Source organism: Macaca thibetana, chromosome 1 (genome assembly GCF_024542745.1).
Source record: "Macaca thibetana thibetana isolate TM-01 chromosome 1, ASM2454274v1, whole genome shotgun sequence".
NCBI lineage: Eukaryota > Metazoa > Chordata > Mammalia > Primates > Cercopithecidae > Macaca > Macaca thibetana.
The window spans coordinates 159,058,043-159,610,821 of NC_065578.1; the positions used below are offsets into that span (position 1 = coordinate 159,058,043).

Below are 552,779 nucleotides of genomic sequence, written 5' to 3' on the forward strand. Positions count from 1 at the left end.
GAGGGAGCTGTTTGCCCCTTCAGCCATGTGGAGGACACAGATGGTGCCAGCTAGGAAGACTGGGCCCTCCTAAGACCCTGAATCTGCCAGCATCTTGATCTCAGACTTTCTGGCTTCTAGAATTTTGAACAATACCTTTCTGTTGTTTATAAATTACCTAGTCTAAGGTGTTTTGTTAACAGCCTAAATGGATTAAGATATTCACTTTTGAAGCAAGAGAGTAACCAAGTACAGAAAACCCATTTCCAAGAGTAGGGTGTTCTAGTAACCAGTGTTGACCAGCTATCCCAGGCTTCCCTCTTTGGAAAAGGCAGAAGACGGTGAGATGTACAAAGCTCCAAAATCCTGCTGAAGAACTATCAGGTTTCTATCCTAGGGGATTTAGAAAACACCTTCAATCTCACAAGGTGTTGCTCCCAGGAGCAGAAGTTTCTTGGCATGAGCAGCCAAGCACATCAGGCCTGGCCTCGCAGGTAGGCCTCTTCATTAGCCGTAGGAGAACAGACCTCCAGAACATTTCTTGCTCTCAGCAAACCTAACATCATAAGAGAAAATGGGTTAGGGACTCTGGAGACCTGTCCTTCTAGGGCTCAGCCTCACTGCCCTGTGGGTCCAAGTGAAATAAAAAATATTACTCAGAAACTAAAATCAAGGGGGAAAAAAAGTCAGTTGTGTCGGAGGCCCCAAATCAGGCAAGAAAGAGGTCAAAGATCCTGCTTTCTGCCCTCACCTCTCTGCCCAAAGGGATCCTCCCAGGGACTTCTTACAGGGTTGCTGTTATGGGCTGAATTCTGTCCTCCTCTACTCCTCAAATTCACGTGTTCTAACTCCCAGCACCTTAGAATGTGATCGTATTTGGAGACAGGGTCTTTACAGAGGTAATTAAATTAAAATCGGATCATGAGAGTGGGTCCAAATCCAATGTGACTGGTGTCCTTATAAGATGGTATTTGGATGCAGAGACATACAAAGAGATGCTGATGCGAAGAGTCACAGACAGAAGACAGTCATGTACAAGCTAAGCAGAGAGGCCTGGAACAGGTATTTCCCCCAGAAAGAACCAACCTGCTTACACCTTGACCATGGATTTCTACTCTCTAGAATGTGAGAAAATAAATTTCTGTTGTTTAAGCCACCCTGTCTATAACAGTTTGTTAGGGGAACCCTAGCAAATTAATATATAGAGACTTAAATGCTGGGAGGTCTGCATAGCCTTAGGTTGCCTGGACTCAAAGAATGCATCTGAATGAGGGATATGTTTGTACTTATATTGCAGCATTATTTTAACTCGAAGCAAAATTGATCTATTACTCCCTTCCCTCATAGCTCAGTCTTTTAAATTTCTTATTTCTTTTGGTATTGGTTGAATACATTTTATTGTTTTAATCCCTTTAGTCTTTTTATTTTTCTGGTTTTAATGATTTTACTTATCTCAGTCATTTTTAATCTCTGTTTTGTCTTTCTTCTAGCTATTTTATACTATTTTCTTTGATCTCATCTTATCTTCTAGATTTATTGTTATTGTATTATCTTTTTATTCCGCATCTTTTATTTCTAACCTTTGCCTTGTCATGTCTTTGTTCTATATTTTAATGTCTTTTTAGCTTATTTGGTTTATTTTTAGTTCATATTATCACTTTATTGCCTGCCGCCCTCTTTTTTTTTAACTGTTTTTACCATCTTTTTTATTTCTTCTTAGTTTACTTTATCTTTTTATTGACTGTTGTATTAGCTTCCATTTTTTACTGTTTTCAATTCTCTCTGCTTATTAAATGCAGAGGCTGGAAACACAGCCCTCAGGGGAGAGCTTTGAGGCTAACCCAGGCCCCAAGTGGAGGAGGAGGCTGGATGCCCTCTCTGCCTTCTGGAGTGGGCCCTCCCAACCACCCCTTCTGGACGCTCCATTTGCACCAAAGCTGGCCCCTCCTGTCTATAAGGATTAATCTGTGTAATATAAGAGATCTTGGGAAAAAACTCCATCAGGAAGATACGTATTGTGAAAACCCATCTGAACTGCTGGAACAGCCTGGCTTTCTCACATCATATGCCATTGAATTGCTCTGTGTGCATCTGAAATGTACCATCACTGGACATTAGACCAAACCTACAAAAAGAGCATATTACTTGTCAGGGTGGGTGTGGTAGGTAGGAAATTTCACTTTGGGAAGAGCTCTCAACATACCTCTTTAGGTTTAATTTTACCAACAACAATAACAGGAACACAGTGGAAGGCCTGGTACGGTGGCTCACACCTGTAATCCCAGCACTTTGGGAGGCTGAGGAGGGTGGATCATAACATCAAGAGATCAAGACCATCCTGGCCAACATGGTGAAACCCCGTCTCTACTGAAAATACAAAAATTAGCCTGGCGTGGTTGTGCTGTAGTCCCAGCTACTGGGGAGACTGAGGCAGGAGAATCACTTGAGCCCAGGAGGCGGAGGTTGCAGTGAGCCAAGATTGTGCCACTGCTTTCTAGCCTGGAGACAGAGTGAGAGTCCATCTCAAAAAACAACAACAAAAAAAAAACAAAACTAAAACAAACAAACAGAATACAGTGGACTGTGGACTGGATCCTAGCAGCACAAGTTTTTGGGAGGAAGCGCAGTGAAGTATTTTCTGGAATTCTTCTTACATCTAGCTGCCTCTCATTTATTCATTCACCTGATAAATATGTGTTGGAACCCTCCTATATGCCAAAGCTCTGCTAGGCAAGGAAGACAAAGTACTGACCAAAAAGAGTGAAGCTCCTTGCTATAATATAAGTCTAATAAAAGGATGTTTATCTATTACCAATCTTATTTGCCTTCCTTTAGGCAAGATTACAGGAGGTTCTTATGTCATAGATTGGTAATTGTCCCCAGGTATCTGTTTTTTCCTTCTAGAATAATTTAAGTCTTAGCTAAGAAAATAATGATAAGTTAAAAGGTTGCATATAGCCGGGTGCGGTGGCTCACGCCTATAATCCCAGCACTTTGGGAGGCCAAGGCAGGTGGATCACCAAAGTTGGGAGTTCGAGACCAGTCTGACCAACATGGAGAAACCCTGTCTCTACTAAAAACACAAAATTAGCCAGGTGTGGTGGCGCATGCCTGTAATCCCAGCTACTTGGGAGGCCGAGGCAGGAGAACCGCCTGAACCCGGAAGGTGAAGGTTGTGGTGAGCCAAGATATCCTAGCCTCCCTTGCAGCTAAGTACGGCCATGTCTCTAGGTTCTGCCCTATAGGAACGTAAGCAAAGGGCTACTTGCTTCCTGGTTTGGCCCTATAGGACCTAAACAGAGGGATGCATACTTCCTGGTTCTACTCTATAGGACCTGAGCATAGGGATATATGCAACTTCCTGGTTATGGCCGTTAAAGGAAAGGGTATATTCTGCCCATTCTCTCTTTCTCCCTTCTGCTGGCTGGAATGCAGGCATGGTGGCTGGAGCTATAGCTGGTATCCTAAGCCAAGAACTGAGAAAAGGGCGTTGAAAATGGGTGAGGGCCAGGCACAGTGGCTCATGTCTGTAATCCCAGTAGTCTGGGAGGCTGAGAAGGGTGGATCACTTGAGGTCAGGAGTTCAAAACTAGCCTGGCCAACATGTCAAAATCCTGTCACTACTAAAAATACAAAAATTAACTGGGTGTGATGGCATGCACCTGTAGTCCCAGCTACTCAGGAGGCTGAGGCAAAAGAAATGCATGAATCTGGGAGGTGGAGATTGCAGTGAACTGAGATCGATGCCACTGCACCACTCCAGCTTGGGCGACAGAGCGAGACTCTGTCTCAAAAAGAAAAAAAAAAAAAAAGAAAAAAGAAAAGAAAAGAAAATGGGTGAGGAATCTGGGTTCCTGATACCATGGAGCCTCCATAAAGCCCTGTAGTGCTTATTTTTGGACAATTACCTGAGAGACAAATAAACGGCTATCTTGTGTAATCCACTGTGACATTGGCCTTTGTTACTGCACCTGAATCAGTTCTCTTTGACATGTAGTTCTCCCTGAAAAAATCTTCTTTTATTTTGAGAGCCAAGGAGTACATGGCAATCCTTAAATCATATCCTTCTAGAAAATAATTAGATATATCCCTGCTGGGTATGTAGGGCTCTGTAGGTAAGAGCCCTTCCTTGTCACCAGGGTGCATGATGGTGGGTGATCTTCCACACTTCATAGCTCGGCCTCTGAGTCTGCACAAGCCTGCTGATTGTGTTCTGTTCTCTTCAGTCTCAGAAAAATTAGCAGGGTTCTTAGCACCTGTCCAACTTTTTTTTTGTTTTTGTTTTTTTTGTTTTTTGAGACAGCCTCACGCTGTTGCCCAGGCTGGAGTGCAGTGGCACGATCTTGGCTCACTGCAACCTTCGCCTCCCAGATTCAAGCGATTTTCCTGCCTCAGCCTTTCAAGTAGCTGGGATTACAGACGTGTACCACCATGCCTAGCTAATTTTTGTATTTTTAGTAGAGATGGGGTTTCACCCTCTTGGCCAGGCTGGTCTCGAACTCCTGTTCTTAAGTGATCCACCTGCCTTGACCCCCCAAAGTGTTGGGATTACAGGTATAAGTCACTTGGCCTACAGGTTCCCACTTTAAATATATTTTTCATGACAGACTAGCTATGCAAGCTGAAGAATCTATTCTGTTAAAAGCAAACTTTCATCAATGAAATCTATACCAATAGCCATATGACCCCTGCACCCCCAATCAACAACATGATTCCTTTCCAAATCTTCAATAATTGGCTTAGAACTCCAAGTTAGCCCTTAAAATGTTTACTTCCACACTACCCAGTTACATTTTCAGGGATTTCTTCAGCTGTTGAAGGTAACTCCCAGAGCCCTGCCCCTCTGCAGACAGAGGTTGTCTGCAGATTCCTCCACCACAGAATACTCTGTTGAACCTAACACTGTGAATTTGGCCTTGCTCTTTTACTCAATAAGATGACAATAGCTCCTCATCCCCCACTCACCTCTGTCTTATTCATGGCTACATCCCAGTCTCTAGAATAAGCAATGTAAGAGTCATACTCCTGCATAATTCCAAACTGTCAAAGGATACATCCTTCCAGAAGATTTTTTTTTTTTTTTTTTTGAGACAGAGTCTTGACCTGTTGCCCAAGCTAAAGTGCAATGGCATGATCTGGGCTCACTGCAACCTCCATCTCCCAGGTTCAAGTGATTCTCCTGCCTCAGCCTCCTGAGTAGCTGGGACTACAGGCACGTGCCACCATGCCTGGCTTATTTTTGTATCTTAATAGAGACGGGGTTTCACCATGTTGGCCAGGCTGGTCTCAAACTCTTGACCTTGTGATCCGCCTGCCTTGGCCTCCAAAGTGCTGGGATTACAGGCGTGAGCCACCTCGGCCGGCCGGCAATTTTTTGAAGTTGCCTTCTAATATCTAAGATATTTCTCCCAGCAAGGGACTGGATTGGGTTCTCAATAAAAACTCCCATTACTTTTTTTTGCTTGTTTGTTTTCTTTTCTTTTTTTAACTGCATATGTGTAGGTCTAACCATTATTTTTTATTTTAGTATATAATAGTACAATATCTTTAAAGGGGACAAGATTCTAGAAAATAATTTCATTTCTAAGAATTAGGACTTTTTCCTTACAGTTCTGTGTAGAAAATGAGGCAAAGATGGATTGACCATTTTAATCTCAATGCCACTAAACTTCCAGATTTTTTTTTCCAACTGATTCTTGTTTATTATTGTAACTTAAAATAAGAGAATCGAGGCATGCTGCTAACTTCAGATATTATCCAGTGATTTTTTAAAAATTTTTCTGCCTATAAAAGTTAACTCTTTTTTTTTTTTAAATATACTTTAAGTTCTAGGGTACATGTGCACATCGTGCAGGTTTGTTACATAAGTACACTTGTGCCATGTTGGTGTGCTGCACCCATCAACTCGTCAGCACCCATCAACTCGTCATTTACATCAGGTATAACTCCCAATGCCATCCCTCTCCTCACCCGCCTCCCCATAATAGGTCCTGGTGTGTGATGTTCCCCTTCCCCAGTCCAAGTGATCTCATTGTTCAATTCCCACCTATAAGTGATAACATGCGGTGTTTGGTTTTCTGTTCTTGTGATAGTTTGCTGAGAATGATGGTTTCCAGCTGCATCCATATCCCTACAAAGGACACAAACTCATCCTTTTTTATGGCTGCATAGTATTCCATGGTGTATATGTGCCACATTTTCTTAATCCAGTCTGTCAACTTCCAGATTCTTAAAATTGTAGTCAGCCCATAAAGATATCTGTGGTACTAAATCTCCAGGATGGTCCCCAGTGATCCCCCTCTTGGTGTTCATGTCCTTACTCTTGAGTAATCCCTTTCCATTTCCATTGAGTGTGGGCTGGACTTTGTGACTCACTTCTTTTTTTTTTTTTTTTTTTTTTTTGAGATGGAGTCTTGCTTTGTTGCCCAGGCTAGAGTGTAATGGCACGATCTCGGCTCACTGCAACCTCCGCCTCCCGGGTTCAAGCAGTTCTCCTGCCTCAGCCTCCTGATTAGCTGGGATTACAGGTGCCCGCCACCACAGCCGTCTAATTTTTGTATTTTTAGTAGAGACGGGGTTTCACTTTGTTGGTCAGGCTGGTCTCAAACTCCTGATCTCAAGTGATCCACTCTCCTCGGCCTCCCAAAGGAGGCTGGGATTACAGGAGTGAGCCACTGTGCCCAGCTATGACTCACTTCTAATGAATAGAATAAGGCAGAAGTTACAATGTGGGATGAACCAGGTCATAAAATGCAAAGTGGCATTTCAATCATTTGCTGTGGGGTAAGCTGCCCACCATATCAAGCAGCTCTGTAGAAAGACCCACATGGCAAGGAACTGAGGCCTCCCGCCCACAGCCAGGTGAGTGAGCTTGGAATAAGATCCTCTAGGCCCAGACAAGTCTTCAGAGACTGCAACCCCAGCCAATAGTTTCATGAAAAACCTCATGAGAGACCCTGAACCAGAATCACTCAGCTAAGCCACTCCCAAATTCCTGACCCACAGAAACTGTGTAAGATGAAAAATATTTATGAAGTCACTAAGTTTTGGGGTAACTTGTTATGCAGCAATAGATAAGGAGAGAATAGAAAAGGATGTCAATATCGCTAAGCTAACTCTATAGCTTCTTTTTTGTTTATTTGTTTGTTTGAGATGGAGTCTTGCTCTGTCACCCAGGCTGGAGTGCAGTGGTGCGATCTAGGCTCCCTGCAACCTCTGCCTCCGGGTTCAAGTGATTCTCCTGCCTCCGCCTCCCCAAGTAGCTGGGACTACAGGTGCACACTACCACGCCCAGCTAATCTTTGTGTTTCTGGTGGAGACAGGGTTTCGCCATGTTGGCCGGGCTGGTCTTGAACTCCTGACCTCAGGTGATCCGCCCACCTCAGCCTCCCAAAATGCTGGGATTACAAGCGTGAGCCACCTCTCCTGGCCGATAACTCTACAGCTTCTAAATATATTTACTGTCTACGGATGAGATCAGCCACTTGCAAAATAGAAAATCAATAAATGGGAATCTGAGAGAATATTTATTCTCTGGAAAGCATGATTGAATCATCTGCATAATCTGTGTTTTCCCAATCCTCATAGACACTGAATTAGCTAATTGATTAATTGGTGGCTGCTTGAGACTTGCATTGCTTTCCATTGGCCTTATTTAGACAAATTTTTAGTAGATTCACAAAGCTCTTTCTGGAGTGAAAAAGTTATTTGCCTGGTGGACCTATTTTAAATGTCTTCTTTAAAGTCTTCCCTGAGCATCCCCTGCCCCCATCCTCATCTTCACATCATCCATCAGAGTTTGAATCACTTTCTCAGTGCTTTCATGGCACTCTGAGACTACCTTTGCTATGGCACTTGTCACTGCATTGACTGAGAACTTGCTACTTCCCTCATTAGGTTGGAAGATTTTTGAAAGCAAAGGCTGCAATTTATTCATCTTTGGTCTTAGAACAGCCACTGGTCCGTAGTATAAGCTCAACAAATATATCTAACATGAATGAATAAGAACATATTAATGAAGAAAGGAATGAATACATGAATAAATGAATTGATCATAGATGAAAGCTAAGTGGCCAGAGGAAAACCACTTCCGCCTCTGAATTTCTGTTCACCTATGAAATGAAAGGGGTGGACAAGATTGTGTCTAAGATCCCTTTTAACTCAAACCTTCTGTGATTTATGATTGGAGATGGGAATAGAAGCCTATGCCCTTCTATGGCCTTCAAAAAGCAATACTAGGAATAAAATAATAAAGATAAGAGTGGAAATCAGTGAAATAATAAACAGACCAACAATAAAGAAAAACAATGAAAGCAAAGGCTGTTTCCCTGAGAAGATCAATAAAATTGATAAACCTCTAGCTAGATTGATCAACAACAAAAGAGGAAAGACAAAAATACCAATATCAGGAATGAAGGGTTGGGAACATATCACTTCAGATCCTACAGACATAAAAAGGATTAAAAGGATTAAAAAGGAGTATTATTAACAACTTTATAGAATAAATTTGGCAACTTAGATAAAATGGACAAATTACTTGAAACACATACATTACCAGAACTGGCCCAAGAAGAAATAGAAAATCTGAATAGCCTTCTATATATTAAAGACTTGAAGCAGTAATTTTTAAAAACTGACAAAATTCTATCAAACACTTAAAGGTGAAATAATCCTAATCATACATCAATTATTTCAGAAAACAGAGAAAGAAGGAACATTTCCCAATTCATATTTACGAGTCCAGTATTACCCTGATACCACAACCGAAGATATTATAAGGAGGCTGGGTATGGTGGCTCACTCCTATAATTCCAGTGCTTTGGGAGGCCTAGGTGGGCAGATCACATGAGATCAGGAGTTCGAGACCAGCCTGGCCAACATGTAGAAATCCTGTCTCCACTAAAAAACACAAAAATTAGCCAGGTGTGCTTTGGGAGGCCGAGGCGGGCAGATCACCTGAGGTCGGGAGTTCAAGACCAACCTGACCAACATGGAGAAACCCCACCTCTACGAAAACTACAGCTACTCAGAAGGCTGAGGCAGGAGAATCACTTGAACCCAGGAGGTGGAGGTTGCAGTGGGCAGAGATCGCACCATTGCACTCCAGCCTGGGCGATAGAGAGAGACTCTGTCTCAAAAAAAAAAAGAAAAGATAGTTTTGGCCGAAAGGGGTGGCCCATACCCATAATCCCAGCAATTTAGGAGGCCCAGGTGGAAGGATTGCTTGAGTCCAGGCATTTGAGACCAGCCTGGGCAACATAGTGAAACCCCATTTCTATTTAAGAAAAAAGCTTTTTTTAAAGTTAAATTAAAAGAAAAAGACATTTCTTCCTTTATTAGCTGTATGCCCCACATTTCTATATTACCCCACTTGGTCTTGATGTATTATTTGTTTGTGTATCGTGCGGTTCTATTTGCAGAAATTTTGTTAAAGCTTTTATGCTGACATTCATGAGGAGCGTTAGTCCACAGTTTTCTTTCCTTCTAATTTTTTTTTTTTTTTTTTTTTGAGACGGAGACTTGTTCTGTTGCCCAGGCTGGAGTGTAGTGGTGCAATCTCAGCTCACTGCAACTGCTGCCTCCCAGGTTCAAGCAATTCTCCTGTCTCAGCCTCCCAAGTAGCTAGGATCACAGGCATACATCACCACACCTGGCTAATTTTTTTTTTTTTTTTTTTCAGACAGAGTTTTGCTCTTGTTGTCCAGGCTGGAGTGCAATGGCACAATCTCAGCTCACTGCAACCTCCTCCCGGGTTCAAGTGATTCTTCTGCCACAGCCTTCTGAGTAGCTGGGATTACAGGCATGTGCCACCATGCCCAGCTAATTTTTGTATCTTTGGTAGAGATGGGTTTCACCATATTGGCCAGGCTGGTCTGGAACTCCTGACCTCAGGTGATCCACCTGCCTCAGCTTCCCAAAGTGTTGGGATTACAGGTGTGAGCCACCACACCAAGCCCAATGTGGCTTCTTTTATTTTTATTTATTTTTTTTTGAGACGGAGTCTTGCTCTGTAGCCCGGGCTGGAGTGCAGTGGCCAGATCTCAGCTCACTGCAAGCTCCGCCTCCCGGGTTTACGCCATTCTCCTGCCTCAGCCTCCGGAGTAGCTGGGACTACAGGCGCCCGCCACCTCGCCCGGCTAGTTTTTTGTATTTTTAGTAGAGACGGGGTTTCACGGTGTTAGCCAGGATGGTCTCGATCTCCTGACCTCATGATCCGCCCGTCTCGGCCTCCCAAAGTGCTGGGATTACAGGCTTGAGCCACCGCGCCGGCCCCAATGTGGCTTCTTTATAATGTTGATGAGGAAAATAAATCAGTTCCAGATAGAAGCCATTGTCTGCGTGGAGATTGCACATTCTCTGCATGTTTTCATGAGTTTTTCCAGGTACTCCGGTTTCCTCCCACATTCCAAAGATGTGCACAATGAGGTTAATTAGTGTGTCTAAATGACCCCAGTCTGTGTGAGTGTAGGGGTGTGTGTGAGTGAACCCTGTGATGGAATGGCAACCTGTCCATGGCTGATTCCCACCTGATGCTCTGAGCTGCTGCGACAGGGTCCAGCTGCCTGCAGCCCTGAACTGGAATAAGCAGGTTGGAAAATGAATGAATGAATATAAATTATTGTAAAATAAAAATTCATCCAGTCTATGACAATTATAAACATGCATGACAATAAATGATGCAGTTCTAAAGCACACAGTAAGCCTGAAATATTTGTTATTGTTTTTTTTGTGGTTTTTTTTTTTTTTTTTTTTTTTTGAGATGGAGTCTCATTCTGTCACCCAGGCTGGAGAGAAATGGCGTGGTCTCGGTTCACTGCTATCTCTGCTTCTCAGGTTCAAGTGATTCTCCCACCTCAGCCTCCCAAGTAGGTGGGACTACAGGCACATGCCACCACACCTGGCTAATTTTTGTATTTTTAGTAGAGACAGTGTTTCACTATGTCTGCCAGGCTGGTCTCAAACTCCTGACCTTATGATCCATCCACCTTGGCCTCCCAAAGTGCTGGGATTACAGGCGTGAGCCACCGCACCCGGCCTTATTTGTTTTTTAACGGTGTGGTAGTTGGAGATGCTCCCTAGAATTTTTGCTTTTCACTTATTCCTTGATTTAACCCACTACCGCTATAGCTGCCATCACTCACTGATTCACCAAATATTGGGTAAATAATTATCTTACTTGTTTTTATTGACCTTTCTTTTATATTTTTAAAATTTTTTACAAGATAACATCTAATTTTTAAATGTCTTACTATTTTTTATTCTTACAAACATCATCATTATTATTATTTTGAGACCGAGTCTCACTCTGTCACCCATGCTGGAGTGCAGTGGCAGAATCTTAGCTCACTGAAACCTCCACCTGCCAGGTTCACGCAATTCTCCTGCCTCAGCTACCCGAGTAGCTGGGATTACAAGTGTGCACCACTGTGCCTGGCTGATTTTGTATTTTTGGCAGAGATGGGGTTTCACCATGTTGGCGAGGCTGGTTTCAAACTCCTGACCTCAAGTGATCTGCCTGCCTCAGCCTCCCAAAGTGCTGGGATTACAGGTGTGAGCCACTGCTCCCAGCCCTACAAGCATTATTATTATTATTATTATTAGAGACAGGGTCTCACTCTGTCACCCAGGCTGGAGTGCAGTGCAATGGTGTGATCATAACTCACTGCAGCCTCGAACTCTTGGCCTCAAGCCATCCTGCTGTCTCAGCTTCCTGAATAGCTAGAACTACAGGTGCGCATTACCATATCCAGCCAATTTTTAATTTTTTTTTTGTAGAGGTGAGTTCTTCCTCAGGCTGGTTTTGAACTTCTGGCCTCAAGTGATCTCCTTGGCCTCCCAAAGTGCTGGGTTACAGGCAAGAGCTACTAACTACTCCTGGCCCTAATCTTTTTTAAATATTTGTATAACTCACATTTATTTCAATATTTAATATTAGAAGTGTTGGTCAGGTGCAGTAGCTCACACAGAAACACCCTCACAGACACACCCAAACATGCTTTATCAGGTTTCTAGGTACCCTTAATCTTGTCAAGTTGACACCTAAAATAACCCATCAAATAGGAAGACTCAATATTGTTCAAATGTTAATCCTCCTAAAACTGATCTATAGATTCAATGCAATCCCAATAGTAATTACCCAGTAATTTCTGCAGAAATTGACAAGCTAATTCTAAAATTTATGTGGAAACTCAAAGGGCCTAGGATATGCAAAGCCATCTTGACAAAGAAGAGCAAAGCAGGATTCATATCACCTGACTTCAAGACCTACTGTACAGCTACAGTAATCAAGTCAAGTATGGTATTGGCATAAGGGTGGACACACAGATCAATAAAGCAGAACAGAGTCCAGAAATAGATCCACACATGTTATGTCAATTGATTTTTTACAAATGTGCCAGAGTAGTTTAAAGAGGAAAGGATATCTTTTCAACAAATGATACTAGAACAACTATATAGTCTTATGGAAAAAAAATATACCTTGACTCCTACCTCGTAATACACACAAAAATAAACTAGAAAAGGATCACAGAACTAAAAATAAAAGCTAAAATGATAACATTCTAAAAGAAAACATAAAAAAATTTTTTCTGACTTTGGGGTAGGCGGTGGTTTCTTAGGACACCACAAGCATTCACTATAGAAGAAATAATAAGCCTGACTCTGTTGAAATTTGAATCTTCTGCTCTTCACATTTTTAGAAAATGAAAAGAGGCCAGGCATGGGAGCACGCATCTGTAGTCCTAGCTACTAGGGAGGTTGAGGTGGGAGGATTGCTTGAGCCCAGGGGTTGGAGGCTGCCATGAGCTATGATTATTCCACTGCACTCCAGCCTGGGGGACAGACTGAGACTCTGCCTCTAAAAAAAAGAAAACAAACAAACAAAAAAAAACAGGGAAGTCAGGCTAGGTGCAGAGGCTCATGCCTGTAATCCCAGCACTTTGAGAGGTGGAAGCAGGTGGATTACCTGTGGTCAGGAGTTCAAGAACAGCCTGGCCAACATGGTGAAACCCCGTCTCTACTAAAAATACCAAAATTAGCCAGGTGTGGTAGCACATGTCTGTAATCCCAGCTACTTGGGAGGCTGAGGCAGGAGAATCGCCTGAACCCGGGAGGCAGAGGTGGCAATGAGTCGAGATAGCGCCATTGCACTCCAGCCTGGGTAACAGAGCGAGATTCTGTCTCAAAAAAACACAAAAAACAAAAACAAAAAAACAGGGAAGTCACAGGTCACAGCCTGGGAGAAATATTTACAATGTGGATGTCAGACAAAGAATTCGTATCCAGAATATATAAAGAACACTTATAATTCAATGAAAAGAAGACAAATAATCCAATTGTTTTGTTTTGTTTTATTGAGACAGAATCTCACTCTGTCACCCAGGCTGGAATGCAGTGGCATGATCTCAGCTCATTGCAACCATTGTTTTTGTTTTTGTTTTTTGAGACAGAGTCTCGCTCTGTCACCTAGGCTGGAGTGCAGTGGCGCAATCTCAGCTCACTGCGACTTCTGCCTCCGGGGTTCAAGCAATTCTCCTTGCCTCAGCCTCTTGAGTATCTGGGATTACAGGAGCCTGTCACCACACCCGGCTGATTTCTGTATTTTTTAGTAGAGACAGGGTTTTGCCATGTTGGCCAGTCTGGTCTTGAACTTGTGACCTCAGGTGATCCGCTCACCTTGGCCACTCAAAGTGCTGGGATTACAAGCGTGAGCCACTGTGCCCAGCCACATCCACAAAGACTTGTACACAAATGTTGAAGGAAGCTTTCTTCATCACAGCCCCAAACTGAAAACAATCAAAACGTCCACCGACAGGTGAATGAATAAACAAACTGTGGTATAGCTACGCAATGGAATCTACTTGATGATAAAAAGAAACAAACTACTGATACATGCAACAACTGAGGAAAGCCACACACAAAAGAGCCCATATTCTATGCATTCATTTACATGAAAATCTCAAATTTGCAAAACTATTCAATAGTGACAGAAACCAGATCAGTGGTTGCCTGTGGCCAGTAGCTATGGAGAGACTGGCTGCAATGATGCAGGAGGGAACTTTTACATAAATGTTTTATATCTAGATTGTGTGTTGTTTACATGGGTTTATATACATATTTGTAAAAACTCATTGAACTGTATACTTGAATCTGGTATATTTCGGCCAGGCATGGTGGCTTATGTCTGTAATCCCAGTGCTTTGGGAGGCCAAGGAGGGAGGATTGCTTGAGGCCAGGAGTTCAAGACTAACCTGGGCAATATAGCGAGACCCCTTCACACACACACACACACACACACACACACACACACAAAAGAAAATTAGCTGGGTATGGTGGCATATACCTGTAGTCCTAAGTACTCAGGAGGCTGAGGCAGGAGGATGGCTTGAGGCAAGGAAGTGAGGCTGCAGTGAGCTATAGTCATACCACTGCACTCCAGCCTCGCTGACAGAGTGAGATGCTATCTCCAATGAAATAAAATAAAAATGATGCATTTTTATTTCCTATTTTATTTTATATTTAACTCAATAAAGTTAATCTAAAAAGAAAGGCAGTGCTGCTTTTTCCTACACTGAGGGTTTGTAGTTTGAGGCTGTTTTTTGTGTCTCATCCTTTTATCCCTTCAGCATATTTCTTTTATTTTATTATTTTTATTTTTATTTTTATTTTGAGAATGAATCTCACTCTGCCTCCCAGGCTGGATTGTAGTGGCGAGATCTTGGCTCACTACAACCTCTGCCTTTAGGGTTCAAGTGATTCTCCTGCCTCAGCCTACCCAAGTAGCTGGAATTACAGGTGTCTGCCCCCAGACCTCGCTAATTTTAGTATTTTTAGTAGAGATGGGGTTTCGCCATGTTGGCCAGGCTGCTCTCGAATCCCTGACCTCGGGTGATCCACTCACCTCGGCCTCCCAAACTGTTGGGATTATAGGCATGAGCCACTGTGCCTGGCCTTTCCACATATTTCTAACATCTTTTACTCCACAGCCATCTCATAGCAGGGGCTCCTTCCTCTGTGAAAGATCTCTTTTCCAGGATGTCCTCCCCAGTTCCCACGTCCTCAACCAGGACCTTTCTCCGTCAGCCTCCACAATCCAGAGCTCCTGTATCCCCTCCCAGCAAGCTCTATGGATAAGCTGTCTGCGCTTCCCTGGGTGAGGGCTCAGGGCCAAAGCTGAGCAGACTTAGCAAATTGTGTTTAGCTGATGTAGAATTGGCCCTCAACTAAATACATCATCAGCCTCACCAGCTCTTGCTGGGTCTTGGCAAGAGCGAGAGACTACACACAGAGTCTCTGGCACCCTTGCCTTCCTACCTTAACACTTCTCATCTTGTAGAGCACCAGGGCCAGCTTTTCCCTGGCCTGTGCATGAGGTTCCACAAATCTGGCCTAGGCCTCTTGGTCTCTACCCTACCCTGAATTCCGTCCCCTTTTCAGATCCTAGCTCGCTCTGACACAAGTTCTCTCCCTCCCCTAAGACATCATTCCATCTAAGGAATTCCAAGTAGAGACTTTGAAAACAGAGAAATCCAGGGTGGTGGCGATTCTGGTATAGGCCTCCTGATAACCCACTTTGAGGGGGGACCCAGCTGAATGCCTATTATAATTCCTTGAGAAAGAAAACCTGGGCTGCCAGAATTTCTCCCCCACCAAGTGGGGTACTCTTTACGAGGCTCGGTGAGCTCATTGCTCACATTACTGATAGGCTTACCCTTGCTGCTACTCAGTCCCTCCCTGGGGATAAAATGCATGAATACTTTGGGGCCTAGGGAGCAATCCTAGCCAAATAGAGAGAAAGGGTGCCAGGAAAGCCAGGGAGCTTGGTTAGGACCTCAGGTCCGCATTTGTTTCTAGAGTCTTCTTTGCATCCCTGTTCCAGGGAAAGACTGAGGCATGGAATTCAGATGCACAGCAAAGGCCACAGGACTCCTGGCCAGGGACTGTGGGGATCTGGACAGTAGCATCCTTAGGGGAGCTATAGCTCTTTGCCCTGGCTTCTTGACCTCCTGCTTTTGGAAGGCAAAGAGGATGCAACTACCCTGGTCATGGGAATGGCTGGACCCCTCTGACTTGGAGACAATGGCTGGGCCAGAGCACGTGGGCGAGCCTAGGAGGCTGGCTCGGGTCTGCGGCTTCCTGGGAGGAAGTGAGGCATTGTTTCTTGAGCTGTGCGGGCCTGCTGGAACTCCAGCACAATACAGGGAGCGGTGGGTGCCAGGTCTAGCCCACCGACAATCGGGAACTTGTTTATTGCTTTAATGACCCCATGTTGGATCCACCTGGAAATAGACCTGCTAATGAGCAGAGACAGAGCTGGCACAGCCCCAAGGGAAGCCTGTCGGGCCAGCTACCCTGGAGGCGCTATGGGTGTGTGGTCTGAGACTAGGAGAGCTGGGAAGTGGAGACCTGGGTTCTGTCTGGGAAAACCACAGGGAGATCTCATGCTTCTCCACTGCTATCCACCTCTTGTTGTGGGTTACAAGAAGGTGAAGTGCGGGAAGGGGTGTGGAGCTGAGAATTCAAGGCATAGTCCATCTGCCCATTCCAGCCTTTGCTCCCAACTGCTGGTGGCCTTGGACAAGCTGTCTACACTTCCTGGGCCTTATGTCCTCATCTTTCAGGAAGGGATACCAACATCATTCCTGCTGTCTCCCCACTTCCCCAGGGTGTTGGAAGGATAAGGTAAGATCAGACACAGTAACTGCTTTGAACTCCTTGGAAGAAAAAAACCCTTTTAGACATCAAGGCTTTACACTGTTTGCTTCTTTCCCCTGTGGCTGGAGCCTGGGAGCTTGGAGAGGGATGGAGTGTCTGGGACTTGGTTTTCCTAGACTGTTGATCAGACACCTGCCAGGGACTGAGACGAAATTAAAACTTCCCCTGCATCAAGAACATCTGAGAGCCAAGAGCGGGCACTTGGGAGGGGGCAATAATGTGTTGGAGCCAGCCCATGACAGCTCACAGGAGCTCAGGAATGTTAAATCCACTGGTAGCTTGCAATTGGCTATTGTAGGAGTTTTTATTTCATAGATATCAGCAAACTCTACAAATCAAGGCTTGCTTTCTTTATTTGCTTCCTTCCTTCCTCCCTTCCTTCGTTCCTTCCTTCCTTTCTCCTTCCTTCCTTCCTTCTTCCTTCTTTCCTTTCTGCTTCCTTTCTTCTTCCTTTGTTCCTTTCTCCTTCCTTCCTTCCTTCCTTCCTTCCTTCCTTCCTTCCTTCCTTCCTTCCTTCCTTCCTTCCTTCCTTCCTTCCTTCTCTCTCTCTCTCTCTCTCTCTTTCTTTCTCTCTCTCTCTCTCTTTCTCTTTCTTTTTCTTGAGAACTGGGACAGGATGTGTAAAAGACTGTGGCCCCACACTCCCTACCTAGGTCTCACCAAGCAGTCCCAACCAGGTGTGGCTTATTTGCCCTTTGAACACAGACCCCAGGAGATTGGAGGCCTCAGCAGTTGAGAAAATGGCCTCACTCCATGCAATAGTGGGACAGGAGTGGCCGTGAGATAGACGGAGGGTGCTGGAATCCAGTCCTAGGAAGAATTGGTCTCTGCTGCACCATACTGAGTTCTGAAGGTCAGAAAGCCAAACCGAAGCTCCAGCCAGGTGCTGAGTGTTTCTTTGCCCTGGTTCAAACACAGCAGTGAGTGGAGGGTCTGGGGTTGGAAGATGAAGGGAATGGGGTGAGACCACGAGGTAAACATATCAGGCATCTATGAGGACACTCTCATAGGAGCAGAACTCAGACATCCTAGGAAGTATTTAAGGAACTGCTTGCTTGCTTGTGTTTTGGGGGTTTGTTTTTAATCCAGGAAGTTTCTTTACAGGCTGAAAAGAGGTGGCCATCATCGATTCTGCTGAAGGCCTCTGGCATGGCAGGCCAGGGAGTGGGGGTGGGGGGCTGACATTGTGAGGCAGAAGGAGGAAGCTGCCAGTGACCTGGGATAGGTCAAGGCGACAGCTCTGGGCCCAGAAGCCAGGATACCCGGGTTCTAGTTCTGGCTGTGCCAGGCGATACAGGGCAAATCGCTCCCTCTCTCGCATCTCATCTGTACTCTGCAATCATCCATAGGTGATCTCTAGGGGCCCTGGCAGCTTTGATGTTCTCTGACAGTTTATCTTTACTGCTCTTTGGTTTCTCTCATCAATGCCCCTACACCTATGGTGTGGCACATAAGGGCTTGAGGTCTTGTTATTGACTGAAAGTTTGTGTCTCCACCCCCTAAATTCATGTGTTGAAACTTCGATCCCCAGTGTGATGGTATTAGGAGATGGGGCCTTTGGGAGGTGATTAGGTTTAGATGAGGTCATGAGGGAGAGCCTCTAGGATTGGATTAGTGTTCTTATAAGAAGAGCCAGAGGCTGAGCACAGTGGCTCACACCTGTAATCTCAGCACTTTGGGAAACCGAGGTGGGTGGATCACCTGAGGTCCGGAGTTTGAGACCAGTCTGGCCAACAGGGTGAAACCCCGTCTCTACAAAAGTATAAAAATTAGCTGGGGTTGATGGCAGGTGCTTCTAATCCTAGCCACTCAGGAGGCTGAGGCAGAAGAATCACTTGAACCTGGGAGGTGGAGGTTGTAGTGAGCTGGGATTGTGCCACTGCACTCCAGCCTGGGTGAGAGAGTGAGACTCTGTCTCAAAAAAAAAAAAGAAAGAAAGAAAGAAAGAAAGAAAGAAAGAAAGAAAGAAAGAAAGAAAGAAAGAAAGAAAGAAAAAGAAAGAAAGAAAGAAAGAAAGAAAGAAAGAAAGAAAGAAAGAAAGAGCCAGAGACCAGAGCCCTTTCTCCCTCTCTCCTTCATGATGTGAGGATGCAGCAAGGAGGCACAGCTTCTATCTGCAAGCCAGGAAGTAGGCCCTCACCAGAAACCAAATCTGCTCCCATCTTGAACTTCCCAACCTCCAGAGCTGCGAGGAATAAATGTCTGCTGTTTAAGCCACCTAGTCTATGGTATTATTTTTGACAGGTGTGCTTCCCTGTTACTAGGAGATTTCTACATGCGGCATAGCCCGTCTTTCACAGTTAAAGGCATTTGCTCTGGAACTCAGGCAGTCCTGGTCTCAAATCTTGACCCTTGCCTCTTGCTAGCTGTGTAACCTAAGGTAATATGGTTTGGCTGTGTCCCCACCCAAATCTCAAATTGTAGTTCCCATAATTCCCACGTGTCATGGGAGGGACCCAATGGGAGGTAATTGAATCATGGGGATGGCTTTTTTCTGTGCTGTTCTCATGATAGTGAATAAATCTCTCACAAGATCTGATGGTTTTCTAAAGGGGAGTTCCCCTGCACATGCTCTCTCTTGCCTGCCACCCTGTAAGATGTGACTTTCTCCTCTTTCACCTTCCACCATGATTGTGAAGCTTCCCAGCCATGTGGAACTGTGAGTCCATTAAACTTTTTTTTTTTTTTTTTAATACATTACCCAGTCTCAGGTATTAGCAGCATGAGAATAGACTAATACGTAGGGAATATTCACTTCTCTGCTCCTCCTGCCTCACCTGAAAAATAAGAGTGTTTGCAGTGCCCACTACCCAGGGTTCCTGGAGGACCAAGTAAGATAATTGGTGTAAATCCTTGGCACAGATTTGGGACACAGCAGGTGTGCAGCCACGTTGGCTGTGGTTATTCCATCATTCTGAGGATGCCACCGCTCTGCTTTCTAGAGGAAGGTGTTGTGGCAGTCCCAGGAAGGACCTGCTGCCTAAGAGGGGTGGGGGACCTGGAATCCCCTCACCAGGGGAGGCTGTGTGTCTCCAGGCAGTCCTACCAGGGGATTTCAACCCAGCAAGTGAAAGTCACAACCCCCCAGAGGAGCCCCATTTTGTCACAGTGAAACTGCACAACTGATCTGAAGGGGAGAGTCAGGGAACTCAGGTTCTGACTCGGACTTGGCAAGTCCCTTAGCTGTGCTCGTTCTTACTTCTCTTGTTTATGAAGTCGGGCTCATCTCTGCCCTGCCTCATAGCCCAGGACAAATGAGGTCATGCTGACAAGCAAAATGAAATCAGTAAAAATCTTTTAAAGGACTCTACAAAAATAAAACGAATTATTATCACAAATCATAATAGAATTAATCTACATGGCCCAGAGCAGCCCTTTGAGATTTATTTGTGGGTAGTAGAACTTCTCTTTCCTTTTCTTTTCCAGGGAGGTTTTTTCCAGCAGGCCCCTCTGCACCTTGGGGACAGAGTGGAGCTGAATGTCCCATGTAACTCACAGTCCTGTCTTCCACCCTCCCACTCATCCCTCCACTGGGAAATCTCAATGTATTTTTAGGGAACCTCATTGCTCCCGCCCCTGTTTCCTTTCCAGGGTATGCCTGGGAAAGTTCTTAGGAACTCATGAACGGAGTCTGCTGTAAGGACGCTCTCTTTGGCCTGGGCTTTGGTCCCGGCCCACTTCCCCAGGAGGGCTGAGATGCCCCGTAGCAGTGAAGAGGAGAGTGAGAAAAATCCATGTGACGTGTCAGGGAGGGGCAGCTGCCAGAGGCCCCTAAGGAGGGAGAATGAGTAAACAGCCCAGCCACCGTCCCCAGTCCCCCTGTTCCACTTGGGTGCAGGCAGTTCAGCTTCAGAAAGCTGGGGGTGGGGCAGGCGGGTGACACATGCTCCTCTGGGAGTGGGATAAATAATCTTCAGCTGCAACAATAAAGATCAATTATGACCTAATCGCTCAGCCCGATTCCAAAAGCCCAAGGGGTGGACCTCGCCCTTCCTCTCCCTCCAGGTTTAATTATCTGAAGAGTCTTGGACTTTTATTTCTTGTTTTTTGTTTGTTTGCTTGTTTGTTTGCACCTGGTTGATGTGTAAGTCTTAGATTTTGGGAGACCCAAAAGAGAAAGAAGATCTGTAAATAATTAAGCCAGGGGATGGCCTTCAGCACAGGAGTGTGTGTGGGCATGGGGTGGGGGTAGAGGATGTGGCAGGTTCCCCCTTGGTGCATCTGTGTGGGTTGGGTATGGGGTGAGGGCAGAGAACCAGAGCAGAGGAGAGAAGGCAGCTGAAACAGACAAGTGCTTCAGGGACAGGAATAAAATGTAGTGAGACCCGAGAGACCTTATTCCCTGACCAGTAAGGCAAGGAACATGGGGATCTCTTGTACCCAGAATTCTCCACAGTGCTCATGGCACATTTATTACAGGTGTTGTATTTTTAAATATTTATTTATTTATTATTTATTATTTTTGGGATGGAGTCTCGCTTTGTTGCCCAGGCTGGAGTGCCATGATCTCGGCTCACTGCAACCTCCACCTCCCAGGTTCAAGCGATTCCTCTACCTCAGACTCCAGAGTAGCTGGGACTACAGGTGAGTGCCACCACGCCTGGCTAATTTTTGTATTTTTAGTAGAGATGGGGTTTCACCATATTGGCCAGGCTGGTCTCGAACTCGTGATCTTGTGAGCCACTGGCCTTGGCCTGCCAAAGTGCTGGGATTACAGCCACCACATCTGCCCTAAATATTTATTTATAAATATGTAATAGAAATATAAATATTTAATATTTATAATGTTCCAAATATTACAGGTGGTGGCAATATCCTTGAAGAGACTAAAAGAACTCAGAGCAGCACTGAACAAGCCAGCAGAGCTGTCACACTCACCCCTACAGTCTCCACAGACAAAGTCCATGAAAGCATTGGCCATTGGCTTTCTTTTTTTTTTTTTTTTTTTTTTTTTTTGAGACGGAGTCTCGCTTTGTCGCCCAGGCTGGAGTGCAGTGGCCGGATCTCAGCTCACTGCAAGCTCCGCCTCCCGGGTTTACGCCATTCTCCTGCCTCAGCCTCCCGAGTAGCTGGGACTACAGGCGCCCACCACCTCACCCGGCTAGTTTTTTGTATTTTTAGTAGAGACGGGGTTTCACCATATTAGCCAGGATGGTCTCGATCTCCTGACCTCGTGATCCGCCCGTCTCGGCCTCCCAAAGTGCTGGGATTACAGGCTTGAGCCACCGCGCCCGGCCTGGCCATTGGCTTTCACTGGCGTGGATGTGTCACCAGTGGGGTAGAGTTGTTCCTGTCTCTGACACTATTAGTTCATTCTCACACTGCTATTAAAACAAACAAACAAACAAAAAACTTAAGACTGGGTGATTTATGAAGAAGAGAGGTTTAATTGGCTCATGATTCTGCAGGCTATACAGGAAGCATCACGGCTTCTGCTTCTGGGGAGGCCTCAGAGGCTTCCAATCATGGCGGAAGCCCAAGTGGGCACAAGGAGCTCCACGTGGCCGCAGCAGGAGGAAGAGAGACAGCAGGTAGGTGCCACACACTTTCAAACAACCAGATCTCAAGAGAACTTACTATGGTGATGACAGTACCAGGGGATGGTGTTAAACCATGAGAAACCACTCCCATGACCCAATCGCCACCCACCAGGCCCCACCTCCAGCACTGGGGATTACATTTCAATGAGATTTGAGCAGGGACACACATCCAGATCATATCAGACACCATCCTTGGCCAAGTTCGGCCTGTTCAACAATGCCTCTTGCCTCTACCCAATAGCAAGTGGTGCCCACTGTGTGTCATCTCACACAACTTGCCCATGTCCACCTTCTGGACAAAAGAAATCGCTGAAATATATGTGTATCCACAGCAGTGACAAAGATCAATTTGACACAATGATCGAAATCTGTAAAGGATTCATGCATGGCACACAGGTTAAAAACTCCTGCTCAGTTTGACTGGGCCCACTGGTTTTCCTTAAAGGAGTTTCGTGGTCGCAATTCATTTGTCTGGGATGTCTTCCCTGGTCTTTGTCTTCAGATAGAGGTAGCTAGAAAGTCCCTAATGGGATTTCCACATCTCCTCCACCACTTTTGCCTCTACATTCCTAAGCAACCGCTTTAGAATCATGGCCTGTTACAGCCTGAAAGAATAGTAGAGGTGATAGAATCCATTTCACAGATGAGGAAACTGAGGCATGGGGCAGGGAAGTGGCCTTCTGTCTTCTAGTTCAGTGCTCTTTTCTTACCCAAAACTGGCTCTCCTGACTCCCATTTGCTTTCTTTCTTTCTTCTTTTCTTTTTTCTTTTTTGAGATGGTGTTTCACTCTTGTTGCCCAGGCTGGCGTGCAATGGTGCAATCTCAGCTCACTGCAACCTCTGTCTCCCGGGTTGAAGAGATTCTCCTGCCTCAGCCTTCCAAGTAGCTGGAATTACAGGCGTCCACCACCATGCCCAGCTAATTGTTTTTATTTTTAGTAGAAATGGAGTTTCACCATGTTGGCCAAGCTGGTCTCGAACTCCTGACCTCAGGTGATCCACCAGCCTCAGCCTCCCAAAGTGCTGGAACTACAGGCATGAGCCACTGTGCCCAGCCCATTTGCTTTCTAAATTATTTTCCCCCATTGGTTTTTGCTAGTTAGGTATATCTTTATTAGTGATAGTTTTACATTTTCTCCCATATCACATGGGTTTTTAAGACAATGATGGAGGCTCACCCTGGATTAAACTGTATCCCCAGGCAGCCCACAGGGAAGACAGAACACAGGTTGCCTGTGAGCCTGAGGCCCATCCCCCACCCTAGCGTTGAGGCTGCACTATGTTTTAAAATTACCTGAGTATATTTATATATTAGTGTTCTTTTCTATTTTAAAAATGCTTTCCCATTGTGCTTGGCTCACTGGGGCAGTGCTGTTCTCCTGGTTGCGCCGATAGGCTTTTCAATCAAAAACAAGAAGAAAAAAAAAACAAAAAACCCACATTTCTATTTCTTTATATATCTCTGCTTTTTCTGGAAAATAAATATTTGTTGAATTGAATTGGGAAAATTTTTGAGAAAAATGTTTTTGTACCTTGTGTGTTCTGCTGTTATTGTTGTTAAATAAGTGCTTTCAGTGACAGGCCTTTCGTTCTGGAAAGGGGGTTTTTGTGTTTGGGAGGGGAGATATTCTCCATCCAGGGGGCTATGTTAGGCGTTTTGGAGTGGGAGTCACTGCCTGCAAGCCAGCGATGGCCACTGCCTTCTCATCTTTCTCTCTTCTCTCTTTCTTCTCTCCCACCAGGTTTCTGCTCCAAATTCACACACTCCCTCCTATCACCAAAGCCACCTGCCACCGCTGGCCTCCTGCATGCTGTGGGAGGAGAGCAGGGCAGACAACATTGCCTCCCCTGACTCCAGTGGCGCGGGTTTGTGAGTCCATGGGGCGCAGATGTCCAGGGAACCATCTGACGCAGCGTGAGGGCAAGGTGATGCAGTGGCATCTCCCCTTGAGATGAGAGAAAGCTGTTCTGGGCTTCCAGTGATTGGCAGCTGAGGTCATTCCTTTGCCCACACCCCCACCCCAAGGCTGCTCCAGTGCCCCAAGTTCACCTCAAGGATCACTGCATAGCAGAAGTGAGTTTTACTTAGGTTGAGACACTCACATATAGGGAATGCAGAATAAATCCCATCCCTTCCTCAGCCAGCAGGGGCAAGGCCCCGAGAAGGAAGACATCGCGTGGGGACAGACCAACCTCAGGGGCCTCTCACAGGGCCCTCCCCATCATCACTCACCTCTCTATTCAGCAAACACTCAATGAGACAACCGTGGACCCTAGGGATGCAACGGTGAAGGAGACGCAGCCCTTTAACACCTGGCAGGGCAGAGACACTTCAACAGCCATTGCCAGCCCCAGTGAACAGTGTGATGGTAGGGAAACCCAGCATGCGACGCCCGCACTCAGGAGGGACAGCTGACAGGTGGCTGACCTTTTTTTCTTTCTTTCTTTTCTTTCTTTCTTTCTTTTTTTTTTTTAGACGGAGTCTTGCTCGGTCACCTCTGTCACCCAGGCTGGAGTACAAGGGCACGATCTCAGCTCACTGCAATCTCTGCCTCCCAGATTCAAGCGATTCTCCTGCCTCAACCTCCCGAGTAGCTGGGATTACAGGCATGCATCACCACGCCTGGCTAATTTCTGTACTTTTAGTAGAGATGGGGTTTCACCGTGTTGGTCAGGCTGGTCTCAAGCTCCTGACCTCGTGATCCGCTGGCCTCGGCCTTCCAAAGTGCTGGGATTACAGGCATGAGCCACCATGCCCGGCCAGCTGACCTTTCTTTTTTTTTTTTTTTTTTTTTTTTTTTTTTTTTTTTTTTTTTTTGAGACGGAGTCTCGCTCTGTCGCCCAGGCTGGAGTGCAGTGGCCAGATCTCAGCTCACTGCAAGCTCCGACTCCCGGGTTCAGGCCATTCTCCTCCCTCAGCCTCCCGAGTAGCTGGGACCACAGGCGCCCGCCACCACGCCCGGCTAATATTTTGTATTTTTTTAGTAGAGACGGGGTTTCACCGTGTTAGCCAGGATGGTCTTGATCTCCTGACCTCGTGATCCGCCCATCTCAGCCTCCCGAAGTGCTGGGATTACAGGCTTGAGCCACCGCGCCCGGCCAGCTGACCTTTCTTAAAAGATGTGTAGGTCTTGTTGGGTGCAGTGGCTCACACCTGTAATCCCAACAGTTTTTGGTAGGCTGAGGTGGGCAGATCGCTTGAGCCCAGGAGTTTGAGACCAGCCTTGGCAACATGATGAAACCCTGTACCTACAAAAAATACAAAAATTAGCCAGGCATGGTGGTGCAAACATGTGGTCCCAGCTACTAGGGAGGCTGATGTGGGAGGATTGCTTGAGACTGGCAGGTCAAGGCTGTAGTGAACTGTGGTCGTACCACTGCACTCCAGCCTGGGCAACAGAGCAAGACCCTGTCTCCAAAAAAAAAAAAAAAAGATATGTAGGTCTCAATCATCTCAACAACTGAAGAAGAGAAGCAGAAAAGGCATTCTAGGAGAAGGAACAATGTGTGAGACAGAATGACCGAAAAGCAACTTCAAGCTTCAAGTCCTGCAGAGTATGACAGGAAGCATGGGTGGCTGGGAAGCAAAGGCAGAAAATGAGAGCCACTGGGCTCATCTATTTATGCCAAGCACTGCTCTGTGTGCTGAGGGCACCATGCTGAGCAAGAGGTGCTCCCTGCTCTCATAGAGCCTCCGTTCCAGTGGGGAAGACGGTAAAAACCAACCTAACAGAGTCATAAATGCCGTGCAGAAGATGACTGCGGAGGTGGGGGCACGGCAGCTGGAAGAATCTTTCTTTCTTTCTTTCTTTTTTGAGATGGAGTCTCACTCTGTCACCTAGGCTGGAGTGCAGTGGCATGATCTCAGATCACTGCAAGCTCTGCCTCCCGGATTCACGCCATTCTCCTGCCTCAGCCTCCTGCTCAGTCCCTGTAGCTGGGACTACAGGCACCTGCCACCACACCCAGCTAATTTTTTGCATTTTTTAGTAGAGATGGGGTTTTACTGTGTTAGTCAGGATTGTCTCGATCTCCTGACCATGTGATTCACCCTCCTAGACCTACCAAAATGCTGGCATTATAGGCGTGAGCCACCGCGCCCAGCCTGCAGCTGGAAGAATCTTTCTAGGGAGAGTTGAGTGATAAGAAAGAGTCGGCCATGTGAAAATCGGGCATCCCAGGCGGAGGACACAGCTATCAAAAAGGTGCCAAGTGACACAGATGTTTAAGAATTTTTTTTTTTAAATGGAGACCGAGTCTCACTCTGTCACCCAGGCTTGAGTACAGTGGTGCTATCTCAGCTTACTGCAACCTCCACCTCCTGGGTTCAAGCAATTCTCCTGCCTCAGCCTCCCGAGTAGCTGGAATTACAGGTGCACACCATCATGCAGCTAATTTTTGTATTTTTAGTAGAGACGGGGTTTCACCATGCTGGCCAGGCTGGTCTTGAACACTTGACCTCAAGTGATCCACCTACCTCGGCCTCCCAAAGTGCTGGGATTACAGGTGTAAGCCACCATGCCTGTCCTGTTTAAGGACATTTTTATAGGGGAACTGCTTTAAAAGACCACCCCTCTGCCAAACTCCCACCTCTCTAGTCCCTTGAAAGAGTTACTGCTGCGTAACAAATTACCCCAAAACTTAGTAACATATGCATGGTGGCAACATAGTGAGACCCTATCTCAACTAAAAGTGCAAAAATTAGCTGGGCATGGTGGCGCACACCTGTAGTCCTAGTTACTCAGGATGTTGAGGCACAAGAATCGCTTGAACCTGGAAGGTTGAGGTTGTGGTGAGCTGAGATTGTGCCACTGCACTGCAGCCTGGGCGACAAAGCGAGACCCTGTCTCAAAAAAAAAGAAAGAGAAAGAGAGAGAGAAGAAAGAAAGAAAGAAAGAAAGAAAGAAAGAAAGAAAGAAAGAAAGAAAGAAAGAAAAGAAAGAAAGAAAGAAAGAAAGAAAGAAAGAAAGAAAGAGAGAGGGAAGGAGGGAGGGAGGGAGGGAGGGAGGGAGAGAGAGAGAGAGAAAGGAAGGAAAGAAGGAAGGAAACAAAAAAGGAAAAGGGCATTGCAGATGTGACTAAATTAATAAATCTTGCATTAGCAGGTGTGTGCAATGTCATTACAAGACTTTTTTTTTTTTTTTAGACAGAGGCTGGCTCTGTCACCCAGGCCAGAGTGCAGTGGCGCAATCTCAGCTCACTGCAACCTCCACCTCTCAGGTTCAAGCAATTCTCCTGCCTCAGCCTCCCAAGTAGCTGGGATTACAGGTGCCTGCCACCACACCCAGCTAATTTTTGTATTTTTAGTAGAAACGGGGTTTTGCTGTTTTGGTCAGGCTGGTTTTGAGCTCCTGACCTGAGGTGATCCACCTGCCTGAGCCTCCCAAAGTGCCGGGATTGCAGACGTGAGCCACTGTGCCCGGCCCAGCTTCTTGTGGAAGGCTAAGAGCATCAGAGAAAGAGATGTGTTGATGGGTGCAGAGGCTGGAGTGATGCGATTGCTGTCTTTGCAGATGGAAGGAGGCCACCAGCCAAGAAATGCTGGCAGTGCTGGAAGCTGGAAAGGCAAGGAAATGGATTTTCCCCTGGAGCCTCCAGGGGAATAATAGCACAGCCTCTACGTTGATTTTCACCCAGTCAGACACATTTTAGATTTCTGACCTACAGAATTGTAAGATAAATCTATGATCTTATAAATCACTAGGTTTGCGGTAATTTGTTAGAGCAGCAACAGGAAATTATTATGAGGATATTGGTGCCATTAAGGTATGCAGGGGAAGAAGCAGATTTGGGGACAGAAAACACTTATGTTTTAGACATGATAAGTTTATGGAGCCCAGGTGCAGTTGTGCAATAGCTGAGTATCCGAGGCTGGAACTCAGGAGGAAAGTCTGGCTGGCGGAGGATACTCAGGGACTATCAGGGTTTTAGCAGAAATGGAAACCATAAAAATGAATGAAGGATGAGACTGAGCAGAGATGGAGGATGGCAGAGGAGCCCTTGAAGGAGAGAGAGAACAATTATCCCAGATTAACTACTTCATCTCCTAACAAAGGCAGTAAAGTGATAGCATAGTGAAGACTTTAGTTTCATTCTGCTGATTCTCTGGGGCCTGTTTTTTATTTTCTAGGCTGCCTGGATCCCCAGAGTTTGTCTGGGAAGCCTCTTGAGATGGGATTATGTGCTCCTAGGATCCCAGGAGGAGGAATGGGGCAACAACAGACACACCTATGCCTCTGCAGCAGCCGAACCGTCGTCCTGGGAGTGAGCCCCAGTGTGGCTCAAGGCACATGTGCCTCCAGAGCACAGTCTGGGATGCTCAGGGGACAGAGAGGCAGAGGGACTATCAGGGTGAAGCTGTCTTTTTCACTTCTTTGGCGCTCAGCCCAGGGCCTGGATTTATCCGGCACAAAATGAACAATGCAGGGCCCTTCATCTGGGGAAAGGTTAACAGGGGCGCCCAAGCAGAGCTAGGAGGTCCAGGTCCTCCAGTGGCAGGAGGGAGGGAGCTCCTTTCCCGTTACTTTCTTTCCTAGATAGAGGATCTTGGTGACTCATCTCCCAGTTCAACTGTAAAGGCTAAGGGGCTCCTTGAAGTTTCCTTCCCTATGAAAATGTCCATAGCAAGTTTGTCACGTAGGAATGTTGTTCAATGATGGGAAGCAGAAAAGCCAACGAGTAGGAGATGAAATCAGTTGAGGTTTTTTTTGTTTTTTTTTTTTAATAGCAAGAAGTCTGGATATTGTCAGTAGCCGGCATTGGTTTAGGACACAATAATATTGGGAATGATGTCCTGTATTTTTCTTGGCCTTTTTCTCAGAGTCACAATGTGGATGCCATGGCTCAAGGTATCACACCCCTATTCAAGGCAGGATATAGGAGGAAGGGATGGTGCCAGATACATCTGTGCCGTTTATTAAAAAGCAAGCTTCTCCAAAACCCAAGCAGGTTTCTGCCTATTTCTCACTGCCAGGACACTGTCAAATGTTCCCTACAACCACAGAAAATGAAAAAAGAAGATATTCATTTCTCCAGCCTCTGGAGTAGAGACTGGTAAGGGAAAGGAGGATCAGAATGGGTGTGGGGTAAGCCAGTCTATAGTTAGATAAATGCTTGTTGACCCAAATTGCTTCCCCTTGAAAGAGACAGGTTATGCCATGTGAAGGCATCCGGGGTATAAAGGATCTCTCACCCATGTCAGAGGACCACTCACCCACCACACCCGGGCAGCCCCTGATAATCTATCCAGGCACCTGCTGCCATGGACTATGGCCCACTAACATCTCTCTCTCTCTCTCTCTCTTTCTCTTTCTCTCTGGGAGGTTTGTCTCACAGAGAGCCACATCACTGAGGAAGCAGAAGGAAAAGAGAAAGTCTGTCTTAACTTCCAAGTAATAAAATTCAGGGCTGTTTTCTGTGGCCAAAGTGAACTGTTCAATTAACTCAGAGAGGAAACGTCATATCAGTTATGTGGGATAGTGACTAGCTCTCATCTTTCGACCAGCTGTCTGGACTTGAAGAGCCAGCTGGCACCCAGGTCCCGGGTATGTGGGGGCCTCCTTCCAGCCAGCTTTCCTCCTCTCCCTCTCCCCTCATTTCTGCTGCTTCTTCCACCTGGTTCCACCTGATCTCCACATCTGTTTACCCTTAGCTTGGGCTGCCTCCCATCCGTCCTCTCTCACCTGCAGATGGAGTATCTCTGAAGCTGACTGTGCATCCGACACCTCCCTCCCTCCCTGCCCCTCCTTAGACTCTCTACCCCGTGGCAGTGGGCTGGCAGGAAGACCCACCTTCCTAACCACAGGCCCCTGCCGGGCACACATACAGTACTGGGATTCCCTGGAGCAATGCGTTGCTGTTAGAGTTGGTGGGAGGGTCAGGATCCGGGAGAAATCCTGAGGGACTTGCAGGCATGACTCACACTTGGAGTTTGGTGGGTATCTGCCCACATGAACATGAAGACAGGCACCTGCCCACTGTCAAGCATGCCTGGGGTCTCCTGCCTGAGTGGGCAGGTTTGTGCTTCTGCAAGACTGCAGGGAGCTCATTGGCATGTCCTTCATAGGGGCAGCAGCCTGCCTATGGGGGTTCCACAGCAGGAGTCCATAGCAGGAGCCTCGCCTAGCAAGGATGTTGCATCTCCTGGTGATTAACAGACAAGAGTCATTCCCATTGACCCTGAATCCCAATAGCCCAGGAATGGGGTGGGGTGCTAAACAAGGGTAGGCAGATACAGGAACAATTTCCGAAAATCTAGGTTAGCCCCGCTGCTGTGTTGGTGAAGGCTGGAGAGGGTGCAGGCAAAGGGAAAAGGGACCCTTTCCTAAACTCTTGGTAGAAATATAAATTGCGGCTTAGGCATTTTTGAAGGACAATTTGGCCTTACCTATCAATTTTTATTTTTATTTTTTTTTTGAGAAAAGATCTCACCCTGTGGTCCAGGCCAGAGTGCAATTGCGCCGTAGCGCAATCATGACTCACTGCAACCTCCACCTCCTGGGCTCAAGTGATCTTCCCACCTCAGACTCCCAAGTAGCTGGGACTACAGGTGCACATCGCCATGCCTGGCTAACTTCTTGTATTTTTGTGTGTGTGTGTGTAAAGACAGGGTCTCACCATGTTGCCCAGGCTGGTGTTGAACTCCTGAGCTCAAGCAATCCACCTGCCTCAGCCTCCCAAAGTGCTGAGATTACAGGTGTGAGCTACCGTGCCCAGCCACCTATCAAATTTTATTTTATTTTTTGAGTCGGTGTCTCACTCTGTTGCCCAGGCTGGAGTGCAGTGGTGTGATCTCGGCTTACTACAACCTCCACCTCCCAGGTTCAAGTGATTCTCCTGCTTCAGCCTCCCAAGTAGCTGGGACTACAGGCATGCAACATCACGCTTGGCTAATTTTTGTATTTTTAGTAGAGATGGGGTTTCACCATGTTGGTGAAGCTGGTCTCAAACTCCTGACCTCACGTGATCCACCTGCCTCAGCCTCCCAAAGTGCTGGGATTATAGACATGAAGCACTGTGCCCGGCCACCTATCAAATTTTAAATGGGCAAGTGTATATCTAGGCTGCAGATTTAGTTTCACACATGTATTATCTTAGCAAGGTTTCTTCCAAGGATTTTAACTTTCTAATTATAAAAATAGTAAAAGGGTGGCCAGGCGCAGTGGCTCACACCTGTATTCCCAGCACTTTGGGAGGCCGAGGCCAGTGGATCACGAGGTCAGGAGATCGAGACCATCCTGGCTAATACGGTGAAACTCCGTCTTTACTAAAAATACAAAAAAATTAGCCGGGCGTGACGCCGTGCGCCTGTAGTCCCAGTTGCTGGGGAGACTGAGGCAGGAGAATGGCATGAACCTGGGAGGTGGAGCTTGCAGTGAGCCGAGATTGCGCCACTGTACTCCAGCCTGGATGACAGATCAGGACTCCGTCTCAAAAAAAAAAAAAAAAAAAAAGGAGGGGGTTACCAACACTTTCCTGTACTTCAAATGTGTGTAGGTAAATATATTATCATCACCCTGGGGACAACTCTGGCCTCGGGGCTCCTGAATTCCACTGGTAGAGGTTTTTATGAGTCAGCAGGGTCAATGGGGACATGAGGTGCCTGGTAAGGGAATTTGGGGGCCATCAGAGAAGGCAGAGCATCCGGCTTTATTTGCTTGGGGGCAAGGTCTGCCTCATGGCTCTCCCCAGAGGCCTAGACTCTCAGCATCCAGTTTATTAAGGTGAAAAAATAGAAAACAGGAAGAGAAAAAATAATATAGCAGACAATAAAAGAGACATAGTAAATTAAAAGAAATAAAAAAGATTATTAAAACGATATAAAAGACAGTATGCAACTAAATGATTAAATGAACTAAAAATAGCCCCCGACTCAGCCTGAGGCTCTCCAAGGCTGGTCAACTCTGGAGGTTGGCCAGGCACAACCACAGGTTCCCCCCAATCCCGCAGTCTGCACTGCAGCCACCGGGAGGAGGACCGCGAAGGCAGGGTTCGCCTAAGTGAGCGAAGTCCTAAGTGAGGACACCGGCTGCTCCTTTGCTCCTCATGGCCGAGCTGGAATCTGGTGGGACTGTTCAGACAATCTGAGTGAAGACCTGGGCCCCTCAGAGGGGCTTTGGAATCTGGAGATGTGTGTGTTCCTGCAATGACCAGGTGCGCTGGCTCTGAGTCCCCTGCAGCCCCGTTCCCAGTCTGCTGCCTTGCCTCTCAGGCCTGCCTTCTCCCTTCAGAGAGAGAGTGATCTTCAGGCTTTCTTATGGGGGACCTTCTGAGCCCCGAGGCACTCTCAGGCCACTTCTGCCTGGTCTCACATCCTTCTAAGGATCTGCCCACAGGTAGGGTGATTGTCAGATGTGTGTTCCCTACAGAACAAAAGCACAGAGCAGGGCTTGCCTTAGCTCTGAGCAGAGGGTTTAACCAGCCTCTCTCCTCACAGCAATATATTTCCCAAGGTCAGGGTTCTTCAACCTGGCATAGCCTCATGAGGAGACTTCAGTATGCCCCTGGGTGTGTCTAAGGTCCTCTGAATCTGGCTTTAAAGGGCACCTCTGGCCAGGTGCAGTGGCTCACGCCTATAATCCCAGCACTTTGGGGGGCTGAGGTGGGTGGATCACCTGAGGTCGGGAGTTCAAGGCCAGCCTGATCAACATGGAGAAACCTTGTCTCTACTAAAAACACAAAAATTAGCTGGGTGTGGTGGTGCATGCCTGTAGTCCCAGCTACTCGGGAGGCTGAGGCAGGAGAACCCCTTGAACCCGGGAGGCAGAGGTTGCAGTGAGCCGAGATCACGCCATCCCACTCCAGCCTGGACAAGAGCGAAACTGTGTCTCTAAATAAATAAATAAATAAAGTAAAGGACACTTCTGCCAAGCTGGGAAGAATATTATGCCTTGCTATCCTGTTGGCAGCTTCCTCTCTGTGCCCCATCTAGCAATGGCTAGAACAGGACCAGATCCTCGCTCCTGGCTCTGTGATTTACAGGCACAACGTCTCCTACAGCCCTATGGAGAAGAAGCTCCTATCACCAGGGGAAAGATTAAGTGGTACATGTTGTTGCATCCTCACCCTAGAACACTCCTGAGCACTTAAGAGGCTGACGTGGGCCTCTTAAGGCCCACCCATATGTGGGCCAGGAAAGGCTATCTATGCCGGATTATTGGGGCCCAGGGCCTGGTCTTCCAGAACAAAGAAATATTTGGCCAGAATTAAATCCCCACCACTTGTAACAGCTTCCTGCTTGAGACCAAGGCTTCAAAAGTCCCAGGAGCAATGATTGGTCAAGGCTTGAGATTAAATGTTGAGGGCTCCCCACCACACAGAAATCTCCCTAGGGAAGGAAACATTCCCAAGTACAGAGCAATCTGGCTCCCAGGGAGGGCAGGGGACAAATTACCACTGTCTGCTCCTCCAAACCCCAGGAGTCTTTTGCCAGTCACAAAAAACAGCACAATAACAATAAAAGCGAGAAGATAAGATGAGATGAAAGAATGTAATATAAAATCATAAAGAACAAAATAGAGATAAGGAATGATCAAGATAAGTAAAACAGAACTAGAGGACTCAAAGATGAAAAGGAGAAAAGAGATAAATAAGCTTTTAAAATTATTCAAAAAATATAATCAACAATTTATGAGCTTAGAAGCTGAGGTTATAAAAACAAAGGTTTACAATGTTCAAATGGCCCCAGGCAGTGGAACCTGAGCAGCAGCCTGCAGGAGTCTTCCTTGTCTCCCACACAAAGGCAGAGTCTAAAACCCCCTTTAACCAAGTCCAGATCCCTTCTAGGCTACATCTCACTGCTTAAACACCTTGGGGCCTCTATTTCTGACTTCTGATTTTTGCTGATGTCCCTGAGGTAGTATTCAATTCATCTTCTGCCTGTGTTTCCCAAAGCAAATGTTATTGGGAACTAGTAAAATATAGGTCCACAATTCCTGACTCTCAATTCAGAAATCCAAAAAGCCATGAAAACCAAAACTCTGTCATCTCTTATTTGATGGCACAACTCGATCTAGCCTGAACTTATTTGAGAGCAAAACCTGACCTGAACTGAGATGAAGCCATTTATAGGGTGAATCTTCATTCATTTCCTTGCAGAAACATGAATGTGCTTGATTTGAGGGAACTGCCACAGAGCTTGCTCTGGGAATGTGCTTCTTACCTTACTAAAATTCTGAAACACATCTGGCGCTAAGGTTTCAGGTAAGAGATTGTGGGCCTGAGTTAAAATCCTCCACCAGATAGAAGAATAGGAAAATACACAGTAGCATATTCACACAATGGAATACTATACAGCAATGACAATGACTTAGGTACACTACACTCTATATAATGTTCAGAAAATAAACCAAACACAAAAATCACACATGTTGGAAAGCTCAAGACCACCTCGTTTTTGTTCATTTCTTAAATTCCACTGCTATAAAGTTCAAAAACAAGAAACCTAATCAGGTAGGATTTCTTTCATTTAATCTTTCAGTAAATATAGGCCAGTACCCCGATTACCTCTTCCCACCAGAGCCTAAGCCGACCCCTTTGGAGAATGTACTGCTAAGCCCCACACTGACAGCCCTGTCGCCAATGCAGGGCCAGTTTGTTCCCTCTCCATCTTCCTCCCTCTGCCTTTGTCTCCAGCTCCTCTTTGTTTTGCCCCGGTGGAGTGGCTCACGGGATGGTGGCAATCTTGTCTTTTCATGCTTTTGTCCCCACTCCATCCGGGGTCCCTGTCCACCCTCTTCCCTGGCCATTCATATAGGCGTTTTATCTTTCTTCATTCCCTCTCCTCCTTGGCTGATGGGCTGCCCGATCCCCACGCGGCCCAGTCTCTTCCTGTCCTTATGTCTCTACCGTCTGATGCTTGGGATCTGCTGGTTTTAGGCTTTTGTTTGGGCCGCAGGGCGTTCTCTCTGCCTCTGCCTCTCACTCCCACCGCCCTCCCTTCCTTCCCCCTCATCTCGATGTCCTTTGTGGGACGTTCACTTTTATCTCCCTTTGATTTGCTCTCTCCTCTTTGTAGAGGGAGAATGAAAGGCTCAGCTAATTGTAGCAGTAGGGCAGTGACGCCTGGCTCCCCTTCCCAGCACCTTCCCCACCAGGGCTGAGCAGAAAGGGAAATGAGGGCAATTCAGAATCCCACCGCCCTAAGCCTGCTCCAGATCTCTCTCCCCGTGGGCTTTTCTCCTCCAGTTTTCGCAAGGGGAGATTAGATAGTACTGGAGCCCCTCAACCCCACCTCCACTCAGTCTCCCTGGACGCACCCCTTGCTCACTTTTGTATTCACTGTGCCCTGGTGTGTGCCAGGCAGCATGCAAGGTGCTGGGTGCAGAGTGGCCAACCAGATGGATGTGCAGTCTCTGACTTCATGTCCTAACATGAAGCAGGTTGGTGCTATGATAGCAGAATTATAATGTTGTCTTCAACAGAGGGACTGAACTCAGAATGGGGCCAGGGACCAGCTCCCTGAGGAAATGATGTCTAAGTTGAGAACTGAAGGGGACTTAGAGGAGTCTGGACAGAGAGGAGGAAAATGTGTCCTAAACAGAGCATCCAGTTTAACAGGAGAGAGCATGACATAAAATTCCTTATGATCAGAACATGAACTGGTGGGAGCTGGGTGATGGGGTCTTGTAAGGAGCTTGCAATTTATCCTAAGGATGCAGGAAGTCATTGAAGTGTTTTCAGTGGGGATGGGACAGATCATATTTGTGTTTGGGGTGATGTGGGGAATAGGCTGAGGGGGAGCAAGATTGGAGGGAGAATTAGGACATGTAGTGCTTTCCTGTGGTTGCTGTAACAAATGACCACAGATTGAATGGTTACGAATCACATAAATGTATTACAAATCACACAGGTCTGGAGGTCAGAAGTCCAAAGTCAGGCTCACTGGGATAAAGTTAAGGTGTTGGCAGGGCTGATTCCTTCTAGAAGTTCAAGTGGAAAATCCATGTCCATGTCTTTTCCAGCTTCCAGGGGCCATCTGCATTCCTGGGGTCATGGCCCCTTCCCCTTCCTCCATCTTCAAAGGGCATGACTACAACTTCTGCTTTTGTGTCCATGTATCTTCTCCATGTCTGACCCTCCAGTCTCTCTCTCTCTCTCTCTCTTTTTTTTTTTTTTTTTTTTAGACAAAATTTTGCTCTTGTTGCCCAGGCTGGAGTGCAATGGCACAATCTTGGGTTCAAGCGATTCTCCTGCCTCAGCCTCCTGAGTAGCCGGGATTACAGGCACCTGCCACCATGCCTGGCTAATTTTTGTATTTTTAGTAGCGATGGGGGTTTCACCATGTTGGCCAGGCTGGTCTCAAACTCCTGACCTTCAGGTGATCCACCCACCTCGGCCTCCCAAAGTGCTGGGATTACAGGTGTGAACCACTGCACCCAGCCCAACCTCTCTTTTATAAGGACCTTTGTGATTACATCGGGCCCCTCTGGATAATGCAGGATAACCTCCCTATCTCAAGATCCTTAATTTAGTCACATCTGCAAAGTCCCTTTTCTCATGCAAGGCAAAATATTCATAGGTTCTGGGGATTAGGATGTGGACATCTTTGCCAGGCCATTGTTCTGCCCACTGCAGGGGACTGTCATGGTATTTGAGACAGGAAATAGTGATTGGTAGCGGTACAGATGGAATCAAGGGCATAGATTTGAGATAACTTTAGAAATTAGACTAATTGGTGACTGATTAGATGTGGGACGTTGGGGAGAGAGATGAGGAGAGATCATGTCTGATTTTCTGACTCCCGCACTTGACAGGATGGGATATGGTTTGTAAGACAGAGAACACAGGAGAAAAAGGAGGTGTCGAGAGTGACTACAGGAGGAGATGAGTCTGACCTGCCTCTGAGACAGCCAAGATGAGATGCCCAGAGGGCAGGTGGAGGTGCATCTGGAGTCCAGGAGAAGAAGGGTCTGGGGAGGGTGATATGGTTTAGAATCAGTAAACCATGGCCAGGGGGCTGGCAGCCTGTTTTGCAAGTAAAGCATTATTGAAACACAGTCAAGCCCATTCATTCTGTTTTATTTATTTATTTATTTATTTATTTAAGCGATAGGGTCTTGCTCTATCACTTAGGGTGGAGTGCAGTGTTGTGATCATGGCTCACTGTAACCTTGAACTCTTGGGCTCAAAAGATTCTCCTGCCTCAACCTTCCAAGTAGCTAGGACTGCAGATGTACACCACCACACGCGGTTAATTTTTTATTTTCAGTTTTTGTAGAGATGGGGTCTCCCCATGTTGTCCAGGCTGGTCCTCAACTCCTAACCTCAAGTAATCCTCCCACCTCAGCCTCCCAAAGTGCTGGGGTTATATTCATGAGCTACTGTGCCCAGCTCCATTTCTGTATTCTTTATGGCTGCTTTCATAATACAGCAGCAGAGCTGAGTATTTGCAACAGAGACCGTATGGCTCACAAAGCCATGTGGCCCTTTCGGAAAAAGTCTGCCAACTCCTGGGTTAGACAGTCATCAGCCCAAAGATGGTACAGAGGAGTGGGGTATTTACATGTCCCACCTACACTCGAGGGGAAGGGATTATTCAGGGTTTGTACACCAGGGAATGGGAATCTTAACCTTAGGGGAACTTCTGGCCAGCAGGTGTCCTATATCAATCAGGTTAAAATTTTTTTTTTTTTTTTTTTTTGGACTAGGAAGATCACGTGTCCATTAAAGGAAGCCAGCACCATAAAACAGAGGGGAAATGCTTCTGGCCCCCTTAGCTTAAGCTGTGGGTCATCTGCATAGCACAACCGCACATTAGAACTGTGCTTAAAGCCAGGCGCGGTGGCTCACGCCTGTAATCCCAGCTCTCAGGGAGGCAGAGGCGGGAGGATAGCTTGAGCCCAGGAGTTCGAGACCTGCCTGGGTAATACAGCGAGACCCCGTTCTCCACAAAAAGAAAAAAAAAAAAAAAGACCAGAAAAAAAAAAAAAAAAAGAAGAACTGTGCTTAAGCCTCCCATTTAATAAATCAAGAGAAAACAAGTTCTTTTTTTAAAGCATTTATTTATTTATTTATTTATTTATTGTTATTTTTTTGGATGGAGTCTCGCTCAGCTGTCCAAGCTGGAGTATACTAGCTCAATCTTGGCTCACTGCAACCACTGTCTCCTGGGTTCAAGTGATTCTCCGTCTCAGCCTCCCGAGTAGCTGGGATTACAGGCACCTGCCATCATGCCTGGCTAATTTTTGTATTTTAGTAGAGATGGGGTTTCACCATGTTGGCCAGGCTGGTCTTGAACTCCTGACCTTAGGTGATCTGCCTGCCTCGGCCTCCCAAAGTGCTAGGATTACAGGAGTGAGCCACCGCGCCTGGCCAAAAAAGCATTTAATAAAGAAAAAATATTAAATTAATGGAAAATCAAAACTGTAATAAAAGACAAGATAAAAAGAGGGCAACAGCGGCTCACGCCTGTCATCACAGCATTTTGGGAGGCTGAGAAAGAGGATGACTTGAGGACAGGAATTCAAGACCAGCCTGGACGACATAGTGAGACTTCATCTTTACCAAAAATTTAAAAATGAGCTGGGTGTGGTGATTTGTGCCTGTAGTCCCAGCTGCTTGAGAGGCTGAGGTAGGAAGATCACTTGAGCCCAGGAGTTTGAGGCTACCGTAAGTCATGATTTTGCCACTGCACTCCAGCCTGACTGACACAGTGAGACTCTGTCTCAAAAAACAAAGCAAAACAAAACAAAAAAACAAAGGAAAAAAAAGAAAGCAGCAACTATAAAGTTTAAAGTGATAAGAAGAAACAATAAATATGATTGAGGGCCGAACATGGTGGCTCAAGCCTGTAATGCCAGCACTTTCAGAGGCTGTGGAGGGCAGATCACATGAGGTCAGGAGTTCGAGACCAGCCTGGCCAACATGGTGAAACCCCGTCTCTACTAAAATGCAAAATTAGCTGGGTGTGATGGTGTGCGCCTGTAATCCCAGCTACTCGGGAGGCTGAGGCAAGAGAATGACTCAAGCCCGGGAGGTGGAGCTTGCAGTGAGCCAAGATCGCGCCACCGCACTCCAGCCTGGGTGACAGAGTGAGACTCCATCTCAAAAGAAAAAAAAAAAGAAAAAAAAATATATATCTATATGATTGAGGACAAAAAGGTTAAGTGAAATAAAATAAAGAGGTATAAAATAGGAAGAAAAGACAAAGCATGCTAAGAACAATTAAACTGCCAAATCAGTACAAGTTAAAAGACATGAATGATTAAAGGACCAAAGAACTTTCAAAAGCTAAAATAAAACGTAAAAAACTAAGAAGTAAAGAACTGTAGTAAATGTTTTTAAATCTGGAGCAAGAACAAATTGAAAAGCTTACCAATGTCATGCTAAATCAGCCAGTTATTCAAACGGAAGCAACTATAAAATCCAGCACACCTGCGTGAGTATCTTTCTCAACCAGTGTTCCCCATCTGAACCACAGAATACAGAATATTATTTGGGTGACTGTGTTCTCAATTCCCCCAAGGTACATAACCAGTTCCATTTAAATGCAAAGAAGAGAAGTTAATCTATTGCACACAGTGCCTTGGATGCTGAGAGCATTAGGGCTTCCTTCTCACCAAACTGGCTGATACATGTCAAAAAGTGTGCAACTAAGAAAGGGTCTATTTGGCATTGAGTTCTGGGATGCCTTTGAGAGACAAGTTTTGGACAAGATGTGGAAACCGAAGTACGATTCCTGGGACATTCTCCCCCTTCAAGAGCTGCTCAATCAAGTGATGACTGACTAAAGCACAAGTCACTTTGGATCATTTACTGGAAATAATACAGCTATCAACAGATGTCTTGATTTCACCCAGAAGAATTCAGAGAGGTAGCAGAGAACGCTGTTATTTGATTTTACTCCCTATAAACCCGCTGGCTAAAGGCACAGGAAGGACTTGTAAGTCAGTGCCTTTAAAAACAAAACAAAACGAAAAAAAATAGGCCGGGTGCGGTGGCTCATGCCTGTAATCCCAGCACTTTGGGAGGCCGAGGCGGGCGGATCATGAGGTCAAGAGATCAAGACCATTCTGGCTAACACGGTGAAACCCTGTCTCTACTAAAAATTATGAAAAAATTAGCAGGGCGTGGTGGCAGGCACCTGTAGTCCCAGCTACTTAGGAGGCTGAGGCAGGAGAATCACTTGAACCTGGGAGGCAGAGCTTGCAGCGAGCTGAGATTGCGCCACTGCACTCCAGCCTGGGCGACAGAGCGAAACTCCATCTAAAAAATAAAAATAAATAAATAAATAAATAAAGCTCTTCCAAATTCACACTGCAATGAGCCAAAGCTATCTTGTGAGTGAGGACTGATTGATTGCAGTCTCCAGACGCTCCTTTTTTTTCTTCCCCTCCAGCATTATGTAAGTGAAAAAGCAAATGATTGCTAGTTTCACATAATTGTACTCATCCCAGCCAAGGGACTCCTATAAAAACTGAGTTAAACTTCCTCAACTCTGGAATAATACAACAGGACTCAGTACCCACCAGAAAGTCACTGTGTTAAAAAAAAAATCAAGCTAAATTCTGCATGGATATGGTTGATCACTCTTCCCTTGAAAAACTACCTACTCCCTTATTGTATTCATTATCTATTGCTGTGTAACCAATTACTCCAAAACTTTAGTGGCTTAAAACAACAAAGAGTTGGCCGGGCAAGGTGGCTCATGCCTGTAATCCTAGCACTTTGGGAGGCTGAGGCAGGTGGATCACCTGAGGCCAGGAGTTCAAGACCAGCCTGACCAACAAGGTGAAACCTCATCTCCACTAAAAATACAAAAATTAGCTGGACGTGGTGGCAGGCACCTGTAGTCCCAGTTACTCAGAAGGCTGAGACAGGAGAATTGCTTGAACCCGGGAGGCAGAGGTTGCAGTGAGCTGAGATTGTGCCACTGCACTCCAGCCTAGATGATCGAGCAAGACTCCATCTCAAAAAAACCACCACCACCAACAACAAAGAGTTATTATCTCACAGTTTCTGTGGGTCAGGAATTTCAGAACAACTTAGCAGGGTGATTCTGGTTCAAAGTCTGTCATGTAGTTACAGTCACTTGAAGGCTTGACTGGGGCTGGGGTCCTACCAACTTGGCTCATTCACATGGCTTTTGGCTGGAGGCCTCAGTTCCTCATCATGTGAATGTCTCCAAAGGCTATTTGTGCCATGACACTGCAGTAACTTCCCCCAGCAAGAAGGAGGCAGGATTTGCAGTGCTTTTAATGACCTAGTCTCCAAATTTATACATTGTCACTTCCACTTTATACTTTTTTTTTTTTTTTTTGAGATGGAGTCTTGCTCTGTGGCCCAGACTGGAGTGCAGTGGCTCGATGTTGGCTCACTGCAACCTCTGCCTCACAGGTTCAAGCAATGCTCATGCCTCAGCCTCTCAAGCAGCTGGAATTACAGGCATATGCCACCACACCCACTAACTTTTGTATTTTTGGTAGAGACGAGGTTTCACCATGTTGCCCAGGTTGGTCTCGACTCCTGGCCTCAAGTGATCTGCCCGCCTCAGCCTCCCAAAGTGCTGGGATTATAGGCGTGAGCCACCGCCCTCAGCCCACTTTATTCTGTTCATTACAAGGGAGTCACTAAGTCTAGCCCACACTTAAGAGGAAGAGATTTAGATACTACCTTTTAAAGGGAGGGATATCAAATAATTTGTGCACATATTTTAAAACTCCCATGCCTGTCTTCTGCAGCAAGACAGCTCCCCTGGTTGTCTTCCTATGTTTCTGGCTACTCCTTCTCAGGGTCCATCAGTGGTTCCTTGTATTCTTTCTGCCTCCTGAATGTTGGTTTTCTGGGACTTCTCCTGTTCTCACCCCATATGTTTGCTCTGGGCTCCCATCTACTCCTGTGTACCATCTTTGGGCTGATGATTCTCATGCTTACGTTATGCTACTTGACAAAGGTGAAAGGATTCTGCAGATGTATTGAAGGTCCCAAATCAGTTGACTTTGAGCTAATCAAAAAGGAGATTATCCTGGATGGACCTGACCTAAGTAGATGAGTCCTTAAAAGAGACAAGGCCTGTATTAGTCCATTTTGCTTTCTTATAAAGGTATTCCTGAGACTGTGTAATTTATAAAGAAAAGAGGTTTATCTCACTCACAGTTCTGCAGGCTGTACAAGAATGGCACCAGCAAATGCTAAACTTCTGGTGAGGCGTCAGGAAGCTTTTACTCATGATAGAAGTCACAGGGGGAGCAGGCTTGTCACAGGGTAAGAGAGGGAGCAAGAGAGAGATGCAGAAGATTGAAGACACTTTTCTTTTCTTTTCTTTTCTTTTTGAGACAGGGTCTTGCTCTGTCCACCAGGCTGGAATGTGGTGGCAGAATCACAGCTCACTGCAACCTCCTGGGCTCAAGCAACCCTTCTGGGCTCAAGTGATTCTCCCAACCTCAGTCTCCTAAGTAGGCAGGACTATAGACTTGTGACCCTATGTCTTACTAATTTTTTGAATTTTTAGTAGAGACGAGATTTCACTATGTTTCCCAGGCTGGTCTCGAACTCCTGAGTTCAAGCAATCCTCCCACCTTGGCCTCCCAAAGTGTTGGAATTACAGACATGAGTCACTGTGCTGGGCCCCCAGACTCTTTTTAACTAGATCTTGTGTGAACACATTACCACGGGGCAAGGTGGATGGGGAAGGGATAACCAATACATTCATAAGGGATCTGCTCCTACGACCCAAACCCCTCCCACCAGGCCCCGCCTCCAACACTGGGGATCATATTTCAGCATGAGATTTGGAGAGGACACACAGTCAAACCCTATCAGGGCCCATCTTTTTTTTTTTTTGGGATGGAGTTTCTCTCTTGTTGCCCAGGCTGGAGTGCAATGGCACGATCTCAGCTCACCGCAACCTCTGCCTCCGGGGTTCAAGCGATTCTCCTGCCTCAGCCTACTGAACAGCTGAGATTACAGGCATGTGCCACCATGCCCAGCTAATTTTGTAGTTTTAGTAGAGACGGGGTTTCTCCATGTTGGTCAGGCTGGTCTTGAACTCCCAACCTCAGGTGATCCGCCCACCTCAGCCTCCCCAAGTGCTGCAATTACAGGTGTGAGCCACCGCGCCCGGCCTTTTTGTGTTTTTTTTTTTTTTTTGAGACGGAGTCTCACTCTGTTGCCCAGGCTGGAGTATAGTGGTGCTATCTTGGATCACTGCAAGCTCTGCCTCTTGGGTTCATGCCATTCTCCTGCCTCAGCCTCCTCAGCAGCTGGAACTACAGGCGCACGCCGACACATCAGGCTAATTTTTGTATTTTTAGTAGAGATAGGGTTTCACCGTGTTAGCCAGGATGGTCTCCATCTCCTGACCTTGTGATCTGCCCGCCTTGGCCTCCTAAAGTGCTGGGATTACAGGCGTGAGCCACCGCGCCCGGCCTAGGGCCCATCTTAAAGTCAGAGATTTGAAGAGAAAGAGACTCTGAAATGAAAGAGATTCTGCTGCTGGCCTTGAAGAAGTAGGTTACTATGTTCAAAGGGCCGTTGGAGAGGGCTGCGTGGCAAAGACCAGAGAATAACTTCTAGTTGTTTTTTTTTTTTTTTTTGAGGCAGAGTTTTGGTCTTGTTGCCCAGGCTGGAGTACAATGGCGTCATCTCAGCTCACCACAACCTCTGCCTCCTGGGTTCAAGCAATTCTCCTGCCTCAGCCTCCCGAGTAGCTGGGATTACAGGTGTGCGCCACCATGTCTGGCTAATTTTTTGTATTTTTAGTAGATACGGGGTTTCTCCATGTTGGTCAGGCTGGTCTCAAACTCCTGACCTCAGGTGATCCGCCCACCTCGGCCTCCCAAAGTGCTGGGATTAAAGGCTTGAACCACCATGCCTGGCCAACTTCTAGTTGTTGAAAGCAGTTCCCAGCTAACAGCTAGCAAGGAAATGGGAACCTCAGTTATGCAACTGCAAGAAAAGAAACTCTCCCAACAACCTGAGGGAGCTTGGAAATAAACCTTTCCATAGCTAAGCCTCCAGACGAAGACAAACCCAGCTGCCACCCTGATTTCAGACTGGTGGGACCATGAGCTGGGGACCCAGCTAAAACTCTGGGACCCAGACTCCTGACTCACAGAAACTGTGAGAGCATAAATCTTTATTGTTTAAAGGCACTAAACTTGTGGTATTTTATTAAACAGCAATTAAAAACTAATATATCACATAATATCTCACTAATAACCTTGTTGAACTGCTGAAATAGAAGTGATTCTTTCTCTCATTCTGTTGAATTTCTCTCTGAGGAGATACAGCCTATAATCTCCATTCACTAAACCCACTGGACATTGGCAAACCCTTATTCACATCACCTTGTATCAGGAAGGGGAGCTAGGTAAGAAGTTCTCTTTGGGGAAGGATTGTCAACAGAAAAATGGCTAAAGTTAACAAATATACAAAAACATGTCTTGAGTTCTTCCAATGAGACTCCTTGTAAGGAAGGAAGGTTGAAGAACCAAAACTTGGTGTCACGATTACTTTTTCCCAAAATGGACAAAACAGTGTTACCTGTCCCATGTGACTGTTGGGGCTTAGAAACCGAGATTCCAAAATATGACCTTTTGACATGCTGAACTGTATTAGTCCCTTCTCATGCTGCTAATAAAGACATACCTGAGACTGGGTAATTTATAAAGGAAAGAGGTTTAATTGACTCACAGTTCTGCAGAGCTGGGGAGGCCTCAGGAAACTCACGATCATGGTGGAAGGGGAAGCAAACACAAGTTCTTCTTCACTTGGCAGCAGCAAGGAGAAGCGCAGAGCAAAGGAGGGGGAAAGCCCCTTATAAAACCATCAGATCTCGTAAGAGCTCACTCACTATCACGAGAACAGCATGGAGGTAACTGCCTCCATGATTCAATTACCTCCCACCAGTTCTTCTCATAACACATGGAGATTACGGGAACTACAATTCAAGAGGAGATTTGGGTGGGGGCAGAGCCAAATCATATCATGAATGAAGAAGAAACCTCAAGGTCTCTCTGACCTCCCCCTCACTGACTCTCCCAAATCCAGGATGAAGTTGTTCTCTGATGTTCCTTTATCTGCCCAAAATCCAGACCCGCAAAGCAGAACAATTGTTTTTTCTTCCCCTCCCTGTAGGACTAAGACAAGTTAATCTCTGTTCTGGCGTCCATCCATTCTCCCTAGTAATCCTTTATTGCCCCTCAGCAGAATTCCTCTTCTCTCCCTCCCATAGTCTGTTTTGCCAGGATGATATATAAACTTCCAAACTCCACTGGGAGGTGAGCAATAACCCTGTGGTTCTCCCCCACATACATATTAATGATACATTTGTATGCCTTTTCTCCAATTCATCTGCCTTTTCTAAGTTGATTTTTCAGCGCAACTTCAAAGGGCAAAGGGGAAGTGTCCCGTGGCCCCTACATGATCTTTTAAGGAAGTGACTTGAACCCTCCCCACATTGAGAGGTGAGCCTCTTCCCTTGAAACCGGGTAGACTTGTGACAGAAGTAACGTGATGTGACTTCCAAGGAGATAGGTTGCTGGCAGTGTGGAAAAAATAAGCTGTTTTGCCCTAGGTCTCATACTACAATCAACCAGAAAACTGACCAAATGTGTGTGGGTTTTACCCCACACACCAAGAAGCAAGCAACCAGTTCTGCAACACACACACCAGCTGGGTGTCCTCTAAGTCTACCTGGAGATGTTGTCAGATCCCACAGTTTGAGGGGTCAGTGCTAGAAGACTGCACCCGACTTCAGACGCCAATCACAAGTTCCAGGTGTGTTTTACCTGTGCTTCTGACTGATCAGCTGTAAACTGGGGTTTCCATGACCCCTTCCTTGGGTTTGATTAATTTGCTAGAGCAGCTCATAGAACTTGGGGAAATGCTTACCTTTTCTTTTCTTTTCTTTCTTTTTTTTTTTTTTTTGAGACAGAGTTTCACTCTCTCCGCCAGCCTGGAGTGCAGTGGCATGATCTCGGCTCACTGCAACCTCTGCCTCTCAGGTTCAAGCGATTCTCATGCCTCAGTCTCCCAAGCATCTGGGATTACAGGCACCCACCACCACACCGGGCTAATTTTTGTATTTTTAGTAGAGACGGGGTTTTGCCATGTTGACCAGACTAGTCTTGAACTCCTGACCTCAGGTGATCCACTCGCCTCGGCCTCCCAAAGTGCTAGGATTACAGGCATGAGATACCGAGCCTGGCCACGCTTACCATTTTATTATAAAAGATATCGTAAATGAGAAAAGAAAAAATAGCTCAAAGCAGTCTGAGTTATGGTTAAGGATGCAAAATTTATCAAGCCCAGAGACATATGAGAGTGGGACTTCAATTGTGCTACTCCCCCCACCCATGTCAAGGGAGAATTGTTTAAAGGTATTTTTTGTTCCCATTATCTTCACGGATACTGAATTTGTGATACAAAGATCAATGGATAGCCAATTAATAGCTTATGTTATTTTAATGTAAATTCTTAGTAAACAACTTAGAAAAATCCAGTATATATTCAGGGCAAACTGAATCCATTTTCCCAGGTTGCAGCCCTCAAAGTTGGCCCAAATAAACTCTCTGCTTATATTAATTTTATCTCTTTTTTTCTTTAAAAAATTTTAAATTTTTTTTTAAATTTATTTTTATTTTGTAGAGATGGGGTCTCATTATGTTGTCCACGCTGGTCTCATATTCCTGGCCTCAAGCGATTCTCCTGCCTCACCCGCTCAAAGTGCTGGGATTACAGGCGTGAGCCACTGCATCTGACCAGTTTTTTCTTTAGGTCAACACAGGTGCCTGCCACCATGCCTGGCTAATTTTTGTATTTTTAGTAGAGATGGGGTTTCACCATGTTGGCCAGGCTGGTCTTGAACTCCTGACCTCAAGTGATCCACCTGCCTCGGGCTCCCAAATTGCTGGGATTATAGGCATGAGTCACTGCGTGCAGCGATGGCTTGACTCTTTTTTTTTTTTTTTGAGACAGAGTTTCTCTCTTGTTGCCCAGGCTGGAGTGCAATGGCATGATCTCAGCTCACCACAACCTCTGCCTCCCGGGTTCAAGCAATTCTCCTGCCTCAGCTTCCTGAGTAGCTGGAATTACAGGCACCCGCCACCACGCCCGGCTAATTTTGTATTTTTAGTAGAGACAAGGTTTCACCATGTTGGCCAGGCTAGTCTCAAACGCCCGACCTCAGGTGATCTGCCTGCCTCAGCCTCCCAAAGTGTTGGGATTACAAGCCTGAGCCACTGCACCAGGCCTATGGCTTGACTCTTGAGTGGCCTCCCTTCTACTCCTACCTACTCGAGACTTGACCCCCATCACCCTCCTGAGCAGGCTTATGAAATATCCTCTTAGTGTGTACGTTGCCTCAGTGTACACACCTTCCTTTGTCTTGAGAGCCCAGAGAGTTTGACTAAAGGTGGGATAATCTTCAATGACTCTTCTGGTACTGAGTCACCGGTGCTTTTTCAGGGCTAACTGATAGACAAGAAGACCACAAGTACAATTACACTAGAGACTGGAGACAAAGAGGTATGAAACGTGACCCATGATTTCAAGGAACTTACAAGCTGTTTACTGTTTAAAATTTGTAAAAGTCCAACACTGATGAATTCTCTGTCCAGAGAACTTCAATAACTCCATGTTGGCTATAGGTAGAATGAATGATCATTTCGTTTATTATCCAAATCAAAACGTTTTGATAGTGAAAAGAGACTCTAAAATTGCTGTAAACCAGACCCAGTGACCCATGCCTGTAATCCCAACACTTTGGGAGGCTGAGGCGGGAGAATTGCTTGAGGCTAGGAGTTTGAAACCAGCCTGAGCAACATAGCAAGATCCTACAAAAATTTTAAAAATTAGCTGGGCATGGTGGCACATGTCTGCAGTCCTAGCTACTCAGGAGGTTGAGGCAAGAGGATCACTTGAGGCCAGGAGTTTGAGATTGTAGTGAGCTGTGATCTAGCCACTGCACTCCAGCCTGCACAACAGAGTAAGACTCTAGCTCTAAAATAATTACAATAATAAAATTACCTCGGGAAAACAGACATAGACTACTATGCCTATCCTGGGCAAACCAGTACAATGGTCCTCGTAGCCATAGGAACATATATAAGAAGAGCCCTAACACCTTTTTTATTTATTTAATTTATTTATTTAATTAATTTACTAATTTATTTATTTTTTAGACAGAGTTTTGCTCTTGTTGCCAAAGCTGGAGTACAATGATGCAATCTTGGCTCACTGCAACCTCTGCTTCCCAGGTTCAAGCGATTCTCCTGCCTCAGACTCCCGAGTAGCTGGGATTACAGGCGCATGCCACCACACCTGGCTAATTTTTTGTATTTTTAGTAGAAACGGGGTTTCACCATGTTAGCCAGGCTGGTCTCAAACTCCTGACCTCAGGTGATTTGCCTGCCTCAGCCTCCCAAAGTGCTGGGATTGCAGGTGTGAGCCACTGCGCCCGAGTGCAGTGGTATGATCAGAGCTCACTGCAGTCTCAACTTCCTGGGCTCAGGTGGTCCTCTTATTTCAGCCTTCCAAGTAGCTGGGACTACAGGTGTGTGCCACCACACCTGGCTAATTTTTTGTATTTGTAGTAGAGACAGGGTCTTGCTGTGTTGCCCAAGCTGATCTTGAACTCCTGGGCTCAAGTGATCCTCCTGCCTCAGCCTCCCAAAGTGCTAGGATTACAGGCGTGAGCTACTGTTCATGGCTCCTAACACTTCTTATTCATTATTAAACTCACTAGGCCAAACCACAACTTTTTTGCATCCAACTCTCCTACTACTTTGCAGCTACCAGCATGCAGCTGAACATGACCGGGAAATACACAGCCATGCTGACTGGTCTGCTTTAAATTCATAACCATTTATCTCATGTGAACCCTTAAAGCTGCATAGCTATCATGCCACATTTGCCTGATTCATTCATTCTCCCACACTCCTGGACAGCGCTTTCACATCTCCTCCTCTCTCCCCGAAACTGCAACACCTGCCTCACTCTCACTCTGAGTTGAAGACCTTACCACTTCCACCCAGCTGGCTGCTCCTGCGCTCTGCCTGCTCTCCTGCTATTGTCTGTGCTCCCTCACAGGAGCCCTCACTCCATGGTGTCCTAGACCCTGTCTCCTCCAACCCACTCAAACCCATTTTGTCCCAGCAATTCTTTCCTCTGTGTCACGCTTCATTAGTTTTTCCCTCTCATCATTTCCTCAGCACAAACGTGTGTTATTCTATCTCATCTCCCATCTTTAAAAATCCCTCTCTTGGCTCTGTTTTCCCTTCAGTTATCACCCAGTTGTCTTCCTCCTTTCGCACAAAATTATTTAAAGGAATATTCAGTCTCCAATTTCTCACCTTCCATTCTATCTTCAACCCACTCCGGTGAAGTTTTTGCTTCTACCATTCCATCAGAACTGCTTGGGTCATGGTAGCTAAAGAACTCCACATCCTGCCTCCAGTGGGCATTTCTCATCCTCTCAGCAGCATTTCACATAGGTGATCTCCTGAAAACACGTTTTCACTTGACTTAGAAAACACCATCCTCACCTGGTTTGACTCCTACCTCTCGGGCCACACCCTTTCTTCCTTTTTTTTCCTTTCCTTCCCTTCCCTTTTCTTTCTTTCTTTCTTTTTCTTTCTTTCTTTCTTTCTTTCTTCCTTTCTTTCCTTTCCTTCCCTTCCCTTCCCTTTTCTTTCTTTCTTTCTTTTTCTTTCTTTCTTTCTCTCTCTTTCTTTTTCTTTCTCTTTCCTTCTTTCTTTCTTTTTCTTTCTTTTTCCTTCTTTCTGTTTCTTTCTTCTTTCTTTCCTTCCTTCTCCTTCCTTCCTTCCTTCCTCCCTCCCTCTCTCCCTCCCTCCTTTCCTTCCTTCCTTCCTTCCTTCCTTTCTTTTCTTGCTTCTTCCCTCCCTCCCCTCTTTCTTTCTTTTTTTGTTGGAGTGTCTCAGGCCTTAGTCCTGACATCTCACCTCCTTTTTTAATCTGCACTTATTTCTTAGGTGATTTTATCCAGTCTGCAAGTTTTAATACCACTTGTATCTGATGGTTCCCAAATTTGTGTCTCTAACCTGAACTTCTTTCCAGAACTCCAGCCTTGATTGTTGACTCAACATTTCTATTTGGATATCTAATAGGCATTTCACACTTAACATATTCAAAGTTGAGCACCTGCTATTTACCCTAACACTGTTCTGTCTTCATTCTTAGCAAACGTGGATGATGGCAGCTACATTCTTCCAGTTACATGGACAAAAAACCTCGCTGTTATCTTCAACTCCTCTTTCTCTTACACGCTACATTCCACCCATCAGAAAATTCTCTGTTCTAGCTTCAAAAGGTTTCTGGAATTGGGCCACTTCTTTTTACTTTTTATTTTATGTTTGAGACAGGGTCTGTCACCCAGGCTGGGATACAGTGGTGTGATCTCCACTCACTGCACCCTCGACCTCCCAGGCTCAAGTGATCAGCCCATCTCAGCCTCCCAAACGGCTGGGACTACAGGTGCCTGCCACCACGCCCAGCTAATTTTTGTATTTTTTGTAGACACAGGGTTTCACCATGTTGCCCAGGCTGGGAGACTACTTCCTACCACCATCATCTCTTACCTCCTAATTTGTCTTCCTGCTTCTGCACTTACTTCCCTTTGATCTATCCTCAACACAGTAACTAGATGCATTCTGTCAAATCCTAATTCAGATCATGTCACTTCTCTGCTCATAACTCGTCTTTCTGAAATACGTAAAGATGAAAGCATCCCCCTCCTCATCACCTCTTTGGCATCGTGTCTTCCTTTCCCTCCTGCTCCCTCCGCCTCAGCCACATTGTCGCCGGCTTCCCCTGCCTCAGCCACATTGTCGCCGGCCATCCTTCAAATACACCAGGCATATATGTTTGCTCATGATGTTTCATCTGCATAGAATGATCTTTCCCCAGATATCCTCATGGCTAGCTCCCTCACATCTCTCCAGGGTGAATCCAAAGGTCATTTTCTGAAGCCGGCCTTCCTTGGTGACTGTGGTAGTCAGCCTCCAAAATGGCTCCCAGCAATCCCCATCTCCAGACACCTGTACTTGTTTGTGGTCATGCTGTCCTCTCTCACATTGTACCAGGGCTGGTTTGTGTGACCAATGGAATATGGCAGAAGTGCTATTAGGCTATGTATTGGTCTGTTCTTGAATTGCAGTAAAGAAATACCTGGCCAGGCGCGACGACTCATGCCTATAATTCCAGCGCTTTGGGAGGCTGAGGCAGGCGGATCACTTGAGGTCGGGAGTTCGAGACCAGCCTGGCCAACATGATGAAACCCTGTCTCTACTAAAAATACAAAAATTAGCCAAGCATGGTGGCTCATGCCTGCAGTCCCAGCTACTCGGGAGGCTGAGGCAGGAGAATTGCTTGAACCTGGGAGATGGAGGTTGCAGTGAGCCAAGACAGCACCACTATACTCTAGCCTGGGTGACAGAATGAGACTCTCTCTCAAAAAAATTAAATTAAAAATTTAAATTTAAAAAAAGCAATACCTGAGGCTGGGTAATTTATAAAGAAGATTAATTGGCTCATGGATCTGCAGTCTGTACAGGAAGCGTAATGGCTTTCTGCTACTGGGGAGGCCTCAGGAAACTTAAATCACGGCCAAAGGCAAAGGGGGAGTGAGCACTTCCCGTGACCGGAGCAGGAACAAGAGAGCAAGGGAGGAGGCGCTACACATTTTTAAATGACCAGAACTCATGAGAACTCACTCACTACCACAGGGACAGTACCAGTGGGGATGGTGCTAAGCCATTCATGATAAATCCACCCCATGGTCCAATCACCTCCCTCCAGGCCCCGCCTCCAACATTGGGGATTACATTTCAATATGAGATTTGGGCAGAGACACACATCCAAACTATATCAAGATACCACTGATACTAGGTTATAAAAAATTGCAGGGCCTGGTGTGGTGGCTTATTCCTATAATCCCAACACTGGGAGGTCAAAGCAGGTGGATTGCTCGGAGTTTGAAACCAGCCTGGGCAACACGGCAAAACCTTGTCTCTACAAAAGTAAAACAGAAAAAAGAAAAAAAATTTTTTTTTTTAAGACTGCAGCTTCCATCTTGGGCAGGTCACCTCTCCCTTCAGAAGCCTTCTTTCTGGGGAAGACAAGCTGCCATATCATGGGCAGTCCTCTGGTGGGGCAGGGAACTGAAGCCTCTTGCCAACAGCCATGCGAGTAAGCATGGAAGTTCCCAGCCAATACCTTGACTACACTCTCACGAAGGATCCCGAGCCAGAGCCACTCCAGGTAAGCCACTCCTGTCTTCTTAATCCTCAGACACTATATGAGGCCGGGCGTGGTGTCTCACGCCTGTAATCCCAGCACTTTGGGATGCTGAAGTGGGTGGATCACTTGAGGTCAGGAGTTCGAGACCAACCTGGGCAATACGGTGAAACCCTGTCTCTACTAAAAATACAAAACAGCTGGGCATGGTGGCGCACACCTGTTTAGTCCCAGCTACTCGGAAGACTGAGGCATAAGAATCGCTTGAACCTGGGAGGTGGAGGCTGCCGTGAGCCAAGATCACACCACTGTACTCTAGCCACTCCAGCCTGAGCGACAGAGCAACACCCTGTCTCAAAAAAAAAAAAAAAAAACTATAAAAGAGAATAAATGCTTATTGTTCTCAGTTGTTAAGTTTTGGGATAATTTGTTATGTAGCACTAACTAATACAGATATCATAGCCAAACCCATCCTCTGACATGTCATATCAACTCTTCTGCTTTATGTTTTTCTTCTTGGCATTGATTACTACCTAACACACTATATAGTTTATTTATGTATTTGTTTATTTATCTTGAGAAGGAGTCTCACTCTTGTCGCCCAGGCTGGAGAGCAGTGGCGATCTCAGCTCACTGCAACCTCTGCCTCCTGGGTTCAAGCGATTCTCCCGCCTCAGCCTCCTGAGTAGCTCGGATTACAGGTGCACATCACCACGCCCGGCTAATTTTTGTATTTTTAGTAGAGACAGGATTTCACCATGTTGGCCAGGCTGGTCGCAAACTCCTGACCTCCTTGGCCTACCAAAGTGTTGGGATTACAGGCGTGAGCCACCAGCCCAGCCTGTTTTATTTATTTATCTTGTTTTTGTTTATCTCCCCAACTAGGATGTAAATTCCTGGAGGGCAGGAATTTGTGTCTGTTTTCTTTGTTGTTGTTTTTATGTTTTGTTTTGTTTTTTGAGATGGAGTCTCGCTCTGTTGCCAGGCTGCAGTGCAGTGGCGTGGTCTCAGCTCACTGCAACCTCTGCCTCCTGGGTTCAAGTGATTCTCCTGTCTCAACCTCCCAAGTAGCTGGGACTACAGGCGTGCGCCACCACGCCCAGCTAATTTTTGTATTTTTAGTAGAGACGGGGTTTCACCATGTTGGCCAGGATGGTCTCAATCTCTTGACCTTGTGATCACCCGCCTTGGCCTCCCAAAGTGCTAGGATTACAGGTGTGAGCCACTGCGCCCAGCCTTGTGTCTGTTTTTTTCACTGCCATATGTCCGTCACTCAGAACAGAGTCTAGCATATAGGAGGCACTCAACAAATATTGGTCAAATGAATACATAATATGAATACATAAATTAATGAATGAATCTGATCTCAGCCTTCTGTCTGAAAATTCTTCTATACAAATCAGCTATCCTAATCATTTACTCACAGTTCTCCAAGATTTTTATTCCATAATCCCTGCAGTCAGTTTAGCTATAGCACAACATCTATGCTCCTAAAATCACCCTGTTATGCAAAAACCATGCCAAAAAAATCTATACGGCTGGCTGGCTGTAGCGGCTCATGCTTGTAATCCCAACATTGTGGGAGGCCGAGGTGGGTGGACCACCTGAGGTCAGGAGTTGGAGACCAGCCTGGCCAACATGGTGAAACCGCATCTCTACTAAAAACACAAAAATTAGCTGGGGGTGGTGGCATGCACCTGTTATCCCAGCTACTCGGGAGGCTGAGGCAGGAGAATTGCTTGAACTCTGGAGGTGGAGGTTGCAGTGAGCCAAGATTGCGTCACTGCACTCCAGCCTGGCAACAGAGCGAGACTTCATCTCAAAAAAACAAAACAAAACAAACAAAAAAGAATTATAGGGCTAATGGGAAAAATAGTTAGAGATTACAACATTCAGAAGTTTTGTCAATGTAACAACAAAAAAGATAGGAATCTAATAAAATTGTAGCACAGTTCACACATTAAATGGTTAAGAAATAGATACATGCTACAATAAATATGGCACAGTATCCTGAAACGGACATTAATTTTGTATATGGAGTTGGTTGTTGAAAGGGGTGCAGTTTATGAGTTCCTATGAAGTGGTGGAAAGAGGGTTTCTAACACACCCTGTAAACTCGGTTAGGTGGTAGAAATTTGAGAGGTGTCCTTGTGTACATTTTGTGTACTTCTGCCCTGTTTGGTTCAGCTGAGTAGAGTTTTCTCCATTCACCTGGTGTTTCTCAAGGAAAAATCATGCACAAGCAAATGCAAAATCTGTATTGCACTCAGATTGCTCCCCAATACATGAATCGGGTTGAAACAAATTCATGTTTTCAAAACCAAGACTTAGAGCATAACTGACTGTCTTTGTTTATACTCTTTTCCAGGGCTATAATAGTCTTCTTTATCCTTCTTGCCTGGCCAATTCCACCTGTACTTCAAGACCCCTTTTCCATTGTCTCCTTTATTGCCTACGTAGACTTTATCGTCTCTGAACATTCATATGCTTCCTTCTCACTTAAAAAAATAGATTTTATTTTTTTAGAGCAGTTTTAGATTCACAGCAAAACTGAGCAGAAGGTATAGAGAGTTCCCAGAAGACCCCTGCCTCCACACATCACAGCCTCCCCCATTATTAGCATCCTACACCAGAATGGTACATTTGCTACAATTGTGAGCCTGTATCAACACATTATTATCACCCGAAGACTGTAGTTAGCATTAGAGTTCACTCTTGGAATTGTAGATTCTATGGGTTTGGACAAACGTATAGTTACATGTATCCACCATTACGGTATCATGCAGAATTGTTTCACCACCTCAAAGATCCTCTGTGTTCTGCCTATTCATCCCTCTTCATAGTTTTGCCTTTTCCAGAATGTCATATTGTTGGAACCATAGAGTATGTAGTCTTTTATGATTGGCTTTTTTTTAAACTTAGTAATTGCATTCAACTTTCCTTCATTTTTTTAAATTTAGTAATATGCATTTAAGTTTTCCTTTTCATGGCTTGATAGTTCATATCCTTTTAGTGCTAAATAATATTCCATTGTTTGAATGTACCACAGTTTATTGAACCATTCACCTACCGAAGGAGATCTTGGTTGCATTCAAGTTTTGGCAATTATGAAAAAAACTGCTATAAATATCCATGTGCAGGTTTTTGTATGGTCATCGATTTTCAACTCCTTTGAATTAATACAAAGGAGTGCAGTTTCTGGATCATTTGGGAAGAGTGTGCTTAGTTTTGTAAGAAATCGCCAAACTGTCTTCCAAAGGGGCTATACAATTTCGCATTCTCGCCAGCAATGAATGAGAGTTCCAATTGCTCCACATCCTCATCAGCATTTGGTGATGTAAACATTCTGGATTTTGACCATTCTAATAGGTATGTAGTGGAATTCTCACTTCTATTTTATTGCCATCTTGAGTTAGTAAGTTGACATCACATAATATTAGTTCACATTACACCTATGTCTGTCTCTCCAACTAGCTCTAAACTCCTTGAGAACAGGAGTGGCCTCCAATTATTGTATCCTTTGCTCATCTTCCAGTCCTCATCTTAGGACTGTGTCTTGCATACAATGGCTGTTTAAAATTATTTTTTAACTTGGTTTTGTTCCTGAGGCAGGACTAGACAAGGCCTCTTTCATCACATAGCTCAATGCCTAATGAAAGCAGCAGGATCACTTATGGAGAAAATTCAGACCAGGAATGGGTACAGGAAACAAAAACCTGAGAGTAAAGATAAATATGGCAAAGATAAAAGTAAGCAATGAGTCCCAAGAATAGGGCAGTGTTCAATGATCATGTCTTGGCCAGTTTAATCAGGGAATTAATCCTAGAATGCCTGAGTTTTAAACAGAATTTTAAAGAAAAGGACAGTTTTGACTCAAAATTTAAAATTTCTTACCTAGAAGAAGAATAGCCCTTGGTATTGAACACCTAGTCCACCATCATACCCTAAATTAGTATCTCCTAAGAGTGAAGGTAGGCTACCATTACATTTCTCCCGCGAAGGTAGCAGGCAGAGCCACTACGTAGGCAATGAGTCATCTAGACAGTACAGTCTGGAACTGGTGGAAGGGAGTGGGGATGACTTTTGTGCCTCACTGATGGGGCATCAATTTGAGAAGCAGAAATGAACCGGGCCCCATCACTGCTCATTCCAGGTGCATCATTCAGATGTCAGTCTCTGTGAACCCCCTGCACACCAGCTGGAAATGAACCTTTACAGGGGAGGCTGACAACACACCTGATTCCAGCTGTGCGTTGGGTGAGGGGAGGATATGTGGTCAGGGAGTGGGGTATTAGTCTTTTTTTACACTGCTGCAGAGAAGTGCCTGCAAGTGGGTAATTCATAAAGAAAAGAGATTAAATCGACTCACGGTTCTGCAGACTGTACAGGAAGCATGGCAGCATCTTCTTCTAGGGAGGCCTCAGGGAGCTTTTATTCATGGCAGAAGGCAAGGCTGCAGCAGGCATCTTCACATGGCTGGAAGCAGGCTCCTTCACAGGAGGAAGAGCGAGACATCCAGGTCTCATGAGAACTCTGTCACAAGAACAGGACCAAAAAGGGAGGGTGCTAAACCATTTAGGAAGGATCCACCCCCATGATCCAATCACTTCCCACCAGGCCCCACCGGATTACAATTGATCATGAGATTTGGGTGGGGACACAGATTCAAAGCATATCAAAAGGGAAGGAGGGTGCAACGAAGCTAGAACTAGCTCTAGAGGTCTAATTAGAGTCTATGGCAAAACAAAAACATACTGTGTTATTAATTCTAAAATCAGAGCTCAAGCTTATGGTTACTTTACATGTGCTTTGCACATTCACCCGCACAAACTGAAATCCCGTCTCTGCCTTCCACAACTCAAAAGGCTTTTTCTTTCCTGGTCACCCACTCCTCATCTCCTACCAAGGTCTAAATATTTGTGTTCCCTCAAACTTCATTACTTTTTTTTTTCTTTTTTTAGAGATGGGGTCTTTTTATGTTGCCCAGGCTGGAGTGCAGTGGCCATTCACAGGCAGGATCATTGTGCACTGTAGCCTCAAACAATCCTCCCACCTCAGCCTCTCGAGTGGCTAGGATTATAGGTGTGTTCCACTGTGTACCCGGCCACTGTTGAAATCTTAGCCCCCAAGTTTATCCTATTAGGAGGTGGGGTCTTTGGGAGGTGATTAGGTCATGAAGGTGGAGCCCTCATGAATGGAATTAGTGCCTTTATAAAAGAAGCCTCAGAAAGGTCTGTCACCCCACTCTGCTATGTGAGGTTGTAGCAAAAAGACAGTTGTCTATGAACCAGGAAGCGGTGGCTCACCAGACACTGAATCTGCCAGAAACTTGATCTTGGACTTCCCAGCCTTCAGAATTGTGAGAAATAAATTTTTGTTGTTTATAAGCCACCTAGTCCATAATATTTTGGTATAGCAGCCAGAATGGACTAAGCCTTAATGAGACCAGAGGCCTTGGGATTTCCCTCACATTCTCTGAGTAAACACCCCCCTCCCCATCCTAGACCATCTTTGCAGTAATTTAATTTCCCCTGTGTTAAACTTCCACAGGAACTCTGAGCCATTGTGTGGCACTGGCTGCCTGGATTTCACATTATTTTTCTTTCTTTCTTTTTTTTTGATACAGAGTTTTGTTCTTGTTGCCAAGGCTGAAGTGCAGTGGTGCAATCTCGGCTTACTGCAACCTCCACCTCCAGGGTTCAAGCGATTCTCCTGCCTCAGCCTCCCAAGTAGCTGGGATTACAGGCGTGTGCCACCATGCCCAGCTAATTTTGTATTTTTTGTAAAGATGAGGTTTCTCCATGTTGGTCAGACTAGTCTGGAACTCTCGACCTCAGGTGATCCGCCCGCGTCAGCCCCCCAAAGTGCTGGGATTACAGGCGTGAACCACCGCGACTGGCCCACAGGATTGTTTTCACTCTGGAAGATGGTGTGCTCCTCTGTGCCCACACCCTGCATGCATCAGCCAATGGACCTTCCCATGCATCAGAGGCAGCTGGTCTGGAATGCTCAGTCCGTCGGAAAACACACACGAACATGCTGAAGGGGCGATAGAGCACACAAAGCTTTTGTTATCTCAGGCCTGTCCAACGGCTGTCTTATGTGAATGAGGAGAGCTAAGAGCACAGTTGCTGCTGTCACTGCTGCTGATTACTGAATTTTTTTTAAGCCTCTATCCTTGTCCTCTGTTGTTCAGAATGAATTATAAATATGCACAATGGTGGTTTAATCCAAACCTTAATATCCTTTTCCTTCTCTGCCCTCCCTTGATGTGGGGAGTAGGGATGGGAGGAGTCAGGAAGAAACTTCTGAAAAGCTGATTTTCCAGTTTGACTAGAAAATAGATTACCAGCCCCAACCACTCTCCTCTCCTCCCAAAACATGACTGTCCATAGATCAGAAATTACCACTGCTATTTATTTAATTGGAGGGAATTGACTGGTTTGATAGAAAAAGACAGTCAAATAAACACTCTGCAATGGTTCATGAATCTGTTTAGATTGGTTGAGTATATAGTAGTCATGATTATCTTTACAGGCCCTGATACAATTTAACACATTAGGATTAAAACAACCATGTGAATAATGCTTGTTATAAGTAAGCACCAATAGAGGTGTTTTGTTTTTTGCTAATCTATGGGAGAAAAAAAATTTAATTTCTAATTGTAAAAATTTGATTCTATTCATTAGTAAGTTCCTGCCCCCCACCTCTGCAAGTGGGGAAAATACCACCATTATCGGAACAATAGCACCAAAACCTAAGAAAAGAGTTTTGAATTGGGATAATCGTGATGGTCTTGGGTACCTATCCCTACCTGGGAATTGTTTTGAGTGTGGGGCACACAGCAGCTCCACATGGCTCACTCCACTGTTGTCTTGGTTTGCGCCAAGGACATCAAAGGAAAAGAGGAAATGCTACCACCTCTACTTTGGAATAATGAGATTCTGTGTGTACTCTAGTGTGAGGCCCTTCAGAGCCCTCAGTCCACCCTGTGCTAGCCTGCTTCAGGCCTAGTAGCTTCTCCTTCTTTCCATCATTATGGAGTATATCAGTCTGCTAGGGCTGCCATAACAAAATACCACAGACTGGGTGGCTTCATCAACAGATGTTTAATTGCTTGAAGTTCTAGAGGCTGGGAGTCCCAGACCAAGGTCTTGCAGGATCAGTTTCTGGCGAGGGCTCTCTTTCAGGCTTATAGATGGCCACCTTCTCACTATGTCCTCACACGGCAGGGAGAGAAAGAGTAAGCTCTCTGGTGCCTCTTCTTACAAGGATCCTAATCCTATCAGGGCTCCACCCTTATGACCTCATTTAATCTTGATTATTTCCTTACTCCAAATGCAGTCACACTGAAGGTTAGGATTCCAACATTTGCAATTCAGTCTATAGCATTCTGCCCTGACTCCCACAAAAAATTCATGTTCTTATTGCATGCAGAATATATTTATTCCACCCCACCAGCCTCAAAAAATCTTTAAAAAAATTTTTAAACTTATTTTTAAATTGTATTATATTTACATCTTCTTGGACACCAATTTTTAATTTGTATTAAAACAATTTTTTTTTGGCTGGGCACGGTGGCTCACACCTGCAATCCCAGCGCTTTGGGAGGCCAAGACAGGCAGATCACAAGGTCAAGAGATCGAGACCATCTGGCCAACATGGTAAAACCCTGTCTCTACTAAAAATACAAAAATGAGCTTGGTGTGGTGGTGCGTGCCTGTAGTCCCAGCTACTGGGGAGGCTGAGGCAGGAGAATCATTTGAACCTGGGAGGCAGAGATTGCAGTGAGCCGAGATAGTGCCATTGCACTACAGCCTGGCAACTGAGCAAGATTCCATCTCAAAAAACAAAAACAAACAAAAAAGCAACAACAAAAATATTTTTGAGATGAACTCTCACCCTCTCACCCAGGTTGGAGTGCAGTGGTGAGATCTCAGCTCACTGCAACCTTCGCCTCCTGGGTTCAAGTGATTCTCGTGTCTCAGCCTCCTAAGTAGCTGGCTTTTGTATTTTTAGTAGGGAGAGTGTTTCACCATGTTGGCCAGGCTGGTCTCAAACTCCTGACCTCAAGTGATCCACCTGCCTTGGCCTCCCAAAGTGTTGGGATTAAAGGTGTGAGCCACTGCACCTGGCTTGTCTACCAATTAAAATTTTTTTGTTTTTAATTATTATATTTACATCTTCTTTTTTAAACTTTTATTATATTTACAGCTTGTTCCCTAAACTCAACACATTCCAGCATCAATTCTAAAGCTCATAGTCTCATCTAAATATCATCTAAATCAGATATGGGTGAGACTTGCAGTACATTCACCCTTAGGCAAAATTCCTCTCCAGCTGTGAACCTGTGAAACCAGACAAGTTACGTACTTCCAGATACAATGGTGAACAGCCATAGGATAGACATTCCCATTCCAAAAGAGAGAAATTGGAAGGAAGAAAGAGATGATGATCCCAAGCAAGTCCAAAATCTAGCAAGGGAAATTCTATTCAATTTTAAGCCTCAAGCATAATACTCTTTGGCTCAATACTCCACCTTTTAGGCCCACTGGGGAGTCTGTCCCATATTTAGGACCTACTGGGGAAGCAGTCTCGCCTCCACAGCTCTGCCCCCACAGGGATTTATACCCTCAGGGCTCCACAGTGTAGCCCCACCCACAAGGCTTCAGTCAGAGGCTGTCTGGCCACTTGAAACTGAGGCAATCACCCCACCCTTTGAAACCAAGGAGACAGCCCTGATGGTATCTGAATCACCTTTGAGGTCATTCTTCACTTTTACTTGCAGAATAAGGATTTAAGAAGTTCAATAGCCTTCTTTCATTTCATCTTGTTTTCTCTTTCCACTTTATTTAGTTCAAACTGACAGTGTCTTTGCTGGTATAATCCCATCTCTATTCCTGGCTTTTGCTAAGATGGTTAATGAAGTTTATGAGTCTTAGTCATGACCTCTTTATCAAATAGTTTTAGTTTTAGTTCTTTTTTCAGAATAAGTTTTTTCTTTTTTCTTTCTTTCTTTTTTTTCCAATATGGATAGACTTTCCCAAATCCCCTATTTCTGGTTCCTTTATGCTTAACAATTCCTTCTTGAACTAATTTCTCTCCTTTCCTATTTTGCTGTAAGCAGTCAGGAGGAACAAAGTTGCTCCTTCAGCACTCTGCTTAGAAATCTCCTCAGCTAAATATCCAGTTATATTGCTCACAAGTTCTGCTTTCCACAAAACACTCTTTAACCAAGTTATTCACCACTTTATTTATTTATTTATTTATTTATTTATTTATTTATTTATTTATTTTTGAGACAGAGTCTTGCTCTGTCACTCATGCTGGAGTGCAGTGGTATCATCTTGGCTCATTGCAACCTCTGCCTTCTGGGTTCAAGCAATTCTCATGCCTCAGCCTCCCAAGTAGCTGGGACTACAGGCATGTGGTACCACACTCCACTAATTTTTGTATTTTTAGTAGAGATGGATGAGGTTTCACCATATTGGCCAGTTTGGTCTTGAAATCCTGGTCTCAAGTGATCTGCCCGCCTCAGCCTCACAAAGTGCTGGGATTACAGGAGTGAGCCACCATGCCCTGTCTTCACCATTTTGTAACAGGTTTCCTTTCCTCCAGTTTCCAATAACATGATCCTCATGTCTGTCTGACATTTCACCAGAATTACCCTTAATATCCATGTTTCTTGCATGTACCTCAAAAATCTTGCAGCCTCTACCCATTATCCGGTTCCAAAGCCACTTCTACATGTTTAGATATTTGTTACAGCACCACCTCATGTCTCACTACCAAAAAAAATGTATTAGCCAGAGTTCCCCAGGGAAGCAGTACAAACAGCATGTGTGTGTGTGTGTGTGTGTGTGTGTGTGTGTGTGTGTGATATGAGAGAGAAAGACAGCAAGAAAGAGGTATTAGGGTAATTGGTTCATGTGATTATCGAGGCTAAGAAGTTGCAAGATCTGCAGTCAGCAATCTAGAGACCCAAGAGAGCAATGGTGTAGTTCTAGTCCAAGTCTGAAGTTCTGAGAACCAGACAGCAAGTGGTATAAATTCAAGTCCAAAAGCCACCAAGATTGAGACCCACAAAGAGCCAATGTTTCCATTAAAGTCCAAAGGCAGAAGACCAATATCCTAGCTCAAGGAGTAAGACAGATAAAATTCCCTTTTACTGAGCATTTTTGTTCTATTCAGGCTTTTGACTGATTGAATAAGGCCCACCCATATTAGGGAACAAAATCTGCTTCACTCAGTCTTCTGATTCATATGTTTATCTCATCCAGGAATGCTTCCACAGGCATGCCTGGAATAATGTTTGACCAAATGTCTGGGCACCTCATGTCCCAGTCAAGTTGACACATAACATGAACTACCATAGGAATCATTCAAGAGAGGTAATAATAGATTATTTAGACCTTTCCCCCAACAGGCTTTTATTGAGTATATACTAAGTGCAAAGTCCCAGTCCTAAGGCTGTTTCATGCAAATTTAATTCTGTTCCATCGGATTTTATTCCAACCATGGAACTGACTATTACTACAGATAGTAAGTTCATGTCCACCGAGGTCTTTCTGTAGTCGCCAACTGGACAGCCTAGTCTAGCTCATGGTTTCTAAGATTCTAGGTGATGGATGGTGATAATGTTATAAAACAGGTGGTAGTTTGGGGAAGGCAGGGAGGGAGAAGCTGTACTAGACCAGTTGTGTGTGTCTTCAGGAACATATGGATTACCTTGGGAGCTTGTTAAAATGCAGATGCTGATTCAGGAAGTCTGAGATTCTGCATTTCTATCAAGTTCTCAGGTGATGCTGATGCTGCTGGGCCAGAGACAACATTTTGAGTAGTAAGGTATTAGATGAGCTTTAAGGTCCCTTCTGATTCTCTAAATTCAGTCCAATTCAGCAAGTGTTCATTAAGAACTCACTGTGTACCATGATGCCATGAAGTAGCCAATAGAGGTATGAAAGTGTTTTCTGCCTTCAAAAAGCAAACTTATATTTAGAAAGCTGGACAAATATCCAGCCTGGCCAACATGGTGAAACCCTGTCTCTACTAAAAATACAAAAATTAGCTGGGCATAGTGGTGGGTGCCTGTAATCCCAGCTACTCGGGAGGCTGAGGTGGGAGAATAACTTGAACCTGGGAGGCAGAGGTTGCAGCAAGTTGAGATCATGCCATTGCACTCCAGCCTAGGAAGCAAGAACAAGACTCCATCTCAAAAAAAAAAAAACAAAAAAAAAACAAAAAAAAAACAAAAAAAAAAAACTGGACAAATAGCCACAAGTCCCACAGATTATACAGTGACTCAACCTTCTGGGTTAACCTGAGTGTCTAGACTCAGGACAGCATTGTGCTTGAATTTTTTTTTTTTTTTTTTTTTGAGATAGAGTTTCACTCTGTCACCAGGCGGGAGTACAGTGGTGTGATCTTGGCTCACTGTAACTTCTGCCTCCCAGGTTAAAGTGATTCTCCTTCCTCAGCCTCCTGAGTAGCTGGTTCTACAAGTATGCGCCACCACGCCAGCCAATTTTTGTATTTTTATTTATTTATTTATTATTTATTTTTATTTTTATTTTTTTTGAGACGGAATCTGGCTCTGTCACCCAGGCTGGAGTGCAATGGCATGATCTCAGCTCACTGCAACTTCTGCCTCCCAGGTTCAAGCGATTCTCCTGCCTCAGCTTCCCCAGTAGCTGGAACTACAGGTGCATGCTGCCACGCCCAGCTAATTTTTGTATTTTTAGTAGAGGAGGGGTTTCATCATGTTGGCCAGAATGGTTTCAATCTCTTGACCTCATGATCTAGCCGCCTCAGCCTCCCAAAGTGCTGGGATTACAGGTGTGAGCCACCATGCCTGGCCTAATTTTTGTATTTTTAGTAGAGATGAGGTTTCACCATGTTGGCCAGGACGGTATTGATCTCTTGACCTCGTGATCTGCCTCCCTCAGCCTCCCAAAGTGCTGGGATACAGGCGTGAGCCACAGCACCTGGCAGAAATTTTTATACAAAAGCCTTCCTAAGAAATTTGGTCTCCTTTTTGTTTTTAGGAAGTCAGAGAACTGAAATTTAGTGGTTTAGCCACCTAGAAAAGTAACCTGAATAGAATAGTAACACAGAGAAGAAGATCAGCTAGATGGAAAACTGTAAGGTTCTATCTAAGCCCACAGGGGCAGCCATAGTGGGCTAAGACACTGACAAAACACCAGCCGTATGCACAAGGGGGCCCTGGGAAAGGACACCTCTGACTCAATGTTCTAGGGTCAGAGTTCCTCTAGGGAGGAACACAGGGGAGATACTTGGTGGGGAATAGCCAGCACGGTGGATGAAGGTCATGGACACCCCTGTGGGAGCAGCCATCAGGCCTAAGGAAGGGCCAGTGCATACCAGTCTTTTCCCAAGCTAGGACTAGTTTCCCTGATCTCTTAGGTTCATCTGGCAGTGGCGGAGGTGGGGAGGGAAGTTGGGAGCTAGTCAACGGGCTGGTAAAACTACAAACAAGAATGGGAGAAAGCAGTGGCTATGGGGTTAGAGTGGGGAACACTAGTGGGCACAAAGGAGGAAGGGGTGGAATGACAGGGTGGACCCCTTATGGCCTTGGCTATTAGGTATGTGAAAAGCCAGCAACAGCCAAAACCCTTGCTAAGCAGGGCTTTTTATAGTCACTCACTCAGGCTGCTCTTGTGATTTGGGGCAAGGGCAGGATCCACTGCCCTGATGACCCTCCTCACACACTCCAGTTCTGAGCCCCATTTGCCAAGCCCTAATCTCCATTCCACTAGCTTCCCTCCATGGAGACCCTGATAAGATTGAGGGCAATTGGAAGCCCAGATACAGACCCTCCCCACTTGGTCTCTTCCCAACATACACACACACACACACTCACACACGCACACACACACACACACACACACACACACACACGCACACACACCCCTAACCAGGCCAGAGACTTGAGCTCAGACTGCCTGGAGCTGGTGGGGGTTGGAAAAAGGGGAGGGGGGAGGGAAGGAAGAGAAGAATCAAACAGAAACCTTCTCATCTTTCTATCAGCAGCCATGCAAGGAATATTGTTCAGCATGGCACAAAAGCGGCACTGAAAATAGCTGCACCCAGAGCGGGGCTGCCAACCACTGCCTGAGATAACGTCTACTTGGAGACACTGGTGTCTTTGTGGGGCTGTCAGTGTCCCTATTGTTCCCGAGCCTATTGCCTGGGGAATATTGTTCCCAGCTTTTGTCTCCCCCGGCTCACTTTTGTTTGCCTTTACTTACCATTTCATTCCCACTCCCTTTGTGCTTTCCCATTCCCTCCTTTGTCTCTCCCTCTCTAAGCCTGCCTGTGGCTGTGGATTGGTGCCCAGGGAGACAATAGGCCCTACCCCCTCCCAACCTACAGCCCCACCCTGAACCACACACACCCCATAGTTCCATCCTGCTTCTCCTTCTCCCAAGTGGCACCCAAGATGTCCCAAAGGCAAGAGAGCCTTGAGGGAGGGTGGGCTTCAAGCAACCCATTCCCCTCCTTGTGACAAGGCAGAAAGGCCATTGGAATATTTGGTTCCCAGAGGAGGTCTGAAATGTCTGATGTGGGTCCCTGCCTCTTTCTGGATCTCTCTCTCTCTCTCTTTTTTTTTTTTTTTTTTTTTAACAAATTAGGTTTTGGGTCCAGTCAAAGGAATAAGGACAAGCTCATGCTCCACATCCCCCAAACCCTCTTTCAAGTGCCCAGCATGCACTTCTCTGACCAGGGCACTCCGTTTTCTTCCCCCTCCCTGTCAGCCTCAAGGATCAAAGCGACCTCTGTTTATTTGCACATTCAAATCCAGACTGCCTCCAGTAACTCGACCCAGTCAGGCGCCAGGATGGTGCAAGAAAAGCCCCGCCTGCACCCTCCCCATCCAGCAGCCCTTTTGGCTGAACTGGGTAGAAAGGGGGCAGGAGTCTCCTAGGGTCAGAGTAGGGAGTGGAAGAGGAGTGGGCAGTGAGGAAAATTAGACTGCCAGTCCCTTCAGAATGGCCTCTGGGTCCTCTCACCTCAGTGACAGGGGGAAACTGAGGCATCAAAAGAGATTTAGAGGCTGGCACAGTGGCTTATGCCTGTCATCCCAGCACTTTGGGAGGCCAAGACAGGCAGATCACTTGAGGTCAGGAGTTCGAGAACAGCCTGGCCAACATGATGAATCCCCATCTCTACTAAAAATACAAAAATCAGCCCAGCATGGTGGTGGGTGCCTGTAATCCCAGCTACTTAGGTGGCTGCGGCGGGAGAATGGCTTGAACCCGGGAGATGGAGGTTGCAGCAGTGAGCCAAGATGGCGCCACTGTACTCCAGCCTGGGTGACAGAACAAGACTATGTCTCAGAAAAAAAAAAAAAAGAGAGAGATAGAGAGAGAGAGAGAGAGAAATTTAGAAAACGCCGCAATCAAACCCGGAGCTTGCTTGCCAACCTAGAGCATAGGCAGGTGTCCAATCCCAGTCCTGCAGAGAGATTCTTCTCAGTTCTAGCCAGGAGAAGAAAGGCACCAGGTAGTGCTTAAGGTGCTGGGTTGACTTGTAGAAAATGCTTTTTCTTCTGCCTCCCCTATCTTCCTGCCTCACTACAGATGGGAACAGCGACTGGAGAGTGGAGGAAGCTTTTACTTTGGTGGGAGGCAGGCTGGGAGCAGGGATGTAATCTGAAGCCAGAAAGGAGGCTCTACTCTCCCATTGTTCTAATTCCAAGGACAATGGGAATATTCTCCAGAGAGTCATTCTTTGAAAAGCTGGAAATTGGGCAGGGGATTTCCAGAAAGTTTGAATGGAAGCCAGGCTTGGCTGTGAGGAGACCAGAGGAGGAGGAAGGGAAAGAGGAAGGGAAGGAGGCCGTCTCTGGGTTCAGAGAAAAGTACTACTGGGCTCTGAGGACAAATCTGCCCTCCTGATTTCATGGCTATCAATCCCAGGCTGCCCATTTTTTGTTCTGATTCTTGCTCCACCCATCTCCTCTATCTCCCTTCTCTAGCCAAGATCAGTTTAGATTCTTAATACTCTTCAAGTAGAAGGAGCAGCAAAAAACTTTGTCCCTGCCTTGGAGGCAAGAATTTAGTCTGATCCACCTTTGCAACTCCAGCCCATAGTGCAGAGCCCAGAGCATATGCAGAGCTTGGTAAATGAGCAAATAATGGATTCATGAAGACATTGTGGACTCTTGATCTTAGAGAGTCACTTTGACTATCCCGGAACTTCCTGTAGGGTAGGTATGGAACTGAAGGTTTCAGGTGAGAAAAATCTAAAGGTGAAGGATAAGATTCTGGGATAGATCAGGCAAGTAGTGTGGAACGTGGGGTGCAATTAACAGACAGCAATGACACAGCAATGTAGGACAGTATTTGGCCTCTAGAACAAAATCCCCTGCCTCAATCCTCTGTACTCTTTCCACTCACTCTACATAGTCTGAGCTGTCTTTCAAAGATACAGAGGTGATCACTTTTTGGCTCTGTGTAAAACCATTGGCGGCTTCCCTCTGCCTTCCCTCTGCCTTCAGTTACTTGTGAAACACTAAAATGGAACTCTTCAAGGACAGGGCAATCTTGATTGTTCCTGTATTCACCACAGGTAACTGGTGCCTGGCCAGCGCTACAGGCACCCAGTAAATGTGGAACTGAACTAACTGACAAGTGTGTGGGTCAATGTTGCCAGTTCTACAGTGTTTCCTGGATGGCATTTCAAGTTAGCTACATTCAATGATTTTGATGGTGAGTGTTTTATCCATTCTACAGTTATTGATTTTATCTTTGAAAACAGCCAAGGGCCATGAAAATAAAAACATTCACATTTATTTTTAAAATTGGTACAGCACTTGGGAGGCGAAAGGTGGGAGGATCACTTGAGGCCAGAAGTTCAAGACCAGCCAGGACAACATAGCAAGACCTTACCTCTACAAAAAACTTAAAACTTAGCCAGTCATGGTAGCATGCACCTGCAATCCCAGCTACACAGGAAGCTGAGGTGGAAGGACTGCTTGAGCCCAGGAGTTCCAAGTTGCAGTGAACCATGATCATGCCACTGCACTCCAGCCTGGGGAACAGAATAAGACTCCAACTTAAAAAAAAAAAAAAAAAAAAATTGAGTCATATCTCATCTAACTAGAATATGGCTGAGAACAAGGATGTAAGTTAATGTAGGCTGCAGACTGATCAAAAGCAATGGCATAAAGAAATATATTCCATTTATGTGAGATAACAAAGTATCTCCCTTGCAGCTAGAGATGGCCAAAGAAATATATGTGGAAGAGGTGGAGCATCTGGAAGCTTTAAAAGGAGCTAACTCTGGTGGTCGTTATATCTTTTCACCCTTTTCACTTTCCTCTTTGTCCTAAGAGAATCACTGCTTGAGCCTCGGAGTTTGAGTCCAGCCTGGGCAACATAGCAAGACCCCATCTCTTAAAAAATAAAAAGAACTGGTAGGGGTGGCTCATGCCTGTAATCTCAGCACTTTGGGAGGCCGAGGTGGGTGGATCATGAGGTCAGGAGTTCGAGACCAGCCTGACCAACGTGGTGAAGCCCTGTCTCTACTAAAAATATAAAAATTAGTCAGGCGTGGTGGTGCGCACCTGTAATCCCAGCTACTCAGGAGGCTGAGGCAGAAGAATTGCTTGAATCTGGGAGGCAGAGGTTGCAGTGAGCCGAGATTGTACCACTGCACTCCAGCCTGGGTGACAGAGCGATACTTCGTCTCAAAAAAATAAAAATAAAAATAAATAAATAAATAAATAAATAGAACCTGGTCATGGTCGCTGGATCTCCAGCAGCCATCTTGTGACCACAAAGGGTCACTGAGTTTGAAACTTTTGTGTTAAGGAAGGCCAAACAGAAAAACAGAAAGTGCTTGAGCCCAGATGACTGAGGAGCCCACAATACAAGCTTCAAATTGTGTACCTCTGAAGTTTTTTATACAGGGCGAAAAAAGCTTTTATTACATTAAGTCCTTTAATTCAGGCCTTTATTATTAGAAGTCAGGTACAATGCCTCACTAATAAAGTACATGAGTTCTATCAATAAAGAAATACATTTCTATATCATTTCTTTGTTTGCTGAACTAATAGGAAAAAGAAAAGGAATCATAAGAGATATTCCATTGTTTGCTAGAGCGCATGAGTAATCCTGTGGGTTTTGAAAGTGAAGTCACAAGCTGAGTTTGGAGGCAGGAGCTAGAGACATAGAGACAGTACATTTGTTCTGTGCAGTAAAGCAGGAGGAATCATTCTGAGGTGACTGGGGAGCAGTGTAGAGCCCAAGCAACAGGCAAAAGATTGCTATAGACGTGTATATGGACACTGGAATCAAGTGGCAGCTTACAGCCAGAAAGAAGAGAAGAAGGGGAAAAACTCTAAAAGAAGACACAAGTGGCCAGGCGTGGTGGCTCACGCCTGTAATACCAGCAATTTGGGAGGCCGAGGCAGGTGGGATGCTTTAGGTCAGGAGTTCGAGACCAGCCTGGCCAACATGGCAAAACCCCATCTCTACATCTCTACTAAAAATACAAAAATTACCCAGGCCCCGTGGTGGGTGCCTGTTATCCCAGCTACTCGGGAGGCTGAGGCAGGAGAATCACTTGAACCCAGGAGGAGGTTGCAGTGAGCCAAGATCGCACCACTGTACTCCAGCCTGGGCAATAGAGCAAGACTCTGTTTAAAAAAAGAAGAAGACACAAGAACTAAAAAAACACAATGTTTTTTTAAAAATCCATCAGGCCGGGCGCGGTGGCTCAAGCCTGTAATCCCAGCACTTTGGGAGGCTGAGACAGGCGGATCACGAGGTCAGGAGATCGAGACCATCCTGGCTAACACGGTGAAACCCCGTCTCTACTAAAAAATACAAAAAACTAGCCGGGCGAGGTGGCGGGCGCCTGTAGTCCCAGCTACTCGGGAGGCTGAGGCAGGAGAATGGCGTGAACCCAGGAAGCGGAGCTTGCAGTGAGCTGAGATTTGGCCACTGCACTCCAGCCTGGGCGACAGAGCGAGACTCCGTCTCAAAAAAAATAAAAAAATAAAAAAAAGTCTATCAATGTTAATGACACTTAAATACAAATAGGTGTATAAACTTCATCAGGGCCTGAAGGCATGAGGTTTTTGCAACACTACACAAAAGTGGATGATTCAAAATAATGAGTATATGCCATCAAAGCAAGTCTGCTCCATTTAGTCATGCGGAAACCAAGTTCTGGGTCAAGACAGCAGGTGCAGCAAAGTTGAAACCTCCTCCTTCTCCAAACACATAAAACGAGAGAGGGAATAGGTTTAAAAACTCATAGCCACACTTGAAAACAAGAAAAGGAAATCTTAAAAGCTACTAAAGAGGGAAGACAGATTATTTACCAAGAAATAAGAATCAGATTGGGCTGGGTGAGGTGGCTCAGGCCTGTAATCCCAGCACTTTGAGAGGCTGAGGAGGGAGGATGACTTGAGCCCAGGAGTTCTGGGCAACATGGCGAGATCCTGTCTCTCCAAAAAAAAAAATTTTTTTTTTTTGAGATGGAGTGTCATTCTTGTTGCCCAGGCTGGAGTGCAATGGCTCAATCTCAGCCCACTGCAACCTCCGCCTACTAGGTTCAAGCAATTTTCCTGCCTCAGCCTCCCAAGTAGCTGGGATTACAGGCGTCCACCATCATGCCCGGCTAATTTTTGTATTGTTAGTGGAGACGGGGTTTCATCATGTTGGCTAGGCTAGTCTTGAAGTCCTGACCTCAGGTGATCCACCCGCCTCAGCCTCCCAAAGTGATGGGATTACAGCGCCTGGCTTACAGAAAATTTAAAAATTGGCCAGGTGTGGTGGTGTATGCCTGTAGTCCCAGGCTGAGGTGGGAGGATCACTTGAACCCAGGAGATCGAGACTTGCAGTGACCTGTGACTGTGCCATTGCACTCCAGCCTGGGCGACAGAGTGAGACCCTGTCTCAAAAAAAATAAAATAAAATAAAATAAATCAGATTGATTCCAGACTTTCTCATATGTAAGCAGATGCCAAAAGGCAATGGAATAAAATCCTGAAAATGCTGAAATAAAATAATGTTAAATGTAAAATTCTATGCCCAGTAAGATACACGAACTCTGAAATTTTACTAATCACAGACTCTCACTGAAAGAACTGCTTGAACAAAAAGAAAAGTGAATTCTGAAGGAGAAAATGTAGGAATCAAAATGCAACACATACACATCTGTAATTTTTTTTTAGAGACAGAGCCTTGCTCTTCTCACCCAGGCTGGAGTGCTGTGGTGCAATTATATCTCACTGCAGCCTCAAATTCTTAGATCCTCCCACCTCAGTCTCCCAAGTAACTGGGATTACAGGCATCCATCACCACACTTGGCTAATTATTTTATTTTTTGTAGAGACAGGGTCTTACTATGTTGCCTAGGCTGGTCTTGAACTCCTAGACAGAAGTGATCCTCCTGCCTCAGCCTCTCAAAGTGCTGTGATTACAAGCGTGAGCCACCACATCCGGCCACATCTTTAATTTTAAAAACCAAATACACGGGTAGGTGGTGTCACAGTAACAAACAGCCTCCACACACCCCAAGGGCTTACATGCATACAGATGTGTTTACTGCTCTGGTCAACCCAGCTGCAGATGGCCAGGGTTCTGCTCGACGTGTCTTCTTTATTCTGGGATTTAAGTGGAAGCAAACGCTTCTAGGACAAAGATGCTGTTTTCACAGCAGAGGGAAATGAAAAGTGGCAGAACCAAAGCATCAGCTAGGAAGTAGCACAGAGCCAGTCGCCCACAAAACTAAGTCAGATGGCCACACCTGCCATAAATGGGATGTGTCCTGCAAGTCACGTGGCAATGAGAAGGGTGCATAAGATCCTCTCAGGAAAGGGCATAAATAATTTGAAAATAGTAATACAACAGGAAAAAAGACTGGGACATTGTGACTGCTAACAGCTGTTTATTCTCGAGTGGAAAAATACAGGTAATTATGTTTTGTATTTTCAAAGTTCTCAAAACAAAAAAGACACAGGAGAAAATTTAGATCCACTAGAACACAATTTTATCCTGCTTTTTAAAGTTTAATCTTAACCTTGTGAGCATTTGCTCATATCATTAATAGTGTTTTCCATTTTTTGTTATATGAGGCAGAGATCTAATATGGTTTAGAAAGACCAAAATGGATGAGATAATACAGCTTTGGGGCTTAACAGGATAAAATTATGCACATTTACGAGGAATTTGGATATCTGATATTTTATTGTATGTGATTATGACTCTGAGTGCCATATAACTTTAAATAATTAAATAGAAAACTTCATTTTTAAAAATGAAAAGGTACCAACTAATATTGAGCACATAAAAATAATGGACAGTGAGAGAATCGTGAAGAAATGGTGCTTACCAATAACTCAGGTATTTTTAGTTGTCAGAAAAAAATTGTGAAAGGCTGTGAAATGGATCAAAGAATTACTAAATATCTTCAGTGAAAACCATGCTTTATGTAGAGCTCACCCTTCTAGGTTACCTGATTCTATGGGACTTGCACCTTTCATTGTCTCTAAGCTATTTTACAACACTAGAAGTTGTAAACAACTGATAGCAATGCAAATAATTCTGCTTTATACACATGAAAATGAATCTTGTCTAGTGGAAGGGCAATTGATTCTTCTTTCTTCCTATCCCCACAAAAAGCCAGTTTTGCATCTATTTATAAATTCATTTTTTGCCCTATTTATATGTGTGACCTTTGAATTCTCTTTAGAACTGGTTGAAACATCTTACTGATGCCTTCATTAATGAGTTAAATAAAATCTTTGATATGCGTTCACTTTATATTTGAGTTGTGGTTTTATATATAGAGAGAGACTATATATATTGATTACCCTTTAATACTGAATATTCTAGGAAACTTCATTTGAACACTTATTAGGAGTCAGCCTTTGAAGCTGTTTTTGCAAATATATAAAACAATTTTTGAAGTATTAACCATTGCCTTTCCCTTACGACTTTTTCCTTGACTTACACCCCATTTGACCCAAGGTTATTCCATCAGATTCTCTCTCTTAGTAATGTGTCTTAGTGAGTGTGGGTTGCTGTAACAAAATACCATAGACTCGATGGCTTAAACAAAAATGTATTTCTTACAGTTCTGGAGGCTGGAAGTCCACTCTCAGGGTGCCAGCCAGCTTGGCTCCTGGAGAAGCCACTCTGCCTGGCTTGCAAGATGGTTGCTTTCTTGCCATGGCCTTTCCCTGGTGGAGAGAAAGCTAGCTCTCTGGTCTCTTCTTATAAGGGCACTAATGCCATCATGTAGGCCCCACTCTCGTGACCTCATCTAACCCTAGTTATCTCCCAAATGCTCTGTCTCCAAATACCATCACCTTGGGGTTAAGGCTTCGACGTATGAGTTTTGGGGTGACACAATTCAGCCCATGGCATAATATAAATTCAAAGACAACTGTGAATTCTGAGACTGGGGGTGAGGTGATACCTTATTGGCAATGGTGGGGTCATCTTGCAGGGGGTAGTGGCTAGAAATGCAAAAGAGGAGGTGGAGGCAGGCACGCTGAGAGGGCACCTGCAGCTCAGTGCAGACCACTGCCTCCTGCTTCCTGACTTTCTGGGTACCTTTCTATTTCTGAAAATCATCCAGAATTTTTCCAGCAAATTTTCTTTCTTTAAAAATTCTAAATTTTTTTCTCTAAATTTCCTTTTTTGTATGAGCTGATTTCTGTTATCTGCAATCAGAACAAGTTTAACCAAAACAAAGTGGCATCAAGAAGTAAGCCATAAAACCATTACCCTGGTGAAATCCAAGTCTCCATCTCTACCTCCTGGATCTTTGTGGCTGGAGAAAAACACTCAGCCTCACTGCCTTGTTTTCCCTTTAAATTCATGCATCTCAATCTCAGTGAGTTTTCCTGCTGCCCAGCAATCATCCCTTACTTCCCTGGTGTATTTACTCTCCCACCCCACTCTCCTATTTCACACCCTGTCCTCTCTCCTCAAACCTCCAATACCTCCTCCCACGTCCTCACCCTGGGCAGGAAACCTTCCTTGCTCCTTCACTAAGAAAATGGAAACCATCAGAAGAGAACTTCTAGAGATTATCACCACTTCTACCCACATGGCTTCTGGAACGCAGTGGTGTCTCGGTTTTCTTTCTACTTCACAGGTTCCTCCTCAATCTCCTTTGCTAGCTTATCTTCTCCTAAACCTCTCAATCTAAGCTGTCCAACAAGTTAGCCACTGGCCTCACATCGCTATAGAGCATTAGATATGTGGTTAGCCAGAATTGAGATTGCTGTAAAGTGTTCCGGACACATAAGATTGCAAAGACTTGGCCGGGCGAGGTGGCTCACATCTGTAATCCCAACACTTTGGGAGGCTAAGGCGGGCGGATCACGAGGTCAAGAGATCGAGACCATGCTGGCTAACACGGTGAAACCCATCTCTACTAAAAATACAAAAAATTAGCCGGGTGTGGTGGCAGATGCCTGTAGTCCCAGCTACTTGGGAAGCTGAGGCAGGAGAATGGTGTGAACCTGGGAGGCGGAGCTTGCAGTGAGCCAAGATTACGCCACTGTACTCCAGCCTGGGAGACAGAGCCAGACTCCGTCTCAAGAAAAAAAAAAAATGATTGCAAAGACTTACTAGGAGTAAAAGGGATGTAAAATATTTCATTGTGAATTTTTATGTTGCTTACATGATTAAATGGTAAAACTTTGGATATCTTGGGTTAAATAAAATATAGTTTAAAATTAATTGTGCCTGTTTCTTTTTTCCTTTTTTTTTTTTTTTTTTTTGAGACGGAGTCTCGCTCTGTCACCCAGGCTGGAGTGCAGTGGCCGGATCTCAGCTCACTGCAAGCTCCGCCTCCCAGGTTCACGCCATTCTCCTGCCTCAGCCTCCCGAGTAGCTGGGACTACAGGTGCCTGCCACCTTGCCCGGCTAAGTTTTTGTATTTTTAGTAGAGACGGGGTTTCACTGTGTTAGCCAGGATGGTCTCGATCTCCTGACCTCGTGATCCGCCCGTCTCGGCCTCCCAAAGTGCTGGGATTACAGGCTTGAGCCACCGCGCCCGGCCTTTTTTCCTTATTTTTAAATTTTATATTATTTATCTATTTTTTTGAGACATAGCCTCACACCCAGGCTGTAGTACATTGGTGTGATCATGGCTCACTACAGCCCCCAGCTCCTGGGCTCATGTGATCCTTCTGTCTTAGCCTCCCAGTTAGCTGGGACTACAGGTGCATGACCATCATGCCCAACTAATTTTCCTTTTCCTTTACGGCTTCCTGGCCAGGTGTGGTGGCTCATCCTGTAATCCCAGTACTTCGGGAGGTGGAGGCAGGAGGTTGACTTAAGCCTAGGAGTTCAATACTAGCCTGGGTAACATGGCAAAACCCCATCTCAAAATAAAATACGAAAATTGGCCAGGCGTGGTGGCATGTTTTTGTGGTCCCAGCTACTGGGGAGGCTGAGGTGGGGGGACTGCTTGAGCCCAAGAAGTTGAGGCTGCAGTTAGCTGTGATCATGCCCCTACACTCTGGCATGAGTGACAGAGCAAGACTCTGTCTCAAAAAATAAACAAACCAAAAGTGCAGCTAGTGGAAAATTTTAAATCAATATGGCTCACATTATGTGTTTATTCTTCAGTATTGTTCTAAAAGTTGCAATACCCCAGGGCTCAATCTTTGACCCTCTGTTCTTTCTCTACTGTTATTCTCTTATCCAATTTTATGGCTTTAAATACTTAATATATGCCAAGAATTCCCAAATCTAAATTTCTAGCCCAGACCTCTCCTCTGAGCTCCTGACTTGTCTATCCAACTGCCTGCTCAACTTCTCCATAGGAAATACACACCCCAAGCTGGTGCTTCCCTAAGCCTTCCCCGTCTCAGTTCATGGCAACTCTACCCTTCTTATTGCTCAAGAGAGAACCTTGAAGTCAGCTTCGACTCCTTTCCTTCTCTCAAACACCATACCCATTTCTTCCTGTGGGTTTCTCTTCAGAGTATATCTGAAATCTAACCAATTTTCATTATTTTCCCTGCTGCCACCATCATTTCTTGCCTGCATTGCTGGAATAGTAACAGGTCTTCTAGCTTCTACCCTTGCACCTCCATAGTCTGTTCTCAACACAGCTGCCTGAGTGATCCTTTGAAAACAGAGTGGCTCCTGTCACTCCTCTGTTCAAAATCCAGCCACAACTCCCCCTGTCTCTGAGAGTAAAAACCCAAGTCCTACAGTGGCTACAAGGCCCTACATGGTTCAACCCCCATCAATTCTCTGGCCTTGTCTTACAGTGGCTACAAGGCCCTACACAGTTCAACCTCCATCAATTCTCTGGCCTTGTCTCCTGCCATTCTCATTCACCCAGTCCAGCCACACTGCTGTTTCTTAAAGTACCAGGCATGCTCCCGCCTTGAGGCCTCAGTATTAGTTGCTCTCTCTGCCTGGGATGCTCTGCTCTTAAATGTTCAGTTCTGATTCTCTTACTTCCTTCAAGTCTTTGTTCAAATGTCACAATCTAAACTGGGCTCCTCTGTTTAAAATTGCTACCTCCCACAGATCTTTTTACCCCCATTTACTTTTTCTTTTGTCCAAAGAACTTACTTATCACCCCTCAACATCCTGTACAATTTACTTAGTTATTATGTTTGTTGTTATCCCACCCACCTACCCCATACCCCTAGCATGGAAGGTCCTCTTGGGCAAGGAATTTGTGTCTCTTGCCTCCTGGTGCATTTCAAGTGCTCACAACTGTGTCTGGCATGTAAGAGGCACTCAGTACTGCTATTGTTTGAATGCCCCCTCCAAAACTCATGTTGAAATTTAATTGCCATCGTGATGATATTAAGAAGTGGGATTGTTAAGAGACAATTAGGCCATGAGGGCTCTGCCCTCATGAATGGATTAATGCTGTTATCTCCAGAGTGGGTTCCTGATAAAAAGTGAGTTGGGGCCTGTCTGCTCTAGCTGGCTCATATCTACTCTCTTGCCCTTCTGCCTTCCGCCATGGGATGGATGCAGCAAGAAGGTCCCGGCCAGATGCGGGCCCCTCCACCTTGGACTTCCCAGCCTCCAGAACTACAAGAAATTAATCTCTGTTCTTTATAAATTACCCAGTCTATGGTATTCCATTATAGCAACAGAAAACAAATCTGTTGAGTGAGATTTAGGCTAATCGGAACAGTTCAATGATTTTGACAAGGGACAATAAGGCAAATTCCAGTTCAAATGTGCAAAGCTGGAAGCAGGGAAAAAAAACTGAACTACAAACTAGATTCTGAAATCCAGATGAATCAATCAACAACTTGCAAGGCCCAAATACAGTTAACCAAGTGCTCTAATTTGCTCCATTTTTGTGTAAAAATGGTTGATACACTTCACTGGAAAAATGTGGAATCCTAAAACATTTATTGGGAACATGGAGAAGACACTAACAATTGTGGAAACCCTGGTCTTGGACCCTCTGAAACAGCCTCTTGTCATGCACCCTTTTGCTGAAAGAGGGCTCTAATTCCAAGGCTAAGACTGGAATGCAGTTTGGGGGCAGGGGCAACATTCCTGGAAAGATTAAAGAAGATAGGTTGCTTGCAACTCCCTTGATACCCTTTTGTTCTGGGTCTGTGCCTGAAGGCTAAGGCCATTAAGCAGAAAACAACTGGCGTTGCTAAGAAATGGAAGACACACAGTCCTTGCCCAGGCCTGGCTTTTCACCTCAGTAGGGTTGGAAATACACATGGTAAGATCCAGCAATGTTGCTGATATTCTTTCACCCATAAACAAACATTTCTTTTTTCTTTTTTCTTTATTTATTTTTTTTGAGATGGAGTCTCACTCTGTTGCCCAGGCTGGAGTGCAGTGGAGCAATCTTGGCTCACTGCAACCTCCACCTCCCAGGTTTAAGTGATTCTTCTGCCTCAGCCTCCCGAGTAGCTGGGACTACAGGCACGTGCCACCACATCGGGCTAATTTTTGTGTTTTTAGTAGAGATAGGGTTCACCGTATTGGCCAGGCTGGTCTTGAACTCCTGACCTTGTGATCTGCCCACCTCAGCCTCCCAAAGTGCTGGGATTACAGGCATAAGCCACTGTGCCTGGCAACAAACATTTCTTGAGTTTCTATTATGGCCAGACACATTCTTGGCCTTGATGAAACAGTGATGAGAATTTTTAATATAAGGTCCCTGGTTTCATGGAGCTTATGTCCCAGTTGGGAAGACAGAAAATAATCAAGTAAAAAGGGATTTAGGTAGTTTCAGATGATGGCACTTGGTAGACACTAAGAAGAAAATTAAAAACGGGAATATGATGTGGGAGAAACTAGTTTAGATAGGGTGGTCAGGGAAGGTCTCTGAGGTCTATTAGATACAAAAAGCCAAACTAACGATTTTCTTGCTCTCACACTCAAAGCAGCTCAGAACACTTAACTTGTGATCACCAAATCATGTTGGCATTTCTCCCTACCAATTCTCCAGAGTACAGTAACTGCATATCCTATAATTCAATTCAATTCTGACACTAGATACCTGGACACAGCATCAGATCCCACAGGGTGAGGGCTCAGTCCCCCAAGATGGCCCCACTTCAGGTACCAATTGCAAGTCCCAGGTTATGACCTGTGATTCTGACCTATCAGCTATAAATCCAGGTTCCCACAATCCCCCTCCTCGGGTTTGATAATTTGCTGGGACAGCCCATAGAATCCAGGGAAACACTTACTTATGTTTACTGGTTTATTGCAAAGCCTATTTATTATAAGGGGTAGAGATGAAAAGCCAGATGCAGAAGTGCATAGGGAAACGTGGGGGAAGAGGTACCTCCATGTGTTCAGCAACTTGAAAGGTCATCAGATCTTGTTAAGGAGTTTTTATAGAGCTTAACTTCCAGCTTTCAGCCCCCTTTCCTGGAGGCTGGCGGATGGGCTGAAAGTTCCAACCCTCTAATTCTCTAATCACTGGGTCTTTTTGGTGACTGGCCACATCCTGGGCTATCTAGGGGCTTCATCCCAAATCACTCATTAGCATGAACCCAGGTGTGATCAAAGGGGGCTCATTATGAATAACAAAGGCACCTCTATCACTCAGGATATTCTAAGGGTTTTAGGAGCCCTGTGACAGGAACTGGGATATGTCATATCATACCACAGAGGGTAATATTTCCTCTAAGACCAGATGATGAAAAGGATCCAGCCATGCAAAGAACATTCAGGTAGAGAGAAGAACAAGCACCGAGGCTCTGGGCTGGGGAGGATGTTCATGGAGCACCAAGGAAATATGTGTGGCTCTAGAGAAGTGAGTGAGAAGAGAAGGGACAGAAGATGAAGCTGGAGAAGTCACGTGGGGTTAGACTATGCAGTGGGACACTGACAGTTACAAAGTGAGTATCATATTCTGACTTTAATTTTATAAATATTGCTCTAAACTGTAGGGATGGTTAAAAAGCTAAATCAATACACCAGGTGAAAAGACTTATGGCTTGGACAAGGAGGGTGGTGTTTGTGATGGAAATAAAAAGACATGGATGAATTCAGAGATACTAGATATTTTACAGTATGAAAAACCGGATGCACCAGACAATTAACCATAGTAATTTGTATTCAACAGTGAAAACAAAGGGGTGACGTAAGGGATCAGAATATGCCACCTCATGATATGCCACTTTGGCATAAGGATTATTTTGAGCTGAAAGCAATTGAGAAACAGCAGACACTGAAAAAAATTCTCTGCCATCCCCCTCATTTGCCTGAAAGTCTGACATGAATTTTCATTTGTAGGGATGTCGCTCTCTCCCACACCAGCAACAGAAGGACAACTATGAAACTCTTAATTACCAGAGACAACTCGAGACCTTAACAGCCCAGAAATGGCACAGAGAGGAATCTACATAGAAACCTTATAAAATAGCCCTTATCATCCATTAGTTTCTTTCACATATCTACCTTGACACAGTTTACCATCCCTAAAAGGCCTAAATTGCTTTTCCTTTTCTTTTTCTTTTTGTTTTTTTTTTTTTTTTGAGACGGAGTCTCACTCTGACGCCCAGGCTGGAGTGCAATGGTGTGACCTTGGCTCACTGCAAACTCCACCTCCCAGGTTCAAATGATTTTCCTGCCTCAGTCTCCCAAGTAACTGGGATTACAGCACCCACCACCACACCCAGATAATTTTTGTATTTTTAGTAGAGATGGAGTTTCACCATGTTGGCCAGGCTGGTCTCGAACTCTGCCCTCCTCGGCCTCCCAAAGTACTGGGATTACAGGTGTAAGCCACCATGCCCGGCCCCTTTCCTTTTTTTTATTTGAAATAAGACCTCACTCTGTTGCCTAGGCTGGAGTGCAGTGGCACAATCAAGGCTCACTGCAGCCTCAACCTCCTGGGTTCAAGTGATCCTGAGTAGCTAGGATCACAGGCATGCACCACTATGCTTGTCTAACTTTTTTATTTTGTAGAGACAGGGTTTCCCTATGTTGTCCAGGCTGATCTCAAACTCCTAGGCTCAAGTGATTCTCTTGCCCTGACCTCCCAGAGTGCTGGAATTGTTGGTATGAGCCACCACACTCAGCCCTAAATTGCTTTTCCTTTATCTTGTCACTTCTCTACAAATTTATTGTTCTTTGCTAACATGCTATATAAGCCCCAAGTTCTAAACATCCCTTTGAGTTACTCATCACTGAGTTCTTCTTGCATGTATCCATGTTGCTTTTGTTAATCAGCTCTGTTTGTTTTTCTCGTGTTTATCTGTCTTACCTCAGTTTAATTTCTGGCGCCCCAGCTGCAGAACCTAGAAGGGTAGACAAAAAGGTTTTTTCCTCCCCTACCGTGGATAATTGTGCACTATCTGTCACACAACAGCATTTATATACTCTCAAAGTGATAGAAATGAACATGCTCATTAAAAAAACCCTAAAGATACAGTCTCTCTGTTGCATATAAAAATAAGAAGCACGTAACTTAAAATTATGCTTAGTAATCAGTGTTTCTTGGAAATGGTCTAGATACCTAATTAATATCCATTAATTGTTGCAATTTAGAATCACTCTAAAATTTTAAGTTACCAAAGATCTTGGAAACTACAAGCTAATTATTGTCGAAATAAAGCTTATTGGAATGATTTTTCCATTTGGTTAAACATAAATTTATATGTTTTATAATCTTAAACATTACGTAGAACTAATGCTAACTTATTCAATCAGTAGATCTGTAGGAGTTAAAGGGCATACCTAAGTAGAATAAAAATGTACACTTATACTTAATGTCTGTAATTCAAAGAAAATATAACCAAAAGTATTAAGCTAGTTTTGCTTGTTAGAGATTTACCTAAATTATATTAACTCGAGTTCTTAAAATGTTTCTGAGTTAGTTTCTATAATAATACTTCTTTTTTCACATTAAAAATATTAGAAGGCCGGGTGCAGTGGCTTATGCCTGTAATTCCAGAACTTTTGGAGGCTAAGGCAGGCAGGTCACTTAAGCCCAGGAGTTTAAGACAAGCCTGGGCAACATGGAGAAACCCCATCACTACAAAAAATATAAAAATTAGCCAGTTGTGATGACATTTGCCTATAGGTAGTCCCAGCTATTTGTGAGGCTGAAGCAAGAGGATCACTTGAGCCCAGGAGGTCTAAGCTGCAGTGAGTCATGATAGTGCCACTGCACTCCAGCCTAGGTGACAGGGTGAGACCCTGTGTCAGAAAAAAAAAAAAAAAAAAAAGAGGTTAAATTTCATTAATTTCTGGGAATTTTAGGAATATTTCACTTATATAAGTGTTTATTTATCTCTAAGTCAATCAAAATATAATTATTCTAAGAGGCTTTGTAATCTAAATTATTAATACCATCTGGAGGTAGGATAATACTACACATTCACACAACGAGCGTAAAGACTTTCGTGAGTTATGGACACATGAACACACAGACAGACTGAGAAAGAACTCTTAGGGCTCCAGTTCTAAAATTTCAACTATGGGTCAAGCATAACCATAAGGTGGGTCACACAGTTAGAGTTAGCACAGCCAGGATTCCAGCCCTGGTACTCTAGCTCCACATGGACTAAGTGATTGAGTTAACCACTTGCAGTAGCCCTACTTTATGGCCAAGTGCGGTGGCTCACACCTGTAATCCCAGCACTTTGGGAGGCCAAGATAGGTGGATCACCTGAGGTCGGGAGTTCAAGACCAGCCTGACCAACATGGAGAAACCCTGTGTCTACTAAAAATACAAAAATTAGCCAGGCATGATGGTGGGCACCTGTAATCCCAGCTACTCAGGAGTCTGAGGCAGGAGAATCGCTTGAACCTGGGAGGCGGAGGTTGCAGTGAGCCGAGATTGCACCACTGTACTCCAGCCTGGGCGATAGACTGAGACTCCATCTCAAAAAAAAAAAAAAAAAAAAAAAAAAAAAAAAAAAAAAGCCCTACTTTACAAAAATGGGGAAAATCAGTGTAGTTAAAATAAAGATTTCCTCTTAGAAAGGGGGAATAAAGGAAACTTCCAGTACAGCTCCAACATTTTGATAGCAAATGAGGTACCCAGGTCCTGCTGGGCAGGAACAGATACTGAGGTAAAAATACAACACCTACATGGCCAGGAGTGGTGGCTCACACCTGTAATCCCTGCACTTTGGGAGGCTAAAGCAGGTGAATCACTGGAGGTCAGGAATTCAAGACCAGCCTGGCCAACATGGTGAAACCTCATCTCTACTAAAAATACAAAAATTAGTTGGGTGTGGCGGCGGGCGCCTATAATTCCAGCTACTTGGGAGGCTGAGTCATGAGAATCGCTTGAATCCAGAAGGTGGGGGTTGCAGTGGGCCGAGATCGTGCCGTTGCACTCCAGCCTGGGCGACAGAGCAAGACTCCGTCTCAAAAAAAAAAGTCAAATTTGTAAACATAGAAAGAATAAAGTCATCCTAATTTCAGAGATCACTTAGCTACCACTTTCCAGGAGCTCTCTAGTCTTGATAAGGGCAAAGATATCACAGCTGTCTTATTGAATTTTTTCTGGGTGGTCCTAAACCAAGGTGGCAGGTTTAGTTTAAAAATAGGAGATACTATGTCCCCTTCTCTAAATTACAAGACCTTTCAGAATACTGTGATATTTTGACTTAGAAAAAATATATAAATAAACTTTTTAGATTAGGCAACTGGAAATATCTAGAACAAGGACACCTCTATGTCTAGTCTAGACAAAGACACCTGTTCATAGTATAAGGAAAAGGAACACTGAAAGAACAGTTGCTCTACCTTAGCTCAAAAGATAGGATCTGAAAAGACAAAGAACAAAGTTTGGTTGCCAAATGACAGCTCTGCAGGAGTAGCTGCTCTGGTCTGTCCACAACTGCCCTTAACACAAAAGGGAGAAATTTCCACGCAATTGCAAAAACAGAATACTTTCTTTCTACCATAAACCCTACCACCATTCTATCATTCTCTTCCTTGGAGTAACAAAAAGGTTTCAGTGGTAGAAATCTCAAATACACCTCAGTCTCTGTCTTTGTCTCAGCTGTTTCCTGTCTGTTTGGGCTTTCTCACTAGCCAATATACTGTTCTGCTTAGTAATTTCACTCCAGTGAATTTGTCATAAGTGGAGTACCATAATTTGACCAACAGTTTGATGATGGCAGAGACTGACTAATCACTGCCTAATGCCTTCCCTATAAACATCTCAAACCTCGGACCTAGCTGTGATAGACTCTGGGTCAAAGACAATTCAGATGTAGGACACACAACAAAGGCTGGATCCTTAAAGATCTCAACTGATCTAGTTATGACCTCCCAAAACTGCTGCAAAAAGGAGGATGTCGAAGCCCTTTAGGCTGTCTTATCTTGTATACTGCCAGAAAACAAAAACAAAAACAAAAAAAAACTTCCTTGCACTAGCCCTTATATTACCTGCATTCTGCCTATCAAAAAGTCCTGTAGGTTCAGCAGCCACATCGTACAAGAACTAGGGCTATTAATAATTTGCTTTCTTGCTTCCCTATAATCGTCAATGCCAATTACATCCTATCCTCAATCCCTGAAACAGCTACTTACTTTATAGTCATAGGCCTATTCCTTACATGCTTTAGAATGTCCTTGCAAACATACTCATATGTTTTTTTATTTGGGAAAACCAACAATACATGTGGACAATGATGCCCAAAGGGCTTACAGAAGCATCCTCTTATTTCACCCAAGTACTCAACAATAACCCTGGAGACATCCAATTCTCCTAGGAATCTATTCTTATAAAATATGATGCCTCTCTGTTATGCTCTCCAGGTGAAGAGGCTTGCAAAATTGATTTTCTCCATTTGCAGAGAGTGTTTACATACAAGGCACACAATGTCTCCAAGAATAAACTCCCAAGTTTATCACATCCAAGTCCATTATCTAGGTCATGACATCACACAAGATGGAAAGCATCTTTGTTGAAAAACTTTAGGAACTTGCCCCCATCCAATTACTAAAAGACAACATCAAGGATTTCTCAGCCTCGTAGAAAACCATAGATATTGGATTCCTAATTTTCAGAATTTGCTGTCCCTTTAAATGTTCTGATAACAGCAGAAATACCTGAGCCCTTGCCCTGGACGGGTTCACTTGAGACTATTTTCTATAACTTAAAGGACTCCCTTCAAAACATTCCTATCCTTGAATTTCCCAATTACTATAAACCTTTCTATGTATACATGAAAGATCAGTACAAATCTTGGGGGCTTCTAAATCAAAAGCTCAATGGACATCATAGTCCAGTAGCTTATTTTGGCCTCTCACTTGACCCTGTAGCAAAAGCCTACCCTTCTTGTTTGTGTGTAGTCACAGCAGCTGCAAAGTTAACTGAAGCCTTTGATGATTTAGTCTTAGGATTTCCCCTTAACCTCATGGTCCCTCATGCTGTTCAAGCCTTATATTCAACTAAAAGCCACCCGACATTTTTGTGCTTCTAGACCGACCTCCTATGGAATCCTTCTACTCTAACATGCATATATTTCCAGTACTGCAATACCCTAAACCTCACCACCTTTCTTTCCCTTCCAGAGGAAGGCGAACCTCATGACTGTCATGCATGAGTTTGGGAGGATTCTTTGCCTTACTCTGATCTTGATTTCTAATTTAATTCCACTGAAGTAAAATAACACACTTAATATAATTTGATTTATTTTAAATGTATTAAGACTTGTTTTATGTCCCAGAATATGGTCTGTGGTATATGGTTCCATGTGTGCTAAAAAAGAATTTTCAGACCAGGCGTGGTGGCTCACGCCTGTAATCCCAGCACTTTGGGAGGCTGAGATGGGTGGATCACGAGGTCAGGAGTTCAAGACCAGTCTGACCAACATGGTGAAACCCAATCTCTACTAAAAATACAAAAATTAGCTGGGCATGGTGGTGCACACCTGTAATCCCAGCTACTCAGGAGGCTGAGGCAGGAGAATTGCTCGAACCTAGGAGGTGAATGTTGCAGTGAGCCGAGATCGTGCCACTGCACTTCAGCCTGGGTGACAGAGTGAGACTCTGTCTCAAAACAAAAACAAACAAACAAACAAAAAAAGAATTTTCAAAAATAAACAAATGAAATAAAAAATAAGGCTGGGCACAGTGGCTCACACCATAATCCCAGCACTTTGGGAGGCTATGGAAAGGGCATCACTTGAGACCAGGCATTCAAGACCAGCATCAGCACCATAGTGAGATCCTGCCTTTACAAAGTAAATAAATAAAAAAGAATATTCTTGCAAGGGTTTGGGTCAACTATAAAGTTAGAGGTCATAGTCTTCAAGACTGTCCTCACCTCTGACACCAACTAAAAACTCAGGATGTTCCCAAAACCACTCTAAGTTGTTTTTTTTTTTTTTGAGACAGAGTCTCACTCTGTCGCCCAGGCTGGAGTGCAGTGGCGCGATCTCGGCTCACTGCAAGCTCCGCCTCCCAGGTTCATGCCATTCTCCTGCCTGCCGGGTTCACGCCATTCTCCCGCCTCAGCCTCCTGAGTAGCTGGGACTACAGGCGCCCGCCACCATGCCCAGCTAATTTTTTGTATTTTTAGTAGAGACGGGGTTTCACCATGGTTTCAATCTCCTGACCTTGTGATCTGCCCACCTCAGCCTCCCAAAGTGCTGGGATTACAGGCGTGAGCCACCGCGCCCGGCCCACTCTAAGTTTTGATAACTTGCTAGAACTCATATAACCCACTGAAAATATACTCATGGCTATAGCTGTGATTATTGGGAAAAGGTACAATTAAAATCAGCCACGATACAAGCACGTTAAACAGAGTCTAGGAAAAGTATCCAACATGCAGTTCCTGTTTTCCTTTCTCTGTGGAATCAGGACTCATCATTGGTTTGTGACAATATACAAGAAGTATTACCATCCAGGAAAGCTTACCTGAGCTTCAGTGTCCAGAGTTTTTATTGGAGCCTCATCATAAAGGCATGATTGATTGCCCATATGGTTGAATTCAGTCTCCAGGTTGGCTTCTACCAGGTAACCCAAAGCCCCTACTCTCAGACTATTAGCTGTGGCCAGCCCCACCCCATATGATGTGGCCAGCCCCTGCTTTAAACAAAGATATTTCTATACAGTCTGACAGAGATTATCTGCCAGAAGCTGAGGGCAAAGGCCAGACCTCTCTTTGGGAAAGGCCAAATTTTTTACTAAACAATTTTGTGGTTCTATAAAGTGTTCTAGAAATGTCAATTAAGTAAAATTGGTTGATAGCTTATGCCACATCTTTTATATCCTTCCCCATTTTCTGTTTATTTGTTACATCCATCATTGAGAGACAGGCATTGCAATCTTCAACTATAATTGTGGATTTGTCTAATTTTAGTTACCTCAGTATTTTCTTAATGTATGCTCTGCTATCAGGTACATAAACATTTAAGATTATTATGCCCTTTTGATAAATTGACATCTTTATCATGAAAGGATCCTCTTTATCCCTTGTCATATTGTTTTATCTGAAATACATTTTGTTGGATATTAACATAGATACTCCAGTTTACTTTTCCTTTTTTGTAACAGTGTTACTGAAATAAAATTCACACATACCTCTCTTTGAAGTGTACAATTTAGTGACTTTTAGTATATTCACAGAGTTCACATCTATCACCACATCCATCACATAAATTTGTGATAATTCCAGAACATAAATATCAGCATATATATGAACATATATATCAATCTATATCTATATTATATTTTTCTTTTTTATTACAGCTTATTTTTATTACAGCTTACTTTTCTTTTTATTACAGAGTTACAAGTGTTTTTCAAATATTCTGGATATAACTCCTCTATCTGATATATAGATATATATATATATATATTTGTGGAGACAGGATCTTGCTGTGTTGACCAGACTGGTCTCAAACTCCTGGCCTCAAGTGATCTTCCTCCCTTGGTTTCCCAAGATACTGGGATTACAGACATGGGCCACTGCACTGTCATCCAGAACATTTTAATCAACTTAAAAAGAAGCCACATCAGTCACTACTCCCCATTTTCCCTAACTAACAGCCTGGCTACCACTAATCTACCTTTTCTCTTTATGAATTGACCCTTCTGGACATTTCATATACATAGGGTCATATAATATGTGATGTTTTGTGTCTAGCTTCTTTCAGTTAGCTAGCATAATGTATTCAAGGTTCATCTATGTAATTGTATGTATCAGAACTTCTTTTCTTTTTATGGCCAAATAATGTTCTATTGTATGAATATGACATTTATCTGTTGATAGACATTTGGATTATTTGCAGTTTTTGCTGATTATAAATAATGATGCTATGAACATTCAAGTGTAATTGTTTGTGTGACACACGTTTTCAATTCTCTTGGTACATACCTTGAGTATATACCTAGGAGTGGAATTGCTGTGTCATATGGTAACTCTAGGTTAACTTTTTGAGGGGTTGTCCAGCAGTTTTCCAGAATAACTACGCCATTTTGCATTCCTAATAACAATTTAAAAGAGCTCCAATTACCCACAGCCTCACCAATACTTGTTATTATTCTTCTTTTTCATTATAGCTATTCTAGTGGGTGTGTAGTGATATTGTATTTCTTTCTGGTTTTGCTTTATATTTCTGTATTGACATATAGTGACATTGGGCACCTTGTCGTGAGCCCATCAACCATTTGTGTATCTTCTTTGAAAAAATGTCTGTTCAAATCCTTTGACTATTTTTAAATTGGCTTATTTGTCTTTTTTTCTTTTTCTTTTTTTTAGATAATGTCTGGCTCTGTTGCCCAGTCTGGAGTGCAGTGGTGCCATCTTGGTGACTGCAATCTCTACCTCCCACCTCAAGCTATCCTCCCACCTTAGCTACCCAAGTAGCTGAGACCACAGGCACACACTGCCATGCCCGGCCAAGTTTCGTATTTTTCATAGAGATGGGAAGTCACCATGTTGTCCAGACTGGTCTTGAACTCGTGAGCTCAAGTGATCTGCCTGTCTTGGCTTCCCAAAGTGCTGGGATTACAGGTCGAAGCCACCACACCCAGCTTATTTTTCTTTTTATTACAGAGTTACAAGCATTCTTCAAATATTCTGGATATAACTCCTCTATCTGATATATGACTTGAAAATATTTTCTCACATTCCAGGAGTCATTTTTTTTCTCTTTCTTTTCTCTAATAATTCATCGCTCTTTCTTTCTTGAGATAGGTCTCACTCTGTCACTCAGACTGAAGTGCAGTGGTGTTATCACAGCTCATGGCAGCTTCAACTTCCTGGTCTCAAGCAATCCTCCCACCTCAGCCTCCTAAGTAGCTGGGAACATAGATGCATGCCACTATGCCTAGCTATTTTTTTTTTTTTTTTTTTTGTAGAGATGAGGGTCTCCCTGTGTTACCCAGGCTAGTCTTGAACTCCTGGGATCAAGTAGTCCTCCAGCCACAGCCTCCCAAAGTGCTGGGATTACAGGCATGAGCCCTGGGCTTTTTCACTTTCTTGATGATATTCGTCAAACCATGAAAGTTGCTTTTTCTTTCTTTCTCTTTTTTTTTTTTTTTTTTTTTTTTGAGTTGGAGGCTCACTCTGTTGCCCAGCCTGGAGTGCAGTGGCATGATCTCAGCTCACTACAAGCTCCACCTCCTGGGCTCAAGTGACTCTCCTGCCTCACTCTCCCAAGTAGCTGGGATTACACGCACATGTCACCATGCCTGGCTAATTTTTGTATTTTTAGTAGAGACAGGGTTTCACCATGTTAACCAGGCCGGTCTTGAACTCCTGACATCAGGTAATCTGCCTGCCTCAGCCTCCCAAAGTGTTGGGATTACAGGTGTGAGCCACCGCACCCCGTTGAAAAGTTTCTAGTATGATGAATTTCAATTTATCTATTCTTTCTTTGTCTCTTGTACTTTTGGTGTCATCTCCAAAAACCTATTGTCTAATCCAGAGTCAAGAATATTTATACATATGTTTTCTTCTAAGAGTTTTATAGTTTTAGTTCTTAAATTTAAGTCTATGACCCCTTTTTGACTTAATTTTTGTATATTGTGTGAGGTTGGGGTCCAAATTCATTTTTTGCATGTGGCTATTCAACTTTTCCCATACCATTTATTGAAGAAAATATTCTTTCATTCCTATTGAATGGTTTTGGAACTCTTATTAAAAACCAATTGGTGATTGATATATGGATTTATTTTGGGACTCTCAATTCTATTTCATTGATTTATATTTCTGTCCTCATGCCCATACCAGACTATCTTTTGTATTGTTTTGTTTTCTTTCTATATATAGAGAGAACAAAAAGAGAGAACAAAATAAACCCATATATATTTTATTTTTATATATATTTTTATTTATATAAATAAATAAATAAAAATATATTTATTTATATATATTTGTTATACATAATATTATATATTATATAATAGTATATATTGTTAAAGGAAACTATATGTGGCCTGAGAAGAACTCCAAACTTCTATATTTGAGTATTTGTGGATGAACTGTAACCTAACTTAATAGGTAGACAAGATTGAAACCCTAATTTAGAAGTATGCACCTGTAACAATAGCTGAGCACTGGCAAATCCCAGTAGCTATACTTCAACCACTCGTAGACTGCTGACTGTTCAAACTGTGTTCAAATAAGGCAAAAGCCGACCTGTAACCAATCCAGTTGTTTCTGTACCTCTCTCTCAATTTCTGTACATCACTTTCCTTTTTTGTCTATACATTTATTCTGACCACAAGGCAACCCAGGAGTCTCTGAATCTGCTGTGATTCTGGGGGCTGCCCAATTTGCAAATAATTCATTGCTCAATTAAACTCCTTTAAATTTAATTCAGCAGAAGCTTTTCTTTTAACAGATGATGTCAGAAGTGGGGTCTGAAGTGGAGCTTCTCACCACCCCCAGGAGTCCTGAGTCAACAAACAAGGTACCTGCAGGACCCATTTGTATACATTGATCTCTTGGAGCAGCTAGGGATCATAGGTAAGTTATCTCGATCTTGGAGTTCCACAGATTTGTGTTTTGAGCTCTCTGAGTTTCTTTGGGCAAATTTCTGATCCAAACTGGGTTTGGAAGTCACAACAGAAACTGGACTGGGTCCAGGAATGGATTTGATCTGATAATTAACTGGCTTGGATCCATTAGAGGCCTTTTACATCTGACTGGGTCAGAAAGAAACTGGTAATAAATGGTAACATTGCAGGGGGTGTAAAATTTGGTTTTTAAAAATTTGTGGGGATTTTTGTGTTCTATCTCTTTGTTTCATTTTTCTTGCAGTAGGAAAAAAATCATTGGCTAAGTTAAACAAGGGAACTGGAGAGTAAAGCCAATATTTTAGGTAAAAATGGGATCCTTAATTTCTGGAAAACTGAGTTCCTTCTGGCTTATACATCAGACACAGAAAGCAGCAAAGTCTTACAGAAATGGCAAAATCTTACTAAAGATGACTTACAGTGGAATGTTCTGAATGAACAACAATGCATTGAAGTGCGTTTTAAAATGAAGACTCAAATATTAAATCTTATAAACTTTTAGCTTAGTTACTATCCCGATCCAAAGGAAATAGACTGCTGCAGCACCAACTGGCTGACTTTGGATAAATAATGGGCCACATTTACCTGAGTAACGGATGGGATTGGGTTAGAGACCCTCCCCTCAGTGAAGTTCTTCTTGGTTAAAAATGGGTTAAAGATGACAGGGCCCAATCAGGGTCAAGTTTGAACATTGCCAGTTTGATATTTGGTGCCCCATGCAGCCAGTTGAGTGGCATCTTGCAAAATTCAGAAGCTGTTGCCCGTGGTTCCATGAAACAGAAAAATATGATTTTCCTTTATGATGTGGCTTGGCCCCCAGGGCTATAGTGTGGAGATCTTGGTCACTAGGACCACTCAGGGAAAGGGAACCCGGAAGCCTGGCATGCAGGCCAAAGCATAAGAATTTCTTACTAGTCAGACTTCTGGCCCCTCTCTTCTTCTCTCTCTCTGTGCAGACTGGCTGAATGAATGGTAAAAATCATTGTTTATCTCCTCTGTAAAGTTTTGATTAATGGAAAAAATGATTCATGAGGCTCATCGTAAGCTGTATTGTGCTTTTTGTGTCTTTCTGTATTGTTGTCATAATGAGGGGTACCTTAGGATAGAATGCGGGCTTAGGACCCCATAAGCCTGTTGTTCAGGAGGGCTCAGCAAAACTGGTCAGTAATAAACTTTGCTGCAGGTCCTTGAAAAAAAAAACTGGATGAAGTCTCCATCTGGTCTTGTATGTCCTTGGTGCTTGACCTGGTAACTACGTGGCAGGACTTTCTTTGGGTCTCTGCCATTTTAAAATGCCCAGGTTCAATTCCCAGCTTAGGAAGTGAGTACTTTCTGGTTGGTATTTGGGTAATATTTGCCATTTTTTTATTCTCTTCCCCTCCACAAACTGTCTTGAATTTTCCTTTCTCATAGCACCTGTGAGGTTACTTTCGGTAAAGTTTAAAAGCCAGAAATATCAGCCATTTGGTCTGGCTAAAGTCAGGTAAAAAGAAATTTAAAAGGACTTTTAAAGTCAGCTTAATTAAAAGTGGATATTCAAGCTCTAACAACCTGGGACTCCTTGGGAAAAACAACAGATAAAAGAGATTCTGTTTTGGGAAAAACCTCTGTTTTCCTCATGAAATCCTAGGAATTGGAAGTGGATAGATTCCTTTCAAAATCTAAGGCTGTGTTCTGTTTTGCATTGCATTATTTGACATTTTTTACTTTGGGAGTATCAGAAATTACTTCACACTATGAGAGAGCTCTGGTGTGTAATAACTAAGTAGGAAATATACTTTTAGGGATGTCTAGTGACAGTTATGGGGAAATACTCAGCTCTGCACTTGGACAAGAGAAGCATGCTCTTGGCCACATACAAGTATGGAGATGTCTCCACCCCCCACTGAGAGATAAGACTCCCATGGGGATGGGCTGACTCCCTTTTTTTGGGGGGGGATCCAGGATCTGGTATAAAAATGGGACTTAATTTTTGGAGATGTTTTGCTTTCTAGCTGTGCCTGCTTTTTATATTAGACCCTAGAAACTGTATGCTTTCCTGGCCCTGTTCTTCCAAGTACTCCATTGTAAAGCCAGTAATCCAATTAAGAAACCGAGAAACTGGTGCTGGGTGTGGTGGATCATGCCTGTAATCCCAGCATTTTGGGAGGCCAAGGTGGATGGATCACCTGAGGTCAGGAGTTCGAGATCAGCCTGACCAACATGGTGAAACCTCATCTCTACTAAATATACAAAAATTAGCTGGGTGTTGTGCATGCACCTGTAATCCCAGCTACTCAGGAGGCTGAGGCAGGAGAATCACTTGAACCCAGCAGGCAGAGGTTGCAGTGAGCTGAGATTGTGCCACTGTACTCCAACCTGGGTGACAGAGCAAGAATTCATCCAAAAAAAAAAAAGAAAGAAAGAAACTTAGAAACTGGTAAATGAAAAATCTTACAACTACTGCAACTACTCGATCTTCTTCTGTCTGTCTGTCTGGTTATGTATGTGTTGCGTGTGTATGTTTATATAAAAGCTCTAATTAATTGGCTTTAAGAAAAATAAGCACTTAAGTCAAATATTTTGAAAGAAAAATAGAAACGGTAATGCCTCTTAGTTCATGTCACTTTAGTAATCTTAGGGAAATAAAAAGTTTTAAAGATTATTGGCAAAAATAAAGACATTTGGTCTAAATTAGGGAGGTTAGATATTAGGTTTGCTAAATGTTGTAAGGTCATAAACTGCCTTGAACTTTCAAAATTGTTCAATTTGCCTAGCTTGGAGACATTAGATTCTAGATAAGGCCTAGGGCATGTGGAATTAGCTATGCCCCCTAGCTATGCAAAGAAAGTTATAAAGGAAACATATTTTATATAGGAAAGAATCTTGTGGCTGGGCATGGTGGCTCACGCCTGTAATCCCAGCACTTTGGGAGGCCGAGGTGGGCAGATCACGAGGTCAGGAGTTCAAGACCAGCCTGGCCAACATGGTGAAACCCCATCTCTACTAAAAATATAAAAATTAGCCAGGCATTGTGGCACATGCCTGTAATCCCAGCTACTTGGGAGGCTGAGGCAGGAGAATTGCTTGAACCCAGGAGATGAATGTTGCAGTGAGCCAAGACCACGCCACTGCACTCCAGCCTGGCAACAGAGTGAGACTCTGTCTCAAAAAAAAAAAAAAAAAAAAAAAAAAAAAGAAAGAAAAGAAAAGAAAAAGAAAAAATCTTGTGGCTGGGTGCAGTGGCTCGCACCTGTAATCCCAGCACTTTGGGAGACTGAGGCAGGTGGATCACCTGAGGTCAGGAGTTCGAGACCAGCCTAGCTAACATGGTGAAACCCCGTTTCTACTAAAAATACAAAAACTTGGCCAAACTTGGTGGCACGCACCTGTAATTCCAGCTACTCAGGAGGCTGAGGCAGGAGAATCACTTGAACCCAGGAGGCAGAGGTTGCAGTGAGCTGAAATCATGCCATTGCACTCCAGCTTGGGCAACAAGAGTGAAACTCCACCTCAAAAAAAAAAAAAAAAAAAAAAAAAAAAAAAAGAATATTGTATGGTAAATTCTTGTTCTAAAGTAAAATAACATGTTATTTAAAAAGAAGGATGCTGGCCGGGTGCGGTGGCTCAAGCCTGTAATCCCAGCACTTTGGGAGGCCGAGACGGGCGAATCACGAGGTCAGGAGATCGAGACCATCCTGGTTAACACGGTGAAACCTCGTCTCTACTAAAAATACAAAAAAAAACTAGCCGGGCGAGGTGGCGGGCGCCTGTAGTCCCAGCTACTCGGGAGACTGAGGCAGGAGAATGGCGTAAACCTGGGAGGCGGAGCTTGCAGTGAGCTGAGATCCGGCCACTGTACTCCAACCTGGGCGGCAGAGCGAGACTCCGTCTCAAAAAAAAATAATAATAAAAAATAAAAAATAAATAAAAAGAAGGATGTTGGCCAGGTATGGTGGCTCACGTCTGTAATTCCAGCACTTTGGTAGCCTGAGGTGGGTGGATCACGAGGTCAGGAGATTGAGACCATCCTGGCTAACATGGTGAAACCTCATCTCTACTAAAAATACATATACAAAATTAGCTGGGCATGGTGGTGGGTGCCTGTAGTCCCAGCTACTTGGGAGGCTGAGGTGGGAGAATGGTGTGAACCTGGAAGGTGGAGCTTGCAGTGAGCCAAGATCCATTGCACTCCAGCCTGGGCGACAGAACAAGACGCTGTCTTTAAAAAAAAAAAAAAAAAAAAAAAAAAAAAAAAAAAAAAAGATTATTAAGACAAGTCAGAAAGTCCAAGCATGTTGTAGATGGTCTGTGTAAGTTGTGAAAGGAAATTTATACACCAAAAGTAAAACTTGCTAAGAGTTACCATTATAGCATGTAATTGAAACTACTTAAAAAAATAGATTTATGTGTAAGGTGTGTGAAGAGAGTGAAATGTGTTTTTGGTAAAAGATTATGAGAAGGCATGGTAATGTAAATGGTGTTTGTTTGTTTGTTTGTTTGTTTTGACAGAGTCTTTCTCTGTCTTCCAGGCTGGAGTGCAGTAGCATGATCTCAGCTCCTGCAACGTCTGTCTCCTGGGTTCAAGCAATTCTCCTGCCTCGGCCTCCTGAGTAGCTGGGACTATAGGCACATGCCACCACACTCAGCTAATTTTTGTATTTTTGGTAAAGACAGTGTTTTGCCATGTTGGCCAGGCTGATCTCAAAGTCCTGAGTTCAGGCAATCTGGCTGCCTCAGACTCCCAAAGTGCTAGGATTACAGGAGTGAGCCACCCCGTCCGGTCCTGGAATGTAAATTTTTGTCTAGTTTAGGGGGTTAAAGGATTTTTTAACTAGATAAGATAAAGCTAAAGGTTTGAGTAAGTTGTGGAAGGTTTGTAAAAATTAATCTTGTAAAAAAAATTCTGTGTGTGAAAATGTTGACTAAATTTAAAGGGGTATAATTCAGTTTTTCTGTAAATCGACATAAAAATAAAAGCACAACAGGCTTTTCTTAAAGCATTGATCTCGTCTTTCACAAAAATTGTAAAGGGCTACAAAAGATTTATAAGAATCTCACCTCATAGTCAAACTGGTTAAGCATAAGGTGTTTTAAACCTTTAGCATAATTGATAGGTTTCCCAAAATTAAATTTCAACATCAAAATTGCCTTTTCTGACCTCTAACTTTGGGATGCAACAGAAGGCCCCTGAAACATCCAAAAGAGAGGTAAACAGGACTATTTGACATTTTAAGTTACATAGGAAGCACTATCAAAATAAAAATAATGTTTAATCTTCTTCAGGTTATATTTTAGTGAATGACATTAATATATGTTCCAAAATTGAATGGGATTTATAAAATTCTAATATGTCTGAGTATATGCTATCAATCATAATTATGGTTATGATGTTAAGTAATTGTAAACCACAGAAATAACCAAATTTCATTGTCCTTTGTGCCTTTACCTATAACTACTTAAAGTTATTTTCACAGTTCATTGCTTAATGCTGATGTAGTTTCTGAAAACTTCATAAGCATGCAAAATTCTAGAATATGGTGTGTTTTAGGAGATTCATGAAGGGATGGAAAGGACCCGAAAAAGCACTCTTGAATACAGGTTTCTAGTAATTTTAGAATTATATAATTTGAACTGGGTAAGAATTCCTGGAACTTTAATGAAAAGACTGACTGGTTTATAAAACTCTAACCCAAGTAGAACAAAAACTGACTGAATAACTAGAAAATACCTTGCCAAATTTTAATGTTAAATCAGCTGATAATGAAATTGTTTAGATGTACAATTTGAACAAAATCCATGGTCTAAGTCAAATTACCTATGATAACCCATCAGTTAGTGCTTCACATGTAATTTGGAGAAATAACTGGTATTCTGCATTCCATGACTCATCATGGAAAAGACAAAATAATCCAAATTAAATATATTGGTGTGGTAATTTATAAATTGCTAAAATCATTTATAACTAATGTTTGGTTTGTCAAACCCAAATTCCTGGGAGAACAATCAAGGTTCAGGTATATTTGGTTACTGGATGGGCCATTTATACATTTTATAACGGGATTTCATTCAATTATCATTTTTAATGCATGTCTTCTAGTTGTATGAAAGCTCTCCCATGCAAGAGGGCTGATGTTATAACAGTAGATTATTATGCTACAGTTATGCTACAGTGTATTTTCACCAGGTAAAAAAGCTTTTTATGGTTCACTGAGACAGTCAGCCACTTCACAATGTAGAACCCGAAGATTGGATCTTCTGAGAGCATTAGAGAAAGACTGCCCTTGCCATCCATATTGCAATGAAATTTGGGGGTCCTGAACCTTGGGTTCATAATATCACAACATAATATCACAAGAGTGTGGAGAAGGATCCCTCCACACTCTTGGAACTGTACACTCATTGGAATCCTTAAGGTAAAGCTAACCAAGGAGGTGTCTCCCCAGAAGAAAATGGCATCTTTGATGTGAACAGCTCTTCCTAAGATCATAGATCAAGACTTCTACTGTCATGAGACTCTTATCTTTGAATATTTTTCCTTGTTTATGCCTCTACTAACAACAGAAATGAAAAAGGGGTCTGTTGCTTGCACTTGCACTTATGGTGTATACTTTCATTTGTGAAGGATTTTGCAGTCAGCCGTATATGTGGATAACCTTATACTTTGAAAGATAAAAGATGAAGGCCCAATACTGGTGAGAAACTTTAATGGTACATTCCTTGCCTCATGGTCAGTCAGAAACAGAACATTGATTCACTCCTCTTATCCCACATCATGGGTTAAAGATAAATTGCCAGGAGGCCTTCACTCTTCTAGAAGTGCATCAATTGTTAGGCCCTTTTTCCATGGTTTGGAATAAAAGAGGCAGTGGTTAGAAATGTATCCCTCATGATAGGCTCTATAGCAGATTCTATTGTAAAGGCTATAGTTACACAACAGACTTTAAATTCTCATGTGAAAGTTATGTTAAATTAGAGAACTGGCTAAACAGAAAAGTAGCTGTGCAGCTGCTGGCACTTGTGGCCTATGGAGAGATACATTAAATGTAGATTATAAAAATTCAGTTTTAGAGGATTCATGAAAAGACCACTTAGTTAAGCGAGTAGACTCTTCATCTAGCTCATTCTTTGATCTATTTGATTTTAGGAGGTTTGGTTTATGGGGACCTTGGGGAAGGAGCATACTTCAAACTCTTGGTATTATCCTCCAATAGTCAAAATAATAGTTTCCTTGGTGCGCTGTGTTCTCTCAAAGATTTTTACATGTTTACATGCAGAATGTCAAATGGTCTGTCTTCAACTAGAATGACGAGAGCTGAAAGAAATGTGCAACCATGAGGACAATATAACCTATGAATGACATGCTGAGACTGGAAACTCAAAATGATGGTAACTGAGAGTGGCACTAAGGCCTTAAGTTTTGTTTTTTGTTATTTTTTTAATCTTTTAATTGTCATTTTATAGCTCCCCACCACAGCTGCCCCCCACCCTTCCCTTCAATGATGACGTTTGCAGGCTTCAGGGGACCAGGGAACAAAGCTGGCGCCTGGCAGCCCCACCACACTGCCAGCCAAGGAGAACAAGTCAAAATTACAAATTATCACAACAATTAGCGCCTGTACTTGGGGGATCTGCAAATTGAGGAGACCCCTGCTCCTCATTGTACAGGGGTCTATTTGGCAGTGACCTTGCTCTGGAGACGATGATATTCCTTCAGCCTGAGGGAATTGATGTTGATGAACCCGGTGGCATCAATTGGCTCATAATCACCCTGCACGTTCATGCTCACCAGCTCCTCATTGTAGAGAGACAGTGGGGACTCCCAGCCGAGGGTGTACACCTGGCCCTTGAGGACGGACACCTGCACTTTCCCTTCCACTCACTTCTGGGACTTGGCGATGCAGTGGCGGACAAGTTCACACCCAGGGCTGTGCCAGAAACCAGTGTACATCAGCTCAGCAAATTTTAAGCCCAGGCCTTGTTTGATTTCGCGCACTTCCTGGTCCATGGTGAAGGCCTCGATGTCTAAATGAGCGTGGAAAAGAATGGTGCCTGCTGGAGTCTCGTAGATACCTCGGGACTTCATTCCAATGAAGCAGTTCTCCACGATGGCAATACGGCCCATGCCGTGCGTGCCTGCAACTTCATTCAGGTACATGAAGAGCTCCAAGGAGGTCTAGTGGGTGGTGCCATCCTTGATGTTGGTCACCTTCACGGGGACCCCTTTTTTGAACTCCATCTCGAGAATGTCAGGGGTGTTGGGGGCTTTGGCAGGGTCCTGGGTCTTTGTGTAGAGACTCGAGGCGCTTGGTTCTTGGAGTTCTCCAGGATTCCAGCCTCATAGCTGATGTGCATGAGGTTCTCATCCATCTCGACCCAGCTGTTTCTGTACCTCACTTCCGGTTTCTGTAAGTAATTTCCCCGGACGAGGCATCCCTAGGTTTCTCTGAATCTGCTGTGATTCTGAGGGCTGCCAGATTCACGAACTGTTCGTTGCTAAATTAAACTCTTTTAAATTTAAATTGGCTGAAGTTTTTCTTTTAACTATATGTATAATATATACTGTTATACATTATTAATATATAACATATACTATTATACATTATTGTATTTTTATATATGTACTATTATATATTATATATTAATATATAACAACAATTGTATATATTCCATATTTTATATAGTTTATATTTTTTATATGTTATGTATATAATTTCTTTCATTGAGAAATATGTATTTCTCTTTTGCCCTTCCGCCACAGAACACATTATCTTAATTAGCTTCGTAAAGTTTTTTAATTTTTTTATTTTTTGAGACAGAGTTTTGCTCTTGTTGCCCAGGCTGGAGTGCAACGACATGATCTTGGCTTACTGCAACCTCCACCTCCTGGGTTCAAGTGATTCTTCTGCCTCAACCTCCTGAGTAGCTAGGATTACAGGTGCCCAATACCACGCCCGGCTAATTTTTTGTGTTTTCAGTAAAGCTGAGGTTTCACAATGTTGGCCAGTCTGGTTGCGAACTCCTGACCTCAGGTGATCCACTTGCCTTGGCCTCCCAAAGTGTTGGGATTATAGGCGTGAGCCACCATGCCCGGCCATGTAGCAAGTTTTAAACTGAAGTGTGAGTCCTCCAACTTTGTTCTTCTTTTTCAAGATTGTTTTAGCTATTCTGGGTCCCTTGCATTTTCATACACATTTCAGGATCACTTTGTCAATTTCTGCACAAAAGGCAGCCAGAATTTTGATAAAAATTACATTAAATCAGTAGATCAATTTGTTGGCATTCTAATGCTATTTTAAAATATTAATATTAAAATATTGCCATTTATTTTATTCTAATTTTTGTGCCATTTTAACAATATTAAATCTGTCAATCTATTGACATAGGATATCTTTACATTTATCTTTAACATCTTTAATTTTTTATATTGACATTTTGCAGTTTTCAGTATACAAGTATTACCCCTCTCTTTTGTTAAGTTTATTTGTTTTTTGTTTTTTTCAGGCAGGGTCTGGCTCTGTTGCTCAGGCTGGAGTGCAGTGGCATCATCAGAGCTCACTCCTATGGGCTCAAGTGATCCTCTCTCCTCAGCCTCCTGAGTAGCTAGGGCTATAGGCACATGCCACTGTGCCTGGTTAATTTTTAAATTTTTTGAAGAGAAAGGGTCTCACTATGTTGCTCAGACCAGTCTCAACCTCTTGGCCTCATGTGATCCTCCCACTTCAGCTTCCTAAAGGATTGGGATTACAGGCAAGAGCCACTGCTCCCAGCCAAATTTATTCTTAAGTATTTTATTCTTTTTGATGCTATTGTAAATGGAACTGTTTACTTAGTTATGTTTTTGGATTGTTCATTGATAGGGTCTAGAAATACAACTGATTTTTATATATTGACCTTGTGTCAATACACTCTTACTAAACTTGTTTATGAGTTTGAATTGTTGTGTGTGTGTGGGGGGGTGGGTGGGTACTTCTTAGTATTTTGTATATACAAGATCTTATCATCTCTGAATAAAAATATTTTTATTTTACTTTTCAATAAAGATATGTTTATTTCCTTTTCTTGCCTATTTGCCTTAGCTGGATCTCAAAATACGATGTTGTTATTATTATTATTATTATTTTTTGAGATAGAGACTCACTCTGTTGCCCAGGCGGGATGGAGTGCAGTGGTACAATGTTGGCTTACTGCAACCCCTACCTCCTGGGTTCAAGCAATTCTCCTGCCTCAGTCTCTCGAGTAGCTGGGATTACAGGCATATGCCACCATGCCTGGCTAATTTTTGTATTTTTATTTTTATTTATTTATATTTTTTGAGATGGAGTTTTGCTCTTGTCACACAAGCTGGAGTGCAATGGTGCAATCTCGGCTCGCTGCAGCATCTGCTTCCCAGGTTCAAGCAATTCTGCTGCCTCAACCTCCTGAGTAGCTGGGATTACAGGCACCTGCCACCACACCCAGCTAATTTTTGTATTTTTAGCAGAGACAGGGTTTGGCCATGTTGGCCAGGCTGATCTCAAACTCCTGATATCAGGTGATCCACACACCTCGGCCTCCCAAAGTGCTGGGATTACAGGTGTGAGCCACCACACCTGGCCTGATGTTAAATATTAACAGCAATAGTGAAAGCAGACATTCTTGTCTTGTTCCTCACCCTTTGGTTATTCAGTAGTGTGTTGTTTAATTTTCACATATTTGTGGGAGTCCCAAATTTCCTTCTGTTATTGATTTCTAATTTCATTCCATTGTGATTGGAGAAAACGCTTTGCATAATTTCAGTCCTTTTAAACATATTGAGGCTGGTTTTAGGCCTAATACATATTCTATCCTGACGTATGTCTCATGTGCTATTGACACAACATGTATGCTGCTTTTGTTCAGTGACGTGTTCCATAGATGTCTGTTGAGTCTACTTGGTTTATAGTGCTGTTCTCCTGTTTGCTTATTGATCTTCTGCTTTATTGTTCTATTATTGAAAATGGGGTATTGAAGTCTCCAACTATTATTGTTGAATTGTCTATATCTTGATTCAATTATGTCAATTTTTGCTTTATGTATTTCGAGGCTCAGTTGTTAAGTGTATATATGTTTATAATTGTTATGTATTTCTGATTGACCCTTATCACTCTAAAATGTCTTTCTTTGTCTTCAGTAACAATTTTTCGTCTTGAAATCTATTTTGTCTGATATTAGCATAGCCACTCCAACTATCTTTTAGTTACTATTGCATGGTATATCTCTTTCCTTCCTTTTACCTTTAAATCTTTCCCTCCTTTTACCTTTAAACTCTATGTGTTTTTTAATCTAAAGTATGTCTCATTTAAAAGAAATAACAGCAAAAAAAGGAGAACTAAAGTATATCTTTTGTAGACCATGTATAGTTGGATCACATCTTCCTTTATCCCTTCCAGCAATATCTTCCTCTTCAGTGAATTTTTTTTTTTTTTTTTTTTTTTTTTTTTTTTTTTTTTAAGATAGAGTGTTGTTCTTGTTGCCTAGGCTGGAGTGCAATGGTGCAATTTCAGCTCACTGCAACCTCCCAGGTTCAAGTGATTCTCCTGCCTCAGATTCCCAAGTAGCTGGGATTACAGGCATGTTCCACCACACCCGGCTAGTTTTGTATTTTTAGTAGAGACATGGTTTCACCATGTTGGCCAGGCTGGTTTCAAATCCCTGACCTCAGGTGATCCACCCGCCTCAGCCTCCCAAAGTTCTGGGATTACAGGTGTGAACCACCGTGCCTGGCCTTCATTGAAATATTTAGTCAGTTTACATTCAGTGTAATTACCAATGAGGTAGAATATGTCTGCCATTTTGCCTAAAGGGAACTTTAGTATTTCTTGTAGGGCAGATATTTGGTGATGAAATCTCTCAGTTTTTGTTTAACTGAAAATGTCTTAATTTCTCCTTTATTTTTGCAGGATAGTTTTGCTGAATATAGAACACTTGATTGATAGTCTTTCTTTTAGCACTGAATATGTTATCCCAGGACTTTCTGGCTTCCAGGGTTTCTTTTTTCTTTTTACTTTTTTTTGAGATGGAGTTTCACTCTTATTGCCCTGGCTAGAGTACAATGGCGCAATCTTGGCTCACTGCAACCTCTGCCTCCCGGGTTCAAGCGATTCTCCTGCCTCAACCTCCCAAGTAGCTGGGATTACAGGCATGCGCCACCACACCTGACTAATTTTGTATTTTTAGTAGAGTCAGGGTTTCTCCATGTTGGTCAGGCTGGTCTTGAACTCCTGACCCCAGGTGATCCACCCACCTCCGCCTCCCAAAGTGCTGGGACTACAGGTATGAGCCACCATGCCTAGGCTTGGCTTCCAAGGTTTCTGATGAGAAATCAGTTGTTAATTTTACTTAAGAACACTTGTAAGCCGGGCGCGGTGGCTCACGCCTGTAATCCCAGCACTTTGGGAGGCCGAGGCGGGCGGATCACAAGGTCAGGAGATCAAGACCACGGTGAAACCCCGTCTCTACTAAAAATACAAAAAATTAGCTGGGAGCGGTGGCGGGCACCTGTGGTCCCAGCTACTCAGGAGGCTGAGGCAGGACAATGGCGTGAACCCAGGAGGCGGAGCTTGCAGTGAGCCGAGATCGCGCCACTGCACTCCAGCCTGGGTGAGAGCGAGACTACATCTCAAAAAAAAATAAAAATAAAAACAAAACAAAACAAAAAAAAGAACACTTGTAGTAATGAGTTGCTTTTCTCTTGCTGCTTTCAAGACTCTCTTTGTCTTTTGATAATTTTGGTTTGTTTGTTTGTTTGTTTGTTTGTTTAAATAGAGATAGGGGTTTGCTCTGTTGCTCAGGCCGGAGTGCAGTGTCTCTATCATAGCTCACTGTAGTCTGGAACTGATCCTCATGCCTAAGCCTTCCAAGTAGCTAGGACTACTGGCACATGCCACCATACTCAGCTAATTTATTTATATTTATATTTTTTGTAGAGTTGAGGGTCTTGCTATGTTGACCAGGCTGATTCCAAACTACTGGCCTCAAGTGATCCTTTTGCCTTGGTTGCCCAACATGCTGAGATTATAGGTGTGAGACAACATGCTTAGTCTCTTTTAACAGTTTTTCTATGACAAGTCAAGGTGTGGATCCCTTTTAGTTTATCCTACTGGGAGTTTATTTTCTTGGATGTGATGACTTTTGTTTGTTGTTGTTTTGTTTCTTTCTAATTTGAAAGGTTTTTGGCCATTATTTGTTTGAATATTTTCTCTGACCATTTTTTCTGTCTTTTCCTTCTGACACTTCCATTATGTGTATGTTGACACACTTTATGGTTTTCCATACATCTATGAGGACCTTGGTTTTTTTTCCTTCAGTTCCTCAGAATGAGTAATCTCCTCAGTTATTCTGTCTTCAAGTTCTTAGATTCTTTGTTTGGCTTATTTTTGTTTGTTTGTTTTAGAGCAATAGAGTCTTGCCAAAGGGCCCAGGCTGGACTAAAACTCCTTGGCTCAAGTGATGTTCCTGCTAAAGCCTACCAGGTAGTTGGGACTAGAGGTGTGTGCCACTGTGCCTGACTGAGTTCTTGGATTCTTTCATATTCTGCTGAAATCTGCTGTTAAGTTTATCCAGTGATTTTTCATTTCAGTTATTTTACTTTTCAACTTCAGAACTTCTGTTTGTTCCTTTTTTAATTAATTAATTTTTTAAAAAGTTGACAAAAAATTATATATAGTGTATAAAATGTTTTGAAATATGTACACACTGTGGAATGACTAAATTGAGCTCATTCACATATGCATTACCTCACATACTGATTGTTTTTTGTGGTAAGAACACTGAAAGTATATTCTCAGCAATTTTCAAGAATACAGTGCATTGTTACTAACCCCAGTCACCATGTTGTATAATAGATCTCTGGAGCAGGGTTTGTCATTGTTGCTAGTTGTTGCTATTGTTTTGTTTAGTGACTTTCCTGGACTAATTCTGTAAAGTCTGTATTCTTTGTAATGTAAAGTCTCTGTTCAATTAGCTTAATGGCCAGTTAATGATTGAACACAGATTTCCTCAACTATCTTGAATGAATAAGTCTTCCAAATTTTGTTGATTCACTTGGTATTGGGGTATAGTTTCAATTCTCTCTCAGGGAGTTTACATCTCTCTTTAGCCTTCATTTCTTGCTTAGGAAAAGCCTTAATATCAGCCAGAGGCAAGAAGACATTGGGGTCTTCTCAGGTCTCTTCTGGGCATGCACACATCATGTGCATGGCCTAATAGATTCCTAGGATTGCATCAGAGCTTTCCAAATCTCCCAGTGAACATCTTATTCTTCAGTTTTTTTCCTTTAAGTTTTTCATCAGCATCTTGTTATCCCCAACTGTTAGCAACACCTCTGGCAGTTTTGATGTTAAACAACTGCCGATGATTGTTTTCAACAAATGTCACATGGATAGGACTATTCACAGAGACTGAGCTGTAACCAATATTCAGACCAATAAAGACAAGCTCTGAGAATAGAACTTTTCATCTAGCTGCCAGACAAGTCAAATAATGACAGTCCTCTGGGATTGAGGCTTTCCTGGAGCTCCAAGTCCATTCTTCCCCCTCCAGTAGTTGCTAGTCTGCTGCTTTTCATAGCTATTGTAATAGCATAGCTATTGGATTTTAATACTACTTTGAAGAGGAATTAGAATTAGGAAAAGCTTAAAAACCAAATCTCATTGTTCTTACCAAGATTCAGCCATTTTTCTTGACTAAACACTGCTCACATTGCTGCAAACTTGTGTTTAATTTCTAGAGTCTAAAAAATTAAAAAATTTAATTCTGATGGGTTGTGGAGATCTTATTGCTTTTATAGTGTAGCAAATTTTTGGAAGTCCTTATTCTACCATTCTGAAAGTTGGAAAGATCTCCAGCTTTCATTTGTTTTTTGTTACTATGTTGTATTATTTTATATTCTTTTACTTTTATTCTATGTGTGCCTTTGTTTTTTTTTTCAAGTTTTCACACATAGCGTTGATTGTGTCTTTATTTTAAAATGAGTTTCCTTCTTCCCTGTTGATGTTATTAAAATAAATGAATAAATAAATAGAGTTTCTTGAAAGTAGATAGTATGTAATTGGATCATCCTTTTTTATCCAATTTGATAATCTCTGCTTTTTAATTGCATGTTTAGAGGATTTAATTTGACTTACTTATTTTATTTTATTTTATTTTATTTGTTTTTCAAGATGGAGTTTTGCTCTCGTTGCCCAGGCTGGAGTATAATTGTGTGATCTCGACTCACTGCAACCTCCGCCTCCTGGCTTCAAGCGATTCTCCTGCCTTAGTCCTGAGTAGCTGGGATTACAGGCATGTACCACCATGCCTCACTCATTTTGTATTTTTAGTAGAGATGGGGTTTCTCCATGTTGGTCAGGCTGGCCTTGAACTCCCAACCTCAGGTGATCCACCTGCCTCGGTCTCCCAAAGTGCTGGGATTATAGGCGTGAGCCACCACATCCAGCTGACTTAATTTTGTTTTTTAGAAGATTTAATTTAAAATTGTTTATTAATATTGTAAAACATAAAGCTACTCGCTCTATTTTCTTTCCATTTGTTCTATCTATTCTTTGTTCTCTCTCTCTTCTTTTTGACTTCTTTTAGATTGTTTTTTATACTTCCATTTTATCTTTTTCATTGCCTTATAAGCTATACTACTTTCAGTTTTCTCCTTGTTTTTTTGTTTTGTTTTTAGTGGCTGCTTTATGGTCTTTAATATACACCTTCTACTTATCATTGTCTACTTTGAAGTAAAATTATACTATTTCACAAATAGTATTAGAACACATGGCAGTGTACTTTTCTATTTCTCCTCTCTTGGCTTTTGCCCTATTGCTGTCATGTAATGTCTATACATGTTATAAGCTCCATATTTCAGTTTGTTATTTTCATTTTCATACTCTGTTACCTTTTTTTTTTTTTTTTTTTTTTTTTTTTGAGACGGAGTCTCGCTCTGTCGCCCAGGCTGGAGTGCAGTGGCCGGATCTCAGCTCACTGCAAGCTCCGCCTCCCAGGTTCACGCCATTCTCCTGCCTCAGCCTCCTGAGTAACTGGGACTACAGGCGCCCACCACCTCGCCCGGCTAGTTTTTTGTATTTTTTAGTAGAGATGGGGTTTCACCATGCTAGCCAGGATGGTCTCGATCTCCTGACCTCGTGATCCGCCCATCTCGGCCTCCCAAAGTGCTGGGATTACAGGCGTGAGCCACCGCGCCTGGCCTTTTTTTTTTTTTTTTTTTTGGAGATGGAGTCTTGCTCTGTCACCCAGGCTGGAGTACAGTTGCACCATCTTGGCTCACTGCAACTTCCACCTCCTGGGTTCAAGTGATTCTCCTGCCTCAGCCTCTCTAGTAGCTATGATTACAGGCACGTGCCACCACACCCAGCTAATTTTTATATTTTTAGTAGAGACGGGATTTCACCATGTTGGCCAGGCTGGCTGGTCTCGAAGTCCTGTTGCGTGATTCACCCACTTCGGCATCCCAAAGTGCTGGGATTACAGGTGTGAGCCACCGTGCCCCACCCTACCTTTTTTAAAAATTGTAAAAATAATTTTTAAAGTTCTTTTATATTTGCCCACATATTTACCATTTCCAGTGCTCTTCATGTTTTGGGGTAGATTCAGATTTTTTTCTTTTTGACAGAATCTTGCACTCTCACCCAGGCTGGAGTGCAGTGGTGTGATCTCGGCTCACCGCAACCTCCACGTCCTGGGTTCAAGCAATTCCCCTGCCTCAGCCTCCCGAGTAGCTGGGATTACAGGTGTGCACCACCATGCCCAGCTAATTTTTGTGTTTTTAGTAGAGGTGGGGTTTTACCCTGTTGGCCAGCTTGGTTTTGAACTTTAGACCTTGTGATCTGCCCACCTTGGCCTCCCAAAGTGCTGGGATTACAGGCATGAGCCACTGCGCCTGGCCAGATTCAGATTTTCATCTCATAATATGTTCCTTCTACCTGGTGACTTTCTTCAAATTTTTTTTTTTTTTTTTTTTTTTTTTTGAGACAGGGTCTCACTCTGTCACCCAGGCTAGAGTGCAGTGGTATGATCATAGCTCTCTTCAGCCTTGACCTTCCTGGGCTCGGATGATCCTCCTACCTCAGCCTGCAAAGTAGCTGGGACTACACATGTGCAACACCATGCCTTGCCTGGATAATTTTTGTATTTTATGTAGAGACGAGGTTTCACCATGTTGCCCAGGCTGGTCTTGAATTTCTGGGCCCAAGTGATCCACCCACCTCAGCTTCCCAAAGCTCTGAGATTACAGGTGTGAGCCACCACGCCCAGGCTCTTTCACATTCTTTTTTTTTTTTCTTTTTGTAAACTTATAGTTTTATTAAGACAAAAACTGACAGTGTGGTATGAAGTTTACATTTAAAAAAAGTTTTCACAGAAATCTAACACATGCCTAAAAAGGTTTTACAATGTAGTTCTAGATGCAAGTCTAGGCAATATCAAGAACTGATGGATCTCATGACTCAGGACAGAGCATTTTGGGTATCAGTTACTTCTTAGGATTTTTAAAAAAATGGTTTTGTTGGCTGGGCAGGTGGCTCACGCCTGTAATCCCAGCACTTTCGGAGGCTGAAGCAAGTGGGTCACGAGGTCAAGAGATCGAGACCATCCTGGCCAACAATGGTGAAATCTCATCTCTACTAAAAATACAAAAATTAGCTGGGCATGGTGGTGGGTGCCTGTAGTCCCAGCTACTCAGGAGGCTGAGGCAGGAGAATTGCTTGAACCCAGGAGGCAGAGGTTGCAGTGAGCCGAGATCATGCCACAGCACTCCAGCCTGGTGACAGAGCAAGACTCCATCTAAAAAGTAAAAATAATAAAAAAAAAGGTTTTGTTTGTTTTTTTGTGTGTGTTTTAAAGTGAACCACTGCCCAGTATGAAAGTTTAATCTTCTCCTAGGACCAACGCTTTTGAAATCACTCAACTCAAATCAATTCAGTGGAACTTGTGCTGTCAGTGACTGAACCCTGCCACCAATGGTTTCAGAGTTCAAAGGTCAAAAAAGAGATCTGCTCCAAGAGTTCTCCCCACTAAGAGTATGGGCCCTTGCTTTCCCTACTGTCTTATCTCCTCTACCACCCTCTTCCCCTTCCCCAACACCTCAGCCAGTGGCTTCAACAAGGTGATATTTATAACTTCGTTATTGGAAAGAAAAGGGTCTTCTGTCTAATTTCGGGAATTAGCCCCTCTGAGACAGAATGATCTGCTCATATTGTATGCTCCCCAATAAAAGACCTTCCCTCCTCAGTCAATTTCCATCTCCAAAATGGCAATTTTGGTAATTTATCAACTAGTGTATCCTTTGTGGTGAACAGCATCAGGTTTAGGCAGGGAACATCTTGGCTTATATAGGTTTCAGACATTCACAGCCTTTTTTTTTTTCCATTTAAAAAACTTTATTTAAATGGAGACTATTCGTCAAATGATTGGAAAATCAATAATGAAAAATAGTTCTTTAGGGTCTTCTGGTGAGGTGGAGGAACACATCAAACTGCACTGGCCCTGTCAGGGGACGGACACCCTTGTGGGGTCAGGCTCAGCCCTCTGAGTGGCATGAGGTCCTGCAGGCGGCGGGGCCCTCACACTCCAGCCCCATGCCTGGTGACCCACCCTGGGCCTAGGGATTCACAGCTTTTAATCATAGTCCTTATTTATGATGCCGAAGACATTTCTTTCAAAGGTAAAATATTCTGGACATAGAAGCAAATCATTAGTTGTCTGTTCTTTCCATTGCTTCACCGTTTCCCCTAACAAGCACCAAATTTTTATCAAAATGATGCTACCCATCTCCCTTCCTCTTCTCCCCATCCCTCCCTCCCCCAAATAATACATCAGTAATAGCCAAAAACTGCACACATGCTATGCTGTAACAATGCAGTTAACACTATTGGGAAGTAGGCTGTGGGCTGTGGAGATGCTCTTTGAAGATCTACAGTATTTTTATTTGCCCTCCCACACACCCAACTCTGCAAGTGTTGTCCTTCACAGAAGGCCCTTTGCTTTTCTCAGCAAAATGAAGAATAGGCTGCCTTGAAACACTTATCACCCTTCCCCTCCACTGGGATGGGCCTGCAAACTCTACAGCTTGGAATGGCTGTAAAGCACTTGGGTTGCTGTAGGGCACAGAAACTATACTGGCTCTTCAAAGGACATTTTCTCAAGCCACCTCTATGCTGTCAAGACAAGTAGAACTCCTTCCCTTCCCACTGGAAACCCACATTCAGATGTGACAGGGGCTGGTACTCAGGAGAGTCAATTCTTGTCATCTTTTTGTCATCCTCCTTCTTGGGGTAGGAATGCCTTTCCTCATAGAAAGATATGACAACCTGTGGGCTCTTGACATTGGCTTCCTTGCCAGGAAACAGGTCAGCCTCATCAGAGTTTTTTCATTCCACTGGGAACATGAGCTCTCCACTGAAGTCTGTAGCTCCAATAATCTGCTCTGGCATCAAACCTCCAGCAAAGTCTCATGGCTTTTCTGACCCTTCTTTCTTCTTCTTCAGTTTGCTCTCCTCTTCCTTTAAAGCAGGAGATGTAAAAAAAAAAAAAAAAAACCAAAAACCAAAAACAAAAAAAACAAGTTTTCTGTATGGGCTGACACACTCCAAGGCCCAATAATAAGCAAGGCTCTGTCAGGGCTCTCATAGTGCTATCAGCAGAGCCAGAGCCCAGAAGGAATGGGCTCCAGGAGCAGGGATGAGAAAAACAAGTTCTTCTTATCAGTTTCCCCTTTTTAAAATTCTCTCCTCATACCATTATTCTTTGTTCTGCTCTCCTAACTATTTTTGTAACTATCTCTGCAAGTTGGTAAGGATTTTGTAAGTACCTGTTTTCCCATCTGTGCAGTATGGCAAAGGTCACAAGACATGCCTGAGTTTCAACATCTGTCACTGTTTGATAAACTGCCTTTGTTCTGCTTCTGTAAGCTTGCTTGCCCGCCCTGCAGGTTTCACACCACTAGCTGACCAACCCCCTTCAGATGCATGTATAAAAGTCAAGCCCTGTCTTTGTTTGGGGTTCACTCTTTGGATGTTAATCCGCTGGGCTGGTGCACCTAAATAAATCCTCCTGAGTCACCCATTGGTCGCTCCTGTCCCTTTAATTCTCACAGCACCTTATCTTCAAAATCATCAGCTTTGGGCTTGCCTCCCTCTGATTTATCTGTCTCATGTGTTATTTTCTGTGACTGCAGAAACTCAGCAATGAGGTCAGGGCAATCCAAGTTCTCTTCTGGTTCCCATGTGTGGTCCTCATTGAGAGCCCCTTCCACTTTAGGAGCTACTCTACTTTTCCCTTTACCACTCCACAGTTGAGAACTTTTTCCACCACAAATTCCTCTTCCTCCACTTCTAGAACCTCCTCCACTTTCCTCTTGTTTTGTTTTTTCCTCATAGTGCCCGCTAGCTTTCTGGTGTAAAGGGTGACACTACTCAGAGCAGTGCCCAAGAGTCCAAGAGGAATTGGTGCCACACTACTGGCACATCGTGGTGTGTCGGCAGAGGGAGTGGTGCCCAGGAAAGCAGCAAGCCAGGTGGCCACAGTGGAGCCCCTCCCTGAAGTGGCCTACTGCAGGTCCTGGCCAAGGGCCCTTCCCTTAGCCAAACAAAAGAACCTCACACTCTGTGCTGCCCACCTCCCACCCTCTTTCAACGTTCTTTTTGTTCAAGTGGGTTGGTTAGTTCTTCCAGGTTTTGTATGCTGAAAAACTTGTGTCCTATGTTTTTGAAAATTTTTCTCCAGGAATATAATTCTAGGTTGACAATCGTCTTCTAGTACTTTAACTATATTGCTTCACTCTCTTCTAGGCTTGCATTACTTGCAGCAAAAATCTTTTGCTATTTTTTATATTCTGTATGTAAGTTCTCTTTTTTCCTTTGGCTGATTTTAAAATTTAAATTTTTCTTCTCATAAGTAGTTCTAAGCAATTTGAATATGGCATACTGGCATACTGGCATACTACTTTTGTTGCTATTACTTGGGCTGGGGGTTCATTGACCTTCTTAGATCCATGGATTTATACTTTTCATCAATTTAGAATTTTTCTCTTTTTTTGAGACAGAGTCTCATTCTGTCGCCCAGGCTGGAGTACAGTGGTGTGATCGCAGCTTACTGCAGCCTCCACCTCCCAGGTTCAAGCAATTCCCCTGTCTCAGCCTCCCAAGTAGCTGGGACAACAGGTGCATACCACCACGCCTGGCTAATTTTTTGTATTTTTAGTAGAGACAGGGTTTTGCCATGTTGGCCAGGCTAGTCTTGAACTCCTGGCCTCAAGTGATCTGCCTGCCTCAGACTTCCAAAGTGTTGGGATTACAGGCATGAGCCACCATTCCGGGCCTATTTAGAAAATTTTTATCTATTAGTCTTTCAAACATTTTTTCTGCCTACCCCTCACTTTTTCTGGGACTGCAATTACGTGCATATTAGGTCACTTGAAGTTTTCACACATCTGACCAATGTTTTGTATACCTTTTTCCGTGATCTATTTCCTTCTGCATGTTTATTTGTATAGTTCCCATGCCTTCAAATTCTGTAATCATTTTTTTTCTGTAGCGTCTAATCAGCTATTAATCCTGTTACAGGCTGAACTGTGGCTCCAAAAGTCCATATGCTGAAGCTCTAACTCCCCATGTGACCGTATCTGGAGAAAGGATCTTTATAGAGGCTATGAAGGTTGCAAGAAGTCAGAAGGGCACATCCTAATCAAATAGGACTGGTGTCCTTATGAGAAGAGAAGGAGACACTTCTGTGTGTGTGCACCCAGATAAACAAACATGTGAGGACACAACAAGAAGCTGGCTGTCTACAAGCCCAGGATAGAAGCCTCACGATAAACCAACCCTGGCACCTTGATTTTGAACTTCCAACATCCAAAACTAAACTTCTGGCCAGGTGCAGTGGCTCATGCCTGTAATCCCAGCACTTTGGGAGGCCGAGGTGGGTGGATCGCTTGAGCTCAAGAGTTCAAAACCAGCTTGGGCAACATGCCAAACCCCATCTCTACCAAAAATATAAAAATTAGCCAGGCATGATGGCACATGCTTGTGGTCCCAGCTACTCAGGAGGCTGAGATGCTAGGATCGCTGGAGCCCAGGAAGTCAAGGTTGCCTGAGCCATGATTGTACCACTGCGCTCCAGCCTGGATGACAGAGTGAGATCCTGTCTCAAGAAAAAATAGATAAATAAATATAAACTTCTTTTGTTTAGGCCACCCAGTCCATTGTAGTATGTTATGCCACCCCTAGTAGACTAATAATACAAATTCCATCCAGCATATTGCTATAAGTTCTATATGGATATTTTAAAAAAAGAAAAAAAGAAAAAAAAAATCTTCCATGTGTTTCAGCATGCTCTTAATTCCTTCTTGAAAACATGTCCTTTCTTTTTTTTTTTTAGACGGAGTCTTGCTCTGTTGCCCAGGCTGGAGTGCAGTGGCATGATCTTGGCTCACTGCAAGCTCTGCCTCTTGGGTTCATACCATTCTCCTGCCTCAGCCTCCCGAGTAGCTGGGACTACAGGTGCCCGCCACCACGCCCGGCCAATTTTTTGTATTTTTAGTAGAGACGGGGTTTCACCATGTTAGCCAGGATGGTCTCGATCTCCTGACCTCGTGATCTCTGCCTCGGCCTCCCAAAGTGCTGGGATTACAGGCGTGAGCCACCGTGCCTGGCTGAAAACATGTCCTTTCTTCTTGAAAACATGGAATATATTTATGATAGTTATTTTATTTTTTTAGAGACAGAGTCTCACTCTGTTGTATAGACTTGAATGCAGTGATGTAATCATAGCTCACTGCAGCCTCAAACTCCTGGGCTCACATGATCCTCCTGCTTAGCTAAGCAACTAAGATTACAGGTGCATGCCATCATGCCTAGCCAATTAAAAATTTTCTTTTTGTAGAGATGCGGTCTTGCTATGTTGCCCAGGCTGGTCTTGAACCCCTGACCCTAAATAATTCTTCATCCTCAGCCTCCCTAAGCATTGGGATTGCAGATGTGAGCCACCACACCTGGCCAATGATAGCTATTTTAATGCCAATCATTTGTATCATTTCTGGGTCTATTTCTGCTGACTTATTTTTCTCCTCATTATGGGCTGTTTTTGCATGCTTGATAATTTTTTATTGGATGACAAACTGAATTTTATATTCATGGGTGCTGAATTTTTTTGTAGTTTTAAAATGTTATTGTATTCATTTTGGGATGCTATTATTTGTAAACATATTGGTCATTTCAATGATCACTTTTCAGGTTTTTTTGTTTGTTTTTTGTTTTGTTTTTATGAAATGGGGTCTCACTATATTGCCAAGACTGGTCTTGAACTCCTAAGCTCAAGTGACCCTCCAACCTCGGCTTCCCAAACTGCTGGGATTACAGGCATGAGCCATCATGCCTGGCCAGTTTTTAGCTATTTAAGTGAAATTACAGCAGCCTTTATTCTGCAGTGAAATTGCTTTCACTACTGAGACGGTCCTTCTTAGTAGTCTACCCCAGCTCTGTGTATTGTAAAGTTGCTCCACTTTGATTATGGGGAATATGGACTATTCTCAACCTTGTGTAATCTCTGATAATCGTTTTGCCCAATTCTATCCAGTGGTTCTTTGGTCCCTGTCAGTTTTTTCACACTCACATGCTAATCAGTACTCAACTGAAGACTAAAAGGAAACCCTTTGTAGGTCTCTGCAGCTCTCTCCAATAGTTTGCCTTGCAAGTTCTAGATGCCTTCACCTCTTCAAATTCTCAGCTGTAGCTTCGCAACTCAAGGACACTCTGAGCTCCGTGTGGGCTCCTCCTCATTGTGCGGAGGTCTAGAAAACACCTCCAGCTATGAGGCTGAGTGAGCCATTTTTCACATTTTTTCACTCAAAGGACCAACATTTTTCTGCATGACCAGTTTTAGAAAAACTATTGTTTCTTGTCTTTTGTCTGTGTTTTTAGTTGTTGAAGGTGGGAGGGTAAATGTGGTCTTTGTTATACTTCCATGTTCAGAAGTGAAAGTCTCTCTAAAAGCATTTAAGTACTTGGTACTTCCAGCTGAATAGGTGCGAACAGCACACTATATCTATTTATTTATTTTGTTTATTTATTTTTCAGAGACAAGGGATCATTCTGTCACCTGGGCTGGAGTGCAGTGGTGCCATCATGGCTTACTGCAGCCTGGACCTACTAGGCTCAGGTGATCCTCTCACCTCAGCTGCCCAAGTAGCTGGGACCACAGGCACAGGGCACTGTGCCTGGCTAATTTTTTAATTTTTTTTTTTTTTTTTTGTAGAGATAGGGTCTCCCTGTGTTGCCTAGTCTGGTCTCAAACTCCTGTGCTCAAGCTGGTCTTGAACTCCTGCTCAAGTGATCCTCCCACCTCGGCCTCCCAAAGTGCTGGGATTACAGCCATGAGCTACCACTCCCAGCCTATATTTAGACTACTATGATGATCACAAGATGTCAGGACCATCAAAATTTCTTTGGATGATATTATGTAATGTTAGAGAGAAAGAAATACTACATCTGGAAGAATAACTTTAATAATAGGAGTGCTTACCCGATAAATTTTATAACCTACCATCATTCTCCAAAATCCACAAATTAAACAAGTGAGTTCAATGGGGACACTTTAACAGTAATCATCCCTGCACACACCAAGCTAGGAAGCAAGAAGAAACAAATACCAAAAACTTACTGTAGTGCAGGCCACATTTCCTGATCCTAATGAGATAAAAGGAGAAATCAATAACAAAAAGATAATTGTCAAATGCAGATATTTGGAAAACATAAATACAAGTCTCTCTATGAACTCATGGAAAGAGTTCCAAGATATACAGTCAAAGTAAATAATTCAAAGTATTGAATATTGTTTAATATATGGCACCATTTCTGTAAAGGGGGGAAGTATATGTTTATATTTCTATATATATAAATAATCTGGAAATATACACAAAAAATTTAACAATGGGCACTTTATTGGGGAAAGTATATGAAACCATGTGGATGGGATCAGTAGTAGTAGTGAAACTTTTCACTGAATACCATCTTACATTTTTCGTTTTTCAATACTATGAATATATCAACTAACCAAAAATTAAGTGTTCAAAATTATTTATAAAATATATATACACATACATTGTTTGAGATGGAGTCTTGCTCTGTCACCCAGGTTGGAGTGCAGTGGCTCCATCTCAGCTCACTGCAACCTCTGCTGCCCCAGTTCAAGAGATTCTCCTGCCTCAGCCTTCCGAGTAGCTGGGATTACAGGGGTGTGCCACCATGCCCGGCTAATTTTTTGTATTTTTTAGTAGAGATGGGGTTTCAGCATCTTGGCCAGGCTGGTCTTGAACTCCTGACCTCATGATCCACCCATCTCAGCTTCCCAAAGTGCTGGAATTACAGCTGTGAGCCATCGTGCCTAGCCTATAAAACGTATTTTTTAACAATTTATAAACCAAAGAAGGAAACACAATGGGGAATTATAGTTAGAACTGAATGTAACAATAAAATACTTACATTCCAAAATTTGTAAGAAGTCGCTGAAACAGTACCAAAAGGAACATTAATAGTCTTAAATGTTTACAGTACAGCAGAGGCTAGATTGGAGTTAAAGTGGTAAGAATTCCCTTCTAAAAGTTAGAAATACTGTCATAATAGTGCAGACCCTATAATAATAGTGCAAATCATGCAAATTCAAGGAAAACATTTTAATTGAATTCTCTTTCTGTCATATGATGGATAATTTATTTGAGCAAATCTGATTAAAACAATTAAAATTCTGGCCGGGTATGGTGGCTCATGCCTGTAGTCCCAGCCCTTTGGGAGGCTGAGGCCAGAGGAGCACTTGAGCCTAGGAGTTCAAGACTAGCCTGGGTAACACGGTGAAACTCCGTCTCTACAAAAAATACAAAAATTGACCGGGCATGGTGGTGGTGCACCTACAGGTGCTACTAGTCCCAGCTACTCAGGAGGCTGAGGTGGGAGAATTGCTTGAGCCTGGGAGGAAGAAGTTGCAGTGAGCCAAGATGGTGCCATTGCACTCCAGCCTGGGTGACAGAGTGAGCCCCTGTCTCAAAAAATAAAATAATAAAATAATTTAAATTCTCAGTAAACACTTTTTTTCAATAAAAATAACATTTTAAAATGTATTGATGGGCTGGCATCAATCTCCAAATTCCCACCATGAGTTGCAAGCAGCAGTTCTGGAAGCTAAATGCTCTTACATCGCTCTGAGGTTGTCTAAACAACTCTGAGGTCTTGATTTCCATGGATTACAGGGTTTCAGGAAATAGGCCTAGGGACCTTCCCCAGTGGAGAATCTGTTTTTTGTTGTTGTCGTTTGTTTGTTTGTTTGTTTTTGAGACTGAGTTTCGCTCTTGTTGCCCGTGCTGAAGTGCAATGGCTTGATCTCGGCTCACTGCAGCCTCCGCCTTCCAGGTTCAAGTGATTCCCACCTCAGCCTCATGAGTAGCTGGGATTACAGGCACGCGCCACCATGCCCATCTACTTTTTTGTATTTTTAGTAGAGACGGGGTTTCACCATGTTGGTCAGGCTGGTCTCGAACTCCTGACCTCAGGTGATCCACCCACCTCGGCCTCCCAAAGTGCTGGGATTACAGGCGTGAGCCACCGCCCCCGCCCCCAGTGGAGAATTTAATGGGAGATAGTCACTTACAGTCAGTATCCAAATGAATATACCCCAGTATAAAAGTAAACAAAAATAAAATCCTATTGTAAAAAAGTCGGGTGACGACTGATTTGACCTTAGTACTGGACAGAATGAGGAGAAAATCTTCATGGGTAATTTACAACAATAAGCCATCTGTGGTACCCAGGATCTAAGATGGTTTCAGTGACCTCTGCCTGCTGGCATTCACTTCTTGCATACACTCACCTTGTACATTGAATAAGGCTGATCTGTGCAACTAATAAAATATTGCAGAAATTACTAGATGTGACTTCCAAGGGCTAGGATATAAAATATTGAGACTTCTAGTTTTCACTCTGTTGGAACACTCTCTCTGGGGGAAATCAGCTGCCATGTCATGAAGACATTCAAGCTGGTCTATAGACAGACAAGGAACAGAGGCCTTTTTCTAGCAACCAGCATTACCTCGCCAGGCCTGGGACTGAGCCCCCTTGAAAGTGTACCCTCCGGCCCCTAAGTTAAGCCTTTAGATGACTGCAGTCCCAACTGACATCTTTAATGTAACCTCAGGTGAGACCCTGAGCCAGAACCACCCAGCTAAGCTACTCCCATTTTCTACAAAGATTGTGTAAAGATAACTAAGGTTTGTTTTAAGCTACTAAATTTTATGTAATTTGTTATGTAATGAACAACTAATATACTAGACCTCCTAAAGGTTTTTGGTCTGAACTTATGCTGCCTGCATGATCAGAAAAAATTCAAGTGGAAATTTAACAACCTGTAGAAACAAATACAAAATGTCTTAGGAAGAGCTTATTTTCAGCCCAGGCCTCAATGAATTACTAAGGATAACTTTCAAGGAAAATAATAGTTTACATTAAGAATCACAAAATACCAGCCAGGTATGGTGGCTCACGTCTGTAATCCCAGCACTTTGGGAGGCCGAGGTGAGTGGATCACCTGAAGTCAGGAGTTCAAGACCAGCCTGGCCAACATGGCAAAACCCTGTCTCTACTAAAAATACAAAAAGTAGCCGAGCGTGGTGGCAGGCTCCTGTAATCCCAGCTCTTCAGGAGGCTGAGGCAGGAGAATCACTTGAACTCAGGAGGCAGAGGTTGCAGTGAGCCGAGATTGCACCACTACACTCCAGCCTGGGCGACAGAGCAAGACTCTGTCTCAAAAAAAAGAAGAATCACAAAATCCCTACAGGCAAGATACCATGAGTCAGACCCAATGAACCGATAGACAGGAGAAGCAGAAATGCAAGGGCTCCTTATGCCAGATTTTCCCAGTCATAGAATCTAAAAGGAATATGTTTAATGTATTTCAGGAAATAAAGACAGAGAAAAGAAATTATGAGCAGGAAATAAGAAACTATAAAGAAGAGCCAAGTAGATTTTAAAAAGAACAAAGCAGAACTTCTAGAAATGAAAAATATATCATTTTAAATTAGTCAATGAACTGACTAAAGAGTAGATCAGACACAGCTGAAAAAAGAACCAGTGTACTAAAAAACAGGCCCAAAATAATTTATTAGATATTGATCATTTTTGATTTGGGTAAAAAAAAAAAAAGAAGAAGAATTTACGAGGATTCAGTCTATGGATTCAAAAATGGAAAATATAAATGAAAGGTGGTTACGAGACATGGAAGACAGGATTAAAAGGTCTAACATAACTCAGTGGAGCTCCAGAAGGAGATAACATTAAGAACAAAGATGAAGCAACATTTGAAGATAAAATGGCTGAGAATCTTCCAGGGTTGTTGAGAGATACCAATCCTCATATCCAGAAAGCCTAACAAAATTTAGAGAGGATAAATAAAAGTAAATCCAACAGAGATATATCACAATTTAACAACAAATGAGAAAAGAGATGATCTTAAAAACCAGAACAAATTAACAGTAAGTATAACAAAGGAAATAATAAAAGTAAAAACATAAATTGATGAAATAGAGAAGAAATGACATCATAGAGGGGTGCATAACAACAAAACAGGCATTAAAATAGGCAAACGTATGACAAGATTGATAATAAATAAATGCTTAATAATTAAGTTTACATATAAAAATAATGAGTGGAAAGGGGGCATACAGTTTTAAAGCATAGGAAACTATTATGAAGAACTTTATGTTAGTAAACTTAGATGAAATGAACAATGCATTAGGATATATTTGCCTTCATGTAAGAGAATATCCGATTAACAGTTGTTGAGCAATAAGACTTTTTTTTTTTTTTTGAGAGGGAGTCTTGCTCTGTCACCCAGGCTGTAGTGCAGTGGCATGATCTTGGCCCACTGCAACCTCCGCCTCCCAGGCTCAACCAATTCTCCTGCCTCAGCCTCCCAAGTAGCTGGGATTACAGGTGCCCACCACCACACCCAGCTAATTTTTGTATTTTTAGTAGAGACGGTGTTTCGCCATGTTGGCCAGGCTGGTCTGGAACTCCTGCCCTCAAGTGATCTGGCTGCCTCAACCTCTCAAAGTGCTGGGATTACAGGTGTGAGCCACCATGCCCAGCCTGCAATAAAACATTTAGGTAAAATATACTTTTTAAATTTTGGGTTTTTTTTTTTTTTAATTGTTTTTTGGTTTTGAGACAGGACTCTTACTCTGTCTCCCAGGCTGAAGTGCCATAGTGCTATTACTGCTTACCACAGCCTCAACCTCCCAGGCTCAAGCAATCCTCCTACCTTACCTGAGTAGCTGGGACCACAGGTGCATACCACCATGCCAGGCTAATTTTTCTTTTTAGAGACAGAGTCTGGCTATGTTGCCCAGGCTGGTTTCCAACTCCTGTGCTCAAGTGATTCACCCACGTCAGCCTCCCAAAGTGCTGGGATTACAGGCATGAGCCATTGTGTCCAGCCTTAATTAAAATATAGAATGGATTTTGGTCAGGGAATCTAATGCTATTTACATAGGATTGGCGCTAATTGTTTTTTATACAAATTTTTTAGAAGCAAAACATTCAAATGGACAGGTATACAAATCAAGTGCACAGCTCAACACATTTTCACAAAGTGAATGCATCCAAGTCACCAGCACATAGATCAAGATAAAGAACATTACCATAAAACAGAAGCTTCCTTGTGGCAGTAATAATTTAAAACTTAATTCTTACAAATGCTTTGTAGCCCACATGGATTCAACTGGCTTGGATTTTAACAGCAGTAAACAATTTTTTGCCCACCAGTTCCTAAAACATATTGAAATACTTGTTTGTTTTCCCCAGAATTTGAATTCTTGCCTTAACTCTGCCTGCTCACTAAGTCCTCTATATCCACCAGTGTCTGCTGAAGTTTCCAAGAAGCTCAAACATGTGAAGCAAGGCCAGTACCATAAAGTTTCAGCATATAATCACGGTGTGCACTACAAAGCCACTTGAGGCCTATGAAGAGGCTTGTTGAGGGGTGTGCTGTTTTGCTAGGGACCACATCTTCACTAAGGCCCAGTGTGTGTAGCTTTGCCTTTTTGTAAAAGAACAAGCAGCAATGTCCTCACATAAACTATTGCTGCTTGCTAAGGTCAAAATATGAGGTGGCTTAAGACTTAAAGGCTCCTGAGAAGTTAAAAGCTATCTACAAAACAGTAAAAACCCACTTGGCTTAATATAACTTCTTTAAGATGCCAAAGTCAAAACACGTTATACACACTCTGAAGTCTAAAGCTCAAAGCTACACACCTTACATAACCCAATTCCCTTTTGTGTGTATATTTCACCATCCAAAATTTAACCCCCTATTTACTTACCAGGGTTCACAGCCCAACATTTCAGTTGTTGGGATTTTGAGGTTACACATCTGAAATGCAAGCCTCCTTACTATAGAGGCGATGCTTGCCTCTGGATATCTTAAATCACGGAGGGTAACTATCAGAAGATTCTACTTTCTACAGGCGAACCAGCTTGCTGGAGAAAGAGATTAAGTTACCCAGGCCCATTTTCTTAAACTCACCACTCAGGTAACCCTTACTCCTCTCCCCAGGAAGCTAAGAGTGGGGAAGTAGAGAGAAGCCAGGAAAGTTATGCTAATGAAGCTCTCCCCAATTCAGCAAGTGATAGAAAGATACATTCTCCCCAAACCTATTGGTTCGGAAAACCATGCATTGGAAGTTAGAAGATCTCATCTTAGTGTGTCAAAACTGCTCTAGGGGAATATGTAACAGACCTAGAGAACAGGGTTAGAAGCTCTGTGCACAACTTGTCAAACAGCTAGAGCTCCAACAAGGTGCTCAGGTAGTCCCAAAACTAGCAGTGATCGAGTCAAAGAAAATCTATATTTTTCTACTGGGTTTGATAATCACTAGGATGTAAGATGTCATGTCCTCCACAAACAGGGAATAAAAAGGCATAAAGAGGGAATAAGAGAGATAAAAGGACAGCAGAATGAAATACAAACAGCACAAGAGAAACAAAAAGGAAGTTAGGTACGATATGGGAGAACTGCAAGGAAATCAAAATAACCATTACAACCAAAAGATGCAAAGACGGTAAAGCAGAGCACAGACATCATAGAAAATGCAATCAATGAATGATGTAGGAGGCAAAATGAGGAAATCTCCTAAACTGTGGGGGAAAAAATGAGGAAGGATGAAATAAAGAGAAAAAGATGGTGGCAATAGTAGACAAAACAAATTCATCAATAACTCAAGAATTACAGCTGTTCCTAAGAGAGGGAGGAAAAATGGGGGGGAAAAAGTCAAAATTGAGGCCAGGCATAGTGGCTCACACCTGTAATCCTAGCACTTTGGGAGGTTAAGGTGGGTGGATCACTTGAGACCAGGAATTCGAGATCAGCCTGGTCAACATGATGAAACCCTGTCAGTACTAAAAATACAAAAATTAGCCAGGCGTGGTGGCATGCACCTGTAATCCCAGCTACTCGGGAGGTTGAGGTGGGAGAATCGCTTGAACCGGAGAGGCGGAGGTTGCAGTCAGTTGAGATCGTGCCACTGAACTCCAGCCTGGGCAACAGAGTGAGATCCTGTCTCAAAAAAAAAAAAAAAAAAAAAGTCAAAATTGAAAGTTTTTAGAGCTGGGTAAAAGCATTAAAACCAAAAGTGATCATCATATTGAAGAAAAGTCAAATAGACCCATATAGACATACTCTGGCAAAAAATTACAAAAAATAAAGAAATTGACCTAAGTACCTAAACAGGTTAGCTATAAAGAAAACAAATTATGTTTGATTTTAATCTTTTTTTGTAATACTAAATAAAGAAACCAAGGGAACAATAGATACAGAACTTTTAGGGAAAATTTATATAACTTAGTCATTAATCAGCAAAAGACATGTCCTAGAACAGATGTTCTCAAAGGTTAGTCCATGAACCCTTCAGGGTCTTTGAAAACTTATCAGAGAGTCTGTAAGGTCGAAGTTATTTTTATAATAATACTAAGATGTTATCGGCCTTTTACACTGCATAGGCATTTGCACTGTTGATACAAAAACAATGCTGGATAAAACCACAGTTTAGCACAAATCAATGCCATGGTGCCAACTATACTAGAAATTATTATATTCTTCACCACCACACACTTGCAGAAAGAAAAAAGTGTCCTTGATGAAACAATAAAAAAATACTAATTTTCATTGTCCTGAATCTTAAGTACACATCTTTTTAATATTCTGTGTGACAAATAGGAAGTATATATAAAGCCCTTCTGGTACCTAGTGGAGCGTGATGATGGTCTCAAGGAAAAGCACGTGTGTGACTGAGTTGCAAGCTGACCTAGCTGCTGTTTTCATGTATCATCATTTTTACTCGAAAATGATCAAAGTGAGCCTGTTACTTCAAAGGAAACAATTGCTGGTGTTTGTTGCCAATGAAAAAATGTTAGATTTCAAGTGAAAATTACAATATTGGGAAAGTCATATCTGCCACCTTTGAGCTCAGTTCTCTGTTGCTTAAAGACTTTTCTGATGAGATTAGTGGGAATGCAAATGAATGTGTCTTTTTTTTTTTTTTTTTTTTTTTTGAGACGGAATCTCTCGCTCTGTCACCCAGGCTGGAGTACAGTGGTGTGATCTTGGCTCACTGCAACCTCCAACTTCCAGTTCACGCCATTCTCCTGCCTCGGCCTCCCGAGTAGCTGGGACCACAGGTGCCCGCCACCACACTTGGCTAATTTTTGTATTTTTTAGTAGAGACGGGGTTTCACCGTGTTAGGCAGGATGGTCTCCATCTCCTGATGTCATAGTCTGCCCGCCTCGGCCTCCCAAAGTGCTGGGATTACAAACATGAGCCATGCAGCCCGGCTGAATGTAACTTTTTAAAATATTGTTTAATGAAATGTGTTGACATCTGGAAGACATGCATAATTCAGTGAACTATTATTTTCCAAATAACTAAATGCATGATGTTACAAAATTAGGGTAAAAGATCCGTTCAGTGTGAAAGATAGACTGATGGATTCTAACTGAACAGAGTATGAAAGTTTCACTGAATCGGTTTTAGAGTCCACATTGCAACTAAACTTTAGGAAAAACTACCAGTTGTTGAATTTTGATATAGTATCAAAGGAGAATATCCAGAATTACCTGAAAAGAATATTAAAGTATTTCTCCCTTTCCCAAGTATACATCCATGTGAAGCCAGATTTTCTTCATATATTTCAACCAAGACAACGTATTATAACAGATTGAATGCAGAAACGTATGAGAATTCATCTGTCTTCTATTAAGCCAGACATAAAATGGATTTACAAAAAAGTTTTTTATATCTGACCAAACGAATATGCCTGGGTGAAGACGACAGAAAAGTATTCTCAGATATGCAAGAGCTCAGTAAATAGAATACCTACTGCTCTTTTAAAAGGAATTACTTGAAGACTTATTTCTGCCATTCAAGATATGGATTATATAGCCACACAATGAGAAGTTGGGTGATAAGAGGATTGTTTTGTGATTTATAAAATATCTCCAAATGACTTGACTGTCGTTGGAAAAAGACAGAGGATGATAGGCAGACAAAATCAAAGTCCTTTGTCTAGAATGCATATCTCCCTATGTGCCCACCTAAGTCCTATTTAGATTTTAAGACATATCTCAGATCCCACATAAAATCATAGAATCTCGGTACTGCAAAGGATCTGGAAAGAGGCAAATAACTTGTATTATTATGTACCTGGGTGTTTAAAATTCATCCACATTTAATCTGTACAGAAACCTAAATTGTCTTGTTATCCCCATTTTCCAGATGAGGAAGTCCAAGTTCAGAGAGATAAAACCTCTTGCCCAATGTCATCCTTCCAGTTAGATGTGGAGTGGGAACTAAAACCCAGATCTTTTCTGCTTGGAAGTCCAGGTTCTTTACATTTCACTCTATCTCAGAGTTCTTCTATCTAAATAAGCCCTGCCCAACCTGTTGCTCAAGTCTTCATTAAGACAGCTTCATCCACCGTTATCAGTCCAGTCCCCTCCAGGGATAAGGAATTCAACATATTTTAATGCAGTCCATCGTATCTATTGAGGGCATTTAAAAGTTTCTCTCCGGCCAGGCGCGGTGGCTCATGCCTGTAATCCCAGCACTTTGGGAGGCCGAGACGGGCGGATCACGAGGTCAGGAGATCGAGACCATCCTGGCTAACACGGTAAAACCCCATCTCTACTAAAAATACAAAAAATTAGCCGGGTGTGGTGGCGGGCGCCTGTAGTCCCAGCTACTTGGGAGGCTGAGGCAGGAGAATGGCATGAACCCGGGAGGCAGAGCTTTCAGTGAGCCGAGATTGCGCCACTGCACTCCAGCCTGGGCGACAGAGCGAGACTCCATCCCCCCCAAAAAAAAAAGTTTCTCTCTATATTAAGCTGACATATTTCTTCTGAAACCCTTGCTTACAAATCCTAAGAGTATCCTTTGGAATTATGCGTAATGAGAAAGTGAAAGGGGCTAACCACTTGTATATCTGTTCTCTCTCTTTATGTAGTCATTTTTATGCGACACGAAGGCAGGTGTACCGTGAAGCTAATGAAGCTTCAGAGCCCCCAATCACTGGAAACTGTGGAGTGTTCTAGATGGAGAGAAACAGATTGTGTTTAGGAAATGTGTCTGGTAAATTGGCTGAAGAGATCTCAGAAGAAAGGGACCTGAAACTCCAAATCTCCAGTAATCTGTTCTGATTTCTTTTCTCAACTTTAGCAAGCATTTACTTTTGTACCAATTTTGTACTGAAAACTTTGTACTATTTTCCTTAAAGAGGGTTCCAAAAATTGTATTCAGCCCCACAAAATCTGGATCCACTCCTGGTTTGACCCGTAGCAGTCCTGTTAAATATATTTTCAGTATTGTATTTATGTCTAGGCATTTACTTGAGAAAAATGAACCCTTGTCTTGTTTAACCTACTGTGGTTTTTATTTTGATTTGCTTTTTTCGTTTTTTGTTTGTTTGTTTGTGATAGGGTCTCACTCTGTTGCCCAGGCTGGAGTGCAGTGGTGCAATCACAGTTCACTAGAGTCTTGAACTTCCAAGCTCAAGTGATCCTCCTACCTCAGCCTCCAGAGTAGCTGGGACTGCAGGCACATGCCACGATGCCCAGCTAAATTTTTTGTGGAGACAGGGTCATGCTATGTTTACTCAGGCTGGTCTTGAACTCCTGGCCTCAAGTGATCCCCCCGCCTCAGCCTCCCAAGTGCTGAGATTACAGGCATGAGGCACCGTGCCCAGCCAACCCATTGTTATTTTGGATCTCCATCAAGGCAGCCAGGCCAATATCATGATACAGAATGCTTAATTTCTACTTGCCATGTGCAAACATGACCACCACTCTAATACCACCACCACAGGTAATTATTTCAAGGGGAGGCCTGACCCAGGCCAGGCCAATCATTCCTTGCCCACAATTTTCGAACTGGGACCGTAAAGGCAGTCAGTCTCTCTCTGGTTACCTGCACAATCAGCTGGCAACTGTGTCCGTCTATAATTGTGTCTCCTTATTTCCATATGGAGGAAGACAGGAAGCCCTTCCTTCAAGACAAGGGCTATAGAAAGTGTGTCTTTCCGATTGTTCCTTGGGGCCAGCTGCATTTCTGTCCTTCCTGTGATTTGGTTCATCAATTCTTCCTTGACCCAAGCTGGTTAAACAGTTTCTGTCTCTTATAGCCAATAGGTCTGCCTATTACAAAGAAAAATTTGCAATGTACTTCTCATACAGCATGTATGAACCAAGCCAGGGTAAGTCCCCAGGAAACTCCCATCCTATGCCTTTCCATGTTAACAATCTGCCTATGACTCTATATCTCCTGAGCTCCTAGATCCACGTATCCAACTGCCTCACTGATAGGATATCTTAAAGGCACCTCAAAGTCAGTATCATCTTTCCTCAAATCCTCTGCCTCCAGGGCTCCCCATTGCAGTAAACCCAGTACTCACCTCTAGGTGCCCAACTCATAAACTTGGATGAGGTATGTGACTTATAAAATCTAATATGAGGCCAGGTGTGCTGGCTCATGCTTGTAATCCTAACACTCTGGGAGGCCGAGGTGAGAAGATCACTTGAGCCCAGGAGTTTGAGATTAACCTGGGTAAGATGCCAAGACTCCCTTTCTATAAAATATTTTTAAATGGCCGGGTGCGGTGACTCACGCCTGCAACCCCAACACTTTGGGAGTCCGAGGCGGGCGGATTGCTTGAGATCAGGAGTTTGAGACCAGCTTGACCAACATGGTGAAGCCCCGTTCCTACTAAAAATACAAAAAAATTAGACTGGCGTGGTGGTGCACGCCCGTAGTCCTAGCTACTCAGGAGGCTGAGGCAGAAAAATCACTTGAACCCGGGAGGCAGAGGTTGCGCTGAGCCAAGATCACACCACTGCACTCCAGCCTGGGTGACAGAGCAAGACTCCATCTCAAAAAACAAATAAATAAATTTAAAAGCGATCCAGGGGTGGTGGCGCATGCCTGTAGTCCTAGGACTTGGGAGGCTGAGGTGGGAGGATTGCTTGAGCCCAGGAATTCCAGGTGACAGTGAGTTATGGTAGCACCACCGCCCTCCAGCCTGGGCAGCAAAGCAAGACCCTCCCTCTATGGTTTTTAAACAAATTTAAAAACCATAACATGTTCTGTCCCTCTTGTTTAACCATACTCTTGCCTCAAGTCTCTACCCTCCAACCACATTGGTTTATTTAAAATTAATAAAGTAACATCTCTCTTTCCCCCAGTGTTCTTCCACTATACCATTTGACATATAACTTTCTTATGCGAAACTGTAAATTCCATGCAAAATACTTAAAAGGGAGAGCTATGGAAGCCCCTTGCACCCGTGGGCTTCCTCTAACTGACCTAGGTCTTCTAGACACGGCTCTCAGATATAAGGTCTATCAGATCTTCTACCAGACACAGCTTTCAGAAATAAGGTCATTCCAACCCTCACACATCTCCGAGTTTGCAATAAGTGGGGTAGAAATAGAAGAAACTATAGAGATCCTAGTTTTGCAGCGATGTGTGTCAAGGGTCGTGCTGACTGAATATTATGTGGGATGGCTTCAACAGGGCCCAATCTGCTTAACAAATAAATGATTGGACCTCTGCTGCCATCCTGGTAAGAAACATTGATCCAGCTTCCTCATCCTGCTCTCTTCCTAATCAAAATCTCACGCAGAAGCATCTGATTGGTGAGCTTGCTTTCATGCACGTGCCATAGCTATGCATAAGAGTCTGTCTGAACACGGACTGAGACAGTGAACATCTGACTTCTGCTGTGGGCAGAAAACAACCTCAAAGGGAAAGGTAATAAAAAAGATGTTGGGCAGCCTTAAAGTATAATTGTCCCTTCCCCATGGCTTAACCGAGTCAGCAGGTGACATTCCTCTAGCCATGGAGATTGCTTCACTATAGGCATCTGACCCAGTTCACGCCAGTGAGATGTTAGGGAGTCTGGGGTTGTTGTAAAATATTATTTCTTTCTCTTTCTTTCTTTCTTTCTTTCTTTCTTTCTTTCTTTCTTTCTTTCTTTCTTTCTTTCTTTCTGTCTTCTTTCTTTCTTCTTTCTCTTTCTTCCTTTATTTCTTGCTTTTTTCCTTTCTTTCTTCTCTTTTTCTCTTTCTCTCTCACTTTCTCTCTCCCTTCCTTCTTCCTTCCTTCCTTCCTTCCTTTTTTCCTTCCTCCCTCTCTCCCTCTCTTCCTTCCCCCTCCCCTCTTCTCCCCTCCCCTCCCCTTGCCTTCCCTTTCTTTTTTTCTTGAGACAGGGTCTCACTCTGTTGTCCAGGCTGGAGTACAGTAGAACGGTCTTGTCTCACCACAGCCTTGACCTCCGGGGCTAAAGCAATCCTCCCACCTCAGTCTCTTGAGTAGCTGGGACTACAGGTGCACACCACCATGCCCAGCTAATTTTTGTATTTTTTGTAGAGACAGTGTTTTGCCATGTTACCCAGGCTGATTTTGAACTCCTGAGCTTAAGCAATTTGCCCATCTTGGCTTCCCAAAATGCTGGGATTACAGGAATGAGCCACTGGACCCATTCTGTCACTCTCTCTTTTTTTTTTTTTTTTTTTTTCCAGACAGAGTCTGGCTCTGTCATCCAGGCTGGAGTGCAGTGGTGCCATCTTGGCTCACTGCAACCTCTGCCTCCTGGCTTCAAGCAATTCTCATGCCTCAGCCTCCTGAGTAGCTGGGATTACAGGTGTGCACCCTCATGCCTGGCTAATTTTTGTATTTTTAGTAGAGATGGGATTTCACCATGTTGGCCAAGCTGGTCTCAAACTTCCAACCTGAGGTAATCTGCCCACCTCAGCCTCCCAAAGTGCTGGAATTACAGGCATGAGCCTCCTCGCCCGGTAGCCCTCTCATTCTTAAGCTCTATTGATTACCAGCTATCTCTCTTTCTGGACAAAGTGCTTTAGGGATGTGAGGCCAGCAATTTTGTCACCATGGAAAAAGCTGTCCCCCAGATGAAGCTCGGACAGCAGATGCAGAGTAGAGATATGGAAAAACAGTGAAAAACTGAACTCTGGCCGGGCACGGTGGCTCACACTTGCAATCCCAGCACTTTGGGAGGCCAAGGCGGGCAGATTATGAGGTCAAGAGATTGAGACCATCCTGGGTAGCACAGTGAAACCCTGTCTCTACTAAAAATACAAAAGATTAGCCGGGCGTGGTGGTTTACACCTGTAATCCCAGCTATTTGGGAGGCTGAGGCAGGAGAATTGCTTGAACCCAGGAGGTGGAGGTTGCAGTGAGCTGAGATCGTGCCACTGCACTCCAACCCAGGTGACAGAGTGAGACCCCATCTCAAAAAAAAAAAAAAAAAAAGAAAAACTGAACACCAATTCCGGAGTCTGCCCAGGTCTCACTATAATGTGAGCCAGTAATTTTTTTTTTTTTGAGATAGAGGCTCGCTTTGTTGCCCAGGCTGGAGTGCAGCGGCCCGATCTCAGCTGACTCCAAGCTCCTCATCCTGGGTTCATGCCATTCTGCCTCAGCCTCTGGAGTAGCTGGGACTAAAGGCACCCGCCACCACGCCCAGCTAATTTTTTGTGTTTTTAGGAGAGACGGGGTTTCACTGTGTTAACCAGGATGGTCTCGATCTCCTGACCTTGTGATCTGCCCGCCTTGGCCTCCCAAAGTGCTGGGATTACAGGCATGAGCCACCACACCTGGCCAATGAGCCAGTAAATTTTCATCATTTAAGCCAGGTTGAGGTTTTTGTTTATCTAAAAAACCCCACATATCTGACATAGAAGTTGTATCCCAAATATGTAAATAACTCTCAAAACTCAATAATAAAATAACAAACAACCCAATCAAGAAAATGGGCAAAAAAATTACAGAGACATTTCACCAGAAAAGATGAACAGACAGCAAATAAGCATAAGAGAAAGTGATTGGCTTCATTAGTCATCAGGAGCAACATGGCGAAACCCCACCTCTACAAAAAAAGAAAAAACTGATATATAAATAACAAGGTAAGGTTAGTGGACGAAGACTTCCTGGAAAGGAGAAGCAGAGGTTATAAGGATAAAATCTTGCAACAATATGAAAGCATTTTGGAAAGTATAACTTAGAAAAGTATAGGTTTCATAATTTTTTTGTATCTCCTGTAAGTTCTAGCATAATATTGCAACATGTTGCTAGTATTTGGTAAATGTTTCTTATTCATTCTTATTATAGGGTTCATAAATAAATTGTTCAATGAGTGGAAAGGCATTCAAATCAAAGGGCAGTGTCCAGAAAAGATTCCCACAGATTAGCCCCAGACCTGACTCAGGTCCCAAGGACTTTTCCCCTTGTTATGGGCAGAGTTTAGGGTCGGCCACCTGTTATTTTCTTAATCCAGGAGAATTGAGGTCACACTGTTAGCTATGGCATGGTTTGCAGTCTAAGTGGCTGGTATCAATCTTGTGCTTCCTGTTCTACAAAAAGATGTAGGTTCTGATGGGTATGGGGACACAAGATGCCACCTGCCCAGGTTGGCATGCTTCCTGTAGCAGCCCCCTCTGCATACCTTCCCCTCCTGCCTGACTGCCAGGCTCAGTGTTCTGCAGAAACCAGCACTGATGATATCTCATTTCTCAGATCTGCAAGGGCCCCCTCAGCTGCAGATTGGTAATGTGACAATTAACCTTCAAGTGCGCAAAGTCTCAGGTATGAGGCACACAGCAGCAATCACCTCCGGTAGTCAGCATCTTGCTAGCTAGCCCACCTGCACCCCAAAAATCTGGTGATGTTGTGATTTACAGAAGTGAAAGAAAACTGTTTAATTAACCATCTTTCTCACCTCTCTAGGGCCATAAAAGCTCTGGACTTTCCCCCATCAAAAGAATCTCTTCCCTTCCCAACAAGCTACACAATGGAGTGTAAATAATTAATTTTATTCTAATAGATCCTATAATACTCTTTCCTTTAGGAAACTTCCTAGCCGAACACTTCGCCTGGACACTGAAATTCAACTTTTTCCCCCAAGTTTTCCTTCATTCTGAACTCTAAAATTTACTTATTTTTTTCAATGAAAACACCCTACTTCTACTTCACTACTGTTGTTTTGGTTTTCTGTCATTGCAGGTCGGATCTTCACAAGTATACCTATCTTAAACTTTAATATCATAGAAGACAGGCACTGGCTCTGAGCTTATATGGTAGAACCTAGCAATACATAATTTTTACAATAATAAACACATTACATAGCTGGGAAAACAAGGTGTAGTTAAACAATATTCACAGTTTTCCAGCTCCCTCCGTCTCTAGAAATTCCCTGCCTGTATCTAAGGAAAAGAAAGGGGATTCCATGAGTCACCAAGAAGTTTGGAAACTGAAAGTCACCCATTCCCTGCCAAAATGTTTTTTGGGCATATATGTTTAAAGTGCAATAAGGTAACCAGACACAGTGGCTCATGGCTGTAATCCCAGCATTCTAGGAGGTCAGGGCCAGAGGATCTCTTTGAAGCCAGGAGCTCAAGACCAGCCTAGGCAACATAACGAGACCACATCTCTACTTGGGGAAAAAAAAATCTAATAAGGTAAAAGACCTACTTTGTATATCTCTTTTCCCCTTTTCATATGCTCAGAACTACCAGGGTCCCAAACAAAAGATTCATAAATTACAAGTCATTTCATATATATTTATGTTTATTATTTCAAATAATATTTATGTTTATTATTTCAAATAATATTATTTGAAGTAATAAACATAAATATATATGAAATGCCGAAACATAGACACCGCATTCTGTAACCCTACCCACTACCCTCACATACCCATAACACTTCCCTCCTCTCCTGGTTTCCTCATGGTGAACAGGCAATGCCGAAGCTCTCCTGCCTACCTACCATGAACTCTTACTTTGCTCCAGTTCTCCCACTAGGGCTCAGATGCCCAGTTAGTTTCATCCTTCTAGTTGCGGCCAGACCTGGGAGATTCTTTCCCAGAGGCAGGAAGTACTATGAAAGCCTGGGGAAATTTCCCAACCCCACCCACAGAAGCTAATTCAGGAAAAGCCTGTAGAGGCGATTCATGGGCTTTAAGTTCATGCATCCTAAACAAACGTGGCCACCCAGAACTGTCTTCTAGTCAACTCAACCACAAACCGTGGAACGACTCCTGTGCCAGGAGAGACCCAGGCTGGTGGTAAGGGGAAATTTTCTAACCAATCAGCTTTCCACCTAAACAATGAAGAAAAGTCCCTGAGGAGGAGGCTGTGGGACCAAGTAGGGGAAAATGGAAGCAACACCTGGGTTAGGTAGATGCAGAAAGAACAAGCATCCCTGGGCTGACCTGGGAGGCTCTCTCTTCAACAATGGGTGCATAAATTAGAACCTGAACTTTGGTGGCAATCAGTTTACAGCAATGTAACAAATCCCAAGCTCAGATGATGTTTAAAATGATGGGGATGGCTAGGCGTGGTGGTTCATGCCTGTAATCCAAGAACTTTGGGAGGACGAGGTGGGCGGATCACGAGGTCAGGGGATCGAGACCTTCCTAGCCAACATGGTGAAACCCCATCTCTACTAAAAAAAAAAAGAAAATATACACACACACACACACACACACACACACACACACATATAAATATTAGCTGGGTATGGTGGCATGTGCCTGTAATCCCAGCTACTTGGGAGGGTGAGGCAGAGAAGTGCTTGAACCTGGGAGGCAGAGGTTGCAGTGAGCTGAGATCGCGCCACCGCACTCTAGTCTGGTGACAGAGCAAGACTCCATCTAGAAGGAAGGAAGGAAGGAGGGAAGGAAGGAATGAAGGATGGAAGGAAAGAGGGAAGAAGGGAGGGAGGGAGGGAAGGAAAGGAAGGGAAGGAAGGGAAGGAAGGAGAAAGAGAGAGACTGAAAAGGCTGCCAGCTTGGTTCTATCATTAAGGCTGTTAGCATTCTTTTTTCTTGTTGTTGCTCAACATAATCCACAGCTTCACAAGTTATAACATTCTTGAGGCAAGGAACAATGAACCTCTGGCCTCCACATATTCCATGACAGCAGAAATTCCCCAGGCAATACAGATGTAGGACCCAAAGTAATAGGTTTCAAATTCTGTCTTTTTTTTTTTTGGAGACAGGGTCTCACTCTGTCACCCAGGCTGGAATGTAGTGGCATGATCTCAGCTCACTGCAGCCTTCACCTCCCAGGCTCGAGCAATCCTCTCACCTCAGCCTCCTAAAGTAGCTGGGACTACTGTGCTTACCACCGCACTGGGCTAAGTTTTAAATTTTATGTAGGGTGGCTGGGCACGGTGGCCCACGCCTGTAATCCCAGCACTTTGGGAGGCTGAGGCGGGAAGATCATGAGGTCAGGAGTTCAAGACCAGCCTGGCCAAGATAGTGAAACCCCTTGTGTGTAATTTACATACTCCCCAGGGGTCTCTACTGAAAAAAATACAAAAATTAGCCAGGCATGGTGGCACACACCTGTAGTCCCAGCTACTTGGGAGGCTGAGGCAGGAGAATCGCTTGAACCCGGGAGGCAGAGGTTGCGGTAAGCTGAGATAGTGCCATTGCACTCCAACCTGGGTGACAAGAGCAAAACTCCATCTAAAAAAAAAAAATTCATGTAGAGAAGGGGTTTCATCATGTTGCCCAAGTTGGTCTCAAACTCCTGGGTTCAAGTGATCCTCCCACCTCGGCTTCCCAAAGTGCTGGGATTACAGGCATGAGCCACTGCACTCAGCCCCAGAAAACTTTGTAAACCACTGCTCAGTAATGCCTGACTTTGGTACAGTCCTTTGATTTCAAGTACATTTGATTCCTTCAGCAATCATCAGAGGTTATTAGACTCGCTTCCTCTGCAATGATTAGGAAGGGTAAGTAGTACAGAGATAGGGCCCTGGGTGCCTTGAAAGCAAGCCTCACTTTTATAAGAATCCCAGCCTAGCAGGGCTGTGGTAAGAGAAGTGGGCAAAGCAAAAGGAAGTTTGTTACTGATACTCAGTGCTATTGAGTGATAATGCAACCGTTCATCTTCCTGTTGAAGAGTTTGACATGCTTTCACAGTTATGAATGAAACTCTCTCGGATTGTTTTTTAAAAATTCCTTCAAGATCTCTAGCTCTTAAAAGAGTAGCAGTACCTTCCTCCATCTGCAGTCTAACACATTTCCATGGTGACTGCTCTAACATAGTGTGGTGTATATTCCTCATTTCTGTGGCTGCCGTTCATCTGAACCCACTCCTTGTGTTTGGATAATCCCCTATCATTTGAGCTTTAGTAAAAAGCAGGGCCAATGTCCCACTATAGAAGTAGAAGGATCCAATACTTACTGCCCCAGCACCTCTTGCAGCAAGGGAGAAGGCCTGTGACCTTGGCTTGGTCAACTGGACATGTCCAGCCAAGGTGTTGACTGAGGAAATAGTAATGCAAATAAAGAAGCAGGGAAACACTTTATTCCAACAACAGTAACATCCAGTTTTCATGCCAGGGGTGGCATCCAGTGTCTGGTGCCGGCAGCAAGAAAGGCTTTGTTAGACTGGTTCTGTGGTGTGACCTTGGCAGTGGCTGTGTTTCACTCTCTGCCTCCGCTTTATTTATGTCCATTTGTGGAGCTTAAGTCTCCAGGTAATCCTGCGAACTATCCAACCCTTTGGTTGCTTCAGGCACAAAGTTGGGAGACATCGTTGAGTTTCCTCTATAATCTTATATCTAATCCAATAGGAGACTCTGGAAGTGGCCCATTTCCTCTGCTAGTACTCCCTGGCCTACACCACCATTATCTCTCACCTGAATTACTGAAATAGACTCCTTTAAAAAAAAAATAGTTCATCAAACATTTTTTGTTGCCAAAAATTTTATGTATCTATTATGTACAACATAATGCTTTGAAATATATATACACTGTGGAATGGCTAAATCAAGCTAAATATCATATGCTTAACCTCACGTTTCTTTTTTTTTTTTTTTTTTTGTAGTGAGAAGGCTTAAAATCTACTGTCTTTGTGATTTTGAAGAATACAACACATTGTTTTTGTGTGTGTGTTTTTCTGTGACAGAGTCTCACTCTTGTTGACCCAGGCTAGAGTGCAATGGCGCAATCTCGGCTCCCTGCAACCTCTGCCTACTGGGTTCAAGCGATTCTCTTGCCTCAGCCTCCTGAGTAGCTGGGATTACAGGTGCCCACCACCACGCCCAGCTAATTTTTGTATTTTCAGTAGAGACAGGGTTTCACCACATTGGCCAGGCTGGTCTTGAACTCCTGACCTCGGGTGATCCACCCACCTCAGCCTCCTAAAGTGCCGGGATTACAGGCGTGAGCCACAGCACCTTGCCCAACATATTGTTATTAATTCTAGTCACCATGTTTTACAACAAATCTCTTGAACATATTCCTTCTAACTGAAAATTTGTATCGTTTGACCAATATCTCCACCCCCAACACTCAGACTCTGGTAATCACCATATTACTCTCTGCTTCTATGAGTTCACTTTTTTAGATTCCACATATAAGTGAGATCATACACTTTTTTTTTTTTTTTTTTGAGACGGAGTCTCACTCTGTTGCCTAGGCTGGAGTGCAATGGCACGATCTCGGCTCACTGCAACTTCCGCCTCCCGGGTTCAAGCGGTTCTCCTGCCTCAGTCTCCTGAGTAGCTGGGATTACAGGCTTGCACCACCACGCCTGGCTGACTTTTGTATTTTCAGTAGAGACAGGGTTTCACCATGTTGGTCAGGCTGGTCTCAAACTCTTGACCTCAAGCAATTCGCCCGCCTCGACCTCCCAAAGTGCTGGGTTACAGGCGTGAGCCACTGCTCCTGGCCACTATTTGTCTTTTTGTGTGTAGCTTATTTCACTTAACATAATGTCCTCCAGCCCTTTTATTTCAATTACATTTGATTCCTTCAGCAATCAAAGCAAATAATGGATGTTTTCCAGGTTCATCCATGTTGTTGCAAATGACAGAATTTCCTTCTTTTTAAAGGCTGAATAGCATTCTATTGTGTATATGTACCATATTTTATTTATTTATTCATCCATTAATGGACATTCAGGTTGATTCCATATCTTTGCTATTGTGAATAATGATGCAGTGAACATGGAGTGCAGATATCTCTTCAACACACTAATTTTATTCTCTTTGGATACATGCCCAGTAGTGAGATTGCTGGATCATGTGGCAATCCTAGCTTTAACTTTTTGAGGAAACTTCATACTGTTTTCCATAAGGGCTACAATAAATTACATATTTCCCAAGAGTGCTCAAGGGTTTCCTTTTCTTCACATCCTGCTGACACTCACCATTTCGCTTTTTGATTAATAGCCATTCTACCACCTGTGAGGTGATCGATAGACAACCTTGTGGTTTTAATTTGCTTTTCCCCAGTGATTAGTGACATTACGTTTTCATATACCCATTGGCCATCACACACCTGTTGGCCATTTACATATCTTTGTTTGAGAAATGGCTATGCAGGTCCCTTGCCCATTTTTAATCGGGTTATTTGTTTTCTTGCTATTGGATTGCTTGGATTCCTTATGTGTTTTGGATACTAACCCCTTATTAGATGTATGGTTTGCAAATATTTTCTCCCATTCCACAAGTTGTCTCTTCACTCTGTTGATTGTTTCTTTAACTGTGCGGGAGCTTTCCAGTTTGTTATAATCCCATTTGTCTGTTTTCACTTCTGTTGCCCGTGCAACAGCCTCAACTGGTTTCTCTGCTTTCACTTTGTTCCCATACAGACCTGTCTCCACACAGTAGTCCGTTACCTCTTACAATCATAAGTGAGATCATGTCACTCCTCTGCTCAAAGTCACCCCAAAGCTTCTCATTATTCAAAATAAAATGCAAAATGCTTGTCAAGATCTATGTGATTGGTCTCTTGCTTGCTACCTTTCTAATCTCGTCTCCTCCCACTCCCTTACTTGCTCACTCCGCCCGGCTGCACCAGTCTCTCTTCAATTCCTCAAAATGCCAAGCACACTCCTGATGCTGGACTCTAGGCCTTGCTATTCCCTCTGTCTAGAATGCTCTTCTCCAAGATACCTATATGACTTGCTTCCTCACTTCAGTCAGGTCTCTACTTAAATGCTCCTTTATCAGATAGGCTTCCTTGACCACCCTATCTAAAATTGCACTCCTGGCCAGACGTGGTGGCTCATGCCTGTAATCCCAGCACTTTGGGAGGCCGAGGCAGGCAGATCACGAGGTCAGCAGCTCCAGACCAGCCTGGCCAACGTGGTGAAACCCCATCTCTACTAAAAATACAAAATTTAGCCAGGCGTGGTGGTGGGTGCCTGTAATCCCAGTTACTTGGGAGGCTGAGGCAGGAGAAGCGCTTGAATCCAGGAGGTGGAGGTTGCAGTGAGCTGAGATGGTGCCATTGCACTCCAGCCTGGGCCACAGAGCGAGACTCTGTCTCAAAAAAATAAATAAATAAATAAAATAAAATTGCACTCCTCTCTCCTGCCAGTTCCCCTATATTTTTCTTTGCTAACATCTGAACCATTACTCCTTATTTTTTTCTTCAAATGCATGTATGTATGCATTTGTCTGTCTCTGCCACTAGGATGTAAGCTGCCTGAGAGTAGAGACTTTGTCCCTTTGTCCATTTGTTTTCTGCCATATCCCAGTGCCTAAAAGAGTACGTAGTACTTAGTGAGCACTCTATAAACATATATTAGGTAGATGTATTCACCAAATACATTTCATTTCTGTTTAAATCTGCCATAGTTGATTTCTGTTTCTTGCAAATTAACATGTTAAGAACCTTATCTGATAGACATGTAAGACGCTGGGAATCAAATTTCTCTCTCATTTAGTGACTTTGAGCAAAGTCACTTAGCACTCTGGGTCTTAGTTTCTTTATATATTGCCCCTCTTTGCTCTAAGATAATTTTACAATTTTTAAAGATGCCATATGTCCTTTTTTTTTTTTGAGACAGAGTCTCACTCTGTCACCCAGGCTGGAGTACAGTGGCACGATTTCAGCTCACTGCAATCTTCCTCTCCCAGATTCAAGCGAGTCTCCTGCCTCAGCCTCTCAAGCAGCTGGGACTACGGGCGTGAGCCACCACACCCCGCTAATTTTTGTATTTTTACTAAAAATGGAGTTTCACCATGGTGACGAGGTGGGTCTCAAACTCCTGACCTCAAGTGATCCTCCTGCCTTGGCCTCACAAAGTGCTAGGATTATGGGTGTGAGCCACTGCGCCCAGCCAAAATGCCATATTTCGAAGTCACAATAGAATAATGGTTTTCCCAAAGTATATACAGTCATACAGTGACATTCTGGTAATGACAGACCCCATGTACCATGGTGGTTCCATAAGATTAGAACGAAGCTGAAAAATCCCCATCACCTAGTGACATGGTGGTCCTCTTCACATTGTAGCCATTGCCACAGCACAATGCATCACTCTTATGTCTTGGTGATGCTGGGCTCAACCAATCTATTGTGCTGCCAGTCATATAAAAGTATAGCACATACAATTATGTACAGTACATAATAGATTTTATTTTGTCTTATTTTTAATTTTCAAATATTTAGGGGTGCATGTGCAGTTGTTTTACACAGATATATTGTGTAGTGGGAAAATCTGGGCTTTTAGCGTACCCATCCCTCAAACAGTATACATTGTACCCAATAGGTAGGATTTTGTCCCTCACCCCCCTCCCATTTTCTACCTTATGGAGTCTCCAATATCTGTTATTTCACTGTGTATATCTCTATGTAGCCATTGTTTAGCTCTCACCTGTAAGTGAGAATACATAATACTTGATAATGAAAAAAAATACTTGATAATGATAAATGAGTATGTTACTGGTTTATGTATATACTATACTATACTTTTTATTGTTATTTTAGAATGTACCCCTTCTATTTATATATTTAAAAAGTTAACTGTAAACCAGTCTCAGGCAGGTCCTTCAGGAGGAATTCCAGAAGAAGGCATGGGTATCATTGGAGGTGACAGCTCCAAGCATGTTGTGGCAACTGGAGACCTTCCAGTGGGACAAGATATAGAAGGGAAGACAGTGATATGAATGACCCTGATCCTGTGTAGGCCTAGGCCAATGTGTGTGCTTGTGTTTTAGTTGTTAAGAAAAATGTTTAAAAAGAAAACATTTAAATAGAAAAAAGCATATAGAATAAAGATATAAAGAAAAAAATTTTTGTATAGGTGTGTAATATGTTTGTGTTTTAAGTGAAGTGTTAATATGAAAGAGTCAAAAAGTATTAAAAAAAAAAAAAAGAAAGAAAATTTTCAGGCTGGGTGTGGTGGTTCAGGCCTATAATCCCAGCACTTTGGGAGGCCAAGGCAGGCAGATGGCTTGAGCTTAGGAGTTCAAGACCAGACTGGGCAACATGGCGAAACCCTGTCTCTACCAAAAAATACAAAAATTAGTCGGGCATGGTGGTACATGCCTATAGTCCCAGCTCTTCAGGAGGCTGAGGTGGGAGGATCACATGAAACTGGGAGGCTACAGTGACCTGAGATAGCACCACTGCACTCTAGCCTGGGGGACAAAGTGGAACCCTGTCTCATAAAAAAAAAATAATAAAAACTTTATAAAGTAAAAAAGTTATAGTAGGTTAAGGTTAATTTATTATTGAAGAAAGAAAAATTTTAAATACATTTAGCGTAACCTAAATGTGCAGTGTTTATTTTTATTTATTTATTTTTCTCTGTCACTCCCTTTGTCTGGCTAGAGTGCAGTGGCATGATGTCGGCTCACTGTAGCCTCCACCGCCTGAGTTCAAGCGATTCTCATGCCTCAGCCTTCCAAGTAGCTGGGTTTACAGGTATGAGCCACCACACCCGGCTACTTTTTGTATTTTTAGTAGCAATGAGGTCTCGCCATGTTGGCCAGGCTGGTCTCGAACTCCTCACCTCAGGTGATCCACCTGCCTCGGCCTCCCAAAGTGCTGGGATTACAGGCATAAGCCACCACGCCTGGCCTAGTGTGCAGTGTTTACAAAGTCTACAGCAGCATATAGTAATGTCCTAGGCCTTCACACTCACTCACCACTCACTCACTGACTCACCTAGAGCAACCTCCAGTCCTGCAAGCTCCATTCTTGGTAGGTGCCTTATACGATTTTTAATCTTTTATACCATGTTTTTACTGTACTTTCCTATGTTTAGATACACTTAAATACACAAATACACACCATCTTGTTACAATTGCCTACAGTATTCATTAGGTTTGTGTCTGAGGAGCAATAGGCTGTACCACACAGCCTAGATGTGTAGGAGGCCATGCCATCTAGGTTTATCCAAGTACACTCTGTGATGTTCACACAACAACAAAATCATCTAATGATACACTTCTCAGAAAGTAGCCCCATCATTAAGCAACACATGGCTGAACTTCATTCTTTAGCTTTTAAAGTTGGCTTTTATTGTATCTCTTCTTAGAAATGAGTCACCTTGCTCAAAGTTTCATCATTCTCTGATAATCCCTTTTTTTTTTTTTTTTTTGAGATGGAGTCTCGCACTGTCATGTAAGCTGGAGTGCAGTGGTGTAATCTTGGCTCACTGCAACCTCTGCCTCCCGGGTTCAAACAATTCTCCTGCCTCAGCCTCCCAAGTAGCTAGGATTACAGGTGCCCACCACCACCCTGGCTAATGTTTTTATTTTTAGCAGAGATGGAGTTTCACCGTGTTAACCAGGCTGGTCTTGAACTCCTGACCTCAGGTGATCTGATCCCCCTCGGCCTCCCAAAGTGCTGGGATCACAGGCATGGCCACTGCGCCCAGCCTCTCGGATAACTCATATATATTGTCAATACCATATGTCACTAATGTTGCCTGTATCACCACCATAATTATCATTAAATAAAAGTAACAAGCTAAAAGACAGTACATAGGATTTAGGCTGAATAAATGCTAGAGAAGTTCGGAAGAAGGGAGTTAATCGTGAACTGGGCTGAAAACTGGGAAGGACTTGAGCTAGGTTTGAATGAAAGATAGAATTAAGATGAGTAGAGGAAAGGTGGTATACACCTTGCACACATAAAAACAGAACACTACATCTATATGGTGGGGAGGTGAAATAACCAGAAATAAGAAAAGTTCAGTTTAGTAGGGATACTCACACATTATCCACTAGCGCTTCCCTTGCTTCCCAGGAAAAAGATACAGATCCCATAGCTTGAAGCTTTGTCTCAGGCCTTTCTCCAAATCATACCCATGTCTACATGCTCAACTCATCTCGTTTCTCCATCTTCCTGCACCTGAAGATCTTATAAACATTTTTCTTTTCTTTGTTTTTTTTTGTTTTTTGGTTTTTTTTTTGAAACAGGGTCTCACTATGTCTCCTAGGCTGGAGTACAGTGGTACAATCACAGCTTACTACAACCTCTACCTCCTGGGCTCAATCAATCCTCCCACCTCAGCCTTTCAAGTAGCTGGGACTACAGGCACATGCCACCACACCTGGCTAAATTTTTGTACTTTTTTTTTTTTTTTGAGACAGAGTCTCGCTCTGTTGCCCAGGCTGGAGTGCAATGGTACCATCTCAGCTCACTGCAACCTCTGTCTCCCAGGTTCAAGTGATTCTCCTACCTCAGCCTCCCAAGTAGCTGGGATTACAAGCACCCACCACCACACACAGCTAATTTTTGTATTTTTAGTAGAGATGGAGTTTCACCATGTTGGTCAGGCTGGTCTCGAACTCCTGACGTTAAGCAATCCACCCGCCTCGGCCTCTCAAAGTGCTGGGATTACAGGCATGAGCCACTGCACCCGGCCTGTACTTTTTGTAGAGATGGGGCCTTGCCATGTTACCCTGGCTCATCTCAAACTCCTAGGCTCAAGCAATCCTCCCACCTTAGCCTCCCAAAGTGCTGGAATTACAGATGGGAGGCATCATGCCTGATCGTAAATTTTTTTTTAACATTTCTGAAAATTAGCCAGGCATGGTGGTGTGCACCTGTAGTCCCAGCTACTCAGGAGGCTCAGATGGGAGGATTGATTGAGTCCAAGATGTGGAGGCTACAGTGAGCCATGATTGCATCACTACACTCCAGCCTGGGTGACAGAGTGAGACGATGTCTCAAAAAAAAAAAAAAAAAAAAAAAAAAAGTTTATTTGTATCACTCATTGGTTCCTATAAAACTCCAGGCCTTTTTTCTCATGAACTGCTACCAAACCAAGTCTTTCCCTTCCAATGCTTATTATATATTTAATATATATACTGGGCTTTCCAATCACCCCTGTACATTTTTTTTTTCAGCCAAACATATAGCCTATTTAATTAGGATTTGGAATGCTAACTCTCTAGGTCAATGTAATAGGTTATAATTACTACAGGTTATGTCACCTGAAAATGTTATGAGTAAGCCAGGCATGGTGGCTCATGCCTGTAATCTCAGCACTTTGGGAGGCCAAGGCAGGCAGATCATGAGGTCAGAAGTTCAAGACCAGCCTGGACTTCATGGTGAAACCCCATCTCTACTAAAAATACGAAACATTGGCCGGGTGTGGTGACAGGCGCCTGTAATCCCAGCTTGTCAGGAGGCTGAGGCAGAAGAATCGCTTGAACCTGGGAGGTGGAGGTTGCAGTGAATTGAGATCACACCATTGCACTCCAGCCTGGGCGGCAAAGTGAGACTCCATCTCGAAAAAAAAGAAAGAAAAGAAAAAAGAAAATGTTGATAAGTATTTCTCCCCGTGACATGAACTGACTATGTAACAAACCTTCACATGTAGCCCTGAAACCTAAAATAAAAATTTCAAAAAAGAAAATGTACTTTCCATAGGTCTTTATCCAAGTTGTTAAAGAAAATGTTGAATAAGGCAAGGCCTGGCCTTTAGAGATCTCTCACCAAATTAAGATGGATTTTGTCAGTACTCAGATTTAACTTTTCAATCAACAATAAATAAATGTGCCCAACTGTTTTGCGAGGAAGAGAGTGTAATTTAGTGAATGGAGCAATGGGGTGAACATATTCCTGTAAACATGATTCTGACACAAACTTTGCCCTTGACTTTGGGCAAGTCAATTAACTTCTCTTGAACTCATTTTGAAAATGAGAGGGCTGCACTAAACTTACTTCCTCTTCCAAAAGCCAGGGATTCTATTATCCAGTCCATATTTTCCCATAAAAAGAGACAATATTGTACTATCCCTTTATCACTCTCTCAAACCCAGGGCAATAGTATTTCTCTTTGGTCTAATTAATAGTATTGTAGCAAAGGCGAGTCTTGTAACATCTTCAAGATAGATAGTCTAATTTCAATTCATTTTACAAACATTTGTTAAGTGCACACTGTGCCAGATATTACAGTAAGGGACTTCTAAAATAAATTGGCAATAAAAAATAAAGTTCATTACCAAATAAGGCCTGCATTCCTAATTTTGCCTCCTGCTCAATGATTTTGCTTGTGTGCAGCAGTATGGAGGTATGTCTCAGACTCCTCTCTACTGATACTAAACTTTGTAGTTTCCACAGCATCAGTCTTTGTGCATTTGATTGCAAGAATTATGTCTTATCCCTGAATTCTCAGAGATATTCTCTCATTCCCTCAGAGCCTATATGCAATTAATCATATTCTCATTCTTTTCTTCAGATGTTCCCTCTGGAACCTTTAGGGAAATGGCAATTACATCGGTTAAGATCTGATCAGGAAAGCAGACCACTATGAGTAACATAGAATAAAGGATTTATTATAGGGATTAGATATCATGCAATCATGGGAGCTGGTTAAGCAGTCTATGCACATTTATTGCTTCTGCGTCTGCTGCCGGACCTGAGGTGAGCCAGGTCATTGATTGAAAAGGGAAGATGTGGGAGAGACAAGGGACAAAGTGGAATCCATGAAGACAAACTGGAACTGTACGTGTCTTTCTTTCACTTCCTCTACTCTAGGTAATGGGATTGAGCTCCAGGATAAGCTGGTATTCCTCAGCATAGAGCTGTACATGCACTTGGTACAGGATTTGGAGAAGATGAAAGAGGAGATCCAGTGGGAAATGGATCCTGTCCCAAAACCAGCAAAATGAGCCAGTAGATAACTGACATGTGAGCTACACAACTGCACCTGCTCTATGCTGACTTTCAGAGCATAAAACTGGCTACTACTTCATTTCTACCTTCAAAATCTTATGCAATTTTCTCTTGTGGATAATTCTAACCAAGAAATACATAGGAAAGAAAATTACGGGAAATATAGTTACAGCTTTGCTATATTGACACAATACAAAGCCATTGCAAGAATCAATACACACAGGCCGGGCTAGGTGGCTCATGCCTGTAATTCACAGACCAGGCGCGGTGGCTGACGCACTTTGGGAGGCCGAGGGGGGCGGATCACCCGAGATCAAGAGTTCGAGACCAACCTGGCCAACATGGAGAAACCCCATCTCTACTAAAAATACAAAATTAGCTGGGCGTGGTGGCAGGCACCTGTAATCCCAGCTACTTGGGAGGCTGAGGCAGGAGAATCACTTGAACCCGGGAGGCAGAGGTTGCAGTGAGCCAAGATCACACCATTGCACTCCAGCCTGGGCAACAAGAGTGAAACTATCTCAAAAAAAAAAAAAAAAAAAAAAAAGAATCAGTACACAACTGGACAGCCCCAGGTCAAATTTCTCTTCCCTCATTCTTCAGAATCTTCTTTCTTTTGGGTATTCATCCCCAAGCTCCCTGCTACTATACTTGTTGCTATTATCAGGCTAGGAAAAAGCTACTGAAAATACATCTTCAAAAATCCTTATCAAGAATATTCTAAAATTTTAAGACATACAGAAGATAAAACTAAGTAAAGATTTTAAAATATACTAGGTTCATGGATGAAAATTCTTAATATTAAAAGTTAATTTGAAAAAGTAAGTCAGGTCCGGTCAGAGTGGCTCACATGTGTAATTCTAGCATTTTGGGAGGCTGAGGCAGGTGGATCACTTGAGGCTAGGAGTTTGAGACTAGCCTGACCAACATGGCAAAACCCTATCTCTAAAACAATACAAAAATTAGCTGGGTGTGGTGGTATGTGCCTGTAATTCCAGCTACTCGGGAGGCTGAGGCATGAGAATCATTTGAACTTGGGAGGCAGAGGTTGCAATGAGCTGAGATCGTGTCACTGCACTCCACCCTGGGTGACAGAGTGAGACTCTGCCTCAAAAAATAAAATGAGATAAAAAAGTAAGTCAGACCCAAATCAATCTAAGAATCCAGTGAAATTACAAACAAAATTCCAGTAAGTTTGTTCTGTTGAACCTACAAAATTCACCTGAAAGATTAAAGTACCAAGATTAGCCAGGATAATTTTAAAGAGGAACCACAAGGTAGAGGGACTTATTCTACCAGATATCAAGATGTCTTATAAAGACAAGTGTTTTTTGTTGCTGTTTGTTTGTTTGTTTGCTTTTTGTTTTTTGTTTTGAGACAGGGTCTCACTCTGTCTCCCAGGCTGATGTGATCACGGCTTACTGCAGTCTCGACCTCCTGGGCTCAAGTGATTCTTCCACCTCAGCCTCCTGAGCAGCTGGGACTACAGGCATACACCATCATGCTCGGCTATTTTTTTTTTTTTTGTATTTTTTGTAGAAATGGGGTTTTGTCATGTTGCCCAGGCTGGTCTCAAACTCTGAGCTCAAGTGATCCACCCACCTCAGCCTTCCAAAGTGCTGGGATTACAGGCATGAACCACTGCACATGACCAAGATATAATATTTAACATCCTGGTAATGCTTTAGGAATTGTCACACCTGCCAGTGAGTTGAATAGAGAGCTAAGCATAGACCCATAAAAACATAATGCAGGTGGCATTACAAATTTTGTAGCAAAAAAAATAGATTATTGAAAAAAATTATATTAGAATAATCAATAATCTGCAATTGAAAAATTATTATAAATCCCTATTTTATATCATGTACAAAAAGAAAAATGTAGATAAAGATTTAAATATCAAAATCAAAATATTAACATTTTTAGAAGAGAATATTTTTATTATGTTGGGAACAAACCTTAAGGAAAAAGACCAAAAAATTTAACAGTGTTACAAATGTAAACTTCTGTAAAACAAGACAACATAAATAAGGAGCTAAACAAGCCACAGGCTAAGATAATATGATTGTAATAAATATAACTGACAAAGAGTTAATATTTAAGATATAAAAAGAACCTCTACAAATCAATAAAATAAAAAGTAACTTAAGAGAAAAAACAGGCAAAAGAGATGAACGAGCAATTTGCAAAAGAGAAAACTCAAATAGCCAATAAACACAAGAAAAGATGTCCCACCTCTCTACGAAAAGAGATACAAATTAAAACAACAGTTAGGTTTCATTCATATTCTTCAGACCAGAAATCATGGTTTTTTGTTTTGTTTTGTTTTTGAGACAGAGTCTCGCTCTGTTGCCCAGGCTGGAGTGCAGTGGCATGATCTCCACTCACTGCAACCTCCGCCTCCTGGGTTTAAGTGATTCTCCTGCCTCAGCCTCCTGAGTAGCTAGGATTACAGGTGTGCACCACCACGCCCAGCTAATTTTTGTATTTTTAGTAGAGGCAGGGTTTCACCATGTTGGCCAGGCTGGTCTCCAACTCCTGAGCTCAGGTGATCTGCCTGCCTCTGCCTCCCAAAGTGCTGAGATTGCAGGTTTGAGCCACCAGGTCCAGCCTAAAAATTGTATTTGTTGTTGTTGTTGTTGTTGTTAGGCACAAGGTCTCACTCCGTCACCAAGGCTGGAATGCAGTGGCACAATCATAGCTCACTGCAGCCTCAAACCTATGGACTCAAGCGATCCTCCTGCCTCAACCTCCCCAGTAACTGGGACTTCAGGTGCATGTCACCACACTTGGTTAACTTTTAAACTTTTTGTAGCAACTGGGTCTCACTATTTTGTCCAGGCTGGTCTTGAACTCCTGGCCTCAAGCAATCCTCCCACCTCAGCCTTCCAAAGTGTTGGAACTACAGGCGTGAGCCACTGTGGCCTGGCCTGAAAATCAAATTAAAGTCTTACAAAACTAAATGTTGGTGAGAATATGGAGAATTGGAAACTTATACACTGCGAGTAGAAGGTAAACAGGTAAAACCACTTTGGGGAGTGATTTGTCAATAACTAATAAAGTTGAAGATGCATATAACATATGAACCAACAATTCTACTCCCCAGTAGAAATATTCTGGAGAACTATCGTATGTATGTACAATGAGAAATGTACAAGAATATTCTTTGCAGCACTGTGGTAACAGAGAAAATTAGAAATAATCTAAATGCTCATTAATAGATAACTAGATGAATATAAATTCAAGCATATTTATTCAATAAAAATAGTTAATAGTTAAGATGGATATGCTAGAGTTACATATACCAATATGGACAAATATTAAAAAATAATCTTCAATAGAAAAAGCAATTTTCAGAATAATATTTATAATATGACACCATTTAAATAAACTTTAGAAACAGGCAGAACACAATCATATATTATAGCATATAACAAATGTATTAAACTATTCAAGAATATAATATATACTAAGATAATGGACAGGGTTGCGGAGAAAGAAAAAGATTTTATCAGAAGAGTACAAAATGGATTAAACTATATATGTAATGTTTAGCTTCTTAAAAATAAACAAAACATCTGAAGTGAGTATGACCAAATGTTAAGTAAGATGTGATGAGCTGAGTGGTGGATACATTGTTTTTAATGACACCATTTAAATAAACTTTAGAAACAGGCAGAACACAATCATATATTATAGCATATAACAAATGTATTAAACTATTCAAGAATATAATATATACTAAGATAATGGACAGGGTTGCGGAGAAAGAAAAAGATTTTATCAGAAGAGTACAAAATGGATTAAACTATATATGTAATGTTTAGCTTCTTAAAAATAAACAAAACATCTGAAGTGAGTATGACCAAATGTTAAGTAAGATGTGATGAGCTGAGTGGTGGATACATTGTTTTTAAATTAGTCACTGTAGTTTTCTGTGGTGGATACATTGTTTTTAAAGTAGTCACTGTAGTTTTCTGTTTGCCTGAAACAGTTTATAACTGAAGTGTAAGAAAGAATGGAAGGGAGGCAGGAGAGAAATCAGGAAGGAAGTAAGGCAGGCAGGCAGGCGGCCAAGGAGAGAAAGCAATTTCAATCTCTGTAGCCCATTTCCTATCCAATGCCATGATTTTGCCGCTGTTTCTTCTCTACAGTGGAGGCACACGGTAGAGTGGAAAAGAAAATGTCCTGTTTTCCAAATATTTGAATTTTGATCCTAACCTGATCCTGTTTTAGTCATATGCCCTTAATCAAGTCACACAATTTAAAAGGTATAGGCCGGCCGGGCGCGGTGGCTCACGCCTGTAATCCCAGCACTTTGGGAGGCCGAGACGGGCGGATCACGAGGTCAGGAGATCGAGACCATCCTGGCTAGCACGGTGAAACCCCATCTCTACTAAAAAATATAAAAAACTAGCCGGGCGAGGTGGCGGGCGCCTGTAGTCCCAGCTACTCGGGAGGCTGAGGCAGGAGAATGGCATAAACCTGGGAGGCGGAGCTTGCAGTGAGCTGAGATCCGGCCACTGCACTCCAGCCTGGGCGACAGAGCGAGACTCCGTCTCAAAAAAAAAAAAATAAAAATAAAAAAAAAAAAAAATAAAATAAAAGGTATAGGCCAAGCATGGTGGCTCACATCTGTAATCCCAGCACTTTGGGAGGCTGAGGTGGGCAGATCACTTGAGGTCAGAAGTTCGAGAGCAGCCTTGCCAACATGGTGAAACCCCATCTCTACTAAAAACACAAAAATTAGCCGGGTGTGGTGGCACACACAGGTAGTCCCAGGTACACCAGAGGCTGAGTCAGGAGAATCACTTGAACTCAAAAGGTGGAGGCTGCAGTGAGCCGAGATCACGCTACTGCACTCCAGCCTGGGCAACAGAGCAAGACTCCATCTCAAAAAACAAAAAAAAGAAAGAAATACATCATAATTGTTGATCTTTTAGCTTTTTCATCCCTCTATGATTGTTTCTGTATGGTACCAATCCTTCTTCCACCATTTGCTTTAGTTTCAGTGCCATATTATAAAAGAAGTCAAAAAGAGTCTTGAGGAATCAGAACCCTTCTGCCACATTGTATAATGTCTGTTTTCTGGCACTGCTTCTTCTACCTCTTCTTCCTCCATATCTGGCACTGGTACAGAAGCACGCCTCTCCATCAAGTCATCTTTTGTTAATGCCTATAATGTGGTGTCAGTTAGCTCTTGAATTTCTCTAAGATTCAAATCTTGAAACTCTTCACCCCCCTCCCCCCGCCCACTTTTTTTTTTTTTCTTCCTATATCCACAATCACTTTCTTTCATGATTTCCTCGGATGGCTCTGTCATAAATCCTGTGAAGTCATGCACAACATCCGGACAGTTTTCTCTAGCAGGAGTTGATCGTTTCAGGCGTGATGGCTTTCACAGCTTTCCTATAACAACGATGGCATCTTCAGTGGTGTAATCCTTCCAGACTTGCATGATGTTCTCTCCATCAGGGGTTTCCTCCATAGCATTGGCAATGTTTCCATAGAATACTGCGTTAATGAGCCTTGAAGGTCCTTATGACCCCCGAATCTAAAGGCTGAATCTTGTGTTTGGGAGTAGGTAGACCACTTTGATACCTTTGGTATTGAATTCATGGGGTTCTGGGTGGCCAGGGGCATTGTCCAATATCAAAAGAAATTTAAAAGGCAGTTCCTCACTGGTAAGGTAAGAAAGGGTCAAAGTATTGATGGAACCACTCCAGAAAAAGGATTCTCATTTTCCAGGCCTTACTGTTGTGCAACCAAAGGACTAACAGCTTGTGTTTATCTTTTCCCTTCAAGGCTCGAGGGTTAGTAGCTTTATAAATAAGGGCAGTTCTGATCATAAACCTGATTGCATTTGCACAAAACAGTAGTTAGACTATCCCTTGGTGTCTTAAATCCTGGTGTTCACTTCTTTTCTTTACTAATAAATGTCTTTCTTGGCAATTTTTTTCCCCCCAGAATAGGACACATTTGTCTGCATTAAAAACCTGTTCAGGCAGATATCCTTTCTCCTCAATGATTTTCTCAGTGGCATCTGGGAACTCATCTGCTGCTTCTAGGTTGGCAGAAGCTGTTTCTTTTGTCATCTTGACATTTTTTAATCCCAACCTCTTTCTAAAATTATCAACCCAAACACACAAACAAACAAAATTATTAAACCATCCTTTGCTGGCATTAAATTCTCCAGCTTTAGATCCTTCACCTTCCTTTTGCTTTAAGTTGTCATATGACTTCACTTTTTCTAAAATCATATTAGAGTCTATAGGAATACCTTTCTTACAGCAATTCTGTACCCACATAAAAGCTCCACTTTCGGCTGGGTGCAGTGGCTCATGCCTATAATCCTGTAATCCCAGCACTTTGGGAGCCCTTGGCATGTGGATCAACAGGTTAAGAGTTTGAGACCAGCCTGGCCAACATGGTGAAACTCCCTCTCTACAAAAAAATACAAAAAAAATAAAAATAAAAATAAAAAAAATAATAGCCAGGTATGGTGGCACACACCTGTAGTCCCAGCTATCTGGGAGGCTGAGGCAGGAGAATCATTTGAACCCAGGAAGTGGACATTGCAGTGAGCCGAGATCATGCCACTGCACTCCAACCAGGGTGACAAAGCAAGACTCTGTCTAAAAAAAAAAAAGAGCTACGTTTTCAATACCAAACAAAAAGGTATTTCACAAAGTGTGCAGAGTTTTTGTATCTGCTGGCATAGCAGAGCCATGGGTTTGTGAATTTCCTTTCCTTTTGTTACAACAGTCCTTGTGCTGGATTCATTTATCTTGTAATGGCAGGCAACTGCAGCTGCAGCCCTCAGTCTACGGTAAGCACCAAGCATTTTGGCTTTTCTTTGTGATGTCAGGACTTTTTCCTGCTTCTTGGAAGCACTTCTAGTCACTAGTGGCACTTGGTATGGGACACATGGTGTTATTCAAGGTTTATGGTGTTGCATTAAACATGATGAAAAATATGCTAGAACTTCAAGAAATCATTTTTTACTGTGATGTACAATCTACTAGAGAGATGAACTGTTCATGCAGAGATGATTAAGGCCACACGGTGGTTTAAACAGATACTAACCACACTTGAGCTCACCACAACAGCAACAGGAGGTAGGTAAAACATGATCAGAGCAGCACAGCATGCACAACAGTTAATTCTATGCAGTTATGATTTAATAATGCATGTTTACCTGTGTTTACATTGCTCACGACTGTGAAAGTTACCACATTCAGTGTATAAATGTTTGTCAGTTTGGATAAATTTTAACTCTTTATAATAGATTTGTGTACATTTTATGATAGCAAAGGATAAAACAGACTATATATATGTTGTATGCATTCATGACATACCTTTTTCTTAACTTTTTTTCAATATTTTTTGACTACATGGTTTTTCTAGGCTGTAAGTTTATTCAAATTGTCCCAAATCTCCAAAAACTTTTCCAACATAATTATTGAAAAACATCTATGTATAAGGGGACCCACGTGGTTCATACGCATGTTGTTCGAGGGCTAACTGTATTTCCTACTGGTTCTGTTTTTTTTTTTTTTTTTTGAGACGGAGTCTTGCTCTGTCGCCCAGGCTGGAGTACAGTGGCTGGATCTCAGCTCACTGCAAGCTCCGCCTCCCAGGTTTACGCCATTCTCCTGCCTCAGCCTCCCGAGTAGCTGGGACTACAGGCGCCCACCACCTTGCCCGGCTAGTTTTTTGTATTTTTTTAGTAGAGACGGGGTTTCACCGTGTTAGCCAAGATGGTCTTGATCTCCTGACCTCGTGATCCGCCCATCTCGGCCTCCCAAAGTGCTGGGATTACAGGCTTGAGCCACTGCGCCCAGCCCCTACTGGTTCTTTTTCTCTGGTGGCACGCTGATTGATGCAGTGATATTAACTACAGTTGTTGGTAAGTCTTCTTAATTAATATAATATTAGAAAAAGATGTAGAAGAGAGATTGATTTGGGAAACTATAAAACCTCCAAGTAAATTAATAACGAGAAAGGATAAGAAAGTTATAAAATAAGCCAAAATAAACCAAATTGCTTACCTTATAATATGATGGCTAAAGTTTTTTTGTTTTTTTTTTTTATCAGGCAGCTATAAGTAGGCAAATATACAGTTAAGGATGTTTGTGAACTTAAAATATTCACCAGTAGAATAAAAATAGGGTGTTTGAGGTAGCCAGCCTTAAGATAGCTCCCAATGATTCCTACCTCCTGGTATTGACATCTTTGTGTTGTCTCTTCCCATATTGTACTGGGGTTGTTCTCTATGACCGACAGAATACAGCAAAAGTGATAGTACGTCATTTGGGAAATTGGGTTATTAAAGATATTGTGGCTTCTGTCTTGTTCTCTCTCCCTCCCTCTTGGATCATTTGCCCTTGGGTAAGCCGCCTGCCATGCCATAGCTGTCCTGTTTGAGACCAGCTTAGGTAGCATAGCAAGGCCCTGTCCCTATAAAACATTTTAAAATAGCCAAATGTGGTAACCTATGCCAGCAGTCCCAGTCACTCAGGAGACTGAAGTGGGAGGATCACTTGAGCCCAGGAGTTAGAGGCTGCAATGAGCTATGATGGTACTAGTACATTCCAGCCTGGACAACAGAGTAGACACTTTTGCTGAAAAAGAGAAAAAAAAAAAAAGAAAGCACTAAAGCAAGTGGAGTTCTTGCATATGATAAAGGATAGTCAGAGATGAAAATACAATATTAAGGAATTGATACGAACTAACATAGCAGCTAAATATATAATGTAGACTGGTAGGCTTGTAACGAGAAAATGATATAAAATACAATTATAGTAGGAGATTTTAATTATCTAATATCCATGACAGATTAAGCAGACAGTATGTATAAAGGCATGAAGGACTGAAACAGTATAATTCATAACATAAAACATTCTTTCAGATTTTATATTCTACAGACAATGGCTATACACATTCATGTACAGAAATTCAGCACATCCAGGCCAGGTGCAGTGGCTCACGCCTATAATCCCAGCGCTTTGGGAGACTGAGGCGGGCGAATCACGAGGTCAGGAGATCGAGACCATCCTGGCTAACACAGTGAAACCCCATCTGTACTAAAAATACAAAAAATTAGCTGGGTGTGGTGGCAGGCGCCTGTAGTCCCAGCTACTCGGGAGGCTGAGGCTTGCAGTAAGCTGAGATTGCACCACTGCACTCCAGCCTGGGTGACAGAGCGAGACTCTGTCTCAAAAAAAAAAAAAAGAAAAAAAGAAATTGAGCATATCCGGTTATAGAGAAAAATCTCATTAAAGACAATAAAGGAAAACACTTTTGGGCTATATTTTCCATCCACAATTAAACATTAGGCCAGGTGCAGTAGTTCATGCCTGTAATCCTAGCACTTTGGGATGCCGAGGCAGGAGGATCGCTTAAAGCCAGGAGTTTGAGACAAGCCTGAGCAGCGAAGCAAGACCCCTTCTCTATTTTAAACAACAACAACAAAAAGACACTAAAAAAATGAACAAACACAATGAAACGTTAATGGCATAAATGTTTTCTTAGGCATAGTCATCAATAGTCTTAGGAATAGTCGTCAGTAACCTGTAAAATAAACAAGTACCCCACAGATGAGAACTTGGACAAAAAAGAAAAAAGAAAGGGGAAGTACAAAAAGAGCGTGCTTGGTAGGCTATATAAAAGTGTATGACAAATGTTAGGAAGTATTATTAGTAATGATAAATAATAATGAAAATACCAACCTATCTAAATCTTTGTGATGAAGTCAAAGAAGTATGTGAGTAAGAAAAATTATTATATATTATGTAAAATCATTATATAAAAAACAATGACAGGCCAGGCATGGAGGTACATACCTGTAATCCCAGCACTTTGGGAGGCCGAGGTGTGCAGATCGCTTGAAGTTGGGATTTTGAGACCAGCCTGACCAACATGGTGACACCCTGTTTCTACTAAAAATACAAAAATTAATGGGGCATGGTGGCAGGCACCTGTAATCTCAGCTACTCGGGAGGCTGAGGCAGGAGAATCGCTTGAACCTGGGAGGTGGAGGTTGCAGTGAGCGGAGATCACACCACTGCACTCCAGCCTGGGGGATAGAGGGAGACTCTGTCTCCAAAACAAGAAATATACAAGCCTCCAGAAAATCTAATTAAGAAGAGAGAAGAGATACACAAAATATTAGAAGCATTAACACACAAATAATATACAAACATGCTAAAAATGTTCCTATCCCAAAGAAAAAAAGTTTTGGTTGTTTTTTTTTTTTACTATAGTTCTTACCCTTTTCTCCGGAAAGACCACTTCTAAACCAAACAATTTTTTGGAAATATTATGTTTTCTGATTATAAAAGTACTACAAAAATATTTCTGTTTAGTATAGTAGACGAGGTACTACAGGACTGAACCATCTGGTAAAATCAACTAAAATTACTGGATTTTTAAAAAGTCTTAAATGCATTCAGAAGCTGACCAGAAAGTAAAGATTACTTAATGTATTGTATGTCTATTCTAAGGCATCATTGGTTGAAAGATATGCCATTACTTTACTACTAAGAAAGAAACAAAAATGCTATCAAACTATGACATAATGCTTTCTTATAACTTTTTTCTTGTAACTTTTATTTTATGCTTATGGAAGATCTTGTAGGCATATCTTCTATTTTTTCCTTTCGTTTTTATTTATTTACTTATTTAAAGACAAGATCTTGCTATGTTACCCAAGACTTGAAGTCCTGACCTCAAGCAATCCTCCTGCCTCTGCCTCCTGAGTAGCTGAGACTGTACTACCGCAACCAGCTTATTTTTGTAATTTTATTTTTTTGAGACAGGATCTCACTCTGTCGCCCAGGCTGGAGTACAGTGGTGTGATCATGGCTCACTGCAGGCTGGACCTCCTGGGCTCAAGCAGTCCTCCAGCCTCAGCCTCCCGAGTAGCTGGGATTACAGGCATATGCCACCACATTCGGCGAATTTTGTATTTTTAGAGCAGACGGGGTTTCTCCATGTTGGTCAGGCTGGTCTCGAACTCCCTACGTCAGGTGATCTGCCCGCCTCGGCCTCCCAAAATGCTGGGATTACAGGCATGAGCCACGGCACCTGGCCAATTTTTTTACTTTAGTAGTGACAGGGTCTTGCTATGTTGTCCAAGCTGGTCTTGAACTCCTGGGCTCAAGTGATCCTCCTGCCTCAGCCTCCCAAAGGGCTGGGATTACAGGCGTGAGCCACCACCCCAGCCTGATCCAGCTTATTTTTAATCATATATTACTCTTGAGCATATATTAACAGTAAAATGTAAGTGAAAAATTTGCTTAAGGTATGCTTAAAACTACCTCACATTTAATCTGACTCTTCCACATACAATTCTCTGTGCCATCAAGAACATTAGTAATGTATTATTTCAAAAAAACAATCCCTAACATAATGAAAAAAACATTGATACTGGGCTCTTAAGCCTGACTTTGCTATTATGCAGCACTAACCTACTTCTGACTTGTTTTAGGAGTGTTGCTGAAAAGTCTGATTCACTATACCATCCCCGCTCCACTAACATTTGATGTCTGGGGTTAAAAGAATGCTCCACTGTTAGTCTCAAGATTTTCTTCCAAGCCACTGACATTCATTCTGCAATGAATTTTGATGCTGCAATTTCGATATTCATACATGCATAAACAATGACATTTATGTAATGGCTGACTGGCTGACAGTGATTGTAGACAGTTTAAGATACATACTGAGGCCGGGCGCGGTGGCTCAAGCCTGTAATCCCAGCACTTTGGGAGGCCGAGACGGGCGGATCACGAGGTCAGGAGACCGAGACCATCCTGGCTAACACGGTGAAACCCCGTCTCTACTAAAAAATACAGAAAACTGGCCGGGCGCAGTGGCGGGCGCCTATAGTCCCGGCTGCTCGGGAGGCTGAGGCAGGAGAATGGCGTGAACCCGGGAGGCGGAGCTTGCAGTGAGCTGAGGTCCGGCCACTGCACTCCAGCCTGGGCGGCAGAGCGAGACTCCGTCTCAAAAAAAAAAAAAAAAAAAAAAAGATACATACTGATTTCAAAGATGTTAAAATGTGAAAAATACATTTCAAACAATGAAATATAATAAAGTAAGAATGAAGTGAAATCTAGAAGATATCTACCAAAACTGGAAGAACTTAGGTCCAAGTTTAATAGCACTGTGCAGCATGTGGGTTGGAAATGAAAGCCCAGACCCACCTAAAATAGGGAATCTAAAAGGAGATTCCCTCTTCCCCCTATAAAGCTGGGTCCCAAAGAGTTACTCTCTCAGTGTAAGGCAAATTAGAAATCATCCATTTCTCCACCATAATTATCACCACCAGATGACTACAACAGTAATTGCTCATCTCAAAATTTGGTGCTGAGTCGGGAAAGGGAGATTATCTCCTCCAAGAACCTGTAACCACAAGCCAGCCCTAATGCAGGTTTGCAGCAGAAACACATATAACCTAACACTATAACCTAAAAAAAATCATAAGCCAAGAATTAGGATTCAAATAGTCCTAGTACAATGATGCCCTCAGATGCTCAAAAGAAGCATGTCCCTTTGGAGGAACTCATCTATCCCAGGCCTCAAGGAATTTCCAAATAAAATGTTTTTTAAAAAGTCAGTAGAGCAATGAAGCAAGACAAAAACAAAAACAAATCACAAAACTGCCAGGAAACAAAGCACCATGAGCAAGAACCAGCAGGAGGCCGGGCGTGGTGGCTCACACCAGTAATCCCAGCACTTTGGGAGGCTGAGGCAGGAGGATGGGCCAGGCATCAACAGTCTTTTATAGGAATAGAACCAAGATTTTGTTTAGTGAGTAATATGCTAAGCTTAAAATGCTTACTGTTAGGGACTGAATTGTTTCCCAGCACACCACCTCTCCCTAGTCCCCTCCCCAGACACCACTGAAATTTATATATTGAAGCCCTAACCAATGTGACTAGATTTGGAGATAGGGCTTTTAAGGTTAAATGAGATCGTAAGAATGGGGCCCAAATCCAACAGGACTGGTGTCCTTATAAGAGGAAAAGGCGCGGTGGCTCAGCTGGGCACGGTGGCTCACGCCTGTAATCCTAGCACTTCGGGAGGCCGAGGCGGGTGGATCACCTGAGGTCAGGAGTTCAAGGCCATCCTGGCCAATGTGGTGAAAACCCATCTCTACTAAAAATACAAAATTTAGCCAGGCGTGGTGGCAGGCGCCTGTAATTGCAGCTACCTGGGAGTCTGAGGCAGGAGAATCGCTTGAACCTGGGAGGTGGAGGTTGCAGTGAGCCGAGATCATGCCATTGCACTCCAGCCTGGGGGACAAGAGTGAGACTTCGTCTCAAAAAATAATAATAATAAATAAGAGGAAAAGAAACTAGAAATCTTTCTCTTCATGAACACAGAGGAGAAGCCATGTGAGTACACAGGGGCAGCAGCTGTCTGCAAGCCAGGAAGAGCGCCTCACCAGAAACTGAATCTGCCAGAACCTTTATCTGGGAGGTGGAGGCTGTGGTGAGCCACAGCACTGCACTCCAGCCTGGGCGACACAGTGAGGCTCTGTCTCAAAAAAAAAAAAAATCCAATAAATGAAGATAAATGAAGCATATAAACATATTGGAAATAGATTGAAGTCTCGCTTAGTTAACTATAATGGTAACATAGTACTCACTAAAATAAGACATCTATGACAAATTAGTGAATGTTATTAATGCAAAGTATGTTTGAGATTAGTCATTGCACAAGAAAATTTGAACACCCTGAAGTCTTTTTTTATTTTTATTTTTCTGAGATGGAATCTCACTCTGTCACCCAGGCTAGAGTGTAGTGGCACAATCTTGGCTCACTGCAACCTCTGCCGCCCAGGTTCAAGTGATTTTCCTGCCTCAGCCTCCTGGTAGCTGGCATTACAGGCACCTGACACTGTGCCTGGCTAATTTTTGTAGTTTTAGTAGCAATAGGGTTTCACCATCTTGGCCAGGCTGGTCTTGAACTCCTGACCTCGTGATCCACCCACCTCAGCCTGGTATTACAGGTGTGAGCCACTGCACCCAGCTGAACACCCTGAAATCTTAAAGTTTATATATGAAAGAAACTTGGTAGAGGTTTTACCAAATTTGACAACAATCTTAAGAAATTACATGGTATTACCAAAAGGAAGTTGTAAAGCTGAAAGAAACTTTTCTAAACAATCAGTAATGAGAATAAATTTCAAACAAGAAGGAGAAAAGATTGATTTATCTTTATATTCATTTAATAGAAAATACTACAAAATCTTGACCAGGCACGGTGACTCATAACTGTAATCCCAGCACTTTGGGAGGCCAACGTAGGTGGATTGCTTGAGCTCAGTAGTTCAAGACCAGACTGGGCAACATGGCATGACCCTGGGGCCTCTATAAAAAATACAAAAATTAGCTGGGCTTGTTGGTGCGCATCTGTAGTCCCAGCCAGTTGGGAGGCTGAGGTGGGAGGATCACTTGAACCCAGGAGGTCAAGGCTGCAGTGAGCTGTGATGGTGCCATTGCACTTTAGCCTGGGAGACAGAGTGAAACCCTGTCTCAAAAAAAGAAAAAAAAAAGAAGGAAGGAAGGAAGGAAGGAAAGAAAGAAGGAAGGAGAAAGAAAGAAAGAGAGAGAGAAAGAAAGAAGAGAGAGAAAGAAAGAAGAGAGAGAAAGACTACAAAATATTGTCATATGATGAAGCAATCAGAGTTGCAGGAAGAAAAGTATCACAGAGGTGATTCAGGTAATTAATAAAAATATTATGTTGTTTTTCTGGATTTTATCATTTGTGTTCTTGATTTAAAAAATTTTTAAATTTGTTATGATTTCTTTTTTCACTCTAAATGAAAACTTACTTCTGTGCATAATTTTGTACTTACAATTTTAAAATTTATATTTTCACTCTTTTTAAATTTTTTTTTTTAACAAAAAGAGCCCCCAAATTACATGAGCTTCAGGTCCTACAAAGCCTGGCTCCACTCCTGATGACAGATGAATATGAAAACAAGAGAGCAGAGTATGAGTCTGAGGTGGAGGGAGTCATGGTAGGACAAGCATTTAGAAAGTTTCTTCCATTCTTTGACCAAGAATTGGTTGAAAGGAGTGCTGCGGAAACTGTAACTAAAGGAGGCATTATGCTTCCAGAAAAATCTCAAGCAACAGTAGTTGCTGTTGGATCGCATTCTAAAGGAAAGGGTGGAGAGATTCAACCAGTTAGCATTAAAGTTGGAGATAAAGTTCTTCTCCCAGAGTATGGAGGCACCAAAGTAGTTCTAGATGACAAGGATTATTTCCTATATAGAGATGGTGACATTCTTGGAAAGTACGTAGACTGAAATAAGTCACTATTGAAATGGCATCAACGTGAAGCTGCCCATTCCACTGAAGTTCTGAAATCTTTCATCATGTAAATAATTTCCATATTTCTATTTTATAATAAACTAATGATAACTAACAACAACAACAAAAAAACCCCACAACATCAGTTAAGGTAAACTTATTAATCATTTCAATAGAAGTTTGAAAATGCACGATAATAAAACTCAACGACCTTCACATTAAAACTAGATCTATTTACTATATCTGGCAGTATGCTATAGTAGGTATATTTCTGCACATCATGTTGGGGCAGAAAAATAAAAATACAAAGTACAGATATATTCTACCTAGAGTTAATCAAACTACAAAGTTTGAGGGAACAGTGCCCACAAGACTATCCTCACTTCTGATACAAACTATAAATTTGGCGGGTCCAAAAACTGCCTTCTTTGATAATTCACAAGACTCACAGAGCTCACTGAAAAGTATTATGCTCATGGTTACGGTTTCTTACAGAGAAAAGATACAAATGAAAGTCAGCCAAGGTGGCTGCGTAAAATGGTGCAGCCACTATAAAAAACACTGTGGTGGTTTCTCGAAAAAATAGAAATAAAATTACCGTGGCAATTCTACTTGGGGTGTATCCAAAATAATTGAAAGCAGGTCTCAAAGAGATACTGCACACCCATGTTCACCGCAGCATTATTCATACTATTTAAAACACAGAAGCAACCCCAAACGTCCACTGATGGAGGAATGGATAAACACAATGTGGTATACACATACAGTGAAATACTACACAGCCTTAACAAGAAAGGAAATTCTGACATGCTACAAAATGAATGAACCCTGAGGACATTATCCTAAGTGAAATAAGTCAGTCACAGAAAGACAAATGCTGTATATTCTACTTATTTGAGGCAGAGTAGTCAAAATCATACAGACAGAAAGCAGAGTGGTGTTTGCCAGAGGGTGGAGGGGAGAGAAAAATTGGAAGTTGTTTAATGGGTACAGAGTTTCAATTTTACAAGATGAAAAGAATTATGAAGATGCACGTTATAAATATATTTAATACTGCTGAACTGTATACATAAAAATGGCTAAGACAGTACATTTTGTGTTATGTATATCTTATTACAATTAAAGAATTTGGCCAGGCACAGTGGCTCACGCCTGTAATCCCAGCACTTTGAGAGGCTGAGGCAGGTGGATCACCTGAAGTTGGGAGTTCGAGACCAGCCTGACCAACATGGAGAAACCCTGTCCCTACTAAAAATACAAAATTAGCCGGGCATGGCAGTGGGTGCCTGTAATCACAGCTACTCAGAGGCTGAGGCAGGAGAATCGCTTGAACCTGGGAGGCGGAGGTTGCGATGAGCCAAGATCACGCCACTGCACTACAGCCTGGGCAACAAGAGCGAAACTCCGTCTCAAAAAAAAAAAAAAAAAAAAATTGAAAAAATACAGGATCCCCAGTTAAATTTGAATTTCAGACATACTTATGTTAAAAAATTATTCATTGTTTACTGAAATCCAGATTTAACTGGTGTCCTGTATTTACCTGGCAACCGTAACCCCTCCCACTGAAAATAGTAGCTATACACACAAACACAAACATATACACATATAGCCACATACATACCCACACACATCATCTTCTTAAAGGCATCAGAAGTGACAAGATAAAAAGGAATTATCAAGTGTGATACCTTTGTACTTTGTCAATGAAGAGTGTAATTAACATACTCAGAGATAGGAAAATATGACCAATTCATACAATGAGAAGTGAATAATTTTTTCATACAGACTCACAGACCCACAGAGTTTGCAGCTTCAATTCTACAACTTCAGTCAAGGGTCAAAGTAAACACAGAATACAAAATCTCACTAGATCTGATCTCAAATAGATTTTCCTGTCCAGTGTACACAAAATGTTTTCTTTTTCTTTTCTTTTCTTTTTTTTTTTTTTGAGATGGACTCTTGCTCTGTTGCCCAGGCTGGAGTGCAGTGGCACGATCTCAGCTCACTGCAACCTCCACCTCCCAGGTTCAAGCGATTCTCCTGCCTCAGCCTCCCAAGTAGCTGGGACTACAGGCGTGCGCCACCACGGCCAGCTAATTTTTGTATTTTTAGTAGAGACAGGGTTTCACAATGTTGGCCAGGATGGTCTCGATCTCTTGACCTCGTGATCCACCTGCCTCGTCCTCCCAAAGTGCTGGGATTATAGGTGTGAGCCACTGGTGCCCAGTCACAAAATGTTTTCTTATTTGACTTTAACTAACAAATAGGCAAAGTTTCACATAAAGAAAAAAGAGTCACAAACCATATTCTGTCACCTCTTAGCTGACAGAGTATATAAACTCCCATCATGTTGACATCCACAACCAAATGTGCAGACCATAAAATCAGACCCCCAGCTGTTGCTATGATCAGTTGAGAACAGCTTGTAAACTGTGTGCAAATCAGAAATAGAACCAAGTTTAACCAAGAACCAAAAACAAAAATAACAACACAGGGTAGGAATAAAGAAAGAGATGGAGGCTAAAGTTATATTTCCACCTGGGATTCACTCCAGGGACCAATAAAATGGTATGCCTGAGCTTAAATATTCCATAAGGTGCACTTCAAGGATAAAACTCCTTAATTGTTTGAGGTAAGTGTCCATTTGGGCCTTTCAGGTAAGTGTCCATTTGGAACTTCCAGAACAATCAACGTATAATATTTAAAAGGTTTAAAATATGTCTTTTACACAAATAATAGAATGAACCCATGTCAAAAATACATTAACTTATTAATGATAGGACCACAAAACTAATAAAAGTGGTTCCAAGAGTATTGGAGGAAGTGTGTATTTATAGACATGCTATTTTTAAAAAGAATGCTGGATTAAGATTGCTAGATTAGATACAAAACTAGTCAATAAGTTACAGGGCAATAAAACTATAACCTTTGGGGTTATCTTTTCCACTGGACAGAAATCTAAAAGTTAACACTTAACTTCACAGATTTGGGCTGTAACAGATGGTAAATAGTAAAGTCAAACACACATTCTCCTAAAGAAGTCAACAATCCTCGGATGGGACTGTTAAACAGTGCTCTAGTAAGACATTGAAAAGACAGGGAATACTTTCTTTTGCTTATTTCTAAATTTTAATTTTTTTTTTTTTTTTAAAGATAGAATCTCACTCTATCACCCAGGCTGATGTGCAATGGAGCAATCTCGGCTCACTGCAACCTTCGCCTCCCGGGTTCAAGCAATTCTTCTGCCTCGGCCTCCCAAGTAGCTGGGACTACTGGCACGTACCACCACGCCTGGGTAATTTTTGTTTTAGTAGAGATGGGGTTTCACCATGTTGGCCAGGCTGGTCTTTAACTCCTGACCTCAGGTGATCCACCCACATCGGCCTCCCAAAGTGCTGGGATTACAGGCATAAGCCACTGCACCTAGCCTTAAAGTTTTTTTCTTTAGAAGAATATGCTCAACTGATCTTGAGTCCTGCCTCTGTATGCATCTCTCCTATTTGACACTCTACCCTGAGAACTCTAGTTGCCATGGCCTCCCAGTAATCCAGTTCCATCTCTTCAATGCAGGGAGATGTTTAGGTTACACCTAGGTTCCCACTCCCTTCATCCTAGCAACAATTTCAGGCAGTAAGCTGGGCCAGTTGTAGAGCTCTATTTCTTTCCCATTCATCAGGGTTCACTGTACTCAGTAGCCTAACGTCCAATATCTTAAAAACCATTGTTTCATGTATTTAGTCTAGTTTTCCAGTTGTTTCAGTCAAAAGGGTAAATCCATTTCCTATTACTTTATCTTGGCTTCTTTTTCTTGTTTCATTCATTGCACTAGTTAAATCATTCAGTATAACGCTGAATAGGTGAGAGCAGACATCATTGCCTTCTTCCTGATTGTACAGGGAAAGCATTAAGTCTTTCAACATTAAACATGATATCGATGTAGGTTTTTCATAGATAACTAACCTTAATCTGCTGAGAGTTTACTTATGTTTTCTAAGTGTTGAGATCATAGTTGTTGTTTTTTTCTTTTACATGCTGTGAATGTGGAAAATTGCACTGATTGGCCTAGAGTGAGTTGGGGAATGTTCTGCTCTCTTTAACTTTCAGCAAGACTTTGTGGGGAATTTGTATTTGCTTTTCTTCCTTAAATGTATGGTAGAATATAATAGTAAAGCTCTCTGGGCCTGGTGTTGTCTTTGTGGGGTTTCTAGCTACAAATCCAAATTATTTAAGTTATATAGCTATTGAAGTTAACTATTTCCTCTTGAGTGAATTTTGGTAAGTTTGTCTTTCAAGGCATTTCTTCTAAATTGTCTAATTTATTGGCATAAATTGCTCATAATATTCCCTTATTGCTTCTTAATATACATAGTATCTGTAGTCATGTCACTTCTCTCATGTAATTTGTGTCATCTCTATTTTTTCCTGATCAGTCCTGCCAGAGGTTTATCAATTTCATTGATCTTCTAATAAAAAAAAGCCCTTTCATTTCTACTGAGTTTATTACTTTTGTTTTATACCTAATCGATTTCCACCCTTATCTTTTATTATTTCCTTTTTTTCTGCTTACTTTATTTGCTTTATTTTTTAATTATTTTTTTTGAGACAGAGTCCTGCTCTGTCACCCAGGCTGGAGTGCAGTGGCGCAATCTCGGCTCACTGCAAGCTTTGCCTCCCAGGTTCACGCCATTCTCTTCCCTCAGCCTCCCTAGTAGCTGGGACTACAGGTGCCTGCCACCGCACCCAGCTAATTTTTTGTATTTTTAGTAGAGACGGGGTTTCACTGTGGTCTCAGTCTCCTGACCTCATGATCCACCCACCTTGGCCTCCCAAAGTGCTGGGATTACAGGTGTGATTTCTTTGCTCTTTATTTTCTAGCTTCTTAAGGTAGTTTCTTAAGGTAGAAGCTGAGGTCATTGATTTCAGATCTTCCTTCTTTTCAAATGTATGTATTTATGCTACAAATTTTGCTCTGAATCATGCTTTAACTATATCCTGCAAATTTTGATATGTGTGCTTTCATTTTTCATTCAGTTCAAAATGAGTCCCAACTTCCCTTTTGGTTTCTTTGTTGATACATGGACTACATAGAAGGATATTATTTAGTTTCCCAATATTTGTTAATTTCCCAGAGATTGGTTATTTCTAACTTTATTGAAGTCACACTTTGATTTTCTGTTTTTTTTTTTTTGAGACAGAGTTTCGCTTTTTTTGTTCAGGCTGGAGTGCAATGGTGTGATCTCAGCTCACCACAACCTCCACCTCCCAGGTTCAAGTGATTATCCTGTCTCAGCCTCCCAAGTAGCTTGGATTACAGGCATGTGCCACCAGGCCCCACTAATTTTTTTTGTATTTAGGTTCACCATGCTGGTCATGAACTCCTGACCTCAGGTGATCCATCTGCCTTGGCCTCCCAAAGTGCTGGGATTACAGATGTGCACCACCGCGCCCGGCTATGAGGTCACACTTTGAATGATTTTAATCCCTTTAAATGCATTGATACTTGCTCCCCAGAACTTAGCCTATCTTGATAAAGTCCCTTGTGCACTTGAAAAAAAAAGTTTTCTGTTGATGCTGAGTACTGTATAACTTTTATTTTCAAAAAGTTTTATCAAATCCCCTATTTTAAGAAGCATTTTTAATATAATTTATTTTTGCTGCTAGGTACTCTGTAAACATCTGTTACATTAAGTTGGTTGATAATGTGGTTCAAGTCTTTTACATTCTTATTAATTTTCTACTTAGCAATTATTGAGAGGTGCTAAAATCAGACTGTAATTGTGAAAATTGTTTTTCCTCACAGTTCCATCAGGTTTTGCTTTATGTATTTTGAAGCTGTCATTTAAGCAAATGAACATGTAGAATATAAAATAAATCCCATGATTAATTGTAGTACTTTTTCCTTTAAGCAGTAACTGTTTTACCAAAAAAAAAACCAAAAAACAATAAACAAAAAAACTTTTTGTTTCTTTTTGTAGATCCAGATTTCTATCTGGTATCTTTTTCCTTGTCCCTGAAGGATTTAATACTTCTTATAGTATAAGTCTGCTGGTGATGAATTCTTTCAGCTTTTGTATTTCTGAAATAGTCTTTATTTCACCTTTCTTTTCTTTTTTGTTGAGATAGAGTCTCACTCTGTCACCCAGGCTGGAGTGCAGTGGTGCGATTTTGACTCACTGCAACCTCTGCCTCCCGGTTCAAGCAATTCCCCTGCCTCAGCTTCCTGAGAAGCTGAGATTACAGGCATGCACCACCATGCCTGGCTAATTATTTTTTTTTTTAGTAGAGATGGGGTTTCTCCATGTTGACCAGGCTGGTTTCAAACTCCTGACCTCATGATCCACCCACCTTGGCCTCCCAAAGTGTTGGGATTACAGGCATGAGCCACCATACCCAGCTCACCTTTGTTTTCAAGAGATATTTTGGCTGGGTATAGAATTCAAGGTTAATTTTTTTTTTCTTTCAATACTTTAAAGATGTAACTCCATTGTTTTCACATAAGATAGATAAGAAATATGCTATCATCCTTTGGTTTCTCTATCTATGTCTAGTTCCTACTGCCTTGAATATTTCCTCTCAGTTTCTCGTTTGAACAATTTTTTAAGTGTTAACGTGTTATGATACTGTTTTCCTTGTCTTCCTTGTGCTTGAAGTCCATTAGACCTATGTAGGACTTATAGTTTTCATCAAATTTGAACACTTATCAGCCATTACTTTTTCTAATCCTTTTTCCCTCCTCCCCTCTCCTTTGGAGACTCCAATTACACACACATTAGACCACTAGAGGTTCTCCCACAGTTTACTGATATGCTATTCATTTTCTTCAGCCTTTTTTCTTTAATTTTGAAGAACTTCTGTGCTATGTGTTCAAGTTTACTAATCTTTTATTCCACACTCTCTAATATGCTGCTGATTCTAACAAGTGTGTTTTTCATATCAGACACTAGAGTTTGCATTTTCAGAAGTTTGATACTTTTTTTTTTTTTTTTTTTTGAGATGGAGTCTCACTCTGTCACCCAGGCTGGAGTGCAGTGGCACAATCTCAGCTCACTGCAACCTCCGTCTCCTGGGTTCAAGCAATTCTTGTGCCTCAGCCTCCTGAGTAGATGGGATTACAGGTGCCCCCCTACCCCAACCCCCACACCACGTTTGTCTAACTTTTGTATTTTTAGTAGAGATGGGGTTTCACCATGTTGGCCAGGCTGGTCTCAAACTCCTGACCTCAAGTGATCCACCTGCCTTGGCCTCTCAAACTGCTAGGATTACAGGCATGAGCCACTGTGCCCAGCCTGATACCAGTCTTTTCAATCTTTCAATGTTTCAAGCATTCCTCTACTTTCTTGAACATACAGAATATACTTTTAACTAGTTTCAATATCCTTGTCAATTAATTCTATCATGTGTGTCATTTCCAGGTGTTCATATTTATTTTTCTCATTGTGGTTGCATTTTTCTGCTTTATTGCATGATTGATAATTTTCAATTGGATACCAGACATTGAATTTCACTTTGTTGGGTGCCAGATATTTTTGCATAATATAATAATATTCTTAAGCTTCATCCCAGTTTCTCTCAAAACCCACATTTAAGCTTTATTAGGTAACACCAAAGCAAGCTTAGTCTAGGGCTAATTTTGTCCCACTATTAATGCAATGTTGTTCTATTCATTTTTCAGACAGGGTCTCACTCTGTTGCCCACGCTGGAGTACAGGGGCACAATCACAGATCACTGTAGCCTTGACTTCCCTGAATTCAGGTGATCCTTCCACCTCAGCCTCCTAAGTAGCTGTGACTACAGGTGCATGCCACCACACCTGGCTAATTTTTGTATTTTTTTGTAGAGACAGGATTTCACCATGTTGCCCAGGCTGGTCTCCAACTCCTAGGCTCAAGTGATCTGCATGCCTTGGCCTCCCAAAGTGCTAGGATTACAGGCATGAGCCACTGTACCGGCCTGCAATGTCCTTTTAAATATTCTATCTGACTCCTTTTGAGGTGTGAGGTCTTTCTTCTGCAGCTGGCAGGAATAAAATCTTTTCCCAGTCCTTTGCAAAATGTATGAAAGAAGTGTTTATTCTGCTTCTTTTTGATGTTTACTTCCGTTGCCTGGGTTGTTACCTCACATGCATGTGCTGGTCAACTCTCTGAAGACTTGAGGTGGAAACTCTGCACATCTCCAGTTCTCTCCTCTCCAGAACTCTTCCCTGAAAACTTTATTTCCTTGGGTCGCTCTAGATTCCCAACCCCATCTCAACTCAGGGAGACTCCTGTGTTCCACCCAAGTTCCTACCCACTGCACTAAGGCTTGAGAAAATCTCCTTAGATGTTAAGTTCGATGGATTGTAAGGCTCACTTCATATGGTTCCCTGAGAGAACAACCTCTGTCCTGGAATGCCTGGTGTCCTACTGTCTGAAATTTAATTGTTTCATTATTTCTTGTTCATTTTTTTTTTTTTTTTTTTTTTTGAGATGCAGTTTCGCTCCTGTCGCCTAGACTGGAGTGCAATGGCGTGATCTCAGCTCACCACAACCTATTCCTCCCGGGTTCAAGTGATTCTCCTGCCTCAGCCTTCCGAGCAGCTGGGATTACAGGCATGTGCCACCACACCTGGCTAATTTTGTATTTTTAGTAGAGACAGGGTTTCTCCATGTTGGTCAGGCTGGTCTTGAACTCCTGACTTTAGGTGATCCACCCGCCTTAGCCTCCCAAAGTGCTGGGATTACAGGCATGAGCCACTGCACCCAGCCCCAGATTTTTACTTGTTTCTGTTAAATCTGATCCCTCTTACTCCATTTTGAGTAGAAGCCTACTGTTCTATTTTTTACAGCTATGATTACAAGCCTGCTGTGGAGGAAAGACATGAACTCCTCTGTGAATTTAATGAAAGCTACTGACCACATTCCCCTCATAAATGAACATTCCTTGTTATTTTTAATGTAATTTCAGGTAGGTTCATTGGCTCCTGTATCTGGTATGAAGGGCTCATGGATCTGACACTTAGAATTCTTGCTTTTTCTTTTTCTTTTGAATTTTCTTGAGTTGGCTTTCTGTTAATTCTACCCTTCTGTTCTTTTCATTTTAGTATTTAATCACTTTGCTCATCAATTTTGTTCTTTTCTTATTCCTTAACCATCATGTTTACCTTTTTGTCTTTTTTTTTTTTTTTGAGACAGGGTCTCACTCTGTCGCCCATGCTGGGGTGCAGTGGTGTGATCTTGGCTCACAGCAGCCTTGACCTTCCAGGCTCAAGTGATCCTCCCATCTCAGCTTCCCAAGTAGCTGGGAATACAGGCATGCACCACCATATCTGGCTAATTTTTGTATTTTTTGTAGAGACAGAGTTTTGCCATATTGCCCAGGCTGGTCTTGAACTCCTGGGCTCAATCCACCCACCTCAACCTTCCAAAATGCTGGGATTATAGGCATGTAGCATCATGCCTGGCCTCATGTTTATATATATATATATATATATATTTTTTTTTTTTTTTTTTTTTTGAGACAGAGTTTTGTTCTTGTTGCCTAGGCTGGAGTGCAATGGCGCGATCTCAGCTCACCACAACCTCCGCCTCCTGGGTTCAAGCGATTCTCCTGCCTCAGTCTCCCGAGTAGCTGGGATTACAGGCATGCGCCACCAAGCCAGGCTAATTTTGTATTTTTAGTAGAGACGGGGTTTCACTACTTCTTGTGTTACACACTGAAGATAGTCATGCAGCAGATAGTCATGGTCATGCAGCAATAACTGTGTAGTCAGCCCACACTTTAAATGGGACACCCTTTACCACCCTTCACCTTTAACCAGTTGGCCTGCACTGGCCCTCCTTGCTCTCCTTCCTACAACCTAAACATTGAAAACTCTAGTCTCAGTAACTCAGATCTTCCTTTAGACAGTGAGTTGTCTGTGTTTGCAACGTTTTATTTATTTATTTATTTATTTATTTATTTATTTATTTTTGAGACAGGGTTTCACTTTGTCACCCAGGGTGAAGTGCAGTGATGCAATCACAACTCACTGTGTCCTCAACCTCCCAGGTTCAAGCAATCCTCCTGCCTCAGTCTCCCTAATAGCTGGGACTACAGGCGTGTGCCACCATGCCTGGTTAATTTTTGTACTTTTTGTAGAGACAAAGTTTTGCCATGTTGCCCAGGCTGATCTCAAACTCCCAAGCTTTAGCGATCTTCCCACTTTGGCCTTCCAAAGTGCCAGGATTACAGGCACAAGAGCTACCGTGCCCAGCCGCGACATTTTGAAGCTGTGAAAATAGTGGTTTTCTTCGCTCATGTCACATACAATGTAGGCCAGTGTTGTCCAACAGAAATACAATGCAAGCCACATATGTAATTCTAAATTCCCTAATACCCACATTGGCCAGGTTCGGTGGCTCACTCCTATAATCCCAGCACTTTGGAAGGCCGAGGTGAGCAGCAGATCACTTGAAATCAGCAGTTTGAGACAAGACTAGGCAACAAAGTGAGACTCTACTTCTACAAAAAACCACAAAAATTAGCCAGGCATGGTGGCATGCGCCTGTAGTCCCAGCTACTCAGAAGGCTGAGGTGGCAGGATGGCTTGAGCCTGGGAGGCAGAAGTTGCAGTGAGCCGAAATCAAGCCACTATACTCCAGCCTGGTTGACAGAGCCAGACCCTGTCTCAAAAAAGAAGCAACATCAAAAAAAAAGTAACTGGTGGAATTAGTTTTATATAATCCATTTTATCTAAAATATAACTATTTCAATGTTATAAACATAAAATTATTATTGGCTGGGTGCAGTGGCTCACGCCTGTAATCACAGCACTTTGGGAGGCTGAGGCAGGTAGATCACTTGAGGTCAGGAGTTTGAGACCAGCCTGACCAACGTGGAGAAACCCCATCTCTACTAAAAATACAAAATTAGCCAGGTGTGGTGGCACATGCTTGTAATCCCAACTACTCAGGAGGCTGAGGCAGGAGAATCACTTGAGAATCACCCGAGAGGCAGAGGTTGCAGTGAGCTGAGATCACGCCATTGCACTCCAGCCTGGGCAAAAAGAACAAAACTCCATCTCAAAAAATGTATCTATTTACATATGTTATTATATATATATAATTATATATATTTTTATATTATATAATATATATTATATATTATTATACATATATTATACATATATTTTTCCCCAAGATGGAGTCTGGCTCTGTCACCCAGGCTGGAGTGCAATGGCATGATGTCAGCTTACTGAAACCTCCACCTCCCAGGTTCAAGTGATTCTCCTGCCTCAGCCTCCTGAGTAGCTGGGACTACAGGGACGTGCCACCACACCCAGCTATTTTTTGTATTTTTAGTAGAGACGGGGTTTCGTCATGTTGGCCAGGCTGGTCTTGAACTCCTGACCTCTGGTGATCCGCCCACCTTGGCCTCTCAAAGTGCTGAGATTACAGTGAGCCACTGCGCCCAGCCATAAAAAATTATTGAGATACTTTATTTTATTTGCACTTAGTCGTTTTTTTTTTTTTTTTTTTGGAGACAGAGTCTCACTCTATCATCCAGGCTGGAGTGCAGTGGCATGATCTCGGCTCACAGCAACTTCCACCTCCCAGGTTCAAGCAATAAGCAATTCTCCTGACTGAGCCTCCTGAGTAGGTGGGATTACAGGTACCCACCACCTCGCCCGGTGAATTTTTTGTCCTTTTAGTAGAGACGGGGTTTCACCATGTTGGCCCGGCTGGTATCAAAACTCCTGATCTCAGGTGATCCGTTCACCTCAGCCTCCCAGAGTGCTAGGATTACAGGCGTGAGCCACTGTGCCTGGCCTGATATCTAATGTGTATAACGCCCACTGTATATTCATTTGGGATACTAAATTTATATCAGAAATACTGATCTTTATGTTTCATTAACGGTCTAGCTTATTTTTTATTTTTTATTTTTTTTTTTTGATACTGAGTTTCATTCTTGTTGCCCAGATTGGAGTGCAATGGCGCAATCTCAGCTCATCGCAACCTCCACCTCCTGGGTTCAAGCGATTCTGCTGCCTCAGCCTCCCAAGTAGCTGGGATTACAGGCGTGCACCACCACGCCTTGCTAATTTTGTATTTTTAGTAGAGATGGGGTTTCACCACATTGGCCAGGTTGATGTGGAACTCCTGACTTCAGGTAATCCACCCGCCTCGGCCTCCCAAAGTGCTGGGTTACAGGCATGAGTCACCATGCCCGGCCAGATGTCTAGCTTAAAAAGTAGACTGTCATACACAAGTTGTTCCAAACATACTTAAAAGTTTTCTAAACCAAAAAGTACATTCCTTAGCCTTGGTAGCCACATTTTAAGTACTCAATAGTCACATATGGTTAGTGACAGCTATATTAAATAGCATAGGCATAGGTCCTTTATGAAGAGCTACAGAATATCTCATCTCCGTGGTGACTGTGCTCTATCCCTACACAACACACAAGCACACACACCCATATATATATTAAAACATTGCCTAAATCTTTGTAAGCAGATTTCACAACAGGAAGAAGTATGTCAAAATTTCAACTCAGGAATGGACTCAACACACAGATTTTAAAAACCAGTTAAGAGGTATTTAAACCTCAAATACTAATCTCTGAAAAAAGCATAGTTGAAATTCATAGCTAAATTTTTGACATTTCCCTTTCAATAACCTGTCTCCAACAAGTCTATAATCAATTCAATCTATTTTTCTCTAGGCAAAGTCATAAGACCTTTCCCCCCAGGGTATATACATTCCCAATGTCCTTCTTTTTCTAAATCTTATTTATAATACATAATAACTATAAAATGTTGTTATAAAATATAGATACCTGCTCATCGAAATATACTTCATGAGCTATAAAAGATGCACAAAGATGTTTATTGTGGCATAATTTGTAATAATGAAAAAGCTGAGCTTCACAAGGAAATGTATCATAAATTATGATTTGTCAACTCAGTGGAGTACCATGAACAAAGCTTAGAGGGCAACAGGAAATGACTATTGTAGAAAGCATGATTATGGGTGATATATTTTTAAAAACCCTGATGTCCTGTCTTAACAATGGAATGGGATAAAAAGGAACACCTTAGAATTAAAACAAGGTAGAAAGACTGGAGTAGAAAGTACTTTTTCTTTTATTTAGGTGTCTTAAGGAAATCAACAATAAGAGAAGAAAATGAAATGCCCTCACTGACCTTCCCTCCAGCCTTTCCTGCTGCTAACTCCCTGAAACTGAACTCCAGCCAAGACTTTAGAAGGATCCTATACATAAATGGAATCAGGCTTCAGGTTTCCTCAAGAGGGGGTGGGAAAGTTATGTGTGGAAAGGTCTCAACTAGAAGCCAAGAAAAGATCCACTTGGCAAAAAACCATACACCTTTTCAGAAAGAATGACCCAAAAAATTATTTCTAGTCCAAAATTTTGTTAGAATTTTAAAAATTCATAAGACAGAAAATATGGGACTTCCCAACCCAATATTCAGGCACACAATGTGAATCTCAGTAACTGCCTAAAGCAAAGATAGTAACAATGTATTATGGGACTGAGAACTAAAAGTATGACGAAAAGAGCACAAAGAGGGCTGGGCACAGTGGCTCATGCATGTAATCTCAATACTTTGGGAGGCCGAGGCAGGCGAATCACTTGAGCCCAGGAGATTGAGACCAACCTGGGAAACACTGAGAGACCCCATCTCTACACACACACACAAAAATCCAAAAAACAAAACAATTAGCTAGGCATGGTGGTGCATGACTGTAGTCCTAGCTATAGGGGAGGCCAAGGCAGGAGGACCACTTGAGTCAGGAGTTTAAGACTGCACTGAGCTATGATTATGCCATTGCACTCCAGCCTAAGTGACAGAGCAAGATCCTGTCTCTTAAAACAAACAAGCAAAAACAACAACAAAAACACACAATGAAGGGAGGAATTGGAGGTGTAAGGTTCTCATAGCATACATGGAGAGTTAAAATACTACTGAAAGTAGGCTGGGCATGGTGGCTCACACCTGTAATCCCAACACTTTGGGAGGCCAAGGCAGGTGGATCACCTGAGGTCAGCAGTTCAAGACCAGCCTAGCCAACATGGTGAAACCCCATCTCTACCAAAAATATAAAAATTAGCTGGGCATGGTGGTGCACACCTGTAATCCCAGCTACTCAGGGGCTGAGGCAGGAGAATCGCTTGAACCTGAGAGGCAGAGGTTGCAGTGAGCTGAGATCATGCCACTGTACTCCAGCCTGGGCAACAAGAGTAAAACACCATCTCAAAAAAAAAAAAAAAAAAAAAAAAAAGCAAAAACAAAAAAACTACTGACAGTAAACTGTAGTAAGAAAGATGTATACTATAATCCCTAGGAAATCAAGTAAAAGTCTTTTTAAAAATGGAGTATAGTTAATAAGCTAATAGTAGATATAAAATGAAATCACAAAAATAATCCAAAGGAAAGCAAAAATTTTGAGGAAAAAAAGAGATGGGGATAGGACAAACAAAAAATAAGTAAGATGACGTAAAGAACTGTGAAGTATCCTTAGTTTTACCCTACTTGCAAGCTAAGTACGCCCCCCTCCCCCCATGGTTTCATGGATGCTGGTAGAAGACACAGGACATGTGAGTCAGAGGACAGTTTATTACTCTTATCAAGGACAATATCCAAGTGTATCAGCATTTTCGTACCAGTTCCCCAGATCCTAATTCTCAAAGGCATTGCAAGGATGGCCAAATGATACTCACGGGCAATGGGTTGTGTTATGAGCAGAAAAACCTTGAATTTGAGGAACCAAATTTTTTATGCGATGTCTGTCCCATGCTCTGGTAGTATGCGCCTGTAAACCCACCTACTTGTGAGGCTGAAGCAGGAGAATCACTTGAACCTGGGAAGTGGAAGTTGCAGTGAGCCGAGATCACACCATCGCACTTCAGCCTAGGCAACAGAGGGAAATTCCATCTCAAAAATAAAAATAAAAATTTAAAAAAATAAGACATGTTTTCAGTCAGTAACCAAAGCTTCTGCCTTAAGAAACTAGAAAAAGATCAAATTAAACCCAAATAAAGAGATACATAACAATCATAAAGAACAGAAATAGATGAAGAATGAAAGTAAAGATACCGCTACAGATCCTACAGGTGTTAAAAGTATAAGGGAATATTGTGAACTACTTTGTGCCAATAAATTTAATAGCTTAGATGAAATGGACAAATCCCTTTAAAAACACAACTCCAGCTCCCCTGGGCTATTCTGGGCACACTGCCTATGGGGTGCCCCTGCTCTGCAAGGAGCAATAAAATAAAAACACAACTCTCAAAGCTCACTCAAATGGAAGTAAATAACCTGGATAGCCCTAGATCTATTAAAGTAATTGAATTCATATTTAAAGCCATAAAAACAAACCATGGAGATTGGTAAACTTAGTGGGAGGGAGTTGGAGCATCTATTTGGAATACAGAGTATTCTTATACGGTAGTCCTGGGAGATAAGAGTGAAGGGCAGGTTGAAAGCAGATTATAGAAAACATTGAAAGTCATGCTAAGGATTTTAATCTCTATTGCACAGGCAAATGTCGTTTTCACTGTGTGCTCGCAGCACTTTGGGAGGCCGAGCCAGGCAGATCACCTGAGGTCAGGAGTTCGAGATCAGCCTGGCCAACATGGTGAAACCCTGTCTCTACTGAAAATACAAAAAGTCAGCCAGGCGTGGTGGCAGGCGCCTGTAATCCCAGCTACTTGGATGGCTGAGGCAGAAGAATCGCTTAAACCCGGGAGGCAGAGGTTGCAGTGAGCAGAGATCTCGCCATTGCACTCCAGCCTGGGTGACAAGAGCAAAACTCAGGAAAAAAAAAGAAAGAGAGAGAGAAATGTACTACATAATCTTATTTATATGTAGACTCTCTAAAAAAGTCAAATATAGATGCTCCTTGACTTATGAAGGGGTCATGTCTTAATAAAGCCATTCTAAATTGAAAATATCTTAAGTTGAAAATAAAGGCTGGGCGCAGCGGTTCATTGCTATAATCCCAGCTAGTCGGGAGGTTGAGGCAGGAAAATCGCTTGAGACCTGGAGGTGGAGGTTGCAGTGAGCCAAGACTGCACCACTGCACTCCAGCCTACATGAAAGAGCACAACTCCGCCTCAAAAAAAAAAAAAAAAAAAAAAAAAAAAAAAACAAAGAAAAAAGAAAATAAGGCCGGTGCAGTGGCTCACCCCTGTAATCCCAGCACTTTGGGAGGTGAGACAGGGGATCACTTGAGGTCAGGAGTTCAAGACCAGCCTGGCCAACATGGTGAAACCCTGTCTCTACTAAAACAAGAAATACAAAAATCAGTCGGGCATGGTGGCAGGTGCCTGTAATCCCAACTATTCAGGAGGCTGAGGCATGAGAATTGCTTGAACCTGGTAGGCAGAGGTTGCAGTGAGCCAAGATGGCACCACTGCACTGCAGCCTGGGTGACAGAGTGAGACTCCATCTGGGAAAAAAAAAAAAAAAGAAACTTTTGTTTTTTACTTATATATTAAACTTACAATGGGTTTATCTGGGTAGAGCCCCATAGTAAGTCGAGGGGTGTACTAAATGTATGTTATTTTCTCACCATCCAAAAGTTGAAAAATTGTAAGGTGGAGATCATCTGAACATAGAAACAGAGGAGAACAGTGGTTACCAGGGGCAGGGAGGGGGAGAAATGGGGAGAAGTAGGTTGAAGGGCAAAAACTGGCAGTTGCGTACGATGAGCAGGTCTAGAGACCTAATGGACAGCATGAGGACAACAGTTAATAATACTATATTATAAATGAAAAATTTGCTAAGACAGTAGATGTTAAGTACTCTTACCAGACAAAAAAACAAGTTACTATGGAAGGTGACAGGTTAATTTGCCTGACTGTAGTAATTATTTCAGTTTTGTACACCTTATAGACAACTTAAAAAAGAAAATCCCAAGCCACCTACAAAAAAACACCTACTATAACAAAGAACTGAGCTTAGTAGGGTCATAGGATACAAGGTCAATAAAAACAATTGGAAGTCAAAATTACAAAAACAGTACCATTTATAGTGGCATCAAAAATATAAAACAGCCAGGTGCAGTGGCTTGTGCCTGCAATCCCAACACTTTGGGAGGCCGAGGCAGGGCAATCACTTGAGCCCAGAAGTTTGAGACCAGCCTGGGAAACGTGGTGAAATCCTGCCTCTACTAAAAATACAAAAAATTAGCTGGGCATGGTGGCATGCAGCCGTAGTCCCAGCTACTTGGGAGGCTGAGGTGGGAGGATCACCTGAGCCTGAGAAGTCAAGGCTGCAGTGCACTATGACCCTACTGCTGCACTCCAGCCTGGTCAACAAGAGTGAGACTGTCTCAGAAAAAGAAAAAAAGAGAAATACTCATGAAGGGATAAACCTAACAAAATGTGGTAAAGCTGAAAACTACAAAATGCTGATGAGAGAAACAGAAAAATCCAAATAAATGGGGAGATATACCATATTCACCACTGGAAAGACAATATTGTTTTTCGTTTGTTTGTTTGTTTTGAGATGGAGTTTCGCTCTTGTTACCCAGGCTGGAGTGCAGTAGCTTGATTTCGGCTCACGGCAACCTCCACCTTCCAGGTTCAAGACATTCTCCTGTCTCAGCCTCCCGAGTAGCTGGGATTACAGGCACACACCACCACCACCACGCCTGGCTAATTTTTTTGTATTTTTAGTAGAGACGGGGTTTCACCATGTTGGCCAGGTTGGTCTTGAACTCCTGACCTCAGGTGATCCACCTGCCTCAGCATCTGAAAGTGCTGGGATTACAGGTATGAGCCACTGCGCCTGGCCAACAATATTGTTAAGATAACAATTTTCCCCAAAATGCTTAATAGAGTTAAACAATCTCAACCAAAATCCCAGGTTTTTTTTTTTTTTTAAAGAAATCAATAAACTGATTCTAAAATCTAAATGGAAAAGCAAAGACCCTAGAATAGCCAAAATACTTGCAAAAGGAAGAACACAATTGGAGGATTCAAATTACCTGATGTCAAAGTTTACTATAAAGCTAAAGTAATCAACATAATATGGTATCGGTAAAATGACAGACCTATAGGTCAACGAAACAATAAGAGAATCCAGAAAAATACCCATGTATATGGTCAATTGGTTTTGAAAAAAGGTAGTAAGGCAATTCAGTGAAAACCAATAGCCTTAAACAAATGGTTCTGGAATAAATGAACATCCATATGCAAAAAAATGAACCATAATCCATAACTCACACCATATTTTAAAAATTAACCCAAAATGTATCATAAATGTAAAAATATAAGAATTTTTAAAAAGGGTGGGCGCGGTGGCTCACACCTGTAATTCTAGCACTTTGGGAGGTCGACGTGGGCAGACTGCCTGAGATCAGGAGTTTGAGACCAGCCTGAGCAACACGGTAAAACCCCGTCGCTACTAAAATATAAAAAATTAGCCAGGTGAGGCGGCGTGTGCCTGTAGTCCCAGTTACTCAGGAGGTCGAGGCAGGAGAATTGCTTGAACCAGGGAGGCGGAAGTTGCAGTGGCTGAGATTGTACCGCTGCACTCTAGCCTGGGCAACAAAGCGAGGCTCCATCACCAAAAAAAAAAAAAAAAAAGAAATAATAAAAACAAAAAACTTGTGTTTTTTCTTTTTCTTTTTTTTTTTTTTTGAGACAGGGTCTCACGCTGTCTCTAAGGCTGGAGTGCAGTGGCATGATCTCAGCTCACTGTAGCCTCGACTTTCCAGGTTCAAGTGATCCTCCCACCTCAGTCCCCCAGATTTCAGTCCCCCAGGTAGCTGGGATTACAGGCGTGCACTACCATGCTCAGCCAGCTAATTTTGTAGACATGGAGTTTCACCATGTTGTTTGTCCAGGCTAAAACTTGTGTTCTTTAACGATATTATAGAGAAATGAAGACAAGCCACAGACCAGCAGAAAATATTTGCAAAACACCTATCTGATAAGGAACTTTTCATCCAGAAGAACCCTCCCAACACAAAAAAAGGAAATCAAACAACCCAATTTTTAAAAATCAGCAAAAAGTCTTGAGATACTTCACCAAAGAAGTATGTGATGTCAAATAAGCACATGAAAAGACACACAAAAATCATTTGTCACAGGAAAATGACAATTAAAACAATGATACTGCTATTCATCTACTAGCATGGAGAAAAAAATAAAATAAATCTGACAATACCAAGTGTTGGTGAGGATACTGAGCAACTAGAACTCTTTTTTTTTTGGAGACGGAGTCTCACTCTGTCGCCAGGTGTGAGTGCAGTGGCGTGATCTCAGCTCACTGCAACCTCCACCTCCCGAGTTCAAGTGATTCTCCTGCCTCAGCCTCCCAAGCCAAGTAGCTGGAACTACAGGCACGTGCCACCACACCCGGCTAATGTTTTGTATTTTTAGCAGAGATGGGGTTTCAACGTGTTAGCCAGGATGATCTTGATCTCCTGACCTCATGATCCACCCACACCAGCCTCCCAAAGTGCTGGGATTACAGGCATGAGCCATGGTGCCTGGCCACAACTAGAACTCTTAAACATCGCTAGTGGGCATGCAAAATGGTGCCACCACTTTCAAAACAGTCTGAGAACCTCTCACAAAGTTAAACACAACTAATCATTTGACCTAACCATCACATTCCTAGATATTCATCCAAAAAAGTTAAAATGTTCACAAAAGGCCTACACGTAAATTTTACTTTATGCAAAATTGCCCTAAGCGGTAAATAACCTTAAAGTCACTTTTCTTTTTTTTTGAGATGGAGTCTTGCTCCGTTACCCCCAGTCTGGAGTGCAGTGGCATGATCTTAGCTCACTGCAACCACCGCCTCCCAGGTTCAAGCGATTCTCCTGACTCAGCCTCCCAAGTAGCCACCCACCACCATGCCCAGCTTTTTTTTGTGTGTGTATTTTTAGTAGAGACAGGGTTTCACCATGTTGGCCAGGCTGGTTTTGAACTCCTGACCTCAAGTAATCTGCCCGTCTTGGTCTCCTAGAGTGTGCTAGGATTATAGGTGTGAGCCACAGTGCCCAGCCTAATGTCCACTATTAATACTTGATTGACAAAAGTAGATCCATACAAAGAAATATTAATCAGTAATTAAATGGAACAAACTATTGATACATGCAAGGAATTAATAAATCTCAAAAGCACTGTATGGGCCCAGTGCAGTGGCTCATGCCTGTAATCCCAGCACTTTGGGAGGCTGAGGCAGGCAGATCACTTGAGGTCAGGAGTTCAAGACCAGCCTGGCCAATATGGTGAAACCCTGTCTCTACTAAAAATACAAAAAAATTAGCTGAGCATGGTGGCGTGTGCCTGTAATCCCAGATACTTGGGAGGCAGAGGCAGGAAAATTGCTTGAACCTGGGAGGCGGAGGTTGCAGTGAGCCGAGATTGCACCACTGTACTCCAGCCTGGGCAACAGAGTGAGACTCTGTGAAAAAAACAACAACAACAACAAAAAAACAAACAAAAAAACGCATTCTATGAAGGAAGCTAGATACAAAAGACTACATATTATAATATTTCATTTACATAACATTTGGAAAAGTATAATACTATAGAGTTGGAAATCAGATCAGTGGTTACTAGGAGCTGTGGGTAAGTGAGACAGGTTGACTGTAAAGGGGCCTAGGGCAACATTTGAGATCACAGAAATATTGTGTATTTTGACTGTGATAACGGTTACACGACTGTATACACTTGCCAGAAATCATCAAAGTATACATGTAAAAAGCATGAGTTTTGGTACCTATAAATTATACCTTAATATGCTTGACTAAATAAACAAAACTGATCCTCAAAATTGTAATTTCTTGTCTTGCTCTATGTGGAACAGAAGCTTGAGTTTACCTTTTCCCTACACATATTCCTAGATAAATCACTTAAACTATAAATCATTTTCATTTGTAACAAATACTTTCCAAGGATTTTTGCAGCCTGATAAAGTACTTTATACGTATTATCTCAAGTTATTCCAACAGCCCTATGAAACTGAGGTTGAGAGGTATGGGTAATTATGAAGTTGGGATTTAAACCCAAGTATGTTGGACTGGGTTTAAATGTCTCCATGTCATCTTTCCCTCTATACCGAACTGTGCCACCAAAACTCCAAAAACAGACTGAATTTTATATTCTTCATTGTGCCTAGCATATAATAATATCCAATAAAAGCCAACAATGGTGAAAACTAAAATATATCCTCAAAAACTCAGTCCACTATCAAGTTCAGGATCTAAAGAAGTCGGCTTTTCTAAAGAAAATACTCCTTCCCCCATTCCATTCCTACTGTCTACCATATCTCTGATTTAGCAATCAGTTCATCAGGAAGAGGTATTCATTTGTTCTTTCCTCCCAGTTCCCCTGTACAATTTCCCTGCCTAGCAAAACACCTTTATCTCAGGATGGCCCTGGGTACACAGCTAATCTCTTAGCACTCGAGACAGTAGTTTCTATGGACATGAAATGAAGATCCAGATCATCTTACCCAGGAATTCTTTTCTTTTCTTTTCTTTTCTTTTTTGAGACAGAGTCTCGCTCTGTCACCCAGGCTGGAGTGCAATGGTGGTGTGATCTCAGCTTACTGCAACTGCAACCTCTGCCTCCTGGGTTCAAGCAATTCTCCTACCTCAGCCTCCTAAGTAGCTGGGATTACAGGTGCCCACCATCACACCCAGCTAATTTTTGTATTTTTAGGAGACGGGATTTCACCATGTTGGTTAGGCTGACCTCGTGATCCGCTTGTCTCAGCCTCCCAAAGTGCTGGGATTACAGGCATGAGCCACTGTGTCCGGCCGAATTATTTTTTTTTTTTTTTTTTTTTTTTTTTTTTTTTTTTTTTTTTGAGACGGAGTCTCGCTCTGTCGCCCAGGCTGGAGTGCAGTGGCCGGGTCTCAGCTCACTGCAAGCTCCGCCTCCCAGGTTTACTCCATTCTCCTGCCTCAGCCTCCCAAGTAGCTGGGACTACAGGCGCCCGCCACCTCGCCCGGCTAGTTTTTTATGTATTTTTAGTAGAGACGGGGTTTCACCGTGTTCGCCAGGATGGTCTCGATCTCCTGACCTTGTGATCCACCCGTCTCGGCCTCCCAAAGTGCTGGGATTACAGGCTTGAGCCACCGCGCCCGGCCTATTTTCTTAATTAGAAGAGGGAGTAATATCTACCGGTTTACTGAGTAGAATCAGTTGCATCACTTCTTCATTTGTATTCCCCCATACAGTCCAAGATTACCACTTCAACTGCCAACTTTTTCAACGATTTAGCATTTAACAATTCTTCATTGGACACATGATCCCCTTTTAAGATTAAAAGGTACTGAAGAAAGGGACTCTTGGTCTGAGCCATGGCCCCTGACTGAGCCTTTCATTTTTATTAAAACTGCTGCCTGATGATTGGCTGGCATAAGGAAAACAATTTTCTCATATGTTCTTTGGAAGGCAATTTAGAAGTACCTACAGAATTTTTTTAAATATACATATCCTTTGATTTAGCAATTCTACTTGTAACAATTTATCTCACAGAATCATGTAGGTAGACACAAACAGGTATAAAGATGTACAAGAACTCTTTATAACAGCAAAAAATTGGAAAGGCCCTAGAATATCTATAAAAATGGGGCTGATTACTTAAATTGGGAGAGCATACAATGGAGAATGTCACAGCCATTTAATATGGGATTATGTCCAAGTTTTACTGGCAAGAGTCAAGCTGCAGAGAGTGTGTGTGTATAAAGAGTAAAAATGTGGGTAATGACATCCAGCGAGATGGCAGAATAGGAAGTCTCAGACTCCAGTCCCTGACACCTCCAGAAAGTTCAACTAGCAACTATCCACAGATTAAAATATCTTTTTGAAAACCCCATTATTTGGAAACAAGCCTAAAACACATGTGGTCCAAAGGACTGAATGAAAATTGAATTAGAGGGGTAGAGAGATACAGCCTCACTTCGACCATGCCACCCCCTTCCCCAAGCTAGCACACCACCAGAGGGACCATGGTTTCTACAGAAGAAAAGAGAACTGAAGGCAGACACACTGCTTCCCTAGCATTCTGAAGTGCTTCTCAGGAAGCCCAACCTGGTCCTACCTCACAAGGAACAGTGGAGATAATGACCCAGCTAGACTGCCTGTTCAGGGCTGAGGGAGGAGAACCACTTGACCCCAGGAGGTCGAGGCTGCAGTGAGCCAAGGTGGTGCCACTGCACTTCAGCATGAGTGACAAAGTGAGACCCCGTATCAAAAAAAAAGAAAAAATGTACAATATTGCTAATCATTTGGAAAACACAAATTAAAACCACAATGAGATATCATCTCACACTTGCCAGAATGGCTACTATCAAAAAAAGGTAAGTGTTGGAGAAGATGTGGAGAAAACAGAAAACTTATATATCATTGGTGGTAATGTAAATTAGAAGAGCCATTATGAAAAACTGTATGGAGATCTGAAGTCAGTTTGTCAAAGACATCCACACTCCCATGTTGATTGCAACACTATTCACAACAGCCAAGTTATAGAATCAACCTAAGTCCTCATCAACAGATGAATCAATGGTTGGTGCAGTGGCTCACACCTCTAATCCCAACATTTTGGGAGGCCAAGGCAGGAGGATGGCTTAATCCCAGGAGTTTGCAAGACCAGCCTGGGCAACATGGCGAAACCCTGTATCTATAAAAAATACAAAAAAATTAGCCGGGTGTGGGGGTACACACCTGTAGTCCCAGCTACTCAGAAGGCTGAGGTAGAAGGAACATCTGAGGCCAGGAGTTTGAGGCTGCAGTTAGTTGTGGTCATGCCACTGCACTACAGCCTTGGCAACGGAGTTAAGACCCTGTCTCAAACAAACAACAGATGAATAGATAAAGAAAATGTGTTATACATACATGATGAAATAATACTCAGCCTTAAAAAAAGGAAATTCTGCTATTTGAAACAATGTGAAGGAATTGGAGAACATTATGCAAGAAAAAATAAGCCAGGCACAGGAAGACAAATTCTCACAAGCGAAATTTAAAACCATTGAACGCATAGAGGCTGAGAACAGTGGTTACAAAGGCTGGAGAGTGAGCAGAATGGTGTGGTAACAGTAAATGGGTACAAAATCTCAGTTAAGCCAGGCACAGTGGGTAACACAGTGAGAACTGGTCTCTTTAAAAAGATGTCAGAGGGCTGTGCGCAGTGGCTCAGCCCTATAATCCCAGCACTTTGGAAGGCCGAGGCGGGGGGATTACTTGAGATCAGGGCTTTGAGACTAGCCTGGCCAACATGGCGAAACCCTGTCTCTCCTAAAAATACAAAAATAAGCTGGGTGTGGTGCTGCACGCCTGTAATCCCAGCTACTCGGGAGGCTGAGGCAGGAGAATCACTTGAACCTGGGAGGCGGAGGTTGCAGTGAGCTGAGATCGCACCACTACACTCTAGCCTGGGCGACAGAGTGAGACTGTCTCAAACAAACAAACAAACAAACAAACAAACAGATAGGAGACAGAGAAATAAGTAAGTCTTTGATACCTATCATACATCATTACAAATGTAGTTCATAAGTGTATTGAACATTCCAAAATTGCTAACTTTCAAATGTTCTCACCACAAAAAAAGGGTTTGAAGTAATGAATATGTTAATTGGTTTGATTTAATTATTTTACATTGTATTCATAAATGTAACATCACTTTGTGTTCCATAAATAAGTACTATTTCAAGGCCGGGTGCGATGGCTCATGCCTGTAATCCTAGCACTTTGGGAGGCTGAGGCAGGCAGATCACTCGAGGTCAGGAGTTTGAAACCAGCCTGGCCAACATGGCGAAACCCCATCTCTAATAAAAATATAAAAATTAGCTGGGCGCCTGTAATCTCAGCTACTAGGGAGGCTAAGACATGAGGATCGCTTGAACCCACGGGGTGGAGGTTGCAGTGAGCTGAGATCACGCCACTGCACTCCAGTCTGGGCAAGAGCGAGACTGTCTCAAAAAAAAAAAAAAAAGTATTATTATAAACTGTCTACTTATAATAAAAAATACAGTTTGAGTATCCTTTACCCAAAATGTTTGGGACTAGAAGTGTTTCAGACTTTAGGTTTTTTTCAGATTTTGAAATATTTGCATTATACCTACCCATTAATCGTCCCAAATCTGAAAATCCAAAATCCAAAATTCTCCAATGAGCATTTCCTTGGAGCGTTATGTAGGCTCTCAAAAAACTTCAGATTTTGGAGCATGTCAGATTTTGGATTTGGGATACTCAACTGTAAAAAGGAGAAAAAAAGAAAAAGAAATCCTTTCCAAAGTAAAAACACCTAAGACACCAAAAAGGCAATAAAGGTAAAAATAGATAAAATGAACATCAAAATTAAAAACCTTCTTTGCACCAAAGGACCCAATCAATGGAGGGAAAAGAAGCAACCTATGGAATGGGAGAAAACATCACAGATCTGATACAAGATTAATATCCCAAATATACAAAGAACTCCTACAACTCAACAACAAAAAAACTAAATAACCTGTTTAAAAATGGGATTTGAATAGACATTTCTCCATCTGAATAGCCAATAAACACATGAAAAGATGCTTAACATCAATAATTGTTAGGGAAATACAAATCAAAACCACAGTGATACCATTTCATACCCATTAGAAAGGTGGCTATCGAAACAACCAGGAAAGTGTTGGCAAAAATATGGAGAAACCCTTATCCACTGCTAGTGAAAATGTGAAATGGTGAAGCTGCCATGAAAAATAGTAGGGTGCTTCCTCAAAAATTTAAAAACAACATCACCATATGATCTAGCAATTCTACATCTAGGTATATATCCAAAAGAACTGAAAGCATGTTCTCAAAGAGACATTTGTATACCCATGGTCATAGCAATATTACTCACCACAGGCAGACATGGAAGCAACCCAGATGGTCCATCGATGGACAAATAAAATGTGAAATGTGGATACAACGGAATATTATTCAGCCTAACAAAGAAAGAGGCTGGGCATGATGGCTCATACCTGTAATCCCAGCACTTGGAAGGCTGAGGCGGGTGGATCACCTGAGGCCAGGAGTTCCAAGACCAGCCTGGCTAACACAGTGAAACCTTGTCTCTACTAAATATACGAAAAAATAAGCCAGGTGTGGTGGCATACACCTGTAGTCCAAGCACACAGGAGGCTGAGCACAAGAATCACTTGAACCTGGGAGGTGGAAGTTGCAATGAACCGAGATCGCGTCGCTGCACTCCAGTCTGGGTGATGGAGCGAGACTCTGTCTTCATCCCATGTCCCCCCAAAAAGACGGAAAAAAAATTTTTCTACATTTTCCAAATTTTGACATTTTCTACAACATGAATGAAGCTTGAGGACATTATGCTAAATAAAATAAGCCAGTCACAAAGAGACAAATACTGCATGATTCTATTATATGAAGTACTTAGAACAGAAAATATAATAGAGACAGAAAGGAAGAAGAATGGTGATTGCCAGGGCATTAGGGAAAATGTAGAGTTAATAGGTACAGAGTTTCAGTCCTGCAAGAAGAAAAGTTCTGGAGATTGGCTGCACAATGTGAATATACTTAACACTACTGAACTGTACACTTAAAAATGGTTAAGATGGTAAATATACATTATGTGTATTTTACCACAATTCAAAACAATTTTTTATTCTTCTGAGACAGGGTCTCACTCTGTCACCCAGGCTGGAATGCAGTGACATAAACATAGCTCACTGTAGCCTCTCTCAACCTCCTGGGCACAAGTAATCCTCCTGTCTCAACCTCTGAAGTAGCTGGGACCAGAGCCATAACTGGCTTTTTCAAAATTTATTTTTTATAGAAATGGGGTCTCACAGGCCAGGCGCGGTGGCTCACAACCGTAATCCCAGTACTTTAGGAGGCTGAAGTGGTGGATCACCTGAGGTCGGGAGTTCGAGACCAGCCTGACCAACATGGAGAAACCCCGTCTCTACTAAAATTACAAAAAAATTTAGCCAGGCATGGTGGCACATGCCTGTAATCCCAGTTACTTGGGAGGCTGAGGCAGGAGAATTGCTTCAACCTTGGAGGCGGAGGCTGTGGTGAGCCGAGATCATGCCATTGCACTCCAGCCTGGGCAACAAGAGCGAAACTCGGTCTCAAAAAAAAAAAAAGAAAAAAGAAATGAGGTCTCACCATGTTGCCCAGGCTGGTCTCGAACTCCTAAGCTCATGTGGTCCTCCTGCCTCAGCCTCCCAAAGTGCTGGGATTACAGGTGTAAGCCACTGCACTAAACCTAAAAACAATTTTTTAAAAAGGAATAAAATACCAAAATGATAAACAAAACAATCTATATCTATTAGCATGAAGTTTAGAAGAATAAGCATCTAACTCTTAACAGTGGTCATCTAGGAGAACACTAGTAGGAAAAGGAGCAACTTTTTTTCTATTTCTATTTCTATACTGTTTGGATTTTGATCATAAAAATGTACTAACATTTTAAAATTTTTAATAATTCCATTGGATATAACTTTTAAGTTAATCTCCAGGTACTAACAGACATAAGTCCTCAAGCTACCTTAAAAATAAAGTTTTGCCGAGTGCAGTGGCTCACACCTGTAATCCCAGAACTTTGGGAGGCCGAAGCAGGATTGCTTGACCTCAGGAGTTGGAGACTAGCCTGGGCAAAAAAAAAATTAAAAATTAGACTAGATGTAGCTTCTCTATTCCCTCTCAAATCTCTGCCTGGTTTGGACCATCTGCCTCCACTCTTGCCCCTACCATGTTCACCAGGGTGACCCAGAAGTCCTACAAGGTATCCGTCTCTGGTCCCTGGGTCTTCAGCAGCTGCTTCTACATGAGTAGGCCCAGTGCCCGCATTAGCTCCTCAAGGCTCTCCCGAGTGGGTAGCAGCAGTGCTTCTGGGGTGGTCTGGGTGCCGGCCCGGGTCTGAGTGGAGGCTATAGTGGGGCCAGTGGTAATGGGGAGCATCACAGCCATCATGGTGAACCAGAGCCTGCTGAGCCCCCTCAAGCTGGAGGTGTAACCCAACACCCAGGCCATGTGTACCCAGGAGAAAGAGCAGATCAAGACCCTTATCAGTAAGTCTGCCTCCATCACTGACACGATACAGCTCCTGGAGCAGCAGAACAAGATGCTGGAGAGCAAGTGTAGTCTCCAGCAGCAGCAGCAGAAGACAGCGTGGAGCAACACGGACAACATGCTCGAGAGCTGTATCAACAACCTTCAGCAGCAGCTGTACATTCTAGGCCAGGAGCAGCTGAAGCTGGAGGCAGAGCTTGGCAACATGGAGGGGCTGCTGGAGGACTTCAAGAATAAGCATGAGGATGAGATCAGTAAGTGTACAGAGATGGACAATGAATTTGTCTTCAAGAAGTTTATGGATAAAGCTTACATGAACAATGCAGAGCTGGAGTCTTGCATGGAAGGGCTGACTGATGAGATCAACTTCATCAGGCAGCTGTATGAAGAGGAGATCCAGGAGCTGCAGTCCCAGATCTTGGACACATCTGTGGTTCTGTCTATGGACAACAGCCACTCCATGGACACAGACAGCATCATCACTGAGGTCAAGGACCAGTACAAGATTGCCAACCGCAGTTGGGCGGAGGCTGAAAACATATACCAGATCAAGTACGAGGAACTGCAGACACTGGCTGGGAAGCAGGAGGATGATGTGTCGCAAAGACGAAAATCTTGGAGATGAACCAGAATATCAGCCAGCTCCGGGCTGAGACTGAAAGCCTCAAAGGCCAGAAGACTTCCCTGGAGGCTGCCATCATGAATGCCAAGCATCATGGGGAGCCTCCATTAAGGACAGCAATGCAGCTGGGTGCAGTGGCTCACATCTGTTAATCCCAGTACTTTGGGAGGCCAAGGCAGATAGATTGATTGAGGCCAGGAGTTTCAGACCAGCCTGGGCAACATAGCGAAGTCCCCTCTCTACCAAAAATACAAAAATTAACTAGTCTTATAACCCAGTCTCAAAAAAATAAATATTTAAAACTAAATTTTTTTTTTTTTAAAAGACACCACCCCCCAAGCTGGCGTACCAGGAGCTGAGGAATGTCAAGCTGGCCCTGGACACAGAGGCTGCCACCTACATGAAGCTGCTGGAGGGCAACAAGAGCAGGCTGGAGTCTGGGATGTACAACATAAGTATATATATAAAGACCACCAGTGGCTACTCAGGTACACTGAGCTTGGCCCATGGGGCCTCACAAGCCCTGGCCTCAGCTATGGCTAGGTTCCAGCTTTGACTCTGGCAGGGGCTCTAGCTCCTCTAGCCGCACCAGCTTCTCCAGGGTTCCTCCAGTGCTGTGGTTGTGAAGAAAATAGAGATGCAAGATGGGAAGCTGGTGTCCGAGTCCTCTGATGTCCTGTCCAAGTAAATGGCCATGGCAGCCCCTCCCAGCCCATCCCTTCCTGTGGATGCCCCAGAGCCAGTGGAAGAGGCCACTGTGCAAGGGAGCATAGGAAACAGGAGTGAACATAGCCTCGCCTAAGTGAGGCTCAGTCCTAGCCCTCAACCCAGTCATGGAGTTTATTGCCTGGGGTACCCCCCTGGCCCATGACTCCAGCTATAAAACAATTTTTTTTTTTTTCCAAAATAAAGCCTTAACTACGTCTGCCATTTAAAAAAAAAAATTGCCAGGCTTGGTGGTGTGTGCCTGTGGTCCCAGCTACTCAGGGGGCTGAAGTGGGAGAATCGCTTGAGCCCAGGAGGTCAAGATCACAGTCAACTATGATTGTGGCACTGCACTCCAGCCTGGGCAACAGAGCAAGACTCTGTCTCAACAATAAAGTTCAAACAAGCATTTCCTCACAAAAGCATGCATCAGTAGATAGTTAAGGAAAATGCCTGTGTTACCCAGTTAACCTGAGATGCTACTAGGCTTACTTACCCCACCATGACACTTTCCGGCCCATAATGCCTTAATCCAAACTAGAGGTACACTCTCTAATCCTGAAACTGTTGACAAGTGTGATATGACAAGAGTTGGTACCCCAAAGCACAACATCCTATTATTTTCAAACTTTTCCTTCTCCCTACCTGCTACTAATTGACCACCAGGCCCACATCAGCACTTTTCTTTCAGAGCCTGATTCTCTATTCCTCCCACCCCCACTTCAAGAATGCTATGAGGGTTAGGGGTGTCTATCACGACCCCCTCAGCAACCAACAGCCGTTCTAGAAAAGTTGACATAACCCAGGGCTGCCAACAAGAGCAGCTTCCCAGCAGGATGTTTTAGTAACCTTAATGAGGCAGAGACCAACGCCTCCCGTAAATTCTGGTTGGAAGAAACGATCTAGAGATGGTGGAAAAGTACAACTTAAAAAGCAAACACCACAGGCTCCAGTACAGCAGGAAAGCAAGCAGGGATTTCTAAATACAGACCTCAATTGTAAGAGTTCGCTGTACCTTAATTCTCACTATCACCATTTGCTCTGTCAAAAATAGAACCTTCCATGTCTTGATCCATTCAGAATAAGCCACAGCAGGCACAGCTCTGCTTCCACAGGGCAGCCAGGTCAGAAAGGCCACACAGGGAAATGGAAAAGGCAGCCAGCAGGTTTTCTTAGAGATTATACTCCTCTGGGCTTTTATCCTTCTTCCCAGCTATTCTGGTGCCAAGAAGGCTGCAGGGAGGTCTTTGCTCTGCTCTGAAAAAGCTTCAACTCAATCTTTTCACCAGCAGGGCTGAAGCAGTCTCAGGGCTGTAACTCCCTCTGCTGCCCAATGTTTTCTTTGCATGTTGTGATCAGTTTAAATAATTTCAAACTCAAACGTTAAAAGAACTAATGCAGCCCTTTATTTCAAAATATAATCGAAAGAGCATGAGTTCAGACAGGAGGAATATAGATGGAATGCACGGTTCAAAGCTGTATACACTTCTGCATTCACCTACAAATCTCCTTTATCTCAGAAAGGATTTCTTTTATTCAGTTTCATGAACTGAAACTACAGTCTCCTTCACAGGCATGTAGAAAAGTAGGAGCCAGACTTCTTGGTCCTTCCTCAACCATCCTTAATAACAGCATTGCCTTTAGCAGAACTTAAGGCAGGCCTTATTCACCTTTCAAGATCCAATTTAAATAGTACTTAGGATGAGGCATTAAAACTACCTGTTTACCAGTCTGTTTCACTGTACTGATTCAACACTGTGTCTAGCTAACAGCATATGCTCACTATCTATCTAACAGAATTCTAACTAGAACCATGTGCAATATTGGGGGAAGGGAAACCTGCCCACATAAGAATTCAACCAGAAATCACTGGGGGAAGAACCAAAATTCTTAAGAGATAAGAATAAGAGACAGGTGTGTTTCTCTAATATACCATTATTCTGCCTAACAATTTACCTACCAGCTGTGCTTGTGGTCCTTTTCAGATTACCAATCTCAGTCTCTTTCCTGTAAACTCTTAACTCATTTTTAAAGTACTTGAAAGGCACTTCATTCTTTGCCTATACCCAAATACTTCTCACATTCTGATCTTAGTGATAAAATTCACAAAGACCTCACAGTGACTCAGTTACAGTGTTGAGCAATACTGACCCAATTAAATAACGTACCCAACCTATTTAGGTTAGAAACTCTGGTATTCCAGCATCCAGAACCAGAAGTGATGAAGACATTTATTAGTGCAATAACCCCAATTTATTTTTGTGAACCCTCCCCTTCTCCACCTCCCAATACTGGAAGCTTACCTGTCAGGCAGAATTCCTAATCTGCCTCAAAATCTACAGGTCCAAGCTCTGCGAATACCAAGTGCTCAAGGCAACTGCCACCCTTCAGAAAACTAAAGTAAATACCAACAACGAACGGTGTTAGTGTGTAAAAAGTCTCTACTGATGAATAGGAAGAAGCAATGTAAATTTTTAAATACAAACAATCCCACAGCATTTATTGCCATCTTGTATAACACAAGGGTAATCAAAACAATATGAATAAATGTTCATATTAGACAAAGGACATCTAAAAACAAACTGTATTCTTCTCAACAATTTCTCACTTCATTGATCATTTCTAGTTGGAGACACTTTGTAGCAGAGTAATATTATCTCCTTTCAGCATGATCCGACCTGCAACACAAAAACAACAAAAGGCTATTAATAGCCACACACTCAGATGTTTTACTCTCAGAATTTTGTATCCAGTTTTTGAACAACATTTTGAAAATGCTTTCTTATAAAAACACGTAAACATTTTCAAGTGTCCATATAGTGAAATGCTTTCTGGCTCCATTAGAATACATTTACCTTTTCTACAAACTAACAAAGGTAGATGGTATTTCATGACAAGCATCATTTCTATGAACTAAGTCAACTCAATAGGCCTCATACAACATTTCCCAATGCTGAGTTTGTAAAAGTTTGGAAATGAGTCGTATGTCAAGTTTGGGAAATATAGCATATTATAACTCCATTCTTAAAGCTGTTAGTATATTAAAGACTCCACCCTATCTCTACTAAAAATACAAAATTAGTTGGGCGTGGTGCAGTGTGCCTGTAATCCCAGCTACTTGCGAGGCTGAGGCAGGAGAATCGCTTGAACCTGGGAGGCGGTGGTTGCAGTGAGCCGAGATCGCACCACTGCACGCCAGCCTGGGCAACAAGAGCAAAACTCTAGTCTCAAAAAAAAAAAAAAACCAAAACTCCACCCTACAATAAACAAACCTGTTTAAGTTTTACCCAAACTTTCCTAAGGTTATTTAAGACGATACTTTTCTAAGAAATCTATAAACATCTTCAGGAACACTGGTGTTCACTGGCAGAATAGTTTGAGACATGTTGATCAACTCCAACAGTAATTAAACTGTTCTACTTTCCCAGGCTTCTGCAGGTATTAATAATATTCTATTCTACAGGATGAATACTACCATGAGAATTCAACAGTTGGTAAATAATTTATAAATAATATGACCTCGGTGAGGCTAAGCCTGCCCTTCCTGGCAAGACATCTTAAAATCTGAAAAATCCAGCTGGGTATGGTGGCTCATGCCTATAATCCCAGCACTTTGGGAGGCCAAGGTGGGCGGAATGCCTGAGCTTAGGAGTTTGAGACCAGCCTGGACAACACGGTGAAACCCCGTCTTCTACTAAAATATAAAAAATCAGCCAAGTGTGGCGGCATGCACCTGTAATCCCAGTTACTTAGGAGGCTGAGGCAGGAGAATCACTTGAACCCATGAGGTGGAGGTTGTAGTGAGCCGAGATTGTGCCATGGCACTCAAGCCTGGGAGACAAAGCAAGACTCCGTCTCCAAAAAAATAAATAAATAAATCTAAAAAACCCAGGTTTTCATAATAGTGTAAGCAGGAAGAAGCTAGCGAAACACCATACTGCTTCTCAGAATCTACTTTCCACATATCTAGTATAGGTTCATGAGAATCCTGAGGGTCTGAGAGACACCTGAAACCCACCACTGATAAAAGTATTAGTGAGCATTTAACAAATGAAGACAAAATGCCTAAATAAATCTCAAGTGAATGGGATGTTAATAGAAATGATTCAGTGTGTCTTGAAACCGTGAATACTAAGACCATTCATTAACTGGGTTAAGAAATACCGTTCATTGCCAGGCTTAGTGGCTCACACATGTAATCCCAGCATTTGGGAGGCCAAGGCAGGTGGACTGCCTGAGCTCAGAAGTTAGAGACCAGCCTGGGCAACACAGTGAAACCCCATCTCTACTAAAACACAAAAAATCAGCCAGGCGCGGTGGTGCACGCCTGTAGTCCCAGCTACTCGGGAGTCTGAGGCAGCAGAATTGCTTAAACCCAGGAGGCGGAGGTTGCAGTGAGCCAAGATCGCGTCATTACATTCCAGCCTGGGCAACAGAGTGAGACTCCGTCTCCAAAAACAAAAGAAAGAAATACCATTCATTATTCAAGTATTTTTTAGTTTCTATTATGCGCCAGGCATTGAGTTAGGTACTGAGCACACTAGGGATCAAAAAAGGCATGATTCATGCACTTATGGTGAAGCATCTCATAACAGGAGAGACATTAATAAAATAATTTCAATAATAAATGTTTTACTACAAACTCAGGGAGCACATAACCCCGCCTCCCCCATCCCCAGCAAAATCAAATTAAACTCTGAACTTTTTAGAACAGGGCTTCCTAACCCCTGGGCCACAGACCAGTACCAGTCCTGGTCCCTGTTAGAAACCAGGTCACACAGCAAGTGAGCAGTGGGCAAGGTGGCAGAGCTTCATTTGTATTTACAGCCACTCCACATCACTAGTATTCCTGCCTGGGCTCTGCCTCCTGTCAGATCAGCGGAGGCCTTAGATTCTCATAGGAGCATGAAACCTATTGTGAACAGGGCACAGAGGGATCTAGGTTGCGCACTCCTTATGAGAACCTAATGCCTGATGATCTGTCACTGTCTCCCATCACCCCCAGATGGGACTGTCTAGTTGTGGGAAAATAAGCTCAGGGCTCACACTGATTCTACATGATGGTGAGTTGTATCATTATTTTATTAAATATTACAATGTAGTAATAATAGAAATAAAGTGCACCATAAATGTAATGTGCTTGAATCATCCGAAAACCATCCCCCACACTCCGGTCCATAGAAAAACTGTCTTCCACAAAACTGGTCTCTGGTGCCAAAATGGTTGGGGACCACTGTCTTAAGAGAACTGATATTTGATCTGAGCTCTAAAGACACAAGGAATATCATATACAAAGATTAATGGTTGGGCAAATGCACAGACTCAAAGAACTGAAATAAGACAAGTGTTGCTAAAGCTCAGAAAGTAAGGCACAGTGATATGAGATGAGCAGAGGGAGATAAGACTAGATCATAAAGATCATTAGATTTGCAGAATCATTAGATTTTTTTTATCCTAAGAGCAACAGGAAGTCACTGAAGAATTTCAAGCAAAGGGATGACATGTTCAGATTGGTGTTTTTAAAAGATGACTGAGGCCTGGAAAGCAAACTGGAGGTAGCTGCAGAGAAATCAATTAGTAAGCTGAATTGGAAACTGGTGCCATTCAATAAGGCGGGAAATAATAATACAATAGCTCTAAACAGTGTGAGTTGGAATTGAGTTTGCTTTCTGATATGCTGACTTTAAGAAGCCTTTGAAACATTCAAGTAGAAATGGTGAATAGGCCCAGACTTGGGAGTCCCAAATTTGGGAGTCAATATACATAGATGGTAATTGAAGCTGTACTCCAGTGCCTAGGCAGACAATACTGAATGACAGGAGGGCCTAGAACCAAGCCTGGAGCAACTCATTTAGTGACTGGGTCCCAAAGAATGAACATACAAGTCTGAAAAATAGCCAGAAATGAAAAATTAAAACCCAAGTATAATATCGTAGAGCCAAGGTGTGATACTGCAAAATATTTATTTGGTCTTCAATCCCATACAACTCCTAAAATCCTCAGAATCTCTAAGGTGTTGCCTTTTTGTATGCTAATGATTGACTGACCACCAGCAGCCCCTGCAAAGTTTCAGCATTGGAGCTGCTCACTGAAAGGACCAAGGCATTAGTGAGGTCAGACTTTCAGCCCCACCCTCCAACCCAGGGAGGAGAAGAGGAGCAGAAGGTTAAGCTGATCACCAATAGCCAATTTATTCAGTCAGGCCTACATAATGAAGCTTACATAAAAACTGAAAACAATGGGTTTCTGACAGCTCAACACATGGAGGTTCCCAGAGAGCAGTAAGCTTGTAGAGGGCACAAAAGCTTCGCATCCCTTCCTATATGCCTTGCCCTGTGCATCTCTTAATCTGTATTCTTTGTAACATCCTTTATAATAAACCAGTAAATATAAGTGTTTCCCTGAGTTCTGTGAGCTGCTCTAGCAAATTAATTAAACGAAAGGAGGGGTTATGGGACCCAGTTTACAGCCAGTCAGTAAGAAGGACAGGTAAAACAATCTGGAGCTGACAATTGGCATCTGGTGGAGCATCGAGGGGCAGGGAAGGCAATCTTGGGGATTGAGCCCTCAACCTCTGGGAACTGACACTATCTCCAGGTAGATAGTGTTAGAACTGAACTGAACTTGACGACTCCAAGCTGACGTCCACTGCTGAACTGACTGCTTGCTTGGTGTGTGGGGAAATACGCCCACACATCTGGTCACAGAAGTCTTCTGTGTTAATTATTGTCAACTGAGGAAATAGAAAGATCTACTTGGGTTTTCCCCCCCACTCAGACAAGGGAACAAAGCGCTTTAAGGAGGGAGTGGCCAATGGTGCCAAATGCTGTTGAGAGTTTAATTAAAATGAGGATTAGTACTGATCATTAGATTTAACACCACTAGTCTTTGGTTCCCTTGGTGAGAGCTCTCTGGGCAGAGAAGCCAAAATGGAGTGTGGTGAGAAGTGAGTGGTAGAGAATAATTTCAAAAGTGTACTACTACTCTGAATAATAACTTCTCAAATGCAAAGTAAAATCAAACATGAACTGAGTTGCAGGTCACTGAATTCTGCAAGTGAACAAAACATTTCTACGATTCTGTAAGACCACTTATATCCTTACCCAGTTGTTTTCTTGACTTTGTTTTAGAATGAATCTCTTCTGCATCATCTAATACAAGGTTCATATATTCATCAAAACCCTAGAAAAATAAACAAACTGTCATCGTCAAAGAAAATCACATCCAACCCATTTTAAATGTGTATACCTATGCAGATACAAAATCCAACTAACTTCAAAGATTCACTCATCTCAAGCCCTGCACTCCACCTTCCACCCAAAGTCTTTTTTCTTTTTTTTGAGAAAGGATCTCACTTTGTCTCCCAGGCTAGAATGCAGTGGTGTGACCTCGGCTCACTGCAGCTCAACCTCCTGGGTTCAAGCAATTCTGCTGCCTCAGCCCCACCAAGTAACTGGGACTACAGGGCGCACCACCGTGCCTGGCTACTTTCTGTATTTCTGGTAGAAACAGGGTTTCATCATGTTGCCCAGGCTGGTCTCGAACTCCGGAGCTAAAGTGATTCATCATGCTCGGCCTCCCAAAGTGCTAGGATTACAGACATGAGCCACCGTGCCCAGCAAAATATTTAAAAATTAGCTGGACATGGTGGTGCATGCCTATAGTCCCAGCTACTAGAGGCTGAGGTGGAAGAATCACTTGAGCCAAGGAGTTCAAGATTGTAGTGAGCTCTGACAGCACCTGGGTGACAACGCAAGATCCCAACTTAAAAAAAAAAATTACTTAGGGTAGCCTGCTATCCCTATTTAACCCCACTGAGCTCTATTCAGGTATCACCTAACCCACAACAAACAATTCCATTAGTCCCCACCCTTCCTAATTTCCTTTCTTTTGTCCCCTCTCTCCATACTAACATCGTTGCTCAAATATTTTTTTTCAAATAATTTTTAAAAGTTAATTTTCAGCCAGGCATCGTGGCTCATGCCTGTAATCCCAAGACTTTGAGAGCCTGAGGTGGGAGAATCACCTGAGCCCAGGAGACCAGCCTGGACAACAATGTGAGACCTCGTCTCTATAAAAAATAAAAATTTAGCAGGCTGTGATGGTGCACACTTTTGGTCCTAGCTACTTGGAAGGCTGAGGCAGGAGGACTGCTTGAGCCCAGGAGGTTGAGGCCACAACGAGCCATGACTGTGCCACTGCACTCCAGCCTAAGCAACAGAACAAGGCCCTTTCTCAAAAATAAAATACAAATTTTCTTCTCAACACAGACAGAGGAAAGAAAATGAATTAAAAGTTAATTTTCCCTGTCTATTAAAAATTACCCAATCCTTACCTATCAACAATGAAAAAAGGCTAAATAGCGGCCCCCAAAAAACTTTGCTTAGGTTGGATCTTTCACTTTTTATACACTGTTCTGGCTAGCCACTTTCTGAGAAATCTTTTTCTATGACCAAACTGCTATGAGATAAAATTGCCTGGATACTCACAATGATACAGCCTTCTATCCGCATATTCACTTGCTCATAGAGCCACACCTGAATCCGCGATCTCTGAAATAATCATAAAAGTGGAAACGTTAAAAAAAGAAAAATGGGGCCGGGTGCAGCGACTCATGCCTGTAATCCCAGCACTTGGGGAGGCCCAGGCAGGTGGATCACAAGGTCAAGAGATAGAGGGCATCCTGGCTAACATGGTGAAGCCCCATCTCTACTAAAAATACAAAAAAAATTAGCTGGGCGTGGTAGCACATGCCTGTAGTACCAGTTATCAGGAGGCTGAAGCAGGGGAATCACTTGAACCCGGGAGGCGGAAACTGCAGTGAGCCGAGATCGAGCCACTACACTCCAGCCTGGGCGACAGAGTGAGACTCCGTCTTAAAAAAAAAAAGAAAAGAAAAGAAAAGAAAAAAAAGAAAAAGAAAAACAGGCCAGCTGCCTCGATTCACACCTGTAATTCCAGTACTTTGGGATGCCAAGCAGAATAATTCGCTTTGTGGCCAGGTGTTCAAGATTAGCCTGTGCAACATTAAGCAAGATCTTGCCCCCTCCCCCGCCCCCCTCCCAAAATTGAAGTACACAAAACCTAACCATTTTGGTCAAACGACAAGAGAAATATGGCTCCTAAAAAAAACTGTAATGAATGTAAGTCAAGAGTTTTAACTAATTAGCCCATATCTAAGAATTATTCACCAGTAATCTCAAAGAGAATTTTCATTTAATAAGTTCTATATTGGAACTATATAACCTAATAATTTTCCTGTGATCTTGGGACTCAACATTTCTTACTGCTTCTGGTTTCAATCTATTTAAGAGTGAAAGTTTTTGACAGCATAGCACAAAGCAGCAATTTCTAATGACCAAGGGCTTATATCTTGCAGCAAAATCCAGTTCCAAAACAAAGCTTTCTCATGTCACACACCTAACAACCAGTACAGGAGCCCTCAATTCAGGTGGTTAAAAATTATTATCACCTGAAATTAATGTTTTTCAGTTGTGTTGTCACACTATAAAATTTAAGTTGCTAAAGTTCCCCGCAAAGGAAAGCAGCTGCCACCAAATTCCTCTGAAGCTACCCCTTCTTTCTTTTTCCGTCTTTAAGTTTTCCAACAGATATTAAACACACCACCTCTTGACATGGTTTAAGTTGGTTGGGTTTTTCTTCCAATGTGTTTCATCTTAAAGGGGAGAGGTTCCAACGTTCTAGGCATAATCACTACTAACAAAACTACTGATGCCCAAATACCATGCTCAAGTCTGCTGATAATACTTTTTGGAATTAAAAAGTATTTTTGATCTTGCAAAGTAATAATACAATTCTTTGCATGTTGGGAAGTGGCATGGATACACACCACTTCACCACATTAGTGCTTTCTCAGTACTCCTTCCCCTCGATTACCCTTCAATCTCCAGTTACATCTATTTTTAAATTCTAGAACACAGCGATCACTCAGGTTAACACAAAAAACTAAATCAGTTCATCTCTTATTTAAAAAATAGTTACGAAACAAGCAACTTACGTACATTTTGTAAGTATCTGAAGATGAGGTTCTGCACCACAGTGGCTAAGGAAAAAATACAAAAGCAGCATAGACTGCTTCCTGAAACAACTGGACGACCCTGTTCCCGTCTCACCTTGGTATACTGAACGCGAGGTCTGGTGCTTACGCAAACAAAAAGTGCCCAGCTGGGCATTCATTAGGGGTCTTCTAAAGATTAAAGAACATCCCTTCTACTTTCATTCCCCTGGAGTTTCCCGAAACCTTTAACTCCCGTTTTTACTCCGCACCTAAAGTTCTCTTCCCTCCTTTCGCCGCCTCCATTCCTGCATTCCCCCACGGCAGGGGTCCACCCAAGACCACCTCCCCACCATCACGGTTCTTCAACTACCCGCGCTTTCTTCCAGTCTTGGTCGCCCCGGGGGCTCATGGGATGTGGATTCGTACTCCGCTACCCCAGGCCTGCTCTCAGTCTGCGCCTTCGCACCCCGTATTCTGGCCCGAACCTCCCAGTCCTGACATCCTGCGTAGGATACGATGGGCTGCACCATAACCTTCTGCACTTTCTGGCCCTGGCCACGGTACGCCATGGTGAAATTTCACAAAGAGCACAACCTCACGCTGCCTCTGAGAGCAATTTCCGGAATAAAGAACCGGAAGCGGAAGTATGTGAAGGTTACGCGGCGACATGGGCGTCTCCTAGGAAATGCCCCTCTAGCCACGAAGTCATGTTTCTCCGCTGCATGGCCTCCGAGGGAGGCCAAACTGAGGCGTCTGCGCTGTGGAAGGTGGACCGGTCCTATAGCGCCACCTGGAGGCAGGCGGGAGGAGGTGCCTTCGGTTGCCATGTCTCCAATCTCTTTTCTTTTCTTTTTTTTTTTTTTGAGGCGAAGTCTCGCTCTCTCGCCCAGGCTAGAGTGCAGTGGCGCGATCTCAGCTCACTGCAACCTCCGCCTCCCGGGTTCAAGCGATTCTCCTGCCTCAGCCTCCCGAGTAGCTGGGACTACAGGCGCGTGCCACCACGTCCTACTAATTTTTTGTATTGTTGGTAGAGACGGGGTTTCACCATGTTGGCCAGTATGGTCTCAATCTCCTGACCTCAAGATTCGCCCGCCTCGGCCTCCCAAAGTGCTGGGATTACAGGCGTGAGACACTGCGCCCAGCCCGTATCTCCATTTTCTGAGTTAGCTTAAAAAGCCAAAATCGTCCCACTGTGTATCTCTGTGTGTAAAGTGAGTTAATTTCGTGCCTTTCCTAAAAGTTTAGGCTTGATAACAGCGTTGTGGTGGACAGGGTAGGGCGGCAAGAAGCCCAAACTTCAGGCCTCCCGCCTCTGGCAGTCGGCCAGGGGCGGTCTGCATTCCAAAGCCAGACGGCTGGTTCGCTCCAGTTACGGATTCAGCTCAGCCACTTCGTGGAGCGAGTTTACTGTTCAGGTGGCAACTGAGGGTGGCGATCTACCATGAAGACGCTGAAATCTACATGCCGGGCGCAAATCCAGCTCTTTTAGAGTTGGGTGACAAAGGATAAATTACTCAGCCTCACCGTGTCTTGGCTTAGTTTTCAAAACGGAGATTAAAGATTAACTTTACTCAGGGGGTTGAAGATTCAATGAAAGAATTGTCTATGTGTGCACACAGTTAGGCGTCAGCCAGTGTCAGAACATGTCCTTCCCTGGATAACACAGCTACTAAGTGGAGGAGCTGGAATTCGTAGTTGTGCCTGACCCCAAAGCCCAACTACCTTTCCATTGTGTCATGGCTTGTGGCCTGGCAGAGAGTTCATTTAATTGGCATACACATGTTATAGAAGAGGAAACTGAAGTTTAGACTTTTGAAAGGACTTGCCTTAAGGGAACACGGATTAGGGCAAATGGCAGAATCAAAATCAGCTTTTCAGAGGGCTTCTGTTTAGTGGGGATAATAGTAATGACAACCTCAGAAAGGGTTTGAATTGAAAGTGATTTTTAAACTACACAAAGCGGCCAGGCTCATGCATGTAATCCCAGCATTTTGGGAGGCCGAGGCAGGTGGGTCATCTGAGGTCGGGAGTTCGAGACCAGCCTGGGCAACATGGTGAAACCTTGTCTCTACTAAAAATACAAAAATTAGCCATGCATGGTAGCACACGCCTGTAATCCCAGCTACTGTGGGAGACTGAGACAGGAGAATCGCTGTCTGCAAATCGCCGGGAGGCAGAGGTTGCAGTGAGCCGAGATCATGCCACTGCACTCCAGCCTTGGCGACAGAGCGAGACTCTGTCTCAAAAAAATAAATAAGAATAAATAAACTACACAAAGCTAGCAAATGCTTGGGATAACTATTTCCTTTAAAAAATTTCAGCCGGGGCTGGGCACAGTGGCTCATGCCTGTAAATCCCAGCACTTTGGGAGGCTGAGGTGGGTGGATCACAAGGTCAGGAGTTCGAGACCAGTCTGGCCAATATGGTGAAACCCCATCTCTACTAAAAATACAAAAATTAGCCGGGCGTAGTGGCAGGCACCTGTAGTCCCATCTACTCAGGAGGCTGAGGCAGGAGAATTGCTTGAATCTGGGAGGCTGAGGTTGCAGTGAGCCAAGATCGCGCCACTGCACTCCAGCCTGGGTGACAGAGTGAGACTCCACCTCAAAAAAAAAAAAAAAAAATTTCAGCCGGGTGCGCTAGCTCATGCCTATAATCCCAGCATTTTGAGAGGCAGAGGCAGGAGGCTTGTTTGAGCCCAGGAGTTCAACACCAGCCTGAGCAACATAATCAGACCTTGGCTCTACAAAAACATTTTAAAATTAGCCAAGCCTGATGGTGCGTGCTTGTAATCCCAGCTACTCTGGAGGCTGACGTAGGAGAATCTCTTGAACCCAGGAGGCAGAGGTTGCAGTGAGCAGAGATCATGCCACTGCACTCCAGCCTGAGCAACAGAGCCAGGCCCTGTCAAAAAGAAAAAAAAAAAAGATTGCCTAGCTGGGTTTGGTGGCATGGCCTGTATTCCCAAGTACTAGGGGAGGCTGAGGTAGTAGGACTGCTTGAGCCTAGGAGTTCAAGAGTGCAGTGAGCTGTAATGGCACCTATAAATAGCCACTACAGTCCAGCCTGGGCAACATAGTGAGACCCAGTCTTTAAAAAATATTCCCCCATCCAAACCCAATAGAGTGTCACGTTGTCTGACTTCAAGACAGCATGTTTATTTTTCCCCACTACCCTCCCCCCCTTTTTTTTTAGACAGGATCTTCTGATGTGGCACAGGCTGACATGCAGTGGTGCAATCTCGGCTCACTGCAACTTCCCCACCAGGGCTCAAGCGATCCTCCCACCTCAGTCTCTGGAATAGCTCGGACCACAGGTATGCACCACCACACCTGGCTAATTTTTTGTATTTTTAGTAGAGACGGGGTTCTGCCATGTTGGCCAGGCTGGTCTTGAACTCCCGGCCTCAAGTGATCTTGCCTCGGCCTCCCAAAGTGCTAGGATTACACGTGTTAGCTGAACCCGGCCAGGATTACTTTTTTAAATCCAAGTAGATGATGTCTTCTTATTTGTTCAAACTTTCCTTTGAATCTTTCAAAAGTTTTTGGTTTTCTTCATATAGACCTTGTGATTTCTTAAGTTCAACCTTAGATATTTCATCTCTCTTGTTCTTAAAAATTGTATCTTTTCCTCAATTGTATGCTCTAGCTGATTTTTGGGGAAAAAAGGAATGATAAATGCAAGTACATAAAAATAAAATTTTGCGTGACTAAAAAGTGAAAACAAAGCCAAAACATCTGGGAAAAATATGTTTGCATTACATCTGAAAAATGACTAATTTTACTAATATGTAGAGTTCCTGAAAAAGAATGCTATTCTGGTTCTTTAATGATGTGTAAGAAATATTCCAAAACTTAGTAGCTTAAAACAACCACCATTTTGTTATAATTCATGACTTCATTGGTCAGGAATTTGGGCAGGTTCTCAGCTGGGTGATTCTTCTGCTCCACAAGACACATCTATGGCTTTGGTGTGTATCTTTGGAAAACTGGCCTTAGCTGGGTCCCTATCTCTATGTAGTCTCAGCTCTCACCACATGGTTTCTCTAGAAGGGTAGTATGCTTTCTTATATGGGGGATTAGGGGTCTAGCAAACCAAGGCCGAAGCTACCAGCACTTTCTTTTCTTTTTTTTTTTGAGATGGAGTCTCACTCTGTCGCCAGGGTGGAGTGCAGTGGTGCAATCTTGGCTCGCTGCAACCTCCGATTCCTGGCTTCAAGCAATTCTCCTGTCTCAGCCTCCCGTAGTTGGGATTACAGGTACGCACCACCACGTCTAGCTGATTTTTGTATTTTTAGTAGAGACGGGGTTTCACCATGTTGGCCAGGATGGTCTTGATCGCCTGACCTCTTGATCCACCCGCCTTGGCCTCCCAAAGTGCTGGGATTACAGGTGTGAACTACCGCACCCGGCCGCTCTACCAGCACTTTTAAAAGCCACGCCTGGGCCGGGCACTGTAGCTCACTCTTGTAATCCCAGCACTTTGGGAGGCTGAGACCGGCGGATTACCTGAGGTCAGGAGTTCAAGACCAGCCTGGCCAACATGGCAAAACCCCATCTCTACTAAAAATACAAAAATTAACTGGGCATAGTGGCGGGCACCTGTAATCCCAGCTACTCAGGAGGCTGAGGCAAGAGAATTGCTTGAACCCAGGAGGCGGAGGTTGCAGTGAGTGGAGATCGCACCACTGCACTCCAGCCCGGGTGACAGAGTGGGACTCCATCTCAAAAACAAAAAACAAAAAACAAAAAAAAAAACCCCAAAATTAAAATTGGCAATGGATGTGAGCAATCAGTTTGTAGCAAAGGAAATAGGAAAGTTGTTTAAACATGAAAAGATGCCCAGCTTCACTCATAAGAGAAAGGTTACAGTCAGAATGTCTGTCATAAAAGAAAAGAAAGAGAAAAGCAAACCAAACTACACTGAAGTGCTATTTCCCTTATTAGTTTGGCAATGATGAAAAAATAGTGCTACTGTAAATTATTAAGCTCTATTTCTAGGTACTTATCCTCCATACAAACTTACATGTGTGGTATAATGTAATCATCACAACATTGTTTAAAATACCCAGATGGGAAGCAACCTAAATGTCTATCAATAGGGACTACTATAAATTACTGCATCTTCATAGGGTGTAATTCTATGCAACTGTTATTAAGATTAAAGTTCTCTGTGCCACGATATGAAATGATATCCAATATACATGATGAAAAAAAAGGAAGGTATAATGTGCTTGAGATTTACTTCAAAATAACTCAGGGGAGCCAGCAGGACCAGATCTCAGATAAGGCAAGCCTAAGGATTTAGCATAATTGTAGGAATCACAATCACATGTACAAATACAAGCTTTGAAAAGTGAGTGCCTCCTTAAATTGTGCCTAAGTACCTTGCTTGCCTCACCCTCAGCCCAGCTAAGTAGGTCAGAATAGGGGGTGATGGATAGTTAGTATGGTAAAGAAGAAAGAGGATTGGCCATGAATCTGTAATTGTTGAAACTGGGTGACTATGTGGAGTTTATTATACTTTAATTCTAAATACATTTGAAATTTTAATAAAAAAGACACGGTTCAAAATGTCATGTGTTTTACGCGTGACACTGTATGTAAGTGTATTGCCTTACACGTGGCTAAAGTATCTCTGGAAGAATACCTGAGATACAGATAATGGAAAGTAAGACGAAACATTTGTTTCCTTTTGTTATTACAACTACCCTTAAGGTATCTGCAAAGTGGGCTTGAGAACCACTGACCCAAATAAACATACCCCTGAGAAAGGAGTCTGCCAAATCTCCCAAATATTTCAGAACATTCTTCCTCTCAGCTTGAAGTTTCTTTCATCCCAATCAGAAGCTTCACAACTTGCTGAATGGCTGTGATTAACTATTCTCTGCCATGCCATAGATTCAGACTCTGCAACATTTTTAGCAGTTAAATCCAACCAAATATAAATAACCGTAGTAACAGACCCTCTCAGTAAATATAAATCAAAAATTACTTCTCTTTTTTTTTGGGGGGGGGGATGGAGTCTTGCCCTGTTGCTCAGGCTGGAGTGCAGTGGTGTGATTGATCTTGGCATCTTGGTTCACTGCAACTTCCGCCTTCCAGGTTCACACAATTCTCCTGCATCAGTCTCCCAAGTAGCTAGGATTACAGGTGTGTGCCACCCCATCTGGCTATTTTTTTTTTGTATTTTTAGTAAAGATGGGGTTTTGCCATGTTGGCCAGGCTGGTCTCAAACTTCTGACCTCAGGTGATCCACCCACCTTGGCCTCCCAAAGTGCTGAGATTACAGGCATGAGCCACCACGCCCAGCCAAAATTACTTTTTTTAATGTAAAATTAAATTCTAGATTGCTGTTCTTATTTAGGGTCATCACTTATTTTTTGCTCACTTTATTGTACAGTGTTAAGAGAATGGTCAAGGATTTTAATTGTGCTCATGCCCCTTAACTAACATCATTTTGCAAATTCAAAATAAATTGCAGTTTGGAGTCTTAATTATTAATGCAGTTAAATGTCTGGGTTGTAGGAACTTTCAAAGATTTATTGAGCAGCTTCATAAAATCAAGATTTTAAAAACACTCTTGAAAAGATCTACTAATCAAACCCAATGGCACATAATATATAAACACACTGACCCTGAAACTACAGTGGGGGAATAGTCATCTTTAATGTCCTGTAGAATTTAGTGTCAAAATGAGTATGTGAATTAATGATACACAGTAAGTACTCAATAAATGTTAGCTAGTTTAGAAGTGTTACCTATTAAGCAGTTACAACTGGAGACCATGTATTTCCTGTTGCTACAGCCAAATTCAAAGCAATCAAATACTTTACAGAACTGCAGAACTGTTGGCTGGGCGTGGTGGCTCTGTAATCCCAGCACTTTGGGAGGCCAAGGCGTATCACTTTAGGTCGGGGGTTCCAGACCAGCCTCGCCAACATGGTGAAATCTTGTCTCCACTAAAAATACAAAAATTAGCCAGGTGTGGTGGCACACCCCTGTAATTCCAACTACTGGGGTGGCTGAGGCAGGAGAATCGCTTGAAACTGGGAGGCAGGGGTTGCAGTGAGCCAAGATTGTGCCACTCATTGCATTCTAGCCTGGGCAACAGAGTGAGACTCTGTCTCAAAAAACATACCGTGCAGAATTATTCTGGCAAAATAAAGCCACCATTTTAGAAAAGGATCATAGAACTCTGATCAATATATTAATAGATCAAGTTTTGTCACTGCAATTGTAATTATTAAACATTAGTCTTATCTTTCAAATACTGATCAAGATGAAAACATACTATGTTCTGGCTTTAAAGAGGAACCAGAGATTTAGGGTTAAGGCCAGAACTTTAGGAATTATTATCTTGAGATAAAATATATGAAACATAAAACTATCTTATTTCTGTTATAACCAAACTGGAACATTTGGGCCCTTTTCTTACTGGTAAAATGAAAAACTATCAATCAAAACTAGTCTTTTGCTTTTTGTGAAAAGTTGATTCAACTTGTTGGGACGACTTTAGACTAACAGGAAAAATCTATGTTCTTTGGTAGCTAACAAACATATGCATTCCTACAATTTAAAAAATTGGCACACCTATTAAGAAACCTGGACTTTCATCAATTAAATTTCTTATCTGCCGCACTTTCATGCTTGAAAATTCTGTATCGTTGACTCTAAAGATCACGTTTATTCATTTATTTTTCATCAGCCTCTTGAGGCAGAGTAGGCCCAGAGAGACTCCCTAAGATCACTTTTAAACCCTCCCTCCTTTTAAAAACTTAATGGCATTGCTTGAGTTACAACACTAAGAAATATCTGTGTCAGAAAAAAAAATCCTCACATTATAATAATATAAATTCTTACCTAAAGCACATGCAGCTAAAACTGAGCACACTTGTTAATTTGGCAATATATCCAGGTGAAAGATTTCTAAGCCAAATAATAACTGAAATTTGGGCACTTACAGGAAAGGCCAATAACATTCTGATTGGGGTCTCTTGTCAAGGTGGATCCTAGGCTGACAGGATGATATGATCTAAGATTACTTAGCTCACAACATCAAGAGTTTCCTACATCAGTTTTATTTAAAACACAAACAAGTATTTCTCTTTCTGTAAGGGCAAATGGTTCAAATAATGCGGAACACGAAACACTGACTAATACAAGTGCTTTAAATATGAAACAAAATTATTTTTTAAAAAAGCAAAAGAATAAAGAATATATACAAAAGGGACCTGGAATCTGTAAGCTGATTCCAAAAACGAAATAAGTAGAAAATTTGTGGTGCAACCTGAACATTCTACCCCTGCTTTGGAGAAGGGCTATCATACAACATTCAGTCAGCTGAAGATGGATTGGTAGAGGTGTGTCTATACATAAATTTCAAGTCATTTTTGCTTGTGCAGAATCATCCAAATCTTCCCAAGACTGAATGGGCAGTCCTGTGGCTTTCTTCCTTTTCCATATTCCCAACAAGGCTACATGAAGTTCAACTCTTGATGAGCCGCTTACAACAGCAGTTCCTTAGGAGCCAACATGACAGGTGGGTCAGATTTCCCTATGAGAAACAAAACTGGCCACCTACAGCAAAATATCAAAATGGGAAAGTCCTTCCTTCCTCCTCCTCCTCCTGATTATATACAACGTATCTCCTTTCAAGACTATTATTCCCATCATGCTTATTCCTTCACAAATCTAAACCTTGAGGTGATATGAAGGAAACCAACATCAAGAAAAGAAAACTCAATTCAGAAATGAAGAAAACTGGCAGGTATACAATACACCCCCAGAGCATCTCAATATCCCTGGCACAGTACAGTTCCATGTACTGCTACAGCCCATAGATAAACATTGGCAGCTTGAATAAGCTCATTTTTTCCCTCCGGTGGGTGAAGGCCACCAAATAAATACTGGGCAACAGGGGTTTGATGGGAGAGTTAGAAATAAAAAATTTACCAGATTTTGTCCCTGTGATAATTCAATGCCAGTAAGGAGGCAAGTACTGAAGAAAAAAAGGGACAATTTTCATACTACAAAAGAATTTCCTCTAATCATGTCACCATTTCATATAATGAATCCAGGGAATCCCAGAAATAGAAAATTAGTTTCAGGGGACCCCCTGAGGCACTTTAAAGCCTTTTAAAAAATTACAGTAATAATAAATTAGATATTGCTCTTCAGAGGCTAATGGAGCAGCAGAAGCATCAAAATCAGGTCCAAAGAGTTATGCCCACATTACAGGCTTCCTGAGCTGCTCAGCCCTCTTTAAAGCTCAGCTGAATCTCTAAATACCTTTAAAAAGACATACAATTTAACACAGACTGGGTATTTTTGTTTAGTGGTAGCACAAAATTTGGTCCTTAATGGTAGCAGCTGTCTTCATCCATTTCAAAGTCAGGTAATATTAAGTACATCAAGACAATACATAAAGAACACAACAAAGGAGAAAAAAGCCAAAACTGACAAACACCTCAAGGAGTCACTAAGTTCGCTTGCACCCTTTCACTTGACCTCCCTCTCAGTCTCTTTTTTGTGGAGAGAAGGGTATGACAGAACTTTTTTCTCAGAAGATGATAAACAATGGCATCAAATGGACAAAATGGTTATAAAGTAACTTTAAAAATCTGACCCCAAGGAATCCAGGACACATACAGATAATTCAGAGGTATACTTCTGATTTGGGGCAAATTCTAGACTAAAGAAATGATCATCTCAGGTAAATGTTACAATAGATGAAAGTAAGTCCAGCTTTTTGGCGATTTTTTTTTAAGTGTCCTCACTACCACCTTCAGCTATCAATCATTTCTGATAGCTCAAGCAGAAGGTCATCTTCATCTTTCCCAGGATCCAGGTCAATCTCAGCTTCCAATTTGCCTCCTGAAATCTCCCATATTAGTTTCTCAAAATCATCCTCCACAGAGAGTGGGGGCTTTCCTGTTGAGGCAGAGCTGAGTCGGCGAGTTTTCATGCTCATTTGGGATGAGGAAGGGCCAGACACCTCTGGGGGTGAGGAATCTGAAGAGGACTGGGTTGGAGGCAGCACGAGACTGTAAGAAAAAAGAGATTATTAGAAAACTGCCCTTTTTTCAATAGTTGGCTGAATCACCTAGTCTCATGGACACAAAGAGTGAGCAAAAATTTGTTTCTAAGAACATACATAAAGAAACAATTCTTTTACTGATTTGGGATCAAGCATTTTTTTTTGCAGGGGGGGCAGAGTCTCCCTTTGTCACCCAGGCTGGAGTGTAGTGGTACAATCGTGGCTCACTCCAGCCTCGACCTTCTTGGCTCAAGCGATCATTCTGCCTCCACCTCCCAAGTAGCCGGGTCTACAGGTGTGTGTCACCATGCCTGGATAATTTCTTTTTTATTAGAGACAAGACCTCACTACGTTGTCCAGGCTGGTCTTGAACTCCTGAGCTCAAGTGGTCCTCCACCCTCAGTCTCCCAAAGTGTTGGGATTACAGGCATGAGCCGCCCTGCCTGGCCAGCACCAAGCATTTCTATAACTCAAAGTAGGTGTTAAAGACATCTTTCAGAGGCTGGGCATGGTAGCTCACGCCTGTAATCCCAGCACTTTGGGAGGCCAAGGAAGGTGGCTCACTTGAGGTCAGGACTTTGAGACCACCGAAGATAATGTGGCAAAACCCTGTCACTACTAAAAATACAAAAATTAGCTGGGCCTTGTGGCAGGCACCTGTAATCCCAGCTACTTGGGAGGCTGAGGCAGGAGAATTGTTTGAACCCAGGAAGTGGAGGTTGCAGTGAGCAGAGATTGTGCCACTGTACTCCAGTCTGGGTGACACAGTGAGACCCTGTCTCAAACAAAAAAACAAAAAACATCTTTTAGGTAATATAGCAAAATGTAAATAATGGCACCAAAGGAGAACAGCAACCCTAAATTTTCATACTTTCTTGCATTTAATTTGAAGTGCAGCAGATTTATTTGGATGTTGCTGAAGTTGTTTATCAGTGTTATTCTCTAGAGAGCCTAAACAGTAACAGGGGCCTGGAGTTTGTTTAGAAAGAATTACAAAGCATTACCTGTCTCTAGGATTTTCTGCTTCAGGCACAGTGACTGATTTGTCCTCAGAGACAAGCGGGACAACAGCCTGCAAAAGGAAGAGTCAGGTAATTCAGTGAGAGTTGGTTTTTTAATTTGAGCATATTCATTTTCTTTTGCTGCCTTCTTAGAATTGTGGCTGATTCTTGAAGCCTGTGAATCTAAGAATCGATAATCTAAAGGTTGAGTATATAAATAAGCAAAATATCTTGCCACCTAAAAATTAGCTTTTAAAAAATCCTGTCCTGCTACTTCACAAATATCAAACTGTGAATATAAAATACAGTAATAACCCAAATTACGGAAATGCCAGGAAGCGATATACACAAGATATAGATAAGAGTGCTAGTAGACAGTCTTTCCTGCTTTCCCACCACACAGAATAAAGCACCACGAAGTGAATATACGTCTTACCACAGCTGCTTTTTTGGCTGGGGGTTCCTGTAGGACACTGCTGGAGCTGAGTGGCTTCACAGCGGCAATGACAGCAGGGTGCATCTCCACTGCCTTACGTTTTGGGGCCAATTTGGGGGATGACACAACTTTAACCACAGATGGCTTCACGTTCACTTTGGGTTTAGCTACAAGGGGCAGAAAATATCTGATAAACAGCGAGAATAAACTCTTTTAAATGGAGAATAACTCAGAATAAAATATCAAAACTCCTTCAGTATTAGAAATATCACAAATAATTTATTTAAAAAGAGACTGAAAATGATCCAAAGGCAATTTGTGGTCACCATGGTGGTCACTATAGGTGGTCACCATGTAGATATAATACCACTTAAATTTGTTACCATTCCTCTATTCCTTTTTATTCAATACCAGAGGGAAGATGCACCATAGAAAGTTTTACACAAAGCTTTTTAAATAGCAATTTTAAATTCTGAGAAAAGAACTCATCTCGTTTTGCCTTTGTATAAAAATATCAGAAATATTACTGTCTACCTGTGGATATAAGGCAAATGAAATTCAACCCAGTTATTGCCAGGAAGTTACTGGCAACAACTGGGTTGAATTTGGTAATTTTGATAACCTGAAGCAATACATAGTATAGAAATACTTGCCTTTACCCCTTTTTTCCAAGGTCTGTGCTGCACATTTCACATTCAATACTGAGTCTCCAATCCCTGAGGTTTCTACCTCCACCTTCTGGGATGACTTTGTGGGAAGCCGCTTGGTCAGGTGCCGTGTGATTCCTGGCACAGCAGTGAGCACTGGTTTCTCTGCCACTTGGGTATTGCAAGAGGCCATATCTCCCCGAAGAGGTGTCAAGACTGATTTTTCCCTCTCCTGCTGTTTCTGCATGTGCTTCTCTCTCATGGTCTCACATCTCTTAACTTGAATTTTAGTGATGTCAACTCCTGTGGTCTCACCTGAAGCCTGTGGATAAATTTAAATGACAGAATTAAAATCTGATACCTCTAATAACCTCTATGATATAAGTACCAGGCTAACATCTAAGTTAAGCAGAGTCTCACATGATCCAGAATCTGAGAGAAAAGCTCTTTATTTGATGTCAAATAGACAATACCCTGTTAGAGATGAAAGATTAGAATTAGACATGTGTGGAATAATAAAAAAACCCAGATTCTACAGGCTGGAAAACCATGACTCTAAGTCAAATACTAATGATTTCTAAATAATCAAATACTTGCACAAAGATTTATGTACAAAGATATTATTTTATTTATGATTGTGTAAAACAAACTCTGAATGTCCAGGAAAAGACTTTATTTGTGTAATGGAGAATCATGTGGTCAGTAAAAACAAACTTCTTGAAGAATTATTAACATGATAAAGTTAAAGTAGGCTGTAAAATGATACACTGTAGAGTTCTCGATTATGTTCTAAATATGGGTTTAACATTAAACAAATTCACATGCATGCATATATAAACAAAAAGGTCGAAGAAGGCCAAGTGTGGTGGCTCATACATGTAATCCCAGCACTTTGGGAGGCCAAGGCAGGCGGGTCACTTGAAGCCAGAAGTTCGAGACCACTCTGGACAACAAGGCAAAACCCTGTCTCTACTAAAAATACAAAAATTAGCCAGGCATGGTGGTGCATGCCTTTGATCCCAGCTATATGGGAGGCAGAGGCACAAGAATCGCTTGAACCCAGGAGGCAAAGGTTGCAGTGAACCAAGATAATGCCACTGCACTCCAGCCTGGGCAACAGAGCAAGACTGAAAAATCTCGAAGAAATCCACGGAAAAGATAATGATGGTTACATCTGAGCTGTATATTTTTAGGGCTTGTTCATTTTTTAAAAAAATTAAATTTCCAACTTTTGTATGATGCATAGCATTAGAAAAAACTCAGTTTAAAAAATATTGATGGCCAATTAAACAAAAAACTTTAAAACAGCAGCAAATACTGATATACACAGAACTATAGGAAATTCTCATAAGAAATTATAAGTAAAAAAGATTGTTTACCTAATATATGAGTGAATTATTGAGAAATTTACTGTAAGGTAAAACTACCAATTATCTAGCCTTTGTTTGCCATGAACAAAACCATACAATGATCTTAAATTTACCTCTTTAGCTTCTGTTCTAATACTGCTCTGAGAATCAACTTCATTTCCTTCCTGAAGGTTCTTCTCTTCTTTCATCCCTGTATTCACATTAAAGACATCATCAGTTATTTTATTTAAGCTGCAACTTCATGATAGATATGTTAAACAAAACTTTATTTAATGAAAGTAGTAAGACAGGACAAATAAAATTACAGTTAAAGTCCATTTGTGCTCCTAAAGTCTCAAAATACACATTAAAATAGCAAAGGTTGGCCAGGCATGGTAGGTCACATCTGTAATCCCAGCACTTTGGGAGACTGAAGTGAGCAGATCACACTTGAGGTGAGGAGTTTGAGACCAGCCTGGCCAACATGGTGAAAACCCATCTCTGTTAAAAATACAAAAATTAGCCGGATGTGGTGGCACATGCCTGTAGCTCCAGCTACTCGGGAGGCTGAGGCAAGAGAATCACTTGAACCCAGGAGGTGGAGGCTACAGTGAGCCAAGATCACGCCACTGCACTCCAGCCTGGGTGACAGAGTAAGACTGTCTCAAAAATAAAATAAAACAAAAGCAAAGGTCTACATAGCACTACTGAAAAACTTCATTTAATTCAGTGTTTTCAACGTTATCTGAGTAAAGAAAGGTTGTCAAAGAACTCCTAGGAAGATCCCATGGAACACCCCTCTAGAATATTATGTGGGGACGTGGTACTAGAGACCAAGTTCTCTTGTTACCTGTTCTTTTGGTGATTCGCAGCAGCCGCCTTGCCCCTAGAGTGGCCTCATGTTGAGACGGAGAGCTGGTGCTGCTCTCAGAGCTCTGCTGCACCCTCAGTGCCTTCTCCAGTTTAATTTCTTCTAGTGTCTTGATGTGCACCTCCTGCATAGACTTTGTTTTACCTGCAGGCTCCTCTGATTGTCCTTTGCTGGCAACAATGGGTGGCAAAACTACTGTTTTTTTAATTTCACTATCAGTCTTTAGCTTGATGCAAGTTGCATCCTTTTTGCTTTTTTGTCTCTCTGCTTCCTGCTGCCGATGTTTTTTTTCAGCCAGGACCTCAGAGAAGGTTTTGATACGGATAGTGGAGGAGCTTCTTGCTCCTGAAGTAGAATCATCAGTTTTTGAAGGTCCTTCTGTCTTGAGTTTAGTTTGCAATTCTCCACGTTTCTGACTGGCTCTTTCAAGAAGAATTTCTTCTAATGTCTTCACATGGATCTCACCAACTTTATTAACTTTCTCTGTTTTCATAGGAGAAAAACATGTCATTATACTTGAAGTTCACCTCTTATTGACTTATGATCTCTCTATTCTTGGATCAAGACAGTCCAATAGAGAGCTATCATTTAAGCAGTCAATTAAAAGGATCAAAAGGGTAACATTTATTTCTTTTCTTTTCTTTTTTTTTTTTTGAGACAGAGTCTTGCTCTTTTACCCAGGCTGCAGTGCAGTGGTAATAATCTCGGCTCACTGCAACCTCTGCCTCCCAGGGTTCAAGTGATTCTCCTGCCTCAGCCTCCCAAGTAGCTGGGACTACAGGTACCCGCCACCAAGCCCGGCTAATTGTTTCTATTTCAATTTTAGATTATTACAAGTTTCAGGCAGTGGTCCTCAAGGAAAACTCTTTGGAGGCAAAAATCGATTTGCATTTCTATTCAGAAGCTTATTCTTCAGAAACTGAAAGCCATTACTAGTTGGATAAATTTGTCACTATAAACCTTAACAAAAATAGCAATAAATTATTCATTAACTTATGGCTATAAACATGTAATGAACACTGGGCTAGAAATACAATGGTAAGCAAAATAAAATCTCTGTTCACATGTAATTTACAGTCTAATAGATAAATAAACAAGCTATAGCAGAGTATGGTAATGATAACTGCTTTGATAAGGGAAGTATAATGCTATAAAAGGACACAGCAGGAACACCTACCCTTGTCTACAAGAAAGTGATATTAAATGATAAAGGATAAAAAGAAGGTAAAACAAGTAACGAGATAGAAGAAAAATACAAAAGGCCCAGAAATGGGCATGCCACTGAAGAGCTATTTTCAACAATACATTAATCATTCTATATCTGTCTAAACTGAAGAGCAAATGTCACACTTCACAGATAGAACCATTCTCATTACCGAAGGGCTAAGAAAATAAATAATGAAAAGAGATAGTGTTGGCCGGGCGCGGTGGCTCAAGCCTGTAATCCCAGCACTTTGGGAGGCCGAGACTGGCGGATCACGAGGTCAGGAGATCGAGACCATCCTGGCTAACCCAGTGAAACCCCGTCTCTACTAAAAAATACAAAAAACTAGCCGGGCGAGGCGGCGGGCGCCTGTAGTCCCAACTACTCGGGAGGCTGAGGCAGGAGAATGGCGTGAACCCGGGAGGCGGAGCTTGCAGTGAGCTGAGATCTGGCCACTGCACTCCAGCCTGGGCGACAGACCGAGACTCCGTCTCAAAAAAAAAAAAAAAAAAAAGAGATAGTGCTATGAAATAAATAATTTGGAGATCATACACATATATATGTAATCACTGAATAACAGCTTTTAATGAACCCCCACCCCCACACCTAAAAAAAACATCCTTCCAAAATCTTTTTTTTTTTTTTTTGGTAGAGATGAGGTCTTCCTATGTGCCCCAGGCTGGTCTCCAAACTCCAGGCTTCAAGCAATCCTTCTGCCTCAACCAACCAAAGTGCTGGGATTACAGGTGTGAGCCACCATACCCAGTCTGAAATCTTAAATATACTGTGTTCTGTCTCACTTTCTGAACTCTTAAGTATGCTATTCCCTCTACTTGGAGTATTCCCTGCTGATCTCATTTCTCTTGCTACCTGGTTTTTTTTTTTTTTTTTTGAGACAGAGTTTTGCTCTGTTGCCCAGGCTGGAGAGCGCAGTGGTGTCGTCTTGACTCACCACAACCTCCACCTCCTGGGTTCAAGTGATTCTCTGCCTCAGCCTCCCAAGTAGCTGGGCCTAAAGGTACCCGCCACCATGCCTGGCTAATTTTTGTATTTTTTGTAGAGACAGGGTTTTGCCATGTTGGCCAGGCTGGTCTCAAACTCCTGGCCTCAAGAGATTTGCCTGCCTGGCCTCCCAAAGTGCTGGGATTACAGGCGTGAGCCACCACGCTGGGCCTGGTTAGTTTCAAATGAGTTCCACTTAAAACCTGATACCCTCCAATTTAGTTTTTCTGATCACAGCACTGAACACTCAGTACACTGTAATTGCCTGTATCTTCAAGTTCTTTAATAAAAAATTGCAAGTTCTTTCAATCCAAGGTAGCAAACATTTCACAATTACCACTCCAAGAAAGTACAATATGAATGGTGACATGGAGGCCCTGTTTCCCTCCCCTACCAAAATTTCACTGAAATGACAAAACATTAAAAATAAATGCACACCAGCAATGAGAAATAAGGATGTCTCTGGCAGAGCATACATCTTGAAGAATTTCTAAAACAGAAAGCAGATGTCTGAACTTACAGAAAAATGGAAAAAGAATAGTTAAAACCATAGGCGTGAGTTCTGCTCCTCCCAATAGAGCCAAAGGAAACTGCCAAACTTGGGTTAACTAGTATTAAAAGCAACAGTGGGATCTGACATAACCATTAGGGTAGAATTTAAGGACCACCTATACAACAGATGGGCGAGTCAAGACCTCCTCCTGAGAACTGCTCACTAAAAAGAGGCAAGTTTGCCCACGAAGAGCACATTATGATGTTGGGGCTGGAGAGAAGCAGAGCATGAAAATCCCAGGCTTTCACAATACCAAGCAGAAAAAGGGGAGGGAGGAGGGATAAAATAGCAAATCTGAAAAAGGAAAAAAGTTGTTTCCATCAGAAAATAGTCTTATTGCGGCAATTGTATGAGCCCCCAGACTTCCCATCTTCAGTCTACACAAGCTGCCTGTTAGTACACCCTCTCCACTTAGCCAGACGTTAATGAAGTCTCCCAATCAGGAAAGAGGACAACTTGGGGAAAGGGTCTTTAAAATCAAAGGAAACCCAAGCCAGGTACTTACAACTATAGAAAAACAATATGTAAGATAAACCAAAATAAATAAAAAGAAGTGGTTAAGAAGCCAAAATAATACACAAACTTTTTAAAATAAAAATAAAGACTTGAATTAGAAATCCCAGAGCAGGCCAGGTACAGTGACTCACACTTGTAATCCCAGCGCTTTGGGAGGCCGAGGTGAGCGGATCACTTGAGGTCAGGAGTTGGAGACTAGACTAGCCAACATGGTGAAACCCCATCTCTACTATAAATACAAAAGTTGGCCAGGCACGATTGTGCGTGCCTGTAACCCCAGTTACTTGGGAGGCTGACACAGGAGAATCACTTTAACCTGGGAGGCAGAGGTTGCAGTGAGCTGAGATCACGCTGTACTCCAATCTGGAAAACAGACTGAGACTCTGTCTCAAAAAAAAAAAAAAAAAAATTGGTGGGCACAATGGCTCACGCCTGTAATCCCAGCACTTTGGGAGGCCAAAGTGGACAGATCACCTAAGGTTGGGAGTTCGAGACCAGCCTGACCAACATGAAGAGGCCCCGTCTTTACTAAGAATACAAAATTAGCCGGGCGTGGTAGCACATGCCTGTAATACCAGCTACTCGGAAGGCTGAGGCAGGAGAATCACTTGAACCTGGGAGGCAGAAGTTGCGGTGAGCCGAGATCACACCATTGCACTCTAGCCTGGGCAACAAGAGCGAAACTCCATCTCAAAAAAAAAAAAAAAAAAAAAAAAAGAATTAGAAATCCCAGCTGAGAAAAAAGAAAAAAAAAATAAGAGAACAAAGAAAGTTATTGAAAAATAAAATTTTTCAAGTGCCAAAATAAATTCATGTGAAGGACTGGATAATAAAAAAAGATAAGGCTGGCCCCAAATCAGCAATCTAAAAAGGAATAGGCAAACTACATATAGCCCATATGGCAACCACCTAATTTTGTACATGAAATTTTGCTGGAACACACCAGCAGTCATTCATTTACATATTGCATACATATGCATATGGCTGCTTTCACTCTATGGGGTAGCTGCAATACTGTGGACTGCAAAGTTATTTATATCTGACCCTTTACAGAAAAAAATTGTCAATTCCTTATCTAAAAAACAAAGTTGAACAAAGCTCATAGAAGGTTAGCCAAAAACAAAGAAACAAAAAGTATAAAGAGACATGCAGGCATATGTCCCAAAGTTCCAACATCTATCTAATACAAATTTCACAAGAAAACAAAAAGAAATGTGCAGCGGTCATACTCAAAAGAAATTAATGTTTTCTAGAGCTAAAGAAGACAAATCTTTAGATTCAAAGGGCCCACTGAATCAGTATTTATGTATTTACTGAATCAGTATTTATGTATTTATCATAAATACTGATTTAGGAGAATGAACAAAAATGATGCATGTTTGATCCATAACAGTGAACCTGTAGCATACTAGGGAGAGATAAAACCCTAGAAATCTCTGAATAATTCAGGTTGCGTACAATAGAATAAGAATGTCCAACATCGGACTTCCTTGTTATGATGCTAATATAACTTTAACATCCAAATCAGATAAGGATGGGGGATAAAAAGTAACCTAAGGCGGCTAACACCATTCATAAATAGAGATGTAAAAATACAAAATTTTTAAAAGCCTCAAACTGAATCCAGCAAGGTATTAAAAAAAAAAAAGATGGAAGGTTGAATACATGGATGTTCAATTTATTATTCCTTAAATTGTACATATATATACTTATGTAGTTATATTTCATACTTTAAAAAATTTAAAAATTATAACACAGGAAGAATATACAGAAAACCCCAATACCCAGATAACACCAAATTTTATTTATATTCTGGTGTATTTTTGAAGATTTTTTTAAAGGCGTATGTTTATATCTTTACAAAATTAGAATAATCTCATATATATGCATGATTCCCTAGACAATAAGTTTCTATAAGAAGAAAATAAACTTAAAAAAAAAAAGATTCTTATGTTGCCCTAAATCAGGAGGTCAAAAGTGGTATGTGCTCTTTTGTTATCTTTCTTCACTAATGCAATTTGATTTTTCCGTATCATCATTGTTCAGCATTTGACTTTTCATGACAGCAATTATTTTAGCACATAACTATCATAATTTTATCTAAACCCTTTTTGTTGTATATTTAAGTTGTTTCTAATTTTCTACTATTTAGCCAGGTGCGGTGGCTCATGCCTATAATCCCAGGACTTTGGGAGGCTGAGGCAGGTGGATACCTGAGGTCAGGAGTTTGAGACCAGCCTGACCAACATGGTGAAATCCCATCTCTACTAAAAATACAAATATTACGAGGCGTGGTGGCATACACCTGTAATCCTAGCTACTGGGGAGGCTGAGGTAGGAGAATCGCTTGAACACAGGAGGTGGAGGTTGCAGTGAGCTGAGACCTCGCCATTGCACTCCAGCCTGGGCAACAAGAGCAAAACTCTGTCTCAAAAATAAATAAATTAAATAAGTAAGTTTCTACTATTAATGCTATGATGAACAATCATTTTACCATCTCTAAGCACAAAAAAGGAATTGATCCCAGTTGAGTTTGAGTTGACTTGATCAATTACTTAAAAAACAAACAGAACTACAAAAAAAACCAAAAATCCAAAGCCCTTAACGAGCAACAGGTAAATGTGAGAAAAAGCAAAGGCTCTTACAGCAAAGAAAAAAATTATCAGAATCTGGTCTTATGATTTACTTACCTGTTGCATCTTCATTATTTGGACCAGCTGACATGCCTAATCGCTCCTTAAGAGACTTGGAAACTTGAGCTGTGAAAAGAAAGATTTTAAAAAATCAAAAGTTGAACAGAAACTTTTTACAGCTTAAATGTAGGTTTGCTGGGCATGGTGGCACACACCTGTAATCCCAGAACTTTGGGAGGCCGAGGCAGGCTGATCACTTGAGGTCAGGGGTTCAAGGCCAGCCTGGCCAACATGATGAAACCCTGTCTCTACCAAAAAAAAATACCAAAAAAAAAAAAAAAAAAAAATTAGCCAGGCATGGTGGTGGGTGCCTGCAATCCCAGCTACTCAGGAGGCTGAGACAGGAGAATCACTTGAACCTGAGAGGTAGAGGTTGCAGTGAGCTGAGATCATGCCACTGCACTCCAACCTGGGTGACAAGAGTGAGACTCTGTCTCAAAAAAATAAAAAATAAATAAAATAAAGATTTTAAAAAATCAAAAGTTAAACAGAAACTTTTTATAGGTTAAATACAGGTTTGTTGGGCATATTGGCACACATCTGTAATCTCAGCACTTTGGGAGGCCGAGGCAGGTGGATAACCTGAGGTCAGGAGTTTGAGACCAGCCTGGCCAACATGGTAAAACCACATCTCTACTAAAAATACAAAAATTACTCGAGCATGGTGGCGTGTGCTTGTAATTCTAGCCACTAGGGAGGCTGAGGCGGAGAATCACTTGAACCAGGGAGGCAGAGGTTACAGTGAGCCAAGATCGCGCCACTGTACTCCAGCCTGGGCCACAGAGAGGGACTCTGTATTAAAAAAAAAAAAATTAAATTTTTCTTCTCCACAGAACAGATTTATGTCAATCACAGATTCCCTAGAGTACTCTGGAAAGCTTAAAACATGCCAGGCATGGTGGCTCACGCCTATAATCAAACACTTTGGGAGGCTGAGGCGGGCAGATCACCTGAGGTGAGGAGTTCAAGACCAGCCTGGCCAACTTGGTGAAACCCCATCTCTACTAAAAATACAAAAATTAGCCAGGTATGGTGGCACATGCCTGTAATCTCAGCTACTCTGGAGGCTGAGACAGGAGAATTGTTTGAACCCAGGAGGCAGAGGTTGGGGTGAGCTGAGATCGCGCTACTGCATTCCAGCCTGGGTGAGAGAGTGAGACTCTGTCTCAAAAATCAAAAATACCAAGAGAAACAAAGAAAAACTTACTTTATATCTGAAAAGCAAAAACTACTGAATTAAAGAAAATAATTTTGTTATTGTAGAGCCTTCTAAAACCTTACTGTCAGCGAAAGAATTTTTCCTCCAAGTAAATTTAAAATATGCTCCTTAGTTATGAAAATCTTCAATATGATCAATACACAAGGAGGAAAGGAATGTGGCAAAGAAAGCAACTTTAGCTTGCTCTGAGAATACAAGAAAACCTCCAAACAGGAACATCTACTCATCAAAGCCCCTCGGGCAAGGGGAAAAATTAAAGGAAGCTTCTTATTTCAAAGAAAGTTAAAACCAAACACAATGAGAAGAAAAAAAAACACCTATTCTTTAATAATTTAATGCCAGTGTTTCACTGCAAGTCATAAAAGGGGAAAAAACATAAATCCAACCTTGGCTTTTTGTTCTCCTTCAACCAGAAAGAATTCTAATTCCCTGAGCGGCGCAATAGTACATTCCTATATTCCCAGCTACTTGGGAGGCTGAAGAAGGAGGATGGCTTGAGGCCAGAAATTTGAATCCAGCCTAGGCAACACAGCGAAATCTTGTCTTTAAACAAACAAAACAAAACAAAAAAATCTAACTCCCAGCCATCTCTTGATTTAGTCCACATGCCTCAAATAAACTTGCAAAATACCAAACCTATGCCACGACCTCGTCTTATCCAGATTATTTTAACAGACTGCCAACTCATCTCCAGGCCAGTATGTTTGCCCCCTTCTAATCTGTCTCCATATTGCAGGCAAAGTAATGGTTTTAAAATGCACATTTGAACCTTTGATCCTTGTTTATAACCTTTCTTTTTTTTTTGAGATGGAGTCTCACTCAGTCACCCAGGTTGGAGTGCAGTGGTGCGATCTCGGCTCACTGCAACCTCGCCACCCAGGTTCAAGCGATTCTCTTGCCTCCGAGTAGCTGGGATTACAGGTGCCTGCCACTGCGCCCAGCTCATTTTTGTAGTTTTTAGTAGAGACAGGGTTTCACCATCTTGGCCAGGCTGGTCTTGAACTCCTGACTTAGTGATCCACCCCCGTCGGTCTCCCAAAGTACTGGGATTACAGGCATGACCTACCATGCCCAGCCTGTTTATGACCTTTCAATGGGTTGTTAATATCTTAGAATAAGTCCAAACTTTCTAACATGGCTTAAAGACAACATTATGATCCAGTCACCACGCTCTTCAGCCCACTTCTATGTTTTAGCCATATGCAGTTCCTTGAGCATACCACTCTTAGCTCTGCCTTTGCAGGAGTTATTCTCTCTGCCTGAGACACAGCCCCTGGCTCTCGAACTTCATCTGGCTAATTGCTAACTCATGCCTTAGGTCCAAACTTTAATATAACTTCTTCTGTGAACCTTCCCCTAACAGATGGTAATAACAGGTGCCTCTCCTACATGTTACCATGAACACTGTGTACTTTTCTCTGTTACAAAATTTATCGCATTTCTAAGTATTCCTACCGGCCATTTATCCTATAAGCTCCTGAGGAGTGTGACGGTGTTTTTTTCAATGGTGTCTACCCAGAATCTAGCAGAGTAAGGATTAAATGTTTGTTGAGTGAGTAATATAACAAATACAAAATAACCCATTTACCTGAACAAAAGAATGACAAACTACAGCTGTTAGCATTACAAGAAACAAGTGTCACAATTACATACACACACAAAGTATATAAGAACACAGGTACCTTTCTTTGGTGTTTTGTCAATGTTAGTTTCTGGAACTTCAACTTTCTTCCCTAGCCTCTGTGCCAGGCTACGCTTTAATGGAGGATCACTGTCACTGCCTATAAAGAGGGAGAACTTAGTTTAAGATTTCAAGTCAATCTTCAGCAAGGTCAAGAAATACAAACAAAAACAGACAACACAGCATAATTCTGTTAAGTGTTCTGCATACATATGGCATGTTTGTTCATCGGCTTCCTTAGAGCTCAATGTTAGAAACATAAAAATGTCCTAGAAAGAAGAGGTAGGAAGGCGAGATGCAGTGGCTCAGGCCTGTAATCCCAGCACTTTGGGAGGTTAAGGCAGGAGGACCACTTAAGGCCAGGAGTTCGACACCAGCCTGGGCAGCGCAGCAACACCTTGTCTCTAAAAAAATTAAAATAAAAAATAGTGGGGCATGGTGGCACACACCTGTGGTCCCAGCTACTTAGGAGGCTGAAGCAGGAGGATCACTTGAGCCCAGGAGGTAGAAAGGCTACAGTGAGCTATGATCGTAATACTACACTCTAGCCTGGGTGATACAGCAAGGCCCCATTCTCAAGAAAAGAAAAAAAAGAGACAAGGAAAAGAGCAAAAAATTAAGGCCGGGCGCGGTGGCTCACGCCTGTAATCCCAGCACTTTGGGAGGCCGAGGCGGGCGGATCACAAGGTCAGGAGATCGAGACCACGGTGAAACCCCGTCTCTACTAAAAATACAAAAAATTAGCCGGGCGCGGTTGGGGGCGCCTGTAGTCCCAGCTACTCGGGAGGCTGAGGCAGGAGAATGGCGTGAACCCGGGAGGCGGAGCTTGCAGTGAGCCGAGATCGCGCCACTGCACTCCAGCCTGGGCGACAGAGCGAGACTCCGTCTCAAAAAAAAAAAAAAAAAAAAAAAGAGCAAAAAATTAGAATGCACAAACATTTACCATATAAATTAACTGACTAAACTTACAAAGGAAAGGTCATAAACCCTGGTTGAGATTAAAGTTCAGAATTAGAAATGTGAAAAATCTTCATGTACAAAGAATCTGTTTTTTTTTTTTGAGACAGGATCTCACTCTGTCACCCAGGCTGGAGTGCAGTGGTGCAATCTCAGCTCACTGCAACCTCCACCTCCTGGGCTCAAGCGATACTCCCAACTCAGCCTCCCAATTAGCTAGACTACAGGCACACGCCATGCCTGGTTAATTTTTGTATTTTTAGTAGAGACAAGGGTTTGCCATCTTGCCCAGGCTGGTCTTGAACTCCTGAGCTCAGGTGATCTGCCCACTTCAGCCTCCAAATGCTAGGATTACAGCACTATGCCAAGCCCCACCCAAAAATCTTAACTGGTCAGCTGCTGAATTAAGTAAATGCATCCAGGATGAGGAAGACAGGTTAAGAATTACAAAATTTTAAGTTTTTTAGTATGAAGACTTTAAGAGCCACATAACCCCTTTCTCTCCAATTCTACAAAAGAAATCTAAGGTTCTGAAATATTCTGTATCTTATCCAAGTCATCAACTAGTTAGTGATACAGCCAAGACCTAAATCAAGTTTCCTAATTCTAGTTGCTATTTTTTTGAGACGGAGTCTCATTCTTTCGCCCAGGCTGTAGGGCAGTGGCACAATCTCAGCTCACTGCCACCTCTGCCTCCCAGGTTCAAGCAATTCTCCTGCCTCAGCCTCCCGAGTAGCTGGGATTACAGGCGCACGCCACCATGCCCAGCTGATTTTTATATTTTCAGTAGAGACCTTTTTGTAGTAGAGATGTTTGTATTTTCAGTAGTTTCACCATGTTGGTCAGGCTGGTCTTGAACTCCTGACCTTGTGATCCACCCGCCTTGGCCTCTCAAAGTGCTGGGATTACAGGCATAAGCTACCACGTTCAGCCTTCTAGTTTTATTACACTGTTCAATACAAGTTGCTTAAAAGTCACCAGTTTTTAGAAATGGTTTTTTAGATTGCTTGACTGAACTTACATTGTTTGCAAGGTACCATTAAAAACTTCAAAAGACCCTACACAGAGTATGATTGTCTTTCTCCCCTCATTTATAATTTAAATAGAAAACAATCACAAAGTTTATACGTATGCTGATGTTAAAACAGCTCATTTCTATATTTTAAAAACTTTTAATTATTATTTTTAGAGATAGGGTCTTGCTATGTTGCCCAGGCTGGACTCAAACTCCTGGGCTCAAGGGATCCTCTAACCTCAGCTGCCCAAGTAGCTGGGACTACAGGCACGCACCACCATACCTGGTTTAGTATTATTTTTTTCTACCTAAAATGTCTAGATCAACTTTATCCAAACTGAAAGTCTTATTAATTTGAAACCCTGGTTTGGTTTGTACTCTAAATACATGCTGAGACATTAAAATACTGCTCTTAGCTCTCCCCACCATCTTGGATCCTGTGGAGGCCTGCTGGGAACAGGACTTCTTAAAGGGAATATGTCTAGAAGGCTGTGGTCCAAGGGCACAGGTCTCCGGGAAAAAAGGGAGCACATAGTTTTTCTTAAAATTGAAGGTGTTTATGTCCCAGAAGAAACAGAATTCTATTTGGGCAAGAGATGTGCTTATGTATACAAAGCAAAGAACAACACAGTGACTCCTGGTGGCAAACCAAACAAAACCAAAGTAATCTGGAGAAAGGTAACTCAGGCCCATGGAAACAGTGGTGTGGTTCATGCCAAATTCCAAAGCAATCTTCCTGCTAATGCTATTGGACACAGAATCTGAGTGATGCTGTACACCACAAGGGTTTAAACCAATGAAAAGTCAGTAAAAGTGGATTTGTGCTATTGTAAATAAATAAAAATAAAATACTGCTCTTTAAAACCTAGAACTGGTATTGTTTCTTGATTTACAGCTACAAGAGATTTCTAAAGACTGCCTCATTTCTGTCTCTTCTAAGCTCTTTTTGTAAATGACTGTATAACGTGTAAAGTATTCATTTGACTATAACCTTGGGCAAGTTATTTAACCCTTCCTGAGTTTGAGCTCAGTGCAGAAAATATTTACTGATATCAAGTGCCAAACATTGCACATGGTTTACTCATGGTTGCCGAGGATTCGATGAGAATTTACATAATGCTCGATATACAGCAAAGCCACAGCAAATATTAATTTCATTCATGGGCATTATCTCATCACTGAAAGTTTTTATTACTTAGAGCGTAAAGTGCATAACTCATTCAACAACACATTCCCATCTCTCACTGTCTGAAACTTCGAAATGTTACTAAGTTCAGAACAGTTCTGAAGATAGGGTAGCGAGAATTGCATCAAAGAAAACACAAAATGAAGGTAAGGTTTCCTTTTTAGGACATTTAAAGTAGTATGAAGAAAATTCTGAAGTCAGAAAAAATTCTCAAAATAATTTTTTGAAAGCCAGGCGCAGTGGCTCACACGTATAATTCCAGCACTTTGGGAGGCGGAGGTGGGTGGATCACCTGAGGGCAGGATTTCATCGAGACCAGCCTGGCCAACATGGCGGAAACCCCATCTCTACTAAAACTACAAAAATTAGCCAGGGGTAGTGCCTATAATCCCAGCTACTCAGGAGGCTGAGGCAGGAGAATCACTTGAACCTAGGAGGTGGAGGTTGCAGTGAGCTGAGATTGTGCCAGTGCACGCCAGAGTGGGCGACAGAGCAAGACTCTCGTTTCAAAAAATAATAATAATTTTTTGGAGTCAGACACATTAGGGTAGTTATACAACAATTTACTAATATGGTAAAGTACCTCCCCCCAAAAATAAAATAGCAGCCAAGCATGGTAGCTCATGCCTGTAATCGCAGTACTTTGGGAGGCCAAGGCCGGCAGATCACTTGAGCCCAGGAGTTGGATACCAGCCTGGGCAACATGGTGAAACCCCATCGCTACAAAAATTACAAAAATTAGCCAGGTATAGTGGTGTATGCCTATGGTCCCAGTTACTTGGGAGGCTGGGGCGGGAGGATCACTTGAGCCCAGGAGATGGTGGTTGCAGTGAGCTGAGATTGCACCACTGCACTCCAGCCTGGGTAACACAACAAGACTGTCTCTAAATAAATAAATAAGCAAGCACCAATAGACTCAAGGACTCAAATTTTATATATACATATTTTCTTCTTTCTTCTTAGGGATTCCTATATTCTAAGAGACACACACTATATTAACCAATGATTTTTTTCACCTCTAAAACACTCACATTTAAATATGTCCAGAGAAATAGAGGTGTTCTTTACCATTTTAAAAATCTAGTTCCTTTCAAAATGCTGGTCATGGTCATAATCTAATTCAACTGCAACACTTCAAATCTCTATAACTTCAATAAAAGGTACAAAGCACTCATGAAAACATGAGGAATTTATAAGTGCTTTCAGCCAATACAGGCGCACCAATAACAATGATGTGATCTGTTTAAAGAGAGTTTGGAGAAGCTATCATGTTAACGCACAAACAAGCAGAAAAGAAAAGATATGCACAAAACTTATCTTACCTGCTGAAAATTTTCGTTTCCCCAGTCTCTCAGTAAGACTCAATCTCACCAAGGGTTCTTCTCCTGAAATGGCAAAAGCAGAATTTCTCTATCCTTAGTCAATTTTTCTGTATTCAGTAACTACTAATAGGTACAAAGTATGTTCTGATATTAGCATGAACCCACCCAGAAAAGTCTCTTGAAAATCAGGTCTCAGTCTCAAGGAAGCCCACTACATTAAAAAAAAAAAAAACCCAGAACCTATTAATAACAAACAGCCAAACATACAGCCCAAACAGAAGCAATAGCACAGTACTAATTATTATTATTATTATTTTTGATAATAATAATAGAGTCTCGCTCTGTCACTCAGGCTGGAGTGCAGTGGTGTCACCTTGGCTCACTGCAACCTCCACCTCCAGGGTTCAAGCAATTCTCCTGTCTCAGCCTCCCGAGTAGCTGGGACTACGGCACACACTACCACGCCTGGCTTTTTTTTTTTTTTTTTTGAGACAGAGTCTCACTCTGTCGCCTAGGCTAGAGTGCAGTGGCCCGATCTCAGCTCACTGCAATCTCTACTTCCCGGGTTCAAGCGATTCTCCTGCCTCAGCCTCCTGACTAGCTGGGATTACAGGCGTGCACCACCACGCCCGGCTAAATTTTGTAGAGACAGGGATTCACCATGTTGGTCAGGCTGGTCTCGAATTTCCGACCTTGTGATCCGTCCACCTCGGCCTCCCAAAGTGTTGGGATTACAGGCATGAGCCACCACACCCAGTCTAATTTTTGTATTTTTAGTAGAGACGGGGTTTCACCATGTTGGCCAGGCTGGTCTTGAACTCCTGGCCTCAAGCAATCCGCCCACCTTGGCCTCCCAAAGTGCTGGGATTATACATGTAAGCCACTGCACCTGGCCTAGCATAGTACTAATTAGTAATAGCAGTCGAGTATAAGACAGATTGTATTCTCAACCAATTGGTTATAAAGCTGAAACTATACTTTTGCTTATGCACTTTGATACATTAAATGAAACTGTACTCTACTCCAATGTTAACTCTCCAATATAACTCTCTTTGATCACCTCAGGAAGAAGTGAGCTCTCTTCTAATTCTTTGTTATTTGAATTGCACAAACACTTGAATGTATCTATAATTCCTTATTAGACTTAAAATTATTAAATGAAAATACTTTATTACAGGCTGGGTGTGGTGGCTAAAACCTATAATCCCAGCAATTTCAGAGGCCGAGGCCGGCAGATCATTTGAGGTCAGCAGTTCAAGACCAATGTGGCCAACATGGTGAAACCCCATTTCCACCAAAAATACAAAAATTAGCTGGGTGTGGTGGCGGGTGCCTATAATCCCAGCTGCTGGGGAGGCTGAGGCAGGAGAATCACTTGAAACCGGGAGGCGGAGGTTGCAATGAGTGGAGGTCGCACCATTGCACTCCAGCCTGGGCGACAGAGCAAGACTCCATTAAAAAAAAAAAAAAGGGCCGGGCGCGGTGGCTCAAGCCTGTAATCCCAGCACTTTGGGAGGCCGAGACGGGCGGATCACGAGGTCAGGAGATCGAGACCATCCTGGCTAACACGGTGAGACCCCGTCTCTACTAAAAAATACAAAAAACTAGCCGAGTGAGGTGGCGGGCGCCTGTAGTCCCAGCTACTCGGGAGGCTGAGGCAGGAGAATGGCGGGAACCCGGGAGGCGGAGCTTGCAGTGAGCTGAGATCCGGCCACCGCACTCCAGCCTGGGCGGCAGAGCAAGACTCCATCTCAAAAAAAAAAAAAAAGAAAAATTAATGGGTGGGCACGGTGGCTCACGCCTGTAATCCCAGCACTTTGGGAGGCCAAGGTGGGCAGATTACCTGAGGTCGGGAGTTTGAGACCAGCCAGACCAACATGGAGAAACCCCGTCTCTACTAAAAATACACAAAACTCAGCCGGGCGTGGTGGCGCATGCCAATAATCCCAACTACTCGGGAGGCTGAGGCAGGAAAACCACTTGAACCCAGAAGACGGAGGTTGCGGTGAGCCTAGATTGTGCCATTGCACTCCAGCCTAGGCAACAGGAGTGAAACTCAAAAAAATAAATAAATAAAAAACTTTATTATAGTTCTTTAGTCACACAGGAAGCCAATAAATGTATTGAGTGGGTATCAACAGTAAATGGAAAAATAAATGTGAGGGCTGCTTGAAGGTTGAAGAATTTCAACCTTTTAAATATTAGAGTTGAATGTACCAACTGTTCATCTTTATATCTCATCAACATACTAACAAATTCCTGAAAATTCATCAAAGGTAAAAGATACTCAAGGATTTTGCATTCCCAATTATATAAAAGTAGAGGCTTGACAACTCTAAGACCTACCTATACCTTACCTTGTTTGGTGGAGAGAGTTACTGTCCTCACCACAGTCCTGACATTTTCTTTTTCAGGACCTGGAACGGGCTCAGGGTGAAGTAAAAGACTGGAAACTCCTGAAGAACCCTCTGAATAAGGCAAGTCAAAGAACAGCAAATAATTTATGGAAAATAATGCTACTGCAAGTCAAAAGATTTGTTTTTGTAACTAGTTAAGTCCAATACAGACTGATATTATGACTATAAGCCAATCAGCCTTTCTGTATCTGTTTGCCTACAGTCAAACGGGGTAGTGGTGAGGGGAGCCTTGGGCAAGATGTGAAAACAAAATATAAAATTATTTTGAGTGACAGGCACCCAAACTACTTTTATTTACCAATAAGGCTAATATTATTCTAAAATTAACCTCAGAGGTATACTAGCCATCAGGTGTACCAATCCAACCTATTCTATTCAAATTTAATCATCTGAAAACACAACTCCAAGGTTCCTATAAAGCAAGCCTTAAAACAACGTTCTTAGAACCATTTCTCTCTATATATACTACACTTCAAACTATAAATTTTAGGGCTGGAAGCTTGGGGCGGTGGATTACCTGAGGTTGGGAGTTTGAGATCAGCCTAACCAACATGGAGAAACCCTGTCTTTACCAAAAATACAAAATTACCCGGGCGTGGTGGTGCATGCCTGTAATCCCAGCTACTCATGAGGCTGAGGCAGGAGAAGAGCTTGAACCGGGAGGTGGAGGTTGTGGTGAGCAAAGACTGCGCCACTGCACTCCAGCCTGGGCAACAAAAGTAAAACTCTGTCTCAAAAAAAAAAAAAAAAAAAAATTGGGGGTTGGAAATACAGATCAGTCAGGCTACCATAAGCTCCAGAAGAAAATCCTAGCAGCTCTTCAGGAATAACTCTTCTACTAGAAAATGAAGTTTTTCCTTTTTTCTTTTTTTTTGAGACAGTCTTGCTCTGTTGCCAGGCTAGAATACAGTGGTGCAATCTCAGCTCACTGCAACCTCCACCTCACGGGTTCAAGTGATTCTCCTGCCTCAGCCTCCCGAGTAGCTGGGGCTACAGGCGCATGCCACCACACGTGGTTAATTTTTTGTATTTCAGTAGAGACAGGGTTTCACCATGTTCGTCAGGATGGTCTGCGTCTCCTGACCTCATGATTTGCCCTCCTCAGCCTCCCAAAGTACTGGGATTACAGGCGTGAGCCACCACGCCCAGCCTTTCCTCTCTTAATATAACTTCTTTTTAACCACTATAAGAACTTACAGAATTAATATAGTTTTTATATGATGTTCTTTAGAGCTGTATTTTTCAAGATATACAGGTTCTTTCAGATTCTTTATTGTACCCAGCTCTGAATCATTAGGGACTGAAACACAGCTGCAGTGAATTAAAAGCAACCACAATTTAAATAAGTTTGTGTTTTACTTCAAACAGGCCATGGAAATGAAAATCTATTTTCTCATTTTGGCTGTTGTTTCTAGAAGCGTCCTTAGTATTCTTCCCTAGCAACATAAAACTATCCATGCCAAAACTTGTGATGACTTACCACCTTGCTTCTTAGATTTTTCCTTCATTTTCTTTGACTTAATTTCCTCAAGAGTTTTTATTCCAAAATTCAAACATTCACCTGAAAATCCAAATAGAAATTTTATGAGGAACTAGAGCCTTTTCATCTTTGTATTCTATATGAATATAGCAGGCATTTATTTTTTGAATAAATGATCAACAGAAACTAAGTATAGGTATGTATGTGTGTAGCATGGGAAAAGGAAGAGGGAAGCCAATTATTGTGAACTAAATTTCAAAGTTAGTTTCAACAGTGCTGTGAGATTTGGCACCAATATAGCCTCTTCTTACCTTGCTTTATATTGACTGCAGGTTTCCGGACAGAAGTCACTCGTAATCCATTGTGAACTTCAGGACTTGATTGCAGGGTAGGTGTTTTGGTTTCATCACCTTCCTCAGAAAACTGATCTGTATGCCAACATTTAAGGCAAATTCACAATTAAAAATAAGCCTATAGCTTTAATCCTGATTCTGCCCAATTTACTATGTGACCCTATTTATTTGCCTTAAAGAAGGAGCCACACAGAACTTACCATCATCATCTTCATCATCATCTGCAGCATTAATTACAACTGGTGGATGCGTGGGACTAGGAACATTTTCGGAACTTTCTACTTTCATAACGCTCCGCAGCTGAGGGGAAGGATTGGACTGGACAGACAATTTGTTCTGCTGAACTGAAAGTTGGCTAGCCTTCACTTCCTCTTCTGGTGACTCAGGCACAGTGGGCAACACAGCTAAACGCACAAAATCAGTCATAAATTAAAAACAGAAGATACAACCCCAATTTACCAAAAATTCCTGACCCCCTATAAAAAGTATGGTGTATTTATCTTATGAGCAGTTACGTCTTTTCACTAAATTTCCTCATTTAAGTTCTAAAGTCCTAGGGAGGGAAAAAATGTGCTTTTAGCTAATTAACTCTCCACTGTACATAAACACAAAGTGGGCACTCAAAACAGAATAAACAGAAGACTAGAAGAAGCATAGTACCTGTTCACAAATTCTAGACCTTTAATTTTAATAGTGTAATTCTAGGCTTTTTGCTCAGCAAAGTAGCTTTTAAGACCAAGCATATGACACTTATTTGAACCAAACCAGAACGGAGTAGGTCTACTTTTTTCCCTTAAATTGAGGTAAAAAGATGTAGCCATCAAATTTTAATCACGTAGCAAATGTGGCTTTTAAATCGCCAATTCCACTTATAAATTATTTTAAAATGGATTTTGGGAATAACTACTAGCTTTTTAGTTTTACTTTATAGTCTAGAGTAGGGTTGGCACAAATATTTTTTGCAAAGAGCCAGTTTTTAGGCTTTGTAGGCCATATGGTTTCTGTCTCAACTACTCAGTTCTACAGCACTAGCACAAAACTAGTAATAGAAAACATGTAAATGGGCAAGGCTGCATTCCAATAAAACTTATTTTACAAAACAGGCAGAGGACCAGTTTTGCCGACCTTTGGCCTAGAAAATCAAATTTATTTTGAAAATGTTTATGGGTCTGATAAGAATATGAAAAATGAAGTAAGTATAATAACTTAAATGGCATGCCAAGATATAATGGTTCTATGGCCATGGATAAATCATTTAACCTTAATAAGATTCAGTTCACTCTGTAAAGTGGAAATAATTCTGCTGTTTCACAAGACTGAAAGGAGCCAACGTCTGAAAAGTACTGTTGTACAGTGTGCATAATAGCTGTTCATTTGATAGTATTCTTTTAAAATTAAAAACTGATCTCACTTTTGCTCGGAGGTAGGAAAAGGCCATCAACATATCGTCCTCTATTGTGATGGAAAGCGCAGTTTAATTTTTGACATCCCGTTGGCTGATTTTCCCAATAACAAGGAATTTCACTGCGTTTTTTCTGTAAGAGGGAAAAACACATTGCTTTCAAATAAAACAGTGATACATGTATTAAAGTGGTAGTTTGTTTTCTAGGCAAAGTTCATACAGGGTTCAAAAATCCGAGGCATGTGAGATGAGATGATTTTTACAAGGAAGAGAGGTTGCTGAAAACAACATAACTTAGGCATGATGGAGAGCTGAAAAGAGCAGGAGAGTAGTTTATGTTATTCTTTCCCTTTTTACCCTCATCCTGGAACCCCTAAAATGTCTATACTTAAAGAAGCAGGATGATACAGTAGTTTAATTTTATGAAATCAAAGATAATAGGATCTGAATCTCTATTATGCTACTTATTGGTCAGATAGCCTTGGACAATTTATGCCTCTAAGCCTCACTTTCCTTAGCTATAAAACGGGAATAAATGGTTTCTTATGAAGAGCACATAAAATAAAGCACTAAGCACATAGTTCAAACTCAATAAACTGCAGTTATTACTTGAAGCTGAGAGTTCAAGGCTTTGAGAAAATTCTTTCCATTCATGAATTCTCCAAGTAAGGCACATGTAACAGCACACTAAGGATGTTAGGTATCCTTCCCAAGTCACCTTACTTTTATAAACGAAAATTGGGAGGAAAAAAAGAATACCTGTACATCTAGAATAAACTGCCGGATCATAGGATATATGTCCAAGAAAAATATATACATTAGTTCTCCAAAAGCTGTGTATAAGCAATGTTCACAGCAATATTATTTTCAATAGCTCTATACTTTTGCCAACCCACGTGTACATCAACACCAGAATGGATAAAGAAACCGTAAAGTATTCATACAACAGAATGTCATCTAGTAATGAGAAGGAATAAACCATTGCTATACTCAATGCCACACATGTGGAATGAAAGAAGCCAGACACAAGAGTGCATACTATATGATTCTGTTTATGAAAAGATCAAAACAAGGCCGGGCGCGGTGGCTCAAGCCTGTAATCCCAGCACTTTGGGAGGCCGAGGCGGGCGGATCACAAGGTCAGGAGATCGAGACCACAGTGAAACCCCGTCTCTACTAAAAGTACAAAAAATTAGCCGGGCGCGGTGGCGGGCGCCTGTAGTCCCAGCTACTCAGGAGGCTGAGGCAGGAGAATGGCGGGAACCCGGGAGGCGGAGCTTGCAGTGAGCCGAGATCGCGCCACTGAACTCCAGCCTGGGCAACAGCGTGAGACTCCGTCTCAAAAAAAAAAAAAAAAAAAAAAAAAAAAAAAAAGAAAAGATCAAAACAGTCAAAACTTCTCCACGGCAGGGTAGGGATGGTGATCAGCTTTGGGGATGTGGTTAGTAACAAGGGGATGAAGGGGAAGATAGATTACTGCTAATACTCTATTTCTTGAACTAGGTGCTGATCAAGTAAGTATATTCACTTTATGAAAATTCTTCAAGTTGTAAGATTACGATTTGTGCACTTTTCTATATACATTTTAATAGTTCAAAAAAGGGGATAAAAAGATATGAGAAGTACTCCGAAAAAGTAACTAACCTCCGAAGAACTGCATTATGTTGAATCTCTAATCATCATAAACAGCCTAAGGTTTAAAATTCCAGGAAAAAACACTAGCATTGAAATGTAAGATATGGAGAAGAGAAACAGAGAAACAATAACCATTACAAAAAGATGCTTAAATGTATCAAAAAGGGCAAATTCCAAAATCTACTATATTGAGAGACTGATAAAATTCAATAATACACTGTTTTTAGGGATGTGGAAGAATCAGGCAGTCTCAAACATATAATGGAAATGTAAATTAGCTCCACATCTCTGAAAGGTGATTTGGCAAAATCAGTTTTTTAAAAATATGTTCTAAGTTTATGTCATATGCATAATTACCTATTAACATTTTTTAAAAGTGTAAGCTACTGTGGGCACACTGCTCCGCAAGGAGCAGTAAAAATAAATAAAGTAAAACTAAAAGTACAGCAAATATCATTACTTTCAAAGAACTAGACAGAATTTCTTAGTCCTCTGTCACACCCAAAAGATAGATGTAATAGATACCACTGTTTTTTAGACAGGAATAACAACAATTATTCAATTCTCCCTTTCTCAAGGCAGAACCTAAAGCCAATCTTCCTTGTTCCTAAGCCTGCCTTTGCTTAAATTTTACATCTTTCCTGGAAGCAATTTTCAAATTACTGAATGACCTCTGTAACAGTATCTTCTATATACAGAAGTCACATGACATTTATCTGCTCTGTTTAATACATTTACTAGATTTTGTTTCTAATTGAAAAGTAATATATGTGCAACGAAGACAACTTGGAAAATGGAAATAAATGCCAATTATGCTATTACCCAAAGAGAATCACTTATTTTGGTATGAATTCTTTTTACTTGTAAAAAAAAACAAAAAAACAAAAAAACACAAGTGACTATATGCATACTAAAAAGAAAGGTATTCCATGTAATTCTGTACATTTTTCCTTAGTAATATCCTCCACATGCCAGGCGTGGTAGCTCACGCCTGTAATCCCAACACTTTGGGAGGCCAAGGTGGGTGGATCACCTGAGATCAGGAGTTCAAGACCAGCCGGACCAATATGGTGAAACCCCGTCTCTACTAAAAAATACAAAAATTAGCTAGGCATGGTGGAGGGCGCCTGAAGCCCCAGCTAGGCAGGAGGCTGAGACAGGAGAATCACTTGAACCCGGGAAGTGGAGGTTTCAGTGAGCCAAGATGGAGCCATTGCACTCCAGCCTGGGAGACAGAGTGAAACTCCGTCTCAAAAAAAAAAACCAATTAAAAAAATAATCCTCCACAATAATATTTCTCCTACATAATTATGTCTTCACATTTTTAACAGTAATACAGCACATGATCCAAAGTTAAAACAAGTTGATTCTCATTATTTGCAGTAGTTATGTTCTATAAAGTCACTAGGAACACTGAATTAGTAAATACTAAACCGTTTTTCCTAAGGGAAATCGAGTTGGGTTCCTGTGAGCCTCTGGTCACATTTTCATCAACTAATCAATATATAACTTGGTTTTGGGTGCATTTAATATTGTTCATTCATTAATACGAAACTCAAGACCAATAGCACTATAACTCACACTTGAACAAAGCTTATCTAACATCTATTTTCTTTTTTTTTTTTTGAGATGGAGTCTCGTTCTGTCGCCCAGGTTGGAATGCAGTGGCACAATCTCGGCTCACTGAAACTTCCACCTCCCAGGTTCAAGCAATTCTTCTGCTTCAGCCTCCCGAGTAGCTGGGATTATAGGCACATGCCACCATGCCCAGCTAATTTTTTTTGTATTTTTAGTAGAGACAGGGTTTCACTATGTTGGCCAGGCTGGTCTTGAACTCCTGACCTCATGATCTGCCTGCCTCGGCCTCCCAAAATACTAGGATTACAGGCGTAAGCCACCGTGTCCGGCCTAACAATCTGTTTTCTCTGTAAGACACATCACAGCTTTCTTCTACTCAGGAACACTACAAAGCACTTCAGCAATAGGCCTAGGAGCCATTTTAAGCAGCATCACCACCAACCAAAAGCCATGGAACCAAATAGACCATGAAAAGGACACTTGTGGCCGGGCGCGGTGGCTCAAGCCTGTAATCCCAGCACTTTGGGAGGCCGAGGCGGGCGGATCACAAGGTCAGGAGATCGAGACCACAGTGAAACCCCGTCTCTACTAAAAATACAAAAAAAAAAATTAGCCGGGCGCGGTGGCGGGCGCCTGTAGTCCTAGCTACTCAGGAGGCTGAGGCAGGAGAATGGCGTGAACCCAGGAGGCGGAGCTTGCAGTGAGCCGAGATCGCGCCACTGCACTCCAGCCTGGGCAACAGCGTGAGACTCCGTCTCAAAAAAAAAAAAAAAAAAAAAAAAAAAAAAAAAAAAAAAAAAAAAAAAAAAAGAAAAGGACACTTGTTTACAGTATCAGAAGAAGGCAGAGCTCTGTTCCACCTCACCTGGAAATGTGACTCAATTTGTGAACCAATGTGACACATGTCAGATGACTCAAACTTTTTGCTGCTCTGAACATGTCTACAAATGACCAAGTACTGATTTGGGGGTTATAAATTTTAGCAAGTAGGCAAATTTGCAAATATGGAACCAATGAATAATGAAAATGAACTGCATGCAGAAGCGGTAAACAATAAAAAGACTCCTTCTCATCCCTGTCACCTTCCCATAGCCACTGTTGTTAAGTTTCACCTTTATACTTCCAGAGATTTTAAAAATTCATATGCAAGTGAAAAACAAATATAAACTGTTTTCCCTCTTTTTTTTTTATTTTGAGATGGGAGTCTCACTGTATAGCCCAGGCTGGAGTACAGTGGTGTAATCTCGACTCACTGCAATCTCTGCCTCCTGGGTTCAAGTGATTCTCCTGCCTCAACCTCCTGAGTGCTGGGACGACGGGGTGTGCCAACACACCCCGCTAATTTTTGTAATTTTAGTAGAGACGGGGTTTCACTGTGTTGGCCAAGTGGTCTCAAACTCCTGACATCAGGTCATCCAGCCACCTCAGCCTCCCAAAGTGCTGGGATTACAGGCATGAGCCACGGCACCAGGCTTCCCTCTCCTTTTTTAACCCATCTTGCTCTTCACCTTAGGTTTTCCACTTGACAATATATCCTAATTATTTCCGTATCAATAAGTTAGTTTCCCCTTTAAAATTTTTTGTTAACAGCTACCTGGCACTCCACTGCATGAATGTAGCAGAACTTTATTTTAAAAGAAGGACAGTTAGGTTATTTCCAGTATTTTACTATTACAAATTACTACAATAAGTAATTCTGCACACATCTTATTTTGCAGGTAAATACCTATGTGAAAAAAGTATAAGCATTTAGTTCTTTCAAGCAATATAGCCAATAAGCCTCTGTGCAGAAAAGAGTTAACATAGCAACTCTGAGACTACTATCTTAGAAATGCCTGCTTGCAAGGCTTGTTCTTGGCTAGCATCTGGGAACTTGGCTTTTAGATGCTCCAAGCTAATTGGTAAGTGGGGGAGGGAGAAGGCTTGGTATGTCTAGACTGTTTGTGCAAACGATATGGTTAATGCTGAACATCTGCCTTCCTTTTGGGAGTCTGGAATTTGGGTACATGTTTGGTAAAGGGTGCTTACTTGGCCAGCACCAATGAAAATCCTGGATGTTGAGTCTCTAATGGATTTCCCTGGGCAGGAACACCACACACGCACTGCTGCATTTTCATGACTCGCAGAAGAGTGTGCTCTGTGTCACCCCTAAAGTGAGTGGGCATAAAAAAACAGGCACATGGATTCTTCCAGATTCCTCCAGTGTCTTTTTCCCTTATGATCTTACAGTGTGTCTTCACTCTATTGCTGTAATAAATCTTAACTCTGAATACATTCTAGAGAATCTCTAAAATGAAGAGGTGCTCCTGGAGACACTGACATACCCTCCGTAGGAGTTGTGCCAATATACGCTCCATTAACAATGTTACAACAAGACTTTTCATGTTGTAACATAAAATATAAAAGCTGCAGAGTACTCCTTTATCAATTTATTTGATATCTGCTGCTATTTGCAAGACAGGTAGCTTAGAATGTAGTTAACAGACAAGAAATATGAAACCAGACTGGAGTAGCTGACCCCAGGCATATGAACTGCATATTTAGTCTCACCCCAACAATTCAGTCCAAAGTTATTAGATGGGGCTGAGGGAGACAGGCATTCAGATGGGAGGAGGGAAAGACATGGTGGCCCAGAGCAGGGTACTGGAGTCTGACTGAGAATAGGAAGGTATCCACATGACCATGTGGAACTGGCATAGGGTGTTGGAACCCATGGAGAGTTAAGAGGACATGTGCATGAGAAGGTACCCTGACAAGTGTTGAGCCTGAGCAGGGTTAGCAATGTTTCTCTGCAGAAGAGATCCCAATGTAGGATGAAGAATATATACTCATGTAGGGTCAGTTTAGAATGGCATCAAAGACCAAGTGGGGTGAGGAAGGCAGGGTACTCCCAAGGGAACCTCGTACAGAGCTGGAATATGTGCGCAGGGTCAGGACAGCATCTCACATGGGAGAGCCGCTCAGCACAAAGTATCACAGCCCAAGGGTGTGAAAACAGTATCCACTGTAGGGATTGGGTTGGGGGTCAAAAGTAGGATGCCGGGGTCCAAGGAGGGTGAGAAAGAGGTCCCTACGGTGAAGGAAGCAGGGAGGCTTAGCACAGGGCACTGGAGTTGAACATGGTGAGAAAGGTGTCCCTGTGGAGAAGCTTTGTGTGTCATGCCAGAGCCTGAGAGGAAGGAAAAGGCTGTGACACAGTATTGGTTTTCATACTAGGAGACTGATCAAATAAATAAAAGTATTATGAACAATGAAAACCAAGTTTCTCACTTCTGGAGAAGAGTCACAGGTACGGAAAAGGAGAAGCCTACACTAAGTCCTGTGGTACTGATGAACTGGAAGCACCTATATGAACTATAATTTTTAATACTAAGTATCTATTATTGAATACATAGGCCCGGGCATGGGGGCTCATGCCTGTAAACACAGCACTTTGGGAGGCTGAGGCGGGTGGATCATGAGGTCATTAGATGGAGACCATCCTGGCTAACATGGTGAAACCCCATCTCTACTAAAAGTACAAAAAATTAGCCGGGTGTGGTGGCAGGCACCTGTAATCCCAGCTACTCGGGAGGCTGAGACAGGAGAATGGTGTGAACCCAGGAGGTGGAGCTTGCAGTGAGCCGAGATCGCGTCACTGCACTCCAGCCTCGGCGACAGAGCGAGACTCCGTCTCAAAAAAACAAAACAAAAAACAAAAAAAAGTTCTGATGTAAATGTCTGTTAAGTGTATACATTTATATATTCCTTAGCTCTGTCCACTGAGACGACCTGAAAGTGATGACACTCTAGGAGCAGCCCAAATCTTAACTTCTATATACCATTCTTCACTAAAAGAAACCAGGGCACCTTGGATAAATGGCTGAATCCAGGGCTGAAGTAGGAAAAGTACAGGATGAGCCTGGAAAATCTTGGCTAGGCCAAAAAGCAGAGATGCTCAAAGAATGATGGAAACATCAAAAGGACACAAAAATCAGCTTGAAAGGCTCCTACTGGCCAAATCTGGGCCAATCTGAGCATAAAGTCAGTAATGATAGTAACAAGAGTATGACACACTGGTTAAAATAGAAAACCACATATATCAGTCCATTTTTACACTGCTATAAAGAACTACCTGAGACTGGGTAATTTATTAAAAAAAAAAAAGGCCGGGCGCGGTGGCTCAAGCCTGTAATCCCAGCACTTTGGGAGGCCGAGGCGGGTGGATCACGAGGTCAGGAGATCGAGACTATCCTGGCTAACACGGTGAAACCCCGTCTCTACTAAAAATACAAAAAAATTAGCCGGGCGTGGTAGCGGGCGCCTGTAGTCCCAGCTACTTGGGAGGCTGAGTCGGGAGAATGGCGTGAACCCAGGGGGCGGAGCTTGCAGTGAGCCGAGATCGCGCCACTGCACTCCAGCCTGGGAGACACAGCGAGACTCCGTCTCAAAAAAAAAAAAAAAGGTTTAACTAACTCACAGCTCCGCATGGCTGGGGAGGGCTCACGAAACTTACAACTATGGCAGGAGGTGAAGAGGACACAAGGCACAAACAAGGCTTACAAAGCAGCAGGAGAGTGCAAGTAAAGGGAGTCCCACATTTTTAAACCATCAGATCTCATGAGAACTCACTCATTATCACAAGAATAGCATGGGGGAAACCACCTCCATGATCCAATCACCTCCCATCAGGTCCCTCCCTTAACATATGGGGATTACAACAGAGGTGAGATTCAGGTGGGGATACAGAGCCAAACCGTATCATCACAAGTTTGCATTAACTCACATAAATAATGGGGAAAAAGCTGAAGTCTGATGAGAAATGGGGTAAAGGGTCTAAAAGTACCTCTCCACAAAATATTTATGGGAGGCTGAGGCGGGTGGATCACTTGAGGCCAACAATTCGAGACAAGCCTGGCCAACACGGCGAAACCTCGTGTCTACTAAAAAAATACAAAAAATTAGGCCGGGCGAGGTGGCTCACTCCTGTAATCCCAACACTTCGGGAGGCCAAGGCGGGCAGATCACAAGGTCAAGAAATTGAGACCTTCCTGGCCAACATGGTGAAACCCCGCCTCTACTAAAAATACAAACATTAGCTGGATGTGGTAGTCCCAGCTACTTCGGAGGCTGAGGCAGGAGAATCGCTTGAACCTGGGAAGCAGAGGTTGCAGTGAGCTGAGACCATGCCACTGCACTCCAGCCTGGCGACAGAGCAAGACTCCGTTTCAAAACAAAACAAAACAAAACAAAAAAAACCAAAAATACAAAAAATTAGATGGGTGTGGTAATGCAGGCCCACTGTCCCAGCTACTCGAGAGGCTGAGGCACAAGAATCACATGAACTCAGGAGGCAGAGGTCGCAGTGAGCTGAGATCACACCACTGCACTCCAGCCTGGGCTACAGCATGAGACTCTGTCTCAAAATAAATATATATATATAATTTGTGATAGTCCTGCTAAAGATACATAATCTTAATTTAATAATGAGGGGGAATACAAACAAACCCAAATTGAAGAACATTCTTAAAAACAATTTCTCTATAGCTACCATAAGTGTTAAGGCCAATGAAACGCAAGGCAGGACTGAGCGACTGCTGTCAACAGGAGGAGACAAAAAGAGTCACGACAACTATGCGCAACACTTGAATGTGGACTTGCTCTTTTTTTTTTTGAGAGTCTCGCCCTGTCACCCAGGCTCTTTTTTTTTTTTGAGAGTCTCGCCCTGTCACCCAGGCTGGAGTGGAGTGGTGCAATCTCAGCTCAATGCAACCTCTGCCTCCCAGTTCAAGCGATTCTCCTGCCTCAGCCTCCTGAGTAGCTGGGATTACAGGTGCCGGCCACCACACACAGCTAATTTTTGTATTTTTAGTAGAGATGGGCTTTCACCATGTTGGTCAGGCTGGTCTCGATCTCCTGATCTCATGATTCGCCCGCCTCAGACTACCAAAGTGCTGGGATTACAGGCATCAGTCACTGTGCCCAGCCTGGACTTGCTCTTTCTTTTTTTTTTTTTTTTTTGAGACGGAGTCTCACGCTGTTGCCCAGGCTGGAGTGCAGTGGCGCGATCTCGGCTCACTGCAAGCTCCGCCTCCTGGGTTCACGCCATTCTCCTGCCTCAGCCTCCTGAGTAGCTAGGACTACAGGCGCCCGCCACCGCGCCCGGCTAATTTTTTGTATTTTTAGTAGAGACGGGGTTTCACTGTGGTCTCGATCTCCTGACCTTGTGATCCGCCCGCCTCGGCCTCCCAAAGTGCTGGGATTACAGGCTTGAGCCACCGCGCCCGGCCTGGACTTGCTCTTTCTAAAATAAAAGATATTATTGTGAAAACTGGCAAACTTTGAGTGAGATCAAAGGATTAAATGGCGGTAATATTTCAATGTTAATCTTTTTCAAAAAATTATTGGGGTTGGCTGGGTGCAGTGACTCACGCCTGCAATACCAGAACTTTGGGAGGCCGAGGTCAAGTGGATCACCAGAGGTCAGGAGTTCGAGACCAGCCTGACCAACATGGCAACACCCCATCTCTACTAAAAATACAGAATTAGCCAGGCATGGTGGTGCATGCCTGTAATCCCAGCTACTAGGGAGGCTGAGGCAGGAGAATTGCTTGAACTAGGGAGGCTGAGGTTGCACTGAGCCAAGATCATACTACTGCACTCCAGCCTGGGCAACAAGAGCAAAACTCCGTCTCATAAAAAAAAAAAAAAAAAAAAAAAAAAAAAAAAATTGGAGTCAGCTGGGCACAGTGGCTCATGCTTGCAATCCCAGCACTTTGGGAGGCTGAAGTGGGTACATGACCTGAAGTCAGGAGTTCGAGCCCAGCCTGGCCAACATAGTAAAACCCCGTCTCTACTAAAAATACAAAAATTAGCCAGCCATGGTGGCAGGCGCCTGTAATCCCAGCTACTCAGGAGGCCGAGGCAGAAGAATCGCTTGAACCTGGGAGGCGGAGGTTGCAGTGAGCGGAGATCACGCCATTGCACTCCAACCTGGGCTGCAAGAGTGAAACTCTGCCTCAAAAAAAAAAAATAAATAAATGTGGGAGTCTTGCTCTGTTGCCCAGGCTGGAGTGCAATGGTGCAGCCCTCACTGCAGCCTTGAACTCTTGGGCTCAAGTATCCTCCCACCTCAGACTCCCGAAAAGGTGGGACTACAAGCACTAGCCAACATGCTCAGCCTAGTTTTCTAATTTTGATAGCTGTATTATGATTATGTAGGACAATGTCCTACTTGCTTGTAGGAAACACTAATCAAGTATTTGGAGGTAACAGGGAATGTCAGTAATTTACTCCTACACGGCTTTAAACATTTTTATACTGTATTGACAACTTTCCTCTAAGTATGCAATTTTTTAAAAATAAAAAGAAATTAACAGATACTCTCCAAATATGCATATGTATTTTTAAAGCTTAGATAGTACCAAACTATCCTCCAGAAAAATTATATCAATTTATGCTTATATCATTTAGACATTAAGTGAACATTAGTAATGTTGGGAATTTCACTGGATCATTAAAAAAAATAAAAATTGGCTAGACACGATGGCTCATGTCTGTAATCCCAGGACTTTGGGAGGCAGAGGCGTAAGGATAGCTTGAGCCCGGGAGTTTGAGACCAGACTGGGCAACATAGCGAAATCCCGTATCTATAACAAAATATATAAAATTCTTAAGTTTTTTATATATATACACACACACGTGTATATATGTATATACACACACACGTATGCATACATATACATATATATACAGATACATATATACACACACACGTGTATATACACATGTATATACGCACATATACACACATATATTCATATACACATACACATATATTCACATGTGTATATATACGTATGTATATGTGTGTATATACGTGTGTGTATATATACACGTGTGTATATATATACACATATATATTTTTTGAGATGGAATGTTGCTCTGTTGCCAGGCTGGAGCGCAGTGGTGCAATCTCAGCTCACTGGAACCTCCAACTCCCTGGTTCAAGTGATTCTCCTGCCTCAGCCTCTAAGTAGCTGGAATTATAGACACACACCACCACACCCAGCTAATCTTTGTATTTTTAGTAGAGATGGGGTTTCACCGTGTTGGCTAGGATAGTCTCCATCTCCTGACCTCGTTCTGCCCACCTCGGCCTCCCAAAGTGCTGGAATTACAGGCATGAGCCACCGCACCCAGCCTTAATATATTTTTTAGAAGTCACTTTTGTCCCTATGTTTTTTATGGGCCCACCAGGTCCCCAGACTACTTATTAACAGAAATCAAAAACTTACATCAATCTCCATGTGCCGAAACCTGCACACCTGTCGAAAACAGCGCCCTTCTTGCCATAATGTGCAAACAGTTTCATTTCCTAGTGCAGCTTCACAGTGACGGAATGGGCAGCTGTCGCCCTGTAAACAAATAGAGAACACAGAAAAAAACTGTAGCACTGAAATACACCCTAGGTAAAATACCCATAACAAGAGCTCCTGGAATTTAGATAAGCATAAATGAGTAAGAAAGGATAGGTAAGGTAGAAAACAATGGAGATGGAATGACAGGAACAAACTGAGAGCAACAAATTTATTATTTCCTATAACCTATTTCTTGACAGTACCCTTCATTTGATCTGGCATGAGTGACACAAGCTGAGACAAAGGGTTGAAAAAGACAAGTAGGAGTGTTAGATACTCTTTAAAAATATATTTTACAGTTCATCTTCAAAACTGACATACTGATTTGTGTAACTCTAGCTTGTGATGTAAATCAGAAAGTAAACAGAATTTAAATATAATTATCATATATACAATATAACTGTGCTTCACTGCATACTTTATGCAATGTAATATCTGAAATAAAATGCTACTGTTGTGCAAACTGCTATAGGTAAGATAAAATTATCATAGCTTTGCTCAAAACTCATCGTTTAAAACATAGTATCACCGGGCGTGGTGGCTCATGCCTGTAATTCCAGAACTGTGGGAGACCGAGGCGGGCAGATCACGAGGTCAGGAGTTTGAGACAAGCCTGGCCAACACAGTGAAACCCCATCTTGACTAAAACTACAAAAAGTAGCTGGGCATGGTGGCAGGCGCCAGTAATCCCAGCTACTTGGGAGGCTGAGGCAGGAGAATGGCTTGAACCCAGGAGGCAGAGGTTGCAGTGAGCCAAGATTGTGCCACTGCACTCCAGCCTGGGTGGAGAACCAGACTTGGTCTCCAAAAAAAAACAAAAAAAATCAAGATGACTGAAGAACAAACTTTTGTAACATATACATTTATAGAATTAGTCATAAAATCACAGAAAGCAATAGGTATACGTAAATAGAGCTGCAAAAGAATCAAGCAGAAAAACAGAAGTTTTGACAAAGATAAAGCCATTCTAAATATGCAAAAGCTAAATATAGATGGCTCTATATTCTCAGTACTCAGCAGGAAATCTGGGAGAAGAAAGAAGTCAAATTCAACCCATGACAGTTTCTGGAAGTACAACACAATTCACTCACTCATTTAATATAAAGTATATAAAATCAGTTAGTAAGGCATAGGTCAAAGTGCCCCCACTTCCAAAGCCACCCTGAACAGATTAACTGTGAACACTGAATGATGACTACATGCCACATGCCTTTTCACTTTTGTAGAAGATGGGAAAATTAGTTATATATAAAATGAAGAGAAAAAAACAATGAATTATTCTAAATACACTATCCTTTAAAAAACTGACAGCCAATAATAAACAGCTGGGCAAAAAATATAAATATACTAAAAACAACTTAAAATGTTGGGAAAATCTTATCCAATTCTATTAAGCAAATTGTAGAAAGAACTAATTTAAAGATGTCAATTCTTACTTTGGTACATGTAGAATAGAAAAAAAAATAGCAGTCTTCTCCTTGATTAGGCATGCTGGGTAGATTCTTAGATCAGAAGTGGCTTCTTGAAACAAGCCACTGCTTCCTCAAAGCAAGGACCAGGCTCCAAGTCCTCGTGAAATGAGTTTAATCTTCCAAATGACAACTCAATCACAGAAACTGTCTTTAAACTGTAAACCTAAAATGAGGAGACAATGAATGAAAATATTTCAGGTAAATTCTTCCTCCTTCAAATCACCATGGCTAATGAGATCATATTGCTAGAATCAAATTTTATTAATACAAACTTGCTTATACAGAGCCTTGTAAACACACAGATTGTGAATACTGTACATTCCCATCTGCAATGTAAAATTTTGGCTAGAAAGGCCATGCTGTTCTTTTATATTCTCTATGATGCTTATTACACGATTACAGCATTGTAAATAAGCATTGTTAACTAAAGATCTACATTTTATTTTTAACTCTTTTTAGAGACAGTGTTTCACTCTGTTGCCCAGGTTGGAGTGCAATGATGTGATCATAGCTCACTGCAACACTGAACTCCTGGGCTCAAGGGATTCTCCCACCTCAGCCTCCCCCAAGTATCTAGGACTATAGGCACATGCCACTACGCCCACCTAATTTTTTAAAAAAATTTTTTTGTAAAGACAGGATCTTGCTATGTTGTTCAGTCTGGTCTTGAACTCCTGCCTCAAGCAATCCTCCTCCCTTGGCCTCCCAAAATGCTGGGAATACATCTGTGAGCCAACCCGCCCAGCCTGATCTACATTATACATATATGTATAATTTGAAAGTCTCAAAACACTACATACATTTTAGATTATTAATGGGACTTAGGTTACTAACACAAGATACTTGCTAACAAAATGTATTAAAGTAGAATGTTTCATCTAAATGAAAAAGTTCAAATATTTTCATAAGCATTTTTATTTCAAAAGTATATAATCATAACTAGGTGAGAAAACCCTGTTTAGCTAGAATAACTGACGAAACAATTACTTCTGAAAGCATTTACGGATCTAGCTTACATTAATGAAGATGACTAGAGCTGTACACCAATTACAAACAAGAAGCAAAAGAAGTCTTCGGGGCTTTCCATAATAGTAAGTCCACAAAACAACAAATATTTTCTCCCCTAGTCCACGGCATACCCTGATCTCCACACTAAAACGTCCAAGCAAGCTTCTGCAAAAGCATATAACAAGAGCACATATAAGAATATGGAAGGGGTTTCCACAAACTTATATACACCATAAGATCAGGTTTCAGAAACAGTGATCTACAACTTGAAATCAATTAAGTCAAATTCAATCATATCTCCCACTAATAATTCTTAATGCAAGAATGGTATGCCATGATGAAAAGTCGCCCTGATGTTAACAACCCAGATTAGGAGTAACAGTCTGATACTAAACACGTACCCAAATGTTTAAAGTTTACATACCCTTGGACAAACAATTCAATTTCTAGAATTTATTATAAGGCAAAAGTATTAAAGGTAACAATGCACAAGAAATGTTATCACAATCTTCTTTTAATAATGAAATAGGCCAGGCGCAGTGGCTCATGCCTATAATCCCAGTACTCTGGGAGGCCAAGGTGGGCAGATCACTTGAGTCCGGAGTTTGAGACCAACCAGCCTGGACAACATGACAAAACCCCACCTCTTAAAAAACAGAAAAAAATTTAGCTGGCTGTGGTGGCGCACACCTGTGATCCCAGTTACTTGGGGGAGCTGAGGCACAAGAATCACTTGAACCCAGGAGGCAGAGGTTGCAATGAGCCAAGATTGCACCATCGCACTCCAGTTTGGGCAACAGAGCGAGACACTGTCTCAAAAAAGAAAAAAGGAAAGGAAAAAAATAATGAAATAATATCTAGAAACCTAACTGTTCAAAAACTGGAGACTGTTTTTAAAAATTATGATATATGGCCAGGCACGGTGGCTCATGCCTATAATCCCAGCACTTTGGGAGGTAGAAGTTGGTGGATCACTTGAGGTGAGGAGTTTGAGAACAGCCTGGGCACATGGTGAAACCCCATCTCTACTAAAAATACAAAAATTAGCCAGGTGTGGTAGCTCACACCTGTAGTCCCAGCTACTCAGAAGCCTGAGGCAGGGAAACTTCTTGAACCTGGGAGGTGGAGGTTGCAGTGAGCCGAGATCACGCACTGCACTCCAGCCTGGGCAACAGAGTGAGACTCCATTTCAAAAATAAATAATAATTTAAAAAATTACGGTATATTCACATAATGTGACAATATACAGCCATTAGAGTTTCATACCAGAAAGTGAATGTCGCCGTAAAAAAACAAAAACAAAAAAATCTAAAAATATGTAAGTAGCTTTGTTATTGGGTCACAGGTAGAGGCTGGAAGACTTTCGAGGTGCTTGATAGAAAAGGCCGAGAAGAAACTGCTGCTAAAGCATATGAGCATTAAAGGTGCTTAAGGTACTTATGGTGAGGTTTCAGTCAGAAATGAGGATCGAGTTATTGGAAAGTGGAGGACAGGCTTTTTTTTTTTTTTTTTTTTTTTAGATGGAGTCTTGCTCTGTTACCCAGGCTGGAGTGCAATGGCGCCATCTTGGCTCACTGTAACCTCCACCTCCCAGGTTCAAGCAATTCTCCTGCCTGTCTCCCAAGTAGCTGAAATTACAGGCTTGCACCACCACGTATGGCTAATTTTTGTATTTTTAGTAGAGACAGGGTTTCACCATGTTGGCCAGGCTGGTCTCAAACTTCTGACCTCAGGTGATCCACCCACCTCGGCCTCCCAAAGTGCTGGGATTACAGGTGTGAACCACTGTGCCCGGCAGGAAAGGTTATTCTTGTTATAAAGTGACAGAGAACTTAGAATTGTGTTCTGTTGCACAGAAGGCAGAACTTGGAAGCAATGAACTTGGGTTTTAGCTGAGGAGATTTCTAAGCAAAGTGTGGAAGGAACAGCCTGGGCTTTTCCTGCTGCTTATAGTGAAATGCAAGGAGAGAAATATATTGAGGCAAGAACTATCAAGCAAAAAGGAATAAAGAATCTGAACTTGAAAATTTAGAAAATTCTCACTCTATCCATATTGCAAAAAAAAAACAAGAATGTATGCTCTCTAGAGAAAAGGGTATGGGTGGGCAACAGTTTGTTGGAGATTAGGTGTGTGACTAGATTCAGGCAACCATCTTAGCAAAAAATGTTGCCAGCTCAAAATGAAAGACAGACATGTACAGAGGGGACGTGATGAGAAGATACACAAGGAGAAGATGACCATGTGGCTGGAGTGATGCATCTACAAACCAAGGAATGCCAAGGATTGCCAACAAACACCAGAAGCCAGAAGGGGTAAGGAAGGATCATTCCTCTACAGGCTTCAGAGGGAGAATGGCCCTGCTGAAATCGTTTTGGACATCTCACCTTCAGAATTGTGAGACAACAAACTTCTGTAGCTACCCAGTTTGTGATACTTTGTTATGGGAGTCCTAGGAACTAATACAGATTACAAGCATAGTCAAATGACCTTTGACAAAGGAGCAAAGGATAGTCTTTTCAACATGTTACTGGAACAAATGGATACCCACATATAAAAAAATAATTCTAGACACAGACTTTACACTTTTCACAAAAATAAAATGGATAACAACTTAAATATAAAAGAAAACCAATAAATTGGATTTCAATAAAAACCATTAAAATTTAGCCGGGCACGGTGGCGAATGCCTGCAATCCCAGCTACTGGGGAAGCTGAGGCAAGAGAATCACCTGAATACGGGAGGCGGAGGTTGCAGTGAGCCGAGATCATGCCACTGCACTCCAGCCTGCGCAACAAGAGCGAAACTCCATCTGAAAAAAAAAAAAAACCCATTAAATTGGAGTTCATTAAAATTAAAAAAGGTCTGCTCTGTGAAAGGTCTGTTAAGAAGCTTTAAGAAAGAAACAATGAAAAAGTCACAGGCTGGGAGAAAATATTTGCAAAACATAAGTGATAAGGTCTGATACACAAAATATATAACCCCTGAAACTCGAAAATAAGAAAACAACCCCCCAATTCAAAAAGGCAAAAGATCTGAACAGGTACCTCACCAAAGAAGGTATACAGATGGAAAATAAGCATTTGAAACCTTGCCCAACATCATACATCATTAGGGACTGCAAATTCCTTTTCTAATGGCTAAAATCCATTCAGGCACAGTGGCTCACATCTGTAATCCCAGCACTTTGGGAGGCCGAGGCAGGTGGGTCATCTGAGGTCAGGAGTTCAAGATGGGCTTGGCAAACATGGTGAGACCCCGTCTCTACTAAAAATACAAAAATTAGCTGGCCATGGTAGCACACACCTGTAATCCCAGCTACTCAGGAGGCAGAGAGAGGAGAATCATTTGAACCTGGTAGGCAGAGGCTGCAGTGAGCCAAGATCGTGCCACTATACTCCAGCCTGGACAACAGAGTGAGACTCTGTCTCAAAAAATAATAATAATAAAAAATAAAAATGGCTAAAATCCAAAATACCAAAAGCACTAAATGCTGGTGAGGATGGGAAGCAACAAGACAGAAGTCCGAAAAATCACAAAACATGGAATAGTATGCAGCCAATGAAAAGGAACAAAATCATGTCCTTTGCAGGGACATGAATGGAGCCAGAGGCTATTATCCTTAGCAAACTAACGCAGAAACAGGAAACCAAATACAGCATGTTCTCACTTGTAAGTGGGAGCTAAATGCTAAGAACACATGGACATAGAGGGGAACAACAAATGCTGGAGCCTATCAGAAGGTAGAAGGTGGGAGGAGGAAGAGGACCAGGAAAAATAACTAATGGATACCAGGCTTAATACCTGGGTGATGAAATAATCTGTACAACAAACCCTCACGACATACATTTACCTGTGTAACACCTGCACATCCTGCACATGCACCCCTGAATTTAAAATAAAAGTTAAGGCCCAGTGTGGTGGCTCACGCTTGTAATCCCAACACCTTGGGAGGCCAAGGTGGGTGGATCACTTGAGGTTAGTAGTTCAAGACCAGCCTGGCCAACATGGTGAAACCGCATCTCTACCAAAAAATACAAAAATTAGCCAGGCATGGTGGCACACAACCGTAGTCCCAGCAACTCAGGAGGCTGAGGTGGGAGAATCACTTGAACACAGGAGATGGAGGTTGCAATGAACCAAGAACACACCACTGCACTCCAGCCTGGGTGACAGTGAGTGAGACCTGTCCAAAAAAAAAAAAAAGGCTATCTGAATAATTTTCAGACGTATATGCAACAAAGGAAAAAGTTTAATAATAATAAAAAGTCATTTGAGGTCAGGAGTTCAAGACCAGCCTGGCCAACATGGCAAAACACCGTCTCTACTGAAAATGCAAAAAATTAGCCAGGCGTGGTAGCCCACACCTGTAGTCCCAGCTACTCGGGAGGCTGAGGCACAAGAACCGCTTGAACCCAGGGGCAGAGGTTGCAGTGAGCCACCATTTTGCCACTGCACTCCAGACTAGGCAACAGAGCAAGATTCTGTCTCCAAAAAAAAAAAAAAAAAAAAAAAGTTATGAAGGGGAATAAAAGGCTTAGAGGTCAATTTCACTCATGATATCAACATTCCAAAGAACATATTTGAAACTGTTACCGGTTTCAGAAAGACCAGCAACAAAATAACTGAAACAATAAAATGGTAGCTATGAAATGCAAAGACACAGCAGAATTTACAATTTTTTGGCAATGAATTTTATTTATTTATTTATTTTTTTGGAGATGGAGTTTCAAGTTTTGCTCTTGTTGCCCAGGCTGAAGTGCAATGGCACGATCTCAGCTGACTGCAACCTCTGCCTCCTGGGTTCAAGCAATTCTCCTGCCTCAGCCTCCCAAGTAGCTGGAATTACAGGTGCCCACCACCACACCTGGCTAATTTTTTTTCTTTTTTTGAGACGGAGTTTCACTCTTCCACCCAGGCTGCTGGAGTGCAGTGGTGCAACCTCGGCTCACCGCAACCTCCACCTTCTGGTTTCAAGCGATTCTCTTGCCTCAGCCTCCCAAGTTGATGGGATTACAGGCGCCTACCACCACACCCTGATAATTTATTTTTGTATTTTTAGTAGAGATAGGGTTTCACCATGGTGGCCAGGCTGGTCTGGAACTCCTGACCTCAGGTGATCCACCGGCCTCAGCCTCTCAAAGTGCTGGGATTACAGGCGTGAGCCATCTGGTCCACAACTAATTTTCAAATCAGCTTCTGAAAAGAGCCCCAAAGTTGGGCGGAGTGTGGAGAAATGGAATCCTGAGTAGATAACACTCCCTTACTAATGTTTCAACAAATAAAAACTCCTTCATAAGATCTAAGAGCTGGCCGGGTGTAGTGGCTCACGACTGTAATCCCAGCACTTTGGGAGGCCAAGGTGGGCAGACCACAAGGTCAGGAGCTCAAGACCATCCTGGCTGACCCAGTGAAACCCTGTCTCTACTAAAAATACAAAAAATTAGCCGGGTGCCTGCGGTCCCAGCTACTCGGGAGGCTGAGGCAGGAGAATGGCGTAAACCCCAGAGGTGGAGGTTGCAGTGAGCTGAGATCGTGCCACTGCACTCCAGCCTTGCCTGGGCAAGACTCCATCTCAAAAAAAAAAAAAACCAGATCTAAGAGCTACAGTGTAAAACAAGAAAAAGTAAGAGATAAAGAAAAAAAGAAAAGTTTCTTTATATATCATCTTCATACACTAAGCTTCTGTAACTTTCACTAAGGAAAAAACAAATATAATTGCTATTCAAGAAAACGGCAAGGCAAGGTGCAGTAGCTCTTGCCTATAACCATAGCACTTTGAGAGGCCAAGGCAAGAGGATCACTAGAGGCCAGGAGTTCAAGAACAGGGCAAAAGAGACCTCATCTCTAAAAAAAACAAAAACAAAAACAAAAACAAAAAAATCCACTCCAGCTTTTAAATGATGCTCCAATTACTTTATAATAAATACCATCCCATGCAAAAACACAAAACAAAGATGCACATTCATACATTTCTTAAGTTTAAAAGGAAAAAAAAAGTATCCAGGTTGCCAAGAAAAACCCAGTTACTTTTTTTTTTTTTTTTTTTTGAGACAAAGTCTCGCTTTGTTGCCCAAGCTGGAGTGCAGTGGCATGATCTTGACTTACTGCAACCTCCACCTCCTGGGTTCAAGCAATTCTCCCGCCTCAGCCTCCTGAGTAGCTGGAATTACAAGCGCCTGCCACTACGCCTGGCTAATTTTTGTATTTTTAGTAGAGAAAGGGTTTCACCACGTTGGCCAGATTGGTCTCGAACTCCTGACCTCAAGTGATCTGCCCGCCTCAGCCTCACAAAGTGCTAGGATTACAGGCATGAGCCACCACACCCAGTTAACCTGGTTACTTTTCAACAGAAAATAACTGCTTGAAAATATGAAGCCAAGAAAAATAACAGGACCTTCTCAACCCACTCTCTAGAAGTTAATGTAGGAAAAAGGAGATATTATTTTAAAATCCTCATGTGCTCAGCAAGTTTTAAAGGATATAGCATTGCTACAAATGAACATACCACTATGAAAAAGGAGTGGGGCTGGGTGCAGTGGCTCAGTAATCCCAGCAACCTGGGATTTCAGAGACGGGCAGATCACGAGGTCAGGAGTTCGAGACCAGTCTGGCCAATATGGTAAAACACCGTGTCTACTAAAAATATAAAAAATTAGCTGGGCGCGGTGGTGTGCGCCTATTGTCCCAGTTACTCGGGAGGCTGAGGCAAAAGAATCATTTGAACCCTGGAGGTAGAGGTTGCAGTGAACCGAGATCACGCCACTGCACTCCAGCCTGGGAGACAGAGCGAGACTCCGTCTCAAAAAATAAAAAAAAGAGTAAGAAAAAAACAAAGCTTAAAAAATAAGAAAACTCAGGCTGGGTGTGGTGGCTCATGCCTGTAATTCCAGCTACTTGGGAGGCTGAGGCAGGAGAATCACCTGAACCCGGGAGGTGGAAGTTGCAGTGAGCCAAGATTGTGCCATTGCACTCCAGCCTGAGCAACAAGGGAGAAACGCCTTCTCAAAAAAGTAAATAAAATAATAGTAATAATGAAGAAGAAAAAGATGACAACTGCGATGACGACGAAGAAGATGAAGACTCAAATTTCTAGCCCCTACCTTCAAAAATAGATTTCAGTAGAGGAAAGAACAGAATACACACTGATGAAAAACGTAATAACTGAATTACAAGAAATTACTGACAGGACATCTCCACGAATCCAAAGCAAAAATGCCAACATAGGTCACTAAGAGGAAAATTGTATAAGAAATGAAAATAATTCCAGAAAACTCAATTTCTATAAATAGAAATTCAAAAAAGGAATGGAATTTGTAGAGATTATGAAATAAACAATATAAGAACATTTCCCTAAATTTGATGGACTTGAGTCTTCACATTAAAGGGGCTCATCAAATGCCAGGCAGAACTTTTCTTTAAAGACATCTCTGCTATACACAGACATGGTGAAATTTGTGAATTCCAATGGTAAAGACAAAATCATACAAACTTCCAGGAAAAATCAGATTGACAACAAAGAAAATCAGACTTGACATTATTAGACTTCTCATCTGAATCTCTACATGCCAAAAGACAAAAATGCTATTCATCCAGAATTTAAAGGAGATTATGACCTTTAAGTTTAAAATTTCAAATTACATTTCACAGATAGCTCTATACCACCTATGTACTCATACTTTGAAAAATAAGAAAGTATTCTAACTTAAGAAAAAGAATTTACAAAAATGTACTCAATGAAAGTAGAAAAAAAAAAAACAGGCCAGGCACAGTGGCTCACACCTGTAATGCCAGCACTTTGGGAGGTCGAGACAGGAGAACTGCTTGAACCCAGAAGTTCAAGACCAGCCTGGGCAACATAGTGAGACCCAGTTTCTACAATAAATTAAAAAATTAGCCATGTATGGCGGCATATGTCTTTACTCCCAGCTACTTGGGAGGCTGAGGCAGAAGGACTGCTTGAGCCCAAGAGGTCGAGGCTGCAGTGAGTTGTGACTGCACCACTGCACTCTGGTCTAGGCAATAGGGCAAGACCCTCTTTCGAAAAATAAATAAATAAGCCTGGGCAACATAGTGAGACCATGTCTCCCTCCCAAAAGAAAAAATTTAGCTGGGCGTGGTCCATGCATCTGTGGTCCTAGCTACTCAGGAGGCTGAGTTGGAAGGATCACCTGAGGCCAGGAGTTTGAGACTGCAGTGAGCTATGATCACATCACTGCACTTCAGTCTGGGAGGCAGAGCAAGACTCTATCTTAAAAAACAAAAAAAAAAAAGCAAGACAAAACAAAACTTTGTGCCACATACATTACAAACTCAAAAAACAGTCATAATATTTTTACCAATAGCCAGGCATAGTGAGTCACGTTTGTAATCCCAGCTACTCAGGGAGCTGATGCTGGAGGAAGACTTGAAGGAGTTTGAGGCTGCACTGAGCTATGATCACATCACTGTATTCCAGCCTGGGCAACAGAGCAAGACACTGTCTCTAAATAAATAAAAATTTTAAAAATGTTTAAAACAGCTGCTTTGGACATCTGATTTATGATAGATAAAAAATCCTAAATAAAGCATTAGCAAACTGAACTAGCTGTATATTAAAATAGTAACATGGTCAGGTATGGTAGCTCATGCCTGTAATCCCATAGCTTTGGGAGGATTACTGACTTGAGGCTAGGAGTTTGATACCAGCCTGGGCAACACAGTGAGATCCCATCTCTAAATAAAAATTAAAATAAAATAAATAAAAATAACACTACCTAATCAAACAGGTTTATTCTGGGACTAGGAATGGGTTAACATTAGGAAACTCATTATATTTAATAGAGTAAAAGGGGTAAAAAACAAAAAACAAAATTCTGTAGTAATTTTTGAAAGACTTCAAAAAAGAAAAAATGGTTAAAAAGTGAAGAAAAGTATTTGAAGTTGTCTTTTTTAAACTATTAAAATAGCTAAAAAAAAAAAAAAACCAGAAAGGAACCTGAAGTGCGATATCCACTCAATAAAAACTTGGTAAACTATAAGGTACTTCCCAGCATAAATGCACATAATCACCAGAAATCATCAGCATATGCAATATGGTAAAACACTAGAGATAAACTAACTCAAGATGAATGAAAAAAGGACACCCATTCAACTGTCTTCACCATCTTTCAACACTGTTCCTGATGTTCTAATATATGCATTAAGAAAAAAAGGTGTTAGGCCGGGCACAGTGGCTCATGCCTATAATCCCAGCACTTTGGGAAGCCCAGGCGGGCTGATCACTTGAGCCCAGGAGTTCGAGACCAACCTGACCAACATGGTGAAACCTAATCTCTACTAAAAAATACAAAAATTAGCTGGGCATGATGGCAGATGCCTGTAATCCCAGCTACTCAGGAGGCTGAGGCAGGAGAATCACTTAAACCCGGAAGGCAGAGGCTGCAGTGAGCTGAGATCACGCCACTGCACTCCAGCCTGGTGACAGAGCGAGACAAAAAAAAAAAAAAAAGAAAGGCCGGGCGCGGTGGCTCACGCCTGTAATCCCAGCACTTTGGGAGGCCGAGACGGGCGGATCACGAGGTCAGGAGATCGAGACCATCTTGGCTAACACGGTGAAACCCCGTCTCTACTAAAAAATACAAAAAACTAGCCGGGCGAGGTGGCGGGCGCCTGTAGTCCCAGCTACTCGGGAGGCTGAGGCAGGAGAATGGCGGGAACCCGGGAGGCAGAGCTTGCAGTGAGCCGAGATCCGGCCACTGCACTCCAGCCTGGGCGACAGAGCCAGACTCCATCTCAAAAAAAAAAAAAAAAAGAAAGAAAAAAAGGTGTTTGGGTTTCTTCACAGCCGCTCAAGATGAACTGATTCTTCAGGAAAGTGAAATTAAAGCTCCACCGCCCAGCCTGAATGACTGCATTGGCATGGTGGACGGCAGGGCAGAATCCACTGACAAGAAGATTTCTAGATTGGATACTGAGCTAGTGAAGTGTAAGGACCAGATTAAGATGAGAGGGGGTCCTGCAAAGAATACCGTTACGCAGCTTGCGAGTTTTAAAACAAAAGCGGATGTATGAGCAGCAGCAGGAGAATCGCACCCAACAGTCATTCAACACGAAACAAGTCAATTACACCATCCAGTCATTGAAGGATACCAAGACCACGGCTGATGCAATGAAACTGGGAGCAGGGGAAATGAAGGCATACAAGTAAGTGAAAACTGACCAGATTGAGAATTTACAAGACCAGGTAGTGGACATGATGGAAGATGCAAATGAAATCCAAGAAGCACTGAGTCGCAGTTATGGTGGCCCAGAATTCGATGAAGACGACCTAGAAGCAGAGTTGGATACACACTGGGTGATGAGCTTGTGGCTGACAAAGACAGTTCTATTTAGATGAGGCAGTATCTGCACCTGCAATTCCAGAAGGTGTTTCCACTGACACAAAAAACCAACGATGGAGTTCTGGTGGATGAATTTGGATTGCCACAGATCCCTGCTTCATACATTTGCATTATTTAAGTACATCATGTAAAACAAACACATATTCTGGGACCATGAAATACTGATCTTTCGAAACTTACCATAAGAGATATGTTTCTGTCCTTTCTTTGAAGGAAAGTTTAATTACATTACTCTTCTATTTTTTTCCTTTGAGACTCATTGCTTGGGAAATGCTTTCTTTGTACTAAAACTTGATTCTGGCCAGGCACAGTGGCTCACGCCTGTAATCCCAGCACTCTGAAAGGCTGAGGCAGGCAGATCACGAGGTCAGAAGTCCGAGACCAACCTGGCCAACATGGTGAAACCCCATCTCTACTAAAAATACAAAAAATTAGCCAAGCATGGTGGCGGGCACCTGTAGTCCCAGCTACTCAGGAGGCTGAAGCAGCCGGGAGGCAGAGGTTGCAGTGAGCCAAGATCGCCCCAACAGCCTGGGTAACAGAGCGACACTCTGTCTCAAAAAAAAAAAAAAAATCACTACTGTATCAGAAGTGGGTATTCTGATTCTGTGATTTCCTCAATACTACATCTTGAAATCAATAATGAATATTTCTTGATATCTGATGAATAGGACATTTACTCAATTTTTTCCAAAGGAAAAAAAGGCATAAATTACAAACATATATTAAAAAGATGAGACAGGCCGGGCACAATGGCTCACGCCTGTAATCCCAGCATTTTAGGAGGCTAAGGTGGGCGGATCACCTGAGGTCAGGAGTTTGAGACCAGCCTGGCCAATATGATGAAACCCCATCGCTACTAAAAATACAAAAATTAGCCGGGCATGGTGGCATGTGCCTGTAATCTCAGCTATTTGGAAGGCTGAGACAGGAGAATCACTTGAACCCAGGAGGCAGAGGTTCCAACGAGCCGAGATAGCACCATTGCACTCCAGCCTGGGCAACAAGAGCAACACTCCATCTCAAAAAAAAAAAGATGAGGCAAAAAAAAAAAAAATTCAGAACCTGCAGATTACGTGCTTGCAAACTAGAAAATCTATCAACTAAAACAAACTGAAAATAATAAAAATATAAGATCTACCAGAAGCAGTAAATATCCTTCATACCAGCAATAATCATTCAGATGATGACACAGTACCATTCACAGTAAAAAGATATACAGGAAGAGACAATTCACAATAAAAAGACATACAAGAAGAAAATGAAGAAGTATGCAAGACTCACATTAAATTAAAAACAAAACCAAAAAACTATGAAACTACTAAGGCACAGAAGACCTGGATAATGAATAGAGTAAAGGATTAAACAAATTACTTCTCCCCAAAACAATGCACACATCGAATGTAATTCAAGTCAAAATCCCAATGAGAGTTTATTACTGGAACTTGATTATAAAATCATCTAGAATCGTTATTTAAAAAGGAATGGGAGGCCAGGCGTGGTGGCTCACGCCTTTAATCCCAACACTTTGGTTGGCCAAGGCAGGAAGACTGCTTGAACCTAGGAGTTTGAGACTGGCCTGGGCAACACAAGGAGACTCCATCTCTATAAAAAGTTTTAAAAAGTAGCCAGGTACAGTGGTGCGCACCTGTAGTCCCAGCTACTCAGGAGGCTTCAGCAATAGGATCTCTTGAGCCCAGGAGTTCGACATTGCAGTGAGCTATGATCATGCCACTGCACTCCAGCCTCGGTGACAAGAGCACAAGACCCTGTTTCAAAACGAAACAAAATAACCCAGTGCTTTTCTCCAAGAAGATGGAATTACAGGAGGACTTCACTTTGGCTATACTGTTTTTACCTTTTTTACAATGTACATATATTATCAAAACAAAGAAAGAAAAAATATGGGCCAGGGGCAGTGGCTCAGGCCTGTAATCCCAGCACTTTGGGAGGCTGAGGCTGGTGGATCACCCGAGGTCAGGAATTCCAGATCAGCCTGGCCCAACATGGTGGAACTTCATCTCCACTAATAATACACAAATTAGCTGAGTGTAGTGGTGCATGCCTATAATCCCAGCTACTCAGGAGGCTGAGGCAGGAGAACTGCTTGAACCCAGGAGGAGGAGGTTGCAGTGAGCCAAGATTGCGCCACTGCACTCCAGCCTGGGGGACAAGAGTAAAACTCCGTCTCCAAAAAAAAAAAAAGAAAGAAAAAAATATGTTTCCATTCAAAAACTAAAAGTTTGTAAACAATTATGTACAAGCAAAAATATCTGAACAATGACCTTTTAATTTCTTACTGATCCATGAAAATTACGCCTTAAATGACAAGAATGTTCACTCCTTTCATGACAAAAATGCCTGCTTCCCCCACTTACATTAGCTGGTTGTTCTCACAGGAACGTCTGTGTCTTCACTGAGTTCCAATCTATTACGCCTGTAGGTCGAACCAACACTCAATCCATGAATTAATAATAATGAGGCAGAAAAAATTTTCCTCTTCACACTGCCAAGAAAACCTCTCAGCCACAATTCAAACACAGCATGTGTTTTTAAAACATCTCCCAACTACTGGGAGATAAAGTCCATTCAAATAACCTTTGTCAGACTGGAGACAGCTAGGGTTAGTTATCTCCTCAAACACAAAAACAAAAACAAAAACAAAAACAAAAAGAGTTCATTTAAAGATGAACTTGAGAGTCAAAGGATCATGAAAAAAAAAATCCATCTTCCATAGCTGAACAATGTAATTTAAAAAAAAAACAAAAAAAACCATCAGTTTTTCAGTAAGATCCAATTTCTGGTCTTCAAGATTTCTTCACCTATTAAGAAAAAAACAGAAACCTTCCCCCATCTTTATTATCTGTATAATAAAAGCATACTTGTATGTAAAAATATAGTGTTTTATGTATATAATATACGTACAGATATATACTAACTGGCTTATACACACACACACATATATACACAAATGTATAGAAATATAACATTTGGGTAAGTTTCCCCTTTTAAAATGCACTATAAAAGACTTTAGATTTGGGTTCATTATAAAAATAAAGAACTTACTCTTATACCAAAGTATCATGAACTTATTGTTACACTAAATTTTGCCCAGCCCACAAAATAAAGACGAAGGTAAATCCTTACACATATATCAATATGTATAATATGGATGTATGTATATAAATCCATCATCGTCATCAGGGAGTGTTTAACCAAAAAAGATAGAAACGTATGGTAATAGAGTAACTACAGAGTGGTGCAGCAAGCTGTAGAAGGCAGAGCAGCATTACAGCCATTCTAAACTGGCACTGTCAAAACACAGAAAGCTTTATCTAAGGGAAAATTTATTTCTTATTTTGTATCAACACCAGTGTCACTGGTTTGCCATTAAATAGTGGCCCTGGAAAGGCTTGCTTACGCAGCCTAGGTCCAAATTCTTTACTACTAATGGCTACAGCTAAAGACTTTGTAAGTATATATTTACTCCAGTTAGTAAAAGGGTAAACTTTTGGAGTTGAGATTTCACTTCACAATGGCGTATTTACCATTTAAGAATTTCAAAAAAAAAAAAAAAAAAAAATCAAAAACAAAAACAAAAACCCTTATTTTGATACATAGAAATGAGTTCTAAACTTTGAAACCAGCCCAGTAACAAAGCAATTTTGATTCTCATGTAATAAATACTACATAATTTCTAGGCTAAATCTTGCCAAATACTATCCAAGACAAAACTAAAGTCAAAACTTAAAAAAAAAGTGGACACCTTTTACTCACACTTAATACTAGTCAATTTTCCAGGAATTTTTTGGGCAGGGAATATCCCCAAATCTAAAATGAAAAAAAGGAAAAATTGGGATCTCACATTAGTTATTCAGTCTGAAACTTTTAATAGACTTTTACTAAAGTCATCATTTTCTGGCCTCCTACTCAATCACAGAAACATACTTTCAGAGTAAAAAGGGATCTTAAAATGAGATCAATTCACTCATTTCACCAATGATTCCTAACACATAAAAATACCGACCTGTTAGTTTTCATTAAGAATTCAATGGCTGAAACAACCGCACAGTTAATACAGTATTATGGGTCATTAAGTATGTTTTTAAAAAGATTACCTAAAATTACAGAAACAATTTTTGGGAAATATCTACTGGGTTTTTCCAAGCATGTTCAAAGGGCTCTCATTACAATTCCCATTCAATCTTTTCCAATTCTTGCAAACGTTTTAGTCTGTTTTTACCCATAAATCATTTGAAAGTACCTACACAATCCTTGTTATTTTTATAATATTTTGTAAAGGTTAAAACAGGTATTTCAAAGACTAAAAGTATATTTTCCTAATTGTTTTCTAATATTTCCCTTTTATGTAAGATCCAATTCTAAATATAAAGGGTAACACTATCACACTCGACAATTTGAAATTATAAAGCTGACCAGTATGAGGAGGCAATTAGAAATTTCCAAATATAAAACAATTTCACGGGTTTTCTTTTTGCCAAGTTGTAATTAAGCATCAGGGTTTTTAAGGAAACAGAAAAACAGAGGCAGGAGGAATGCCAGCCTAGAGTACTTCTTTCTCATTTCGTTAGTTTCAGAGCAATACAATTTCCCATGGTGGGGGAAATTTTACTTAAAACCAATTACTAGTTCAATCTACCAGGCAGAAAGCCTAAGGCCTTTCAATGCTGCACTATATTTTTTTTAATTAAAAATATCTTTTCTCTCTCATTGGTATAAGCAAAATTTTCAAGTGCTAGCGACAATGAGTTATAGCTATGAAATTTTTAATCTTCATTTTATCAAAATTATATTGCCTCTGAGGAATTTTCAGCCCTTTTGTGATTTCAGGTTTCCCCAGATGTGTTTATAAAGATAATGATTATATTTAACAACTATAGCTATTAAGATACAGTAACACAGCAAAAAGTTGCCCATTTTAAACGGAGAAAAAGAAATTAAGGCAGTATTTCTTTTTCATTGCTTTGAACAACTTCATTCTCAGGATCCCAGCTCAGAACCAATGTAGAATAATCATAGTTAACATTTTTCAAGTTCATTTTCAGAAACATTAGTTGTTCTATATTGTCAAAGTCCAGGCTCATGATCTGTTTTGGATGAAAGTGGCTATTTTTAGTAAAGATACATTCAGATTGCCAACTACACATGGGGCAACTTAGATACTGGATGGCAACCTGGGTCAAAGCTGGCCATATGCTTATCTTCCTCTGCCAGTAAATTAAAGGGTCATCACCTCCTGAGAGCTCTGAATACTTCTCTTTGAAGTACTCATCCACAACTGCTACAGCAGAAGGGAACATGAAGCTTTTGCTTCCAAGGGCACAACTGTCTACAGCTGAGCTATCGACAGAACCTGAATTGGAGGTGCCTTCTTTTAGAGATGAGGTAAATGAATCAGTTCCTACTGTAACTGAGGGACAAGAAACTTCTGAAGTTGGAATTTGGCAGATCTCTGGTGAAGATTCCATATAATTACAGACCTCTTCTGCAAGGAACTGCTTATAAGTTTCTAAATCAGCACCTTGAGGAAAAAAGTCTTCCAAACTGTTTTTAAAGCAAGGGTCTAACAAAGTAGCCAAGATACAGGGCTTGGATTTAAGCACGGCACTTAGTAGGGTATCCGTTTCAAGTTTCAGAGATAAACTATCCACCAGATTGAGGGCCTGAGTAATACCTCTGACTTGAAAATCTTCTCTGAGTTTCTGCAAGGAAAGGAGTAGATGATGGATTAGGGGTAGCACCTGATTCAATCCTGCGGTCTTCACGCTCACTTTCTGGGTAGCCTCCTCAAATGGCGTAAGAATATCACAAACATAAGTCATTAGAGTCCACTGAAGGGAGGTGAGCACAACTCCACTGGCTCTACCAAGACTATGGTGAACTGAGTAGCAATGCTCCAAGAGCCATTTTAACATATAAAAAGTAGAAATCCAATGGCCAGTTTCATCCTGCTTCAAATTCTTCCATGGAAGTTGGTGATCATTTTGGAACTCTTGCAGTATCTGACGGGCCTTGACCGAATGACTAAAATGATGACAGGTTTTCCTAGCAGCCACTAACATATTCTCAATGCTTTTGTGCTCACAGAAAAAGTCCTGAATGACCATATTTAAACAATGCAGGAAGCATGGCACATGGGTAAAACCACCATCTTTGATTGCATGTACCACATTAGAGGAATTGTCAGAAACAATGAAGCTAGGGATAAGGAAATTTGGAGAAAGCCACAGACCAATCTGGTCATTTAATTCTTGTAAAATATTGGTTATCAAACAGTCTTTAGCCAAACCTGTAACACAAAGCACTGCCCACTTTCTAAAATCGGGGATCCTGCCATTATTGAGAAAAGATGCAGTTTCCAAAGAAACCCAGTGTACAGTCACAATAAAATAGTCAGTGGATGGGTCATGGGTCCATATGTCAACAGTCAGGTGTATTTTTTGGCTTTGAACATTCTCTAAAGTTAAGAAAATTTTTTCTCTGACACAATCATATAACTGAGGTACAGCCTTAGTGAAAAAGTAAGTCTCTGATGGCAACCTATAATCAGGGGCCACAATCTGCATGAACCTCTGAAAGGCTGGGGTTGAGAAGTAGTTGTAAGGATGCATATCCTCCACAATCATTTGGATAATTGCTTGACTTATTTGACTTGAGACTGGATTTCCACATGTTGTTTCTCTCTCCTGCGCATGCATCAGAGTGCCTTGCTCTGCAATGGGAATAGGACTTTCAGATCTATTTTCAACCTCTAACATAGGTTCATCTGAATCAGAGTCACTAAGGTCCTCAGCTGTTAAATCTTGGCTGCCTGTAGACTTTTCTCCATGCAAGGCATCACTCAAGACATCACTTCTCTCAGTCTCAGCTTCATCTAATCCATTTGCAACAGCACCACTGTCTTTGTTGGCAACAGCCCAATGGATAGGATGTGTGGCTTGCAGGTGTCGTTGAAGTGTTGAAGTCCCTAAGTGGGACCCTGGCCTACCCCGGCTCACACTTCTTTTACATATATTACACACAGCTCTTGAGATGTGCTGAGGATCAGTGTAAAAAAAATTCCAAACGGCAGATGTCTTGGCTCTAGTTCCAGGAATTAAAGCATGCTTGACAATGTTACTTTTGATGAGAAATCTCCCTCTTTCTGCCCTTAGGGCATCAGATGCTGATTTATCATGCTTCTTACCCATTCTATTATCATCTAATGGATCAGTAGGAATATATTCAAAGCTTCCATTGCTTCCAGAAGAGGGAGATAGAGATACATCCAAGGTAAAGTCCTCCTCTCCACTAGTAACTCCAAATTTGTTGGCCCTGGTCCAATGAGGTGAATGCCTTGCTTGCAGATGTCGCTGAAGAGTAGATGTACCAAGATGGCTACCTGGTTTACCCCTGCTGACGCTTTTCTCACAGAGGTTACAAATAGCCCGCCAGGTGTACTGGGGGTCAACATGAAAGAAGTGCCACACAATGGAGGTCTTGGCTCTAGTACTAGGCAGATAGATCTGTTTTTCTATATTGCTCTCAAAAAGACTTTCTTCATCCTGCTCAGCGTCATTGGAAGCTAACAAAGCAGGGGCATCTGCAACAGGCCTCCCAGATCCCAAATCCTTACTAAACTTCTTGGCAAGAATCAATTTTTTTCGACGCCTTTTCCCCTTAATTCGCAAACCCTTCTTTCTTTTCTTTTTAGCAGGCTGTTTGGCCTCTTTATTCACTCCTTCCGCTACCATCTTTTCCTCTACCACATCTTCTTCATCTGTATTAGAATTAATAGGAACACATCCCAGAATCCCAGAATCACTAAAAGTGCTGCATCTTCTGCCAGGAGAGAGTGAGGAAACTGGTACACTTAAAGTACATACACTCATTCTCTTTATGTCTCCACAATTCGTACCAGAATCCGTTAGAGGGTTTATAACTCAAGCAGAAATACAGCTGTCCCTCTCTACTTGCATTACCTTTTCTCCAATTTCTATGGGGAATCAAATTCCCACGGGACCAATAACTTCCAAGCCCGGTTATTTTTGGAGGAAAAGTGACAGCAATGGAGAACATTCCCGAACTCTTTCTTAGAGGGCTTTAAGGTCCCTTCCAATTTTCTAAGTTCTGAATTCAAATAGTCCAGTGTCCTCATGTTACAGAAGTTAAGAACTGAGTCCCCCTTTCCCAGAGTCACAGAGTTGGTTAGTAGCAGCTAGTAGCCAGGTCTTCCAAATCCCAGATCCATGGTCTTTCTGCTTCATCAAGAACTATATCTGCTTGAAATGCCTTCGCCTTTTAAAATATATATTTTTATGATGCCTCATGATAGCGGCATCAATTTCCCTTAATTGTGAAATTAACTATTTTCAGGAAATCTCATTTAAACAAAAACATAGTGCATCATTCAACATTCATCATTTAGGACTGTGATTTGCCAATACAACCCAAAAAGTCAATTCTGGAAAGCCAACACAGACTCCGCATACTGGTCACAGCAAATGCTAGTTGAGCCCTTTCAGTTCTAACTAAAATACAACCTTTTAAAAATGTAACTGGCTGGAAAAAAAAATGCTTTGAGAATAAAATTTTAAAACAAGGTTAAATGCTGCATTTTCAAAGTACTATTTGTATCAAGAGTTAATTCAAGTTTAGTTTTCAGATATTTTTAGACTGGAGAAGCTTTTACAGCCTGTAAGTAACTCACAAGTTGGACGCTATAGGGATAGCAAAAAGTGAAATAAGAACTTTAAACCACTTCCATTTCTTTTCGCTTGATCCCTCCCCTTCCCCCAATACCTACATACATTTACCCTAAAAAGCATCGCTATCTCTAGTTCCACAGCCTCCTTCTCAAGGTCCAGAACCAAGGCCTGGAAGATGTCAACAATATAGGCCTTCCCCATAGGAATCCGCACCGATTATGGGAGTTTAGGGGTGTTCTTCATTACGGTTTCACCAATCCTACAAGGAGAACGGAAGTGTCCCTGTTGCTCTTGACTCCGACGCTGAGGGCCAGGGGTGGGAGTGTAATGAGGGTGGGGAATGGGTGTAGGATACCGGAATAAGGTCGGTGGCTTTCTGTATGTGGAGTTTGAGACAAGCTCCAAAGTAGTGGGACCCTGGAGAGGAATGAGAGTAGGTAAATTCAGCGCCCGGCACTCTGTCTGATTGATTTAGGCAGTGAGGGTCCGCTCAACTCGAGAAACTGTTGCCCCGAAGAAAGCAATCTAGTGTCAGTTCTCTCTTCGGATTCGGGGGAACAGTCGGCTTTCGGGGGCTGCTCCGGGCTCCCCCAGATTAGCGAACACCGGATGTGGGGGAGGGGAGAAAGGTTGGCTGGGAAAGGAGCAGGCGCCGTGGGGGTGGGGTGAAGGGGGGTGGGGGTGGGGAGGATGGGAAAAGTGAGCTGGAGCCTGGGGCTCCCAGCCCGCCCCGGCGAGGGCCGCGGCCGGGAGGTGGGGGGGAGGGGTCGTTACGGCGAAGCTGGAGGATCCGCTCTGACTTCCCGGGATAGGCCGCGACCCAGGGGCGAGGGGAGGCCGCTGCCACTCCCCTCGCCCTCTCCCCCACCTCCCCGGCCCCAAGCCACCCGGGAATCAAAAAAACGGGTCTAGTTACCAGAGAACAGAAACTTTACCGAACCGATGACACTATCCCCGACTCCCGCTTGCTGCCACGTCTTTCTTCTTGCTTGGCCGCTGCCGTCCGTCGTCCTCCCAGCAGCAGCACCAGCAGAAAACCAAGACTGCCAGCGTCAAAGATGGCGCCCGGCTACAGGCTCCGCTCTAAGGCCCAGCCGGTAAAAGTGCCAGCACGACGCAGGGCGCGAGGGTTCTGGAAGATGTAGTTCTTCTATGAGGCGATGCCTAAGATGGCTGCTCCGGGTCACAGGGTCACGTGACGGGGGAGGCGCTGGGTCGGGGAGTCCCTTCCCTTCAAAGGAATGCCTTGAAGCTGGCTTTCATAACGTTTTGTTTTTGTTTTTAAATCAAATGAGGTAATAAGCGGGAGGGCCGCAGGAACTGAGACTACCATTCAGTAAACGCTCAATTTATTCTTACCAAAGTGTTTTCTTAATGAGTAAATCTCCCAAACCATGTATATATTTAATTTAGAAATAAACTGTACTTTTCCTAAGCATGCAATGTAGAAGGATTTGTTAGTTTATTTTTACTTGAAGAAGTGAGATTGAGCTTTGGGGACGTTTCTTTGATTTCTTAAAGCAAATCTGTATACTGGAAAAGTAATTCAAGCTCGTGACAAAATTCAGGAGGGTTAGTTGGAGGTCGCAATCAGCAGTCTCATCCCCGCTTCATTATTAACATTGTCTCTTATTTTCCATTTTGAATGCTTTTACCTTTTCCCCCTGGTTATAAAAGTAATACACGTGGCGGGGCGCGGTGGCTCACGACAGTAATTCCAGCACTTTGGGAGGCCTAGGCAGGGGGATCACAAAGTCAAGAGATCAAAATCATCCTGGCCAACGTGGTGAAACCTCGTCTCTACCAAAAATACAAAAATTAGCTAGGCGTGGTGGCACACGCCTGTAGTCCCAGCTATTCGGGAGGCTGAGGCAGGAGAATTGCTTGAACCCGGGAGGCAGAGGTTGCAGTGAGCTGAAATCGCACCACTGCACTCCAACCTGGTGACACAGTAAGACTCCATCTCAAAAAAAAAAAAAAAAAAAAAAAAAAAGGTAATACACGTGTTTTTTTAGAAACTTAATACATAAATATATAGAGTAGAAAGTTAAAATCTCTATTAATCTCATTCTTGAGAAATAGCTCTCATTAACTTACCATATATCCTTTCTGGCTTTTACACTGAAAATATCCTTAAATATATTACACGTATAATAGAAGCCAAAGGTCCCCCTGGAGTAGTGGCTCAGCAGAACTCTAATTAGGTGGCAACATTTTACCTAACTTGGGTAAAGGATATAATGCTACTAAGAAAGAAACACTTGATAAAGCAAATGGGACTTCAGGCACCTTTTATTTCCTCGTGTGCTTGTTCTTCCAGCTGCCAGCTTGGTGGTGCTCAAGTCCCAGGCAGCCCAAGACTGGGAATTTATCAGAGCAGAGGGGTCCTGAGCCTCCTCATATCTGGGCTTTTATCTCCGTTCAAAGAAAGAACCACAACTTTAGAATCTTAGCTCCAATCTCTGCCTTACGTGACAATGCTCTGGCATTGCCATGTCAACAGACCTAATAAGCAAGTTCCTGGTAGCCAATTTCTTTTTTTCTTTCTTTCTGTTTCTTTTTCTTTTGTTTTGGTCTTTATTTTTTTGGTCTGTGTGACTCTTACTGGTAACCAATTTCTGTCTGTGCCACAACACCTAGGGTTTTTAAAATTTACCAGAGGGCTCTCCACATAGCTTAAGGGTTTTCCAACCTAGGGCTTTCCAAGATGCAGTCCTGGCCTGACTAGTATTTATAGTTATATCATATTTCATTAAACCTAACGTGTCATTGATTGTAAGATACACTTTTATTTTACAAGCCTCTAAGTGGAAGAAAAAAACCACCAATTGCCAATTAAACTGACAGGCCGGCCAGGCAGGGTGGCTCACTCCTCTAATCCCAGCACTTTGGGAGGTTGAGGCGGGCAAATCACAAGGTCAGGAGTTCAAGACTAGCCTGGCCAACATGGTGAAACCCCGCCTCTACTAAAAATACAAAAATTAGCCCAGCACGGTGGCACACATCTGTAATCCCAGCTTCTTGGAGGCTGAGGCGAGAGAATTGCTTGAACCTGGGAGGTAGAGGTTGCAGTGAGCCGAGATCACACCATTGCACTCCAGCCTAGATGACAGGCTAGGAAAGGATGTATACCTTAGAATGAATGAAAATATTAACAGGCTAAAACTCTACATTTTGTTTTGCAATTTGCTTTTTTCACTTTACAGTATATCTTGAATATATTTTAATGGTCATCAGCACTTAGAGGCCTACCATATTCTTTTTTATTTTTATTTTTTGAGACGGAGTTTCGCTCTTGTTGCCTAAACTGGAGTGCAATGGCACAATCTCGGCTCACCGTAACCTCCGCCTTCCGGATTCAAGCTATTCTTCTGCCTCAGCCTCCTGAGTAGCTGGGATTACAGCCATGCGCCACCATGCTGGGCTAATTTTGTATTTTTAGTAGAGATGGGGTTTCTCCATGTTGGCCAGGCTAGTCTCCTGACCTCAGGTAATCCGCCCGCCTCGGCCTACATTCTTTTTAATAGCTCCCATCCCGCTCTCTGTAAGCCTCTTTTTACAATTTATTTCACCAGTCCCTTATTGATAGAAACAATCATGTCACATTTTCCATTAATATCTCTCAAGGGAGGAAACAAAAATAATACGGTAATAAAGACATTGAAGAGGACAAGCTGGACAGGGTGACTCACGCCTGTAATCTCAGCGCTTTGGGAGGCCCAGGCCAGCAGATCACTAGAGGTCAGGAGTTGAAGATCAGCCTGGCCAACATGGCGAAACCCTGTCTCTACTAAAAACACAAAATTAGCTGGGTATGGTGGCACCCACCTGTAATCCCAGCTACTCAGGAGCCTGAGGCAGGAGAATCACCTGAACCCAGGAGGCAGAGGTTGCAGTGAGCCAAGATTGCGCCACTGTACTCCAACCTGGGCAACAGAGAGAGACCCCGTCTCACCAAAAAAAAAAAAAAAAAAAAAAAAAGAGGGCAGAAGAAAAAGCCTGAGGCTGTTGGAGAGAGAGAAAACTAGTTGGGAAACCCTCTAAGAGTCAGGAGAGTGCACATGCCAACCTTCCCCACCCCCCATATATACGCACAGTATTCTCAGGGGTGTGTGTATGTAACAAACACTTGTATGTTACAAGTGGGGGTGAAGTATCTAAACCAAGAACACAATGCCAGATTCCCGCTACTCATACTGCACTTCAAATTCTAAATGGATTTTAAACAGTCTCTAGACCTCTTCAGTGAGTGACAAAACCTTTTGGGACATTCAGTGTGTTTTTGCTTTGAGAGCAAAAGTTCGGGAAAAAAATGCAAAATTACTGAGACAAAATTAGGTTCAGGAGAATCTTTATTTAGACTAGAAAAGGAAATCAGAACAAATTACACATTAAAAAAAAAAAAAAACACTCTGCGCGGTGCCTCATGCCTGTAATCCCAGCACTTTGGGAGGCCCAGGCCAGTGGATCACTTGAGTCCAGGGAATTCAAGACCAGTCTGGACAACATGGTAAAACCCCATCTCTACTAAAAATACAATAAATAAATAAATAAATAAATAGCGGACATGGTGGCACGTGCCTGTAATCCCAGCTACTCAGGAAGCTGAAGTTTAAGGACTGCTTGAACCTGGGAGGTGGAGGTTGCAGTAAACCGAGATCGTGCCACTGTACTCCTGCCTGGGCAACAGGGCAAGATCCTGTCTCAAAAAAAAAAAAAAGAATACTTTGTGCCTGGTGTGGTGGCTCATGCCTATAATCCCAGTGATTTGGGAGACTGAGATCAGAAGATCACTTGAGTCCAGGAGTTTGATACCAGTCTGTGCAAGATAGTGAGACCTCATGTCTGCAAAAATATAAATAAAACTTTGTTCCAGAGACATTAAAAACTAAAAAAAAAAAAAACTCATGATATTTTTACCAATAACTGGGTATGGTGGCGCACACCTGAAATCTCTGCTACTCAGGAGACTACAGTGGGAGGTTACAGTGAGCTCTGATCACAACACTACACTCCAGCCTGGGTGACAGAGTGACACTGTCTTTTAAACAAATAAATAAATTTACATATCACTATAATCCTCTACAATACTTTTTTTCTCTATATGAGGCTGCATACTCTTTGATTGCCTCTTCATATGACAACAATTTTGTAATATCTTCTTTTTTTTTTTTTTTTTTTTTTTTTTTTGAGACGGAGTCTTGCTGTGTCGCCCAGGCTGGAGTGCAGTGGCCGGATCTCAGCTCATTGCAAGCTCCGCCTCCCCGGTTTTTACGCCATTCTCCTGCCTCAGCCTCCCGAGTAGCTGGGACTACAGGCACCCACCACCTCGCCCGGCTAGTTTTTTGTATTTTTTAGTAGAGACGGGATTTCACCGTGTTAGCCAGGATGGTCTCGAACTCCTGACGTCGTGATCCGCCCATCTCGGCCTCCCAAAGTGCTGGGATTACAGGCTTGAGCCACCGCGCCCGGCCAATATCTTCTATAAAGAGAATGAAAAGAGGCCAGGAATGGTGGCTCATGCCTTTAATCCCAGCACTTTGGGAGGCCAAGGTGGATGGATCACCTGAGATCAGGAGTTCAAGACTAGCCCGACCCATATGGCAAAACCCCATGTCTACTAAAAATACAAAAATTATCTGGATGTCATGGTGCGCACCTGTAATCCCAGCTATTTGGGAGGCTGAGGTGGCAGAATCGCTTGAACCTGGGAGGTGGAGATTGCAGTGAGCTGAGATTGTACCACTGCACTTCAGCCTGGGCGACAGAGTGAGACTCAGTCCAAAAAAAAAGAAAATAGATATATGTATGATTATTGTCAAATTTGGTACAGCTTCTGTCAACTTTCATTCATATATATATATATATATATATAAGCACTAAGACTTTATTGAATTATTATTGAATTATTTAATACCCTCTTTACCAGGCAAGAGCTACCATTTTTACTAAATCTATTATTTATTGCTATGTAACAAATCACCCCAAAATGTAGTGGCTTAACCAACAAACATTTGTTATTTCACATGTCTGTGGGTCAGGAATTCAGAAGCAGTTTTGCTGGGTGGTTCTGGCTCAGAGTTTTTAATGAGTTTGCAATCAAGTTGGTCAGGAATGCAGTCATCTGAAGGCTTGACTGGGGCTGGAAGATACATTTCCAAGTCAACTCATATAGCTGTTAACAGGAGAGGAGACCTCAGTTTCTCACCCTGAGGGCCTCTCTGTAGGGATGCTCACAATATAGGCAACAAGCTTCCTCTAGAGTGCATGACGAGAGAAATATACTAAGACAGACACTGTAAGCTGCAATGCCTTTTACCTAGCCTTGGAAATTACATACCACCATTTCTTCTGTATTCTACTGATTACACAGATTAACACTGGCATAATGTGGGAGGGGACTAAGCAAGGGCATGATAACAGGAGCCAGAGATCATTGGGGTCTTTCTTGGAGGCTTGCTACCACACCAGCTGTTGGTGATAACTGACTCTTCCATTTAAAGTTTTAGCCGGGCGCGGTGGCTCAAGCCTGTAATCCCAGCACTTTGGGAGGCCGAGACGGGTGGATCACGAGGTCAGAAGATCGAGACCATCCTGGCTAACACGGTGAAACCCCGTCTCTATTAAGAAATACAAAAAACTAGCCAGGCGAGGTGGCGGGCGCCTGTAGTCCCAGCTACTCGGGAGGCTGAGGCAGGAGAATGGCGTGAACCTGGGAGGCGGAGCTTGCAGTGAGCTGAGATTCGGCCACTGCACTCCAGCCTGGGTGACAGAGCGAGACTCCGTCTCAAAAAAAAAAATAAATAAATAAAATAAAATAAAGTTTTAGATGTGGCCGGGCACAGTGGCTCACGCCTATAATCCCAGCACTTTGGGAGGCCGAGGCAGGCAGATCACCTGATCAGAAATTCAAGACCAGCCTGCCAAACATAGTGAAACCCCGTCTCTACTAAAAATACAAAAATTAGCTGGGCATGGTGTTGTGCGCCTGTAATCCCAGCTACCTAGGAGGTTGAGGCAGGAGAATCACTGGAACCTGGGAGGCAGAGATTGCAGTGAGCCAAGATCACACCTCTGCACTCCAGCCTGGGCAACAGAGCAAGGCTCCATCTCAAAAACACGTAAATTTAAAAACTAAATAAAATTTTAGATGTGTGGCCAGGTGCAATGGCTCACACCTGGATTCCCAGCACTTTGGGAGGCCAAAGCAGGTGGATCACCTGAGGTCAAGAGTTCAAGACCAGCCTGGCCAACATGGTGAAACCCCTCTCTACTAAAAATACAAAAATCAGCCGGGTGTGGTGGCATGCACCTGTAGTCCCAGCTACTTGGGAGGATGAGGCAGGAGAATCGCTTGAACCTGGGAGGCAGAGGTTGCAGTAAGCCCAAGTCGCACCACTGCACTCCAGCCTGGGTGACAGAGCGAGACTCCGTCTCAAAAAAAAAAAAAATTTAGACGTAGGAAGAATTTTCCACAGACTAGCTTCTGATGCCATATGATTCAAACCTTGTCTCTCCTCAGTGATTTACATTCTTCCAGTGCCAGATGCTGTAGGGCAGGTTTAAAACAAAATGTGACCTCTGGCCCTACAACTTTGGGTCATAATGCTAGGTGAGTCACTACAGTGGGCAATAGGGGTATTCTTGAAAACTGTTTCTAGCCCCATAAAAGTGACTATAAATTACATAAATATAACCCAAAATAATTGCATCCCAACCCCCTTTTAGCCAGATCCCAAAATGCCCAATAAGAGGAAAGTACTAGAAAGAACAGCTGAGTGAAAAGAAACAGGGCTTTTAACCATTGCCATTAAAATCTTACTTTTGCAAGTTTTAGAATGACTGCATTGTTAAGGCGCTGCCCAGAGCCTTGAAGGGAGCTTGTGAAAGAAAGGGTACCTGAAGGTTAAGCTTCATTATTTGCATATCAGGTCTTCTCTCTTTGGGTGGTGGTAGGATGTATTGACTCTCATATAATCTGGATTCAAATCCTGACCTAGCGTTCACCCTGAGGCTCTAATCAACCCTGCGGGCTTCACAAACTGAGGGTAGCCCTGTGTTTGTACTACCCGGCATAAGAGATCGGAGTGGGTGAGGATCTACCATGTGAGTAGCTAGTCCCTTCCCCCACAGTGTTCATCACTACTATCCATCAGCTTGCTTTTTTGTTGTTGTTACTGTTGTTGTTTTGAGTTTCGCTTTTCTTGCCCAGGCTGGAGTGCAATAGCGCACTCTCAGCTCACTGCAACCTCCGCCTCGTGGGTACAAGCGATTCTCCTGCCTCATCCTCCCGAGTAGTTGAGATTATAGGCACCTGCCAACACGCCCGGCTAATTTTTTTGTATTTTTAGTAGAGATGGGGTTCTCCATCTTGGTCACCATGTTGGCCAGGCTGGTCTTGAACTCCTGACCTCAGGTGATCCACCCACGTCTGTCTCCCAAAGTGCTGGGATTACAGGTGTGAGCTGCCGCGCCCAGTGTCATCTTGCCTCTTTTTATCCCTGCCTTTGGGTCTCAGCTGTCTGACTTGTGTGAGAAGATAGTGACTAACAGAGCATTCTAGCAAGAAGCTTTAGACAGGAGTCACAAATAACCTACTAACTACGGATGACACAATGTAAGCTTCTTTCTCTGACTGTGGGATCTGAAAACCAACCCTTCTAGGCCTGCCTTCCCCTTCCAATGCTTCCAGTGCATCCTTTTGCTGTTTTATTTCCTCATAGAGGATTTTTTGTTTGGTCCTCAAATAACATTGTTTCATTCAATGTCATTTCATTAAAATGATGATGAGAAAAAAATAAATCAATTCCTGGCCGAGTACACTGTGTGGAGTTTACACATTTCCCTCGTGTCTGTGTGAGTTTTCTCCAGGTACTCCAGTTTCCTCCCACATCCCAAAGATGTGCAAGTTAGGTGGACTGGTGTGTCTAAATGATCCCAGTCTTTGTGAGCCTGGATGTGTGTGAGTGTACTCTGTGATGGAACAGCAGCCTGCCCAGGTTTGGTTTCTGCTCTTCTCCCTGAGCTGCTGGGATAAGCTGCAGCCACCAAGACCCTGAACTGGAAGAATTGTGTACATAATTAGCTTGTTCTTACTAATTCTTTTTTTTTTTTTAAGACAGAGTCTTGCTCTGTTACCCAGGCTGGAGTGCGGTGACACAGTCTCAGCTCACTCAACCTCCACCTCCTGGATTCAAGCGTTTCTCCTGCCTCAGCCTCCTGAGTAGCTGGGATTACGCATGCCCACCACCATGCCCAGCTAATTTTTATATTTTTAGTAGAGATGGGTGTGATGGTTAATACTAAGCGTCAACTTGATTGGATTGAAGGATGCAAACTATTGATCCTGGGCGTGTCTGTGAAGGTGTTGCCAAAGGAGATTAACATTTGAGTCAGTGGGCTGGGAAAGGCAGACCCACCCTTAATCTGGGTGGGCCCAATCTAATCCGCTGCTAGCGTGGCTAGAATATAAGCAAGCAGAAAAATGTGAAAAGAGAGACTGACCTAGCCTCCCAGCCTATACCTTTCTCCCATGCTGGATGCTTCCTGCCCTCACACATCGGACTTTTTTGTTTTGGGGCTTCAGTTTTGGGACTCAGACTGGTTCTCCTTGCTCTTCAGCCTGCGAGCCTGTTGTGGGACCTTGTGATGGTGTGAGTTAATACTCAATAAACTCCCCTTTATATGTGTATCTATTCCATTAGTTCTGTCCCTCTAGAGAGCCCTGACTAATACAAGGGCGTGTCACCATGTTGGCCAAGGCTGGTCTCAAACTCCTGACCTCAAGTGATCCACTGGCCTGAGCCTCCCAAAGCACTGGGATTACAGGCATGAGCCACTGCTCCCAGCCTACTGACCTTTCTTAAATGTATCTATAACTCACATTTATTTCAATGGTAAATATTGAATGTTTAATGTTCAATGTTTTGGTCTTTAGAATTGTGAGCCTGGACAACACAGCAAGACCCTGTCTTTAAATAAACAAAAAAATACAAAATTTAGTGGGGCATGATGATGCACCCCTGTCACCTCAGATATTTGGGAAGGTGAGGCAGGATGATCACTTGAGCCCAGGAATTTGAGGGTGCAATGAGCTATGATCATGATACTACACTCCAGCGTTGGTGACAGAGTGAGACTCCATCTCTAAAAAAATTAAAATTAAAAGAAATATGTTTGAGGACATTTCTATGACCAGAAGTATGCTGTAGGAACTCAAATTTTGTTTATATCAGTTAGCCTATAGTAAAATTGGTTTTGCTATCACTGTTTCACTTAAAGTTGAAGTTGAAGTTTCCAAGAACATATTGATAATATTAAATGAGAACCTTACTGTGGTGGTGGTGGTGGTGGTGGTAGTGGTTGTTGTTGTTGTTGTTTTGATACAGAGTCTTGCTCTGTCACCCAGGCTGGAATGCAGTGGCGTGATCTTGGCTTTCTCCAACCTCCTCCTCCCAGGTTCAAGCGATTCTCCTGCCTCAGCCTCTCGAGTAGCTGGGATTACAGGCCCCTGCAACCACGCCCGGCTAATTTTTGTATATTTAGTAGAGATGAGGTTTCACCATGTTGGCCAGGCTGGTTTTGAACTCCTGACCTCAAGTGATCTGCCCACCTCAGTCTCCCAAAGTGCTGGGATTACAGGCGTGAGCCGGTCACTGCGCCCGGTCTGTATTTAGTTTTTTTTTGAGATGGAGTTTTGCTCTTGTTGCCCAGGCTGGAGTGCAATGGCAGGATCTCAGCTCACCACAACCTCTGCCTCCCGCGTTCAAGCGATCCTCCTGGTTTGGCCTCCCAAGTAGCTGGGATTACAGGCATGAGCCACCATGCCTGGCTAATTTTGTATTTTTAGTAGAGACGGGTTCTCCATCTTGGTCAGGCTGGTTTTGAACACCTGACCTCAGGTGATCCACCTGCCTTAGCCTCCCAAAGTACTGGGATTACAGGCGTGAACCACAGCTGAGGCAGCTGGCGTGACCCCAGGCTGTGGCAGCTGGACCATTTGAGGTCAGGAATTTGAGACCATCCTGGCCAACATGATGAAACCCCGTCTCTACTAAAAAAAAAAAAAAAAAATTAACTGGGCTTGGTGGCATGTGCCTGTAGTCCCAGCTACTCAGGAGGCTCAGGCAGGGGAATCACTTGAATCCGGGAGGCAGAGGTTGCAGTGAGCTGAGATGGAGCACTGCACTCCAGCCTGGATGACAGAGCCAAACTCCATCTCAAAGAAAAAAACAAAAAAAAGGTAATGCAGTCCCTGTGTTGCTTCATCTTCTGATTTTTCAGGAAAAGCTAAGAATTCAGGTTTTTAGTGAAAGTTTCTGATTTGTAAATTTAGCAGCTAATTCAAACAGAACAACAAAATAATCATTTTATGGGCATATGCACCCTTTACTTCAGTTCTAGCCGGCTTAGAAAGGAGGAGGTGGTCATTGGAAACTGGTGTTTCAGGAAGTACTTCCTGAAGGAGGTGAGACTTGAGCTTAACCTTAACCTGGGCAGAGGTGAGAGGTAAGTGAAGAGGAGTGTATTAGTGTCTTCACACTGCTGATAAAGGCATACCTGAGACTGGGCACTTTAAAAGAAAGAAAGAGGTTTATTGGACTTACATTTCCAATACAAGGGAATTGTGGCTGGGGGGCCTCACAATCACGGCAGAAGGTGAAAGGCATGTCTCACATGGCCAGAGACAAGAGAAGAGAGCTTGTGCAGGAAAACTCCCCTTCTTAAAACTATCAGATCCCCTTCTTAAACTCCCCTTCTTAAAACTTTGCTATTACGAGAACATCACAGGAAAGACCTGCCCCCATGATTCAATTACCTCCTACAGAGTTCTCCCACAACACGTGGAAATACAAGATGAGATTTGGGTTGGATGATTCAATTACCTCCTACAGAGTCCTCCCACAACATGTGGAAATACAAGATGAGATTTGGGTTGGACACAGCCAAACCATTTCAAGGAAGAAAGAAATTATATCGGCCGGGCGCGGTGGCTCACGCCTGTAATCCCAGCACTTTGGGAGGCCGAGGCGGGTGGATCACAAGGTCAGGAGTTCAAGACCAGCCTGGCCAATATGGTGAAATGCCATCTCTACTAAAAATACAAAAATTAGCCAGGGGTGGTGGTGGACGCCTGTAGTCCCAGCTACTCAGGAGGCTGAGGCAGGAGAATCGCTTGAACCCAGGAGGCGGAGGTTGTAGTGAGCCGAGATCGGGCCACTGCACTCCAGCCTGGGAGACAGAGTGAGACTCCGTCTCAAAGAAAAAAAAAAAAAAAAAGAAAAGAAATTATATTACAGAGATCAGAGATCCCTGAAGGGATGATGGAGAAGAGCTCACAGGTTACAGAAAGAGAGGACATTGTAAAAGTAGGTTGGAGTTAGATTGTAGAGGGTTTTGAATGTTGAGAAGGCATCGGAATCATACTCCATTGGCAGCAGGAATTCCTGGAAGACTTTGAACTGGAGACAACATGGTAGAAGATGTGACATTAGCAAAGTTGTGTTTTAGAAAGGCTGAACTAGTGGTGATGTTGGGCAGAAGTGACAGCAATAGTCAGTGAAAACATCAATGAGTGGTCCCTCTTGGTCCTATCTGTTATCCCCTTTTTCTTTTACAGTTTAATTTATCCCTCTCTAGTTGTTCCCCAAAGCCTAGTAACATACATGCATCCTATTCTATTATGCTCAATCTTTCCTTTCCCTCTGGCACTGCTAATTTCTTATCTTATCTTCCTGCCAACTTCCTTAACTGCTTTGTTGGCTCTCATACACTCTTTAATCTGTTTCATTTGGGTCTATGTTCTCATGGATTCCCTGAAATTACTGTGGTAAGGTCATTAGTTTTAAATTGAATAGATCCTTTTCAGTTGTTATTTTTCTTCATGTTATTAGCATTTATTGACAGTTTATTATGTGCCAGCACTGTGTTAATAGCTTTATTTACATTATCTAATTTAATCCACACAATAACTTTATAAAATAGGTGTTATGATTGTTAACCCCTTTTTACAAATGTTTATAAACTTCTAGTGACCTCTTAAAAGTGTCATTGCTGATAAGTGGCAAAGGCAAGTTTTAAACCCAGGTCTGTCCAACTACAAATCAATATGCAAAAGTTTGACCTCATCCACCATTTTCTTTAAAATCCCCTTCCTTCTTTTAAAAGACAAAATTCTTTCATTCTTTTTTTTTTTTTTTTTTTTTTTGAGACAGAGCATCACTCTGTCACCCAGGCTGGAGTTCAGTGGCATGATCTCAGCTCACTACAGTCTCCATCTCCCAGATTCAAGTGATTCTCATGCCTCAGCCCCCGAATAGATGGGACCACAAGGGCCCGCCATCACACCTGGTTAATTTTTGTATGTTTTGTAGAGACAGGGTTTTGCTGTGTTGGCTAGGCTGGTCTCAAACTCCTGGCCTCAAGTAATCTGCCTGCCTCAGCCTCCCAAAGTGCTGGGATTACAGGTGTGAGCCACTGTGCCTGGCCAAGACAAAATTCTATCCTATTTTTTTTCCCAAACTCTCTGGCTGCTCATTCTCTAGTTCCTTGGCAGTTTCCTCTTTCTCCCCTCATTTAACTGTGTGTTGTTGTTGTTGTTGTTGTTGTTGTTGTCGAGACAGGATCTTGCTCTATTGCCTAGGCTGGGGTGCAGTGGCGTGATCTCAGCTCACTGCAGCCTCAACCTCTTGCACTCAAGTGATCCTCCCACTTCAGCCTCCTGAGTAGCTGGGACTACAGGTGCACACCACCATGTCTGGCTAATTTTTGTATTTTTTTGTAGAGATGGGGTTACACCATGTTGCTCAGGCTTTTCTCAAACCCCTGTCCTCAAGCGATCCACCTGCTTTGGCCTCCCAAAGTGCTGGGATTACAAGGGTGAGCTACCGTGCCTGGCCCTTTGAAACATTTTCTAAGTCAAAGCAAGCAAGCAAGCAGGAGAGGCTATATTAATATCACATAAATTGACTTCAGAACAAGGAATATTAGCAGCAATAAAGAGGGGCATTAAATAATGACAAAGGAGTCAATGCACCAATAAGGCATTAGCAATCCGAAATATGCATGCAACTAACAATAGAGCTTCAAAACCCATGAAGGCTTTACGTAGGGATAACTGAAAGGAAAAACAGAGAAATCTGCAATTATATTTGAATCCATCAGCACTCTTCTCTGAAAAATTGATGGAACAAGTAGATGGAACATCGGTAAGGATATAGATGACCTGAACAACAAACACTGTCAACCAACTTGAGTTCACTGATGTGTTCAAAGCATTTTGCTCAACAGCAGTTGAATATACATTCTTTTCATGTGAAATCCCACAACAAACTTGAAGAATTATGTCTTGACCTGAGATTGTCAAGAATGGGCTTCCCCCTCTTACAGAGTCAGAGTTTTCCAGGACACCTCGGGCAAACTCAAACTTTGTCAGATTCTCTGCTTCTGAGTACAGCTTACTTATGGACCTAGCATTTATTTAGCCACGTGGAGACCTCCCCTGATGTGTCTGCCTGGTGTCTCCCTAAGCACTGATGGCTTTACATGGCTGGTTTCTGCTTTGATGTTTGCTATCCGCTACAGGGAAGAAACATCTTCCTTAAATGAATGCCATATCTGATACATAATATAAATCAGTTTATCTGCAGTGGCTCATACCTGTAATCCCAGCACTTTCAGAGGCTGACTCGAGCGAATCACATGAGGCCAGGAGTTTGAGACCAGCCTGGCCAACATGATAAAACCCCATCTCTACTACAAATACAAAGTGAGCTGGGTGTGGTGGCAGGCGCCTTAATCCCAGCTACCTGGGAGGCTGAGATGGGAGAATCGCTTGAACCTGGGAGGTGGAGGTTGCAGTGAGATGAGATTGCACCATTGCACTCCAGGCTGGGCAAAGAGAGCGAGACCCTGTCTCAAAAAAAAAAAAAAAAAAGAAATTAATTTATCAAAAAACCAGCAAATGTTTCAGGCCCAACAGCCTTTTTTTCCACTTCCTCATTTCTTCTTTTTCTTGTTTGTTTGTTTTTTTTTTGAGATGGAGTCTTGCTGTGTTGCCCAGGCTGGAGTGCAGTGGTGTGATTTCAGTTCACTGCAACCTATGCCTTTCAGGTTCAAGTCATTCTCCTGCCTCAGCCTCCCAAGTAGCTGGGATTGTAGGCATGCGTCACCACGCCAAACTAATTTTTTTATTTTTAGTAGAGATGAGGTTTCACCATGTTGGTCAGGCTGGTCTCAAACTCCTAACCTCAAGTGATCTGCCTGCCTCGGCCTCCCAAAGGGCTGGATTACAGGCATGAGTCACTGCGCCTGGCCAATTTGTATTGTTTTAAGCCACCAAGTTTGGGCAATTTATTACAGCAGCAGTAGAAAACTAATACAGCAGTCAAATTTATCCATCTTTCTTTTTTTTTTTTTTTTTTTTTTGAGACAGAGTCTCACTCTGTCACCCAGGATGTAGTGCATGGTGAGATCATGGCTCACTGCAACTTCTACCTCCCCAGATCAAGTGATCCTTCCACCTCAGCCTCCGGAGTAGCTGAGACCACAGGTGCCTACCACCAGGCCCAGAAATTTTTTGTAGAGATGGGGTTTCGCCATGTTGCCCAGGCTGGTCTCAAACTCCTGGACCAAGGTGGTCCTTCAGCCTTGGTCTCCCAAAGTACTGGGATTACAGGAGTGAGCCATCGCACCTGGCCCCATCTTTCTTTTTATAGTTGTCTAGGTTTGAGTACTTGTATACAAAGACCGTTACCACTCTGAGATTATGAAACTTTTTCCCCAGTCTCTTTTTGGAACTGCCATGGTTTTAGATTGTATTACTTTAATATATTTACTAATTAAAAGAATTAGTACACATCTTGCACTGATAGCGTAACAAAAAGGACACATGGTTGGCAAAATTATTGTCCATTTGACCTTTGGACTGGGGCCTGTCTTTCCCTGCAGGAGTCTGCTAGCATAGGTGGCGATGGCTGTTTACTGTCTATGCAGCTGACATTCAAGACTGCAAAACTTAGGCTTGGGGCACAGTGTTCTTGGGAGAGTGAAGGAAAGAGAGCAGGAACTCTTTTTGTGAGAAAGGATGTGTTTTCCTCAGTTGGAGTAGAGAGGTGGGACGTCCACATTCCTGAGAAAAGACTCAGATAAGTACATAAGCCTGAGGGCTGGCTACATAATGTGTGGGGCCCACTGCAAAATGAAAATGTGGAAACACTTGTTCACAAAATAGAAAAAAAATACTGTCGGCTGGGCGTGGGGGCTCACGCCTGTAATCCCAGCACTGTGGGAGGCTAAGGCCAGCAGATCACCTGAAGTCAGGCATTTGAGACCAGCCCGACCAACATGGAGAAACCCCACCTCTACTAAAAATACAAACATTAGCTGGACGTGGTGGCACATGCCTGTAATCCCAACTACTCAAGAGGCTGAGGCAGGAGAACCGCTTGAACCCGAGAGGCAGAGGTTGCAGTGAGCCGAGATCACGCCATTGCTCTCCAGTCTGGGTGACAGAGCAAGACTCCTCTCAAAAAAAAATAACAACAAAAAACAATACTGTTAAAGGTGCTAAAATATAAAGCTTTGCCCTTTCTTCTAGTCCAAACTTGTTCAACCCACAGCCTGCAGGCTGCATGCAGCCCAGGACAGCTTTGAAAGTAGCCCAACACAAATTCAAATTCATAAACTTTCTTAAAACATGGGATTTTTTGGAGTTTTTTTTTTTTTTTCCAACTTATCAGCTATCATTGGTGTTAGTATATTTTATGTGTAGCCCAAGACAATTCTTCTTATTTCAATGTGGCCCAGGGAAGCCAAAAGATTGGACATCCCTATATCTAGTCTTTCTTGACGTGGCATTTTAAATTTACTATTTAATGCCATTCTTAGTAAAGAAAATTAATTCTTTTTTTTTTTTTTTTGAGACAGAGTTTCCCTCTTGTTGCCCAGGCTAGCGTGCAATGGCGAGATCTTGGCTCACTGCAACCTCCGCCTCCTGGGTTCAAGCAATTCTCCTGCCTCAGCCTCCTCAGTAGCTGGGATTACAGGTGCATGCCACCACACCAAGCTAATTTTTGTGTTTTTAGTAGAGACGGAGTTTCACCGTGTTGGTCAGGCTGGTCTCGAACTCCTGACCTCAGGTGATCCACCCGCCTCAGCCTCCCAAAGTGCTGGGGTTACAGGCATAAGCCACCACGCCCAGTCAAGAAAATTAACATTTAACATAGTTAGCATGACTTCATCTTTATATTGTGCAATGCCGGCTTTATGGTTTATTTATTTATTTATTTATTTGAGACAGTTTCACTCTTGTTACCAAGGCTAGAGTGCAATGGAGCAATCTTGGTTCACTGCAATCTCCACCTCCTGGGTTCAAGCAATTCTCCTGCCTCAGCCTCCCAAGGAGCTGAGATTACAGGTGCCCGCGACAAAGCCCGGCTAATTTTTGTGTTTTTAGTAGAGATGGGGTTTTACCATGTTGTCCAGACTGGTCTCGAACTCCTGACCTCAGGTGATCTGCCTGCCTCTGCCTCCCAAAGTGCTGGGATTACAGGCATGAGTCACAGTGCCCGGCCTAATGCCAGCTTCTTTTTTTACTTATTTTTTTATTGAGATAGAGTCTTGCTCTGTCTCCCAGGCTGGAGTGCAGTGGCACAATCTTGGCTCACTGAAACCTCTGCCTCCCAGGTTCAAGTGATTCTCCTGCCTCAGCCTCCCGAGTAGCTGGGATTACAGGTGTGCACCACCACACCTGGTTGATTTTTCTATTTTTAGTAGAGATTATTTTTAGTAAACTAAAAATTTTCTATTTTTAGTTTAACCATGCTGGCCAGGCTGGTCTCAAACTCCTGACCTCAAGTGATCTGCCTGCCTCGGCCTCCCAAAGTGCTGGGATTACAGGCATGAGACACCACGCCTGGCCTTTCATGGTTATTTCTTGATCATATGCTAAACAAGGGGCAGACTATTCATTAGTTTACTGGGAAAGGGGTGAAGATTTCCCAAAACTAAAGGTTCATCTTCCTTTCAGACCATAGAGGGTAACTTCTAGACACTGCTGTGGATTTGTAAACTGTCATGGTGCCGGTAGGAGTGTCTTTTAGCATGCTAATACATTCTAATGAGCATATAATGAGCAGTGAGGTTGACTAGGGGTTACTCTCATCGCCATCTTGGTTTTGATAGGTTTTGACTGGCTTCTTTATCACATTCTGTTTTATCAGTGAGGTCTTTGTGACCTGTATCTTGTGCTGACCTCCTATCTCATTCTGTGACTAAGAATGCCTAACCTTCCGGGAATGCAGCCCAGCAGGTCTCAGCCTCTTTTTACCCAGCTGCCATTCAAGATGGAGTCGCTCTGGTTCCAATGCCTCTGACATACCCACTCTGAATCAGGCTGAACTTCCATGAAATGCGGGTCTGCTAGAATTGTCTACTCATAAGGCACTGCAAACCTATATATAAATGGGAGGCAGTGAATGATGGACATGCATATTATGAGTATCTTCTCTTCCCATGTGCATTCTCCATTGTCCCAACAGACTTCATTTACAAAACACGAGTTCAAAGATAAGAATTTCTTTCAAAGGTAAGAATTTCTTTTTTTTTTTTTTGAGACGGAGTCTCGCTCTGTCGCCCAGGCTGGAGTGCAGTGGCCGGATCTCAGCTCACTGCAAGCTCTGCCTCCCGGGTTTACGCCATTCTCCTGCCTCAGCCTCCCGAGTAGCTGAGACTACAGGCGCCCGCCACCTCACCCGGCTAGTTTTTTGTAATTTTTAGTAGAGACGGGGTTTCACCATGATAGCCAGGATGGTCTTGATCTCCTGACCTCGTGATCCGCCCGTCTCGGCCTCCCAAAGTGCTGGGATTATAGGCTTGAGCCACCGCGCCCGGCCAACAAAGGTAAGAATTTCAAGATGGCAACAGCACAACATTAAACCAAGTGCAGGGCCCTTCTGAGTGCCAGGCCCCATGCAACTGCTCGGCCAGCGTGCCCAGGAAGCTGGCCCTGCATGGGAAATCGCGCTCTTGTGAAGGGCTCCAGGTTCCTTTCATTTCTCCTGGAGAGTCAAAGAAGCACTGGAGATAAAAAGAAAAGGTTAGAGTTTTCTGGCTATGTTGTCATATTCTTCTGAAATGATCCTAACCCTTCGGGTAGAGACAGACATCTACCTTCCCAGTCTGGAGCTGGGAATGCTGAAGGAAACGACTGGCAAGAGGAAAGGGAGGCCTGTTTACTTCCATTTCCCTCTAACTTCAGGGGAGCAGGACACTGGGTTATTGACCGAGAGTTTCTGGAAATATTTGCAAGTCAGTATAGGCCCTCAGCCCACAGGAAACCCAGAATTGACGATAAAGCCTGTCATAGTAAGGGGGTGCTGAAGGAGGACAGATGCCAGATGGACAGCAAGACCTCATCTTCCATTCACCATTAGAGGGTAGGAGTTTCTAGAGGGAAGGAGGGAACTTAGTAAACCTCTGTATTTTGTACTAAACAGTATCCCGAATGAAGACACACAATCAACATAATATGGGTTTGAATAATTAGTTCACTTTATTTAACTAATTAAGGAATCAAAATGGGTTAGTTATCTTTGTTTGTTTGAGGCAGAGTCTTGCTATCGCCCAGGCTGGAATGCAGAGGCAAGAATATGACTCACTGCAGCCTCGACCTCTTGGGCTCAAGCGATCCTCCCACCTCAGCCTCCCGAGTAGCTGGAACTACAGGCAAGCACCACAATGTCTAGCTAATTTTCGTATTTTTTTGTAGAGATGAGGTTTTACCATGTTGCCCAGGCCGGTCTTGAACCCCTGGGCTCAAGCCATTTGCCTGCCGTGGCCTCCCACAGAGCTGGGATTACAGGCGTGGACCACTGTGCCTGGCCTTGGTTATCTTTATATCTACTTTTACATCCTATCCTAATCTTGAAAAGATTTCCTCATATTTAGCATTATCGAGTGTATGAGATAAGACAATTACTCAAAATTCCCTGGCAACCAATGTGAGAAAACAAAACCATAAATTGAAAGAAACAAATTAACATTCAATAAAAAATTTTTCATTGATTCATTTGCAAAAAATTCTTAAAACAAGAAATAAACAGAAAATTTACCTATCTAATAGGAGACAATCTACAGTGCATTAATCATTCTTGATTTGGAAGAGTATGTAAGTGTGATTGGCTGATCGCGGTATCCAGCTTGTTGGTGTGTAAACAAGCAAGAGCTGCCTTAGGGCCCAGCGTGGTGGCTCACGCCTGTAATTGCAGTACTTTGGGAGGCCACAGCGGGTGGATCACCTGAGATCAGGAGATCGAGACCAGCCTGACCAACATGGTGAAACCCCATCTCTACTAAAAACACAAAATTAGCCAGGCCTGGTGGTGGGCGCCTGTAATCTCAGCTACTTGGGAGGCAGAGGCAGGAGAATTGCTTCAAGTTGGGAGGTGGAAGTTGCAGTGAGCCGAGATCATGCCATTGCACTCCAGCCTGGGTGACAAGACCAAAACTCCGTCTCAAAAAATAAAAAAGGATTTTTTTTTCCCATCTTTCTTTTCGGTCCTTGAGCACGGGGGAACAAGGTCGTGAGAACAAGGTCTTGGTGAGGTGCAGCCATTTCATCCATCCTCAGTCTGCGACTTTCGCAGAGCTTCCAGCAGCGCTATGTTGGGCCACAGCATCCGGAGGTTCACAACCTCTGTGGTCCGTAGGAGCCACTATGAGGAGGGCCCTGGGAAGAATTTGCCATTTTCAGTGGAAAACAAGTGGGCGTTACTAGTTAAGATGTGTTTGTTCTTTGGATCTGCATTTTCTGTACCCTTCCTTATAGTAAGACACCAACTGCTTAAACAATAAGGATGTTTCAGTTCGTCCATTTACCAGATATGAAGAGCATTTTAAGAGATACAGCCTCTGGAAATGGATCAAACTCTAACTCATGGCATGCTAGATATGTTTTTCAATAAACTTATGACATGAAAATAAATAAATAAATAAATAAAAAATAAAATAAAAAAGAGCTGGCTTAGTTTATTCCAGGACCTGCCCCCAACTGATACGTTGTCCCTCCCACCCTTAATGGGTGACCAGCTGTCTTCATAACTTCTAATTTAGATCCCATAACTTTTCATCCCCTCTTAGTTATGAGAATTCTCTCATGCCAACGTTTAAGATTTTGTTCAGTCCATTTAAGCTTCATTCTCACATAGGATACAAACTTCTCCTTACTTGACTATGGGGTTGTCCTTTCTCTGCCCTTGCTGCTGCCCTGGCTAACCCTGCTTGGTCATCAGTACCAGACTGTCATGGTTCCCTCTGTGTGGCATGAATTTAAATGCTGGCCACTTGGTGGAGTAATGGTCTGTTTTCACTCACAACACTTCTGACACCAAATGGTGGGGTTTTTCCCCAACAGCCGACCAATTTTCCAGCTTTCTGGACACCAGTTGGGTGTCCTGCAATTCAATTCTTACACTAACCTGCCTGTCCTTATCTACAATAGTTTGACTTATTTAACCCAAATATATATATATAAGTAGTTACAGAATTGCTAAGCCATGCCTCTGTGAGATACAAATTTACCAACCAGAGTGCAGTTTTTGTATGTAGTTCTTTGTGTCCTTATGTACAGTTACAAGTCAAAACATTGTTTTCCAACTTTAATTGTCAGTTCTTTTTTTCTCCATCCCTTTCAGTTAGTTGATATCATACATTTATAATACAATTAGATTCCTTTGCCACAATTTGACATCCTGGGTTCCCTTGACAGTCTGTTCATTTTTTAAAATTTAAAATTTGCATATAAAGCCCCTTTGTCTAGTGTATAGTTTTTTTGTTTTTTTGTTTTTTTTTAAAGACAGTCTTGCTCTATCGCCCAGGCTGGAGTGCAGTGACGCGATCTCGGCTCACTGCAACCTCTGCCTCCCAGGTTCAAGTGATTCTCCTGCCTCAGCCTCCTGAGTAACTGGGACTACAGGCGCACACCACCATGCCAGGATAATTTTTGTATTTTTAGTAGAGACAGGGTTTCACCATGTTGTCCAGGACAGTCTCGATCTCCTGACCTAATGTTCCACCTGCCTCGGCCCCCCAGAGTGCTGGGATTACAGGTGTGAGCCACCGCACCCAGCCATGTGTATAGTTCTTGTGTTTGCAAATGGATATAGTCATGTATCCACCACACAGTACCATACAGAACAGCTCCATCAGCCTAAAAATTCCCTTTGCAGCCCATTTGTAGCAAACTTCCCTCCTTTTTCCAAACCTGGCAACAACTGATCTGTTCTTCATCCCTATAGTTTTGGCTTTTCCAGAATGTCATATAAATAGAATTGCACAGCATGTAGACTTTTAGGTCTGGCTTCTTTCACTTAGCAAAATGGATTTAAGATATGTCTATATTATTGTGTGAACCAAGAGTTCATTTTTTACTGTTGAGTATGGATAAACTCAAGGAATGGATATCAACAGTTTATCCAATCACCCGTTGAAGGATATGTGGATTATTTCTAGTTTTTGGTAATTATGAATGAAGCTGCTATAAACAGTCATGTGTGAGTTTTTGTGTGAACATAAGTTTTCAGTTCACTTCGGTCAATTTCTAGTAGTGAAATGGCTGGGCCATATGATAAGTTATGCTTATAAGAAAAGGCTTAACAGTTTTTCAAAGTGGCCCTGATGCTTTGCAATCCCATCAGCGACCAGTGAGGGTTCCTATTCTTCTGCATCCTCACCTACATTTGGTTGCCCACACTTTTTTTTTTTTTTTTTTTTTTTTTTTTTTTTTTTTTTTTTTTTTTTTTTTTTTTTTTTTGAGACGGAGTCTCGCTTTGTCGCCCAGGCTGGAGTGCAGTGGCCGGATCTCAGCTCACTGCAAGCTCCGCCTCCCGGGTTTACGCCATTCTCCTGCCTCAGCCTCCCGAGTAGCTGGGACTACAGGCGCCCACCACCTCGCCCGGCTAGTTTTTTGTATTTTTAGTAGAGACGGGGTTTCACCATATTAGCCAGGATGGTCTCGATCTCCTGACCTCGTGATCCGCCCGTCTCGGCCTCCCAAAGTGCTGGGATTACAGGCTTGAGCCACCGCGCCCGGCCGCCCACACTTTTTTTTTTGAGAGCGACTCTTGCTCTGTCACCAGGCTGGAGTACAGTGGCACAATCTCAGCTTGCTGCAACCTCAACCTCCCCAGCTCAAGTGATTCTCCTGCTTCAGCCTCCTGAGTAGCTGGGATTACAGAGGCACACCACCACACCCGGCTAATTTTTGTATTTTTTGTAAAGAAGGGCCATGTTGTCCAGGCTGGTCTAGAACTCCTGGCATCAAGTGATCTGCCCTCCTCGGCCTACCAAAGTGCTGGGATTACAGGCATGAGCCACTGCACCTGGCCTGCCTATACTCTTTAAAATGGAAATTGTCCACCTCACTCCACTCCAACTTCTTCCTTCCTTTTGACCTCTACCTGGATTATACAATAATCTATACTCCTGCTTTGCAGCCTGTTGGTATTAATGAAGGTAATAATCTTAGAGTACTGTGCACGACTTTCCTGCTTTCCTCACAGTTCTAGGAAGCAGTTTCAGCAAACGTTCTTAGGCTGGTGCAGGAGATAACTACACACTGCTTGAGAAGAATTCCCTTCTGGAATTCCCAAACCTCTGCTTTTGTGTGGCCTCTTAGTTCCCTGCTCATCTCAGCCTCTTTTTAATCTAACCAGTGAATCCACTGAAGCACTAAGGTGATCACGGGTCTGCACCAATCTATCCCATAAGATAGACTACTTGATGTGGCTTTACGGCTGGGTATCTGGATCTTCATTCATCAGGAAGGAGCTGAGTGCCAGGCCCCTGCTCAGAGTCCCTGCCTCCTAACTGGGCAGTTAGCACATTCTCATAGTCATTGGAGTCCTCATTTGACATCTCTTCTCTATGTTTCATCTGACTGTTCTCACTCTGTGTGAATGGCTGAAAGTCTGCATAATCCCCTGAAGCAAGGGATGTCCTTTTGACACATCGGACGTGGGTCCCTGGATCATCTGTCTTGTCTTCAACATGACCTATGTTTGAGGATGGCACATCTTTCTCAGCCTGCTGCTGGCTTCCACTGGGATCTGCTGCTGGAACATTTTCATAGTCTCTGCAGCACTGAAAAGTCACCCAGAGCTGCCTCTCCTGGATGGCACCAAGATCCAACCCTGTCATGTTGACATAGTCATTTGAGGTCTGAGAAGAACCTTCTCCATTGCTGAATGAATCACTGTCCTCAGTTTCTGGAGAATACAAACTGGTGCAGTCACCAGCATCTGCACAGCCCTCATCTCTTTCCTCAGTAAACTCCAGCTTCTGGGCACTGGGAAGAACAAAGAGATTTCTGGAAGGGCTTTTGGTAGAAGCTAGAGTCTCAGCAATCTCTTCTGCTGTGGGGACATTGACATACTCATGTGAATCCTCTGAAGAAATGCTTGTGCAGTCTCTGGAAGCTCTGACATTGATGCAGCGTGCTGAGGGAGTGAGGCTGTCACACATCTGGGGGACCATGGCATTATCATAGATACCTACTGCGTACTCCACGGCATGGACGTGGGCTCTATGCTCCTGGAAGGCATTGCCTGCTTGGGAGGGCTATGAGGAAGAAAAGGAAGCCAGCAATCAGATGCAAGCAGAAATATGGACAAAGCCTTTCTTCTTGGCAAATACCACTGGCATAGTTCACTTGGCTCTCCACCTCGAAGAAAATCTCTAAATCAGGGTCCCGAACTGCAAGGCTCTACATGCCAGGTAGGTATAAGGGAAGAGGGATGAGTTTAAGAAGAGCAACAGTGCAAATGTGATGATAAATTGCAACTGGTTTTTGGCCACAGTATGGGGGGTGGGGAACGGGTGGGACGAAAGTATTATCAACCAAAGAGCCCATTGAGAGGCAGTGCAACGTAGTGGCTAAAGGTGAGGCTTAGACTAAAGGTACAAATCCTAGCCTCACCACTTTGTGCCAAGTGAGTATGAGCACCTGACCTAGTCTCTCGGTGTTTTCATTTCTCAATTTATAAAATGAAGATTATCATAATATTTACATCGTAAGTTAGTTTTTATTTTTGTTTTTGAGAGGGAGTTTCGCTCTTGTTGCCCAAGCTGGAGTTCAGTGGAGCGATCTCAGCTCACTGCAATCTCTGCCTCCCATGTTCAATCGATTCTCCGGCCTCAGCCTCCTGAGTAGCTGGGATTACAGGTGCCTCCTACCACCGCCTGGCTAATTCTTTTGTATTTTTAGTAGAGACAGTGTATGTTGTGTTACCAGGCAGCAGACACACAAACCTGTTGGTCCTGTAACAACCTCATTTGATCAAACACTTTCTACATCAGCTACAGTGCTGAATGACTTACAGACATTTCTGCTCCTGAGGGTAATTGAAATAATTGACATAAGCCCTGGAAGTAATATCCAAAGCAGGGTCGTAAGTGTGTTTTGAGCACCAATGGCATTGTTGGAATATTTGCATACCCTCCTGAGATGATTACTTTGAAGGGAGCGACATTCATTTGAATAAGCATGTTGTCATGTCTTTGTTAAAATAATCAATTGGCAGGGCATGGTGGCTCACACCTGTAATCTCAGCACTTTGGGAGGCCAAGGTGGGCAGATTGCTTGAGCTCAGGTGTTTGAGACCAGCCTGGGCAATATGGTGAAACCCCATCTCTACACAAAATACGAAAGCTGGCCAGGCGTGGTCGTGTGTGCCTGTGGTCCCAGCTACTTGGGGGACTGGAGTAGGAGGATCGCTTGAGCCCAGGAAGCAGAGGTTGGAGTGAGGGAAAAAAAAAAAAAATGGCTGGGCACGGTGACTCATGCCTGTAATCCCAGCACTTTGGGAAGCCAACGTGGGCAGATCACAAGGTCAAGAGATCGAGACCATCCTGGCCAACATAGTGAAAACCTATCTCTACTAAAAATACAGAAATCAGCTGGACGTGGTGGCACATGCCTATAATCCCAGCTACTTGGGAGGCTGAGGCAGGAGAACCGCTTGAACCTGGGAAGCAGAAGTTGCAGTGAGCCAAGATCACACCACTGCACTCCAGCCTGGGTGGGAGAGCAAGACTCCATCTAAAAAAAAAAAAAAACTACATCTATACATACCAATCAATTTCAGTTCTGACATTGTGCACTTGAATATCTGTACCCTGGTGCCCTTTTTAAAATTCCAAGCACTTGCCTCTGTCCTTAATTTTTCTTTTTGGGTATAGGGAGGTCCTGAGGCTAGTCTTCCCAATTTATTAATAGGACCGCAGGGCGAGCGCCAAAGGACATACTGTTTGTTTGCAGTGAGACCAGATCCAAGCCCTATAACTCTTTCCCCTCAGTTCTTCTGCCAGAGACATGTCATTCTCCCGAGAAGCATGACTCTTACCACATGCTCAGGGCTCTCAGAATTTCTGGAGAGGAGGCTCTCAGTACTGAAAATGCGCATACTCCTTGACTCATGTCTCCCTGAAACGACAGAGAACAAATTCTGAAGATAGCCAGTCCTCTGCTTCAGCCCAAATAATCCCTGCATCATGGATGAACTGGGTTTGTATGGTGTCTGGAATTTCCAGCCTTGGGTCCTGTGTTCTCCTGTGTTCTGAGGTCAGAGCTATGGGGATGACACTCTGAGAACCGGAAGCCCCTCAGCTTCTGTGGCATTGGCGGATGCTATCACGGGGATTGGGAGGCTGAGAAACACGGTCCTGTGGGAGAACCTCCTCCCCGCCCCTCCTCTGCCTGTGATGCTGGCACTGAGTTCTCCTCCTTTGTGTCTCCCCATGCCTGGACACACTTGGCTTTCTTCTGTTGCCTTAATATTAAGAAAAAACAAAACTCGGCCGGGCACGGTGGCTCAAGCCTGTAATCCCAGCACTTTGGGAGGCCGAGACGGGCGGATCACGAGGTCAGGAGATCGAGACCATCCTGGCTAGCACGGTGAAACCCCGTCTCTACTAAAAATACAAAAAAAAATAAGCTGGGCGAGGTGGCGGGCGCCTGTAGTCCCAGCTGCTCGGGAGGCTGAGGCAGGAGAATTGTGCGAACCCGGGAGGCGGAGCTTGCAGTGAGCGGAGATCTGGCCACTGCACTCCAGCCTGGGCGACAGAGCCAGACTCCGTCTCAAAAAAAAAAAAAAAAAAAAAAAAAAAGAAAAAACAAAACTCCCAGCCCAGATGACCCTCTGCTCCCTCTTTGGAGCCCTCCAGGTTCCCCCGGAGTTGCAGCTGACGGTCTGTCTATCCCATTCTCCCTGATACTCTCTGAAGGGCAAACAGGTTTGAGAACTTAGAGAAAGTTGCTTCTGGAGGGTGAGAGGCACATTCTGGGAGTGGAAGTTTGAACATCTGGACTCCATAGATTAGAAGGAAAAACCTACCCAGGTCTTCCTGTCGCCAAGGCAAGATGTCATAAATATTTTTGGCTCTTTGTCTGTTTTGTGGCAGAGTCAGCAAGGGCATGACGGTAACTCGGAGGTAAGGAACTTGCCCTGCAAGGCAATGAGAGAGATGGGAGTCAAGGCAGGGGTCAGCTACACAGAGTGAAGGAACTCATGGGAATGAGATGGCCCCTGGAAATGCTCCCCATCCTTGCCAGTTCTCACAAAAATACACTTTCAGATTTGAGTTTTCATTTGAGTGAGAGGAATAGGGGATTCCTATTTGAATTTTCATTTGAGTGAGAGGAATAGGGGACTTGATGGACAGAAAGTAAAGAGGAAACTGGACACAGGGGCACCAGGGCAATGACTTTCCCAGGGGAACTCCATCAGCACTGGGCCTTTGGAGCCACAGTTCAGGATCTTGAGTGAGGCAATGACCAGTGTATCAGGTAAGAACTGAGGACTCTCCAGGCCAATAGTTTATCCCTGGTAAATAAGCTGGGCTTTACATTCCAGGCTAGATTATTAATCCTACTATGTCTAAACTCAGGACAAACAAGGGACTCACGCTTCTTCCGTTTATTCCAGTTCCACAGGATGCAGAAAACTGCAACGACCAGGAGGATGGCAAGGAGTCCCGCGAACCCAGAAAAGATGTTGCTGATCTGGTCTTTATTTCTAGAAAAACAATCAAATGCCATGTGCTAGCTGTAGGAGGGTGGGGAGGCTGGAGGAGACATTTCCTTCAGGAGTTAGAGCCTGAAGATTTGGAATTGGAGCCGAGTGAAAGAAAGCCCAGGTGGGGTGTGGTGGAAGAGAGGATTATCTCTGAATATTGACTTTATGAAGAGAGGGAACTTGGACAGGGGAGAAGGGAACTGTTCTTTTCAAATGCCTACCGGGTGCCAGGGGTTCGCATGTGAAATTTAACCTCCTTTCTTCCTTTCTTCCTTCCTTCCTTCCTTTCTTCCTTTCTTCCTTTCTTCTTTTCTTTCTTCCTTCCTTCCTTCCTTCCTTCCTTCCTTCCTTCCATCCATCCTTTCTTTCTTCCTTTCTTCCTTTCTTTCTTTCTTTTATTTTTTATTTTAGGTGGAGTCTTCCTCTGTCGCTCAGGCTGGAGTGCAGTGGCACGATCTCAGCTCACTGCAACCTCCGCCTCCTTGGTTCAAGTGATTTTCCTGCCTCAGCCTCCAGAGTAGCTGGGATTACAGGCACGTGCCACGACGCCCAGCTAATTTTTGTCTTTTTAGTAGAGATGGGGTTTCACCACATTGGCCAGGATGGTCCCTGTCGCTTGACCTTGTGATCCGCCTGCCTTGGCCTCCCAAAGTGCTGGGATTACAGGCATGAGCCACCACGCCCGGCCCGTGAAACTTATTTAATCTTTACAACAATCCTATCTCACTTTGTGTCCAAGTAACCTGAGCTTTAGATTCAGAAAGGTAAAGTAACAAGTCAGAGATCACCTAGGTAGGAAGGAGCAGAGAAGAAATGTGAATCTAGGTCTGTTTGCGTCCAAAGACTGTGCTCTTTCCACTCTGCCACGCTGTCCTCCAAACCTGCAAAGTCAGTCATTTGGCCTTGCCCTTTCTCATTCCCTACTCGTGGCCTTCCTGGCTTGCTTGGAGGAGAGGATTAGCCAATTTACAATTAGGGAGTGGCTCTGTGACAGAGTCCATCTTGCATGAACTTGAATAACCCCCGGCACCAATTTGTGGAGCTGGTCTCCAAGCAACACGCTGTTGTGTGGAGTTCAACCAATTCACGTTCTGTGCTACCTTGCAATTCCCTGGCAGGGCTGGCGTCACTGCTCAGTTTTGCTTGGGTGTTGAAATGCGTCCAGATGATTACAACTCCAGATGGCTATGCCTAATGCAATAGAAAGCTGCCAACTGAAGTTACAGCAGGACTCAAGAACTGACGTGCTACCCCCAATTATTAGAAACCAGGGCATTTAACAGGGAAGGTTTTTGTCCCCTTGAGTTTTAGGGTTATTTATACAACTTTCTTTCTTTCTTTCTTTCTTTCTTTCTTTCTTTCTTTCTTTCTTTCTTTCTTTCTTTCTTTCTTTCTTTCTTTCTTTCTTTCAGACAGAGTCTCGCTCTGTTGCTCAGGCTGGAGTGCAGTGGCATGATCTCGGCTCACTGCAACCTCTGCCTCCCAGGTTCAAGCGATTCTCCGGCCTCCGTCTCCTGAGTAGCCAGGACTATAGACACCCGCCACCATGCCAGGCTAATTTTTTTTTTTTTTTTTTTTTGTATTTTTAGTAGAGATAGGATTTCACCATGTTAGCCAGGCTGGTCTTGAACTCCTGACATCAAATGATCTGCCCACCTCAGGCTCCCAAAGTGCTGGGTACAGGCGTGAGCCACCGCACCCAGCCTATCCAAGTTTCTAGTGGGCATTTCTAACTAGCTGCCTAACAGACATCTCAAACCAAAACATCTCCCCACATAAACCTGCTACTCCCCACGTGTTTCCCATCATCTAGTGACTTAGTCAAAAACCTTGGAGCCATTCTTGACTTGGAGCTCTTTTTCTTTCATGCCCCACTTCCAGTCAACCAATAGATTCTGTCTGCATTACCCCGGGCATTTACCCCAAACCCAACCACCTCTTGCTCCTCTGTTGCCACCACTTGGGTCTAAGCCACTGTGTTTCACAGGAATCTTTGTAATAACGTTCCTGATTGGTTTCCTTGCTTTAACTCTTGGCCCCAACATACTATCTTCACGCAAAAACCAGTGTGATAATTCTAAACAGTAAGTCAGATCACATCCCTCCACTGCTCGTCACTCTCCGTGGCTTCGAGTAACTTAGAATAAAGTCTACAGTCCTTCCTCAGTGACGACTTTATGGCACAATATGATCTGGCCTCTGCCTACCTCTGACCTTATTTCCTACCACGTTCCCTCTGACTTTGACTACCAGGATCCCTTGCCCACGCAAAGCACAGTTCTGTGTCAGACCTGCCACTCCCTGGCCGGGCGCGGTGGCTCAAGCCTGTAATCCCAGCACTTTGGGAGGCCGAGACGGGCGGATCACGAGGTCAGGAGATCGAAACCATCCTGGCTAACACGGTGAAACCCCGTCTCTATTAAGAAATACAAAAAACTAGCCGGGCGAGGTGGCGGGCGCCTGTAGTCCCAGCTACTCGGGAGGCTGAGGCCGGAGAATGGCGTGAACCCGGGAGGCGGAGCTTGCAGTGAGCTGAGATCCGGCCACTGCACTCCAGCCTGGGCGACAGAGCGAGACTCCGTCTCAAAAAAAAAAAAAAAAAAAAAAAAAAGACCTGCCACTCCCTCTCCCAGGAACCCTCCTCTCCCAGCTGTCTGCATGACTGAGTCCCTCTCATTCAGGTCTCTTCTGAAATGTCAAATGTCATCTCCTCAGACAGGTCTTCCATGGCCACACCCTATTACTTGCAGTCCCCTTGCTGTGCTCCATTTTTTCTTCATATCACTGATGACTGATTGATGTATCTTTTTTTGGAGACGGAATTTCGCTTTTGTTTCCCAGACTGGAGTGCAGTGGCACAATCTCGGCTCACCGCAACCTTCCCCTCCCGGGTTCAAGCAATTCTTCTGCCTCAGCCTCCCGAGCAGCTGGGACTACAGGTGTGCACCACCACGCCTGGCTACTTTTTGTATTTTTAGTAGAGATGGGGTTTCATCATATTGGTCAGGCTGGTCTCGAACTCCTGACCTCAGGTGATCTGCCTGCCTCGGCCTCCCAAAGTGCTGGGATTACAGGCATGAGCCACCACGCCCAGCCTGATTGATTGATACTATACATTCATATGCATACCTGTTTATCATTTTTTTATTTAAAAAAACCAAAAAAACCAAACAACAACAACAACAACATTGAGACAGGGTCTCCATGTGTTGCCCAGGCTGGGTTTTGAACTCCTGGGCTCAACTGATCCTCCTGCCTTGGCCTACCAAAATGCTTGGATTATAGGCATGAGCCACCACATTCAGCTCTGTTCTTTATTTGACTCTCCCCTTTGACTATAAGCTTCCAGTAGTTATGGACTTGTTTATCCTGTTCACCTAGTGCCTTAAATAGTGCTTGGTACTTTGTAGGGCCCTGATGAATATTTGTTAAATGAATGAATGACTGAATTAATAAATAAATGAACTAACATAGAAATAGTTTTAAGTGTAGTACAGCCGTTATGGAAAACACTATGGAGGTTCTTCAAAAATTAAAAATAGAGGCCGGGCGCGGTGGCTCACGCCTGTAATCCCAGCACTTTGGGAGGCCGAGGTGGGCGGATCACAAGGTCAGGAGATCGAGACCACGGTGAAACCCCATCTCTACTAAAAATACAAAAAATTAGCCGGGCGCGGTTGTGGGCGCCTGTAGTCCCAGCTACTCGGGAGGCTGAGGCAGGAGAATGGCGTGAACCCGGGAGGCAGAGCTTGCAGTGAGCCGAGATCGCGCCACTGCACTCCAGCCTGGGCGACAGAGCGAGACTCCGTCTCAAAAAAAAAAAAAAAAATTAAAAATAGAACTACCAAGGCAGGGCGTGGTGGCTCACGTCTGTAATCCCAGCACTTTGGGAGGCCGAGGCAGGCAGATCACCTGAGGTCAGGAGTTTGAGACCAGCCTGGCCGACATGGTAAAACCCTGTCTCTACTGAAAATACAGAAAAAAATTAGCTGGGCGTGGTAGCACACGCATGTTTTCCCAGCTACTCAGGACGCTGAGACAGGAGAATCTCTTGAACCCGGGAGGCGGCGGTGCAGTGAGCCGAGATTGTGCCATTGCACTCCAGCCTGGGCGACAGAGTGAGACTTTCTCTCAAAAAAAGAAAAGAACTACCATACGAGCCATATAATCCAATAATCTCACCACTGGGTATATATCTGAAGGAAATGAAATCATATTTGAAAGACATGTCTACACTCCCATGTTCATTGCAGCATTATTCACAATAGTCAAAATATGGAATTAACCTAAGTGTCCATCAATGGATGAATGGATGAAAAAATGTGGTATATATACTCAATGGAATACTAGTCAGCCTTTAAGAAAGAAGGGAATCCTAGGCCAGGCACGGTGGCTCAAGCCTGTAATCCCAGCACTTTGGGAGGCCGAGACGGGTGGATCACGAGGTCAGGAGATCGAGACCATCCTGGCTAACACGGTGAAACCCCGTCTCTACTAAAAAATACAAAAAAAACTAGCCGGGCGAGGTGACGGGCGCCTGTAGTCCCAGCTACTCGGGAGGCTGAGGCAGGAGAATGGCGTGAACCCGGGGGGCGGAGCTTGCAGTGAGCTGAGATCTGGCCACTGCACTCCAGCCTGGGCGACAGAGCAAGACTCCGTCTCAAAAAAAAAAAAAAAAAAGAAAGAAGGGAATCCTGTCATTTTTGACCACATGAGTGAACCTAGAGGTCATTATGTTAAATGAAATAAACCAGGGAACAAAAAGACAAAACCAGGTGATCTCACTCATGTGGAGTGGAAAGCTAAACTCATAGAAGTGTAGAGTAGAGGCCGGGCACAGTGGCTCACACCTGTAATCCCAGCACTTTGGGAGGCCAAGGCAGGCAGATCACCTGAGGTCGGAGTTCGAGACCAGCCTGACCAACATGGAGAAACCCCGACTCTACTGAAAATACAAAATTAGCCAGGTGTGGTGACTCATGCCTGTAAGCCCAGCTACTGGGGAGGCTGAGGCAGGAGAATCGCTTGAACCTGGGAGGTGGAGGTTGCAGTGAGCCAAGACTGTGCCATTGCACTCTAGCCTGGGCAACAAGAGTGAAACTTTGTCTCAAAAAAAAAGGTGGAGAGTAGAATGGTGGTTATCAGGGAGGGGTTGCAGAGAGGTTGGTCAAAGGATACAAAATATCAGTTAGAGAGAAAGAATAAATTAAAGGGATCTGTTGTATAACATGATGCCTATAGTCAATAAAAATGTATTGATGGACCAGACGCGGTGGCTCATGCCTGTAATCCCAGCACTTTGGGAGGCCAAGATGGGTGGATTACCTGAGGTAGGGAGTTCGAGACCAGCCTGACCAACATGGAGAAACCCTGTCTCTACCAAAAATACAAAAAAGTTAGCCGGGGGTGGTGGTGCATGCCTGTAATCCCAGCTACTGGGGAGTCTGAGGCAGGAGAATAGCTTGAACCTGGGAGGCAGAGGTTGCAGTGAGCAGAGATCACACCACTGCACTCCAGCCTGGGCGACAGAGCGAGACTCCGTCTAAAAAAAAAAAAAAAATCAAAAAACAAAACAAAACAAAAAAAGTGTTGATGACTATAGTTAATAAAAATGTGTCATATTCTTGAAAATTGCTGAGAAATTTTAAGTATTCTCACCACAAAAGAAAATTGTGAAGTAATGTGTATCTTAATTAGTTTAATGTAGCTATTGTACAATGTATACATATTTCAAAACAACAGGCTATCATGATAAATATATACAATTTTGATTTGCCAATTAGAAATAAATAAAAATAAATGAAGAAATAGTTTTGGAGGGATGCTTCAGGCTTCTGATTTTTGTGAATTCATTGCTCATCGATACTCATGTCTACCTGCAAGTGACATGTGTTTGCCATGGTAATAACATTTATTTTCCCAGACAACTGCAATTTTATTTTATTTTTTGAGACAGAGTTTCGCTTTTGTTGCCCAGGCTGGAGTGCAATGGCATGATGTCGGCTCACTGCTACCTCTTTCCCGGGTTCAAGCAATTCTCCTGCATCAGCCTCCCGAGTAGCTGGGACTATAGGAGCGCGCTAGCACCCCTGGCTAATTTTTGTATTTTTAGTAGGGACGAGGTTTCACCATGTTGGCCAGGCTGGTCTTGAACTCCTGACCTCAGGTGATCCGCCCCAGCCGCCCCCGGCCTCCCAAAGCGCTGGGGTTACAGGAGTGAGCCACCGCACCTGGTCAGCTACCAATGTTTTTAAAGTTTCAACTGTGGGTGGATTTTTAATTTTGTTTGTATGAGATTGAAAGTAGTAGCAGTAATTTATACCCACGATTAGTCCTCTAAGATTTTACATCCTGGCCGGGCGCGGTGGCTCAAGCCTGTAATCCCAGCACTTTGGGAGGCCGAGACGGGCGGATCACGAGGTCAGGAGATCGAGACCATCCTGGCTAACACGGTGAAACCCCATCTCTACTAAAAAATACAAAAAACTAGCCGGGCGAAGTGGCGGGCGCCTGTGGTCCCAGCTACTCGGGAGGCTGAGGCAGGAGAATGGCGTAAACCCGGGAGGTGGAGCTTGCAGTGAGCTGAGATCCGGCCACTGCACTCCAGCCTGGGCGACAGAGCCAGACTCCGTCTCAAAAAAAAAAAAAAAAAAAAAAAAAAAAAAAAAAAAAAAAAAAAAAAAAAAAAAAAAAAAAAAAAAAAAAAAAAAAAAAAAAAAAAAGATTTTACATCCTAAAGACATATCTTTATTATATTTATCACTACATTTTATTCATGACAAGTTTTTGGATCTCAACACACATCCTTGGAAAACTCAGCCTTTCATTTCTGTCATGGTGACACCTGGGAAAGACTGACAATAGGGTTCAGGGCCTCTGAGAGGTGAGAAATCCAACCAGTCTAAGCAACTAGCTTTAAGGACCAGTGTTACCACAGTTTTTCCTCTACCAAATATCTTCTTTCTTTCCTCAATACCTTCCTTTCCCCCTAGCACCCCTGAGCAAATGCCTCCAAGCCTAGAGTTTGGTGGTCTTAGTAGACCCGAGCCTGGGTATTGAGAGGAGACAGCACTGCTGTGTAAGAAGCTCCTAAGTGTGGACTAGGACCTTCTGCCTAAATCAGGGCAGGGTGGAGCTCACCACCCTGAGTCACTCACCTGTCCAGGCTGCGGGGAGTCACATGCAGAGTGCTGGACTCCAAGGTCCTCCCTCTGATTGTCGAAAGGGTTGGAGTGACACCATCCATTGTATCAGGAACCTTTGAGATGCTCTCTGGTTTCAGCTTCTAAGTTTCTCTTAATCATAATCAGTTAGCCAGCATGTCTGCCACTTCTCCCCACCCCCACAACAAACTGCCTATCTTGTGTCTACCTCTGAAATGTCAGGCCAAGTTGACCCAACATACAAAAGCAACAGGTTTGGTTCTACCTGGACGTGGCTAATGCCCGCTGCAGGAGGTGCAATCTCATCCAGACGTGGTGCTTCCAAGTGAGGTGGCTCAGGGAGAATCTATGGCCTCTGCCTTCTGGTGGAAATGTGAGGGGCACAGAGGGGGAAACTGCCAAGAGGCTCAGGAGAGGCTCCGTGAGAAGCTCATCTTCCTTCAACACCCAAAGCAGAGTGAAAAGAGCAAACCACTTTGCCAGAATGGAAACAGAGAGTCAGTCACCGGAAACGACACCACCAATGTGCTAATGAAGCACAGGGCACAGGAAACGCTGCTCAGCTCTTAATCTGCTAGAAGAAAACATATCTTTAACCCACCGTTCCCTGGGTTTGCCAGGTGCTCTGTGGTCTGTGATGAGTGTGATTAAAAATGGGGCAGGGTAGTAGAGAACTTGTGATTCTTCACCCTGGGTTTCTGAGACACTTAGAGTTTTACAAGTCTTCAGTTTTACAGTGTTTTCTAAGCAAGTTAAGGAGCACTGGAGGTTGCCTTTTAGAGTCAAATGCAGATCTCCGGGACCCTCTTCTGATTCAGTGGGTGGAGGGTGCAGAGGGGGCAGGCTTTGGATGTCAATTCTTTGCAGGTAAATTTGATGGAGCTTTCAGGTGATTTTGATGGAGCTGGTCTGTTTCATGTTTTGGGAACCTCTTCTCTGGGCACTACCTTAAGAATAGAGGTTATGCTGGGTTAGCAGGACCCCTGCTCCCCAAAGGTGACCTTTCATAGCTCCTGGCTGCTGGTGATCTCCTGTTCTCAGGGCTCTTCTGAAGATCAGTTGCAGTCTTACTTGTCACACATCTGTCTCAGAAGCTGAACAAGTTCATCCCTAAGAGCTACCCAAGGCCGGGCGCGGTGGCTCAAGCCTGTAATTCCAGCACTTTGGGAGGCCGAGACGGGCGGATCACGAGGTCAGGAGATCGAGACCATCCTGGCTAACCTGGTGAAACCCCGTCTCTACTAAAAAAAATACAAAAAACTAGCCGGGCGAGATGGTGGGCGCCTGTAGTCCCAGCTACTCGGGAGGCTGAGGCAGGAGAATGGCGTAAACCTGGAAGGCGGAGCTTGCAGTGAGCTGAGATCTGGCCACTGCACTCCAGCCCGGGCGACAGAGCAAGACTCTGTCTCAAAAAAAAAAAAAAAAAAAAAAAAAAAAAAAGCTACCCAAAGTGTTCCAAACTTTGAAGATCATTAAAAATTTGTTGCTAACTCCCCTCCCTTCTTGAGCCTACTAATCTCCAGAAACACTCTTTGCATCTTGGGAGAGTCCAAAGAGAAGGGGCCACTAAGACTGTTGTGAGGATGTGAAGAAGAACTTCTCTGATTGCACTTTCCACGGTGAAATGAATTCCCAGATGAATGGAAGGGCAGACCAGCAGTACCCTCCTAGAACCATGCCTCCCTCCCATCTCTTCCCAGTGGACATTGAGGTCCTCAGCTTTCCTGAGGTGACAGCCCCTGGCTTGTCTGCATCCAGACTCTCACAGAGTCCCCAGGGGCTGCAGACTGGCCGTGGCTGGCTTTCCACAGAGCTTCATCATCCAGGTCCTGGACCCCTTCCCTCCTAGGAGCTTCACCTGGTAGGAAGCAGAAATAGCTCAGAGGCAGCTGGTGCTGGAGCTGGAACCTGGGTCTCTGCCCACTTCTCCTTTGGATCAGGTCTGAGTAGGAACTAGGACTACTCACAAGATCCATCATGCTGGTGGCAGGGACTGGGGTCCTGGGCCATTGGAACCAATAGGGACTGTGTGTGAATCAGGACCTTGAAAGGCAGTACAAGGAAAGGACACATGGAACCAAACCTCAGAACCATGAATGCTACTCAAAAAAAAAAAAAAAAAATTCTTTCTTTTTGAAAGAACTTTTCCATTGCATGTGATCATTTCAAGGCCTCACTTATCTTATCTACCCAATCTGCTGCAGTTAGACCAATCTTCCCTCTGATTGTCCGATTCTCTCCTGCCCCCACATCTGAGGGGAATCACCACCTCAGAGGCAGCTGCACACGTTACCTGCCCCAGGCTGCAGGTGAGTGCCAGGTTTCCAGGCCCCGGCTGTGCCCCTCATCCTGCTCTCCTTTCCTTCCCCATGGGACAAAATCCAATCAAACTGACAAACTAAAACAAAAAGTCGGTAGCTGAAATGATTCATCATAATAGCGGGGAAAAAACAAAACACTGGGAAATGGGGTGTTTTTTTTTGTTTGTTTTGTTTTTTTTTTTTTTGAGGTGGAGTTTTGCTCTTGTTGCCCAGGCTGGAGTGCAATGGCGTGATCTTGACTCACTGCAACCTCTGCCTCCCTGGTTCAAGCGATTCTCCTGTCTCAGCCTCTAGAGAAGCTGGGATTATACGCATGCACCACCACACCCAGCTAATTTTGTATTTTTAGTAGAGACGGGGTTTCTCCATGCTGGTCAGGCTGGTCTCGAACTCCTGACCTTGGGTGATCTGCCCAACTCGGCCTCCCAAAGTGCTGGGATTACAGGCAGGAACCACCGCTCCCGGCTAAGCAGTGTATGTTTTAAATCTGATTGCTCTAGTGGTGTTGATGGTGTTGTTTTTTTCTGAGACAGGGTTTCACTCCTGTTGCCCAGGCTGGAGTGCAGGGGCATGCTCTTGCTCACTACAACCTCCACCTCCCAGGCTCAAGCCATTCTCCTGCCTCAGCCTCCCAAGTAGCTGGGACTACAGGCACACGCCACCATACATGGTTAATTTTTGTATTTTTAGTAGAAATGAGGTTTCAACATGTTAGCCAGGCTGGTCCAAACTACCGGGCTCGAGTGATCTGCCCACCTCGGCCTCCCAAAATTCTGGGATTACAGGTGTGAGCCACTGCACCCAGCCTGCTCTAGTGTTTTAACCACTTTTCATGATTTTCTGGGGTCGGATGTTACATATGATTGTTACCAGACCCCAATGCTTACCCAAAGTTAGCCGTTGGGTTACGGGTTTCTGCGTTATAGTCCCTTCAGTGGTTGCCAGAAAGGTGTTACAGGAAAGGGGTCCTGATGCAGACCCCAAGAGAGGGTTCTTGGATCTTGCCCAAGGAAGTATTCAGGGTGAGTCCACAGAGTAAAGTGAAAGTAACTTTATTAGGAAAGTAAAGGAATAAAAGAATGTCTACTCTATAGATAGAGCAGCCTCAAGGGCTACTGGTTGCTCATTTTTATGGTTATTTCTTGATGATATGCTAAACGAGGGCTGGATTATTCGTGCCTCCCCTTTTTAGACCATATAGGGTAACTTCCTGTTGTAGCCATGGCGTTTGTAAACTGTCATGGTGCTAGTGGGAGTGTGGCAGTGAGGATGACCAGAGGTCACTCTCATGGCCATGTTGGTTTTGGTGGGTTTCAGCTGCCTTCTTTACTGCAACCTGTTTTATCAGCAAAGTCTTTATGTCCTATATCTTGTGCCAACCTCCTATCTCATTCTGTGACTTAGAATGCCTTAGCTGTATGGGAATGCAGCCCAATAGGTCTCAGCCTCATTTTACCCAGCCCCTATTCAAGATGGAGTTGCTCTGGTTCACATGCCTCTGACAGAATTCTAAAGTGTTAAGACTGGTTTTTGGCCAGGCACTGTGGCTCACACCTGTAATCCCTGCAAGTTGGGAGGCTGAGGCAGGTGAATCACCTGAGGTCAGGAGTTTGAGACCAGCCTGACCAACATGGAGAAACCCCATCTCTACTAAAAATACAAAAAATTAGTTGGCCGTGGTGGCACATGACTGTAATCCCAGCTACTCAGGAGGCTGAAGTAGAAGAATTGCTTGAACCAGGGAGGCAGAGGTTGCAGTGAGCTGAGGTCATGCCATTGCACTCCAGCCTGGGCAACAAGAACAAAACTCTGCTCAAAAAAAAAAAAAAAATATATATATATATATGTGTGTATATATATAATATATATTATATATATTTTTGAGGGGAGTTTTATATATATTTTATATATATATATTTTTTCTTCTTTTTGAGAAGGTGTCTTGCTGTCTTGCCCAAGCTAGAGTGTAGTGGCGTGATCTTGGCTCACTGTAACTTCTGCCTCCCAGGTTCAAGTGATTCTTCTGCCTCAGCCTCCCGAGTAGCTGGGACTACGGGCGTGCACCACCACATTCGGCTAATTTTTGTATTTTTTTTTAGTAGAGACGGGGTTTTACCATATTGACCAGGCTGGTCTCCAACTCCTGACCTTGTCATACACCTGCCTCGGCCTCCCAAAGTGTTGGGATTACAGGTGTGAGCTACGCGCCCGGCCTATTTATTTACTTTTTAAGACAGAGTCTTGCTCTTGTCGCCCAGGCCAGAGTGCAATGGCACAATCTTGGCTCACTGCAACCTCCATCTCCTGGGTTCAAGTGATTCTCCTGCCTCAACCTCCTGAGTAGCTGGGATTACAAGTACTCACCACCACGCCTGGCTAAATTTTTTATTTTTAGTAGAGACGGGGTTTTGCCATGTTGGCCAGGCTAGTCTCAAACTCCTGACCTCGTGATCCACCTGCCTTGGCCTCCCAGCTTGCTGGAATTACAGGCGTGAGCCACCGTGCCTGGCCTAGACTGTTATTTTTGTATGTGTTTTTTTTGTTTGTTTTTTGTTTTTTTTGCGATGGAGTCTTGCTCTGTCAATCAGGCTGGAGTGCAATGGCGCAATCTCAGTTCACTGCAACCTCCGTCTCCCAGATTCAAGTGATTCTCCTGCCTCAGCCTCCTAAGTAGCTGGGATTACAGTCAAGTGCCACCACACTCAGTTAATTTTGTATTTTTAGTAGAGATGGAGTTTCACCATGTTTGCCAGGCTGGTCTCAAACTCCCAACCTCAGGTGATCCGCCTGCTTCAGCCTCCCAAAGTGCTGGGATTACAGGTGTGAGCCACCGTGCCCGGCCCTAAACTGGTTTTGTTTATTTATTTGTTTGAGACAGTCTCGTTGTGTCGCCCAGGCTAGAATGCAGTGGCATGATCTAGAATCCCTGCAAACTCCACTTTCCGGATTCCAGCGATTCTTCTTCTTCAGTCTCCTAAGTAGCTGGGATTACAGGCCATGCCACCATGCCCGGCTAATTTTTGTATTTTTTGTAGAGACAGGGTTTCGCCTTGTTGGCTAGGCTAGTCTTCAACTCCTGAGCCCAAGTGATCCAGCTGCCTAGGCCTCCCAAATTGCTGGGATTACAGGCATGAGCCACAGTACTTGGCTTAAGATTGGTTTTAAATAGAAATAATTTATGTATCTAAGTCCACAAAGTCCCTTGGTGGGGATGGGGGAACTACATGTTATTTTCATGATGTTGCTAACACCAGAAACTTTGCAGAAGTTCTCTTTGTGAAGGCAGAAAGCACATGTTAAAAGCATCAACCTGAGTTCAAGTTCTAAATTACTTCCTGGCTGACCTTAGCAGTTCATTTAATCTTTTTGGGTGTTTCCTTGGTTGTAAAATGACAATAATACTACTACTTATGTAATGCTGTTGTGAGAATTAATTGGACCAACAACGAAAAATGCTTGGTGTAGGACTAGGCGTATTTAAGAGCTCATTCAATGGGGCTACTATTATGACACTAGCTCATTTCTTTATTCTTAATGGATCCCTTTGGCCTTTCTCTTTTTTTTTCTTGATGTTTACTTGCCTGCCTTTCAGGTGTTACTTTATGCTTTAAATACATATTGATGGGACATCTCCCACGGCATTGCACTAGGCATTGTATTTGTACATAAAACAGACAGTCCTTACGGCAAAGTGGCCAGTCTGGCATATTGCCCTCTTGCAGCTGCACACTGCATTCCAAGCAGACCCAGTTCATTGTCACTTTTGTATTCTGGGCCTTTACATGAGTTCCTTCGTTTTCTTTTTTTTTTTTTTTTTTTTTTTTGGGACGGAGTCTCGCTCTGTCGCCCAGGCTGGAGTGCTGTGGCCGGATCTCAGCTCACTGCAAGCTCCGCCTCCCGGGTTCCCGCCATTCTCCTGCCTCAGCCTCCGGAGTAGCTGGGACTACAGGCGCCCGCCATCTCGCCCGGCTAGTTTTTTGTATTTTTTTTTAGTAGAGACGGGGTTTCACCGTGTTAGCCAGGATGGTCTCGATCTCCTGACCTCGTGATCCGCCCGTCTCGGCCTCCCAAAGTGCTGGAATTACAGGCTTGAGCCACCGCACCCGGCCGAGTTCCTTCTGTTTTCTTCCTTTCTTCCCTTCCCTCCCCTCCCCTCCCCTCCCCTCCCCTCCGCTCCCCTCCCCTCCCCTCCCCTCCCCTCCCCCCTCCCCCTCCCCCCCCCCCCTCCCCCCCCCCCCCCCCCCCTCCCCCCTCCCCCCCCCCCCTCCCCCCTCCCCCCTCCCCCCCCCCCCCCCCCCCCCTCCCCTCCCCTCCCCCTCCCCCCCCCCCCTCCCCCTCCCCCCCCCCCCCCCCCTCCCCTCCCCTCCCCTTCCTTTCTTTCTCTTCTCTTTCTTTCTCTTTCTCTCTCCCTTCCTTCCTTCCTTCCTTCCTTCCTCCTTTCTTTCTTTCTTTCTTTCTTTCTTTCTTTCTTTCTTTCTTTCTTTCTTTCCTTCCTTCCTTCCTTCCTTCCTTCCTTCCTTCCTTCCTTTCCTTCCTTCCTTCCTTCCTGCCTTTCTTTCTTTCTTTCTTTCTTTCTTTCTTTCTTTCTTTCTTTCTCTCTCTCTCTTTCTTTCTCTCTCTCTCTCTCTCTCTCTCTCTTCTTTCTTTCCTCTCTCTCTCTCTTTTTTTCAGAGTCTCACTGTGTCACCCAGGCTGGAGTGCAGTGGAGCCGTCACCACAGCCTCCTAAATAGCTAGGACTACAGGCATGCACCATCATGCCTGGCTAATTTTTGTATTTTTTTGGAGAGACAAGGTTTCGTCATGTTGCCCAGGTTGGTCTCGAACTCCTGGGCTCAAGCAATCTACCCACTTTGTTATTGGAAAGGAGTCCTGATCCAGACCCCAAGAGAGGGTTCTTGGATCTCACACAACAAAGTATTCAGGACAGGCCTGGCGCAGTGGCTCATGCCTATAATCTCAGCCCTTTGGGAGGCTGAGGCAGGCGGATCATTTGAGGTCAGGAGTTCCAGACCACCGTGGCCAACATGGTGAAACCCCATCTCTACCAAAAATACAAAGCTGGGTATAATGGCGTGTGCCTGTAATTCCTGCTACTTGGGAGGCTGAGGCAGGAGAATCACTTGAACCCAGGAGATGGAGACTGCAGTGAGCCTAGATTGCACCACTGCACTCCAGCCTGGGTAACAAGAGCAAAACTCTGTCTCAAGAAAAAAAAAAGGGAAGAAAAAAAGTATTCAGGGAGAGTCCATAGAGTAAAGTGAAAGTAAAGGAATAAAGAACGGCTACTCAATAGACAGAGCATCCCTAAGGGCTACTGGTTGCCCATTTTTATAATCATTTCTTGATTATATGCTAAACAAGGGGTGGATTATTCATGCCTCCCCTTTTAGACCATACAGCGTGACTTCCTGACATTGCCATGACATTGGTAAACTGTCGTGGCACTGGTGGGAGTATAGCAGTGAAGACGACCAGAGGTCACTCTTGTCACCATCTTGTTTTGGTGGGTTTTGGCCGGCTTCTTTACTGCAGCCTCTTTTATCAGCAAGATCTTTATGACGTGTGTCTGTTGCTGACCTCCTATCTCATCCTGTGACTTAGTGTCTTAACTGACTTGGAATGCAGCCCAATAGGTCTCAGCCTCATTTTACCCAGCTCCTATTCAAGATGGAGTTGCCCTGGTTCAAATGCTTCAGCCTCCCAAAGTGCTGGGGTTACAGGCATGAGCCACCACACCCCACTGAGTTCCTTAATTTAATTTAGTTAATTTTTTTTTTTTTTTTAGATGGAGTTTCACTCTTGTTGCCCAGGCTGGAGTGCAATGGCATTGTCTCAGCTCACCACAATCTCTGCCTACCAGGTTCAAGTGATTCTCCTGCCTCAGCCTCCCAAGTAGCTGGGATTACAGGCATGTGCCACCATGCCTGACTAATTTTTGTATTTTTAGTAGAGACGGGGTTTCTCCATGTTATTCAGGCTGGTCTCAAACTCCTGGCCACAGGTGTTCCACCCGCCTCGGTCTTCCAAAGTGCTGGGATTATAGGCGTGAGCCACCCCACCTGGCCCGTTAATTTTTTTTTTTTGAGACAGAGTCTCACTCTGTCACACAGGCTAGAATGCAGTGGCATGATCTCGGTTCAGTGCAACCTCTGCCTCTAGGGTTAAAGCAATTCTCATGCCTGAGCCTACCAAGTAGCTGGGATTGCAGGTGTGTGCCACCATACCCGGCTATATTTTTTGTATATTTTAGTAGAGACGGGGTTTCGCTATCTTGGCCAGGCTGGTCTCGAACTCCTGAATTAAAGTGATCTGCTCGCCTTGGCCTTCCAAAGTGTTGAGATTACAGGCATGAGCCACTGTGCTGGGCCTGAGTTCCTTCATTTTAACAGCAGCTTCTTTTTCTCGTGTAAAATTCCAGTAAAGTCACACTTTAAAACTTTACACTGGCTGTTTCTCAGTTATGTGGCTGAGGTGTTTTGTTACTTTCTTCTTTGGACTCTTACTGCTTGAATTTTTACAAAGTTTTTTTTTTTTTTTTTTTTTTGAGACGGAGTTTCCCTCTTGCTGCCCAAGCTGGAATGCAATGGCATAATCTCGGCTCACCACAACCTCCGCCTCCTGGGTTAAAGTGATTCTCTTTCCTCAGTCTCCCCTGTAGCCGAGATTACAGGGATGTGCCACCATGCCCAGCTAATTTTGTCTTTTTAGTAGAGACAGGGTTTCTCCATGTTGGCCAGCCTGGTCTTGAACTCCTGACCTCAGGTGATTCGCCCACCTCCGCCTCCCAAAGTGCTGGGATTACAGGTGTGAGCCACTGCACCCAGCCGAGTGTCATTTTTATAGACAAAAACTATTGCACCTAGACAACATGGTAAGACCCTTGCCCTAAAAAAATTTTTTTTTTCTTTTTTTTTTTTGAGATGGAGTCTTGCTCTGTCCCCCAGGCTGGAGTGCAGTGGCACAACCTCGGCTCACTGCAACTTCCGCCTCCTGGGTTCAAGCGATTCTCCTGCCTCAGCCCCCTGAGTAGCTGGGATTACAGGTGCACACCACCATGCCCAGCTAACTTTATTTATTTATTTTTTTTGTATTTTTAGTAGAGATGGGGTTTCACCATGTTGACCAGGCTGGTCTTGAACTCCTGACCTTGTGATCCGCCCGCCTCGGCCTCCCAAAGTGCTGGGATTACAGGTGTGAGTCACCATGCTTGGCCTAAAAAATTTTTTTTTTAAATTTAGCCAGGCATGGTGGCAAATATCTATAGTCTCAGCCACTGGGGAGGCTAAGGCAAGAGGTTTGTTCAAATCCAGGAGTTTGAGGCTGTGGTGAGCTATGATTGCACCACTGCACTCCAGCCTGGATGACAGAGCAAGACTCTGTCTCTGAAACAACAACAAAAATAAACCAAAATTATTATTTAAAAAAAATGTGCCCCAAGTGCCACCAGCTCTGCGAGCCTTTCCCTTCTGAGACCTGGGTTTCCTCTTCTGTGCCCCCATTCCACTATGCATGAATCTTTGTGAAAGCATCTCTCAAGCCGCTGGGGTTATTTGTTGAAATGTTTGTCTCCCCAAGTAGCCTTTGAGAACCTGAGGGCAGCGGCTATGTTTTATTTATTGCATCTCTGGCATTTAGCACAGTGCCTGACCATAGGAGTTGATTGGGCCATCTGAAAAGGTCTCTTAGGTGCTTCTTGCTGCTGTGAATTTGGGACATAAGTGTGTGATGGTGTCAGAGGTGTTAGAACCACAGCCACTCCATCTTGAATAGGGGAGGGGTAAAATAAGGCTGAGACCTACTGGGCTACATTTTTAGGAGGTTAAGCCATTCTTAGTCACAGGATGAGATAGGAGGTCGGCACAAGATACAGGTCACAAAGACCTTGCTGATAAAACGGCATGTAGCTGGGCGCGGCGGTTCACACCTGTAATCCCAGTACTTTGGGAGGCTGAGACGGGTAGATCATGAGGTCAGGAGATCGAGATCATCCTGGCTAACACGGTGAAACCCCGTCTATACTAAAAACACAAAAAAATTAGCTGGGTGTGGTGGTGCGTGCCTGTAGTCCCAGCTACTCAAGAGGCTGAGGCAAGAGAATCGCTTGAACCTGGGAGGCGGAGGTCACAGTGAGCTGAGATCATGCCACTGCACTCCAGGCTGGCAACAGAGCGAGAAAACAAACAAATAAACAAAAAAAAACAACAACCAACAACAACAAAAAACACAAACAGCATGTGATAAAGAAGCTAGCCAAATCCCACCAAAACCAAGGTGGCAACATCTGGTCATCCTCACTGTTTATTATACACTAATTATAATTCATAAGCATGCTAAAAGACTCTCCTACAGTGCCATGACAGTTTACAAATGCCATGGCAACATCAGACCCTATTTGGTTTAAAAAGGAGAGGAACCCTCAGTTCTGGGGATTGGCTACCCCTTTCCCAGAAAACTCATGAATAACCCACACCTTGTTTAGCACATAATCAAGAAATAATCATTTATTTATTTATTTATGTATTTATTTATTTTTGCCCTACCAAAGTGTTAGCAGTAAGTAGCTTTTGAGGCCGGGCATGGTGGTCCATGCCTGTAATCCCAGCAATTTGGGAGGTCGAGGTGGGAGGATCACTTTGAGCCTGAGTTCAAGACCAGCCTGGGCAACATAGCAAGACCCTGCCTCTAAAAACAAAAAAACCTAGTAGCTTTTGTATTTCTGTGCTTCCTTTTTTTTTTTTTTTTTTTTTTTTGAGACCAAGTTTCGCTCTTGTTGCCCAAGCTGGAGTGCAATGGCATGATCTCAGCTCACTGCAGCCTTCTGCTTACTGGGTTCAAGTGATTCTCCTGCCTCAGCCTCCTGAGTAGCTGGGATTACCAGCATGAGCCACCATGCCTGGCTAATTTTTGCATTTTTAGTAGAGACGGGGTTTCACCATGTTATCCAGGATGGTCTCCATCTCCTGACCTTGTGATCCGCCTGCCTGGGCCTCCCAAAGTGCTGGGATTACAGGCATGAGCCACCACGCCTGGCATTTCTGTGCTTCCAAATGCCAAAATTGGGCCGGGCGTGGTAGCTCACGCCTGTAATCCCAGCACTGTGGGAAGCCGAGGCAGGTGGATCACAAGGTCAAGAGTTGGCGACTAGCCTGGCCAACATGGTGAAACCCTGTCTCTACCAAAAATACAAAAATTAGCTGGGCGTGGTGGTGCGTGCCTGTAGTCCCAGCTACTTGGGAGGCTGAGGCAGGAGAACTGCTTGAACCTGGGAGGCAGAGGTTGCAGTGAGCTGAGATCACGCCATTGCACTCCAGCCTGGGCAACAGAGCAAGACTCTGTCTTGAAAAAGAAAAAAAAAAAAAAAAGAACAAATGCCAAAATTGTCCTGTATGAAAGACAATCCCAATTAGGCTTTGTTTTTGGTTTGAGGGCTGGGACAACCATGGTACGAAGACACAGGAAGCCTTAATGGTGGCAACCCCCGCCCACCCTTCCTCATGTATTTGCATATATCCTGGAGGCCTCTCCAGTCCAGACAAGTCTGAAACAGAAAACAAAGGCAGCAAATGCCTCCTTTTGAAGTTAAAGTTGTGAGAGACTGGGGTTAGGAAAGAAAGATTTAGAAAAGTACAGAAACATGTCTCTGCTCCCTGTCTCCACTCTACCCGAGACCCTTGAGAAGAATGAGGAGTATGTATTTGCAAGCAGAGTGTGTGAGCAGACTCGGGGAAGTTTCTGTTCCCTTGCTTAGGCCAAACTCTAATGGAAGAGGTGGGTTGGTACTGCTAATGGGTAAGAGAACCCTTTTCCTTTTCTTTTTCATTTTTTTTTTTTGAGATGGAGTCTCACTTTTTTGCCCAGGCTAGAGTGCAGCGATGCAATCTCAGCTCACTGCAACCTCCACCTCCCAGATTCCAGCGATTCTCCTGCCTCAGCCTCCCAAGGAGATGGGACAGGCATGTACCACCATGTCCGGCTAATTTTTGTACTTTAGGTAGAGACAGGGTTTCACCATGTTGGCCAGGCTGGTCTTGAAGTCCTGACCTCAGGTGATCCACCTGTTTCAGCCTCCCAAAGTGCTGAGATTACAGACATGAGCCACCGCGCCCGGCCTGAGAACCCTTTTTTTTTTTGAGATGGAGTTTCGCTGTTGTTGCCCAGGGTGGAGTGCAATGGCGCGATCTCGGCTCACCACAACCTTTGCCTCCTGGGTTCAGGTGATTCTCCTGCCTCGGCCTCCCATGTAGCTGGGATTACAAGCGCCTGCCACCAAGCCCGGCTAACTTTTGTATTTTTAGTAGAGATGGGGTTTCACCATCTTGGCCAGGCTGGCCTCGAACTCCCAATCTCAGGTGATCTGCCCTCCTCGGCCTCCCAAAGTGCTGGGATTACAGGTGTGAGCCGCTGCACTCAGCCTAGAACTCTTTTCTTAAGTCTGGTGCCCTGAGAGCAAAGCAGGCCTCTGCCTCCTTGTTCCTTCTGGGGTTCTCTATTTGGCAGCCTCCCCAGTGTCCCTTGAGACCTACCAGCTGCATAGCCACAAAGCAGAGGTAGCTGTGAGGCGGGTAGGGATGAGCAAATACCTGCAAACAGCCCCACACCGTCCCTTAGCCCAGAGGAAGTGAGTGCAAACAGCCCATTGTGAGTGAGCCGGCCTCTCTCTTTCAAGTGCATACACAGAAAGATTCTGACCCAGAGCTGTGCAGAAAGGGGGCACTCCTCAGCAGAGGGGACAGGGTAACTAGTCACATCAGGAATTAGATGAGGGCACAGCGTGTTTCCATGGAGGTGAGGAGGGTGGAGGGCCTGCCTGGGGACCAGGCAGTGAATGTGACAACAGGAGTGGGGAACCAGAACAGGGAAGGCACAGGTGAAGGCGTTCTTTTTGGTGCCCGTCTTGAGTGAGTAGAACCCGTCTTGAGTGAGTAGAACATTTCACTTACTAACCAGGGTGTTATTTATTTATTTATTTATTTTTTTGAGATGGAGTCTCGCTCTGTTGCCCAGACTTGAGTGCAGTTGCGTGATCTCGGCTCACTGCAACTCCACCTCCTGGGTTTAAGTGATTCTCCCGCCTCAGCCTCCCGAGTAGCTGGGATTACAGGCACCTGCCACCATGCCCGGCTAATTTTTGTATTTTTAGTAGAGACGGGGTTTCACCATGTTGGCCAGGTGGGTCTCGAACTCCTGATCTCAGGTGATCCACCCACCTTGGCCTCCCAAAGTGCTGGGATTACAGGCATGAGCCACCGTGCCTGGCCCGCTCCCTGGTTCTTATCACCACTTGACATGCTATATATTTACTTGTTTCTTTAAATTTTAAAATTTAGTTTATTTTAATTTTTTAGCAATAGGGTCTCATTCTGTCACTCAGGCTGGAGTGCAGTGATGTGATCATAGCTCACTGCAGCCTCAAACTCCTGGGCTCAAGTGATCTTCCTGCCTCAGCCTCCTGAGTAGCTGGGACAGCAGGTACGCACCACCATGCCTGGCTTACTTGTTTGTTTCTCCTCCACAAGACTACATTCTAAGAGGTAAGGGACTTTATTTTGTTTATCTGCAGTGCCTGGCACCATCAATACTTGTTAAATGAGTGAGTGAGTAAATCAATATCCAAGGGAGAGGAGACAAGATGACAAACAATGACTAAAGAGAGACCCCTCACTGATCTTGGTGACTGCAGGATAGTTCAGTGCTAGATTTGATTTAGAAAAAAATAAGGAGGCTCGGTGTGGTGGCTCACACCTGTAATCCCAGCACTTTGGGAGGCTGAGGTGGGTAGATCAGCTGAGGTCAGGAGTTCAAGACCAGCCTGACCAACATGGTGAAACTCGTCTCTACTAAAAATACAAAAAAAAAAAAAAAAAAAAAAAAAAAAAAAAAAAAAAAAGAAAAGAAAAAAGAAAAAAATTAGCTGGGCTTGGTAGCCCACACCTGTAATCCCAGCTACTCGGGAGGCTGAGATAGGAGAATTGCTTGAACCTGGGAGGTGGAGGTTGCAGTGAGCCAAGATGGCGCCATTGCACTCCAGCCTGGGCAACAAGTGTGAAACACCATCTCAAAAAAAAAAAAAAGGGGGCCGGGCACTGTGGCTCATGTTTGTAATTCCAGCACATTGGGAGGCCAAGGTGGGTGGACCACCTGAGGTCAGAAGTTCAAGACCAGCCTGACCAACATGGAGAAATTCCATCTCTGCTAAAAGTACAAAAATTAGCTGGGTGTGGAGGTGCATGCCTGTAATGCCAGTTACTCAGGAGGCTGAGGCAGGAGAATCATGTGAACCTGGGAGGCAGAGGTTGCAGTGAACCGAGACTGAGCCATTGCACTCCAGCCTGAGCAACAAGAGCGAACCTCCCCTCCCTAGGGAAAAAAAAAAAAGAAACATAGAAAAAGAAACATATTCGCACTTTAGGGGTGTGGATAAGTTTGTCTTTATTGCAGTTACAAGCGACTGAGCCTGATGTGAAGCCTGCCTGCACATGCCCGGTATGCAGTACGCCTTCAATACACACACAATAATGCTACATTCCAGGGAGATAAAGCAATGAAAGAGAAATTCCATGTAGACATTCTCCAGCGGTTATTAATGGCAATTAGATGTGAGAGCAAGAATGGAAAGAGTGTCAGAGTTGGAAAGACCCTTAGGTTCCCGAGCAAACGAGGTTCAGGGTCAGCATTACAACACAGGCCTTCTAGTTCCCAGACCAAGTTCTTTCCACCACGCCTTGGATGAGACATCTCACTTCTCCTCTCTAATTTTATGCCATTCCACTGCGTTAGATCTCTGCATTCCCAAAAAACTGCTCTTTCCATCATAAATTTCAAAGCAGAAGGTTATCATTCTACTGCAGAATCAGCTAGATAATAGTCTCAGTAGGCTAGACTACAGTCATTAAGATTTGCTGAATTTTACTTGTGCATGCATTGATAATTGTAATGGGAGATAATTTGAGACAGGATCCAAGTTAGGCTTGCTTGTTTGTTTAAACACAATTTGTTACATTACCACCCAACTTTGGACTATTTGTTTTGTTAATTAATATCATAGCATTTCAGAGTTGGCAGGGACCTTAAGGATGAACTAGGTCAGTATTTTTTGTTTTAGTTTTTTTGAAATGGGATCTTGTTCTGTTACCCTGGCTGGAGTGGCATCATCACAGCTCACTGCTGCCTCAACCTTCTGGGTTCAAGTGATCCTCCCACCTCAGCCTACTGAGTAGCTGGAACTATAGGTGTGCACCACCATGCTTGGCTAATTTTTTTAAATTAATTAATTTTTTTTGAGATGGAGTCTCACTTTGTAACCCAGGCTGGAGTTCAGTGGCATGATCTCAGCTCACTACAGGTTTTGCTTTCAGGTTCAAGCAATTCTCCTGTTCAACCTCCTGAGTAGCTGGGATTATAGGCATCCACCACCATGCCCGGCTAATTTTTGTATTTTTAGCAGAGACGGGGTTTCACCATATTGGCCAGGGTGGTCTTGAACTCCTGACCTCAGGTGATCTGCCCACCTTGGCCTCCCAAAGTGCTGGGATTATAGGCGTGAGCCACAATGCCTGGCCAAAATTTTTAATAGAGATGAGATTTCACTATGTTGCCTAGGCTGGTCTCGAACTTCTGGCCTAAAGCCATGTTTCTGCTTTGACCTCTCAAAGTGCTGGGATGATAGGCCTGAGCCATTGCGCCCAGCTGGTCAGTGTTTTAAAGTCATCTTTTAAAAGCTACAGCTGACCTGGAAGCCAATAACATTTTTTTTCTTTTCTTTCTTTCTTTTTTTTTTTTGAGATGGAGTCTCATTCTGTCTCCCAGGCTGGGGTGCAGTGATGCAATCTCAGCTCACTGCAACCTCTGCCTCCTGGGTTCAAGCAATCATCCAGCCTCAGCCTCCCAAGTAGCTGGGACTGCAGGCATGTGCCACCACGCCTGGCTAATTTTTTGTATTTTTAGTAGAGACAGGGTTCTGCCATGTTGGCCAGGCTGGTCTCGAACTCCTGACCTCAAGTGATCCACCCGCCTCGGCCTCCCAAAGAGCTGGGATTATAGGTGTGAGCCACCGCGCTTGGCCCAAAAACATTTTAAAAACGTGCTATTTTTGTTGAACGCCTGTCGACCCTAAATTATCTCTCAGGAGTTCCTTTCTGATCTTCAAAATGTAATTTGGAAATCACTAATGCACTTTAATGATCTCCTTGTACAGATGGGAAACCAAGCTGGTCAAGAAGCAGAGTTGAGGTCAGGGCATGTGTCTCCTGCCTTCCAATCAGCGGCACATCAGAATCTTACTCTTGATTTTGCCATTTTAGCTCCTCCATCAAAGAGTAAGCAGAAAAACATTCAAACCCCATTCCCTTTCCTACTTGGTCAGCAGCAGCAGCTCAATTCAAAAGGTTTGATAGAAAGACATAGGAATTTTTTTTGTTTTTTTGTTTTTGTTTTTTTTTTGAGACAGAGTCTTGCTGTGTCGCCCAGGCTGGAGTGCAGTGGCCGGATCTCAGCTCACTGCAACCTCCACCTCCCGCATTCAACTGATTCTGCTGCCTCAGCCTCCTGAGTAGCTGGGATTACAGGCGCCCGTCACCAAGACTGGCTAATTTTTTGTATTTTTAGTAGATACGGGGTTTCTCCATGTTGCCCAGGCTGGTTTGGACCTTCTGAGCTCAGGCAATCTGCCTGCCTCTGCCTCCAAAATTGCTATGATTACAGGCGTGAGCCACTGCGCCCAGCAGGAATTCTCTTTTTTTTTTTTTTTTTTTTTTTTTTTGAGACAGGATCTATCTCTGTAACCTAGGCTGGAGTGCAGTTGTGCAATCTCAGCTTGCTGCAACCTCCGCCTCCTGGATTCAAGTGATCCTGTCACCTCAGCCTTCAGAGAAGTTGGGATTACAAGCATGAGCCATCATGCCCAGCTGATTTTTGTATTTTTAGTAGAGATGAGGTTTCACCATGTTGGCCAGACTGGTTTGATGCAGGAATTCTTTACTCAAACGGTTTTGGATGGTCATGGATATATTTGTTCTTCCTCTTAAGCATGGTTGAAGGCAATCTCTAGGTACCAGTTCAGCTCTTCCCAGCCGTACTCCCTCTTTCAAATGAGTTATCATATATACTTGCTTTAAATAGGCCAAGACATGAAGATCTGGAGTTATAAAACACAAATCAGTCTTTCAATGGAGTGTTCCTGGGTCTAGCATAGCAAGAAAGCTTAAATCAATTGTGCTGTGTTTGGAAAAAGAAGGTGCTAAAAGGAGATGGTCTATATGTCCTCTGTGATAGGAGACACCAGAGGAACCAAGCGATGCTTAACACAGGGCCCAGTTCTATTCTAGAGTAGAGACAGGCCAGGCATGGTGGCTCATGCCTGTAATTCCAACATTTGGGAGGCTGAGGTGGGAGGATAGTTTGGGCCAGATGTTTGACACCAGCTTGGGCAACATAGTGAGACACCATGTCTTAAAAAAATTACAGGCATGGTGGTGCATGCCTGTAGTCTCAGTTACTTGCGAGGCTGAGATGGAAGGATAACTTGAGCCAAGTCTAAGGCTGCAGTGAGCCTTGGTCATGCCACTGCTCTCCAGCCTGGGTGACAGAGCAAGACCCTGTCTCAAAAACAAAAAAAAAAGAGTAGGGACAGATATATCCCCTGTGAGTGTAACAGCACTAGCCACTCAGACAGTTCTATTATTTTCCCTTGCTTAGAGTTCATGAGCAGAGGTAAATTTCTGACTGTAATCTGGCTTTCCAAATGTGTAGATCATTTCAATTCTTCTTCTTCTTTCTTTTTTTTTTTTTTGAGATGGAGTCTTGCTCTGTCACCTATGCTGGAAGACTGGAGTGCAGGATCTTGGCTCAACCTCTGCCTCCCAGGTTCAAGCGCTTCTCCTGCCTCAGCCTCCCGAGTAGCTGGGACTACAGGTGCATGGCACCACGCTCAGCTAATTTTTGTATTCTTAGTAGAGACAGGGTTTCACCATGTTGGCCAGGATGGTCTCAATCTCTTGAGTTTGTGATCCACCCACCTCAGCCTCCCAAAATGCTGGATTACAGATGTGAGTCACCACACCCAGCCTGTTTTCATTTTTGTTTGTTATTATTTATTCTCCATCCCCTATTTTAAAGAAACTAAGTGGGCAATGTGTTCATGCCTGTGGAGAGCAACGTAGGACAGAAAAGAAAAGTGGGGATAAGATCTCAGATCATGTAAGTATTTTCCTTTTCTTGAGATGGAGTTTCGCTCTTGTTGCCCAGGCTGGAGTGCAATGACGCTACTTCGGTTCACTGCAACCTCCTCCTCCCAGGTTCAAGTGATTCTCCTGCTTCAGCCTCCTGAGTAGTTGGAATTACAGGCATTCCCCACCACGCCCGGCTAATTTTTGTATTTTTTTGTTTGTTTGCTTGTTTTGTTTTTTGAGACGGAGTCTCGCTCTGCCACCCAGGCTGGAGTGCAGTGGCCGGATCTCAGCTCACTGCAAGCTCCACCTCCTGGGTTCACGCCATTCTCCTGCCTCAGCCTCCCAAGTAGCTGGGACTACAGGCGCCTGCCAGCATGCCCGGCTAATTTTTTGTATTTTTTAGTGGAGACGGGGTTTCACCGTGTTAGCCAGGATGGTCTCGATCTCCTGACCTCGTGATCTGCCCACCTTGGCCTCCCAAAGTGCTGGGATTACAGGTGTGAGCCACCGTGCTTGGCCCAAAAACATTTTAAAAACATGCTATAATTTTTTAGTAGAGACAGGGTTTCTTCATGTTGGTCAGGGTGGTCTCAAACTCCTGACCTCAGGTGATCCGCCTGCCTCAGCCTCCCGAAGTGCTGGGATTACAGGCATGAGCCACCGCGCCCGGACTTTTTTTTTTTTTGAAATGGAGTTTCGCTTTTGTTGCCCAGGCTGAAGCGCAATGGCGCGATCTTAGCTCACCGCAACCTCTGCCTACCAGGTTCGAGTGATTCTCCTGCCTCAGCCTCCGAGTAGCTGGGATTACAGGCATGCACAACCACGCCTGGCTAATTTTTGTATTTTTAGTAGAGATGGGGTTTACCCATGTTGGTCAGGCTGGTCTTGAACTCCCGACCTCAGGTGATCTGCCCGCCTTGGCCTCCCAAACTATTGGGATTATAGGCATGAGCCACTGCACCCGGCCATAAGTCTTTTTCAACCAGGGCTAGCTCCTCCTTCAGAAGCAGACTATTAGAATAGCCAGGAGAGTTTGGGATGTTCTTCAATGTGTGTGACACTTTTCCTAAAGGAATTTGGGGAGTGGACAAGGTTCTTTCTTCCCTACGATGTGTATTTTGTGTGTGTGTGTGTGTGTGTGTGTGTGTGTGTGTGTGTTTGGAGATGGTGTCTTGCTATGTTGCCCAGGCTGGACTTGAACTCCTGGGCTCAAGCGATCTTCCGGCCTCAGCCCCTTCACCTCCCCAGTATGTGGGACAACAGGTGTGCACCACTGTGCCTGGCTCCACCCTGTGATATTTTAAAAGAGGGTTGGGGAACTTCGTTGTGCACCTGGATGAGAGCTGCAGGAAGGAGTTGACTCAGATATGAAAGCTCAGAATGTAAATGACCTGCCAGGAAGCTGTTTTGACCTGAAACTGGGCTTAATATGAGTCTCTAGCAAGACTGAATTAATGCAAGACATTTTTTAAACTATAGGGAAGGGAGGGGGAGGGTGGAAAACCCGAGGGAAAGGCAGCTAATATAAGGGAAACTACTTCTCCTAAAAGACATTTCATATAAAACAAATCAAAAACAAAACCAAAAAAAAAAAAAAAAAAAAAAAAGGACAGAAAAAAAGCAAGGACTGCCAATACTGCCTCTTATTCTTCCAAAAGCTCCAGCTCCTGAATTGTGGATTCTAACCAAGGTGGGTGGAGCAAAGCTTGTACTACAAGGGAATGAAGCCAATGCAAGGGCCCAGAGGTAAGGGAAGCGTTGTCAGAGTCTGGTGGTAAGCTGAATTCTGTGCCTGTTTAAATGGGGTTGTCCTTGTGGTTGTGGCATTTCCCTTCTCAACTTCAACAGACAATCAGCAGCATTACTCAAAAGTGGAGACGCATGGAGGACAGCACAGTTACAAGTGGGCATGAGTTTTTATTCTCAGTGCACAGCAGTATTGGTTTCTGTTCATCAGCAAAAAGCTTTATTGGTTCCAAAAAATTATCCCTTTTAAAACTTCCCTTCTTCTTCTGGTCTCAGTGGAACAACACATTTGAATTTTAGATTTGACAGTTTATAGCATTTTTTTTTCCCTAAGAACCATATAAATACATGCAAAACTTTGTACATAGAGCTTAAATCATATCAAAATGCAAATATAGATTGGGTGCGCTGTTAAGCTGAATTGCAAATTATGGCAACACACACTGGGGTATACATTGCTTTGATATCACCATTTGTTTGTTTATGTCATGCAGACCACAATAGTCAATCTTGTTTTGTTTTTCTTTTTTGTACAAAAATACCAGTGCTTGTTATACTAGTTACTAAAAGAAGAAGAAACTCAAAATTCCTATCTGCGTGCTAATTTGAAAAGAACAACATAGATAGATTTGTTGGCACATATATATGGCATATTCACATATGGCATATATACATATGGGGAGAAAACATGAACCAAAGGCCAATTCAGTAATGGGAGCTCATCTCCTTCCATCTCTCCTAATCAAGAGCAAAGGGAACAGCAGGCCTAACAGCAGGGTTGGGAAGGCAAAAGGACTGGCACTGAACTAAGTGAAAGGGCATCTGGTCTATTCAGAGGAAGAGGTTGGAATGGCTTAACAATAGCAGGCATTTATAAGTGCCCACCCTCACCAATGCAGTGGGGGTGGTCCCTAGATAAGAAAGGTGAGGAAGTCTCTGCATATTGTGATGGTACAACAGGCTGCTTCAATTGTAAGGCAATGAAGCAGGAAAGAAAGGAAGGGATGCATTTAGAGGCTTTTCCGCACAAGCGAGTGTGCCATGTCCCTCTGGGTTTTCAGCAGTGAGGTAACCGTTCAGATTTAACCGTGCCAATTCTCCTCTCTGAAGCTCAAGGGGAAGAAGAAACTCAAACCCTGAAGAACCCACAAGTGTCCAGTGGGATTTCTAGGTGATCTCTCTCTTAACCCCTTTAGGGATAGGAGAGTCATTCCAGAGGACAGATGATACTATGGGAGGGACCTAGCTTTAAGACTGTCACTCAGAGCTAGAACCAGCCATTGTTTTATCATTTAGAATTCTGTCCCCATTTAATATATTGCACAAAATCTTTCTAGGGGAGAAAAGCCATCATAAATAAGATCCTTGCACAAAAACTCACTAATGGAAAACCCCAGGGGGAACCGGAAATGAAAACTATGAAAAATGCAAACCCCAAATCAGAGTATCCTTACAGACCAGGAGAGATTCGTGTCTTTGGTACCACTCTGCCAGCTATTCTTCAAGAAACACAAATCCAACGGAGGCCCCTAATCCTCATGACAAGTCAGGAAAGAGTCTGTCTATCCGTCTGCGTGGGGAGGGGGGCGCGATGGGGAGGATTCCTTTCCTAACAGCTGTGTCCCTTGCTGGGTGTTTTCCTGACTATCCACGGTTTACTACCCGTTTTTCTAGGTTTATTAAGAGAGGAAGCTAGGATGATACGTTCTCCTTCTCCCCATCAGACCCTTTTCAAATCCGAAGCACCATTTTGGGGAAAAGGGTTATTAACTTATGCCGTATTTACCCACTGCAAGTTGGATCAGTGAAACTGAATAGAAAAAACTTATATAAAAAACATATGCACATAGACACTTAAACTTACTTAATTCCATTATCAACAAAATTTATATTAAAAAAGTCTAGAACCCAACAATTTTTTTCCCTAAGTATAAAGATGGCTGTTTGCAGAAAGAAAGTATGGTGTATCGGTTTTAAAACCAATTACAAATATACTAAGTCACCTGTCATGCCAAACAGCTGGTTATGTGCTCCCTTCCACAGAGCTACATGATGGCACTTTATTTTAAATCCTTTAAACAAAATACATATGGCTGACTCAAAAATATCAGTTTCTGATCTAAAGAAAACTATATATTTTTGCATATATTTCTATATTTTCTCTCCTATTATGGAAACTAGAACACAAGAAAAAAACCATTGACTTTTAAAAAGTAGACACAAGCTCTCAAGAGTAACCTGTCAGGTACCATGAGAGTCTTTTGCAAACAGGAATGGTAAAATAGCCTTCAAACCTTGTTATTGGCTTGCTATTTAAAATGATCTGAGGTAATACAAGACTTGATAGAATTAAATCTTCTAAAGTAGTTGATGAATATATATGTGAACACCTAACACCTTGGGTGAGCTGTTTTTTTCCCTATGAGTATTTAAGACACAAAGAAGAATTATTGAAGCATGTACATTTTACAAAACCAGAATCAAATTTGCTTTCCTATTTCCTACGATGATGGATTATGTAGTCATGGGGATATGCAGGGGTATTGTTTCTCTATGTTTCCTACTGTGGACAGCTCAGGTGAAAGGGGTGAGGGAGGACAGATCCGGAAGAAAAGGCTAGGTGGATCAGGTCATCTTCCTCTCGCATGGGAATTTGGCTGTTCATATGTCCCCTCTTCTTGACTCTCATCACTCTAGAAAGAGGCGGGTGGGCTTAATTTATCTAACGAGAGGTGAGAGTCAGGAACATGAACTGGCCCCTGCACAGAAGTCAACACCAGCAGGGATACAAATGGAGCTCCTGTAAATGTGGCTCCACCTTGTCCCAGTAAGGAACACTTAAAAAATCTCCTAGCAAAGTCCCCAACTCCTGAGAGGCAGAGGGGAAGGGGATGCTTTGGGCAATATTCAGGGAAAAAAAGGCACAGGGCTTTACTGGGCAGCAGCTGCAGCATGTGGCTGAAGAGGGGCTGGAGGAAGGGGGAGTGTGCTGGGGGGGGGTCTTTTGCTCCTTTAAGTCGGCAAAATGTCACAGGGGCCTCCCACTTTGGATATATATTTTCAAAATCAGAATATTTGAGAAAAGCTGGGACCTTCTCAGATACTGGGAAAGTTGTGACACGTGCAAAAACTAGAATTAGAAACTGGAGAGAATGTCGAAGCTGGTCCCCAGGCACCACAGCTCAAGGTTTCCGGCCCCTGCAGGAAGGTTTTCTCAGATCATACTAGAATGGCTCTTTGGCCTCTCCCAAGGCTTCTGAACACTCGTTCCCCACCTGTCAGGTCCTGCCCTGGAGAGCCTTGGCAGATGGCTTTGAAAGCAGTGGTCACCCCAAAGAGGAGCCCACAAAAGTCTGCTTTGATGGTCTGTCTTGTCCTCGATTTGGCAGTGGCTGGCCCTCAATATTCAAGCCCAGTAAGGAGGCGGGGTTGAATATATACCACACATATGCAACCACCATGGGCAAGGCTGATCTCCCTGGCACTTAAGAACCACATATACCTGACAAGATGGCAGTTTAAAAGCACAAGGTAACCTGGCAACAACTGAGAAATATTCTTACCAGCACTTAATTGCTTCAAAGGGACCCTTTTAACAAAGAAACTGGTTGGATTCTAGAACTAAATCAAGGGTTCTTTTGGGCCAAAAGGGAGAAGGATCAAAGTTTATGCAATTCACCCATATCCTTTCCATTTTCTTAATCATCATTAAAAAAAAAAAAAAAAAGGAAAGGAAGGGAAGACAAAGACAAAAAAGAACCTTGGAGAGGTTTGACTGGAAGGGCAGAAAGAGTTAGAGGCCTATAGGCCTTTAGGTGTAAGTTTTCAAAGTGGGAGAATTGAAAAACAATCATACTACTGGCGGATTTTAGACATTCCATCTCTACCTCAACATATTTCACTTGGGGATATTTGTCTCCCTCTGAACCCTCAACTTAGCTTATAAATGGCACAGACTTTTAGGACAAAATCCAGAATTCAGGAGATGAACATCAGGGGAGAATGTGGGGTGGGGTGATGCCAAGAGGATTGTCATCATTTCTTTAAAAATGACAAGTGACTATCAAGGAGTAAATTCTACCATGACCTGCCTGGGGTTTGACTGGGCCCCGCTGCAAACCCCAAGTCAAAGTTAAGTTGAAATCCTTGTAAGTCTGTGCTCTTGCCTCTTCGTGGTCAGGTGGGGGTTCACACACACTGCTGTTTACACAGCAGTTGACATGACGATGAAAAGTCCCATCATCACCTCATAGATGTGACAGGCGAAAATGGAAATAGGGAAAATAGGGATGAGAGTCAGAGAAAGAAAATTCAAACCGATGTCTCTAGGCTCTGTAGAGAGCTGTCCGACTGTGGGAGCTGTGCTTGGTTGCAGTCCACTGCATTGTTGTTTGTATTGGCGTATGGAGTGACCTCACCATCCAACAGGAGCACCCCAGTCCCAAACTTAGAAGCCTTGTCAGGATTTTCCTCCTCTTCCTTATCCAGGAGTGGTGTTCGCGGCAACTCCTCATCTATGGCGAATTCAGGGTGGGTCATGAAGTTGTGGATGGAGTTTTGGTTGTAGGGTTTCTGAATGGTTTCGTGGAGGGAACTATGGAACGCTTTGACCACTTTGATCTATACCAGGGGAAGGAAAAGGAGGATGAGAAAATAGGGAGGTGAGAATTGGCTGGCAGAACAAGGAGATGGTGGTTTTAGGAGAGAAACAAAACCCAAACTATAGAACATGACTGCTCAGCAACCAAAACCAAACACACATCAGAGGAGATCATGGGGCACTAGAAACATCACACGGCTCAACTTTCAAGCAGTGGGGTGGGCTGGGGTGAGTGATGGCAAACAACTAGGACATTTTGAAAGCTGCATTTAAAGAAGTAGAAAACCCAAAGCAACGTTAGCATTCCCAAACAATCTACTTTTAAAATGAAACAGAAAACAAGAAGTTTCATTAGTTCTTTTAGATGGAGGGCAAGGGCATGGGAACTAGATGCAAATTGATAGCCAAACTTAAAAAGATGATTCAGACATGTGGATTTCTGTGCTGAGGCCAAACATTTTGTGAATGGGGAATGAAAAAATTATGCATTGAGGTTTAGTTATCTGTTTAAGGACCTCAAAGAGCCAGCATACACCAATCTGCACATAATACACGTTGGGTGACGAGTGACCACGAATACTGTGCAGCCAGGCAGACAAACCAGTCTTCATTTGTGTCAGCAGCATGCAGGAACTTAAAACTCTCCAGTAATAATTTGCCCTTTCAGCCAGGAAACATGCATATTTTTACATCCCACGACCACCACTGTGTCCCCTCCCAGCAAATAACAGAACTTCACTCCTTCAGCCCCTTCCCTAGAAGAAGTGGATAAAATACAGGTGTCAAAAGATGCTTTCCTCCTGCCTATTGAGAAAAGACCTGGCTCTCATGATTCAAATGCACGTTCATGTCTCTGATACACAGCAATGGTGCCCAATCATGCTGCTTTCTCCAGCTGTTTCCAAATTGTGAAGAGGAGCGTAGTCTTATGTGGAGAAGGGAATGAAAGGGACCAGTGAGAGAAACCTAACTCAGGAGGCGGTGCTACAAACAAGTGGCCTTTCTGATGGGGTGGGTGAAGAGGATGATGGAAAGGAAACCATGTGCAGTTTGTGCGGTTTTACTGGGCAAAAGGAGATGCATTGCCCAGTGTCATAGTCTCTGTCCTACTGTGCAAAAAGGAAGGGATTCGGTCAGTTCAGAGTCATGAAGAAAAAACTGACAATAATTGATTCCTGTGAACAGCTTTTGCTTGTCCACAGGCACCAGCAATTTTGGCAGCTCTGCTTTTCTGAACTGTAGGTCTCTCTGAGGCATGGCTTAGAATCAGGGTTGGTAGAATTGGGGTAGAGGGAGAGGGTTGGAGCTCCAAGAAGTTAGAGAGAGGGGCCAGGGGAAAGGTAAATGGTTATAGGACAGTTTTAGTTGTTGGAAGGTGGCTGATCCTAGTCTTGTCCCAAAAATCTTCACTCAGAAAAGAAATGGGAGTAATGTGGGGGAAATTGTTGAGGTTGGGGGGGTAGGAGTGATGAAGGTGAGAGTAAGGTACCTCTTTCATTCCTCTGCTGTTTAAGCAAAAAGTATATCCCAGGAGAATAGGCAAGAATTTGGAGACAGCAGAGGATACAAAGAGTCAGCCAAATTAACTGTTTGGATTACCTGTTTCAGTGCTTCCTACCACCATACAGAACTTTCATAAATACCACTCAAAGGCGGCTCACTATCAATACTGCTGGTCTATTTTCTCTGGAGGAGAATGTGTCTCTGCTGGCTAAGGCTTTCTTTATCTTGCCCCACTCTACTACAGCCCACCCAGGACTGAGGGTGCTCAAAGCTCAGAAGGCAAAGGACTCCTTGCCACTCAATAGCATCAGCTCAGTACCTCAGCTAAGAGGAATCAGGGAGCATAGGCACACACTCACCATGCTGAACAGAAAGTGAGGACCACATTTTTATTATCTGATTCCTATTTGACCATCTGATGGGGGAATTTTACCTGTCATGTTGCCTTTGCTCCAGATCTAGGTGAGATCAGATGGAATGGGGGCTCCATCTGGTCTTCAGGAAGTCTCAAGTTTTCATTGATCTACATAAAATCTCAGAGCAAGGCAATTTGGATTAAGTGAGTCCAAACCCAATGCCTTCTCCTTTGGCCCTGGCACAGATACACTGGCCAAGAGATGGGTCCAAAGCCATCCCACCCCATCAAAGCCGTCACTGTCAGGAGTGATGACATAGCTCACATTTTCCATATGCTTTCAAGATCTCAAAATTTCTACCAGCTATCACAGGAGGGCAGGTGCCTTTATCCACCAGTACATTATCTTCAATATCAGTGAGTTTCAACTTCCTGCTTCCATTCAATTGAATACTTTATGAAAAAATTACATGTGAAGTCCACTATAGAAAATAAATTTGCAACAATTGGGGTTGGAGTGAGGGTCTGGAGCCCTGTTTGTTGGCTTTTCCTCTCACCTGTTGCGGTGACCAATAATACTGTTACAGGTAAACAATGAGGGAGATAAAAGTGAATTGGGGATGGGTAGATGGAAAAAATACGGGAAACATCTTTTGGGGAGCAAGAAACAGTCATCCAGCTAGACTGCAGGACTTCTGGAATCTAAAGGGAAACCAGCCACCTGTAAGGAAGCTCATGTGAAGAGGGGTCAGAGAGCTAGGGGTGACCAGCTGGCTTGCTGGGTGGAGAGAAGGGGGAGGGAGGAGAGGGCATGGGGCTGTGCCAGGATGCCCCAACTCCAGCACTGGCCTCAGAGAACACATGCTGATGAACAACCACACACCATATCACCACCAATCCACCCAGGGCTGGCATCTCCCTTTCCTGGAGCATGATGCCTGGTGCATGAGCAGTGTATGGGGACAAGACAGGGCTAGTGAAGTAGGTGCACAGAAAGCTTTGAGCACTCTCCACACAGCCAGTCAACCCTTCCCTCCCTGGTCATTATTTCTCAAAACCTTGGGGAAATGTCTCTTCTAGGGCCCTGGCCTACAGGTGGAAGTGGCTGGTTGAAGGGCAACTCTTTTCATGACTCAGGAGACTGGGTATGAGTGCTGAGGGCTACTCTCTGCAGCTCAACGAGTGGGCGGGTGAAGACTCCATTTCCTCAGCCAGAACATTGCGTAGTTTTCTGCTCCTGTTTTTTTTGAGATGGAGTTTTGCTCTTGTTGCCCAAGCCGGAGTGCAATGGCGTGATCTCAGCTCACTGCAACCTCTGCCTCCCGAGTTCAAGCGATTCTCCTGCCTCAGCCTCCAGAGTAGCTGGGATTACAGGCGCCTGCCACCATGCCCAGCTATATTTTTTGTATTTTTAGTAGAAACGGGGTTTCACCATGTCATGTTGGCCAGGCTGGTCTCGAACTCGTGACCTCAAGTGATCCACCCGCCTCGGCCTCCCAAAGTGCTGGAATTACAGGCGTGAGCCACCACACCGGGCAGTTTTCTGCTCTTATCAGAAACCAGGAGAAAAGGATTAGGGCCTCCCTATGCAGGGAAATCTTAGAGATCTATCTAAAGAAGGTTGGACAAACAGTTGGTTTCATTTGGTGATCTGGAATGGGAAAGAGGGTTTTAAAATGTATGGCTATAACTTTTAGGAGCTCCAACTAAAAAAGGACAGCTGGAGAAAGAGCAGGTGTGGCCCGTCTCTCCTCTGATCTTCTGGTGTTTGAGGGTTTGGAGCACACCCTCTACCAGCTCCTCTACAAGATCCCAGTAGGCTCAGTCTTCTGCTTAGTCTCCTTCCACCATCAAACCATCAGGATATCTGACACTAACTCTTCCTACCAGAAAGGGATGATTAAAACAGAACAGAAGCTAGTTAGAAGGGGATGGCAGAACTAGAAGGAAAAAAGGAATTAAGAGAGGAATATGAAAGAACGGGTGCGAGAGGTTCCTGGATATTTGCAGGGCAAGACTTTGTTAGTTCTTTCTTGCCTGTTTTTTTGACCTAAAGAAATTGTATGTATCTCTATAAGTCCCACCCCCATCAGAACACTTTGGCTAAAGAGACAAAACAAATCTAAGTCTGGTCAACCCGCACAGTCCGTGATCATGTGAACCACAGACAAGGCGACTGTTCTTTCTTCAGCCCCTTCCCAGAGGTGGGAGTGGGTGAGGTTGGGAATGGGGGAGGAAGGAACAGACTGACCACTCAGATATTTGAAACCCACATTATATTTAATACAGATAAACTCCTTCCCACTTATCAGCAAAGAGCTGGCTACCTTCTCTCTCCTCTCTGAGTCCCATTTGGGGAAGGGAAAATGACCAAGAATAAGAGGGCATAAGCATTAGCAAGAATCCAAGAATCTACCAATGGGAACACCAGCTCTTAGGTTGTGAGTTGATAACATTCCAATGGAAAGTCGGGCTGAGAAAGGGGTTCCTGAAACTTTATTCGCAAAAAAAGTGCCGGCTATTGGAGAAACAATCAAACTAGAGAAAAGGAGAAGCAAAATAAAAGGGACTCCTCTTCAGAAACTCCTAAAAGTTTAGTAAATGAAGAAAAAACGTTATTTTGACTCTTTTATATATTTCTCCCACCTTGATGTGAAATAATTGATTTTTTTTTTCTTGAGACAGAGTCTTGCTCTGTCACCCAGGCTGGAGTGCAATGGTATGATCTCAGCTCACTGCAACCTCCGCCTCCCGGGTTCAAGTGATTCTCCCGCCTCAGCCTCCCAAGTAGCTGGGATTACAGGCACACACCACATTGCCCGCTAATTTTTGCATTTTTGTAGAGACAGGGTTTCGCCATGTTGGCCAGGTTGGTCTGGAACTCCTGACCTCAGGTGATCTGCCCACCTTGGCCTCCCAAAGTGCTGGGATTACAGGCAGGAGCCACCGCACCCAGCCAAGATTAACTGATTTTTAAACCGGAGTCCCTGAAAAGTAAAAAAATGGGGATATTCAACCATATACATTTTGAACTGACCTACCTTCTTTTCTTCACCTATAGCTACAATTTTTTTTTTTTTTTTTAGACAGAGTCTTGCTCTGTTGCCCAGGTTGGAGTGCAGTGGCACAATCTCGGCTCACTGCAACCTCTGCATCCTGAGTTCAAGTTGATTCTCCTGTCTCAGCCTCCTGAGTAGTTGGGACTACAGGCACCTGCCACCACGCCTGGCTAATTTTTTGTATTTGTAGTAGAGATGGGGTTTCACCGTGTTAACCAGGATGGTCTTGATTTCCTGACCTCATGATCCGCTTTGGCCTCCCAAAGTGCTGGGATTACAGGCGTGAGCTACCGTGCCCGGCCAGCTACAACTTTTATGCTAAAATTGCCAGTTGGCAATACAGTGGTAGCCAAATGGACTATTATTATTGACCAAGTTTAATATTGGCTCAATTATGACAAGTCCACTAGTCAAAACACACCCACAGGCACATTAGCTCCCTTCCTTCCTTTCCTCAAAAGATCCCAAACCTTGACCCCATGTAAAGAAAGTTCCTGGGTTTTCATTTGGCCTAATCTCACATCGAAGCTTAGGAGGTAGAGTTCAGACTCAAAGGAGCAGGAGAAGAGGAGAGAAACAACAACATATCCCAGCAAAGCGACAAACAAACAGACAAACAAAAAAGGCAAAACAAAACAAAACTCAAGAAAAGGAAGAAACGAGCAATGCAGGGGAACAATCAGAAAACAGAATTATTGTCTTTAAAACAGTTAAGGTTTAATAGCTTTTCTACATTACAAAAATAAAATACGAGGGCACACAGGCTGGTTTTAGAGTGGGATTTTTGTCTTTTCTTCCCTTAAATCAAAATATCAAAGGGAAAAACCGAAAGAAAAGATAACCATGGTTGGTTAAAGTGGATGCCACGTGCTGTCTTGTGGTCATTTTAGCAAATCATGCATCATAATAGACTATCACTCACTGCCCATAGGAGGAGATGAAACAGCAGGAACAGAAGTGGTGGGGGAAGATTTGACTGGTGCAACTGCTACATAGGATGAACTAGGAACAAGTTTTACATCAAGGTGTTGACCCATGTTCTGTCGCCTTAGGACTCCCTTAAAAGAGGCTCCCGTCTGGAATGTGTTAATTACGTCGATCTGCAAAGAATCAGAGAGTGAGACAGCTTTGCTCCACAGTCGGAGAGGTGAAGAAATAGGAAGGGAGGGTCATGGAAGGTTTGGGAAGTGGGGATGGAAGTAGATGGGAAAAGGGGACAGGAGACAGCTAGAGAGAGCTTCCCTCCCACACAAAGCAATGGTGAGGAGAAGGGGAAAAACGTTAATTGCATATCATACTTCATTTAGGGAACAATTTGCCAGGGAGTCCCAAACGCCCAGCCAGAATCTAGTTTTCTCTTCCCTTTGAATCCATGGTGGGCATTTGAGGTGTAGAGGGGGCCAAGAGTATTTAAAATTTGAAGGGACTTTTCCCCACTCCATCACTCCTAACAGCTAGACAGATTGTTCATTGTTTTTACCTGTACTCTTTTTTTTTTTTTTTTTTTTTTGAGATGGAGTCTCACTCTGTCGCCCAGGCTGGAGTGCAGTGGCGTGCTCTCAGCTCACTGCAACCTCCACCTACAGGCCCATTTTTACCTGTACTCTTAAAAATAAGGTAAACAATTTAAGATTCTGAAGGCAAATTATGTATTACTGAATTTCAAGGCTCAGGAACCTCTTAATCAATTCAATCGACTACCTATTTTTGCAGATTTTCCAGGAAAATAACTCATGTGTTTAAAGAAAAAACGGGGCCGTGTAGTAGCCAATATACAAGTGGCCATGATGGAAAGGCCCCTGGGCCATGAGTTGCTGGGGGCTCATCCTCCTCTGGGTATCTTGTCTGAGTTATCCCTTCCCTGTGCTGAAGTAGGCAGGGTGGAGCTCAAGAGCCCAGTGGCCAAGCCCACTAGAGAGAATGCTACTAAGTGCATTAATGCATTAGAGATTCTGAAATGTCTGGCAGAAATGCTGACAGTAACTCGGCAATTAGACTGAGGGAGGGGGAGGAATAGGTTTTGGTTAGCGGTTGTTGAAATAGCTACAGTTCGAGACTTACACAAGTAGTCTCTGGTTTTCAGTGCGCTGTTCCTTAGAGATAGAGGCAATTATTTTCTTGCTTTCTTTTTTTTTTTCAGACAAAGTCTTGCTCTGTCACCCAGGCTGGAGTGCAATGGCACTATCTTGGCTCACTGCAACCTTTGCCTGCTGGGTTCAAGCCATTCTCCCGCCTCAGCCTCCCGAGTAGCTGGGACTACAGGTGCGCACCACCACGCCCAGCTAATTTTTTAATTTTTAGTAGAGATGGAGTTTCACCATGCCCGCCAGGCTGGTCTCGAACTCCTGACCTTGTGATCCACCCTCCTCAGCCTCCCAAAGTGCTGGAATTACAGGTGTGAGCCACCGCGCCCGGCCATGCCATTCATTTTCTGACAATGGTCCTGATCTAGGGCCTCAATCAACTCTACCATCCTTATCCATGACCCCTAAGTAACAGGGATGAAATCAAAAGGAATTTCCTTTAGCCTTCATGAAACTGGTAGAATAATCTTAGAAATATCTATCTGCTTAATGCCAAGGGTTAATCTACCAGGAATGTAGGAAAGGTGCTGATTCCATTAACTGGACTTCATTTTCCCAGGAGGGAAGATGAGAAAGCAGGCAGAATATGAGTGAGATAGTTCTTTTATAAAGCTTCCTGAGAAGCCATGAGCTGTTTAGGGCTAGTTTCTGGATCCAGATTACAGTTTGAGCTGAAACACCACTGCTTCCTCACATTATTCAGTTTTAGTTCCCTGGGACTGAGGAGCTTGAACCTGCAGGAGGAGAGGGTTTACACTTGGGGTTGGGGGGTGGGTGGTGATTCCAGCTCCATAGAAGAAGGGACTGTAGAGATACCTTCTTCGGTGCTTGTTGGAGTTACAAGGTCCCAACCCTCACAATTCTAGTCTCTAAGTTTCCTAACACCTCCCATACCAAAGCACTGTGATGAGAATGACAACAAAGATCAACGTGGAGATGACAGGGGGTTTTGTTAGAACCCAGCTGAGGTTGAAGGGTTGATGTTGGGAGCGGACCTCAGGGATCCAGGTACACGTTAGCATCATTAGCCTCATCAGCTTCCAGAGTCAGGTGCATCCTGGGATGGTGTGAATTTGGTCACGGTGGCATCTTGAACATGCCTCACTTTAGGCTTTAATGCTATTGTGGCCTAACTGCCTCACATTCCACCAATGGGGAAAGGTAGTATACCTAAAGCTATGTGGGCAGTGAAACCAAAAGACCTTATAGAGAGGTGCATAGTCAAGGAAATAGAAATTGGTAGTGGAGGGGAAGGAAGACCCATAAATCTCAGCCTCCCAGGACAGAAGACTGGAAAGGAGCAAGGAGGCACTGGACTGAGGGAATCGTGGCTAGGAGAAAAGAAATCATGTAGTAGAAGAAGTGCTTGATCCTGGAGAAAAGAAAAGCAAAGACAGGTTATTTCGGAAAGAGCAGACCCACAGGAAAGCACTGGGGGCTTTAGAGATGGGAGCCAAAGGCGCCAGGTTCTATGGGTACTTGGACTCAGCAGCCTGGACGGTGGGGTGGGGTAGGGAGTGGGCATGGGGACTCTGGATGCCACGAGGCACTTTGTGCAGGTCCCGCTGGAATTTTTCTTTCTGGGAGGAGGAACTCGAGAGAGGGAAAAGGAACCCTAGTGTTTCCCTACCTAGCCCTTTTCCACTTTTCTTTTTCTTTTCTTTTTTTAAAATTTAGCTCTTTATATAATGTCCCTTGTAAAAATGAAAGAATAAAAACAAACTAAAAAAGAGAGGCAGGGTAATTTTTTTTTTTTAAAAGAAAGGAAAGAGAGGAAAAGGAAATAAAATAAGACAATTTATTGCTTCTCCTCAGCATCCTCCTTGGTCTCCTCCTTCACTGAGAGAGCTTCTAGCTTTTCCGCCACTTTTCCGGCATGATTGTTTTTGCCTGATCCTGGCCAATTCGCCTCCTGGAGTCTGTCTTCTTGAAACTCAATGACCAAAGGAAGCCAAGTGGATGCATTCAAGCGCCGCCTAGACCATGGTCAGGCTGCTCAGTGACATCTGGTCACTTGCCACCACAGCTGCAGTCCAGCCTCACGGCAGAGGTGACCAAGCCCTCTGAGAGACAAACCGAGGACCGCTGTGTAAAGCACCTTCTGGTGAGCTCCAGGCAGTGCCCGGACTCCAATGCCTGCCCAATTGGATGTGAGGCCAGCAACACGGAGAAGTGCTCAGGCCTCCCCAGGAAGCACCTGTGTCCCCAGGGAGCTGCATCGCCCTGGATAGGTGAGACAGCCACAGCACCCTGGAATGTTTATCTGGCAGACAGAAAAAGCACCCGCCTGGAAGTATAGTCAGGTGCAGAGTGAGTCTGCAATCCATTTTTCTTTTTCTTTTCTTTTCTTTTTTTTTTTTTTTGAGACAGAGTCTTGCCTTGTTGCCCAGGCTGGTGTGTAATGGCACAATCTTGGCTCACCGCAACCTCAGCCTCCTGGGTTCAAGTGATTCTCCTGCCTCAGCCTCCCGAATAGCTGGGATTACAGGTGCCCACCACCACGCCCAGCTGATTTTTGTATTTTTAGTAGAGCCGAGGTTTCACTATGTTGGCCAGGCTGGTCTCGAACTCCTGACCTCATGATCTGCCTGCCTCGGCCTCCCAAAGTGCCAGGATTACAGGCGTGAGCCACCACACCCGGCCTCTTTTCCACTTTTCTATCTGTTGTCTTGCCTATACGAGATAAGTTCCTACTAGGTATGCAGTTTAGAATATTCACTTCATCTATCTCTCTTATATACTAAGGAGGTGGGGTTGACTGGGGAACTTTCTTTCTTTTTTTTTTTTTGAGATGAGTCTCACTCTGACACCCAGGCTAGAGTGCAATGGCGTGGTCTTAGGTCACTACAACCTCTGCCTCCCGGGTTCAAGCGATTTTCCTGCCTCAGTCTCCCAAGTAGCTGGTACTACAGGCATGTGCCACCATGCCTGGCTTGTATTTTTAGTAGAGACAGGGTTTCACCATGTTGGCCAAACTGGTCTCGAACTCCCGACCTCAGGTGATCCACCTGCCTCGGCCTCCCAAAGTGCTGGATTGCAGGTATGAGCCACTGCCCCCGGCCTTTTGTTTTTTTGAGACAGAGTTTAGCTCTTGTTGGCCAGGCTGGAGTACAATGGCACGATCTTGGCTCACTACAACCTCTGCCTCCCGGGTTCAAGCAATTCTCTTGCCTCAGCCTCCTGAGTAGCTGGGATTACAGGTATGTGCCACTACGCCCAGCTAATTTTGTATTTTTAGTAGAAATGCGGTTTCTCCATGTTGGTCAGGCTGGTCTCGAACTCCTGACCTCAGGTGATCCACTCACCTCGGCCTCCCAAAGTGCTGGGATTATAGGCGTGAGCTACCATGCCTGGCTGACTGGGGAACTTTCTAAAACATTTGCAAGGCCAGTTTTAGACAGTGAAACTTAATAACTTATTTAGAAGATCTCCAGCCAATCAGCAGAGAGAAATACACCTGTTCTCTGGAGACCACCCTTGAGATCTTGGAATTTACAGTGTTTTTCAGATGGAAAATCTCAGGATTAAAACAATAAAGCTATGTGGGGTGAGAGCAGGGGAAGACAGAATTATCAATGCCTAGATCAGCCCATTCACCCAGGAGAAAGTAGTTACAATTGATGCATGGAAAGTGGAAAAAAAAAAAAAGTTATTGTGGGGCTATAGGCAGGGGATATAAGAGCAGCAGGGGTGGCTTCTATCCCATTTCAGAAATTGCAAGAAGGGAAGACGCTTGAAGAAATTATTGCTTCCTCCTTGTCAGGAAGCCAAGTTTGAATCCTGCAAAAGATGCTCAGACATCAACAGACTATTGTCATTTTTACACATGAAACCATCAGGTTCCCCACCATGGCCTTACACTTTGAACGGGAGAGATATAACAGGGTGAGTTTCTTTTACAAAGACCCTTCCAGATAGCATCTATTCCTATAATGGCAGTGTGTGGAAGCTAGATTAAGTGAATGCTGGGTATGTTGGCATATTGATATTGTCTAACTCCTTCCTTCTGAAGGGAGGGAAAAACTGAACATAAGAGACCTGAGACCTTCAGCATAAGAGACCTTATGCTGAAGCTTGCCCATTTGACAGAGGATAGAAGGGTGGGCTTTAGGGTCAACCCAGAGCTAAAGGACTATGCTAATGGCCTCCCATGGTCTAGGTCATTTGACTCCTCTCCTCTCAGAGGACCCCACACAGATCCCTTTGCCTATCTGTCCTGAAGCTGAGGATCTAGGGCTGCCCATCAGTAGTGAGCCTTTGGAAGGGAAGAGATGCTGGCCAACAAGAACTGCTGCCCTCCCAACACCTTCCAATATGGGAAGCTTCTTCTCCCAAGGGAAGGACAGACCACTATCAGAGTACCTGAGTCTGGATACGGTTCAGGCCCCGGAACCAGAGGATCTGGCCTCGGCGCAGCTCCATCTCAGCATGGTCAATCTCATCCAGCCCCTCAGCATCCTTGGTGATCTCCTCTTTGGTGGTGCCATGCCCAGCCTCCTTCAGGAACTTCAGGGATCGCGTAGGTATTGCGGAGATGAACTGAAAACAAGTGCAGTGAAGAGGGAGACATCAGAATCAGCGTGAGAAGAGCTGTCAGTCAACTTACATGAGCCAGGCCCTTGGGCAGGTTACTCTTTGTCCTACCACGCTTCCCACTGGAAAAGCAGTGGACAGAAGTACCAATCCATCCAGGCAAGCATTCTCCAAGTGCCCACCAGTGGTCAGGCTCTTAGGAAGGCTTTCTGTATTTATGAACACACACAAAAGAGAGCTTATATTCTAGTAATCAACCAGCCATCTGCCTGGTCATATACTTCATTTTTCTCTTTCTGTCTCATTTCTTCTGTTCCATTTTGCAATCTGTTTTTAAGGTTAACGTAACTATACTGCATGGTATGCAGTAGGAAGGGACAGAGACCAGGACCTGGGGGAAAACAGTCTGGGGAGAAGATGGTGATATCGTATATGTATGGGAAGGGGTTGAGAAGGGTATTGGAAATGAATGACCCCTTTCTTAGTTGCCATATGCAAAGTAGTTTCTGTGTTACAAACTCTCGTGAAAGGATATCGAAAGTTTTCTTGGGCTTGAGATGAGGAAGTGGATGGGATAGTCCATGGAAGAAGGGACACATGAGTATTATCAGAAGACAAGGAGCAGTACGTTGGGCTTGAAATTCAAAATAAAATTTCCCGGTGAGCTCAGCACCTGTCAGTCATTTCTTTCCAGACAAGATGAGGAGTAGCCAGGGCTCACGTGGGGAAGAGGGACTGTAAGGGCAATCTGATATGGAGTCAAGTGTTTTGAAATGGGAAGAATGCTAGAGCTCTGCTTCTGAATGTGGAAAGAGCTGCTGCGATACAGAAGGAAGGCTGCTGTCTGGCATAAGGCCCCATGGCCACATGTGAGGCAAGAGCCAGAACAGAGTTTCAAACAACAGGTGAAACAACCAAGCTTTACCAAAGCATAAAACTGCTTTAGGAACTCACTGATTTAAAAAATATATATATTCACCAAAAAGAACAGGGTGGAGGGAATTGGGTCAGACATTAATTAGGGAGGGCTGGGTGCAGCGGTTCATGCCTGTAATTCATCCCAGCATTTTGGGAGGCTGAGGCAGGAGGATTCCTTGAGCCCAGGAGTTCGAGATCACCCTGGGCAACACAGTGAGACCCCCATCTCTTTATTTTTTGTTTTTTGAGATAGAGTCTCACTCTTGTCACCCAGGCTGGAGTGGAGTGTCATGATTTCGGCTCATTGCACTCTGCCTCCTGAGTTCAAGCAATTCTGCCTCAGCCTTCCAAGTAGCTGGGATTACGGGCACGTGCCACCGTACTTGGCTAATTTTTTTTGTATTTTTAGTAGAGACGGGGTTTCACCATATTGGCCAGGCTGGTCTCAAACTCCTGACCTCAGGTGATCTGCTCGCCTTGACCTCCGAAAGTGTTGGGATTACAGGCGTGAGTCATTGTGCATGGCCTGAGACCCCCATCTCTTAAAAAAAAAAAAAGAAAAGAAAAGAAAAAGAAATTAATCAGGGAGGCATCTAGGTGTAAAATAAATAACTAGCAGGTTTAGGGGGGAAGGCCTGAAGGTCCAGAAAGAGCTCTTCGAGGCCAGTTAGGGCAAAGTGTCTATTACCTGGGTGGCTGGGCACTAAGGGATTGTTTGCAGAGACCTGGGGTCTGTAAAGACAGGCATAGCCCAGGCCAGAGCAGAGGATGAGGGAGGTTTGTAAAGCGGTATTAAGGAAGAAGTGCAACTATTAGACTTGATGATACTATTATAATCTTAATAGCTTAAAATTTGAATGAGTATTTATAAGGTATTAGACATTAATCTAAGTCTTTTCTATATAGTAACTGATTCACTAATTAACAATGACCTTGTTTTCCTAAGTTGAAGACACTGAGACACAGATTGGTTATGTAACTTGCCCAAGATGATTCAGCTTATAAAAAGGAGAGCTGAGGCCGGGCACAATGGCTCAGGCCTGTAATCTCAGCACTTTGGGAGGCCACGGCAGGTGGATCGCCTGAGGTCAAGAGTCTGAGACCCGCCTGGCCAACATAGTGAAACCCTGTCTCTAATAAAATACAAAAAATTAGCTGGGCGTAGTGGCAGGCACCGTAATCCCAGCTACTTGGGAGGTTGAGGCAGGAGAATGGCGTGGACCTGGGAGGGGGAGGTTGCAGTGAGCCGATATCGCGCCATTGCACTTCAGCATGGGCAATAAGAACGAAACTCCGTCTCAAAAAAAAAAAAAGGAGAACTGGGCTGGGCGCGGTGGTTCACGCCTGTAATCCCAGCACTTTGGGAGGCCAAGGCAGGCAGATCATGAGGTCAGGAGTTTGAGACTAGCCTGGCCAACAAGGTGAAACTCTGTATCTACTGAAAATATAAAAATTAGCCAGGTGCAGTGGTGGGTGCCTGTAATCCCAGCTACTTGGGAGGCTGAGGCAAGAGAATTGCTTGAACCCAGGAGGCAGTTTGCAATGAGCCAAGATCACACCACTGCACTCCAGCCTGGGTGACAGAGCAAGACTCTGTCTCAGGAAAAAAAAAAAAGAGTTGGATTCAAACCCAGACAGTCATTCCCAGAGTCCAACCACACGCCACACTGCTACTCTAGAGATCTTGTAAATCTGAATTTATCTCAGGTAAGAGTTAAGCATTCCACCCAGATAAAGCCATGGCAAGAAACAGAAGAGGCTGGGAGCCCTGAATTATGTCAGCCTGGCAGCCCACAGCCAGGTTGCTGTCTCATGAGAATAAAGACACATGTCTTGTAAACTCTTCTATTTCTAAGACCGTTATTATATTTATTTTTTTGTAGCAAAATTCCATTGAAAAGTTTAGTTTCTGTCCCAGAGAAGCCAAGGGATTTTTCTACCTCCAGGCATGGTTAGAGAAGAATTCTGAAACTTCTGAAGTGATCACTCCACCTTGAGATCCTATGAGATGGCAAGAACTTGAAAACTTGAGTGGGGGTGGGGAGGAAGGAAGAGAAGATGAAGAGGAGGAGCTGGGGGGTCTCCACAGTTGCTTGATCCATCTCCTGTAGAGGAGGAGAGGTCTGCAGGCTGTGAGAATGCACCAGGAGGGTGTGCCGGTACTCACCTGGCCCCAAAGAAGTTCTCCAATCCCAATGAAGAGACACCACAACCACTGGGACAGGCTGAGGCTTGTACAACTGAAGGGTTTACCCCCAAATTCCACGATGAAAATCTAGAACAGAGAAAGGGGCAGCCCACCATCAAGGAAATGACTAACAGGCAGCTGGCCCTCCAGCCAAGGCCCCCAAAGCCACATCATCCCACTGCCTCAGGATCCTTGGGTGCAAGTCCTGATTTGCTTGCAGGGGAAGGGAAAAGAAGAAATCTCAAAGGGGAGACAGACAAAAACAGCCTTTACAGAGCACTGTGACGGGGAGACAGACATAGTTACTGTGACTATGATTCACAGACGATCTGGAGGAGTTAGGGGAGCTGGAGGCTTCCTGTGACTAAAAGCCAGTTAGTGACAAGGAGAAGGTACAGTGGTGGAGTGAGGAACTGAGGATGAGGTGGGAGGATTGCCTGAACTTGGGAGATTGAGGCTGCACTCCAGCCTGGGTGACAGAGAGACAGAGAGATCCTGTCTCAAACAAAAAAAAAAAAAAAAAAAAAGAAAAAAGAAAAAAAGAAAAAAAGGCCAGGCACAGTAACACTTTGGGAGGCAGGAGGATTGCTTGAGGCCAGGAGTTTGAGACCAGCCTGGGCAACAGAGTGAGATCCCATCTCCATTTTAAAAATTAAATTAAAAAAAAGGAATTGAGGATGGGGACAAATAAAGGGAGGTACCCCGCTGAGGGATGGGACAGGAGCTCTTCTGTTACATAGTCAGCTCATAGTCTCGTACCGGAGGAGTGCAAGCTGGGCTGACTATGTAATATATGTGTACAATCCCATTACTTCTCTTTCTCTGAGTTGCACAACACTTTTTATCATAAGCCCTTCAGAACAAAGAGGCAGGGACAGGGAGAGTCTATACTAGATGTGCATGCACATTTCATATAGGCTGACAGGAGCCACAGAAAGGGACTAGAAGAGAACGACACTTCTTCTGGTCACTCTGTGAAATTTCTGTGTGTTTAGAAAGATCATGAAATGATTTTAGAAGTATTATTTTATTTCCAGTCAACATGCTACCCTGCACTGGAGCTCTTGACACACTGGGCTCCAATTCTAGAGCAATGGGCAAAAGAAAGCAAATTGGGAATCCCAAAGTCCCCCAGTTCCCTCATTCCTTTTCTTAGGTATGTAGGGAGCCCTGTCCCAGTCCCCATAATTCCCTCATTCCTTTTCCTAGGTATGTAGGCAACCCTGGCTCCCAGCTTCTGCCCTTTGTCATCCCAGATCTCCTGCCCCAACTGCAGACAGAATCTCACCTGGCAGATGAATGTGCCCAAGACTACAGAGCAGAAGATGATGTTGCGGTAGATGCCTGAAAAGACGTTCTTCTCTCCGTGGATCTTTCGGGAGTTGATTTCATTGAAGAGCTGCATCAGCACGAAGGTGTTAAAAACAATGGTATAGTGCTGGGTGGGTGGTGAATGTAGAGGTGCCTTCCTCCCACTATCAATATCAAAGAATTTCTCACCTAGTGGGGAGAGGAGAAGCACTGGAGGTTAAGTGTGGTCTGAACTAAGAGTCAGAATGTGTTGGTACAGCTATACTGCTTGCTTATGGCTGGTGTCCATTCTAATTGATCAATATCTGAGCTGTACTAGTTATTTATTTTTTTGACATAGGGTCTCACTCTGTCGCCCAGGCTGGAGTGCAGTGGTATGATCACGGTTCACTGCAGCCTGGACCTTCCTGCTCAAGTGATTCTTCCACCTGAGCCTCCCAAATAGCTGGGACTACAGGCGTGCACCACCATGCCTGGCTAATTTCTTGTTGTACTTGTTATTACATATTTCTTTTTTTTTTTTTTTTTTTTTTTTTTGAGACGGAGTCTCGCTCTGTCGCCCAGGCTGGAGTGCAGTGGCCGGATCTCAGCTCACTGCAAGCTCCGCCTCCCGGGTTCACGCCATTCTCCTGCCTCAGCCTCCCGAGTAGCTGGGACTACAGGCGCCCGCCACCTCGCCCGGCTAGTTTTTTGTATTTTTTAGTAGAGATGGGGTTTCACCATGTTAGCCAGGATGGTCTCGATCTCCTGACCTCGTGATCCGCCCGTCTCGGCCTCCCAAAGTGCTGGGATTACAGGCTTGAGCCACCGCGCCCGGCCTGTTATTACATATTTCAAATGTTAGTTCTGGTCTTATTTTACCTTCCCTCTCAGTTTGCTGCATTGATACCTGCTCTCATGTAGTGCAGCATGGTAGTAAGACTATGTGCGCTGGAGTCAGGCAATCACAGGTTTGAATTTTAGTGCAACTATGTACTCATTATGGGACCTGAACTTAATTTTTTGCATCTATAAGAAAGAAATAGGCCGGGTGTGGTGGCGCATGCCTGTAATCCCAGCACTTTGGGAGGCCGAGGTGGGCAGATCACAAGGTCAGGAGATCAAGACCATCCTGGCCAACATGGTGAAACCCTGTCTTTACTAAAAATACAAAAATTAGCCGGGTGTGGTGGCGCATGACTGTAATCCCAGCTACTCGGGAGGCTGAGGCAGGAAAATTGCTTGAACCTGGGAGACGGAGGTTGCAGTGACCGGAGTTAGCGCCACTGCACTCCAGCCTGGGTAACAGAGTGAGACTCCATCTCCAAAAAAAAAAAAAAGAAAGAAAGAAAGAAAGAAAGAAAGAATAAAGCCTCCCTTGTGAAATTATTATTGAGTACATACAGTACACACGGTACACACAGTACTGTCTGTACTCCAGAGTACTGTATGAGTACGTACAGTAGCATAATGCACCATGTAGCAGAGCACAGGAAGCACTGGGAGGTGAAGCTGCACTTATTCCTGGTCTGTGTGCTTGCTCTCACACTACCTTCTTTCTCTGCCTCCACCTCTAACCAGCACCCCAGCTGCTAGCCCACCCCCAAAGTGGCTCACCCGCAAAGACAAGGATAAAGATGACAAGGAGCTGATAGAACGCATGGCCCAAGATGTTCTTCATCATAGTGCGTGAGATCAGAGGCTTATTTCGGCCATAGGGGCGCCGCTTCAACAGAGATTCCGTAGGGGGCTCTGTGGCCAGGGCCAATGAAGCAAAAGTGTCCATGATTAGATTAACCCATAACATCTGCACAGCTTTCAGTGGGGAATCCTGGTGGGAAGAAGAACCAGTCCTTTTAGCTTTTCTCAGAAACCAGCCCACCTTTGCCCTGTCGATGGCCTAGCTCCCACGACCCACCTAGACTTGGAATCTGGCCACTTCCTAGCTGAGTGACTGTGAGAAACTTACTTAACTTCCTTGAGCCTCAAGTTCCTCACCCGTAAAATGGGGATAATAATACCTACCTCACAAGGTCGTTTTTGAAGAATACAGATAGTGCATATAAATGCTTATTATAGTGGCTGACACGTAAGTGCTAAGCGAAGGCCTGTAAGTTACCATCATTCCACATAAGCAGATGAAGACAGCGGACTTGGAAGAGCTAACTCCTGTCCCAACGTCACAGGGAAACCCTGTCTTTACTCTTCAGTAAACACACCGTACCCTCCACCCCATATTCCTTAGCCCCTGACTCATCCCTCCCGTCTCAGCCCACCCACACCCCCTTCACCTGAGTGATACAGGCTCCAGCAAAGGCTACAATCACGGCCACCACGTTGACAGTGAGTTGGAACTGCAGGAACTTGGAGATGCTGTCATAGACGTTTCGTCCCCACATCACTGCCTTCACAATGCTAGTGAAGTTGTCATCTGTTAGGATGATGTCTGAAGCCTCCTTTGCTACATCTGTGCCTGCGATGCCCTGAGGTAAGATGGGAGGGAAAATAGTGAGGGAGTGGATAAAGCCCAGGCTCCGTTTCCTGACCTCCAGGAAGCTTCAGACTTTGGTGTAAATACTACAGGGCACACTAGCCACACAAAAGAAAACAAAGAGCAAATGTGTCACTGTCACTCTATAGAAAGGATGGCTGGGGCCTGATGTCACCAACCTTACTGTTGAGCCCAGACTGGGAATTACAGTCATCTGTGATATCCCTTGCACCCTCCCCTCCTACTCCCTCAACCTTAGAAACTAATTAAAAGGTAGAGAGCAAATCCTGTCTATTCTACCTCCAAATTCTTACATTTCTGTTGCCACTGCCAGTATCTCATTTAAGCTCATGTCATTCCGACACTGTTGAGAAACTCTGCATTTGTTCTAGGAGCAGTAGTATGGCAGCACAGTTCCAAAGTTTCATCTTTGTTCAAAATTTTCTTTTTAAATTAAATTAAAAAAAAATTCGAGACAGGGTCTTGCTTTGTTGTCCAGGCTGGAGTGCAGTGGCACTCAGCTCAATGCAAGCTCTGCATCTGGGGCTCCAGTGACCCTCCCACCTTGGTCTCCTGAGTAACGGGACTACAGGCATTTGCTCATCCTGCTTGGTTAATTTTTAAAGTTTTTGTAGACATGGGGGTCTCTCTATATCGCCCAGCTTTATAATCACTATTATGAAATAATCTCCAAGTTATGTTGTTAAGTGGAGAAAGAAAGGTAGAAAAAAGAGTTTATGGTATGGTATCACTTATCTAAGGGGGCAGGCCATAAATATATTACATTTATTTATTTATTTATATTTTTTGAGACAGAGTCTTGCTCTGTTGCCCAGGCTGGAGTGCAGTGGTGTGATCTCGGCTCACTGCTACCTCAGACTCCTGGGTTCAAGTGAGTCTCCTCTCCTGCCTCAGCCTCCTGAGTGGCTGGGATTATAGGCAGGCACCACCATGCTGGGCTAATTTTGTATTTTTAGTAGAGACAGGGGTTTCATCATGTTGGCCAGGCTGGTCTTGAACTCCTGACCTGAGGTGATCCACCCGCCTTGGCCTCCCAAAGTGCTGGGATTACAGGCATGTGCCACCATGCCGGGCCCGCATTTGATTATATTTTAAAGGAGCAAACCGAAGAATAAACCAAAAATGATAGAAAAAAATTACCTATTGAATTAAGAGGTAAGCAACAAGGCAAAGGCAACGAGGGTAGAAGCCGGATTTCTATGAATATACCTTGTTTTGCACATTTGACTTTAGAATCATGTATTTTATTTCTCTCGCTTCTTTTTTTTTTTTTTTTTTTTTTGAGACAGGGTCTTGCTCTGTTGTCCAGGCTGGAGTGCAGAGGTGTGATCTTAGCTCACTGCAGCCTTGAACTCCTGGGCTCAAGCAATCCTCCCACCTCAGCCTCCCGAGTAGCTGGGACTACAGGTATGTGCCAGCACACTTGGCTAATTTTTATTTTTTTTTAGAGATGGGAGTCTCACTATATTGCCTGCCTCAAAATCCTGGCTTCTAGTGCTCCTTGCCCCTTGGCCCCCCAAAGTGTTGGGATTGATTACAGGTATGAGCCACCACACTGGCCTAAAAAGCAATCTCTAAAATGGAAAGTAACATGATATAAATGATCTGGTCGCCACTTGGTGGCACAAGTGCACACAAAAAAATGTTACAAATGCCTTAAAAACAATAATTTGATGGCACATTCCTGGTAGCATATACCTATGGATAAAAGGAACTATAAGAAAAATATTGAATTATTTTTGGCAGAGTAATTGTATTATTAATACTATTGATATTTTGTAACCACTTGAAATATTTTAGAATAAAACAAAAAATAATCATGTTAATGCCATTAGGAATCAAAATTTTCAGCTTAAGGGATACAAACATAAAATCAGGGAAGTTAAATACAATTAGAAGCTGGGTGTGGTGGCTCATGCCTGTAATCCCAGCATTTTGGGAGGCCAAGGTGGGCAGATCACTTGAGGGCAGGAGTTCGAGACACCCCCTGGCCAAAATGGCGAAACCCCATCTCTACTAAAAAATACAAAAATTAGCAGGGTGTGGTGGTGCATGCTTGTAATCCCAGCTACTCAGGACGCTGAAGCAGGAGAATTGCTTGAACCCGGGAGGCAGAGGTTGCAGTGACCCAAGATCATGCCACTGCACTCCAGCCTGGGCGACAGAGTGAGACTCTGTCTCAAAATAAATAAATAAATATATAAATAAATAAAATAAAATTCGAAAGTTATAAATTAGGAAGTTAGACATCTATAATTCTTTTAAAAATTATTATTTATTATTATTTCTTCTAAAAGTGGAATAAAAAGAAATATATAATTCTAAAGTTAAATGAAAAACAGAAATACGGAGCCTTGGAACATGTGATTTTAAATGAACTTTCCAAGTGATTCTGATGCTCTTGGCCTCAGAAGTGAAAAGCAGAGTACCCAGTGGTGTCAGCCACACAGTGCGCTTCCCATAGGAAACATGAATCTTCTAGAGTTTGCCCAGTTGACAACATCACATGTTTATGGGCAAGTTTATGTTGGTCTGGCTTTCCTGCATATGATCCTTCATGACTTCCCTCCCTCTGATCTACTCTTCATACTTGATGGGTCCCCAATTACATATATAACGATTGACCAGGTAGATAGGAGAGATGGAGTTGGACAAAAAAGCACCCCGTGGGCTATGCCGGTGTAGCAAGCAGCAGGCAACCAGAAGCCGGACCTGGCTTTCTGATGGAGAAGGCAGCTTGCAATCAGAGAGACGCTGTGCTGAGCTTACCATGGCAAAACCAACATCCGCTTTCTTCAGAGCAGGTCCGTCATTTGTGCCATCACCAGTGACAGCCACAACCTGCCGCTGTTCCCCAACAGTGCTGTCAATGATGCCTGGGAGAAACAGACACACCACAGTGAGGTTTTCTGGTCTCCCTCACCCCTCAGTTCTACCACCCGCCACTCCTTCTACTTTCCTCTTTCCTTCCCTTTTCCCTTTCCTAGAGGTTCTACAGGAACCACCCAAGGGCAGTAAGTTGTTTCATGGGTAGCACTGAACTACATTTGTCCTCATCTGGTACCCTAGGGCAGCTATGAATAACACATTGGATGGATTTCAAGGCAGAGACCTAGGGGTCAAACTGCACCATTTCCACCTACCAGCTGGGCAATTTGGGTAAGTTACTTGTCTTCTCAGCCTCAAACTTCCTCATTTGTAAAATGGGAATACCTGCCCTGCCTAGTTCACAGTACTATTGGTAAATAAGACATGATCATGTTTTTAAGAACCCAACAACTTGCCAGGTGCAGTGGCTCACGCCTGTAATCCCAGCACTTTGGAAGGCTGAGGTGGGCAGATCACCTGAGGTCAGGAGTTCAAGACCAGCCTGGCCAACATGGTGAAACCCTGTCTCTACTAAGAATACAAAAATTAGCCAGGCATGGTGGTGGGCGCCTGTAGTCTCAGCTACTCAGGAGGCTGAGGCAGGAGAATCACTTGAACTCAGGAGGCGGAGATTGCGGTGAGCCGAGATTGTGCCACTGCACTCCAGCCTGGGTGACAGAGCAAGACTCTGTCTCCAAAAATAAAAACAAAAAATAAAAAAATTAAAACCCAACAACTTTATTGTGTGTCATACTCACCAAGGGCTCGGATGTTTGCTAACTGTATGTTCTCCCCAAATAGCCTGGGAGATCTCCTAGGACCTCCCTATTTGGACAGGAGAGTGACTTTGGCTGGTGGTTCTTATCTGTCTTTGCCCTGGCCTGCCTTCAGCTGTTGCAGGCACCTATTTGGAAGCCAACCTCACCTTTCACCAGAGTGTGCTTGTCAGTGGGAGAAGATCGCGCCAGGACCCGAAGCTTAGGCCAGATCTTGTCCAGCTTTTCTTGCTCTACCTGCCAACACCAGACCACACCTGGATCAGTCAAACTCAGAAAAGCTATCCAGGAAAGTCTTGCTTCTCCATATACTTGGAGCCACTGGGAGATTGGGTACGCCACAGTCCCACATGACAGTGTTATTCTGGCTTCAGCAGAGATTAAACAGCCAACCAGTCTCCAAGGGTAGATTCATGGATGATGACCATTCAGGCCCTGCTTTTTTTCTTTTTCCTCCCAAGTCCCTACCTGGGAGCCAATCCCCCATTTCCCAGACCTTTAACGGGAGGTGGGCCAGGGTTGGCTGTTGGCTCGGGTGGGTAAAGTGGTGCTTCGGAGGTCTTAGGTATGATTTCTATGTAGCTCAGGAAGCTTGGATCTGTGCCACTGCCAGACCACATTCTCCTTTAGCCACTGTTAGCCAAAGGGCAGGGACACAGGAGGGGTGGGCTAGCAGGAAGTCAGTAAAAAAAACTGAAAAAGCAGAAAGACATGAAAAATTAGTGACACTGTCTCAAAAGATAGCTAGTGAGCTCACCAGCTTCATTCACAAGCAACTCCCATTTTTTTGTTTTTGAGACGGAGTTTCGCTCTGTTGCCCAGGCTGGAGTACAGTGGCGCGATCTCGGCTCACTGCACCCTCTGCCTCCCAGGTTCAAGCTTGTCTCAGCCTCCCCAGTAGCTAGGACTATAGGTGCATGCCACCATGCCGAGCTAATTTTTGTATTTTTAGTAGAGACAGAGTTTCACCATGTTGGCCAGGATGGTCTTGATCTCTTGACCTTGTGATCCACCCGCCTCGGCCTCCCAAAGTGCTGGGATTACAGGCATAAGCCACCGTGCCCGGCCAGCAACTCCCAATGTTACCATATGAGCAGCTTTGGTACAAGGAGATGTTTCACTATAAATAGCTTTCACTTTAGAAAACACCCACTTTCCCGCACATGACCCAGATGTCTTATGCTGGAACCCGCCTTTTCCTCGTCAGGGGAGTTCCTGGATCCCCCTACCCAGGACCCACCTCGCCTTTCTCGTTGCGGATGAGCCGGTTGAATTCTTTGCCTTCTAAGCACAGGAAGTCATCCCCAGGTGTCAGAATGCCACATTTGGTGGCAATGGCCCGGGCTGTGTTGATGTTGTCACCTGTCACCATTCTGACAGTAATGCCAGCTTGTTTGCATTTGGCAATAGCATCTGGCACCTTCAGAGAGTGAAGAAAGGGGAAAGGTGCAGATGAGGGTGGTGACCCTGGTAAGCTGTCCCTGTACGTCTGTCCCTTTGTGGCAGACAGGAGAGAGGCACCCTAGAAGTGGTGCCATGTGGCATGGGCTAGGTCTGGTCATGTTGATATTGTTAGGTGCCACCTCACTTCTGTCCTACCTACAGCAGTCACATTTGAATTTGCCCTATTGCACCACGAGTTGAAGGGGAAATTTGCTTTGGGAGCCAGGTGTAAAAACTTGCTCTCCACTCACAATTGAGACTCCTTGGCAGGGCATGGATGGCATTTTGCGATTTGGCCACTGCTTTCTTTTCTAGCAGAAGCTTCTGCCACTCTCCACCCACCTGGCCCATGCTCCAACCATATCAGCTCTTTGTAATTTCCCACATGCATGACACCCTCTCATGCCTCTGGGCCTTGACAATTAATAGTCCATCTGTCTATGCTTCTTAGAAGCAGAGATTTTCAATCCCCTAGTGTCTAGAATAGTTATCAGCACACAGCAGTTACTCAAAAAGATTGTGTTGATTGAAAGGAGGGAGCTAAAGACAAAGTTGGTGTCCTGATTAAATCAATCTCCTGACAATACTTAAGTGTCAAATAATGAGCCCAATAAGCCCTTTGCTTCTGAACACTCAGACAGCATTAACCCTAGGAATGCCACATTCTATCAAACTGGTACTCCACAGCAGTCCTGTGAAGCAGGAAGCACAGAAACATCTATCCCTGTAAGTGAGAAGCAGTTAGGTTACCTGCCTGGGGTCACAACTAGAAAGGGAACTAGTACTCCACTTCCTGAGACTCCTGGGTGGCTTCCCACCCTCTCACCTCTGGGCGCACAGGGTCCTCAATGCCCACCACTGCGATACAGGTCAGTTCAGTGAGGATCTCATTCTCATTGTCCCAAGAGGGCTCTGCGTCATTGAAATCCCGGTAAGCTATGCAGATAGTCCGGAGTCCATCACAGGCCATGGGCTCGATGACAGTGCGTATCATATCATCTCTGTCTTTATTCCTGAATGGCACTGCTTCCCCTTTCCGGTCCAGGATTCGATTACACCTGGGGAGGCGCACAGTAAGAACACGGTGTCTCCCTTCCCACTCAATACGTTTCTACAATCATTGACAGACATTTTGGCCACTCTGTATTATTCCTAAAGACATTGCTCCAAGCGTGGCCAAACATTTCCTTCGTCCATCACCCAGCGGAGTCCCTCTTTCCAAGGTGGGTGGGCTGTGGATGGAGTAAGGTCTAGGTAGGTAGAGAGTAGGATTCTCCCATGTCATCTATTCTTACCCATATGTGAATGCAATGCGAGTCATTTGTGAATCCCCTGCTCTTTTGAACTTCTTGAAGGCAGAGAGACTTTTTCAATCCGAGTATTCAGAATAGTGCTCACTGTGTGGTGGTGGTTTAGGGGGAGGTTTCCTATACAAGAATGTGCTGATTAAAAGAAGGTGGCTAAAGCCAAGTTGGGGTACTGGTTAATTCAGCCCTACTGGCCCTATACCTAAGTAGGGTCAACTTTTGATGATCTATGGGTAATCTATTAATAGTCACTTTTTTTTGGTGAGACAGAGTCTCACTCTGTCACCCAGGCTGGAGTGCAGTGGTGCGATCTTGGCTCACTGCACCCTCTGCCTTCTGGGTTCAAGCGATTCTCCTGCCTCAGCCTCCTGAGTAGCTGGGATTACAGTGCGCACCACTATGCCCGGCTAATTTTTGTATTTTTTTTTTTAGTAGAGACAGGGTTTCACCATGTTGGTCGGGCTGGTTTCGAACTCCTGACCTCATGATCCGCCTGCCTCGGCCTCCCAAAGCGCTGGGATTACAGGCGTGAGCCACTGCGCCTGGCCGAATAGTCACTTTTAAAGTTACATAAATTCCCTGTAATCAGAAATGGGAATGGGAAGGAAAGAGAAGGAAAAGAGAACACAGAACAAACATTTCTAGTACTTGTTATGTACAAGGCATTTTACATACATTGAATCATTTAGTTACAGTGAGGAGCTGAGTACCGCTCTCTCTGTTTTCAGATTAGGAAATGGAAACTGAGGATAGTCCAGGTCTGAATCCTGGCTGTGCCACTGTCAGCTGTATCACCTTGAGTGAGATACTTAACTTCCTTATATCTCTGTTTTCTCATCTGTAAAACTGGGATCATCACAGTACCCACCTTCCTGAGTTGTGAGGATTAAATACAACAAGCCACCGTAAGCACTTAAATAACATGCGTGGCTTGAGTAGACACTTGGATATTAGTTATTATGGCACCACCTGGCTGGAGGGCTCCCTCATCCGCATGGGTTCAGTGTGGGGTGTGCACCCATGCCTTCCTGAGGAGAGGCTCTTGAAGGGAAGCAGAGCTGTCAGGGGTGCTCACTTGCGCAAGATGATCTCAGAGGCGCCCTTGCTGTACATACGGAAGCCACCGCTGGGATTCCTGATGACGGTGCTCATTGACTTGCGCACTGAGTTGAAGGTGTACACTTTGTAGAGCTTCTCCTCGGGCACTTCATTACGCACAGCCTGGTAATCCTGCTTCAGATCTGTGACAAAGCCTAGCAGGGCACACTCGGTCTTGTTTCCCACCTGCCGAGGCAGGCCTCCCTCCTTCTCTGGAGGCTGGGAGAAGAAATATACACAGCACTAGTGAGTAAGATGCCTTGACAAGGCAGAGAACTTAGGGAGGAACGAACTCATTTACAAAGCCTTCACATTATATACCTGGAGCTCATGGGGGAAATAACATTTGTTTTTTGTTTTTTTTTCTTTTCTTTTTTAGAGATGGAGTCTCGCTCTGTTGCCCAGCCTGGAGTGCAGTGGTACAATCTTGGCTCACTGCAACCTCCACCTCCCGGGTTCAAGTGATTCTCCTGCCTCAGCCTCCCGAGTAGCTGGGTCTACAGGTACCTGCCACCATGCCCAACTAATTTTTGTATTTTTAGTAGAGATGGGGTTTCACCATGTTGGTCAGGCTGGTCTCAAACTCCTGACCTCAGGGGATCTGCCCACCTTGACTTCCCAAAGTGTTGGGATTACAGGTGTGAGCCACCGCACCTGGCATCTTTTTTGTTTTTCTTTTTGACATAGCATCTTGCTCTGCTGCCCAGGCTTGACTGTAGTGGTGTGATCTCAGCTCACTGCAGCCTTGACCTCTTAGGCTCAAGTGATCCTCCCACCTCAGCTTCCCGAGTAGCTGGGACTACAGGTGCGCAATCATGCCTGGCTAATTTTGTTTATTTTTGTAGAGATGAGGTCTCACAATATTGCTCAGGCTGGTCTCAAACTCCTGGGCTCAAGCGATCCTCCCACTTTGGCTTCCCAAAGTGCTGGGATTACAGACGTGAGCCACTATGCCCAGCCTGTTTTTTTTCAAGGATAGGCAGAGAGTGGTCAGTAGTAACTGTGATCCTTGTGCCATCCAGGGCTTAGGGATTTTGTAGTTTGCTCTAGTGGTAGTGCTGGTGTCTCGCCTTGTGTGGGTCTTATTCTAATACTCTGTGCTTGTTTCTAGAAAGTGAGTAATTTACTTCTGATAAGCCCAATTCTACTTTGGGATACGTTCTACTTGCCCTCCTTAGAGACATTGCCTTTACATGCTAGTTGGGAGGGTATTTCCTGGCCATAGATTCTTACAGGCCCTTGCCCTGAACCCTCCATTGACTCCCAGGTACTTTTCCATAGTCTCACCCAAACATGTTCACTCCAGAGTGAGAAATGGTGCTCACTCTCACCTGGGATGAGAATTTAGGGATGGCAATTTAGGCAGTGTAAACAATAAGCGGGTTCATTTCAGAGAAAATGGATGTTCCCTTCCAACCAACCACCCATTCTGAGTGTCTAGGCAAAGGAGATGCTTACCAGAATCTTGGAGGTATAAGCACTGTTGATAGAAATGCCATTGACAATGAGGTCCAGGACTTTGGGCAGGAAGACATCAGGGCTTGGGATCTGACGGTAATGGATGCCCCCAATATAAGCTTGTACCACAGTCATTCGGTTCATGGTCAACGTGCCCGTCTTATCAGAGCAGATGGCGGTGGCATTGCCCATGGTCTCACAAGCATCCAAGTGCCGCACCAGGTTATTGTCTTTCATCATTTTCTACAAAGGAGAAAAGACTTGAGGGGGGACTAACTGGACTCTCCTAAATATAGGTCAAAGCCATTTCCTAGCCAATATCTCTCCATATTTCATCTTCCAGTCCCACACAAAAATCCAAGATACTGGCTGGGTGCGGTGATTCATGCCTGTAATCTCAACACTTCGGGAGGCTGAGGTGGGCAGATCACCTGAGGTCAGGAGTTCAAGACCAGACTGGCCAACATGGTGAAACCCTATCTCTACAAAAGATACAAAAAGTAGCTGGGCATGGTGGTGCACACCTGTAATCCCAGCTACTTGGGAGGCTGAGGCACGAGAATCAGTTGAACCTGGGAGGCCGAGGTTGCACCATTGCACTCCAGCCTGGGTGACAGAGTGAGACTCTGTCTTAAAAAAAAAAAAAAAATCCAAGATACCATTTTTGTCATTCTCTGAAGGTTCTACAGGGTCATTTCAACATTGATGCATCTGACAGAGATGGTCCTTCCATTAACACCAGGGACTTCTGCTCTTGTGAGGCACCAGCCAAAGTTTACAGATGATAGAATGGCTTATCTTTTCACTAAGGGTTACATGGTACCCTTTCCTCCCATCTCTATCCTAAAGGAAGAGATACGATTGTTCCAGTCTCACCTTCACAGAGTAGGCCAGTGAGATGGTGACAGCCAGAGGCAGCCCCTCTGGCACAGCCACCACCAGTACAGTGACGCCGATGATGAAGAACTTGACAAAGTACTGGATGTAGATGGGAGTACACTCAGGGAGCCATGGTCTGCGATTTATCACAAAGTTGTCAATCACGAAGTATAGAATCAGGATGAAAACTGTGAGAGCAGACATGAGCAGACCTGTCCAGAGAAACAAGTCACATGAACCCAGGCCTGAGGGCATTTCTAGGGCCCTAGCCAGAGATAGAATGGCATCAGTTGTAGCCTTTGTTGCCAATTGTTAAAACCACCATCTCCAGGAAGACTTACTAAAATCCCCGCCCAGTCTCTGTTGCTTATACATTATAGCATAAGGAACAAACACTGGTTTCGTATTTCAAAGACACAGGTTCTATTCTCAGCACTGCACTAACTTGACTTGTGGCTTTGGACAAGTCATTGACCCTCTCTGGGCCTGTTTCCTAGATCAAATTCCTCATTCATAAATCAGGGGGTTGATCTGTTTCCTGAAACAGCATTCTATGATCCTATTCCACACCCACCCTCTCCCTACGATTCATAATGTCATGACTGTATTTGTCCATTTCCTAGTAGTTTATCAATTTTGACTTCTCCCCTACTAACCTCCGAATGCTGGACAATTCACACCTTGTTTACAGCAATGCCTCTGTGGTGCTAGTGTATCACCTGCATGGCTAACTCTTAGAACAGTGCTTCCCAACCTTTCTCTTGTCATGGCACACATAGAAGATGCCAATAACAGTAAATATTTATGTGGGCACCTACTGTGGGCCAGGCAAGCACTTCACAACAACCCTGTGAAATAGGTTACTATTATCACTCCCTTTTTAAAGATGACGAAATGAAAGTACTGAGAGGTCTTTGGTATGGCCCATTGGTAGAGTGACCAAACCATCCCGAGACTACTGAACAGTTTCCAGGGATGTGGGGTTTTGCTAAAATTGAGAAAATCCCAAGCAAACTTGGACGGTTGGTGACCCTACACATTACAGTACATGAAAGAATCTGCTGAAGGTCAAAACCGACTGGCCTAGGGATTCTGATTGCCATGGGTGCTGCCTGAATGCTTTGAGGGCTGATGGAATCAGTATCTGGGGACAACTGTCCCTAACTGTGGCACAATATTTGGGAAAAGCTCTGCTTTAAATCATTGTCTGGTTTTGGTTTTTGCTTTTCCCAAGGGCCAGATGATTCAGGGGCCTCCAAGCAAGGCTAGAGATGATGATATCAATGAAAGCAAATTCTTCTGTACTTTACTTGATTAGGGCCAGGACTCAGGTGGAGAAGCAAGCCACTGAGAGTGCAAAATTAAGAAGGAACTCACTCTTCAGGTGGTGGAAGGCATCTGACTTGCCTCACCCTATTCCTGGACTGGCCTAACATATAAAATAAAGCAACAAAGGAGACTAGTGGCCAGCCATCAGGTAGCTTGTACTCTCTAAGAAGAACAAGGCAGGGGCCAGGTGCAGTGGCTCACACCTGTAATCCCAGCACTTTGGGAGGCTGAGGCCGGCAGATCACTTGAGGCCATGGGATTACTTGAGGCCAGGGGCAGATCACTCAAGGACAGGAGTTCAAGACTAGCCTGCCCAACATGGCGAAACCCTGTCTTTACTAAAAATTAGCCAGGCATGGTGGTGCATGCCTGTAATCCCAGCTACTCGGGAGACTCACTTGAACCCCTGAGGTGGAGGTTACAGTGAGCCAAGATTGCATCACTGCATTCTAGCTTGGATGACAGAGTGAGGCTTTCTCACAAACAAACAAATAAGCAAAAACAACAATAAAAAACCAAGGTAAGGATTAGGAGAATAGTACAAGGGTTAGGTGGGGTATATTTAATGTTTCAGACCTGTGTGTTTGATTCTGCCCCTGCAATTCATCTCATCCATGTATAGTTTATATGCAAGAGATTTCACAGCAGTTAAAATTAGCTGGGCACTAGAACGGACACAAAGAGGTTAGGCCAACTCAGTCCAGTAGATCTTTCTGTGAAACGTAAGAAGTTCTCTATCTGTGCTGTCCAATATGACAGCCACTGCTAGCACATGTGGCTCGTGACCAACTAAAATGTGCCCCAGCAACTGGATTTTTAACTTTATTTACTTGTAATTAATTTAAATTGCAGCAGTCACATGTGGTGAGCGGCTGCTATGGTGGGCAGCATGGATCCCACCATCCAGTGTGTGCAAACTGAATCAGCGGTGTTGGCATCCTGTGGGGGTTTGTTAGGAATGCAGAATCTCAGGCTCCACACCAGACCCTCTGAACTGAATCTACACCTTAACAAGACCCCCAGGTAAGTTGCACACAGCTGTATAAAGTGCAGAAATGTGCTGATTATGATTGTGGTAAACAGAAAGGTGGAATCACAGAATAAACAGTGGTAAAAGACTATTCTCTGGCAGGGCACGGTGGCTTATGCCTGTAATCCCAGCACTTTGGGAGGCCGAGGTGGGCGGATCACTTGAGGCCAGGAGTTCGAGACCAGCCTGGTCAACATGGTGAAACCCCATCTCTACTAAAAATACAAGAATTAGATGGGCGTGGTGGTGTGTACCTGTAGTCCCTACTACTTGGGTGGCTGAGGCAGGAGAATCGCTTGAACCCAGGAGGTGGAATCTGCAGTGAGTTGAGATGGTGCCACTGCACTTCCAGCCTGGGCAACAGAGAAAGACTCCATCTCAAAAAAAAAAACCCCAAAAAACAAAAAACAAAAAAACTATTCCTTGAGGGATATGTCCACTGAAGTAGCAATCTTCTATTTCTTCTTCCCACTCCCCATTCTCCCCCTCCATTGAAAGAAAGTGGTAAGACAGGAAAATGCAGAGGCAAGTGATGGAGAAGCCACTTTCTCATATGCAGAGTGCATTTAGAGAGGGCCTGTCTAACCACAGCCTTCCTTCTTCCTCCAGTCCTTACTTGGTATTTATTGCTTTTTGCTTGGCCAGATCCTACTACTATGCTAGGGAATTGCCTCTAGCAAGCTGCAGCCTTCTCTATCTTTAAGGAATTTACAACCCAAAACAAGAGACAGGTAAGTAGTTATTAAAATCTTCCTTCTTGCTAATGTAAATCTCCCCTACTGTAATATATGCTCTTTACTTCTCATTCATTTGGATTAAGAGATCTCACGGCCATTAACCCTTACACACAGGAAAACATTTCTCTCTGAAAAAGCCTAGGGAGAAACCAAACAGTGGCGGAGATAGGGACACAGCTGCCTAGCCCCAAGTAGCCATTCTGAAGTTTCACCTTCTTTCTGCCAGTCTCAGTTGGTGCAGAAAGAAGGGGATAAAAGTGATGAGGATGCAGGATAACACTGATAACCACAATGAGGCTGTACCCTACTCACCAGCTTTCCCAATCTGAACAGCCAGGCGAGTCAGCTTGCCCTGCAGCACTGACTTCTCCTTTTTAGGCACCTTGACTGCCTTCTTGTCTTTTTCCTCATTGTCGATTCCCTCCTGGCTATTGAGTGGCTGGATTTCCAGGGCCACTCCGTCTTGGGTCTTTGCTAGAGTGTACACACAAATAGGACAGGTGAGCAGGCAAGGTGGTAGCACTGAGTGGCAGGCAGGTGGAAACCAAAAAACCTTCCTGTCTCTTTCCCAGAATATACCTTGGACCTGACATCAGTCCCGACCACTCGCAACCCATGCTAGACATGGAACTTGCCTTCAACACTCTATTAGGGCCTTTGGAATAATATTCTAATGACTTCAGATGAAACTGGGGTGCTTTTAGGATATGGATTTCTTCTTCAGTGGCAGCTTCCTGGCACTACCTGAGTCCCAAGCCAGATTTATTCCAGCAAGGGGATTAATCATGTCACTAAGCGCTATTAAAACAACCATCCTTCCTGGAACTCAGTGCTTAAAATAGTGAATCTTTACTGCAGAAAGGGGCTGAAGGAGAGGGTTGGTAGATGTTTCTAGAGCACAAGATTGCTCTGTTAAATGGTTTATCTCTCTCTCTCTCTCTCTCTCTCGATTGTCAGGGAAGAAACACATACCCCCAGACCCAGGGTATTTTCCAGCTCCTTCTAGCAGTTGAAGGATAGGAAAAGAAAATTCCCTTTCTTCCCTGCCTAACAAAGGTAGAGAGATACAGAGTGGGACCTAGGGTTAAGTCTTTTGGGGAAGAGGGAAGAAGCTGGTGTGAGGGACCTCCTGTAATAAGAGAAAGCAGGGATAAAGAGAGACATATAAATCCATTTTGCTTTTAAAAGAAGAGTTAAAGAACTAAAATTAAAGAATTATTTCTGTTTAGCTCTGGTTTTCTAATGTGATGACTTTATTTCTAAAGACTGCTGTGATGCGGGTTACAAAGTAAAAACAAATCTCTAGGAGTGTCACAAGAGAGCAGTTCTTGCTGGCTCCCAGCACCACTCCATTTTCACCCCTGCAGGGCTCAGCCCCTTGCTTAGGATACCCTTCCTGAGTAGTCCCTGCTGTCAGACTCACAAACAAGAAGACAGAGATGGAATGTGAACACAGCCACCAAAAGAGAAACACACATCAGATCAGGAGGAAGAAAACAGACTGTGGCAAGAACAAAGAAGAGAGGTGGGGAGAGAGGTACAGAGAAGGGGCTCTCTCCAAGCACCCCTGAGAAGACCAGCAGAGAAGGGATCCAGACCAGAAGAGGACACCGATGAGGAAGCTATCAAGAGGAGGGTGCAGGGACTGCCCACCCCACCTCCCTCCGCCATGAGGACCCTGAAGTCTTCCAACCCAGGAACTGATGACTGTTGGTGTTTAAATCAGGCTGAGGGCAATGAAGCAGAGCTCAGCTCCCTGGGAAGAGCAGATCAATCCTACACACTCCCCAAGAGAAACCTTGACATGACATTCTGTGAGCCAACAGCAGAGGGTGCTGTTGTCCCATCTTAGATTGGGATCAGGCCCTTGAGACCACCCCAAAAATCTCTGCACCTTCCTCAGGATGAGGCATCTGAGCCACAGCAGGAGATAACAGATTTATGGAGAGGAAAAGGGAGAAGGCAGATGGCCTGGAAAGGTCTGGTTTGAGCGTGGGCAGGTAGAGATGGTAAATGAGTGGTTGGAGAGGTTACCTTTGTTGCGATTTTCAGGGACTCCTTGCTTTTTACCTGTTTGAACAAGAAAGAAAAAAGTGGGGTCGAAACCCAAAGTGACTATTAAGAGATCCAATTTGTTGGTCCTGCTCAGAGCCCAGAAGGGCGACAGTTAAGTGGTCGGGTTGCAGGGAAGGGACATAAATGTAAAGGAAGCTCACATCTCTGCTTTCATTCATTCTTGCTAGAGGCTCTCATGAATCCTCGGGATAGCCACCAAAACGCTCACGTAGGTGAGTGCATACTCACACCTGAGGTGCTTTCTCTTGCTCCTGGCCTGAGTCACATTGCTTGGAAAAATAGGGTGGGGATTAGGAAGTGAGAGGTTTGAACTGTTTCTGCCTGATGGCAAAGACTCTGAAAGGTGTCTCCGTGTTACTTCAACAGCACCAGGCAAGCTTCCTCCTTATTCATCTGCAGGCAGCTGCAGAAATGAATTGTTTAGTTCCTGAGGGAATGTGTTTTGTTTCCTTTTCATAAACTGTCCTCCACTAAACAGCTCAAGATGATTCTCCAGCCATGTGGTAGAAACCTTCTCTCCCCTAAGGGAAGAAGGAATGCTTAGGGAAACGGGTAGACTTGGTTTTAGTATCTTTTCCTCTTTCTCCCTCTTATTCTTTCCTTCAGGAATAACTGAGGGGCAAAGACTGAACTAACTGTTCCTACTCTTCTAGCTGTGTGTCTCTTCCACTGAGAGCCCACAGTTTCGGCAGAAATCTATTTTATTCTTCTGGCCAATTTTCTCTTAGTCTTGATGGTTCGTTTAACCCCCCATCTTTGAGGAAGAAAGTTGGGGGAGGAGGAGTACATGGAAGGCATTTGGGGCTACAGCACCTAGCCAGTTTATTTAGGGCAGGCTTTATAACTTACCCGTTTACAAGCCACCAATAGACACAAAAATCAAGCTCAAATTCAACCTGATTTGGGAGCCTAGAGCCAGGACCTGGTTTTCATCAGAGCCCCCTGGAGCCAAGGATTTACATCTTTATCTCAGCAAGGAGTTTGGATATCTGCTTTCTTCATCGCAGCAGATTCTTCTAACCATGCTTTCTATCCAGATCTGCTCCCTCACTTCCTTGTTTGTCCATGGGGATGAGAGGAAAGAGAATCTCAGTCCAGATGCCCCTTACCTTTCTTCTTCTTCTCCCCTTCGTCATCCTCATTGACCCCCAAGAGAGTAAGGATGATTCCAGTCTGAGAGTTGACACCAACAGCCGTCACCACCATCCGGCCAGAACCTTCCATGACATGGGTCCCTACATGGGAAAGGAGAAGATGGGAAGGAATGTTTTTTTTTAATACCTAGATATGATTTGATATGAAACACAAATTTAGAAGAAAAAAATAGTCCTCCCTACCCCATGGATAATGATGTGTTTAGCACAGTAGGAAAAGGTCAAGAGCTGGGCACATTTAAAACAGACCAGACAAACTGGGAGTAAGGAGGAAAATGTGTCTGACTGCTTTAGGGTAAGCCCTCCCTCCTGCCCCCACTCCCACCCCTGCAACCAGCAGAGCCCCTTCAAGGGCCTTATTACACTTGTTTCACGGAAAACTTCATTTAGGCTGCCTGATATCCTTGTATTCCACCCACCAAAATGCTGCTGCCCCAGTTGAATCCCAGGGAAGGAGATGGGACACAGTCAGAAGAGAGAACAGGGTCTGGATCCTGTGGCCTGGGTGTTTGCAGGGAGGTAAATGGGAACTTGGGTAGCCAGGGCCTATACCTGAGAGCAACATGGGGTCTTTGTCCAGGGACTTCTTGACATGATCGGATTCCCCTGTCAGAGAGCTCTCATCAATCTTCAGATCATTCCCTTGGATCAGGATCCCATCTGCAGGCAGCAGATCACCTAGAGCACAAAGGGGAAGAAGGGACAGTGAAGGAGATAGTAAGAGACTGGCTGAGGGTAGGGACCTCCAACTCCTTCAACCCCATCTCACGGCTGCTCCCGTGGGCCCTATCTGGAGGGCAATGGTCGTGAGTACATGGAGGGTCTTTACAAGACTTCAGCTCTGTACAACCTGGGAGAAGGTTGCTTTCCAGGCATTATAAATTCAAACTCTTATTCATCCCCACACCTTTCCATGGCCTGAATATTACACACTTTTAACCCTAAGACACACAGAGTACAAGTCTGACAATCTCGTGGTAGAGCTTCAGCTACTCCTTTCTGAAATTCCTTCCCACAACCTCTTTAAACTCTAACCTAGAAGTGAATACAGTTTTGGATCTTATCTTTTTGGGTTTTCAGCAATTCCCAGCCCCCTCATACCAAAGGACCTATCCCTTAAATGGGGGTGGTAGTGGGGTAAGCAAAAGAGACACGGAGCTCTCACCGTATTTGACTTGGGCAATATCACCGACCACAATCTCAGCCACAGGGAGCTGGATGAGTTGACCATTTCGGATGATGGAGAACTTTTGCTCCTGTTCAATGCGGTTCTGCAGCCCCCGGAATTGCTTCTCTTTGCTCCAATCATTAAAGGCAGTCACTAACACCACGATGATCACTGAGAAAAGGATGGCTGCCCCCTCAATCCAGCCAGCTTGTGCCTCACTTTCATCTTCTGGGGTACTTGCAACTTGACCACACACTATCCCAGGAAGGGAGAGAAATAGTCACTGAAGGGCTTTTGTTGACAATAAGAAATGGGAGTGGTGCTTCCACAATCCCAAGATAGAAAGTCAGGAAAAGTGAATAATAGCAAACACAACTGTTGGCTGGAAGAGGATATCAGAGGATAGTAGGATTGAGTATTATCTTATCACGAGTGTAACTATTTATGTTAATCCAAAAGAGGTAAATGACTAAATAGTACAAACTATCAAATTTAGGCAAGTCACATGTAATGTCACACTTATGGTTCCCAACATGGTCAGGCTTTTGCTACTGTTTCCCATAATGTGAGACAATTGGTGGCGGGGGGCACTTTGAGATGCAGGGTTTTGTTGGTTGGATAAGGGTAGAGAATTCCTGGCTGGGGATGTTGGTTCACACCTGTAATCCCAGCACTCTGGGAGGCCAAGGCAGGCAGATCGCTTGACCCCAGAGGTTTGAGACCAACCTGGGCAACATGGTGAGACCTTGTCTCTATGTTATAAAAATTATTAAATAGGCCGGGCAAGTGGGTCACACCTGTAGTCCCAGCACTTGAGGAGGCCGAGGCAGGTGGATCACCTGAGGTCAGGAGTTTGATACCAGTCTGGCCAACATGGTAAGGCCCTGTCTCTACTAAAAATACAAAAATTAGCCAGGCATGATGGCACACACCTGTAATCCCAGCTACTCAGGAGGCTGAGGCATGAGAATCGCTTGAACCCAGGAGTTTGCAGTGAGCCCAGATCAAGCTGCTGCACTCAGTCTGGGTGACAGAGCAAGAATCCATTAAAAAAATAATAAATAAATAAATAAATAAATAAATAAATAAATAAATAAAATGTCTTAAAAGGGTAGAGGATTCCTGACATTCTGAAAAAAGATTTAATGGAAGAAAGAGGGTGGGGGTGTGGTGGGGAGGAACCCTTGGAATAAGGATGAGTTGGAAGAATAGCTTAGTACTACTGCTGGTTTCCTTTGGAAAGCCCACTCTGGATAATGGGGGGAATGTTTTAAGCTGTAATCTGTCAGCTACCAATACTAAGTGCTTTTTGGTGGTGGTGGGAAGCACCCAGATAAGAGTCACGCTGAGTTGTTTAGGACACTCACGTTCATTTTCTTCACCAGCAGGGCGATAAAAGGACAGGACCAGGGAGATGATGGCTGCAATCTCCAGGATGATGAGTGTGACATCTTGAAGGGCTTCCCACACTAATTCTAAGAAGGTTTTGGGCTTTTTGGGGGGGATCACGTTGTGTCCGAACACCTGCCTACGTTTCTCCAGATCTGCAGGGTTCCCAGATAGACCTGAAAAGGAGATAGGAGTGGATGAATGAATGCAAAAAAAAAAAAAAAAAAGAAAATGATAAAAGGCAGTTTTGAAGTGGTGATGAGTCATGATCACGCCATTACACTTTAGCCTGGGCAACAGAGAGAGACACTGTCTCAAAAATAAATAAAATAAAGAGCCAGGCGTGGTGGCTCACGCCTGTGATGCCAGCACTTTGGGAGGCCAAGATGGGTGGATTGTTTACATTTAGGAGTTCAAGACCAGCCTGGGCAACTTTGTGAAACCCTGTCTCCACAATAAAGACAAATATTAGCCAGGCATGCTGTGGTGCACCTGTAGTCACAGCTACTCAGGAGGCCGAGGTGGGAGGACTGTTCTGACCTCAGGAGTTTGAGGCTGCAGTGAGCAGCAGTGATCATGTCACTGCACTCCAGCCTGGGCAACAAAGTGAGACCTTGTCTCTAAAATAAAATAAATAAAAAAGATCCCCTGCTTCCTGATGTGCTCACGTATGAGATCCAGTTAGAGACAACCATCCTCATCTACCCAGGACTCAGAGAGGGTGGAACTTTCAGGCTAAAAATGGGCAAAATGAAACTGGTCAGCCACGGGACCACTCACTTATCTTAGTGACAAGTATAATCTGGATAAATTCCTAACCAGACATAACATCTTATCTGCTACTGATTGAGTATGCCCCAGGGTCCAGCTCTGAGAATATAAATATTAAAGTGGTTCTTGGGATTCACATAGAACTTTTATGTCATATGAACAGGTACATGCTGTGGTGATTTAAATGCAGAGTGAGCTGCCATCCATTGGCTCACACACAAAGGCCAGGAAGAAGAAGCTCCTTGCTCAAGGTCATGCAGGATGGAGGCAGAGCCCACACACGTGTCCTGATTCTAAGATCCAGGAGCTTTAGGGGAGCATCAGAGCAGAGTCTTTGAGACTATAACTTGCGGGCATTCCCTTTAAGCACATGTGCCCCTCCTTTTCTGTCACACACATATACACACCTGTGTGCCTATGTGTGTGCATGCACACACACTCACAGAGGCACAAACACACACCACTGAGAGGTACTACCATTCTACTAAAGACTAAGTAGGTACTAAGGGAAGTACTACTACTCAGATTGAATAAAAAGCGAACAAGAAAGGTGAGGCCACAAAGTTTTCAGATACTACACAGTACTTGATCACCAGCATCCTCCCCACCAACATATGTTTGCTTACATACCTCTGTGTACACACACCACATACCACACATACCATACAGACACATATACACCACAAACCACATACACCACTCACATCACACACCATATGCACAATATACAGACACATACACACCAAACACAAACCACATACACAGTACATACCACACAGATATATGACACACACACACACACACAGACCACGTACCACATACATACCATACCTACTCTCTAGACACCTTCTCAGAAGGACAAGAGATAGGCAGAATTATTCTCAGTGCTTTCCTTATAGTTGGGTCCTTTCACAGGTCCCCAGGTAGGGCTACTCTTGAAGGGAAGAGGGGAAATCCTACCGTGGCGATTAATGCCAGTTGGTATTCATCAAGTTGTTTACATGCTGAAGCAAAGTATTACTGGTTTTGACACTGGAAGTTGTTGGCTGCTGGTTTGAAGGGTTTCCCACAGGCAGGGTGGGGTGGCTTTTGTCTTGAAAAAAGGTTAGCAGCTGATGAGGGTCAGAATCAGAGGAAGGGAACTTCAACTGAGCTTCACAGAGAGAACAAGACGAAGTGGATGACGGGGGCTGCAGGGACAAAACAGGCAAAGGACTTGGATGCCAGAGGCCTTCCTCACACTTTAGTCAATGGGAAGGGCTATTCTGTTGCTGAGGAAGGAATGCAGATGTGATATAAGGGCAAATGTCTACTCTTCACTGAAAATCTTCACTGAATAGAACCCAAGAGTGGGCCAGGCATGGTGGCTCATGTCTGTAATCCTCAGCACTCTGGGAGGCCGAGATGGGCGTATCACTTGAGATCAGCAGTTTGAAACCAGCCTGGCCAACATGGTGAAACCTCGTCTCTATTAAAAATACAAAAAAATTAGCCGGGCATGGTGGCGCATGTCTGTAATCCCAGCTACTAGGGAGGCTGAGGCAGGAGAATTGTTTAAATCTGGGAGGCAGAGGTTGCAGTGAGCCGAGATCACGCAACTGCACTCCAGCCTGGGCGAGAGAGAGACTCTGTCTCAAAAAACAAACAAACAACAACAACAACAACAAAAACCAAACAAACCCAGGAGTGTTACCTTAAGTGTCAAGAGGAGAGATTTGCGTTAGGACCTGAGGAAGACATCTGAACAGATAAAGATTTTGAAAATGGGAAAATAGGTACCCAAGGGAGTATTATTTGCAGAGCTTGGGATGGCCTCCATTTCCCTATGCTATAAAACAAAAAGCATCAGGAGACATACTCAAGATACTCGTCTGTCTGGGAAGGTACATGTGGGGGGTGGAAGATGAAAGTGAGGGGCAGGGGATGAACTGGCATCCACACCTGTGCAGTCAGGGGTGTGAGGGCCCTCTTTTGAGACCACATTCGCTTGCTAGTGCTTAGGAGACAGACACAGGAGCTGGTTAGGGAAGTGGTGCCTGATGTCTTACCCAGGGTCTCCTGATTCCCAGTGCCCAAGCACATCACCCTGGCCTCCAGCGCAGTGGCACAGCTGAGCCCCGCAGAGCTGTGAGGATTGGCCAAACCTCCAGAAGCAAACTGAGTTGCTCCCCAGAGGCTCCCTGCCCCCACCAGCCGGAGAAGTCAGGTTCCTAGTAGGAGGGACAGCCAGGGCCTGGGAAAGAAGTGTTCTGGGTAGGGCATCTTTAGCCCCAGACAGGCAGAGGCAGACTTGCCAGGGGGCAGGGCCTTGCTGGTCCTTTCTCCCCAGGGACCAGAGATGGCAAGGCTGTGCCAAGTTGGACCTGCTGTGCTGGAAAGCCAGGCTTGCTGAAGGGAAGCAGGAGTGCTGGTAATTTGTTAACCTACCTGGGATGCTTCTCAAAGAAGCAGGATTCACAATGTAAAGGGAGGAGATGCCCTTTCCTCCTTACCATGGTTTAGTAGATGATTATGAGGGCAAAGCAAGATACCAGATATTAAAGATCATAAGGCGCACCCCAACAGCCTAATGAAACCCTCCCTCCCAAAAAGAGGGACGTACGAGGGGTGGAGAACAGGGTTACCGTCCCTCTCTGCTCTCATGCTAATACCCCGTAATCATCCATGATGCCCAGCCCCCTATCTCCTATATCATGTAGTCGAGAAATCCCACCAGCTTCAAAATATATCTAGTCCAATCACTTTCCATTTTCACTGTTATCATCCTGGTCTAAACCATCCTCTCTCATCTGGATTATAGCAATCGTCTTCCAACCGGTCTCCTTGCCTCCACCCTCGCTCTCCTGTTCTCAGTCTCTTCTCAATGTATCAGCCAGAATGATCTTTTTTAAGATCTAAGGCAGTACATGCGATTCATCTGCTCAAAACCCTCTGGCTTTTACTTAGAGTAAAACTAGGCACCAAGGACTTGATGGGCTTCCAGGCCCCTTATGACTCCCCCCCGTCCCCCAGTCCTTATCTCCTTCTAGTTTCTCCATGTTCACTGAGATCTGGCCCAGCCAGACTGCCTACTGTTCTCTGAACGCACTAGACATGCGTCTACATCAGGGCCTCTGCACAAGCTGTTCCTTCTGCCCAGATTCCTCTTTGCTGGAGAGGGCTCACTTCCTCACCTCCTTCAGGTCTTTGTACAAATGTCTTCTTTTGGCCGGGCACGGTGGCTCAAGCCTGTAATCCCAGCACTTTGGGAGGCCGAGACGGGTGGATCACAAGGTCAGGAGATCGAGACCATCCTGGATAACATGGTGAAACCCCGTCTCTACTAAGAAATACAAAAAACTAGCCGGGCGAGGTGGCGGGCGCCTGTAGTCCCAGCTACTCGGGAGGCTGAGGCCAGAGAATGGCGTGAACCCGGGAGGCGGAGCTTGCAGTGAGCTGAGATCCGGCCACTGCACTCCAGCCTGGGCTACAGAGCGAGACTCCGTCTCAAAAAAAAAAAAAAAAAACAAATGTCTTCTTTTTAGTGAGGCCTACCCTGACCACTGTATTTACCCGGCACTCTTGATCCCCCTCATCCTGCTCACTCATTTCCCTCCACAGGTCTTCTTACCTAGCATATAATAGGATGCATTCATTTATTGTTTGTTCACCTCCTCCACAAGGGCAGGATTTTTGTCATCGTTCCTCAGGCCTACAGCATTGCCCGGCACATCGTACACATGCAAATTTGTAGAATGAACTGAGTGATAACTAAGATTGCTAACATTTAAGTGATTACTATGTGCCAGATGCCTCACCAGGCACATTCATGCCTTCTCATTCAAGCATCACAAACCCCTACATGGTAGCTACTATTAACCCGATTTGACGTAGACCCAAACTAAGGCCTGGCAGGGGTATAACTACTTGAGCTTAGTAAGTGGCAGAGTCTATGCCACCCCACAGCGGGCCACTGGATGCCAACCTAGACACAGAGGACACTGGGGCATGGAGGCAGCTGCACTCAGCTGAGGCTTCAATCTAGTGTGACTAACTTGTTCCGGTTTGCCCAGGACTTGCCAGGTTTTAGCACTGAAGTTCCTGCCTCCTGGGAACCCCGCTCAGTCCCAGGCAATCAGCGAGGGTTGGCCTCCCTACTTCCTTCACCACAGGGCAGGGTTGCATGCTGCTTTCCTCTGTACCTCTAAGCAAGCCAGCGCTCTTCCCGTTGTCTACAATTGGGGTGGATTAGTCCTGTCTTCTTCCTTCCTGGCCTCAGGGATGGTAACATCGCCACCAGGTTCATCAGAGTCCAAACCTATGAATTTTGTACTCAATAAAACGTTTCTTATGGCCTTTTTTGGACCCAAGCAAATGAAATGACCTAACTGCCCTCAAAATCACTTGCTTGCTTCTTTTTTCACCATTTTCTACTCATCTGTGTGTTCCACCTTAAGTCACCCTGAGCTCGTACAATAGCAACCTTAAGAAGTCAAGTGGCTGTCTCAGTTCCCAGTATGCCCTGCAGCAGGGCAGGGCAGGTCAAGGATCTTAGCTGTAGTAGCCTTGGGAATCCTCTCTGACATGTGGTAAGGCATGGGAAAGCCATGTGGGACTGGGAGATCGGCCAATCCCCAGTTTTGGGCTTTCCATTCCAATTCTTTCTGCCCTAGAGAGTCTTTCAGGCCCTGATCTCAACAGCTGTAATTTCACACAAATACTTGTCCAGCCCGGGAAAAGGCTCTAAAAGGCCCTGATCTCTGCAGTGGTTTCTCAGATACTCACACAATCTCCTGGAGAGGGGAAGGAAAAATTGGCAGGGAGAGAATGCTGGAAACACAGGAAAAGGGTTTCCCCTAGAAATTCCTCAGGAAACTGAGGGGAAATCTTATCCTCAAGAACATGAAAGAGAAAGCCCCACCTAGAGTGGGAGTGCTTCTGGCCCTGTGAACCAGACTGAACACATGAGCTGGGAGAGGCAAACAGAATGTTCAGCTGTGAAGTCATCACCCCCACCCCATGCTGGGGAGTTGCACGGCCCCTGCCCAGGCTGGGTGGGAACATGGAATAAACAGCAGTGGAACATTTGTGTCTGCCATGAGTGTGCAGGACCTAGGGCCTGGGAGGAGAAATGCAGCCCAGCCCTCAGTGGCTTGGCTCCAGCAGGGAAGGGCCAACGACATTGGCAGAGGCACCACTTATCAGAACCAGCTCAGCCCCAGAAAGGGTGGGGCTAGGGTAGACATCAGGAGGGACTTCCCAGCTGTCTGAGTTATGATACCTTGCCAAAGGAGGCAGCAGAATCTTCTCCCACACATATAGTACCAGGGAGAATTTTCTCTGGGTTGATTTGAAGGCAGTCCTCTTTTGGTACTTGAGAAGAACAGCAGCAATAAACCTTTCAAGTCTTTCCTTAAAAACCCTGGATTTGGGCTTCATTTGGCGGCTCACGCCTGTAATCCCAGAACTTTGGGGGGCCCAGGTGGGAGGAGAGCTTGGGCTCAGGAGTTCAAGACCAGCCTGGGCAACACAGAAAGATTCTGTCTCTACAAATAATAATAAAAAAATAGCTGGACATGATGGCATGCGCCTGTGGTCCCATCTACTTAGGAGGCTGAGGCAGGAGGATTGCCTGAGTCCAGGAGGTTGAGGCTACAGTAAACCATGATTTTGCCACTGCATTCCAGCCTAGGCAACAGAGCAAGACCCTGTCTCAAAAAAAGAAAAAAAAAGTTAAAATTAATTTAAAAAAACCCCCAACAACCCTGGATTTGGGGACTGAGGGGGAGGAGTAGCTTAAAATCAAAATAGGGCCATGCAAGATCTAGCCATCTCTGGCTAATAACCAAATGCCACTCTTCCAAGTATACCGCAGTTTCCCTGCTTCAGCATCTCCAGTTTAACACACCCACGGCTTGGAGATTTGCTCCCTATCTGCTAGACTTCTTTAAAGCCATCCATTCAAGGTCACAGCCAGAGGATGATGAACCTGGAGTACAATGCTGCTTTCCTCACTCTGGCCAGCAAAACCCTTCCCAAGGTGGGCCACTTCCTCAGGGCATGCTTCCCTTTATCCCGCCCCCTGCTCTTTGCCTTTTTTTGAAAACAGCAGCTGTGGCCCAGGGAAAAAAGGCTCCCTAGACAGCTCTCTGCTTAGCTCTCTGGTCTGCCACTCTGCCATCTTCTGTACTTCATGAATGTGCTTCTGTCGGTGTCATATTCCCACCTTGGAGCTAAATAATAAGAATGAAAGCCCCACTTTCGGTAGATGCAGTATCTGCTTCACCCAACAAGGGAATGCTATTTTTCTTCCCACCAACAGCTAATGGTTCAATGCAAGGCAAGGTTAAAAACCAAACCAGACCCCTCAAAAACTTGCAAGTGTTGCTGCTGAATTGTCAAAGGAGCATAAAAGGCTCCAGGAGAGAAAGCAGGAAGGGGAAGCTTCCTGCTTCCAGGTTGGGGAAGCCTTAGCCACTCTCCATCCCTCTGACCCCAGCTGGGCAGCATTAAGCCAGTGAACCAAGAAGCCCAGCTCCAGGCAAGGAGGGCTAAGTAGAAAAGAACTGGCAGAGCCTGGGCTGGGCTAGGAAGAGAGAGCCCACAGCCTTCAAGAGGCCTAATTCAGCCCTAGGCATGAAACTCAAACCAGACAGGGAATTCCCAGGATGCAAAGTGGAGTTCCCTGCGGTGGGGGATGCAAAGAGGAGGACATTTTGGCTTGAGTCTCTCTCACGTCTTGAACTAGTTAGTGATAATCCATCTGCCCAAAGTTTGGTAGGCAGAGTGGACCACAGAATGTTAATCTCTGAGGCCATGCCCAGATCACTGTTATTAGGGTCACTTATTTGCCATCCTTAGCAGAGTTGGGGCAAGAGATGATGGCTGCAGGGCAGAGGGCACAAAGAAAGAGGAAAAATAGCGGTTATGCTTCTAACCTCAAATGGAGGAGCTCCTAAAAATTGATATTCCTGAACAGACTATAAGCTCTAAAGATAGGGAAGAAAATCTCAAAGAAGCCAGTTGCCCATCTTCCTGTCACATCTGTTCCATCCCATCTTCACTCGCCTAGTCCTCCGCATCCCCCTAACACCACCGTGCTTTAGAGCGGTGGTCTCTAAGTCGGGGGCATGCATCCATCTGTTAGAGTGTGAGGAAAATATCAGACCATTTTGTATCACCTCATCCATTTCTATGTTTGCCTATCTTATTATGTAAATAAAAGTGTTAGATATATTAATAGTAAGGCAGTAGTTTTGTAGGTGAACATTTATTTGGAATATGTACTCAATTTTTTCCAGATTGACAATACTACCAGAAATTTCAATCTGCCACACTGAGAAAGAGCCCAATCCCAGTATATCTCAGCTTGTGGCAAAATGGACAAATCTTGGTAAAACATGCCACTGCCCTCAGAAGGCAGAGTGACAGGAACACAGTTAAGCCCCAGAGATCTTAAGGTGATAGGAGATGTTCATCTAAATCCTCAAGCTAATAAAACAAAATTGTAATTTGGGCTGGCCATCTTAAAACACATTTTTTTCCCCTCCTGCCATTTACTCCCCAAGGAATCTCAGCTCCCTAAACCTAGTAACCACCCAGTAATTAAGGAAGGCAAAAATGCTTGCATCTTATGCCAAGAATATTCAGCAGGTGGTAGCAATTATCATAGAGCGTGGCCATGCTAGAGCTTCCCTGGGTGATCCCTAGATGATACAGGTGTACCATCTCCAGCTTCTAAGCCCCCATCCCATCCCCTGCAATGCCTTCAGCTTAAGTCCCCATACTGTGTTCCCATAGACCCTGCTCTTCCTCATCAAAGCCCTATGACCAGATTCCTGAAATTGTCTTCATTCATATGCATCTTCTTTTAGCCTATAAGCTCTGTGGAAGGAGGGACTACACCTGTCTTGTTCACCCTTGTGTACCTAGCACCTAGCAGTTATTAAGTATTAGATGAATGTTGTTGAAAAAGAATTGGAGGACCTCAATATCTCACTGTCACACCTTCAACTCTGCAGAGGAGAAAAGAAGTAGAAGGGTACAGAAGGAACATAAAATAGAAAGTTCCACCAACAATCTTTTAGATCCAAATTCAACCAAAATAGTCTTCAGCCTTTTGAAAGAAGGCCTACAGTTAATAATTTACTGTTTATTCAAGGCTCCCCTTCTCTCCCATTCTGGTCTGAGCCCAGACCTTGCCTCCAAGGAATGGCCTAACTCTTCCTCAGAAAATACCATTCTTCCTCCTAAAAAGGATAGCATAGCTAAGGACCAATGTGCAAAATTCTATAGGGAAAAAAGAACATGTATTACCTCTACCTAGGTCAAAGAATCTCTCACCTAGGTAGGACCATCCGTTTTTTCTACACACAAAAGGGGATTGAGACTAAGGAAAATACCTCTTCTTTCTTCCCCTTAAGCCACAGGTAATTTTTATCCCAGACTCACCAAAGGCTTCTTCTACTCACGAGGCCATAAGATTCCACAGGAAAGCACTCAGAAGGTGAAAGGCTATCTTCCAGCCTATACCAACGAAACTGCTCTGTTCTTTGGGGATTGGAAAGATTGGTTGAGGTGGGAATGGGATAGGGAAAGAAGAAGAGAAAATAAAAGGGGGGGAAAAAACTGGAATGGGGAACAAAGCAAGCAAATGAAAAGGATTCCATTGTGCAAAATGCTCACATTGTCCCTCCTGATAAACCCAACGCAACACAGCTCGCCCAGGAGCTCCAGCCTCACCCCCACATCTTTGCTTTTGTTTATATACAGCCACAAAGACTGAAATCTTTAGTTACCTCGATGTAAACATGTATTCTCCTTTGTGTCTCCCGCCACCCTTTCTTGTTGCCCTAAATTTTCTCCTCTTTTTGGCTCCTGCTGTCAGCCTTATTTCTGGCTGTTGATGAAGGCCATGTAGCTAAACATCTCCAAGCCTTCTTAAGTCTAACCAACTCTTGGCCACGGGGGCAACTCCTCTTACTCTAACTAGCTAATGTATACTCGAGCAACACAAGTATCTAAACATTGGGCTGAGGCAGGGCGCGAGGGCTCATGCCTGCAATCCTAGCACTTTGGGGGGGCCAAGGTGGGCAGATCACTTGAGCCCAGGAGTTCAAGACCACCCTAGGCAACATGGAGAGACCCTGTCTCTACAAAAAATACAAAAATTAGCTGGGCGTGGTGGTGGACACCTGTAGTCCCAGCTAACCAGGAGGCTCAGGTGGGAGGACTGCTTTGGCCTATTAGGTGGAGGTTGCAGTGAGCCTGATTTCACCACTGCACTCCAGCCTCAGTGACAGAGCAAGACCCTGTTTCAAAAAATAAAAATAAAATTGAAAACAACAACAAAAAAAACATTGGGTTGGTGGCAGCTCATGCCTGTAATCCCAGCACTTTGGGAGGCTGACACAGAGGCGGCAAAACCCCATCTCTACCAAAAAATACAAAACTTAACCGGGCATGGTGGTGTGCATCTGTGGTCCCAGCTACTTGGGAGGCTGAGGCGGGAGGATCAGTTGAGCCCAGGAGGCGGAGGTTGCAGTGAGCTGAGATTGTGCCACTGCACTCCAGCCTGGGTGACAGAGTGAGAATCCGTCCCAAAATCATCATCATAATAATCTCTTTCTTTCTCCCTCTCTCCAGGCTAAAGGGTTTAAATGACCTGTCTAAGGTCTTACTACCAGGTAGAATGGGATGGAATATTTCATGCCCTCTGACTTACACTCCATTAATGCTCTGCTGCTTCTTATGCTAGAGCAGTCACACAGAGAATCTTAGAAGCACAGATAGTGCTGGGACTACAGGCATGAGCTACTGCGGCCAGCCGAAAGAGATAATTAAGTCCCACCTGCTTTTAGAATTGTGTAAATCTATGATAATAAAACCACGTTAGTGTCAGAAGTGTAATAAACCCCAAGTTCCATAAGTCCCCTTAACAGCTATAGTTTAAAAAAAAATTCTATCAGTCTATACTAAAGATGCTATCAGTCCATAGAAAATAAAGGAAAAGGTTTATATTCTAGGAATCAATCTCTCTGACCTTCACTTTCACCTTGGTTCCCAACTAGCAGAATTCAAGCACCAGGTAAATTTCTTTATTCTTATTGGTCCACTGGGACCTCCCACAATGACAAAATTACGTTGGGCTGTCAGGCTGTGTGGCCTTCCATGAACAGGCTGGCTTTTTATAGCATCAGCGTATTGGGGATCTTTTCTCTGCCTACCCTAACTAAACAGGTGAGCATTACCCTTGCCTGGGTAGATACTCTTATGTCTTAGCTGTTCTGTATCTCCTTTTCTTTCTTTTTTTTTCTTACTTTTTTTTATCTCTTTATTCCTCTCATACACTAGGAGGTCACTGTTGGTATTGGGGACTAAAAATTACTAAAGGAAAGGTTGTTTTCCAATACCCTGTCTCCCCAGTTCCAGAGCAAGCCCTATGGTAACTCCTACATTAATACAAACTGATGAGGCAGAAGAACTGCTTCAGTCTAGGAGTTCGAGACCAGCCTGGGCAACATAGCAAGACCCTCATCTCTTATAAAGAAAAAAAAAAAAGGCCAGATGCGGTGGCTCACGCCTATAATCCCAGCACTTTGGGAGGCTGAGGTGAGTGGATCACCTGAGGTCAGGAGTTCAAGACCAGCCTGGCCAACATGGTGAAACCCCATCTCTACAAAAAATACAAAAAACTAGCCGGAAGTGGTGGCGTGCACTTGTAATCCCAGCTATTTGGGAGTCTGAAGCAGAAGAATCGCTTGAACCTGGGAGGCGGAGGTTGCAGTGAGTGAGCCAAGATTGCGCCACTGCACTCCAGCTTGGGCAACAAGAGCAAAACTCCTTCTCAAAAAAAAAAAAAAAAAAAAAAAAAAAAGAAAGAAAAACACCAGGACGCATATTTGTGATCTAAGGAAGCAGTACATGGCAGTAGACAACTGTGCCAGTGGTAGGAGTCCTAGGCTATAGCATGGCCAGGGGCTGTAATGAGGGAAACACTTGCCATTGGAAGGGGCTGAAACCAGGACTGGGAAAGGATCCAAGAGCATTAGCTATGTCTGTAACATTTGATATTCAATGTTGACAGAAAGTAGAATGTATGTTGGCCTTTGGGAATGGACGCTCTCTGGGAATCAGAAAGTAAACAGTGGCAGCTCTGGGAAGGGATCTGGAAAACTGGAGGAAAGCCGGAATCCTGTTGTCAGGAGCTCTCTAGGTTCCAGCTTCTTTGGACTCCCGAGTGCCTGTTTGTGAGAGAGACAGCTGACCAAAGGGATCAAAAACAGCATAGGAAGGGAAAAAGAAAGATCCTGTTTAAATTCTGACGGGTGTTTGTAAAGTACTGCATGATCTCAGTGAAGATATAATTAAGAACAGACCCTCAGCAGTCAATATGGCTGTAAAAGTGACCAAATAAAGAAATCTAGCTGGCAAGAAGGAGACAGAGCCCAAAGGGCTATGATTAAGGGCTACCGTTAGAAGGCAGAGACTGAGCCACATGAAAGCCATTAGATATTGCCACCTTACCCGTGGGGTTTGTTTTTTTTTTTGTGATTAAGAAGTGAGCAAATGAAATGGACGGTGGTTGTAGTTACACATACAGTAACCTCTCCAGATACGACAAAACATTGCACTCCATAGGCACCCATATTCTGGCAAGTATCTACAGACACATGGACTCTGTTTTAATCTGAGAAAACTTATCTGTTGAACACCTAATTATAAGTATGAGCACTGCACATATATTATTTAATCTCAGTAACTCTATGGGCTAGGTGTTATCAACTCTTATTTTCAAAGAAGAAACAGACTCAGGGAGGCTGAGTAAACTATGGAGGGCTACTTAGCTAGTAAATGGTGGAACTAGTGTTTGAACTCGAAGCCTGTGAGATAGGAAACCAAATTCTAGAAGTAAAGAAAATAGGTAGGGAAGCTTCCTTAGGTTGTAAAGAAAATAAGACATAAACTAGGTATAGATATCTATGTAAAAATCTCTTTCTCTTTTTTCATCCTAAAGAGCCCGGCTCCGGCCGGGCGCGGTGGCTCAAGCCTGTAATCCCAGCACTTTGGGAGGCCGAGGCGGGTGGATCACGAGGTCAGGAGATCGAGACTATCCTGGCTAACACGGTGAAACCCCATCTCTACTAAAAATACAAAAAACTAGCCGGGCGTGGTGGCGGGCGCCTGTAGTCTCAGCTACTTGGGAGGCTGAGGCGGGAGAATGGCGTGAACCCGGGAGGCGGAGCTTGCAGTGAGCCGAGATCACGCCACTGCACTCCAGCCTGGGAGACACAGCGAGACTCCGTCTCAAAAAAAAAAAAAAAAAAAAAAAAAAAGAGTCTAGGCTCCAAGTCACTAACTTATAATACAGCACTGGCAAAGGATAACAGCTTCTTAGAATTGGTGAGAAATATGCTGTGGTCTCTGAGGAAGGTTCAGAAATAGGAGGCTGCATGAGGCTGAAAGCCCCTAATGGAAAAGATCTTTGCTCCATCTCACACTACTCAACCATGAACTGCCAGGCGTACAGGGCCAAATAAGTATCTGCTACGGAGATGCTAAAACCAGGCAAAAGTGAAAAAGCAAGTTTCCTTTTGTTCTTTCTACATTTTTATGAGACAAAATTTCATCACACCATGGCACACTGGGCAACTGGGCTGGGCCAGGAAAGCCTGAAGCTGGATTTTTCATTATCTTTGAACTTTTTTTTATTTTTTAAGAAGAGATTAAGACCGGGCACAGTGGCTCATACCTGTAATCCCAGCACTTTGGGAGGCCGAGGCGGGCGGATCACCTGAGGTCAGGAGTTTGAGACCAGCCTGCCCAAGATGGTGAAACTCCATCTCTACTAAAAAGACAAAATTAGCCAGGTGTGGTGGCACATGCCTATAATCCCAGCTACTCGGGAGGCTGAGGCAGGATAATTGCTTGAATCCAGGAGGCAGAGGTTGCAGTGAGCCGGGAATGAACCATTGCACTCCAGCCTGCCTGGGCAACAAGAGTGAGACTCCATCTCAAAAAAAAAACCCCCCAAAAAACAAACAAACAAACAAACAACAACAACAAAATGATTAAGAAGAACTACATTAAAAGTGTATCCAGCAGAGTTGAAAAAATCACTTATAATTCTCTGACACAAAACAGTGAGTGATCCAAAGATATGATGGGTACAATTATATACCTTGTGATTTAGCATTCCATTTCCTTCTTTTTCCTTTTTATTTAAAATAAATAGAGGCTGGGCGTGGTGGCTTATGCCTGTAAGCCTCCTCATCCCAAAACTGTGGGAGGCCAAGGCAGGCAGATCACCTGAGGTCAGGAGTTTGAGACCAGGCTGACCAACATGGTGAAATCCCATCTCTACTAAAATACAAAAAATTAGCTGGGCATGGTGGTGCACACCTGTAGTCCCAGCTGCCTGGGAGGCTGAGGCATGAGAATTGCTTGAATCTGGGAGGCAGAGGTTGCAGTTAGCTGAGATCATGCCACTGCACTCCAGCCTGGGTGACACAGCAAGACTCTTGTCTCAAAAAAAAAAAAAAAAAAAAAAAAAAAGAGATGGGGTGTCATTGTGTTGCCCAGGCTGGTCTGGAACTCCTGGGCTCCAGTGATCCTCCTACCTCAGCCTGCCAAAATGCTGGGATTACAGATGTGAGCCACCCACCCTGCTTGGCCTATCATCCCATTTCTAATGGTATATAATAGAGAAGTTCTCAACTGGGCAGCTGGACTTACTCACTTTTCTGTACCCTTCCTTCCTCCATTCGTTAAACTGTAAGATCAGTATAGGGAAGAATTAAAGTATTTTATAATCAGACATATAGAAGAAGGGACTTGATTATTTACTGACAACAACATTTATATCATAAACATTTTAAAACTAAATGGACACTGATACAGAAAAAGGAGAAAAGAGGCGTCAGGAGCAGGCGTGATCATGGCTCACTGGGCCTGTAATCCCAACGCTTTGGGAGGCCAAGGTGGGAGGATCATTTGAGCCCAGGAGTTTGAGATGAGTCTAGGCAAGATACTGAGACCTCATTTCTACAAAAAAATCAAAAAAGCTAGCTGGGTGTGGTGGCACACACCTATGGTCCCAGCTACCCAGGAGGCTGAGGTAGCAGGATGGCTTCAGCCCAGGAGGTTGAGGCTGCAGTGAGCCATGATCACGCCACTGCACTACAGCCTGGGTAAAAGAGCAAGACCCTGTTTCACACACACACACATACACACACACACACACACGCACATACACACAAGAAAGAAAAGAAAAAGAAAGAAACAAAAGAAGAAGAAAGAGAAAAGAAGAAAAGAAAAAGGAGAAAAGAATAATCTTCAGAGAATAGCAGTTTCTAAACATCATCTCTGTGAAAGATACGGCTCTTCATGGCCTCACCTCCTTTCAGTGCTTCAGAAGCCATACCTTTCCCACCTGACAAAAATATACCAGTTGGGCCTCCAGAAATGTGCCTTCTCTAGAAGCTGGGAAAAGAATATTTTGAAACACTAGCCACCTTCCTCCAACTCCCCACCCCTGATATGGCCTTTACCTTCCACAGGGGAGGTTTTCAGTCTACTGCAGAGATTCTGTACACCTCCATAGTGGATGTTAATCTGGGTCAGAGCATCCCTCGAACGCAGCTCCATGAGCTTCCTCAGTTCCATTACTGTGCAGCCAAAGTCCCCTTCACGGCTCTCGGCCATCGAGTTGGCAGGCAAGACACGGTCTGATGGGTTCGTCATTTTGCCTGTTGTTACCAAGCCCCTCAACCAGAGAAGATGTAGTGTTTCCCTTCAACTGACCAGTGTCTCCTGCCTTCCTGTCTCAACTTCTTCCTACTTCTTGCTTCTCTGGGGGCCCAGTGAGGGAACAGATCGAATGTATCTTGTGCAATAAGCTCCCGAGTAGCTGTCCGAAGTCTAGATCCTTTCTTCTGTATGAAATCTGGCAGCGAGAGGAGGAAGAGGATGGGGGAACTGAGTGGAAGGTGGACTCCGTGTCACGTTGATTGGTGTCCCCAGGTGGTGATGATAGTGGTTGTCCAGGATAGGTAGGTTCCTAGCTTAGACCAACTTGCCCAGATGAAAGTGTAAACAGGATGTGCATGTTACCATGGCAGCAACCTTAGCAACAACCAGCAACTGTAGTGGTAGAGAGGCATCAGGAGGAGGAAGAGGAGAGCTTCCTGGATACTGATGACAACCGGATCTCTGCAATAAAGGTTCAAAGATAGACAAAAAGAAACCATTAGAGCAGCCATGAGTATCCAGAATCTGCAAGGGCAAGAGGTACCCAGTCTAAGCACAAGGGTTTAAGTGACAGTTGAGGTCTGAGCTAAACTGATAGCTGAGGCCTGAGCTTAGGGAGCTGACTCAGGAGAGGCCCGTTCCTCCCTGGGAGGCCCCCGCAGACTGCAAACCCCAACGTAGAGGAGTAATTTCAATATACCCTAGTCTTTATATCTCACCTCTCCCAACCAAGCAACATAAAACCCACAGCTTCAGAAACTTGGAAATAAATGGTTACAACCTCTAATGGCTCTAGTGTTTTCCCTGTCTATTTGAGGGACCTGTGACAGGATACTTTAGTCTGACATTATCTATAAAAGATGAGAAGAGGTCAGAAAAAGGAGTTCAGATCTAAGTCATCTGAATGGTTGCCTGTCAGTCGGCCTACCTCTCCCACACCCCACACTCTTCCCACTCCCAACACACACATTTACACACAAGGAAGACAACCTGATAGAAGATGTCAAAATCCTCCAAAGCCCCTTAGAGTACTCAGCTTCCAGGTGTATGGAAATTCTGTAGCCTGTTGCAGGTGTCAACCTGGCAGGCACCAAGTTTTGGTCTCGAGGCTAAGCTCCACCCTACTCCAAGAGGCTTTTGGGGAGAAGAGGAGAGTAAAATGCTTTGTCAGTTGGCGATATAGGGTGAACTTTTTTTTTTTCTCTTTAGTAAGGGGGACAGAAGGACCTCTGAGGAGGAAAGATAGGGAGTTTGAAGCCTGAGCATTAAAGTTTCTCTGGAGTGGGAGCGATAAGACACCTCTCAATTCAGATAGAGGACAGGGCCACAGCAAGGTCAGCAGGGAAGACAAGCTAGCCTGTGAGTAAGCACCAGAGTCTCACTCATCTCAATAAAGGCACCAGAGAGAGGCCAGCATTTCTCCCCTTAGAAAGATGCATTACCTCTCATGCATACTAACTAGGGGGTGTGGTGGAGCTATGTGTAGGTGAGGATACAGAGGGCTGAAGGTGGGAAGAGAACTTATCCTGAGGCCCCTTCTCAGTTTTAAAGTGGGGCCGCTGTGTGTCATAACACTGACAGGTGTCACTGCCACACATCAGCCTTTCAAATGTGAAGGGGCTCTTAGCACAGCACCAGGACATGGGACCCCAGCCCCAGTTACATAGTCCCCACTGATGACTTCAGTTACCAGGGGGTGGCAAGGAGCTCTGGCCAACCTCTCTGTAATAAATAGATGCCACCCTTACTTCTAGAAGGTGAACAAAGAAGCACAAGAACTATCAGATAAGGGACTTGATTCTTTTATCAGTGATCTCCTCCAAAGTCACATGTAGCCAAAGTCTTTGCCAATTCCTGACAATCTTCTTCCCAGAAGCTTCCACAGGGATTCAGGTTGATTTATACTCCTCCCTCTCCCAATTTGCCCCTTGCCTCCTCTTCCTCCCATAGATTTTTAGCACTACTCTTGACTCACAAAGAGTTAAGAAAGCAGGGTTCTATTTGTTTTAAAATATCATAACCCCTTCTTATCTGGGAAATAAGAAGATCTACAAAGAACCTGAGGCAATGTGTCAAACTCCCTTCATTCAGACTGGTGTAGGAACAGGCAGGACCACAGAGTTTTCACCCCAGTTCAGCTTCTCCAAGCCTGGAAGAAATGGGAAGAGCTCTAGCAGCAAGAAACCCATCTTGACCCTCAAGTAGAACTCCTTCACCTTTCAAGAGGATGTTGGGAACAATGCTGATAGTGTTGAACTAGGAATCAGAGGATTTTACCTTTTCTGTCTTCACCCACTACAATGTTTGCTCCAGGAAGATAGGGATGTTACTTAGCCTTTTCAGGACTCGGTTCCTTCCACCTTTAGTTGGGTAGAGAATGGGCCCTGTCTTTTCGCACCACCCTAAGAAAGTGATAAAGGAATGGAATTTTAGAAATAGTCCTTGGAAATCTTAGATGAAAGCTGTCCAGTGTGCAGAATAGGACACTTAAGTGATGGGAGAAAGCCTAATTTGATCTTAATGAACTTTTGTTATCAAGCCCTTTAAGTAGAAGAAAAATAAGCTCCATGTGCCCTTCCATCTTTCCTTGCTAGGGAACCCCCCACTGCACAAAAAGAATGGAATATTCTAGGGCAGCTTCATTAACAAAAACCATTAGCTAGGTTATAACCATTAGCAGTAACCACCAGCATATAGGTTCTTGAGTCTCCTGAGAATTAGAAAAGACAGTCTGAGTCAGAATTCCTTCCTTATTTTTTCTGAGAAAGAGTCTCACTCTGTCACCCAGGCTGGAATGCAGTGGCATGATCTTGGCTCACTGCAACTTCCACCTCCCAGGTTCAAGTGATTCTTCTGCCTCAGCTTCCTGAGTAACTGGGATTACAGGCACCCACCACCATGCCCAGCTCATTTTTTGTGCTTTTTTGTTTGTTTTTGAGATGGAGTCTCGCTCCGTTGCCAGGATGGAGTGCAGTGGTGTGATCTCAGCTCATTGCAACCTCCACCTCCTGGGTTCAAGTGATTCTCCTGCCTCAGCCTCCCAAGTAGCTGGGACTACAGTTGCATGCCACCATGCCCAGCTAATTTTTGTATTTTAGTAGAGATGGCGTTTCACCATGTTGGCCAGGATGGTCTCGATCTCTTGACCTTGTGATCCACCTGCCTCAGCCTCCTAAAGTGCTGGGATTACAGGGGTGAGCCACTGCGCCCAGCCAATTTTTTGTATTTTTAGTAGAGATGGGGATTCACTCTGTTGGCCAGGCGGGTCTGGAATTCCTGACCTCAAGTGATCTTCCTACCTCAGCCTCCCAAAGTGCTAGAATTACAGACATGAGCTACCACACCTGGCAGAATTACTTCCTTACTTTGAATCTCTTTTCAGAGTACCAAAGAGGAGAGATTCTTCCACTTCCACAGGCAACTGATGGAAAAGGTTATGTAAGATTAGAACACATGGGGCTGAAGAACACATGTGGAAAAGAATGAAAAGGTTTGTTTGCCTCAGGCTGATCTAGAGAAACACACAGTAGGTCAAGCACTAAGCTGCTGGCACAAAGTCCAAAGGGCAGTGCAGAGTTGGAGCCCTAGGTTTAAGGTGGGATCTCTATAATATTAGGAAGAATATCATGATGTCCGCACTTCTGAGTTTTGAGCTCTCTGGAGTATGAGCTCTCTGCAGCTGCTGAGCTTGCCTGGCCCCTAATCTGCCAAAGAATAATCTGAAGGTGCTCACACCATCTCAGCATCAAATGCGCTGCTCAGACACCTGGAAGGTACTACCTCTTGTCAGGTAAGGGTTAGTCATTCGGCTTGGGGCGTTCTGAGTAAGGTATGTGCTCCCTCCTCTTTTCTAGTATTTTGCAAGCCTAAGAGATGATAGGATAGAAGAGCGAACTCTCTCATCTCTTCCTCCTAGGGCAAGAAATTACAATGCTTTACATGATCATTAAGACAACATTTTACTTTTTTCCTCCTAAAGTCCTAGAACATCTGTTCTATAATTTGTAGATGACATGTGAAAGCATTGGTCATATCAATTCTAGCTAGGACAGCTGTGACCCTCACCTTACAAATGAAGATACAAAGGTCCAGGGTGATAAAAAAGTGGTTTGGTCTTAACAAGTCAGTGGTCTTGACTGCCTGGCGCTCTTTTTGTTACACTTTACTCCTTCTCTTGAGCCTAAACCTCCTCATTTTCTGGCAAACTTCTAAGAGGCCCTCTAAAAGGCAGGCATCTGCCAGGTGCAGTGGCTCCTGCCTGTAATCCCAGCACTTTGGAAGGCTGAGGCGGGAGAATCACTTGAACTCAGGAGTTCGAGACCAGCCTAGGTAACATGGTGAAACCCTGTCTCTACAAAAAATACAAAAAGTAGCTGGGCATGATGGTGCACGCCTGTGGTCTTAGCAAGTTGGGAGGCTGAGGTGGGAGGGTCATTTGAGCCCAGGAGGTGGAAGCTGCAGTGTGCAGTGAGCTGTATTCATATCACTTAATTTCAGCCTGGGCAAACCAAGTGGGACCCTGACTTCCAAAAAAAAAAAAAAAAAAAAAAAAAAGCCTCTAGAAATGAGGAGCTGCCAGAGACAAGAACCTTATGCTCTAAGTCACCAAACTGTAAACACTAATCAGACACACTTTCCTCCAATTTTGTCCAAGGAATCTTTCACTCTTAGCTTTCCCAGGGTGCTAAAGAAGAAATACATCCCCAAACTATGAGGAAAAAGAATGACACCTCGTATAGGTTATAGAGTGGGTATATTTGAAAATATGAAAGGAACTCACCCCGAGTCTCCCCGCTACTAAATGCTCCTATCGAATGTGATATGATGCATAAAAATGGGAGAAAAGAAACAGGAGGGGCCAGGGGCTAGGGCTTCAGGCTGCTGCAGCACTGCAGATAGACCTGCCTGGAATAACAAGAGGCTCTAGTCCACTCTGGCCTCTAGGCTACAGGCTGGGTCTGTTCAGAGGAGCAGACACTTCCCTGCCCTGCCCTACTCTGTCCTCCCCAGTGGGCTGAGAGCCTCTGCTCAGGAGCAAGCTGGTAGCACTTGGAGACACTCTGGCAGGGGTGACAGCATCCCTGCCAGGCATGACTTGAGGGGTGAGGAAGGGCAGACCTCTGGAGAGGGGAAGCAGCCTGGTCCCACTTTAGAATGCACCCAACTACAATATAAAACCTGCTTCAGGGCCGGGCACAGTGGCTCATGCCTATAATCTCAACACTTCGGCAGGCTGAGGCAGTTGGATCAACTGAGATCAGGAGTTTGAGACTAGCCTGGCCAACAAGGCGAAACTCTGTCTCTACTAAAAACAGAAAAAATCAGCTGGGCGTGGTGGTGAACACCTATAATCCCAACTACTGGGATTCCCAACTATTGGGAGGCTGAGACAGGAGAATTGCTTGAACCTGGGAGGCGGGGGTTACAGTGAGCCGAGATTGTGCCACTGCATTCCAGCCTGGGCGACAGCGAGACTCTGCTTCAGAAAAAAAACAAACACACACACACACACACACACACACACACACACACACGCTTTAGGAGCTCCTCAGAAAATCCGTAGTCTTTTTTTCTGACTTAGAATCAGTCTCCCTCATTCCAAGTGAGGCTCTACTTCTCCCTATACTCAGGAACAGGGATGTGGGATTGGAGAGGTTGGAAGGGAGGGAAAAAAGATTTGTTGAGCACCTTCCATGTGCTAGGGGCCATCCTAGGGACTTGATATGAAAATGAGAAATTATATATATACCCCTATGTATTAGGTAGTGCCTGGTATAGTGGCTGGTCCACACACTGTAGCTATTATCAGTCTTACATATACTGTTTCACTGAATTCTCACCAACAACCCTATAAGAAGGACCTGTCATCTTATAGCAGGGAAATATAGATTCAGAGAGCCAGGATTTGTGCCCTAATCTGAATCCAAAGCCACCTTGCCTCAAGTACGAGAACAATGATATAAAAAAATGGAAACAAAGCTATGAACTTACTTCCTAAACCTTGAAAAGAAGGCTCACATAAACCCATCTGTCCCTTGTTCCTGACTCCTAAAAGGCTCTGAAATAGGTCAGGGAAATATCTACCTCTTGTGAACTTTCTGGGAAGGCATAGAGATAGACCCAAAGCTTTTTGGGAACAGATACCCTCTCCTCCCCTTTTTCCTCCCCTCCCCTCACCCCACCCCCACCCCAAGCCAGAAAACACTGGGCTCTAGATTGCTGTGAGTCCAAGCATATCCAATTCCTGCCTGGAGAGCCCAGCGGTGGGGATGAGGGCTTCCTCCACTCAGTCATCTCATGCCCTTGGCCTTGCTCCCCATGGTGATCTGGGAGAAGCACAGAGGGAGATCCTGCTCTGCGTTCTCTGTCTTTTTTCCAGCAGGGCTGTTTCCTGTGTACTACCTGGGAGGGTTTAAGCTCTACTCCTCTCTGGCACTCTGACACTTCCAAAAGGACCGTGCCCTATCAAGAAAGCTGGCAAGAACCTGACCATGGTAGGCTGCCTAGCCTAAAACATCCCTGGCTAGCCCTTCTCTCCAGAGGTGTGAGTCTCGGGCAGAGGCTGTTCTGCCCGCCTCCTCATCACAGGCTCCTTATTTCCATGACCCAGATTCTAGTTCACCCTGGCCACTTCCCATCCCTCAGGTCTGACAGCCATCCTCATCACAATCCTGGGTTCTTCCTTCCCTCCCCAAGTCTGCCCTGCCCTAATTGCTCCTTAAATGCCAACTGGTTTGCAGAAGCAGACCAGAGCACATGCCCTCCTTCAGCCTACTGAAGCCCTTTGGAGGCATGGGAACAAGGTCAGAGGCAGCATGTGTTGGCTAAAGTTCAGGTGGTGGGTGGCACTACTTGTCATCATCATCCAACAGCCACATCCAACCCAGGAAGCCAGGTGAGGGCGGGTACACCAAGCCAGGCCTCTGGCCTCACCATGGGATAGTATACCATGGCCTGGTCAGGGAATCTGATGCTAATTTTCAGCTAGCCCCTAGAACTTAGCCTCCTGGGGGTGGGGTACTCCCATCCTGAAGTTCTGGGTTCTGGTTCATGTCTCCTTTGCTCTTCCCTCTCCCTCCTCTAGTCCTTCCAGGTTGCTGATCTCTGCTTCCAGTCATCTCAGGACAGCCCCCTTTCCCAGAGACCCAAGGAAAGCCCACATCCTTTTAGTCTTTGAGAAAACAGATTTGAGAGGATGTCATTCGCAGGTTCAGTTCTCTCCTTCTGAAGATAGAACACCACTTCCTGGTTAGGATGTGGTATCCATGGACCTCCCTCACTTACTTTCCCCTCTCCAAGTCTGCTACTCTGACAGCACCTTCTTCAATTCCACCGCAAAACATAGTGCTAAAGTCAAAGCATCTATCTGGAGAAAAAGTGTCACTCCTAGCCCCTGGGTCTCAGGAATCCAGAATTCATCCCTCCTCCCCAGAACCACCTGGTACTTTTTGGTCAAACTACATCTGTGCATGCTGTGGACCCAGTCATCTAGTCCTGGCTACATCTTCCAAAGAAATTCTCGTCCAGGGCCTGGAGGGGGCATGTGCAAGGATGTTCACTGGAGCATTATCTATGGCGATCTGAGATCCAAAAAATAAAAACACTTCTCAGTCTTGGAGTGGCTGTGTTGTCTAGGATATGCGGTGTAGTGACAATGGTGGCAAAACTTACCAGTTCTGGCCAGATGCCTTCAGAAGGCAGGGAGAAGTTAGGATCCACAGATAGCAAAAGCTTTCTCCAAACAGCGATACCAAGAATGGACCCAAGGTTGACAGCCTGATCCTGATCACCTGGTCTGCTAAGATCCAACCCATGTCACAGGCTCTAAGAACCACCAAGATGAAGACAGAAGGCTCCAGGGCATGGGCAGGGAAACAGTGTGGTGGGAGGAAGCAGGAATGTAGCTGGGAGGGTACTGCTGTCCCCCTGACCCCTGTCCACTGGCTCCATCTTGAAATGGCATCAATATTATCAAGAAGAGGCCAGTGGCTCATGCCTGTAATCCCAGCACTTTGGGAGGCCGAGGTGGGCAGATCACCTGAGGTCAGGAGTTTGAGACCAGCATGGCCAACATGGCGAAACCTCGTCTCTACTAAAAATACAAAAATTCCATCCTGGCTAACATGGTGAAACCCCATCTCTACTAAAAATACAAAAGATTAGCCAGGTGTGGTGGCACATGCCTGTAGTCCCAGCTACTCAGGAGGCTGAGGCAACAGAGTTGCTTGAACCCGGGAGGTGGAGACTGCAGTGAGCCAAGACCGCACCATTGCACTCCAGCCTGGGAGACAGAGTGAGACCTCATCTCAAAAAAAAAAAAAAAAGAAAAGGGCGCCTGTAGTCCCAGCTACTCGGGAAGGCTGAGGCAGGAGAATGGCGTAAACCCGGGAGGCGGAGCTTGCAGTGAGCTGAGATCCGGCCACTGCACTCCAGCCTGGGCGACAGAGCGAGACTCCGTCTCAAAAAAAAAAAAAAAAAAAAATTAGCCAGGTGTGGTGTTACATGCCTGTGATCCCAGCTGCATGGAAGACTGAGGCAGGAGAATCGCTTGAACCTGGGAGGCAGGGGTTGCAGCGAGCTGAGATCGCACCACTGCACTCCAGTCTGGGTAACAGAGTGAAACTCCATCTCAAAAAAAAACTTATCAAGACGAAGAAGGGCAGTCCCTCAGGCCCAGAGCCTTGGAAAAGCCAACCTCTTTCAAATTGTGTGAGTCACACTGGCCTGGGTCACCTCTGTGTCCTCCAATGACTCAGAGGGTGTATGGGGTGGAGGTAGGGGTGTTCACAGCAAGCTAGAGCTCAAAAAAATGTAGAGGATGAAACAGCAGCACTCACCATTTCCTTCAGTTGTTTAAGGAGGACAAGAGCCACCTTCAGGTGGAAGTGACAACGCCATCTGGAAGGTCTGTTGTTTAACAAAAGGGGTACTGGCAGCCTCTCCTGACCCCGTTCACTCAGGATAAGAGTTAGCAAGGATAACTGCTTCTCACTCCTCAGAGCTGCGGCAGGAAGCTTCTAGGCCACAGACAGGACGCAGCCCTCCGGCAGCAGCATTCAAGTATTTCGTATATGCACTCCCTTGGACTACATAGACTGCCTGTCCTCTGGCAGCAGCATTCAAGTATTTCGTATATGCACTCCCTTGGACTACATAGACTGTCTGTCTTGGGGCTGCTGTGGCTTTCCATATTCTGGTTTCAAGGGAACAAAGGGGCTTTTTAGCAGCTGGATCGGATCCTAGGTTATTTTTAGAAACGAATTTCAGCAGAATCATGTTATGCTCATGGAGAGGGGTCATCTCCCTGGGCTACTGGGTCGGGACCTGGTTGTTCCCAGGCTTCAGGTTCTGGTGGAGCCCTCAGGACAAGGGGGAAGAAGCTGCCTGGCCACAGACTGAGGAGGCCACATCTCATCCACCAAAAGGGAGCACCAGGGGCAGCTGCTCTGCCCCCAGGCATTCAGCAGGAGAGGACGCAAAACAACATTCCTGTGGCCCAGACACTAGTCAGCATGTCCCATACTGGTCATCAGGCCTGCCTGCTCCCATTCCCTTTCTCTCCTCTGACAGTCTCACCTGTACAGAGTACAGAGAACCTCCCATCCCCACTTTACCTATTCCAGCCTTCTCTGGGCCGGTTTCCTGGAAGTCACAGGCAAATGAGCGAGGGCTCCATGCTGAAAAGACAGTGCTTATTAAAAAAGGGGGCCAGGAACGATCCCTAATAACCTGCCACCCCTCTGCGCCTGTTTTACTCTTCCTTGTTCACACATTGCACAGACAGGATTCATTCAGTCAGCCTCGGGCTTTGGAAAGTGGACTGATCATGCTTTCTTGCACTTGAGTAATGCTTTCGAGCCGTGGTTCTCAAACCCAGAGTGAGCACAAGGATCTCCTGGAGAACTGGGGCAAACCTGTTGGCCCCCTCCCTGCCAACTCCTGAGTTTCTGGTGCAGAAGAACGGAGATGAGACCTGGGAAGGTGCATTCCTAACAAGTTCCTTAACAGGGTGAGCGGTTGCTTCTGGTCTGGGGACCACACTTTGAAAATGCTGCGAGGTTCCAAAGCATTTCCATGAACCCCTTTAGCTCCAGGCTGACATGGGAAGGCACCGGAAGGTCTTGCCATGTATCTCCTTCGCTCTTCCCTCTCCCTCCGCTAGTCCTTCCGGGTTGCTAATCTCTGCTTCCATTCATCTCCAGACAGCCCCCTTTCCCAGATAGAGCCCCGAAAAAGCCCACTTTTTTCAGTCTTTGAGAAAACAGACTTGAAAGGATGTCACTCAACAGGCTACAACAGAAGCCAAAGTCTATTTGAAAAGTTAAAACAAGCCACCTCGTGAGGTTCAGAGAGACACCCAGGCCCCTTTCAGGTTCCGGTGGAGCAAATGCCCTCCCAGCCCTGTCTTCTATCTCCACAGGAGATGAGCTATGCTGGGGCCCATACACAGGTGAGGGGAAAAGGAAGACAAAAGACACCCGCTGCTCACTTTGGCTCCCAAAACATTACTGCCCCGGTCGCCTCTGGAACCCAGGCTGCCTTTCCCCTGCCCACGGTTCCACAAGAAGCGCCAGACCCACCGCCTCCATAACACCTCTCAGGGAGTACCTGCCTGCTGCTCCGAGGCCAGGCCGGCCAGCAGCAGCTGCTGGTTTCCAGGCCAGTTGACAGGCTGTTATAAACAGTCGCTTTAGGTTGCTATGGCAAAGCGAGTGTGCAGCCCAGTGACGGCAAAGCTATTTATGTGCCTGTAATGGCAGAGTGGTCTGTTTTTTATTATTTTACTTTTAAAGTTTTCCTGTCCCAACCCCCTAAATCAGCTTAAAAAAAAAAAAAAAAAAAAAAAAAAAAAAAAAAAAAAAAAAGAGCCACCACAACTTTCTCAGGAACAAAAAGAGGATAGCCAGAAAATAGAGCCTATGACTTGAGCCAGGAAGGGGAAGATGGAAGCAAGGAGTATGGGAGAGCTCCCTTCCAAAAGGGAATGTGCAGCCTCTGGCCACACAGGCCTCTAATCACTTAGGAACCAAAGCCCTGCCTCTGGCTCAGCTCCTCAAGGAGAAATGCCAAACCCCAGGGTCTTCTCACCTCACTGCACTTATATTACCGAGAAGAGACAAAGCCACTTGGTCTTCTTGCTCTAACAGCAGCACTCCTCCATTACCCCAGCCCCCACCAGCTGCCAGTATCAAGGGAGGAAGATGCGGAGGATTCACCAGGGGTGGTGGGAGGAGAGCTTCGAAGCCCCCACCCCTCCCCCCAGGCAAGGAGCCTGCTCACTCTAGCTGGAGGGTTGCAGGGAGCCACCTCTAAAGGTGCCTCTGAGGAGACACATGTTTCCTCCACTTCTACAGAGAACTTTCATCCAATCCTTTCTCCTTAGCTTTGGGGTGAAGGGCTACTTCTGCACAGAAAGACTCAAGATTTTAGTCAAGGTGGTGAGGACCCTTAGCACCACGGAGTCGGAGTCAGCATGCGAGGTTCAGATGCTGATGGATGAGTAACAGTGCGGCTGATTCCTTCCTAGACACATATGTCTCAGGCACCAGAGACATGGGAAAGGTTTTTGGCCGAGGGGTGTTAAGGAGTGATCAGAGGTCAGTCTGCATCTATTGGAGGGAAGCACTATGGCCCTCTGCCTTGACTCCCTCAACCAAAACTAAAATAGCAAAGAAGAAAAGAAATAACGGCCATAGATGGTTCAAGATGGGCAGGAGAGGCAGGCACGGTGGCTCACGCCTATAACCCCAGCTCTTTGGGAGGCTGAGGAGGGAGGATTGCTTGAACTCAGGAGTTTGCGTTCAGCCTTGGCAACACAGCGAGACCTATTTTTTTAAATCTAAACAAAATAAAGAAAAAAAATGAAGGTCAAGAAAGTGGGAGTCACAAGTCCATGTGGTGATTAATCACAGGCATGCACACACACACAACTGAGCTGAAAGCGTGAACTGACTAATAAATATGCTATAGGTCGTCAATCACTAAACAGCATGTGAGTAAGAGTAAGAGTCACCTTTCAGAAACAGCTAGTTGGAATATAAAGATGCTACAGGAATTTATCAATCCCTTTTCTCCACCTTATTCCAGCTTCTTTTGGATGGGTATACACTTATTAGGAGATTAAAAACCTCTTACTGCTGACAGACATATTAACCAGATAAAAATAAAGTTAGGGCAGTGTTAAAAAGAACAAATAGAATAGACTGTTCCATTTCCTCCCATCTCATAAGATAACTGAATGTCTCCCAGATGCCACCATGGCTCAGAAAGGATATAGATGAGAACACTCCCCATGGGGAGGAGAGAGGGCAGGAGAAGGGGGAGGACACTGATGCTCCCATCAGGGAAGCATCCTTCTGGTGCCCCAGGAGAGGTCAAAGTCCTAACTGACAGCCCTGGTTAGCTCATAAGCTCTTGTTGGAGAAATCAGAACTTGGGATAAAAATCAGTCTTGGCAGCACCTTGAGGTCAAAAGAGCAGAGCAGGCACTATTTCTAAACCTGTCAAACCAACTATCATCAGCATCCTAGTTCCTATAGGGTAGGAAGAGAGAAGGGAGAGGTGAGGAAAGGGTCCAGAGATAAAAAAGGTATAGTCCTGGACTGTTGGGTATAGGCTGATGGAAAGGCACTAACCATGAATTAAGGTTCCAGATAAGCTGTGCTTCTCTTCCTAAGCTTAAGAGTATGAACTTGGCTGGGCACGGTGGCTCACACCTGTAATCTCAGCACTGTGGGAGGCCAAGGCGGGTGGATCACCTGAGGTCAGGAGTTAGAGACTAGCCTGACCAACATGGCAAAACCCCGTCTCTACCAAAAATACAAAAATTAGCCAGGTGTGGTGGCACATGCCTGTATTCCCAGCTACCTGGGAGGCTGAGGCAGGAGAATCACTTGAATCAGGGAGATGAAGGTTGCAGTGAGCTGAGATTGTGCCACTGCACTCCAGCCTGGGTGACAGAGTGAGATTCAATTTCAAAAAAAAAAATTAAAAAATAAGAAAGAGCATGAACTCAAGCAGAGTGGCCATTACTTGGGAAGACATAAAAAGACAAAGAGAGATGCAGACATGTTTCAGTGTCCCAAGGTAGAGTGAGCTTCCAAAACCCGTGGACTAGAAAGAACATCTATTCAAAGGGCTCACATCCACAGTGATGGACACAGGGCTCATTGTTGAAAGAGACAAAGGGCAGGCAAATAGGTGACTCAGCCCCAGCTGGTCATTGTTGATGAAAGTCTCTCAGGGGAGAGAAAGTGGAGAGTATTGTGTATTTTTCTTACAAGTAAGCAGAAAGGTTGTGTCATCACCTCTTTATCCCAACCTCAGCTCCAGAGCCTGGCCTAACCTGTGCAATTAATGACTGAGCCACCTCTCTCTGTTCCATCCAGTGTGCTTCCGTTTCCAAGGGAAGGGAAAGCATGAAAGTCCCAGAAAGGGGCCGGGCACGGTGACTCACGCCTGTAAGCCCAGCGCTTTGGGAGGCTGAGGCAGGCAGATCACCTGAGGTCAGGAGTTCGAGACCAGCCTGACCAATATGGAGAAACCCCGTCTGTACAAAATATAAAAAAATTGGCCAGGTGCAGTGGCTCACGCCTAGAATCCCAGCACTCTGGGAGGCAGAGGCAGGCAGATCACGAGGTCAGGAGATCGAGACCATCCTGGCTAACACAGTGAAACCCCGTCTCTACTAAAAATACAAAAAATTAGCCATGCGTGGTGGCGGGCGCCTGTAGTCCCAGCTACTCGGGAGGCTGAGGCAGTAGAATGGCATGAACCCAGGAGGCAGAGCTTGCAGTGAGCCGAAATTGCGCCACTGCACTCCAGCCTGGGCAACAGAGTGAGACTCCGTCTCAAAAAAGAAAAAGAAAAAAAAAAAATTAGCCGGCGTGGTAGCACGTGCCTGTAATCCCAGATACTCTGGAGGCTGAGGCAGGAGAATCGCTTGAACCCGGGAGGCAGAGGTTGTGGTGAGCTGAGATTGCGCCATTGCCCTCCAGCCTGGGCAACAAGAGCGAGATTCCATCTCAAAAAAGACAAACAAACAAACAACAACAACAACAAAAAGTCCTGGAAAGGGATCCAGTCTCCACAGACAATCAGCAAGACCCAGGCACCATTCCTTCAGCACTTGTTCCATCTCCCCGCATTCTTTGCACCTTAAAATTGGCGGACTGAGTGAATGGTTGAGGGCACATCTCCCTTGATCTCCAGGACACAGTCAGAGAGGTTCTGGTCCAGATAGAAGGGGGATGAGCCATCACTGAAGGAATCCATCTAATCTCCAGGGAGAGGCAAAGGTGAACACAACCCAGCTGATTCTAAACTCCCATATACACTGCTTTAAACACTTCAACCTCCAAGGCAAAATCTTGGTGGGATGGTGGTGCGAGGTTTGTAGGAAGTAACAGAATAAGATATTTTCTGGATTATTTCACTTCAAAAGCCTTGAGCTACCAAGATCATAAGAAGAATACCTAGCACCAAACTATTTCCACGTCCCCATTTTTCTCTATACCTCATTCTCAAACTTCTAACTTTATTATCCCGTACTTATGTGTATCCCTTCCCCTACCTCCTCCTCCCCTATCTGTCTATTTCAGTCTCTCAGTCTCTCTCATTCTCTTTTTCCACATCTCCAGGGACAGCCTAATTGGATGGAATTTAACTCTCCTTGCCTGGATAATTTCTGAAACCAATCAGTCCTGTCCCAGTCCACAGTGGTTCACATAGTGGAAGGAGCAGGAATGTGCTGAGAAGCAAGTCAGGTACTTGTGGGGCTGTCACAGCCAGCACCAATCCAGGGCCCATCTGTGTCACTGGGGTCACGGATGATGGGTCAAAGGCATGTGGGACCAGATTCCATGAGCCAATCTGCATTATCCCCAATCCATCTGGAGCTTGCTTGTCTAAGTCAAACATTTATGCAGGAACTAACTACACTGGAGGTAGAGATAAACAGCTAACATTGAAGACTCTAGGTAGGGGAGGGGGAGGGATAGGAGAATATTCCCATGGATTAAATACAAAAGTCAGTTACAGTAACTACAGCCTTCTAAAAAATGAAAAAACAAAACAAACCACCAAAGTCAGGATGTAGTGTGCTCAGCCAAGCTCCCAATCTAGCATAAATAGAGGAGTGGCTTGTTGAAGGAAGTGGCCAGGAGACTAGACAGATTGAAAAGGCACCTGGGGCTACAGTCCGACCCTGGCTCCTTTCAGGGTTCCCAAGGAAGCTGACAACTCAAGAACTGAACACAATAAGCTAGTCCTACCCAACTACAAGCTGCAAGATGGCTCCACTGTTCCACCTCCGTTCCACTCTGAGCCTACAGAGCGTGGTGGGGAATAGACATATGGACGCTAAAATCCAACCCCTGGTGACAGGCTGCTTTCTTCTCTCTTTCCCCATCACTACACAAGGATTCGCAGAGGAGGAGTAGCATCACGCATCCTATCCAAGCAGAGTGAAACTTTCGTAGGCATCTCATGCTATTTGCCTAACATTTGCTTCTGCAGAAGATTGCCAGAGCAAGCTTCCCTCCAGTCTAACACGCCCTGGCCAGCTGTTCCAAATTAGCAAGATCTTCATCACCAGAGAAGGATCTTTTTCAGTGTGGTGGGAGGGGGTTGCTTTCCTCCCTTTAGGGTTCCTGTCACTGGGCCCTCTCTCTGTAAGCAGCCAGATCCTCAGAGAAGCTGAGGACACGCCAGCCAGCTCTCTTCCCTCCCTCCTCCAATGGCCAGCCCAAGAAAGAGAGCGCTCCTTCATGCGGGGGAAGTCCCATGGCAGTGAGGCTATGGAAACTTTGCCGTCTAAGGCTGTGGAATTCTTCCACTGGGCTCCTGCAGTTAATCATCGCAGCTCCCTGGATTCCCAACTTTGGGCTTTAAAAGGTAGCACCCGAGCAAGAAGGACAAACATATCGAGAAGAAAGAAAAAAAAGTTGGTGTAAGCGAAAAGATAACTACCTCCAACGCTTGTCTACTGAGTAACTGAGTAATTGTGAGAAGCGGAAAGAAGAAAAGAGCACAGGAAAAATAAGTATAGACCACACTCCAGAACATCACTCCAGATTCCCAGCGAAAGCTGCCCAGATCCACTCTCTAGAACCTACACAGAACATTGCTCCTTTGCTAATGTACTTGTAGAAGGATTACCTACGGTTGCTTTGTTTGAAACTTTCTCCTCTCAGCAGATCACCGGCTTCTGTCCCCCTTTGGAAAAAAGTGCTAGAGGCCGGGCACGGTGACTCACGCCTGTAATCCCAGCATTGTGGGAGGCTGAGGTGGGCAGATCGCTTGAATCCAGGAGTTCGAGACCAGCCGGAGCAACATGGTGAAACCCCATCTCTACAAAATATACAAAAATTAGCCAGGCATGCTGGTGCACACCTACAGTCCCAGCTACTCTGAAGGCTGAGGTGGGAGGATCTCCTGAACCCTGGAGGCAGAGGTTGCCGTGAGTGGAGATGGCACCACTGCACTCCATCCTGGATGACAAAGTGAGACCCTATCTTAAAACAAAACAAAACAAAACAAAAACAGAAAGGTGCTAGAGAGCTCACAGTTGTGAGTACACAGCTCTCAAATATTAACTTCCAAGATGCTCAAGGTGGCTTCTTAGGCCAGGTTGTCATGGTTTCCAAGACCACAAACAGAAGTTTGGTTCAAAAGAAGGGCAGGAAGGGAATTGCCTTTTTCTCCCTAAAGGAATAGTTTCTAGAGCCAAGATGAAAGGGGGATATGGCAAAAGGAAGAGAAGTTTCCATAACAGGGCAAAGAAAATGGACAGTCTTGAGAGTTCAATTTTTCCTGGTGAGCATAGGGAGAGAGGCCTCATGTGTAGGATTATAAGGCCCTATTCAGAGGGTGAGATAAGCCTAGGAGGTTAATAGGAAGAGGAGTCAGCTTTCAACTATATTAAATGTCCACCCAACCAAACCTAGGAGGCAGGAAGAACAGAGGCCAAAATTAAGCTGCTTTGGGAAGGCGAAGGCCCTCCAAAGACTCTGAATTTTGCCTGCAAGAGGGCAATTGAGATAATTATCCCCAGAAGTGATGTGTGGAGGTGCTGTTTCCAGAATTGAGGCCTGCCTTGCTGTCCACCCCCTGCAGGTCCCCTGGTCAGGACTCTTTCAACTCTCATTTCAAAGGAGCCAGAGGAGGAGAACATTGTAAGAAACCAAAATGCTACCATTCCTCCCAGCAGGAGCTGTCAGCTGAGTGCGGCCACCTGGCCCAGGAATTCCCTTTCAGACTCATGGGCAGCTCTCTGCGGCTTATGAGAATCCCCTTGGATGCTTCCTCCTGAGCTGGTGCCAGCTTGGAAAGGAGACAGAGTTGCTCACCGCTCTGCTATACCCAGAAGCAGCAACTGTGGCACCACTGTAGGTTAATTACCACGTATGCTCCACCACCTTCTCAAAGCAGACAGGGGCCAGGGTGGGCTGACCACAAGCTAGGAGGCAGGTCAGACCTGTCACAATTTTATCACCAGTAACAATACTAGCCAATAAGTTCCAGGTCTTTTCAGGGAGCAGGTCCCCTACTTTTCCCACCAACTACGTCAAACAAGAATCCCATAATCATAGCAACGTAGATGGAAAAGTCTAAACAAATCCCCTCATTTTACATTTAAGCACATACGAGTCAAATATTATGCTGAGCACTGGATAAAAAGGCTACACAATCTTTTTTTTTTTTTTTTTTTTTTTTTTTTTTAGATGGAGTCTAGCTCTGTCACCAGGTTGGAGTGCACTGCTGTGATCTTGGCTCACTGCAACCTCCGCCTGCCAGGTTCAAGTGATTCTCCTGCCTCAGCCTCCTGAGTAGCTGGGACTACAGGCATGCACCACTATGCCTGGCTAATTTCTGTATTTTTAGTAGAGACAGGGTTTCACCATATTGGCCAGGCTGGTCTCGAACTCCTGACCTCATGATCCGCCTGCCTCGGCCTCCCAAAGTGTTGGGATTATAGGCGTGAGCCACCGAGCCAGGCCAAGGCTACACAATCTTGATGGGAAAGCAGGACAGGGGAAGAGACATCTGAGGCAAAGAAGTCTGTATTGGGTGTCAAAGGAAGGGCAGAAACATCTCCCGTGCCTGCTTGCCTGTGCCTACCCAAAACCTCTAGGTTTTCCCCTGCCGCCAGCTTGTGGTCATCAAGCTGCTGCAGGAGAGAGCTCATCACAGCGTGGGCCTCCCCTTCAGCCTGAGCAGAAGGGGACCTTCTCTTTCCAGAGCTGCTATATACAGTCAGGTAGCATGTGCCCTGAACATGGGCACCAGGTAAGGAGGTGGTTTGGGAGATTAAATCCACCCTAAGTTTTGCCAGATGGGCCTTGCACCTGTGGGCTATATTCACCTTTCTAAAATCTTTAAAAGTAACTTAAGGACTAGCAGGTGCAGTTAACCATCAACCTGGCATTCCCTTGGGTCACCAAATCCTGAAAAATATCTCAGGAAGAAAATCAGAAGTGAATGCGGTTTGACCTGGGGATGCACCAGAGGCAGGGCTGAAGATGCCCAAGCAGGCAGCCCTGTGGGGTCTCTGCACCCGGGCCAGGCTCCTGCCCCTCACAGCTCACAGGCTCTCCTGTGACAGTCCTTCCCAAGTAGCACCAGTGCCTCTCAGCCAACCCTCCTCCAAATCCATTCTCCCTGAGCCTTCGTTTCCTCATCTAAAAAAAATGGGGATCAAAAAGTCATCTACCCCATACCAAAGTTGAAAGGATTATTACTTTTTTCATGTGCAATGGCCCTTGCCCTTGGATGAAGATCAAGTATCTTAAAAAACCATTGAACAGTGAGGCACACTGCCTCTGCCCCTCTGTCAGAGCCTCCCCGTGCCTCTGGCCACCGTGTTCCTATACTTTCCAGTCCTGGGTCTGGACCCTTGGCTCTGTGTACCAGGAGGACATTGGTACTCCCCATTCACAGACTTCTCCAGAATCTCTAAGTTTTGAAGCTATATCTGTGGAATCTATCTGTCTGAGGTTCCTTTTTAAGTGGTGTCAGCAAGACTGAGTAAAAAGACAGAAAAAGTTCATGACAGTAAAAGAACTCTGTGTTAAGAACTCACATTTGGGTAATGCTTCACAGTTTTCAAAGCACTCTGACATTTGATCTTTGCGACAATCTTTTCAGCTAGACAGGACTGACAATATCGTTCTTTGACAGATTTTATAACATATGGTCTTAAAGGTGAGGTGACTCACTCAATTAAGGCCATTCAACCACAGGAAGAGCATAGAAGCAGCTAAGGTTTACTCCATACTACAAGGTCCTAAGAGAAAGTGGAGAGAAGAGGCTGGGCACGGTGGCTCATGCCTGTAATCCCAGACACTCAGGAGGCTGAGGCAAGAGGATCACTTGAGGACAGGAGTTTGAGACTAGCCTGGGCAATACAGTGAGACACCATCTCTACAAAAAATAAAAAAGTGGCTGGGCGTGGTAGCATGTGCCTGTAGTCCCCACTACTTAGGAGGCTGAGGAGGGAGGATTGCTTGAGCCCAGGAGTTTGAAGCTGCAGTAAGCTATGATCATACCACTGCACTCTAGCATGGTGACAGAACAAGACCTGGCTTAAAAAGAAAAAAAAAAAAGAGAGAGAGCAGCCTGTATAAAATGGTGGGATAATTCTAGGCCCAACCCAGGACATTGGAGCTAGGGATTCGTGTCCTGATGAGCTCAGAGGATTAATACAGGTTCTCCTACTTCCTCTCAGAGGTAACAGTGAGACATGCTGAATGTACGTGTGATGTCTGTGTGTGTCATTCTTCTTGGCCATGGACACCTCGAGGGTACAGTTTGTGGTCTAGATGGAGGCGGTACACTTCCTGGTGTGGTGCTGAGGTACAAAAGGGAGGGAACAAAAAAGGGTGGAGGGAGATTAGAGAAAGAAAGGAAGAGGGCCTTTTCCCTTAGGGAATTCCCAGTCCGCACAATTCTAAATAAAGAAGACAGGATACACCCATATTAAGAAGGCCTATGATTATAGTACAGCACATCCAGAAATATTGAAGTGCATCGGGACCAGGAAAGACAAAGACTGACAAGGGGAAGAAATGCAAAAAACAAAAGCAAATACAAACCCGAAACATATAAACGGGAAACAAAATGTTGCTCTAGAGTCTTTCCACCCTTTAAAGGCCTTCAGTATTGAAAGGAGGGAATCTTTAGGGTCAACAATAGGGTCTTTCCCTAGGAAGGCAAGCAAAGGCAAGATTGTGGCCCCAGATAATCACTTCTCTCTAGCTAGCACTTCTGGGTTCAGATGATGTCATGCGCATTAAGTATTTGTCGAGAAAAGAGACCTCTGGAAGGGTAAAACCTCAGGACGGAGTTTATAAACAGCACACTCAACTCCACCTGTCTTCCACCATCTAGGAGAGTGACCCTCCTCAGTTTCCTGCTACAAAGAAAGAGCAGGCTATTCTCTTCATATTACTGCAAAGGATGATATACCCAAAAAATGTGATTAAAAAAAGGAGGGCCTCCATGGGCAGATGAATGGACAAACAAGTGTGGCACATTCATACAATGGAATTATTATTCAAGGAAGGACGTTCTGACACATGCTGCCACACGGATGAACCTTGAAGACATTATGCTAAGTGAAATAAGCCAGTTGCACACACACAAATAAATAGGGTATAATTCTATTCATATGAAGTATGTAGAATAGGCAAATTCATCGAGACAGGAAATAGAGTGGAGGTTCCCAGGGGCTGGATGGAGTGAGGAATGGGCATTATTGTTTAATGGGTACAGAGTTTCAGTTTGGGATGAAGGAGAAGTTCTAGACATGGATGATGGTGATGGGAACCCTACACTGGGAATGTAGTTAGTACCACTGAACGGTCTACTTAAAAAGGGTTAAGATAAGCTGGGTGCGGTGGTTCATGCCTGTAATCCCAACACTTTGGGAGGCTGAGGCGGGTGGATCACGAGGTCAGGAGTTCAAGAACAGCCTGGCCAATATGGTGAAACCCTGTCTCTACTAAAAATACAAAAATTAGGCCGGGTGTGTTGGCTCACGCCTGTAATCCCAGCACTTTGGGAGGCCGAGGCGGGCAGATCACGAGGTCAAGAGATCGAGACCATCCTGGCTAACACGGTGAAACCTTGTCTCTACTAATAATAGAAAAAGAAATTAGCCGGGCATGGTGGCAGGCACCTGTAGTCCCAGCTACTAGGGAGGCTGAGGCAGGAGAATGGCATGAACCCGGGAGGCAGAGCTTGCAGTGAGCTGAGATTGTGCCACTGCACTCCAGCCTGGGCGAGAGAGCGAGACTCCATCTCAAAAAAAAAAAAAAAAAAAAAAATTAGCTGGGCATGGTGGAGTGTGACTGTAGTCCTAGCTGCTCGGGAGGCTGAGGCAGGAGAATCACTTGAACCTGGGAGGTGAAGGTTGCAGTGAGCCAAGATCATGCCACTGCACTTCAGCCTGGGGGACTGAGTGAGACTCTCTCAACAACAACAACAACAACAAAATGGTTAAGATGGCAAATTTTATGTTCTGTATATTTTATCACAGTAAAAAATAAATAAATAAATAAATAAATAAATAAATAAAAATAGGAGAAGAAAGAAGACCAGATGGAAGACTCATGCTGGTATAGACAGGTGAGAAGGGTGGAGAAGGGAAGAGCAGAGCTAAGTTCCAGACGTGGGACCAGCAGCTGCTGTCAGCAGGGCTCAGACCCATTGTGGTAATGGAGGTGCAGGCCAGTGGGGCACAGGTCAGTCACCACAGACATGCCCAGGGCTGGGAGCCCACACAGAGCCTGGCACAACATCAAAGAACTCAAGGGACCTGGCAAAGCTGAGTGACAAGGCAAAGGGGCGGAGAAACAGACTGGGCTTTCTGAATACCATGCAGTGTGTTTGTGTGTGGTGGGGGACAACGGTGGGAGTGCACTGAGGGTGGTGGGCATAAGATAGACAAATCACCTTTTTAAAGAGCAGGAGAGAGGCATCTGTGTTCATCCTCTCCTCTCCCAAAGTCACCCTATCATCAGCTCAGAGAACACAGGCACCTGGTTAGAGCAGGTACAGCTAAGGCTTTCTTGATCCAAGACGGAGAAGTAAGTCTCCAGGCTTTTTGATCACTCTGTATTAGTATCTCATCTGATCCTCTCAACGACCTTGGGAAATGGGTCATATCACTCCCATTCTACAGAGGAGAAAACTGGCTACATAATTTGTCTAGGCTCACACAGTAAGAAGACAAGCCAGAATCCAAACCCAACTTTGGCAGAAGCCACACTTTTTTCATAATACTGCCTTTGAGTTGCTTTCCAGACATGAGAGCTCTCCTCAGTGATCATTCATCTCTTAAAGTATGGTACAGTGATTAAGAGCGTAAGCTCCGTGGAGAGACGGCCCAAATCCCAGATCCACCACCACCATCACTATCCATTTGACCTTGGGAATTTTTTTTTTTTTTTTTAAGACCAAGTTTCTCTTTTGTTGCCCTGGCTGGAGTGCAGTGGTGTGATCTCAGCTCACTGCAATCTCTGCCTCCTCGGTTCAAGCAATTCTCCTGCCTTGGCCTCCCAAGTAGCTGGAACTAGAGGGCCACCCCACCATGCCCGGCTAATTTTTGTATTTTCAGTAGAGAGAGGGTTTCACCATGTCGCCAGGCTGGTCTCAAACTCCTGACCTCAAGTGATCCGCCCACCTCGGCCTCCCAAAGTGCTGGGATTACAGGCATGAGGCACCGCGCCCAGTCCCCATGCTCTTCTTCTTCTTTATTTTTTTTTTTTGAGACAGAGTCTCACTCTTGCTAGGCTGGAGTACAGTGGTGCAATCTTGGCTCACTGCAACCTCCGTCTCCCAGTTCAAGCGATTCTGCTGCCTCAGCCTCCCAAGTAGCTGGGACTATAGGTGCTCACTACCATGCCCAGCTAATTTTTGTATTTTCAGTAGAGACGGGGTTTCACCATGTTGGCCAGGCTGGTCTCGATCTCTTGACCTCATGCTCTGCCCACCTTGGCCTCACAAAGTGCTGGGATTACAGGTGTGAGCCACCACGCCCAGGCCTCCCCCCACCCCCCACCTCCGTTCTCTTCTTACTGCTCCCTAGGAGCCTATTCATCTGCTGTTACACTGAACTGGGACCTCATTTTTTATCTCCACCACCCCAAGTGATGCATTCTCACCCCAATGGCATGCATTTTCACAAGTTTCCAACCTACTGCCTTTTGTGATAGCTATTTTTATCCCCTTTCAAGAATTGAAGGAACTGAGACCTAAAGCCCTACAGTTAACTTGTGGCGAAACTGGACCATAAACCCAGGTCCAAAAAACCCATGTTCTTGGCTGTTACATGACGTTTTGGCATCAGAGACAAAAAATCTACCACATGGTAAAGGGGAAAGTAGCTTGGGTTGAATTTCAAATATTTGGATTGGAATCCAAGCTCTGTGACCTCGGACAAGTTTCTGTTTTTTTTTTGTTTGTTTGTTTTGTTTTTTTTTGAGATGGAGTCTTGTTCTGCCGCCCAAGCTGGAGTGCAGTGGCATGATCTTGGCTCACTCCACCCTCCGCCTCCCAGGTTCAAGCGATTCTCCTGCCTCAGCCTTCTGAGTAGCTGAGATTACACCACTACGCCCGGCTAATTTTTTGTATTTTTAGTAGAAACAGGGTTTCACCATTTTGGCCAGGCTGGTCTTTAACTCCTGACCTCGTGATCCACCAGCCTTGGCCTCCCAAAGTGCTGGGATTACAGGCATGAGCCACCACGCCCTGCTATTTATATATGTTTTTTAGCTATAGGGTCTCACCCTGCCACCCAGGCTGGATGGAGCAATCTTCCCGCTTCAGCCTCCCCAGTAGCTAGAACTACAGGCATGCACCACCATGCCTAGCTAATTTTTATTTTTATTTTTTGAGCCAGGGTCTTGCTCTGTTACTCAGGCTGGAATGCAGTGGCATGATCAGAACTCACTGAAGCCTTGGCCTCTGGGCTCAAGTGATCCTCCTACCTCAGCCTCCTTTGTAGACTACAGGGGTGTGCCACCATGCCTGGCTGTAGGCTGCTAAGCTTGTCTCAAACTCCTGGGCTCAAGTGATCCTCCTACCTCAGCCTCCTTTGTAGACTACAGGGGTGTGCCACCATGCCTGGCTAATTTTTTAATGTTTTTGTAGAGACAAGGTTTTGCTATGTGGTCCAGGCTGATCTCAAACTCCTAGGCTCAAGTGATCCTCTCACCTCTGCCTCCCAAAGTGCTGGGATTATGGGTGTGAGCCACTGCACCTGTCCAGAAACTATAATTTTAAATGCCTGCTTTGGGCTTGTCATTCTGACATATATTACATGAAATTATAAAGATTAATGATTCAAAGTGATTAATATAAGAGCTATTCAAGAAATGGTAATATTATTTTCTTCTATATCACAACATTTTTTTTTTTTAACTGACACATTTCCTGTCATTTTCATTTGTATTTCCTTTTCATTTTTCTTCCCCTCTGCTAGTTTGGAAGTTACATTATACCAAGTTTTTGAGTATTAGCCTAGAAATCTTAACATGTATTAGCCTAGAAATCTTAACATAAAGACTTCTAATAATCAATATCTTAAATTTTTTCTGTAGAAAATATAAGGATCTTAGAACACTTAAACTCCAATTACTATATTCACCTTCCAATTTTTTTTTTTTTTTCAGATGCAGGATCGCTCTGTCACCCAGGCTGGAGTGGTGCAGTGGCGCGATCTAGGCTCACTGCAACCTCCGCCTCCTGGGTTCAAGCGATTCTCCTGCCTCAGCCTCCTGAGTAGCTGGGATTACAGGCATGTGCCACCACGCCCAGCTAACTTTTATATTTTTAGTAGAGACAGGGTTTCACCATGTTAGCCAGAATGGTCTCAATCTCCTGACCTTGTAATCCGCCCTCCTTGGCCTCCCAAAGTGCTGGGACTACAGGTGTGAGGTACCGCGCCTGCCCTCTCCTTCCAATTTATATGCTATAGTTACTGAGGATTTTAATTATACCTTCATTTTATTCATATCTATTAGACATTTTTATATTTGTCTTTGACATCAATATTTAGATTTCACTCCATGTTTACCATTTTATTTGCTCATCATCCCTTCTTTTTTTTTATTTATTTATTTATTTATTTATTTATTTATTTTTTGAGACAGGGTCTTCCTCTGTTGACCAGGGTGGAGGGCAGTGGTGCCATCATAGCTCACTGCAGACTGAATCTCCTGGGCTCAAGTGATCCTCCCACCTCAGTCTCCCAAGTAGCTGGGACTACAGGCCTGCATCATCATGCCAGGCTTTTATTTATCTATTTATTTTTAAATTTTTATTAGAGATGAGGTCTATTTTGCCCAGGCTGTTCTTGAACTCCTGAGCCCAAAAGATCCTTTCATCTTGGTTTCCCAGAATGCTAGGACTATAAGGCATGAGCCACAGTGCCCAGTCCATCATCCCTTCTTGAATCTTAGACTTTCCTTTTAGTACAGGCATACCTCAGAGACATTGCAGGTTCCAGACCACTGCAATAAGGCAAGTTCCTGGTTATTTATTACTTTTTTGGTTTGTCAATGCATATAAAAGTTATGTCTACACAATACTATAGTCTATTAAGTGTTTTTATGGTTAAAAAACACAATGTGACTACCTTAATTAAAATATATTTTGTGTTAAAAATGCTAATGATCGGCCATGGCTCACGCCTGTAATCCTAGCACTTTGGGAGGTTGAGCGGGGCAGATCACTTGAGGTCAGGAGTTCAAGGCCAGCCTGACCAACATGGTGAAACCCTGTCTCTACTAAAAATATTTTTTAAGGCCGGGTGCAGTGGCTCACGCTTGTAATCTCAGCACTTTGGGAGGCCAACGCAGGCAGATCACGAGGTCAGGAGATTGAGACCATCCTGGCTAACACAGTGAAACCCCGTCTCTACTAAAAAAATACAAAAAAAAAAAATTAGCCGGGCGCGGTGGCGGGCACCTGTAGTCCCAGCTACTCAGGAGGCTGAGGCAGGAGGATGGCGTGAACCCGGGAGGCGGAGCTGGTAGTGAGCCGAGATCGCGCCACTGCACTCCAGGCTGGGCGACAGAGCGAGACTCTGTCCCAAAAAAAAAAAAAAAAAAAAAAAAAAAAAAAAAAATAAAATAAAATTATATATAAAAAAGGGTGACCCTTTCTTGTCCCGGCCTGCACGGTATGGGTTCATGGGTCTCTGAGACCTTAAAATTGAGAGCGTTTTTGCACTCCAGGGGCTGCTCCTGGCGGCTCTGTGGCCGTCACCATGCCACAGAACAAATATATTGAATTACACCGTAAACACTATGGATACCATTTGGAATACCATGAGCAAAAGAGAAAGAAGGAAAGTCGAGAGGCTCATGAATGTTCAAAGAAGGCAAAGAAAATGATTGGTCTGAAGGCTAAGCTTTACCATAAACAGCATCATGCTGAGAAAATACAAATGAAAAAGACTATCAAGATGCATGAAAAGAGAAACACCAAACAAGAGAAGGATGAAAAGACTCCACAGGGAGCAGGACCTGCCTGTCTGCTGGACAGAGAGGGACAATCTCGAGCTGAAGTACTTTCCAATATGATTAAACAGAAACGAAAAGAGAAGGCGGGAAAATGGGAAGTCCCTCTGCCTAAAGTACGTGCCCAGGGAGAAACAGCAGTATTAAAAGTTATTCGAACAGGAAAGAGAAAGAAGAAGGCAAGGAAGAGGATGGTTACTAAAGTCTGCTTTGTTGGAGATGGCTTTACAAGAAAACCACCTAAATATGAAAGATTCACCAGGCCAATCTGCGTTTCAAGAAAGCCCATGTAACACATCCTGAACTGAAAGCCACTTGGTGTAAAAAAGAATCCCTCATCCCCACTGGACACAGCTTTGGGTGTTATTACCAAAGGTACTGTCATTGAGGTAAATATGAGCGAATTGGACCTTGTGACACAAGGAGGCAAAGTTATTTGGGGAAAATACGCTCAGGTTAACAACAATCCTAAAAATGATGGATGCATAAATACAGTCTTACTGGTTTGACAGGAATTTCATATATAATTATTGAGGACTACACACCAACTGAAAAAACTGCCATTACTGTAATGTTTCTACCAAACAGTCATACATGTCTGCAATCAAGAGATTTACTACATTGTAAACATTCAAACGGTCCAGTCTTATAAATGGTCTTTATTTTGAAATCTGCTTAGACCCCATGTTCATAAAATTGAATGACTGAATTGAATGTTCATAAAATTCAATTGAAAAAAAAGCAAATATACAAATATCCTACTTCATCAATATCTGCATTTATGAGTGGGTATTCAGCAATTTCCTGAAAAACCACCAGTGTCCGTTGAAAATGCTTTTCAAAAAGGTTAATACACACTTAATTATGTGCCTGAGAATTTAACTGAAGTATCTTCTACCTCATTCATCATTAATCCTAAAAAAGGTAACATTAATACAGATGTTAAGTTTACAATGTTTATACTAAAAGTATGTGAGGAGACACAAAGTTCAGAACTCTTAGAGAAATCTTCTCACCTGTGAAATCCTTAACTTCTGAATACAGCAAAGGTCCAGTTAATTCACATTCTAAACATTTTTTTCGTCTCATTTACCACGTATAATAACACCTACTTGGCACTATTTTCTACTCGAATCATGAAAATGAAAAAAAAATACTAAAGTCTTTGTACTTTGTTAGCATTTTCTGTATTCTAAACAGCATATTTCTACTTTCAGAATGGTATTAAGAATTAGTTTAAGCAACTCCAGCTAAGTTTTAAAAGGAAAAAAGAAGACTGCACTGATTCTCTGAGGAGAAATTTATTTGTAGTTACTTAGATGATGTAAAAAAGTAAGGTTTTTTTTCACTGGTGAAAGCACTTTTGTTATCTGTGATATGTTGTGGCTTTAAGGATGGCTGTACATTACATTAATCTATTAATCACCAAAAAAAAAAAAAAAAAAAAAAAAAGCTGGGCGTGGTGGCACATGTAATCCCAGCCACTCGGGAGGCTGAGGTGAGAGAGTCGCTTGAACCCAGGAGGCGAAGGTTGCAGTAAGCCGAGATCGCACCACTGCACTCTAGCCTGAGCAACAGAGTGAGACTCCGTCTCGAAAAACAAAAACAAAAAACCAATGTTAATGAACATCTGAGCCTTCAGGAAGTGATAATCTTTTTGCTGGTGGAGAGTCTTGTTCTAATGTGGATGGCTGTTTACTGATGGGTGGGGTAGCTGTGATGATTTCTTTAAATAAGACAATAACAAAGTTTGCTGCATTGACTGACTCTTTAGTGAGACTTCTCTATAGCATGTGATGCTATTTGACAGCATTTTTTCCTTTTCTTTCTTTTCTTATTTTATTATTATTATTATTATTATTTGAGATGGAGTCTTACTATGTTGCCCAGGCTGGAGTAAAGTGACACGATCTGAGCTCACTGCAACCTCCACCTCCCAGGTTCAAGCAATTCTCCTGCCTCAGCCTTCCAAGTAGTTGGGATTACAGGAATGCACCACCACACCTGGTTAATTTTTGTATTTTTAGTAGAGACAGGGTTTCTCCATGTTGGCCAGGCTGGTCTCGAACTCTTGACCTCAGGTGATCCACCTGCCTGGGCCTCCCAAAGTGCTGGGATTACACGTGTGAGCCACCGTGCCCAGCCTCTTTTTTTACATCCTCATGAAGGACTGATATTTGATAGCATTTTACCACAGTAGAACTTCTTTCAAAATTGGAGTCAATCCTCTCAAACCCTGCAGCTGCTTTATCAACTATGTTTATGTAATATTCTAAATCCTTTGTTGTCACTTCAACAGTATTTACAGCATCTTCACCAGGAGTAGATTTCATCTCAAGAAACCACTTTCTTTGCACATTCCTAAAAAGCAACTCCTCATCTGTTCAAGTTTTAACATGAGATGGCAGCAATTCAGTCATATCCTCAGGTTCTACTTCTAATTCTAGTTCTCTTGCTATTTCCACCATATCTGCAGTTACTTCCTCCACTGAAATCCTGAACCCCTCCAAGTCAGCCATGAGGGTTGGAATCAATGTCTTCCAAACTCCTGTTAATGTTGATATTTTGACTTCCTCCATGAATCATGAATATTCTGTTTCTCTCCTTTTTTTTTTCCAGACAAGGTCTCACTCTGTCACCCAGGCTGGAGTGCAGTGGCACAATCATGGCTCACTGCAGCCTCGACCTCTCAGGCCCTAACAATCCTCTCACTTCAGCCTCCTGAGTAACTGAGAGCACAAGAGAACACCACCATGCCTGACTAATTTTTTCACTTTTTGTAGAGACAGGGTCTCCCTGTGTTGCCAGGCTGGTCTCAAACTCCTAGGCTCAAGTGATCCTCCTGCCTCAGCCTCCCAAAATGCTACGATTACAGGCATGAGCCACCATTCCCAGCCCTTGAATGTTCTTTTTTTTTTTTTTTTTTTTTTTTTTTTGAGACGGAGTCTTGCTCTGTCGCCCAGGCTGGAGTGCAGTGGCGCAGTCTCAGCTCACTGCAAGCTCCGCCTCCCGGGTTCACGCCATTCTCCTGCCTCAGCCTCCCGAGTAGCTGGGACTACAGGCGCCCACCACTGCGCCCGGCTAATTTTTTTCTATTTTTAGTAGAGACGGGGTTTCACCATGGTCTCGATCTCCTGACCTTGTGATCCGCCCGCCTCGGCCTCCCAAAGTGCTGGGATTACAGGCGTGAGCCACCGCGCCCGGCCTGAATGTTCTTAATGGCATCTAGAATGGTGGATTCTTTCCAGAGGTTTTCAATTCATTTTGCCCAGATCCATCAGAGGAATCATTGTCTATGGCAGCTATAGCTTTACAAAATATATTTCTTAAATGATAAGACTTGAAAGTCAAATGTGTTCCTTGTTCCATGAGCTGCAGAACAGATTTTGTGTTAGCAAGCATGAAAACAACATTCATCTCCTTGTATGTCTCCATCAGAGCTCTTGGGTGACCAGGTGCATTGTCAATGAGCAGTAGTATTTTGAAATACTAGTAGTAGGTTTCAACAGTGGGCTTAAAATATTTGGTAAACTGGCCAGGCACGGTGGCTCACGCCTGTAATCCCAACACTTTGGAAGGCTGAGGCAGATGGATCACATGAGATCAGGAATTTGAGACCAGCCTGACCAATATGATGTAACCCTGTCTTTATTAAAAACACAAAAATTAGCCAGGGTGGTGGCGGGCGCCTGTAATCTCAGCTACTTGGGAGGCTGAGACAGGAGAATTGCTTGAACCTGGGAGGCAGAGGTAGCAGTGAGCAGTGAGCAGTGAGACCGCACAATTGCACTCCAGCCTGGGCAACAAGATCGAAACTCCATCTCAAAAAGAAAAAAATATATATATATGTATACAGCAAACCATGCTGTAAATAGATGAGCTGTCATCCAAGCTTTGTTGGATGATAGACCACAGGCAGAATAGATTTAACATAATTATTAAACGCCCTAGAGGCCTGGTGCAGTGGCTCACATCTGTAATCCCAACACTTTGTGAGGCCGAGGAGGGCGGATCACTTGAGGTCAGGAGTTTGAAACCAGCCTGGCCAATATGGTAAAACCCGTCTCTACTAAAAATATAAAAGTTAGCAGGGCGTGGTGGCGGGTGACTGTAATCCCAGCTACTCAGGAGCCTAAGGCAGAAGAATCATTTGAACCTGGAGGGGTGGAAAATAAATAAAGACCCTAGGATTTTCAGAATGGTAAACATTAAACAAATAAAGACCCTAGGATTTTCAGAATGGTAAACATTGACTTTAACTTGAAGTCACCAGCTGCACTGGCCCCTAATGAGAAAGTCAGCTTGTTCTTTGAAACTTTAAAGCCAGGCATTGACTTCTCCTCTCTAGCTATGAAAGTCCTAGATCTTTTTCCAAGAGAAGGCTGTTTTATCTACATTAAAATCTGTTGTTTAGCATAGCCACTGTCACCAATTATCTTAGCCGGATCTTCCGACTAACTTGCTGTGGTTTCTATTTCAGCACTTGCTGCTTCACCTTTATGTTGTGGAGACAGCTTCTCTTGTTAAACCTGAAGAACCAAGCTCTGCTAGCTTCTAACTTTTCTTCTGCAGCTTCCTCCCCTCTGTCAACCTTCACAGCATTGACGAGATTTAGGATCTTGCCTTGGATTAGGCTTCAACTTAAGAGAATGTTGTGGCTGGTTTGATCTTCTAAGCAGACCACTTGAACTTTCTTCCTGTCAGCAAATAAAGCTGTTTTGCTTTATTACTTGCGTGTTAACTGGAGTAGTACTTTTAATTTCCTTCAAGAACATTTTCCTTTATTTACAACTTGGCTAACTGGCACAAGAGGCCTAGCTTTGGGCCTATCTCAGCTTTCAACATGACTTCCTCCGTAGGCCTAATCATTTCTAGCTTTTGATTTATAGTGAGAGACCTGTGACTCTTTCTTTCACATGAACACTTAGAGGCCATTGTAGGGTTATTAACTGGCCTACTTTCAATATTGTTGTGTCTTGGGGAATAGGGAGTCTGCAGGAGAAAGAGAGAGGTGAAGAACAGCTGGTCAGTGAGGCAGTCAGAACATACACATTTGTTGATTAAGTTTGCTGCCTTATATGGGCACCATTTGTAGCACCCCAAAACAATTATATTAGTAACACCAAAAAAATCACTGATCACAAACCATCACAACACATATAATAATAATGAAAAACTTTGAAACATCATGAGAATTACCAAGATGTGACACAGAGACATGAAATGAGCACACGCTGATGGAAAAATGGTGTTAATAGACTTGCTCAACACAGGGTTGCCACAAACCTTCAATTTGTTTAATAATTTTAAAAAAAGGCAGTGTCTGAAGTGCAATAAAATAAGGTATGCCTATAATTTTTCTTCTTTTGAATTATTTCTTTTAGAAGTTGCTTTAGTAGGCCTGGCACAGTGGCTCATGCCTGTAATCCCAGCACTTTGGGAGGCCGAGGTGGGAGGATCACTTGAGGTCAGGAGTTCAAGACTAGCCTGGGTAGCATGGTGAAACCCCGTCTCTACTGAACATACAAAAAAAAATTAGCTGGGTGTGAAGGCGCATGCCTGTAATTTCAACTACTTGGGAGGCTGAGGCAGGAGAATCGCTTGAACCTGGGAAACGGAGGCTGCAGTGAGCTGAGATTGTGCCACTGTACTCCAGCTTGGGGGACAGAGCAAGACTCTGTGTCCAAAAAAAAAAAAAGAAGTTGCTTTAGTGAAGGAGTCTGTTGGTAGAAACCTCTGTTGTTATTTGTCTGTAAAGGGTTTTGTTTTGCCCACTTTTTTGTTTTGAGACAGAGTCTCGCTCCATCACTCAGGCTGGAGTGCAGTGGCATGATCTCGGCTCACTGCAACCTCCGCCTCCCAGGTTCAAGCGATTCTCCTGCCTCAGCCTCCTGAGTAGCTGGAACTACAGGCGTCCTGTCACCATGTTCGGCTAATTTTTTTTATTTTTAGTAGAGACGGGGTTTCACCATGTTGGCCAAGCTGGTCTCGAACTCCTGACCTCAGGTGATCCCCCTGCCTCGGCATTTCAAAGTGCTGGGATTACAGGCATGAGCCACCGTGCCTAGCCGTGTGTTCATATATTTAGATACAGGCTCACTCTGTCACCCAGGCTGGAGTGCAGTGGTTTAATCGAAGCTCACTGCAGCCTCGAACTCCTGGACTCAAGTGATTTTCTTGCCTGAGCCTCCTAAGTAGCTGAGACTGCAGGCGTGTGCTGCTGTGCCCAGCTAGTATATTTTTTAGATAAAGCATATAAAGCAAGTACAAATAATATGTTTCTTTAGGCATACATATGTTTATCAAGAGAATGGTGAATACAACATTACAGCGCAAGGCAGTGGTTGGGATAGGTGATGAGGTGGGGGGATAGAATAGGAAGGGCTCATAGGTGGATGCAAATGGTAGTGATCTCATTTTTGGGTGGTGGGTTCAAGTGTGTTCATTACGTTAAGAAAAATCATTAATAGCATATATAAATAAGTAGAAAAAGAGAGGCATGCATAAACCAGTCAAGAAAGTGTCATGAACTGTAGATTTTTCATCCAATTTTGTGCACCTGAGAAATAAACAAGAGATAGAACTAGAAATGAAAGGCAGAGACAGAGAGAGAGAAGAAGGAAAAAAAAGCTTCCTATTTTTACCAGCAACCTTTTTTAACTTGTATGATCAAAGATAGCCATGGAACCACCTAAAGGTATCAAGACTCTTTTAAATAAGAACTTTTGTTGACAATTTCATGGTCTAAAATAGCCATTTAACAACACAGTCAAGGCCAGGCACAGTGGCTCATGCCTGTAATGCCAGCACTTTGGGAGGCTAGGGCAGGAGGATCACTGGAGCCCAGGAATTAAGAGAGTAACCTGGGCAACACAGTGAGACCACATCTCTACGAAAACACAACACAAAACAAAACAAAAAAAAACCATAGTCAATATACTGCATCTGATGTTACTAGCCTAATAAAAAAAATATCAATCAACTTAAACATTCTGGCTTTTTGGTGGTGGTAGAGGGAGGAGGGATGAGAGTGGGAGTACAGTGAATGGCAGAGGTGCTCATCTGCATTTACTGCTCTAGGGACAAGAGGCCTGGGAGCTGCCCCGTGCAGGACCTCCGTGGCCCGCACGCGGAGCCTCGCACCAGCGAGTCCCGGGGGTGCGGCAGCCTTGCCGCCGTCGCTCGCCCCAGCCAGCCCCGCTCCCCGCCCGCCCTCGCCCCGGGCCGGCCGAGTTCGGACCTGCAGCTCCCCCGCCCTTTGCGCGGTGCGACTCAGCCGCAGGCGCCAGGCTCAGCTGGCTCCCAGCGCGGCCTGGGGAGCAGCTGGGGAAACAAACGCCTTAGCCCTGGAGGCCTGGCTCAGCACAGAAGCGCCAAATAAGGCGGGCCGACTCCACCCGGGCAGCAGCGATTGCTCAGAGGGGGCCGATGACTCACTCGACCCAGCCAGCCAAGCACCTCTCTCCCTCCCCGGGGACCCTCGTCCTGTCCCCCACCACACCACACCACACCCTGGGGAACACACCTGGGGAACCCTCCCAGTTCTTACTCCGCCCCTCACCTGGCGTCCCTGAAACCAAACCCTGTGGCTTCAGTGGCTCAGCCGACTTCTCAGCACAGCTTCCCCGGGAGCTCCCGTCCTTGAGCTGCCAAAACCCAGGGGAACAGGGACTTGCTCCAAGCTTTACAGGGCAGGCATGCTTGATAAATGTCTATTGATCAATGCATGCATTATGTCAGAGGACAAGGGCAAAAACTGGGCTGGTTCTGGGATGTGTGCGTGAAAGCCACTCTGTTTACATCACCGTGGAAGGGAAGGCTGGGGTAAATCTGAGATGCTTCAACGCAGGCTATTCCAGCGTCTACAAGTGAGTGTTCTCATTAGTGCGCAGCAGCTCTGGAAGAAGGGGAGGTAACTTGGAGCACACCCCACTTAGCATATGGGGACCCTGGGCCCCAGAGTGGAGTGTGTGACTTGCCTGGCTGGGTATGAGTGGGGACTGTGGAGTTTCCGTGACCTCAATTTTTCTGGGCTGTAAAGTACAGCACTTGTTTTTTTGTTTTGTGTTGGTTCTTTAGTCAGGGTCTCTGTTTCCCAGGCTGGAGTGCAGTGGCATGATCAAGGCTCACTGCAGCCTCAATCTTCCTGGGCTCAGTAATCCTCCCACCTCAGCCTCCTGAGTAGCTGGGACTACAGGTATGCACAGCCATGCCTGGCTAATTTTGTTTTGGTTTGGTTTGGTTTGGTTTTGGTAGAGATGGGGTTTCCCCATGTTACTCCTGGGCTCAAGCTATCCTCAGTCTCCCAAAGAACTGGGATTATAGGTGTGAACCACCATGCCCACCCTAAAGTGCAGCACTTTGAACTTTTCAAAGCACTTCCATTTAGATTCCATCCTCTCTCCTTAGATTATCATAACTATCGTTTGTGGATACAAACAAATGATGAACGAGACAAGTGAGGCTCAGAGGTTAAGTGACTTGCTCAGAGTTAAGAGGTTAAGGTCACACTGTTAGCTACTGGCTTGGTCAAGAGTGGAAATAAATTAAGGAATTCTTTTTAATGCCCCAAGATTCCAAGATTTTTCGCCCACTTTGAACACATCATTCACATTTGCTGGAACTCTCCCACTCCACAGCATGGAGAGAAGCCACCCTACTCAAGAAAGAGGACTCAAATTTTATAGGAGCTGGAGAAATGAATGGTCTCCCCAACCTCAGGGGAGTAAGGAAGGCCTTTCCCATGCAACAATCTCCAAAACTACGAATCTGTATATTTGTAGGTACTCCATGGTATACAAAGTACTTTCACATCCATTATCTCAAGTGATTCTTGTCACTTACCTTACCCTGTAAGGTATTCAAGAGGATATTATCTGATATTTTAAGGGGAGTGAAAAGGCTGCAGCAGTTAAGTGGCATGTTCAACAATAATACCCCGTTTCCTTCCCATGTGTTGCATTACATTGGTTCCCCTGAGGTTCTGAGATAACCAATGTAATGATGAAAAACTCTCTATATTCATAATGGAAACCCAAAGCATCTCCCTCCATTTTTCTCATCTCTGTCCTTAAGATGCCCAGGTAGGAGGAAGGTGGAGGGGTGAAACCTTGGTATGGGTCAGGGGACAAACTGTGAGCACAGAGTAGCCCAAGGCTTCCCCAGAGTCATATGGCAAAAGGTGCTACCAGCTCATGGGTGAACCCAAGACTCCATGTCCTGGCCCTGGATCCTGCACCGAACAGGTGCCTTGGACCAGCCTGTATCTGTCATGGAGGCCACCAGGACTCTTTATCACTCTTGAATTTGTAGCAGTCAGTTGTACAACCTCCAAGAGGCTGGCACCTCAGGCTGTCACTCCAAAGCTGCCTAACTGCCAAGGGGTGTCGAGTGGCCCACCATAAGCACAGAGACTTTCCCATCTAGTGTCCCATCACAGACACTAGACATTGTCTTTGTCCCCAGCCCCACGGTTGCTAATTATCTTTTGGCTGGTGACAGCCTCCAGATCTTCCTTTCTCTCTGCCCCTTCTTGCTCTATTCTTGGATTTTTTTTTTTTAAAATGCTTCTTTTCTTTAAAAATATAGCTGCAGATAAAATATACTTAGCTTCTCTTTCACACATATACATTTAAGAGAATGAAGGCAGGAAATCTTTATGGTTCTCTCCAATCACAGGCCAGCATGAGAACCCAAACCACCAGGAGGAGCCAGCCTCTCCGCCATGAATGAGTAATCCCACTCACACGTTTATAGGGGGCTTTATTTAGGGTGTTCCACATCTTATTCCAGAAGCCTGGCCTTTAGCTGAGCCTGCGTAAAAGCCACTTTACATTTTGACTCCCACTTCAAACACAAGTTGGCCTGCCCATCTTCTCACACCTTCATGTGCGATCCAGATACATAAAGGAAGGTACTTCCCAAAGGCGACCCAAGAGTTCCAAGCCTTCTCCCCTCTCTGATTTCTCATCCCAGGATCAGACCCTGTGCACCACCCAGGCTGGCTCCAGGTGATCATCTTCCAAAGCAAAGGCTATGGCCATCAGCACTTTTTTTTCCCCTAATCATTTATTCATATTTTAAATTTTTTGGGACAGAGTCTTCCTCTGTTGCCTAGGCTGGAGTGCAGAGGCACGATCTTGGCTCTCTGCAGCCTCAACCTCCTGGACTCAAGCAAGCCTCCCACCTCAGCCTCCCGAGTAGCTGAGACCACAGACACGCACTACTACGCTCAGCTAATTTTCATACGTTTTGTAGAGATGGGGTCTGACTAGGTTGCCCAGGCTGGTCTCGAACTCTTGGGATCAATTCTCCCGCTTTGCCTCCCAAAGTGTTGGGATTATAGACGTGAGCCACTGTGTCCAGCCATTTGTTTTTGTTTGTTTGTTTGTTTTCTGTTTTTTTAGAGAGAAGCTCTTGCTCTGTCGCCCAGGCTGGAGTGCAGTGGTGCAATCAGAGCTCGCTGCAGCCTCAAAGCCCTGGACTCAAGGGATCCTCCTGCCTCAGTCTCCTGAGTAGCTGGGACTACAGGTGTGCGTCACCACACCTGGTTAATTTTTTTATTTGTTATTTTTTTAAGTGATGGAGTCTCACTAAGTTGCCCAGGCTGGTCTTAAAACCCTGGCCTCAAGCCTCAGCCTCCCAAAGTGCTGGGATTACAGGCATGAGCCACCGTGCCCGGCCCTTCAGCTTCTTTATTTCCCTTCTAAAACCACAGACACTTTGCCTCTGGTTGCCTGCTGTCATTGGATTCCACTGGACTATATTTGGGGCTGACTTGTGACCAGTTCTTTATGATGTGGGAAAATGCTCATGATCTAGTATTGGGTAGGAAAAAAAAAAATTAAATCAAAATCTTATTATGCAACGTGTTCCCAATTTCGTTTAAAAAATGTATATACTCACCCGCGTATATAAAAGACTAAAAGAGACTACACCAAAATGTTAGCAGTTATGTCTGGACTTGTGAAAGTTTTAGTTTTCTCTTCATGCTTTTCTGAATATTCCACACTTTCTAGGATGATCCTGTGTAGAGGCAGTGCATAGCTCAGAATCTTTTTTTATTTTTATTTATTTTTTTTGACATGGAGTCTCGCTCTCTTGCCAGGCTGAAGTGCAGTGGCACAATCTCGGCTCACTGCAACCTCCCCCTCCCAGGTTCAAGTGATTCTCCTGCCTCAGCCTCCTGAGTAGCTGGGATTACAGGCACCTGCCACCATGCCCAGCTAATTTTTGTACTTTTAGTAGAGATGGAGTTTCATCACGTTAACCAGGCTGGTCTTGAACACCTGACCTCAGGTGATCCACCTGCCTTGGCCTCCTAAGGTGCTGGGATTACAGGCGGGAGCCACCGCACCTGTTTGAGTCTTTTTTTACTTTTATTTTTTAAAATTTTTTAGAGATGGGGTCTTGTTATATCACCCAAGTTGGATTCAAACTCCTGGACTCAAGCAATTCTTCTGCCTCAGCCTCCCAAAGTGCTGGACTACAGGCATGTGCCACCACACCCTTGGACTCTAAAGTTTGGGAGCCATGATCTGAATTCCACATCCACCACTTGGTAGTTGTGGGAACTTGGATAAAAGTATTTTATCTCTCTGAGCCTTAGTTTCTTTATTTGAAAGGGAAGATAAGAATGACTCCTTCCTTATTAGGATTGTCATGAGGAGGGAATGAGGTCATGCAGTTTTAGCATGTGTTTTGGTGCCTGAAATACAGTAAGTGCTCAGTATGTGTGAGATCCTTTTTACATATTACTTTTATACTCAGGAAAAAAAGTAAATGTTCTTAAAAAATAACCACTTGGCTAAAAAATTGCCATTTGGATTAAAGTACACCGAGAAAACAACAAAAGCCCTTCTGGAGATGTGGTGTCTCTAAAAGTGACTGAAACAAGAATGATCATAGAATAAGGTAGGGTTTAACTATGTCAATGTTCCTATGAAAAGGGAATATACGGCTGGGTGCAGTGGCTCACGCCTGTAATCCCAGCAATTTGGGAGGCTGAGGCAGATGGATCACAAGGTCAGGAGTTCAAGACCATCCTGACTAAGATGGTGAAACCCTGTTGCTACTAAAAATACAAAAATTAGCCAGGCACAGTGGCAGGTGCTTGTAATTCCAGCTATTTGGGAGGCTGAGGCAGAAGAATCGCTTGAACTCAGGAGGCGGAGTTGCAGTGAGCCGAGATCGTACCACTGCACTCCAGCCTGGGTGATAGAGTGAGACTCCATCTCCAGGAAAAAAAAAAAAAAAAAAAAAGAAAGAAAGAAAGGGGAATATAAGATGGGAAGGTGTTGAATGAGGAGTGATGACTGTGATGAATGCAAAGTTGATGAAAGAAAATATAGATGCTTTTTAAATGAAAAAACAAACAAACAAAAACTCACAAAACTAGCTAGATTAGATCACAGAATAATGGACTGAGCTATAAAGCAACAAGCAGAAGAAAAGCATGTAACCCAGAAAGTAGGGAGAGTCTGTGGGTTGGGTAAGCAGGAATGCTCTGTCTAGCTAGGGCGTTAGAGAGGCAGTGTTGCCTAGGGCCCAGGCAGGATGACAGGGGCTGAGTCAGAAACAGCCCTGGGTTAAACTGGGGCAGAAGTTAGATCACATTTAGACAAGGGACTTTGGGGATTGGAACTATGGATTCGGCCAGCCTGGGGAGCTCTGAAACACAACCGTTTATAGCACTAGGTGCAGGAGACAAGCTGAGTAAGTTAGGAGAAGGTGCACTTCACTAATCTGAATATAACTGGGAGCCTGGATCTTCTGACATTGTTCTTAAGCAGTGTGGCCTTCCAATAGCCTGACCTGTTTTGTGCCAGTGACACTAGAGGACGTTGGACACCAGAAAGAAGTAAAAAGAGAATCACCACCATTACTAGGATGCCAAATGGTGTCCAGACCTCCTCTCCACCTTGGCATAGTGGCCACATAGAGTCATACAGAGTGGGGCTACAGGGAGCCTCACAAGCTCCCAGCTTGAGTTTGAAGAGGGAGAGCGAAAGGTGGAACTTCCTTAGACAAGGGCTCAATAATTCTAGGAGACCAGTTCCTAAGCCAAGTCTCCTGGGGAACTGGCCATTGTTTCTTTTCACATTCTAGTCACCAACTTCCTAGGAAGATGTCCCCAGTCTCTGTCACCGAAGCCCAGCTGAGCAAGACAGCAGTGAGATCTTACTTTTAAATGTTGGTACCCAACTATAATTAATCTGTAGCATTGTTTGGGTAGGAGGAAGCAGAGAATGTTAGAGTTGAAACATCCTAGAAGTACATTTAGCCCAAATTATTCATTTTACATCTCAACAAATTGAAGCCCAGAAAGGTTCAGTGATATTTCAAAAGTGATAGAACAACTTAAGTGGCTCAAATTCCAGGTCTCCCAATTTCCAGTCTGAAACTCACTTCTCTAGACCACCCTGCCTGTCATTAAGAAACCTTTGCAATTATTCAGGCATGAGATGATGAGGTTTTGAGCAGGAAAGGCGGCTCTGGGAAGGAAGAAGGTAAAGTTCACCGTGGTCTATTTGTTTAGAAACAATTTTCTATTTCTTTATACCCATCCATCCATCCATCCATCCAACCATTCTTTTTTTTTTTTTTTTTTTTTTTTTTTCCTTTTTAAGATGGAGTCTTGCTCTGCTGCCCAGGCTGGAATGCCATGGCACGATCTTGGCTTACTGCAACCTCTGCCTCCAGGGTTCAAGCAATTCTCTTGCCTCAGCCTCCTGAGTAGCTGAGACTATAGGCACATGCCACAACATCTGGCTGATTTTTGTACTTTTAGTAGACATGGGTTTTCATCATGTTGGCCAAGCTGGTCTCGAACCCCTGACGTTAGGTGATCCACCCTCCTCGGCCTCCCAAAGTGCTGAGATTATAGGCGTGAGCCAGGGGGCCCAGCCCATCCATCCATTCTTTACTGATCCTCATTCTATGAGCCAAGGACTGTGCTAAACACTGAGTATATAGGAATGACTAAAGCATCACTCTCCTTTTAAGTAGCTTGCAGGCTGGTGAGTGGGCTCAGTGAAAACGCTGCAGCCAAAACCAACAAGTCGCTGCATCTCAGAAACCATGCTGCCATAAGCCTGTTCACATGAACTCTCAGCTAATATTCACACCCTTGTCTGTAAGTCACTGCCTCTGAAACCATCTCCCATCATTGGATGCTATCCCTGAGAAACTGGGAGGGGACCAGAGAATTCTCCCTGTTCCAAGAGAGCCTGGAGCACTTAAGTGATCTATAGGAAGCAGGAGCAAGAACTGCACTTAATGCCAAGCACCTTCCAGCCAGGAAAGGCAAGTTCTGGTTCACGCATTATCTCGGCCAAGCTGCCACTTCTTGCCAGCTAAAGTCTCTGTGTGGGTGTGTGCTGGGAAAAGCAGGGAGATTCCAGTCTGAGACTCTCTTGCCTGTTTATCCAGGGGCAGCTCAATTCCAGTGCAGCTGACAGTTGATCTGGGTGACCAAATAGTGATAGCACCCTTGGGCTACAGCTTCTACAAAAACAAGTAGTGTTGTCACCCAGTCTGACTCCCTCCATCAACAAGAGATTTCCCAGCATTGACTTCTACAGCATCTACTCCTAGGGGAGGAATGCAGGGCAAGAGTAAACAAGGTGAGGTGGTTGCAGCTGTCTACCCTCCACTCTGCCTTATTTCACCAGGACTCTTCTTGCTCAAATATCAAGCAAAGCCGTAGAGCTGGCACCAAGAGGGTAACCTGTCTCATGGAAATGATGGGGCCCCTGGTCAGCCCCTTGATGGAGAGGTGCAGGAGGCTGGGGCCTCTGGGCCTTTTGTTACTGGGAGACAATAGGCTATGACCCTTTTATAAATATACTGAGTCCAGAGGTTAACAGGGAGCAGGTGGGCAGGCTGGTGCCAGGCTCCATGGAAAAGAAAGGGAGAAATGGAGGGACAAAAGAGGAAAAATTAAAATTCAATGACTACCCTGGCTCATAGTAGTGAGCCAGGCACTCAGAACATGTATCACTCTGCATTTGTGTATGTTCACATTTCCCAGAGGAAATTGAGTGTGAGAGCCTAAATAATTCGTCCATGGTCACATAGCTGGCCAGCCAGACTTGAACCCAGTTCCATCACACTCCCTCAAATCTGCACTTTTATATAACACCACCTGCTGGGATTGGAAGGCCAATTGGGTGAGTTAGGACACAGAGCATTGTTATACAGAAAGGAACAGGAATGGATTCAGGATTTGGTAAGCTCTGACCCCTAGGGCGGAAAACCCAGTGGAAATTTGCATTCTTTTCTCTATCAATATAGGACCTCAGCATCCTGTTTCCTAGTCCCAGTAAATGGATTTTCCAGTGTTAAGGAAATCTCTTTTCAACTGCTCCTCTTACAGGGCGAAATGGCTTAGGTCAGATATACAAACAGAAAACAGATAAATCCAGGGTCATACTTTCTTTCAGACTTTTTATATTGCTCCTAATGTCCCCTATCAGATTAGACTGTGAGGCCAGGTGCAGTGATTCATGCCTGTAATCCCAGCACTTTGGGAGGCAGAGGCAGGTGGATTGCTTGAGCCCAGAAATTTGAGACCAGCTTGAGCAACATAGCAAGACCCATTTCTAAAAAAAAAATTTTTTTAATTAGCTGGGTGTGGTGATGCACACCTGTAGTCCCAGCTACTCAGGAGGCTGAGGTGGGAGGATCCCTTGAGCCCAGGAGTTGGAGGCTACGGTGAGCCATGATGACACCACTACACTCCAGCCTGGGCGACAAAGTGAAATCCTGTCTCTAAAAACAAAAACAAAAACAAAAATGAAAACAAACAAAACATAGTAGGCTGTGGGGGTTAGGGACCAGAAGCATACCCAGAGGGTTACCCCGCTGGTCTCAGTGGCCCACTGTCTGAGTCCTTTTTCCCTCTGACACTGGGAAGCCTAGGAGTCCAAAAGTTACCAAAGCAAAATCCACTCGATGATTTTTTTTTTATTGAGTACTTACTATGTGCCAAATACTGTTCTAGGCACTTGGGATATATCAATGAGCAAGACGAATATCCTTGCTCTCATGGAGCTTATCTTCCAGGAGAGTAAATAACCCTTTTTTGTGTATTAGAAAGGCCATGAGCTTTGGTGTCAGGCCTGGGTCAGATATCAGCCCCAACCCTAATGAGCCAGATGATCTCTGGGCAAGCTATTTAACTCACTGAGTGTTAGCTTTCTTATCTGTAAAATGGGAACCATAGCATGTTGTAGGACTGTCGTAAGGATTACAGATAATGCATGTTAATTGCCTGGCACAGAGCAGGGTTCAAAAATGGTTAATACTATTTTTCCAGTCCCAGCTGAATCCACAGATTCTGGGACAACTCACATGCCCTGTTATTTAAGGGCTTCAACCAGAGCATTATCTTTAAGATACCCTAGAGAGAGTCTGGTGTGCTGAACAACGTAGTTGGGTTTGAATCAACCTAAGGTCAGTGAATTTTCCCTCTAGAAATGTCTGCTCCCACCCCTAGACCTAATGGAAAAGATAGACCTGATTAGTCTCCCTCCCCTGCCGCAAGCCACAGATCACTGGAGTGCAGTGGACATCAGATCTAAGCTGGAATCAGCATCTGTTGGCGTTTGGACTGAGAGACAGAGTTAATTTACTTTGGAGAGCTAAGCAGGAAGGCCACATGGGCTGAGAGACAGAACCTACTGCCTGGTTCACCCGCAACGGGTCCTGTGCTTGTGGGGGAAACAGCAGGAGCCCATCTGTGAAGAAGAGAGTGCTACAGCTCCAGGATGTAGGTGTGGCCCACAGAGGGGCTACACTTCCCACACCTAAGTTCTGTGCTATTTCCCTGTAATGTTCTAATAAAGCTCGCTTTTACTTTTGCTTCTTTGAGTAGGCTTCTGTTCTCACAACCAGATGATCTCCAAGACAAAGCCTGTATCTGTCTCAGAAGGTGGTTGTTGTGACATAATTTGGAAGCATCTGGCATTTAGTCGACATTCAATAAATGCTGTTGAAACTCCCCATGTTCTTGACAACCAGTCAGTCACTCAGCCATGGAAAGAGGAAATCTATAAACGGGCTAAACTAAGGGTACATCTTAGCCTTATGGTTTATGAACATCTTTATCAATGTGGAAAATGAAGACAATGCTAGTATCGACCTCACCGTTCGCTGAGAATATTAAATGAGATGATTCAAGTTTAATACCTATCACATAAATAATAAATGTTAGCTCAGATTATTACTCCTACCATTGTCATAATTATTTAAGATGTGACAAGAGCTGGGCGCAGTGGCTCACACGTCTAATCCCAGCACTCTGGGAGGCCAAGGTGGGCAGATTGCTTGAGACCAGGAGTTTGAGACCAGCCTGGGCAACATAGTGAAACCCCATCTCTACTAAAAATACAAAATATATATCTATATATTAGCTGGGCATGGTGGCACGCACCTGTAGTCCCAGTTACAAGGGAGGCTGAAGTGGGAGAATCACCTGACCCCAGGAAGTCGAGGTTGCAGTGAGCCATGACTGCATCACTGTACTCCAGCCTGGGCGACGCGAGTGAGACCCTGTCTCAAAAAAAGATGCAACAAGTGTTGTTTTAGGTCTTAATCTAGGCAAGGAGGGAGGATGCAGTGAGAGCAGAAGTGGGGGCACACAGAGAACAGGAGGATGTTCTGGGGAGTGGGGTCAAGGGGTTGGGCAGTCAAGAGAAGGAACTGAGATGGAGAAGGGGAATAGGAAGAGGGGGGTCACTGGAATGATAAGCTTTACGTATATCTAGCACTTCAATGTTTATGGGATGCTTTTACTTACAATACCTTATTTGTCTGTCATAACACTCTATGGGGTACATAACGAAAGGTGTTATTATACAAACTTTAAAGAGGGCAAAACTGAGGCTAGGTGCAGATGTGTACAGCATGTACCAACTGAAGCTAAATCCACCCCTTTATCCTTTATACCACATTGCCTCTGAAAATAGGGATTAAGAGGCTGAAATAAGAGGTAAAGACTGGAGAAGAAACAGGAGGGCTTTTCTGGAGAGGTATTGTTTTATTTCTCAGTACTATTTGGATTCCTCTGGGTATCCCAGCAACAGAATATCTCCACCCCATCAGAGGCAGAGGCTCCAGATATAAGCAGGAGATGGTAAAGTCAGGGAACACCAGGAGGCCAATGAAGCGGCTGAATAAACCAGGCTGGACCCACACCCAGCTTCATCACCGTGCCCCGGTCCAGGAGAAGGCTTTCTTTAGCAAAGGACAAGCGCAAGCCCTTTACCATTCAGGCCATGGTCTCACTGCTAACACCGGGGGCTGCCCTGCAATTATATCTAAAGCCCCTCCCAGCTCAGTTGTGTGTCAGGTCTAGATCTTACCTCCCTGAAGTCAAGGGTTAAATGTGCTCTCCAGGGAAACAAATGCTAATTCTCTGGAGCACTACCAACAAGCAGGGCTTGCTGTGAGTTCCCAGGCTCGGGACAATCATCCCTGAGCTTAAGGTCAGTGCTGCTTAGCCCTTCCTTCGCCTCCTGGATACCACTTCTTCCCAAACCCTTAACATAGTGCTTGGCATATGGTCTGTGCTTACTTCATGTTTGCTGGATAAATAAATGGGTACGTGAAAAAGCAAATGAATGACAGACTGGCTCTGGCAATCAAATCAGCCTGGGCTGTCACATTATGGTGACCCCGCCCTCTTGACTCTTAGACCCCAAATCAGAGATCAGCGGCCAACCTGACTTAAACAGCTGCTAAGGAAGGATGGAGTTAATACTGCTTCCCCTCTGCACTTCCTCTGACCTTTTGGAGGAGCCACACCCTGAGGAAAGGGTAGGGCCAAGAATACCATGGCAGGAGGAGGTCTCTACCCACCTCTTTCCAGGACTTCCGCCTCCCCTCTCAATTACCCTGCCTCTCTCAGCTCAAGGCCCAGTGTGCAAGGAGGAGCTGTGGAGGGGACCGTTAGGAGCTGCATGGTGATGTGAGCTGCACGGTGATGTGGGCAGTGCCAAATTCTTCTTTGCATTTTCTGTAGTGCTAACGACCTTCATTGTTAATAATAACAGCAACAATAACAATCATGCCACCAGCACCTTTATGGTTTCTAGAATCTGTCTTCCAAATTGCTCCTAGCACATGACCTCATACCATCCTTGGAGGGACAGGGATAGTTCTCCCTGCCATGTGGGTAGAGACGTTGGGTACCAGGGAAGTTTGGTGTTGATCTGGTCACACAGTGTTGCAGTGATGGGGTCGAGGGTCCAGTCTTGGAGTGGGGAGAACTGGGCTGTACCCCCAGTTCTGCCTCAAACTAACCCAGCGTCTTTGGGCAAGTCTCGAGGTTCCAGTTCTCCGTCCATCTCAAATGCTCTGTCTCAATAAAATGAGACTGGTGACCAGCCCAAAGCCTGGTGACCGCCCTCCCCTGTACAAGGTCAGAAAGCCCCTGAAATGGATGCTTACTGTGCCTATCCTTGCATCCTAACAGATGTCATATGAGTGCTCCCCACAAAGAAGGTTGTAACATGGACGGCAGGGAGGAAACATCATAAAATCATCCTAATGGTCCATGAGTGCCGGGAGAGCGACAGGCGGCAGGCCGCTGCTGCCAGATGCCATCCTGCCCACGGTACCGGCGCTGGCTCAGACAAAGGCTGGAGGCCTTCCAGCGAGTGGGATCAGACAGCCTCCCTTACCTGCCAGACCGATTCTCCAGGATGCTCCGAGTGTCCTCAGTCGGGATGCAGCAGCATGCCCCTTCCTCCCCATCTCCCCTCCCCTCCTCCATCAAATCTATCCTTTCTCTTTAAAATCCTGTTTGGCAGTCACCTCCTCCATGAGTAATTTCCAGTTGAGCCCTGCCAAATTCTAGTCTCCCCATTCCTACTAACACCCCTTCAGCCCCCAGCCATCCTATTAGTAGCTACCAGCCATCACTAGGTCATGTGTCCCTGTGCCAGATGAGATTTCAAGTGTGTGTTCCCGGTCTTGTATCCCCCTAGACAGAGGACGAAGAGGGCCAGTATTTCCTATCTCCTCCTTTCTTAAATTTTCCTCCATCTTCAGCTCCCAAGATAGGAAGCAGGGCATTCGGGACACAAGAATAGCGGACTATAGATGGATGATACATTCCTCTCTACCTTGGGCAGTTTCCCTGGCCAGTTGCCAGGAAGGCTAATGCTAGAATCTCAGCCAGAGTCCAAACAAGGGCTCTGCCAACATGTCTACCTCTAGGGCCGAAAGTCTGGATTGGCAAGGAGGGTAAGCTGGCCTAGCAGCTGGCGACTTTGCCCGAATTTCTAATCCAACCCACAGCTCACATGAAAACCTAACTCTCCAGCTCACAACACTGACTACAATCCCACTGACATTACTCCAATGTCGAATAATATTGTAGGTGAAGCTACACGAATTGCCTTTGTAGGTCAAAAGCGGTTGTATATTGGCATTCTCATATGGTTCAATCTAATAACTTTTGAGGGATTATGTGCCCTAGGAAACTTTGTGAAAGTTTGAATTTCTCTACCTCTAGCTAATATGCCTTAGTTTCTGGCCTAGGACATAGCAGAATTACGGCCTTGGAAGGTACTTCCTAATCGAAGTTCCGGGCAGGTGGAGGTGGGAAATCTTAGAACCTGTTCTACTCCCAAACCTCAATGGTGGCAGTCCAAAGACATATGCTTTTTGGCCTCTTTTCCCCTGCTTATCCTGGGCAGAAGGGTGGGATTTGCAAGTTGTTACATTGTGCTAGATTCTATCTGTGATAAAAGAGTTTGGTTTGGGCATTGAGAGTTTTACTCCTTTGTCTTCTATAGAAGAGGAGGGTCTTGAATCAGGAATATCTGTATGTCCAAACTTGGTTTCATGTAACAGTGCAGTTGATGAAGGCTCAGAGATATCCCCTGCTTCAATCAAGGTTACACAGCAGACAAGAGTCCAGATGACCACTTTTCTGACTCCCAGTCCCGTGCTCTTCTGGCAAGCCTGGCAGCCCACTAGAACAAACTCCTCCCTGTCTGCCCCCTTCCAACTTCCTGGCTCCCGCTCTTTCAGGCTCCCTCACCAACACAGAAGGGGAATTGACTAAAGGATTAATAGCCCTCGCCTACATGAGCCTACGTAAAAAGAGCCCTGAGTCATGTAGGGCCTAGCCCCAGGGTTTCCAGGAGAAGAGAGGGAGAGAAAAAGAGAGAGAAGCCATCCTGGAAACTCAATCTCTCTCCAGAGCGAGGACCAGGATGGGGAGGTGGGGGTGGGTAGCACAATGATTTGGGTCAATGACAGGACAGTCAGGTGTGCTGTCCTTGCCAAGGGATTGCCTAGAAGGCCTTGCTTAACTCAGGCGTGAAGGCTCTGGGCAGGCACTGCTTGCTGGTTTCTTCCAGAATCACCTAATTAGAGAATTCTAAGGGATGCTAAAGGTTGGTCAGCAACAATCTCTGGGCTGTTTGGTCAATTTCTTCTCTTACAGCCTGGGACCGCCCTCCTCAAAAGTTAGGCGGGTGACTCTGGAAGCCCTCAGTCCCCAGGTTCCCTCAGCTGGCCGCATGGCATGGTGGGAGGATGCCTGTCATCCTGCCTCCCTTTGTGGCCCACCCATCAGGGCACAGCTGCTCCTGTCTGGACAGAAGAGGCTGTGGGTGGGGAGCAGTGAGGGTGGGAAGGAAGGCTTCCTAAGGGACCTTACTTTCTCAGAAGATCCCTCTGTGTGTTCCATGGGGACTCTCAGCACTCAAGAGCTTAGAAAAGACACTCCTATTGGTCAGGAGTTTTGCAGATAAGGTGAGAAGAAACCAGGAATCTAGGAGTGCCTCTGGCATGGACTTCTCTCTCTGGCTAAGTGTTTGGAAAAATTTCAAACCTGAAAGGTTGAAAAAGATAGCACAACAAACAACTGCAGACTCTTTACTTAGTTTCATCTTTTTTTTTTTTTTTTTTTTTTGAGACAGGGTCTCACTCTGTCAACCAGGCTGGAGTACAGTGTCATGATCACAGCTCACTGCAATCTCGACCTGTTGGGTTCAAGTTATCCTCCCGCCTCAGCCTGCTGAGTAGGTAGGACTACACACAGGTGCACAGCCACCATGCCCAGCTAATTTTTTATTTTGTAGAGGTGGAGTCTTGCTATGTCATTCGTCTCTACAAAACAACAACAACAATAACAAAATTAGCCAGCCATGGTGTCATGCACCTGCTCCAGCTACTTGGGAGGCTGAGGTGGGAGGATTGCTTGAACCTAGGAGTTTTAGGCTGCAGTGAGCTATGACTGCACCACTGCACTTCAGCCTGGGTGACAGAACAAGGCCCTGTTTCAAAAATAAATGGGGGCTGAGCGTGGTAGCTCATACCTGTAATCCCAGCACTTTGGGAGGCTGAGGAAGGTGGATCACCTGAGGTCAGGAGTTTCAGACCAGCCTGACCAACATGGAGAAACCCCATCTCCACTAAAAATACAAAATTAGCTGGGCGTGGTGGTGCATGCCTGTAATCCCAGCTACTCAGGAGGCTGAGGCAGCAGAATCGTTTGAACCCAGGAGGTGGAGGTTGCGGTAAGCTGAGATTGTGCCATTGCACTCCAGCCTGGGCAACAAGAGCAAAACTCCATCTCAAAATAATAATAATAATAATAAAATTAAATAAATAAATGAGGCCGGGTGCAGTGGCTCATTCCTGTAATCCCCACACTTTGGGAAGCTGAAGCAGGTGGATTGCTTGAGCCCAGGAGTTCGAGACCAATCTGGACAACATGGTGAAACCCCGTCTCTACAAAAAATATGAAAATTAGCAAGGCATGATGGCATGCGCCTTGTAGTCCTAGCCACTTGGGAGGCTGAGGTGGGAGGATAGCTCGAGCCCAGGAGATCAAGGCTGCTGTGAGTTGTAATAGTGTTCCTGCACTCCAGCTGGATGACAAAGCAAGACCCGGTCTCAAAAACAAACAAACAAACGAAGAGATACATTTCTGTTGCTTATTAAGCCACCCAGTCTATGATGTTGTTTCAGCAGCCCAAACTAAGCTATGCTAAGACCAATCTTTCACCCCATTGGGTGAAAGATTTAGTATCCATTAAATGCTAGACTAAATCAGCTATTAGAGTAGAGGCTGCAAACTGGTCAATTTAAAGTTCCAACCTGGCACAGTGGCTCACTCATTATTCTGGTGCTTTGGGAGGCTGAGGCAAGAGCATCGCCTGAGCCTAGGAGTTCAAGCTATGGGCCACTGCACTCCAACATGGCTGACAGAGTGAGACTCTATCTCTAAAAATAGGTAAATAAATAAAGATAATGTTGGCTAAAAGATGCAAAGTTTCAATTAGACAGAAGGAATGTTTCTGAGATTTACTGCACAACATGGTGACTACAGTTAATGTAACGCATGTTTCAGAATTGCTAAGATTTTAAATGTTTACACTACAAAAACAATGATAAATGTGTGAGGTGATGGATATGTTGATAGTTTGACTGAATCATTCCATAATGTATACATACATCAAAACACCACATTGCATCCCATACATATATGAAACTAGTATTTGTCTATTAAAAATTAAATTAAAAAAATGTTTTTTTTTAAGATGGAGTTTCACTCTTCTTGCCTAGGCTGGACTGCAATAGCGTGATCTTGGCTCACTACAACCTTCGCCTCCTGGGTTCAAGCGATTATCCTGCTTCAGCCTCCCAAGTAGCTGGGATTACAGGTATGCACCACCATGCCCGGCTAATTTTCTATTTTTAGTAGAGACAGGGTTTCTCCATGTTGGTCAGGCTAGTCTAAAACTCCCAACCTCAGATGATCTACCCACCTCAGCCTCCCATAAAATTAAATTAAATTTAAAGAAAAATGTTGTCATTACTACTAGATTTTATTAGTTGGAATTTACTTATTTATTTATTTATTTGATACAGAGTCTTGCTGTGTCTCCCAGGCTGGAAGTGCAGTGGCGTGATCTTGGCTCACTGCAACCTTCGCCTCCTGGGTTCAAGCGATTATCCTGCTTCAGCCTCCCAAGTAGCTGGGATTACAGGTATGCACCACCACGCCCGGCTAATTTTCTATTTTTAGTAGAGACAGGGTTTCTCCATGTTGGTCAGGCTAGTCTAAAACTCCCAACCTCAGATGATCTACCCACCTCTGCCTCCCATAAAATTAAATTAAATTTAAAGAAAAATGTTGTCATTACTACTAGATTTTATTAGTTGGAATTTACTTATTTATTTATTTATTTGATACAGAGTCTTGCTCTGTCTCCCAGGCTGGAAGTGCAGTGGCGTGATCTTGGCTCATTGCAAACTCCGCCTCCTGAGTTCAATCAATTTCTGGCTAATTTTTATATTTTTAGTAGAGACAGGGTTTCACCACATTAGCCAGGTTGGTCTCAAACTCCTGACCTCAAGTAATCCACCTGCCTGGGCCTCCCAAAGTGTTGGGATTACAGGCATGCCCAGCTGGCACCACCGTGCCCAACTGGCATTTACTTTTTAATTTTTTGAGACGGAGTCTTGCTTTATCATGCATTCTGGAGTGCAGTGTCATGATCAGAGCTCATGGGAGCCTCAAACTCCTGGGCTCCAGCGATCCTCCCACCTTGGCCTCCGAATGTGGTAGGATTACAGAGTGAGGCCTTGTGTCTAGCCTCGTTGGCATTTCTGTTAAGAGTTTTCCCTCCCTGCTCCTCCTTGTCCAGGTCAACTGTCAAAATAAACTCAAGGAACTTTTAATCTTCAATGTGTTACAATCTATTACCATTATCCTTTTGAATGCTCAATGCGTTTCACATCTGGCTGGCGGGAGACCCTTTAAGCCAGCTCCTGTGCCAACATGTCATGACATGAGCACGCTCTAGTTTCCGGCACAACATAGTTCACTTATACTTTCCTGGTCTCAGACTTGGAATTAGTCATTTCTTCAGGGAGCCCTGTTCCTTACAACCTCCCCCGTGGGAAGTTGTACTTAGAAATAAAAATCCAGCCGGGCGCGGTGGCTCACGCCTGTAATCCCAGCACTTTGGGAGGCCGAGGCGGGCGGATCACAAGGTTAGGAGATCGAGACCACGGTGAAACCCCGTCTCTACTAAAAATACAAAAAATTAGCCGGGCGCGGTTGTGGGCGCCTGTAGTCCCAGCTACTCGGGAGGCTGAGGCAAGAGAATGGCGTGAACCCAGAAGGCGGAGCTTGCAGTGAGCCGAGATCGCGCCACTGCACTCCAGCCTGGGCGACAGAGCGAGACTCCGTCTAAAAAAAAAAAAAAAAAGAAATAAAAATCCAGGTACTAGGTGTGTTCCCATCCACAGTCCTTTCAGTGGACAGACCCACAAGATATACAAAAAACCCCACAAGATTCTTTTTCCCCTTCCCTGGTTCCATACTTATATCTCTCTTTTTCCATAGTGAGACCCTGATTTCCAGAAATATCACCATAGTTACTCATTTCATCTATCATACAGTAAACAAAACATAGTTTCCAATTTATGACACAAATACTACAACCAATAACATGTCTACAAAGTAAAGGTCAATATTTCTTTGTAGTTTTTTTTTTTCTTACTTAAAATATGAATTCCACAAAGAATATAGAATCAGGGTTTTAAGCTTAAAAAGTACTTGAATTAGGCCAGGCGTGGTGGCTCAAGCCTGTAATCCCAGCACGTCGGGAGGCCAAGGCGGGTGGATCATGAGGTCAGGAGATCGAGACCATCCTGGCTAACACAGTGAAACCCTGTCTCTACTAAAAATACAAAAAATTAGCCAGGCGTGGTGGCGGGTGCCTGTAGTCCCAGCTATTTGGGAAGCTGAGGCAGGAGAATGGCGTGAATCTGGCAGGCGGAGCTTGCAATGAGCCGAGATCCCGCCATCCCACTCCAGCCTGGGTGACAGGCTCCATCTCAAAAAAAAGAAAAAAAAAACAAAAACAAAATTCTTACTTCTCCTGCTTTCTTATCCCAAAGGTGGCATACTATATACTGTACTACGTCTTGGTTTTTTCACTTAATAATATATCCTAACAATCATGTCATGTAAGTTGGCAGGGCTCCCAGTCATTCTTTTTTTTTCTTTTTGGTTGCCTAGTATTCTATGGTATGGATGTACCATTGTTTGTTCAACCATTTTCTTAAGAATGGGCATTTGGATAGTTTCCAATGATTTCCTATTGTAAATATGCCTTTAAAAAACACCTTGTGGCTGGTCTTGGTGGCTCACGCCTATAATCCCAGCACTTTGGGAAGCTGAGGCAGGTGGACTACCTGAGCTCAGGAGTTTGAGACCAGCCTGGGCAACATGGTGAAATCCCATCTCTACTAAAATACAAAAAATTGGCTGGCATGGTGGCGTGAACTTGTAATCCCAACTACTCACAAGGCTGAGACAGAATTGCTTGAACCGGGAAGGTGGAGTTTGAAGTGAGCCAAGATCGCGCCACTGCACTCCAGCCTGGGCGACAGAGCGAGACTCTGTCTCAAAAAAAAAAAAAAATCACCTTGTATGTATCTTTCCATATTTGTGAATGAGCATCTTCTGGATAAATTCCTAGAAGTAGGGTTGCTGGGTAAATGTGTATGTAGCTTTGTTAGATGCTGCTAACTTCCTCTCCACTGAGGGTGTACTACTGGTTTGTACTCCTGGCATTGATTATGCAACCTAGGTAGACCTTGGTATGAGGTGTTCTAAGCTAAGACTTTCCTTGAACCTAGCTGAGAGTCCTTGACCTTCCTACCAATAAACACACTGCTCCTGGCCGGGCGCGGTGGCTCACGCCTGTAATCCCAGCACTTTGGAAGGCCGAGGCGGGCGGATCACAAGGTCAGGATATCGAGACCATGGTGAAACCCCGTCTCTACTAAAAATAGAAAAAATTAGCCGGGTGCAGTGGCGGGCGCCTGTAGTCCCAGCTACTCAGGAGGCTGAGGCCAGAGAATGGCGTGAACCCGGGAGGCGGAGCTTGCAGTGAGCCGAGATTGCGCCACTGCACTCCAGCCTGGGCGACAGAGCGAGACTCTGTCTCAAAAAAAAAAAAAAAAACAAGAAAAAAAACACACTGCTCCAAACTCCCTCTGCCACACCCCAAGTGAAGTGGCAGAAAGGCAAGAGGAAGGGGGTCTTATTAATCCCATCCCAGTTCATCTTCCCTGAGTTGTCCCAGGGGTTTGTGCATGAAACTTGGGAAACTAGAGCAGAGGTGAGTGATGAGGCTGAGGATCTCAGGCAGACAGGAACTGGGGTGAGGAAAGGTAGAAATGGGGGCTCTGCCCCTTGGCACCTATGTTCTCAATCCTTTTCTTTCCTTCGGCCTCTCCACTATCCCTTCACATATAGACTGCCTCTCAACAGCCTCTTCTCTGACCTGGGGCCCTTGGCTCTGGTTCTCACTAGATCCTGCCTGGTTTCCCTCCTCAACCCAAGTTGGTGTAGGCTGAACACAGAGGACTGGCTTAAGGTAGAGGCAGAAATAGAAAGTCTCTGTCATTTCTGTTTTAACATGTGCGGAGGAAATCAGTCAGTGGAACAAGAATGGCTCACACAAGGGAAAGAGGAAAGAGGACACAAAGAGAGATACTGGCAGAGGAAGCCAAGGGCAAAACATTCCACACAAGCATTTTGGACTCCAGCCTCAGGGCCTGCTCTAATCCTATGACCTGTAGAAAAGGGGAAATGAGTGGAGAAAGGTTGTCATCCCAGTCTGACAAGGCAGAGGCCTTGCTTTTCTCATCGCTCTTTCCTTCTCAGCCCTACCCACCAAATACCGACTGGGATGATAGGAATCAATGCTTATCTAAGAAACAGGGAGCTGGACTGCATAGGGAGCCTTGTTTGAGAGGCACCCTTTGGGGGAAGAATTCAGATTGCCTGAAGAATCCTTCCAGAGAAGGATAGTTAAGACTCTGAGTGGGGTGTTCCCCTTCAAGGTCAGATTGCTAATCTAACCTTGGAGTTTGGAGCTAATCTAACCTAAATCAAACAGTTTTTTAGGGGTTTGGCTAACGGGGTTTGTCTTGGTTATTCTGGGGACTAAGAATGAACAAGATGGCCGGGCGCGGTGGCTCACGCCTGTAATCCCAGCACTTTGGGAGGCCGAGACGGGCGGATCACGAGGTCAGGAGATCGAGACCATCCTGGCTAACACGGTGAAACCCCGTCTCTACTAAAAAATACAAAAAACTAGCCGGGCGAGGTGGCGGGCGCCTATAGTCCCAGCTACTCGGGAGGCTGAGGCAGGAGAATGGCGTGAACCCGGGAGGCGGAGCTTGCAGTGAGCTGAGATCCGGCCACCGCACTCCAGCCTGGGTGACAGAGCGAGACTCCGTCTCAAAAAAAAAAAAAAAAAAAAAAAAAAAAAAAAAGAATGAACAAGATTCTTTCCTCTCTCCAAGGTTTAGTGGGTCTGCAATGCTCTGTCCTAGTGGGCAGGGCTGATCCATGTCTTTGGGTGCTGGGTCCAAGGCCAGGAGCATTGAAAAAAAAAAAAGAGAGAGAGAGAGAGAGAGAGAGAGAAAAGTGCCCATCGGGGTTTCGGAGTTTTGGAGAGAAGCTAAATTCTTGAATAAGAGGCAGTTTGCAGTGGAAGACTTGACCTGCTGACAGGTGGCAGGGAGCAGCCCAGCCCCTGTTCCTCTCAGGACCTCGGGTCAGTGGGAGTGGGGAAGAGTAAAGCCTCCCGATATCCTGGCCCAGGACGTCCAGCCCCTACACACCACCTTACCTCTTCCAGCACCCACACCTTCGGCAAATTCTAACCGCTCTCCTTCTGCCCCTAACTGGGTCCTCTCATTTTGATTTTCTTCTGACGAAGACCACAGCAATGTGACAAATCTGCCTAGCCACGCCCTGTCACCTCTACTGTGCAGAAGGGAAACTGGAGGCCAGACGGCGGGTTAGGAACTCGCTGGCATCAGGCTGATTCCAAGGCCCCCTAAACTGCCCGTACTTCTCTCAATGCGCGTTGACCCAGCGCTCTAACGTCCCAGGCTCTGTGCTGGGCGCTGGGAGTCCCAGGGGTAAGACAGGCTGTGCTCCTTTGACTTGACCTTCAATCCAGAGACTTGGTGGTAAATGGAAGGGAGAAGGGTCTGAGGCTCGGCACGACCTGGAAGGCAGGAAGCCTCCGTTGGCAGCTCAGTTCGCATTCTCCACGGAGTTCTCAGACTACGGCAGAGCCCGGGAGGGTGGAGCCCAGCAGCGGAGAGGCTGGCGGGGCGGGGTCGCAGAGGCCGCGGAAAGCAGAGGGGCCGCGGGGTTGCGCAGTCGATCCCGCCCCGAGCCCCGGGGGAAGGGCTGAGACTGCGGGAGCCGATTCCCCGCTTTGGCAGCGACCCCAGGCTCAAAGCCGCGGGAGCAGGCAACCCGGTGCGCGCTAAATAACGACCTCACGGAGAAGCAGTCCCTGAGCCCGTCAACATCGACCCCTAATCAGATTACTGAAAATAGGAAGGCCGGCTGCAGGAATAGTGACACTCTGGGCCCCCACGACGGGAGGCCGCGGCGGAAGCGGCGTGATTTTCGGGGTTGCACCTCAGCAAGATGGTGGCAGGGAGGATGGGACTCCCGAGGAGGAGCAAAGAAATGGATCCCCTCCCTCCAGAACACGGGCATTGATTCTGTCTTGGGGCCCCTGCCCACTGGGGAAGGCCTCATTCCCTTATCGACCAGAATACAGGTAGGGAAGAGTCTAGCCAATGGGGTGCAGTCAGATCAATTAACACCTCAAAATGAAAATCGGTTCCTGTTGCTTCCTCAGCCCTCCTTAGAGCTCCTTAGAGCCCTCCTTAGAGCTCTCCTCTAAGTGTTTTGCTTCCTTCTCCCCCAGTTTCTCAGCTGTAGCCTTTACCACTCCTCCAAGCCCTGGGGCTGAAGGCAGGTGTTTCCTCTCCCCCAGCCTGATTCCCACAGATCTGTCTGCTTCAGGGTTTAGGGCCCACCTTCCAGAACACGGCTTACCAAGCTGCCACCATCCTTCCTGCCCCTCCCGGAGTCTGCTCCCCAAGCCACCACCCTCAGCCAAGGAGGGTAACTCAGCTCATGGGCTAGGAGGCCTCTTTCCGTCCCCTTCTTCCTAAACGCTCCTGGCCCAGCCCCTCCTCACCCCCAGGCTCCTTTCCTGGGCCTGGCCCAGCCTGGAATAAGCTTGGTCTCCTTCCTCCAGGTAGAGGGCCCAGAGTGAAGGGGGCACAGGAGGGCCTCCAATGAGAAGCCCTGGAGAAAGGGCAGCTTGGGGAGGGGCTTAAGGAGCAGGGCGAGGGTCTCTAGACTCCCTGCCAGACTCCTCACCCAGAGGAGGGAGCACTACAGAATGGGATTTTGTTTCCCTTCCCTCCCCAACTCCTTTCCCCTCCCTACAGGGGCCTCAGTTGAATGCCGGCCTATTGCTTCATCTGACATTCCCCCTGCCCGGCCAGCAGGCGCCGGCATCATGTCTGCAAGTTATTGTAAGTCCGGCAGGAATGCCCAGGAGGGAGGTGCCTCTGGCCAGCAGAGTGCCCACTCCCCTCCCAAGATGTGGCTGGCCACTCCTGCACCCTCCACACCCAGTTGGAGAAGAGCGGCGGGTACCCTCAGGGAGGTGGAGGAGTGTATGAGGCCAGACTTGACTCGGGGAAGGATGCCAGCAGCCCCCTCTACCAAGAGCGAACCAAGTACGTAAGAGAAAGAGAGAAAGGAGAGCAGGAAGGACAATCCCATTCTTAATTCCTAGCTCTTCAGCAAACCAAGGAAATGACCCAAGATGCTCAGGGACCCTTCCACAGATGCCTGTGGCCCACCCCGTCTGCCAAACACTCACCAGCCCCACAGTCTCCAGCCTTGAAATCGGAAACTTTTCAATTCACCCTTCTCCTTCCTCCCCTTTGGGACCAGAGATGTGTGGGGCGGTGCCCTCGGAGACACTCATACAGTTGGTTCTGGACGCTCACACACTCTCAAACAACAGCGGTACGAGGGAACTCCCAGCTTTTTCCACAGCTAATTATAGATGTGAAAGTCTGAGGATGTTTTGCAAGCAACACAGAGAAACTGCTTAGGTTTCTCTGCAAAGCTAAAGAAATTTAATTTGTGCACTCTCCTTCCCCCACTCCTCCCAACTTCTCCCAGCCCACCTCTACCCCATGGCCCCAAAGTGCCCCTCTCCTAGTTCCCGCTGCAGGCCCCCTTTCCTGCCGAAGATTTCTTTAGTTCCTTTTTTTTTTTTCCCATCTCTCTTTTGGGCTTTTGAGAAAGGGAACAGACACGGAAAATATTTTTGCAACAGTTTTCCATCCTGCGTCTCATTCCCAAGCCAAGGGGGAAGGGGAGGGCAGGAATGGAATGGGTTGAGGGAGGGGAGATAAATGTTTTTTCCAAGAGTTCAATTTTGGTGTCAAAAAGAGAGTCCCTCCATTCCCCTACCCCATAGCACAGGAATGACAAGAACTAAAAAAAGAGAGATAAATCACTTATTTGACTATACAGTTTCTCAGAAAACAGTATTTGACAAATCTGTGCACACACACATATTTTTAAAAATCCTCCAAACCCAGTCGCATGAAATATGCTAGAAAGAGGAAAATCGGGGAGTTTTAGAAGCCACTGAGAGAAAAGAAAGAAACAAAGTTTGCAAATCACAAGTCAATTCATTCTCTGCAAGCCTACCTCTCTTTCTAGCAAAGATCCAGGTTTCTCCAAGTGGGACTCTCCCTCCGGGTTTCCATGGATGGGGGTAGGGTGGGGTGACCACCCACCAGTCTCCCCAGTGTGGCAACCAAGCTGGAGACGCTGGCTTTGCTCTCTTGCCTTTCCGGCTAAGGCCGGGGAGTGGGCTGGGTCTCCTCCCCCTGCCCTTCCAATGGGAAGGACCTCTCAGGTTCCTGAAAGAAAAAGGGTGCAGGAGAGCTGGACGGGTGTCTCTGATCTTGCTCTCTTCAGAGGGATGGTTGCCCAGGAAGTTCGTGCCCCCCTCCCAGCCCCCAGCGTTGGACAATCTCAACAGCAGAGCTTTCTTAAGAAAATGCTTGTCATGGCAACAGCTCTAGCTAACTCGGGCCAGACTCCTGCTCACCAGCTCTCCCCAAGCAGTGCGGGAAGAGAGAGGGGAGGAGCAGGAGCTGGAACAGAGGTGGGACTTGGCATGAGGCCAAACCATTACTCTACTGTTAAGGTGGCCCGATTCCTGCGGTTGCTTCCTGGTTCGTCTTAAGGGGGAATGGGGAAAGAAAGGGAAGGAATCCTCTCCCCTGTCGGCTTTCTTCCCCACCCTTGCTCTCACTTGTTGAATAGAAAGCTGAGTGGGGTGGAGGAGGGGTGAGGGTGGAGGTGGGGAGTGGATGTGGGTGGCGGTATTCAACGGTTGCTGGGCGGAGGGGAAAAAAAAGGAAGCTTCGGCAGGCGGTTGGCTTCCTGCAGCTCCCATGGGCCTCTCAACCCCTTACTCACTTAGATCCAGGACCCAGAAACCCAAGGTGTCTGTGGACACTTGTATGTCCCCTCCCACCTTCCTGCTCCTGTCTGAATAGGGGGTTCCTTGGAGAAGGAGAATAAATTGTTTTGTAAACACACACACACACACACACACACACACACACACACCTCCTCCCCGACACCTTATATACAGGTCACATTTTGTTCCCTCTTGCCCCTGTACCCACCAGAGGTATACTGACAGTGCATGAAAATAGCTGCCTACTTTTGAGTCCTGCTATGCGTAGGCTATGACACCAAAAGCTTTGTCTATACGATATCATTTCTAGTCCTCATGGCAATTTTGAAAGGTACTTGTTATTAGCCTCATTTCCTAGCTGAGGAAATTGAAGATTGAGTGTCTGGCCCAAGGTTATACATCTGGTTCATGACAGAGCCAACAATTCAAGGCCAAGTCAGACGGACTCCAAAGCCCAAGTACTTTCCTGTACTTGTATCATACTCCGGCACACATTTCTGTTTTAATTTGGACACACTCAGACATCCCTGCACACTAATACACAGCCTGTAAACTGTTAATCACACCCCCATACCCACACACCCACTAGCATTGTGCAACAGTGCCACCCATAGATTTTGCATAGAACTTTATGGCTTTCAAGCACAAACATGCACCATCAGCTAGTTCACACAACAACATATCTTCATTGACTGACAGATTCCCACACCTACCTCAGCAAACACACTCATGTTTATATGCTTGTGGAAGGCGTGTTGACATATATCTCACAGGTTATAGCTATGAGCTATGCTGTGAAGAAGGTGACTGGCCACTACTTCCCAACCTTTTAAACAGAGGGTTGGGAAAAGGCCTCTTTGATCCTATCATTCTAACCCAACACCTCACACCACCCCTGTCCTTCTTTGCTGTCATCCCTGCCCCCAAGAAGCAGAGCCACACGCACATGGAGAAACAGAGTTGTGAATTAGACCCAGGGGTTCAGTTTCCCCTGTGTCCAATTAGCACCCTTCCCAATGTTCTCTCATTTGGGTCCTCTTTTTCCTCTTCATTTTCTTACCCTGCTATTTCTTTTTTCTTTTTTTTTGAGATGGAGTCTTGCTGTGTGGCCCAGGCTGGAGTGCAGTGGCGTGATCTCGGCTCACTGCAACCTCCGCCTCCCGGGTTCACGCCATTCTCCTGCCTCAGCCTCCCGAGTAGCTGGGACTACAGGCGCCTGCCTCCACGCCCGGCTAATTTTGTTTTTGTATTTTTAGTAGAGACGGGGTTTCATCGTGTTAGCCAGGATGGTCTCGATCTCCTGACCTCGTGATCCGCCAGCCTCGGCCCCCCAAAGTGCTGGGATTACAGGCGTGAACCACTGCACCCAGCCAGTAATGTTTTTAGACTGGTTGGGCTGGGCTCAGAACTCAGAGTTCCTCAATGTGAGGCTGGAGATTGCCTGCTATCATCTGAAAACACAATCCAAAATAACCCTGGCTAGGGTCAGTGGCTCATCCGTGTAATTCCAGTACTTTGGGAGGCTGAGGCAGGAGGATCACTTGAGGCCAGATTTCAAGACTAGCCTGGGCAACATAGCAAGACCCACCCCATCTCTACAAAAAAAGTAAGAGAAAAAAAATAAGCCCCTGCCTGTGCTTGTGCCTCTCCCTGCCAGCAGCTGAAGAAAGTTGCAGGAGTAGGGGGAGATTTTAGGGCCACTCTCCATGGAAACTGTGGGTTGTTTAGTCCTTTTTGCCTAGTGATTGACCCTCCCACCCTCAAGGCACGTACAGGACTCCAAAGGTGACCTTTGTTCTCATTTCAGCCTCTTGCAACTCCACTGGTCACTCTCACCTTCCCAGGGCATTTCAAGAACAGAGTTGGTAACTTGTTAGATTCCTTCCTTCCTCCCTCCCTCTTCCCTCCCTCTTCCTTTCCCTCCCCTCCCCTCCCCTTCCCTCCCCTTCCCTTCTTTCAACGTTTCTTTCTCCTTCCTTCCTTCCTTCCTTCCTTCCTTCCTTCCTTCCTTCCTTCCTTCCTTCCTTCCATCTCCCTTCCCTCCTTCCCTTCCCTTCCCTTCCTTTCTTTCTGTCCCTCCCTCCTTCTCTCTGTCTCTTTTTCTTTTCTCTCTCTCTTTTTTCCTTCCTTCCTCTCTTCCTTTCTCCCCCTTCCCTCCTTCCTTCCCTCCCTCCCTCCTTCCTTCCTTCCTTCCTCTCTTTTCCTTTCTCGCCCCTTCCCTCCCTCCCTCCCTCCTTCTTCCCTCCCTCCCTCCCTCCCTCCTTCTTCCCTCCCTCCCTCCCTCCCTCCCTCCCTTCCTTCCTTCCTCCCTTCCTTCCTTCCTTCCTTCTTTCTTTTTTTCATTATAGGTCTCCCTGTGTTGCCCAAGTTGGTCTTAAACTCATGACCTCAAGTGATCCTCTCACCTCAGCCTTCCTGGAAACTGGGACTACAGACACACCCCCCAATGCACAGCACCTTTGTTAGATTTGGGTAGACCCTAGCAAAATGTCAGCTTCAGGAGCCCAAATCAGTTGTTGGGGAAGACATGAGAAAGAAAGGAAAAGAAATGAATCAGCCGAAAAGAGCTGCAGATTTAACGGCTTGTCAGGCTCCCTGCTGGATGGCACCAACATGACATTTTAGCTCCAATGAGTGTCAGTTGCATCTTTATCATAAGTAAGCCAGTCTCTGAAATGACTCTTTAAACGTATTAAAGTATATTTTAAGCTCGTCTGCAGTGGCTGTGTGTGGAGGCATTGCCTAACTGTTCAGTAAACTTGTCTTGGGGGAATAACAATTTAGGCCAGATGTATGGTCCCATTAAAGAAGAAGTCTGCTTTGGCTGCCTGTTTTGTGGGGACTGGGAAATGATACCCTTTCATAGCTGGTTATTATTGGAAAGGTAAGATCTTCCCCTCAAGCTCCCTGGATTCCAGCGAGACAGGCTCTGCCTGGGAGGTGCTGTCAAAAGAGGCTCTGATGGCTATCCCACCTCTGGCTGGCGAGGATTCAGGGCAGGCCAGGATGATGACTTTCAGGGTGGCTGCAGGTCCTCCCCTTGACCGACTGTGGGGTTGTGGGATGAGAAAAAAGGAATCCCCTTCCCACTCCATTCCCACCCCAGCTCTGCTGCAGACACGAGGGAGGTATGTTGTCCCCAGAGGACAATGTGACCCCAGAGGAGCCGAGTGGACCGTAGCCTGGTCTCTGTCACTGAGCTGACCACTAAGGCCTGTGTTTTCTGGAAAGTTAGAAGCCTCAGTGCTTCGCTTCTTGCAGTGGCAGGTTTGAGGTCTAGAACGGGTAAAAATAAATCTATCCATAAAAATAACCACTAGATGTGGGAAAATGGAGTTGGCCCCGCTGGGGCAAGAAGGAGGACACTGCCTCTGGCATCAGAAGTTCATAGTCTGCAAGTTCTGCTCAGCTCTGAGCAGTCCTGTTTCCCTCTTCTCGCAGCCGTACTCTTGACTTTACAGGTTCCTGTTCTTTAGGTCTAGCCTGGCTCTCCTCAGCCTCCTGTCCTCCCCATAGCAGGTCAGTCTCTACAGGGCTTACATCACTGTGGATGCTGTCCCTACCCCATCTTTCACTTGAGGAAAATGCAGTCAGCACTGTCTCTCGCTTAGCTGTTTAACAGAATGTGTTCCTCTGCCTCTCGATGACTCCACTTTGAGTTTTCCAAATCTTCCTCACCATTTCCTGCACCTCCCCCAAATGCAGACTTCATGACTCCCTGTTGTGAATATCTACCATTTTGCCTTGGCTAGAACAGCAGCCATTTTCCCCATGCCCGAACCCAGTTCTTTGGGATGTCCTTTTTTCTCACTGTTAAGATGGAAGCTGGGCCAGGCCTGGTGGCTCATGCCTGTAATCCCAGCACTTTGGGAGGCGGAGGCCGTCAGATCACTTGAGGTCAGGAGTTCAAGACCAGCCTGGGCAACATGGTAAAACCCTGTCTCTACTAAAAATACAAAACTTAGCCGGCACGGTGGTGTGCGCCTGTAGTCCCAGCTACTCGGGAGGCTGAGGCAGGAGAATCGCTTGAAACCAGGTGATGAAGGTTACAGTGAGCTGAGATTGAGCCACTGTACTCCAGTCTGGGTGATAGAGTGAGACTCTGTCTCAATAAATAAATAAATAAATAAAAATACAAAAAAAAAAAAAATCACTGGGCATGCCTGTAATCCCAGGTACACAGGAGACTGAAGCCTGAGAATCACTTGAACCCCAGAGGCTGAAGTTGCAGTAAGCTGAGATTGTGCCACTATACTCCAGCCTGAGTGACAGAAAACAAAACAAAACAAAACAAAATCTCAAAAAACAAAACAAAACAAAAAACAATGATTGAAACTAACATTTTATTAGCGGTCCTAACGCCACCTGACCCAAGCTGAGCCAATTACATCCTTTCCTGAGAGTTTTGCACTTACGATCAAACAGAAAACAAGGCTTGGTTCCTGCTGCGAATACTGTGAAGAGAGAGACTCTGGAAGTATCAGGGGTCAAGTTCCCTGCCCCCTGGAAGAAGCCTGCAATAAATGAGAATACAGCTCGCACGCATGCAAGACAGGCAGAGGAGAAAGCTAAGGAGTGAGTGCCAGCAGCACTGGAGTTCGTTGTACCTCATATCCCACTGTACCCCTGCCTTTCCTGCAAATGAGTTACATGACTCATTGTGCATGCCTACGCTAGATGAAACTAGGTTTTTTGGTCACTTGTACTAAGTAATGTAGAAATGTAGTGTAGAAAGTAATATACAAAGTCTTTGAGCTAGTACCTACCATTTAGATTCAGTCATTTCTGTGCATTTTATTCATTCAGTAAGTATCTCTGAATACCTACTGTTCAATTTAGCATACATTTATTGAATGTCTACTGTTTCAACATCTACTGGACCCAGATGAGGTATACAGAGGTAATAAGCTTATAGTTTAGTAGAAGGAAAAGATATTTTCACAGCATAAGTAGCTACAATCAAAGATGCTATAATCTTTTAAATATATTTACTGAATGCTTACTATGTGCTAGGTAGTACACATTAAAAGATGAAATATAAAATGCTAGGAAACGCTAGGGTGATTGCCTCAGATGGGAATATTAGAAAGCTCTAGGAAGGCGATAATATTTGCAGTACCTGAAAAATCTTGGAAAGCAAGCTTTAAACTGTTTTGGATGGGGGTGGGGTTAGGGTGGGACATGAGCAAAGTCTGGAGGTAGAAAGAATACAGAACGAGGTGGGTGGATTTCCTGAGGCCAGGAGTTTGAGCCTGGCCTGGGCAACATGGCAAAACCCCATCGCTAGTAAAAATACAAAAATTTAGCTGGGTGTGGTGGCACATACCTGTAATCCCAGCTACTTGGGAGGCTGAGGCATGAGAATAGTTTGAATCCAGGAGGCAGAGGTTGCGATGAGCCAAGATCGCGTCACTGCACTCCTGTCTGGGTGACAGAGCAAGACTCTGTCTCAAAAAAAAAAGAAAGAACAAAAGAATAGAGAAGAAAGACGGGGGAGGTGGTTTAGTTTAGTCAATGGAGGGCCCTGAGTGGCCTCACTGGGTCTATGTTTAGCAAGCTGGCTGTGGCAGTAGTGTGTAGGGTAGACTGCAAGCCTAGAGATGATGGGAGGGATAATCCAGGCACAATGCATTACTAGGCAATGTTATGGAACATAGTGATATGTAACATAGTCCCTGCCTTCCAGAAGCATCTAACCTGGTTGTGGAGAGATATAAAGTGAATAACAACGGAATAAAGTATATGCTGAAGTCTAAAACTTTGTTCCAGATGGAAAATCCAGTGAAAGTTTAGCAAAGGAAAGCTGAAGATGGGCTGGAAGCTTTGCAGAAGGCTTCTTAGAGTTGGTGAGACTCCAGTTGGACTTTTTGATTATTTCTAATGTTTTTCTTTCTACCTCCTTGCAGAGCAGGCCTGATAATGGCTGCAGGGTAGACAGATGCATTCATCAGAGTAACTTCTGTCCCCATGTCCTGTGTCTATCCTTATTATACAAAACCCAGGGCAAGGGTTCTAATGGGGAAGAAACTGGATCCAGGAAGACCCACTGAGCTCCAGCTGAGGGACTGGGGGCGTGAATTCTAGGCAGAGATACCAAGGCAGAAGTCCTTGGACTTGGCTTAGGTCAAGATGGCAGGAGATCAGAGAAGGCTGCTAGATGGAGACAGAGATAGCCGGGGTTTACCCTCCAAGACATTCTCATGTACAATGAAAACAACTAATTCTCTGGCCGGGCGTGGTGGCTCATGCCTGTAATCCCAACACTTTAGAAGATGAAAGCGGGCAGATCACTTGAGATCAGAAGTTCGAGACCATCCTGGCCAACATAGCAAAACCCCGTCTCTACTAAAAATACAAAAAAAAAAAAAAAAAATTTAGCTGGGCATGGTTGCATACGCCTGTAATTCCAGCTATTCAGGAGGCTGAGATCAAGCCTCCTGTTAAAGCGGGAATCGCTTGAACCCAGGAGGCGGAGGTTGCAGTGAGCGGAGATCGCGCCACTGCACACTCCAGCATGTGTGACAGACCGAGACTCAATCTCAAAAACAAGACCAAAAACAAAAAACAACAACTAATTCTCAAGTTCAGATTGAGCATTGCTTCAGTAATCAGGGAGGGTCTGCTCAGGGAAGATAATAGTGACTTCAGCTGAGAGGGTCCAAGAAAGATAAAAATGGATATTTCTTGCTGTATTTATATGAGGGATCAGCAAATAGCAGCAGCTGTTTCAGCAGCAATAGCAGCAGCAATGGCAGCAGCAGGCTGGGCTATTTCTCCACTGCAAGAACCTTGATGAGTCCTCCATGGGAGGGCTGGCTTCCAGCTCACCCCCTTGCTGAGTGTGGGTGGTCTTCTACACTTGACAAGCAACAATTTCGTTTTTCCCACTTCCTGGGATTCCTATGAGGGGACTGGATGGAACAGCTTTTACAGAGATCATTAGAAAGGGTGTCTGAATCTGCAAGGGTGGGATGCGGAATTAAATCAAAGGACACTTTCTCTGAGGGCTTGAGGAGCTGGTCTCAGAGGACCACCTAGTTATTATCACCACAGAGATCTTTGTGGCTCAACTTTTGTTTGTTGGGTTTTTGTTCTTTGTGTATTGCTGGTTTCATGCTCTGATTCTATGAGGTTTACTAGGGATGCCAAGCGTTCCATGTTACTCTGCGATCTCAGGCGGCTGCTGTGTTAGAGGTGGGTTAAACTGGGCAGAGACAGCCTGTGTTCATGGGAAAAGCCTGTGTGTTGGGCTGTGTGCTCCTGGAGGGAGGGGATGGTCTCTTCTCCATCTTTGCATCCCCGGTGACTAGAGCATCAAAGGCATCTGTGCATACTGTTAAATGAAGAAGTGCAGAATTTGACATGAGAAAACCCGAAACAGAAGGTGAGGGCCAGAAGCATCTTTCTGATCCAGGACTTTCGATAATATGCAGAATTTGTTTCATTTACTTGGGTGCATATTTTGCTCTTCTAATTTCATTCTGGTTCAATTGCTTTGGAAGCTGCAGTTGTTTGATTTTAATTTCACTTTGAACTCATTAACTAAGCTGTTATTATTTTTTTTAATGCAAGTTTGGTTCATGATTTGTTTTTCTAATCAAATATTTGTCTCTCATTTATTTCAGGGTATAACAAATTAGTGCCATTTAAAAATGGTTTTTGGTTAATGGTTGGGTTCAATAGAGCTGAGGAAGTGAGTGTGGAGTGAAGGGAACAAGCGATGATTTTTAAATTGAATTTTGAATCCTAATTAGAGAATCAGCAATGCCCTAAGTACTCGTTAAGTTTCCAATGAAGATCAAAGGAAGTCCAACTGGAAGGATCCTTGCTGACCTCATGCTAGATAGAGTTTACAACCTGTCCCACCCCAGACCCCCTGTTCCAGAGCCTTTAACAGTTCTGTGTTTGCTCAGTACATTGCAGTTTACAAACCCACTGAGCTCCAGCTGAGGGACTACATCAAATATTTAATTTGATCCTTGCAAGAGTCCTATATGGTAGGAAGAATTGGGCATGAGTTATTATTCCCATCTTACAGTTGGGGAAACCGAGGCTCAGAGAGGCTGACTATATTGTTTGGTATCACACAGTTCATGGTAGAAATATAACAGAAATCCTTTAACTGCTGGTCCAAGGCTCTTTCCCTTGCCTTGATGTGAAAGGCTTTCTTACCCTCTACATTCCAGGCCAATTCTGCAGGCTTCAGGATCCACAGATTTGGGGAAAACTGGGGAGAGAAGCCCTGGCCGGGAGGGGATGCTGGGAAAGGAGGGGTGGCAGTGGAACCTATCTCCATGCCAGGAACTGAATCCCAGCTCTTCTGCTTCTCAAGATGACACTGGAGCCTGGATTTCTGAAACTCACCTTCTCATCTTGGGGAGACCACAGGAGGCAGGCCCTCCTAGAAACCTAGTGTACAATTTACTTTGTGGGAGATGCTCAGCTCTCTTTTCCATCTCTCCTTGACTTAAGCAGCTCCTGACCCCCATCTTCATGACCCCTTCCAGGCACACAGCTAGTGAAGCCACGGCTTCCCAGCCTGGCCCTGGCAAATGCTCAGGTTGCGCGCTTACCTTTCAGTCATTCATCCAACACTTTGTGAGCCTACTATGTGCTAAACAAAGAAGCAAGCCACTTTACCTGCATTATTGCCTTTTACTTTTGGAATCCTAAGAAGTAGGTGTTGTCCGGGCGCAGTGGCTCACACCTGTAATCCCAGCACTTTGGGAGGCTGAGGCGGTTGGATCACCTAAGGTAAGGAGTTCCAGACCAGCCTGGCCAACATGATGAAACTCTTGTCTCAAATAAAAGTACAAAAATTCGCAGGTGTGGTGGCAGATACCTGTAATCCCAGCTACTTGGGAAGCTGAAGCAGGAGAATCACTTGAACCCAGGAGGTGGAGGTTGTAGTGAGCTGAGATGATGCCATTACACTCCAGCCTGGGCAACAGAGTGAGACTCCATCTCAAAAAAAAAAAAAAAAAAAAGAGAGAGAGAGAGAAAGCAGCATCCAGGCCCATCCCTGAATGTCCAGGGCAACAGAGAAGAGAGAAGTTTTAAATGTCTGTCCAGGCTGTGTGTCCATCTCACTGTAGCAGCCTCCAGAAGGCAAGAGCTGAGAATGGCACAAATGTCTTATGCTCACTGCAGAGGCTCTTGGTCCATGGGGGAGGAAGGCGGGAAAAGGAAAACTACTCTCTATATTTAACCTGGGAAGTGTGCAGAGTAGAGGTGGAGACCGGGCTACTGGGAGCAGAAAGCTGGACTGGGTGAATTTTTGTTTTGTTTTGAGATGGCATTTTGCTCTTTTCGCCCAGGCTGGAGTACAATGGCGTGTGATCTTGGCTCACTGCAACCTCTGCCTCCCACGTTTAAGCAATTCTTACAGGCATGTGTGCTACCATGCCCAGCTAATTTTTGTATTTTTAGTAAAGATGGGGTTTCACCATGTTGGGAGGATGGTCTCATACCCCTGATCTCAGGCGATCCATCCGCCTTGGCCTTCCAAAGTGCTGGGATTACAGGCATGAGGCCCCAGGCACAGCCAACTGGGTAAATGTTTTTAAAGAAACTGCTCACTACCCAACAACTGTCTGCCTCACTCTGTTCCCAACTCCTTTGGGTCTTCCCAGACCTCTGGAGAAGAAGATACCCTGGACTTTTGGGAAATCTCTCCACCCATACCCCTGCCTCCCAGCTGAACTGCAGATGGCTCAAAAGATAGTGAATGCTCAGAGAAGGAGACTTTGCAGCCTCTCCGGGTTACACAGCCCTACTTTTAGCTACTAGATGCAAGCAAGTTCTTCAGGAAGTCTGTTCTTAGTCCTTAGTGCACACTCTCATAGGGCACCCACCAGAAACAAAAAGGGAGCAGCAACTGAGATATGAGGCATTTTAAGACTTTTGCTGAGTCTTCCCCAGCATCCCCCTCCCAACTGACTTGGAGTTCTACCTTAGAGGCCCTTTCATCTACTGGAACTGAAAGTTAGGATGACATAGAGAGGTGCTCGCCAGAGGCAAGGAGGAGTGGGGGAGGCATTGCTCCAGTCTGGCTTCATCTGCCTTCTTAGCTTCTTCTGGGACTTGGCGTCAGGGATAGGGAGAAAGTTTGTAGGCAGGAAAAGCTAATCCTGTTGTGTAACATGGAGGAGTATGGGTTATCTGTTAGGGGCCATAGACAGCATTTTATTTTTGTTTTTATTTTTAAAATTAATTAATTAATTAAGTTAGAGACAAGATCTCACCCTGTCACCCAGGCCGGAGTACAGTTGTTCAGTATTGGCTCTCTACAGCCTCAACCTCCTGAGCTTAAGCAATTCTCCCACCTCAGCCTCCCAGCTAGCTGGGACTACAGGTGCATGCCACCATGCCAAGCTAATTTATTTTTATTTATTTTTATTTTTTTGTAGAGACAAGGATTCACACCATGTTGCCCAGGCTGGTCATGAAACCCTGGGCTCAAGTGATCTGCCCACCTTCCATGAGCCACTGGGCCCGGCCTTATTTATGGTTTGCTGAGTGGCCCTTGCAAAGTGTTCAACCTCTCTAGGCCCTTGTGGGTTTCCCACATCTGTGGCACTGGTGTACAGGTAGGGGACACAATGGGCTGTCTTTCCTATGTAGGATGAAACCTGAAACGTCGCTAATTAATTTCAGGGAAAGGCCCAGGCAGCACCTTGAACCAAGATCCTTGGGATAAGTTAGAAACACAGAGGCAGATTCTGGAACTGTGGGCTCCAATGACAAATGGCATCTTCAGAGGTCATCTGGTTCTTCCCCTCCACATTCTAGGCAGGCATGCCCTTGCCACTACCCAAACAGTAGCTGATTCTGAATCGAGAGAGATTTCTGGAGAAGATAGTCTCATAGCCTAGCCTTATGTGAACACACTCTTTCCAAGTCAGCTACCGGCCTCCATTGCTGCACTTCCTGTTGACCATGGAAGTTGCAGCACCCTGATGGTCCATCCTGACGGGACCACCTGTTTTGGGACCATAGGATACCACTCACCACAAGAGGTCATAGTGCCCAAGCTGTAATCACAAGTATGGAGCTATAATTTCTGCTTGGTAGTTACCCCAGTGCAGTCAATGTGCTATCATCTCCCTATGATAATCAGCCCGACAATAACCAACCTATTATGCTTCTTGCATAATAAAGGTTGAGGAACAGCAGTCACAAAATAACTGTGGCTCAGATCCATCTGCTCAGCAGTTTCTTAAGACTCAGCTCTATGCCACCTCCTCTGAGAAGTCTCCCGGATCTCCTCTCCCACACCCAGCTTAGGTGTCCTTCAGGGCTTCTGTAGCACTGCTCAGTTTCAGACCTTGTTCTTCACTCTGAAGCCTGTATGTTCTCTTCCAAAGACTCTGCTCCTGGGGTCCATGGCTCTGGGACCTCTGACTTTCCTCCATCCTTACCCATTGCTCCCATTTGTCTTTTCTGTTTGTTTGTTTATTTATTTATTATTTTTTATTTTTTTTGAGATGGAGTTTTGCTCTGTTGCCCAGGCTGGAGTGCAGCAGAGCAATCTTGGCTCACTGCAACCTCTGCCTCCCGGGTTCAAGCAATTCTCCCACCTCAACTTCCCGAGTACCTGGGATTACAGGCATGTGCCACCACACCCATCTAATTTTTGCATTTTTAGTAGAGATGGGGTTTCATCATGTTGGCCAGGCTGGTCTCGAACTCCTGTCCTCAGGTGATCCACCCGCCTTGGCCTCCCACAATGCTGGGATTATAGGCGTGAGCCATAGCACTCAGCCCACTTGTCCTTTCTTGTCTTTAACATTTAGTCAGCTGTTTCAAGTTCACAGGGTAGTTTATTACGGAGTCTGGCCTCTTGGTGGATAAGCTCAACCCCAGTGAGCTGAGAGGTGTACAGACTCTGACATCTGGTCCTGTCAGCACAGGCTCCCTGGTGCACCAGCTTCTAGAGCCACATTTCTCGTTCCCTCTCCCGAGTTTCCATTCCTTCCATCTCACTCCATGGCCAGGGACATTTCTCTCACTTTCTACTGTCACACCAGAAGCAAGACCTTCTCTGTCCAGCACCAGTTATCTCAGCTGTCATCACAACAAGCTCAATTCCAGGTCATCAGATCTCCTGAATTATAAAACTAGAATCTCCCAAGTAGTTTCTACCTCTTTGAGACACCTGGGACAGATTTTTTTTTTTTTTTTGGCTAAACATTCTTTATTTTTCTTTATTTTATTTTTTACAGTTTTCCTGACTACCTTATGGGTAGTTAAATCAAATGCACAGAATTTATGCCAGGCTCTGTTTTAAGACTGAGACAAAGGTGGATACAACGAAGCCCCAAAGGTTTGTCAGAAGTTCCTCATATTACCCATCAATTTAAATACTTTGCCGACTCCTGACACATACTTTAGTGGTTGCCTGGATGCCACTGATTCAAGATGGGATCCTTAGTGGTCATGCGTACTCTTGGCTGTACTCTGATTTTTCGGAAAAGTCACTGCACTTTCAAGAACTTACAGTTTGGGAGCACTTCACTCCTAGCTCCAGGAATGGGCATGTAACCAGAATCAATGAGACTCAGTTCTGGGACTTTGGTTGAAATTATTACCAGTAGAATTGAAAATAGTTGGGTAGGCCAGGAACGGTGGCTCACGCCTGTAATCCTAGCACTTTGGAAGGCTGAGGCGGGCAGACTACTTGAGGTCAGGAGTTCGAGACAGCCTGGCCAACATGGTAAAACTCCATCTCTACTAAAAAAATACAAAAATTAGCTGGGTGTGGTGGTGCGTACCTGTAATTCCAGCTACTTGGGAGGCTGAGGCAGGAGAATCACTTGAACCTGGGAGGCGGAGGTTGCATTGAGCTGAGATTGCACCACTGCACTCCAGCCTGGGTGACAGAGCAAGACTCTGTCTCAGAAAAAAAAAAAAAAAAAAGAATATATTTGGGTACACACCTGGTGTTTCTGGGAGCCATCTTGCCAATGCCTGTCTGAGAATGGGGCCAATGTAGAGGAAAGCTCAGCTATGAGTTGGAGCGAAATTAGTCCTGACCACATCCTGTGAGCTCTGTGTGCAGCTGGGCCTGATATATACACAAATTTTGCTCAAGTCAATCACAACTGGATTTCTTTTCATTGCAATGGAAAAAATCCTCACTAATATGAAATTCAGGGCCCATATTAATTAAAAAGAAAAAAAAAGTTGCCTCTTCCCACTAACCCTAGGGAACAGGAGTGAATTTCTCTTTCTTTGCATATCTCCTGTATATATGGGCCTCTTTTTGTACTTCCTTTCCTCTTCAAGGCTGTTGCTGGGGTATGGTATATCCTGATTTCATCAGGATAAGCATGCTAGAGTGTGCAGATGGTGGTGGAAAGGCAGGCCTCCAGACATTGCTGTCCTGGTAGTGCAGGGCAGCTGAGGCCATGGAGGGCTCCAGAAGCAAGGAGCCTTAGGACCCCTCAGTTTGAGGTGGTCTAGCCTGCAGTTCATCCCAGGAACAGCCCTAAGGGTGTCGGGTTACTAAGATTGGGTAAGGGAGTAGCCGTTGGTCAATGGCTTGGTCTCAAGGACAATTATACATCTTTTTTTCTGAGACAGCATTTCACTCTTGTCACCCAAGTTGGAGTACAATGGTGTGATCTCGGCTCAGTGCAACCTCTGCCTCCCAGGTTCAAGTGATTCTCCTGCCTCAGCCTCCCAAGTAGCTGGAATTACAGGTGTGTGCCACCATGCTTGGCTAATTTTTGTATTTTTAGTAGAGACAGGGTTTCACCATGTTGGTCAGGTTGGCCTCAAACTCCTGACCTCAAGTGATCTGCCCGCCTCAGCCTCCCAAAGTGCTGGGATTACAGGCATGAGCCACCGCATCCAGTCTGTTATATATCCTTCTGAGAAGTCGTCTGTGATGGTTAATACTGAGTGTCAACTTGATTGGATTGAAGGATAGAAAGTATTGATCCTGGGTGCATCTGTGAAGGTATTGCCAAAGGAGATTAACATTTGGGTCAGGGGACTGGGAGAGGCAGACCCACCCTTAATCTAGGTGGGTCTGATCGGCTGCCAGCATGGCTAGAATATAAAAAGCAGGCAGAAAAATGTGAAAAAGAGACTGGCCTAGCCTCCCAGCCTACATCTTTCTCCTGTGCTGGATGCTTCCTGCCCTTGAACATCAGACTCCAAGTTCTTCAGTTTTGGGACTCAGACTGGCTCTCCTTGCTCCTCAGCTTGCAGACAGCCTGTTGGGGGGGCTTGTGATCATGTGAGTTAATACTTAATAAACTCCCCTTTATATATATCTATCCTATTAGTTCTGTCCCTCTAGAGAACCCTGACTAATACTTTGTCCAACTCTGTACTTTCTGATTCTTGAGCCTGAAGTAAGTATCCTTTTTGTCCCCAAACTCTGAGATACCTGGGGGCCTTACTCCTATCTTTTTCTCTCCAAGGACCCCCACCATTAAGAGAAGCAGCTGGGGGTGATTTTACCCACAAAAGCAAAGGGATCTGGAATTCAGTCGGTATTGATATTAAATCTAAAGATCACATTTAGCCGGGTGTGGTGGCTCATGTCTGTAGGTCCAGGACTTTGGGAGGCCAAGGTGGGAGGACTGCTTGAGGCCAGGAGTTTAAGACCAGCCTGGGCAACATAGCGAGACCCTATCTCTACAAAAAATAAAGATTAGCCGGGCATGATGGCCCATGCCTGCAGTCCCACCTACTTAGGAGGCTGAAGCAGGAGGATCAGAGATTGAGGCTGCAGTGAGCCATGACTGCACCACTGCACTCCAGCCAGGGTGACAAAGCCAGACTCTGTCTCAAAATAAATAAATAAATAAGATAAAGATCACACTTTTAAATTCAATTAAATGTAATTAATTTATTTTTACAAGGTTTCACTCTGTCACCAGGGCTGGAGTGCAGTGGCATGATCATAGCTCACTGCAGCCTTGAGCTCCTGGGCTCAAGCAATCCTCTCACCTCAGCCTCTCTAGTAGCTAGAACTACAGGTGAGCACTGCCATGCCTAGACACTTTTTATTTATTTATTTTTTATTACAGAGATGGGGTCCTGCTATGTTGCCCAGGCTGGTCTTGAATTCCTCACCTCAAGTGGTCTTCTGGCCTTGGCCTCCCAAAGCCCAAACCACTGGGATTACAGGCGATCATGCCCAGCTAAATGTCACACTTGAGATAGGTCACATCATTAGGGTATTTCTCTACCAACTAGATATGGCTCAAATGCATTAGACTGGCAGAGCTGTCTTCTTATGGTGCACTGCAGACAGATCTGTCAGCCACTCCTTCTGCTTGTTCCTTTCCTCTGTCTTCCTAGTTCCTGCATCTATTTTGGCTCCTGGCCAGGTTGTTTTTGAATTACCATTGAGAGAAGCAGTACTCGTATGAATTATCTCCATGGCATTCTTTCCCTCTGGCCTCCTTTTCTTCATCTGGAGATTCTGAACCTTGATAAGAAGGGCATCCTAACTAGCAAACACCTGAAAGATGGAAAGCATATCCCAGTCCAGGAAGAGTGCAGCAGCCCTGCCTGACAGGCTCCTTTGTCTCCTGAGAGCCTCCTTACCAATCAGACAGGGGACCAGTGCCTTTCAGTTCTTAACTTGGCTGTTAAGTTAAGGCTGGATGCCACCTTGGTTGGGGCCCTTCTGGATTCAAACTGTTCCTTCAGTGACCACCACCCCCTTGTGGAACCCAGACAATTGGCTGCCCCATGGGCTGCCCGCACTATGCCCTACTAGGCTGATGAGATACCCAGCACCACCTAATTTCACATTAGCACGGAGACACTTGTGTTCCCTTGGACACTGTTCCTAGCTTGCCTGAGGTTTGCCCCAGCCCCAGCCTCTGTAGCTATGTCTGCATTGATGTCTCAGTCTGGGTCTGCGTGGTTACTTTCCTTCCTAAAGGCCCCAGCCACCTTGAACTAAATCAGTATCATGAAAAGCAGAAAGGAAGAAAAGCCCTCTGGGCCCCTCTGCAGGACTTGTGCCTTAATTCTGGCTGTGGTGGTAGGAGGCTCCCTCATGCTTGCTCATCTCATGCCTGGTTGGGCAGTGGCACAGAACAGTATGGGTGGCTTGGACTCAGAGCCGTCTATATCCTGGACCCTAAGCCCCAATCCCATTAGGCTAATGCGCTAACTAAGCTAAGTCCATTCATTTATTCGGAACACAAATAGCTTTACCATCAAGTGTGTGACTGGCTTTGTACCAGCTGCAGGAAGAGTTACGAAAAGGCTGTGGTATAGTTGCATGTAAACACTTACACCCATGAAGAATGAACCAGTGACATAATAAAGCAAGGCATGGGCCGGGCGCGGTGGCTCAGGCCTGTAATCCCAGCACTTTGGGAGGCTGAGGCGGGCGGATCACCTGAGGTCAGGAGTTCAAGACCAGCCTGACCAACATGGGGAAACCCTGTTTCTGCTAAAAATACAAAATTAGCTGGGTGTGGTGGTGGGTGCCTGTAATACCAGCTACTCGAGAGGCTGAGGTAGGAGAATCGCTTGGACCCGGGAGGTGGAGGTTGCAGTGAACCGAGATCACACCGTTGCACTCTGGCCTGGGCAACAAGAGGGAAACTCCATCTCAAATAATAATAATAATAATAATAAAATAAACTAAAGCAAGGCATGAATGACATGAATGTCCCAGAATGGTCTGTGATGTGTTGTTGAGTGGATCAGAAGAGAAATGCTGTGTGTTCAGAGTGATGAGATGAGCGGACACTGGGATTGTCAGAGAAAGTCCATCAGGAGTTGATGTGGATCTTGAAGGTTTCAGGATCTAGACTGGGCAGGCCTGGCCTCCCAGGGAATGACTGGAACCAAGGCAGGGAGGCCTGAGCTTCAGAGGAATCATCCCTCAAAGAATATAAAAACTGAAGCCAAGGGTGTCTGTCGGAGGTCAGCGGAAGATGAGAGGGTGACTCTTCTTTTAACAACTTTGGGGAAAATCAAGAACTTGGCCATCAAAATAGTGAATACCATTTGTTGCTGAAGTGCTTTATACAGATAAAGGACTCACTAAATCCTTAAAACAACCCCATGAAATAAGCACTATTATTACTACTTCCCCACCCCCGCTTTTTTTTTTTTTTTTTTTTTTTGAGACAGAGTCTCGCTCTGTCGCCCAGGCTGGAGTGCAGTGGGGCGATCTTGACTCACTGCAACCTCCACCTCCCAAGTTCAAGTGATTCTCCTGCTTCAGCTGCTTGAATAGCTGGGACTACAGGCACATGCCACCATGCCCATCTAATTTTTGTAGTTTTAGTTGAGATGGGGTTTTGCCATGCAGGCTGGTCTCGAACTCCTGACCTCATGTAATCCACCTGCCTTGGCCTCCTAAAGTGCTGGGATTATAGACGTGAGCCACTGTGCCTGGCTCTTCCCCATTTTTAAAGATAAGGAAGCTGAGGGCCGGGCATGGTGGCTCACACTTGTCATCTCAGCACTTTGGGAGGCCCAGGTGGATGGATCACTTGAGGTCAGGAGTTCGAGACCAGCCTGGCCAATATGGTAAAATCCCATCTCTACTGAAAATACAAAAATTAGCTGGTGTGGTGCCATGTGCCTGTAATCTCAGCTAATTGGGAGGCTGAGGCAGGAGAATCAATTGAACCCAGGAGATAGAGGTTGCAGTGAGCCAAGATTGCACCATTGCCCTCAGCCTGGGCAACAGAGAAGACTCCATCTCATTTCTTTTGAAATAAAAATAAATAAAAAATAAAGATAAGGAAGCTGAGACCCAGAGAGCTGAAGACCTCTGAGATGTGTCAGGATTTGAATCTGTGTGCTGTCAAAATACTTGCTTTTCTCATCATGCCATGCTTCCCACCCCAACCCACCCGGCCCCTCTTTCCTGTGGGTCCTGGTGACTCATCCTGTTTCTTGGCAGACATTGTGGTTTTCAGACATTGTGGTTTTTGATAACTCAGTAAATGAAGTCATCCTGTTGTTGTTGCTGTCTCTGCTCCTTGGGCCACAATCCCGCCCCGGTGTCCTTGTGCTGCCTCAAGGCTCCTGGTTGCTGGAGCAGGAACTCTTTAGCTACTGTTGCTTTTTTTTGTTTGTTTGTTTTATAGTGTCTTTGAAAGAACATGATTTCCCCAGGGAGTGAGCCAAGGCTATTTAAGTGATATGCTCAATGCTATCTAACAACGTCTTTCTTGTTTTTTTTTTTTTTTTTTTTTTGAGAAGGAGTTTCACTCTTGTTGCCCAGGCTGGAGTGCAATGGCGCGATCTCAGCTCACTGCAACCTTCACCTCCCGGGTTCAAGCGATTCTCCTGCCTCAGCCTCCCAAGTAGCTGGGATTACAGGTGCCTGGCACCATGCCCAGCTAAGTTATCTAACAATGTGTTTCTTTTTCTTTGAGATGGAGTCTCACTCTGTCGCCAGGCTGGAGTGAAGTGGCGCGATCTCAGCTCACTGCAACCTCCAACTCCCTGGTTCAAGCGATTCTCCTGCTTCAGCTTCCCGAGTAGCTGGAATTACAGGCACATGCCACCACATCAGGCTAATTTTTGTATTTTTAGTAGAGACGGGGTTTCTCCATGTTGGTCAGGCTGGTCTTGATCTCCTGACCTTGTGATCCGCCCACCTCAGCCTTCCAAAGTGCTGGGATTACAGACATGAGCCACCGTGCCTGGCCCACAATGTCTTTCTTATAGATCAAGAACCAGTGTTCTTATCTCAGGGTGTGTTTTCTGCTTTCCCAGGCCTCCCTACACTCACAGTACAGGGGCAGCCTTCATCTTCCCTTTTTGCTTGAAGCCTCAAGCCTGATATTTCAGCAGCCTGATGCTCAATCCCAAAGGCCTTTACCTTTTTCTCAGTGCCCTCCTGGCCCTTGTAAATGTGATGTATCGGTTGTCAGCATCAGGATCCCAGAATTCCCAGGGTGGATGTCCAATTAGGCTCACACCCTGCCCCTTGCTGGTGGAGACCATGGAGGGAAGTAATACCAAGGAAAAGAGGAGAGGAAAAGGAAAGAGCTAACGTATACTGAGTAATTTCTACAAGCTAGGCACAGTGCCTTACATAAACAGTCCTGAGTCACTTAACAAACAGAGCTATAGTCTGAGAAATGCGTTGTTAGGGGATTTCATTGTTTTGCAAACATCATAAGTATACCCATACAAACCTAGATGGTGTAGCCTACTACACACCTAAGCTGGATGGTATAGCCTATTGCTCCTAGGTTATAAACCTGTACAGCATGTTATTGTACTATAGGCAATTACAACACACTGGTGTCTAAACATAGACAAAGTACCATGAAAATATGGTATCATAATTTATTTTTTATTTACTTATTTTTTGAGACAAAGTCTCACTGTTGTCACCCAGCTGGAGTGCAGTGGTGTGATCTAGGCTCACTGCAACCTTCATCTTCTAGGTTCAAGCAATTCTCCTGCCTCAGCCTCCTGAGTAGCTGGGATTACAGGTGCCTGCCACCACGCCCAGCTAATTTTTATATTTTGAGTAGAGACGGGGTTTCACCATGTTGGCCAGGCTGGTCTCTAGCTCCTGACTGGTATTATAGTTTTATGGGACCACCATTGTATATGCAGTGTGTTGGTGACCAAAACGTCATTATGTGGCACACAACTGTATCTTAAGGTTTAATCACAGTAACATGATAGCAGTACTATTGGCCTCATTGTGCATTTGAGAAAATGGATGCTCAGAGAGGTTGAAGTAACCTGTCCATCAAGGGCAGGGCCAAGATTGGTACCAGGTCAGCTTGATTTCAAAATGTTGTTTTGTCTTCTAGACAACAAAGCATCATTGAAGGTGTTCAACAGGAAACTGAGAGGCCAAAGCAGCATTTTGGGAAGATTAATACGACAGCAGTGGGTGGAAGGAATGGGAGAGAAGCAAGGCTGAAGCTGTGGGGACCCACTAGTAGGTTGGTTATGCAACATCAGCTTGAGACTCCTCCGGGAGGAGAGCAGAATCAGAAAGGAAAGGAGGGGCAGCTGTGAGAGACAATGAGAAGCAGAGATTAGCAGCCCTTGGCAGCTGAGTAGTCCCAGACATGACAAGGAAACCCTCCTTTTTCTGGTTATTTAGGGTCCTGCCATATGTTGGTGGCCTATACAGGGGATAAGGCCTAACTGTCACTTCTACTTGAGTTATGCAGGAGCAGAGAAGGCAGGGAACACATGTGGTGAGAGGGTGCCTTGCTCGGCTCCTCGACAGGGAGGGCTAGGGTAGGTAGTCTGCCATCCCTGGGCAAGGCCTGGGTTACCCAGCCCAGGATATGGCATCTTGTGTGTTCAATAAATGGTAATTGGTGGTGGTGAGCTCAGAAGCATCTCTAAAATAGAGAGTGAGACATCACTGTTTACAAGCAACTCGTCTCCCCAGCTGGTGGAAGCACATGGATCTAATGACTCCTTTCCTGGTGAGGAAACCGAGGCTCAGAGGTTTCATGGCTTTCCCACGGTCTCCTGGAGAGCCAGAGGGCAGAGTTAGGGTTCCAATGCATCATTCCCAGCTCTGACCTCGAGTCCTGCTGCCTTCCCCAGCTTGTCTCTCTTTGGTGTCAGAGAAACAGGGGGAATTAATGATAAACCTTCACATGAGTAAGGCCATTTACAGTTTACAAAACTGCTTCCCATCCATTATCTCATTTGATCCTCAAACAACTAGGTATTATTATACTAATTTTGCAGATGAAGAAACTGGCTATGGTCATTCAACTGTGAGTGAGAGACCTAGAATTCAAAATGAAGTTTTCTGACTCCAGGTCTAAGCTCTTTCCAGGAGGCCATGAGAATAAGGGAGCAAATGAAAAATAGAACAGCAAAGGGGAGAAGAAATTTTCAGGGGAGATCAGTGAATGCAGCATAGATGGTGCTGGAGGGCTTCAAGTTAAACACAATAAAAGCTTCTGGGCGGGAAAGATTGTTCATCACAGGTACTGTCAGCTGGGGGAAACTGGTTTATCTGTTTGGGGAATTATCTTGGTTTTTGGTAGAGGCTGATTGGTTGAAGAGATAATCTCTAGAAAAAATATTTCCTGCCTTCTTACCCTTGGATATTTCCTTCCTTCTTACCTTGGATCTTGTGAAGTAAATGAAGCAGAACAGAGAGGAAAACACTAATGTTAGCATTTGCCTTATAGATGCCCAATAAACTGTATTGATTGGATGGATGAATGGATGGCTGGATGGATGGATGAATGGATGGCTGGGTGGGTGGGTGGGTGGATGGATGGATGGATAGATGGATGGATAGATGGATGGATGGGTAGATATTCAAGTGGGTGTGTGGATGGGCCATGGATGGATGGGAGAGATTTAGAGAAATTGCACATCTCTTTGGGCAACCTCATGGTCCTGTTTACAACTCCTGAAGTTACTCTACCTCTGTTTCTCCCACCCTTTAATCCACATTATCTGATGTTATAAATGATGTTCTTATCCCAGGAGGAAGAATTAGTGTAGCATTCAGAGAGAAGCCAGGAAGTAACTTCCTTTGTCCCAGGAAGGTGAATGGGATGGAGTATCTCTGTCCTCCAGTTCACCTGAAGTTTCTGAAGCCCTGCTCTAACCTATTAGTCAGGATTTCTGAAGCCTGGGGACCCTCCAGCTGCTCCTCCTGGAGGGGAACAGCCATCTTGTCATGTGGTGGTAGATATGGCATTTGTGGTTGGGCTCTAGAAAGACTAAGAAGGACCCAAGGGATCAAGAACTATGCTGGCCCGAGGTCTCTTTACTCTGCAAGTTCTTTGCCCACTTGTCAGGGAAACATTGCAATGTTGTTTTCCCAAGCTAGTATGGGGTGGGGGTTAGATAAGGCCAAAGGGTTAGAGATGATCCATACAGGGTGCACATTTGTCCCCTACTTATGGTCAATCCCTACTTGTTACCAGTAGAACCAGTTACTCTGGCCCTAAGGCTGCATGGCAGTCTTATACTGGAGAATTCATGGGACAGGGTGTCCCAGTCTTGCGTTCTGGTTCTAGCTCTGTCACTGAGTATGTCCAGTGTATAACACAGCATCTGCATGTAGTAGATGCTCACTATATATCCAATGAGAAGGCCAGGCACAGTGACTGGCTCATGCCTGTAATCCCAGCACTTTGGGAGGCTTAGGCGGACAGATCACCTGAGGTCAGGAGTTCGAGACCAGCCTGGCCAACATGGTGAAACCCCATCTCTACTAAAAATACAAAAATTAGCCAGGCATGGTGGTGGGCACCTGTAATCCCAGCTACTTGGGAGACTGAGGCAGGAGAATCGCTTGAACCTGGGAGGCAGAGGTTGCAGTAAGCCAAGATTGCACCACTGCACTCCAGCCTGGCAACAGAGTGAGACTCTGTCTCCAAAAAAAAAAAAAAAAAAAAAAAAAAAAAAAAATATATATATATATATATATATATAAAAACATATATTTTTTGAGAGAGTATATATAACACAGATTATATGTAGACTATATATCTTCAATGAGATATATTGACTATATATATAGATAATATATAGAGAGACTATATATATATATATCTTCAATGAGCGAGTGAACGAATGAATGAAATAATTAACTGTGACCTTGGGCAGATTACTTTCCTCTTCTGGACCTTGGTCTCCACATCTGTAAAATGGGGATAATAATGCCGGCTCTGTCTCCCACTCACAGCCATCCTGAGCTCTTGCGAGTAAATGAACAGATAGATGTGAATGGTGGTTATGTACTATGAAGTTCTGGACCCACTCCAGGGACTACATGGTGGTTGGCATTTGAGCCACCTCCCCCACTGCTGCCCCAAGGCCCTGCACATGCTAGCCAGGTCTGCTGCTCATCTCACGCATGCCACAGCCCACACCTCTCCACATCCCTGCTATCCTGTCCCATGGAACTTGGTTGTCCCACATCCCCTACCTTCAGGGATCCTGCTCTGTTAACATGAAAGTGATACTATTTACCCTTTATTAACACCTATGTGTCGAACATTTAGGTCATTATGTCCTCATAATGGTCCTCTGAGGGACTCACAGTAGTGAAGTGACCTGCCCAAGGCGACACAACACTTAAGCAGTAGAGCCAAGATTCCAGCCAGGTCTCTGATCCTGCTGCTGAGTCTCCTGGCCTTGTAGCTGTGAACTCTTGGTCTACCCAGGGCGGGCAGTTTCATTCAGTGTGGTGAAGAAAGTACAACAGTCGGAGGTGCAAGACCTGCATTCAAGCTTAGGCTTGACCGCTATTAAGCTGGGTGTCAGCCAAGCGTGGTGGCTCATGCATGTAGTTCAGGCTCTACAGGCCAAGGCTGGTGGATTGCCTGAGCCCAGGAGTTCATGAGACCAGCCTGGGCAACATGCCAAAACCCCATCTCCACAAAAAGTACAAAAATTAGCCAGCATGGTGGCACATGCCTATAGTCCCAGCTACTTGGGAGGTTGAGATGGGAGGATCGCTTGAGTCCAGGAGGTCTAGGCTGAAGTGAGCAGAGATAGCATCACTACACTCCAGCCTGGGCAACAGAGCTAGATCCTGTCTCAAAAACATAAAAATAAAAATGAACTGGGTGTCCTCAGCAAGTTCCATCAGTGTACTAAGTTGTGGGGATCAAAAGCAATGGTGTGTTCAAACCACTTAGCAGTGTGTCCCTCAAATATTGGAAATGATTTTTATAGGAGATCTGCTACAGGCATTGGTGTAACAGGAAGAAATGGCTCTAACAGTGGGGATTACAGAGACCACAGCAGGCTGGTGAATGCTTTGGGGAAAGAAGTCTTTCAAAGTTGCTTAGGCCACATGATGAATCCTGAGAGCAACCGTTTGCTCCCGCTCCGGTTAGGAAGGCTCTGTCCTCAGGCTCTGGGAGTTCCTAACCAATAGCAGAGTCCTAACTCGCTGTGCCCCACAAGTTCCCGGTTACCTAGGTCCCAGATTCACCTAAGATTTAACCCATAGTTCCTTTTTCTTTGCCCATGTCAGGGGAGAACTCTCCAATGTACCTGGAGGTCCCCTTTCTATGCTCAGTCCAGGGCCGGTGAGGCAAGGAAAGAAAATAGCTCAGTGGTAAACTCATCCCAGCTGAGCCTCTTACGGAAATGCTGACAGACCCTTCAAGACTAGACGCCAGCTCCAGCAGTGGCGCCTTTCTAAAGCCCCGGCTGGGAGCTAAATATAGTGGCAGGAGGGACGGGGTGTGGACGTGGGGGATGGATGGGGAGGGGAGGGAGGAAGCCTGGAGAATGGGAGAGGGGAAGAGAGGAGGGGAAAAGAAAGAGAAATAAAGGAGAGGGCAGGAAAAAAATTGAAGAAATGGGGAGAAGACAAAAAGAGGCTCAGAAAAGAGTTTTAGGGAGAGGGAGATGAAGAAGAAGGCGAGATGGAGAGCAAGCAGACGTGGCTGGGCATGGGAGTGTGGCTTAGGGTTCTAGTTCGGGTTCCGTGTGGTGCAGAGAGCTAGCTGGTGGGGCAGCCTAGAGTTTCAACAGACATAGTCCCAGGCTAGGCCCCTGTCTGGCGGGCCTGCAGAAAGCCCTCGGTAATTGTTTATCTGTTGCAGCACTATTGGAACCAAGAGACAGCCCAATTCTCCAGACTCCAGACTGCGGTCTGCCTCCCCACATCTTCATTTGGGTGCAGGCCTGCCTCTGGCTGTCCCCAAGACAGTCCATAATGCTGTTTAGGGTCCTTCCAGTCGGGCTGGGGCCTCTGGTGGGGGTGAGGTGGATCTTTGTGTAATGGGGGCAGGGTTGTGGGGGTGGGGTGACTTGCTTTTCAGTGAGGGTGGGAGTGTGGTACTGCACAGTGAGAGTGCAGCCTCAGACGTGCTTGAAAGAAACCTGCTTTCTCAGGCTGAGGGGGCAATGGGCAGGTTAGAGCACTGAAGTGGAACTAAATCAGGAGGTGAGACCCAGCTGAACTGAACCAGACTCCTAGTGTCAGAGGTATATGAACCAGACGGACTCCATTTTGACTAGGGGGGTAAAATAAGGCTGAGACCTACTGGGCTGCATTCCCAGATGGTTAGGCATTCTAAGTCACAGAATGAGATAGCACAAGATTACAGGTCACAAAGACCTTGCTGATAAAACAGAGAGCAAATCAAGATGATGAGGAGAGTGACCTCTGTTTGTCCTCACTGCTACACTCCCACCAGTCCCATGACAGTTTACAAATGAAACAGTCATAAAAATGGGCAACCAGCCGCCCTCGGGGCTGCTCAGCCTATAAAGTAGCCATTCTTTATTCCTTTACTTTTTTTTGGTTTTGATTTTAGAGTGAAAGCAAGTTTATTAAAAAAGCAAAAGGCCGAGGCGGGCGGATCACAAGGTCAGGAGATCGAGACCACAGTGAAACCCCGTCTCTACTAAAAATACAAAAAATTAGCCGGGTGCGGTGGCGGGCGCCTGTAGTCCCAGCTACTCAGGAGGCTGAGGCAGGAGAATGGCGGGAACCCGGGAGGCGGAGCTTGCAGTGAGCGGAGATCGCGCCACTGCACTCCAGCCTGGGCAACAGCGTGAGACTCCGTCTCAAAAAAAAAAAAAAAAAAAAAAAAAGAAAGCAAAGGAATGACTAGTCCAAAGGCAGAGCAGTCCCTTTATTTTCTTAATACATTCGCTTTCACTTTACTCTGTGGATATGCCTTGGATTCTTTCTTGTGTGAGATCTAAGAACCCTCTCTTAGAGTCTGGATCCAGAGCTGGTTGGACTGGCAGCTGGTTGGATGGGGTGTGGGGGAGCCCTGGAAAGAGGGGAAGGGGTAGTGAAGCCCCAGCATCAGGGAGGAGAAGCAGGAACTGGGGAACTGTCCTAGAGAGATTTGGGAAATTCACTACATTTTGGTTAAAAATCTAAAACTATGCCACCATCATATGCAACTGTTTGCTTTCACAGTGACTACTTTTTTGTTGTTGTTTTTTGAGACCGAGTCTCACTCTGTTGCCCAGGCTGGAGTACAGTGGAATGATCTTGGCTCACTGCAACCTCCGCCTCCCGGGTTCAAGCGATTCTCCTGCCTCAGTCTCCAAAGTAGCTGGGATTACAGGTGCCCGCCACCATGCCCGGCTAATTTTTGTATTTTTAGTGGAGACAGGGTTTTGCCATGTTGGCCAGGCTGGTCTCGAACTCCTGGCCTCAAGAGATCTGCCTGCTTGGCCTCCCAAAGTGCTGGGATTACAGGCTTGAGCCACTGCACCTAGCCCACAGCAATTACTTTTGAGGCATAGCTCTGGCCCCTTTGAGATGTGGGGCAAGGCTTTGAACAGGCCCCCTAATTGTGTGGGGTGGGAGGATCTAGAGGAAGGAGAAAGGGCTGGGAGTGCTTTGCTGTGTAAGTCAGCAGTACTTAGTAGCTGCTTAGTAAACATTTGTGGATAGTGATGTAGGGCAGGTGTGTTGAGCGCCTGGATAACAAGAAACTGAACTCTTGTCTTCCGCATCCCATTCCCCCTTTCTCCTAGGCTCTGGGAGGGAGAAGTGGATGAAGAAAGAGAGAAAAAGGAAGACCCCAGTGAGAGAACAGGAGGAGATAAATGAGTCTTGTCACCCTTCTCCCAGGCTCCACAAGAGCGGAACAGCTCCTGTCCCCTACAGGAAGATCAGCCATTATTTATGAGCTTGTCTGGAGGGGACTCTGCTGGAATATCTAGCTTTGCTCCCTCTCCCCTCCACTGGGGAGGGGGGTTTGGGAGGAGCTGGTGGTGTCTGAAGGCTTGTGCCTTCTTAAAGGCACAGAGGCCCCTGTGGGAGCCTGGGTTGCCCAGCCCACCCTGAAGCCTGGGCAGCTTCCCAAGTAAAGGAAAGAGAGGAAACTCAGACCTACTGCAGAGCGAACTCCATGATGGGGAAGGATCCTGAGACTCTGGCTTGAAGGAAGGAAGGAGCTTGGGGTTTCCGTGTACCTGAAGTCCTCAGAGACTGTGTCAGAGCTGCAGAACCCCTCCTGGTGCTGGCCCCACTCAGCCAGCAGGGGACATACCAAGAAGTAAAGACTGGGAATATGGGGAATGAGTGAAGGCCTGAGAGAGAGGAGAATGGAAATAAAAAATGTCTGTATCCCAGGTTTGGGTTCCTATGGCTAGTCCAGCCTCATTTATGGTTGGAGAGGCAATAGCTGAGGGTCCAAGACCCAAAACAAGGAGCCCAGGCAGAAAAGGGAGAGAAAGAGGGGCTGAGAGAGGTTTAGAAGGGAGCAGCAGTTAGAAGAGTTGGATGGGAAAGGAAGGGAGAAGCTAGAACAAAGCGATGGCGAGACAGTGGACACTAAAGACAGAGGAAAGGGTTCCAGGGATAAAAAGCAAGGCCAAGCAAAGCTAGAGGTGAGGTTGGAGAGCAAGAGGGACAGGATAATGGCAGAGACAGGAAGTGGGGGCCGCAGAGTTCCTACAAGGCAGGAAAAGAGAGATGAAGGAAGGGAGCAGTGGGCCAAGAAAATCTCACAGGCTGGTGAGAGGAGGGGAACGGAGAAGGAGCTCAGGCCTGGAGTCTGGCAGGGGAGGGAAGAGTGGAGGTGAGAGGGCCAGGGAGGGAGGGCAGTCACGCCAGCAAAGGAGAGACTGCTGCTTTTTTTCTTCTTTTTCGTTTCAACTGCTATCAATAATACATTCCCGAGGAGCCGCCTTTGACAGCAATTAAAAAAGCATTTATGCTCCCAAAGAGAAATTGAAATGATTTCCTCCCACTTCTCTACGCTCTCTGGGCAACGGTCCCTAGCGATGATCTCCCTGCTGGTGTGCAGTCCAAACTGGGGACACACGAAGGAGGGGGATGGAGAGGGGCCAGGGAAGATTCTCCACCCCCCTCCCCAGAGGGAGAATATCTGAATGTTTTATCCCAGCTCTGTGTGTGGGGGTGGCTGTGGGGAGATGGGCGGATGCAGAAGCTGGGGATTTTAAATATGGCACGAAAACACTTTGCTGATGATCCCACCTCAGTGCAGATGAAAGGGAGGCTGGCCGCCTCTTCAGCCTGCTGGCTGGAGGTGACCCTTGTGTCTTTGCTAAAGCACCAAGAATCTGGGAGGCTGAGCTGTGAGGGACACTGTCCAGAGCTGCTTTCAATTCAGCAGACCTTTACCAAGCAACTGCTATGTGCCAGGACCTGCGATAGGTGGTGAGGGTGTTCCCGAAACGAGTGAGACAGGCAGTCTGTCTTCCAGAAGCTTATTATCTGGTGGGTAAGGGATGCATGCACAAAGAACTAGGTTGCCAGGCAGATGGCATAAGGAGCCATTAGGAGTACAATAAAGCAATAGAGGAGGGGGAAGGAGGGAGAGAGGGACAGGCCAATGGGAGACCTCCTTCCCAGGACTGGGGAACAAGGAAAATGATCATTGCTCCATTGTTTAGTACCCCTCTAAGCCAGGCTTCATGCTGGACACTTCATATATATATTACTCCTTTGACTTGAACCCTGGCAGCTACTTTCCAAGAAGGCAAGTACTTTCACAGACTAGGAACCAAGGCGTAGAGAGGCTACCTTGCTTGAGATTGCACAGCTGGGAAGTGACAGACAGGATAAAAGGCACCAGTCTACTCTTCCCCCATTCGATTCTGCCTCACTTTGGGAGTGTTTAATTCCAGAGCCTCTTTACTCAGCAATTTCATGTCTAGAAATTTATCCTACAGATGGCCTTGCACATGTGCAAAATGACATTATACACAAAGTTTCTCACTGTCACATTCTTTTTAATAGCAAAAGATTAGAAACAACCTACAACATCCATCACAGAAGCCTGGTTAAATGGATTTGTCGACAATGGAATACTCTGTAGTCATCAAGAGAAATGAAAGACACTTTATGTCTGGATATGGGATAATCCCCAGAACGTATGTTTAGTACAAATTTCAAGCATAGAGTGATGTGTATAATATCTTGTCATCTGTGTAGAAAGAGTGGGGGAAGGAATATTTATGCAGAATTACTTGTTTTGCATAATATATATATGGAAGATACATATTTCAGGAGATAGTAACATCAGTTGCTTCTTTTTTTTTTTTTTTTTTTTGAGACTGAGTCTGGCTCTGTCGCCCAGGCTGGAGTGCAGTGGCCGGATCTCAGCTCACTGCAAGCTCCGCCTCCCGGGTTTACGCCATTCTCCTGCCTCAGCCTCCGGAGTAGCTGGGACCACAGGCGCCCGCCACCTCGCCCGGCTAGTTTTTTGTATTTTTTAGTAGAGACGGGGTTTCACCGTGTTAGCCAGGATGGTCTCGATCTCCTGACCTTGTGATCCGCCCGTCTCGGCCTCCCAAAGTGCTGGGATTACAGGCTTGAGCCACCGCGCCCAGCCTTTTTTTTTTTTTTTTTTTTTTTTTTTTTTTTTTTTTTTTGAGACAGTTTCGCTCTTGTTGCCCAGGCTGGAGTGCAATGGCACGATCTTGGCTCACTGCAACCTCTGCCTCCTGGGTTCAAGCGATTCTCTTGCCTCAGCCTCCCGAGTAGGTGGAATTACAGGCGTGCACCACCATGCCCGGCTGATTTTTCTTTTTTTTAATTTTTTTTAATTTTTAGTAGAGACAGGGTTTCACCATGTCGGCCAGGCTAGTCTCAAACTCCTGACTTCAAGTGATCCTGACGCCTTGGCCTTGCAAAGTGCTAGGATTACAGGTGTGAGCCAAGACTTTTAATAAGACAATCTTTGGTAACTTATAAACTATTCGAACATGTGGCTTATTAAAAATAAAGAATAACAGTTAAAAATGGGCCCGTGTAGTGGTTCACGTCTGTAATCTCAGCACTTTGGGAGGCCAAGATGGAAGTATCACTTGAGGCCAGAAGTTCGAGACCAGCCTGGGCAACATAATGAGACCCCCATCTCTACAAAAAATTTTAAAAAGTAGCCAGATGTGGTGGTGTGTGCCTGTAGTCCCAGCTACTTGGGAGAATCACTTGAGCCTGGGAATTTGAGGCTGCAGTGAGCTACTGCACTCTACCCTGGGTGACAGAGCAAAACCCTGTTTCTATTGAAAAAGAAAGAAAAAAAAAGTACCAGCCTGGACAACATGGCAAAACTCTGTCTCTACCAAAAATACAAACAATTAGCCAGGCATGGTGGCTTGCATCTGTGGTCCTAGCCACTCAGGAGGCTGAAGTGGGAGGATCACTTGAGCCTGGGAGGCAGAGGCTGCAGTGAGCTGAGATCGTGCCACTGCACTCCAGCCTGCGTGACAGAGTAAGACCCCATCTAAAACAGAAACAAAACCAAACAAAATGTAAATTTCCTGGCCTAGGCAAGATGCAGTTTGTTTTGTTTTAAATTTAATTTAATTCACAAGAAGGAATGTAGTCCTAATGAGTAGGAAGGCTTACAGGGAGCAGCATAGTGGAGAGTTTGTCAAGATTAGCTTTAGAAAGACCTGGGTTTGGAGTTGGGCGCAGTGGCTCATGCCTATAATCCCAGATCTTTGGGAGGCCAAGGCGGGTGGATCACCTGAGGTCAGGAGTTCGAGACCAGCCATGACCAACATGGAGAAACCCCATCTCTACTAAATATACAAAATTAGCTCACCATCGTGGTACGTGCCTGTAATCCCAGCTACTCAGGAGGCTGAGGCAGGAGAATTAATTGAATTCAGGAGGTAGAGGTTGCAGTGAGCCTAGATCGCACCGCTGTACTCCAGCCTGGGCAGCAAGAGCAAAACTCTGTCTCAAAACACACACACACACAGACACACACACACACACACACACACAAGAAAGACCTGGGTTTGGATCTATATACTACCACTCACTAGCTACAAGTCTTTAGACAAGTTACTTAACCTTGTTGTGTCCCATTGGTTCTTTTTCTTTTTTTATTTTTGAGGCAGAACCTCACCTTGTTGCCCATGGCATAATTTCGGCTCACTGCAGCCTCTGCCTCTCGGGTTCAAGCATTCTCCTGCTTTAGCCTCCTGAGTAGCTGGGATTACAGGCACATGCTAATTTTTGTATTTTTAGTAGAGACAGGGTTTTACCATGTTGGCCAGGCTGGTCTCGAACTCCTGACCTCAGGTGATCCACCCGCCTTGGACTCCCGAAGTGCTCGGATTACAGGCATAAGCCATCGTGCCCGGCCCCCATTGACTCATCTGTAAACAGGGATACACTTTCCTCATGGCTCTTTTAGTGAGGAAGTTATATGATGATGTAGGTGTGTGCTTAGCAGAGGGGCTCTGTGCTAAGTCCTCAGAATGTGGCAGCTGTAACCACCTGGTCCCTGGAAAAACCCAAGGGAAGGAGAGCCTGGGTGCTGCTCACGTCTGACTAAGCGTAAGGAGGCCTCGCTGATTCTTGAAGGCTTCAGGGCCTCCCAGAGTGTATCTGTGCTGCTTGACCATCTATGACGTTGTCCTAGTTACTGGTGGGTGGAAGGAAGTATGGAGTTTACCAGGCAAAGACTACTGGCTCACTAGTGGCAACCCTCTTGCCTGACAGCGTTGGCCTCTATCAGGAACTACTATGCCTCACCTGGTGGCAAGAAACCCCAAGGGCAGCCGCAGCCCTGCACAGACCTAAAGACCATCTCAGTCTTCCCCTTTCTTGCATCCTGCTTCGAATCATCTTCAAAGACCTTTGTATGCAGCCCAAAGGCGGAGATACCTTTCCTGTGATGGTTTGTGAGAGCTATGTCAGAAGGTGAGAGGGACTGAGCCGTGTGGGGGCAGCGTGGTAGACTAGAGTCAGAAGACCTGTGTCCAAACTGGGAGCTCCAGATCATTATTCCATCTGTAAGCTTCCGTTTCCTCACCTGTATAATAAACATCCACTTGTGAAGATCAAATAGCTGGTAAAACTGTGAGTGTGGAAGCGGGAAAGCTGCAGAAATCTTGCTTTTGTCATTCTGGGTGGTTTTGATACCAACATTGTGGAGACTGATAAATGAGTACAGAAGCCCTCAAGCCAGTCTCCTGAAACCCAAACAAGATCAACCAGGGGCTTCATAGCGGCGTGGTGCCAGCATGATGGGTGCTCCTGCTGCTTGGGGGAGCCTAGGAGTGGGCAGGTGAGCAGTGTGCGGGAAAGGGAGGTTGAGTGGTCAGCTGCAGTGATTTTTCTGGGAGTCTTCTCCACTCACTCAGCAATCAGGAATGGGTATCCCTTTACTGGCTCCAAGAAAAGATAAGACATGAGCAGCCCCATTCTTGAGAAACCTTCAGAGGTCATTTGGTCATTCAGCAAACACTTACGGAGCTACTTGTGAAAAGGGCTGCGAGAGATGCCCAAGATGGATCAGCCACGGTCCCTGCTCTCCAGAAGCTTGCAGAGGAAGGAAAGCTACTTCACCGCACACAGGATGAATTTTCACAAGAGGAAATGACCATTGTGCCAGTTGATCACGTGAGAATGGAGGGAACGTAGGGGGATGAGTAGTGAGAGCCAGGGAGGCTTAACCAAGAGAGGCTTCCTGAGGAGGATGGAGCCTGGACCTGGCAAGAGGCCACTCTGAGAAGAGGAGGGGTGACCCATGTAGAAGGCTGGAGAGCAGGGTCTCCAGGAGCATGATGTATAACCATCTGGAGAGGAGGGGGCTGCTGGTAGGTGGAGACCTGGAATGCAAATAGACTGCTCTCCAAAATCCCTACCAGTCAGACAGCTGTGGTGCTGCCTTGCACCCTGGGGGTGAATAAGTTGCTTCTTATTCTTCTCCCAGACCCCAGCTTCCTTCCCCCCACCGCCCAATACCCCCTCACCCCCCACTCCCCCAACCCTCCCACCCCCGCAACCTTACTTAGGGATTTCGCCTGGTCAATCACTAGAGTCAACAGGCAAGAGCTGTGAACCTCAGGCAGGGGTGGGAGGAGCTGCCAGAATGAGACAAGGGGCCCATCGGACCTGCCCAGACGTGAGGGCTGGAGTCTCAGGGTCTGGCCAGCTCCCAGCTCCTGTAAGCCTCAGCCCAGCCAGAGACTCCAGGCATCTGGAGCGGCACGGCTCCTCGCTTGCTTTGTGCCTGAGTTGAAACCCGCCCAAGCTGGGGATGGCAACTCTCTGCCTCTGTCTGCTGGGCCTCCCTGTGGAAGCTAGGCCTGGTGGCTTCACATAAATATTGATTGTCTACTCAGCCATCCGGGCAGGGAGAGAGAGGCCAGGCAGGACAGGGAGCCCAATCAGGCAGCGCTGGATGAATGGAGTCCTGATGTGAAGGAGCTGGGGGGATGCCAGAGGCTTACAGAGGAGAGGCAGGAATCCTAGGGCAGAGAATTTCCCAAGAGGGATAAATGCCAAGTTCAGAATAGCGGTCACCTGGGGAGGAAGAGGAGCATAAGCAGGGCCTTCGGGGGTGGCAGCAGTGGTTTATTTACTCTAAGCAGGGCTTCACACTCATTAATGCTATTCTTTGTATCTGTATGTCTGAATCGTTTATAATACATTTGTACCTAGTGTCCTGTAGAGGTCCTGTCTTCCTTGCCCCAGCCTCTAGGCAAGACTTCAGTAATCTACTGGACAAGGTGCTGCTCTAGTGTAACTCTGAACTTTTTTTTTTTTTTTTTTTTTTTTGAGACAGAGTCTCGCTCTGTCGCCCAGGCTGGAGTGCAGTGGCGCAATCTCAGCTCACTGCAAGCTCCGCCTCCCGGGTTCACGCCATTCTCCTGCCTCAGCCTCCTGAGTAGCTGGGACTACAGGCGCCCGCCACCGCGCCCGGCTAATTTTTTGTATTTTTAGTAGAAACGGGGTTTCACCGTGGTCTCGATCTCCTGACCTTGTGATCCGCCCACCTCGGCCTCCCAAAGTGCTGGGATTACAGGCATGAGCCACCGCGCCCGGCATACTCTGAACTTTTAAAGAGAGATTCCCAAGATGCCAACACAACCCAGGCCCCATCCTGATTCCAGCCCTTCCTCCAGCTTGGTCAGGGAGAAGGCATTCTTCCCCTCGTTCAGCTAACAAGTCCGGACTGCGTCAGGAGGGAGCCCGTGGGCTTTGGGGTCTGGGCAGCAGCCCTGATGTCCTGCTCAGTGTTCTGTGCTCTGGCCGGATAGTTCCTCTTCCTTCCATCCTCCTCACAGATCCCACTGTCTGAGCCATCAGTCAGGGAAGAGATGTCTGTTGCCTTTTGGAGCAATCAGGCCTTTGGGAGAGAAGCAGGCTCCAGAGAACCTTTCCACTATCCTCTTTTCCTTGCTCATTCCCTCCTTCCCAAAACAAACGCCCTTATGAAGGACCTGGGACTTAGACCAGACTAAGAATTTCCATAAGAAAATCTCTCTCTCTCTTTCCCCACACCACCACCCCCGTCCCCTCCACCCCCTAATTCCTCTCTGCTTTTGAACTCCTGGCCTCAAGCGATCCTCCTCCTCCTGCTTCGGCCTCCCAAAGCACTAGGATTATAGGTGCGAGCCACCGCGCCCAGCCTCCTTTATTTTTCTTGTCAGTTTTTATCTTTCTCCCCTTTCTGTTTCTCTTCCTTTGTTATTACTCTTTTTCCCAAGCCCACTTTCTTTCTATCATCTTCCTCTCCCTTCTTCCCTCTGTTCCTCTGCTCTGGCTCCTGCCTTCCAAGGCCTCCCCTGCACTCTCACCTGGCTGGCTTTGTCCCACACTCTCCCTGGCATAGGAGACTCTTCTAGGGAATTCAAGGAAATGAGCAGGAAGCATCTTCTGCCTTTGAAATCAGATGAGGGGCTGCTCTCTACTCAAGCCATGCTAATCATTAGACAGTCATTTCTGGGAAGGGCTCTTAGCTCTAGAACCCAAATGGCTCCAGCCCTATGTCATTGTTCCTGTTTCTCAAGGCCCCTGGTCTCCATCAGGGTCCTCTGCAAACCAATAGGCTTGAAACTTTAACAATTATGTCATCTGAGTGGACTCCTTTCGTTGAGTACACCCCGAGGACAGAATTCTACCAGACCCTGAAGGGAGGGGATGCTGTTTGGAGGATGAAGAAGCCTGTATCTAGTAGGGGAGATAGTACGCTCATGAGTCAGACCTGACACAGCTCAGACAACAAGCAATAAACAGAAAGCAGTTTTCTTACCAAGTGCCGAGAAGCCAGATCATTTAGAACAAAACAGATTTAATTAGAGAAGACTTCTTGGAGGGAGTGAATATGGGACAGGGACTGAAAAGAGAGGTGCTGGTTAGCCAGGCATGGTGGCATGCACCTCTAGTCCCAGCTACATGGGAGGCTGAGGTGGGAGGATTTCTTGAGTCCAGGAGGTTGAGGCTGCAGTGAGCTGTGATCTCACCACTGCACTCCAGCCTGGGCAACAGAGCAAGACCCTCTCTCTCTCTCTCTCTCTGTCTTTTTTTTTTTTTTTTTTTTTTTGAGGCACAGTCTTGCTCTGTCACCCAGGCTGGAGTACAGTGGCGCCATCTCAGCTCACTGCAACCTCCGCCTCCTGGGTTCAAGCAATTCTCCTGCCTCAGCCTCCTGAGTAGCTGGGATTACAGTATGTGCCACCATGCCCAGCTAATATATATATATATATTTTTTTTTTTTTAATTTTTTTTTTTTTTAGTAGAGACGGGGTTTCATCATCTTGGCCAGGCTGGTCTTGAACTCCTGACCTCAGGTGATCCACCCGCCTCGGCCTCCTGAAGTGCTGGGATTACAGGTGCGAGCCACTGTGCCCAGCCCTTCCTGTCTCTTAAAAAGAGAAGCATTGGGGGGCTGGTGCTGGGGGAGTACTGAGATAGAGAACAGTGGTCTGGTTCCTCTTGAAGGGGGGCTAGTGTGAAGGTACCTGGGTTGTGTTGTGTTCAGGGACCAAGGACCTAGTTTGACGTGCTGGAACCAAGAGCCACCAGAATGAAGTGAGATTGTCTGGGGAGGGACGGGGGAAGATTTGTCTCCCCAGAGCAGCTCGGCCAAATCCAAGGATGTCAAACTGTCAGTCATTGGGATGACTTGTGCTGTGAGGGCTTGGGCTGCCACATGCCACACCGGCTCTTCCCATTTCCTGGGAAAAATGCAAATAGTGTTAGTTACTCCCCAAGCTCCGGGCCCAGGCTAGATTGCTTTCTGGGAGAACCCCACCCTGCGGGAGGGAGAGCAAGGTTGGAAGGTATTGTGTGATTTCATGACTTTTTATTATATATGTTGGTAAGGTAGGGAGGCAAAGTATATCAGGATCTTAAAGTGCGTCTCTGCTTTTATGAGTGTGTATCTTCATATCTGAAAAAAGATGTGCTTTTGTGAATCTGCATGAATGAACGTGTTATGTACACAAGTCCCTAAGCCACACCCCTCCTGTTTTTATTAACAGCCTCTTTCTGTCGTTCTCAGACTTTCTCTTTCACAGCCTGAGGCCCCATCAGCCCTCCTGCTGAGCAGGGGCTGGGATGTGAGCTGAGCCCAAATGCATCTTTCTCCTTAGTAATGCCACACATTGGCTCCAGAGAGCTCCAGGCCCAGAGTGGATCAGGAGAAAGTCCTTTCTCCTCTCTGACTAGGCTGGGGACAGCTGGGCCTGCCGGAGAGGATGGAAAAAATGATGGGCAGTTATTTAGGGATTAATTCACTGATGCTCATGCAGCATGCATTTTTAAAAAGCTTGCTTTGTGCTGGGTGCTGTGGATAGAGTGATGACATAGCAGGGAACTCCTTACATCCAATGTTGCCTTGGCTTTCACCTGAAATTTTCTTTTTCCAGAGAAACTCAGTGGCTAAGGCTGGAATTGCCAGGTTTCCCCCTTCCCCACTTCCCTGCTGTCCTTGTCTTCTCATCTTTCCCTCCCTCCTATTGCAGCAACCTGGGCTGGGGCAGACAGAACAGGATGGACCTTCAGGTCTCTAAGCACTTTGGAATGGGAATGAAGGGGTCATATCCTATAGCAAGCTGGCAAACCAACACCTAGCATCCCAGGTCACTGGCTGTGTCTGCTTCTCTGTCTCTCTCAGAAAGGACTTATCTGCTCTGGATGAGAAGATGGCCTGGGCCAAAGTTCTAGCTCATTGCCTTCCTGGTGGTCCTTGGTTCTCTGCAGACAGCAGCCTCAGAAAGCAGCAATTGGGCTGGGCGCCGTGGCTCACGCCTATAATCCCAGCACTTTGGGAGGCTGAGGTGGGCGGATCACCTAAGGTCAGGAGTTCAAGACCAGCCTGGCCAAAAAGGTGAAACCCCATCTCTGCTAAATACAAAAAATAGCTGAGTGTGGTGGCAGGCACCTGTGATCCCAGCTACTCAGGACGCTAAGGCAGGAGAATCTTTTGAACCTGGGAGGCAGAGGTTGCAGTGAGCCGAGATGGCACCATTGCACTCCAGCCAGGGGGACAGAGCAAGACTCCACAAAAAAAAAAAAAAGAAGGAAGAAGAAAGGAAGAAAGGAAGGAAGGAAGGAAGGAAGGAAGGAAGGAAGGAAGGAAGAAGAAAGAAAGAAAAGAAAGAAAGAAAAAAGAAAAAAGAAAGAAAGAAAGAAAGAAAGAAAGAAAGAAAGAAAGAAAAAGAAAGAAAGAAAGAAAGAAAGAGAGAACACATTTGGAGGCCTGAAGCTGTCACCGTGAGTTTTTCATCTGCTCCTTTGGGGGAGTAGAACTGTGGCCCAGGGGATCACTATCGGTGGGTTCTTAGCTGTTAAACCAGACAGGGTGGGGAACTGATGGTCCAGGAGCAATGCCGGTGAGGGGAGCAGGACTGGGTACTTATTTCTGTGACTGTTCTCTTCATTTTGTCCTCTGTCACGATTCTGTACATTCTCCATGGAAGAGGAAGTGTTATCACGTTTTTATTTGCCATTTCTGGGTCTTCGTGCTATTATTGTTTCGTTTCATGAATGTATCCTTCTCTGTACCTGTTCACCCTTTCAGACTGGAACTTTCCTGAGAGAAGGTGTGGTGTCTCCCAAACATGAAGCCTGCTGAGGACCATGTATCCTGCCCTCTCTTCAGGGGTTGTACATGCTTTTGGTTGATTAGGAAACTTGTTTCCTGCCAGAAGTCCCTGGGCCACCAGGAAGGTTAGGAGTGAGCATAGAGCAAAATCATTAGATGGCTTCTTCCTCCAGAAACTCCAAAGAAACTGGCTGGATGTGGTGGCTCACGCCTATAATCCCAGCACTTTGGGAGACCAAGATGGGTGATCACTTGAGGCCAGGAGTTCGAGACCAGCCATGGTCAACATGGTAAAACCCCTTCTCTACTAAAAGTAAAAAAAAATTAACAAGGCAGGGTGGTGTGCGCCTGTAATCCCAGCTACTCAGGAGACTGAGGCAGGAGAATTGCTTGAACTCAGGAGATGGAGGTTGCAGTGAGCCAAGATCACACCACTGCACTCCAACCCGGGCAACAAGAGCAAAACTCCATCTCAAAAAAAGAAAAAAAAAAAAAAAAAAAAAAGGCTGGGGGTGGTGGCTCATGCCTGTAATCCCAGCACTTTGGGAGGCCAAGGTGGGCAGATCACCTGAGGTCAGGAGTTCGAGACCAGTCTGACCAACATGGAGAAACCCTATCTCTACTAAGAATACAAAATTAGCTGGGCGTGGTGGTGCATGCCTGTAATCCCAGCTACTCAAGAGGCTGAGGCAGGAGAATCGCTTGAACCCCGGAGGCAGAGGTTGTGGTGAGCCAAGATCATGCCATTGCACTCCAGCCTGGGCAACAGAAACTCCAAAGAAACCTCCAAAACCCTTGATTAGCAAAATCTATATGTCCCCCTAAGGTGTCTGGGAAACCAGAAGACAAAAATCACCATTTTTCTCTATCGGAGTAGAGAGTCTCTGAGAAGTCAAGCATCTTAGCCAGACACACAAATCTGGGAGTAGCAAAGTGAGGATTCAAATGCACAGCCTTTTTTCTCCAGTCCTCAGCTTGACCCCCACTCCTATTTGGTGGGCTCTTAGCAAGCTGGAAAAATAGCCCAATGCATCAATAAGAGATACTGAAACGGCTCCGCAAATCCTCACTGGCATCTTTATGAAGTCAGTTTGCTCACTCCCGCTAATGCATAATTCAGGTTAGCTGTACAGTGAGACAGATCAGACAAGGGGGCTCTACATGTGCAGAAGACAGCCGCCGCTCTAACCGAAAGCAGTTTCCAAATGCTGTCACAGGAGATGAGGAAATTGCATGAAAGGAGAAGTGGGGAGCGAGGCTGCGTGGCAGGCAGGGATGCTAGGGAAAGGTCTGCAGGGGTGAGGACAGGCTACAGTGGGGCCTAAGGATGGACAGATCATCTCCTGTTGATACTGAGTCAGATAATGAAGCAAGGCAGCCAGCGAGAGTAGTCACTCATAGGGTCCAATGCATCACAGGTGGGAAGGCCTGGCGGGGAAAGAGGGATAGGGACCCTCCTAAGCAGAAATGAAAGACCTGGCTGAGTAGGACCAGAAGGGCGGGTAGGGGAGGGGATGGAGGGGTATTCGATCACACGGCCTTCAGCTCCTAAGAGTGACAGCCCTAAGGTTTCCTAGGAGTTGGGGACCAGAAACGGGAGGAGTAAGTGGGTGCTGAAGAGGATGGAAGAGTGGAGGGGAAGAGACAGAGACAGGCAGGAGACTCCTAAAAGCCTGGAACATGCAGCAGGGAGGGTAGGGGAGGCTCTGCACCCAGGTCTTCCAGCCACTGAGTCCCCTGAGTGAGCCCGTCCTTGGCAGGGGGTTCTGCTCCTCACTTCTTATTGTGTGTTCACCTTCACTCCTGACCCAGGTGGGGACTGGGATGGTGGGTGGTTCCTAAGAATGAAAGAAGATGCATTTCCTGATGACTTCAAAATGTTATCTCCTCTCTCCCACCCTTTCAAGGAAGCAAGCCTCCTTCTGCATCTCCTGGACACCCTCTTTCCCATTCTCCCCTGACTTCAACAACCATTGCTTTTGCTTTGTCTTACTTTCCCTGGGATTGGGGGCAACTGTTGCCTGCACAGAAAAGAACCTGGTAAGTGCTCACAATTCCCCTGGGAGGCTGGTGTGTTTTGTGAGCTGGAGCTATTGTTATATCACATTAGAATTTAAGCTTGCTGTTTTTGGTTATCTTTAAAATCAATGGCAATACACAAAGGCACCACTCAAATCAATGCCTGTATCTGTAGGTGCTAAGAATCCACAGGGGAGAGAGATCCATTAGCAGTAAAGAAAGGGCAGATAAGGGGTAGGGAGGAAGACAGCAAGAGCCAGGGCCTGAGATCAGATGCCAGGACTCAGGGCAGGCACAGGGAGAGGTCCTCAGCATCTGGTCTGACGTCTGCCAGGTGGGGCCCTTGGAACCACAACCTGAGGAAAGCGAGAATTAGGGAGGCTAGGTGTGGCCACCTTATTCATCCCTAGCTGAGCCATGTTCCTTGTGGAAGAGACACTCCTGTCCATCCAATGAAGTGGGATGATCTGAATTAAAAGCCAAATTGGGGCTGGGGACAGTGGTTCACGCTTGTAATCCCAGCACTTTGGGAGGCAGAGGCAGGTGGATCACTTGAGGTCAGGAGTTCAAGACCAGCCTGGCCAACATGGTGAAACCTATCTCTACTAAAAATACAAAAATTAGCTGGGTGTGGTGGTACCCACCTGTAGCCCCAGCTACTTGGGAAGCTGAGGCAGGAGAATTGTTTGAACCCAGGAGGTGGAGGTTGCAGTGAGCCGAGATTGTGCCACTGCCCTCCAGCCTGGGCGACAGAGTGAGACTCTGTCTCAAAAAAAAAAAAAAAAAAAAAAAAAAAAAGCTAAATTGGGGGCCAGAGAATTTCAAGGGATATTGCCCCCCTTCCCCAACAGAGGGTGAGATATGTAGCTATGCAGCTTTCTGATCTGAAGCCAGAAGGGTAGAGCAAAGCTCCTGCAATTTGAATTTTTATGAATCTTATTACTATCAGTGATGTTATAAATGATTAATAAGGCATTTGAATTGGAGGTATTGTCCAGTGGAGACAAGGAAGGAGGGAAGGAGGAAGATTAATATTTATTGAGTACCGACATATATCAGGCATTCCGCTTGGACTTCCACACACATTATCTAGTGGAGTTGAACCTAAATGAGCTGCAGCCTGGGTTTAACACCTTGCCTCCCACAGCTTCCTCCTGTTTGCTTTTCCTCTCTCTGGGCCTTTGGAACTCATGTCAGTATTCCCTAGGAATTTTTGTCCCCAGGGGCCGTCTTGGAGCTGCAGGATCAAGGGAACAGGTTTTCAGGATTTTCTGTCCCAAGCCACCAAGTCAGAAAAGAGCAGACAGAGTCAGCTGGAGATGTGTGGAACAGGCTTGGAGAAGGCAGTAGGGGAACTTGACACTTTGCATCATCTTTTCCAATCAGCACAGTGACCTTCTCTCTTGACAGAGCCTCTGAGTAGGTGCTGGGCTGCAGTCACATCCTGTGCCATTCTCCTCTCCCCTGGACACTGCTTGGCACGCTGAGGTCCTGAGCCCTGGTCCTGGCTTAGCCTCTGCTCGCTCACTTTTCTCCAAAAGTTGAGGAGCTGTTTCTCAGGCCTCAGCCAATTCCAAGCTTCCATGATGAGCTGTAGAGTGTAAGCTCCATCAGAGCAGAGACTTTGCCTATTTTGGACACAGCCGTGCCTGTAACAGTGCCTGACACATAGTAGGCAGTTGAAAAATATTTATTGAATGAGCCTCCTTATCCTCTCTTCCTTCATGACACATCCTTTCCTAGGAAACCCACATTACTCTGCTCTTGGACTTGTTCCTGGCAGTAGTGTGGGGAGCCAGATGGAGAAGTGAGGGTTTTGGCTTTTCCCTTCCTTCCTTCCTTCCTTCCTTCCTTCCTTCCTTCCTTCCTTCCTTCCTTCCTTCCTTCCTTCCTTCCTTCCATCCTTCCTTCCTTTCTTCCTTCCCTTCTTCCTCCCTCCCTCCCTCCCTCTCTCCCTCCCTCACTTTCTGTCTCTCCTTCCTTCCTCTCTCTCCTTCCTTCCTCTCTCTCCTTCCTTCCTCTCTCTCCTTCCTTCCTTCCTTCCTCCCTCCCTCCCTCCCTCCCTCCCTCCCTCCCTCCCTCCCTCCCTTCCTTCCTTCCTTCCTTCCTTCCTTCCTTCCTTCCTCTCTCTCTCTTTCTCTCTCTCTCTTTTTTTTTTTTTAAGAGATGAAATCACTTCATTGCCCAGGCTGGAGTGGAGTGCAAATGGTGCGATCCATAGTTTTGAACTCCTGGGTTTTAGCCACTTGAAGTAGCAGGGGACTATAGGATACACCACCACACCCAGCTGTTTGTTTGTTTGTTTTTGGTGGAGACAGGGTCTCATTATGTTGGACAAACTCCTGGACTCAAACGATCCTTCTGCCTCGGCCTCCCAAATATTGGGATTACAGGTGTGAACCGTGACACCTGGCCCACCTTGGCTTTTCTTGCACATTGTTCATAGGGTCCTGGCTTCCCGGCAGGCTCAGCAACCTGCTGCAGCAATGCCAGCCTATCCCTTTCTCTGGCGCAGCAGAGGAGGGTTAAGGAGAGGGTTGTTTCCAGCAGACTCTACACGTGGTCATCAGAGGGTGGGCATCTCAGAATGTGAGGTCACAGGAAATAGGGAGCCTGGGGGGAGGGAGTTATCACACCGCATGAGGTAAAGAGGCAGGGCAGTGAGAGAGAAAGGGACCGAGGAAAGGTGCCACCTTCAATAAGGGTTTAAGTTATCACAAACAAATATTTCCACTCAATCCCACAAAATCTTCAGAGGTGGTAAACCCCTACTCCTAGAGGCTTAGTCCCCCACTGGGGAGTGGCTAGAGTCCCCTCATCCTCCTGTCCCAGGTCATGAACTGTGGAGCTCATTGGTCGTCTGGGAGTCCAAGATCCTGGGCAGGAAGAATCCTCCAGGGGCCAAGTAGCCGCCCCCACCACAGGCACTCTGGGAGCCTCCTGACGGGCAGGCTGGCTAGGAAGGAAGGTCAGCCTCCCAGGGTCGGCCTTCCTACTTCCCTGCAAAGGCCCCTGCCATGCCCCTTTCCAGCCAGGGCAGGACTTGAGCAAGCTTAGAAGTTCATTGCACCGTGGAGGAATGAGCACACTCCTAAACTTCCAGTGGGCATGGGCTCTTCATTATGCAGAGGGAAAGCCTGGAATCTGGGCCATAGGCCTTGGCACAGAACAGCCCTTGGGCCCCAGTGCCAGCAGCATGGGCAGAGGCCAGACACGGGGCCAGAAGCTCTCCCTTTTGCTAACAGCAGGCTGGACTCTCCCCAGCAGATCCATAGGATCGGCCCTGCCGTAGATGGGAAGAAAATATGGCTGCCATCCTACATGGCCTCCTGGAATTGTTGCCTTAGAAAAAAAAATGCATGTAAATTTTATTGTCTCTTTATGCCACCAATTGTATACCAAAATTCAGGGAACTAATTATGTGCCCCACAGTTTTCCTGTTCCCTCTCTCCCCTAGGGTTGGTCACCCAGGTAATCCAGCTGAGAGGAGCTCAAATGGTGAAGCTCTCCCTAGGGGCATGAGAGGGCTGGATGTTCCCATCACTTTAGCTCTGTCTGGTCTCCAGAAAAGCCCCTCAAGGGGCTGCAAGTTGGGAGCTGCTGTCTGCCTGTTTGGGATATTTGCCTGGGTTCCGAAAGAGCAGTCATGTCATTTTCATTAGTGTTGACCCATTGCTGCCTATTACCCTGTTCCTTCTGGGGGTCCCTCTGTTTTCTCTTTCATGCACTTCCCTTCTCAGTAATTAACAGGCCCTGGAAGAGCGTCCCTCCAACAGACGGCCAAAAGGCAGAGCAGGCAGCCGTGACAGTGGCAGTGCCAGCAAAAGGACAGGAGATTAAAACAAAATGATTCATCTTGGGAATGAGTGCAAATCGCTTTCCATTTATAGGAATTGGGGCCGCGTTCCAAACAGCCTTTGTGGGCTCGTTGGGGAGACAGGAGTCTGGTCCATTGACCATTAAGTAATGAGCTCCTCTGAGTGCTCCCTGCTGACTCTACAGAGGGGGATCTGGCGGGCAATGTGGGCAGGAGAGCGAGGGAATGGTCAGGGAGACCTGGGGCTGCTCGGCTTAGTTAGGACACAGGGAAAATGGAGCAGGACCCCTGCAGGTGGGGACCCTGGTGATTATGGAGATCCAGAGTGCTCCTGGGCACCTTGTTATTGGAGACCAACAGAAAGGAGTCAGGCTGCCCACCTAACTCTTTGCTCTGCTACCAGGGATTCCAGAGTCCACAAGGTTATCTAAAGAGTATTTGCAGAGTGTGCCAGTCATACTCTGGGAAGTCAGAGAAGAATAAGGCAAGGATCTTGTCCTCAAGGGACTTATAGTCCAGGGTGGGTGGTGGGCAGGTCAACCAAGGGGAGCCAAGGATAAGAGCTCGGCAACAGGCCGGGTGCAGTGACTCACGTCTATATTCCTAGCACGTTCGAAGGCCAAGGCAGGAGGATTGCTTGAGCTTGGGAGCTCAAGGCAAGCCTGGGCAAAATAGTGAGAACCTATCTACAAAAAATAATAAGAGAATTAGCTGGATGTGGTGGTGGTGTGTGCCTGTAGTCTGAGCTACTTGGGAGGCTGAGGTGGGAGGATTGCTTGAGTCTGGGAGGTTGACGCTGCAGTGAGCCATGATTGCACCACTGCCCTCCAGCCTGGGTGACAGAGCAAGACCCTGTCTCAAAACAAAAAAACTAGCTGGGCGTGGTGGTACATGCCTGTAATCCCAGCTACTCAATATGTTGAGGCAGGAGAATCGCTTGAAGCCGGGAGGCGGAGGTTGCAGTGAGCCGAGATCGCGCCATTGCATTCCAGCCTGGGCAATAAGAGCAAAACTCCATCTCAAAAAAAAAAAAAAAAATAAGTAGCTACATGGGGGTCTGTTATTTTATTTTCTGTACTTTTACAAGGGTTTTAAATTTCGGAATTAATAATGAATGAGCATCCATATGATAGAATACTGTGCAGTGTTGAAGAATGAAGGTGAAAACGTATTCTGTCATGACAAAATACCTGATATGTTTTAAATAGCAAAATAGAATATATATTATGATTGTATTTTTGTAAGAACAACAAATAAATAAAGTGAATCTGGCAGGAAACGTACCAAACTATTAATAATGACAAAGTTACTGTTGCAGGGTGGGATTAGGATACTGAGGAGGGAAGGAGGAATTTTCATTTTCTATTCTGTGCCTTTTAGAATTGTATAAGTCTTAAAAATGACCTTGCATTATTCATTATTTTGAAACAAAAATCCACTTTTGGGGGGATAACTCTTTTTTCTTTTCTTTTTTTTCTTTTTCTTTTCTTTTTTTTTTGAGATGGAGCCTTGCTCTGTCACCCAGGCTGGAGTGCAGTGGCGTGATCTTGGCTCACTGCAACCTCCACCACCTACCAGGTTCAAGTGATTCTCCTGCCTCAGCCTCCTGAGTAGCTGGGCCTACAGGTATGCAGCACCACACTCGGCTAATTTTTGTATTTTTAGTAGAGATGGGGTTTCACCATGTTGGTCAGGCTGGTCTCGAACTCCTGAGCTCAAGTGATCACCCTCCTCGGCCTCCCAAAGTGCTGGGATTACAGGCATGTGCCACCTGGCCCTGGGGGGTAACTATTTATTTTGATGCAATTTCAAACCCAAAGACAAGTTGCAAGAGGCCAGGCATATTTAATTAGCCAGTTGTGGTGGCATGTGCCTGTGTGTAGTCTTAGCTACTTGGGAGGCTGAGGTAGAAAGATTGCTTGAGCCCAGGAGTTGGAGGCTGCAGTGAGCTATGATCGCACCACTGCACTCCAGCCTGGACAGCAGAATGAGACCTTGCCTCCAAAAAATAATAATAATAATAATAAAGGAACTCCTATAAACTATTTAGACCTCACCACTTATTAATATCTTGCCCCACACAACATACATTTTAAAAAAGATCATCCATTACTTCCATTTTGCAAACCCCATTGGCCGCTTGGGGTTTATCTTTCTAGGCCTCTCTGCTGCTTCTGACCCTGCTATCCTCTCCTTCCTTCCGGAAACCTCCCGTTTCTTGTCTTCTGTGGCCCTGAGTCTTCTCTGTTTTCCTCCTACTTCTCTGACTTCCCTCTAGCATTATCTTTCGTAGAGGCCTCTTTTTCAGCACCCTTTAAACACGGGAGTTTCTCAGAGTTCTAGCCTGAGCCCATTGCTTGGCTTTGTGTGTTTTCTTCCTGGGAGAGCTTGTTCACTTCCATCTATTGAAGCTATGATCCGTTTGCTGATGAAGCCCAAATCCGTGTCTTCAGCTGCCGCCTCTCCCTTCAGTTTCCTATGCTAATATTCAAATGCCTGTTAGACACATGCTCTCAAGTAGTCCACAAACATTCAATACTCAACTTGTCTCAAACATGTCATCGTCACCCCTCCCTCTTGCTAAGTGTTCTCTTTCTGTGTCCTCCGTTTCACATAATGGCACCACATCTTTCACTTTGACAATGGCAATCAACTCCTAATTGGTCTCCCTGGCTACAGTCTTCCTCCACATAAATTCACTCTCACACTGTAGTCAATGTGACATCCCTAAAATGCAAATTTTACCACATCAGGCGCTGAGAAAACCTGTCAATGAGTCTCCATTACCTATGGGTTGAAGTCAAGCCTGTCAGCCTGGCGCACGTAGCTGCACCTGATTCCACCGGGCTTCTCCAGCTCTTGTCATGTCCCTGTCACCTCTGCACCCCATTCCACATTGGCCCGTGCGTCCATGTGTTTGCTCATGCTGCCTCCTTAGTGGGAGCCCCTCCCACCTCTCTCCCCTTGGCTGACCCATCCATCAACACTGAGCTCCACGGGCATCTCCTCCAGCTAGAAGTGTCCCTCTATTGTGTTCCCATTACACTCTTCTTCTTCTCTTACTTCTACCTAACAACTTTTTAAAATAATGCTTTTGTGCCATGAAAGGTGGCCAGGGCATGCTTTTATTTTTATTTATTTATTGAGACAAGGTTTTGCTTTGTTGTCAAGGCTGGAGTGCAATGGCACAATCATGGGCTCACTGTAGCCTCGACACTTCCAGACTCAAGTGGGCCTTCTGAGTAGCTGAGATCACAGGTGTGCACCACCATGCCTGGCTAATATTTTTATTTTTGTTGAGATGGGAGTCTCACTACATTGCCTAGGCTGGTCTTGAACTCCTAGCCTCAAACTATCTTCCCTTCTCAGCTTCCCAAGGTGCTGGGATTACAGGCACGAATGAGGTTCGGCTCTCTGCTGAACAAATTTTTATAGTCTGTCTTTGTGTGTGTCTCTCTCACTGCTCTGTAAATCCCGGAAGGAATGGGATTTGCATGTGTTTATGTATACCATCTTGTACCTTTGTACCTTAATGCCTTAGTGCAGTGCCTAGCATGTAGTAGACAACTGAGGTAAGCATTCACTATTTATTCACCCCTCTCTGCCTCCTTTCCCTGGCAGCAGCAAGCTCAATCCCATGCCCTCTGTTTCCCCATCAGTAGTTACATTCCAGGCCTCAGTTCCTTGGCTGTAGCCCCCTGTCCAACAGGTTTGGCTCCTATGTGCTCTTTCTCCCAGCACTTCTCTCCCTCATCTTCTCTTCTGCTTCTTCCCTTCTATTTTGATCAGCTTTTGCTAGCCTCCTGTATCTTTCCAGATGCTTCTCTCCCACTCTTCTCCCCTGTGGGGGCCACTCAGGGCAGTTCCAGCCCACTTCTGGCCCAGGTGTCTGCATTAGGACTTTACGTAATTATCTTCACAATGGGGCCTAATGACTGAAAACCATTTTCATCTCAACCCACACAATTCCAGATTTACAGCAACCAAGGCCTCAGGGTTAGAGCTGAATGCATACCCCACCAGGTCCCTCTCTAGAGTATCTTTTGGAAGAAGTACCTTACAGCTCTTTAAGAAAGAGGGTCACTTGATAACAGCTTTTCTGTCTAGTACTTTTAAATGTAAGTACTTAGCTTCGTTCCTTAGTTCTCTGCACCCCAACTCTGTAGTGAGGATCGCATTCATCACACTCCACCAGGCATGTAGGATGCTCTAAGCTGATCTTCTTCCATGTGGGGACCTTCAGGGATGAACATATTCATTCTGTCATTCACTCACACATTTACTGAGCTCCCACTAACACTGCCCATGGGGATGGGGACAGAGGATACAGACAAGGGGTCACAGATGAGTATGTCCCCCTCTAAGACCCAAAGGAACTCACGGTCTGGTGAGGAAGACAAATCTGAAAACCATTTTGCTAAGATAAGAAGTCCTTGGTGGAGATACATGTCAGGTACTATGAAAACGTAGAGCCGGGCGCGGTGGCTCAAGCCTGTAATCCCAGCACTTTGGGAGGCCAAGATGGGTGGATCACGAGGTCAGGAGATCGAGACCATCCTGGCTAACACGGTGAAACCCCGTCTCTACTAAAAAATACAAAAACCTAGCCGGGCGAGGTGGCGGGCGCCTGTAGTCCCATCTACTCGGGAGGCTGAGGCAGGAGAATGGCGTGAACCCGGGAGGCGGAGTTTGCAGTGAGCTGAGATCCGGCCACTGCACTCCAGTCTGGGCGACAAAGCGAGACTCTGTCTCAACAAAAAAAAAAAAAAAAAAGAAAACGTAGAGTGGTCACTGGAGCATGCCTAGGTAGGAGGAAGGTTTTTGGTTGATTTTTTGTTTGTTTGTTTTTTGTTTTTTTAGAGGGAATTTTTCCGTTGTTGTCCAGGCTGGAGTGCAATGGCACGAACTCAACTCACTGCAACCTCTGCCTCCCAGGTCCAAGTGATCCTCCTGCCTCAGCCTCCCGAATAGCTGGGATTACAGGTGCACACCACCACACCCGGCTAATTTTGTGTTTTTAGTAGAGATGGGGTTACACCATGTTGCTCAGGCTAGTCTTGAACTCCTGACCTCAGGTGATCTGCCTGCCTTGGCCTCCCAAAGTGCTGGATTACAGGCGTGAGCCACTGCACCCGGCCTGGAGGGAAGTTTTACAGGATTTAATTCGAGGAGTGAATAGGAATTGATGAGGCAGACAGAGACAACGGGGTTGACACTTGTCATGTTTTTGATTGTCCAGTACTGAGCAACTTTCCTATTTTGGAGGGAATTCCTCATTATAGGAGTCTTAGTTGGGGAAGGATTCTACCTTTGACCACATGCTAAAGAGGGCAGGGTTTGTGTCTCCCTGCTCCCCTCACCCCCCATAAATGTGGTGTGGGCAGAGTGAGGGTGGGGTGAGGATGGGCCCTGGAAGCTGAGCTCAGCCAATCTGATGTTCCCATTGGGATCTTCGGGACCTGGGCAGGAGCAGTCATTCGTAGCAATGGTGGCCATTCTGGACTCCTTCAGAACAGTATCTAGTGTGGGGGATGGTGTGGGTGGTGAGGGGCAGAACCAGCTGCAGTGCCCCAACAAGGTGCTCCCTGTCTCGTGACCTTGGAGTGTTCTCTGCCACCAGCATCCCTTGGTTCCTGACTGTGAGGGCAGGTGCTGCCCATCAACTCTTGAGCTAACATAATTTAACTTTCCAGACTATTCTTTTTTTTTTTTTTTTTTTTGAGACCAGGTCTCTCACTCAGTCACCCAGGCTGGAGTGTAATGGCGCGATCTCCACTCCCTGCATCCTCCGCCTCCTGGGTTCAAGCGATTCTCCTGCCTCAGCCTCCTGAGTAGCTGGGATTACAGGCACCTGCCACCACGCCTGGCTAATTTTTCTATTTTTAGTAGAGATGGGGTTTCACCACGTTGGCCAGGCTGGTCTCGAATTCCTGACGTCAGGTGATCCACCTGCTTCGGCCTCCCAAAGTGTTGGGATTACAGGCGTGAGCCACTGAGCCCAGTCCAGACTATTCCTTGCCTGCTAGTTAGTGAGAGGTAGTTTCTGTTATTCACAATGGAGTTCCTTGTCTGATGTAGGCTGGAACAGTTGAGGAAGCTGGGCAGTGTAGAATATAGAGTTTGGGGGAAGGTAGGTAGGGTGATGTGGCTGGAGCACTGGAAAACATTAAAAAGACTGGGGGACCAAGCTCAGTGGCTCATACCTGTAATCCCCGCACTTTGGGAGGCCAAGGCAGATCACCTGAGGTCAGGAGTTCAAGACCAGCCTGGCCAACATGGTGAAACCCTGTCTCTACTAAAAATACAAAAAATTAGCTGGGCGTGCTGGTGGGCACCTGTAATCCCAGTTACTTGGGAGGCTGAGGCAGGAGAATCGCTTGGACCCGGGAGACAGATGTTGCAGTGAGCTGAGATCGTGCCAACGTACTCCAGCTTAGGCAACATGAGCAAAACTCCGTCTCAGGAAAAAAAAAAAAAAAAAAAAGACTGGGAAGATGGGCAGCGAGAGGTACATGATAAAGGGCCCTGTCAACCAGGCTAAGAAATTTGCCTTTTTCCCATTAGGAGAAAGGAGCAACCACTGAAGAGTTTAAGTAGGGAGGGTCTCGGTGAGACTAGTAACTTAGGAAGATTATAGGGGACTGATGATGATCTTCCTATGGAAAGATCAGCGCGATGGGTGTGACCAGGGCCGCTACTGACCCTGGGTGAGATTTTAAAAAGGCGCCTCTAACTAATGCAGGAGCAGAAAACCAAGTACTGCATGTTCTCACTTATAAGTGGGAGCTAAATGAGAGAACGCATGGGCACGTCGAGGGGAACAATACACACTGGGGCCTACTGGAGAGTGGGGTGGTGGGAGGGAGAGGATCAGGAAAAATAACTGATGGTGACCCTCCTCCAGGTAGCCTCCATCCTACAGGAGGCGCTGGTTGGCTGGATTTCAGCCCCAGTTCACCCCTTCCGTGGGGCACCATTGTGCAGAGCACAGGTGGTACCATAGTTCCCAGGGGTCTGGATTCCAGGGCCCAGCACTCTCCCTGATCCTAAGGAGCTTACATTATTGCCTCTACTTTGCCTTCTTCTCTTGATGACAACCCCTTTCTCCCCTGGCCAGAGAGACTGCCTCTCTCAGTCTCTCATCTTTGAGAAAATAAGGCCACTTTCTTAGCTGGTTCTCAAAACATGATCCTTTCTTTATGTCAGGCAGAAACTGGCTTTCTGGACAGGGCTTCACCCCGAGGTGGTTGTTCTAGCCTCTTTAATTCTCATGCCCAGAAATCCTCCTGTGTTTTTTTGTTTTTGTTTGTTTGTTTGTTTGAGGCAGGGTCTTGCTCTGTCACCCAGGCTGGAGTGCAGTGGCACAATTACAGCTCATTGCAGCCTCAATCTCTTGGGTTCAAGTGATCCTCCCACCTCAGCCTCCCAAGTAGCTAGGACTACAGGCACGCATCACCACACCTAGCTACCTTTAAAAATTTTTTTTGTAGAGACAGGGTTTCACTATGTTGCCCAGGTTGGTCTCCAACTCCTGGGCTCAAGCAATCCTCCCACCTCAGCCACCCAAAGTGCTGAGATTACAGGTGTGCACCACCACGCCTGGCCCCGCTGGGTTTTCCTTAGGCATCTACTCTTGAACCCGCTTAAGTCTTCCAGGAAAAACAGTGACTAGGCTCTTGGCTGATGAGTGGGAAGGTCAGCTGCATAGGTGAATGCCTGTGTACAGAGGAAGGGGTGACCCCTCTGCCCTCAGCCCCTAGGTCATCATGTGCTAAGTGGGCCTGTGGCACAAAAGACTCTAAACCACAGATTCTGGAATTTTCCTGCCAACAGAACCTCAGGGATTATTTGGCCTAGGAGTCTTCTTTATAGGAGTCTGCTGTAAAGATGGACATTCAGCACCTGCTTGAATACCTCCAGTGATGGAGGACTCACTACTTGATGTAGCAGCTTGTGTCTCAGTGGCATTGAGCAGTGTATTTAGGTGACCTTTGCAAGGTCACATGCCACTCTGTGACTGCTGCCTGGAACCACAGGGTTATTCCTCTATATCCCTTTCTCTGCTTGCTGCCTCCTCCTGCTCCCAGGACTCACCTCCTAGGGTAGCCTGACTGGCACGCTGTCTCTCGAGCCACCACGCCTGAGGTGGCAGGGTGCTGTTGGAGTGGGTGAACTGCCTGGGGCGCCAAACTTCGCCTGCCCTGCAAGGCTCAGAGGAGAGGGGGATGGAAGTAGTGTGGGTGTGTGGCTCTGTGGGGTGGGCAGGGTGGATTTTTTTCCCTATTTGTTTTCCATTTTTCTCTCCTCCCAGTGGTTGGGCTGGCTGATTGGAGGTGCGGGTGTGTGGGGGTGGTGTGTGCTTGTGTGTGCACGCGTGTGCGCGTGTGCATGCACAGCTGTGTGGGAGGGCATCCGTGCCGGAGGCTTCACGCTGGAGCGGCCTCTCCTTGCCGACCAACTCTGACAGAGCTCCCACTGATTTGGCCTTAGAAAGTTTCCTGGTTTTGATAGGAACAAAACAGAAGATGCAGATAGGCTGTGCGGTTTCCTTGGCAACTTGAAAACATGGGTTGGGGAGGGGATGGTGGGAACCAGAGAGAAGGGAGTGATTGGGCTCCACCACTCAGCTCTGTCCCCTCCTTTTTTCCCCTCAAAATAGCTCAGGATAAAATGTTGAACCATTCTCAGCATTCCCGTCCCTGGCCCACAGGAATGGGTAGGAAACTCAGCAGCAAGGAAGGAGCAGAGGTGCCCCTTGGATAAGGGAAGCAGGATACCTGCCTTCTAGAGGATTCTGACGCCTCTTGTTCTCTTTCTTACCAAGCTGACTTGTCTCCTCTACCTTCCACTCCCTTATTTTGTTATCCTGGCAGCATTAAGAACTCCCATTCTCCAAACTAACCCAAGGAAAAGCAGAACCCCACGCTCCCAGGTTCTCTACCTTAGAGGGACGTGACTGGTAGGGAAGCAAGGAGTGGATGTCTTTCCTTCCCCGCCACCCACGAAACCTTGGGACAGCTCCATTCCTAGAAAGCAGGAGACTGAACTAAGTCGGAGGTGGATTACGGAGACTGTTCATTAAGGAATGAAGACGTTGGGCCAGGCGTGGTGGCTCATGCCTGTAATCCCAGTACTTTGGGAAGCTGAGGTGGGCAGATCATGACGTCAGGGGTTTGAGATCAGCCTGGCCAACTTAGTGAAATTCCATCTCTACTAAAAATACAAATAATAACCGGGCGTGGTGGTGTGCGCCTGTAATCCCAGCAATTAGGGAGGCTGAGGCAGGAGAATCTCATGAACCCGGTAGGCAGAGGCTGCAGTGAGCCAATATCACACCACTGCACTCCAGCCTGGGCAACAGTGTGAGACTCCGTCTCAAAAAAAAAAAAAAAAAAAAGAAAAGAAATAAAGACGTTTATTACTAATTAGTGAAACTGTCTCCCCTACTGCAAGTTCACCTCCCAAGTGAACGTGCTCAGACCACCTGCCTAGAGGCAGCACCCCAGAGCTCCAGTAAGACCCACGCCCAGCAATTCTTTTTTCCTTTTGAAAAAGGGTCTCACGTTGTCACCCAGGCTGGACTGCAGTGGCACGATCTCGGCTCATTGCAGCCTCGACCTCCCCAATTCAAGCAATCCTCCTGCCTCAGTCCCCTAAGTGGCTGGGACCACAGGTATGTGCTACCACATTAGCCTGGTAGCTAGTAGGCTAGCTTTTTTTTTTTTTTTTTTTTTTTTTTTTGTAGAGGCAGAGTTTCACCATGTTGCCCAAGCTGGTCTTGAACTCCTGAGCTCAAGCGATCTATCCACCTCAACCATCCAAAGTGCTGGGATTGCAGGCATGAGCACCACGTGCCTGGTCTTATGCCCGTCAATTCTCTCTCTTTTTTTTTTTTTTCTTGAGACAGGGTCATGCTCTGTCACTCAGGCTGGAGTGCAGTGGTGAGATCTTGGCTCACTGCAGCCTAGACTTCCGAGGCTCAAGTAATCTCCCCACTTCAGCCTCTCTGGTAGCTGGGACCACAGGCTTGCACCATCATGCCCAGCTAATTTATGCAATTTTTCTTTCTTTTTTCGGTAGAGACAGGGTTTCGCCATGTTGGCCAGGCTGGTCTCAAACTCCTGGACTCAAGCGATCCGCGCACCTTGGCCTCCCAAAGTGCGGGGACTAAAGGCGTGAGCCACTGTGCCCAGCCCTATGCCCAGCAATTCTTGACAGCCACCGGCCCTTTTCTAAAGCACAGGCCTCTGGATCTAATTAGCCCCATCCGCTGTCCCTGGTCCCTCTTATCTTGGGCACTAGAATTCTTTTACCTGAGAATATGGAGGTTCTGAAGACATTTTTGCATACATTTTTAAAACCAAACGACCTTAATGCTATCCCAGTCCTGCAATTGAACTTTAGTGGTGGCCATGCAGCCTGCCCTTGGCACAACTCAGACACCAGGGAAGGGGACCTTAGGGGGCTCTTGGAGCAGCCATCCTCTGTCGGGGTGTTGAATGTATTTAGGGAGCACGAGGCAGGCAGGAGAAGAGAGCTGAGAGGCTGTGGGGCCCCTGTGTTCACAGTCTCCTGGATGAGTCAGTGGAGGAAGGGGTGCTGGGCTGGGAGTGAAGAGGCCAGAGTTCTAGTCTCACTCGGCCTCTGACCAGCTGTGGGTGGGAGGAAGACAGCCACACTTTGGTGGTCACATTCCTGCAGCAAGCTTGGGACATACAGTCTGACAGACACTTGGGGGTGTGGGGAGGGACCATGAAGCAGAAGATTTGCAGTGAAACAGATGGTTACCAGGATCATGGCCGCGTAGCTTCCTGAGTGTGGCCCTTCCCGTCCCCCCATGCCTGTGTGCTCCATACCTCCCAGGATGAGTTTGTCAAGCTTGACTTGGCTTTCCACCCACAGGAAATCAAAGATTCTAGAGCATGGTCACTCTGCCTCCTCCCCATCAGCTGTCCTGATGCATGGTGACTCAGGGGAGAGAGAGTCCATTTATCTCGACTTCTGCTCAATCTCTCAAAGCTCTTCTCCAACATGGTCATCGTCCCACCTCCGCCTCCCCTGGAGTTCTCTCCACCCTCAGTTGCCTCAGCAGCAATACATGGAGGATAGGCCCTCCGTTAGACTCCACATCCCCACACCCAGCCCATACCCAGGAAGAGAGGACAGTGCCCACCCGCTCCTCTGGCTCTGAGCTCCCCTGGCAGATGACAGAGCTGGGAGTCCACCCATTCTTCTCCAGGAAGGAGAAGAATGAGTGTCAAGGGCTGTTCCCCGCTGCCCTGCAGGCCCCAGCTCTGGGGACAAGTCAGGCAGTTTTGAGAATGAAATAAATACAAGATGCCCCAATAAATGGCTAAGAACTGATTATGAGGGGGGCAAAGTGTCCAACCAAAGGGAAGAGAGTACAGGGAAGGGAGAATGACTCAGGAGACCCTGGCTTGTTCCTACGTGGTAGTGCATCATGTAGGTGGCCTTTAGAAAGGCCCTGGCATTTGGCCCTTTGTCTACTCTGGAATGTTCTTCCCAAACATCACATAGGCACATCCACCCCCTTTAAAGGAGGGGCTCTTTCCCAGATGCCTTGATGGTGGGAAATGAGGACAATGGGTGCCTTCTCTATTGGAATGTCTACTCGGCCAAAAGGAAAAGAAAAAAACAAATAAGTAAAAGAGTGCCTTCTCTATATGGGTGCCATTACTGGGGGTTTCCCTGACGTCCCTGTCTTGAGGGCTGGGATCTTGGTTTCCACTGGTTTGACCTCTCCGAGCCTTGCACCTAACCATTCTCTGCTTCCCCCAGGCTAGAGAGGCCATTGGGTGTTTTCTGTGACTCGTAGCCCTGGTTGAGAAGTGAGGCGGTGGAGGAGTCCATAGAGGATGGTCCCTGTCTGGGCTTCTTCTGTTTGAGTGAGCCTCTGAGGAAGCAGCCTGGGGAAGGTACCAGGGAAACTGAGACCAGAAGATGTGAGCTGAGCAGATGCGGTGTCACACAGGGGAGGCGGGCAGTCCCCGGGCTTGGCCTGACTGAAGTCCCCACTGAGTGGGAGCAGAGGGCACTTCAAGTGGGGTTTCTTGTTTTTGTTTCTGTTTTGAGACGGAGTCTTGCTCTGTCACCCAGGCTGGAGTGCAATGGCGTGGTCTCAGCTCACTGCAACCTCCACCTCCCAAGTTCAAGCTGCCTCAGCCTCCTGAGTAGCTGGGATTACAGGCATCCACTGCTACACATGACTAATTTTTGTATCTTTAGTAGAGACAGCATGTTGACCAGGCTGGTCTCGAACTCCTGACCTCAGGTGATCTGCCTGCCTCAGACTCCCAAAATGCTGGGATTACAGGTGTGAGCCACCACACCCGGCCTCAAGTGGGGTTTGTGTGTGCCTGAAGTGGGCATGTGGGAGGAGAAACTGGGCGGGGAGGTGGCATGTGGTAGACTCTGACTTCTGAAGACGCTCTCCTGGGCAGTGCTGGAGACAGCAACACTTGGGCCACTGAACTAGGGGATATGGTCAGGGTTCTCTGCAACCAAGAAGAGTGAGTCTCTTTGTAGCCCCTTTGCCCAGCTCCCTTGTATTAGTTCTTAAGGTTGGTGTAATAATTTACCAGAAACATAGGGCTTAAAATAACAGAAATGTGGCCAGGCACGGTGGCTCACGCCTGTAATCCCAGCACTTTGGGAGGCCGAGGCAGGCAGATCACAAGGTCAGGAGATCGAGACCATCCTGGCTCACACGGTGAAACCCTGTCTCTACTAAAAATACAAAAAATTAGCTGGGCGTGGTGGCACGTTCCTATAGTCCCAGCTACTCGGGAGGCTGAGGCAGGAGAATCACTTGAACCTGGGAGGCGGAAGTTGCAGTGAGCCGAGATAGCGCCACTGTACTCCAGCCTGGGAGACAGAGCGAGACTCTGTCTCAAAAAAATAAAAATAAAAAAATAACAGAAATGTATTCTCTCACAGTTCAGGAGAGCAGAAGTCAGAAATCAAAGTGCTGGCAGGGCTGGCTCCTTCTGGAAGTTCTAAGGCAGAGCCAGTTCCATGCTGCTCTCTGAGCTTCTGGCTGCCACCTGCCATCTGCGGCATTCCTTGGATTACAGATGCATCGCTCCAATTCCAGCCTCTGTCTTCACATGGCTTTCTCCTCCACGTGTCTTCTCTTCTTCTTATAAGAACACCAGTGGTTCAGCTGGGTGTGGTGGCTCACACCTGTAATCCCAGCACTTTGGGAGGCCGAGGTGGGTGGACCACTTGAGGTCAGGAGTTGGAGACCAGCCTGGTCCATATGGCAAAATCCCCTCTCTACTAAAAATACAAAAATTAACTGGGCATGGTGGTGCACACCTGTGATCCCAGCTACTCGGAAGGCTGAGGCAGGAGAATCGCTTGAACCGGGGAGGCAGAGATTGCAGTGAGCCAAGATTGCTCCACTGTACTTTAGCCTGGGCGAAAGAGCAAGACTCTATTTCAAAAACAAACAAACAAACAAACAAACAAGCAAACAAACCACTAGTTGTTGGATTTCATGCCCACCCTAAATCCGGAATGATTTATTCTTTTTTTTTTTTTTTTTTTCCTGAGACCAAGTCTTGCTCTGTCGCCCAGGCTGGAGTGCAGTGGCATGATCTCCACTCACTGTAACCTCTGCCTCCTGGGTTCCAGTGATTCTCCTGCCTCAGCCTCCTGGGTAGCTGGGATTACAGGCACCCGTCACCACGCCCGGCTAATTTTTGTGTTTTTCATAGAGATGGGGTTTCGCCATATTGTACAGTCTGGTCTCAAACTCCTGACCTCAGGTGATCCACCCACCTTGGCCTCCTAAAGTGCTGGGATTACAGACGTGAGTCACCGCACCTGGCCAGGATGATTTATTCTTGACAGACTTACTTATACCTGCAGCAACCTTATTTCCAAATGAAGTCACAGCCTGAGGTGCCAGTTGGATATAAATTTGGGGGAGACACTATTCAATCCACAACAGCCCTTAATTCCACACTCGTGCCAGAGCTGTGGAGGGGTGAGGAGACCCCCAAAGTTTGATCAGCAGTCCCAAGGGCAGGATGTTCAGAGGACACACAGGGCCTGAAGTTCTAACCCAGCTCCCCTGCCTCCATGTTACCCTGAGCTTCCTAGAAAGTTGCAAAGCAAAAACGATTGAACACCATTCCCCAGGGATTGTCAGAGATGGTCTCCTCCACTCAAAAGAGGGCCAAGTGTCTGGAGTGTTTCCTTGTAAAATAAGTTGCATCTTGGACTGCTTCTTCTTAGCTGGACGAGTGTCTTTCTTAAGCCTACTTTAATCCATCTTGCAGCAGCTCAGCTGTATCTTCTCTTGGTCTGTCCGTGAGGCTGATGTAGAACAGCCTCTTCCTGATCTACCATTCTTCTAATGCTCAGCTAACGTTTGTCATGTCTTTCCCCATTTCAGTAGGGGATGTCTTTGCCTGGAGAGGGTATGTCAGAGGCATTGGGAATGTCAGGGATGAAACAACCCACCTAAATGCAGAGAGTTTGAATTTTCTATATGAGCCTTCCCAGCTAATTTTTAGTTTGCACACCTCCCTTTGCCCCTCCTGCCCCAGGGCTGGTGACAAGCTGAGCTGACTCTCTTCTCTCACCTCACATCTCTGAGCCACCCTCATCTACCACCAACTCTGCACAATTACTCTTTAGTAAAAGAGCAAACCGGGAAGACGAGCTCCAGCTAGCACGGCCATCAGTCACCATAACGTGCTGAAATCAGCAATCATTACGGTGATAAATTGCTTTAGAATTCCCATCACAAATAGTGCTGCAGAGGGGAGACGGAGGTTTAGACAGGAGCCCCCACTGTGCTCATCTCCTTTGGCATTTTAAGGAGAAAAGAGGCCAGCTTTGCAGTGCTAGGTTTTCTTCTTTAGAACATGAGGATGGCAAACAGTTGAACAGGAAGGGGACACTGTAATTCGAGGGTCAAGCAGCTCTCACCCCAGTCTCAATCTATAGGACCTCCAGGGTTATAGAGCTTGGGAGTCTGGTGCTAAGAACAGGTCCTGCTCAGGCAGATCCCAAGGGTGAGTGGAAATAGAGGAGACTGGGGCGGGCCCCAGGGAACAGAAAGAGAAGTGTGCAGGGCCCAGACACGCCATAGATCAGTGTCTAAGCTGCAGTGAGGATCCAGACTACTGGTGTCCCCTCCAGAGCCATGAATTTTACCTCAAGACAAACAACTAAATAAAAATAGCTATTATTTTGTGCCAGGCTCTGCACTATGGTTGTTTTGTTTTGTTTTGTTTTGTTTTGTCTGAGACAGAATCTCGCTCTGTCATCCAGACTGGAGTTCAGTGGTGCAATCTCAGCTCACTGTAACACCCGCCTCCTGGGTTCAAGCCATTCTCCTGCCTCAGCCTCCCGAGTAGCTGGGATTACAGGCACTTACCACCATGCCCAGCTAATTTTTGTATTTTTTGTAGAAATGGGGTTTTACCATGTTGGCCAGACTGGTCTCAGACTCCTGACCTCAGGTGATTCCCCTGCCTTGGCCTCCCAAACTGTTGGGATTACAGGCGTGAGCCACCATGCCCACTGCACTATGATTTTTATACATTACCTAATTTAATCCTTACCACACCACTGGTAAAGAAAATTATACATATATGAATATATATTTTTAAATATATTTTACATTTTCTTATGAAATTATTATACTTTATCTTTTTTTTTTTCTTTTCTTATTTCTTCTCTTTTATGAGACAGGCACTTGCTCTGTCGTCCAGGCTGGAGTGCACTGGTACCATCACAGCTCACTGCAGCCTTAACCTCCTGGGCTCAAATGATCCTCCCACCTTAGCTTCCACAGTAGCTGGGATCACAGGTGCCACCATGCCCAGCTAATTTCTTAATTTTTTATAGAGACGGTGGTCTCACTATGTTGCCCAGGCTGGTCTCAAACTCCTGGGTTCAAGCAATCCTCCCACCTTGGCCTCTCAAAGTGTTGGGATTACAGGTGTGAGCCACCTCACTGTGCCATTATTTATATTTTACAGATTGAGAAAATGAAGGTCAGAGAGGTTACATAATTTGCTCAAGATCACACAGCAAGTTGCTGGAGCCTAGTTTTGAATTCAGATTTGTCCCACTTCAAAGTTAGTAAATATTTGCAAGCACCTTGCAATACAGCTTCCTTTTCTCTTTGGTTCAGGGCGGAGCTGAGGAGCTTGTGAGGTGAAAGGGGGAACCCTACCAGTGGGGTGCAGGAACCACTGAATTGGGGCAGCGGGTAAGTTTGCTGATGAGGAAGCGGGGGCTCCCAGTGACTGGTACTGGACACCCGTGTGGTGGGGAAAACGAGTCTGGCTCAGTCACTGGAGTTGGAAACTGACAGACTTTGGAAACATGGGCTTGGCAGGGAAAGATCAGGTGGTAGTTGACTGGGTCAGGATCTGTCTTATTCATGGAGGTTCCTGCCTCAACCCTCTCCCCAAAGTGAAGGTCCCTTTACTTCTCTTAAATAACTTTATTTCTGCCCCTTGGATGTGCAGAGCTAATCATATTCATTAAGTCATTGGTCTGCGTGAGGCGTGTGTTTTATTCTGTTATCTTCCCTCTCATTCTCTGCCCCCACTCCTGTTAACCATTCACCATAGATATTCACTTCAGTGCATTGGTATATATGCTTCCAGTTTGCCTTCCATATGCCTAAAGAGATATGTGCATATTCCTGAAAAAGATTCCTAATATTATTTCATGGATGTGTATGTGTGTTCTTAATTTACATAATTGATTTTGTGCTATAAATCTTATTCTATTTCTGGCCAGGCACAGTGGTTCTTGCCTGTAATCCCAGCACTCTGGGAGGCTGAAGCAGGTGGATCACCTGAGGCCAGGAGTTTGAAACCAGTCTGGCCAACATGGCAAAACCCTGTCTCTACTAAAAATAAAAAGATTAGCCGGACATGGTGGTGAACATCTGTAATCCCAGCTACTCAGGAGGCTGAGGTGGAAGAATCACTCGAACCCATGAGGCGGAGGATGCAGTGAACCGAGGTTGCTCCATTGCACTCTAGCCTGAGTGACAGAGTGAGACTCCGTCTCAAAAAAAAAAAAAAAAAAAAAAAAAAAGAAAAAAGAAAGAGAGAGATAAAGAAAAAGAAAAGCTTTTATTCTATTTATTTGCTCACTCAGTGGTAGTTAAGACCTGTGCGTGTTGCCATGTGGACTTTTTATAGCATAGTATTCCATCATATACACACACCACATGTACTATCCATTCCTAAGTTGCTTCCAACTCCCAGGCACTACAAACAGTGCTACAGTGAGAATCTCACACATGTCTCCTTATTGGCCTGTGAGAATATTTCTCTGGGATGGGGATACCAGGACATAGAGGGTTTGGATACATCCTAGTCTTCTCAACCCCTCCTGGCAATTAATCCCTGTAACCCACAATGTTTAGCATTGTGTTCTGCCCTTTAATTGCTAGCGATAGCTTCAATTGTACATATCTTCTCTCTCCTGCTACATCCTAAGTGTAAAATGAGACCCTGTTTCCCTTTGTTTTTCATTTTTTGCAGGTTCTCATCTACATCTTATCCAGAGTTGGTGCTACATAAAACATTGTTTTAATAGACTGAACTAACATCTCCTTTCCCGCAGGAATGCATATTTCCTTAGAGCAAGATTAGCCGTGTTTCATTCATCTCAACTGAGTTCAGAATCTGGCACTCTAAACTATTCAAAATATCACTAGAGGACTTCCTAAGACATGATTCATGACCTTTTCAAACATGGAAAAATAGTACCATTAAGTACAAAATGGGGGCTGGGCACAGTGGCTCACGCTTGTAATCCCAGCACTTTGGGAGGCCAAGTCAGGCGGATCACCTGAGGTCAGGAGTTCGAGACCAGCCTGACCAACATAGTGGAACCCCGTCTCTACTAAAAATATAAAAATTTGCTGGACATGGTGGCGGGCACCTGTAATCCCAACTACTCAGGAGGGTGAGACAGGAGAACTGCTAGAACCTGGGAGGTGGAGCTTGCAGTGAACCGAGATCGCGCCACTGCACTCCAACCTAGGGGACAGGGAGAGACTCTGTCTCAAAAAAAAAGAAGAACGAAATGGATTAGAAGTTAGGGGATCTAAGCGCCATATAACGAGTTTTATGACCTTAGACAAAGTAAACGTCTCCTCTGAGCCTCAGTTCCCTTATATGTACAATGGGAGGGTTTAGTGGCTTCTTGCTCCTAGCTGGATTCCGGAAGATGATGAGGGAGTGTTACAGGTCCATCTCCATTTGAGAAGCCTGCTGGGTCGGCCTGGTCTTCCAGGATGAGAAGGAGGCTGAGGGGAAGATGGGGCCTAGCACATTGCTTGGGAGGCAACATCCTTCCTTCTCTGGTTTTCTCCTTTATTCCTCGAATCATCCCATGCAGTTTGGCTTGATCCATTTCCAGAATATTCATCACTGATGACATGGGGCCCCACCCAGGGGTTAGGACTGTCTTGGGAAGATCCAGATACTAGTCAAGAGAAAAAGAGTGGAGAGCAACTTACAGAAGATAAAAGGCCTGCAGTAGTAACTGGGGCAACAACTGGAATCCAAGGGATTCAGGAGCAATCAGACTCAGGAATAGAAGAAATAGGGCAAGTCTGGAACACACTGTCACCTTAGAAATGTGAGCACCAGGACTGACCCAGTGGACCCTGCCAGTGCCCACGGGGGATACCTGTTCAAGGAGGGGTTAAGGTGGTAGGGGAGGAGAATGACAGGGACTCAGATTACCCTAAGAAAATCAAATGGGGTCAGGTGTGGTGGCTCACACCTGTAATCCCAGCACTTTGGGAGGCCAACACTGGAGGATTGCTTGAGCCCAGGAGTTCAAGACCAGTCTAGGTAACATAGGGAGACTCCATCTCTATAAAAAAATTTTAAAATTAGCTAGGTATGGTGGTGTACACCTGTGGTCTCAGCTATTAAGGAGGCTAAGGCTGGAAGATCACTTGAGTCTGGGAGATTGAGGCTGCAGTGAGCTGAGGTCATGCTACTGCACTGCAGCCTAGGCAACACAGTGAGACCCTGTCAAAAGAAAGAGAGAGAGAGAGAGAGGAAGGGAAATTATATGGTTTGGCTGTGTCCCTACCCAAATCTCATCTTGAATTGTAATCCCCATAATCCTCACATGTCTGGGGAAAGACCTGATGGGAGGTGTTTGGATCATGGGGATGGTTTCCCCCATGCAGTTCTCATGATATTGAGTGAGTTCTCATAAGATCTGATGGTTTTATAAAGGGTTCTTCCCACTTTGCTCCTCGCACTACTCTCTCCTGCAGCCATGTGATAAGTTCCAACCTTGCTTTCCCTTTACCTTCCACCATGATTGTAAGTTTCCTAAGGCCTCCCCAGCCTTGTGGAACTGTGAGTCCATTAAACCTCTTTCCTTTATAAATGACCAAGTCTCAGGTATTTCTTTATAGCAGTGTGAGAACAGACCAATACAAGAAAGAAAGAAAAAAAGAAAATCAAAAGAGAAAAGAAGCTTAACCTACATTTAAACTTACCTTGGGATTCCAAGGGCAAGTGCAGGACTGGATGGGTTCCTAATCAGGATGCAAGAAAATCACCACTGGGAGGAATTTGGGAAGTAAAGCCTAGCCCAGCAGAAAGGTCAGTTGCTTTGGGAAATGCAGAAGTGTAAGGGAAAGAGTACACCAATGCTGGGGTCTGTGCTAACCTATTTGGGCTCAGCACTGAGCAATGCTGGGAGCCCAGTGGTGAGGGGCTAGTCAAGACTATAGGTGATCTGGGTTGAAGATAGATCTGCTCAAGGCTCCAGGAGACCCAGGAGGAAGCTGCCAGCCCCCTCAAAGATCAGGCCTGGAACTGGCCTAGCATTACTTCTTCTTCCCCTCCCCCCTCCCCCTCCCCCTCCCCCTCCCCCTCCCCCTCCCCCTCCCCCTCCCCCTCCCCCTCCCCCTCCCCCTCCCCCTCCCCCTTCTTCTTCTTCTTCTTCTTCTTCTTCTTCTTCTTCTTCTTCTTCTTCTTCTTCTTCTTCTTCTTCTTCTTCTTCTTCTTCTTCTTCTTCTTCTTCTTTTGTTAAAGACAGGTTCTTGGGCTGGGCATGTGGCTCCTGCCTGTAATCCCAGCTCTTTGGGAGGCCGAGGTCGGTAGATCACCTGAGGTCAGGAGTTTGAGACCACCCTAACCAACATGGAAAAACCTCGTCTCTACTAAAAATACAAAATTAAATTAGCCAGATGTGGTGGTGCATACCTGTAATCTCAGCTACTTGGGAGGCTGAGACAGGAGAATCGCTTGAACCCGGAAGGCAGAGGTTGTGGTGAGCCAAGATCACCCCATTGCACTCCAGCCTGGGCAACAAGAGTGAAACTCCATCTCAAACAACAACAACAAAAAGACAGGGTCTTACTCTATTGCCCAGGCTGGAGTGCAGTGGCAACTCACAGCCTCAATCACAGCACAGTACAGCCTCAAATTCCTAGGTTCAAGCAATCCTGTAGCTGGGCCTACAGGTGTGTGCCACTGTACTCTGCAATTGCTGTCATATTCTATTGACCAAAGCAGTCACAGGCCAGCCCAGAGTCAAGGGGTGTGGTAATAGATCCTGTTTCTTGATGGAGTGAATGTCAGAGTTCTTGGTCATCTTTATCCTCCTGCATGTGCTACTATAAAATTCTCCCTCTCAGTCCTTTCTCTCCCCTGCTTCCCTATTGCCCCTATCACCTGCAGCCTCTGTCTTCCTCTTATTGCTTTAAGCACAAACCCCTTGTCTGGTCTCTGCCTTTTAGCTCTCAGTCCCCAGCACAGTTATCCCGTTCCAGTGCCCACACTTTTTCCCTGCCCCTCTACAGGTCCGTTGGACTCTCCTCTGTCATTGGCTTTGCCTTAGATAATGCTTTCCCTTCCCCTCCCCGCATAACTTTCCCTCCAACAGAACCAGCACTTTCCAAGGGCAGCTCTTCCCATGAAGAAGCCTCAGCTTTCTCCCTGCTGCCCACCATGACTTCTGGACTATGCACAAAACAGGACACAATGGAAATGAAATTGTTGTATTTAGTCTCTCAATCCAAGTGGAGACTGGGGCTAGAGATACAATTAATCAGTCAATGAACAGTTATAAACTGGAATGTCCAGTCTGGTGGGGAGCTGAGCACATAACAGGTCACCAGTATAGGGTGTGTGGCCAACAGGTATAAACAGTGCTATACCTGGATTTATATATAAACTGGACAGAGAGATCCTTGAGGGGAGGGCCCAAGCCTTGTTTATTTGTGTTCTCAGAGCCCAGCACAATGCTGAACTAATGTTAAATGAGTGTAAAAATGACTGAATGATTGCTCACCTATCACAGATAAAAAATTACTTCTAGAAAGTTAACTTCTCTTGAATTAGATTAATTGGAATTCACATGAGTCTCTGGAGGAGGCTGGGCGTGGTGGCTCATGCCTGTAATCCTAGTACTTTTGGAGGCTAAGGCAGGAGGATTGTTTGAGCTCAGGAGTTTGAGACTAGCCTGGGCAACATAGGAAAACATCATCTCCACAAAAAATTTTTTAAAACATAGCTGGGTGTGGTGGCATACACCTGTAGTCCCAGCTACTTAGGAGGCTGAGGCAGGAGGATTGCTTGAGCCCAGGAGGTCAAGGCTGCAGTGAGCTGAGATCACACCACTGCATTCTAGCCTGGGAAGCAGAGCAAGACTCAGCCTCAAAAAAATAAAAAAATAAAAATAAATAAATAAATAAATAAATAAATTAAAGAAGTCTCTGGAGAGCATTGGGGATTAAGAATTAAGATTCTTCTTTAAAAATCTGTACCATTTGGCCATCTGCTTTTCCTGGTTTCTCCTCATCCTGAATGATGGTGCTCATAAATCCAGAACTAACTTTCTTTCTTTCTTTCTCTCTTTCTCTCTCTCTCTTTCTTCTTTCTTTCTTTCTTTCTTTCTTTCTCTCTCTTTCTTTCTTTCTTTCTTTCTTTCTTTCTTTCTTTCTTTCTTTCTTTCTTTCTTTTCTTTCTTTTTCTTTCTTTGTTTCTCTCTCTCTTTCTTTCTTTCTTTTTTCTTTCTTTCTCTTTCTTTCTCTCTTTCTTTCTCTCTTTCTGTCTTTCTCTCTCTTTCTTTCTTTCTCCTTTCCCTTCCCTTCCCTCCCCTCCCCTCCCGTCCCCTCCCCTCCCCTCTAGACTGAGTTTTGCTCTTGTTGCCCAGGCTAAAGTCTGATGGTGCAGTCTGGGCTCACTACAACCTCCACCTCCCAGGTTCAAGTGATTCTCATGCCTCAGCCTCCCAAGTAGCTGGGACTACAGGTGCCACGCCTGGTTAATTTTTTGTATTTTTAGTAGAGATGGGGTTTCACTAAATTGGCCAGGCTGGTCCCGATTTCCTCAGGCGATCCACCCACCTCAGCCTCCCCAAGTGCTGGTATTACAGGCATGAGCCACTGTGTCGGGCCCAGAACTTTCTAAATGACCTCAGCATCTGACTCACAGCCTATTCCACATCATGCACCCCCTGCCTTCTGTCTTGATAATTCAACATCTATGTGTGGCTGTTTCTTTTCTAGTCCCCTGAGTTAACAGTCCTTGACCTCCGCCTCCTTTCTGTTCATGTGCTGCTGCCAGCTCTGCCTTCCAGCCTCATTGCTCAGGATTCCTTTCTCTACCCTATGCTATCAAACTAGGAGCTCCTCTTCCCCTACGCTATGGTACTGGCTGAATGGACACCATCTCCAGGAGCCAAACTCCTTCATCAAACTCATTACTGATTCACCCAACCATGTGTGATCTTTTCTTTCCTGAAAATTGCAGGGGATCTGAACAGTCGTTCTCTCATGGAGTTTGTCATAGTCTGCCTTCTGGATAAATGTGTCCTTGTCTCATCTTTCCTACTTTGATAGAAGTTTTCATGAAGAGGAGACTCTGCCGTACTCACTTTTTGTCACACTCTGTCATAATGGCAACTAGCACAGAACAGTGGACATATGTTATTTTGTCTTCACAGCATCCCATCTTTTAAAGAACCCTCCTTCTTCTACTTCTATATGACCCAGGGTGGGCTGTGAGTCATGGTGTCCCACCTCTGCCTCCACAGAGCAGCACAGAAGATGCAGCCCCTGGCCTCAGAGATGGCTGCAGGGATGGACACACAACTTCCATACACGGAGAAAGAGCTCTTTTCCTGAGACCAGAGGCTGAAAGGATTATGTAAGGTGGGGTTGCTTGGGGCCGTCTCTCTGGACCACATGGAAGAAGGCACCTAATAGGAGAGAATGAGATTCACCTCCAAAGAGGCAGAGATGGAAAGAACAATGGCTGATATAGTGGGGTGCTGATTTTGTATCAGACCGTGCTCCAAGCACACTGTGTGGATGATCTAATTTACTCCTCACAAGAATCCTAAGAGGTAACCATATTATTATATCCATTTTACAGACAAGGAAACAGGGCACTGAGAAGTTAAGCAGCTCATCTGAAATCATCCAGCTAGTCAGGTGGTGGAGTCCAGATTGGAACATAGGCTATGGGACTCCAAAACGGTCATGCTATGCTATGCATGCTATGCTGCCTTATGTATGAGCCAAGATGAACATAAATGGGAGTGAGATGGATTTACACATTTATGAGCAAGTGCAAGAGAGAACTGACAGCATCTTTTGAGCTCCTGGATCTAGCTGTGCCTGGAGCCAGCTGACTCATGTGCTTTTTAGTTAAATAAGCCAAGGCATTCCTTGATTTGCTTAAAATAGTGTATTTGTCACTTGCAACCTCCTGGCTTCATTGTGGAACAATGTGACTTAGTGATAAGGCACTACTTCTGTGTTTGCCTCCTGGCACTACCCCTTACTTACCATCCAAACTTGGACAAATGATTTGACCTCTCAGGCCCCTGGGGAGTAATGACCTGTCAGGGATGAGGGGATGGTGACTAGAGAAGAGATTACATGTAAATGCACTTAACACTCTGGGAACACAATTTAAGTACTCAATCATGGTTAGATTCTCCTTTCCCTATGTGGAGTAGCTGTTCAATAAGCATTTGTTGAATTGAATTAAATCCTCCAGAGGCCGCAGGATTTTGCCTGAGCTTGCAAGCAGCTGGAGCTACGGAGTCTCCAATCAGGGGAGCGTCTCAGCCGAGGGGTTGCCCAACAGCTCTATCTGGCCATTGGAAGGAAAAAAAAAATATTTTTTTTTTTTTTTTTTTTTTTTTTTTTTTTTTGAGACGGAGTCTTGCTCTGTAGCCCGGGCTGGAGTGCAGTGGCCGGATCTCAGCTCACTGCAAGCTCCGCCTCCCGGGTTTACGCCATTCTCCTGCCTCAGCCTCCGGAGTAGCTGGGACTACAGGCGCCCGCCACCTCGCCCGGCTAGTTTTTTGTATTTTTAGTAGAGATGGGGTTTCACGGTGTTAGCCAGGATGGTCTCGATCTCCTGACCTCGTGATCCGCCCGTCTCGGCCTCCCAAAGTGCTGGGATTACAGGCTTGAGCCACCGCGCCCGGCAAAAAAAAAAAAAAAAATATTTTACTCTTCTCCTGTCTCCTGGACAGCTTCATCCTCTCTGACTTCCAGATCTCTCCAACAGAGAAAACAATGTCTGTCTGCTGGATTCCTTCATGCCCCGCTTTCCTCCTCCTTACAATTGCCCTCTAGAGTCACCTACCAACCAGTCCTATTGATTCACTTCCTAATTTTTCTTAGTCCTGCTCTCTCCTCCACCCGCCTCCCTGTGGTACCATTGCTCAGACCTTCATCACCTTTTGGATATTTGCAGCAGCTTCCTCTCTGACCTCCCTCCAGCCTTCCAGCCCATGGTGCAGCCCAAAACACCCTTGTTAAAGGTGACCGAATCACTCTTCACCTGAAAGCTGCCTTGGCCTGCAGGACAGTGAGCCAACCCTTGGCAGACACACAAAACCCTCCTTGGCTCCACCGGCCCCTGCCCGAATTTCCAGGACAGTCTCCTGCTTTGCTTTTCCATGCCTCCGTGCCGTCACCACCCTGCCAGTTCTTACTCATCTGCTAAGACTGTGCTCCATTTGCTTCTTTTTTTCTCCTGGAAACACTCATGGAATTCCCACTCCCCCTCTCCAGGCCAAGCTGGAGAGTGATAACCTCCTCTGTACATAATTCTGTCTTACTCTTTTATACTGATAGGATCATTTTATGCACCTGTTTTGAGGACTCTGAGGCCAAGGGTGAGGTCATACTCATGTCTGTAACCCTTGCACCCCATACAGTGGCTGGCATCCATAGGCCCTCACCTCCAGGCATCATGAAAGCTCCATGTGGGACTAGAAAGGGGAAAGGAGAAACTACATTTCTTGCAGACTAAGCTCATGATGCTCGTGTATTCCTGTACCCTGCCTGATTTCCTTCATCCCTAGACTGGGGCCAATGTTTCTCTTAATGGCAAACACAATAGCCTTAGGGTTTAATTGTTGGCGAGATGGGGGCAGTTTCTCACCTTGTAAAGTGGGGAGGGATCCTACTTCCCCACTTTACGAGGTGAGAAATTCCACTAGTGGAGGAAATGGAAAAGAGAATTTTTTCCGGGGTCCTGAGTGATTATAGATTATTCATGTAATTCTCCATACAGTTTTACATGCATCATACATGAACAGGTAACCTTTGGCTGCCTTAGAATAGCCCCATCTCAGTTTTCAAAAGGATACGATTATTTTATTACATCTAAATATAGGCAAAGAGTCTTTGCTGCTGCATAACTTAGGCAAATACATGCAAATCTCTTGCAGACTGGGGACCTGATCCCTTCACTGAGTTTCTAATTCTCAGGCCTCTGTTGCCCCTCCTCTCTCGTGCTGCTGCTCTTGAACAACAGGATCTGGTTGATCCGCTGTGCTAGTGACTCTGGTCAGCCTACCGCTCAGGGCTGCTGTGGGGGTCCGATGAGGGACAGGGCAGTGAGAGGGCTGTGCACATGGATGTGCAACCCTGTGGCATGTGGGAGGTGGGGCCTGGAGGGTGGTGAGCAGGATCATCGTGGGAGGCCACACCAGGCAGGCCTCCAGCTGCTCTGCTGGGAGTGCCGGGGTTTCATTCCTCTCTCATTCTCATTTTTTCCCTTCTCAAATCTGTTTCCCATTAAAATGAAATGTGTTCTCCTCTCGGCTTTCTGCCTGGCTCCCTGAGCTGCGCCTGGCCCAGCTCTGGGAACCGGGCTGCGTTTGCTCCTTTTTAAGGCACCCACTAATTCAAACCAAGCAAGTGGGAGGCGGACTGGCCCGTGGGGCCACCCCCCATCCGCCTACCCTGGCCTTTCTCCACGGATGGAAAATTTGGCCTCAGCCTGCCCCTGTGACTAGAAAAAGCGGGGTCAGCTCATCAAAGCAGAACAGGGTTGTTAGCTAGCGTTCCTCTTTCAGAGAAGGTTATATTAAGAAGGCGTGGCTCAGGGAGGGGGTTATTGGCCCTGGCTGGCCCCAGTCAGAAAGTTGTGGGGGGTTTGCTAGAGCAGCCAGATGCCTGCCAGGGTCAGGGAGAGCTTTCTGAGAGGGTGGTGAGAGACTGGGGAGGTGGGAGAGGGGTAGCTGTGAAAGGAAAATGTGTGGAGGTGACATGGTCTGTAGGTTAGGCCAGGCCAGAAGAGAAGGTCAGAGGGAAGTGAGTGTTCCAGTCAGCCTTGCTGTCTTGGGGAAGATCCTGGGGTCCAGCCCACTGCCCCCTCCTCTCCGTCTCTCCTGCTCCCTGGGCTGAGGGAGCGGAAGGAGCTGTGCCACTGTGAGGAGGAGGACCACTATATGTGAGGGACCTGCTGGGGCCAGCTGCTGGGGAGTCCAGCTTTCTCTCAGTGGCTGAAGGGGACTGTCTCTTTCCCAAGGGGCAGCTGCCATGCCACCACAGGAAAACCCGGCTTGCCATTTTGGATACTTGGATTTTCCCACAGTGTGAGGGGGCTGGGGGTGTGGCCCAGGAAAGTGCACCTGAGGTGGGAGAAGAAAGAAGGAGACTGGTTGGGAGTCACTGAATTGGGGGCCGCAGAGGCTGGGGTGGGAGGGAGGGAAGGATGTGTCAAAGCTCAGCCTCCCAAAGCTGAGCAAGAAGAGCATGATGGGAGGGTGTTTCCCGCCTCCTCGCCCACTCCAGTGCAAGGTCCTGTCTCCATCCAAATGCTGCAAGCCTTTCCACATTCCTGCACCACCTTTGGAGATCTGAGCATTTTCAGGAATGAACTCTGGGAAGTAAGTCCTGGCTTTGCATACAGGGGAAATGCAGAAACAACAATGTAACAGGGCATGGTTACAGCTCCTAAACACACACCGGTTCCTTCTTCCTTTATAGTGAATCTCAAAGCTCAGCAAGGCATCTGGCTCCTTGACTCAAGACTACACTTCCCAGCTTCCTGTGAGGTGAGCTGTGGCCTTGTGATGGAGTTTTAGCCGATGGGATATGAGTGGAAGGGACGAGTGCCACTTCTGGGTAGTTCCCTAAAGTCCAAGGCATACGCTCCACCTCCCCTGTACCCCTCTGACTGACTGGACAGTGGATGTGATGGCAGGAGCTGGAGCAGTCATCTTACTTATGTTGTTTTTTTAATTAATTAATTTATTTATTGAGATGGAGTCTCGCTCTGTCACCCAGGCTGCAGTGCAATGGTGTGATCTCAGCTCACTGCAACCTCCGCCTCCCAGTTCAAGTGATTCTCCTGCCTCAGCCTCCTGAGAAGTTGGGACTACAGGCATGTGCCACCATGCCCAGCTAACTTTTGTATTTTTAGTAGGAATGGGGTTTTGCCACGTTGGCCAGGCTGGTCTCCAACTCCTGACCTCAGGTGATCCACCCGCCTCAGCCTCCCAAATGCTGGGATTACAGGCATGAGCCACAGTGCCCAGCTTTATTTATTTATTTTATTTATTTAATTTCTCTTTTTGAGACAGGGTCTCTCCCTGCCACCCAGACTGGAGTGCAGTGATGTGATCACGGCTCACTGCAGCCTCAAACTCCTGGGCTCAAGCGATTGTCCAGCCTCAGCCTCCCTAGTACAGGGACTGCTACCCAATAAGTCAGTAAGCAGGATGGTTGTCCTGATTCTAAATATCCTAGACCCAGGCCCGTCTCCTCTCCCTTTATCCTCAATTCAGGCAAGGTCAGGTGGTTGGGGCCAAGTCCAGGTACCTGCCCTCGAGCCTTTTATTGTCTCTGTCACACACCAGGTGATGGATGATGTACACACAAAAGACCCACACCTATGAGCCTACTCAGATGAAGACATAACCCCACCTACCCCAGTTCTGCAGGGAAGTAAAGCAATACAATAATTCATGTGGCGTAGGAGTGGTGGCCACTTCCTGCTGGCTGTGGTGGCCAGTTGTTTGCAGCAGTTTGTGCACTGGCTGTCTCCTCATCCAGTCAGGAATCTTCCTTCCCACTCAGGAATGCCTATTGCAATGCAAGGAAGTCAGAATGACATTATTAAGGATGTAGCCTTGAATTGTTTCTAATTTATTTATTTATTTTGAGACAGAGTCTCACTCTGATGCCCGGGCTGGAATGCAATGGCATGATCTCGACTCACTGCAACCTCTGCCTCCTGGGCTCAAGCAATCCTCCCTCCTCAGCCTCCCAAGTAGCTGGGACTACAGCCATGTGCCACCACACCCAGCTAATTTTTGTATTTTTTGTAGAGACAGGGTCTCACCATGTTGATCAGGCTGGTCTCAAACTCCTGAGCTTAAGCGATCCACCAGCCTTGGCCTCCTGAAGTGCTGGTATTACAGGTGTGAGCCACTGTGCCCAGCTCTAATTTATTTTATTTATTTATTTATTTATTTATTTTTTGAGAAGGAGTCTCGCTCTGTCACCCAGGCTGGAGTGCAGTGGCGTGATCTCGGCTCACTGCAAGCTCCGCCCCCTGGGTTCACGCCATTCTCCGGCCTCAGCCTCCCATGTATCTGGGACTACAGGTGCCCACCACCATGCCCGGCTAATTTTTTTTGTATTTTTAGTAGAGATGGGGTTTCACCGTGTTAGCCAGGATGGTCTCGATCTCCTGACCTCGTGATCCGCCCGTCTCGGCCTCCCAAAGTGCTGGGATTACAGGCATGAGCCACCGCACCCGGCCTCTAATTTATTTTTAAAAGGTGAATTGCTTCAGAAGTGTTTTGAGCATTCTTAGCACCAGCACATCTCTTTCTTCATTTTCACACCTGACTGGGGTAGGCCTGGTTGTCATGCCATCTCTGTGGAGAGTCACCACCTGGGGGACTGCTTAGTGATCAGTGAAGCCTTCAGTTGGCCAGCTTTCCCTTCTATGGTCTGCAGCACCACAGGCAGGGACAAGAGAGCACCAGTTCTTCAATGTGAACAGAACTCTCTCAACATCATCAGAAGGAACGTCTGCTGGTTTGGCCTCCCCAAGCATCCTTTCTGCCTTTTTCTGCTCGCAGCATCTTGCTTTCCCTTCTGGGAGTGCCTACTGCTCGTTCCATCTGACTGATGTCTGCTCTCTCCAGTACTTAGGCATGTGACCCCGTCAGACCACAGTGTCTCTCCTGAGAACCCGGGGTTGTGGCCCCAGCAACAAGATAGATAACAGTTAGGTCTGAGTGCTCTTGACCCACGAATTCTTACTACTTTGAGTTTTGAGCAGGGTTTACATAACAAATAAATTAGAGCAAGCTCAAAGTTAGCCCTAAAATACTGTCACTTTCTCTTGATTTTAATATACTTTCTTGAAGGGGTGAGAGAAGGCTTGCACGATCCCTAATAGGTAGGAAGTTGTATGTCACCTGCATGATAGCTGTGGCCTGGGGTCCTGACCTTCCCAAGCATGGCTGTCCAAATCTTCTAGTTTAGGAATCTAAACTGGAAAATGTAGTCACTGCGCAGCACTGCCTTCAAACCGTCCAGAAACCAGATATTTCATCTTTCCTTAAAGTGCCCCAGGAATAGGGTTACTAGATTTCATAAATAAAAATACAGGATACTCAGCTACATTTGAATTTTAGATAAACATGAATGAATACTTTTTTTAGTAAAATTTTGTCCCATGCAATATTTGGGCATCCTGTATTGTGTCTGGCAACCCTACTCAGGGAAGAAAATGATGTTTCGTCCTTGGGGTTGACTTAAAAACACTCATCCTCTTTTACCCGATTCTGCTGTCCCTTCTCCCCCACAAGCCAATGGCTTCTGTAAGAGTAGACATATTATTTACCACATGGGTGAACCAAGGATAGGCACCTGACACAAGATGGACCAAGCAGTGCAGCTTCCTAAGAATTTTCCAAACAGTAAGTATGAAAGAATTAAGTGCTTTCAGGTGTTGGAGTTTGAGACATTAAGCTCAGGGACTGGTGGCAGCCTTGATTTCCAATACATGGACAGGACTGGCCTCTATTGAGAGAGAATGAGGTAGACTCACAGGCAGAAGCAGAGAGTGCTGACAGTGTTCAATTATTAAATTCCAGTTGTTCTTGAGGGGCTCCTTGCCTTTGCCATGTTTCTTTTTCCTTTTTTTTTTTTTTTTTTTTTGAGACAGAGTCTCACTCTGTCTCCCAGGCTGAAGTGCAGTGGTGCGATCTCAGCTCGCTGCAACCTCCGCCTCCCTGGTTCAAGCAATTCTCCTGTCTCAGCCTCCTGAGTAGCTGGGATTACAGGCACACACCACCATGCCCAGCTAATTTTTGTATTTTAGCAGAGATGGGGTTTCACGATGTTGGTCAAGCTGGTCTTGAACTCCTGACCTCAGGTGGTCCGCCCTCTTCGGCCTCCCGAAGTGCTGGGATTACAGGCGTCAGCCACCACACCCAGCCTGCCTTGTTTTCATAAACTAAAAATAAAATCCTAAGCCCCCCAACCAATTAAATGGACCCCCTCTTTGCCCAGGTGACCCCAGAGAAACCTGAAAACCTGAGTTCTTGGCCATGAGGGGAGGGAGGTCAGACACACCTCATTATATCCTCTCCCTTTTGGAGTTTAAGCACAGCTGACCAGCATTAATGTTAAAACAGAGCTCATAAGACTAAGACTAACAAAATGGACTCTTCGTAACAATAGATACTGAATTATAAACAGGACCTAAGGCCATGCCAGACAAGGGGTAATTCACACACTCCTACAGGTCACTGCAACCCAGTGTATTAGTTAATAGAATTCCTTATCTAAAACATCCCTTTCTGCTGACTCCAGACTTTTAAACAGAGCTTTACTCCTTTAGCCAATGACAAGTTAAAGAATTTCTAAGTCCACCTATAACCTGTAAGCTCCCCCACTTCAAGATCTCCTGCCTTTGCAGGCTGAACCAATGTATACCTTCCATGTATTAATTTATGACTTTGCTTGCAAGTCCTACCTCCCTAAAATGTATAAAACCAAACTGCAGGCCTGGCATGGTGGCTCACACCTGTAATCCCAGCACTTTGGGAGGCCAAGGTGAGCAGATCACCAGGTCAAGGGATTGAGACCATCCTGGCCAACATGGTGAAACCCCATCTCTACTAAGAATACAAAAGAAAATTAGCCGGGTGTGGTGGCAGGTGCCTGTAATCCCAGCTACTTGGGAGGCTGAGGCAGGAGAATCACTTGAACTCAGGAAGCGGAGTGAGCTGAGATTGCTCCACTGTACTGTACTCCAGCCCGGTGACAGAGCGAGACTCCGTCTCAAACAAAACAAAACAAAACAAAACAAAAACCTGTAGTCCCCAACTGCTTCCCGCATACTATCTCAGGACCTCCTGAGACTGTGTTCCCGGGCCATATTCATTCATATTGGCTCAGAATAAACCTCTTTAAAATATTTAGAGCCTGGTTTTTGGATTAACATTTTGATTACTTATGCTTTTTTAGTTTACATGAACTATTAAGTTCTTTTTGCTCAAGGGTTGAAACAAAATACAAGTTGCAACACTTTATCGTATTGCAGTCAGCTGTTAAGTTTCTGTTCCCAAGATGTGAGGAGGAGCAGTGTCTTACTCATCTTGGTCTCCTCAGCATCTAACCCAGCAACTGGCATAGAGTAGGAGCTCAATCATGTTTTCAATAAATTAATAAATGACTGCCTGGGCATGGAGATGAGCAATGTAGTGCACATTTGACTGATTTGATTTCTTCTTTTTTAAATAAAGAATTTATTTCTTTTTAATTATCTTTGTAGAGACAAGGTCTTGCTATGTTGCCCAGACTGGTCTTGAACTCCTGGCCTCAAGTGATCCTCCCACCTTAGCCTCCCAAAGTCCTGGGATTACAGGCATGAGCCACCATCCTCAGCCATGATTTGATTTCTTGACAGAAACTCACCAAACATTAGGAATCTTTTCCACCAGCTCACTGGAAAATCCTGAGACTTAGAGAATCTCTCACCCCACAGCTGGCCAGAATGGGAGGCAAGGTTGTGGTTGGGTTACATGCTTTTGCCCAGGTAGGAAAGTAATGGGGCCTTTATGATAAGGATCATGGTTGCCGAAACAACCATGGTTGCTTCCAAAGTAGCCTCCTTGCATTATGCAGTTTTTTTTTTTAAGTTTATTTTTAATTATTTCTTAGAGACAGGATTCACTCTGTTGCTCAGACTGGAGTGCAGTGGCATGACTATACCTCACTGCATCCTTGAACACCTGGGCTCAAGTGATCCTCCTGCCTCAGCCTCCCAAGTAGCTGGGACCACAGGCACACACCACCATGTCCAGCTCATTTTCAAGTTTTTTGTAGAGACAGGGTTCTGCTGTATTACCTTGAACTCCCAGGCTCAAGGGATTCCTCTGCCTCAGCTTTCCAAAGCACTGGAATTACAAGTGTGAACCATTGCACCTGGCCTCTGCAGTTGTTTTGATTTCCTTTCTAAACAGATGAGAATGAAATATGAGCAAATCCAGTTGGGTCCTTCTAAAGAGGCTCTGGGGAGATGGCACCGGCTCTCTTTGTCTACGCCCAGGACAGCTCCCGGAGAACAGTGGGGAAGCATAGGAAAGGGTCCCTACCAGATATGCCCAAGGTGGTGCTGTCAAGAACAGTGGAACTTGGCTGGGTGCAATGGCTCAAGCCTGTAATCCCAGCACTTTGGGAGACTGAGATGGGTGGATCTCCTGAGGTCAGGAGTTCAAGACCAGCCTGGCCAACATGGTGAATCCCCATCTCTACTAAAAATAGAAATACAAAAATTAGCTGGGCATGGTGGCGGGTACCTTTAATCCTAGCTACTTGGGAAGCTGAGGTAGAAGAATCACTCGAACCCGGGAGGCAGAGGTTGCAGTGAGCCGAGATCACACCACTGCACTCCAGCCTGGGCAACAAGAGTAAAACTCTGTCTCAAAAAAAAAAAAAAAAAGAAAAAAGAAAAAGAAAAAAACCTCAAGACCTGAGCCTTGAGTTCCAACATGTCCTGCCTGGCCTTTGTCCCGTCATCCCCATTACCCTGACTCAGTATTCTCAATAGCCGGGAACACAGTTGCCTTCTAGTCTCAGGTTTTACCAGAGGGGGCACCTGGATGCACAGCACTCCCCCCGCCACCGCACCCCGTAGACTTTCAAGAAAGAGGAGTCAGCTCTCAGTGGGACTGCCAACCTGTCTGGAAGGAGAGAGGACAGCAAGCTGTGCAGCATCCCTAGAGAGTGGTTGCCCAGTCTCCCAAACTGCAGGGAGACAGCTCTCTCTCTTTGCCAGTGGAAGAATGAACTTCTATCGCCCTCTGCACTCAAGGAACTCCATCACCTCTAAATTATTTGTGTCAACCACTGGAGTCCAAGGAGAATTTCAGAGCTGGGAGAATTTGTTTGTTTTTTCACCATTTATAATGCTGTTTTTGTCAGACCAATTTGCTAATACAAAAGGATGGCCTAACATTCAATTATGGAGAGAGGAAACACAACAAGCAAACTAAAGCTTTTGTAACATCACAGTGAATATTATCTTTGGCAAAATGTAAAAAAAGTGTGGGGGAAAAAATGCTGCTAGGAAGGTTCTGTTACTAAGGTGTTTGTCAGCTGATCCCCGAGGCCCCTTTTGGCTCTGAAGTTCTGGAGAATTAGATTCTTTCCTACATTTCTTCTGCTTTCTTTGTCCTTTTATCGCATATTTTATTTCACCAGGTTTGTTTCTTCTATGCTCATCACATTTGCATGCTGATTTTTCTAGCAATGTTGAGGAAAGTCTCTCTCTGAATGGAAATTTTGATAGCACAATGGGTGGACCGGACAGTTGTGATTTGCAGAAATGTTTCCTCACAGCTGTCTTACCTGCAGGAATATTCTTGTTGGGACACCCTAAGGAGTGTGCCTTCTTGTCTTTTGTTCCTTGAATAATAACCTGATCATTTACTGACCTGTTGACCTAAAAATATATTCCATATCACTTCTCTCTCATTAATGATGTGTCAACTGTTATGGTACAAGATCTAAATATATTATCTCATTTAAAATTCCTTTTTTTTAAACCAAGTCTCACTCTGTTGCCCAGGCTGGAGTGCAGTGGCGCCACCTCAGCTCACTGCAGTCTCTACCTCCCGGGTTCAAGTGATTTTCATGCCTCAGCCTCCTGAGATTAGAGGTACCCACCACCACGCCCAGCTAATTTTTTGTATTTTTAGTAGAGATGGGGTTTCACCATGTTGGCCAGGCTGGTCTCAAACACCTGACCTCAAGTGATCTGCCCACCTTGGCCTCGCAAAGTGCTGGGATTACAGGCATGAGCCACCACACCCAGCCCCATTTAAGACTCTTTACAATCCTGTTGGGAGATATTATTCTCATGTGACAAATGAAGAAAGTGAGTCCTGATGAGATTAAGAAACTTGATGCTGTCACATAGCTGGTAAGTGGCTGAGCCAGGGGTGGGATCAAAACTTTCCTGACTCCAGAATCTTTCTTTTTTTTTTCTCTTTTCTTCTCTCTCTCTCTTTCTTTCTTTCTTTTTTCTTTTTTTTAGAGACAGGGTCTTGATCTGTGGCCCAGGCTGGAGAGCAGAGGCTGCTTATGGCAGCTTCAACTTTCTGGGCTCAAGCAATCCTCCCACCTCATCCTCAACCTGTAGCTGAAACCACGAGCACGAGTTACCACAGCCAACTCAGAATCTTAATGAGTTTGTGTAACTGTCTCCTTTGCCTGCCCGCTTTCCCTAAATTGTTAATATCATCCTCTTTCTCTTCCCTCAAGGCATTTCAGAGTCTATATTTTCCAGTGTAGGCAATCTTCATTTGGGTTTGCAGAAGAGCTTCAGGGAATGAGTGAGCCCCACAAAATTGTATGCACCTGCTATATGTAGCTATTTGTATACATGCTTCTGAACGAGGTACCACCACTTTCATCACATTCTCAAATGGTTATTGGACTCTGAGTGTTGGTGTGAGGTGGCTCGTTCCAAGGATCTCAAGCTTCAAGTTTTAGGACAGAGGTTACCAAATGTGAGTGTGCATTAGTCTTACCCAGGAAGCTTGTTAAAATGCAAATGTTCTGTCTCACTCCCATTGACTTATTGACTTATTTGGTAGATCTGGGGCCAGACCAGGAATCTGCATTTTAATAAGCACCTCGGTTGAATGTGACACTGTAGATCATGCCTCCTTAGGAGAATAGTTTATTCTCCATGACAAGTTACTCAGTAGTCCTCATTCAGTCTCCTGGTGACCCTGGATTCTTGAGTTACCCCACCACTTAACTGTAGTGATTTCCTTGAAATAGATCCAGGCATTTTCCACTTCTCCTATGACAGATTCTTAACCCTATTAGTATTGACTGTCAGGGTTGTGCTCCATGGAAAGAGAAAATTGGCCAGGCACAGTGGCTCATGCCTGTAATCCAATCGCTTTGAGAGGGCGAGTCGGGAGGATCAATTGAGCCCAGGAGTTCGAGACCAGCCTGGGAGGTAACATAGGGAGACCCCCAACTCTACCTAATGCTAATACCCACAACAATAATAATAAATAAGGAAGAGAAAATTCAAAATATTAGGACAAATCAAGAGGAATTGCAACAAATTCTCCCTAATGGAAGAATTTGCTGGATACTCCAGAACTGATGCCATCAAGACATACTACCTACTCAATATTAATTCTCACTCTGCCCCCAGGAGAGGGATTTTCTTTTTCTTTGTTTTCAGAGACAAGGTCTCACTGTGTTGCTGGTCTGGCCTTGAATTCTTGGGCTCAAGTGATCCTCAAGCCTCAGCCTCCCAAGTAGCTGGGATTACAGGTGCGTGCCTCCATGCCTGGCCTGACAGAAGGTTTCTAAGATGATTGTCCTTGTCCCCTTTCTACTCTACATTGACACAATTAGGATAGCTGGAGTTTTAAAAACCAGATGCCTCTCTTGGGCTTTCATGGAGGACTCCCTCAGGAAGGCCAGTGGCTCTCTACTCAGATGCTTCCTAAAGTGGCCTTCACCCGGATGAGTCCACTCAGGACCAGGAAGGGACCTCAGCCTTGCAGGTTCTTCAACCTTCATGGCAGATATGTGGGTCATTTTTTCTGCCATGACCAGGTTAGCCTAACCCCCTTTGTCAACAGGAAGCTGGTGGGATATGAAACTCTGTGACACTTGTCATTGTATTTTAGGTCAGATATGACTAGAGTGGCCACCTGACTCATCCTAGGTCAATTAAATTGTCTCTTGGATTTTAAAATAAAGAGGCTCAGAGACCTTAAACTGTGCGGAGCTGGAAAATTATGTGAATTAAGGTCTGAGACAGATATGTCTGATTTTATAAGCTAATGGAACAGAAAAAGGCTATTGGGGAGTAGCATTGGGAGAGAGACAGAGAAAGTTGCCAGTTTCCTTTTTTTTCTGTGCTCAGTTGTTTTCTGTTCTTGGTTATGAAATGCCTCTGTAAGTCTTTCAATAAACCCCTCTTTTTTTTGCTAAAGTAAGCTCAAATGAATTTTTTTTTTTTTTTTTTGAGAGGGAGTTTTGCTCTGTCACCCAGGCTGGAGTGCAGTGGTGCAATCTTGACTCACTGCATCCCCCACCTCAGCCTCCCAAGCAGCTGGGATTATAGGTGCCTGCCACATGTCCGGCTAATTTTTGTATTTTTAGTTGAGATGGGGTTTCACCATGTTGGCCAGGCTGGTCTGGAACTCCTGACCTCAAATGATCCACCTGCCTTAGCCTCCCAAAGTGCTGGGATTACAGGTGTGAGCCACCATGCCTGGCCCAAATGATTCTTTACTATAGCGCTTCTCAAACTTTTCCACTGCAGATAGAAAATGCTACTTGCATGTAACAAATTTTACTATGGTATAAGCATACTTGCACCATTCATGGTACCACATTTGGGGAGTTTCACTTTACTATGACATAAAATAGGATAAGGAAGAAGGTTTGTAACCAGTAGACTGCCAGAGAAAATACGAAGTAGGCTGTGGAGTTGAGATAGACTATGGGTTCATGCTGAGGTGGAATGTGGGTGTAAAGATTCCCTCCTTCCAGGACAGGTAACCAGTGGCTTTTAGTACAAGACGTCTCAGCCTCTTGGAATCTAGCCATGGTCTGGTTCACTGAGGTCAAAGCTTTGGGGAACTGTAGCTGCAAAACTCTAGACTGACTGTGCTGGTTCTTTCTTACAGCCTTGTGTCCTAGAGTACAGCAAAAAAGGGACAACCTCCAGTCTAGGTTGCCCAGTTGAAAGCATTTAGGGCAATTATATAGTTAATCCCTTTGTGGGACACCCTTTTTGCTCTGCCAGTATCAACTCTCAGAGATGCGAGAGACCACATTGAGAAATTATGAATTCATCTTGCCAGACAGCAACAGTTGAATTCTCTGCCATACCCTTTCTTTGGCTCAGGTTAATGCCTTAATTAGAAAAGAGAGAGATTCTTGGCCGGGCATGGTGGCTCGTGCCTGTAATCCCAGCACTTTGGGAGGCAGAGGCCGGGGAATGACTTGAGCCCAGGAATTCAAGACTAGCCTGGGCAACATGGTGAGACCCTACCTGTACCAAAAAACAAAAACAAACAAACAAAAAACAAAAAACGAACAAACAAAGAAACTTGGCCAGGCATAGTGGCACCCTCCTGTGGTTCTAGCTACTCAGGCTGCTGATAAGGTGGGAGGATTGGATTGCTTGAGCCCAGAAGGTCAAGGCTGCAGTGAGCCATGTTTGTGCCTCTGCACTCCAGCCTGGGTGACAGAGCAAGACCTTGCCTCAAAAAAGAGAGACAGAGAGAGAGAGAGAGAGAGAGACCCTGATAACTAAAAATGAGCATAACTGAGAAATGGGGAACCTGGGCCCTGGGCCCCTCCAGAGCACTCCCCACTGCATGCCCTATAAAAAATGTCAGATGTATTACATGAGAAAACACATTCTTTGATTGGGACAGGAATGTAGGGAGGTCTGGGTGTCAGACTTGAGAACAAACATGACAAAGGAGACCCAGTCCATTTTTTCCCCTGAAGTAGAATAAAGAAGAAAAAGAAGGTAGAGTTTGGGTGTAGCCCAAGTTGCTGCTAAGCAGAAGAGACCTTGCAGAAGTGGTCACTGCAGACCAATGAAGGAGCTGTTTCTAAATAACCGGCAGGTTATTTATTGCTTATAACCAATAGAATTCCTTAAAATAAAATTGACAAACAGCCCACCAGGTCTCTATGGAAAAAAGATGCCCCCGTCCTTCATCCAAATGAACATGTCAGGGAGTCTTACCTCTGCAACAGCTGACAGGCACCGCGCAAAAGTGCACTGCCGTGTTCTGGAAGCAGAGCATCAGTTTATTCACGTACTATGTGAAATACCATGCTAAACTTTAAAGTTTGTGGAAGAAAATATGCAAGAATAGCCAAGAAGTTCAGGCATGGTGGCTCATGCCTGCAATCCCAACACTTTGAGAGGCCAAGGCAGGCAGATCACCTGAGGTCAGGAATTCAAGGCCAGCCTGGCCAACATGGTGAAACCCTGTCTTTACTGAAAATACAAAAATTAGCCAGGCCTGGTGGCACATGCCTGTAATCCCAGCTACTCAAGAGGCTGAGGCAGGAGAATTGCTTGAACCCGGGGAGATCGAGACCATTCTGACCAACATAGTGAAACCCCATTTCTATTAAAAATATAAAAATTGGCTAGGCATGGTGGCACTTGCCTGTAGTCCCAGCTACTCGGGAGGCTGAGGCAGGGGAATCGCTTGAACCTGGGAGGCAGAGGTTGCAGTGAGCCAAGATCGTGCCACTGCACTCCAGCCTGGCAATAGAGCAAGATTTTGTCTCAAAAAAAAAAAAAAAAAAAAAAAAAAAAGAAAAAGAAAGAAAGAAAAAAAGAAAAAGAAAAAGAAAGAAAGAAAGAAATTATTATGGTGGCATTTTAAATTATTGGGTATGAGGTATTGGAATTATTAGATTTTAATTTGAAAATAAAATGAACTTAGATTTACACCTCACATCATATCAAAAAATAAAATTCCAGATGAATTAAAGATCTAAACATAAGGAAAAAAATTAAAAAGTAATATAAAAAATAATATTATAACAGGCAAAGTTTTTAAAGAAGTGAGCCATGAATACTAGAAGCCATAAAAGAAAAGATTATCAGATTTGAGAGTATAGAAATGTTACACTTCTTTTTAAGGAAATATATTATAAACAAAATCAAAAGGCAAGTAGCAGACTGAAATAAAATACTTGGAACATATAGTCAATCACTATTAATTTCAACAAACAAACAAGAAAAACAGTGAAATAGTGTAGCCAGGCACAGTGGCTCACACCTGTAATTCCAGCACTTGGGGAGGCCAAGGCAGGCAGATCGCTTGAGCTCAGGAGGTTGAGCTCAAGCCTGGGCAACATGGTGAAACCCAATCTCTATGAAAAATACACAAAATTAGCCATGCCTGGTGGCTGACGTGCACCTGTAGTCCCAGCTACTCAGGAGGCTGAGGGAGACGGATTGCTTGATTCCAGCAGGTTGAGGCTGCAGTGAGCAGAGATCCCACCACAGCACTCCAGCCTGGGTGACAAAGCGAGATCCTCTCTCTCTCTCAAAAAACAAACAAACAAAAAAAACAGAAACAAAAAACCAGTCTAATAATTTTATTTTTTTTGAGATGCAGTTTGCTCTTGTCGCCCAGGCTGGAGTTCAATGGCGTGATCTTGGCTCACTGCAACCTCCTTCTCCCAGGTTCAAGCGATTCTCCTGCCTCAAACTTCCAAGTAGCTGGGATTACAGGCGCCTACCACCACCTCCAGCCAATTTTTGTATTTTTAGTAGAAATGGGGTTGCACTATGTTGGCCAGGCTGGTCTCAAACTCCTGACCTCAGGCAATCCACCCACCTTGGCCTCCCAAAGTCCTGGGATTACAGGCGTGAGCCACTGCACCTGGCCCAGTCTGATCATTTTAAAATGTAATTTATAACAGAATACAAATAACTTAGAAATAGAGCATACCAGCAAAATAAAATAAGACCAACTTACTACTTTCTACCCATCACATTGGCTAAAGTTAAAACACAAAATAAAGTATCATCAAGGCTTTTGGGAAACAGTTATGCACGTACATCTTTTTTTTATACTATCCTGTCTCCAGATACACATATATCCTTGATAGGAGTGGAAATCTAAATTTGTACCAAGTTTTTGGAAGGCAGTGTGTAGTCTGTATTCCATTTTCATTCAATTTCCAGGAATTTATTCTATAGAAAAGCTTACATATGTATAGTCATGAGTAATGTATGGGTACAAAGATGTCTTTAGCAGCTTACGAGAACAACAAAAACAACAACAACAAAATAAAACTAGATCATTTCCTATTTCTGTTTCTTTCTTTGAACAAGGTACAATTGATTAAGTTGACACTCAACAAATTACAATTCTTCTTGCGGAAATTACATCCAATTTACTTTGATTGGAGTCTAAGGCATTTCCAAACTCTTCCGTCACACTTTCCAGAAAATGTCTCAGTTTATTCCCGCATTCACTTTGTATGAGTTTTACTGTTTTAATTCTCAGAGGACAATCTGATTTTCTAGGACTCATGTATTAGCAATTAGAGAACTGGTAAAATGCCATGTGGATTCAATGTTACCAATTTTCCTGTCCCACTTTAGAGACTAAAGGGCTGTTGCTCTTATGGACTCATGGCCAAATTGTTGAGGTAGAGGGATCCTAAATGCAAGGTACGGATGTTGGAGATGCAGAGGAGAAGGGAACCAAAAGAGGAGTTACTAGTAAGTGCTCGTCATCATAAAAAGCAGTAGATCACACCGTGGGCTATTTTACTCCCTAGGAGATGTTTGGTCATACCTGAGGAAGTTTTGGATTGTCACAACTAAGAGGCTGTTATTGGCATCTAGTTAGTAGAGGCCAGGGAGGCTGCTAAGTACACTACAATGCACAGGACATCCCCCCACAACAAAGAATTATCCAACCCAGGATAACAATAGTACTAAGATTGACGACTGATGTAAGGTGATACAAAGCACCTTACATGGATTATTTTATTAATAGTTGCAATGACTCTATGAGGTAGGAACAATAGAAAATCTCCTAATAGATTTTCACTGATTCAACTCACTAATCAAATTAACGGATGCTCTCTGCTTGTTCCATAAAACATATGCAGTGATGTTTACAGTCACAAAATGTTCAAGGCTGGCCACTCTCTGGGATGCCTGTGCACTTCTGCTTCATCACTAGAGCTGTACTTACCAAGTTGATTTTAGTAATAGACCTTTTAATTTTTTATTATTGTAATTATGTATTTTAGTCACATATTGCATAAATCAGAGTTTCCAAATCTTTTTTTTTTTTGAGACAGAGTCTTGCTCTGTTGCCCAGGCTGGAGTGCAGGGGCATGATCTTGGCTCACTGCAACCTCCACCTCCTGGGTTCAAGCAATTCTCCTACCTCAGCCTCCCAAGTAGCTGGGATTACAGGTGTGCACCATCATGCCAGGCTAAGTTTTCTATTTTAGTAGAGATGACATTTCACTATGTTGGCCAGGCTGGTCTGGAACTCCTGACCTCAGGTGATCCACCCACTTCTGCCTCCCAAAGTGCTAGGATAATAGGCATGAGCCACCGCGCCTGGCCCCAAGAATTTCCCAATCTTGGCATTGACATAAATGAATGAAATGAGTGCAGAGATAAAGGGAGTTGTTTCTGTGATAGCATAGTCTCATGTGACAGAAACTATGTCCTCACAAACCTGTCTCCTCTAATTGCTGGGCACAGAGTTGGACTATATTTCCCAGAACTCTTTGCATTAGAAGGGACTATGTCTCTACTTTTCTTACCAAGGGACTGTGGGCAGAAGTGGTATGCTTCCACTTCTTATCTTCCAGGCTGAGGTAGTTAGTTAAGAGCGAGTGTGCCTCCATCATCCTTCCCTTCTTTCTTTCCCCTTCTTCTCACTTGATGCATTCAAAAGCAGTAACCTTGGAAGCCACATATGAAAGATTGCAGAGCCAAAAATGAAGGGCCTACACATCCCTGAATCACGCTTTGAGGAGAGCCACTCATCAATTCGGAGCACCTGCTTTGGCCTCTATGTGAATAAGAAGCTTATATTGTTCTTGAATTGCTACACATTTCTGGGTTTGATTGTTAGAGTAAATAGTATTTTCTTAAAAAAAATACAACTGGGTTGAAAGTTTTGGAAATACTTGTAAAAGTGAGTCCCTCAAAATTCACAATTAAATTAGGTGTGGAGGCTGGGCACAGTGGCTCATGCCTGTAATCACAGCAGTTTGGGAGGCTGAGCAGGTGGATCACCTGAGGTCACCTGCCTCAGGTGGCCAACATGGTGAAACCCTGTCTCTACCAAAAATACAAAAGAAAATTAACAGGGTGTGGTGGTGGCTGCCTGTAATCCCAGCTATTCGGGAGGCTGAGACAGAAGAATCTCTTGAACCTGGGAGGTGGAGGTTGCAGTGAGCCAAGACCGCACCGCTGCATTCCAGCCTGGGTGACACAGCAAGACTCCGTCTCAAAAAAAAAAAAAAAAAAAAAAAAAAGAGAAACAAACAAACAAACAAAATTAGGTGTGGGAGAGACAATGGTAAAATATTAGGAACAAAGTCATAAGTATCTAACAGAATTTTATATTTCTATTTATTTTTAAGAGTCTTTAAGCTCTGGCTTCATTTTGAGGAAATCATTGACTATGCATTGCTGGCATGGCTCATGGAAGGAAATCATCTTGGATTCTAATCAGCAAAACCCAAAGGCCCAGCCTTACATCAAAAGATTGACCTATATTCACGTGCATTTAGCTATTTTAAGTTGAAACTCAATGTTTAAAGTAAATATATATCATTTTTTATAATGTCTGGCTTTAACTAATTTTTAAAAATAACCTTCTCACCACTAGTCTCAATCCCATTGAATGAGAGAACTTCTAGAGTTCTGTCAGTTTACAAAGGAGGAATCTGGGGTTCCAGAAGGTATGATGACTTTCCCAAATCATGTGGCTAGCAGGTGGCCCAGCCAGAATTTACTCTAGGCTCCCATTTCTCCACTGTTACTTGTGGTGTCTTTTCTTTCTCTTGGGAGCTCCGGGAATACTGAGCCAAAGGCCATGATATCTGTATCTGATGGAGAAGCCAGTTCTGGCTTCCAGAACCCATTGTTACAAACAATGGGGAGCAAATGCTCCCATGGAAGTTGCCCATTTGGCAAATGCTTTAGTTTTTAGGGGTACTTAACTGCATGAAAAATAGAGCCAAGAAGCACAGACCCTGGCTCTGTGTCAGTCCTGCTCAGAGATCCCAATGCAGGCTCCACCTCGATGCCACTGGTGTCTCCATCCCTGCAGTGCTATAGCTACTAGTCCTTGGGAAATGCTCCCGATCTCAGGCTCCCTCTCACTGTCCCAGAACTTTCTTTATGGTTCACAAACACGTTAAGCACATTATCTTGTTTAAGTCTCTCAACCACCCTGTAAGTTAGGCAGGGCAGATTTAACCTCATCTTACAGAACATTGAAGCTGAGAGGGGTCTCATCATTTTCTGAGGTCCCATGGCTACTATGTGGCAGGGTTAGAAAGGAAATATCAACACAGGTTTTGTATTTCCCAGTTCCATATTCCTTCTGCCACATCACGTGAACTTCTGCTACCACATCAAATCTTGTCACTCTACAACACTGTGTGCTTTCAGCAGAGGCAGCTTGGTGCCCTGGTTAGAGAAGGCCTTGGGCCATGGCCAGAACTGGTTTGAGCCAGGGCTCTGACTCTTATCAGCCTGAGCTGCGGTTTCTTCATCTTTTACGTGGATGTGAATAAACAGATCAACTCATTCATGAATGGTGAAGACTGTACATATTTTGTGAGAAAGTCATGATTGCAGTGCCTGGCTCATAGTAAATGTTCCATCACTGCTCACACCCCACCCATCTGCTCTCTACAGTTTGTGTTGTACCTGTACCCACCTGAGTGCTGATGTCTGTGCCTGCACCTGTACCTTGCATTCTACCCCTACCACTGACTAAATGCTGGGCCTCTTCTGCCTGGATGGAAGCTTCCCAAGATCAGGGACCATGACTCCTTCATGAAAAAATGCTGTGAGATGGCTTCTCTCCTTGACCAGGAGCCAGGAGATCTGGATTCCAGTCTTGTGTTACTTTCTTCCTCCGAGCCTCAATTTCCCATTTGTAAAGTGAGGGAGTTTGACTAGGTGCTCTTTTGAATGATGATGATCCATGGTTTCCAGATCTCTCACATCAGACTAGAAGCTCCCTGGAAGCTAGAGGAACAGTGGCTGCCTCACCCCCTGGATATTTCCACCCCAGAAAGGGCTCTGCATATTCACAAGCCTTTAAGTGCACAGCATTGTGTGCCAAGCGTGGTGCTACCATCTTGGGAGAGACACAAGGAACAGAAAACAGTTCTTGCCCCCAGGAGTCCTGCCTGCCAGACTTATTGAGGAGCGAACACAAACACAAATTAAAAAGCTGAAGATCCTAGCTCAAGCCCTGGGCATCTCTCCACTGGAGAAATACAAACAACCTCCTAATAGACCTTCTTGCTTCTCATATCCCTCCTTGTCAGTTCATTATCTCAGCTATACAAAAGTCTAAGACTGATCAGCTCACCTGTCTCAAAGCCTTTCATGGCCCCCTCTGTCTTTCCAGTGACAATCTGAACGCATTAGCATGATACGAAACCCTTTGCTATCAGGCCTCTGCCTATCTGGCAGGGTTCCAATCATGATCACTTTTCACTGGCAACCTGGACTCTGGACATTTGGCACCACCTCCCCTCATTCCATCCCTCACCTCTACCCCAGTAAGCTCGGTCAACCTTTGCAACCACCATGACTCACTTGATTAGCTTAGGTACAATCTGATGACATCTCTTTTACTTCTCTTATTTCAACATTTGGGCCTGAGGTGCCCTTATCAGCAGGAATTTCAGAATCTTTCTGGTAAGGCCTCTCATCTCCCACTACTCTCTGGTACACAATTGCCCAATAACTTGGGGGTTTATATAATCCAAAGATATTAGTGTGTGAAGAAAGGGAAAATATAGGAAAGAACAGAACCCTGCCAAATAAAGTGGGGCAGATTTCCTGGAGAAAGATATTTTCATCAGGATTTAGAAACATATGAGAACTTGGGCAGGTAGTTTGTGTTGGCAATGGGGATGGGTGGACCCCTGAGTATAGGAGTAATACTCAAGAAGTAAAAAGAAGCAGCATCCCTGGGTCAGAACACAGTGACTTCAAGTTGATAAATTCCAGTCTGGTAAGACTCTCAGGAAATGGGTGAACTCATTCAATGCTGATAATGTTTCAGATTGGTATAGTCCTAGAGAGCCATAAACACAGTCTTGCCTTTGACAAGTAATCTTGCTCGTGAAAATTTATGCTAAGGAAATAATTCAGTTGAACAAAAACTCCGAACAACAATATTCATAGGCATTCTTTAAACTAGGGAAAATTTGGAAGCAATCTAAAATTCAACAGTAGGAGTTGATTAAATGTAACATCAAGTGGCCGTGGAATGAAGTGTTGGGAAGACATTAAAAATGATACTGGCCAGGCACGGTGGCTCACGCCTGTAATCCCAGCACTTTGGGAGGCCGAGACAGGCGGAGCACAAGGTCAGGAGATCGAGACCATCCTGGCTAACATGGTGAAACCCTGTCTCTACTAAAAATACAAAAAAAAAAAAAAAGGCGCCTGTAGTCCCAGCTACTCAGGAGGCTGAGGCAGGAGAATGGTGTGAACCCAGCAGGCAGAGCTTGCAGTGAGCTGAGATCACACCACTGTACTCCAGTCTGGGTGACAGAGCGAGACTCTGTCTCAAAAAAAAAAAAAAAAAAAAAAAAAAGATACTTAAAGCCAGGCGCAGTGGCTCACACAGCACTTTGAGAGGCCAAGGTGGGCGGATCACTTGAGGCTAGGAGTTTGAGACCAGCCTGGTCAACATGGTGAGACCCGTCTCTACTAAAAATACAAAATTAGGCAGACGTAGTGGTTTATGCCTGTAATCCCAGCTACTTGGGATGCTGAGGCAGGAGAATCGCTGGAACCCGGAAGGCAGAGGCTGAAGTGAGCTGAGACTGTGCCACTACACTCCAACTTGGACAACAGAATGACACTCTGTCTCAAAAAACATTTAAAAATGATACTTAAGATTTGCATTATTCAAAAACAATTCAGCAAATATTGATGGAGATGTTGACGGGGTTAGTTTCTTCTGAGGCCTCTGTCCTTGGCTTGTAGATGACTGTCTCTTTCTTGTGTCTTCATGTGATCTTCCCTCTGTGTCTGTTTCCTGGTCTCCTTTTCTTCTAAGGACACCAGTCATATCAGATTGGACCCGCCATAATGACTTCATTTTAACTTAATCTCCTCTTTGAAGGCCCTATCTCCAAATAGAGTCACATTCTGAGGTACTGTGGGTTAGGACTTCAACATATGAATTTGAAGGAACATAGCTCAGCCTCTAACAAGATTTTCTGTCTGGGACTGTGCTGTGGACTTGTGGGACTAAGACATAAAGGACCCAACCACTGGTTGCCAACATCTGCAGACAAGGAAAAGGCTGTCTTTGATGGAAGGATGGAACTCTGACGGGGAAAAGCAGTGGTCTGCAGCAGCATTTGCAGGGGACAATTAGGGCAAATGTGGGAAGCAGGACACAGATCCCATTTGGTGGATGTGGAGTGGGACTTGGATGGTGTACGCACAGCACTCAAGGGCTGTAATCAGGAAGTGCCTTTATTTTGTCTCTCACTTGCCTTTAAAATTTATTTATCTTGGAAAATTTCCTCCTCTGCTCCTGTATTTAAAAAATCATACAGTCTTCTGACTTTCTTTTTCTTTCTTTTTTTTTTTTTTTGAGACATAGGCTGTCTCTGTCACCCAGGCTGGAGTGCAATGGCAGCGATTCTCCTGCCTCAGCCTCCCAAGTAGCTGGAATTACTGGCAGGCACCACCATGCCTGGCAATTTTTTGTATTTTTAGTAGAGATGGGGTTTTGTCATGTTGGCTAGGCTGGTCTCAAACTCCTGACCTCAGGTTATCTGCCTGCCTTGGCCTCCCAAAGTGCTGGGATTACAGGCGTGAGCCACCGTGCCCAGCCAGTCTTCTGACTTTCTGTTCACTGTTAGGTAAGTCTTTCAGGTCATGTTAAGTTGTCAAACTCTGGCCCAATTTAGAAATGAAAATGTCAAGCCCCATGTAATAATCAAAGTTTCCAACTTACGCTATAGCTCTTTGTCTGGGTGGGGCTGCCAAGGTAGGCTGTCTGGGCAGGCTCCGGGGAATGGGCTTCTTCTCTCTTCACATTAACCTCCTCTCTCTACTCATTCTCCCTGTCTCTGCCCCTGTTTCCAGTCCCTACGGGATTGGGGTTGAAGCAGGGAGAAAAGATAGACTGTTCTTGTATATGTATTACCTCTGTGGCTAGGACAAGATTCTCCGGCTCTTGGCTTGGGAGTGGGAACACTCCCTGGGCTGCGGGGGATAGAATGGCTTTGAACAGGCTTGTCAGTGGTGGACCAGTTGGCCAAGAGCTGAGAGACAAGGGAGTCATCACCCAAGACCTCCCCCGGCTGCCAAGGAGGTGATACAGCCTGGCCTGTGGTTTCTCAAATGGCCATCTTAACTTCAACCTGCTCCTAATCATGAATCATCTTGTGACTGCAGCTAGTTCTTACAAGGACCTTTCAAGGAAAGAAGTAAGCCAACTCCAACAGAAACTGCAATGAAAATTGATTGCGATTCTGGGTCTACATTTAATTTTACCTTCTCCACAGAAGCTGTCGGAGACGTCAGAAGTGGTAATCCTCAGGAAAGAGAAAGAAGGTCAGCCCTTGTCTGACGTCTCATAGTGGTTAGGCACCGGGGCCTGGATCTGCAGAACTTTGACCTGAAAGATGCTGAATTACTCACTTGAATGAGGCGTTGTGGGGTAAAGAACAGGCTTTGGTGCCACAGACTTTAATTCTGATTCCATCTCTATATTAATTTGCTCTGTGTTTTTGAACAAACCACCTAGCCTCTGGGCCTTAGTTTTATTTTATCTAGCAGATAATAAGTTTTCACTCATGAGGTTGTCATAAGGATTGCACCACATAAAATATACAAAAACATCTACCCAGTACCTGGTGCGTGAAAGGTCTTAAATTAATTTTATATCCTTCCCCTATTAATGCTGAAATACAGTCTATTTCTTGGTCTGAATTAAGACCACAGTCATATCAGATGTGACTGGGTTAATTCACCAGCAATCCAGACCATGTTTAGATTTCTAGGTCCTGAGGGTAACCCAAGTAACACTATGGGGAAGGATGCAGTTCGGGTTGTTCAGGCAGAGATGCTGCTCAAAGAATTTCTATTTCTCTTCTGGAACCTCCAGCTGCTCCTAGTGCCCTGGGCCCACTCAGCCCTGGACACCAGAAGGCTAACCCTCTAAATAAATGGAGTCCTGGCAGCCAATGGCTGTGTCCTTGGAGTTTTAGTCCTGGTGACCTTACCAGGGAAGGTACATTGCCCATCTTCCTCCATCCGCTACCAGCCCACTGGTCAGTTTCCCACTGGACTTATCGCTATTTCTCATGCTGGACCCTAATAAGTTGGGATGGATGCATTCTCTACTCTTCCTGTTTCCATGAGAAATGACTCATCTGGAGTAACATTCCTGGTCTCTCACCCCAACCCTCTCTCACTCCACTGGAGGAGCAAGGGAGGGACTTACCTGATTAGTGATCTTAAAGATGGAGCTGGGCCGGGTACAGTGGCTCATGCCCATAATCCCAGCACTTTATGACGCCAAGGGGGGCGGATCACCTGAGGTCAGGAGTTTGAGACCATCCTGGCTAACACGGTGAAACCCCATCTGTACTAAAAATACAAAAATTAGCCGTGTGTGGTGGTGCACTCCTGTAATCCCAGCTACTTGGGAGGCTAAGGCTGGAGAATCACTTGAACCCAAGAGGCAGAGTTTGCAGTGACCAGAAGTCATCCCACTGCACTCCAGCCTGGGCAACAGAGTGAGACTCTGTCTCAATAAATAAATAAATAAATAAAAAGAAGAAGGAGCTGCATGTATGTGGTGAGCCCCTCTGAAATTCCATCTTGCAATCTATTAGGTTGGTGCAAAAGTAATTGCAGTTTTTGACGTTAAAAGTAATGGCAGGGCCAGGTGCGGTGGCTCACGCCTGTAATGAGGCTGAGGTGGGCAGATCACTTGAGGTCAGGAGTTCAAGACCAGCCTGGCCAACATGGTGAAAACCCATCTCTACTAAAAATACAAAAAAAAAAAAAAAAAAAAAAAAGGTCAGGCATGGTGGTAGATGCCTGTAGTCCCAGCTACTTGGAAGGCTGAGGCAAAAGAATTGTTTGAACTCTGGAGGCGGAGGTTGCAGTGAGCTGAGACTGAGCCACTGCACTCCAGCCTGGGCGACAGAATGAAACTCTGTCTCTAAAAAAAAAAAAGGCTGGGTGCGGTGGCTCACGCCTGTAATCCCATAATCCCAGCACTTTGGTAGGCCGAGGCGGGCAGATCACGAGGTCAGGAGATCGAGACCATCCTGGCTAACACGGTGAAACCCTGTCTCTACTAAAAATACAAAAAAAAAAAAAAAAAAAAAAAAATTAGCCGGGCATGGTGGCGGATGCCTGTAGTCCCACCTACTCGGGAGGCTGAGGCAGGAGAATGGCATGAACCCAGGAGGCAGAGTTTCCAGTGAGCCAAGATCGCGCCACTGCAGTCCAGCCTGGGCAACACAGCGAGACACCATTGCCCAGGGGGAAAAAAAAAAAAAAAGGTAATGGCAAAAACTGCAATTATTTTTACATCAACCTAATATACCCTGAACAGAGCATGTTCTGGTTCTTTGGAACAGGCTTGCTGTTTGGGGTGGAAGTGGGTCAAAGTATAATTTTCAAAGAAGTTAAAAATGTGACTTCCATACAAATATAGAATGGACATGTGTCAAAGATCCATTTAACTCATTAACAAGGGAATAAGCAGTATATTAAAGACGGTTCTTAAGAGCATTTGATGAACAGAGATTTGTATAGTTAGTTGGGAAAGGAATGCAGAAATAAGTTTATTAAATTAGATGCAAAATCAGTTAATATCCTACAGTGCAACAAAACTGTAGCCTTTGCAATTATTCTTCTACCAAACAGCAAAAATTTGCATCTTTACTAGACAAAAATATACAAATTAACATGTAATGTTAATGAGTGTTAATGAATCCGGGCCCTAATATATAGTCAATATGAAGGCAAGCAAAGACTTGTTTCTCATAGCGAACGAAATAAATTTTGCTGGACCTGTTAGATACGTCACAGTATAACATCGAGAGGACAAGCAGTCATCTTTTTGCATTACTTCCAGCTTTTGACAATTTCAAGTGATGCTCAGCAAAGGATAAATTCAGTAGTGAGGGAGGAAATATCAGTAAGCACATGTAAGCATTCTGTTGAAATAGTTTTTCTGGGGGAGCAAGCAGGGCAGGGATGGTAGCTCACGCCTGTAATCTCAGCACTTTGGGAGCCCAAGGCAGAAGGAGAGCTTGAGCCCAAGAGTTGGAGACTGGCCTGACAATATAGAGAGACTCTGTCACTGCAAAAATAAAAAAAATTAACTGAGAGTTGTGGTGCATGCTTGTAAGTCCTAGCTACTTGGGAGGCTGAGATGGGTGGATTTCTTGTGCCCAGGAGTTCAAGGCTGCAGTGAACTTTGATTGTGCCACCGCACTCTAGGCTGGGTGACTGAGCGGGACCTTGTGTTTAAAAACAATAAAAACAGGCTGGGTGTGGTGGCTCGTGCCTGTAAGGCCCGCACTTTGGGAGGCTGAGGTGGTGGATCATGAGGTCAGGAGTTTGAGACCAGTCTGGCCAATATGGTGAAACCCTGTCTCTACTAAAAATACAAAAATTAGCCGGGCATGGTGGTGCACGCCTGTAGTCCCAGCTACTCAGGAGACTGAGGCAGAAGAATTGCTTGAACCTGGGAGGTGGAGGTTGCAGTGAGCTGAGATCACACCACTGCACTCCAGCCTGGGCGACAGAGTGAGACTCTCTCAAAACAAAACAAAACAAACAAACAGAAAAACAATAAAAATAAATAAGTACAATAGTTTGGGATTTTTAATTTTTCTATCTCTGTCTTTGTAATTTCTTGGTCTAACTCTCCTTTTGCTTCTTTTCCCCCCTTGGGTAGAGAATAGAGGAGTGTTATCTGTTGAGCCTCCCCAGCCGCAGTGGGCATCGTCTTCCCTAGCAGGGCTGCCTGTGAACAGTCGTGTGTCCCCGTCTCCCTGGGCTAGCTCTGGGCGGGTGGTGGCCCAGATTTTATTGCCTCCTCCTTCTGCCAGTCTAGAAGGCAACATCAATTCCACTTTCAGGCTATGAAAGCACACAAGGAAACAGACTTAGTCATTTTCTGCTATAAATTTGCAGAGATGCCAGTTTAGTAAACAAAATAAATATCTCTTCTCAGCGTATTTGCCTATTATGAATATGTATGAGCTCTTAGAACTTTGGGAAGAGGCAGATTTCTGGGGACAGCTTCTGGATTTAGAGCCCCTAGGTGGAGAATGGCAAAGGGCTTGCATGCTCTGTTTCTCAGCACCCCCACCCCTCACCTCCAAACTGGGCTCTGAAGAGGGTGAGGAGGAAATCAGATTGGATGAATAGCCATACTTACAGAATCAGTCACTAACACTTACTGAATGCCTATTATGTGACAGCCACAGAGATAGGAGCTGATGCTACAAAAATGACCGAGATGTATAGTCTTGGGCCATCACCAGGGCATGGTCTCCTAGATGAGAAACTTACAAACAAGCAAATTACAATGTGATACACCCTTATGCCCATATGTAATAATATAACATGTACATGTGTACATGATACAATGATACACACAATGTGATATCACAAATATAATGTGATAAATACAGCAACGGAAGCCTGTGTGTGGTATGGGGGTTTGTTTAAAACACAGATTGGGGTAGGGAAAAATATAAACTGCAAGCAGACACAGCTACGGTCAAATTTCAGCTCTACCACGTAGTTGAATGCTTTAGATCACTTATTTATAAAATGGGGTCATTCCTTCCTTACTGTTCTTGAGAGTATTTGCAATAATGTATTTAGAGCACTGAATATAGTAACCAGCACCTAGTTGGCACTCAATAAATTATAGCTATTAATGAGAGGTATTGATGGTTTCTTTTTTCCTTAGGTACAATAAATAGCTCGCAATAGAATTGCCGTTTGTAGCATCCAAGGCACTTTCAGTCCATTATCTCAACACTGGGAAGGAGGTATTTTTGGCCTCTTTTCACAGATTAGGAATTCTTGGTTTAGAGTGGTGAGGAGCCCTGGCCAAGGCCACAAGCTAGTGCAGAAACGCTGAGAAAGAATCATTTTTGGGTGGGACAGAGAGCTAGTGAACCCGTGTCAGATAGAAGGGCAGGAACTCTTCTGCCTTACCTGCATTTTTAGGCCCAAGTGCTGAGAAGCAGGACCAGCAGCAGGAAAGGAATCAGTGTGGCCTTTGCTAACACAGGGATGTCCAAAAGATGGTGGAAGTCACGGAGCCCACTTGGGTGAATAAAATCAGATGATGAAAGCAAACGAGGACCCCTATCTTTTCTTAGAAAAGAACTTTATACAAGAGAGGCCAAGACTAGGTATATGTCACAAATTTTTGGAACCTTTGTCATTTCCCCTTGCTTGATAATTTTATCTTCCATCCATTTCCCTGAGTAGTGAGCAGTGAACTCCTGATGAGGGAAACCACCTATCTACATGTTTTGGGGGCAGTAAGAAAGCAGGAAATGGAAAGACAGCCTCCCACGGGGACAGCAGGGAAACAGGAACTGGGGACAGCATCCTACTGCATGGGGACAGCAGGGAAACAGGAACTGGGGACAGCAGGGAAACAGGAACTGGGGACAGCATCCTACTGCATGGGAACAGCAGGGAAACAGGAACTGGGGATAGCATCCTACTGCATGGGGATAGCAGGGAAACAGGAACTGGGGACAGCATCCTACTGCATGGGGACAGCAGGGAAACAGGAACTGGGGACAGCATCCTACTGCATGGGGACAGCAGGGAAACAGGAACTGGGGACAGCAGGGAAACAGAAACTGGGTACAGCATCCTACTGCATGGGAACAGCAGGGAAACAGGAACTGGGGATAGCATCCTACTGCATGGGGATAGCAGGGAAACAGGAACTGGGGACAGCATCCTACTTCATGGGGACAGCAGGGAAACAGGAACTGGTGACAGCATCCTACTGCATGGGGACAGCAGGGAAACAGGAACTGGGGACAGCATCCTACTGCATGGGAACAGCAGGGAAACAGGAATGAGGGGGACAGCATCCACTGCATGGGGACAGCAGGGAAACAGGAACGGGGGACAGTATCTTACTGCATGGGACAGCAGGGAAACGGGAACTGGGGACAGCATCCTACTGCATGGGACAGCAGGGAAACGGGAACTGGGGACAGCATCCTACTGCATGGGACAGCAGGGAAACGGGAACTGGGGACAGCATCCTACTGCATGGGACAGCAGGGAAACGGGAACTGGGGACAGCATTCTACTACATGGGGGCAGCAAGGAAATGGGAACCGGGGAGACAGCATCCTACTGCACAGAAAGAGGAGAACCCCAAGGGATGTGTGGGTGGTGGCAGCTTTTCAGAGAACAAGCAGGAAAACTGAGTTTCTGGCACATTCCAGAGGCTGGAAAGGAGACATGAGAAGAACAGAGGAACCAGTGGGGCCAAAAAGAAGTCTTGGGGTTTCACGGTAGAATAGCCAACTGAACATCCCCCACGCAGAGACAGACTGAAAAGCCAGGCTTTCCGATTCCAGACTCTTGTCTCCACTGCATATATTCCCATACAAATTCACCTACACAAACTCTGTGTGCTGGAGGGACTCAGAGGCAGATCTCTGAGAGGGTTCAGAGATGTTGAGAAGGATTGGATAGTTGGATATTGGCTGCATCTGCTGCTGGGCTGAGAAAGGAAGAAACCGCAGGAAGATCTCCTGGAGCTTGCCCAGCTCCGAGCACTGGGCTCACGGTGGCGTATCCAGAAGCCTATTCAAGCTGCAAGAAAGAGTAGCCATGTGGGAGTGACCTGGGTCCTGGTCCCAGCCCTGCCATTGACCACTCTATGCTGCTCATTTACACAACTTCCCAGGCCTCAGTGTCTTCATCTGTAAAATGGGGGCATAAAGTCCAACCATAACCATTTTATAGTATTCTGAACAAGAACCAACTAATGTAATAGATGTAGAAGAACACTGGAAATTGTATGAGCTCTGAAGTGCTAGGAGAGAATTTTGTGGTTGTTTATTTTAATTATTATTATTTTTTAAATCACGGTCTCACCCACTAGGCCATTTATTGCTGACTTGGAGCTCTCTGATCCTGGTGCTCTGGGCTTATTTCCCCATGTAGACTGCATGCTGACAGAGAAGGCTGAGGTGCTCAAATCATACTTCTCCATATTTCTCTCATTACTGTCCCACCCTATACACCCCTCTCCCCAGCAGGGCAGCTCTGACACAGAATTTGATGAGTGACTGATTGATAGCTTGGCCGTGTGTTCCTGGGGATATCCAATTTTTCCTCCAGCATATAGTCACTGCCTTTCCATCTGTTTGGGTACTGGGGTGGGGATGGGGTGGGGGGTGAGCAGCCAGTTTCTCTGCCATCCAGTGTTGAAACAGAATGTCACGTGCTTCATTTGCAACAACATGGATTTAGGCTAGACGTTTTTTTTTTTTTAAAACAGGGTCTCCCTTGTCACCCAGGCTGGAGTGCTGTGGCATGATCTCAGCTCATGGCAGCCACGACGTTCTGGGTTCAAGAAATCCTCCTGCTTCAGCCCCCCAAGTAGCTGGGACTACAGGCACACACCGCCATGCCTGGCTAATTTTTGTATTAATTTTGTAGGGCTTTCGTCACGTTATCCAGGCTGGTCTCCAGCTTCTGGGCTCAAGTTATCCACCCACCTTGGCCTCCCAACTAGAAGGGGAAAAGGAAAGAACCATGAACTTTTGAAGTTTCTTGGTTACGTTTTGTTGGTTTTTTGTTTTCCAAAGTATTTTAGAGTAAGTTACAGGTATGATTTTTCATCCCTAGTTACTTCAGTTTGTGTCTTTGAAAAATTAGGGGTTTTGTTGTTTTTTTTTAGGCTAGTTAATTAAAGTTACAGCATTTTTGATGTGTGTGTGTGTGTCGTGTATGTGTGTCTAGTGTATGTGGTATGAAGTGTATGTGAATTACATAAGAGGGTATGTGTGTGTGGGAGTGTGTGTGCTGTGCATGTGCTGTGTAAGCTAATTTGAGTGTATGTGGTGTGTGAGCTAATGTGAGTGTGTGTGTGAGCTTATATGAGTGCGTGTGCTGTGCGAGCTAATGTGGGTGCGTGTGCTGTGCGAGCTAATGTGGGTGCATGTGGTGTGCGAGCTAATGTGGGTGCGTGTGCTGTGTGAGCTAATGTGGGTGCGTGTGGTGTGTGAGCTAATGTGGGTGGCGTGTGCTGTGTGAGCTAATGTGACTAGGTGTGGTATGTGAGTGTAGGAGTGGTGTGTGAGAGTGTGTGTGGTGTGTGAGCTAATGTGAGTGTGTGTGCTGTGTAAGCTAATGTATGTCTAGGTGGGTATGTGAGTGGAGGAGTGGTGTGTGAGAGTGTGTGGGGTGAGTGTGTGTGGTGTGTGAGCTAATGTGTGTGTGGTATGTAAGCTAATGTATGTCTAGGTGGGTATGTGAGTGGAGAAGTGGTGTGTGAGAGTGTGTGGGGGGAGTGTGTGTGCTGTGTGAGCTTATGTGAGTGTGTTTAGGTGTGGTATGTGAGTGGAGGAGCGGTGCGTGTGTGTGTGTGTGAGAGAGAGAGTGCCTGTGTGTTTGTGTCAAGTGCAGACAGCTCTTTGGGGAGGATTTGGCTGCTGCTCTTCTTAGAGGCAGGGGAGTGGGCCAAGGAAGGCCTTGTTCATCCCTCCGGGCTCAGCCAAGCCCTCAGGGAGGGGAGGTGCCCCGCACTGGGGAAGGGAGCAGCTGGGGAAAGTTGACTCAAGACAAAGTTCCCGGCTTCTCTTCCCCCCCCCCGGCCAGGGACTCCATAATCTCTCACTGGGAAACCGGGACAGAATTGAGTGCTGAGTGTGGTACCCAAACTGCAAATTAATTAAGTCTGAATTAAATATTTCCTCCCTTTTCTTTCAGGGAAGTTTCTTGGGAGGAATTGGCTTGCTGGTTTTGTTTTTTGGTTTTTTTATTTTTCATCCTGATCTTTAAACACTACTGCTGAAAGACTAATCGTGTTGTGCAAGGTATAGCCTAGTCCTCTGTTACCCGCCTCCCTCCCTGACTCTTGTAGCTTTCCTCTCCAAAGATGAAATGTCAGCCATTGGGAGAAGTGGCTCATAAGAACATGACTGTCTGCCATTAGCCCACAAGGCCGTGGCTGGGCAAAGGGCAGTCCCACCCCTGGATACCCTTTGGCTTAGACATTTAGCTCCAGGTGAGAGGTCAAGGCTCCATCCCGGGCCAAGTAAGCCATGCCAACTAAAGCCTCCCATCTTTAGCATCTCCTGCAAGCTTGCCAGGACCGGGGTAAGGTATTTAGGATGTCCTGGGCCATAAAAAGATAGTAGTGCTTTCCTCACTGCCCCCACATCCCCATATAACATAGAGTTAATCAGGAGATCAATTAGAGTAAGGAACACCTAGAGTTCTGTTTCTTCCCATGATGATGACTAGGATATCAAGCAGTAAGTCACTGACAGGTTTTGGTTTGTTTGTTTGTTTGTTTTAGAGACAGAGTCTCACTTTGTCGCCCAGGCTGGAGTACAAGTGGTACGACCTTGCCTCACTGCAGCCTCCACCTCCTCGGTTAAGTGATCCTCCTACCTCAGCCTCCCAAAGTGCTGGAATTACAGGTGTGAGCCACTGCACCTGGCCTGTGTGGGCCCATTTCCAAGGGAAGCTAGAATTTCACACCCTGGGCCTGGTGGTCTATGGTCTAGAGGGCTTCCCCAGCCTCTCTGGAGAACTGCCAGTGGCAGGTTCTAGGCAGCATTTGAACCCTTCAACCCCACCCCCAAGCCCCATTCTCTTTCCTCCTGTGTGCCAGCAGCTTCCTGGACCTCCTGCACTTTCAGCCAGCAACTGGCTATGACAGCAGAAACAGAAAACAGCCAGGTCTCTATTCCCAGAAGACCAGTCTGTAGAGGAGGCTGTTCCGGGATGAGCTTGTTAGCAGAGAAATGTAATTACTGCCCTCCACCAGGCTGAAGGTTCTTTGCCTCCATAGAGTCTCCCTCCTGAGCACCCCAGGTTCTTTATGAGAAGGCCTGTTGCTCTCAAGGTGAAGGTGTGGAGAATGGAAAATCTCAGGCTGGCTCAAGAGATTACAGAGTTATCCCCAGGAGAAGATCCCAGGCTCCAGCCTCGGTGCATCTTCCCGCTCTGCCTTATCTGGCTTTGCTGGAAATTCCTCAGTTTCCGTCTCTGGAATGGGTCAAATCTGGGCTTGAATGGCAGACAGCATTCATTCACAAACATCCATTGAGGCCTATTGTGCGCCAGGAGCGCTAAGGTAAAGGAATACTGGGATAAAAACACAGCCAATGATCTGAAAGGCATCTCCCTGTGGAGACAGACACATACGCAATGACACTATAGTGGGATAAGTGCTGCAATAGGTCTACCCACTAAAGCATGTAAGAGGGACACCTACGGCATGCCCATGGTGGGACAGGGGTGCAGGGGGCAGGGCTGATTCTGAGCTGATCCTTATGAATGGGTTAGCCAAGTCCAAAAAAGGGTGGGGGATAGGGAAGGGTGTCCCCAGAAGAGGAAACAGCCTGGAACAAACAGAGGGAGGCTTTTAGGAGCCCCCGTGTTTTCTGCAATGGGGTGTCTGGTGCTGTGAGAGACGATAGGGCGTGCATATAGGCCTTGGCATCAAATTGCAGAGGCAGGCTGCCCAAGTGTGCTTTGGGTTCTGTCATGCTGGGAAGTCTATACAATGGGAACAAATAGGACCAGCTTCATGGGGATTTGGGGACATAATGAGCAAATGAGATGATCTATATGAAGTACTTAGCATAGTGTCTAGCTTGGGATAAGCAGTCTATATATTGCTGTTAGCAGTTCATATCATTACTGATGAGTTGTATGATCTTGCAAAAGTTACGTTATAGCTCCATCCTCAGTTTTCTCATCTGTAAAATGGTGTTTTTGTTTGTCTGTTTCTTACAGTCTATTCAGCTGTGAACAGATCAAGGGACTGCCTTACTGACTTTAACTTCCCATCTCCGAAGGCAGTGCCCAGTATACAAAGATCAGTCTCTTTTCCTTCCCTTTCATTTCATTCTTCCAGCCCACTTAGGGCCTAACTGCTCAAAAAAGTGGCTATTTGTTCTCCTTTCAGTTCTGGGTACATTTTGCTCTATACTCAACTTCCAAAAATAGATCTGACTCCAAGTTCTGCACTCTTTCCACTAAACTCCGGTTGCCACAACAAATTTTTACTCTAACAATGATGTATAGATTTTTGCCTAAAAAATTAGCAATGCATTTTTTACAATCCAGTGGTGGTAAGTTTACAGAGAAACAGGCAAGTTTATACATTGCTAAGATAATGTTTTAGATGCAATATATTAACCATTAAAATCCTTTAGGATAGCTAATGAATAATATGCATCAAAAACCTAAAAATGTTCAGGTTATTTTTTTTCTCAGTAATTCTCGATTCTGACAATCCCAAGGGAATAATCCTAACTATACAAAGAAACTTGTTGCACAAATATATTTGTTGCCACATTACGGATAATAAGGAAAAATCAGAAATGATCTGTGTAATCAATCCTAAGAGAACAGTTAACTAAATCCTGATAGAGCCACCTCCTCAAATTTATGAGGTACCTAGAGTAGAGTCAAATTCACAGAGGCAGGAGGTAGAATGGTTGTTGCTTGGGCCTAGGGCAGAAGAGCGCAGGAAGTAGTTTTTGTTTGTTTTTTGTTTGTTTGTTTTTTGAGACAGAGTCTCTGTCACCCAAGCTGGAGTGCAGTGGCACAATCTCAGCTCACTGCAACCTCCGCCTCCTGGGTTCAAGCAATTCTCCTGCCTCAGCCTCTTGAGTAGCTGGGACCACAGGTGCATGCCATCATACCTGGCTAATTTTTTTGTATTTTTAGTAGAGACAGGGTTTCACTGTGTTAGCCAGGATAGTCTCGATCTCCTGACCTCGTGATCTGCCCACCTCGGCCTCCTAAAGTGCTGGGATTACAGGCTTGAGCCACCGCGCCTGGCCTTGCTTGGCCATTTCTATTGAATCCCTCAATATCATCCTCATAAAACTCCTCCTCTGGAGACAGACAAACTCCTCCTCTGAAAGGTGGTGGCTAAGCAGACCAGCTCACTTGTTTTTAGGCTTTTTAGAGCAGATGAGACACATGGGGTGGCTAGGCAAGGATGTCACCAGACAAGGCACTCTGGAGGGCCTCGGGGTTGGTGTCAGGTTCCCACAGCCATGAGGAGGGCCTGGTCCGTATTCAAAACTTAGACAACATAGAGAAGAAGGAACAGGAGGTGCTCTGCCACAGACCCAGGACCCTTCCACGCTTGCCAATGCTTGTTAGAAACACATTTTGAAACATTCTCAGACTCTGCGATGGGGGGTTACATACAGAGCGGAATAGGATAGTGCTAAATGTCATAATTGGCAGGGACTGGGAGTGAGGGCATGAGGAGGACCTTGGGGCAGCTTAGTGCACCAGCAGTCAATACTGTTTATTGAGTGTCTACTACGTGCCAGCCGTGGAGGTAAAGAAGCTGCGTAGAAAGGGATTAAGTGCACAGATGGTAAAGTTGGGCCACCTGGTTCAAGTTCTGGATCTACCACTTAAAGTTTCATTACATTGGGTACATTATTTAACCAACTCTGCGACTCAGTTTCCTCATCTGCAAAGTGAGGATAACATCTACCTTGTTGGCTATTATGAGGATTCAGTGAGTTTATAGCAGCAAAATGCTTTAAGCAATGCCTGGCACACGGTAAGCATGATGTACATTTCTATTAAATGAGATTCAATAAATTATCAGCCCCATGCTGCTCAGGAAGTGAGACACTCTCAAAACCTGAACACCAAACCCCAGACTCAGGCTCAGCAGTTGTCCTCTTGTCTCCACGCACGGAGTTCATACGCCTCTCTCTTTCCCGATCCACCTTCCTAGTATCCCCTTTGTCTCCTCTCATCCAGACAGGGAGCTTTTATTCAGGTGGGTGAAAGGAGTGGACGTGGGGGCTGCGGAGCTCCAGAGGCTGGGGGCAGGGTGAAGCCAGACTGGCTGCTCTGGCTGGCGGCCGTGCCTCCTGCCAGGCTCCAGGAGGGCATGCCAAGAGCAGATGGATGCAGATTGGGCTGGAGGCAGATTAATATAATCACTATATTACCAGCCCCACTCACTCCCCCACTCTTTCCCCTAATGGTGATTATTATACTTATTAGAGGCTCAGCTGCCAATGGTTATTGATTCTCCCTGCTGTAGCATTTTAATCAGGGCTGGAAGCTATTGTTGGAAACACCATCCTCCAGGGCCCCAGGACAGGTGCAGAGTGGGGCATCGGGACCTTTTCAGCCAGGCAGGCGAGGTCCCCAGGGTTCCAGAGTCATAGAGAGCACTCAACCCACAAACACCCTCCCTCTGTCTGGTGGCAGGGAAGCAGGGATGGAGAGGGGAATGGCACCACCCTGGGCTTCCCTCCACGGAGGCTGGCTAGCGGTTTTTTTCCAGCTGGGGCATGGCTGGGGCTGGCTCTGCTGGGTACGCCATCAATTCTCCTTCTCGCACCAGGAGGATTCTCTTTCCTGCCCCCTCCACCATCACCCAGCGTCCTCCCCACTCCCCTGTGCCCGCTGGTGCTGAGGGGCGAACCGAATCTGTTCGGGTGTCTGTGGAACAGGTAAGGAGTGGTGATGGGGGGTGGGAAGCACCTAGCTGGGCTGTGGCCACGACATACTGGTCATTTATCTGGGGCTGGGGTGAGGGTGAGAGATAATTCATGCTTGTTGAACCCACACTAGGTTTCAGGCATGTGTCAGGAGCTTTGCCCACATTATCTCCTTTATCACATCAGACTTTCCAATGCCGCACTTTCCAGCACACTTGACAGAGGAAACAGAAACTCAGAGAATCAGAACGGCATGCTCAAAGTCACTCAGCTAGGATGGGGCAGGGCTGGGTTTGGAGCCAGGTTATACACTCTTGTAGTTGACAAAAACCCCACTGCAGATCACTGGTGGCAGAATCTTCCAGATCGATACAGATATCAGTCCTGCACGGCCCAACTCTGTTCTCTGGAGGCTCTGAGCACCCCGGGTAAGTGTAGAGTCTTCCCACATATAATCACCAGAGAACTAAGCCTGCCCCGTGTGAGAGCCACCTGCCTGGGCTCTGGAGTCAGTGATGGCTCTGGACTGGGGGCACGTCCTGTGACCCCAGCTGTGACTCCTGGTGTGCCCACTAGGTACCCTCCTGCATGAGCGTGCTGAGGGTAAGACTACCCTGGCTGGCAGAAGCCTTTGTCTGTTACCGCCTTGGAGTTACTGGGAGCGGGGCGGGGGGGCAGTTTCTGAGGCTGACTGGGGCGTGGCACCCTGCCACTGCCCAGAATGCGATTATGTCTTGAGTTCATACAAGTTCATGGCACATAAAGTCCTGACAGCAAATGCAGAGGGGAAGAGGGCCAATAAAAGCCAAGTGAAAATGCAATAAATCAAAAATATTAAATATTTCATACACCTACAAATGGTTGTATAATGTGAGCATTTTTCAGTTCTACTGAAAATATGATGCGGATTAGGTGTTAACAGTTAAAAATGATTGCAGGCCTTTGTGGTGGACACTGGTGAGTTCTGGGTCCAGATGAGGGCCCACCTGTCTGCTCCAAAGGGTCCAGGACAGGCGATGTCCCAGACACACTGTTGCTGAATGTCTGTACCCAAACATCTCTTAGAAATCCTGGAGCTGGCGCTCTTTTGACACCTGGGCCCTTCTACTTTCCAAGAGGAGACAGGATCGAGGAGGCAGACATGAGTGCCTCCTGGGCAGCCTGCACAGCAGAGCGCCCCAGGAAAAGGGCTTTCTTTCCTCCTCAGGGTGCACCAAGAACTCCCCTGCTCTCCTCTGTCTCCCTGGCTTCTCTCCTTCCTCTTGTTTCTATCTCATCTGAGTCGCCTTAGGGACGAACGCAATGGTGGACAATGATGTCATCTCTGAGATCACTTTGGCAGACTGGCTCCTGGGCCTCTGATAGAATTTCCCACTTACCGTGTCGCTCCTGTGGGGCATAGCTGGCCAGCCACAGTCTTGGTCCAGTCTTCCCTGCTGTGTCTCACCCCGAAGGCTGAGTCTCTTTGTTATTAGAGTCAGCCCTTTAAAAAACAAAGCAAAACTGCTTTGTTCTTTTTTCTCTGTCCCTTCCCCACGATGCACCAGCTCCTCTGGGATCTTTCAGAGGACAGCAGATGCACCCTAGGCCCAGAGCCTCACCCAAAGGGCCTCTGGTGTTGAACGGCCCCCAGCCCAGGTGTTTCTGACCCCACTCCCCACCCGGTGTGCTGCTCCCAGCCTCTGCAGTTCAGACCCAGCCACCCTTGGCCTGACCAGCTCAGCCGTTTCATCCTTTGTCTACTGACTGGCATCATTCCCATGGCTGCACCCCCAGATGCAGACACCCAACCCTGCTCACGGTGAGGACGCATTCCTTTCCAGGAGGAAGCACCTTGGGGAGGTAGGGCTGGCAGCCCCCTGATGAATGTTCTGTGCATCATGTGGCAAAGAATAGCACTGTCCTGAGCCTTAGAGGTTTTTCTTAACTGTAAAACGCAGATGGGACCTGAATGAACGTGTGGATCAAACGAGACTGTGGGTGTATAGCACTTAATCCCATGTCTGGCACACAGTGGGGGTCCTATAGGCCCTACTCCCTGCCTCCCTTTCCTCTTTCTGGCTAAGTTGTGTCCTAGCTGTAGCATATGGTTGGGGCCAGGAACGTGATAGACCTAGGAGGCATTCAGCACCAGGGAGGCCTGGTGTTGGCTGGGGCTGCAGTATTGCTGCTGGGTCACCTTGGCCTCACCTGTGTCACTTGCTTTCCACTCCCAAGGAGTGAGGTATCTGGATCCACACAACTCCAGTGACTCCTGATCAGCTCTGACACTTGGTGAATGAGTCACAGCAAGTGATACACAGAGATGAAAGGAGCCAGCATTGTGATCTTGGTTATGATAATGAGCTGGATGAGCTTCTCCCAGGGAAACTTGGAGATGCAGGAGAGAGGCAGGCTGCTTCTGTCCCTGCCCTGACAAATGGGATGCTAATATAAAAGGTCTTTGTTAACTCCCCCGCCCCCCCAAACACACACACCTGCTGCTCTTGGGCTGTTCTGATGGCACTAAAGGGAGAGTGGAGGTATCTTGGGAAGGTAAGCTTTGGCGGGGGGCAGGAGGTGGGGGAGAAGGGGCAGCAGCTCCAGAGGGGAGGAGCTGAGATACATGCTCCAGGAACTGTCCGGGTTTTCTCACAGACCCTGAGCAGCCCCATACCTCAGTCACCAGGACTGCTGGCTGGTCTCAAAAGGGGATCAAAGCAGGGGAGCTTCAGGCAGGTCATACTTCTCTTACAGCAGGACGATAGCTTCTGTTTGTGGAACTCTAAGTATCAAATAGTGATAAGCACTATGTGTGTGCACATTATTCAGTTCGATCCTCATGATAGCCCTGAGCAGGGTAGTATTCCCATTTTGCAGATGAAGTAAGTAAAACGGGAGAACAATAACTTACCTAGTGTCAGAACTAAGATTCAAACCCGGGTCCATCTGCATGCCCTAACCAGACCAGGCCTTGTTTAGGGAGGAAGTGCAGTCTAAAGCATCTTATCCCCTTACTTTCTCATCTTGCTCAGGGGAGCAGGTGCGAGGTGTGTATCAGTGGAAGTCCAGCAGAAGAGATGGCGAATGTAACCGGGCTGGGCTAAGGGGAGCTGGTGAGGGAGTGCAGAGCACCCTGAAGGCAACAGAGCAGAGTCATTTGGGACCTGCAGAGCGCAAGGCTGGAGGAGGGGCTGCCCCACAGGAGCGTGGCCTTCACGGGGGAGCATCACGGTCACCCCAGGCCCAGCAGGGTGTGTGAGTGAGTGGAGAGCAATCCACAGCCTTTCATCCTCACGGTCAGGTCTCCATAACTGACCCAACCAAAGGCCTGGTTGGTGCAGCCTTAGAAGTCAGTCTTCCAGGTATGGGGCACAGAGTAGGGTGGGGCAGGGTGGTGAGTGGAAAGTGGGGTACAGGGAGCCTCTGGAGCTTTCTTTTTGTTATTATTTTGTGTGGGCTTTGAGACAGTGTCTTGTTGTGTTGCCCAGGCTGGAGTGCAGCAGCATGATCATAGCTCTCTACGGCCTCGACCTCCTGGCCTCAAGTGATCCTCCTACTTCAGCCTCCCCAGTAGCTGGGCCTACAGCCATGCCTGGCTGATTTTTTATTTTTATTTTTTGTAAAGATGAGGTCTCACTATGTTGCCCAGGTTGGCCTCAAACTCCTGGGCTCAAGCCATCCTCCAGCCTTGGCCTCCCAAAGTGCTGGGATTACAGGTGTGAGCCACCATGCCTGGCCTCTCTGGAGCTTTCTGAGGGACATACAGGGCAGCAGTGACACTCTGTGCCCCCGAGAGGGGGTGGGCTGGGAGGCAGAACGTGCTATTCTGCCTGCGCCCAGGGCAGCTTCATCCTTCTGGCTTCTCTGACCACCACCAGCCACGCTGGGTGCGAGAGCCCCAGGGGAGGGCCCCATTCTTTCCCTCGGGTATCCAGAGGATTTCCCACACTTGCATAGGACCTGGGGGTCAGGAGGCGGAGGAGTCAGGAAGAAGCCGCCTCTGAGAGGAGTGGGAGAGAGCCAGTAGCAGAGCTGCCTCTCAGCTTCTCACTTTCAGAAACGCACTCGCTGCCACAGCCTTTCATTCTTCCTACAAATTTGTAGTGCACCCTGACTGTGGGCAAGTCCAGTTCCTGCCAAGTGCAAGCTTGTGCTTAGGCAGCTGTCAGTCTGGGCACGCCCTCCAAGGCTGCCTGGCCCGATGGCAGGCTCTCTAAGCAAATGAGGAGGGGCAGTGTCAGTTCACCGGCTGCCCCGGAGGCACATTCCAGCCCACCCCAGCCCAAGGTTCCCTCCCTGTCCTGAGCCCTGTGACTGTTACTGTTAGCATTATTGCCTACAGTTATTGGCCCCCAAGTATAACCTCCCCAGGACCCATACCTAGGAGGGAGGGAACTACAGGCAGTGGAGGCCTGTGCTCAGAGATGCTCTGCCCCACACTCACCTCCAGAAAGAGAGGCAGTTCAATTACCCAACCAAGAATGCAGGCATTTTCTGTCTGCTGGGCAGGTGAGACCAGTCATACCAGCTGCTCCCAGGCCCAATCCCCCCTCCCCTGGCTCAGCATCTTAGCGCATTTGTTGCTTGGCAAGGGAGGGTGGTTCCCATGACTTTCTGTTTCTTTGTTCCCCACTCACCTAGCAGCTGATGGGGAGTGGGAGGATAGTGGTCGCCTGTCAGCTTCCCTGCTGTCTTATGTGCACATGGCAGGGGTGCTGTACAGCCTGGAGGCCTGGACAAATGGAATTCAAGGGCTGGGGAAAGAGTGGGCTGAGGCCTCACCCGTCACACCTACAGGCTGCCAAGCCTGCCAGGCAGCTTAATTTGCAGGGTTCATCTCCCAGAAAGAACGGCTGCTGTTCTATTCTACCTTGGTCCTTGGGATGGAATCCTGATTGGATTGAATCCTAGGATATGTCATTTTCCCTCTGCTAGCTGCTGGTCCCAGCATCTCCCATACCTGATGGCGTGAGGTTGGATGGGAGCCGGTATTTATGCCAGGAGAGTCTGGGGCTTGGCCTGTTTCTGGGGTACTGGGGCACTGGGGCAGGGAATAGGTCTTGGCTGCTAGGTGAGGTACTCCTCATTGCACTCAGGAGCTTTCCAAATCCATAGGCCTGAAGAGAGAAGAGAGAAGATCCCATGGACCCTTGATCTTTCACCTTTTGCTCTCTGCTGTCCCCAACCTGTCATCTGTGCCACAGAAATGAGGACCTAGTTAGAGAGATAGACAAGTGAGATAGATGGCTGAGAGAGGGACCTAGCTGCCCCGCCCCCAGCCAGCCCCTGAGAACCTCCTTTTAAAATTGCTTTGCATCATATTTCTCTCTCTGCTCAGCCCCACTGGCCCCAGCAGCTCTGGCCTCCTCATTCATCATGCTAGCTGCAGGGCACCAGAGTATGTCTCACAGAGAAGCCTTTCTGCCCTGGGTCTCCAAGGGGAAGGGCTCAGCTGTCACAGAAGAGGGCCGTTTCCAAAGGGGTCAGAGCGCCAGACCCTCCAGGATTGATGGGCTATGAATTATGGATGTCGCATCCACCAGTCCCAAAGCTCCAGAGCCAGAGAGGGTATCCCTGCCTTCCTTCCTTGTTGCCCTCTTCTCTCTGGCATCCCTTTAGCGTGCGCTCATTTCATATTAGGTGCGTTCCTGTGTCAATGTTACTTGTTGGTTGCTTTGTTTAATGGACGGGGATTGTGTGCACACCCTCCCTAATCAACTGGGACCCCTGAGCATGAGGGCTGTTCGTCTTCCATGGCTAGTGCCTGGCTACAGGGCCGCGCCACCAGCCACACTTAGGTGCTTAGTGTCATGCAGTCACCTAGCCTTACGAAGAATGAAGGGTTGTTCCAGGAGTCTGTGAAGGCAGCAGTGAGTCCAGACGGTGCACAAAGTGGCCACCGGGGCCAATTTCCTCCCTGCAGCAAACAGCGTTTCACTGTGCTCTGAGTGAGGGCTGCCCCAAGTCTTTCCTCCTTTACCCCCACCCCTTCCTTCCCTTGGGGTCGCTGGCTTTTCCTTCTGCTGCCCCACCCCTCTGGTTTCTCTTCTGCCTGCATCCCCGGGCCTGTCCCTGGCAGGTGCTCTCCCAAGCAGTGTTCCCTCTGCCTGGCCCCACCTCCACCCTTCTCCCCTGCCACATGCCCACGTGCTCGGATAACCCCCTCATGCCCTCCCCTGGATTCAGCTGCCCCTCTGCTGAAGAGTCCCACCTCTGTGGAATGATTTGAGGCTCTTACCGTGAATGGCTCCTTGGACACCTCTGAACGCTTCTCCCATCCAACTCTGCTACCTCTGTTCTCACACAGTACTCACGTCTTTCTCTAATCTACATGCATCAGCCTCCTCACCAATTCCTCAGACTCCAGGTTTGTCCCCATCAATCACAGCCACCTTTCACAGAACTTCCCAAATCTCCATCTGAACCTTCTGACCAACCACCCCTCCATAAAACCCCAGCAGGAGCTCCTTTCATGCTCTGCTCCCTGAAGCCACTTCTCCTGCCCTCTCCACCCCCACCTCTGCTCATGCCACATGTGCCAACTGCTGCCTGCACAGTGCTCCCTCTGTTGAGGGCCCCGAGTGCCTTCCTTCCCCACCCTATGCCCAGGGGCTTCCACCAGTTCTAGGTGTCCTGGTCCAGCGTCCCTGCCTTCAGGAGCCTGCTCTGGTCTCTGCCTCCTCATGAACAGGCTGCTCCACACTGGTGCTGCCATTGGCCATGTACATGCCTCTGTCTCCACTTACTGCTTTATTTATTTTATTTTATGTTATTTTATTTTTTGAGACTGAGTCTCGCTCTGTTGCCCAGGCTGGAGTGCAGTGGTGTGTTCTCGGCTCACTGCAACCTCTGCCTCCCAGGTGCAAGCGATTCTCCCACCTCAGCCTTCTGAGTAGCTGGGATTACAGGTGCTTGACACCACGCCCAGCTAATTTTTGTGTTTTTAGTAGAGGAGATGGGGTTTCACCATGTTGGCCAGGCTGGTCTCAAACTCCTGACCTTAGGCAATCCACCTGTCTTGGCCTCCCAACGTGCTGGGATTACAGGCGTGAGCCACCGCTCCAGGCCACTGCTTTGTATTTTAATGTTCTATTCCTGTACCTGTGCAACTCGCTCCCACCTCCCCGCGTTGCTGTGTGCCTCATATCTCCAGCACCTGGAGTCCCTGGCATGTGAGAAAGGCCTCTAAATCCTGAACGAGGGAAATACATTGAATGAAGGAATGACTAGGAGTGAGCGGGTCCGGTGGGCAAAGGCTCACAGGTAGGGGTTGAAAGCGTGGGCGAATGGAGAGGCAGGTCAGAGGAGCAGCATTTGAGGTAAATGAGAAAATAGTGCCAGATTTAGCCGCAGGAGGAGAAAGGCTTTGAATATAGGAAACACCCCTTCCCTCGCTGCTCCTGTCAGCACCTTCTCAAAGCGAGGAAAAGAAATCTGTTTTCCTTATGACAAAGCCCGATTTGATGATAAACCCTCTCAGCTTCCCGGGAGGTGGCAGTGACTCTGATAGGTGGGGAGGAGGCAGGAGTAGGTAAAGGAAGTGGGGGCTGGGGGAGAGAAAGAAAGAGAGAGAGACAGAGGCGGGGGAGGAGAGGGAGAGAAGGCGCTTGTTCTGTGCGCTGATTACTAATGCAGTGGAGAAGCTGGGCAGGTTCTGGAGGGAGGCCTTTATCCTGCATGAGAAAGCAGGCGGTGTGTTTCAGAAGCTATCCACAGGCACCCGCCGCTAAGCTAGAGGGAGAGGGCCGGGCAGGGTCTTGGGCTTGGCTCTGCCCTCAGCCACAGCATGAGGAGGGACAGAGCTGCTGAACTCTTGGCTCTCAGGGCCACAGTCACTGGGGCCTCTCCAGAACAGCAAGGGGCTCTTCTCTTTCCAGGGGGCTGCTTCGTCTGCCGAGGTCACAGCCTCCTTCCTTGGGGAGGTGTTTACAGGGTCACTTGGCTTCTTTCCCTACCTTTCTGGGGGTTGCGGGGAACCCAGCCCCATTCCTGGCACCTAAAGATGGAACCTTGGGGAGGCTTCTGGGAGTCCCCGTCCCCGAGAGAGGGGTGGTGTCTTTGGGGTGGCTGGGTCTTAGCAGTGTGTGGATGCTGGGGAGCCAGGAGGCATACCCCTGTAACTTCCCTCCCTTACCATGAAGAGAAGCAGAGCCGTCTGCCACAGGGTTAGGCCAACCGTCCCACATCCCTTGGGGGGACCCTTCTCTGAGTAGCCTTCCTGTTAAGAAAACAAAAGAACATGTGAGATCACAGAGCTGCAGACTGCACCTTGGAGATCACTGAATCTTCTCTTCTCTTGGCCAGAGGAGGGAATAGAGCAAAGCAGATATGCCTGAGGCCACGCAGCTGGTTAGCGTCCAAGCGGGAGCAGTCGCCCCTTCTACCCAAATTCCAGTCTCCACAGTGCACCCCAAACAGGGGCCTCTGCTTCTCCTGTAACCCAAATCAAATAAGGCCTTCCTGCTTCTACTGAGAGGCACACTTCAAGCTGGAGACACACCCTAAAGAACCCAATATCTAACTCTAAAAGCTTTAAGACACAGTGAAGCACACCTACCTGAGTCTTCTGGAGACCGTGGCCCGATCACACCCAAGCTTCCTTCAGATGCTCTCCGTCCCCTTTCCTCAAAGCCCCACACCTTCTGGAAGCTGCTCACATTCTCCCTCCCTCTGCAGGCTCCAGCCCACGAGGGGTTCCTGCCCTTTCCCCACCACCCCGCTTCTAGGTCTCTCTTCTTTCTCCACTTCTGTTCCCCATTTCCACTCATTACCCTACGCAGGCCTGGTAGCCAAGCAACAGATCCTTCCTCTTTAAAAGGTTAAACTTGCTCTGGTCACTGTCACCCTCCAGTCTGTGAATCATGCTGCCTTTCCCTCCTGCCTCGTGTTTTCAGCATGACTAACAGGGAGGGCAGGCGGCAAGCGGTGTGCGTTTCTCAGAGGAGGATCCCGTGCACTCACGAGAGAATCCTCGGAGGCTTTCCTACCCAGGGCCCTGCTGCCTCTGACCGCACCCCAAGCCCTCTCTGCTGCCCACATGGGCCTCCTCTCTCCTTTGTGCTTTTCACCTTCTGTTCCCATTGCCTGGAAAACATTCCCCTCACGTTTTGCACGGCTGCTGCCTTCTCATCAGGGAGGTCTCAGGTCAACCATCGCCACCCCCAGGAGGCCTTCCTTGGCCGCCCTATCTCATGTCACTGGCCTCCACTACCAGTCACTGCCACGTTCACTTCCTTTTGTTGCCATTTAGCACCTGTCCCTGTCTGAATTGTATCATTTATCTGCTATTATTTGTTTATTCTGTCTCCCTGAGGCCGGGGACCTTGTCTGTCTTTATTACTATGCTGACCCTGGTGCTCAGCACTTAATAAAGAATCATTAAAAAACATGAATGAAGGACACTAAAGGTGGGTCAGATTGAGGCAGGGCCTGGATCTGAGTAAATCTCTTTGTCGATGGGCCTTGCACACTCAAGGGCTCCTTCTCTACCTTGCTGAGGAAACTGAGACTCAGGATTCATGGGAGACGGGGGACCTCCTTGGTTAAGAGTTAGGACATCCCCTTCAGCCCCTGAGATGCTGTGTCCCAGGTGGGGTGTGTGCTATTGCTTCTGGGGTGTTGATGTCCCCACCTTGTCTGCTTCTGCTTCTTTGCAGGCTGTCATAGAAGTTACTTGGACAACACCACCCACCCCTGGGGAGTGGGGTGATGGGAACTTGCTTGGTGATGACAACAAACAAACAAACACCTTCCCTTTCCCACTTCTCTCCCGGTATTCCAGGCAGGAGGTAAGTGGGCAGTTCCTGGACATCATGGAAGGAATGAGGCAGTAAGTTTCGTGCTGTACCCACTTGCCCCTCAAACTGCAATGCTCTGGAATGGAGAGGAGCAGCAGAGAGGCAGGGGTGTGCCAGGCCACCTCTCTAGGAGTTCATGTTCCCGTTAGAAAAAAAAACTGGAACAAGAAGGCTGAGAGAGAGGCTCAATCAAGAGCTCAAACCTGGCCTAGAACACACTTGGGCTTGTTGTGACTCTGTTTACCAATAAGCAGGAAGGAGCCTATTGTACTCAGGGTTACAGAAGCGGAAAGAAATCCCGTGAATAGGAGCACAGGAGCCAAGAAGTTGGGTTCAGAGACAATAGATAGGAAGGGAGGGGGTGTGGGAAGGGAGATCCAGACTGGTGAAGCTTAGAGGAGAAAACCAGGTGTGCAGGGGCCACCACTTAGGAACATCAGGAGAGGAGGGGTAGAAAAGGAGCCATTTAAATGGTCAGATTTCTGTAGCAGGTCTGCCTCCCCACCGCGCCGCGGAGCGAGCTGGCCTAGCACAAGGTTTATTGGGTATGTTCTATGAGCAAGGAAGTGTGAGGCAAGACGTGATTCAGCAGGTGTGTCAGACACGCAGCTCCAAGGCCAGAGGGCCAGCAGGCTTTGCACTCAGGCCAAATTTGAATATCTAGTCTGCCTCTTACTCCTCACTGTGTGACCTTGGACCAAAACTTAACTTCTCTGCCTTCCTTTTTTTTTTGAGACGGAGTCTCACTCTGTCGCCCAAGCTGGAGTGCAGTGGCACGATCTCGGCTCACTGCAAGCTCCGCCTTCAGGGTTCAAGCAATTCTCCTGCCTCAGCCTCCTGAGTAGCTGGATTTACAGGCGACTGCCACTACACCTGCCTATTTTTTGTATTTTTAGTAGAGACAGG

General features: G+C 44.9%; 7 protein-coding genes, 1 non-coding gene and 3 pseudogenes across 52 annotated transcripts; 3 read left to right on the forward strand and 8 right to left on the reverse strand.

Moving 5' to 3' along the window:
* Positions 1-98,491: 98,491 nt before the first annotated feature.
* On the reverse strand, positions 98,492-99,232 carry LOC126939250 (argininosuccinate synthase-like; annotated as a pseudogene).
* Positions 99,233-110,043: 10,811 nt separating this feature from the next.
* On the reverse strand, positions 110,044-111,259 carry LOC126951436 (chromobox protein homolog 1-like; annotated as a pseudogene).
* A 48,138-nt stretch (positions 111,260-159,397) lies between these two features.
* On the forward strand, positions 159,398-159,691 carry LOC126939473 (10 kDa heat shock protein, mitochondrial-like). The gene has a single exon (XM_050764826.1). It carries the CDS (start codon positions 159,398-159,400, stop codon positions 159,689-159,691), a length of 294 nt encoding a protein of 97 aa, XP_050620783.1.
* A 31,835-nt stretch (positions 159,692-191,526) lies between these two features.
* SNRPE (small nuclear ribonucleoprotein polypeptide E) lies at positions 191,527-387,770 on the reverse strand. 2 transcript variants are annotated; one of them, XM_050764829.1, is made up of 6 exons: positions 387,760-387,770; positions 199,583-199,693; positions 199,072-199,098; positions 197,539-197,601; positions 196,153-196,231; positions 191,527-191,727 (listed from the first exon to the last, which is right to left on the reverse strand). In XM_050764829.1, the coding sequence occupies exons 2-6, from the start codon at positions 199,634-199,636 to the stop codon at positions 191,672-191,674; spliced, it is 279 nt and encodes a 92-aa protein (XP_050620786.1). In that variant the 5' UTR covers positions 199,637-199,693; positions 387,760-387,770; the 3' UTR covers positions 191,527-191,671. The 2 variants fall into 2 exon arrangements, with proteins under 2 accessions (XP_050620786.1, XP_050620784.1); XM_050764827.1 differs by lacking the exon at positions 387,760-387,770 and having other exon boundaries at positions 199,583-199,711.
* Positions 207,132-266,756, reverse strand: ZC3H11A (zinc finger CCCH-type containing 11A). 32 transcript variants are annotated; one of them, XM_050763167.1, is made up of 20 exons: positions 266,507-266,756; positions 265,804-266,007; positions 260,660-260,713; positions 259,261-259,319; positions 245,458-245,656; positions 243,899-244,018; positions 232,419-232,542; positions 231,208-231,411; positions 230,966-231,082; positions 230,655-230,735; positions 229,115-229,225; positions 226,758-226,820; positions 222,279-222,377; positions 219,375-219,443; positions 213,389-213,892; positions 212,673-212,749; positions 211,196-211,511; positions 210,543-210,709; positions 210,110-210,177; positions 207,132-209,112 (listed from the first exon to the last, which is right to left on the reverse strand). In XM_050763167.1, the coding sequence occupies exons 5-20, from the start codon at positions 245,509-245,511 to the stop codon at positions 208,854-208,856; spliced, it is 2,433 nt and encodes an 810-aa protein (XP_050619124.1). In that variant the 5' UTR covers positions 245,512-245,656; positions 259,261-259,319; positions 260,660-260,713; positions 265,804-266,007; positions 266,507-266,756; the 3' UTR covers positions 207,132-208,853. The 32 variants fall into 32 exon arrangements, with proteins under 32 accessions (XP_050619124.1, XP_050619071.1, XP_050619055.1 ...); XM_050763114.1 differs by having other exon boundaries at positions 259,261-259,619; positions 266,507-266,686; XM_050763098.1 differs by having other exon boundaries at positions 259,261-259,704; positions 266,507-266,686.
* Positions 245,673-257,000, forward strand: LOC126951445 (charged multivesicular body protein 5-like; annotated as a pseudogene).
* Positions 261,745-265,692, reverse strand: ZBED6 (zinc finger BED-type containing 6). The gene has a single exon (XM_050763014.1). The coding sequence runs from the start codon at positions 264,772-264,774 to the stop codon at positions 261,841-261,843; it is 2,934 nt and encodes a 977-aa protein (XP_050618971.1). The 5' UTR covers positions 264,775-265,692; the 3' UTR covers positions 261,745-261,840.
* On the reverse strand, positions 286,597-301,347 carry LAX1 (lymphocyte transmembrane adaptor 1). 4 transcript variants are annotated; one of them, XM_050763990.1, is made up of 6 exons: positions 301,089-301,296; positions 300,818-300,955; positions 293,551-293,660; positions 292,980-293,090; positions 291,990-292,069; positions 286,597-290,205 (listed from the first exon to the last, which is right to left on the reverse strand). In XM_050763990.1, exons 2-6 carry the CDS (start codon positions 300,904-300,906, stop codon positions 289,399-289,401), a joined length of 1,197 nt encoding a protein of 398 aa, XP_050619947.1. In that variant the 5' UTR covers positions 300,907-300,955; positions 301,089-301,296; the 3' UTR covers positions 286,597-289,398. The 4 variants fall into 4 exon arrangements, with proteins under 4 accessions (XP_050619947.1, XP_050619937.1, XP_050619957.1 ...); XM_050763980.1 differs by having other exon boundaries at positions 300,818-301,347; XM_050764000.1 differs by lacking the exon at positions 300,818-300,955.
* Positions 321,210-437,054, reverse strand: ATP2B4 (ATPase plasma membrane Ca2+ transporting 4). 10 transcript variants are annotated; one of them, XM_050762657.1, is made up of 24 exons: positions 436,442-437,054; positions 380,588-380,712; positions 380,370-380,459; positions 379,301-379,444; positions 378,112-378,772; positions 362,791-362,988; positions 361,421-361,678; positions 360,808-360,933; positions 360,211-360,336; positions 359,060-359,095; positions 357,338-357,499; positions 353,927-354,141; positions 353,051-353,293; positions 351,570-351,811; positions 350,014-350,245; positions 348,985-349,164; positions 347,894-347,981; positions 346,870-346,976; positions 343,880-344,071; positions 343,206-343,419; positions 341,587-341,798; positions 340,278-340,385; positions 337,022-337,198; positions 321,210-325,678 (listed from the first exon to the last, which is right to left on the reverse strand). In XM_050762657.1, the coding sequence occupies exons 5-24, from the start codon at positions 378,302-378,304 to the stop codon at positions 325,370-325,372; spliced, it is 3,618 nt and encodes a 1,205-aa protein (XP_050618614.1). In that variant the 5' UTR covers positions 378,305-378,772; positions 379,301-379,444; positions 380,370-380,459; positions 380,588-380,712; positions 436,442-437,054; the 3' UTR covers positions 321,210-325,369. The 10 variants fall into 10 exon arrangements, with proteins under 10 accessions (XP_050618614.1, XP_050618633.1, XP_050618689.1 ...); XM_050762676.1 differs by lacking the exon at positions 380,370-380,459; XM_050762732.1 differs by lacking the exons at positions 379,301-379,444; positions 380,370-380,459; positions 380,588-380,712 and adding an exon at positions 331,568-331,675.
* Positions 334,855-334,979, reverse strand: LOC126945465 (small nucleolar RNA SNORA77). The gene has a single exon (XR_007722457.1). It is a non-coding gene; the product is annotated as a small nucleolar RNA SNORA77 (small nucleolar RNA).
* LOC126939347 (ribosome biogenesis protein NSA2 homolog) lies at positions 404,583-405,144 on the forward strand. The gene has a single exon (XM_050764629.1). The coding sequence runs from the start codon at positions 404,583-404,585 to the stop codon at positions 405,126-405,128; it is 546 nt and encodes a 181-aa protein (XP_050620586.1). The 3' UTR covers positions 405,129-405,144.
* Positions 437,055-552,779: the final 115,725 nt, after the last annotated feature.

What these genes read in the sequence shown, in the direction of transcription:
- LOC126939473 (XM_050764826.1), top strand. Translation starts at nt 159,398, where the DNA reads ATGGTAGGACAAGCATTTAGAAAGTTTCTTCCATTCTTTGACCAAGAA.
- SNRPE (XM_050764829.1), bottom strand. Translation starts at nt 199,636, where the DNA reads ATGGCGTACCGTGGCCAGGGCCAGAAAGTGCAGAAGGTTATGGTGCAG. An exon ending in TCTTCAGATACTTACAAAAT is followed by an intron (nt 197,602 to 199,071) that starts GTACGTAAGTTG and finishes TGATTATTTCAG; the next exon opens with AGATCGCGGATTCAGGTGTG. An exon ending in AAAGTCAAGAAAACAACTGG is followed by an intron (nt 191,728 to 196,152) that starts GTAAGGATATAA and finishes TTTGTGTTGCAG; the next exon opens with GTCGGATCATGCTGAAAGGA.
- ZC3H11A (XM_050763167.1), bottom strand. Translation starts at nt 245,511, where the DNA reads ATGCCTAATCAAGGAGAAGACTGCTATTTTTTTTTCTATTCTACATGT. An exon ending in TTTCCTACCTCCGAGCAAAA is followed by an intron (nt 231,412 to 232,418) that starts GTGAGATCAGTT and finishes TTGTGCGTTTAG; the next exon opens with CTGTGTTGCCCACTGTGCCT. An exon ending in TTAGAACAGAAGCTAAAGAG is followed by an intron (nt 211,512 to 212,672) that starts GTAAATTTAAGA and finishes ATTTATCCACAG; the next exon opens with GCTTCAGGTGAGACCACAGG.
- ZBED6 (XM_050763014.1), bottom strand. Translation starts at nt 264,774, where the DNA reads ATGAGTGTATGTACTTTAAGTGTACCAGTTTCCTCACTCTCTCCTGGC.
- LAX1 (XM_050763980.1), bottom strand. Translation starts at nt 300,906, where the DNA reads ATGGATGGTGTCACTCCAACCCTTTCGACAATCAGAGGGAGGACCTTG. An exon ending in ACTCCCCGCAGCCTGGACAG is followed by an intron (nt 293,661 to 300,817) that starts GTGAGTGACTCA and finishes TTGTTTTTCTAG; the next exon opens with AAATAAAGACCAGATCAGCA. An exon ending in TTGGCGACAGGAAGACCTGG is followed by an intron (nt 292,070 to 292,979) that starts GTAGGTTTTTCC and finishes CTGTCGTTTCAG; the next exon opens with GGAGACATGAGTCAAGGAGT.
- ATP2B4 (XM_050762732.1), bottom strand. Translation starts at nt 378,304, where the DNA reads ATGACGAACCCATCAGACCGTGTCTTGCCTGCCAACTCGATGGCCGAG. An exon ending in CTTTATCCTTGTCTTTGCGG is followed by an intron (nt 341,799 to 343,205) that starts GTGAGCCACTTT and finishes TCTCCCCACTAG; the next exon opens with GTGAGAAATTCTTTGATATT. An exon ending in GAGAACTTCTTTGGGGCCAG is followed by an intron (nt 337,199 to 340,277) that starts GTGAGTACCGGC and finishes ACTTGTTTTCAG; the next exon opens with TTCATCTCCGCAATACCTAC.
- LOC126939347 (XM_050764629.1), top strand. Translation starts at nt 404,583, where the DNA reads ATGCCACAGAACAAATATATTGAATTACACCGTAAACACTATGGATAC.